The 576,716-nt window shown below is 35.3% G+C and overlaps 3 protein-coding genes across 3 annotated transcripts; 1 reads left to right on the top strand and 2 right to left on the bottom strand.

Annotated features, from left to right (window-relative positions):
* Positions 1–70,220: 70,220 nt before the first annotated feature.
* Positions 70,221–245,282, bottom strand: LOC150102423 (protein TSLIG3A-like). Its single transcript, XM_090399464.1, has 11 exons — positions 245,044–245,282; positions 236,213–236,361; positions 223,073–223,129; positions 194,573–194,650; positions 166,669–166,751; positions 134,823–134,933; positions 122,926–123,123; positions 104,471–104,570; positions 90,803–90,885; positions 83,468–83,555; positions 70,221–71,782 (listed from the first exon to the last, which is right to left on the bottom strand). The coding sequence occupies exons 1-11, from the start codon at positions 245,079–245,081 to the stop codon at positions 71,682–71,684; spliced, it is 1,086 nt and encodes a 361-aa protein (XP_090255590.1). The 5' UTR covers positions 245,082–245,282; the 3' UTR covers positions 70,221–71,681.
* A 31-nt stretch (positions 245,283–245,313) lies between these two features.
* LOC150102424 (26S proteasome non-ATPase regulatory subunit 8-like) lies at positions 245,314–342,583 on the top strand. Its single transcript, XM_090399465.1, has 7 exons — positions 245,314–245,452; positions 287,321–287,393; positions 294,795–294,897; positions 309,769–309,862; positions 316,472–316,570; positions 320,716–320,901; positions 342,372–342,583. The coding sequence occupies exons 1-7, from the start codon at positions 245,342–245,344 to the stop codon at positions 342,507–342,509; spliced, it is 804 nt and encodes a 267-aa protein (XP_090255591.1). The 5' UTR covers positions 245,314–245,341; the 3' UTR covers positions 342,510–342,583.
* Positions 342,584–342,607: 24 nt separating this feature from the next.
* Positions 342,608–447,699, bottom strand: LOC150102425 (26S proteasome regulatory subunit 10B-like). Its single transcript, XM_090399587.1, has 10 exons — positions 447,571–447,699; positions 432,643–432,722; positions 432,506–432,545; positions 419,673–419,793; positions 414,565–414,679; positions 401,225–401,374; positions 387,559–387,682; positions 377,146–377,207; positions 367,720–367,729; positions 342,608–342,726 (listed from the first exon to the last, which is right to left on the bottom strand). The coding sequence occupies exons 1-10, from the start codon at positions 447,671–447,673 to the stop codon at positions 342,608–342,610; spliced, it is 924 nt and encodes a 307-aa protein (XP_090255713.1). The 5' UTR covers positions 447,674–447,699.
* Between the last annotated feature and the right edge of the window lie 129,017 nt (positions 447,700–576,716).

The following is a 576,716-nucleotide window of genomic DNA, read 5'->3' on the forward strand; positions in this document are numbered from 1 at the left end:
TCAGCTATTTTTGTAATAATTTCTGTTGGTATTAAACTTTTAGCTGAAGAGTTTTTATATTTTATATGAAATGCAGGTATATGCAACGTTTCCCGTTCTTTAGGTTCCTTCTAGTTGTCGACTAGAATTTGTTTGTCATAGTTCAACCGGCTCCTGAGTTAATCGATGTCTGATACTTGTTCAAACATCGATTAACTCAGGAGCCGGTTGAACTAAGACAAAAAAATTCTATATCTTAGATATCACTGATATCTAAGTTCATGTCAGTGACAACTAAGCATGGAGATTGACTGCCACCAATTTCCAAAAGTTAGGACTTAAAGTGTTGACATATTCTCTTTGAGGAATAAAAGGCATTAAATAATTTGCTATTATTTATTTTTCATTAAATTATCATTTGCGATCAACCAAAATGATTTCAAATCTCTCGCCTACGATGTTATGAAGGCTGCTAATTTATTTTTTTTTATAAAAATAATCAGCTAAAACAAGGTGAAGGGTAAAAAATGCACTGGAAAATAAATTTAAAACTCGTTAATTTTTGATAATTTATAAATGTTAATTATACTTTTTAAATTTTGATAATGCATTATTCATGAACCGAAAATAAACCTCATTTGATCTACGAAAGTCAATATAATACAGTACTTTGAAACATAAACACATAATTAAAACAAAAGTTATGTAATCGCATAACTAAAGTCTCTATATCACACAGCTTAAATTAATTTTTTTCCAATAAAATTATTAACATATGTATTATGAAATGCTTTTGCATTTCATAATGACTTTTTCATTCTTATTTTATATTGGACAAAACCATTAAATACTCCAAAATGAGCTATAACTATTATGCTTAAGATTCCATTCTCCAAATTGCAGTATGAATTTCGCTGCATTATTTAAATCAACCCTTACATAAACGTAGATGTGAAATAATTAGATCCTCACTTCTGCTAATATGGTCTTATCTCTTTTCCGCTGTACAAAAGTCATTGACTTTCTTCAAGCATCTCTTCAACTCTACACTGTGGTGATTAAACTTTAAGTACTAGGGTTCATTAACACCCTCGTAGCTATTTGTAGCTGCTCTGTATATTTTACTACGCTTCACTGAAGAACTGAACTTGCTACTACTGTATGACGCAGCAGAGATTCGGGACTCAGCAACAGTTGAATAACTGAAAGAAGCACTGGATGAGATTTATTTGGGCAATGAAAACATAATCATATCAGATGCACGCTTATCTATCGTATAAATAAATACCACTAAAATCAGGAAATATGATAAAGTAAAAAAAAAAAAAAAAAGAGCCGAATGAATCTGAAATTTCATTCATTGAAGACGATTTCATATATTGGGAGTAATGCCGTTTTTTAACCTTGAATATCGGAACATGTGTATTACAAAATGTGGGTTGGTTTGTGTCGAGCGAGGTTAGAGGCGAGGTTTTACTTCCACTAGGACCCTTCCGCCCCCTCCTCCCAACTAGAAACGTTAAATTAACGTTTCCAGTTGGGGGGAGGGGGTCCTAGTGGAAGTAAAATCTGCATGAGTTACATGAAGCTTTTTCTCGATTCATCGTCAATGGACATTTGCATCTAAGCTGGCTGCAGTGTGAAGGATGTCTTCTATGGGGGTAATTTTCGGAAAATAAATAGAAATGACGACAATTCCAAAAATAGTTCCAAAAGAAACTGAAGAAGAAGAAGAAAAGATAGTTCTGTATATCTGAATGAGTGGATGACAGTTGCACTTTTTCTTGCATAAAAATAGGATTTATTGCTGAATTATTTATGGGTAGCGATAAGACATGAAAATTCCTGATTTGTAACGGAAAATGTTTCTGTATTCACCATACTCAGTGCGTCATAAATAGTCATCCTATCATAGACCATTATCAGATTATCAAGTTTTTTTGATTAGCTCTTAAAGATTTAACTTTTTAAGAGGAATCGTTAAACTTCGAGGATTCCTTAAACAAAACAATCAATTGTCCTCTCTTTTCCTCTTAAAGCTTTGCACCCCTAGATAAGAGTGGACAAAATTTATTCCTTGAATCAAAAAACTGATGGTACTAAGACAGAAAATTCACCTTTTGGAATTACCTGGAATAATGTTTCATAAGTGGGTTTTATATTAATAATTATCGTAATAATGGAAATGCAAATTTATGTAAGAAATGCCAAGAACATCTTAATTTTATTGTCTGATGTACTAAGCTAAAGCGAGTTATAAGATCTCCTCAACTTTGCGTATATTAGTGCATTACTGTTAAAGTATGCAACAATAAACACTAAGTAGTCAAAATATCAGCGAATTGGAATCCACGCGACTATTTATAAATAGTACAATGTATTTAAGGACAATATTGATTTTCAAGCGTGTTTACGATAATGGACAAAGGTTGTGTCTGAGCAAACAGGCAAACTGGCCAGAAGAACAGCATCAGTAGGCATATTATGCTGGCTTCATAGCTTTAGTTGCCTCAACCGTAATTCCAAACAACATCCACCATAAAACACGCTAGGTGTACAAAACAAAAAGGAAAAAAAGGTGTGCAGTGGCTGCAGAACGACCAAAAGAAGAATTATCTACATCAGTGTTTCTCAAAGTGTGGTACGCGAACCTCTGGAGGTACGCGAAAGGTCGTTAGTGGGTACGTGGCAATTTTAGGCTATTCATAATTAAAGGAGTCATTATATTTTTCAACAAACAGTGCAATTAGATACAACCGGGATAAAACGGCACTAACTAATGAATCACATCCTCCTCCTCCAACAGAAACTGCTGTATAGACCAAGCAAAACCATATGTTGCCGGTGGAACATATGGTTTTGTTTGATACCACCCCCGTCGTTAACGTGTTAAAACTAAGAAATATATAGTGAATGTGTTTCAGATATTATGGGATTCGGTTGAAGGGAATTATCATTTCAAATCAACTGCTGAAATGCTAATTTGTCTTTGGTTCGCGCGATCTTTGGTTAATACCGCACCAATCATATGCAGTTCTTCGCTGCTCTACGTATCTCAAGTCTTGGAAAGAAGATGACGCTATTTGGGTAGATGACTTTGACGATGCACACAAAGAAACTGTTCTCGATGCCAAAAGTAGTGATAGCGAGTAGGAGCTTCTTGGTAAGTCGCACCATTTTCAGTTTTTTTCTGAAAACTTTAGTTTCCAAAAATTCCCGCACGTATCTCGCAACACAATTTTTTAGCTTTAATTTTGGGAAAAAAGTTAGAGTTATATTCGAGTAAATACAGTATTTTTTTTTTTTTTTTTTTAGCTTTCAAATTCTTACGTATGGATATTGGTTAAAGATTGGATTTATAAAACCCCCAAAAGAGAGCAATATAGCAAATACAAGTAGCTGTAAGCAACAAGAAAACGTTGATATTGCATCTGGATCAAATGAAATGGATAAGAGTGTGTCGTCTGACATCTCTAGAGAACCAAAATTTAAAAATAAATCATATTTTTTGTTTACATGAACATATAAATTCAAATAAAATAGATATTTAATTTTATTTAATATTTTAAATTAATTAATTTATTTTTAATGAATTAATGAATTTCTTTTTTTATTACGGTAATTAATTAGGGAATACTTGGTAATGATGAAAATTTAAGAAGGGGTACGCATATATCTGAAGTTTGAGAAACACTGATCTACATGAACACGAAGAAAGATTTCTATTCCTGATATCTTCAATACTGAATAGATTTGTTGATATTTTTGCCGTTATTTCCTCCCTTTCCTTATAAATTCTACACAAAATGGGATATATTCTTCTGTTGATATTCTCTGTTTCTTAATGTTTCTTGATGATACCGACCGTTCTTTAAATTATTAGACGGTATCAAATGTCTCCATCAAGACTTTAGCTTGTATCATCAGAAGTATATAGTATATAAATATACACACACACATATAGGAGGGTCATTTCAAATTTTCTCTGCACCAACGCTCATGCATGCATGCATGGGCAATGAAATGATGCAATAGTTTTCATCTTCATCATTTACAACCAGATTCTGAGTAAAAGTATTGTGAGTGCTCGTTTCCTGTTTTAGTGTTTTTGTTTCGCGAAATATGATTTAAAAATAGAGAAAGAAGCTAATTAAGATCGGAAATCGGATGACAAGTGCTTCATTTTCTCATGATGATAATAATCATCATTGGTTCGACACCTCTATGTGGATCCTAGTCTTTTTTCAGAAACTTCTGCCAGTTTTCATTATTCATTGCTAAGTTCCTCCAGTCTTTAACTCCCAAGGTCCTGGATCACTCACTCACTTCATCTTCCAATCTCAATTTAGGTCTTCTAATTTTCCTTTTTCCTTCTGGCCTAGTATTGAATATCTTCTTAACAACGCTGTTATTATCCATACGTATAATGTCCCTCCCCAACTTAATCTATTGATTTTAATGTACTTAATAATGTCTGACTCACTAAATAATCTATCCAATTCATAATTGTAACTTTTTCTCCACATTCCATTCTCTGTGCTGCTCCAAAAATATGTCTGAGAATCCTTCTTTCAAATCGACCTAAGTCTTTTATTTGCCATTGATAATATCCAGTTTCAGAGAAATAAGTTAATACTGGTCTTATAAGCACATAGTTATTTTTGTCTTTCTTGAGATCAAATGTGACTTTGTTTTCCTAAGTCCACAGAGATATCTACTTGCGGAAAGAATGCGTTTCCGAATCTCAACACTGGTGTTATTTTTATAGTTAACTTCTGATCCTAGGTATATAAAGCTACGCTGGATCAGAAGTTAATTATAAAAATGATTTATGTCAAATTTATAGGTGCCAATTTCGATTTGAGAAGGATCATCATCACACATATTTCTTGTTACTGTCATATATTTTGTTTTTTCTCATAACTGATCTGTTCCCTAAATTGAAATACCCACTCTGCGGGAAAAAGGAAAAGCTTCACGACCATTGACGAAGTTCTGCTGAAGCTACCCGTCTTATCAAACATCAAAAAATATTTTCTTATTAGATCAGCTTTTTTATAATCAGATTGAACTGATGACCCATTCCTCACAAATTTCACTCTCAGCTTTTACACTTTCCACTTCTTGTATTTTATAGAAATATTTTCATGGCGACTGTTCATCTGAATTAGTATCACTGATTCTCCCCTCCCTCTGTAAAATCCATTGAACCGTGTGTAACAACTATCTAACACTTCTTAAAGTTCAAATCCAAACTCACAGAACAACTTTTCCTTTTTTTTTTGTTCATTCATTCTTACTACTGCTACACTCTGGAGTGGTATCCCATCTTTTGTGTTTCTCAAGGAATATAATCCACAAGTCTTCAAATCAAATGTGAACAACTTCCTATCACCATTTACCTATATTCTCAACAACTAGAGCGAGTGTTCATCCAACAAAGCAACAATAGACGAACACAGCAGTTAGGAAACAATAAAAATATCAATGCGATGGGACACTCTCTCTCTCTCTCTCTCTCTCTCTCTCTCTCTCATAACACTAACTTAAAATTTAAATAAATATATAAAAATAAAAGTAAAATAATTATCCCAAATCAACATTCATTGCAGTAATGTAGTGCGTAATTACAAATCTCAGGATCTGATCAAGATTTCAATGAAATGACGATTTGTGTATTCGATTCTGTTTTATTTTCTCTATTCTATTTCGATTCAATTCGATGATATTTTTATAAAAATATCAAAATTCCAAAACATTTTGATAATTTTTTACAGTGACTTACCCTTATAAACCTAAATTTTAAAACGCTAAGCTGCAAAATCTTGACAAGTTTTAGTAAATATCTTGTTTTTCGCAAACGTCTGTTGATCTGTTTTTGGCTAAATGGATAGCGTCTTCAATCTTCAACATGCCGATAGTGTATTCGAATCCCACTACGGACATGGACGTTTGTCAATATCTTTAGGTGAGAGATGAATTTCATCTCCTGGTGAGAGATCACCACTCCGTTTATTGAAGGTCTTAAACTTGAAACAAGTAAAAAAAAAATGAATTTTTTTACTTGTTCCAAAGTTTGAATAATTTATATAATATTCATTTTATATGCAATTCCAAATTTTATTTATTAAAAAAAAAACCGATACTGTTCTTTCTCTGACCAACTTACCAGAGAAAAATCATTCATCCAGACAGTATTTCATGCTGTTCTTTAATAACTTACCAGCAAAAAATCATTTATGCAGACAATATTTCATGCTGTTCCTTAATTAGATATAGCGTTACAAACTGGTAATATGACTCAAGTAACAATAGCCAAGGAAACAACAGTTTCCTAATAAGTCATAAGATATGACATCATCGCTTTACAAGGAATTTTAAATATTGCTTAATTTCTACTTACTTTGTATGTAAACAATGGTTGCGATGAAATGGGTAGTGAAAGGCCTCTTGGTATATTGACCCCCTTAGTCAATACATTTGACCTCTTTCACAATAGTATTATTTATTAGTTGGTATCAGAAAATCATTCTTCCTTATACTGAATTTGTCATAGTTTTGGTGACGCGCAGCTGTTGACTCATCATTTATTTCTTGTCAATTCTATTTTCAGGCCGTTTTTGTCTATTACTTAGCAGGAGAAATCCTGAAATCTCCATCCTAACAAAACACGGCAAGTCAGTCTCACGTGGGGCTAGGAAAATTTCTTCGCTTCTCGATGAGATTCAAATGTAACCCGTTACAAACATGGGCCATAAATTTTATAAATACGTCTCGCAGAGTTCACAGTAATGTACAACTCAGAAAAGGATGATTTCTTGATTGCGTCATGAATTTGCGAGTCTTCAGGTCGTAGAAGATTATCATTGCCCTATGGGAAACTACCACGCTACTTTGTTAATGATAGCAAGCAATTTTATAAGCTAGGTTTTAATCCCTTTTCCCAAGTAAGCAAACAGACAAGTAAGTCAAGTTTGCGCCTGAACCTAGTTCAAGTCTGAATTGCTTGGTATCTTTAACGTATATATTATACCCAAGGTAAAAAACTTTCTACATCTTACTCTCATCCTGAGATTTTGATTTAATAAGGTCAAAGCACCTTGTAGCAACTTGTTTAGGTAAAACGTATAAGCTCCGCATTACTTCAACCTTTTTTTTTTTTTTTTTTTGGTCTGACTTCCACTGACGAGACCTCAATAAAGGTCGAAACCGGTCTGGGTAGTGGCCCTTGCCTTTAATGCATAGCATCATACATCTCCGCAAGGGAATTTGCTTTGCATTAGGGGAAAATACTAAGGAAAGTGATCAGATCTTACTCCACCTTTACCACGAGTTGCCTCAGACTTGAGCTATATTCAGGCGCAAACTTGACTTACTTGTCTGTTTGCTTACTTGGGAAAAAAATATTAAACCCTAGCTTATAAAATTGGTTGGTATCTTTAACATAGAATATACCCTAGATAAAAAACTTTCTATACCACTCTACTTATTAAGAGACCTGAAATGGCATTAAAAAAAGGACCATATTTGGTTTCCAGAGTAAGGCTCTGGAAACCAAATGAAATTAAAAATGAATTTAAAAATTTAAAAAAAACCCCCGGAGAACTATGGTTTCAGGATCTCGAAAGACGTGTGTGGATCTAAATGAAATCATTACCTAAAAATTCTTATTTGTTTAATATTCTGTTCTTTGTTTGAATGTTGGGCAATTAAGAATGAAAAGCATGCAAACATTACAAATATTGACATTTTAAATTCAGAATGATAAGTCGATAATTGGGTTTGTTTAACTTAGTTCCAACTAGTGAGGAACAGTGAAAATGTTAGTAATCAGTTTTCTTTCCTTGAATAGCGACATTATAAATCGTTATTGAAAGTGAACTGAGAATAAATTACATAATTAGAAAATATTAAAAAGTAATATGCTTTGAAATAATGTTGGATCTTAAATATCCACTATTTATATGTAATATTTATTTTTAAAATACGTTTGCTACATTCCAACAACCTCAGAATTCGTTTTCGTCATTTTTTCCCCAGTTGCATATTTCATTTTCAGTTGTTGTGATGCAGTAGATAATACGTTAGCAGCTAAAATTGCTCAGCGTTTTCATGTGAATATTTTTTACCTGAAATTTTTTTAATGGTTTTACTGGAACACGCTAATCAATTTGCAAATATAGTACCCTCGCCATGTTTGCTTCTTTCGAACTATATTTTATCTACGGTTTTCAACGAAATGTATAGAAAGGAACTAGTAACCAAAGTTTATATTCTGTTAATATAATATAAGCACGTAAACACAAGAAAGATATTTAATTAGCCAAATATTTCGGTCTGAAAATTGCAGACCATCTTCAGTGGCACTACAAGAACAGTTTTAAAAATACAAGGTGGAATACTAACAATAGATCATTTAAAAATAGAACAAGCCGAGTGATGTTATATCACTAAGTGTTAAAGGGAATATTTTTAAGCAGAGACATGATTGAAATAAAGATATTAATTAATAATTTTAAATAACATAAAATTAATATGAATTAATGAGTTATCCTGATTAGACTTTCACAGATTTTTGATACAGATATACAGTCATTCCGATTCAGGTTAGGACGATGGAGTAAGGCCTCTACGCTTTCTTTGAATAAACGTTTAAATTTATAGCGAGATCTATGTAAGAGGCGAGTTTTTGACCAAAGGATGCTGTGGTTAGTTTCTATCCCGTGCTGAGCCAATCCAGATTTTTCGGGTTTGTTGTGATGAATGGAGGATTGATGTTCTTGGATGCTTTTTTCTAGAGAGCGTCCAGTTTGTCTAAAATAGGAGAGATCACAGTTGCAGGGAATTTGATAAACTCCAGGAAGAAACATAGTTGAGCGTTTGTCTTTAGGAGAAGGAAAATGGAAAGATAATTTGTTAATAGGTGAATAAGTAGCTGTTAACTCATATTTCTTCACAATTCTTGAGATAGGTTCTGAAATCCCGGAGATGTATGGAATTGGAACTCGACGTATTGAATCTTTGTTGTTTAGTGGTGGATTATAAGAATCGAGAAGATGTTGTGTACTCTTTTCAGAAAAGCCATTGAGTTTCATGTGTTGTTGGATAGTAGAAAGTTCTTTCTGTAGAAAATTAGAAGTAGAACAATTAGTTTGGGCTCTTCTGATTAGACATTTTAAGATTCCTGTTTTTTTGACAAGGATGATGGGCTGATTCTTTAAGAATATAACGACCTATAAACGTTGGTTTCCTGTAAACTGTAGTTGTAAGAGTATTTGAAGGTGACCGGATGAGGAGAACGTCTAAAAATGATAACTGGTTGTTTTTTTTTTTTCATTTCCATAGTAAACTTTATACGATGATGTAAGGAATTGATACTGTTTAAAAAAGAAGGTAAGGAGTCTTTGTTGTGAGGCCATACAGTAAAGATGTCATCTATATATCTTACACAAAAGGATGGTTGAGGGAAAATAGATGAGAAGAGGACTTTTTCTAGATGTTCTAAATAAAAGTTGGCTAAAGCAGAAGAGAGAGGACTTCCCATGGCCGTTCCTTCTACTTGGCTGTAAAATTTGTTTTGACATAAGAAATATCCAGAGTGTATTACGAAATCGAATAGTTTTATAATGTCTTCTGGAAAAATGTCAGCCAGTAATTTTAAAGTCTCCTTGAGAGGTACATTTGTATATATGGTCTGCAATTTTCAGACCGAAATATTTGGCTAATTAAATATCTTTCTTTTGTTTACGTGCTTATATTATATAATCATTATGTCACAAGTATCCTTAAAATATGAAATTATATTCTGTTAGACCGTAATGCCTACGTTAAAGTGTGAGGTGCGCCCCCTTGGAACAGGTAAATCATGAGTTAAATAATATTGATAAAATAATAATCATTTTCCAAAATAAACGAAATATTTTAAGTATGTATTTTTTTTTATTATTTTAAACATTTTTTTTATTTTTAAACACCTATTTATCTATTTTCTATAAATAGGTTTCTATTTTTTTCCTTATTTTAAATATCTACATGTGTTTTTTCTTATTCTAAATATCTGTGTATCTTTTTCTTATTTACCGCTGTTTTTTTTTTATTTTAAATATTTATGTGTACTTTTTTATTTTCTAATGTATCCATTAATGTTTTTTTGTGTGTGTGTGTTACAAAAAAATATATGAAATTCTTCGATTAAATTAAATAAATAATATTAAGACAAATATTTGTGTTGATTACTTTATGAAAAGATGCAGGACTGTTAAACTTTGGAAACCAGTGCTGTAATTGCTCTGCTGAATGGTGTTTGATTAGCATCCACTCACATTCAGTATGTTTATACTGCCTGTTTATCCACACCAACTATTTAAATATGATGTCGAAAACATGATTCGTATATAATGAGCTACTTAAAAATTTCCGGACTTGTCACAATGATTTCAGTATGATAGCAGTGTAACTTTTAAGTTACACTGCTATTATACTGAGGGAAAACTGACGTCCAGGAATTGTTCTTTTACTGTTTCGTTATGAATTAATCTCATATAAATAGCCAATATAACAGTACTTCCAAGTAAAGGCAATTTAATGCTTAGTTTATTATGTTTTGTGATTTTCCAAATGAGCTCTGCTAAAGAGCAGCCGCATCAAGTTTTGTTTCAAATCCGGTGAAACTGCTTTGAAAACTTAGCAGGTATTCATACAGCATTTCAGTACAACATACCCAAATAAAGACAAGAAGTTCCAGTCGAACATTCAGAACACGGTGATTATTATTATTATTATTATTATTATTATTATTATTAGGGAATGTTTATCGGGAATTCGTTCCTGCAAGCCAAACTTTATAATCATCAGAATTACTTGAATAAGTGTTTAATGAAAATGTTCCCGAAGAACGACAGGAAAAGTGGTGCGCGCACACACATACAAAACTGCTTCACCAAATCAATGCCTCAACGCACATTACGTTATCTATACATACAATGATTTAAACTAAAAACAAAATGGCTGTGCTCGTTTAGCCTAGTTCTTTCTGACCGCTGCTTTTTGTTTCCCAAGATGAAGTAACACAAAGAAGGCAAGTTGGGAGATGTCGGAAATTCAGACCAAATCTCAGACAACGTTGATGGTGAGCTCAGAAGAAAACCACCTGTTTTATTTATTTATTTATTTATAGTAGTGGCAGACAAGCTGAATTCTACGTATAAATTTGTAAGGGGTTAATTTGAAGAAGTTACAGTTATTTGGAATTACAACTAAAATAATTGAAGGTATGAGACCAATTCATTATGGCTGTTAACAGCAGGTGCAGGTATTCTCGGACTGGTTTGCGAAATGAAAAACTCTAATTTCCGAGAGAGGTTAAATCCTGCTACTTCCATATGAGACCGACTAACTCTCATCGTAACTAGAAAAGTCCTTAGGAAAGTTCTCCGAGTTTTAGACAAGATTCAAGCCTACGGCTTTCTAACAGAATGGTAAATCTTGCGATTACGCTATAAAGGCGCTCGCACTTTAAAGAAACTAGGTCAAGCCTGCATTCATATTTCAACTAGTCCGAGAAGTTCTCCACTTTAAAAAATTAGCATCTGGAGGGTCTATTTATATCCTCAAATGTAACAAGTTTCCAGTTTCTATTAAGTTTCTATTACCACTCGTTAAAATTTTTATTTTAAAAAATAAATGTAAGGAGGAAATAGTCGCATCTGCAAAGGGTCGTAAACCAAACCTGGTTTACGACCCTTGGTTTTATAATAAGTTTGTTTTATACGGTCGTAAGCCAGTGATAAGTTTATTTTATTGATTTGAACCTGGAATAAAAATAATGTACGAAATTTTTTGCTGTCCCTAATTATTATTTTTTAGTTTGTGATTCTGATCACAATGCTTTGAAATTTGTAAAAGCGTGTTTGCTCATCTTTTACATTTTTGATTTTTGAATGCATACAATCAGAAGTGTTCGAAAATGTCGCAAGGATTAATAAAATTCCTGGAAATCAGTAAATCTATGAAATCATACTATATTTTTATTTATTTATTATTTTGGAACTGTCCACTCAGTCTCCAAAAAAGTTAGATAGTGCTAAAACGCCTCAACTACTCCCTACAAGTAATTAAAAAACATTAGCTGATTTATTATTATTATTATTATTATTATTATTATTATTATTATTATTATTATTTTGGTGAGGGAAAAGCAAATTTTGCTATTACTCTTTTACATTAAAACAAAATAGGTCGGCTTTCGTAATGTGTAATCTTGCTCGATTTGATTTAATATTATGATCATTTAATTCACTTACACATAAAAGCAGTAAAATTTATCGCTCTAATTCTAATTTTAATTCCAGTTGCATAGAATAATCTAGATGGTCAAAATGTGGAGCGGTTGTTCCTTCACCTTTCATGCTAAACAAACTGAATTTGCAGACCTTACGATTTATAAATTATCGTTTTCCCCTCGGAAAACATTTTTTTAAAATAATAATAATAATAATAACAATAAAAGTTTTATGGAGTAGGCATCTATCCCAGAGCACATAAAAATAAGTTTCAGACAATTAAATCACTCCATATACTAAACAAAAATGACATACTTTATTGCTACATTATTATACTCTCAAATATAATTCGTATGCAGTTACTATTCTCTTCTCTTAATCGTTTTCTGCGATCTCGTAACGATGAAAACGACCCTATGTATATATTTAGCAGCAGGTGTAGCCTGCACCGCCGACCTGGCAAGTTTTAGAAGCTATAAATACATAAACACATATCAGCTATAAATAAGAATCAAGTTCTTGGTCAGCATGGTACATTCATATCGTGGGAGATTTATTACTTTATGTAGAAGACTTGATTAACAAACTGTAATTCAATACTGCATTTTTATTTATTATTATTATTTTTTATTAATTGATGGAATTTACAATTAAAGGATACCTGCCGAAAGTTATGCTTTATTCTGTTGACAGAAATTGCACGTTTCGTTTTGCTTTCTTCTATCCTGACGGTCCACTTCATTAAGTCCTATGACGTCTCATAAGTCACAAATAACGTTTTGGTTGCGTATGCATCCTATGCATGCAACATTTTTGGAGATATCATTAACAGATGCCGCCATGAACTGGTGAGAAAGACGTCATATTGCAGTCAAATCATAATGAGAAGTAACGTCTGCAGAATTGAATCAAAAACAAGGACGTGACTTTGGTGGTTGAGAGTAGTTTTCCTAAACATGATCTGATAATGAGGTTCATTAACACGAGTAACAAGTGTCTCCATTGTCTCTAAATAGGGAAAGGGACAGCTGCTAGAACTTTGAACATTCGCTGAACTGGACATGAAAATACATAACCCTGCTGGCTGTAGGGCTGTGATGTCTCAAGGTAGGTTGTATATACGTGACTCCATTGTTGGTAGTCATCAAAGAATAGACGGGTGAGTAGAACAATTGCCAAATATTAGGAGCTACTGAGAAATGCTTATTAGCCTTATTTGTTTCATTAATATGCTTTACCTCAAGGTTTTACTTTATAAGATTTATTTTGAATTTTGAATTTTGAAAATTATGAGTTCTTTTGTTAATAAATTTAAATATTCACAATTGTACGGATATCGAGAGGAATTCCCCCCCCCCCTCACATTGGGTCGCCACTGTTCCACCGAGTCTACTGTCGAATGGTCACATACTCGAGTACAGCAAGTATGACAAAATATTCAAGCTGTGCAACCACCTACCGAAACAGGGAAAGACGAGTAATGCACACAGAATTAACATTAGAGTTATCTGAGTAATAACCAGGGGCGAATTTTCCATGCTTGCTATGCTCGCTGCGCAAGCTCATTACTTGAGAAAGAAGTAATATTTATTTGTTAATAAATGCATGCATTTATAAGCATTCCGTTTAGGCTTTTATTTTTGTAGGCAGAAGACGCCTTAAGCTTGCGCGGCAATAATTGAGCTTTGGTTTGTGTATCGAAGGCCGATGCTTGCTCGTCTAGTCAAAGCTACCTTGGCTTGCTCGGTTGTCGGAGCTTCCAGGTCCTAGCTGCAGCACTGTGATTTCATGCGCACGCATAGCCATTTCCGCTCCCTTCACATCGTCTTAAACACAGGCCGTACGCAGTCCAAGTAGCTCTAGCCAGTGAGCTTCAGTCAGCCTTTACATGTTGTTTGGGAAAATTAAGTTACAATCAACTTTTTATGACGATGTTATTGACCAGTTGATAAAGAAGAAACGTAGGGTAGAATTTGTATTCAAGTAGCTAAATTGAAAAAGATAGAATATCATTTGTAAAATAAATGTTGTATTTGTATGATTAAATGTACATAAATTTCTAAATACTGTATACAGTTTTAAATAGTCAGTAATTCATTATTCCGCTAATCAGACTTCAATCACACCTCTCACTCCCTGAATGATAACAAGAGCAAGCTTGAATTTCAAGACCAGCATTCGCCCCCTGGTAACAACATACTCGCTAGATAAGCAATGTAACTGAATGAGATATTTTTCCTACTTGCATTTACTGCTTGGAGTTAACAAGCCAAAGTTTGTCATCATCACGGAATTGAACTAGCCAAGTTGCTACGGCATAGTCTGAAGGACAACTAGACACCAGCTTAAGCAGGCTCTCCTGACAAGTATGTCAACTAAAAAACAGAATCATTTTCATCCGATGGTGATATTTTAAGAATATTAAATAAATATAAACCCTTAATTCGCATTAACAGAAGTTCCATCATCATTTCGTTACTGCAATGTAAGACCTCAACACCCCCCGGGGGGGAAACTATATTACGGAACTAACTAAATGGAAATTGGTGTATGAATAACTAATTTGCCTGTTTCTTTTTTGGTAAAAATTAATTCTTTCATTCAAATTTGAATAAATGTTTTAAAGTAGAAAAATTGATGAGGAAATATATGTTAAATACCAGTTTATGAAATTTCACGTTCTAATCACACTGTCATTTTGGTGTGGATATGAGAAACCAGTTCTGAAACGTGATGCGTACTCTTTTTTTTTTTTTTTTGTACAGATGTCACTACTACAAAGAGTTCATCAACAGCAGCTTGATAACATTTGGCAAGCATCATTAAAAATACTTGACTCATCTGAGTTGCGTGGGTTGAACAAAATGCGATGCATCACTCTGCGTGGGTGAAGTTGCAAAACACATTTATTCCAAGTAAAGATATTGTAAAAGAAAATGCAACCCTCTAATGGGTGATCATATAAAATTATATTAGATGATAATCACTTAAATGGCTTCTGAACTAGAGATGCAACATTTCATTATGTTCTAGCTTGCCCAGTGTTACTTCTCGAAGCAATGAATTAAAACAAAATAAGCACACATCAACTGCTATCAAAATATTCTAATTAAAAAATATTAGACTTCGAATAGAGAGAATTTTTTCAGAACTTTTTTGTTTTAAGCAGTTCCCGAGTTGGTCTGTCTTTGGTGCACGCATATAAGGTGGAAAGTTGTCAAAGAAGAGAAACTTATTACAAGTTAAATTTAAATACCTGCAAAATGTACTTGATTTTAGATCATGCGTGTAAAAAGGAAGTCCCCTTTGATATTATTTTGCACCCCGCCCCCAGCAGCTTGTTCAGCATTCCAGAACAACCTCACTTTTTTTTTTCTTTTCGAACGAGGCAGCAATACTAAATTTCTTGGCAACGAATGTGATGAGTGTTTCCAAGCCGTGCTTTGCAGTTTAATCGCACGATTGAAATAATGAATGACACGTATTTCATCCCTTGATAATAAAATAGAATACAAATTCTTCTGAGTTTTGATTCAAGCTATTCCAGAAAGTGCTGTTTATATTTGTAGTGGAGATACATTTTATACATAGCCAATATTCGTGGCATCCATCTTAAACTGATACCTTGCTCAGTCTCAAAATGAATAAGAAAACTATCTTAATAGACTCACTTTCTCAATAATCTCCTTAGAACGTTGACGAAGCATCGTATTGCACGAAGATGATGAAATGTCAAATGCAAGTCATTGCTGCGCTTCCAAATGGAAATATTTTCTGAAATAGTTTATATCTCCTTTGGAGTGGCACCTCATTTTTCTCCGCTATTCTTTTTTTCCCTGCATCTCTCTCTCTCTCTCATATTCAAAATGTACAGTGTAGTCAAATTCAAAGGTTGGTCATCGCCCTCTTTTAAGTTTGCCAGACCTGAACTATATAATGTTATGACAGGAAGAAAAAAAAACCTGACATGTCGGAAGTCTGATGAAGTAAGAATGAATGGCAGTTTTTTGGCGCAGATAATGAGGCAGTCACAGATGTCTGTCGTCATACATAACAGAGTAGAGCACAGGCTCCAGATTTGCATTATATTACAGTAATAGTGTGTGTGTGTGTGTGTGTGTGTGTGTGTGTGTGTGTGTGTGTGTGTGTGCGCGCGCGCGCGCGCGCGTTTGGATAGATAGATATAAAAATATGAACTATAGCTGTGTTGTTACCTTTCAAAAGTTTTTTTAATTCAAACTTTTATAGTTTTGAACTCATAATTTCATATATTATGCAAATTCTTGTGGAATTTGCATGCACGTTGTTTGTAAAATTATCTTTTGCTTCTAAAAGCTAAGCCGGCAGCTTTTACAAATTGGTGTGGGTGAGTGGAGAATAAACACCATTGCGTCATCATCATCATGTTATAGCTATGCTACCATAGCTAACTGTACAGCGCAGGGGATGCTTAGAGCTTAAGATTCGTAGGGAAAGAACCAACAAAATTTTTCAAGAACCGTCGAAAGCTTTAAAAAAAAATAGTAAAGTGAGTGAGTGCATCATGTTGATAGATCCAAGTCTGATTGTTCCAAATACTGAACAGCATCCAACGAAAGAGAGAGAAAATATAACTTTGATGGTTTATTATCTCTTATTAATCTGGTTTCATGAAACAAAAAATAATAACGCATTGTTTATTAACTTAAAATTACATTAATAGATTTAATAAATGTTGAAAAACATTTTTCAACAAAATATAAAATTTTATAATGTACAGTAGGGAACAAATTAATCTAAACACTTACATTTGAAAGGAAAATTTTAATTTCGCAAGAAAATAAGTAAAAAATTAAACGCGAATTTAATAATTTATATGTGTGTTCCTAATAAGTTCATTAATTCGCTTAGGAATGAACTCTACTATAATTTTCTTATTTTTCTGCATCTCGAAATCATACTTTTATAATGAATTGTATTAAATTATCATTTGTATCAAAATTTAATTTTCCAGGTCTCTTTTTCACTATGGCCCACAAATTTCTATTGGGTTAATGTCAGAAGAGTTACCTGGCCACTGAAGCAATTGGATGTTGCGATTTTTGAAGTGTGGCATGAAGCGAGATCCTGTGGAAGATGAGTTCTTTGTCTTTTGGATCTATGGAACCGCCCTCTTTTCTCGAATATTTTTATGTATTGGTCACTTTTCATTATAAGTGATCCTGGACGTCATGTGTAAAACAACTCCAGAACATTTTTAACTGGGTGTTTGAAGCTTGTTGAAGGGGGAAGAAGTCTTCTCAGCCACTGATTTGCGAACATAGGGTACTCGCTCTCCTTGGATAAAGAAATTCCTCATCTGAGCATATAACTTCTTCCACTTCTCAACAGTCCAATCTTAGTATAAGTTTGCCCACTGGAGCCTCTTTTCTGCATATCCTTCGTCAACAGCATTCATGAGCAGTCTTTCCTGCTTCCAAATCTTCGACGGACTGTCATTAATTCCACTAGCCATCAAGTCTATATTTAAATATATAGCAAACAATCTTGAATTCATTTTGCTTCTGATAACTAGTAAACGATCTTGAACAAGTGTAGTTTTTTTTTTTTTTGTTTTCTTTTGTCCACATTTTCTTTTTCTGCCAGGATAAAAGGTACCTATCTCCCTATACATCTTTAAAATAAATCGTATTACAGTATCGTTGCTCATTGGCAATATGGGACTCAGCTATCTCTGGTCCTCTCGCAATATTTCGATTATTCGAGGTATAGATTGGATCGTTTGGAATTATGATCGATATATATATATATATATATATATATATATATATATATATATACATACAGGGGTCGACAAATTGCAGAATTTATTAATTTTTTGTTAAATAAAAAATATTCTATTTTGTTCATTCTGCAGCTACTCTGTACAAGTGAGTAAGCTAGCTTATTTGTCGAGCCTTGTATTTATTATATATGGGACTTCTATGCCAATTATTGGTCAGTTGCTTATTTGTTGATATAAATATATATTACACACACACACACACAGATGTAAATGTTAGTTATCCATGCAATTATTTGAACAAAAGAACATTGAAACGTCTGTTCAGAAAAGGGAAGCAATATGCAGCATTTATAATATATCAGCTTTCTTATACAGCAAATATGCTCATTCCATCCTTTTATTTTTTATCCTACTGGTTATTCTGTGTTTTTTTTTCGACCTAAGCAGTGAGTTATACATTAATAATATCCTCTTGCAGCACGTTATCTTTCGGTTTTTTCACATTTGAAATAATCATACTAGCCACAAAAAACTTCCTAGTTAGAAAAGAAGTAAGGAGCAAGAAAGTATGACTGTAGTCATTAAATTTATAAAGAGGATGGTGCTTTGGAGAATAACTCTGGTTCGCCCGCTCAGCCAGAGTTATTTAGGTATTTTTGTACCGGAGCAAAATATCTAGTTAGACGTCTTCTCTCTTAAGCGAAGAATTCTGCTTAAGGTTTATTTTCATTTAGAGGTCGCTTCTTCAAAATTAATAAGGATTAATATGTAAAAAAGTAAATGAAGGAAAGTAAAACTTGTTTCAAATCTATAAACCTATTTTTATAATAGGATCATTATGATTTTTTGTAATCCTCTTTGAGTATTTGTACTCAGCTATCTCTGGTCCTCTCGCAATATTCCGATTATTCGAGGTATAGATTGGATCGTTTGGAATTATGATCGAAACAATTAATGCTATGAGATCAGTGTATTATGTCTGTTCTTGCCTGTTTTGAAGGATGAAAAACTTGATTTTCGGGAAGAACAAACCCTATCATCTTCGTATGAAGCTGCTCTTGCAAAATATGGAGTTCAACAGAAATTTAAAACCTATTTCAATAATTCAAATGGACAAAATTATAGATACCAAGATTTCTACACATATTATAGATAATAAATCAAACAATTCACGGCGATGACTATTCAGCCAATTATTCTAGTGAATAACTGAATATTATAAGAATCATTAGGACCAAAATCGACCTGCGGTAATTCTAGTTCTGAGTTGGATATTATTGATCAGATACTTTTATTCGACCGTGGCATCCAACATAAAAAAGTTTAGCAAATTTGAAGCTTTAAATCAATAAAAAGTTTTAAAATTTGATAAGACTAAAATTAGTAAAAACTTTTGCCTTATCTAACAAAAATGAGAGGATTGTATTATAGGGAAGAGATCTAAGTTCCTCTGATATATTCATTCCAATCGGTACTATAAAGAAGGTGGGGTTGTAAGAGGAAAGGATCGGTTTCTTAGAGATATCTACAAGTTGTCGATATGTAGATTTTGAGAAAATTTAGTGTGTACTGTTATTTACATTGGTAAAAGTCTATTGAGAAATTTACTCTAATCGGACTTAAACGAAGAGAGCGATTGTTGGGGATTTATTTTCCCCCAGATATTGCGACAAGGTCTCATTATTCAACTTTTTTTTTTTTACTAAATTTGGAAAATAGTTGTTTCAATTGTGGGTTCAGTGAAATTCAGTCCGATTAGACTAAAATGAAAGAGGAAATCGTAGGAATCTTTTCCTCCTTAGATTTAAAACAGCTTGATATCTTTAAACAGCTTGGTAACCTCTTTAGTCCGAACCCTCCAGTAATCCGAACTGCGGTTTGAAAGAAAAAAAAGTTTTATTTATTACTTATTATTATTTTGTGTACTATTATTTTTATTTAATACTTATTATTTTAACTATTATTATTTATTTTAACTATTATTATTTATTTTAACTATTATTATTTATTTTAACTATTATTATTTATTTTAACTATTATTATTTATTTTATTATTATTACAGTACAGTATTTATTTTTTCATACTGTCGATTGTATGGGTACACTGTAGACCTATTTTGATTTATTGTGTGTTCACGTTTGCTTTTTTATACTGTACAGTACGTACTGTATTGTCGTCATGAATCAACGCTGTCGAACGTCAAGGAATAAACTGTGGCCTTCTAGAATTTACGAAGATAACTACGGCGATACATAAAAAGCAGAAATTGAAAACGTGCATAATTTGGTTAAAAATATAAATCCAAATGTTGAAATTTCACCAACAGATGTTACGGAATGCATTACAGGTAGAACCGAAAGTGAATTCGAAATCAAATCAGATGCTTAAATTATAAATATGACGCTACAGAATGAATTAGCAGACGATGATGACGATAAAGAATTCGAAGAAAAAAAAAAGTAAAACGTGAAGAGGCAGTTGACAGTTTTAATATGTGCATGAATGGGCTAAGCAGAATGATACGCCATTCCACAAAATTTTATTGCTAATGCAGCTCCGAGAAGAAGCATTCGAAAAACGTTTAGCATCCAAGAAGCAAAAGAAAATCAGTGACTTTTTTACAAAGAAATAAAAAAAAAACTTTTTTGTGTGTTATTTTGTGAAACTTTTTTTTGTGTGTTGTGTACAAGAAAGTTCTATTTTTTATGCAAATTAAGCTATGTACTGAACTATGCAATTTTATTAAATCAGAATCCTCAACAATACATACAAACTAATTTTTTACTAAAATAAACTTGTGTACTGTATTATTTTTTACGTTTTATATTACAGTACAGTAGCATTTTTTCTATCAGTTAATTCATTTATTTACAGAATTACTTTGATGTACCATTAGAATCTGATTATTTTTGTCTTTAGCGCTAGTTATTGTTGCTTCTTGGGTGGGAAATTCGCTAATCCGAACTTTTCGCTAATCTGAACGAGCGCGGTTTTTATTAGTTCGGATTAGCGAGATACTACTATATATATATATAGGTTTGACAATTTATTCCTGAAATATATTATCTGCATCATCTAAAAATTAAGTAAAATTTCATTAATATATCCTTCTGTTTTTTCAGTATTATGACATTAAAAGCATTTGATTTAATAAAATGCTTTTAATGATATAATAAATGATGCCTGAAAGGACTACAGGTCAGTGTAAAACATTTTGTTAAAATTATTCCCAGTTAAAAAAAAAAAAAAAGAATAAAAAGCGTTCTGAAAAAACTGTGTTAAATTTAGTATTTGGGAAGGAAAAGGGAAACTAGTTAAGTTAAGAATAAAAAAAAAAAGGTGAGAGAATGTTTTATGCATGTTAGGGTTAAATTCCAGATGACTTCATAAAAATATATTATATAACACCTCATCGAGTGAGAGTTTGCCAACAGCATCAAATGATTGATCCCCTTTCAACCGCGCTCAAACTTGCTTAACTTTTTGCTGAGCCATTAGTAGGAGAGACTGTATCAATCGACCAACCTTTACTCGCTTATGCTGTCATGAATTTGTGTAATATTTGAATTTGGCTTGATATAGCGAAATTACTCCAAAGGCAGATCTATGATATTTTGGAGATCAAGGCTAATACTTTTTTTTTTAAATTAATTTAGTTCCCTGAACTTCGTAATAACATATGTATCAATGAACTCCCAGATAACAGCTACGCATGAAAAAAATTTTTTTTCACCAATTCTTTAATTGCATCATGGGATTTTATTATTATTATTATTATTATTATTATTATTATTATTATTATTGTGTCTTACAGCACGTATAAACAATCCTCTCTTCAATCACATTGATCAGTATTCCATGTTTAAAATTAGGGCATATTTAGTCACTTTAGTAATAGCTTTATTATATAACTAATTTATCCGGTACGTGCTAAATTGGACAGTGCGTCTATTTATAACGGGTTCATTTCTATAGATTTCTTCATTGTATCTAAATTTTTGTTGTTAGTTGCGAAATAAAAAGTTAATTTAAAGAAAACTAACCCCCTTCTCTTCACACGCACGTCACACAGACGAACGTAAGATACGTCTTTCCCAGAATTAGGTTGATTAATTATGGGAAAGAGTGTTATCATATGTTTTTCCATAAAAATAATAATTTTTTACGGAAAATTATTATCTGGAAAACGATTTAAGTGTTTAAAACTAAATAGATTGTAATGTTTCGTATAGAGAAGCTGCGCTAAAACTAAATAATGTATATTTTAGCTATATAAAGCAAGCTTCGTTAAAACAAATAAAAATTATTTTAAAAAAAAAACTATAAAAATTATAAGTAAAGAGTTGAGGCAAGTTTATACTATTATTTACTGTGTTCATTTATAAAGAAACATAACAGATTTCATTTGAACTCTTAACTAAGGGGAAAAACATTATTATAGTTATATTATAACTATAAATGAGAAAACACATACAAAGTAATGTTTGTGGATAAATCGCATTTATCAAAGTAAACTAAGGTTTTAATGCTTGACTTGCCAGTTTGCATGTTTGCAAGATGAAAAACCAGATACTTCTGAAGTAAAAAAAAACTCCTATCATCCTTATATAAGACCGTCAACTTCACCTACTGCGTATGTTGTATTTGTGTCTATGACAGTGGTGGCGAACCTATGACACGTGTGTCAGCACTGACACACTTGAGGGTTTCAGGTGACACACCTTGGATGTTGAAAGATATTGGTATTCTGATGAAAAAACTGCGATAAATCGTGTAAGATCGCTCTCAGTTAAGGCGAAGGTAGGTTTCGGTTCATCGAAAGAATTATTTTATAGTTAGCCTATTTCTATTTTATTTTGTAGTTAGCTTATTTCTATTATATTTGTTAACTAGCCTATAAACAACGAGCGTTTTAAGTTTACGTTTTCTTTCTTAATCATTATAATTTCTGCATAGTCATATGATATTATAAAAACTTATAAAAATTATTATCAATATTATACGATACAAACTTATAAATATTGAATTTATCTGAGTAAATAATGAAAACATTTCTATAGTTGCAATAAATTCAGTAAATTTTGTTAAATGATGCAAATTGTAACAACTTACGATGATGTCGCAACAAAACCTACTAAATAGCTGCTATTTAGTAGCATGATAGAGAGTAAAACGTAACAAGGTTGCTACGAACGTACCGGTAATAAATCTGGCAACCCTGCTGAAAGAAGTAGTGGTAGTCTTGCATGGTCTGCCACTTAAGTAATTTGAGTTGCTGGTGTATAATTCATTTCCAGTAATGGTTAGTTCTTATTAATTATTACTGCTTAATTACCGCTGGATATAATTGTGCCCTTTTTTTAATTTGTGAATCCTTTTACAATGGCAGCTAGCACTAATAAAAAACTAAAATTATCACAGAAAGGAAGTGGAAGAAATTTCCAAGATGCCTGGACTGAACAATATGGTGTTATTGATAGAGGCGATAAAGTTTTCTGTAAATTGTGTGGTGAGCTATCTGTGAGTAGAACTTAGAATGTAAGAAGACATTTTGAAACTAAGCACAAATGTCTCCTAGAAAAAAACTTTTGAAGAATGCAAAGAATACATATCGTATTCTTTACGTCTAAAAGTCGCAAAGAATACGATCTAAAACTGGCAGAATAACAATCAGGGACTTTAATTAAATTTGTTTCAGGACCTTCAAATTTAGTAGCCGCAAGTTACAGTATTTCATATACTCTTGTTGAACATGGGAAACCACTTAGTGATAGCGATTATATTAAAGAATCTTTCGTAAAGTGTGCACTATTTTTATTTGAGGACTTTCATAATAAGAAAGCTATTGTAAAGCACATGAAAGAGTTGACCATTAAGTAGGAATACTATTAAAGATAGAGTTGTATCAATGAATGCTAGTATAGAAAATCAAATAGAACAAGACTTGAACTCATGCCATTGTTTTTCCATTTGTCTCGACGAAACTACAGATATTACATCATCAGCTCAATTGGTTATTATTGCAAGGTATGTTCACGGTGATTCTATGCACGAGGAATTGATAAAGTTAGAAAATTTACCTCAAAACACGACATATGCGACTGTGTTGTTAAAATGTTCCGTGAGAAACAGATAGATTTATCGAAAATATTTTCGATTACAACTGATGACGCGCCTAATATGGTTGATTATACTGTCGGTTTTATCAAAGCATTTACAGAATATGTTGGTCATCCCCTGGTTTGTTTCCATTGCATTAGGAGACACTGTGTGCGAAATCAGGCTTAAAGGATTTGGATGATGTGATGAGAATTGTGACAAAGGTAACTAATTTTATTGCTGCCAGGACTTTAAACAAACGAGAATTTAATTCGCTTTTAACCGAAGTTGAATCAGTGTGCAATGGTCTATTAATATACAATAATATTCGATGGTTGAGTCGTGGCCAAGTACTTGAACGGTTTGTTGAATGTTTAAATTAAATTAAATTATATTTAAATACGAAGGGCATGGAGCACGAATTTTCTCAGTTGAATGATTCTGCTTGGCTCAGTAAGCTGATGTTTTTAACAGCACCTGAATGAACTTAATATACAATTGCAAAGTTTCGGAAAATCTGTCGATGTTATGTTTGACACGATCAAGAGCTTTCAGAATAAACTCAAAATATTTCAAACTGATTTAGAAAGTAACAATTTTAATTATTTCCCAAGAGCGAAATTTTTTTTTTAACGAAACCAGCCTCAAAAATCGTGAACAACATATCAACCAATCTATCGAAGTTCTAAAGTCAGTAACTTAGCAGTTTTCTTCTAGATTTGAGCAATTTCAAATGTTGGAACAAACAATCCAATTCATAAAGTATCGTGATGAAACAGAATTCATGGATCTTAAATTAGATGACTTTGAGTGGTTGGATTTAAAAGATTTAGAAATGCAACTAGCCGACTTCCAGTGTAATCCTATCTGGAAAAGAAAGTTTATTGCTCTTAGAAATGAATTAGAAGAACTTGAGTGGGAACGCATGATACCGCGTGTAAAAATTGAGATTGTGAATTCTAAGCGTGTGGAATAGCCTTCCCGGAAACTTTCATGCTCTTAAAATCTTTGCTAAAGCTCTTCTAACAATTTTGTCTCCTACATACTCTTGTGAAACTCTCTTTTCTGCCTTAAATAATATCAAATCGAAAGGGAGAAATAGATTGAGCAATGCTTTGAGCGCTGCCTGTGCAGCATTAAAATGTATACACACTATAGCCCTTCTATAAAGCAACTTTCTACCAGTACTCAGCAACAGAGAAGTCATTAAATGTAATGTAAGTTTGTAATTTCACTTTATTAAATTAACCCCTTAACATACAAAGACGTCTGTGACACGTCTTTTGTTTATTGCCCCAAAATTGATTTTGAATTTTGGTTTCACATATAAATACAACCGAATACAGACGCCAGACAATATTGTGCCTATTTCCTTTCAGCCGAGAAAAGTTGCCAACGGCGTGTATCGGTTGTTTCGTTTGCGTTTGCAAATATTCATAATTATTTTTCAAATAATGATGAATTTGATCCAGCAAATCACCCTCGCCCAAAAAATTGGCAGAAAATCGACCGCTTTCTGATTTTTAATTGGTACGTTAAGGGGTATAATATAATATGTATAATATGAATTCATAAGATTTTATATCAATCTCCTATTAAATAAATAGCCTAATTTGATATGTATAAGTCACCATCTATGATTATGTAATTAAATTTATAATGCATGTATGCAAGTGGCATATCAACAACGTCAATATTTTTTAAAAAAAGATGTTTGACACACCTGGGTAAAAAGGTTCGCCATCACTGGTCTATGATATCTCATTCTGTGGAAGTTAAAGAAAAAAAAAAATTCAAAGCAAGTACCTGTAACATTGCAGATATTTCTGATTAAGTCTGTCTTACAATATTCATTGATTAAATTAAGAAATAAAATGGCAATATAAATATCTCTCATTATTAGTTCTCCTTGTACTGTTCTACTAATAATACATATATACTAATTTCCCAAGACAGATCTCAGATGAATAATACTAAAATTAATGTACACGGAAACAGTAATTTATAATTCATTTAGCCTCTACGCTTCTCTTTCATGCACACCGAGCGAAATTAGCTGTCAAAAGCTATCATCATATTCTCTCTCAAAAAAAAAAAAAATCCTCCGTTGATGATAGTTGTCCTGTTTATTTATTCTTTGTTACTATTGCTCTCTCTCTCTCTCTCTCTCTCTCTCTCTCTCTCTCTCTCTCTCTCTCTCTCTCTCTCTTTCATATGAAAATTTCATATATTTATTAAACTTAGCATGCTCTTCTCAGAGGAGGCAATGAAAGTTTGACATTTATATAAATTATGCAAAGTTTGTTTTTTAGAATTATCAGTCTACACCAAGAAAACCCGTAATAATAAGTTTTTTTCTGTACTTCTTCACTAAAGTCCATAACAATTTATTTATTTATTTGTAATAGCTGTCATAATAAATAAATTAAAGAACTAACATTTTCTGCATTCATTTACTGTTTATAAGCAAGAACCGTTCGAAAAAGGCGGAATATTTTAATATTTTGTTAAAAGTGATATATAGATAGCCACGATTTTTTTCTCCCCAAAAAAGTTCACATCATGAAAAAATCTATATTCAAGTTATGGAAATATGTTGTACTAATTATCTGGCTTGTAGCATTGTAATTTATAGAATTAAAGCATTACTCCTTTTTTTTTTGTTTAAAAATAGACCATGTTATCAAAAACAAGCCATTCTAGTTTGTAGAAAACGTTCTGATATGTACATGCAGAAATCTAATGACCTATCGATGATTGGTAAGTACCACTACTGGCGTCTGTTGTTAAAAATGCGCACTATCAATTCAAAACACTGGGACGCAATAGCGATGTTTAGTACCTAAAACTGTTTATCCTTTCTAATACTCCTCAAATATATTTGAAGAGTATTAGAAAGGATAAATTTAGCTATTTAAATTAAACCCCGAAAAATATTAAACAAAATCCGGAACTCACAAATTAGATAAAATGTAAAATACAGTCAATAAATGATTGGATTCAAAAACGGAAAGAATGCAAAATAAAAATAAATAAATAAATAAATAAAAAGAGGTAAAGAACTGGGTACCAAAGGGGAAAAAGAAATAGAGGAAAACCAAGAAAAGATGGCGAGCTGGTCTTTGAAAACGGAGGCCATACAAGCATTTGTGCTTAATAGTGAAAAAAGAAGAAGAAATTAAATACTGGAAATATTAACTTTTGCCAATCAAGAAACATTTTAAAAAAACCAATTTCTAGCCAAATAAGGCTTCCTAATTATCTGTATCATATTTATATATTATATCATATTATACCTATGTAATAATAATAAATAATTATAATAAATATTCTTATGTTAAAATACTCGATTCTGGTGTCCAAAATTACTAGAAAGATTATGAATATTATATTTACAAATAAGGCCTTCTGTCTCGAAATGATTAAGGGATATCACAAAAAAAGACATTTTTAATATCAAATTATTTCTTAACAGATATCAAAAATTGTTCTCAGACTAGTCATGCAGAAACCCAAAGTGAGTAAAAATATTGTCTGCAAGTTAGCTTTTATTATATAGTTCTACAGAGGAATTTTATTAGCCTTCTTTCTTAAGTTCTTTAATGACAATAAGACAATTCGTTCTAGTACATTATTCCATTGAGTAGATAAGGTTAAATGTGCTTTTTATCTCTGCTGCTTCCACTCGGTTGCTACGCTACGCTAACAAGAATGTGAGACAAATTGCAAAAAATTATATCTTTTGCTTGGGACTTTATAGCTATGTGTGGGGACGTCATAGCTATATGCGAGCATGGATATGATGTTAAATGTATGGTGTGCATCGTACTTAGAATACTTATGTCTAATTAAAAGTATGGATTAGTATGGCAGAAAAAGTCAAAAGAATTACAGTAATAAATACAAGTGAATTTAGTTTGGTAGTAGAATTTAGCCAACACATACTACTGTATATTTTTAAGAGCAGATAAAGGCAATTCCACAGTTATCATGAGCACTAATACGTATTCATCTAAAATGGAAAATTTACTTAATGACGCTGACACGTATAGGTAATTAGAAGCCGAACCACAATAGCATACCCACACAAAAATTATAATTGATAAAAGATATCTACAACTGGCCTAAGGGAATGAATGGTCGCATGATCGCCAAGCATCTGCTGGTTCTTAGAATTTTATGGCGTTCTAAAAATACTTGCTTTCTAAATATTTATGAATGTTACTATTCTCACATATAAAAAAAAAAAAATAGAGTTCTTCGTAAAGAATTCCTTGCACTTTATGGAAAAGACGGACGATTTTATACCAGACCCATTTGACCTGCTGGCAAGAGCCTTGATGTTGTGAGTTTCTCACAAATGTTCCAGTTACACGACTCCTTGCACGCTTCCCTCTTAACACGCTCAAACGGTTAAAACACTGCATTGGCAATAGATTTTATAAATCTGGTGATAAATGCTACAACGAGAAAAAGGGTTTAGCCGTGGGGTTATCGCTTTCTGCACTTTTAGCGAACTTATTTACAGAGTCATTTGAAAAACGAGTAATAGTTCTAGAGAACTTCCATTTAAAACCAGGAATCTAGCTCCGATATATCGATGACATGTTTATCATCTGTCCAGAAACTAAAAAAAAGAAAGAGAGAGAGAGAGAATTAACAAACTGCTTAAACAACCCGCATCATCATCGTCCAGAATTCTATATTCTGCATACTTCTCCACCCAGTGCAATCAAAACAAAGGACTCGTTTAACATCATGCCGGATTCTCTCTTATAAAACATTCCAACCACGAAGACCTAAAAGATATGATGGTCGTTATGCTTTTCACCACGATAGTACCACAAGCATATGAAATTAACATATGCGTATATAGTAGCTGTTGAAATGTGTAACCACTTATTCCCATACCTTTGTTTGAATGTTGCAATTGCGTCTGATTTTTAACATCTAAAAAAATCGTTTTGTATACATTCTGAAGAAGTACACAAAACATAGTAGAGTGAAGAATTAATGAAAAACCATTCTTTTTGTTTATTTAATTTTATTATTTCCGCATGATTACTATCGACAATTATTTAATATAAATAATCAAAGTGAGTTAAACTGGTAGAATTTTGCTAAATTAAAATGAATGTTACTTTGACATGTTACTATCTTTATTTTTCTGACAAAATCTTCCTGAATATGCAGATGATAAAAATTCCTCCTAGTCATTAAAAAAAAAATCCTTTGACATTCATTTAAAACATAGAAGCAACTAATTTTTCCAGAGAAGGAAATGCACCTCCTTCTCTATAAAAATTAGCGTTTGTGCACTTCAAATGTTTTTAAGCATTATTAGAGTTCTATTTTTTGTATTATAATTATGATTACTCTCACAATTCCACCAAAGAAAGATTGGCAACCATTGCAATTAGTACTGTGGGTGGATCAAGAAGTTAGATAAACCCGAACCTTGCTATCGAAATCGATCGTTTTTGTGGCACAATGAAAATAATTCATGATTTTGGACTCGCTCTCAATGAATTAACCTTTCGAGAGAGAGAGAGATTGACCCTAAACCCTAATACTTGTATTATCGTCTATAAAGGTATGAGTTTTCAGATCTTAATTTAATTAATTTAGTTTAGCATTTATTTATTTATTTATTTATTTTTAGCTAAATGGCCTTTCATAGCCAAGTAACTTTTCAGGTTCTTAGAAACCTGGTAAGTGGTTATTACTGTACGGTTAATTCTATTCAATTCTGTTTATCTCTAAACTACTTGTATTATTCTGGCTGGTTTGCCTATTTTGCGGGAAGAAAAACGAGATTTACTGGGAGGAAAAACCATTCCACCGCCGTATGGGATCAGCTAATTCGTCTTCAGTTAAAAAGTCCTTATGAACTATTCTTTGCATCCTAGACGGTAATCGAACCCAGGACTTTTCATCTGAAGGGCATCCGAAGCGATAATGCACGCACGCACCCTTCTCTCTCTCTCTCTCACACACACACAAACACATTCGCATTAATTTAGATAAAGGGCAGAAAAAACAATGCACTGGTGTTTTTTTTCCTTGAACAGCTAAAGACTGTCTTTGTACGAGCTGTTGCAGTATATAAAAAAAAGGGATAAAATAAATAAATATCCTATAAAGCTTTGATTTTCCCAAGAAAATTCTTTTAACTTAACCTTTTTTTATTATTTTTTATTTTTGGAAATCAGTAGGCCCTCTGATTTCTTTACCTTTCATCGAGTGCATTTCTGTAATGTCATAAAGGAGACGCGGTATATTCATATACATTGTATATACATGTGTGTTCATGGCGATTTTCATAAACTATATAGTTGGAGAGGAGGAAACATTGCTTTTCTACTACGGATTCTACTACCAATGCTACACATAACCGATCACTGAATTAGAAACCATTATGCAGATACATAAGAGGGTGGTCTGGAAAGTTCTTGGCCTAACAATGAAAAAACTAATTTATAATTTCAAAATTATTTATTTTTCAACAGAATCTCCTTTAACATATTCATTGCCAATCACGCGATATCGCGCGATGCGAGTTCTCACCAAACGGCCGATCATGCGTTATCGCGTGGACGTCGCTAACTAAATAAAAAAACTAAAAAAAAAAATTTGGCCACCACGAAATTCCAATTTTCAGCTTGGAAATGAACGATATCGCGCGATCACGCGATGCGAGTCCTCACCAAACGGCCGATCACGCGTTATCGCGTGGACGTCGCTAACTAAATAAAAAAAATAAAAAAAATTTGGCCACCACACGAAATTCCAATTTTCAGCTTGGCAATGAAAGTGTTAAGACTAATACACTTATTCCAGCGATGCGCCAGCGCTATTATCCCGACCCTGTAGTGGTTCTCAGTAAGATCTGCAAAATATCCCTCTACAGTTGCAATTACCTCTTGATTCGAAGAAAAACGCTGACCAACGAGGAAGAGTTTTAGTTCTGGGAAGAGATAGAAGTCAAAGAGAGCCACATCTGGGGAATAAGGTGGATGTTCCAACAATTATTAGTGCAGATCTCTTAATTTTCCCATTGCCAAAACACCTTTGAGGGCAGGTGCGTTGTTCTGATGAAAGACGATTTTTTTTCTTTTGCAAATCGGGTATTTTCTCACGAATTTTTTCGTCTAGTCTGGTTAAAAGATCGGAATAATATTCTCCAGTTATTGTTTTACCCTTTTCAAGATAATTAATAAACAAAATGACTTTAGCATCCACAAAATACCGATGCCATGACCTTTCCTGCTGGTGGAACCGACTTTGTCTTCTTTGGCGCTGAACAACCGGTTTCTGTCCACTGTTTTGAGTTTGGATACTGATGTGTAATGGTGAATCCAAGTCTCATCCATAGTAATAAATCAATGCACAAAATCAGTTTTATTCTTGTTAAAACACTTCAAGCACTGTTCAGAGATTTTCATGTCCTTACCCCAGTCCTGAAGATACTTTCAGGCGCAAACTTTGTTTGCTCACACTTGGATAAAGGATTAAACTAAACTTATTATAGTGTAACCAAGTGAAAAATAAACTCTCAACAAAACTTTTTCATTTGCAATTCTTCATGCAAATTATATCCTACACCTTCTTTTGAAATGCCTATAGTCTCAGGAATTTCCCGCACTTTGACTCGGCGGTCATCCAATACCATATCGTGCACCTGATCAATGATTTGTGGTGGTGTTACACTTTTTGGACATCCTTCACATTGATCACCCTTCAAGGCTGGTATGGCCACGTTTAAACTCGCCAGCCCATTTCTTAATTGTCGAATATGAAGGAGAAGAGTGCCCATAAACTTTTATGAACTACGAATGAATTTCTTTTGGCGTTAAACCTTCTTTTTACAAAGAATTTTTTAACCTCACGATATTCAATTTTATCAATTTCAAGGCTGCAGGCAACACTTTTGCTTTAGACAGCTGTATAAACAAAAAAAAAAAAAAACAGTTGATAAAATGACTTGCAATTTTACATGGATGCTTACGACAGATTTACCAATTTAGAAAAAGAAATCTTGCCGATAGTGTTGCCATCTATGGTGGAGGCCGAGAACTTTTCAGACCACCCTCGTACATAAGCATATATATAAACGTCACATACGCAGCGTATATGCAAAATATTTGATGACGTGCGTTACCTCGTGTGTGCTAGGCAACTATTTTGGAATCGTCAATAGTGTTGATCACAATGGGAAACCTAATTGCTTGTTTAAGAGACGTAACTGAGGTCCTAAGACAATCAGTCAGGAACTAAATCTCCGTCTTCTGAGATGGCTTGTATGGACAAACAGAACTTCCTGTGTGCAGAAATTGATCGAAGCATTTAATGAAGGATGTTCCCCAACTATGCACAGGAAATTGAAGCGGATCTGCATTGGCAATCGCATGGCTATACAGACACCACTGAGTTCTGCAAAGAACTGGAAAGTTCGTTTAGAGTGGCGTCAAGAACACTGTAACTAGATACCGAAATATTGGAAAAAAAAGTTGTGGCCAGAAGCATCAGGTACACCTTGATTTGTACCGACGGTAGCACAGAGTTTGGGAGAGCCTCTATGAAGCAATGAATCCCATCTTGTAAATACAACTCAAGGTTCAAGATGTTGAAGGATAACCTAACATGTTGGATATTGCTGAAAGGTCGGGTTTCTCCAAGGAATATCTGAATATTGTTGCTCATCAAGTTCATCCTGCTGTGTTGACTTTTTTATCCAGCAGGTGGCAGTTGTTTTATGGACGACAATGCTACTTTCCATCGTACAAGAATTGTTCAGCAGTGGTTCAGCAAGCATGTCTGCGACTTCCAACATCTTCGTTGGCCACCATAAAGCCTGGATCTGAACCCATTGAGAATGTATGGAACATGTTAGAAAAACATGTTAGACGAAAATTCTCATCCTTGCTGCATCTTGCTGCCAAAACTGGCCACCCTTGTTATATAACACAAATAGGAAAAAAGAAATCACTTTGGCGTAATTATGAATAAAATAGTTGTTGCGTCGTTGATCCAAACAGTAGAAGTTTCAGTCGAAGGTAGAGAAAATAAACTAAAATAATTTTTTGATAGTTATTCATATGAATGAAAAAATTAAAAGCAAATCATGGCCATCAGAGAGAGAGAGAGAGAGAGAGAGAGAATCCTTCAGAGTCTACTAAATAATTTCGAAAAAATGCAATAGTATATAAACTTCTATTCGACTTTGAGAGCAATACTTTTTGTGTAGCTAAAGTAAGTAAATTTAATTCAAGCCCTCCAGTTTGAAAAATAATTGCTAATAAGTTGTAAAAGTAAAAAAAAAAAAAAAAAATAGTATGGGCTTCCACTTTTTTTATACCCCAAGCGCAAATTGATACTAAGAATTAAATTTATTTTTGCTTTCTCAGTAGCCGCTCATGAATTGGGAATTCGACAGTCAAACGTCTAACATGTCCTTTCTCATTGATTTATGAGTTCTTTGATGCATCTGCATTAGTAAGCAAGATGGAATTTAATTTTTAATGCCTTCTGCACCTTATTAAATGTATTGAATGCAATGAAAAAAATAACTAGGCTGATTTTTTTCATTGCATTTACGTCACCGCTAGGTAGTTGCGTAAATTAAAAAATAAAACTTTTATTGGACCTCTCTAGCGCTTTTATCGCTTTCTCTAAGTTCGAACACTTTCAGCAGATCTTCCATCCACCCCCCCCCCCCTCCACCTTCCTTCGTCTCCCACGACACGACAAACCACCTGTAATAAGCTAGAAATGTAATTAGGAGTAATTTTTTTACAAGATAGCAAATATCTCTTAATGTTTTTATAGATGTCTAGTGTCATTTTTTACTTTAAGTGATATTTTTCAGAGTTGTTTACAGTTAATTTTAAAATTCCCTGACCTACATGTACTGCATTACATTGTTATATAACAGCGCCAAAATTTGAACAGAAGGCCACAAGAACTAAGTATGTCTTTGCAGTACATGAATGCGCACGTGTTTAACTTCACTTGAAAGCGCTCCATGCTTGTTTTATTTTTATTTCTTTTTTTTTTTTTTTTTTTTGTTTTCTTCTACGGAACTGACGGGAACTCTTCCAAATAAACACGTCATCGATGAGTTTACAGTCAAAGACTTCACTCTCCGGAAAGTTTGGTTTATGTTTTAGACAGACTTCAGAAAGACGGAATAAGAGGTCAGTTTAATGTTTTCTTATATCATGACCCTAGATGCCCTCATCTCCCCCCCTCTCATTCCTTCCCCACTTCCTATTTTAGTCACCTCAAGTCGGTGATGTAACGAAAATCATCCGTCTGCAGTCTGTTGAACGCTCCGGGTCACATTCTGGCAGTGTCGTTGGGGGGGAACCATTTTAAGCGTACTGACTAATAGCCAATGGCATCAACTTTTTTATAGTGATCTTCAGCAGCAACAAGGGAATGACTAAGAAGACTGTAGGCCCTCATCAGTTTATATTTTTCTCCATGTACTAAAACAAATGCACATCACTGGAATGTTTGAATAGTGTGATGAACCTTCATGTCATAATCTACTATAAAAAAATAATAGTAATTAGCATGTAAAATAGTAATTACAAACGGGTTGCAATAATAATCAGACGTCAACAACATCAGATAAAGATATTAAAATATTAGTATATTGTTGTCGAAATTTATTATACATAAAAATCTTATACAGTTCAAATGGTTCCACTAATATACAAAGGGACACTAACATTTTCTAATGATAAAAATTATATAGCGAGATTCGTATAGTTTAAAATGATTATTTTCCCGAGAAAATATAAGTTTCGCATAAATATATGTGCAGTAGAAAATTAAAAATCTGAATAACTTCAGATTCTTGAAATCGAGGATTAACAACTTGCAGAGGATCTTGCCTCTTCATGCAGATTTATAGAAGTGTCATGGAAGTTACCATGATGATACATAGAGATCCTAATTAATTATAAATTACATTTAAAATTTGTTTCGTATTTATATTATTTTTTAAATCATAATTATTAAAAATTAATTATAAAATATTTAAGATTAATTAGAGTAGAGCAGCAAAAACTTTATATTAGTTATACTGTTTCGTTATAAGGTTTTATAATTGTTAAAAATGATATGCACGAAAATAAAATCTAAAATTCAAAAATAAATTTTACATGAGGTGATGATGAATTGTTTTGGAGTCTATTCATGTATTTTACGTTCTTAGCTAAACATTCACAATTACTAAAGCATGAGCGCAGCAAGCAAATTAGCTCAATAAACTAAGAATGGGAAGAATTTTCATTGCAGAAAGAGACTTCTATAGACAACTTATTTAGTAAGGAAGACAAATAGAAATATGAATACTATGCATTCCAAAACGTAATCTAGGAATAATAGAGCATGACTCGCACTGCCTTGCTTAATAATTGATTTGCTGCATTTAAGGGAATAGCGTGTAAAGTACCAAACGCTCGTATAGAGTGTTTGGTACAATAACGCTCGTATTTAATGATCCAACTATAAAACACAATAATAAATACATAGATAAATAGATAGAAATTTCCTATTTATTCATTACCTGGTTGGGGTGCAAAATAAAACTCAAATGACAAGTAAAAAATGTTCATCAAATATTTGTTTCAAGGATAGCATTTTTGTGATCGATTTAATATTTCCAACAAATTAATATTATGAAATTCGTCCTATAATTCTACACTGAGAAAAAAAGAGGTCGCTATAGCTTACAATGCTTTTCTATCATGCTGCTACTTTGTTTTGTAATTTGCAATTTATGTATAATTAAATGTTATTTATGTGACAACGCCATTTTTTTTTCTTCTCTCTCTTTCTCAATTACCTAAATACTTGAAAAATACGAATGAAGTTCATAATAAATTTAAAATGAAATATATAAATATTTCAGCAGGTGGCTAGTGCTGGAAAAACAAGAGTGTGAGGACTAGATTTTTTGTTTGGAGAGTAGTGAACGAGTGGAATGCGTTGCCCGCCTCAGTTGTAAGTGCTTCGTCTGTCAATGAGTTCAAGGAGAGGTATGATAGACATTGTGGGGATAGTTTTGGTCTCTCGCGATGAGTCTTCTAACTCCAAGGAGATGCCAGTATAATAATAATAATAATAATATAAATGGGTTCTACTTGGAGTGATAGTAATGGAAATAAAGTAATTAATTAGCATTATCGATAAGCAGTATTAGATAGATAAATGCAATGATAATCACAGCATAAATTGCTCAAATTTTCACTGTAGAATGCCTTCATTAGTGTTTGCGTTCGGTTAGGTTACATGTTGTGATGCATGGTATATCACCTGCTTCATTAAGCAGTTTAGCAAAAATTTTAGGCCTCACGACTGCGCTATGGTAACTGTCATGCATTATTAACATTGTAAGTTTGCGCTCTGACTGCCGAAGATTTTGGAAGGCAAGTGATCTTCTGGCTTCCATATATTTCTGAATATAGAAGCCAGCAAATCACTTGCCTTCAAAATCAGAAATTTAGCAATTTAGAAAGACAGCGTCCACGCGGTTAGCCGAGTGGCTATGCATGGGAAAGGAGCGTCCTAGGTTCGATTCCCATCGTCGACGTGAGGAGCTTAAGGATCTTTCTCAGCATAGGCAAGTTAGCCGGTCTTGGGCGTGGACAGCAAGGTTTTTCATCCCGCAAGCAGGCAAATCGGCTCCGTGAACACATAGGCTACAGTCATAGGACACACCGGGAGGCATAGGGGCTAGCCACCTTATCTTCGAGACGGGTACGGGTTAGAAGAGCTAAGGATAGCTACGTAACAGGCCACTAGGCTAATACGTGAAGGGAAGAAGAAGAAATCCCCACTTCATAATGTAGATTTATCTTTTTATCTTCCCTACTCTGCACTTAAAAAGATAAAGCACCCTTGTAATTTAGCTTTATCTTTTCAAGTGCAGAGTAGGGAAGAACGGTTTTTCTTAGTTCTTACAAGCGGAAAGATTTCCGGCAAGAGTTTTGTCTTCATAGCAATGTTTTGACCGAGACCAACACTAAAGCATAGCAAGATGGCGCACTTGCTGATTAAACTGAAGGTCCTCTACTGCACAGTCAACGTTCTGCTTTCGCGAAACGAAAGTTCGTAGGCTAAATAATTTCACTCATATTTACTCCACTACACACACACACACACACACACACACACACACACACACACACACACACACACACACTTACACATTACTTTCGTATAATGATCTTAAGGATGTAAACGTCATGTTGATTAACGGGAGATTATGATGAAAATAAATAACTGATTAATCTTCCTGTCGTTGCTTTTTATTTTTATATGAATTTTGTCTCGATATATAATTATAATATTCCCATTAAATATCGAGACATAAAAATAAAGAACAACTACAAGAAAATTAATCATTTATTTATTTTTAGTAGAATCTCCCACTAACTCAACACAATGGTTGCATTGTTCAAACAGATTTCGAAGCACTGTAGCTAGGTGTCTCCAAAGGTATAGCGTTGAACTCAGCGGACATGCTTTTCTGGATGACCTGCACTGAGGCAATCCGGCATCCTTTTAATTTTATTTTCAGTCTGAAAATAAAATTAAAAGTCGGAAAGTTCTAGAGCTGCAGCGGATTTTGAAGCAATAAGCTGTTTCACATTTAACGCACAATGTGCAGGCGCATTGTCGTGCAGCAACAGCCAGTTGTTTTCCACATACTACTCCCCCTCTCACTCGTCTCATGCGTTGATTCATACGTTGCATGACACAGAAATAGTACTGACTGTTAAGAGTTTGGTTCTAGGGACAAATCCTTATGAGCCATTTCCTGAATAACGAAAAAAAAAACATCTTCTGTTCAACCCCTGCCATCTTGAAATCGTATGCCACTCAAAAACTCACGCACGTGATACGCAGTCATCCTCGTACGGCGTTTTAAGATCATTAAATGTTTCCGACGTGGATCTGCCTAATTTATTAATTTTACCACCTCTCGTTGTTCCATTTTCGAATTTTTGACACGAGGCGCTGAGTGAGTGAGTCACCATCTTACTCAAACAGTATCTGCCTGAGAACCAATGACGTTATTGCAACTTGCATGTATTGGTTGGAAAGAGCACACTAGCAGTCTTCAAAATTTAAGGTGACCAGTAGGTTTTTGCTATCGTTGTGATCGGACGTATTCCTTTAGACTCTGCCTAGTTGAATTTTATATAAGGTTTTTCAGGAAGCTCGCATTGCACTGGAACTAACACAGTTCTAGACCTACTATCTCCCCCTCTGTATGAAATATGCAGAGGTCTGATGGCCGGCAGGCCCAACCCGCAATGAGGACCGGTGGTGGACGAATGGTATTTTAGGGAGGTAGGTCTTTGCACTGTGTCCAACTAAGTTCCCAAAACTCCTTTTCCCTCGTTTTTAAGATAGTCACCTATAATAAACTAACTTTTTGCTGGTAGAAGCTTACTCTAAGCTGTCTATGGGATTTGCTAGTGGACTCTCAAAGTCTACAGGATCACTTGCAAACCACTCGGGAAACCCGAGCAACTGCTATTTTCTCTGAAGCCAGATAATGGACTCTCCATACGACGAGCTCGATTTTAAGCAGTTATTGGCAATTTGTAAACATGTAGGAGGCCCGCCAAAGGAAATGGCCGGGAAAGGTAGCAATTCACCAAATAGAAGAGGTTGAATCAGTGGACTGCCAATCCCCTGACCCTCTTCAAAATTCCAGCAAAGAAAATGCCACATCAGCTGATATTCACACACTTGAGGATAATGACGACTTCCAAGTAGTTAGTAGGAAGAAGCGAAAGGAGTCTCTAGAACCTGAAATGCTGTCTCAGACCTCAGAGAGAGTAACACCAATGGATACTACAGCACAAACTAAAAGAGTGGTAGAGGCGGATGCAGTGACTTGGTCTAAATAGAGAATTCCACCAGTGATCTTATGATCCAAAGAAAAATGGTCATCAATCACTGAGTTGATGAAAAACAAGAACATTAAATTCAACTCAGCAAAGAACACCGATGAAGGAGTCCGGATTCAGCCTGAAGGTGCATCGGACTACTGTCTGCTCATCAGACATTTAGATGAATTGAAAGTCCCATATCACACTTTTCAACTTAAAAGTGAAAAAACCTCAAGGTGGTAATCAGAGGTTTGATAGAAACCATGCCATCTGAGGAAATAGCCACTGATATCAAATCGCAAGTATTAACACCAATAAAAATATCATGCATGTACAGAGCGGATAAGCGGTCCATGCCTCTGGTCTTGGTGGAGATCAGTAGAGATCAACGAGAGATTTATGATCTTAAAACTGTCTGCAATTTGATTATCAAGACTGAACCCCTCAGAAGGAAGACATCCGCCGGACAATGCCATCGCTGTCAAAAGTATGGTCATGTGCAGAAACTTTGTAGGGTGGAATATAAATGTGAAGTGCGGAAATAATCATCCCTCGCACACATCTGCCAAACCAGGAACCACCCCTGCGAAGTGTGCCAACTGTGGCGGCCCACATCCAGCTAATTACAAGGGCTGTTCACTCCATCCATCTAACTGACAAGGACTAGGGAGGCAGTAACCCCGTCCACTCAGAAGCGAGTCACACACCTTGAATTGGAAATTAAAGTGCGGGCTATTACACCTGATAAATCATATGCCTCTGTAGTTTCCTCATGCAACAAATCGGCAGAAACCACACCAAGCAGCCAAAACTCTGCTGCAGTGCTTGCTGCTACTTTGGGAGAAATGCTATCAGCTTTTAGCAAATCAAATCTAAACCAGGCTGACACAAATAGATTTCTCAAAAATACCCAAGTCATATTCTCGTTGATTAATGGATAATTTGGCCATCACAATAAATTCTATACAGGTTGCATTCTGGAATGCTAATGGACTCAGTAACAACATTCTAGAACTCCAAGAATTTGCTACCCACTACAAAATTGATATCCTGTTAGTTAACGAGACCTATCTGCGGCCCTGTGATAATCCCAAGCTAAGAAATTACTCGTTAATTAGAAAGATAGACCTCATGGCAGAGGTGGAGGTATTGCAATCTTTATAAAGAAAAACATCCGTTATAATGAGATAAAAAAGATTCCTACAACTAATCTGGAGAAAAACTGCCATAGAAATTTACACCATTAATGCAGGCAACTTAAAAATATATTCCGTTTATAACCCTCCAGGCAGAACTTTATTATCCTCTGATCTTTCTCAGCTGCTTGACACTACGGAAGCCACAATAGTAGCAGGTGATCTAAACTCAAAACATCCCTTATGGAATAGCAGGTGTACCAATTACAACGGAAAAATCCTTTCAAATTTTGCTAAGTTGAGAAATATTATCATCGTAGGCCCGATTGAACCAACACACTATGGAACACATGGCAGGACCGATGTATTAGATATAGCCATATTCAAAAACACATCTCATCAATTCCAGCTGCAAGTAGTTAACGGCCTCAGTTCAGACCACAACCCAGTACTTCTAAAATTGGGAGAGGATCCGGAACTTATTCCCAGTCAGTCATTTACTAATTACACAAAATTCAAGGCAGCAATTAACTCTATCATGGATTCAGTGCCGAATATCTCCACCTATGAAGAAATTGACGCAGCAGTCAACAACCTGGAAAGCAAAATTCAAACTAGCTTAACTGCACCCTCTTCTATTTCCACTCCAGCTCAAGTAATCCTACTTCTAGAAGAAATCCTTGCTCTAATCAAAAACAAAAATAAAATCAGACGTCGCTTTCATAACACGTTATCTCCTCAAGATCGCCAAGAGCTGAACAGAGCATCAAACTTACTTTGCTATGAACTAAAAGATCACAGAAATCAACAATGGGAAAGAAAACTTTGTTCCATGAAAACTGAAGATAACTCCTTGTGGAAGTTGGCAAAGGCTATCCATATGGACCGTTCCAATATTCATTCCATTCGGAGAAAGAGGTATAGTTTATAGGGATGATGAAAAGGAAGAAGCCCTCGCTGAAGCTCTTCAACTTCAGTGCAGTCCTAATTATGCACATGCGGATTTGGTCTTCATAGAAAAAATTTACCGTCGAGTCCGTACTGCGCTCCGGCAGTATGAACTCGACAGATATTTTCACGGCAGCCTAGCGGCCGTGAAAATATCTGTCCCACCTCACCTAAAGAGGTCTACTCAATCATTAGGAAGCTTAACAACAAAAGAGCCTCTGGCCCAGATGAAATTAACAACAAAACAATCAAGGCCCTTCCGCACAAAGCTGTCATGTATTTGGTAGCAATCATAAATGCAATACTCAGACTAAACTATTTTCCAACCCGATTGAAACAAGCAGATATAATCCTCATTCATAAGCCGGGAAAAGTGCCTCAGTTACTGCAAAGTTACAGACCCATCAGTCTCCTTTCATGCTTGGGAAAAATTGCAGAAAAAAATCATCCTCAATCGACTTCAAGTTGTGGTGAACAACAACAACAACAACACAATACCGAGAGAACAGTTTGGGTTTCGAACCGGGCACAGTACTACACAACAAGTTCACAGACTGGTTGAATTTATTACTGGATTCAATTGGCGACAACATACAGGAGCTGTTTTTCTGAATGTAGCAAAAGCCTTTGATAAGGTTTGGCACAAAGGCCTCATCTATAAATTATTTATGGCCAAAGTTCCGCTCTACCTTATCAAATTTATCGACTCCTTTCTGAAAGACCGGAAATTTCAGGTCAAGTTGAGAGGACTCAAATCCTCTTTGAAAAGAATCACTTCAGGTGTTCCTCAAGGCTCGTTGCTCTCTCTCCGCTGCTTTTTTAACATCTTCGTTGCTGACCCCCTAACACGACATCAACCACCACAGCTTGCTATGCGGATGACATGCCAATTTTGAGTAGATCTCTCAGGCCAAACTTAGCTACATGGCTTCTACAAACTGCAGCAACAAACCTAGAAAAATGGCTCAGGAAATGGAGAATAGCTGTGAATGCCCGACAAAAGTACTGCCTGCAAAGACTATGTCTGCAGCAAGGCAAACTCCCCAATTATGCAACTTTACTCTCTTCTCAACCGAAGAAGCAGTGTCAGCACCGAAAACAAATTACGGATCTACAAAACCATCATTAGACCCACATTAAATTATGGATCACCGGCTTGGGGTCACACCTCTCCTGGCAACATCAAAAAAGCTACAGGTCATCCAGAACATATGTCTCCGTATGATATTCCGTGGTTTGTCAGGAATGCTCTCCTCCACCGAGATACTGACATTCCTGATATTCACATGCTTCTCCGTGATACTGCCACTACATATTTCACCAAAGCAGCTAGTCATCCCAATCAACTCATTCGAGAGTCATCTAACTACGATGAAAACGATAGGTGGAAACATAAGCGTCCGAAAGCGGCTCTGCTCATCGGTACAGACGCTCCAACACTGCCCTAAAATGGGTGAGCCAGGTGCTCGATAAATTCTCATTAATTTAAGCCATTTTCCATAGAGATGAAGGGATTATAATCCATGGGATTGAGGTCCATCCAGCCACAAATGTTAAGTGTTAAGTAAGGTGACCAGTAATGTACCCAATGTTCTCTCTAAGCTGTGCGCATGTTTTACAACTAGCACAAAGCAAAAAATATGCACACACTAGATTTTCAATGAAATTAAAATTTATTAATTAAAGAAGTTCCACCTCAACATTAACCTATAAATTCTTTAAAAAATACGGTAACTCGACAACGCTCAAGCCTATAACCTGGCATTTTTTATTACATTCTCAAAGTTGCACAAAACTTATAAATTATTAACAGTAACCCTATTTGAGGCTAGCGATTTGATGCCAAAGTGAAAGGGCTTAAATGTGTAATTTTTGAGTAGCATATAGAATGGCGCGCGGTTTGTTTACATCTCAGGCCTGACTCATGGGAAAATTCCCAAACGTGATTGGCTGATCAAATTAGTTCAAGATCATGACGAATTAAAACAATGGTTTCATAATTTTAATAAAAATAATTAAATACTTTTAAAAACTTAAATTAGAGTACAATTAAAAAAATCGTAGCGTTTCAAAATTCTCTAATTTTTAAAAGGAATTTTAAAATAGTAGACTAAATAATAACATTCGTGTACACGCATTGAGATACAACTAAGTTAATTAAATCTAGCCTCTAGGCATATCTTTTAGCTGTTGTGTTGCCCTCGACAATGTTTAGTGTTGGTTCAGCTTTTGCCTTGCCAAGTTATTCAGTGAATAGTGTACATTTGTAAATTTATAAAAACAATAAAAAACAGTCTTCAAATAACAAAATTGCAAAAAACTGGTGCACCATGTCAAGTTACACTATTGGTTGTATTTGCTCTTCAAAATGAGCAGTTTTGTGATTTGGCAAAGTTGATGGATATTGGAGGAACCTTCCTTGCATCTAGTGCAGACTGTGAGCGAGGTTTTAGTCTATTGAATCAAATAAAAAACCAACTTAGAAACCGTTTAGGAGAATGTCATTTGGATATGCTAATGAGAGTGAAAAGTTACCAATTATATGAAAATTCAATTAATTTAGACAGTGTGAATGCCAAAGACAGAAAAAATAAAGAGATAGAAGCTAGAACTAAACAAGATGAGAATATTTTATTATATATGTTTAGAGTTATTTGCAAAGTTAGAAAATTTAATTAAAGGCAATCAGTCTTTTTTTTTTTACTTTATTTCTTACTTCTAATCAGATCAATATTAAATACATATAAAATATTGATGTCACACAACTTACTTGGTGATGGTAATAATACACACACTTAGAATCCTATCTAGTACAGTCGGTATCGTGTTGGCCTCGCATGCGCGAAGTCCCTGGATCGAGTCCTGCCCAAGGCTTGTGAATCGTGATTTCCGACTGTTTACTGGGGAGGCTATTGCCGTGTGTGGGAACACGGTGGGGAGTTGGGGTGACCTGGCTGACGTCCCATTGACACCAGAAGGTAAAGAGTGAACTAGAATCTTTTAACTTTTTTGCTTAAATGATCAGTATAGTGACTCGTATGGGTGCACACATACTTTTCAAAAGAAGGCAAATTTTGCACGCACGCAAATTTCTGCGCACACTCACAGCAAAAAATTAGAGGGAACATTGATTGCACCCCAGGGATAAGTCACTGGTCCATTGTTATTTAATAGTTACATTAATAACATTGGAAAGGGTTTGATAAGCGATATTAGTGTTTGCTGATGATGCAAAGATAAGCAGGGTAATCGGGAATGCGACTGACATGTAGCAGTTCAGAATGATTGGAATAAGTTGAAGTGGATTGGAATTGTGGGCATGTGAAATAGTTTGCTTTATTAATTACACTTAATGATGAAATTTGGCAAGACATGACCTGTCAATAAATGGGCTAATTGATAATACTTTATCTTAGAATCGTAGTTACAGCGTATCTCCAGTTCTCAGATAAATTTCGACCATAAGGATCCTTAATAAGCGTAGTCGAAATGTAGCCAGTCTGGCATCATTCAAGATCTCCTAGTGCATTCCACGTATATCGTTGTTTCGGTACTTCAAAACTGTTACTAGCTATACCATGTTATTTACAAAAAAACTCTTGCAATTTGGTCATCCATTTCAATGCTCCTATCTTATGCAAGCTGGCCGATTCCTTCCATTAAATTCCCTTTAGTTTCGACAGATTTTTTGTTTCCCTAATAGTCTATATATTTCTTCTGTTCTGGTAATCCTCACGACAGTGTCAAATTGAGTTTCTGTTCATCAGTATCCTCTCATTTAAATAGTATATTTAGTTCCCACCCTCTACTCTTTTCTTAGTCACAATCCTCAACTATTCTCTCTCTCTCTCTCTACACTATAAATGATTTTGTAGTCTCCATTTTACTTCTGTCGTATATCTCAACTCCTAAGAGCCTACATAACTCAGTTGATATCGGGGATGCCCTGTAGTTGGAAAGACCTGAGTTCGAATCCCTACTAGAACGCGAACCTTTATAATAGTTTTTCGGCCGAAGCCTGTCTCATAGGGAGGTAAAGGATTCCATCATCACACTAAACAGGCAAACCTGACAGAATAAATGGTCAAGTTTATTAATATAGATATCAGACATCGTAGCCATAGTTGCTTCAGCTGTAACTGCAGCCAAATGACTGAATTATTACTTCTTTTTTTTACCTTGCACTTTTGTTTTACCAACTTCTAACATTGCACACACAATCCGAATTTCAAGTGATACTATTTCATTATGCTCTCAGCATACTTTTTAGCTTCTGTAGATAATTCTGATGTGCTTCTCTTGTTTCAGCCAGGTTTCTCTGCCTCATCGGGCATATAACAGGAAAGTGTGAGTAGTTTAGATGATAAGTAGAGAAAACTGGAAAAAATAATGAGTACTGCTAGCTATTGTTATCTACACATTTCTTTAATAGTTATATTTATATTGAAAACAAAATATTATTTTTCGTAGTTTATCTCTTATGTTAAGCCTCCAATTAGGTCTCTAGTTACATTTCATATTCGGAGGGCGTGGTCGTGTCTGGAAACAAAAACGGACAAAGACTCGACATATCGATCGATGGTGTACCGAAGTTTTTTCATCAGTCTGTTTATAAATTAATATTAATAAGTGTGAGTCACTTAACAGCATGTTATTTACTAATATTACATTTCAATAAGCACACGATTACATGAATAATGATTAATGCTTGCTGCAAAAAAAAAAAAAATGTTAACTTGAACACTTTTTATAATTTATATATTGCGTGTAGTGGCGCGCTTATTGCTTAAATTTACTAGCGTGTGACTTTAATTGATGTTATCACTGTTATCATTATTGTCTTCATGGTATGTGAAATATATTTGATAGCCAATGAGTAGGTCCGCGTCCTTGTACTGTACTTTTCATGTTGTTATTACACTGTTAACGCTAACCGCATTCCAGAAAGTGGCCTTCATTCCCTATTTGTGGCGTCTGCTGCAGTTTTATTTATTTACAGTATATGTATTTGCTGTTTAATACTCGTATTTGTAACTAGCACGTTATAATACCAGTAAAGTGAAATCCCATACAAAATATTGTACATTTATAAATAAGTTAAACCAGACTTATGCTTGAAAATCCGCTAAGCTTTCATTTTGCCATTTTTAATACAATATTTTCGTTTCTTTGTGTGTGTGTGTGTGTTCAGATTCCGCTTTATTAGAGCTACTATCAACTATTTGTTTCTTTTCAAGGAATTTTATCAACCATAGGAAACTAAAATCTGCTTTAGATATTGTCTAGTATAAATATAAATAAGAACATTTCGTGAAAGGTCTGTCACGACCTAAAAACCAACACATATTCTTACTTTGGTTCCTGATTCTTTTAATTCTCGGGTTTCCTATTCTTATGTTCTCATGTTTATGTTTCAACTTATTATTTTCTTGCCTGTTATTATATGTAAAAACACAGATAATAATATATTATATACAAAAATAATTCAGGAACTACCACTGCAACCTTCTTTATTCATCCAGGACCGGATAATTTTTGGATCCAAAGTATACAAGAAAAAAGTTGAAGGTATGTGCCACAGTTGTAAATTTTGAATATTACGATTTAGGATTTATTAATTTAGTTCTTTTTATGGAAGTTTTTTCACTTGGCTATATTACTAATTATACATATATTGGGTTTTATCCTTTATCCAAGTGTTAGCAAACAAAGTTTGTACTTGAAGTACTTTCAGGACTGGGGCAACTCGTGGTTAAGATGGTATAAGTTCTCATTACTTGCCTTAGTATCTCCCACAATGCAAAGCGCATCTCTCCTTGCGGACATGTATAATACTATGTATTAAGGGAAAGGCCGGTTTCGACCTTTATTGAGATTTCATCAGTGGGAGCCAGATCCAGAGGTGGTGGTGATACTAAAGTGGAAGTAATTAAGAAGTCATATTTAGCTACACGAGTTACCAAACCCTTACCTTAATGCATAGCATTATACATGTCCACAAGGAGATGTGCTTTGCATTATGGAAGATACTAAGGCAAGTGATGAGAACTCATACCACCTTTACCACGATTTTCCCCAGTCCTGAAAGTACTTCAGGTGCAAACTTTGTTTGCTAACACTTGGATAAAGTGCAATATATATATATTAGTTCTTTTTAATTTTTGTAGTATCATTGTTCTTACTTTTTATCATTATTATAGGGGCATGAATAGATTTGCGGTAACGCCAAATCGTAGACGATTTGTAGATTGCATTACAGTCAATAACTAGAGGAACTTTTTATAGACCTCTTTACAGCCAGTTTCTGAGTTAGCCTATCTTCAACGCAGTGAAATGGATTTTTTATTTTTTTCCCAGGAAGATTTCGAATTTTTTTATTCCATATATCAGAAAATCAACGTGAAACACACATGATAATACTACTTGAGATTAGGAACAAAAGATGGGGAGATGTCTACTGAATTTTCTCAGTCTCAAAGTTTGGTCCAAAGAGTGTGACTTCTTTCCTTTAGGAAAGAGCCTCCTTAGCTCATTCGGTACCGACGGTCCTTTGGCTGGAAACACCTGGTGCGAATCCCGACTAGGACGCGAATAACACGTCAGGGATTTTGAGCTGAAGATCAGATAGTTCAGCCTGATAAGGTTTTGTAGTGTTCCACCCCCCCCCCCCCCTGAAAACCGGAAAAGAAGAACACATGCAATTTATAGACATAATACACTGGTGCCTCACAGCCTTTAATTGTTTCAGCTGCAAATCTAAAAACCAAGCAACCCTTTGGAAATAAAAAAAGGCATACGGGATATCCTTTTTTTAATTTATTTTCATTTACGTATGAAACGTAAACTTTGCTTATTCATTTGAAATATTTTACTTAAATAATTTTAATAAAATTATAAATCTCACATGGTCACTGTAAACATTTGTTACTTGGGTCTGGTATAAAAGTTTATCAGATTACAATTTATTTATGGTCTACCAGCTAAGGAGCTATTGGATTGCTAATTTCTTTGCTCTGGTTGTTCAATATGTCATGGTGGATGGCTGCCATTCTTCAGATTTCTCCATCAGTTGCGCATTCTCCCATGCTTTTTGTCTATTCATAAATGATCTTCTATCACTTACCTTGGTGTCTGTACATGGTTTTGCAAAGAAAGCACTCGCTTTTTCACTTGACAAACCTTGCAGTGTTCGTATATTCTAAGTCCAAAGATATTCCATAATCAATGCCTTAAATGCTAATATCCTTGCCATATTTCAGTGGAGTGATGACAATCTTGTCAACTTCAATACTACCAAAACGCATTTTTCTTATTTCTCATAATAAAGACCACCCTTCTCATCTGTCACCTTTGATAATCCTAACATCTTCACACAATATCAGATTTCTTCTACAATAAATGCACCGCATCCATAGTCACCTCTGACTTAAAAAAACAAATTAGGTTTGCTCCAGTAATGTCTTGAGCAAATCTACATGCACTAGCCACTGATCAGTTCAAATTACAGCACATATGCAGTTTGGCATGGATTCCACAATGTGTTGGATTGCATCTACGTCTACAACATACCAATTGTTCACTAGACAGTCCTTTAATTGGCTTAGATTTGATGGAAGAGGACTTTGCTTCGGGATCTGATTTTCAAACATGTCCCATACATTCTCATTGGAGTTCAGATCCAGCGTTTGTGGTGGCCAAAGAGGGGGGGGAAGTCACTGTCATATGCTCACTGAACAATTCTTGCACAATGGACAGCAGCAGTTGTCTATGAAACAACCATCACCTGCTAGACAGTCAACATTTCCGGATGGACTTGATCAGCAACAATGCTCAAATGTTCTTTGGAGGACACCCTATCATCCAGCAATATCAAGGAACCTGCTATCCACCAACAGAACACTTCCCACACTATCTCCAGAATCTTCGTGTTCACAGGAAAGCTGAATTCATCAATCCATGGGGCTCCTGCCAAACCTCTCTGCTACTGTTGGTACAGAACAAAGTGCAGTGATTTGTTGGCCCCCAGAGGCATAGCTGGGGGGGGGGGGTCAGAAACGGGGGCACTTTGAACCTTTGCAGTTAATTCTAAAAGTCTCGAGAACTCATTTCCAAATATTGTAATACTACTACGAATTTTCCTCAAAATTGCTAAGTGTTGCTAGTTGTGAGAGGAGTTTTTCTAAATAAAGTTAATTAAGAATTACCTATATTACTATGAAAGACTTCGCCAAAGTCATCGACGATTTTGTTAACAGAAAAGCAAGAAAAATAACATTTTAGAATGTTGAAATTAGTTTTACTTTAAAAATAAACATAGTGTTTTAATATATTTCCCTATATGTCGTTTTGACTTTTTGTAGTATTTTTGGTGTGTATTGAAGAGTGGCAAACTCAGGGACCACCCTGGGCGGCAAAAGCTCTAGCTACACCACTGATTGGACTACACAACTCTTTTCAGATTTCAGCATCCAGTCACAGCGTTCTTGACACCACTGTAAACGAACTTTCTAGTTCTTCACAGAAATCAGTGATTTCAATGTAGACATGTGACTAATACTGATCCTCTTCAATTCCCTGCACATAGTTTAGTGAGATATGGGTCAAAAACAGCTTTTATTATGCTTTGGTCAATAGCTGCACACAGGAAGTTCTGTTTGTACAAGTCTCCTCAGATAACAGTGAGCTTTCCTGACAGATTATCTTAGGACTAGTTACACCTCTTAGACAAACAGCGTGGGTTATTTTTTCATTGATTAAACACCCAGGATATCTCACCTTTCAAGAAACCAGTCAGCTAAGTTGTTTTCAAAATAGTGGCTCCAGCTAGGCATACCATCACAATAAACTCTGCATTGAACTCCAAAAAGATCCTTGGTTTTTCCCATTGCGATCATACTATTGACAATTACTGAGCATCAGCATTCTTATATAGCTGTCTAGAGCCCATGGTGATGACACGGCCAAGTATTTTGCATATATGCTGCATAAGTGATGTCTACATAAATCTGCAGAAAGGTTTCTAATTTAGTAAAGAGTATGTGTAGATTCTACTGATGCATGATGGCAGTAATACAAATCCATTTCAGCACTCTCATCCCCCTGTCAGTTTTTATGGTGTATGACTGGTTCTTTCCATCATGTCCATACCTGATAGAAGTGTATGTGGGAAGGATAATCAAAATCATTATCATGTTCCTGGAGGATGTGTAATATGACATGGCTTGTTATCATATTGTAATTGATCATAGCATGAAGGTTAAATGTTCAAAATGAAGTGAAATAAGTATGGTCTGCTAATATCAAGTTGCCTAAAAAGAACCAAAAAACATGCCAATGTATCAATCAACTGCCAATGTCTTGCACTGTAATCAAACATGTACCCTACCCATATCCTTTCATCTCCATAATATAATAAAGTCCCATTGCTCCATGTGACATTTTTCTGCACTCTCCAATTTCTGATGCTGCTGTTTCCTTCTATTGTAGCACCAAATTTTATTAGATGGGCATGGTTGTTTTGTGCCATTGAGAGAATGTTCTTTGCATGGTGCATTCAGATATACTCACTCTTGGTCTATGGTGATATAGCACAAACATATGTAGCACATCCATCATACGTCATGATCCTGTCAATCAGGGGCGAATGCTGGTCTTGAAATTCACGCTTGTTCTTGTTATCATTCAGGGAGTGAGAGGTGTAATTGAAGTCTGATCAGTGGAATGATGAATTACTGACTATATTTAGAAATACAACATTTATTTTACAAATGATATTCTATCTTTTTCAATTTAGCTACTTGAATACAAATTCTACCCTATGGTTCTTCTTTATGAACTGGTCAATAACATCGTCATAAAAAGTTGATTGTAACTTAATTTTCCCAAACAACATGCACACGTTTAAAGGCTGGCTGAAGCTCATTGGCTAGAGCTACTTCGACTGCGTATGACCTGTGTTTAAGATGATGTGAAGGAAGCGGAAATGGCTATGCGCGTGCATGAAATCACAGTGCTGTAGTGAGGACCCGGAAGTTCCGACAACCGAGCAAAAGGTAGCTTTGACTAGACGAGCAAGCATCAGCCTTCGATACACAACGCAAAGCTCAATTATTGTTGCTCAAGCTTAAGATGGCTTCTGTCTACAAAAATAAAAGCCTGAATGGAATGCTTATAAATGCATGCATTTATTAACAAATAAATATTACTTCTTTCTCAAGTAATGAGCTTGCGCAGCAAGCATGGAGAATTCTTCCCTGCGTCATAGCTATATGCGAGCATGGATATGATGCTAAATGTATGGCATGCATCATACTTAGAATACTTGTGTCTAATTAAAAGTATGGATTAGTATGGCAGAAAATCAAAAGAATTACAGTAATAAGTACAAGTATAAGTGAATTTAGTTTGGTAGTAGAATTTAGCCAACACATATATATTTTTAAGAGCAGACAAAGGCAATTCCACAGTTATCATGGGCACTAATACATATGACTAAATGGAATACTTATAAATGCATGCATTTATTAACAAATAAATATTACTTCTTTCTCAAATAATGAGCTTGTGCAGCAAGCATGGAGAATTCATCCCTGCTTTCAATCCTTCATTACTCTCCCGCATCAGTCATTTCTGGCCACATGACCACCTTGACTTGGTTTTCCCTTTATCATATCATTCTGTACACTAGACACACTGTTGCATGTGGTGATCATAGAAGAACATTGGTTTCTGAGATACTTTTGCAGTTCTTTCTGGCTTCTGCTATCATCTCTTATTTGAAACCACCTAGGTCATGATCCTTGTTCATTATGCACATAAATGTAGATGCTTTCTCTCTGGGAAGTAAACTACTACTTATTTATAGCCAGCACCTGATGGATAGCATTAGTGCCTGTTACTGAGATTCTGTTTAACATTTAATGTGTGTAATATTTGGGCCACTGAGTATGGTGTAGGTACTTTCCTTTAACAGACAAAAGTAAATGTGAAAAATGATCAAAGATGTAAACTTCAGCATGAAGAACAGTAATTATAATTATTTTTATACAGGTTTCCATAATAGTGAATACCCAAAACAGGAACCTTCCTGTGTTTTATGAAAAGGATATCTTAACAAAAAAAAAAGTTAATGGATGGAAATACAGCTACAGCCTTAGCTTGTCTTAATAAATCATCTGGAATGGTGTAGAATGATGTTAGCTGTGTCAGTCACTGGAACAGATCCAGATGGGCAAGAAACTAGGCTAATACCTTTTTTTTGGGGAGAATATAGGACTTTTTAGCAATAAAAAAAAAAGCAATATATACAGTAATAAATATCAAAATATAGCTAGCGAGTTAAAAATTAAGAAGCTATCCAAAAACATCCATATGAGAAATGATGCCTCATATATATATATATATGGACCACTTCATTAGCTAAAATAGATTGAAACCTAAGATTCAAATTTGAGATAATAAGATTAGTATTTTATGTATGACCTGTACCGATATTATTATACTCTTAAATACATCTCCTGCAAGTCTAATAATCTTTATCCAAATAAAATAATTGCATTCAAAAAATTGCATTCTTACTATGGATAATGGAATAAATATGGCTAGTATAGCAAAAAAGCCAGATGAATAAATTTATGAGAAATAAATTAGAAACTAGTCAAAAGTCCAAACTAGCAGTATACATTAAATTAAAGACACCATGAAATTATATTCTTGTTTAATCCTTTATCCAAGTGTATGCAAATAAAGTTGATGCATGAAATATCTTCACAACTAGTTTGTTTATGGTGGCTAGTGACCTCATATTAATTGCATTAGCATCCTATTAATGCTAAACACACATCCTTTCAGATGTGTGTAATACTATGTATTATGGAAAGGGCCACTACCCAGACCGCTTTCAACTTTTATTAAAAATCTTTACCAAAGTTTTTGAAGAGAGAGAGGTAACCCCCCCTCGACAGGGGGGACACCTCTCTCCAAAAACTTTAAAGTGATCTACAAACTAACTCTAAATCTACTGAGTGACCCAAAAGGAACCACTAAATTCATCAAACTCTCATCAGTGTCTCTACTCAGTGACAGGCCAAAATCTGCTAAGTAGATCTGTTCTACTCCCAAGAGTCAAGACCAATGTATAAAGGAGTCCCTCCAAAAACTAGGTGATCATTCAGGTCACTCTAACCTCAATCAGTAACCCAAAGGATCTTTTAACTATTTATACTCAGCAATGGTTTTGCCAGATAAAACCTACAGAAGCCTCAGTCACTCACAGACAAAAAGCCGCCACCATGTCAAACATCAACTTCCACAAGAACCATGTATTCACAGAAAGGACCCTATAAAGGCCACACCATAGGCAAGGGTCTAATGGAATGCAGTGATCAAGATCTCTTCAGCAGTCCACACATCCATGAAAAACCACATCAGTGGGAGCTAGACCCAGAAGAGATACCAAAGTTGAAGTATACAGAAGTCATATATTTCCCACATACAAGTATTTACAAGGTGTAAAACCTTATTATTAAAATACTCCGGATTAGAGCTAGTTCTTGAAAGTTTCACTTGGTTATAAATTAAAGATGCCAAGAAATTATATCCTTTATCCAAGTGTAAGCAAATAAAGTTTGCACATGATGTATCTTCATGACTAGACTACTTGTTTATATAAATATTATCCATATTTATTCTATTATTTATGAGGGTGGTCTGAAAAGTTCTTGGCTTCGATCATAGACAGCAAAACTATTGGCAAGATTTTTTTTTTTTCTAGGTTGGTACATCTGTCATAAGCATCAATGTGAAACTGCAAGTCATTCTATCAAGTAGTTTATTTTATACAGCTGTCTGAAGCAAAAGTGTTATCTGTATCTCTTAAAATGGATAAAATTGAGTATCATGCAGTTATAAAATTCTTTGTAAAAGAAGGTTTAACGCCAAAAGAAATTCATTCGAAGTTCATAAAAGTTTATGGGCATTCTTCCTCTTTGTTTTCGACAATTAAGAAATGGGCAACTAAGTTTAAACGTGGCCATACCAGCCTTGAAGATGATCCATGTGAAGAACATCCAAAAATTGTAACACCACCAGAAATCATTGATCAAGTGCATGATATGGTACTGAATGACTGGCGAGTCAAATTGCATGAAATTGCTGAGACTATAGGTATTTCAAAGGAATGTGCAGGATATATTTATTTTGCATGAAGAATTGCAAATGAAACAGCTTTGGCAAGATGGGTGCCCCACTTGTTCACAGCAGATCAAAAATGCACTCGCATGAAAATCTTTGAACAGTGCTTGGAGCATTTTAACAAGAATAAAACTGATTTTGTGTCGATTTATTACCATAGATGAGACTTGGATTCACCATTACACACCACAATCCAAACAGCAGTCAGAAGCCAGTTGTTCAGCGCAAAAGGAGACAAAGTCGGTTCCATCAGCAGGAAAGGTCATGGCATCAGTGTTTTGGGATGCTAAAGTCAAAACGGTAGACATAAGTTGCATAATAAGCATTTTGTTTATTAATTATCTTGAAAAGGGAATATTATTCCGATCTTTTAACCAAATAGACGAAAAAATTTGCGAGAAAAGAAGACCCGGTTTGCAGAAGAAAAAAATCATCTTTCATCAGGACAATGCATCTGCCCACAAAGGTGTTTTGGCAATGGGAAAATTAAGGGATCTGCACTATGAATTATTGGAACATCCACCCTATTCCCCAAATGTGGCTCTCTTTGACTTCTATCTCTTCCCAAAACTAAAACTCTTCCTCGCTGGTTGGCGTTTTTCTTCGAATCAAAGGTGATTGCAGCTGTAGAGGGGGTATTTTGCAGATCTTACTGAGAACCACTACAGGGACGGGATAATGGCACTGAAATAAATGTATTAGTCTTAAAGCAGATTATGTTTAAAAATAAAAAAATAATTTTGAAATAATTTTTCATTGTTAGGCCAAGAACTTTTCAGACCACCCTCATATTTATCACCATATTTAATCTTCACTAAAAATGGCTGCATTATGTAATCTGTTCTGTAGATTTGCTACTTAGAATGTAGTTTATTTTACTGCATATATTTATATTAAAGATCAACACTAGTCTGAGTAGTGCCCTTCCATAATGCAAACCACACATCTGAAATGATGTGTGGTTTGCATTATGGAACACCAATGTAAGTAAAGTGACATCAACTAATATAAACAAGCAGTCTAGTCTTGAAGATACTTCAGTTCCATGTGGTATTCTGTCAAATCCAGCAAAATCATTGTGTATTCATTTCCTTTATCTAACTCAGCTGTTACTCTATTATAAAAAGTCAGTAAATTACTAAAGCATGACAGACCCTTCACAAAACCATGTTGACCCTCATACAGTATCATATATTTATCTACCCATTCTTAAATTCTCTTTTTTACCAATTTTTCTAGTATTTTTACCACCACACTTGAGATACTGGTTGGTTTATAATTTGCTACTGTAGTTCTTAGAACCTTCCTTATGCAAAGGAATTATTTTGACCTCTTTCCACTCCATTGGAACTCTACCAGAGCTGAGACTTAAATTAAACAGTCTAGTCAAAGGCACTGCCAGTTCCCTTGCACAAAATCCTAGCTGATATCCCACAGTCATATTTACATTGAGATTCTGCAATATCCTAAGAACCTCCAATTCATCCATCTCTGTTCCCACATTAGTGTCTGTCACATAGGTTAAAGAAGTAACCTCACTAGGATGATATACCCTTGCAAAGTAAGGGTATATCATCCCTAAAACTAATTAACTCAACTATTTTATCAGCTTCTGTCTTCTTGTAGCTATCATCACTCACTAAAGTTAATCTTCCATATTCATTCTTCCTCTTACTTGCCACATAACGAAAGAACTCTTTGTGATTTCCTTTGGACTGCTCGGCTAGATTCAAGAATTTTGTAATAACTATTCGAAATTATGCGATTTTTATGGTACACAGAAGCAAGTATGGAGATTAATTACAAACCAAACAACTAAATTGTGTAAGTATATAAACATACCCTTAATTGAACAAAAAATACCAGGAAGAACACTACTAAACTGTATGAGGATGAAGAAAAAATAATTGCCCAAAACTCTGAGATGAAGATTTAGAAATAACACTATAAAAATAAACATTTTAAGAACAAACAGAAAAATAGTTATAGCAGACAACAAACTGGTGATTTTTATCTATTTTATTGTGTTTTTCCATTAGGAAATTAGCGTTTTAAGTGTATTTAGTGTTCAGATCAGCTAACGCCTTTTTATTCCCGTATACGGGAGTAGGCGAGGCCATTTAGCCCTATCTAACTTTTGGAGACTGCGTTGGCAGTTCAATCTCCACTGGTACCAATCAGAGATAGATGGCCCAAGGCTATCACTAATTAAGTGGTACACAGTGAAGAGAGACGGCTCAAATGTGCCACCATCTCGTGGTCCCTAACCCTAACACAATATATTTAATGTCTGAAATAATGTGGGTTCTATGGTCGATTTTCTTGAGTTTACAGGACGAAAAACCTGAGTTTTCGGGAGGAAAAACCCGCTTGCCCATGCCAGAGATCGACTAACTCTGGAACCGGTCGAAAAAAGGCTTAGAAAAATTTCCTCTAGCCTGGAGGAAACTAGACCTGAAACCAAGTCTTCCTTCGTGCGGCCAAGCGCCGTGGTGTGCAAACGCCACATCCACTGAGCTACATAGGCTCTGTATTTAGTGTTTTATAACATATTTTTATTAAGATAGTCAGGGAAACTAGATCATCAAGGGAAGAATGGGAAAAATGTGTGTGTAAGTTGCTATGGTATACAAACTGATAAAGATATGAATGCCTTTGAACATGGTTATGTATGTGGCGAAGGAATGGAAAAATATGCTTTGGGTTCAGACCTTTTAAGTATGTCTGGGGAGGGAAAAGAGAAAATTCTAGAATGAGACCAAATAGATTGCATATCTAATTATAAGAATATGCTAGGTCATAATTTATTATGTCTATACACAAATACCAGGAGCATTAGAAACAAAGGGATTGAGTTTGTTGCTTTATTGAATACGATGTGGCCTAAGATTGTGGGCATTAGTGAAACCTGGCTATCAGAATCAGATATGGTAATTGGGATCAAGTGTAATGGATATACAGTAATCCCTCGATTAGTGCGCCATTTTTTTTTCGATACCCAAATTCGATTAGTGCACCTCTAAAACTCGATTATTGTGCCTATATACATCTTATCACTCACCAGATGAAATAATTTAGTTACCATTTAAAAACATTTTGCAAAGTTATTTTTAATGGCATACTAAACTACTTTCATGTACACTATGTTCCAAATTTTTACCAACAAAATTTATGTCGTCTGCTATAGTACGCCCACAGATTCCAGACCCTTCGACACTTCTGCGGATGTCACAAAAAGGAGAATCCATTCTGATAATAGGGTAATCAATCAGTCTTCTGAGATAAGTTGTTTATCATTACAAATTGGAAAATTAACTTCTCTTTTATGATAGTTGTAGTTTTTAAAGTGGTAACTATTTTGCTTGTATAACAGTTGGGAAATTTTATCTATAAAGCACATACTTTTGCATGTTGGTGACCAAAGAAATTCGTACGTCCTTCGTTTCTTTCTCCCCTTCAATGGTAACATTCAAGAGTTAATTAAATCTCATTCTGAAGAATTGAGTGATTCCGACCTGCTAAATTTAGATGCACAGTGGGAAGTTCTCGAAGAATATAAAGAAAAGTTAACCACTGATAATCAGCCAAAAGAGATTTCACAGAAACAATTTGAAAATATATTTCATACAATCGAAGTTTTTAAGCAGCAATGCTTAGAGGCTGACCCTGATGAAGAAAGAAGCAGCAAAATTTATAGAAGAGGCAATAGGGCCATACCGTCAGTTGTATGAAAAAAAGAAACAAAATGCCTGCCAAACTATTAGCTCAATTCTTTGTTAAGAAGTAGAATCATAAATTTATATTCTGAATATGTTTTATTGTCTTTCAACTTCATAGTTTTCCTTTAACTAGACACTGAGACATACCTTAATTCTTTTATTAAAAAAATTAAGGGTCAAAAAAGAAATCTGAGGAACGAATCATACATTTTCCCATAGGTTACTGTATTCGATTAGTGCATTTTCGATTAATGTGCCTGTTTTAAGGAACGCATTAAATGCACTAATCGAGGGATTGCTGTACTATTTTTAGGAATGGCAGAAGACATAGGAGAGGAGGAGTGCTACTAATGACATCAGATGACTTAAGTCCAGTTAGGGTAGAAATACAAGAAAACAATGATGGTAACAATGTCCCATGTAGCGATGAGATTGAGTCTATCTGGTGTGAAGTGGAAGTTAATAGAATGAAATATATAGTGGAGTGTTGCTACAGACGTGGCGGCTCAGTTGTAGGGGACGAAGAAATGCATCGTCGATTTAGCCTTATGGGCACCAAGCGAATGATCATTATGGGTGACTTTACTTTTCCAAACATTGGTTGGGTAGAATCTTGTGATAAGAAAAAAGAGAAATTTATTGAATTGTTGCGAGACAACTTTCTCAAGCAGCATGTGAAAGAAGGAACTCGAGGTCAAAGAGTGTTAGATTTGCTCATACCATCAGAAGGGATCTTTGTCAAGAATATGGCTATTTTACCACAAATTGGTGACAGTCATCATGCTGTTCTTTCTTGGGAAGTATCTACTTGTATTGAAGTTCCGATTAAAACAGGCTACATGCTGAACTACAAAGCTGGAAATTATGATCAACTTAGAAGAATATTATCTTTGTTCCCATGGTATCAGTTACTGAATGGAAAAAATGTCAGAAATGCATAGGAATCTTTGAAAAAATGCTTGAATGAGGCAGTACCTCAATGTATCCCTAGTGTTTGAAGAATAAATAGGTTGGGAGTGAAATGGATGTGCATCCTTATTAAGCAAGAGATCCACAAGAAGACATGATGTGGAAAGAATATCGTGAGAATAAGAGTGAGAGGAGTTATGAAATATGTAAAGCTCAGGCCAGAAAAGTAACGAGTATTGTGAGAAAGCTAAAACGGAGTATGAAAAGAAATTGGCCATTAAAGCTAAAGGCAATCCAAAAGAATTTTATCGTTATGCCGCAAGCAAAAGAAATAATGAATATGGAAAAATAACTTTATTGAATGCAGATGGTACACGAGTGTTGGAAGCTAAGGAGATTGTTCAGTTAATGAGTGCTCATTTTGCTAAGATATATCAACCAGGTGTATGTAGCATGGTGCACAGTGCTACTGCTATGTTGGATGAAGAGTTAGAGGTTCATGAAAATAAGGTTGAAGAGCTCTTGCATAACCTGGATATGAATTTGTCAATAGGGACAGATGGAATATCAGCCTGTTTGCTAAAGGAATGTTCAGCTGAATTGGCTAGGCCTTTCACACATTTATATAACTTGAGTCTCAGCTCAGGAATGGAAGGAATGTATGATAGTTTCATTGCACAATGGTGGTGCAAAAACTGATGTGTCTAACTACCGACCTATTAGCATCTCTGGTGTGGGAGTAAAGATTTTAGAGAAGTTGGTAAGAATTCGCATACAGAAATGGTTAGACAAGCATTCTATAATCTGCAGGGAACAGCATGGGTTTACTAAAGGAAGGTCATGTTTTAGCAATTTGCTCACATTTTATAGCAATGTTACGGCTGAGTTGGATAAAGGGAATGGATACACACTATGACAATGTTGGATTTTTCTAAGGCATTTGATAGGATACCACACAATAGGCTGTTGCATAAACTGGAGAATATGGGATTGGAATATAATCTATTGACTTGGATCAGGGGATGGTTGAGACAGATATCAAAAAGTGGTATACAGTGGGTGTGAATCTGCCAGATTTAAGGTGACCAGTGGTGTACCTCAGGGTTCAGTTCTTGGGCCATTATTGTTCAATCTATACATTAATGACATCAAGCAGGGTCTATCATCAGATTTGCAATTGTTTGCTGATGATGCAAAGATAGGCAGGACAATCAGGGTGCTACTGATATTCAGCAATTACAAAATGATTTGAATAGATTGGAAATCTGGGCAAACGAAAATGGTTATCAGTTTAACGTTAGTAAGTGTAAAGTTATGCACTTTGGCGTGATTAGAGTTCCAGCGGCATATTATATTAGCAGGGTTATGCTACAAGAAACTGAAGAGGCAAGGGATCTTGGTGTATTGGTGGATAAGAATTTAAAGTTCAAAGGTCACATAGCAAAAGTTGCAAATACAACTCAGAGGATAATTGCTATGTTGAAGCGAACCTTGACATGTAAGGAAAAGGAAGTGATTTTGCCTCTTTATAAGACTTTGATAAGACCACACTTGGATTACTGTACGTAGAATTGGCCTCCCGGGTTCCAAGGGGATAAAGAAGCTGTGGAAAGGGTGCAAAGATGAGTTACAAAGATAATATCCGGATTATGGGATTTAGATTATGAGGACAGATTGCGAGTACGTGGATTGCAGACGTTGGTTAACAGGAGAAAGAGGAGTGATATGATAGAGGTCTATAAACCTTTGAATGGGTGTTATAGCATTTCAAATGATGAAATTTTTTGTTATATGGAAGGCGGGGAGAGAACACGGGGCATCCATAGAAGTTAAGGTTGTTCTCAGTCAAGAAAGGGGTAAGAGCTAGGTTTTTCTCCCAGAGAGCAGTGAGTGAGTGGAATAATTTGCCCTTAGGGGTAGTGAGCGCATCTAGTGTAAATGAATTTAAGGAAAGGCATGATAGCTGGGTTGGGTAATTTACAGGCTCCCTTGATGAGTCCTTGACTCCCTGGAGGTCTCAGATGATAATAATAGGTATTAAATATAGTTTAAAATGCCATCAAAAAGGCACAACAAAATAATGCTAAGAAGAGCAGCAAAGTCGACAATAAGAAGTCTTGCTCCACTAAGGAGGATACTGAAGATATACTGAGTTAAAGTAGATTATTAAAGAGATAATACAGGAATCACAAAATGTCAAGCACCATTTGAATGAACATAGGGAGGAAAAGACAATTAAACAGAAGAATAAGAAACAGCAACGCATGGGATCAAATAAATTAGTAAGTTATGAAAATCAGGTAAGTAACATTGATTGTAAAAAGAACAATATTATTTGACATCGTGACTATCATAAAATATACTGTTGATGAGTGGGTTATAACTTCAAGTTTTCCCACAGCAAAAATTAAAAACACAGCACATGCAATTGAAAAACAGAAAAGAAAAGTAAACGAGATCGTAATTGTAGTACATACCAACAATTTAACTAGTGATAAGTTCAGTATGAGAGCAGGGCCGGTGCGAGAGTATCTAACGCCCCTAGGCAAAGAAAATTTAGGCACCCCTATACAATGTCTCTATGCAGTAATTAGTGCATCATTTTTTTTTTGATACCCAAATTCCATTAGTGCGCCTCAAAAATTCAATTTAAAAAATCACTCACCAGAATGGAATAATTTAGTTACCGATTTAAAACATTTTGCAAAGTTATTTTTAATGGCATACTACACTACTTCCATGTACACTATGTATACCAGGATTTCTCAAACTGTGTTCCGTGAGAAGTTCCTAGAATTTGTCATTTTAGTTTTCTAAGCATTTTTTATGAATAAATATTTTATAGTGGAAATATTCTGAGGAGAATAATATTCGAGAATATGTCGAATTTTTATATTAAATTAGATTAAAATAATTAGCCAAAAAAATTGATATCTTCCATAGTGATACAATATGAAGTGAAGAAAGTATGGATGGATTTCTTATTTTGTGCTGGCGTTAAAAACTATAATTATACGATAAAAACAAGCAGCAAAATGAATATAACTCATAGGTATTTAATCTGATATAACCTAGATTCCAGTTACTGAGCAAATGGCAAGCAACTGCGTTTCTTGCTGTAGGCAACTGAACATAGCTACTACATATGCCAAGTAATCTAGTTAAGTGTTCTTTTCAGTATGAAGGATTATTTGTATAGTGAAGGATACATTCCAATAACCCTTTCATATCGATGATATGAAAGGGTTATTGGAAGAGTGAGAAAGTGAAAATTGTCAGTATATTACCTCAATATGACAAAAATGAATTAAGAAGAAGGCTATGATGGCAAACAATTTGACGCATAGGCTGTGTAGAAGCAATGCGAGTTTTTGGATGTGTAGAGTGAGTGAGGAAAGATTGGATTTGTATAAGAGGGATGGACGACACTTGAATGCATCTGGCATCAGGAGTCTTGAAAAACTAATAACTAGTATGAGACCTAATACAGAGTGTCAGGGAAACTAAATTATAATGGGAAGAATGGTGAAAATGTGTGTGTAAGAGCAACAATGTAACTGTGTTAATGATGGGAATGGGCATTTTCATGGGAATGATTGAGGAGATAACGATTTCGACTTTGTGTTCATCCAGTTCAGACCCATCAAATATGTGCAAAGATGTTGCATATATAAAGCACAAAAGAAGAACAGCGATCTGCAAGTTATCCAACTATGTCTCACAGATTACAAACAAGAGTATGCAAATGAACAGCATGGGTTTACTACAAGAAGATCATGTTTTAGCAACTTGTTCACATTCTATAATAATGTTACCATTGAGCTAGACAAGGACAATGGATACACCATGATACTTTTGGATTTTGCTAAGGCTTTTGACAGAATACAGCATGGAAGACTTGCATAAACTGGAGAATATGGGATCGGATTATAAAATATTGGTATGGATAAGAGGATCGCTAACTGACAGACATAGACGTCATGAATGGGGTTGTGAATCTGCAAGATTCAAAGTAACCAGTAGTGTGCCCCAAGGATCAGTCCTTGGTCCACTGTTATTCAATCTGTATATTAATGACATTGGGAAGAATTTGATGGATGATGTACAGCTATTTGCTGACGCAAAGATGGATAGAATAATCAGGAATGCATATGATATACAGTACTTGCAGCATGATTTGAATAGGATGGAATTGTGGGCATGGGAAAATGGATATCAGTAAATGTATGCACTTCAGCATAATTAGATATCCAATGTCATATTATATTGATGGGATTATGCTAGAAGAAACTGACCAGGCTAGGAATTTTGGAGTGTTAGTAGATAAGAGGAAGTTCAGAAGCCATGGAGCAAAGATTGCAAATACAACTCAAAAGATAATTGCAATGCTGAAACGAATTTTGACATGTAAAGATAAGGATGTCGTTTTGCCTCTTTACATGGTCTTGATAAGACCTCACTTGGACTACTGTGCACAGGTCTGGTCTCCTGGTTTCCATTGTGATTCTGATAGTGGAGAGAGTGCAAGGAGTGTTAAAAATGATATCAGGGTTGTGGAAAACTGACACTAGTAAACAGGAGAAAGACGGGGTGATATGATTGAGACTTACAAACTTTTGAAATGGTCATAGGATTTCAACTGTATTTTTTTTTATGGAGGGTGAGAAAAGGGCAAAGGCATCCTTGGAAGCTGAGAATGAATACTGCTTAAAAAAAAAAAAAAAAAAGGGGGGGGGGTTGTAAGATCTAGATTTTTCTCTCACAGAGTGGTTCATGATTGGAATGGATTGCCTTGGATGCTTTGTATATGTGCATGCAACGTGAATGAATATAAGAACAAGTATGATAGCTAGTGTATGTATTCAATGAGTCCCTGATTCCCTGAAGGTCTCTCTTAATAATAATACTTATGCATTAAGAGCTGTTAAAATATGGAGGAAGATAAATAATATTTCAGTTAGGTCAACTATTATAAAAGTGCCTTCTAAAAAACAAATACCCAATGAATGTAGAAAAAATATTAGTGCCAATTTTCAAAAAGGAAATAAAACAAACTGAATTATAAAAAAGATGTTTATTAACTGGCTTATATTTTACTCGACTTCAAACCAGCATCTTTAGAGCACTAAAACAACATGTTACAATTTACATGCAGCAATGAGTAAGTGAAAAAATTCAAACTGTAATGGACAAAAGATCTAAAGGCCTAATTTGGCACCCTCTAATGTTTTTAAAAAGAAGTATTACAGCTGTGTAGGAGTTGATCATAAGATAACGGTCTTCTTTTTGGCAAATTAATACAGCCACACTTGTTCAGGTTAGGAGAATGCTTCATAGCCTTTGTCGACTCTAAAAATAATATTTCTGATCTATAATCATAAATATTATTTCATGCCCGCCTGGTTGGCTGAGTGGTTTGCGTATCCACTCTCCAGCCAAAAGGCTGCAGGTTCAACCCCCCCACCCCTTCCCCGTTGGCATCCAAAGTGTCTTTGCCCATGAAGCCAAATGACAAACACATCGACCAAAAATAAACCACCTTAAGGGCTTGTAAGTGAATGTGGTAAGTATTTTGCTTTCTAAGTGTTCCATGTATAAGTTAGCTTAAAGGGGAGAGTGGGAGAAACCTGGTAGTACCATTAATCTGTTTGTAGATTTTTCTTTGCCATGTAAAAATAACCTGCACATATAGTAAATTTGAATAATTTGAAGATGTCGGGGGGGGAGATTAGAATTTATAAAATCAAGTCTATTAGTGGTACATTAATAAATAAAGTGACATCAAAACCAACCATTATGTCTGAATTTTTAAGGATGTGATTTTTAACTAGTGATTTGAAATGGACAGAATTTTTTGTAAAAATAGAGGAGTGGCCAGCTTATAATTTAGTTCATTTTGGTGTTGTAATATTAAAATAATTTATAATGTTCAACAATTAAGCTTGTCTATTAGATAGATCTAAATAGAGGGATTAAATTATTATTAACCACCTTGAAAATCTGTACGAAACTTATTCAAGAAATTATAAATGTATTGGTGATATGAAGTGATGCATAACATGACTTTAAATTTTTACAGACATAATATATATACTGTAAAACAGTCAAGAATAGTAGAACACTCTGGATTTTATATTTTTTAGATTTACATAAAGCATTCAATAGTATAAAATTTAAATATAATAGTGAAAAGAAATTTTAAATATAGACATTTTAAATATAATAGTGAAAAGAAAAATAAGAACATATATGGTAAAGCATTTTAAAGATATTTATACAGATAATAAATGTGTAATTAACTATTATAATAATGAACCAAAAGAAACTGCAATTAAAATGAGAGGAATTAAACAGAAAGATTTATTAAGTCCACTGCTATTTCAATAGATGAAATAATAATAGAATGGAAGGATAAGATGTTAAATGGAATAGAATGTTAATATTATAGTACACCTAATCTGCTATGCAGTTTATGTAATAATGGTAACATATATAATTTACAAAGAGATATATTTCATTTCCAAGATTTCCCAAAAATATATGGAAATACAAATAGAAAAAAAACCAAGACACTCATGATTAGCAGGCATCCATTAGTCAGGTATAAGTTAAAAATAAAGAGAAAAATAATATGCATGATGAATTTTAAATGTTTAGGAATTCATATTAATCCATAGAGTATCAGAAAATGAAGTAAAAGAGTGGTTCCTTAAGGCCTTAAGGAACTGCTTGTGTGCCTTAAGCTCACAATAGCAATTGTAAGTTAAGGCACATAAGATATCTGGATGTTCAATCAGCACAATATGGGGAAAAAAAAAAAAAAAAAAAATCAAATATTGTAACTAAGACCAGTATATAAAGGAGGAGAGTACCCAAAAATAACTAGAATTATTTTTTTTAAAAAATGTTTATTAAAGTTTAGAATACCATATTCTAGTCTCCTTCAAAATACTCTCCATGTGAGTCAATGCACTTATTCCAACATTTTTTCCACTACTGGAAACAGTTCTGTAACTGTTCTACTGGAATCCTGTTATGGCCCCTAGGGACTTTTCTTTCACTTTGTCCACATCAACGAATCACTGCCCTTTCATGGTTTTCTTTATCCATTGGAATAAAAAAAATATCACGCGGCCTTCTCAAATTGAGATAAAAATGTTGGTCTTCATCATCTGTCCAGGAGGAACAAATTCTTTATGTACAATTCTATTCATATAAAAAAAAAACAACTCAAAACTGTTTTGATGTTTGATCAAACTTGACATTCCTTCTTGGGTCTCGGTGAATTTGCATGTTTCCATTGGCTTGATGTTTTTTTGTTTCTTGATTATAACTGTAGCACCAAAACTCATTCCCGGTCACAACTTTTAAAAGAAAGTTCTGGTCATTAAGAACTTGCACCCTCAAATCGCAGCAAGCATTCACATGGATTTTTTTTTTATTTTATTTTTATTTTTAAATCCTCTGTGAGCAAATGAGGCACAAATTTAGTGGATACACGCAGCGCTAGCGCCTAATATTTTTCTTGTGTGCACGATTAATATTCGGCACCTTTCCAAAAAAGCTTTTTTTGAATAAAGTGTGAATAAAACAAACAGGAAATGAAAAACAAATGAAAACCGCTTTACAGTATAATGTTACCTACGAATTAGTCCTGCATATACAATTTTTTTTTTTACACGGAACTCAACAATTAATCATAAGTTGATTTATGATACATCAAAAAATAAAGAAGAACTATTTTAGGTATATTTTCGTAAATTTTAATCAAAAATTACAGTGATATAATCGGGTACAGGATACAATTTCAGAATTTATTTGTTCGTTTCTGGGAAGATCTGAAGGGGCCCGAACGGAAGACGACGTACATTCATAATTATATGTACCATTCGTTGTTCATTTAAACTCTTATCTCATATTTTTTGACATCTTTTAATGCCTTTTCTTCTGCAGCGCCTGTGTATATTGCACACTTCACACATGCCACCAGCCAGGCCTGGATACACGTTTCATTTGCAATTCGGTTAAAATTCACTGGCACCAACTCCATGACAAATTCGTCTCTTCAGAAACTTGCTTGATGATCTTTTGATGATCTTCATTGATAGTCTGGCAAACCTTTTTGATGTTTTCATAATTTCTGCTTGTCATAAGTCGGCCAGATCGTGGTTGGTCTTCAGCTGACGTATCCCATTTTTAAAACAGGAAAACCACTTGTAGACCTTTTACCTAACGCGTCATCCTTAAAGTCATGCTGAAGCATAACAATAGTTTCAGCTGCAGTTTTATTCAAACGAAAACAAAATTCATGCACACACTTTCTGTTCCTTGTGGTAAGCTATCACAAAATCACCAAACTGCTTGTAAGGAACCAACAAAAAAAGCAGCCAGAACAACAAACCAGTTCACATAGGATGATGCCACTTGCCAGACTGGTGTGGAAAACAGCTCACTCATGATGCTTAGCGGCATCATCCGTAACTAGAAAATGCCTGTGTGCCAAGTTCAAATTCCAGTTATTTTGGGGTAACCTGTCATATATAAAAATATAATAAGACTGCTTTTAACTTATTCATCTGAAACAATTAAGACCAAACAGTTAAACTCTACTAAAGAAATTAACTCTTAGGGAAAAACAAAATTTGATATGATCAGAAATATACAAAAAAGTGTGCATTACATCCAGTAAATGAATGGATAGTAAACAGGAAAAAAGAATGGTGAAGCATGTTAACAGAATGCAAAAAGATATAATAGACCAACAAAAAATTGGAAATCAAGTATTAGAAAGCCATTTGGAAGACCATGGAAATAGTTGAAAAATAGAGTGCAGCAATAAATACTGTTACAACATGTCTAAGATCTTTGCCTTAACTTTTGGAAATTGATGGGTAGCCAGGCTCCACCAGTAGCTGTTAATGATAGTTCCACCCATGGCTATTGATGAATTTTGAAGGTTTAGAGACAGGAGTGTGACGGACAATTGCCACTTATTCATACACCTTAACAGGCATATTATTGTCTGAAATAGCATAAGTTCTAGGGTTGTTTATCTTAAGTTACGGGGTTAAAAAAAAGTTTTTATCCTACATTTGTATCTCATACTTCCATATTCTGATAATGTTAAGTTTAGTTTTAGTTAAGCTATATTCTTTATAATTTATATTTAAACCCTAAAGAAGTTGCTACGGAGTAGCTACTACTGAGTAGTAAAACTACTCAGCCAACATATCTATTTTTTTGTAATTTCTAACAATATTAATAAATCCCAGTTATTTACCATATAAATACAAGGAATGCTGTTGGTAGGTATGTGATGAATTGAAGATCCTTGTACCCTTGCTCGGAATGAAATTAGTTTTCACCAGGTACTATTGCTTCCTTTGTTTAAAGGATAGTCAAACATGCCACTGTACAGCCTACGATGGCACCTATCTCTCTCTCAAAGTTGCTGAGTTCACGTCGTGTTGCCATACCAACTGTATTCAACTGCTACGATGAAATACTATTTCCTACTATCTGTACACCAGTTTTTATGTTAACAAACCTGGAATGTTCCATGACTTCAAATAACAGGGGTGTCTGGATAATTATTGGTAGATAATGTATATTTCATATAATAGGTTTTCATGGCTATTGTACATGTTCAAAGAAAAATCACTTATATGACTATATATATAGCCAAATGTTAAATTAGAATATAACTTAATTTATTTTTAAAGACATAACTAGTTTTGTCTTAGGAAACTTCATCAGGTGCGTAGTACATAGAAGAAAAAAGAGATACACAAAAACATTACTTTGGTACATTACTAAAGTTCTAAATTATTAATGGATTGCTCACATTAGAATGGATTTGCAGATTAGTTGCATTATTGTTCTCATGCACAATGATGTGGTCTCGAGACCACTATAGCTGAATAGCATAGGAGTAAATCAGAAAGGTTGTGGCTAAGGTTGACATTAAGGCGAACAAGATTTAGAATATTCTAAAAAATATTAGAATGTTGATTCTGATATTTTTCTTTCAAGTTCATCACAGTATTTGTAAATAATTTCAGATCTATCCCAGTTTACTGAGTGTATAGTGGACTGATGGTCATTTGGATCAGAAGAATTAAGAACATGAATGGATAAGGCAGTGGCCCATCTCAGAGATATCACCTATGGTGATATCTCTGAGATGTTCTTTGATACAAAGCTACTGATTTTTCTGTTTGTCCATAATATGGAGAATTACAGCTACACCAAAGACGGTACATACCTGGATATTTCAAACTATTATGTTTAGGTTTTACTGGTTGAAGCCAGGATTGAAACTTTCTTAAAGGGGTGAATAAGGTATGAATTTTATATTTCTTGAGGATATTTGCAATTTGTTCAAAACAGACCTGAAATACAGATATAACCATTCACATCATTACTCTCTTCAGTATGGTGTGTGTAGAAGAATTAAATAAGTTTTGAAATTGTCTGCTTAGGATAACCATTCTTCTGAAAAATTGTATATGGAACAAATGAATAGCTCTTTGAATAACATGTGTTTATACAATTTGTTTTTTCTTTTATCCAATAAAAGCATCTCTTCTTTTATTGAATACAAGAAAAACAGTAAGAAAGAAGCCTCTTACTATAAAAAAGTAAACTACTTTTCTTGGGAAAGTAGTTTACTTTCTGTTTGTCCATATCTGTTTGCCCAATAAGTAAGTAAACAGCCTTAATTAGGATCAAAAGTTTACACAATATTTGCCAAATTCAAGATTATCGAAAGATTCGGAATCTATTTACATCATCAAATTCATGATAGGTACCCTCAAGGGGTATATAGGAAACTGTGATGGTGCTACATGAAAGATTTACATTATTATAACTTTCTATTGACAATTTTCCTTCAAATTAGTCTTATCTGCAAGGACTCCAATATTATTAGATATTTTAGTCTTCTAAGGTACTTATAAATTCAACAATCTGCCTACATCTTAGTCTTCTTCCTGTCCTGACACTGAACATTTGTTTACTAACCTTTCCTCTCCTATTCTCCTTAAGTGAGCATACTGTATGAGACCAGCCATTCCTGAATGCTAACAAATCTCAAATTACTTCCTAATATCTTCAATTTTAATATGATTCTGCCAGTGATGGCATCTGTTCACTCTCCTAATTTTTCTTAGAACTTTCATGTCTGTGGATATTTGATAAGTTTTGACAAAATATTTACAGAAATTAAAAAAAGAAGAAGACAAAAAGTGCAAACATCAATAAATACTGACTGAAGATGAAATATTGATGATCATGTTTTTATTGAAAGTAATTTCAAAGTTATAAAAGTGAACAACAATCCACTGTACAAATATGATACAAGTGTCATAAACCAAACACAATAACATAATCTATAGTTTAGAAGTACATCTAAAGAAGAATACCTACAGAATATAAGAATAATATTCAGGGTGAAGTATTTTTTTTAAAAAACAATAGCTATTAAACAACTTTTTTAAAAGAACTGAAAAATACAAAAATGACCTCATTATCTGAGTGTCTATGATAGTATATACTGTATGTAAATTCTAACACAGGTATTTTTAATGGACAGTGACAAAGTAGGAACATGGAAAAAACTTTTTTACTGCAAACGTGAGCATAAAAAACTTTTCCCTATGACAAATTTAGATTCCTGCTTTTACAAGAATCCAGAAAATGTTTCACATGATGAAAAGTGTGATAACAACTAAACAAATAAAATAAAAGGAAACAACCAGCCAACAATCATGAATTTCTTAAAAGAAATATAAATTTGTACAATACTCTAAATTTGTCTATGCATCTTTAGCTGATAGAATGTCAGCGGTATGTAATATCCAGCACACATGAATTAATTTCATATTTCTTTGATGCCATACATCAAAAGCAAACAAGCATAATCAAGTGACTGTATTATTCAGATCCTTGCTCCATCTCATCACTCATCTGATATACACACCAACTATTATGGTGTGTATAATGGGGAATTTCATTTATAACACTGTCTGTTCAAAGAATTTTGCATTTATTACTTTAAAAACAAATATAATTTAAATACAATGAAGCCTTTGTTTTGATACTTGTGAATATTATTCAACATTTTGAAACTCAAATTACTTCAACTTGAGCTATATGCTAATATGGAAAATATAGAATATGTATGAAGGTAGGGAATATCCCTATTTTTCAAATAAATCAAGTTTGCATAATTAAATTATATCATAAAAACTTATATTTATAATCAGACTCATTACAAAAATTTTCATGATTTATAATAGATTATAAATTGAATTTTCGAAATATTGATCAACATCTGAGGATTCAGCATATTAAATTATATATGCAATAACAATACACCTAAAAGAGAATTATCATTTTGGAAACAAACTGATTTTTTTCCCCCAAAATATAATACAAAATCATTAAAAAAAAAAAAGAGTCCACTTAGAATTATTGCAGTTGATCATAATATGACTAAAGACTGGTGTACTCAACAGTGTAGAGAATAATAAATTAATTATTTTCATATACGTCAACTGATACATGAATCATGATCTTACAAAATCATATCTTTCCCTTTCCCTCCTTTTTTTTTTTTTTTTTTTTTTAAATGAATGCATATTAGGGAAAGGGCATACCATTTACAAATATACTTAACAATAAAATCCAACTGATATTAAAAAAAAAGATACTGAAATAACTCGTATCCAATGAGTTATTGACCATATGATCCAGCAGCATCAAAAGCACCCTTCTTTCTTTTGAATTTTTCAGCTCTACCTCTCGATCTTCCTCTTTGAAAGTTTCCACCTCTACCTATTAGAATACAATAAAAATAGTCAATGCATAAAGTTGCATCCCTTAATTTGGCAACCCATGCATTATCATTTTCTAAAGTATACCCTAAAGTAGTGTACACCAATATGATAGTGTAACACAATTAATACTGCATTTCACTACTACCTCCACATGGATTATAAGAAAATAATGAGAACTGACTGGAAATTTCGATCCAATCACCATCCTTTTCTTCCTATGATGCTCTGAGGATTTTTCGTTTTTATCGTTTGTTTCTATGTACACTAATGGCCAAAATTGTGGAAACCTTTTGGAAAAAGTATATTTCTAAGGTTTGATGGCTCATAACGCCACTTTTTTTTGAGTAATACCATAAAATTATATATCAATGGAAAGATAATTTAATCAAGAATGTAATGCAATAACTTTTATGAAGGATTTTTTATTAGAAAAGCAGTTATAAAGAAGAAAAGTGAAACACATAGAAAAAATTAGATATACAAAAATTCTCACAATGTGAGCTAATACTTAGTTGGGTAACCTTTAGCGTTAATTACACCCTTACAACGCCTTCCCATGGAGTGACCAAGTTTTTTTAGTTCTGCAGCTGTTATAATGTGAAACCAAGATTGAATTATTGCTTCTATTAATTGGGTTTTATTGGTGGGTTGCTTCTGACTAACAAGTTTCTTTTGTCAGCTCCATAGATTTTCGACTGGGTTAAGGTCTGGGCTATTCCCAGGCCATTCCGACAGTGGAATATGATTATCTGAAATCACTTTTTGCACACATCAGCAACAAGACATGGAGCTGAATCCTACTGAAATATAAATGTTTCATTATCTTAGAAAAGATCACATGCGGAAGGCTTCAGTTTGGGCTCAAGTATTTCATTTATGTATTTTGGGACATTTATATTCCCATTAATCACACAAATTCTGCCCACACCTTTTGATGTCATACAACCCCAGATGGTAGTGATGGCATCATTCATGCCATCACTACCAAACAAGGAGATTTTGGTCTCATCACTCCAAATAACACTGTCCCATTGTTTCGCTGTCCAGTTAACATGGATTTTAGCCCAGTTTAATCTTTTCAACCTTTGTTTTGAGAGATAAAAATGGCTTTTTTTCGTGGAATTCTAGCATTTAGACCAAATTCCTGCAGTCTGCGATGAACAGTCCTTGCACTCAACTTCACATTGTATTGTGTCATTTCATCTTGTATACACCCAGATGATTTTCTTCTTCTGTCATGTAGACAGAAGAAAATCTGGGTGTATACAAGATGAAAATCTTCTGTCTCAATTCTTCTATCATCACATGCTGTTGTGCACCTTTTCCAGTCTGGTTTTGTAGTGACTGAGAGTCTCCTTATACCTCTTCAAAAATTTAGAAATGCCACCTTCGGTTAAGTTTCCACCAATTTTTCTTCTAATTTCTTCATAACTCTAGTCTTGTTCACTTAATAGTACTATTTTACATTGCTTTCTGGGTGACCAGTCAACTCTTTGCACCATTTCTTTAATTTTATTACGTTTTACAAGCTCACTAAATGAAAGAACAAAAAAAAAAACCCAACCAACTTGATAGCAATCACATAATACATTAACAAATGTCCTCCTCTCAGCTCCAATACATGACATCAATAGCTGAATCCTACTGTGACCTTATTGGCCCATTGCCAAAACAAGATGACACCTGATTGGCTCTCTCTCTCAACACTCATGCTCATTGGCTACATTCAAATGAAGGAAAGCTACTTCATATCAATCTAAGCAAGTTGTGCTTCTTTTTTTTTTTCTGGTTAATTGGGTATAACTTTTCATAGAATACAGATCTCATCTCATCTCATCTTCTTTATACCCTCTTTTACCTTGCGGTGTCGAGGGTTCATTGATCATCGGACCTCACTCCGTTTACAGGATAAGGTGGTCAGCCCTATGCCCTGGTGTATCATATGGCCTGTAGTGTTAAGTTCTCAAGGCCAGTTTGCCTGCTTTGCAGGATGAAAAACCCCAGAATAAACTGGGGAAAAAACCCTGCTGTCCACACCCAAGACTGGCTAACTTGGCTATGGCTGAGGAAGATCCTTCAGTTCCTCACGTCACCGACGGGAATCGAACCTAGGACACTCCTTCCCCAGGCATATGGTTGCGAAGCGTATAGCCACTAGGCTAACCGCGCGTAGAATACAGATAATTGAACAAATTTTTTTGCATTACATTCTTGATTAAATTATATATCTTTCCATTGATATATAATTTTATGGTATTACACCAAATAAAAGTGGTGTTATGAGCCATTAAACCTCAAAAATACACTTTTTCCAAAAGGTTTTCCACAATTTTGGCCACTAGTGTGTGTGTGTGTGTGTGTGTGTGTGTGTGTGTTGTTATGTGCCATCCAGTCATTTCCAACTCCTGGTGATCTTGTGAGCAAAGGCTCTTCATCTCACTTGGCCTCTTGTCTTTTCTTTCAGCAGTTGTAAGTTGAAGTTTGTAACTTTCTTTATGTTATCCATCCAACTCTTTTCCAGTCTTCCTCTCCTTCTCATGTCGTCAATCTTCCCCATCATAACTGCCTTTTCCAATGATTCATTTACTTGCATAATATGCCCAAAACACATTGTTTAGTAATCACTCCCTCCAAGAAGCATTCTGTCTTTATGCTCTCTAAAACCTTCTTATCAGTCGTTCTTGTGGGATTCTTAATTCTCCTCCATGTCCATAATTCAAATTAATCAATTTGCTTTCTGTCTTCATCTTAATGATCCAGCTTTCAACATCCATACACCATTACTGGAAATGTCATAATTTTTGTCAGATTTAACATAGCTTTTTTCCCCCCCATGGCTATCTTTTTTCTTTTTTTTTTAAATTCAATCTTCACATTGGCCACCATCTTATTCTAGACTCCAGTAAATCTTAACTTTCAATCACCTCTATTTTATCTCCCTCAATCATAAATTTATCTAAATTGCCTGAAGCCATTACTCTTGTTTTTGCTGATGTATAAATTAAGCCCAGCTTTATCACTTTCCCTCTTAACCAATAGAAGCAACCACTTCAGACCTTCCTCAGTTTCTGCAAAGAGGGTTGTATCATCTGCATATCTTAAGTTATTTTTCTGCCACCAATCTTAGTGGAATATATAAACACTACTACCAGATCTAATAAATGAAGATGAGGGATGGAATATACTGTTATTAGCAAACTCCCATTACAATAAGTAACTCAGTAACTCCCATTATAATATAACAGGAAAAAAAAACGAAAATTACCTATTTTATTTGGTTACCTTAATATATATACTTCTAAATAGTCCAGTATTCTTTAAGCATGTAAATTAACCATAAGTATGTTCAGGTATACACATACAATCAAGCAGTGAAAATAATTCAAAAGTATGATAAGAGTTCTATTATAGTAACTTCTAATAGTGAATATAAAGTAATCTACAGCTTTTGGACTACAGCTGTCTTAAAATGAGTCTCCAACTAGATTGAGTAAATTTATGTAGCCAAAATTGATGGAGTTCAAGAAGTGCTTCATTACTGATTATGACTTCACAAATAGTCCTCAACTGGACATGTAATCACATGTGTAATACTACAGTTTTCTTCTGATTCATCCCAGGTGGTGTGTCCAATGTGTGATCTACTAGGCTTAACTTGCAATAAGGCAGAATATGTATGTATGTCTTAACTCCTTCAAGGCAGATGTTAACAGATTTTATCTGTCCATAATAAATTGGAGGCAAAAGGCATTTTATACATTCCTGAATGTGTCGTCAATGAAGTTTTTTCTAAGGGAAAACAGATAAAGATTGTTAGTTTGGTGTATGATTTTAAAGTGAAGATAACATTTAAACTACAAATCAAAGTAACTCCATTTCTAACATAACCAAGAGTATAAAATGCCTTATGCTTCCAACTTACTATAGACAAACAAAAACTGTAATGTATGCCTAGAAGAAGCAAAGAAATAACATATAAAATGCATCTTCTGCTAAAAGACATTTACAAGCATCCATAACTGTACTAGGATTTGAACACAAGATATTGGCTGGAGAATCAGAAAAACTATCCGATCAGCCAACTAAGCTAGTAAGGGGGAGTGGGAGGGAAGTATCTTATCTATTTTATAGAATTATAGCCACTGGCTAAAGTAGCTATAATAGCCCAAAAGCTGAAATCTTACTATATTTTTACCATTATTATTATTATTATTATTACTATTTTTAAATTTAATATGTATACTATCTTTTTACTAGATTCTTTGGAACAGCCTTCCTCACTAAGTCTTCCACCACCAGCTAACCTTCAGCTATTCAAAAATAAATAAATAAAATGTAATTGATAACAGGCATTTTGCCAACTGTCAGGAAGCTTTTAGGTCCTAGAAAAATTTCCCAAACAGCAAAATCCCCCCTCCCCCCCAAAAATAGTAATTTCAAAATTAGTTTAAAATCTTTTCTTCAAAAATCATGATTAGATTTGATGATACAATTTTATCACTAAAACAGATCTTATTCTCCCAACATTTTTGAATAATTCACTGTTAAACATAAAGAGCCAATCTACCTTTTACTTTTTGCTCAAATTCATGCAACATTTTAAGGACCCTTTGATTTTTCATCAGAAAGAATCTTCAAACTGGATATCAAAAAGTTTTCAGAGCTGACACACCTGTCATGTTTTTACTTTCCCCTATCCCATAGCCCATATTTAACCCATTCATAAGGGCAACAAATCTTAGCATCAAATTTACTGTCCTATTTCTCTCAATTCAATTCTTTCTAAAGTAATGAACTGCTATGCAACCTTATAACTACTCAACTAAAAAAAATCACCCACATGGATTCCTCCACTGTTGATGAATGGGGGGGGGGAAGAATCCTCTTGCTATATCTCTAAAGAATTTGACTAGGTTTGGCACCAATGCCTATTAATTAAGTTCCCATCATGTGGTCTGTCTACAGATTCTGCAATTAAATTACCAGATTTCTGTCTTTATGAATGTTATATGTGATGAATCTTTATTCTCACACTACTTTGCAACTAATAATGAAGATCACTAAAGCTCAGTTCTTCACCTTCCTGTCTTCCAGTTGACTGCTAATTTAATCCATAGTTTTGCCAAAAACACTATACTACAATTCTCTTTTTCATTTGACATCTCTTTCACTAAATAAATCAATAAAACTTCCAAAATACCCACTTCCACAGCCCTAAATTCTCATCTCATTACTTCATCTCCAAACAGTTTATGCAAACCATATATCTGTCCACCCACTGAAGGACTTTCTAATGTAACTCAGTCATAGTATCAAGAATGTCCTTTGGTTGGGAAAACCTGGATTGAAACCTGTCTAGAATGCAAAGAACTTTTATACGGGCTTTTCAATTGAAGGTGAGTTAGTCTTGTATAGAGGGCAAAAGATTTTTCCTCAGAGAAACTCAGGTTTCTCATATCACAAAACAGACAAACTGGGCAGACAAACACATACAATTAATAATTAACAGACATAATACACTTGCCTCTTAGCCTTCACCGCTTTGGCTGAAATTCAATAACATACATTTCAAATTAGGGTTGAGGATGACTGCATGCTCTACTAACCCACAGAGTTACTAGGACTTAAGCTCCTGGTAGAGTCATTCTAGACAGACTGGCCAAAGAGCAGAGGACAACACATGTATATTTCATGCACACACCCTCTCTCAAAATGGACCAAATCAATATGAGGGAGCAGATAAAATCCTTTTGCATGAAGCCAAGAAACCAATTCTCTCATAGCTAGACCATCACCCAGAATAACAACGATTATGTAAGTAACATACACTCCAATCATAATCTCTAATTTTGAATGTGCAAAGAGAGAAAATGTTTACCTAAAATTGCCAAGGCAAAAATCTTCCAAAATTTTGCATCAGTCCTAAATGTGGTGCAAGGCACTGGAAATGACATGGAACATTTTAAGCCTCTCAGAAATAAGAAGAAACTCTGAGTAGATAACTGACTTGAAGAGTTGAAAACTTAATCTATCATATTAAAAAAACCAAGAGTCAATATCAAACAGAAGCAGAAACCAAATACATCAGAACTGAAAAGATTCTACTCTGAATATGGTTTCTTTGAAAATTAAAACATCTGAAGGTACGGTAATGACCATAATCCAGATCTATGTATCAACAAGCTCTCAGAGTGATACTGAAGTTAATAATTTCTACAAACTATGGCATATCTTGTAACAATAAATCGCTCATGTGATATCTCATTCCTATGTTCAACATCTGTCTCATGCTGAATCAATTAAACTAATTAACAGTTACTAATTCAGAAATCTATTCATAAAACACTACTTGCTATTTATGTTCTGCCCCAATCTGAAGAAGCACATAACAGTTGTACAAAACTAGTAATTAATTTATTGAAGTACTTTACTTTGTATGTAGTTTTTGCCAGTAACAAAATATGGATACAACAGGCCATCAAATTTTTAACTTTTAATATGCCTTATAATCTTGAAACTCCAGTTTACACTCAGTAAATTGACAGTAATAAATCTCTTCTTCAAGAGGAAGAAGGAATTCATTATTGATGACATAGACTACACACTAGTTCAAAATGTAAATTGTTCAAAAGACAGGGCTAATAAATAAATTTAACTTCAATACAGATCATAAAGTGAGAAGAACTATTCAAACTGCTTTAGCAAAAACTAACATAATTTAAGAAAAAATGTGATCCAAAGGTAATTCAGAATATTATTGATGCATATAAAAGTAACTCAACAAAACTACTGAATACATCTGTAAAAAAGGACACCTGCTAATCTGCAGCCAAACGGAAACAATTAAAGCTTCAAGTAAACCAATCATTAACCATTATTCAAAGAAAAAAAAAAGCACAAAGTGGCGCCTACCAAAAATACCGAAGAACTGTTAAAAAAACAAGAATGACTATTCAAGAATAGAACGACTCAACAAGAAATAAAATCAAATATGTTGAGCTCAACAAAATTATAATGAATGAGAGAAAATGGGCATGCAACATGTTAATGCTGCATTATTAAGGGATGACTTGGAAAATAATACTAACTTAAAAATAACAAAAGATGAATCAATTAACTGAAAAATGAAAAGGAAGAACCCACAAAGAATCTTAAAAATAGCAAGTAATTTATTTCTACAAGAACTCCAACCAACTTCCTTTTGCTATCACAGGCCTGTTACTGTACAGAAATTGAAAATGCCATATACATGCAATGAAAAAAATTTCATGTGAAGATAAAATAAATAATGAACTGTTAAAATATGGATGCAAAGAATTGTTACTTACTCTGGCAAAACTTCACAATGTTATTATTGAAGAATCTATCCTAGGCAATTCCTTTTACACAAGAAATATTGTAAATAAATCAAATATAAATAACTCTAACAGTCTTATTTTTCATAACTATAATTTGTTTGTAAAATTCCAGGCGAAGATAAAATAAATACTGAATTGTTAAACTATGGATGCAAAGAATTGTTACTTACTCTGGCAAAACTTTACAATAATGTTATTATTGATGAATCTATCCTAGGCAATTCCTTTTACACAAGAAATATTGTAAATCAAATATAAATAACTCTCGACCAAACAGTCTTATTTTTTGTTAGTTATTCAAAACAGAATCTTGGCTCAGCTAGAAATAAACCAGCCATATGGGCAAGCAGGATTTAGGAAGAACTTTTCTATAATATAACTTGCATACAATAAATTAAATTACTGAAAAATAATAATAAATAATTTAACTGTATAACCCATGCTGCTCTTTTAGACACTAGATTGGAACAAGGTATAAATGTTAATATATCAAATTAATGCAAGTTATATGTAGAAAAAGTAGCAATCTATAATGAAAGAAAGGGAGACTAATTCCCAATCAATAAAAGTGTTAAATAAGGTGACTTAATAGTCCCTAGACTTTTTACTGCTACACTCAAGTTCTCCATATTCGGAGAACTTGACTGGACCAACAAAGCATTATGAAGCATTGCATCATTTAAAACTCATGCCATGAATAGGAATTCAATGTGCCACTGATCTCCTCAGGCAACATTATAATTACCATTATGCATTTCAATATTGAGAAAAACCTCATTAAGACATGACTTAGAAATGTATACAATGTAAGTTAACTTGCATGTATCAGAAACTGATGGTAAGGATGATTATGTGTAGCTTAATTTCTTCAGGCAATAATTTAAACTATGTGAGCTTATTCTTAGGAGTTTTCCAAGAATGCTTTCTATAATCAACTTTCAGACTCTCTTTATTCTGTCCCATCAAAATTTTCAGATCACAGGTGGAAATTTTAATGCACAAATAGGTCAGATGTTTCAGGAATCACAAAAAATACAGGGCTTTTCATGTATCACAAATACAACAAATGAAAATGGATATCTTCTAGTTGAACTATGCAGCATTCATAACTTTGGAGATCTACAGAGCAAATTTTCACACAACCCCGGAAGAAAATGGACCTGGGAACATTCGAATTGAACAAGATCACAAATTGATCATATTTTAATCAATGGTGAGATCAGCTCAAAATTGCAGAGCTTACAACAGTGGAGAACTAAACTCCAATCATTGAATAATAAGTGCACACATAAAACTTCACCTTAGCACTTTTACCTAAAAACAAGAACAAATATCACTGGAATGACCTAACTCCTCCTAATATACAAACTCATATAGAGATGCACTACAAAACAAAGTAAAGGAAGGCCCAATTGCCTGAAGAATCATCACAGAGCCTTCATTTATATCGTGCAATCCATCCATAAAGTAGTAGAAAAAACTTTGATCACCAAGACTTCTTTGTGTCACCCATTTCCCTTGAGAAGAAATTGAATAAGAACAGAATAATATTAAGCACCAATACAGGAATCAGACAATGCACAATCTCTGGACTCAGCTAAAATAACTAAATGATCAAGTGGCCTTTTGAAATGACAAGAAATCCATATCCAGGCTATCTGTCAAAAATTAGAACTATATCAAAATACTCATAAAACTAGAGGAATGTACCAGACGGCTAACTTCTTAGGCACCAAAGAAAGGAAGCACAAAAACCTAAGGATAAAAGTAAAAAAACAGCAAATCCCGAGAACAAAAATGAAGAATCCTTACTGTGGAAGAACCACTTTGAAAAGCTGTTGAATAACTGATTGTAAACATTACAGATGCTTGCCAGAAATAATAATCTAACAAGAACTTCCCATTGTGTGCAACAATTTGAAACTGTACTAAAAACCTAAAAGAATAAGAATGCACCTGGACAGGTGATATAACAGTAAAGGCTATTAAACATGGTGGAAAAGAGCTTTGGAAATGACTACTGAATATCTGTAGCTCTAGCTACATTCAACATTCCATCACAATGAAGAGAAGGCCTTATAATAATAATACCAAAAAAGGTTACTCCCCTAAAAAAGGGCAATTTGAACAACTCAGGAAATTACAGAGGAATTACACTACTTCTTACTACAATGAAAATCTATAACAGAATACTTCTAAACTGAACTGAACCATATGTAACACTTCTTCTACAAAAGAAATCAAGAAGGTTTGTTGAAAATCAGAAAGAAACACTGTTGAACACATCCACTGCCTTAGAAGATTGCTAGAAGGAAGAGATAAAAACCTTCATTAATCTTGATTCAATCAATAGACAAATATTCAATATTCTCAGTTATTATGGCATATCCTTGCAATCAAAGCAATACAAAAACCATACCAGAATTATTATGGAAGAGTAATGGTCAAAGGGAGAGATGACAAAGTTTTCCCATTTCCACTGGAGTTCTTTGGGACCATCTTTTTTTATTATTATCCTTGATTATACATTCGACTCATAGAAAATGGGTAAGGAATAACTTAGATGCAGCTAGAACATACATAAGCAGTTTCTGTTCTGCAGATGATGTTTTGCTGATTAACATTCATACGGCCCAAAATCACCTAGATCAGGGCTGGCCAACCTTTAACATTCCATGTGCCAATTTTTTCATATATAAGTTCAGATGCATCATACAACTCTTGTACCCTTAAAATTTCCAAGTAAAAATACGTTAATATAGACATGATATACTGATTTAATATAAAAACAAGATTCTCTCTCCATAACTCAGACCCAAGCACTAGCTTCAGTTTTCCTTCTATTTCAGTCTGATGTTGTGTTTTATATTGTCTATTAAGATCATGCCTTTTATTATGTGAGAAAGTGTTTTCAAAAACAATGCACAACAGTTTTCCTGACAGATTCACTATAAATAAGAACTTATTTTCCCACTGTTCATTGAATTCACACTTACTATCACCTTCTGTTTTTCTTTTGCATTCTGATGGGTAACTGAATATAAAAACAAGGCTTAATTTTCATAAAAGTACAAAACTGCAAATGTTTACAAAGCACAACTCCACAGTGCACAAGTATCAGTTGTAAACTGAAATGACAAAAACCAGCGACATACTGCTGTTGTTAACGCTTGACACCTCAGGATCATACAACTGAATGTGCAAAAGATGAGCACAAAACAATAAAATTGCTAAAAATAATTATTAAGTTTTAGCTGTTTTTTCTAGAAATCAGTTTTTGGTTAATACCTTTTTCATAAATAGACTAACTTTTTTATTATTATCCAATGTGTCACTCCTACTAATCAAATGCACCACTTTTGGCACATGCACCATAGGTTGGCCCATCCCTGACCTAGATAATTTATGTAAAAATGCAGCACTGATTGGGTTAGCAGTAAAATTAAAGTCCTAAAGATTAGAAGGAAGGAAATATTAAGCTAAATGACCACATTCTTGAAGAATATAAATGATTTTCAGTACCTTGGTTCGTACAACAATATTCTAACATATAGTGAAAAGAAAGCACAAAGTTCTTCAATTCCATAAAACTAACTAATATCTGAAAATCCAATGTCATCAGCACAGATATCAAAATTAGTCTGTAAAAACCACAAGTCAAGCCCTAATCACATATGGTGCCCAGACAGGGAACATTATTACTCAATGAGCAGTTAATATCATCAATAGCTTTGGGACATTGTGCCTTCAAACAATATTAGGATATGGCAAGATCATATTCCTAATACTGTCATCCTTGAAGAAAGCCAGCAAAGACCCTTAATAGAAACAATAAAAAAAAAAGTCAGCTAAGATGGGTGGAACACCAACTTTTAGACATCAATCTTCACCTACGTTCGGTGCTCTTGCTCTCTAAAGATCAACTAATAGACACAGAGGAAGAGAAAGACCAAGAAAACAGTTTTGGTAATACATAAGCAAACTTCTTTTTGAAGATGAGGATCATTAACCATCTGACATTTACAATTTAGCACCAAACAGAGCAACTTGCCTTGTTTTTATCTAATACATTTGATCTACATAAGTTTTTGTTTTATGAATATTTCTCTATATATTTCCCTATTCATACATGAATAAATGATGATGATCAGCTTATTCTTTAAGTCTTGCACTAAAGCACAAAAACATGAAGAATAAAGTTTGTGCAGTGCAGAGTGCAAAATCAATACCGTACCTATTACCTAAACAAATTAATTTTTTTTTCTGGTTATAAGCAAAAGAAGAAAAAAAAAAGATTAACCAGAAAATAATATGAATTTTTATACCTCCACCTCTAAAGTCTGCTCTCTTCTGCCAGCTGGGCATTTCTACTGGAGGTCTCTGTTCTTTCGGTCTACCACCTCTATCTGGTACCTATAATATTTATAAATAAAAACTTCATGAAACTAACACAAAAGTCTAGACATAATCATTCGTATCTTAATTAATAATTTCATTTGAAATAGATAAACCAATTTTATTCCAATAATTTACAGTTCACAATTATTAGTGAGAATACGGAAGCTTGTCCTCTTGGAGTTGTTAACAAAACAAAATATTACCAGATCACATTATAGACGAGATAGCCACATTTATATCTCCATTTCTATTTTATATTTAATGCACTGGGATACTTTCTTTATCAAGATGCAGGGGCAGCTTATCTTAAACAAAACTAAATCTGAAGCATAATTCAGTATGTGATTTTTGTCAATCTCAGACAAGAAAGCACTTCACTATAGTTTTTCTGGAATATGGTTGGTCCAGTGGACACAAAACAGTTGTTTCATCCTCATTCAACTTACAAGTTGTGGGTCAGAATCCCACTGTGACACAGATATAATGTTTATGGATAATGTCTTTAGATAATAGACAATTTCATTTCTCTTTCTATATACATATATTATATATATAAAAGGCTTGTGTAGCTCAGTGGAAGTGGCACTTACATCTTTTATGCTAGGCCACTCAAAAATAGACTTCAAGTCTAGTTGCTGACTGGAGGAACTTTTTCTAAACCATTCTTCAACCAGTTTCCGAGTTAGTCTATCTCTGGCACAGGCAAGCAGTTTTTTTTCTTCCAGAAACTCTGGTTTTTCATCCTATAAACTCAAGAAAATTTGCCGCAGAACCCACACTATTTCAGACAAGAACATATCCTTTTAGGATTAGTTGCACATCCAAGAAATAGCAGCACTTGTTTGCAACTCTCTTCATTGGTTGCTACTTATAATTAGTGATAGTCTTGGGCCAGCTATCTCTGATTGGCTATTAGTGAAGAATGAAAGGCCCAGTTAGTCTCCAGAAAGCTAGATAGGGTTAAAAAAATTCATCTTCTACTCCCTAAATTACTCCCTATAAAGAAATAAAAGGCATTAGCTAATTTTATGCAGGATAGAAACTCTTGCAAGCAATAATTGTAACGATGTCCTATGCAGCAGTGTGTTTGAAGTCATCTGGCATGAAGTGGAAGCTAACAAGATGAAATATATGGTGGGATGCTGCTCTAAACTTGGCAGTTCAGTTACTAAGGATGAAGAAATGCATTGCCAAATAACGCTGATGGGTACTAAAGGAGTAATTATTATGGGTGACTTAAATTATCCGAACATTGATTGAGTAACAGAGAAAACTCACAGTAAGAGAATCCACTGAGCTGTTGTGAGATGATTTTCTCTCAAGCAGCATATAAAACAAGTAACCCAAGGACAAGGAGCTTTAGATTTGATAGGACGTGATTGTTTTTCTGGCATTTTGTGAACAACAATCATGCAGCACTAGACCCAGGAAGGCAAAGTATATGGATGTTCCAATTAGGACAAGTTACATGAGGAATTGCAAAGCTAGAAAGTATGACAAAATCAGAAGAATACTATGCTCATTCCCATGGTAAGCTTTGAAAAGATGCTTAAATCAATCTGTAGGGACACATTCATTTGGTATCTGAATGTCTCTAGAATTCGAAGAACAAATACAGTGGGAGTGAAATGGATGAAATGATGTGAAAAGAATATTGTGAGAATAAAAGGGAGAGGAGTTATAAAATACATAAAGCTCAGGCCAGAATTATGAGTATTATACAAAAAGATAAGTTGAAATAGGAAAAGAAATTAGTTGCTTAGGCAAAAGGCAACCAAAAAGAATTTTATCATTATGCTGCAAGAAAATAAATGAATGCACATGCCAGAATAACTTTAACGAATAACAGTACCCTTTTCCAAAAGAAGATGCGATTATTCAAATAATGAGTGCTCACTTCGCTAAGATCTATCAACACAGCTTATTATTCTTCTTTGAGTATAGCTGTGATATTTTGATTTCCTAATCATTTGTTCTAGAAATTTCTTATATGGCTTTCTACATTCTCTCTTACCCATTACCTTTTCATGAAATTGTTGCGACCCAGAAGATGCCCTGTCCATTTTCCTCAACTGTTTTTTTTCAGCCTCTGTTTCTATGTTTCTGTCCCCCTCTTATTCATTAGAGTACTTCTTCATTGGTCACTTTTACTGTCCATTTAATTTCCAGCACTCTTCAACAACATCATAACTCAAATGCTTCCATTCTGCCAATGTCTTGTTTTAACATGGTCTCCATGTTTCATTTGCATTAATAGCAACATTGCAAACATATGCTTTTATGATTCCTTTTTTTTTTAATTCCAAATTTATATTGGAGGAGAATAAATACTTCATCTTTTTAAGCTTCTTTTGCCACCAAACTTCTAAATCACTTCTACTGTCTTCTGTTATCACACTCCCTATATATTTATAACTTGAAACATTGTAGTATGTATAGTCATATTACTTTTTATTTAGTTATTTTACCTATAAAACCTTAACCTATAAAATAATTTAAAGTTCTTTTTCAGAATCAGCGATTACTGCAATATTACTTGAAAATCTAATCCATGATATGATACGACAAGGCCATTTATGAGTTTATTAGATATTATTTCCACTTTTGTTTCATTAATAGCCTTTTCAATACATAAAGAGAAGTGGGGACAGGAAGCATTTCTTCCCGACTTCTCTTTTTATTTTAGCAGTTTTCAGAATTCTGATCTCTTTCAATTCTAGTTGTCCGAGTACAAGTCATACATATCCGTCTTGTATCTACAGTCTATGTTAGATCTTTCCATACTTAGGAAAAATTATTTAAATTCACAAATCCAAAAATGTAATATGTGTATGTCCTTTCTTGCCTTCATTTGCTTTTCTATTTTTGTCTCTTAAGGCAAGAACTGCTTCTCTTGTCCAGGAGTTTTCTTAAATCCAAACTGGACTTCGCTTAGGTTTCTTACATTTTATTTCATGTTCTGTTTTGTATTATTCTCAAAAGAATTTTTGAGGCATGTAACAAGAGGTTTATTATATAATGTTTGCAATCTGTAGCATTAACTTTCTCATAGGGATCATTACTCTTTGAAGTCTTTCACTGTTGTGAAAGACTTCAAAGTGTAGTGATAGTGAAATACTTCATAATAAAATCTGAATTGTTTGAACTTCTTCAACCAATACTACATGATATCTGAGTTGTTGTTTGAACTATTTCAAGCAAAACATCATGATAAAATTGGAGTCGTCTGAACTCTTGATAAGTTCAAAAACTCAGAATTTTATCATATCACCAGCTTCCTTTATTGGCTCCAGGTTAATACCATCCTGACCCAGAGCTTGTCCGCTGTTAAGTTGACAATATGCACTTTCAAATGCTTCTATTGGAATATCATGTCCTTCATATTCACTTGAATCGTTTCTTTTAGGTATCACATTGATATGTAAATCCTGTCTACTGTATAATTTCTCCAAATGTATAATCTCCATCTCTTTTCTGTATTTTTTGGATCTGTCAAGATCTTATAATTTTGATCTTTTATCACAGTAATTCTGATTTTCCCATAATATTGCATTTCTTTTATTAATCTGTATGCAACATATTTATTTTTTCTACTTTCATCAGATTTCTTTGTTTTGCAAACAAAAAAAAATCTAGTCATTAGTAACATCTTCTTAAGATGCCAAACTGAAAGTGTCTTCTGCACTATGAAGTATTTCTGTTTGTTAGTCTAACATACTTTACTCCTCTTTTCTATCAGATAGGATCACTTTATTTTATTTGTTATCCAAGGTTTTTGAGGTTTTCTTACTTTGTGTCTCCTTTTTTTTTTCTGCTTGAATGTGAGATGACACTTAACCATGAGCCCTTGTGTGTGTGTGTGTGTGTGTGTGTGAGAGAGAGAGAAAAAAAGCAGAGGGGGGGGGGTATTACTAACGATTGTAGAGGAATTAAATCCAACCAGAATGGAAATCCTAAATTGTGGTGAATGGAGGTATGAATACTACAGACAATGTGTTTGAAAGAGGCTGTTGAGTAGTGTGAGATATAAGCTAACAGGACAAAATATATACAGTAGCTGCAAATTGCTAAAGGGAGTTAATTTTCATGGTGGCTGTGAACAGCTAAATTTTGTGGATATGAGAACTACCAATATGACTAATTTCAACTATGAGAATACAGAATAGAGGAAGAATAACACATGCTAGATGGGAGAAAGAAAAAAAAAAAATTACTGAAAAGTTACTATTGATGATTTTCATATTTCCCTTATAATGGCATCCACATAATAACCATGGAGACAGTGGACAACTCTACCTTATCCCTGATTTAGCATCAAACCATCTTCCTGCATACCTTCCACGTCTAACTATCAACTTTCAACTCATCGTCAGTGGCTTTAAGGTACTTAAGTGCCCACAGCCTTCCAAGTATCCTTGGATTTCCTAACCGTAATGTGAGGATAAGTTGGTTACCCCTATGCCTCTAAGTATTCTTGTCTGTAAATTGATTGTGTTCTACTGGCTGGTTTGTCTATTTTGAGGGATGAAAAACTCAAGTTTCCGGGAGAAAAGTCCTTTGTATGAGACCGGCTAACTTACCTTTTATCATTTATTTATATTAAAGAGACATTTATGTCTCTTTCGATGAAAGGAGAATTAGCCTGGGGTTCAATTCCCATCAGTGACGGAAATCGAAACTCAGGTCTTTTCAACCAAAGGTCTTCATCTATACTGACTGAGTTTTATATACACACACACACACACACACACACACACACACACACACACACACACACACACACACGGGGGGGGGGGGGGTCCTCGACATGCGTCATTTCGACTTTACAGCGGTAATCCCATAAATAATTTAAAAAATAAATTTAGACTTGAAGCAGCGCGACATAAAATTCAAACGTTCACGGGTGAACTTGTTTGTGAGCCCGAGGGAAGAATATGCTTATATGCGGTGTTTGTTTGGGAGAGGTGCCGTCGCTTGGGTCCCAGCATACTCTCTTTGGGTACCACATGCTTTGTTTATATCTGCTATTGTTTACTATTTTTTTGTGACTTTTTACCCTTTAATATGGCTCCCAAACGTAAGGCAGATTCTTCGGATGGCAGTGTGTTGAAGAAAAGGAAAGCCATTACAATAGAAACGAAATTAGACATTATTAAAAGGGAGAAACGGCAACGCACATTGAACTTAAGTCGTGCCACAGTTTGGACTATTATCAAGGATAAAGTTCGCATCCTTGAACACGTGAAAGGATTGGCGCTCATGAAATTGACTGTGATTACGAAAAAACGTAGTATGCTCATGATTGAGATGGAAAGGCTTCTTGTTCTTTGGCTGGAAGACCAGCATCAATGCCGTATCCCAATTAGCCTCGTTAATTCAAGAAAAGGCGAAAAGATTGTTTGAGGCATTGAAAAGTGAAAGGGGGAAACGAGTGCAGGTGAAGAGTTTAATGCTAGTAAAGGTTGGTTTATGCGGTTTAAGGCTTGAGGCAATTTACATAACCTTAAGGTGCAAGGTAAAGCTGCTAGTGGTGATGATAAAGCAGCTGGTGAGTTTCCTGAGGGGTTGGCTGAGATAATAAGGGGGGAGGGGGGTACAGTGCTCAACAAGTGTTTAATGTGGACAAGACAAGCCTATTTTGGAAACGTATGCCTAATCGTACCTATATCGCCAACGAGGAGAAGGCAGCACCAGGACATAAAGCTGGTAAGGAGAGACTGACTTTGCTTCTTGGGGCTAATGCTGCTGGCGACTTACAACCGAAGCCCTTATTGGTCTATCAGGCTGAAAATCCAAGGGCACTAAAGGGCATTTGGAAGGGTCAACTGCCTGTCATCTGGAGGTCCAATAAGAAGGCATGGGTGAGACTTCAAATCTTCGAGGACTGGTTTACCAACCATTTTGTACCAGAAGTTCAGAGGTACTGTACAGCCAAGGGTCTACCCTTTAAGGCATTGTTAGTGCTAGACAATGCCCCTGGTCACCCTGCCCACTTGGATGACTTTCACTGTAATGTTAAGGTGGTTTACCTTCCACCAAACACCACAGCCCTTTTGCAGCTTATGGACCAGGGTGTTATTGCTTCCTTTAAGGCTTACTACCTTCACAGGACATTTGCTATGGCTTTCAGGGCAACTGAAAAAGACAGAATTTAACCCTCAAAGACTTGGAAATCGTATAGCATTTATAATGCCATACGAATTGAACATTGAGCATGCTTGGGATGAAGTGAAGCAGACAAATTTGAATGGTGTGTGGAAAAAACTGCGTCCTCAGTTTGTGAATGATTTCCATGGCTATGAGGAGACAGTTGAGGCTGTCACAGAGCAAGTTGTTGCCCTGGGGAAGCAGATGAATTTGGAAGTGGAGGCCGAAGATGTCACAGAGCTTCTGGCATCTCATGGGGAGGAGTTGTCAGCAGAAGAACTCATTCAGTTAGAGAAGCAGTTGATTGAGGAGGAAATGATTCCAACCCCTGAACCCAGTTTCATTTTTGTCATTTTTCTGTACTATACAGTAATTATGTCCTTCCTTTCATTTTCCTATGGCCTAGTTCTGTTTCTTGATATATACGTATGACTTTAGGGTGTTTTAGGTTAGGTAAGTAACTTAGGCTATGGTAATTCTGACTTGCATCGAAAATCGCCTTACGTCGGTACGGATCTCCAAAGTGACTCGAGGATCCCCTGTATATAACTAATATTTAAATAAGAGACATTAACTGATAATATAAATATATTTATATTTGCATTTTTTTTTATATTAGTTATTGTCGAAGCAACTAATGGCTCACGTTAATTGTACATTATCCCCCTATGTTATTTATTATCTCTATGGATCACATTATGAAGGAAATGGAGTCTTGACAGATAGCAGATTGATTTGGAGGAAAATTGCTGATAGGAAGTTAGTAATGATGTAAGTTCTTCATGTAGTACTATAATAATATTCTGTACACCCCCTTGAGGGTATATGTCAGGAATTTGATGATGATGAACAACAACAAAATATCCCAACTCAAATCCTACTGTATCTTTGGATTAGCTTTTGAGTACTGTAGTATCAGACTGTAATCCACATATTTAATTCCAATTAATTATGAATCTTGCACCGAGAATAAAAGAATATTTCTAAACCCATGAATGGTATCAAAAGCAGCAATTTTTAAGTGTGCAGCAAAATAAATTACTTATTATTAAAGGATAATAACTTTAGTGCTGATGTTCTTTTTTTGGATTTATCATATAAAAATAATGACTTACATTTCCTATACGAACTTTGTAAATAGTACTAGAGACATTTTTCAGGACAGATGGGGAGCTAGTTTTTTCAACAACAGCAATATCTGAAAAATATAAAATAACTATAATATAAAAAATACTCTATTTTAAAAAAGTAGTTTTTGTAATTGTAAGCAACTCAAACACAAAAAATAATTTAAAATAAAAGTGATTGTGAAATTTAACTTCGTGCGTTTTACTACATTAATTTGAAAAACCTGAATAGATTAAAAATTCAGAAGCAAGAATGTTTACGTTTATTCATAAAAAAACAATAAAAATTAAGTTTCATAACACAGGGATATGACTATACGGTTATATTGTATCATTACAAAAATAATCTCTCCTTTCTCCAGCATCTGGTGAAGTCAATGCCTTAGAGAGTACAGGCTGTTTTGCCTGCTAGAACATATGTACAAAGCTATTGTATTTAAATTATTATTAAAGATTTTTTCGTCAACCTTATTCAAAGCAAACACCCTTATCCATTTTATCATCATCAGCAAATTCCTGCCATGTACCCTCAAGGGGGTGCACAGGATCTGATAGTACTACATGAAAAATTTACATCATTACTAACTTCCTATCTACAATTTTCCTCAAAATCAGTCTGTTACTTGTAAAGACTCCAACATTATCAAATCTTATATTTCTATCGTCTAAGCCGCATACCGTATCAAATCACCTATATCTTGGTCTTCCTCTGGGTCATTTAACTGCCAACCTGGCAGAGAACATGTGTTTTGCTAATCTTTCCTCGCTCATTCTGTTTAAGTGACCATACCACCTGAGATTAGCTCTGCTAACGCATTCCTGGATGCTGACAATGTCAAGTTCTTTCCTAATATCCTCGTTTTTAATATGATATTGCCATTGATACAATCTGTTCATGCCTCTAATCTTTCTCAGGACTCTCATATCTGCAGTCTCTAGTCTTTGGTCAAGTGTTTTACTTCTGATCCAGCTCTCAGATCCATAAGTTAAAATTGGTTTGAACACTGTCTGGTATACAGCTAATTTAGTGTTGTTCTGACTAATTTCTCTCTTATTCCATATGAATTTATTCAATTGACTTCCTACCATACCAGCTTTGTTGATTCTGTTCTCTATTTCCATATTTAATTTACCATCTTCAGTAAAAATCGTGCCTAAGTAGCTGAAATGTTTTACTTGTTCCACAGGTTCTCCGTTCACAATGCAGTTGACATTTTCAACGATTCTGCCTATTTTCATTGTCTTTGTCTTTTTATTGCTGACTTTCATACCATATTTATTACAACAGTTATTCAATTTAGTCAGGGAATCTTGCAGACTTGTAGCAGATTTATTTAGAAGTAGAACATCGTCTGCATAAAGCAAAGAGCTGACATTAACATCTCCAATTTTGATATCATGTTTAATACCACTTTCCTTCATAATGTGATCCATATAGATAATGAATAACAGAGGGGATAATGTACATCCGTGTCTCACACCAGATTTAACATCAAACCATCTTCCTGTACTTCCTTCAATTCTAACTGCTGACTTACAACTCAAATACAGACTAAGTATTGCTTGATATAATGCCCTATCGACACCATACAACTGTAGCATGTTGAATATGCTGCTCTCTTGGTACCTTGTCATATGCCTTTTCTAGATCAACAAAACTTAAATACAGATCTTTGTCATATCTCCATGATTTCTCCACTATTTGTCGTAAAGTAAAGATCTGATTGACAGCCTCTATTTGGCCTGAATCCAGCTTGTACTTCACCAAGCTTTTCTTCCACAATTCTTCTTAACCGTTTCTCAAGTATTCTGCCATAAATCTTACCAGGAACAGTCAGTAGAGAAATACCTCTGTAATTCTCACATTCATTTTTATTTCCTTTTTATATATGGGTACTATGAGAGCTCTACTCCAATCATTGAGAATTTACCCCTATGTCCAGGCTTTCTGAACTATGCAGTGCAGCCACTGTAAGACTTTTATACCACCATTCAGCATTTCTGGTTGACTGCATGCCAGTTGATTGTTTTCTAGCACTGTACTATCACTGCTTGTTTCATTTAGCAATTTTTTGAAGTAATTACTCCATACTTCAAGGAAATCTTTTTCTCCCGTTTTCATTTCACCTTTATCATCTCTAACTCCTTTTTCAGCACTGTTTCCTCCATTTCTAAACTTCTTCAACAACCTCCAGAATATTTTGCCACCTTCTTGATATTTATTTTCTATGTTCTTGCCAAAGTCATCCCATGACTTTTGTTTAGCTAGTTTTACAAAGTGTTGAGCTTTCTTATATTTGTCTCTGTATTCTCTAAGAGCACAACCCGATTTATTTGCCAGGAACTTTTGATATGCTTTCTTCTTTTCCATCACTGCCTCTTTAACTTCCTGTGTCCACAATGGAATTCTGATTTTTCTATCCTTGCAGACAACTTCACCACATGCCTCTCTGGCTGGTTTTCTTCAAGGCTTGCCACTGAAGAAAACAGTGGCAAGTGTTGAAGAGTTCTCAAACTCTTTCATTTTTTCTTCAATAATCTTTGTGTATTTTAGTCTACAGTTCACATCTGACAGCTGCTCAACTTTTATTCACTTTAAAACTTTTTACAAGTTATTCTTTTTAATATGAAATTCAATTTTATCCTGCTCACGACTAAATAGTGATCACTTCCAATTTCAAATCCTCTGTACACTCTGGTGTCCTGCACCAGGGAGAAAACATTACTATCAACAATAACATAGTCAATGAGACTTTTCTTATTCCTTGCATCTTCTCTCCATGTGAATTGGTGCATATTTTTATGTTGGAATGGTCTTAGTCAAAAGCAGTCCATGTCCTGAGCAGAAATCCAGCAGATATTTGCCATTATTATTAGCTTTGCTCTTTTCTCCAAATTTTCCCAAAATATTTTTGTATGTCTGACAATCATTTCCTACTCTGCTATTTAGATAACCAACAAGGACCAACTTTTCCTATTTCATTGTGTTAGTTGCTTTCTCTAAAGACCCAAAAATTTCCTCCACTTCTACCTTAGTAGAACCTTCTGTGGGACCATAGGCACAAATAAGTCTCATTGTTCAGTTCCCCATTCTGATATTTTCCCATATCACTCTACTTGAGACTGCCTGCCATTGAAGATTAGCCTCATATTTAGTGTTGAATATTATGGCTACTCCTTCTTTTCCTTGATTGTCATTGCCTGAATATAACATTTTGTATTTATTGCTCAAAAAGATCTCACCAGTTTTTGTCTTTTTTGTTTCAGTCACCCCTATTATGTCAATCTGGTACTTATCTAATTCCTCAGCTAGCTCTATTTCTTTGCCATTCAGGCTTCTTATGTTGATAGTACCAATCTTTAACTCTTTGTGATGTTCAGTTGGAGTGTGTTTTCAGATTTGTTCCAGTAGCTGACTTTTCGCTGTTTGCCCTGGTTCCCTGGTGAAAACAATGAGGGCCCTTGTTTAACCAGGCGACATCCCAGTCGGCATGAAATTTTGTCATGTTGTACCATCATTTTGTATTTTGGTTTAAGCCAATAAGAATACAATTTGGTCGGCTAAATCCTAAATTGCCAACCCATCCTCGTTCTTTCAGTATCCATGTAGATGCCCAACAGGGTGTACCACAAGAAGGTGAGGACTGGACCGACCAAGGTCAGAAGCCTTGGTCAGTTCTCCACATTCCTTTAAAGGCTATGTGGTGGTCTCCTCTCAGTTATACAGCTTTGACCTTTAAGCACCCCTGTCTATTTTATATATTATAAATATATATTACACGTATTACATATATAATAAATAAATATATTAACTTTATAATTTGGATTTATCTTGTGTTAACACTTGTTTGCAATTAACTGTAGCTCATTAAATTGGTACTTTTCAACTGGAATATTTAAAAAACTTTCATAGCTTACACATGTAACAAAAATATATAGAATTTTATTCAAAAACTGGAATATATTTCATCCAATATTATGTGGAAATCAGAGAAATAGACTATTAACTGTGTTCAAAACACGAATCAAATAATGAGTCAAAGCATGCTATACTAGCTCATGTCTTGGTCGCAGCTGAAGTATGTGATTACACTAATAAAGTTCAAAGGAAGAATCGTAAAAGATGCATAGATAAATTAAAAATAATTATTAATTAAAAATAATGCACAATTAATAGTGATCATTTCCAAAACTTAAAGATTGGCATGCAATCTGAGGGTTGACATTCGGATGATTTTGTAGTGTTTCATATTTCAAGGAAAAGATGATCAAATTTGAACTTGCTGGAATAAAGAAGTTTTGTCTGGTTCCAAAGAACTCTGACACCAGACAAAAAGTTCTTCAGAACTCTCTGTCTGGTGTCAATAGCATGAGAAGCAAGGCAAAACTTGTTGGATTCCAAAAATGTAATATAGTCTAGATGTTCTTCAGTTCTAAGTAGGGTAGAATGGCCAGTCTGTCGAAAACAGCAAAGATGACAGGAGCAGGTTACCTGATAGATACCTGGTAAGAAGGAAGGCAGTTTCTGAAAAACATCAAGTAATCACAGTACAAATGGAAATTAGTTGAACAAATTAAAATTAAAATAAGGAAATAACCATTTAAAAGCAACTGTAAGCATCACCTATATAGTGTAAAGTTTTCTAATAATGTAGTTATAATTTACAACATAAATATGCTAGAATCTAGATGATGGGTTTTTTTTTTTTTTTTTTTTTTTTGCTTGCAATTATATCTGGTTATTTTGAATGTAATCAGATATAATAACCAGCATATTATCATAATCGCTTCACCGTGATTATGATAATATGCAATATATAGTATGATATTTATGCTTTTAAATATTAAAATAATTTTCATTCCTATGTTTATTTGTATTCTTATTTGATTAAGAATGAAGAATTAAAATTTTAGACCAAAAGCAAATGAATCAAATATATATATATATATATATATATATATATATATAAAACAATTGACTTTCAAGGGAATATCTGTTCTATGCATGTGCACACACACACAAACTTGTTAGAGGTCATTATTAATTTGTATGTAGAATGAGTTTTCAATTTTGAAAAACATGAAATTGTAACAAGGATAAGGAGGTGCTCTTTTTACCAGATTAAAAGATCTAGAAATGGAACACGTTAGCATATTTTAAGAATCTTAAAATCATTAAAAAAATACTCAAGAATGCTGAATAAAAACAAATGTAGTTTTAAGAACAAAGCACATTCACTTTAGATTCCCCATATGTGGGGAATCTAAAGTGATGTCACTTCACCAATATCCTGTATTCAAATTGAAAGTGACTGTTTTAGAGATTTTTTCCAGCTTTTGCATTACTGATCTTTTCATTTGCCTGTGGAAAAAAATTAATTTGCCATTGAATGACACACTGTGTTGCACTAACTTAAAATTCACTGCTGAATAATGCAAAGAAATTCTAGAAATATTTCTTGCCAGTGAGCTATGCCACTGATATCATCCCTGTCCCAAGTTGGATGTTTCCACAGTCATCATCTTACTTCAGAGTATCAATTTATCTATATATTTGCTTTATCTTTCACTTTTAGGAATACTTAAAGAATAAGCTGTAAGTGTTTTTGAACCAAAGAAGAATACCTCCAAACACTCTAGGAGATACACTGAAGTAGGCAATGACTTCTGTGAACAAAGTTTTTTTTTTTATTATTATTATTATTATTTTTTTTTTTTATTGTATTTTGATGAAAGTAAGTTATTTGGTTACCTTATCCTAGATGGAAAAAAATATTTTTATAGATTTTTTTTTGGCATCCTATTAATTATGGCAGCCAGTTTTGGAGGGTTTTAAAATTAATCTCCAAAATGTTTAATTTAATTTTTCACAGCTATTTTAATTTCTTATTTGCATTTTCAGACAAATTAATTTTTGTTCAAGATGCTGGCCACCTGCTTTAGGTGTTGCAAGTGTGCAACATTTTGTATTCTATCCTATGTTATGGACTCCGAGTTGAATTCATAAGTTGTGATTGTGGTTCATTTATACATGAAGAGGAGAGGTATGTCCAAAATCACTTGATTGAAGCCTTCTATGAAAAAAATTGGCTTCAAATTATTAATAATATGAAGAGCCAAAGGCTTCAATTCGGCAACATAAACAATATGGGATGTAATATCCCTTAACTTAAATAAATTGGCTTCAAAGTTTGCAAAAAATTAAAAACAACTGACTTTAAAGTTATGTGGAGGACCAAATAAAAATTTTATGATATACTCTCAATAAGTGGTAAAGCAAAGATTCTCTGCTTTGGGCTCAGCAATCAAAATTGGTCCATAACAGAATGGGATGTAGTCTATATAGCCAATTCTAAAAAATAAGAAGACAAGTGTAGCATTAAACTATTGGTCTCACATCAGTTGTATCTAAAGGAATGACTCAACTTATTCAACACCAGGAAAACAGTCAACTAATCAAGAAGCACCAAGATGGATTCTGCCAATCAAGATCAGCTCTACATACTATCTCCTCACCTATGGACACAAACATGGAAAGGTTCAGAGAAACTTGTGTTGTTGACAAACAGGGCTTAGCATCAAGGAGCTTCTCAGCAAATTGTTATCTTAGTTTGCCTTCATTCCTTTGTAATTGGATTGCCAGTTTTCTCTTGGATTGTTCATATGTTATTGTGGAGATTGTGCTCTCTTCATATTTTCCTATTAAGGCGTTCCTCAAGGCTCTGTCATGCACTCTTTTTCTTTCATTGAGAGAAGGTTTGTTATGGATATGAAGTATATGTATATGACATGTATATATGAGCAAGAAGAATGGCAAGTTATGATTACAGCATTCTCCATTCCTCCATTGACTCATATGACAAACCATGTAGTAGCACTCAAACACATCAAGATTATCTACTTTCAGTGCCCTAAATGGTTTAATGCTTCCAAAATACAATTTTGCCTGTTTCCTTGCAAAAAATACCTTGGTTCTTCTCTGCTTACCTTAGATATTACTCAGCTTAACAGTTAAGACAAGATCTTCTCATCACTTGTATGGTATCCAGAAAATTCACAGAAAACAATTTACCAAAAGGCAATTAATTGAAAAACAGTTAATCAAATAACAATTAATTGAAAGGCAGTTCCTTGAAAAAGCAATTCATCGAATGACAATTATTTGGAAACATAATTTACCGAAAAACAGTTCTTAAGCAACAATTAATTGAAGTTTTTAATGGATTAACTTGTCATGTAATTGATGCTTAGCATGGTATTCCCTTTATATATGTTATGTAGACATGTGTGGCATTTTTTTTTCTTTTTTGAGGGATATCCCTTTCAGTCAGTATATGCATTTCGCGTATTTTACACAATCTGGAAAAGAGTATGTAAAAAATCTTATTTCTCCTCTCTCTCCTCAACCAAATGATTGTGGGGTATAGCAATGCTATTTTAATAGGGAATAGAGAACAAGATGGTTTCCTATTGTCTTCTTTATCCGGCAAGTGTTTTATGGGCGTAGATGTGTGCGTTCATGGGGACTGGTTTGGGGGATGAAACACTCGAATTTCTGGGAGTAAAACCCTACCATCTCCATATGAGACCGGATAACTCACCTTCAGTGAAGAGGACTGCTAAAAATTCTTCATGTCATGCACGGGATTTGAACTCTGGTCTTTCTAACTAAAGAGCTTTGTTTATACAAACTCAATTATGGAGGCTCCATTATTATTAGTAGTATGGAATGAATTCATTCAAGTTATATGAGATGAATTTTACTCTGATTTGGTATTTGAACCTTTGACGAAATTTGTCAAACTGTTGCAGTTTTCAGTTCAACTATATTAAGGGCTACAAAAGGACATTATTATGTAAACATTGTATATTGCAATAACTTTGACTCAGTGGAATATGTGCAAAGTCAGAATTTGTAAAATTCACAAGAAATCTGTATGGTTCAGTCTCAATTCCAACAGGATCACTTTTATTAGAAAATTTTGGTGAAGAAGTTTCGAAATGATTAATATAGGTTCACTCTAGCTGAATGAAATTTTATAGTTAAGATCTATTTTAAAATTTGCTAGTTTTGATTTCAATCTGATCATTGTTTTGAAAAAATTAGGTAAAAAGAACGTTTTTGTCTGGAGGTAAATCACTGTCTACAAAATGAAGCAGCAAATATGCTTACAGAATAATGTTGCAAAACACAACAAAATTATAACATCTCAATGACCACCTACATATATAAATATGTAAAATTATAACATTTCAATGACCACCTACTTCTTGGGTGATGTTATATTAGACGTAGGTTTCTGTGATTAAGCAGTTCTGTAGGTAGTTTTCAGGGTTTTTAATTGTTAATTTTTAATATAACTCTTTATATTAATATGTAGTCTCAATACCGAAAACTATCTACAGGACATCAGGTATTCTTATCGAACACTGAAAACAATAGTTTTTCAAGAAAGTTAATCTTTTGGTGAATTATGAAAGAATTCATTGTCAGTGAATTGTTTTTTCGATCAATTGCATTTATAACGAATGTTGTGCGATGAACTGTAATTCGACAAATTGCTTTTCGATGAATTATCATTTGTTAAATTGTTGTGTGATTAATTGTTTATTCGATGAACTGCTTTTTGAATGAATTTTTATGGAACCCATTTGTATAGCATCAGTAGTTATATAAAAAAAAAAGAAAAAAAAAAGGGCTTTTTGCTCAAGATATCACTTTTCATCTGTCTGGCTACTAAGTACAAATTATAAATCTGCTCAATCTTAGAATACTGCTCTTACATTTTTGGGTGCACTTAAGACCTCTCTAAAAATGCTTGATACTGTACAGAAGAAAGTAGTTAAGTTAACTGATGACCCCCCCCCTTCTATCAAACTTTCTCCAAGAAATGTCTTGCCAATAGTTCCTCTATTAGATATTTCTTTGGACACCGTTCAGCAGAAGTGAAATCCATCACGCCCTCTATTTTTAAACCTATAGTAACACAAGCAAGCTGTTCAATATCCTTTTACACAACTACTGACTCACTAAACTTGTTACTTCAATTCGTCTTTCATGCTATCTATCTCAATATGCTGGAAAACTGCCTTCTCCATGAAGTATTTCCTAAATGCCACAACCTCAAGCTCTTCAAAACAAAAATTGACATATTACTTTTCTCTTGACCAGTATCCAAACACAGGACTGATTTGCTACATTCTTGGCAATCTCTCATGTCAGAATGATAAATATATATATCTTTTGAAATATAAAATATTCCTGATGACTCATTGCATAGCTAAATTTCATGTTGAATTTATTTACTTGCACTTTGTTCTGAAAGGCATGAAATTTATAAAGCATTTTAAGAGGACACAAAAGATAAGTTTGGTAATCTCTGTTCTAAGGCATTTAATTGCATCTGACACAAAGGAATTAAATATGTAATCTTTCATTTTATGGTTCCTGTACACCCCTTGAGGATACATATCAGGAATTTGATGATGATAAAGTTAAGTTTCTTCTCAACTTTCTGTCAATCCACAATGAAGATGTACCTTGAACAATGAAAGATAAACTAACTTCTTGTATGGGATTACCATAAGAAAAAACTATATTACATTATTTTTTTTCTAAAACTAAAGTTATTCAAAGTGAATTACATCGACTAAACAATTACAAAGAGTTTGTTAATGGACCATCGTGATTCTTAGTTCTCTGGTTCTAGAGAGGAAAAAATTCCTATACAAATTATTAAAATCATTATTACTATTTATGTTATAAAATCTTTGGCACGAAACACAATTCTTTAAAAATGTCCTCATTCAGAAAGGTCTTATAGGCATCTTAATTAAGAGAGTAAGTAAACCTCAGCCATTCGTTTTGAACAGTTGTTCCAAATGACTTCGGAATAACTGTTCTTAATGCTTTTCTGTAGTGCTGGTTTCTAAGTTGACCAGATAAATCATTTTCAATATATCAATAAAGTGAACCATAGTTGTTTCTTTCAAAGTCTAGAAACCTTGAAGTTCAAATTAATTAAGATGAAGAATTATCTAAAAGGACCTTGAGAGTTTTAAGGATCAATTATCTCTCTAATAAAATAAAAGTCTTATTTGATAATTGGCATAATTTTTTGATAATTTGCCACTGATGTGGCAAAATAGCTAACTCTCACTATAATAAACATTGCGATAGTGAACGATTCACTTGCTATAAAAAAAAATAATAATAAATAAATAAATAAAAAAAGATACTCAAGTCCTGGCTAAAGCTCAGTAATATATAATAATAAAAATAATTAGCTAACGCCTTTTATTCCCTTATAAAGATTAGGTGATGCCTTTATAACCTATCTAGCTTTTTGGAGACTGAGTAGATAGTTCAATTTCCACTGGTAGCCAATCAGAGATAGCTAGCCTATATCCATCACTAATTATAGGCAGTCAATGATGAGGAGACTGGCAAACAAGTGCTGCCATCTCTTGGTACCCATCCCTAACAGGATATGTTAGTGTCTGAAATAATGTGGGTTCTACTCGTTGATTTTCTTGAGCTTATGGGACGAAAAACTCGCTTGCCCGTGCCAGAGATCGGCTACCTCGGGAACCGGTTGAAGTAAGGTAAGGTTTAGAAAAAGTTCCTACTGTCAGTGACTAGACTTGAACTATAAGTCTATCTTTGGGCGGCATAGTGCAGGGGATGCAAGCACCACTTCCACTGAGGCTACACAGGCATAATAATAGCATCTATTTCATGCTAAATGAAAATTATTATAGAGACCAACTATAAAAAAAATACTTTACATGTCCCTATGAATTCACTGAGAGGAAACAGCCAGTTTATATAATCAAAAATGAAATATGCTTGCTATTTCTAAATGTTCTAAATTCAAATCCAATTTTTACCACAAATATGCAGACTGTACCCTATACTTTAAGAATGAAAGGAGCATTTCATATTTCAACATGATGCATGTGTCAAAGTACTATGTTTTATAATAATGTGAAATATTTTTAATGTGAAATAATGTGAAAAAATGTGAAATAATGTGAAAAATTTTTAAAAACTGTTAAAATCTGAACAGATTTTAACAGTTTTTAAAAATTTGTTTGTTTTTCAATTAAAAGCAAATAATTTGTAATGTTTTACTGTATAAAATGAAGTACTTTTTTTCACATCCTATACTAAAAATATCGAGACACCCACAGACATGATGATAAATTAAACTAAGGTTGAATATGCCTGACCCCCCCCCCCAATATCAAACTGCATACATGAGAGGTTCAAAACCACATCAGTACTGTGTGTGTGGATAACAGTTTCTTAATGCATTCCTTGCATATAAGGAAGTTGAAGTTTTTGAGAACGGTGTGATTTAGTGCGACTAGTTTTATACAATTCCTTTTTTTAATGAACATAGACTTTCCTTTTATAGTATCTTCGCTCTCTTTTCTCTACACCAAATTTAAATTGTAAATTCAACCTCTCACTTATTAACTATTGAGTAATCATTGTGCAGGTGTTCTCTAACAAGTGTTGGAGATCCATACTCTAGAAACTCGCTTTCCGTTGTTTCTTCTTCAAAAATTACACAATTTTAGTAGCATAAAAATCCACATTACACAATTGATATACTAATGCAACAAAATCTGTGTATGTGCTCCAAATATAATTTATTTCTGCTGCATTTCCAATCAGAATCATTAAAAATAATAGTTGCTTAAGAGATACTTATGTCATAAGAGGTTTATTAAAATTTCAGCTAAAAGAGATGTTTGTAGTTGGAAGCTTGGATTTCTCTTTAGCTGAAATTAAAGCATAAGGGGAAGAATGCTACAGTTTTTATGGATTCTGCCATTATAAAAGAAAAACTGCTCTTTTATTACAGGATCGATCAACGCCTCTTTGTCCAATTATCAACTGCATAGATTTATCTGCTTACTGAATAGCCAACTTTTTAAAAAAGCACACCTATTGAAAGCTCAGATTAGTAACTCCTGCTCATTCAAAAAAAAAATTCTTCCAATTTTCTAGATAAAGTGAAAAATGTTTCCCTGTATCCTCAAGAGAAATATTTATGAAGAGAGATTCTATATCAAAACTAACCATTATATCAGTGAGTTATAGGAAAACATTTTTCACTATATAATAAACACTGTATCCTGTGGAAATGCTACGCCTACTTTCAGAAGCATTTCCGCCACAGGATACAGTGAAATTATTCGACTCTGTTATGCACTCTGGATATTTTATTTGTCCAATAAAATATCCAGATTTATAAACATTTAAACATATTTATAAATTACAAATTAATATATTACATTATAAATTATATAAATTACAAATTAATATATTTAAATATATTAATTTATAAGACGTCCTTTTCTTGTCCATACACCCCAAGCCTTCATTTCGGGTTCATCTCTTATAGATGACATTTTTGCTATCTGGTCCCATAATGAAGACACATTACCTACTTTTTTTTTTGATCTAATATAAACAATCTACATCCACAAAGTACATTTTCTATGAAAATAAAAAAATATAACCAATTGTCCTTTTTAAATATTCTACTCCTCTGCTCACCATCAGGGGAATTAATTACTTCCATTTATCAAAAGCCTACTTTCACTAGATGCTACATTCAACAGCAATCAGCTCACCATCCATCACAGGAAACTGGAATTATAAAAACTTTCTTGCAATGTGCACATGCTATTTGTTCTACACCTCAACTATCACAGCAGGAAGTCTTAAACATCAAATGATATATGAACATCAATGACTTCTCATAAAGGACCACATAACAGTTTTTTAATTCCTATAATCCTACCTCAAATAACAAGGAAACTATGTCAAGTTCCAATCACATATATTTCTGTCATCTCAGAACCCATTTCCAGAATTCTTAAGAAATACAATTTAGTAGCTACTTTTCTTCATATCAACAAATTATATGGTTTCTATCGTCAAAAGATAAATGGTCTCATCTAGCTCTCGTTGGTGTCTACCAAGTTCCTTGTGTCATCATTATTACTTTGGACAAACTGGATGCTCTAGAAAAGAGAGTACAAGAACACCAATCTTATATTAGCAACAGTAAATCTGAAAAATCTGGCTTGGTATAGCACAGAATAGATACAGACCACAGTATCCTATGATCTGAAGTATGCTTACTTCATCGACGTCGGTATAAATTTGAAACGCTAGTTTAAAGAAAGCGCTGAGGCCTTACTTCATCGTCCAAACTTAAATCAGAACAACTGCCTCTCTCTATCTAAGATAAAGGAAAGCCTTATTTTAATCAAACATCAATAATTTTTTTTTTAAAATAGCTAATGAATAATTAATACTGCAATATTTCCTCAGACATACCGTTGTTTTATGTATAACATCACAGGACACTTTTTTCAAATCAATCCACTGTTCCCATTTTACTTTGTAATTAATTATTGTTGCCACTGGTGATGGCTGTAATATTCAGCTGAAATACATGCCTTAAATAAACAGCATTACTTATTCTTTGTGTTTTTCATTTTAATTTGAAGAAATTAAAATAACAGTAACAAAAAAAAAAAAAAAAAAGCACACTAGTTTTCATAACAGATATAATAAACGTAATAAAAAATATCAAAAATCCTCAAGAATAATTATAAAAGATTATGTTTCACCTTCTCTTGCTGCCAGAAGGTCAGCTATGCTCACTGATGGTTCTACATTCAAAAGCCGCCGTCTGGGTAAAAAAACTTTGGCCATAATGTCCTCTTTGTCCTTGAGAAATAATTGCAATTGAGAAATTTATTAAATTAAGTGATGCCAGTATATATAAAGAAATGATATAGTCTCATCCATAAAAAAAAAAAAAAATGTATATGTAATAACATCCTAAGCTGAATGAAGCTTTAATATTATAGCTGCTGTAATTCTTTGTGTTTACATAATATATGTATTTTCATATGAGAAGAAATATATATTAAACGAAAGCATATTTATTGCAAATAAGCAGAACAATTATGATCCTTTTTGTTTTATTATATAAGCATTTTTTAAATTATTCACTGAATTAATAATCATGCCAGTAATGAAATACCTAAGATCTCAAGCTCATAAATGACATTATCCTACTGCAGTGATGTGTATGCAGGATTTTTTTTACGGTGGTGAATGATAGTGCTTAATTTTCCAAATGGAGGAGAGGATGATTTGGTTTGGTTGTAGGAATTTCAGCTAAAGTAACTAAGAACATGAGGCCAGTGTATTATGTCCATTAACTGTATGTGTTCTCCACCTGATCTACCCATCTACGAGGGTGAAAAATCTGAGTTTCCAAGAAGGAAACCATTTCCATATGGAACTGGCTAACTCACCTTCAGTTAGTTGAAGAGAGAAAAAAAGAGGATTTTTCTGGAATTTTCTTCACTTACTTTAAATGAAAACTAGTCTAATTATCTACTAAAATGATGTCAAGTAGTAACAGAAATTCAACATAATAATGAAATTTGTCAAAATGAATTTTTTTGAATTTGACAAATGTTTTGGTATCTTAATCTTACTGAGTGATTGGTTGTTCAGATTGTGTCAATGCAACCGCAAATATGTAGCAAGTGTATTATGTCTCTAAACTATGCAGGTTCTTTGACTGCTGTGAAAAGTCCAAAAGATTTGGTAAGGAAAAGTACTCACTGAGCCCTTATAAATGTTCCTGTGCTATCATGAGAATCGAACCCAGTCTTTCCAACCTAAGAATGTCTTCATGATGGAAAAATTATGGAGATTATTACTGTGTTGGAATAATAACTAAAATTAAATAAATTGAAATATTGAGTTATTGCTCCAACACAGTAGTAGTCTCCATAATTTTTACATTATGAATGCTGCACACCATGTAACAGTGAAAGAAAGAAAGGATTAAGGGTATCTTTAGTATGAACTATGATGTGGGCGTGTGCCGTGAGAAGTCCAGACTTTTTTTTAGCTCTGCCTTATGCATATGCACTACTGGTTGTACAGGAGTAAGTGAATTTTCTCAATATGCATTGCCTAAAAAGAATACATAATTGCATATTCCATAACCACCCAATTTCAATTACCTTAATATAAAGCCAAGCAAAATTAAGAATATATGACATTTCATAATGTCAAAAATCTTCTGAACTTTAATTTACCCCCCCACACACACACACACTGTAATTGTGAAAGCTCAACTTATCTAACAGCATCACTTTCCTGGAGATCTTGGTCTCTCTCTAACTGGTTTACTTTTTTTGATTGCACTGATTCAACAGATAGAGATACTGAGGCAGCAGCATCACTAACAATTGCACAGAACAAAGTTGTCTGCTTTGCCAAACAGAATAGCAGATGTCTGACTACTCTCCAAATAATGTATGTCAGTGTACAGGATGATATTTGAAGTTAAAAAAAAAAAAAAAAATGCTGAAACAAGAAGTGATCTTATACTCCAGGCATAAAATCTGAAACTTTAAATTTAGCAAGGGAAAATAATAGGCTAGCTCCTACAGTAATGTACTGCATGGTGTTATGTACTGACTCATAGCATATGTGCAAGCTTGTTGATTCACTCTCATGGTGCATGGGGGAGTACATGATGCTGACAAGACACAGTTGCAAAAGTCTTAACACTTTCTATAAAACTTATCTTTTTCTGGCTAGTATATTAATAAAAAAGTTCTATTGTTAAAATAAGGAAATACATGAGAAACTTGTTTAAAATACCATAAAATTTTAGACTTTAAAAATGTTATAACTCTTTCTTAGTGAATATTGTTTTAACAATTTCAAGAACATCATAAGATCGCATTGTGGTTCCAATCCCTACACAAAGGAAGATATGAAGATAGATTTAAGCTGAATCCTTTCTTTTAGGGTTACACAGTGATCAGCATTCATTTTAAAAATTTTATGGAATTTACAACCATGTTAAAAAAACTTTTTTTATTATCCTGACGTTTCGACCTTCACATCAAGATCATCATCTGGAGATAAATATACAGGACAAGCTGAGTTAAAACAGTGTAGGGACAGCAATATCCTTCCTAATTACATCAGGCTAAAGAGAAAATTCACTTCAACAAAGGCACAACGAATATACCACTGCATGGAGAAAGCACTACTGAGAGAGAGCAGATCCAAGCTACCAGAAAGAATCTAGCCACTACACAAAACCAACTACTAAAAGAAAAAACGGAGCTGTCTAGCTACTTAAACGCAGATATCTGGATAATCCTAGAAAAGATTACAAACAACACAGCAAACCACATCCAACAAACGAAGAAAGAAAACCTAATTTCCAAATTCCAAAGACTAAAAGAACGACAAAACCAGCCGCCATATTCAAAGTTTGCCACAGTGAACAACAACAACCAACCAGAAGCAAGAAACAACAGGAGCCACCAATCACCCACAGGTATCAATAGCATAGTCAACCTATCTAACCACGCTCTAAACAAAGACGAAATCTCTATACTTAACAAAGGTTAAATTTTGCTATAGCACCGAAATCGATAGACAAACTTGAAGTTATTTGTAATATGGAAAGAGGCCTAAGATTCATACCTAATAACATAGCAGACAAAATACGTATAGAAACCGCCAACATTTTAAACCATAACAAAACAATAACAAGCAACATAACTAAACACGAATTAACAGCAATAAAATCACTTAAAACAAATCCGAACATAGTAATAACCAGAGCCGATAAAGGAAATGTCACTGTCATTTTAAACCATACCTCTTATATAGAAAAAATTAATCTGCTGGTCTCTGACAATAACACATACAAATTAGTTAACTACAACCCAACTAACAGAACAACAAACAAAGCAGAGAAACTACTTAAGTCAATTACCACATGGCCCGAAGATACGGTCATAAAACTGTTTCCTCACTACGCGCGCTCCCCAAGAATTTACAGGCTACCGAAAATTCACAAAGAAAACATCCCACTAAGACCTATCGTTGAAGAAATTGATAGCCCAACATATCACTTAGCCAAAAAATTAGCGGCAACACTCAAGGAGTTGGTAGGTCATTTCCCCTCCTATATCAAAAACACACAACACTTCATAAACAACATCAAAGACATTACATTAGAAAAAGATGATTTATTAGTCAGTTTTGACTAATGTCCCAATTAATGACACAATCCTTCTCCTACAGAACAAATTCCCTCCAGATATCATTGCGCTCTTTGCACATGTATTACGGTCAGGTTATTTTGTATGGCAAAATGCCTTCTACTTACAAAAAAGAAGGCACAGCCATGGGCTCACCATTATCCCCCCCCCCACCCATTGCTCACTTTTACATGGAACATTTTGAGCAACTAGTCCTAGATTCCTCCCCCCTCTAAAACCCAAAGTCTGGCTTAGAAACGTTGACAATGTTTTCGCAATCTGGTCCCATGGCCGCCAGACATTAGACACATTCCTTAGCCACCTAAACAAACAACACAAATGCATACAGTTCACAATTGAAATTGAAAAACACAACACACTTCCATTTCTAGATACACTTGTCACACGTCTTCCCTCGGGCAATCTTTCCTTCACTGTTTACCGAAAACCGACACATACAGGACAATATATACACATAAACTCCTACCACCACCCAACACAAAAACTAGGTGTAATCAACATGCTAAAAAACAGAGCTCAGATAATCTGTTCCAGTGAACAGGCACTGAAAGACGAATTTAAAATTATCAGTAATAACTTACAAAAAAACAGATACAACCAAAACACTATTAACAAAATTCTCTACAAAACCACAATAAAAAACAAAGGCAAACCAGACTACAGTAAAACTATAACCATTCTCTACATTAAAGGAATATCAGACAAAATAAACAGAGTACTACAAAAGTACAACCTCAAAGCCACCTTTAAACCTCCTGCAAAATTAAAAAGCTTACTCAACTCATCCAAAGACCCACTCCCTCCACTAGCCCAACCTGGAGTATATCGGATTTATCGTACTTGCAACATACCATATATAGGAGAAACAGGACACACAATTCCTATTAGACAAAAGGAACATAAACGACACATTAAATATAATAATTATGGTGAAGCTGGTCTTTCTGATCATGCCCTGAATACCTTACACAGAATTGACTGGAAAACCACCAGCTGTCTACATCACACTAAAACATAGTATGAACGGAAATTCAAGGAAGCCTTTGAGATTATTATCAACCACCCCAACCTGAACAATAATGATGGTCTAAAAATCCCAAACATATGGAAGGTATATATTCGACCTTCCTCACTAAGAACAACTATAAACAGGACTGTAGAAAATCCAGTATTGTAAATCAAAAATAAGAATTGTAATACTAAAAATAGGACACCAATTGTTTCTGAAAGAAAACCATCTAAAAGAATGTTTATTCCTGTCATTGTAAAATAGAATTTAGCTTGATGTAATTTATAATTTTTTTTTTTCCAGAGGTCACACCAGTAGAATAACATGTGATCAAATCATTGTTTCTCTACCTTACAGTCAATGATGTAACTCAGCTTGTCCTGTATATTTATGTATGCTCCAGATGATGATCTTGATGTGAAGATCGAAACGTCGGTATAATAAAAAAAGTTTTTTTTACACGGTTGTAAATTCCATAAAATTTTTAAAATGAATTTAAGCTGAAAGTTTTAACATACACCAAGGAGCACAATAACTGTCGCCACATGAGAATATGGTGTAGCAGAGAGGATGGTGAAAGACTGGAGATTCAAGGAAGATATATTAAGGAGTATCAGTAGGAGCAACGGTGAATGAAAAGAGGAAAGGCACACTGACTGAATTTAGAGAATCATTTAGTGAACATAGTTTGTGAGCATCAGAAACATGTTGCATCAAAAAATAAAATCTGCATTATGACATGCAAATGACCAAAAGAAAATCAAGAACTGCAAAGACTTTACCATTGCTTCAAGGTGTAGTCAATTTATGGGGAGGAAGGGAGAGAGAGAGAGAGAAAGAGAGAGTTTAGTACTGAGGCAAAAAAAATAAATAAATAAAATGTGCAGAAATCGCCATCAAATGTTGACTACAAAATTACTAATTTCTCTTGTTACATAATATATACAGACATAAAAGCATAAAAATGATATATATGAAGATAACAGGGCACAAAAATTTGCAGTAGCTTGCATTGTCAATGAAACAAAACTGACACCAATGGTTGTGTTCAAGAGGAGGGGGAGGAAGAAGTCTAAAATCAAGTTCTCTACTGGAGTTTTTGTTTATGTCATTTGAATGAGAAATATGGTTGGATGGACGAAGAAGAACTAAAATATGGATTTTTTTTTTTTAATGTTTATATGACTCTCATTCTATACTATATCAGTACAGTAAGTGGGCTAAGGATTTTTTTTTTTTCTATTTTTTCTATTAACCCTTTAACTGCTACAGTCGAGTTAAGTCGAGCACGGAAAAAAATGGCGACCTTGATAGGATCAAGTTAACTCAATTTGAACTTTTGATGTTTAATATTCATTTAATTTAGTTTGTGAAAGCATTTGAATTGAGTGGGCTTATAATGCCATCTCTTAGGATTAGAAGGAACTAATTTTCAAGCTTCTGTGTGCTTTGTGGTGCTATCTTCGTAAAAAATTGTGAGACCATGCACAATGTTATCAGAGCTGTCCTTGACAATAGGAGCCAGGCGATCACGTGATGCGGTGGTTCCAGGGTTAGTAAAAAGGGTTTCAACAAGCAGACAGCAGCGTTCTCTACTGAGGCGGAATTAGTAAAAGTATTAGAAACTTTACCTTCCGATTTATCAGATTTCAGTGACAATGATGATATTTATTTTTGAGAAAATAGTGAAAATAGTGATAGTGAAATTTCAGATAACGAACCACTAGCACCAGTGCATCTGCGAAAAAGAAATCATACTGACCCTGCATTGTTTCAATGGAGCGATACAAATTTTCGTCCAACAGTTCACCAATTCAATAATGATAATTCAGGTATTTCAGCAATTATAGATGATGGTTCAACTGTTTTTGATTTTTTCAAACTATTTTTCTTCCTTCATATAATGCAACATATTGTTGACAAAACTAATAAATATTATGTATTTCTGACTCAGAAGCTACCACCAGCATCCCAATCTTGTTTGCAAAAATGGAAAAATACTACCCTAGAGGAATTATATATATTTTTTGGAATCATAATGCTTATGGCTAGGGTAAAGAAACTAACAATAGCAGAATATTGGTCTAAGGATCCCCTCATAGCTACTCCACAGTTCACAGACTACATGTCCAGGGACAGATTCCTTTTACTTTTACGTATTTTACATTTCAATGACAATAAAACTCAGGTTCCAGGACAAAGACTACACAAACTACAGCCAATTATCGATCATCTGAGAAAAACCTACAGTGATGTATTTACCCTTTTTCAAAATATATGTATTGACGAGAGCTTAGTACTATTCAAGGGCCGCCTCCAGTTCAAACAGTACATTCCTTCGAAAAGACACAGATTCAGAATCAAAGTTTTTGTGTTGTGTGATTGGATGTGTGTTAGATTTTGTAGTGTACACAGGGGAAACTACAGACATTATTGGGATTTCTGGGGCCGTGGTGCAAACCCTAGTGGCAAAGTATTTGCAGAAAGGGAACACATTGTGGTTAGACAATTGGTATTCTGGCCCTCTTCTTTACGACTGGCTACATAAAAATGGTACCAATGCATGTGAGACTGTTAGGAAAAACAGAAAGAGTTGCTGAAACTGAACAAAAAATTAGACAAAGGACAGGTAGAATCCAGACACACAGATAATATGATGGTGGTAAAATGGATTGATAAACGAGAAGTTTGTATGTTGACCACACTCCACACAGACTCTATGAAACAATCAAGGAAAGTTGACAGGACAACAAACACACCAATAATGAAACCTGAATGTGTTATGGATTATAATAGGAATATGGAGGCTGTGGACAGGACAGACATGATGGCCAGTTCTCTTGAATGTGTGTGAAAGGCCGTCAAATGGTAAAGAAAATTCTTTTTCCATCTCTTGGATCTCACTGTTCGCAATTCACATATTTTGTATAATGTACATACTGGTGAAAAGAAAATATCACACATGCTAATTTTCAATTGACTCTCATCAGAGAAATTTTTCAAAAGTTCCACATGCCAAGACCAACCGCTACATCTGGATGACCATCATAGGGTGACGAACCCCTCAGGCTGAGGGAAAGACATTTCTTAACACCTGTGCCACCCATACCCAAAAAAGCAAATCCCACTAGGCATTGTCATGTGTGTTCAAATACTACATTGGGGCAAAGAAAAAGAAAAGAGAGCCGATATATGTGTGCCAAATGTGGCATAGCCTTATGTGTACACCCCTGCTTTCAAAATTATCACACACTACTAAAGTATTTTTGGGAGGTGTTTCTCACTTGAAGTTGCGTGTAACATTATTTGACATGGAATAAACAAATAAATTTCAAGATAAATTTTGGACACCCCTAACTTGAAAATAAAATTCCTATATAAAAGTTTTGTTCAGTAACTTCAATTTATACAAGAAAACTGTGCAAAAATGTGTAATACACTATAGTGACTATTCATATTATTATATACATTAGTGACCTCTGTTGGACGACCCTGCATGAAATGTGTTGCGTGTGGTATTTTTTTTAATATTTAAAAATGAGAATTTTTGAAAATTTGGATCATCTACAAACATCCACATCATGAATGGTGAGTTTTTACAAAATTTATGTTCATTTTTTCATGATCTTATATAATTATAGAATATTTTATAATTGTGAAAATAACTCAGCAAGGAGGATCATACTGGTTATTTAGTATCTCAGCAGTTAAAAGGTTAATTTTATAATTTTGCTGTATGTTTTACTGATTTTTTTACAAAGTCTAGACGCCAAACATCGAATTTTTTCATGCCGCTTCAGGTCCCCAATATAATGGAGAGGTGGTCTCAAACTGTGACCACCTCCCTCAAGGTGAGGAGAATGATCTCTCACCTAAAGACAACCACAAAGATCTATTCACACGGTGAGTTACGGACCCACAGCCTGCTGGCTGGAGATCAGATATGCTAACCACTTCTAGTTGACAAGCTTAGGTGTTGAACATTATTCTTAACTTATTTAATGGTATTACAACGCTAAACAAACTAAATAATAAATAGATGTTTATTTACTAGCTTATATTTTGCTGGATTTCAAACCAGCATTTTTAGAGGAAACAACATGCTAAACATGTTATAGTTTACACGTAGCAATGAGCGAGTGAAACAATTCAAACTGTAACAGACATCTAAAATCCTAAATAACATGTTGTTTGCTCTGAAGATGCCTTTGAAATCCAGCAAAATATAAGCAGTAAATAACTACCTTTTTATAATTTAGTTTGTTTGTTGTAATACCTTTAAAATAATTTATGCTCACCACTTGGCCAACCAGAATGGACTGATGATGTATGGGGAATAGGGGACCTGATGGTTTTAGAAAACAGCATAATCTCTTGGTATGGAATATGTTTAATAGTCAATTGACTTAGGAAACAAAGAAATGCCTAACCACGAACAACACTGACATAGTAGTTATTATGGTGATTAAAACCAGCCATCCAACCCTTGATGTTTGCCTGAACAGACTTTTAAGGACGGTCTTCACAAAAAGTGGAATAAATGAACACTTAGTGATAAAAAATCATATACAAAGGTAGCAATACAAGTCCACTTGAAATTGATGTACTGTGTGAATTTATTATGAAGGCATGGAATGATATTAAAGTTGAAACAGTTGTCAATTCTTTAAAAAAGTGTAGCATATCCAGTTTATTGGAGGGTACAGAAGATGAAATGTAGTGGGAGAATGAGAAAGAAGTCAGAACTACAGTATTTTCAGATCCAAAGTGAAGATTTTTAACACATGGTGTCTAAAGTGAAAAACATTTCATCAAAATATTAATAAAACACTGTAAACTGTTTTTAGAGCAATCAGCATTTTTCTTTTATATTACATTAATTAGCATGTTAATATACTGATACATTATTATATTAATATATTTTGTATATAAATATTTGTATTTAATGATCCTTAAGATTTTTCATTTAAATCCTAATAAAACTTTACTGGCATGATCACATAAATTACAATATATAAAACTAAAGGTATATTAAAATAAGATGTACAAAGCCATCAGTGGTAAGTGTAAAATTTGTGGTCTTGTACATTGAGTATAGCACACACACACACAAAAAAAACATTGTGAAAAGAAATTTTGGGAATCTTATACACCAGCATTTACAGTGCCTTTCCTCTCTGATGATCTGTTTTAAATATACTGCAATGTTGTTCATCCAGTAGGCAATTAATATCCTAGCTTATTGATTTCTTGTCTCATCAAGCAATACTCACACACCTACTCAGCTTTAGAGCTGCCAGGCATTACAAGAATGCCAAGTGCAATGGCTTACACTTCCTTCGTGGGATTTTTGTTTCCAGTCTTTTGATTAAAATATATGCAATGAACTTTTTGTACCAAATGCCACTTTAAATTCTCATTCCATATTTAAGCTTTATTTCTCCAAGAAATACACCAAGGTAAGAGTCAAGAATATATCACAACTTGTTAGTTGTTTTAAATGGGGAAAGATTCTTTTAACATTTTATGATCCTTAAGTCCAAGTTAACAATACTAGATCCTAGATCAGGTTCTTAATATTTTCTCAGCCTCTAAAATCAAAGACCCACCTTAGGCAACCACATCCAGATCCCTGATTCTGCAGTCAGGGATTTGTTTATGCTAATATTCATGGGCGAATTTTGCTGCATGTTTCCAGTTTCGTTTGTCTGTTTGTAGAATGAAAAACCCACATTATATGAGAGAAAAAAAAAGAAGCCATCTCTTTACTTGCATATAAAGAAACCCTTGTATCTCAGAGAAAGGTTTCTCACATTAGTGACAAACAATAATCAAACTCAGATCTTTTCCACCCATGTGCATGTCATGTCATCCTTCCAGGTATATGAGGTGTGACAATTTAATTCCAGGAATGTAGCTGTAAAAAAAACCTATGTTTAGAACTATACATTAGTGGCTGCTGTCATCTTCGAACTAGTCCCCTGCATTTATACACTGGTTTAGATGGTGTTCCCATTTGAGGAAACAAGCCTGGAACTCTTTTTCTGGAATACTCTCAAGTTCCTTTATCACATTATGCTGGATAATGTGATAAAGAAAAAAACCTTTCTCTGAGATACCATTGTATCTCAGAGAAAGGTTTCTCACATTAGTGATAGACAATAATCAAACTCGGATCTTTTCCACCCATGAGCATGTCATCCTTCCAGGTATATGAGGTGTGACAATTTAATTCCTGGAATGCAGCTGTAAAAAACCTATGTTTAGAACTATACATAAGTGGCTGCTATCATCTTCAAACTAGTCCCCTGCATTTATACACTGGTTTAGATGGTATTCCCATTTGAGGAAACAAGCCTGGAACTCTTTTTCTGGAATACTCTCAAGTTCCTTTATCACATTATGCAGGATAACCTTTGTCCTTTTAGCACAGTCTTTAACTTCAAAAACAGCCAGAAATCACAGGTAGCTAAGTCAGGTGAATAAGCAAGATGACCTAATTCAGTAATCGATTTTTTTTGGTCAGAAACTCTCTCACAATGAGCGCACTATGGCTTGGAGCATTTAATGATTTCTTTTGAAATCTTTCACATGCCCAGTTCTTCAGTTAAAATTACCTTGACTGTTTCTCAATTCATTTGCAATTCATCAGCCATTAATTGCACACTTAACTGTCTGTCATACTGTACCAAATCTCGCACTCTGTTCACATGTGCATCCATCATTTTTGTTTTTGGATAACCACTTCTGGGGTTGACATTCACATCTTCTTGTCCACCTCTGAATCTCTTATGCCACTCAAAGACACTTGACTTTTTCAGAGTATCCACATCATATGCCACTTTCAACAGCTCCAATGAAACATTGGAGCTGTTGAGCAGTTTTGCAGATTTTCACACAAAATTTGATGTTAACACACTGCTCCAAATTTTGATCACACATTTATATGCCAAAGTTTACATGCTGATCTCTATTGTTTTTGCAATAGCCAACTAGCAAGTGGCTCTATTGGCTTGAGGTTTATGCATGCATTAGTTAAAAGATGTACAAACACGATTACTCACGTGACCCTAACCAAATCACCACATGGGAGACATTACGCAGCCATTCCGGGAATTAAATTGTCACACCTCATACTATGAAGGAACTAATATTGTACTTGCTTTTGCTGAAATCAAATTCCTGCTTTTGGTTCTTTCAAAATCATGTTAAAAACCGATTTTGAAAAGCAAGAATTCTTCAATCAAATCCAAATAAACTGTCTGGTTGGCTGAGTGAATGTCCACTCCTCAACCAAAAGGCTGTGTTTCAAATCAATATCACAGTAGGATATGGATTTGAATATCTTCTTTAGGAGGCAGATGATTTTCATTACCAATTTCAATGCCTGTTCTGGAACCTGCCTATCTGAAGTGGCTTGCAGTTCAATATTTGGTCTAGAGCAGGGTTTTTAAATTATCTAATCTTAGCTCATCCACAGTGTTAATGTATAATAGGTTTATCTTTTATGGGCGATAAATTTATCGATAAATTTGCTCTTTGGAGAAAAGAGCAAAGCTAATAATAATGGCAAATATCTGTTGGATTTCTGCTCAGGACATGGACTGGTTATTACTAACACCATGTTCCAACATAAAAATGTGCACAAATTCACATGGAGAGAAGAGGCAAGGAATAAGAAAAAGTCTCATTGACTATGTTATTGTTGATAGTGATGTTTTCTCCCTGGTGCAGGACACCAGAGTGTACAGAAGATTTGAAATTGCAAGTGATCACTATTTAGTCTTGAGCAGGATAAAATTGAGTTTCATATTGAAAAGAATAACATGTAAGAAAGTGTTAAAGCAAATAAAAGTTGAGCAACTCTCAGATGTGAACTGTAGACTAAAATACACAAAGATTATTGAAGAAAAAATGAAAGAGTTTGAGAACAGGAATCAGACCTCGGAGATTCAGTGGCAAGCCTTGAAGAAAGCCCTGATTGACTCAGCTAGAGAGGCATGTGGCGAAGTTGTCTGCAAGGATAGAAAAATTAGAACTCCATGGTGGACATAGGAAGTTAAAGAGGCAGTGAAAGAAAAGAAGAAAGCATATCAAAAGTTCCTGTCAAATAAGTCAACTTGTGCTCTTAGAGAATACAGAGACAAATGCAAGAATGTTAAACACTGTGTGAAACTAGCTAAACAAAAGTCAGGGGAGGACTTTGGCAAGAATATAGAAAATAAATATCAGAAGGTGGCAAAATATTCTGGAGGTTGTTGAAGAAGCTTAGAAATGGAGGAAAGAGTGCTGAAAAAGGAGTTAGAGATGATAAAGGTGACATGAAAACAGAAGAAAAGGATATCCTTGAAGTATGGAGTAATTACTTTGAAAAACTGCTAAATGAAACAAGCAGTGATGATAGCACAGTGGTAAAAAACACTGAAGAGCCATGCAGTCAGGAATACATATCCATACTTGAAGTAGAAAAAGCCATCAAAGGCTTAAAATGTGGAAAGGCAGCAGGAGTGGATGATATTCGACTAGAAATGCTGAAGTATGGTGGTATAAAAGTCTTACAGTGGCTGCACCGCATAGTTCAGAAATCTTGGACAGAGGGACGAATTCCCGATGATTGCAGTAGAGCTCTCATAATACCCATACATAAAAAATGGAAATAAAACTGAATGTGAGAATTACAGAGGTATTTCCCTACTAAGTGTTCCTGGCAAGATCTATGCAAGTATACTTGAGAAATGATTGAGAAGAATTATGGAAGAAAAGCTTGGTGAAGAACAAGCTGGATTCAGGCCAAATAGAGGCTGTCAGGATCAGATCTTCACTTTACAACAAATAGTCGAGAGAGCATGGGAATATAACAAAGATCTGTATTTAAGTTTTGTCGATTTGGAAAAGGCATATGACAAGGTGCCAAGAGAGAAGCTATTCAGTACGCTAAAGTTATATGGTGTCAACAGGGCATTATATCAAGCAATACTTAGTCTGTATTTGAGTTGTAAGTCAGCAGTTAGAATTGAAGGAAGTACAGGAAGATGGTTAGATGTTAAATCTGGTGTCAGACAAGGATGTACATTATCCCCTCTGTTATTCATTATCTATATGGATCACATTATGAAGGAAAGTGGTATTAAACATGATATCAAAATTGGAGATGTTAATGTCAGCTCTTTGCTTTATGCGGATGATGTTATACTTCTAAATAAATCCGCTACAAGTCTGCAAGATTCTCTGACTAAATTGAATAACTATTGTAATAGATATGGTATGAAGGTCAGCAATAAAAAGACAAAGACAATGAAAATAGGTAGAATTGTTGAAAATGTCAACTGTGATGTGAATGGAGAACCTGTGGAACAAGTAAAACATTTCAGCTACTTAGGCACGACTTTTAGTGAAGATGGTAAATTGAATATAGAAATAGACAACAGAATCAACAAAGCTGGTATGGTGGGAAGTCAATTGAATAAATTCATATGGAATAAGAGAGAAATTAGTCGGAACACTAAATTAGCTGTATACAAACCGGTTCAAACCGGTTTGTATACAGCTTCATACAGTGTTCAAACCGGTTTTAACTTATGGATCTGAGAGCTGGTCAGAAGTAAAACACTTGATCAAAAACTAGAGACCACAGATATGAGAGTCCTGAGAAAGATTAGAGGCGTGAACAGATGGCATCAATGGCAATATCATATTAAAAACGAGGATATTAGGAAAGAACTTGACATTGTCAGCATCCAGGAATGCGTTAGCAGAGCGAATCTCAGGTGGTATGGTTACTTAAATAGAATGGGAGAGAAAAGATTAGCAAAACAAGTGTTCTCTGCCAGGTTGGCAGGAAAACGACCCAGAGGAAGACCAAGATATAGGTGGATTGATACGGTACAAAGTGCCTTAGACGATAGAAATATAGGACCTGATAATGTTGGAGTCTTGACAAGTAACAGACTGATTTGGAGGAAAATTGTAGATAGGAAGTTAGTAATGATGTAATTTTTTCATGTAGTACTAACATATCCTGTATACCCCTTGAGGGTACATGGCAAGAAATTGATGATGATGATAAATTTATCAAAAAAGAAAAAAAAAGGTCTTACATTTTGATATTTTTACCAAAGGCCTAATTTAGATCTAATCATCATTCACAAAAGAAAGTCAATCTGCTGACTTTTTACTTACCTGTTAATTACTGCATTGCCTGATAAAGTATTTTCTGACCACTGCACACATCAACATTCGAGTTCCTTTGATTTTTTTTTTTGCCATAAACATCAAAAGAATCATGTCCAATTTGGATACTAAAAATTCTCCTTGTACTGAAGGCATTTTTTCAACTGTTTTGAAGATTTATGCTCCAAGCAAGCACCTCTTGTTTTATTGCCACTTTGGATTTTTATTTCAAGAATATTTATCTTGGAGATTGGAAATTAGCCTATGCTCAAGTTTTAGGTGAAAATCTTTATTCAATTATCACTCTGTTGTACTCACTTTCAATCTTCTATGAAGAAGATCATTAACAATCAACTTCTGCACACAACATGAAAAACTATATTTTCTGCCACAGAAAATTCACTGAAGACCTTCTTTTATGTCATCCAATATCTTTGAAAAAAAAATAGCATGAAAAACTTCATGAAAAGTCATCTAAAATGTGGAAAGGCAGCTGGAGTAGATGAAATTTGGCAGAAATGCTCAAATATGGAGGTATAATAGTTTTACATGGCTGCACTGCATAATTTAGAAGGCCTGGTCAGAGAATCAAAGTCCAGATGATTGGAGAACAGTTTTCAGAGTACCCATCTACAACAAAGGGAAATAAAACTGAATGTGAGAATTACACAGCTATTTCCCTACTGAGCGTTCCTGGTAAGATTTATACTTAAATTGTGGAATGGAAGCTTGGCGAAGAACAAGCTGGATTCAGGCCAAACAGAGGTTGTTGGGATCAGACTTTCACTTTAAGACAAATCGTTGAGAAATCTTGGGAATATAACAAGGATTTGTGTTTAAGTTTTGTTGATTTGGAAAAGGCATATGACAAGGTACCAAGAGGAAAGCTCTTCAAAACACTACACAATGCATAGTTTCTATTTAAGCTGTAAGTCAGCAGTTATAATTGAAGGAGGTACAGGAAGATAGTTTGAGGTAAAATCAGGTATGCAACAAAGGTACACGTTATGAAGCAAAGTGGTATTAAATGTGATATCAAAATTGGTGATGTTAATCTTAGCTCTTTACTTTATGCAGAAGATGTTAATACTTCCGAATAAATCCAGCATAAGTCTGTAAGATTTCCTGACTAAATTGAATAACTGTTGAGATACACTTGGTATGAAAATCAGCAATAAAATGACAAAGACAATGAAAATAGGCAGAAATATTGAAACATCACTGTATTGTGAATGGTGAACCTATAGCACAAGTAAAGCATTTTTCAACATTTTTAACAGGAAAATTGGCCTGCAGGAATTTGAGAATCTGTTGTTTTGTGGAGTGGTTCTCCTAGAATGCAAATTTGCTCATCTGGGATGAGATTTAATTCTTTAGTGACTGTTTGAAGTCTGATTGGTATTACCCTCTCAGCTATTTTTCCTAGGCAGGAAAGCAGGCTGATTGGGCAAGAGTTTTGAGGAAGATGTGCTGCTTTTTCTGGTCTTGGGATTAAGATTACATCTGCTACTTTCCATTATGCAGGAAAGTAGTGATATCTTAATATTGCATTAATAATCAATGTGTGTTATGGCTTTATGTGGCAGGCATTTGATAGTTTTGTTAGAAATCCCATCTGGGGGCTTGGTGCTATCCTATTCTTAAGTTTGGTGATGATTTGACATACCTCAACATACCAAGGTGTGTACTTGACTGATGAAGTCTAGATCTGCATGAGTGTAGTTTGGACTACACTGCTTCTCTAGGCTGTCAGCAAAGGCTTAAACTTTATCTGTCATGGGAAACCAGACCATGTTCACTATGGATTGGTGAGAGAGATTTTCGGTCAGTGCACATTTGTCATTTTCCAGAGCATCTGGTCCTCTGTGTGTAAGAACTGCAGTTTTGTATCCCACTGTTGATTTTGATAGTTTTTAAGCATGTATCAGACTTCCTTTCTAGCCCTACTGAGCATCTGTCAGTGTTCTGGAGCCAGAATTTTGTGGTATTGGCACCTAGCCCTGTTCTTTTCACAGACCAGATTTTTAATATCATCTGGAAGTCAGTAGGAGTTTGTGCATGGCGTATCGGTGGTAGCAGCTGTTAATGCAGTTGTTATCTTCTTTTCTAAGCTCAAAATTGAGTCATTGATTTTTTTCCTTTGAGTTGAGTTGAATGCAGGAACTGAGCGAATAGATTCATGTAGAGTAGTCATTAATTTTGTTCAGTTGACAGTTGGGACCTAGTCTGCGACATTCTCATGTTGTAAGCCCAGTTGGAATAAAACTGGGTGGTGGTCAAAGCTGAGATCGTCTATCACACTTATTTGTATTGACAGGCAATATTTTGTAGTATTGCTATATCAAGGACATCAGGAAGTCCTATGATCACTGTGTTCCTGCTAGCAGCAAAGTCAATGAGGGTTCTACCATTTCAATTTGCAGTTCTGATGTTCCAAGTTGTATGTTTAGCATTCAGGTCTCCTGCTACTAGCACTGCTTTGTTTGTGTCTAGAATTTCAGTCAAGTCTGCTTCCAGTAACTGTTTGCTTGGAGAGTTATATAGAGAGCATATTTTCAGGGAACCTGCATTTGGTAGTGGCAGGATTTACAATTGAATTATGTTCTATATTGAGCTTGACAAATATGGCCATACCCCCCCCCCCCAGCATTGGGTCTGTCATTTTGGTATAGGATATAGCTTTGGGTTGTCGGCTGGTTGATGGTGCATTTTGTTTACAAGGATTATAATGTGTCAGCACTATAATGTGTCGTAAATTCTTGTAGTTCACTTGTTTTGCTTCCTAGACCACTGGCATTCCAGATCTATATAGAGTTTTTTGCTTGTACATATGTTAACCATCGACTAATGCAGTAAAACTTGTTGTGGAGTCTTGGCTGAGGTTCACTTTGCTGAACTCGATTAACATTTTGTCCAGAGTGACCACTACAATTAAAGCTTTGCTGGATTTGGTTGGGCATTGGGATTCAGTTTTTCTTACAGATTTTGAAGCTACCATCTCTGCATACAAGGCACATGCTTGGCTGGTTTGTTGTGCCATTGGGAGGGTTATCAGCATTTGATGTGGATGCCTGTGGATTTGTTGTTGGGGCTCTTAGGAGGTTTTCTTTGGTTGATTTTTGGATAGCCAAGTATTTATTGCTTGCAGCCTCTGTAGTTGGTGGGATGTGGGCTGCCGCAGTTGACAAATGTAGACGTCTACATTTGTCAACTGTGATTATTTATTTTTTGATTATTTGCAGGAAGCCACTGCATAGGTTTCTCTGCATTTAATGCAATGGAAATCAGCCACTTGCAGCAGCAATGAGAGTGGCTGAATTCTTGACAACAGTAGCACTGTCCAGTTGATGCCTTCCATTGTAATGGTTCTGGTTTTATAGCCAGGTTTCAACTGTTTTTAGGTTGTAGATGTCTCGGTACCATTTACTGATTTCAACTATTAAAGGAGACGGTAATTTATCTGCTTGGAGCATACGGCTAACATTAACAAGGCTTAGTCTGCAGTTTTGGATGTCTTTTGTGACTTCCTCAGTGGTGACAGATTCTGTAATACTGTGCAGTACCACCTTGAAGTTTTTTTCTTTTTAAAGTGAGTGTGTGGTATCACAAATTCACTTTAAAAGGTGAGAGGTCACACAAGAGGCCTCAGTTGGTTATGCACATTCCTTAAAAGATAATGTGGAGGTCTCCTCTCAGTTATCCCACACTATGCTACATGAAATTTATATAGAATAATTTTAAAAAAAATCAGTTAACACTGAATCAATAAAATTTAACTTTCATTTACTTTTAATCTCTCGGACCATTTGAAAGATTGTACAGTAACGTCCAAACGCTTCAGTAGCATTTCTCTTCTTATTCTGTAATCTCCGTGCATTTCTTGTTGTAATTTGTCAAGTTTAGTCCACTGTTCATCTTTCAAAGTTTCTTTCAACAAAGGTAGTTTTAAAGATGAAGATGGAAGAGTCGTAATGATTTGTTTAATCTGAAAAAAAATTTACAAAACTAATTAATATATACTAAAATACCACAAAAGCACAGCAAGAATAATAAGATTAACATCTGGTTACTATGTTTTTTTTTTAACAAGCACGCACACAAAAACTTACCAAACTCACAAGATTAAGCAAATAATCTAGCACAACAAGTACTAACTTTAACAGAACATGTCAGTTATAAAATGACCTCCATAATAAGGATAGTCAGGTGTGTAGAGAGTGATAGTGGAGTTCTCTGCAGGAGTCAAAAAGGCAGACAAGCACAAGCATGCATTGGATGAAGACCATTTCATCAGGTGGAAGAAAGCCAAGTTATTACACAGATCCCAGTTTAAATCATAGAGACTGTTCCTGGAAGATGCTCATGTGCTTTAGAATCCACTGAACTGCATGAAGTGTAATAGAACATGGTGCAATCCTATATAAATTCTGGTAAACATTCTATCCATCCAGACAGTAATCACAGACCATCACTACAGAGAGTACTACTGCTCTCTGTAGTGATGAGAGCAGTAGTACTCTCACATGCTTTCTTCACTGAGCATGTGCATGTCTTCAAAGTGCCTTTGGTAATGCTAGCTTGAGCTGGCAAAACATCAGATTGTAATTATTTAATTTAGTTAGTACATTATTATTTTCATTCCTGTTTCTACTTAGCTTTTATTCCAGAAACTTCAATATCAATCGAAATAAGCAATTGTTCACATTATACAGTCAACTCTAATTATAGCAACTAGTGTTATAACAAACTACTCACATTTCCAACAAGATTTACACACAACAAACTATTCCCATGGTTCCAACAAGCCTGCTGCTACAAAATTTTCAATTTTAATTAATAAATTTATATTAAAGGCATACATTTTGGGGATTATTGCAATCTTCAGGGTTTCTCACTTTAAAATATAGCATGTCTGCATTAGATATCAAAGATGAAAAATTACATCTGAAACATGACACCGAGTGATAAACATATTCTCAGATATTGCTGATGCCTTGCAGTGAAGGAAGAATAAAACTAGACAGATGGAAACTAGTGATAAGAGATTTCAGATAGCTAGAAACCCACATAAACAATTTAGAATAAGATAATGGAATTTATGATACAATGCATTTAATCTTTAATGGAGTAGAAATGTATTTAAGAACATATAATAAAAGGATATAATATGTGGATAATATGCATTTCCATGAATTGCTGTGGGGGGGATTAAGAAACTTGAAGATATAATATCCACCTCATATGAAAAAAAAGTGTCTGAACTCCTCATTCTGCAACAAAAATAGAATCTTGCAATAGATCACATGTGCCAGAGTTCCTTTAAAACTGCTGGTGAGCCCCTCAGACATCGTACAGCACTGTATATCATTTACTTGTGAGACATGGCCATGAGTGTTGAGCTTACTGACTTCTAACGAGGTGTTATTATAGAGTGCCATATCAGGTCAACTGTTCAAGACATTAGTAAATGGAAATATGAGGGACTTATAACCCAAGAAACATCAAAGGAAGGTCAAGTAAATTGATGGAGAGCTCTGAAACATGTTGTTCGTGAGTGCTGTCATTCTCTGCACAAATCATCACCAAGTAATTGCAGGAGCCAACAGGATGAGTGTTTTCACGAAGACATTTGTAAAGAACTGCACAAGTTAAATTTTCATGGCTGAGCTGCTACATACAAGCCATTAATAACTCACACAAATGCAAGTAATTGACTTGCTTGGTGCAAAGAACATTCATCTATGGATCCTAGACTAGGGGAAATGAACAGTGTAGTGTGATGAATTACGCTACACTGTTTTTAAATCCGATGGTCATTGCTGGGTGTGGCATATGCCAGGTGAACAGTATCTGCCAGAACGTGTCATGGTCTGGGGATGTGTCTCGTAGTATGAACTGGGACTGCTAATGGTTGTGGATGGAAACATAAAACCACAAAGTACAAGGACATCCTAGACAATGCTGTTGGATTCTGATTATGTAGAGATTAGAGTAATTATTATTTGGTTCAGAATCCAACATGATCTTCCATCACAAAAGCTAGACTTGTAAACATTATTTAATGTAAATAACTTATTTTATACTTTAATATTCATATAACTACCTTAATTTTGTCTAATATTTAATTATTTATTCAAAGATATATGTATTAATAATGAAAAGACTGTATTAAATATTATTAAGCTATTTTATTCATTACTATTATAAGAACTTGTATTTGATAATTTAACTGCGCATTAATTGAAATGTAAATATTCTTTATTTATTCCTATTTGTAGAAGTTTAGCATTATGCAATACCTCAATTTTATTATGTTTTGTTTTGTTGTCATGGAAACGCATGTAAGTAAGCGAGCGCGAGTTGGAACACCACGTGGAGAATGTTGAAAGCTTACTGAAAACAGTTTTAGTTAAAGAGAGCACGTGAACAATTTAGACGGGAAGAACGCATATATAAAAAGAGAGAACGCTGAAAATATAGAGGAGAGATTAGATAGATTAAGAAAGAGAAAAAGGAGAGGATTGGCATTAGGTTGGAATCGGAGCATTCGGGAATCACAGTGCGATAATAGCGAGTCGGCAAGTCGCTCAAGCAGCTAATAAAGTCTACTAGTCGATAGGCAGTTAGCTAATAAATTGTAGAATAACAATTATAGCTACGGAAGACAGCTGAGTGACTACTAAATAGACTAGTGATATTTGAGTTGAGATTCAATTTCAGGGCCAATCTTTCAGGGACATACACAACTTTGAAGCAAAGCACAGAGTTAATTGTGAATAGTAGAGGCTGTAAAGTTGAAGTTTACCGTTAGCTGTGCTTAGAAATATATTGCCTAAAGAATTAAATGAATGCAGGAAGAATGAACAGCTGTGCACACAAAAACCTCAAGTTAAGGAATTATTGTGTATTGCCTTAATCCATAAGTGATCAGTAGTATTTCATGCAAGAACATTTGTTTATGTGTATAGTGACCAACGATTAATTCAGTTATTGCTTAGAAGATTTATTTAATGAGTGCCGTATACTGTTTAAAGTGTTTACAATTATAAAAAGTATTTACGTAGAAGTAGATGAAGAAAAAAGATTATCGGTAAGATTATTCCAACCATTAATATTTCTATACAGAGAGGTGTGTGAGTTTCATCCTAGAATTTCCTTATATTAACAGTAACTATTGGTGAGAATTAGCTGAAGTGTAAAATTAAAAGTGTTTGTTTGTGAAGAGGTGTGTTACTGCAATTTTTATTGTATTTGGAACTTAAGGAACTGCAAGAAGACTGTACTAGAGATAACAGATTTACCATTGTCTGAGTTTGTATGATTGTACTTATCAGAGAAGCTAAAATGTTTGTGATATCTTAATTACTGATTTGAAGTTAAGTGTAAAATTTGTGATTCTAAAATTAAATGTTTGTTTTTGTTAATCAAAAGTTGTATTTTGCCTGAATCTCTTTTACTGCACCATTCATAAAATATTCGAACCAAGGCGGGAGAGATAAACAAGTTAAATATGCTCAGCCAGTATATACAATAACAACATATAAAGGAAGAGTAGTTGAGAGTTGGTTTATCTTCAATTCTTGAACTAATTCAGATATAAAGTGACGCAGTCTTTAAATATAAATTTTCTTTATATTTGAATTAGAAACCAACTAGCAACTTATCAATTAGTTAAGAACATCGTAATAGTAATCATGTCGGATCCAAGGTGTAGATTGAGACGAAGTAGGATCCAACAATACCACACTGCATACACTTTACCAGTTTTATGGAGATAGGCCATTCTTCAAATGTGTGGGAAGGCTTGTGTTCGTTGTACATATTGATTAATTTTAATGGTATAGATGAGAACACAGACTGATAAAAAAATAACTATTTACCAAGTTACTGCTGATGTTTCGCTGGATTGAGGAATCTAGCAAAACATCAGTATTCTACCCAGCATCTTTAGAGCACAAAAACAGTTTGTCACAATATGCAAGAAAAACAATCCGGTATAACAATGGGATTAATTTGTACAATTGTAATACAAAACACAGACTAAAGTCCTAATTAGGCACCATCTATGTTGGAAAAAAAAAGCACAGAGAAAGTTGGTATTAATTTGGTCTTAAGATGACCGTCTCCAAAATCTTTGGCAAAGGAAAGTTCTCATCTATACCATTAAAATTAATCAACATGGGCATTCTTGTTTCAGCAAGACATGCAGTGCCATAAACCACATTATATTTCAACATGGTTTGAGGATGTGGATGTACAGAACTTGGAGTGACCAGCTCAAAGCCCCAACCTCAATCCTAGAGAGGCCCTTTTGGGATGAACTTGAAGATCTGATTCAGGTTAGAAGGACATGTCCAACCTCTGTGTATGCGACTAGTTACCAGCATCTCATTAAAAGTGTGTCAAGGAAAGTGCACAATGTAATTGTGGCCAAAGTGGGCCAAATCCTGACTGATTTTACAATAAATGCAGTATTGTATAAATAGCACTGGTGTCTGGACACTTTTTTTCCACATAGGGTATCTTAGACAAGAGTCACATCTCTTTTGCTTCGAATGAGAATCATTTTATAACAAACATAAAATAATACACACACACACGAGGGTATTCAAAAAAAGACCAAACTTTTTTAAATAGCATGCCAACCAGCACAGAGAGCACGCCACTGAGTGCACCTAGTGGCAGGTTTTCACAACAAACTACCATTTGCCCAGTTCTGCTATGAGCATTAGTCGTCGAGTAATATCCACTGAAGTGAGCATGTGCACAAGCTGTTCGTTGAATTAGTGACTAAGTGAGAATGAAAGAGCTTGAAGAACAACGTGTGTCTGTGTGTGTGAAATTTTGCTGCAAACTTGGTAAAAAATTTTACAGAGACATTTCAATTACTTAACCAAGCACACGGGGAGAACTGTATGAGCCGAACACAGTGCTATGAGTGTTTTAAGCATTTTAAAAAGGGCAGAAGTCAGTGAAGATCCCAGGCCTGGACAACCTTCCACATCAACAGATGACGACTATGTGATTCGTGGAAATCGTCATTTAACTGTCTGAGAACTTGCTGATGAAGTGAGCATCAGCATAGGATCTTGCCATCAAACTTTGACTGAAAAACTTCAAATGCATCATGTCAGTGCAAAATTCATGTCGTGTTTGTTGACTGATGATCAGAAAGAGAACCATGTTGAAATCAATCTGGAACTGCTTGCCAATGCAAATGGTAATGGACTTAGCCCCAGCAGACCTTTTCCTGTTTCCCAAACTTAAAACCACTTTGAAAGGAAGTCGTTTCAAAACCACAGAGATTCAGGAAAATGCAATAAGAGAATTGCATACCATCACAGAAAGTGCGTTGCAGGAAGCATTCCAACAATGGAAGAAACGGGAACGGTGTATTGCCAGTAGAGGGGGACTACTTTGAAGGGGACAGTGCTTAAAATGTTATAAAATGAGCAATAAGGTCTTTATAGCGAAAGTTCGGTCTTTTTTTTTGAACACTCCTTGAGTATATATTTATATATAAACTATAAAAATTTGAAATCAATATTTCTAAATCCATGAATTGGAATCACAAACTCAAATTATTTATTTTTTTTTTGTTTTGTTTTCCATCCTATATTTATATAATTAAATAAAGTCATGCAATTATTTATTTATTATTTAGCATATGGCAATCTACATGCAGTTATGAAGGTACATAAGTCAAAATAAATATGTAAAAAGTAAGTGGCAAACAATTAGAATAAAACAAAGACACTTATACTTTCAACAAACAAAACACTTATAAGATAAGATCAAGTTGTCTGATCCAGTCTATAACAGATGTTGTCGCCTCCCGGAAGTCATTTCTTTGGCCCATGTATGCACAAAGACTGCTCAGTAGAAATGTGGTGGACTGATTGATTTGGGTGCCCGCATTCACATTCCGGTGAGGGAATTTTTCCCCACTTGTACAGAGAGCTTGCACATCTTCCATGTCCAGTGCAAATCCTGTTCAGTGTTATCCATGTCTTTTGGCTCAGTTCCATACCTGGGATGTTGAGACAATGCCTATTAAACCAAGTTTCGAGTTGGGCATTGGTATTTATGCTCCACATTCGTTTCCACTGTTCTTTGGTATTGTAGTTGGTCATTCTCAGGTTTTTTAGCTTCATGGAGAGGGGGCGTTCTTGATTTCAGTCTATTGAGTTGTAGCTCTAGTATGTCGCTGTGTATAGGAAATCCAGTATTTCTGAGTATTTTATCATATTCTCATAATAGAGCATCGTGTCTTTGTAGGTTTGGTGGTATTAAATTGATCAGCACTGGGAGCCAGTAAACAGGAGTTGTTTTTATGGTTCCAGTGATAAGTCGCATTGTGGTGTTAAGCTGGAGGTCAATTAGTTTGGTATGACAGCCGTTGAGCCAAACTGGAGCGCAGTACTCTGCCACTGAAAAAAAAAAAACCAATCCAAGTGCAGATGTTCATAATGTGGTTGCTGCTGCACCCCAAGAAGTAAAACATAATTTCTAGATGATGATGTTTCTAGTTCTTATTTTTCAAGCTGTGTTTTCAGCATGTTTCTTATATGATAAGGTGCGATCAAGTGTAACTCCTAGGTATTTAGGATATTTGTTATAGTGTAGAAATGAATTTCCAAATCGGATGTTCGGCTCGCCATGTGCCAGTTTAATGCTGAGATGGATTTTTTACACTTCAGTTTTACTTTGGCTTGATTGCAGTCTCCATTTTTTAAAGTAGGTATGCATAGCAGCAAGGTTATTTGTGAGAGTTTCCTCTGTCCATCCTAGTTCTCTATTTCTGGTAGCTAACGCTATGTCATCCGCATAGCAGAATTTTCTAGATATTGTATCTAGTAGGTCAGCTATCTATAGGTTAAATAAAAGAGGAGCCAGTACTGAGCCTTGTGGTAGGCCGTTGTTGAGTTTCTGATTACTGATATTTTTTCCAACTGACAACACAGAAATATCTATTGCTGAGCATATTATTAACAGGCTGTATTGTTCTTCGGCATGGTAGTACTTTCATTAATTTATACAGCATGCCTCTCTCTCCAGAAAATGTAAATCAGAGCCAGAACCTGGTCACAATGTAAATGTATGTTATGGAAATGACTTCTATTTGGATTTATTGATCAAGTATTTTTTAGAACAACTATGTTATACCAACTAGTTTCACCAACTGAGGCTGTTGGCATCTTCAGGGTACATAACTGATATAAAGCTAAAAACTGTTACAGACTATAAATCAACTGATTGCGATTATATTTGACAAAACATAACGTGTACAATACATGCATAGCACGTGTATGATCTCACTTGTTGTTATTTAGGAACGTTCTATAATTGGCACTATAATTCAGTTCTTGTATGTTTAGAGATCTAATGAGGGTCTACCAGATCTCGAGTAAGATAAATCCTTGGTTCCTGTTAAGATTTTGTACAGAACGGGCAACTGTTGCAGCTTCTTTAATAATTTGGGAGTGGAAATCCTCTTCCATGTAAGGAATGGAGCTTTTATCCCACTCTAAGATATGGTTAGTTCATGAGAAATGAAAGGATAAACCCAATTTTTCTTCTCTATTGTCATTAACGTCTCCAATGTGCTCCCTTTGTCTAATCTCAAGGCTTCTTGAAGTTTGGCCAATGTTAAACCGCACGAGCAGAGTCTGTTGTAAACTCCAGAATATTTGAAGAAAGGATGGCTATCTTTTGGAGATCTTAAGAGTTGCTTAATCATTTCTGTAGGTTTAAAAGTCGCTCTTATTCTATGGTTTGAAGGGTCTTGCAGCCTTATTAGAAACTGTCCCCACGTATGGAATGACGATAGAAATATACTGTGTATCGTAGAAATATTGTAGAAATATACTGTGTATCGTCTTGTTGTCTTTGTGTGTGTGGGGGGGGTCAGAGAAAAGTATCTCGTGGACGAGTCTCCGAGAGTAGCCATTCATGGTGAGGTTGTTAGCTATCAGTGATAATTCATCTTGGAGATTTTGTTGATCTGTTGTAATGTGGAAAGCTCGCTTTTTTTAGCATATGTACAATGCTAAGTTTCTGAGAAATGTGGTGGGAGGAGCGAAAGTGCAAATAACGTCCTGTATTTCTGGGTTTTCGGTGAACTAAGAGGCCGAGACGACATTCGTTTGCTTCTTGATTAGGGTGTCCAGAAATGATAATTTGTTATCTTTTTCAAGATCTAGAGTGAATATGATTGTATGGTGTAAAGAGTTGATCTTGTTTAGAAAATCAAACAGGTCCTTTTTTGTGTGGTTCCAAACAATGAAAATATCATCTACATATCTCCACCATACTGTGGGTTTAGGGTCTACTTGAAATAAAATTTTACTTTCAAGATCTTCCATAAAAAGATCAGCACAATATGGTGAGAGAGGGCTACCCATTGCAAGGCCAGTCAATTGCTAATATATGGTTTTTCCATAAAAAAAAGTTAGATGTTAAACAATGATGGAACAGGGAAGTGATATCTTGCGGAAACAAACTTCCTAAAATGTTGATAACTTCTTCCACAGGAATGTTAGCGAATAGAGATGTAACGTTCAGGCTAGTGATTAGGTATAACATAGTTGTTCTAAAAAATACTTGATCAATAAATCCAAATAGAAGTTATTTCCATAGTTTTTGTGGTCAAGAAAATAACTTTGTAACATAAATGTATGTTATTTATCTATACTCTACACTTTTACTTAAGTTACTACAGGTTATCTAATTTCTAATACCTTGGGAACCTTGAAAAATTTATTTAATGTTACGACTGCACCACCAAGATTCCCCTTTGTGGGTATTAAATATAATTGAGATTACCTGCAGAATGTTTCTAGATCTATCTCAGGCTTTATGGACAGATGTGGCTACTCTTATTTAACTTCACTCACAGGTTTGCATTTCTTTAGAAACAGTGCATTGGGTTAAGGATCAGTGAATACACATTCTTTAACATAACATATTTATTAAAACTATGATGCAATTACACAGTGTCATGAATGAATTGACTCTTATTAAACAAAAAAATCAAAAGCTAAGAAATATGATATCTCAATAATTGCACACACATTAAAACATGCAGCAATACTATCATATACCTATTTATAATCTCATCCCAATATTAATTTGTTCATGCAACATATATATATATATTTCAATCAACAAGTTTCTCATATCTAAATTATACCAATTATTCCTCAACCTCTTAGTTCGGAACAAATAATCACAATTTTACTTTGTACATCTCCCTTCAACATGTCCTGCTGAATATCAGTCAATCTTCTGCAATGTTAAACATACACAAAGGTTTTACTCACAGTTCTTCTCTTGACACATATATCTGAACTGACTCTTCCATCTCTTATCTGGTTCCACTGACTTCCGTCCTGGGCCTCAACACTCATGTGGGTGTTTTTTCTTTAGCACCGTCACATCGTGAAGAATTCCCAGGGATTGATGCATACTATACCGATACTGACTGCTTTTCCGTCCTGGGCCTCAACATTCATGCGGGCTTCCATTTCTTTAGAGGCATCGCATCGTGGAGGGTTTCCGGGACCTGATATATATATCATAGTTCAACATCTCCCTACTTCTCTCCAGATGTCCAACGGACCCACATCCATGATGCTGGATCCAGAGACACTACGAGAGGAGACTGCGTTTCTGTCTCTGCATACCCCCTCGAGTTTTTCTTGATCCTTTCTTATACTTCCTTTTGCAGTCCCTGGACCTCAAAAATTTCTGTTGAGAACCCCTAACATTCCTGTGCAAAAGGGGATGTGACCTTCAGAGTTGTGGATTACTTCTGTTTCCTACAGAACACACAAAAACAATCTTATTTATCAAACACGGGAGATCCTTAGATGTTCACCGCCTGCTGTTACACTGTCCTTGAGACATGCATTAGGTTAAGCTAGAACAATTGAAGGCACTTTACCTTGTATAAATAAAGCTTCTAAGCCATTTCTCTAAAATCGGAACCACTTCAAATGCTGGGCCACTTTCTAAGGCATTGCCCTTGAAATATACAGTTTAACTTTCCTACCGTTTCAATATATACTTGCATGGTTTTTCAAATCGCAAAAATTATTATAACTACAGAGTTAATATAAACCTTATATACAAAATTTGTAATAACAAAAAATTCACAATCAGTGTTAAATTGCAATATCCTTCTATATACAATATTTGTGACCTCTGTAAAGGTCGATGCAAAGTTAAGAAAAAAAATTCCTACTGCATTGAATTTTACAACTGCAATTGGACTTAAAGCCTGCCTGCCTGTTCTATGGGAACATGTTCAAGGAAGGTATTGCTTATGCAATTGTACAATAGTCTTTCCAGTACATTTTTATATGTGCAGCTTAGTAGTGCGATTGGACGATAGTTTTGTGGGTTGTCAATTGATTTTCTGGGTTTGGGAAGGGCTATGATCTTAGCTCTCTTAAATTAATTTTGGTATTTTTGCCAGGATGAATAAGAAATTCTGAGTGAACTCCATCAAATCCAGGGGCCTTTCCCATATTTGTATCAGCTAGTGCATTGTTGATTTCCTCATTGCTGAAGGGTCTTGCGTATTATTCTGATTCATCTTGTAGTTTTGCCTTCAAGTCTCTGGTTTCTCTTTCAACTTCGATGGTATGGTTTCTACCACATTGGCATCTCCAGATTCTAGTAATGTGGTTAGCAACTTGGTTTGGTGTGACATCTGTCTTTTTAGTAGTCTTTGTTGTAGCGCCTCCTAGCTTATGTAATACACTCCAGGTCTTCCTGCTGGAGTGCATGAGATCCAGTCCCTCGATTGTCTCGATCCAGCGTTGTTGTCTTGCTGCATCCAAGTTCTGGAGGAGATCTGCGATTTCCAGATCACCGCTCTCCATAAATTTCTCGCAAAGATGTTCACTCAGTTTGTTCCATCCAGGGATATACTCCTTTCTGTAGTCCCTGGGGATATGTTTTTTAGCTGTAGAGATGACAACTCCTACAAAATCGATTGTAGTTATTGGGTACAGGAGGTATGAAACAAACACACTTGTCAAGGTCAATGGCATATTTTTCCCAGTCAGCTCTTCAAAGATTCCATCTCAGGTGGGGAATTGATCAGACAAGAGGTATTTTTATGCCACATCAAGGAGGACCAGCCAGTGTAGGCTGCGAGGGAAGTCGCCGAGAATGCTTCTTCGAGTAGGTAGAGATTCATTCATGTTATTACAGGTGACGAAGCAGATCAGGATTATAATCATGCAATTAATATTAATTCACAAAAAGAGTGAGGGATGCATTGTATCTCTCGCTTTCTTTCTTGTACTCTTCACATGTTCACTTAACATGATCACTGGATAATGAATGTAGGCTTTTTGGACCACTTCAAGCCTCTGGCAGGTAATAACAGGCACTAATTACACATTCATTTTTCAAAGCTATGATTGCAGAATATAACAAGACAACTCTTCTGGTCAATTTCTTGTTTAATTCTATATTCTCACTTCAAACCTACATGAAGGTAGATTTTTTATTAGAATAGTCAAATCCAAATGTTACAAATATGTATATTCAAAACGATGGTTTCCATAACAAAATGATTATAGTGTGGTCCTATCTCTGCAAAAATTTTAGAACAATGTCCATAGCATTATTTACAAAAATTCACTCATTAGAAGTTAAACTATTTCTTACTTTGGCTTCTGTTTCTGGCAACAAGTTTTTGGGATCAAATTCTTCATGTGATATATCAATATTAAGAAGAAGCTGAAGCTGATTTAGGCTACTCGCAGTAGGACTGCTATCCTGAAAAGTAAAAATATTTAAAGAAAAATTCATGATGTATTACTATTTCTTTTAAATATGTTCCTTTAAGGGAGTGATTCTTAAAATCAGCATGGGGATCTAGTTTGAGGTGGCAAACAAATTCGCATGCTAATTAAGCAGGTTGGTATCTCCATTTATATTTTTTATTCTGGGCTTTCTAAGTTGCTGGTTTACTTCCCTCTTAATGGATACTATTCTCAAAGAATATAAAACTATTATATTCTTTGAGAATTTTATGTAATACACATTACATAAAAGTGTAACAAACAAGAATTAACTGTACTTGGGGGGGGGGGGGGATTTCACTTTTTATGAAAGACTATCATTCTTCTTTATTGCAGATAAATTACTACAACAGAGTAGAATGAAAATAATGGTTATATGTTGTTATATTTCAGGGTTTTTTTTGTTTACAGATTGTAGCAGAGCTTACAATACATAAAGGGATGAGGCAGAAACAGATCGACTATATAGAATTGATATATTATATGACAATTAAAATAAAAAGAGAATTATCAATTTAACTGGATAATGTGAAGAATTTTTTTTGGATATTTTGGGTGCACCACACAAATAATAATAATAATAAGCAGTAATTTAAGGGTGAATAGATGAAAAGTAACATTGTGAGTGGAACAGAAGACACTTAAGGCCTAAAAGGTAGTGTGATGTACTTCTGTTAAAAAGGCTACAGTGAGGCTCCCCATTATACCCTTTTCTAACATCAAGACTGCCAAAGTATTTTTCATGGATTGTGAGTGATATCAGCCCAACTCAATAATCTGTATATAAAGAAATTATTTTAGTTTTATATTTCTGCAAGTCTCTATATTTCTGATATATTACATTTAAAATGTTCAACTGCATGGTTAAAGAAGCCAATCAGTGAACGCACCTTTCCTCACGTCACTGATGAAATATGAGTTGAGCATGCGATGATCGTGAGAAGTTCCCTGAAATAATAATAATAAGTACTCAGTTGTGCACAACGAGAATCAATATTTATGAAAAATTTGGCTTTATATTTTGAAAAAATTATTGCAGAAAATAAGTGTCATTTTTCATATCAATTAACATCTAAATTTACAATGTCATTTATACATTTTATTAATTATCATTGAATAATTATTCACAAGGAAATAAAAATCTGTGCTGATGTAATACTGATCTGATGCTTTCTTAATATTCAGCTATAAAGGAAATGGACCATACAAAGAAAACTAATTCTTTGTAGCTAATTCAGTCTAAGAAGAGTCATTTCAAACAAGTTCCATTGTTAAATGACATTAAACAGCTGTTTAATTGTTGGACTTTACAAAGGCATTTTGACAGAATCCATCCATTAGTGGCTTTTAACAAGCACTTAAGCACCCATGGCCTTCCCAACTGTAATACGAGGATAACGCAGTTACCCTATGCATCTAAGTATTCTTGTCTGTAAATTGTGTGTGTTCTACTGACCAGTTTGTCTGTTTTGAGGGACGAAAAACCCAAGTTTCCAGGAGGAAAAAACCCTCTACCTTCACAATTCACCTTTCATCGAAAGAGACAAGATAAAGGTTCCTCACATCACTGACAGGAATCAAACCTTGGTCTTTCTGACCAAAGGGCTTCGTCTATATTGACTGAGCATTTAACAGAATATTGCATTGAAAAACATTGCATAAATTGGAGCTGATGGGAACAGATATGAAGCTGGCATGGATGCAAAGATTAGTATATGGTGGAGTGCCACAGTAGTAGGATTGATTTGATTTGAGGGAAGTATTAAGTTTTTTGCAGATAATGAAAAACTGAGGGGGGGGGGAATATCCTGAAGCTAGCTTTATGCACCACATAGACTCTGCAATGTAATCATTACTAGTGCTGACAAAAGTAACACCAATGTTGTCCTCAATTCCACTGATTATAATCAAAAAATGAATGTGCTGCTTGGAGATCACACTACTTATTATGATCCAACCAACTCTCAGAAAGAAAAAAAAAAAACATTAAAAAAAAGCTACTAAAAATGTCAAAAAAAAAAAAAAAAACTTTTCTGCCCCCCCCCCCCCCCCCAAGATATGCAGATTGCCAAAAATTCATAAACCTAACTACCCTCTCCATCCCATTGTAGATGCTGCTGACTCCCCCCTCCTTTAAATTAGCCAAACAGTTAAATCTTTAATTCCACTTACAGGCCGGACTTCATATTATATAAAAAATTTCATGCATTTCAAATCTTTAATCCAAAATTTAGTTATAAAAATAACAATATTATGGTGATCTTTCGTGTTACTCCTTTATTTACAAATATTCCCCTTTCTGACACTAAATTTTCTGAAAATTGTCCCCTTCCCAACATCATTGATCTTTAATTTCCATCCAAAAATTTCTTTAACATCCAGACTGGTTACTTTTCTTGGAATGACACCTCATTTAAAAAGATAAAAGGTACTTCCAGCCAGTTTGTACATGAAGTATTTTGAAAAACATGCTCGTGATACTGCCATTTGAAACCTTCTATTTGCCACATGGCTCAGGCACAGAATATTTCCTTCCCCACTTCAACAGCCAGCACCCCAGAATCAAATCCAGTTCACTATAGAAAAAATCAAAAATCAAAAAGTCAAAATAGTCTGCTTCAGAAAATATCTGGTAATTATTATACTGACAATATCTACATCTCTGCACATCAGTTTAGGTTAGTGCAGTATCCTATAGGCATTAAACTTTTTTGTTGGGTGAAACTGCTTTTGTAGCCCCCTCCCCATGTATCTCAAAATGGTTAATTCATGGATAAAATTGAACTGCTGCAAAATGCAAGGTCACCAGGGATTCATCATGATCAACTTCCTGATATGTATACTCAAAGAATGTACAGGCTACTATGACAGTACAGGTAATTCTCGTATAATGCGGATGTTAGGTTCCATAGAAATGCTGTGTTATATAAATCACGTTATGCGAGACTCAAATCACATAGAAAACGTAGGGTTATGTTCCGAAATCGTTTTTTTTTTAAATTATATAAACAACAATGACAACATCAACAAAAATATATTTTTAGTTAATTCAGGTAATTCATGTAAGTTAAAAAAAAAAAAAAAACTATGAAACAAATACATAGTATAAAATTATAAACTGTACGCAAACTTCATTGCATATAATGCATAAGTATTTTACGCAAAATAAAATGAAGTGTATATTTTAATCTTCATCACTCTTCAAAAATAACTTTTCTTAGATGTTCTTTATTTACAAGCAGCCAGACATCGTCATCACTTGAAATCTCTTGGACATCATTTGTATAATTCTAATTACGTACTCCGGCTGGTTTAGTTATCAAGAAGTCAGTAACGAGACCTTGCTTACCACTATGCTGCAATTTTTTTTATTAAGTTCGTAATATGGAGCTAAACAAATATCCAATTGTCTCGTGAATTTTCCAGAGCACTCCACTGAGGGATCATTATCCAAAAAATAACTTCCTAACTTTCTTTTCAACTCCAATCCTTCTGGTAATTTCTTTAACGGATTCATCACAATCAGAATCTTCATCAGAACTTTCTCTGCCATTTGGTTCGACATCATCTATTAATTGTACCGGTTACTCCCCCATTTAGATGTGTTTCCCCATCAATTAATTCACTATTTTCGTTTTCAAACATATCGCAGAAGCCATCTCCACGAAAAATATGTGCGACGTTTATTATACGACTTAGCTCTTCATCCACTGGAGATACGAAATTTGGTTACAGAACGACTTCAGGCCATATTTTTTCCCAGCAAGCATGGACAGAGTAATAATTCTCACACAATTCAATTTTGAAAACTCTTCACGCTTGAGGTAGTGTCATGTTTGGATTAGATTCCATTTTTTCCAAAATTAATTGACATGTGCGACGAATATAATATGGCTTAAATGTTGATATTATTCGTTCATCAAGTGGTTGAATGTGTGAAGTAGTATTAGGCAGCAAAAAAAGTTAATATTCGGATGGCTTAAATTATTGGGTGGCCTGGTGCGTTATCTAAAATTGGTAGAATTTTGAAGTTGATATTCTTTTTCTTTGTGTAACTTCCTACATCGGGTACAAAACACTTGAAAAACCAATATTCAAACATGCTAGCTGTAACCTTCTAAAGAGTATTTCCCTTAATATAAATTTGCTACTTATAACTACATGCGCAATACGGGCAGACACAAATTTCACGAAGATAAAATTTGATTGTTAAGTCAAGCAGTGAAAAATATATGAAAAGATAAAGAGTTACTACAATTTGTAGATCGTGCTATATCAAAACCGTGTTGTATAAGTGCCGTGTTGAACAAGGGTTACTACAATTTGCAGACCGCAATATATCGAAACCACGTTGTATAAGTACCACGTTATACGAGGGTTACCTGTACAACATGGTTAAGTTTACTTTATTACTGATCACCTAATTCTGGTATCTACATGAAAAAATCAAGGAGAAATCAATGAATCAAAAAAAGATATGGGTGATATCTTTTGAAGTAAATAAATTATGACAATATGTTCACTTTTTAATCTAGTTGAACTATTAATAGGCAGTGCATTAATATAATGGGAAAATGTTACAGTGCAAGTTTTTCTGATTTTCAGGCCACACAGACAATGAGAAACATTTGACAGATAGTGAAACAATACCTAATGGTTAAAACAATATCTAATGGTTAGATAATTCAAAATCCTCCTCTAAAGATTAAACATGGTACTTTTGTCAAACCTCCAAACAAGCAGAGTGGTAATCTCATAATGAGCAATGAAATTTGACTACCATCTAAAGACACTGACAAACATATATGACAAAGACGGATCTGAACCCACAGCCTATTAGAGAGCTGAGATGTTGCCTATTTAGCAACATCTGCTCTCTAATAGGCAATGGACATTCAGCATGCATACAATACCAGATGTCTTGTATGGATGCCGAACTTGGATACATACATAATCTGCACTGCAAGCCTATTTTGCCTCAGAATCCAAATTAATACTTTTATTCTCTGGTTTTGAAGGACACACTCTCTCCCACCACTACCAGTCACTGCTAATGGCATCTTTCTTTTGTTTCTTAACATTATTTTAATATAGTATCTGTAATCTAGAAGTGAACGTCTAGATTACAGAAGAATCTGTCATGCTTCAACAATGGCACTCTTTTCAAAGTTACCAAAGTCTGTCTAGTAGTTATTACAATAGCATTGTAGACCCACAAATCCAACATTATTATAGCATTTATAAGGCATAAATCACAACATAAATCATGTCTTTACTTCTGTTTACAGTTTTTCTCCCTCCCCTATGAAAGTAATCTTGCAATGGATGAACAATACCATTTGTTAATATGTCCACAAATTTATCCTCCTATACATTGCACATACGGATAAAAATCCATACTTTTCTTAAGCAAACAATGTGTACTGCAAAACCAAAGTTATGAATAGCATTCTGAGAGTATACAACTTCACTTTTGCCTTGAGATTTCTGGGCATCCCATTATAAAGAGAAATCAAAAGTACCTAGGTAATTCATTCATATCTACTATCAAATGGAGATCAAAAACATTATTTTGAAAAAAGAGTCTCAACAATCTTCACATTTATTAACTAAAAAAATAAGAACAATGTCTGTAGTAGAACTAAAGTTTCAGTTAGTATTTCTGAACTTCCTCTGTTTCTGACATTAAGTTATTTCAGTACTGTACTATACCTAAAAGATAAAATTGGATAGGGGAGAACCATATTTTGCTTCTGTTATATATTACATTTTATTGTTTCACTAAGATCTTATAAGCCATTTCAAACTTCACTAGATATCCTTCAAAATCTCAATCTTCAATTAAGGAGACATGAATTGCTTAATTTCTAGAACAATACACTAAGATAATCCAGGTTTACACTTTGCCTACAAAAGGAATCCAACAATTTCATAATATGAAAACAAATTTTTCTTAATTTGACATGTTCCTATCAGAAAGTATTTTTGCAATGTTTCAGGTAGTCCTCAAGTAGACAGTGTGTAACCATGAAGGAAAGAGTTTCCGGTAGCCATTCTCAAGTGATTCTGAGTTCACCTGGGAAAGAGAATAAAAGGTTGATATACAGCAGGATGTTGTTAAGTGTTGGATGAGGCTACTAAAGTGCATTAGCACTATAACGTGACAACTGGTCTCTTGTCAATAAGATCTAGGTAAAAAAACTTCTCATAATTGATAAAGTCTTAATCCAACATTCCTGATGAGGGTAAGATGGTGGCACAGTACTCACAAACCTGTTTAAACACTTTTTCTAAGAGGAATTTGCTACTATAATGTATTAGTGTTTCATTTTTTTTTCTTGACATGGCGCAAAAACCAATGAAAGTAATATATTGCATTAAATTCCTCTGAAAGGCTTTACCCATCAATCCAACTTTATGTTAGTCAAATGTGTTCCTTCCCAGATAATCTTGTTAACAGACCTTGATGCCTGTAGCAGTGCAGTGAATGGACTTCTATTATGCACCCTTTAGAATAAAAGAAAGCCATATTAACAATATCCCAGTGAAATCAAACCTTTAATCCCCTTTTGCTAGTAAACTTAGAATACTTCAGAATAGTTAATGAAACACAGTTGAAAGATTATAGCCTTTATTTCCTTTTTTCTAGTTAATCTCAGAATCCTTAAGAGCGGCTACTGAAATTGAAATACATGACTGAAATAGCATTCTTATTACAACATCAGCATCTTATATGCCAATAAAAATTTCTATAGCCCAATAATGTATCATACAGCTAGTGACATCTTAAAATACATAATGAGAGAAAGAATATGATTTCAAGGAGTAGTGAAATACTAAAGAAAATTCACAGAAAGGTGGAGTAAGTTCTGTATGTTAACAATATCTGAAACTTAACACGTTTATACCAGACACAGCCCAAACTGTATCATTCGATACTCATTCATGGGACAGGATGAAAAAATTGCGCTGTATATCCAGTTCGCCATCTTTCAAACATATAATGAATCATTATGTGTATTTCTAGAGAGAAACGAAAGTTATGTTTGAAGAGAAAAGACTTTGCTTTCCATTTATATAAATCAATGATAATTAAGAGAAATCTATAATTGTATTTTTAAATTTCTAAAGGTGTAGGTAATTATATTTCAATCTGAATTAATTAGATATGCACTCTTTGCACATTTGAAGGAAAGAATAGGCATGAATGTAAATAGATTTGTTACAGTCAAATAAATATCCAATAATTTACAGTTGCAGTATTATGAGTAGTGCAATAAATTACTCTGATAGGGAATGAATTACATGTCATCCTACATTCTAGTTATGCACAGTGAATCCATGAAAGGCTTTCTCAGTGCATAGGCTTCTGTAAAGATGGGACATTTTTAAAACTATTTTTTGTCTAAAACCACATTCAAAGATGTCAAATAGAAACTATGCTTTTATTTCAACTAGTGTCATGAAAAACTTTGTTTCATTTCATCAGGGAATAAATTATTATATATGAATAAACTAAAAACTTGAAAGTGACTAATAGCAGTTAATATCCCTAGTGAAAAATATTTAAAAACGTTTTAACAATGGAAAGCATGCATTCACTATTATGCTGACTGCTGGTACGATTCTTGTGTACTATTGTTGATACAAGTATGTCATGATGGATTAATGAAGATCAGACTTGATGTAAAATTATCTCTTGTTTTTTTGTTGCACTGTAGAGCAGGGTTTCTCAAACTTTTTCTATGACGGAACACTTTGGTTATTTTGTAATGTATTAATTAATAATTAATTAAACACCAATTAATGTTAAATTTAATTGATGTTTTAATTAAATTGATTTAATTAAAGCATCAATAAACCATAATTAAATTAATTTGTGCTGATTTTCATTGACATGCCTTATTCTGATCACCAAATATATTTATAATATTATTATAAGTACTTACGAGTGAATGCAGACTTTTTCTCATGCGTGCTGGTAATTTTCCCCTCCTTTTGTACATCCTGGAGATCTTTGTAGGCTTGAGGTGGATGACTCATTATCTGTTCCTTCACAAACACCTTCAATAAGAGATTTCTTAATACCAAAATTAAACAAAGTAGCTTGTCTCTTATTCATATTAGAATTTAAACCTGTATTCATATTACTTTTAAAAAAATCACAGCACTCCGGTTTTAGAACAAGCACTTACACACTGCAATACGAACTTTCGAAGAAAGTATTCAGTATTACTAGATCTGAGAACCAGATACAGACTACCTTGATCTTTATTTCAGTGGAAAAAATTTTCTTTTTACTTCCTTGCTGATTTGTCACTAACATTTGCAACACAGATGTTATTTCTTTCAGTTTTGAGAACAGATGATACGCCACCCATTGTTATAATCGGCTTGCAAGCAATTTTTATGATAGGTCACAAACAGCGGTATTCTCTTTCCCAAATATTGAAAGGTTTCGATGTGTGAAAATTAACGATACACAGATGTTATTATGCGTTCTAGTCTGAGCTTTTCGACATATTTACGAATATTATTCTCTTCAGAATATTTCTACTATAAAATATTTATTCATGAAAAAGATATGTATTGAATAAAAATGTCTCAATTGGAAAATTTGCCAAAAGCATGACACATAATCCCTTACCCGCGGAATGTCACAGTGCAACCAACCGGAAATACGGATAATCATTAGTTTCTGAATTAATCCATTTTTAGAAGGGACTCAATGGTCTGTTTTTTAACATTGAAGTCTATGGGAGACCGCTGTGCACGTCGTGATGCGTTAGCAGGTGCCTAGTCCTCGTCCGCAAGCAGAAGTGAGGGGAATGAAGCGGATGTTACATCAGGCAGACGTCACACTGACGCACCGATACATAGAGAAGACTAGCTTTGCGCTACTGGAATAATGGCACCCACCGATTTTGAAATGGATATTCTTTTACCAGAGGAACTGAACGTACATAGGATATAAAGAAAACAGCTATAACACAAATCAGAAGCATTTTTGCTGGATGTCACCACATATAAAACCTATTAGTGAAGAACTTAAGAACTAACCTAACCTAAAGAACTAACCTAACCATGCAATGTGTCTTGCAATTTTCCAAAGGAGTCAAACACTGTCCAAAGCAAGATAGGGAGCCTCGGTAAACAAGCCGCATATTCGCACAAGCGACCGTATCGTAACCAGAGACATACGGAGACCACGGCCGCTATCCTACTTGCAGCTGGAGAGAGAAAGAGCCAAGCATCACAGTGACGTCAACCTGATGTTACTTCCGTTTCATCCCCCTTCCGGTGACGTCTCTTCTGGTAGCGAACAAAGACGAGGTACCCGCTCACACATTAGTGCGTCCACTGCGATCTCCCATAGGCTACCATGTTAAAGAACCAGCCCATTGGAAGGGAAGGAGTCCAATTTTCGAAATGGATTAATTCCCAAACCTGAAACGAGTGGGAATTTTAGTAAGTTGCGCTATTCCCACTGAAAGGTAAGAAATAGCATGACATGCTAATTTCGGAATTTCGTGTCAAGACATTCTCTTTCACGCTTCGTCATGAAAAATGCCTAGAAAACTAAAAGGACAAATTCCAGAATTTCTCATGGAACACCTATTCACCTTCCGCGGAAAACACACTTTGAGAAACCCTGCTGTAGAGAATGCTTTATCATTTCAGCTGATTCTTGGAATGCTCGAGTAAAAATGGTAATCAATATGGAGCATTTCAATTTCTTTTTTGCTATTTTACTTGGTGATTTTGTTTCTATTGTATGTTCTACCAACCCTGATTTGTGATTTCTTTTCAACATCCTTGAAGTGTTCCAATTGGCGTATCTCACCAGATCTGCCAATCTGTTCTATGTAGTGTAAACAACAACTGATCTTGCATTCACCTGGTTTTTTAAGTGTCGAATGTGGAGGTTTAGGAGGTTCAGAGATTCTGCTGATTGGGTAGAAGGCTACTTTTAAGTTTTGTTGGCAAAGCAATCTGGATATTTTATCTGTGATTGATGGTATATATGGAAAAATCACTGTTCCTTTCTATTCTTGATTTTTTGTTCTTCTGATTGTTTTAAATGTTGACATAGAATTTTTTTTGACTAATCTTCTGCTGTGGTATCTTAATTCTGTCTTTCATTTCTTGAAAGACAGAATTAAGATACTGCAGCTCTTAGTTTCTTTTACCTGTGTTAGTGGAAAATCTGTAGGCCAGGCTCTTCCCTCAAGGAATGGATGATGCTTATTTTTTGTGCTGGATTGTGACGAGAAGTTGCATGCAGGTAATGTCATGTGTTAGTTGGTTTCCTGTAGACTGAGAAGTTGAATGTGTTTTGTTCTGATATCTCAACTAGTGTATCCAAAAACAGTAAAGATATAACCAACTACTAATAAATAGTCTTTGTATATATCATTAGCTTATTAATGATCACATAATTTGTCTGGAAATGGAATCAATTTCATGTAATGTTGACTGAGCTCTGAGTGAACATATCAGCGTTCAAGATTTTGTTGAGAACTACTAGATGCAGTCCTTTATAATATATATACACACTACTTGGAGAGGAGTCAATGGACACCACCCATGTGGAAAAGGTGCATCATGCCAACAATTCATGTATTGGTAGCCAGTAGAAAGTGGATGAATATGATGCTCCCAAGGCAGTGCAATTGTGTCCAGATGAAATGGCTGCAAGAAGGGATTTGGGAGTTTGAAAGAGGAATTGTGATAGGATGCCATGCTACAGGTCTCTATTTGGCATCCCAGATCAATAATCAGCGATACCATACTGATATGGAAGCACAGAGAATCAACTGCAAGTACTACCCACAGTGGAAGATCCAGCACATGACCATAGAGTGTTATGAAGGATAATACATAAAAAACCACCACTCGTCAGTGACATGTTGGATGCAGAGTTCTGGGTATCGACTGGAACACAAATCTGCACAAAAACATTCAGAATCAAGGCTCACAACATCAGTTTCCATGGTAGGACAGCAATATGCAAGCCCCACATCACCTGAACTAACATGCAGTGTCGTCTTCAGTGATGCAAAGGTCTTGTACAATGGGACCATGGATGATTGGAAAGCTGTTATGGGGCAATGAATCATGCTACACCCTGTAGTTAGCAGATGAATGCGCGTGGATGCCCTGTGAACGTCTGTGGAGTGATGAAGTTCAGAGGTGACTGTGTAATGGTATAGCCCTGTTTTTCCTGGTTTCACCTCAGATCTCTGTTTGTGGTGCCACAAACATTAAACTCCAAGAGGTATCTGAACATTTTGGATAATGCAATGCTTTCTACTTTATGGTTTCTACAGAAGAGACAACTGTCTCTTTCAGCAAGACAATGCACTGTGTCATAAGGATACTGTCACTGCATGGTAACTGTGTGGACGTGAACATCACCACACGTACTGGCCTCCCTAATTTCAATCCTAATGAATATCTGTGGGATGAACTGGAGCGTTGGGCGAGGTCAAGGGATGTTCACCTCACAACAAACCAGGACCTCATTACAAGCCTACAGGAAGAATGGTCCAAAATTCCCACCGATCGCTATTGTACAGTTATGGAAAGTATGCCCCATAGGATTGCTGCAGTCATTGCAGCCAAAAGAGGTCCTACATCTTATTAAGGTGAGTGCCATGACTGTTTGTTCCTCATGCTATGGTGTCCATTTACTTCTTTCCGAGAAGTATGTGTGTGTATTAAGCATAGGATTCAAAGGTATTACTTGCTAATCCTAAAAGATTAGCAAGCCATACTTTTTTTTTTTTTTAAATCATGAGGAATAAAGAGTTGAGAAGCTTTATGCAAAATCTGCATTTCCAAACCTGATGAAGTATTAGACATTACCTGAGACTGAAATATGAGAAATATATTAGATGACTTTTATTTTTATTTTTTTCCCTCTAAAATAATATAAATAAACAGAAAGTGTGACTATTTTATGAAAATAGAAGAAAACATCTTAAGGCATTAACAAATTGTAAGGTAATCCCAACAGATCAAGTGGCACAGCAACACCGGCTGCTGTGCGCAGACTTTAAAATAAGGTCAAGGATGAGAACCTTTGGAAGCCATGGGAGGAAGACAATTAAGTGGTTTCGCTTAAAAGAAGAGAGTGTGAGGAACCGTTTTAGGGAGAAGGTGTTAGAGAGGATTTCGGATGGACTAGAAAGTGTACAAAATTGGTGGAGACATAATTTAAAAGCAATTCTAAGATGTGCAATTGAGATGATTGGTGAAACATCCGGAAAGATTAGAGAACAGAAGGAAGGCTGGTGGTGGTGGAATAATAATGTACAAGAAGTAGTGATGGCTAAGAGGAAGGCAAAGCAGAAGTGGGATGAGTCAAGAGTGGAAGAGGACAGAGAGGAGTACAGAGAGAAAAAGTGAGAAGCCAAGAGAGTTGTTGCACAGGCGAAGGCCATGGCATATCAAGACCTTTATGATCAATTAGAAACAAAGGAAGGACACAGAAAGATTTATCAATTGGCAAAATGTAGAAATAAGGCATCAAAGGACATCTTACATGTGAGGCAGATCAAAGATTCTGGAGGAAAGGAGGGATGTGGATATAAGAAACAGATGGAGAATATACCTTGAAGGGCTTTTGAATGAAGAAAATGCAAGGACTCACAGAGAAGATAGGGAGCCTTATGAGGGAATGGTGCAGAACATTAGTAGAGTGGAAGTGAAGGAGGCCATAAAGAGGAAGAATGGAAAAGCAGTGGGCCCTGACAGGATCCCAGTGGAGGCATATAAGACCCTAGGGGAAGAGGGAATTGACCTGCTGTGGGACCTGTTAATAAAAGTTTGTCAACAGGAAAATATACCCGAGGAATGGAGGGAAAGTACTCTTGTCCCCATCTACAAGAGTAAAGGAAATGCATAAGACTGTAAGAATTACAGAGGAATAAAGATGATGTCTCGCACAATGAAAATCCTAGAGAGGGTTCTTGATGGAAGACTGAGGAAGGAGGTGAAGATTACAAAGGAGCAATTTGGCTTCATGCCTGGTCAATCGACGACAGATACTATCTTTGGGTTGTGGCAGATGATGGAAAAGTTTCAAGAGAAGCAAAAGGAACAACATCTGGTATTTATTGATCTGGAGAAAGCATATGATAGAGTGCCAAGGCAAGGAGTCTGGAGGTGTCTGAGGGAGAAGGTACCGGTGCAGGAGATGTAGAGAAATGTGAAGACAAGAGTTCGGACCTACCTGGGAGAGACAGAAAGTTTTCCAGTGACAGTTAGCTTGCATCAAGGGTCAGCATTAAGTCGGAGGAGGTGAGAGAAGATGTGCCTTGGACTATGTTGTATGCAGATGACATCGTGCTGTGTGCAGAATCAAGAGAAGTGGCAGCTAAACTGGAAAATTGGAGGAAATTACTGGAAGAGAGAGGTATGAGACTGAGCAGAAGTAAGACAGAGTGTATGTGTTACAAAGTGGATGGCAGCCAGGAAACAGATCTGGAGCTGGAAGGATCAGTGACTTTAGATACTTAGGTTCAACAATGAAAGAGGATGGTGAGGCTGAGAAGGAAGTGGGATGCAGGATACAAACAGGATGGAGGAACTGGAGAAAGATGGCTGGAGTGTTATGCGATAAGAGGGTGCTGATCAATCTAAACGGCAAAATCTACAGGACAGTAGTGAGACCAGCTATGACGTATGCTATGGAACTGTGGTCCTGAGTAAAAATAACATCAGCAGGATGGAGGTAGCAGAGATGAGAATGCTTAGGTGGATGTGTAGTGTGACCAGAAAGGATCATCTGAGAAATGATATGCAAGAGGAATGGTGAAAGTTACGAACTTAGGAGGAAAGATACAGGAGGCAAGGTTGAGATAGTTTGGTCACGTTATGAGGAGGGAGGAAGAGTATGCAGGAAGAAAGGTCATGCAGATGGATGTGCATGGGAGGAGGAAGCATGAGCAGCCAAAGAAGAGATGGGAGGAGGGGGGTCTTGAGGATGAAGAACCTGGATGCGGCTACAGCCCAAGACAGGAGGTTCTGGAGGAGACTCACTACAAATAGCAACCCTACTTAAGTGGGAAGAGCTGCAGAAGAAGAAGAAGGGAAGTGATTATTTTATGAAAGACACAATGACTTGTTTTCTATGAAATATCTGATTTATTTCTGATAACTGTACTAGAGGGAAATAATGAAAACTATATTTATGTAAACAGTTATATTCAGCACCAGTATATAAAAAAATAAAAGTGCAACTTTATACAGGAAAATTTTGCTTAACATGAATTCGCTGTGTGTGATAATCAGTTAGCGCTACTGATGAAATGATACTATTTCCTGCCTTAAGCAAGTGATTTATCAGTTAACGTTTTTTACTTTATGCGAAATTTTTTGTCGCCAATCTGCAGCGAGCAGCTACGCTTGTCAATATAGTGGGCAGTGGTCAATGACCCTTGGCAGTTGACTCAAAGCTATCATCGCAAGCACACGTGCAAACTATGTTCTCTTGCTCAATCACTTTTCCTTCATTTAAGTTAAGGGATATTGCATCCCATATTGTTTCTTAGCCGAATAAGAAACTGAAAGAAACTATATAAAGTTCGGCGATTCCAAGCGTAAGCAAATACCTGGATAGCAGCACCTGACCCATTTGGTAGTGCAAACTGAGGCAACTCATAGAAAGGGTGGAGCAAGCTCCAAATAAGAAACTCTTTGAGTTTCTTATTCGGCTAAGAAACAATATGGGATGCAATATCCCTTAACTTAAATAAGTTCATGTCGCCGAATTGAAGCCTTTAGCTCTTCATATAATTAGTAATTTATTAGGACACCTTCTTGGCAATTCTCATAGAAGGGATGTAAGTTCTGTTCACTACAAACTTGGTATTATTAACTAGGTGTCTACCTACTCACTGATGAGACTTCAATAAAGGTTGAAACTGGTCTGGGTAGTGACCTTCTCCCATAATGTAGAACAGTAATACAGCTCCTAGGAGCTAAGTTCACATTATGGGTAAATACCAAGAATAGTGATCAGAGCTTACTCCACCCTTTCTATGACTTGCCTCAGTTTGCACTACCAAATGGGTCAGGTGCTGCTATCCAGGTATTTGCTTATGCTTGGAATCGCCGAACTTTATATAGTTTCTATATTCGGCATGAAACTCTTTGAGTTTCTTATTCGGCTAAGAAACAATATGGGATGCAATATCCCTTAACTTAAATAAGTTCATGTCGCCGAATTGAAGCCTTTGGCTCGTCATATAATTAGTAACTTTTCCTTCATTTTGCTTTAATTTAGATACCTATAAGGCTTTATTATATTCAACCCCTGATATATAATAGAAAAAGACTGATAAACAAAGCAGCAACAGTAAAAAGAGAAGAAAAGTAATTACGTTAGAGGAAAAGCTGGAAGTCATTAAGAGACATGAAAGTGGCGCTAGTAACACGATTGTTCTAGAATTGGGATACGGCAAGTCTACAGTTCAGATCATGTTAAGATAAGAGCAAAGAATACAAAGAACAAGGAAAAGTTGCTACTGCTTCTTTAAGCATGCAGATCACCCAAAATAGAAGCCATTTAATGATCAAGATGGAACACTTATCACTCTGGATTGTAACCAAAAAAGAATATCTCTCAGTCAGGCAAAACTTTCAATATTTTTACCTCATTAAAAGAGACCAAATTTCAAGAGGAAAGTGAAAGCTTTACTGTGATCTTAGGATGGTTTAACCTTTTTAAAATCAAGCTGGACTGCATAACGTAAGAATAACTGGAAAATCTGTTAGTCCTGTTAAAGATTCTGCGGCCAAGTTTCCTGAAGAATTGCAAAGGATAATTCAGGAGGGTGATTATGACGATCGTCAAACATTCAGTGTAGACGAAACTGGTCTCTTTTGGAAGTGTATGCTGACAAAAATTTTCCTAGCTAAAACTGAAGTATTTCGACTAGGATACAAAGTATCTAAAGATGAGTATCTAAAGTATCTTACACTTTTATTAGGAGAAGACAACTTTAAACTCAAGCCATGTTAGTTTATTGTGTGTAAAATCCAAGATCTAACATTATTGAAGAAATCAACACAATTGGAAAAGAACTTGGATTTAATTTACTGGATAATGAAGATGTGAGAAACTTGCTTGATTCCCGTTCAGAACAGTTCAGTGAGAATGATCTCCTTCAACTAGAGGAACAGTGTGCATATGAAGAAGAAGATAAGGAGTGCAAACAAGAAGAGAATGCTGCAACTAAGAAGCTAACCGCAATAGAACGTGAGCTAGTTTTCAATCACATTGGGCATGCTGAAGAAATTTTGCTTGATGCTGATCTTGATATGGAACAAAGCTTTGAAGTCTGCCAAAATCTTGATAAAGCAGTCGCCAGCTATTGCAAATTGCATGACAGTATGAGTCAAGCACTATTCAAACATCTTTACTTCATTTTTTTTTTTTTTTTTTTGTAAAAAAAAGTAATTCTGTCCAACGTTTAGACATTAAATAAAAATTTAAGTAACTGATTTTTAACTTTAATGATTTTATCCTCTAATATGACTTATACTACAATTTTTTTAAAAAAAATTTACGCTAACTGATGGATGAATTATAATTATTCGCATTCTTTATTGTATTCGCTTAATGCGATTTCGCTGCACATTAATTGATGGATTAATTAATCGCGTTAAGTGAGGTTTCCCTGTATTTCAATGACTGCCTTTTACTTTTGATGTTTCCACAGATAACGTGTGGTGGTATAACTATAAATTTTTGAAATAATATTTTAAAAAGCAAATGTTATATTAAATTAATCAGATAAAATAAAATAAAACAAAATATTTTTAAAAATAACAAAATTACTTTTGAGATCTTTTCGATATTATGAAGACGGTTCACAAATATTAATTTACAGAAAAAATTCTACCAGAAAAAAAAAATTTTAATTAGCATGTTATGTATATTGTAGAATGTGTAAAAAGGTATCTGCATTCCAACCTGAAGTGGAAAGGACACATTACAAAGTTAATGCAGCTACTGTGAAATGTGCAACATGCTCAAAACAAAGCCCAGTGTGAAACTGTTAACTGTCATAGTGCACTGCTTTTACTTTGCTTAATTAAAAAATACAGATGTTATTTCAGTAAAAAAACAATTACATTTTCCAAACTCTGATTATATTTGAAAAGAGAACATGCCAGTTCTCTTTTCAAATATAATGTAAATACCAGTTCTTCTCTTGATATCTTTATCCAAGTTTTTCTTCTCTATGAAACATTCTTTGTTAAGGCCACTCTAAATTTCATGTCCTTTAGCATTATAATGGCAGCAAATGGAAGATTAGTTCCATGATTTCTGCCCTCCTGTTGTATTGATTACTGTTTTATTTTTTTTCCTGAAATTTACACTCATCTTTGTTCATTTTTGCACACTTATGGTCAAGCTGGAATCAAACATGTGTCCCAAATGAATAACTAAAATAATTCTTACTGGAATGAAGTTCATCTCTCATTCCCTCAAAACTCCAGATCACAATATATGTCTTGGTTTCCATCTGCTGAAGAACAACTTGGGCACATGTTGGGTAGAAGAGATTCCAAGGCAAAGTATGCATCACTTTAAAAGCAGCTAACTGCATGCCTCTTCATAAGAAATCATGAATAGCATGGAAAACAATAAGGTTTCTAGTCCTGATGGTATATTCCTTATACATTCAAAAGTTGTTTTCTGAAACTGAAAAAACTTACATTCATCTTGCACTGTTTCTACATTCTTAAGCTGGAATCTACCTACAACATGGAAGCAAACCTACATTCAGCTTATTCTAAAAATAAAGTAAAATAAAAGCATGGCATCAAACTGCTGACACAAAGCAATCACCCCAATTTTCTCTCTAAAATAATGGCAAATAACATCAATAATGAAAATCTTCACTACTACAGACCTACCAGTGAATCTATGACAATCAATAAGGATCGTACCAATCCTGATCCATAGCATATCTCAGGCCAACGTTACCCCAATTTGGCCATAAGCCATGAAAAGATTTGAAGAAACTCATGTGGTCACACCTGGCATTTCAAAAGCACTTGGTTGATATGATGTAAAGGCTACTTACATCCATCATCTTATAGTCTACCATATCCTCTCTGCAAATGGATTGCCTCTTTCTTCAAGAGTATAGACCACCACTTCCCCCCCCCCCTCTCCTATTCAAAAATTATCCTCTTGCACTAACCTCGAACCTCATCCAAAGTAGATGACAGCAAATCATCCTCCCTCTTCTCACTTCAATAACATCAGATCGCTACAAAATATTAGATCTCATTACTTGTGCTGACTTATACCTCTAATCTTTTCCTGTTTTATTCATATCACAGCAATAGTCTCCATCTCCAAAAAAAAAACTTCTGCTCAACACTACTTATGCCTGCCTTTTTTTTTTTTTTTTTTGTTACACCTGCATTTTTATGCATTCTTACATATACCAGTTTACACTTTGGTTTATTATCAATTTATTTCTACCTTGTATACTGCAATGATCTTTAGTGGCACATAGCTGTCAAGGACAGCTATATGCCACTAACCTTAAGCAACAAGCAAACATATTCAACATTCTAATCATGATAGAATTCTCAATCCTCTTGTTAGAAAAACTGAACAGAGATCTTAGGTCTGTTCTTAATTTACATGCCAAAAGCAAAGTAATTAAATGCAAAAGCTTCATAATTCTGAAGTTGTTAGTTATCTTAATGAATGTAAGATTTTTTCCAAACTGCACATTAACTTGAGTATGATTACTTTCAAATATCACTAAAACAAAGAACACATGCATTATTTTGTATGTCTTCCCTGTTATTTTGCATATTCTTGCAGTTCTTCCAATAATTTATGAACTTGATGTGTAATAATGTTTTAGAAAATAGAGTTAACTGTTTCAGGATGATGTATTGCCATACTCTCCTGATGTACAACTTCTAACACTTGGTAAATCCCAAATACATCTTACCTTAGAATACTGTTCTAATGTTGTGTAATGGACTAAATATCATGCTACCCAGACCACTCTCTCCAAGTAACATGATATTTGATATTTAATTCAATTCATTCAATTTCTGTTGTATGGCTTTTTTTTTTGTAGTTATCTTCAGCTGCTCCACTGAACTGACCATCATTTTCAACTAGTCAACAACATTCTTAGAATGGCCTTCCTTACTCACACTATTTTCCCTAAACACTACCCTCATACTCAAAAAAAAAAAAATAAATAAAATAAATAAATAAATAAATAATAAATAAAAAACCAACATATGAATAATTCCTTTTTTCACTACTTGCCAATATGCAGCAGACATGTATTATAGCTTTTGCAGCCTTTCATGTGCGGGCATGGGGGGGGGGGGGGAATTGCTTGATAAAAAAAAAAGACCTTAGTTCCTCACAGAAGACAAAGGTTAAGAGACTTACACATTCTTAAATACTAATAAAATCCAGTTTCTTTCTAATAACTTCATCTTTAATGTGGTTCTGTCACTAAAATTATCTATTTGCTTCCCTGATTTTCCCTTAGTATTTTCAAGTCAGTGGTATCCAATTTTATTTCTGACTCTCAGCACCATATATTAAATTAAAGATGCCAAAAAATTATATTCTTAGTCTAATCCTTTATCCAAGTGTAAAAAAACAAAGTTTGCATTTGAAGTCTCATGACCAGACTATTTGTATATAGAGGAAAATGACTTCTCATCAATTGCCTTAGTATCCCATATCCCATAATGCAAAGCAGACCTCCATTTGCATGTGAATAATGCTATGCAGCAGGAGAAGGGCCACTATCCAGACTGGTTTTGACCTTTGTTTAAATAAAGTTTTAAGTAAAGAGTCTTCTCCAAAAACTAGGTGATCCTTCAGATTACTCTAACCTTAACGAGTAACTCAAATGATCTTATAACTCATTACACTCCATTAATCTCAGCAGTTGTTCTGCCAAAACAGCCATAGCTTTGCCCAATGGCAGACAAAATCCCGAATCAGCCCAAGCATCAACCTCCACAGGCTGCCAGTCAGAACAACTCATCTTCCAGGGCAAGGCCACTAAAGGATCCTGATAAGAGCCACATCAGTAGATGCCATAACATACACCCTCTGTCCAAAAAGAAACCGAACTTTTCAAAAATAGAAGAAACTAGTAGCGCCACCTGTTGTATCTTTTTGTTCTCGAAAACAGCAACCTTCATTAGTGTTGTGTCAACTGTTTATGATATTTGTTTCATTAGAAGCTGAGTTATAGTGGCAAGAGTGACAGTGTGGTTTGACGAACAGTCAGAAAATGAGTTTCAAATATGACAATGCCCTAACCACTGAACTAAATCACATCCTCAACACTTTCTCAGCCAATGGCTACCCCCCCCCCCAAATATTGAAACCAGTAAACCACAACCCTCTCCCACTTACACAACAAGAATTACATTAAATCCATCACCTTTCCCTACATCCGAGGCACCTTGGGAAAAAATTACCAAAATCTTAAAAAAACACAACTTGACTTCTTGTTACAGCCATATAGAAAATTGGCATCCCTTATCCGCTCCACTAAAGACCAACCACTTCCCCCTAGACTTATCTGGTGTATACCAGGTCCCTTGCAGCTGTAAGCTGTATTACTTTGGCCAAACAGACAGGACAGCGAATATCAGAACACAAGGACTACATCCGTTTTCATCAGTATAGCCACTATGGTCTTGCGGACCATACTCTGGATGCACACCACAGAATACGGTGGAAGAAAGTCACAATAATACTCTGTAGCAAGTTCATATTTGAAAGACTGGAATCAGCCTTTCAAATTTGATGGAATCAGCCTCAGCCCTAAGAAACATGCCAAACCTCAACGAATTTGGTTGCATGAGACTGCCCCAAATTTGGGAGACATATATCAGGAGACCTTCAGCCCAACGGCCAAGAATACCTACATTGCCCACTAGGGGCATCATCAGGACTTTTAGGAGAAACAATAGCCACCTCGCTTCGTCCTCATTTACTGTGTGTAGTGCCTGCATGCACGTCTTTATTTTGAGTTCAGATGCCAACGTGACATTGCCGAAATATTGGAAATATATATATTAAAGTTTAATTTAATTTATATTCTAGTGTATGTTGTAAATTCCTTAAGTTAATTAATAATCATGTATAATCAACGTATAAGCCTTTCTACGAAAATTATCATCCAACCGGAGATTTCATCCCACGCAAGGCCCGCCAATATAGTAAAATGAAGCTCAAGTTATCAAGACAACTGAATCAAATGACCTTCCTAAAATGCTGCCGGGACAATCAGGTAATCCCAAATTGTGTGAAATTTAAGCACCGTTTCTTTTCACAAAAGGCTCTCTGAATTTATAACCGCACCAGGCACACTCTGCTACGGGAACAAATTGCCAACACGCAATCCTAGATGACGCAACAAAGCAATTCGGGCGCTTGAAGAAGAGCTTTCCAACACATTAAATCATGAGCTTTGGTCAATTTTATATGATGTCTTGTGCACTGCAGCAGATAAAGAATTTGAGAAAATACGGGGTTGACATATCAAGAAATTTGAGAAATTAAAAAACTCGACCTCCAAACCAAAACTTCCAACCAACACTGTAGTCAACCTTTCTTCAGTTACCTTGAAGCCTGCAGCACTCTTCGCTCTTTCACCAAAACTTCACCATCGCTCCTTGAAAAATACCGGGCGAGGATATAATATCCAGATTGAATGCAGGATCCACCACCTTCCAAACCACATCGCCAACAATATTAGACTGGATGTAGCTTGTGTTCTCACCAAACAAGACCACCAAAAACCAACATATCCAATAGTGAATATAAAGTTCTGCAGGAAATGAAGAAAAACAAAGAAATAGTAATCACCAAAGTGGATAAGGGAAACACCACCGTAGTACTCAACTAAATGGACTACACAAGTAAGCTTAATGCTCTATTATTAGATCGGGCTATTTACCTCCCTACTGAATGCAATCCCACCAACTCACAAATTAGAAAACTCCATAGGCTCCTTAAGGTCACTTCTTGGCCTGTAGAAGTTACTAACAATTTAAAACTGTTTAACTCTTTACCCTCCCTCGTATATATGGACTACCAAAAATACATAAAGAAAATGTGCCATTACATCCCATAGTGGATGGCATTGATTCCCCCACATACAAATTGGCTGAACATTTGGCCAAAGCGCTCACACACTATACAGGCAAACACTATCACATATAAAAAACTCAAAACTCTTTACCCTCCCTCGTATATATGGACTACCAAAAATACATAAAGAAAATGTGCCATTACATCCCATAGTGGATGGCATTGATTCCCCCACATACAAATTGGCTAAACATTTGCCCAAAGCGCTCACACACTATACGGGCAAACACTATCACATATAAAAAACTCAGCCCACTTCAAAGCCAGCATCGAAAACCTTACACTCCAACATAATGACATAATGGTCAGTTTTACCATCTCCTCCTAATTCACAAATGTTCAACTCAAGGAAACCTTAGAGCTAATCTAAGCTAAATTTCCTCCCGATATCTCAGCCCTATTTCAGTTCACAATGAACTCAGGCTATTTCGTTTGGCAGGGAAAATTCTACAAACAAATAGAGGGGGGACAGCCATGGGTTCACCACTCTCCCCACCCTTGGTCAACTTCTTTATGGAGACTTTTGAAGAGAAAGCCTTAAACTCTGCCCCACAAAAACCAACCACATGGCTTTGCTACGTTGATGATGTGTTCGCTATTTGGCCACATGGCTCTGATACACTCCTCTCCTTCCTAACACACTTAAACAACCAACACCCCAGATTCAAGTTCACCCTGGAAAAGGAGAAAAACAACAGCCTCCCTTTCTTAGATACACTAGTCATCTGCCAGCCTCTGATGAAACCTTGGTTTTCTCAGTTTATAGCAAACCCTCCCATACAGGCAGATACATTCACCAACAACCCTCCCCCCCACCTCACAACAATATGGAGTTATTAAGATACTACACAACAGGGTTAAACTTATCTGTTCAAATGACAATGCCCTAACTACGGAACTAAACCACATCCTTAACACTTTCACAGACCAATGGCTACCCCCACCCCAAAAAAAAAATATTGACACCAATTAACCCCCCCCCCCCCTTCACTACAAGGATTATTCTAAATCCATCACAATTCTCTGCATCCAAGGCACTTCGGGAAAAATTACCAAAATCCTAAAAAAACATAACTTGACCTCTTGTTACAGACCATATAAAAAATTGGCGTCCCTTATCCGCTCCACTAAAGACCAACCACCTCCCTTAGACCTACCTGGTGTATACCAGGTCCCTTGCAGCTGTAAGCTGTCCTATTTTGGCCAAACAGGCAGAACAACGAATATCAGAATTTCAGAACACACGGACTACATCTGTTTTCATCAGTACAGCCACTCTGGTCTTGCGGACCATGTTCTGGGTGCACGTCACATAATACGGTGGAAGGAAGCCACCATAATACACTGTAGCAAGTTCAAATTTGAAAGACTTTTCATGAAATCAGCCTCAGTCCCAAGAAACATGCCAAATCTCAACAAATTTGGTTGCATGAGACTGCCCCAAATTTGAGAGACATACATCAGGAGATCATCAGCCCAATGGCCAAGAATGCCTACATAGCCCGCTAGGGGCACAATCAGGATTTTTAGGAGAAACAATAGCTTCCTCACTTCATCCTCATTTACTGTGTGTAGTGCCTGCGTGCATGTGTCTTTATTTTGAGTTTCTTTGAAGATGGCAACGTAATGTTGCCAAAATATTGGAAATACATATTAAAGTTTAATTTATATTCCAGTGTACGTTGTGAATTCCTTAAGTTAATTAATAATCATGTATGATTGACGTATAAGCCTTTCCATGAGAATTCCCATATACAAGTAGCAAAAAGGTATGCCACTTCTTATTAAAATACTCTGCATTAGAGATAGATGTAGAAACCTTTTTCATTTTCACTTGGTTAGGTTATATTCTTTATTTGTTTCTTTTGTTTGCTTGCGTTTGGATAAAGGATTAAACCAAGAATATAATTTTTTGGCATCTTTAATTTATATTATAATCAAGTGAAAAAAACCTTCAAACCATATGTTAAAACTGGGTTGTACGCTCTTGTATACTTCTAGTTTGATGTTCTGACTGCTTTCTCTCTCTCTCTCTTGTTCCACATAAATTTATTTAACTGGGTTCTACCATATAAATTTTATTTATCATCTATTTACACAGTACCTAAACAGCTGAAGTGTTTAACTTATATGGTCACAGTTTACATTATTATTTATCTCCTATCTAAAATTTTCCTCCAAATCAGTCTATTACTTGTGAGCACACTCCAATACTGTCATAGCTAACATTCTGTGCTTCTAAGCACTTCTGGCTGAATCAATCCACCTAGATCTTGGTCTTCCTCTGGGCTCTTTCCTGCCATCTTGGCATCAAACACCTGTTTTGCTAACCTTTCCTCATCCATTCTATTTAAGTGATCATATCACCTTAGATTAGCTCTGCTAACACATTCCTGAATGCTAATAATGTCAAGTTCCTTTCTAATATCTTCATTTTTAATCAGATTCTGCCACTGATCTCATCAGTTCAATTTCATTTTTTTTCCTAGTTCTGAGAAAAATTTCCTAATTTTTCTCAGAACTCTCATATCTGTTCATTTGTTTCCTATTCTGCTGTTTAGATCTCCAACAAACTTTTTCTATATCCTTGGTGTTAGCTGGCTGACACCAAGGATATAGAATGATGCTAAAAATTTCTCCACTTCTTCCTTAGCAGAACCTCCTGTGGGACCATAGGCACAAATAAGTTTCAATTTCCATTTCTTCATTTCGAAGTTTGTCCACATAACTCTACTTGAAACTGCCTTCCAACCAAGAAGCTTATCTTCATGTTTGGTGTTGAAGCTAATCCTTCATTGTTAATGTCTGAATATAACATCATGTGCTTATTATTTAGTAAGATATCACCTGAATTTTTCTTTCTGAGTAATACCAATTGTCCAGGTGGTACTTTTCTAGTACTTCTGCAAGTCTGATTTTCTCTCTATTATTACTCCTTATACTGATGGTTCCTACCTTCAATTTTTGTGAAGTTGGATTTGTTCTTCTTCCCCTACTAATGTTTAGTTTGTTCTCATAGCTAACTTTTCACTGTTCACATTGGTTCCCTGACAAAACCAACATAGGACTTTGTTTAACTGGGAAACAGCCAAGGCAGCATGAAATTTCATATTGTTGTACCATCATATGTATTTCTGGTTTGAGCATACAGAGAACAATTTGGTCAGCTGAATACCAAACTGGGATACTTAAGGGTCAAAGCTGTATAACTGAGAGGAGACTCCCATATAGCATTTAAAGAAATACAGATTACTGAACAGGGCTTCTGACCTAATATCCAATCCTCAACTTCTCGGGGTGCAATCTGTTAGGTATCTACCTGGATACTGAATGAACGTGGATGGGCTGGCAACCTTTAGCCGACCAAATTGTATTCTTATTGGCTTAAACCACAATATAAAATGACGGTACAACATGACAAAATTTCATGCCAGCTGGGACGTCACTCTGTTAAACAAGGCCCTCGTTGTTTTTGCCAGGGAACCAGGGCGAACAGCGAAAAGTCAGCTACTGGAACAAAATCCTAAAACACAGCCCAACTCAACATCACTGGAGTTCAAGATTGGTGCTATTAACATAAGAAGCCTGAATGGCAAAGAAATGGAGCTAGCTGAGGAATTGGATAAGTATCAGATCGACATAATAGGGGTTACTGAAACAAAGAAGACAATAACTGTGAGATCTTTCTGAGCAATAAATACAAAATGTAATATTCAACAATGACAATCAAGGAAAAGAAGGAGTAGCTATACTATTCAACACTAAATATGAGGCTAATCTTCTTAAATGTCAGGCAATTTCAAGTGGGGTGATGTGGGCAATATCAGAATGGGAAAGTAGACATGAAACTTATTTGTGCCTATGGTCCCACAGAAGATTCTGCTAAGGTAGAAGGGGAAGAATTTTTAGGGGCTCTAGAGAAAGCTACTGACACAATGAAAAAGGAAAAGTTGGTCCTTGTTAGTTATTTAAATAGCAGAGTAGGAAGTGATTGCCAGACATACAAAAATATTTTGGGGAAAATTTGGAGAAAAGAGCAAACATAATAATAATAGCAAATACCTGTTGGATTTCTGCTCAGGACATGGACTGGTTATTACTAACACAATGTTCCAACATAAAATGTGCACAAATCCATATGGAGAGAGAGAGAGAGAGAGAGAGAGAAGAAGCAAGGAATAAGAAAAGTCTCATAGACCATGTTATTATCGAGAGTGATGTTTTCTCCTTGGTGCAGGATACCAAAGTGTACAGAGGATTTGAAATTGGAAGTGATAACCATTTAGTCTTGAGCAGAATAAAATTGAATTTCATATTGAAAAGAAAAACATGTAAGAAAGTTTTAAAGTGAATAAAAGTTGAGCAGCTCTCAGGTGTGAACTGTAAACAAAAATACACAAACATTATTGATGTAAAAATGAAAGAGTTTGAGAACAGGAACCAAACCTTGGAGATTCAGTGGCAAGCCCTGAAGAAAACATTGATTGAATTGATTCAGCCAGAAAGGCATGTGGTGAAGTTGTCTGCAAGAAAAGAAAAATCAGAACTCCATGATAGACACAGGAAATTAAGGAAGAAAGCATACCAAAAGTTCCTGGGAAATAAGTCAGCTTGTGCTCTTAGAGAATACAGAGACAAATGTAAGAAAGCTAAACACCATGTAAAACTAGCTAAATAAAAGTCATGGGAGGACTTTGGTAAGAATATAGAAAATAAATATCAAGAAGGTGGCAAGATATTCTGGAGGTTGTTGAAGAAGCTCAGAAATGGAGGAAAGAGTACTATTAAAGGAATTAGAGATGATAAAAGTGACATGAAAACTGGAGATAAAGATATCCTTGCAGTATGGAGTAAATATTTCAAAAAATTTCTAAATGAAACAATCAGTGACAACACAGTGGTAAAAAGCACTGATCAGGAATTCAGTCAGGAATATATACATACTTAAAGTAGAAAAAGCCATTAAAAGCCTGAAATGCGGAAAGGCAGCCAGAGTAGATGATATTCAACCAGAAATGCTCAAGTATGGAGGTATAAAAGTCTTACATTAGCTGCACTGCATAGTTCAGAAGGCCTGGGCAGAGAGATGAAGATTGGAGTAGAACTCTCATAGTACCCATATATAAAAAAGGGAAATAAAACTGAATGTGAGAATTACAAAGGTATTTCTCTACTGAGTGTTCCTGTTAAGATCTATGCAAGTATACTCGAGAAATGTTGAGAAGGATTGTGGAAGAAAAGCTTGGTGAAGAACAAGCTGGATTCAAGCCAAACAGAAGCTGTCAGGATCAGATTTTTATTTTATGACAAATTGTTGAGAAATCAAGGGAATATAACAAAGATCTGTATTTAAGTTTGGTAGATCTGGAAAAAGCATATGACTAGGTGTCAAGAGAGAAGTTATTCAAAATGCTATAGTTGGATGGTGTCAATGGGGGTATTATATCAAGCAATACTTAGTCTTTATTTGAGTTGTAAGTCAGCAGGTAGAATTGAAGGAAGTACAGGAAGGTGGTTTAATGTTAAATCTGGTGTCAGACAAGGATGTACATTATCCCCTCTGTTATTCATTATCTATATGGATCACATTATGAAGGAAAGTGGTATTGAACCTGATATCAAAATTGAAGATGTCAATCTCAGCTTTTTGCTTTATGTGAACGATGTTATACTTCTAAATAAATCTGCTAGAAGTGTGCAAGATTCCCTGACTAAATTGAATACCTGTTGTAATAAATATGGTATAAAGGTCAGCAATAACAAGCCAAAGACAATGAAAGTAGGCAGAAACATTGAAAATATTAACTGCATTGTGAATTTAGAACCTATAGAACAAGTAAAACAATTCAGCTACTTAGGCACAATTTTTATTGGAGATGGTAAGTTAAATATGGAAATAGACAACAGAATCAACAAAGCTGGTATGGTAAGAAGTCAACTGAATAAATTTATATGGAATAAGAGAGAAATTAACCAAAACACTAAATTAGCTGTATACAAGACAGTGTTCAAACCAATTTTAACTTATGGATCTGAGAGCTGGGTTAGAATAAAACACTTGGCCAAAGAATAGAGATATGAGAGTCCTCAGAAAGATTAGGGCCATGAACAGATGGCATCAATGGGGCAATATCATATTAAAAACAGATATTAGGAAAGAACTTGACATTTTTAGCATCCAGGAATGTGTTAGCAGAGCGAATCTCATGTGGTATGGTCACTTAAACAGAATGGAAGAGGAAATATTAGCAAAACAAGTGTTCACTGCCAGGTTGGCAGGAAAATGACCCAGAGGAAGACCAAGATACAGGTGGATTGATAGGGTAAAAAGTGCCTTAGAAGATAGGAATATAAGATCTGATAATGTTGGAGTTTTGACAGGAACAGACTGAATTGATGGAAAATTGTAGATAGGAAGGTAGTAATGGTGTAAGTTTTTCATGCAGTACTATCATATCCTCTACCCTTTGAGGGTACATGTCAGGAATTTGATGATGATGAGTTGGAATAGTCGGGACTTGCAGAATATGCCATTCCCATCAAATCCTTTAGAAGAAGATTAAGGCCCTTCACAAAAGTAATTTCCTTACAGAATGTTTACAAAGAGGGCTGTGAAACCTTGCTTCCCTTGAGGGTACATGTCAGGAATTTGATGATGATGAATCCCAAACTGCCCAGAAGTACCCAGTCCATATCTACTAAAAGGGTGCACTATGTTAAGGTGAGGACTGGACTTTATGTCAGAAGCCCCAGTCAGTTCTCTACAGTCATTGAAAGTAATGTGGAGGCCTCCTCCCAGCTATTTGGCTTAAGTGATCCTTGTAACCATTTATTTGGATATAAAGTCTTGAAGCTAACAGAACATTCATTTAAGAGGATAATATCATCTGCTCAAAGAAAAACAAAGCTTAATACCTCTTATTCTGATATAAGGATTAATATTACTTTCTTTAACAATGCAAATTATACAGAATTTTAAACAGTGGGGTTAGTGTACAACCTTGTCACCCGATTTAACAACAAACCATCTTTCTTTCTGGTTTGTCCTTCAATTTAGATTTATAATTTGAATATGTGCTACATACTGCTATAAAAAAGGTTCCATTTAAAAAATATAATTTTGGATTTGAACAGTTTTCTCCATGATGTGCTATCACATTCCTGTGATTTTTTCTTTTTTTTTATTGTTAGTTTAAGATATTAATTTTAATATAATATTAGAACAAGTAATACTTTCAAATACTTGGAATGTGATTTATCATATGATGAAGAAAAAGACAGACACTAAAATATCAAACTTTGTCAAAGTAAATGGCATAATAAATAACATATTTAAGCCATCCATAATACAAAAACACACTAGAATCAGACTATATAATGTCTTGTCAAAACCAACTCTTCTAGCGAAAACATGGACACATAAAAAGGAAAGATGAAAAACAAATTTAAACAGCAGAAATGAAATTGCTCAGAAAAACAAATGGATATACCAAGTGGGATGATAGAACAAATGAAGAAATTTTACAATCCATGAATATAAAACCAATTATTTACTACATAAGACAGTATAAACAAAAATGGATAGAACATTTAAATTGAATAGATTTAAATCCTTTACAACGTTAGCATTTACTTTCAAACTTCTTTCACTTTGATATTGTAAAGGTGGAGAAAGAAGAATCGGAAGACAAAGAAAGAGATGGCATGAGACCGGAACAGGCCACCTGGCCTAAAATCCATGTTAGGAAGAAGAAGAAGTTTTAAGATAAATATCCAGTTTCCTGATAATCTTTATATTACCTATCTTTGTCTTGTTACTTCCTAAGTAATATTTTTTCTTACCCTTGCATAAGAAAATTTTCTAGTATGCTTGCATAGATCTTCCCTAGGATGCTCAATAAGGAAAGTTCTGTATTCCCACATTTAGATTTATTAGAACAATGAGGACATCACTTGAATAATTTGGGATTTGCTGTTTAACTAAGCTTACAAATTATACAGAATAACTATACACTGAATTCTCTACCTGCTGCTTTTCCACATTTCAGGTTTTTAATCAACTTTTCTCTTTCTCTCTCTTCAGTATTAAAATGTACTCCGGCTTACAATCCTCCTGGTTCTATAACTGTTAACCTTATTGAATAATTTTTAATATAACTACAATCATATCCCAGTTATGTCCCCCTCTGGTCCCATAGGTGTGCCATAACTCGAAAATGTCTGTAAGGGTTGAAGTTTGACGACAGTAAGGTTAAGACTGAAACAACAAAAAAAAACCTAATGGTATGAAAATCGATTTATTGAAGGAGTTTGTGTGCTGCAATGCCAACTGTTGTTGGTTAGACGTAGCACTGTTCCATATCTGTATGTATCTTCATTTGATGAGATTGGGTTGATGTTGGGATATATCATCAGTAGGTAGATTTCCGTGTAATAGGCATAATCCTTTACAATGTTACCATTTACTTTCAAACTCCTTTCACTATGATGTTGTGCAGGTTTAATCTCTTCTTGAACCTATCAAATCATCCATGGCTTTTCTTAAAATTCAGCATCTTTCGCTTCCTCACCTTTCTTGGCCTTTATGCCATTGAAAAGGCTTGGGACTTTATCTTAAATAATGGCCTGGCTTAAGAGAACATCCCAATGAGTTTGATCATCTACACAATCTCAGCTATTATATTAAAAATTAAAGATGCCAAGAAATCATATTCTTGATCAAATCCTTTATCCAAGTGTAAGCAAACAAAGTTTGTACCTGAAGTATTTTCAGAACTGGGCAACTCACATATAGAAGCTAATGACTTCACATCACTTGCTTTAGTATCTCATAATGCAAAGTATGACCTGCATTACTTCAACCTAGGTATCACCTCTGGGTCTGGCTCCCACTGATGAGACCTCAATAAAGGTCGAAACCCCCCCCCCTCCCATAATGCATAGTATTACACATGTCCATAAGAATATATGTTTTGCATTATAGGATACTAAGGCAAGTAATGTGAGGTCTTAGCTTCTATATACGAGTTTCCCAGTCCTGAAAATACTTCAGGACTTTCTTGGCATCTTTAATTTATAGTATAACCAAGTGGAAAAACTTCCAACAACTATTATATTAAGTTTAATCACAACAAAAATAATAGAATAAAAGTGAAAAACAGTTTAATATTCATGCAATCACAAAGTGCAACACAGCAATACAAAAACGTATGACAAGAGCCACATCTGATGGCATACTGACAAAAGTGAGATAGCGACACCCCTTTCACATGGGAGCATCATGATGCTTAAGATTCATAACTCTGAAGCAAGTGATGTAGCTTCAGGGTAAGTGACATTCAAAAATATCTGTAAGTGCAAAGCGCCATAAATCAATTTATGCCTGTACTCTGATCATCCAGAATAATCTATCACAGTTTTTATGCAATGCCCATCTCATTCTGTTGTCTTTCCAAAATTATAAAATTAACATCATTAATAATTAATGACACAAACTAATTTAACATCCATTTAATTTGCTTACTATTTCGTAATCCAATGATTTATCTTTGTTAAGTTTGTTTACAGATAATAAACGTGCAGCCTGTAGTTCTGAACAAAGGAAATCTGAAACAAGAAATGCATTATAAAAATTATACTTAGCAGTTTTTCTGAGGACAAGCTCTATCACAAGCAACAAACTGTTCAAGTACAAATTGTTATTTTTTATGTAAATCCAACTCATAAAAGGTTATAACCTACATTAAATTAATAATGTGGGTAAGAATTATGTAATCCAGAAACCAAACATGGAACATTTTCAAGTCACTTCAGGCCTTTTATAAGCAAGGTAGGTGGACTCATACAGGCGATGAAATTCATTTCAACATGGACAATAAAGCACCATATCGTTCAAGTATGAAATCAATCAAGTGTTTCAAAAATAAATTAATAATGCATTTTTTGTCTAATAAAGGCAACAATAATAATAAAATTACACCTATTCATAAAACTGCTATCTACACAAGTATTTTTCTATAATAAAATTAGTTTAATCCTTTATCCAAGTGTGCGCAAACAAAGTTTGTGCACACTTGGATAAAGGATTAAACTAATTTTATTATACTCTAACCAAGTGAAAAATAAACTTTCAACATCAAAGTATTTTTCTGTCCATATACATACAACAAATGCACTGGGTGGATGGACTTGAATCAGATTTGGTTTTAATTTGGAACATTTTAGACACAAAACTGGAGAAATAAATTTGAAACAATACAACTATATATTACAAACAACAAATCTGGATGTGTTAATAAATTATGCCACTATCCAAGGATTCTACTGCACTCTTTGTTAAATTAAATGAAAACCAGATCAACTAACCTGACAAAGGCTTGGCATTATGTAATTATTCTTATTACGGGCAACTCCAAGGAGTCCTTAGACTCATCAAGGGAGGCTCTTAACATCATACCAAGAACAACTACTCGGCATTCGCACAGTATCTATCATACTTTGCTTTGAACTCATTTGCAGTCATGGCACCCACAACAAACTCTGGCAGCTTATTCCACTCATTCACCATTCTCCAAGTAAAAAACCCAGTTCTAACACCTTTGCTCAGTTTCCATGGATGACCACCTAGTTCTCCCATCCCCAGACCTGTTCTAAAAAAATTTCCTCTGAATTAATCTTGTAAAAATGCTTCAGTAATTTGAATGTCTCAATCATATCACCCCTTTTCTGCCTATCAACCAATTTCTGTAACCCACAGATCTTTAACCGGTTCTCGTGAGGTTCATTCCATAGACCAGCTATCATCTTGGTCACTCTCCTCTGGATTCTCTCTACCTCCTCCCCATCAAGAAGAAACCCAGCGGCCCAGTTGTCAAGATGGGGTCTTATCAAGGCTCGATAAAGAGGAACAATAACTTGCTTATCGCTGCTCATCAAAGTATTCTTCAGTAACCAAGTGATCTGATGAGTTGATTTAGCCACTTTTGGTATGTGCCCTATAAACTTCAACTCCCTATCCCTCAACACACCAAAATCTCTGGCTTTGTCAACCTCCTGGAGTACAGTTCCACCAACGTGATATACTGCTGCTAATTTTTTCATCCCAAAATGCATAACCTTACACTTTGCTACATTAAACATGAATTTGGACATGAAGCAAGAGGGCGCGTTGATGGTAGTACTGCGTTTGAAGAGCTCTGAAAGATAAGTTATTTAGTTTTTTAAAAAAATTGCATCATTAGTTTAAAAATTGTGCTAGAATTAGAATATATTGCAGAGTTAATTAGTTTAGCTTAAAAAGTTTGTTTTAAATAGAGTTAATTTAGTATTTTGATAAGACAAGTTAGATACATAGCGTAGCACATGGCACCAACGTGAAGAAAGGCAATGGCATCCAAATCACTGTATTTACTTGAAGAATTTAACCAAAGGGAATTCATCCAGTGTAAGTCTGTGGAATGTATGCTTTGTCGAGAGCAGCTGGAGTTTAGTTTGAGAGCGATAGTAGTAGGAAAGTGTCATGAAAGCAAGGATCTGAAGTGTGCCTCAGGTCGCGAGATTGACGTGGTGGATGAAAGTTACAATGTGATAGAAAATTGCAATGTAATGCCAGATAGTATAGAGAACTAGTTTAAAAGTGATACAGTTGATGGTGAAAGTACAGGGCAAGAGAATGGTCTGACTGATTAAAAAAATGAAGAGTTAGCTGCAATGAGGGAGATAGCTCAGGTGTGCGGAGTGATACACGATTTTTTTTTCTTTTTTTTTTAATTCCAAAGAATCCTTATTAACCATGCTACCGGCCAGGACATATATATACATCCAAGTAAACATGGATGCGAAATGCATATTAAAATTGTAATACTATTGATATTACATTGAAATATAATGGATACGAAGCGTATGAGGGCACATATCTGATCCATAATGGCCGGTAAGGTGGTTAAGGGTACTTTTAGATGAGTTTGAAAGTTGATTTGCTGATATAAGATTCCATGAAAAGGATAAAATAAAAAATGATGGTACAACATGTGGTATTAAACCTGATATCAAAATTGGAGATGTTAATGTCAGCTCTTTGCTTTATGCGGTCAAAATAAAAAATGATGGTACAACATGTGGTATTAAACCTGATATCAAAATTGGAGATGTTAATGTCAGCTCTTTGCTTTATGCGGATGATGTTATACTTCTAAATAAATCCGCTACAAGTCTGCAAGATTCTCTGACTAAATTGAATAGCTGTTGTAATAGATATGGTATGAAGGTCAGCAATAAAAAGACAAAGACAATGAAAATAGGCAGAATCATTGAAAATGTCAACTGTGTTGTGAATGGAGAACCTGTGGAACAAGTAAAACATTTCAGCTACTTAGGCACGATTTTTACTGAAGATGGTAAACTAAATATAGAAATAGACAACAGAATCAGCAAAGCTGGTATCGTGGGAAGTCAATTGAATAAATTCATATGGAATAAGAAAGAAATTAGTCGGAACACTAAATTAGCTGTATACAAGACTATGTTCAAACCAATTTTAACTTATGGATCTGAGAGCTGGGTCAGAAGTAAAACACTTGACCAAAGACTAGAGACCGCAGATATGAGAGTCCTGAGAAAGATTAGAGGCGTGAACAGATGGCATCAATGGCAATATCATATTAAAAATGAGGATATTAGGAAAGAACTTGACATTGTCAGCATCCAGGAATGCGTTAGCAGAGCTAATCTCAGATGGTATGGTCACTTAAATAGAATGGGAGAGGAAAGATTAGCAAAACAAGTGTTCTCTGCCAGGTTGGCAGGAAAACGACCCAGAGGAAGACCAAGATATAGGTGGATTGATACGGTACAAAGTGCCTTAGACGATAGAAATATAAGATCTGATAATGTTGGAGTCTTGACAAGTAACAGACTGATTTGGAGGAAAATTGTAGATAGGAAGTTAGTAATGATGTAATTTTTTCATGTAGTACTGTCATATCCTGTACACCCCTTGAGGGTACATGGCAGGAAATTGATGATGATGATGATGATGAAAAGGATAAAAGCTTGTTTCTAAATCCAATTATGTGTATAGATGAAAACTACAATTGTAGCTTACAAATGAAATTGAATTTGGCTTGAGCATTCAAGTCAAAACATAATTCAAAAATAATTATATGAACTGCAAAAATAAACTACTCTAATTTCACAGGGCTCTCTCTCCCATCTGAAGATTATCTGCTAATAAGTCATCACAGCCACCAGATGAAAGCCTTAATCAGAGGTACAATGTTTAAGAAATATTGAACCCACAATTGAGGAGCTATCTCTGAATGAAGCTGAGGATATTATTAAAACACTAAAAAATAATAAAGCAGCAGGTAAAAATAAAATTACAGCAGAAGTTCTAAAATTGAAGGAATTATGAATTCATCAAGCTGATATGACAAAAAGAAGAAATTCCATTTGATTGGAATACAGCCATAGTGCGCCATATTTTTTAATAAAGGAGACCTTGTGATAACCAGTAACTACAGAGGTACCTTTCTCTCTCTCGGACATTTGCTACAAAATATTGTCTACACCAATCTGAAAAAGAATTAATGCATATATGCTTCAAACATTACAGGAGAATATGTGTGGCTTCTAAAAGGGAAAGTTGACAACAGATCACGTTTTACCTCTTCAACAATTGCTAGAAAAACATCATGATTTTGATAAAGAATTATGCCTAGTATTTGTGGAGTATAAACAAGCATATGACAGTATACATCAAACTATACTATGAGATGCAATGAAACTTTAAAATACCACAAAAGTATATAAACATGACAAGACTTCATAATCACCGCACTCTCTGTAACGTACATTTCCTCCAAGAACATTTATCAAGTTTTGAAATAAAATCTGGATCTGATTTTATGGGAATAATATGCTACTGGCCTATGCCAATGACATTATTATCCTCAGAGACTCTCATGAGGATGCTATACATACTACGTCTAATTTAATCAAGGCAAGTAAAACTATGGGTCTTGTCATAAATGAGGAAAAGACTAACGATATGTGCATTTCAAGGACCCATCAAGATCGATCCAACTTGGTTGTTCATAATTATATCTTTGAGCAAGTGAATAACTTTAAACTATCTAGGAGTCAACATTAACAGCTACAATGATATGCATCAAGAGATAGAGAAGGGAACTGAGAAGGCTAACCATGGATACTTTGCAGTTTTACAACTCCTGAAGTCTAGCATATTATCAAGAATATCCAAAGAAAAACTCTATTTAAGCTATCTAGGTCTAATATTAACCTATAGTTGTGAAACATGGTCATGGAACAAATGAATATACTAGAAAACTTATCACATTTGAAAGGAAGTACTGAGAAACTATGAAACCTGTTTCAAAGATTCGACATCAAATCATTTATAAGCAAGAGAATTGAATGGTTTGGTGTCATGTTTGGAAGGCACATGACCAGTTAATCAAAACAAGTATTTACAAATAAGTTACTGACATAGATTTGCTGCACATAAAGGTGTTTTGAATTTGCATCTTTCATATATAGCCTGAAAATAAAAATAGTAACATGAAAACAGAATCTTCCTTTTGCAAGATATGAAAAATTAACACATGAATTTTTCTTTAATCACTCAGTGCAATTGCAAAACAAATCTAATTTTGAATATGGCACCTAAATGGGAAAAGATGGGACATGACTGTTATGGATATTTCTTCCATTCCCTGATTATTTACTGTTGCCTGAATAATATCTTCTATATGGTGCTTCTCTAATTCTGTCAATCTCATTTCTCTTATATTGAGCCTTTTTACACTAATGTGAATATCTTAGAGTCCAATGAGCAGGGCTCGACAAATTATGCCAAATCCTACTTGCCACAAAAAAAAAAAAAAAAGTCCTCGCCCAAGATTTCCTCCCATTTTTTTAATGATATATCCCAATAAGCCAAGTGTTCTAAGAGTTCAGAGGCACTGTGTTGTTTAGAAAACATTTCCTTTACACAAGAACCAATCCAAGAAGTCAATAAATAAGAATAGGAAGAACTGTAAAAATAACAGTGATATTTTTGAAATATATAACTTGTTATATTAATTTTTGTTACTAGAATGCATTTCTGCATTTCACAGAATTTCCTCAAGCCACTAATAATAATAATGGTGGTGGTAGTGTTGTGTGTGTGTGTGTTTGTGTGTGCACGCAGTCTGAAAAGTTTTCAGCCTCAACCATAGATAGCAACACTATCGGCAAGATTTCTTTTTTTCCAAGTTGGTACATCTGTCATAAGCATCCATGCAAAATTGCAAGTCATTCTATCAAGTAGTTTGTTTTATACAGCTGTCTGAAGCAAAAGTGTTGTCTGTATCCCCTTGAAATGGATAAAATTGAGCATTGTGCAGTTATAAAATTCTTTGTAAAAAGAAGGTTTAATGGCAAAAGAAATTCATTCTTTTGTTTAGTTCATAAAAGTTTATGGGCACTCTTCTGCTTCGTTTTCGACAATTAAGAAATGGGCTGCCAACTTTAAACATGGCTGTACTAGCCTTGAAGATGATCCATGTGAAGGACATCAAAAAAAGGTAACAACACCAGAAATCATTGATCAAGTGCATGATATGGTATTGGATGACAGGCGAGTCAAAGTGCGTGAAATTGCCGAGACTATAGGCATTTCAAAAGAACATGTAGGATATATTTTGTATGAAGAATATATCTTTTATTCTTAACAAGAATAAAACTGATTTTGTGCATCAATTTATTACTATGGATGAGACTTGGATTCACTATTACACACCAAAATCCAAATGGACAGAAGTGATTGTTCAGCACCAAAGAAGACAAAGTTGGTTCCATCAGCAGGAAAGGTCATGGCATCAGTGTTTTGGATGCTAAAGGCATTTTGTTTATTAATTATCTTGGAAAGGGTAAAACAATAACCAGCGAATATTATTCCGATCTTTTAACCAGACTAGACAAAAAAATTTGTGAGAAAAGACCCGGTTTGCATGGAAAAAAAAATCACCTTTCACCAGGACAATGCGCCTGCCCACAAAGGTTGTTTCAGCAATGGGAAAATTAAGGGATCTGCACTATTAATTGTTGGAACATCCACCCTATTTCCCAGATTTGACTCCCCTCTTACTTCTATCTCTTCCCAAAACTAAAACTCTTTCTCACTGGTCAGCATTTTTCTTCAAATCAAGAGGTAATTGCAGCTGTAGGGCTGTGCTTTGCAGATCTTACTGAGAACCACTACAGACGGGATAATGGCAGCAGAGCATTGCTGGAATAAATATACTAGAAATTATAAATTCGTTTTTTTCATTGTTAGGCCAAGAACTTTTCAGACCACCCTCACATATATATATAGTTTCTCCCAGTTCAAGTCATCTGGCATTTTTGAGGTGCATCTCATTGCCATCAAATGTGTTCTTGGCACTATCAGTAAGCAATACAGAGCAAGGATTTTGGCTTCTGTCTGCCCAAACTAACATGCAATGTGAAGGATACCCTTCACTGGAATGATAAACATCTATGGAGACCTAGACCTTCCACATCTTTAAAGATAATAGTAAAGAAGTTTTCTGCAGGCTGGCTACCAGATTGTGTACAGAACTGAATCTGCTGGTAATGTGCTTAGGTGGATTCCCAATTAGTGAGTGCATAATTTAGCCAGCCTGTTTGGCCAAATGGTTACCGCTCTCCAGCCAAAAGGCTGCGGGTTCGAATTCCACCATAGGCATGGATGTTTGTGATTGTCTGTGACAATATTAGTGAGGGTGGTGGCAGGTAGTAGATGGCGTTGTTGAAGATGATGCGGTTTGCTGTAGTTGGTGGAGAAGGAGAGTTGTAGAGTAGGTTCCATAATAATAATAATTGAGGTGTCACATAATAATAATAATCCCACTGTCAGATCACATCTGAAGAGATCACAGAGCATCTACCCCACAGCAAAGAAGCAAGCCCATATATAACTGATTCCAAAAAAATAGAAGACAATGGACTACCATCACCTAAGTGCAATCTAAAATATTAACAGGTCATCAATGGTCAACTTCTTCAATGCCTAGAAAATTGTCAAATAATCAATTACTACCAACATGAATTCTCCCAGTAAAGATTCACAGTGGATCTCCTTTTCCTCTACTCAAGACATGTGCCATGGAAAGATTTAGAAAAACTTGTACTGTTGCATGTGACATTTCCAAGGCATCTGATAAGGTTTAACATTTTAGGCTTCTCAGCAAATTGCAACCTTAAGGACCGTCTTCTGCCTTTCATAACTAGATTGCCAGTTTTCTCTTGAATTGTTCACTGTATGCTATTGTGGCAGTTATTCTCTGTTCACATTTTCCAATTAATGTAGGTGTTACTCAGGGTTCTTGTTATTTCATCTATCCTCTTCCTCCCATATATATACCCGTATACAGGGTGTTCGGGATAAATTTGGCAGTTTCGTAAGGAAAAAGAAAATCTTCTTTGTATCTATTAAATTTAATGAATTGACAAAAAAACATTACAGGCAGAGTTAATTACAATACTATCAACAAGATTTACTCAAAATAACCACCATTAGCATCGATCACAGCTTCAATTCTGCTTCGGAACCTCGAACAAGCTGATGCTACAGTCTCCCTGGGAAGGGCCGCAAAAACTGTTTTAATTTTATCCATTAACTGGGCTTTTGTATTACTGGAAGTGCGATTGGTGTCTTTTTCAACTGCGCGACATACAAAATAATCCATGGGGTTAAGGTCTGGGGAGTTTGGAGGCCAAACATTTGGACTGGTGAAGTCGTAGAAATTTTCAGACAACCATTTTTGACTTTTCCCAGAGGTGTGGCAAGGGGCCGAATCCTGCTGCCATACATACGGCCTACCATTGGCTACCCTTGTTATCCAGGGCTTGACTACAGTTAGCAACTCCACGAACAAAGCCCGAATTCCAATGCCAGGGTTCTTCAACACCTGTTCCTGCAGATTTGCGAGGAATTCTGCTGTACGAACGCAATCAGATCGTCTGCTAGGGATCTTTCTTCTTGCTACATCCTCGTAGTCACCATTGCAAGTCTCTAGTTCATGCCTGATTGTTTTTACTGTATTCAGGGAGCATTGGGCAGCAGTCGTAATATCCTTATTTTGATGGCGGGCACGAATCATCATGATACAAGTTATTCTCTTCCATGATTCAGGTGGGTTCCAGCTATCCATCCTTTCTGACATCTTGTATATGAATGAAGAAGGGTCCAAACTTTTAAATGAAGAGAAGTGTGTGTTAATACATGTAACTTACGGAAAAATATAATTAATTATAAATATGTCAAATTTATCCCGAACACCCTGTATGTCGGGGTATAGGACGACCAGCATATAAGACGAGGCCTAAATTTTAGGCTATTTTTAGGTTTTAAGCTTATGTCGGTTGTATAAGATGACCCCCCCCCCCAATTTCTTCTTTCTAGTATTAATGCAACGTTAGGTATTGTTGTTATATCCGTTATTATTTTTTTTTTTCAATTTTTAAACATTTTTAAAAATGGTGTGAAATTATGGATAAATAATGTGTGGAACACGTGACCAGGCGGTATAATGAAGAAACGCAGTTATTAGTATGGGATATGTTTCGTGGTCATTTAACTAAGAATACTAAATGTCTTCTAGAAAAAAATAATACAAAAATTGCTGTTATACCAGGTGGTTTAACTTCTATATTGCAACCACTAGATGTCTGCTTGAACAAACCATTTAAAGATCACATGTGAGAAGAGTGGAATAATTGGATGTTGACTGGTGAAAAATCATTTACAAACAGTGGATCGATGGGTGCAGCATCACTTGATATGTTGCACAATTTTGTGATCAAAGCATGGAATAAAGTAAAAGTAGAGTAAAATGATTTGTAATAAAATCATTTAAAAGTGTGGTATCTCTAATCTTATGGATGGTACGGAAGATGATCTGTTATGGGACACTGATGACAATGAAAACGAAATCAGTTCACTGGATTCGAACTGAGATCCATATGACGATCATTTAAACAATGAATCTGAAAAACTATTTCAACAGATGATGAAGAAAATTCACATGAAAATTGAGGTTAATAATTATTATTTGTTTTTTAAGACTTACATCTATTGTAATATTTTAAATAAATTTATATAACAAAAAATTAATTTGTTATATAAATTAAGTTTGTTTATAAACACTGCCTATTTTCTTATATAACGATGTATTGTAACTATCTGAATGTTCATCCAAGAAATTAAGCTTCCCTTTTAATACTTGCCGTATAAGACAACCCATGATTTAGAGGGGTTTCTGTAGTATTTGAGAGTCGTCTTGTATGCCAACATATATGGTATATATATATATATATATATATATATATATATATATATATCATCTCATCTTCCTTTTACCCTCTTTTACCTTGCGGTGTCGAGAGTTTATTAATCATCGGATCTCAAACCGTTCACAGGATAAGGTGGTCAGCCCTATGCCTTGGTGTATCCTATGTCCTGTAGTGTTGAGTTCTGAAGGCTAGTATGTCTGCTTTGCAGGATGAAAACCCCAGGATAAACTGGGGGGAAATCCCTACTGCCCATGCCCAAGACCAGCTAACTTGGCTATGGCTGAGGAAGATCCTTCAGCTCCTCACGGGAATCGAATCTAGGGCACTCTTTTCCAAGGCATATGGTTGCGAAGTGTACAGCCACTAGGCTAACCGCGCAGATATATATATATATATATATATATATATATATATATATATATATGTATGTATGTATATATATAAACAGCCTTCTCTCACTAACTTAAAATACTACCCACAATTTTGCTGACTAGAGCACGCTTCATCTCTCTTACTCATAAGACAAACCTTGCAGTGCTCAAACATCAAGCTTCAAGCCCATTTACTATAAAGTGTCCTAAACAGTGATCTCCATATCATCCTTTGATGAGTGATAACAACCTAGTCAGTCACCTTTAATGCTTCCAAAACACAATTGTCTTTTTTTTCTCACAGGGGGAAAGAACTGAGGGAAAACCTTAGTTCTTTACCCCCATAACATTTCATGATGTTATACCATCATTTCTGTTTGTAGTTAAATCCAATACAAAATAATTTCGTAAAAAAATTATGTAAAGCTGCAAATAGCTAGCTTTACATACCAAAAAAATAGCTTTACATCCTCATTCATTTAGTACACAAATTGATACCTAATAATGAGATGCCCCATGAGATGGTAAGATGTCAAAATTCCTTGTCAGTTCTTTGCATTCCTTACAGACCAATTGAAGGTTGAAGGTTACTTACCAATTATCTGGGTTTGACCTTTTAAGAAATATAATGAAGATAATCATGAAGGTTGGAAAATGTTAGGAAGCTACAGAAAAACATTATACATGTAGGGGAGAGAGCACCAAAAGAAATCAGAGAAAATATTATAACATGATATCATGTTAACGTTAAGACAATGTCATGAATCAGTCCCTATGAAGAGAGAGATGTGTTTATTAAGAGAGGGAAAATTAAGTTTATGAAAAGATATGTTTAAATTCTAAAATTATTTGCTGTTTTTCAATCATGTCTCTACTTCAAAATATTCCGTTTCATACTTAGTGATATAACATCACGCGGCATGTTCTATTTTTAACGATCTATTGTTAGTATTCTAGCTTATTTTTTTTAAACTGTTCTTGTAATACCACTGAGGATGGTCTGCTATTTCCAGACTGAAATATTTGGTTAAATAAATATCTTTCTTGTGGTTACGTGCATATATCATTCATTCTAAAATTATGTATGGTGATATCAATAATTTGTTATTTAAATATTGTTATATGATAGCTGTGATTGGCAGGTGCTGTTCAGTTTAGTTAAAGTTCTGTATTTATTAAATTTCTTTATGTTTCTTGTGTATAACTTTCAGCATGAGCAAAACGGTGAGACATAGTTCAGTGCAAAGGATGAATGTAAGTAGCATAGATTTTTCAAAAATAGTGAGTACCATGAATGCAATATGTATACTTTGGGAAAGATTGAAGATATTTATTTGGAGAGGATTAATAGGAGGGATGAGAGAGTATGATTGTGCAAGAAGTGTAAAATGCCTATGGATTATGAGATGTCATTGAATGTGAGCAGTAGTGGGCTAAAGAATATGAATGTAGCAATGGAAGCTGAGTTGACAGTACAGTCGAGTGCTTGAACAGTAATGGTAAGACAGTAAGAGCAGCTGGCATCAAGTTAGCCATGGTGAGCAGTAATTGTGGGCATGGCTGGGGGCAAGTTACTGGCAGTGAGTGATAAGACAGCAGATGTGCAAGGCAATGAACATGTAATTGGCGAAAATGGCAGTGTGAAAGTAATTGAAGAGATGAAAGTAGAGTTGGTAAAGATGAGGCAAGAGATTTAATGTATGAGGAATGAACTGAACTGAATTACAGATTTGCATGAAAATGTGAGAAAGAATGGTATGAAGGAGATATTGAATGATTGGAGAGTAGCAATGTATGGGGGATTTGATGATTAGAAGTGTGGTGAGTGAAAAGGTGCACAAGGTCTGTTTTCTTGGAGGTAGAATGATTAAAGCAATGGATAAGAGGGGGGGGTACACGAGCAAAACAGTTGGTAGTGGAAGTTAGCACAAATGATTTGACTGGTAACAAGAAAAATGTAAGGATGGATGTCAGGAAGCTGTTAAGGTGAGTGAAAGATAACAGTGTGGTAGGTAAGGTAATTAGCATGTTGCCCAGGTATGATGAGTTGATAAGGCAAGGAAAGATTATGAATGGTATGCTTGCAAAGTGTGCGACGAGAAAAGGAGTTCATTTTGTGAATATGTGGGATGAATTTAAGAGACAGATAGAACTGTATAAAAGAGATGGGCTATATTTAAATGGATTTGGTGTGAGACAGTTGGAGAAACTGTTCCTGCAATGCAAGAGAAAATAATGACTGAAGTGAATGGAAGACCTGAGTTGGCAAGAGGTGTTGTGGAAGAGTAAGAGAGTAAGATAGGAGAGATTGCAAATAGAGAGGTAAGTGGCACAAGTGAAAAGAATTAGAGAGAAGGAACACAAAACAGGCAGGGAAATGGGGAGGGGGGGAGTCAAGGATGGACAGGTAGACACTGTGTGAGAAGTGTAAATGATGGTTTCAGGAATAGATGTAGGAGTAACATTTAGGTCTGGGAAGAGGTGTAATATCAGTGATGAGAGAGGAATGGCTAGTGGTGGTGGTGGGGCAACTATGGAGGCATCAGATCCAAGAAGCAGGGTCAGTGAGACTAATTACAGAATCAGATGCGAGCTAATGTGTATGTGTGCGAGTGTTTACAAATGTTAAAAGTATTCGAAACATCATCATCATCATCAAATTCCTGCCATGTACCCTCAAGGGGTGTACAGGATATGACAGTACTACATGAAAAATTTACATCATTACTAACTTCCTGTCTACAATTTTCCTCCAAATCAGCCTGTTACCTGTCAAGACTCCAACATTATCAGATCTCATATTTCTATCGTCTAAGGCACTTTGTACCGTATCAATCCACCTATATCTTGGTCTTCCTCTGGGTCGTTTTCCTGCCAACCTGGCAGAGAACACTTGTTTTGCTAATCTTTCCTCTCCCATTCTATTTAAATGACCATACCACCTGAGATTAGCTCTGCTAATGCATTCCTGGATGCTGACAATGTGAAGTTCTTTCCTAATATCCTCATTTTTAATATGATATTGCCATTGATACAATCTGTTCATGCCTCTAATCTTTCTCAGGACTCTCATATCTGCAGTCTCTAGTCTTTGGTCAAGTGTTTTACTTCTGACCCAGCTCTCAGATCCATAAGTTAAAACTGGTTTGAACACTGTCTTGTATACAGCTAATTTAGTGTTCCAACTAATTTCTCTCTTATTCCATATGAATTTATTCAATTGACTTCCCACAACACCAGCTTTGCTGATTCTGTTGTCTATTTCTATATTTAATTTACCATCTTCAGTAAAAATCGTGCCTAAGTAGCTGAAATGTTTTACTTGTTCCACAGGTTCTCCATTCACAACACAGTTCATATTTTCAATGATTCTGCCTATTTTCATTGTCTTTGTCTTTTTATTGCTGAACTTCATACTATATCTATTACAACAGCTATTCAATTTAGTCAGAGAATCTTGCAGACTTGTAGCGGATTTATTTAGAAGTATAACATCATCTGCATAAAGCAAAGAGCTGGCATTAATATCTCCAATTTTGATATCAGGTTTAATATCACTTTCCTTCATAATGTGATCCATATAGATAATGAATAACAGAGGGGATAATGTACATCCTTGTCTCACACCAGATTTAACATTAAACCATCTTCCTGTACTTCCTTCAATTCTAACTGCTGACTTACAACTCAAATAAAGACTAAGTATTGCTTGATATAATGCCCCATTGACAGCATATAACTGCAGCGTATTGAATAGCTTCTCTCTTGGCACCTTGTCATATGCCTTTTCCAAATCGACAAAACTTAAATACAGATCTTTGTTATATTCCCATGCTTTCTCGACTATTTGTCGTAAAGTGAAGATCTGATCCTGACAGCCTCTATTTGACCTGAATCCAGCTTGTTCTTCACCAAGCTTTTCTTCCACAATTCTTCTCAACCGTTTCTCAAGTATACTTGCATAGATCTTGCCAGGAACACTCAGTAGGGAAATACCTCTGTAATTCTCACATTCAGTTTTATTTCCCTTTTTATATATGGGTACTATGAGAGCTCTACTCCAATCATCAGGAATTCGTCCCTCAGTCCAGGCTTTCTGAACTATGCAGTGCAGCCACTGTAAGACTTTTATATCACCATACTTCAGCATTTCTGGTCGAATATCATCTACTCCTGCTGCCTTTCCACATTTCAAGCCTTTGATGGCTTTTTCTACTTCAAGTATGGATATGTATTCCTGACTACATGCCTGGTCAGTGTTTTTTTTATCACTGTGCTGTCATCACTGCTTGTTTCATTTAGCAGTTTTTCAAAGTAATTACTCCATACTTCAAGGATATCTTTTTCTCCTGTTTTCATGTCACCTTTATCATCTCTAACTCCTTTTACAGCACTCTTTCCTCCATTCCTAAGCTTCTTCAACAACCTCCAGAATATTTTGCCACCTTCTTTATATTTATTTTCTATATTCTTGCCAAAGTCCTCCCATGACTTTTGTTTAGCTAGTTTTACACACTGTTTAGCTTTCTTACATTTGCCTCTGTATTCTGTAAGAGTAAAAGCTGACTTATTTGCCAGGAACTTTTGATATGCTTTCTTCTTTTCCTTCACTGCCTCTTTAACTTCCTGTGTCCACTAGGGAGTTCTCATTTTTTTATCCTTGCACACAACCTCACCACATGCCTCTCTGGCAGAATCAATCAATGTTTTCTTCAGAGTTTGCCACTGAATCTCCAAGGTTTGATTCCTGTTCTCAAACTCTTTCATTTTCTTTTCAATAATCTTTCTGTATTTTAGTCTACAGTTCACATCTGAGAGCTGCTCAACTTTTATTCGCTTTAAAACTTTCTTACATGTTATTCTTTTCAATATGAAATTCAATTTTATCCTGCTCAAGACTAAATAGTGATCACTTCCAATTTCAAATCCTCTGTACACTCTGGTGTCCTGCACCAGGGAGAAAACATCACTATCAACAATAACATAGTCAATGAGACTTTTCTTATTCCTAGCCTCTTCTCTCCATGTGAATTTGTGCACATTTTTATGTTGGAACATGGTGTTAGTAATAACCAGTCCATGTCCTGAGCCAACAGATATTTGCCATTATTATTAGCTTTGCTCTTTTCTCCAAATTTTCCCAAAATATTTTTGTATGTCTCACAATCATTTCCTACTCTGCTATTTAGATTCCCAACAAGGTATTCGAAACAAGGGGAATGAAACTGTAGCACTGATAAGTTTATTCATCCAAAAAATTGTTGGAATAAGTGAGACATGGTTGAATGAGGATGGTATTCTGATAGGAATAGAGACAGAGGGATATGTAGTCTTTCGTGAAGAGAGAAAAGGCAAAAAGAGAGGAGTGCTGTTGATAGCAGGGAAGTTATGCCCATCTAGGATGGAGATGCAAGGAGCAAATAGTGTGAGTGGTTTGAAGCAGGTGTGAAGTGGAGGTGGACAGGATGAAATGTTTAGCAGGATATTGCTATAGACCTAGTAATGTGGAAGGCAGTGAAAAGGAAATGTTTAGGCAGATTGATCTGGCTACTAAGAAAAAGGGTGATCATTATGGGCAATTTCAATCATAGCAATATAGACTGGAATGAAGAGATAGCATCTGGAACCAAAGTGAATGAATTTGAGTTTTTGAGGGACAACTATCTTAGGCAGTACATAACAGAGCTACATGAGGATCGAGGGTCTTTGATTTGATATCTCATCAGAAGATATTATTGTAAACGAAGAGTTAAATCTTCCTCCAGTTGGTGGTCACAAGTGAAGTGATCACTTGGGTGGTGGCCAGTCATATCAGGACTTTTGTGAGAAAGAGTTATACATGGCAATATAAGGTGGATAATTATGATAAACTCAGGAGGGAGCTTGCAGCAATATCATGGAATGAGGAATTGGATATGAAGGAGATCAATGCTGCTTGGTCCCTACTCAGGAACTCGTCAGAGTGTAATGACTGAGTGTATTCCAAAGGTCAACAGGTTAAATAAGTTTCAATATGTGGCCAGTAGAAGGAAGAATGATTATGGGAGGATGATGTTGATCACCCATTATATAATGAGAGAATAATAAATACTAAGGAAGATATAGCAAAGGTGTTAAATGAGTAGTTCATGGGAATGGGGAAGGAGCAACTGATGGTGAGTGAACAGGGTATGAGGAATTAAATAAACAATGTCAACAAGGCCATGTGACTTGATGGTCTATCACTGTCTGTCTTTAGGGATTGTTCCAGGGAGTTAAAACAGCTTTAACTTACCTTTTAAACATGAGTCTTAGATTAACCCAAGTTTCCAAGGGTGGAAAGAGGGCAAAATTTTTTGTTTCATAAAAAAAAAGGGGAGGGGGATGATAAGACTAAGACTTTGAGTTATGCCAATCTGATTGTCTGGAGTTTGTGATTAAGGTGCTAGAGAAGCTAGTGAGGACAAGGTTTCAGAAATGGGTTGAGAGCAGCAGAATTTTTTCTTTGATGGGCATAGGTTTGCTAAAGGATCTTCTCACTTATTATAACAAGGTGATGAATACATTGGAACAAGAGAAGATGCACACACAGTAGTATATTTAGATTTTGCAAAGACCTTCAATAGATTGTCACATGACAAACTAGTAATTAAATTGGAACAGATGGATTGGATATTGTATGACAGGTATCAGAAGGCTGTGTATGGGGAAAGTGATATCCCAGAAGAGGAAGGTCACTAGTGGTGTGCTTCAGTGGTCTGTTTAGGATAACTGTTGTTTAATCTGTATGTAAATAAGATTGGAAGGGGCTTAAATAGTGATATACATTTGTTTGCAGATGATGCAAAGTTGGGGAGAGTTATGAGAAGTAGAGCAAATGTTGTAACCATGCAAGAGGACTTGAATAGACTGTTTGAATGAGTGAGTGTGTGGGAATATCAGCTTAATGTAGCAAAGTGTAAGGTTTTAAAATTTGGGAAGCAAAGATGGGATGCAGAGTATAGGATTGGTGGGAATATTGTAGAAGGAAGTGGAGAAGATGAAAGATCTCGGGATGATGGCAGATAAGGACTTGAAATTTTGGGGACATTTTGCTAAAATTGTGAGGGCAACACAGTGGATTATGTGGAGAACACTGACATGCAGAAGTAAGGATGTTATAATTCCATTGTACAAAGCTTTAATCAGGCTGCATATGGATTATGGCACAGATTTGGTTGGTTGTCTAGTTTTTAAAAGGATGATGAGTTGTTAGAGAGAGTTCAGAGACAACTGACTAAGCCAATTTCTGGTCTCTGGAATGTAAAGTATGAGGACAGATTGAGAGAATGCAAATTGCATAGTCTAATGGATAGAAGGAAAAGGGGAGATATAATTGAGACATATCAATTGGTAAGGAGTAATTATCAGATTAATGTGGATGAGATTTTTCAGAATGTCTGGAGACAGAGAAGAACAAGAGTCCTGGAAGCTGTACAAGGAGGGTGTGAGCAAGGGGACAAGGAGTAGATTTTTTTCCCATAGAGAGTGATGAGTAATTGGAATGCATTGCCTGAAAGTGTGGTGAATGTAGAGACAGTGAATGTATTTAAGTCAAGGTATGATGAGCAGCATGTGTAAGAGTGGAATCTCCTGCGACAAGTATTTAACTCCATGGAGGTCTCATAATAATAACTGAAGATGAGGATATTCTTTGAATGACAATTATTTTGAAAATTAAATGCAATTACTGAGAGAATTTCTTATATCTTCTTGAACCTCTAAGGCTCTTTGCTGCATATACCATCTTCTTCTACTCTTTTTGTCTTGACCTCTTCCAGTGTAGTATTCCTATCTCAGCTGTCTTTTTTGATGTTATTTTCCCAACACTGCCTTGGTGTTCCTCTTGGTCACTTTCCATCAGATCTCATCTTGAATGTTTGTTTAGCCATTCTCCTCATCCATTCATTCGCTGTAAGACAATACAAGCAAAAAAATGAAGCATGCCACAACTGGCTTTCATCAAGAACTCCATCTTTCCTTAGTACTTTTACCAAAGCCTGAAACAATTCCAAGAAAACTATTAATACTTCCAAAAAAAGATCTATAGTTGCTTTTTGAAAGAATAAAAACAGGAAACTTGTCAAGGCTGTATAAGTAAAAAATCAAACATACTGCTTTCATCAAGAAATCAATCTTCCTTTGATGCTTATACCCAAGTCTGAATCAGTTGCAAGGAAACTATAAATGGTTCCAAAACAGGTTTCTAAAGAGCAAAAAAACTGGAAACTTGCATCTTCTCCAAATTGCAGCCAAGCCTTCGGGTTACAGTTTTTGCCCAACACTTCTCCCACTAAGACGGTGGTCTACTGCATTATCACCAATAGAAAAAAAAAATCCTGGCTTTGTATTTTCCTCTGATGCATGCATAACTAATCCTGGTCCCAATGGCAAACAGTGAAGAAAACATTAATTGATTCAGCTAGAAAGGTATGTGGTGAAGTTGTTCAGCAGGATAAATTAACTGGAAAAATAGAAACTAGTCAAAATGCTGAAAGAAAGTGGCATTAGGTGTGACAGTAGATTTGGAGATGTCAAACTTAGCTTTTTGCTTTAGATGATGATGTACATCTAAACATATCTAGTACAAGTCTCTAAGATTCTTTAACTAAATTGAATAACAGCTGTAACAAATCTGGCATAACAATCTGCAATAAAAAAAAAATAATAAAAAAAAAAACTATGAAAATAAGCAGGAATATAGAAAAATTCAATTGCATTCCAAATGGAGTCTATAGAACAAATAAAACATTTCAGCTACTCAGGTTCAGTTTTTAGTGAAAATGGAATGTTAAATCTGGAAAGACATAACAGAATAAGCAAAACTGGTATGATGGGTAGCCAGCTGAATAAATGTATATGGAATAAGAGGGAAATTAGCCAAAACACCAAACTAGCAGTACAAGGCAGTGTTCCAACCAATTTTAAGTTATGGATGTGAGAATTGGGTAAAAATAAAGCACTTAACCAGAGACTAGAGACCACAGATATGAGGATGTAGAGAAAAATTAGGGGAGTGAACCAATGGGATCAATGGTAGTATCATATTAAAAATGAAGATATTAGAAAGGAACTTGACATTATTAGCAATGAAAAATGTGTCAGCAGAGCTAATCTAAGATGGTATGATCACTTAAATAGAATGGGTGAGGAAAGGTGAACAAAATAGGTGTTTGATGCCAAGATGGCATGAAAAAGACCTAGAGAAAATCAAAGTCTGAGTATATTGATTCACCAGAAGTGCCTTAGAAGAACAAAATGTTAGTTATGACAATATTCAAGTGCTTACAAGTAGCAGACTGATATGGAGCAAAATTATATAGGAGATTAATAATAATGTAAACTTATATAATGTGCTGTCATAGTAATCTGAATACCCTTTGATAGTACATATAAAGAAATTGATGATAAGGATAATGATGATAAACCCATTATAAGTCTTTAAGACTAACAAAATAATTGTTGTAAAAATTCTGGTATGAATACAAGCAATAAAAAAAAAAAGATGACAACTATAGTAAATAGGCACAATAAGAAGACATTAAGCTGCATTCTCAATCATGAACCCAAGGAAAATTTTAGCTATTTAGGGAGACATTGATATCAAATGTTCCTGGCAAATAAATCCGCTTGTGCTCTTAGAGAATACAGAGATAAATGTAAGAAAGCCAAACACTGTGTAAAACTATCTAAACAAAAGTTGTGGGAGGACTTTGGTAAGAACATAGAAAATAAATACCAAGAAGGTGGCAAGATATTCTGGAGGATGTTGAAGAAGCTCAGAAATGGAGGAAAGAGTGCTGTAAATGGAATTAGAGATGATAAAGGTGACATGAAAACAGGAGAAAAAGGTATCCTTGAAGTATGGAGTAATTACTTCGAAAAATTTCTAAATGAAACAAGCAGTGATGACAGCACAGTGTTAAAAAAAAAAAAAAAAACACTGACCAGGCATGTAGTCAGGAATACATATACATACTTGAAGTAGAAAAAAGCCATCAAAAGTCTGAAATGTGGAAAGGCAGCAGGAGTAAATGATATTTGGCCAGAAATGCTCAAGTATGGAAGTATAGAAGGCTTACAGTGGCTGTACTGCATAGTTCAGAAGGCCTGGACAGAGGAACGAATTCCAGATGATTGGAATAGAGCTCTCATAGTACCCATATATAAAAAGGGAAATAAAACTGTGAGAATTACACAGTTTTATTTCCCTGTGAGGAATTTCTCTACTGAGTATTCCTGGTAAGATATGCAAGTATACTTGAGAAACAGTTGAGAAGGATTGCGGAAGAGAAGCTTGGTGAAGAACAAGCCGGATTCAGGCCAAATAGAAGCTGTCAGGATAAGATTTTTCACTTTATGACAGATAGTTGAGAAATCATGAGAATATAACAAATATTTAAGTTTTGTAGATCTGGAAAAGGCATATGCCAAGGTGCCAAGAAAGAGAAGCAATTCGAAACGCTATAGTTATATGGTGTCAATGGGGCATCATATCAAGTAATACTTATTTGAAGTCAGCTGTTAGAATTGAAAGAAGTACAGGAAAGTGGTTTAATGTTAAATCTAGTGTCAGACAAGGATGTACAGAGTTTATTTTTCACTTGGTTAGACTATAATAACTTTAGTTTAATCCTTTATCCGAGTGTGAGCAAACAAAGTTTGCACCTGAAAGTATCTTCAGGACTGGGGTAAGGTGGTACAACACTGGTACAACAAGGATATACATTATCTCCTCTGTTATTCATTATCTATATGGATCACATTATGAAGGAAAGTGATATTAAACCTGATATCAAAATTGGAGATGTTAATCTCAGCTGTTTGCTTTATGGAGATGATATTACACTTCTAAATAAATTCGCTACAAGTCTGCAAGATTCTCTGACTAAATTGAATAGCTGTTGTAATAGATATGGCATGAAAGTCAGTATTAAAAAGACAAAGACAATGAAAATAGGCACAAACATTGAAAATATCAACTGCATTGCGAATGGAGAATCTACAGAACAAGTAAAACATTTCAGCTACTTAGGCACGATTTTTAGTGAAGATGGTAAATTAAATATGGAAATAGACAACAGAATCAACAAAGCTGGTGATTCTGTTGATTCTGTTGTCTACAGAATCAACAAAGCTGGTATGGTAGGATGTCAACTGAATAAATTTATATGGAATAAGAGAGAAATTAGCCAAAACACTAAATTAGCTGTATACAAGACAGTGTTCAAACCAATTTTAACTTATGGATCTGAGAGCTGGGTTAGAATAAAACACTTAACCAAAAACTAGAGACCACAGATATGAGAGTCCTGAGAAAGATTAGGGCATGAACAGATGGCATCAATGGCAATATCATATTAAAAATGAGGATATTAGGAATGAACTTGACGTTGTCAGCATCCAGGAATGCGTTAGCAGAGCTAATCTCAGGTGGTATGGTCACTTAAACAGAATGGAAGAGGAAAGAATAGCAAAACAAGTGTTCTGTGCTAGGTTGGCAGGAAAAAGACCCAGAAGAAGTCCAAGATATTGGTAGATTGATACAGTAAAAAGTGCCTTAGAAGATAAAAATATAATATCTGATAATGCTGGAGTCTTGAGAGGTAACAGACTGATTTGGAGGAAGATTGTAGATAGGAAGTTAGTAATGATGTAATTTTTCATGTAGTACTATCATATCCTGTACACCCCTTGAGGGTATATATCAGGCATTTGATGATGATGACTGAGACAATTTTTAATGAAGATGACAAATTAAATATGGAAACCGACAACAGAATAAGTGAAGTAAGTACAGTGTGGGAGCTAGTTGAATAAATGTATACGGAATGAAAGAGAAATTAACCATAAAAATACTAAGCTCGCAGAATATGGGGCAGTATTCAAACTAAATTAACTTATAGTTCTGAGAGTCAGGTTAGAAATAAAACAGATCAGAGAATGGAGGACCACGTACATGATTGTTTTAAGAAAAATTAGAGGAATGAACAAATGCCTCAATGGCAGAATCATATTAAAAATGAATATATTAGGAAGGATCTTGATCTTGTTAGCATTCAAGAATGTGCAAGCAGGACTAATCTAAGGATATTGATATGATTTCTTAAACAGATGAGAAAGGAAAGATTACTAAAACATGTGTTTGATGCAAAGGTGGCTTTTTCTTCTTCCCAGAGGAAGAAGATCTAGGTGAATGGATGCAGTCAGAAGTGCCCTAGAAGACATAAAGCAGATAAGACAATATTGTAGTGCTAACAAGTGAAGAATTAGGAGGAAAATTATTGATAGGAGGTCAGTAATAATGTAATCTTGATCAGGTAGTATAGTCCTACTATTCTGTATAGCCACTGAAGGCATATCAGGAAATGATGATCATGTCTTTTATTACTGAAAAAGGCCATATAATGAAATATCCTTTATTTCAATTCTCAGTAATATTAATTTAAATTTAAAATAAATATTAAAATAATTTAAAATTATATTAATTAGCAATAAATGCATAAATATAAAATATTATTAATATGCACGCACACATAAACACATACCCACATTTCTATATCAAGAAAATGAATTTGTGTGAACAAACATATTTTTAACTTTGAATCGTGCTCACAAGATCTATGCAGAGTCATTTGATAGATCTAGATCTCTTCCTACATAATTTAATTTGTGAACCACTGTGGTTCAATTTCAGTTCGAAGGTGCTGAGAATCACTTTCACTGTTTATGAAGGAAGATAAGGCCTATGAGCCCAAGGCCTTACAGAAGATGGGAAAATTAAGACAGGAAAACACCTTTTCTATTCAAAGTGTTAGAGCCTTGCATATTGGTTAATCAAAAATAGCAGTCTTTTTCATAATATCTACTAGTCCCCACCACTCCATTATAATAAGCAAACTAATAAAATTCCTAGTTATCTTGAGTCCATTTCCTTCAACATGTGTAGTAACCTCTCTTCACTATAACTATCAATGATAGAACAAAATGTGTTTGGACAATTATGCAAGATGCTGATAACATAACTGATAACTGAAACTAAATGAAATAAAATGTGAATTGTGTGCTCAAACCGAAAATGGTAATCAGACTGACTCTCCTAGCAATGTTCAACCACTTATATGGTCATTAGCAGTGGTGAGCTATAAGGGGCTCGTGCGAGCCCTTTTGTTAAATTTTTCTGAAATTTGCGAGCTCCTTGTTCTTCTTGTTTAATAATCTTTAGAACTAGAAAATACCACCGTGAAATATATACATGCTACTATAATTGCTACTTTAAATTCATATGAATTTTCTGATAACTATATAAAAAATCATTTCATTGCAATTTGTTCTGATAGAGCTAGTGTAATGTTAGGAAACAAATCAGGTGTTACAATCAAACTTCTATAAAAATTTTCCAACGTTGTGATTTGGCATGCTCGTTGTTTACACTTAGCATTAGACGATTCGATAAAAAACATTAAAGAAATAAATAATTTCGAAATATTTATGGATAAATTATATGCTTTTTATCATCAATCACCAAAAAATCAACGAGAATTAAATACGATTGCAAAAGACCTTGATATCGAAATTTTAAAGATCAGCCGTGTGTTTGGACGACGATGGGCAGCTTGCAGTTTACGAACAGCTCTTGCTTTGTGGAGAAATTACACAGCTTTATGCAAGCATTTTGCATCGAACAATAAATGTAAGGGCTTTTTAAACCGACTTCTCAAAAACCGATCTAGCATTAATGATTGATATCCTACAGGAATTATCATATCTGGCAGAAGCTCTACAAAGTCGCAATATAAGTACAGGGCTATGTTAGGCTTTATTTATTTATTTGTTTGCTCCACAATGCAAGCCCTTTGCTAAAATTCCATAGCTCACCACTGGTCATTAGTCTTCTAAGCCTAGAAAATATTCTTGGAGCATGAACATGAATAGACTTATGATATCCCCATAAAGAACAATTTTAAACCTTGCTGCCATATATATAAATTTAATAATCAAATATTATTTCAATTTATATTTAATTTTTTTAATTTATGAATATGAAATGACAGATTATTAATTTATATAATACAAGTTAATACCGTTAAACATTTATATAATACAAATTAATACGACTTGAGTTAATACTCTTAAGCACCCACCCAGGTGCTTAAGAGTATTAACTGAGAGGAGACCTCCGCATAGCCTTTAAAGGAATGCGGAGAACCGACCAGGGCTTCTCACCTAATGTCTAATCCTCACCTTCTCGTGGTGCACCCTGTTGGGTATCTACTGGGATATGAACGGACGAGGCTGGGCTGGCAATTTGGGATTTAGCCGACCAAATTGTATTCTTATTGGTTAAACCAAAATAAAAAATGATGGTACAACATGACAAAATTTCATGCCGGCTGGGGCATCGCCCGGTTAAACAAGGCCCCGTTGTTTTCGCCAGGGAACCAGGGCGAACAGCGAAAAGTCAGTTACTGGAACAAATCTGAAAAGAAACCCCAACTCAACATCACCAGAGTTAAAGATCGGTACTATCAACGTAAGAAGCCTGAATGGCAAAGAAATAGAGCTAGCTGAGGAATTAGATAAGTACCAAATCGACATAATAGGGGTGACTGAAACAAAAAAGACCAAAACTGGTGAGATCTGAGCAATAAATACAAAATGTTATATTCAGGCAATGACAATCAAGGAAAAGAAGGAGTAGCCATAGTATTCAACACAAAATACGAGGCTAATCTTCTTGAATGGCAGTCAGTTTCAAGTAGAGTGATGTGGGCAAATATGAGAATGGGGAACTGGACAATGAGACTTATTTGTGCCTATGGTCCCACAGAAGGTTCTACTAAGGTAGAAGTGGAGGAATTTTTTGAAGCTTTTGAAAAAGCAACTAACACAATGAAAAATGAAAAGTTGGTCCTTGTTGGGGATCTAAATAGCAGAGTAGGAAATGAGTGTGAGACATATAAAAATATTTTGGGAAAATTTGGAGAAAAGAGCAAAGCTAATAATAATGGCAAATATCTGTTGGATTTCTGCTCAGGACATGGACTGGTTATTACTAACACCATGTTCCAACATAAAATGTGCACAAATCCATATGGAGAGAGAGAAGAAGCAAGGAATAAGAAAAGTCTCATTGACTATGTTATTGTTGATAGTGATGTTTTCTCCCTGGTGCAGGACACCAGAGTGTACAGAGGATTTGAAATTGGAAGTGATCACTATTTAGTCTTGAGCAGGATAAAATTTAATTTCATATTGAAAAGAATAACATGTAAGAAAGTTTTAAAGCGAATAAAAATTGAGCAGCTCTCAGATGTGAACTGTAGACTAAAATACACAAAGATTATTGAAGAAAAAATGAAAGAGTTTGAGAACAGGAATCAAAACTTGGAGATTCAGTGGCAAACTCTGAAGAAAACATTGATTCTGCCAGAGATGCATGTGGTGAGGTTGTCTGTAAGGATAAAAAAATGAGAACTCCCTGGTGGACACAGGAAATTAAAGAGGCAGTGAAGGAAAAGAAGAAAGCATACCAAAAGTTCCTGTCAAATAAGTCAGCTTGCGCTCTTAGAGAATATAGAGGCAAATGCAAGAATGCTAAACACTGTGTAAAACTAGCTAAAGAAAAGTCATGGGAGGACTTTGGCAAGAATATAGAAAATAAATATCAAGAAGGTGGAAAAATATTCTGGAGGTTGTTGAAGAAGCTTAAGAATGGAGGAAAGAGTGCTGTAAAAGGAATTAGAGATGATAAAAGTGACATGAAAACAGGAGAAAAAGATATCCTTGAAGTATGGAGTAATTACTTTGAAAAACTGCTAAATGAAACAAGCAGTGATGACAGCACAGTGGTAAAAAACACACAACAGGCATGCAGTCAGGAATACATATCCATACTTGAAGTAGAAAAAGCCATCAAAGGCTTGAAATGTGGAAATGCAGCCGCAGTAGATGATATTCTAACAGAAATGCTGAAGTATGGTGGTATAAGAGTCTTACAGTGGCTGCACTGCATAGGTCAGAAAGCCTGGACAGAGGAACGAATTCCCGATGATTGGAGTAGAGCTCTCATAATACCCATATATAAAAAGGGAAATAAAACTGAATGTGAGAATTACAGAGGTATTTCCCTACTGAGTGTTCCTGGCAAGATCTATGCAAGTATACTTGAGAAACGGTTGAGAAGAATTGTGGAAGAAAAGCTTGGTGAAGAACAAGCTGGATTCAGGCCAAATAGAGGCTGTCAGGATCAGATCTTCAGTTTACGACAAATAGTCGAGAAAGCATGGGAATATAACAAAGATCTGTATTTAAGTTTTGTCGATTTGGAAAAGGCATATGACAAGGTGCCAAGAGAGAAGCTATTCAATACGCTGCAGTTATATGGTGTCAATGGGGCATTATATCAAGCAATACTTAGTCTTTATTTGAGTTGTAAGTCAGCAGTTAGAATTGAAGGAAGTAAAGGAAGATGGTTTAATGTTAAATCTGGTGTGAGACAAGGATGTACATTATCCCCTCTGTTATTCATTATCTATATGGATCACATTATGAAGGAAAGTGGTATTAAACATGATATCAAAATTGGAGATGTTAATGTCAGCTCTTTGCTTTATGCGGATGATGTTATACTTCTAAATAAATCCGCTACAAGTCTGCAAGATTCTCTGACTAAATTGAATAGCTGTTGTAATAGATATGGTATTAAGGTCAGCAATAAAAAGACAAAGACAATGAAAATAAGCAGAATCATTGAAAATGTCAACTGTGTTGTGAATGGAGAACCTGTGGAACAAGTAAAAAATTTCGGCTATTTAGGCACGATTTTTACTGAAGATGGTAAATTAAATATAGAAATAGACAAAAGAGCCAGCAAAGCTGGTATGGTGGGAAGTCAATTGAATAAATTCATATGGAATAAGAGAGAAATTAGTCGGAACACTAAATTAGGTGTATACAAGACAGTGTTCAAACCAGTTTTAACTTATGGATCTGAGAACTGTGTCAGAAGTAAAACACTTGTCCAAAGACTAGAGACCGCAGATATGAGAGTCCTGAGAAAGATTAGAGGCATGAACAGATGGCATAGATGGCAATATCATATTAAAAACGAAGATATTAGGAAAGAACTTGATGTTGTCAGCATCCAGGAATGCGTTAGCAGAGCTAATCTCAGGTGGTATGGTCACTTAAATAGAATGGGAGAGGAAAGATTAGCAAAACAAGTGTTCTCTGCCAGGTTGGCAGGAAAACGACCCAGAGGAAGACCAAGATATAGGTGGATTGATACAGTACAAAGTGCCTTAGACGATAGAAATATAAGATCTGATAATGTTGGAGTCTTGACAAGTAACAGACTGATTTGGAGGAAAATTGTAGACAGGAAGTTAGTAATGATGTAAATTTTTCATGTAGTACTGTCATATCCTGTACACCCCTTGAGGGTACATGGCAGGAATTTGATGATGACAATGATGAAGTTAATACCGAACTATTTTGGGTTCAACATATTAACTAGCATGATTTAAATAAATAATTCAGTTTAATAATAACTAATAGGATTCAGTAGTCCTCTAGCTTTACTAGTGCATTATTGAATCCTCTCCATTAATTCAATTATTTACATTGATAAAACTAATATTTTGTTCATTAAGTTTATAAGTGCAAAAAATACATTACCTACTAAAAGAATCCTGTTTTCTTTAGTAACGAGTCTCTGGGTAATTAAACCATCAACTAAAGACTCATAAGGACAATCTGCAAGTTAGAAACAAGTCCTCAACATTTATCTTATTTCAATTAGATAAAAAAATGCTACTTATCCACAAAAACTAGCTTGATGTACATATGATATACATATATTAATCATCAACATTTATCTTATTTCAATTAGATAAAAAAATGCTACTTATCCACAAAAACTAGCTTGATGTACATATGATATACATATATTAATCATCTTTCTCTCTTGCACTCACTGAAACCAGCTATTAATATATGATTAATGACATCCTGCAAATATTAATTACCAAGGAAAACTAGCTAAATTCCAAAAAATAACTATATAATTCATATGTTAAAAACATTAATGAAATGAATCTGTTCATGAAAATGTAATCAAGATTTACCGTAACTATACTTCTGAAGTATATTTTTTTGTGACTCCACCTATGAAAGAATGTTATTAACCTATAGCCATAGATGTGCGAAGGATCTGAATCGGTTTCCCAGGTTGTTTGATGAAATGATGTTCACCCCCATTTTTATTAATTTTATATTTTTACATAATCCAAAAACCCTGCTCTGCATGACCAAATGTGGAACTTTTCCAAGCCACTTCAGACCTTTAATAAACACGATGGCTTCACATTGAATGATGAAATTTGTCCACCTAAATACAATCCCAAACATCCATAGCCAGGGTTTGAACCACAAACCTGTTGGAAAGCAGGTTTGTGGTTCTGGCCAACCCAGCTGACATAAATGAGGCTCTTCAAGAATTACTCTATGTCATAAATAAACAGTTAAAAAAGATAAGGTGATTGTAAAAGACAAGATGACAAAATATAGCAAATGAAAATAAATAAACAAAAAAAAATTCTCCACTGGAGACCATCACCTGGTAATTCCACAAGCCATATGGGAAATCTGAAGGCAAGGTAGTGAGCTGAGCTGGAGGTAGAGAGATACCTTGATGTACATGAAAGCACGTTACTTCTGATTTTCTTTATTTCTTTGATGGTAGGTTCTTATCTTCTGAAGCATGGAGGAGTGATGTGGGAAATAGGTAACGAGTAACCATGAGAGAGAAGTAGATCGTAAGGTACCAGGCATGATTCTCATTGTTATGTTAAGCTGCGTGTCCACATGAGTTATGTGGCGACTTTGGCTCCACGAATGATACTCTGCAACAGGGAAGACCAAAGCCAGGTCTACTGTTCTAAGAGAGGTTTTTTTTTTTTTTTTTTTTAAATATCTGGTCCACACATGAAAGCCCACAAGACCTATAGTACATTAGTGCCATGTGTAGGAAAGGGGAAATAGAAGGGAGGAGTCTGTTCACATTTTCCTTGAACAACTGAGGGTTGTAATCTTTGAGGAAGGCAGAGTCGGGGATACTTCCAAAGGACAGAAGTAGATGAAATAAGAAAAAGTAGTGAAGATGTTTTAAGATGAACTGTAAAAGGATGTTGGTTAGCAGTGGCTCTTGTTTTAATGATTTTGGAGGAGAATGGAGGAACAGTGGCCAATTCAGCAGAGCACTGTCCATGAAAGTATCTGTAGAAGAGGCACAAGGCAGAAACTGAACGTCTATGAGAGTGATTGAAGTGAATCTGTGAGAGATGGATCGTTACTTAGTCAGAATGCCCTCTTATGGATAGAATCGAGCAATCTTAAAGGAGGATTTTGGTGTACACCCCAAATGTGGGAGCAATATTCCATGGCTGGGCAGATTTGGGCTTCGTATAGTTAGCAGTTGTGAAGTAGTGTTCTTGTACAAAAAAAGAGTACACAAAGTTTTTTGGTAGCTGCAGAAGCTATAGTTGAAATATGGTTGTGCCAGGAAAGATCGGAAGTGCAAGTCAGTGCAAGAAGAGAAATCTGATCGTGTTTGGATATCTCAGTATTACTGAAGGTAAAGGGGGGGGGGGGATGCGCACTCTTTCTTGCAAGAGATGAGACAGAACTGAGTTTTTGTGGCATTGATGTTTACAAGGTTGTCCTTGCTTCACTGCAATAGCTAGGAGATTTGAGTTCAGGAGGGTCCTTGGTTGTGATAGATCTTGAGGATTCTAATATTTGAGCACTAACAGGTTTGTCAAATGAAAAGGAGAAATGGAGTGTACCATCATCAGCAAAGCTATGGATAGGATTGAAAGTCTGTGAGAGCATGTCATTTACATACAAGAGGAGGAGAGTGGGTAAAAGAAAACAGAACCCTGGGGTACTCCTGCATTGGTGGGGAAAGCTGATGAGAGTAAGCCATCTACCATGACCAGTGAGAAAGTTGGCGATTCAGTTGAAGAGTGGGGGAAGGCAGACCATAGAATGGTGAGTAGGTCCATGTGTCAAATGCCTTTGAAATGTCAAGGGCAACCATGAGTTTTTCCATGGCTTGAGTCCATAGGTAGGTGGTGAAAGCAAAAAGATCAGCTGTAGATCGCAAGTGGCAGAATCCATACTCTGGTCACTGATTAGTTGGTACTCTAGATGGTTCAACAGTTGGTTGTTGATGACCTTCTCCATAATTTTTGAGAACAGAAGAGAGAGCAATTGGATGGTAATTCATTGGTTAACTTTTATCACCTTTTTTTGGATGGGCTGGATGTGGACCTGTTTCCATGTTGTTAGGAAGACGCCAGTTGAATAGGATAGATTGAAGAGGCGATACAGGATAGGTGTTAGTTTTGGGGAACAATTTTTTAACACAGTAGGTGGGGATACTATCAGGACCAGATGTCTTGTTATGTTCATGTTTTTATTATTATTACGGGCAGCTCCAAGGAGTCCTTAGACTCATCAAGGGAGGCCCAACATCATGTCAAGAACAACTATTCAACATTCACACAGTATCTATCATACTTCTCCTTGAACTGATTTACAGTCATGGCACCCACAACAGACTCTGGAAGCTTATTCCAATCATTTACCACTCTCCAAGTAAAAAACCTAGCTCTAACACCCTTGCTAAATACACTCTTACTCAGTTTCCATGGATGGTCCCTAGTCCTCTGACTACCAGTCCTATTCTCAAAAATATCTTCTGAATTAATCTTATAGAAATCCTTCAGTAATTTGAATGTCTCAATCATATCATCCCCTTTTCCACCTATCAACCAATTTCTGCAGCCCACAAAATCTTCAACCTGTTTTCATAAGGTTCATTCCATAGTCCTGCTATTATCTTGGTCACTCGTCTCTGGATCATCTCCACCTCCTCCCCATCAAAAAGAAACCCTGGTGCCCATATCTGGGCACAGTAGTTTAGATGGGGTGTTATCAAGGCTCGATACAGAGGAACAATAACCTGTTTGTCTCTGCTCGCTAAAGTGTTTTTCAGCAACCAAGTGATCTGATGAGCTGATTTAGCCACTTTTGCGATGTGTCCCCTAAACTTCAACTCCCTATCCACCAACACTGCCAAATCCCTGGCCTCGTCAATCCCCTGGAGTACAGTTCCACCAATGTGATATACTGCTGCTAATCTTTTCACCCCAAAATGCAAAACCTTACATTTTTCCACATTAAATTGACATCCATTCTTCTTAGCCCAGTAATCCAAACTATACAAATCATCCTGCAAAATTTTGACATCATGAGCATTCACTATTGCTCTACCTAACTTTGCATCATCCGCAAACAGATGCACAGTTCCTCTCAGATCCTTTCCTATATCGTTAATGAACAAATTAAACAGTAGCTGTCCAAGAACAGAATCCTGCGGCACACCACTAGTCACAGGCCGTCTTTTGGACTCTACTCATGAATAAACCACTCTCTGATATCTCTCTCCATCAACCCCCCCCCCCATCCATCTCACCAACCCTATATCCATTCTCATATGCTGCCGTTTACTTATTAGAATTCCATGTGGTATCCTATCAACGGCTATAGCAAGGTCCAGTAGAATCACTATAAACCCATTACCCTTATCCAGTTCAGCAGTCACTGTGTTATGGAACGTGAGCAAGTTACTGAGGCGTGATCTACCCTTCACAAAACCATGCTGTCCCCCATAGAGTATCCCATTTTCATCTATCCAATCTTGTATTTTACTCTTGACTATTTTCTCCAAGACCTTGACAACAATTCCTGATATGCTGATCGGCCCGTAATTTTCAACAGCAGTCTTGGAACATCCTTTATGCAGTGGAACTATTTTCACCTCTTTCCACCCCCTTGGGACTAACCCAGACGGAAGACTCAAATTAAGCAAAATGGTCAAAGGCACTGACAATTCTTTAGCCGCTTCTCATACGACACGAGCTGGTATACCATCCAATCCCGCAGATGAATTAACATTGAGGTTTTGTAATAGACTATTCACCTCCACTTCATTCACCACAATTCCCGTATAAGCTGTTTGTTCTTCCATTTCTGCAATGTTACCACATGGATGATATACTCTTGCAAAGTGCTCACTCAGTAATTCTACTATATCAACTGATTCGGTTACCTCTCTACCATCGGCATTCTTTAAAATCAATCTGACATATACATTTTTTCTTTTACTTGCAACATATCAAAAAAACTGTTTGGGATTCTTTTTAGCCTGCATGGCTAATGTTCTTTCATAATCCGCTTTTGCTTTTCTTACCTCACTCGTTACCCTTGTGTCCTGGGCTTTATACCGTTCTTGTGCCTGCAGGTCACCTTTCTCCTTAAATTCTCTCCACAGTTGTTTCTTTTTTTTCAGCTCAATAACACTTAATGGTGTTATTCATCCATTTAATCCCTACTTAATTTATTATTCAGACTCTAGATATACAGTCAGCCATTACCTCCTGCAAAAACTTCTTAACTGCCTCCCATGCACTATCAACATCCAGCCCTTGCAGTTTTACATGCCATGGCACTGAACCAATCAAACTCCTAAGCTTGTCATACTTACCAGCCGTTAAGGATTCTCGGGATTTTTTTGTCGGAAGACATGAAGGGAGCCGTTCTTTGTGGAATGGAGTGGAGGGAACACTGCCCAGGTCATCAATATAGGAAATGGAAGAGAAGAGTGATACAAGTTGGCTTTGTCTTTTGAGGGTGAGCAACTTATGCTCACCCTCACCCAGGTGAGCATAAGTTGCACCTAATGGCCTTGGCAAGGGATCAGAAAGAATGACTGTCAGACAGGAGGCAAGTTTGCAGTTTGGCTCTTTCAAAGTCTGACTTGGACTTAGTGATGACTCTTTTACAACTGTTTTGGTCTTGAGGTAATTGTGGTAAGCTGATGCCACAAATGTTGGTGAAGTGGCTGTGGAAACTTTTTTTTTGGTAAGAATTGGTGTTGGTGAGTTGTTTGATTGGATTTTTGTTGCCTTTTTTTTTTTTTATGTATTTTGTGAGTTTTTTGAACTATTTTGTGTGGGAGAATTTTTGAGATCCACAGTAAAAACTCATTTCTTTCAGTTGTGGTTCACTGTGTTTAGTGAGGAAGAGATAAAAAAGAAGTGGGGCATACAGTGAGAGGTGATAGACTCGCAAACATACCGCATACACAGAGGAGAGTCGGTCTCCTGTCCATAGACAGTCAAGGCATTACAACTCCAAGTAATGCCTATCAGTTTATGATGTTATTCCTGACAGATATCTTCAACTCAGTTTTTACAAACGTTTTCAGTAAATTAGACTACAATCAAGTATGATACCAAGGTAACGAGGATTAATTTCATTGATTAGAGTCCTGTTGTAGTTTATTTTAGTTTTCTACAAGCCTCATGGTTATTTAAGTGGAAAGCGGAAACAGTTCTGCTGGGATTACGAGATAGTCCCCATTTTCAAAGTAATTTTGTAGTGAGCTCAGATTTGTTAATATAATGATGAATCATTCAATTATCTCTCTCTAAATTCTGTTAATTTTTATTCATTAACAGACAAAGAACTCACAACCGAGTCTGGCAACCAATTCCACTCATTCACCACTCTCTAAATTAATAACAGAAAAAACTCACGTACAAAGATTATTTAATAGTATAATTTTCGCCTGTGCGTCACAGGCATTTTCACTACATATTAAGCTCAAATTAAACAATAACTGACAATTCCAAAAAGAGCCACCTAAGTAGCTGGTGTAAGATAACTAAAAAGGTCAATAAATTTCCTAAAAAAAAAATAAATAAATAAAAAAAAAAACCAATACAATAAAAAGTTAGGAAAGATTAGCTGATTTGTAAAGTACTATCTCCCATAAAGGGGATAGACTTAAGCCGTCAGATCTGTTTAAGTTAGGAGAATGAAGTAGAGTTTCACATGTTTCTTTATAAAGGTGTTCCATGAGGAACTGACTTTTGTGAAGAACTCTTGCCTTTCTCCAATGAACTCTATGTCTAGTGAAGATGGCATGTTCTGCAAGTCCAGACTTTTCAGGTTTAAAGTATTCAATATAAGATTGGTGTTCTTTTAGCCGAATAGAGGCAGATCTTCCCATTTGTCCGAAATAAGATAATCCACAAGAACACGGAATCTGGTATACACCTGGATGATTAACATGTGGAAGCTTGTCTTTAGGAGAAGTGAGAAAGGTGGAGATTTTTCTAAACGGTCGAAAGGCAACAAAAATATTCAGTTATTTGAGCTTAATATGTACTGAAGATGCCTGTGACACACAGACAAAAATTATACTATTAAATAATCTTTGTACGCGAGTTTTTTCCATTAATAATTTTGTATCGATATGTCTACTCACAGTATATATATACCTCTTTTAAAACTTAAAAGAGGTATTTATACTCTCTAAGCAAAAGATCTAGTCTTTAACTCACTAACAACACCCTGACTCGACTTCCAAGGATGACCTCTTTTTCTTTCCCATTTAACCAAATGCCAAAACATTTACCCTGCATCAATCCTATAAAATCTTGTAATTGATAAGGCTCTATCTTACCCCCCCACACACACACCTTTTTTTTTGCCCATCAATCAACTTCTGCAACCCACAAAACCCTCGATCTCCTCTTAGGGAGTATCCCAGAGATGGCTCATCAGTTTTGTCACCCACCCACCCACCCCTGGATTCTTTCCATAACTTCATCCCCAAGAGGCCTGAGCACAATAATCCAAATGTGGTTGTATCAAGACTTCATAAAGAGGCTCCCATATCTCTCCTTGTGATAGCATGACAAAGAGATGACAGAATCACTTGGTCATTCTTCAATGACCAAGTGATTCTGTGAGTTACCCTGGCTACTTTAGCAATATACTCTCTAAACCTCAACTTTCTATTTACTACTACTCAAATACATGGATTCATCAATTTCCTGGAGTACAGTTCCCTCAATGTGGTACACAGCTTGTAATCTCTGTATACCAAAATGCATAACTTTACGCTTTTCAACATTAAACTGACATTCATGTTTTGCCTATACTATCAGCCTATTTAAATCATTCTGCAAACTCTCTAAATAACCTTGATTAACTATCATACCCAACTTTGAATCATTAACAAAAGAACTGAATATACCTTCAAATTATTACCTATACAGGGTGTCCCTGAATTCATGGTCCAAACGTGAGGGGGATGGTAGTACACATTGAAACCATCAATATTCGTCATAGAATATACGGCCACAAACGCAGCCCGGTGCTGGTAGGGGGACGTAGACAAGTCACTACAGCTTAAAAGCACTGGATCGACCCCCAGCATTCTCAGCATCGACTGGACACAAGATGGAGAAGTTTACGAACGCAGAGAAAGCCGATATACACCTGATGTACGGCGTAGCAGAGGGCAATGGTAGAGAGGTGCAAAGACTGTACCATGAGCAATATCTTATGCTTCGTGTGTCCGATCATAAAATGTTTGCGCAACTGCACAATCAGCTCTGTGAGGCAGATATCTTCCACGTCAGTTGACATGATGCCAGACGAGCACAGATGGCCAGCTATGAGCGAGAACATCTTGTGTATGGTGACAGATAACCCAGGTACAAGCAAGCGATTCCCAGGCCAGAGCCTGGGTTGGCATGTGTGTGATAAACCTGATGTTTACGAGCAGCTATGGTAATCACTACTCCTCCGTTGTGCCACGTGTATCAACGTTGGTGTGCGGACATTTGAGCATTTGTTGTAATGATTTCCAATAAATGTCACTCTTGAAACCTGTGTCTGTCCTTCATTTCCGACTCCTCACTGCGTTAGTGGCCGCATATTCTATGACAAATATTGGTGGTTTCAGTGTGTACTACCATCCCCCTCATGTTTGGGCCACGAATTCAGCCACCCTGTATAATTTATATGCGTGTATATATACACACAAAAAATACCTGTTTATATAAACATTGTATATAAGAGGGACATCCAGAAAGTAAGTTCCGATGGGCTGTCAGAGAAACAGAAATATACTTACAAAAAAAACTTTATTGGAAATTAAAGTAGACATCTTTCACTACTTTTCTACATTATTTCCGCCATTGTTCAGGCACTTATCATAACAGGACACCAAGAATTGTATATCTTCATCGTAGAAGGTTGCCGCCTGTGACACAAACCATGTATTGACTTCTTTGACCTCATCATCATCTTAAAACCACTGGCCACCAAGGAAAGATTTCAGATGTCTGAACAGGTGAAAGTCGCTTGGCGCAAGGTCAGGACTATATGGGGGATGATGGAATTGTTCCCAGCCAAAGGTGATGAGAAGTTGTTGTGTTATGCCGGCCACATGTGAGTGGGCAGTATCATGAATCAAAACAATCAAAATTTGTCGATGAATTTCAGCTGCTTTAACGTTCCTCGCATTCAAGGAACGGATAACTGACCTAATTTCACATGCGGCAAGTGATTCAATTTTCTTAGACACCATAAACACACACCAAGAAGCATATGTGCACTGTGAGAATGTCTGAAAATGGCACCAATGCCTTGCTAAGGAATAAACAAATTCAGCACACATGCACACCATTGCGATCACAGTGCTGCAGTGAAAATATTTGAAAATGGAACTTACTTTCGGAATGTCCCTCGTACATATTACTGCTGAACATTGGATTGTTTGTAAAAGTTTGAAGTCATTATTTCCCAGAATTAAAAAATTTTTAAAACACCATTCAGATAAAGATTGAGTTGCTTGCAATAAGCTTCATAACATTCTATGAAGAATTTCTCATGTTTGAAAGGACTTGAGGAAAGAATTTTTGTGCTGTCCCATAGGATCCTATAGCTAGTAGAAGCTCCATGTTCAGCAAGACCATATTTTTCAGCTTGAAGAAAATGAATATAATTCATACATTCCCAGTTGAGCCAAGTGAAGAAGTGTCTTTTAGAGGAAGAAATCCGGTTCTAGCCAGTTCAGCTTACATCTACTGGCTTCACTCCATATCACAGCTGTTCACGTTCTAAACATGAACTGACTAAAAACAAACTCCGTTTCTCCTTCAGCAGCCAATCAAATGCATTCAGAAGAATTACATAAAATCACTCTTACATACAGAAATAAAAAAGATATATCACAATTCATTTAGGATATATTTACAAGTTATATAAAGAATTTATACAGAATAAATAACTAAAAAATTAACAATTATTATATCAATAAAAATTTAACAGTAAGTGTTTAATTTATAATTTACATAGGAGCAAACTTAGTTCAGGAAATACAATACATGTTAAATCATGAATGAAGTATTACTAAATCATAAAATTCTTCATTCACAATTTAACAAAGGCTTATTTTTCCTCTGAAAAATTTTTCACTCTAGACTCATGAGTGGAGAAATTAGACTTCTTATCTCCCTTTTGAGATCTTAAATAATATCTAGTTTGAATAAAATCTAATTTATTACTACAGTTAGTATTTTTGTATCTCTCTACATTTTCACTTAGATTCATTCTGCTTTCATTAATGGGAGTAGTTTGTCTCTTATTTTTGTAGTATGAGGTGTGTCATCAAAGCAGAGTCCCTCATTTCTGTCTCTAGTATTATGTCTTGATTGTCTTATTACTGGGTTTTTCATTTTAATGGTACTTCTTCTGTGATCTGTCATTCCCTGATAATTCATTTTCCTTCCATATACATTCTCCAAAGAATCTTCCAAGTAGGATAGTCTGTCAGACTTGTCCTTTCCTTCCCTTCTTGCCTTACTAGATCTTGGATGTAAACTAATTGCTTTGGCAAAGTCGATTCCAATTATCAGTTGATCTGTCTTGCTAACTTCTAATTCAGGTGTAGATATTTGCTCTTGTAATGTTAAATTATAAGAGCAAATATCTGTGGTAGGTTTAGCTAGAGGTTGATTAGGTTTACCAAGTGTAATATTTGTAAGTGTATTATTTCTCCACATTTTTCTTCTTCTATTGATTATGGATATCTCACCCTTAGAAAAGTCACATGAGAAACAATAATTTTTCATAAAGTTAATTCCCAAAATGACGTGAGAACTTGAGTTGGGTATTGAAGGAATAATTAGTAGATCCTGCCAAACAAATAACCCAAAATTTGGTAGAAAAATCCTTACACGAGCTTTCTTATATGTGATGAAAGTAGAGTCAGAGAGAGTGGTAATTCTGACTGGTCTTCTCAATTTAATAATATTTTTCCATATTCTGTGCTTGATGTGCATGAGGTAGTCTCTACTGATAATTGAAGCATTGCAACCTGTATCTAGTAAAATATTACATTGATACCCTTGGATATTTCCACTTATTTTCATCATTGATTCAATCATCTTAAAAGAGTTATCAAGATTACTATGTATTTTGTGAGGAATCTGTCCAAAATTCAAATCCCATCTATTGTTTGAGTATGTTCCTTTAGCATCGGAACAATTCCTAGCAATATGCCCAGTCCTGTGGCATCGAAAGCATCTTGGAGGATCCTTATAGTTGGAGAAATACTCTTTCCTTGCTTGAGGTTGAGAGGTAGTAGATTGAGTCTTTCTAATCCATGCACCACTCTGATCTGCTAATATAGGTTGATTCTGTTTTTTTACCTCTTGTTCCACCATTTTGTTGATTCCATCTGTTATAGGGTTGTGGCTTTCATGAAAAGTTGTAGTAATAACTACCAGCTGCTTCATTACTTCATCAAGGCGATCCATTATTACTGGTTGTTGTAATCCTTTTACTTCATGATGAATTAAGGTTTTTATTTCTTGCATTAAACTGTTCTTATTGGATAGTTCTTCACTCTCAGCTATATGATTAACATTTAAGGAATTTTCTCCATTATTCTTCTTCTTTCCTTTTTCACTCTTATTTTCTTTTCCAGTTTCAGATTGGTTTAAGGAATAATCAGTCTTATTTATAATGTTCAAATGGCCCACATTGGATAAGGGACAAAAGTCTCCTATCATTTGTTTGTTTTCCTTGACAACTTTGAAACATTCTTCTCATCTCATCTTCCTTATACCCTCTTTTACCTTGCGGTGTCGAGAGTCCATTGATCATCAGACCTCACTCCGTTTACAGGATAAGGTGGTCAGCCTTATGCCCCGGTGTATCCTATGGCCTGTAGTGTTGAGTTCTCAAGGCCAGTTTGCCTGCTTTGCGGGATGAAAAACCCCAGAATAAACTGGGGAAAAAACCCTGCTGTCCACGCCCAAGACTGGCTAACTTGGCTATGGCTGAGAAAGATCCTTCAGCTCCTCACGTCACCGACGGGAATCGAACCTAGGACACTCCTTCCCCAGGCATATGGTTGCGAAGTGCATAGCCACTAGGCTAACCGCGCGGACAAAAAACATTCTTCTAAGGTGCTAATTTTCTTCTTGTAAGCAGTCTCTCTCTCAATTCTGGTCTCACACCTTGGCGAAACTGCTGGAAAACAGCCCAATCCAAATGAGGTTTATCTTCATTAGACACATTCAAACTGTTGGAAAGAGTCAACTTGCAATTATAAAACTCTGTAACACTTTCTTTATCCTTTTGTGTGATCCTCTGTAGTTTCCACAAGTTGGGTCCAATACTTCTCAATCTAGAGAACTGTGAAATTAAGATATCTTTAAACTTCTGATATTCTAATGTTTCCTTAAGCACTGGAGATGAATATAAACACATCCTTGCCTTACCAGTAAACTTATTTCATAGTAATATTAGTAATTGAAAATCAGTTCAGTTTGCTAATTCTCTAAGCTTTTCAACAAAGGAAAAACCTGCTGGGGGGTTTACAGTATGGAAAAATTCACTATCTTCCATTCCCGTACTGGATGAAACAGCCATATTAATTTATTAACTTCAAACTTAAATCCTATAATCTCAATTCTAAAATAACATTTTTCTTTGCCTGATTCTACTTCATAACCTGCTCACTATGATTCACTTAATTTTTATTATCAAGATTTTAAGGATTACTTCTACTATCACACACAAAAAAAAATTCAATTGCTTAATTTATACCAGTGAATTCACATCCTGTCAGCTGCACCATTTTGTTGTGTCATCCATCTTGCTAATTGATCCATTTATGTTGGTTAGTTGGATCTATTCTTATTTCTTTAAATTCCATTTTTATTTTGTTAGATGCTGATCCGAATATAAGGAAATTTATATTATCCTTCGCCACCCTATATTCAGATTAGTCTATATAATACAGAGGAATCAATCATCAACTAACTTTTGCAATCTCACTTTATACAGGCCGAGGTTAATATTATCATATAAGGCTTCCGCAAGGTTCGAATAATAAAATAAACATTTAATACAGGGTTATAGAACATGTACATTTAAATTATCATAATTTTCTAAGCAAGATAATCTAATTAAACAATATTCAGAATATCTCTGAGACACTAGTAGCCTCTTGATTTGGTTTAAAGATTGAAGTTAAATTTACAGATCTTATTCTCCAATGCTTAAATAGTATTATCACAACTTGTCTCTATTCAATGAGATAATTCAATTCTTTTATACATCTACTTAGTTCAAATACTCATAACAAACATAAAACATTAGGCATTAAACATTCAGCTGTCAATTCTATATTCTTCCGAATAATTGAAAATAGTTCACACAGTTCAATGTTCCAGAATTTTAAGTAATTATTGTTAAGGTAGAATTCTCTAATTCTCTCATAGTCAACAAACACTTAATTTAATTATGAGGCAGTTATCATTTCAAGGGGAGAAAACACTTTAAAGCTCCATACTTTGGCTATTTTTAGTAGAACGCCACAGTTAATGTTAAGATATATCAGGCGGAGCTAACTCTTATTTCTTCACACTGAAATACAAAAAAGACTGCTCTTACCGGGTTACACCTTTTACACACTGGATTTACTATAGGCACACTTAAAACTGTAGTTAACTATTACTTTGAAGTAACACTATTCAAAAGAAATCTTCACTATAATAACTGAAATATTAAACATAGAGCTTCACAAGTCATGACGCACTCGTTTTAGGTAATTTACTTATTCCTTATTTTCTTCTATGCATTAAATTCAGCTTTGCACCATTCTTCCTCAAAACAATTGGAATCCGTCATAATTTTAGAATTCCACAGAAATATTCCGAATTGCCTATTAATTTCCCGGTCCTTTCTTAATCTATATATTTACGACATTTTCAAATCCCCTTACTGCCACCCGTTACTTCCTTCTTGCTGTCCTGAATGCTTCTCCTCTCTCTTTACTTTCGTTTTCCAATTAAAATCATTCATTCTTCCCGCCAAAATCCGGTTCTAGCCAGTTCAGCTTACATCTACTGGCTTCACTCCATATCACAGCCGCTCACGTTCTAAACATGCGCTGACTAAAAACAAACTCCGTTTCTCCTTCAGCAGCCAATCAAATGCATTCAGAAGAATTACATAAAATCACTCTTACATACAGAAATAAAAAAGATATATCACAATTCATTTAGGATATATTTACAAGTTATATAAAGAATTTATACAGAATAAATAACTAAAAAAATTAACAATTATTATATCAATAAAAATTTAACAGTAAGTGTTTAATTTATAATTTACATAGGGGCAAACTTAGCTCAGGAAATATAATACATGCTAAATCATGAATGAAGTATTAATAAATCATAAAATTCTTCATTCACAATTTAACACTACTGCTCTACCCAGTTTTATGTCATTAGTGAACAACTGAACATTTCCTCTAAGATTATTTCCTATGTAATTAATGTATAAGTTAAATAGTAGCAGCTCGAGTGCTGTGCACACCACTCATCACATGCCTCCTCCAGATCTCTCTGCTGCTGCTTCATAACTTATTCTCTGATGTAGACAACCTCTTATCTGCATTACTAGCTTCAAATCTAAACCCATTTGCTCCAATTTACATAAGAGTTTCACATAGTATTCTGTCAAATGCCTTTGCAAAGTTCAGCAATATCATTGTGGTATACATTGTGGTAAAAGTGGTATACCAAGGTATAACCTATCACAAACTATTCTGTTCCACAGAGTATTGTTACATCATTGTTTTTCTTATTTATATCTTCCCCATCTATCTTTCAATTGCTATTTTACTTCTTCAGATATCAGGCCTAATATACTTACATCTAGGATTGTTTCCTTTTTGGATACTGGCAAATTTATATTATGCTGCACCAGCTAGTATCCTATAGCAGAAAAGATCCTTACTCAAGGAGACAATACTAGATTCTGAGGCGCACTTACATAATGTTTTACTTGAATACGGCTGTATAGATTCAGACTGCATTGTGACCTAAATCTATGATTATAAACACTTTCTAATTCCTTCCCGTCAAAAGAGGTTCTATTTTTATAAGTGGTAATTCGGAATCATAGTCAGGCATGACTCAGGTTTAGGCAAATAAATCATGTTTATTGGAATATCAAAGCAAAATACACTAAAGAATTTCATGCATTCAATTCATCTCAATAATAAATAAGGAAACTCAAGTTAAAAGATCAACACACTTTAAGTTTAAATCGAAGGTTATAAAGCATGTAAAAAAACAGTAACTGATAATAAATGATTATACTCTTGTATTCACGGAATTCATGTTGACGTACCTTCCGCGTAAGCTCCTGCCTCTGGCATTACGCTGGACACATGTAGTTGTATACCTTCTATGAATTGTTACTTAATATCTACCTGGTGACTCACAATAATTCTATACAGCTAAAGCGAGGTTTAAATAATATTAACAAATTCCTCTGTTAAAACATTCGCTAATTCGATCTTGATATGATCACAATAGATTAAAGTAAATGGTACATAAAACAAAATGCAATTTTACACATATGTGAAGAAGTTTTACTTTAATTTCAGCTGATGTGCATGTAGTTTAGTATGTTAGACCCTGAATGGATGATTTCTTTGCAAAATTCCTTCATTCAGGATATAACAGTATCCTATTCCTATTTTCCCTCTATCTGAATTTTACCCTTAACAAATTTCTCCAATACCCTGACCATGATTCCTAAGATGTGAATCAGTCTTGGAGCCTCCTTTACTCAACAAAACTAGTTTCCATCTCTTGGGACCTATGGCAATTGGCAAGGCACTGCCAATTCTGTAGCACACTCTCGTAATATGGAAGCTGATGTCAAACTGCAGTTCTTGAACTTGAGCATACCAAAACCTTTCACAAAAATGTTCTTTCTAGAAAACCTTTAAAAAAATTCAATCATCATCAAATTCCTGACATGTATCCTTGAGCATACCTAATCCTTTCACAAAGATGTTCTTTCTGGAAAACCCTAAAAAAAATCAAATCAAATTCTTGACGTATCCTACATCATCAAGGGGTGCAAGGACATTATGATAGTACTACATGAAAAAGTTACACCATTACTAACTTCCTATCAACAATTTTACTCCAATTAATCTGTTATCTGTCAAGAACCCAATATCATTAGATCTCATATATCTGTCCTCTAAGACAATTTTTATTGTATCAATCCATCTAGATCTTTGTCTTCCTCTGGGCTCCTGCCATTCTAGCAAAGAATGATTGTTTTGTACCATAAGGCAAAATGATAGTATAAAAAATCAACATATTCCAGAAATGTATTGGATATCAACGATTAAAGTAGTTCTCAATTACATCAAATTTACATTTTCCAAATTCACATTCCAAGTATACCAGAGAGGTCCTATCCTCTAGGTAGCTCAGATTATAACTCTTTATAAGTTTCCTCTTTTATAGAAAAATACCCTTCTCTTAGCTTTCCTTTTAAGCTTACACAGTGATCCGAATGCATTTTTGAAAATTATGGAGACAACTACTGTGTTTGAATAAAAACTTTAGTTTAATATAACTGAAATCTACATTCAACGTTTCGACCTTTATGTCAAGGTCATCTTCTGGAGCATACAACTATACACAGAAAACAAGCTACATTACAATCAAACTGGTTTGTTAAAGACACTGACCAACCACTACAACAATTGTTGGCCTGACCTCTGGTGAAAAAAAAAAAAAAATTATACATCAACGCTAGAGTCCTATTATTAGCGTTGTCTGTTGGTTGTAGAAATACATTGGGCACAACAACAAGTATCTATCTATATACATATATTAACATCATGTACATTCCAGCCAGTTGGTATGGAATGGTTTCTAATACTAGCTGAAGATTGGCTCAAGTCTTGACTTATGCTGGATCTTATATATTAGGTAGGCTGGATGTATGCCATCCAGATCCTTGGAATTTTTATGCCATCTTTGTTGTTGATATTTGGGTGATTTATCAGGATTTCGCAGGCTTCCTTAAATTTCCTTTCGTACCAAGTTTTTGTGTGGTGTAAAGAGCAGGTGCTTTTCCAGTTGATTTGGTGTAAGGTGTTGAGTGCGTGGTCTGAGAGGCCTGCTTCACCATAATGGTTATATTTAATGTGTCTAATGTGTTCTTTCTTGCGTATAGGGATTGTCCATCCTGTTTCACCAATGTACGGTAAGTTACAGGTGCAGTGGATGCAACAGACTCCAGGATGTGCATGTATGTAATGGGAGGAGAGGATCCTTAGAGGAGTTAAATATGGTTTTAAGTTAAGTGGTTTAAAGGTGGCAGTGAGGTTATAATGTTGTAGGATTCTGTTGATTTTTTCCGATAAACCCTTTAATGTATGGGATGGCTATAGTTTTATTGTAATCTAGATTTGTTTTATGGAGTATTTTATTAATAGTATTTTTGTTATAGCCATTATTTATGAATGTATCGCTGATGATTTTTACTTCTTGTTTCAGGGCTTGCTGGTTAGAGCAAATTGTTGTAGCTCTGTTTTTAAGGGAGTTAATGACTCCATATTTTTGTGATGGATGGTGGTATGAATTAGCATATATGTATTGGCCAGTGTGTGTGTTGGTTTTCGGTAGACCGTGAAGGATAGACTGCATGAAGGAAGACGTGTGACTAGTGTGTCTAGGAACGGGAGCAAATTTGGGTTTTCAATTTCGATGGTAAATTGTATGCGTTCGTGTTGTTTGTTCAGGTGGCTAAGGAATGTGTTTAGCGTTTGACGCCCGTGCGACCAGATCGTGAACACGTTAACGTATCTAAGCCAGACTGTTGGTCTTAGCGTGGTGGAATCAAGAGCCCTCTGCTCAAAAGTTTCCATGTAGAAGCTAGCGATTGAGGTGATAGTGGTGAGCCCATGGCTGTACCTTCTTTTTTACCTACAAAAAGGGGAGAGCAGGTGACGTCCCAGCTGGCATGAAATCTGCATTTGTGGTTAAGCCAATTGAGAGTACAATTTGGTTGACTATCCACAGCCCATCCTCGTTTGTTCAGCACCCAGTAGATAGCAGGGTGTACCACATGAAGGTGAGGATTGTAAATTAGGTCAGAAGCCCGGTCGGTTCTCTGCATTCCTGAAAGGAATGACAAACTGTGGAATGTGGAGGTCTCCTCCTAGTTAATTGGCTTTGATCCCCTTATGCAGCACCTACTATTAAGTTATACCTATGATTTCCAATGTATCACTTGGATCAGACTGCTCATTAAAACACTAATGTCCAATTACTGTTATTAGGTGAGTATAACTAATATCGCATGGTCATCTGAAAATTCAATGATGAGCACCAATATTAACTGAAACTAACACATCAAGCATTATTCGCTTATTTCTTTTCATGACTATTCAAATTTAATCAGTAATGCAAATACAGTATAACATCAATTATCCATAGTAACTGGGGGACGTTAGAGCCTGGATAATTGAAAAACACAGCTAATCCAAATGTTTTATTAGACACTATCTTTTTGAAAATTTTTCATGTTGCTCCTCTAAAATGCAAATCAATATAGTAAAGTAAATCAGTATAGTAAATTTGCCTATATTCTTAAGGGGCACACATTGTGTAGAAACATGTATTATTCCTGTGATTAAATATTAAAACATAAATGATATATATACAGGGTGTTCGGGATAAATTTGACATATTTATAATTAATTATATTTTTCCGTAAGTTACATGTATTAACACACACTTCTCTTCATTTAAAAGTTTGGACCCTTCTTCATTCATATACAAGATGTCAGAAAGGATGGATAGCTGGAACCCACCTGAATCATGGAAGAGAATAACTTGTATCATGATGATTCGTGCCCGCCATCAAAATAAGGATATTACGACTGCTGCCCAATGCTCCCTGAATACAGTAAAAACAATCAGGCATGAACTAGAGACTTGCAATGGTGACTACGAGGATGTAGCAAGAAGAAAGATCCCTAGCAGACGATCTGATTGCGTTCGTACAGCAGAATTCCTCGCAAATCTGCAGGAACAGGTGTTGAAGAACCCTGGCATTGGAATTCGGGCTTTGTTCGTGGAGTTGCTAACTGTAGTCAAGCCCTGGATAACAAGGGTAGCCAATGGTAGGCCGTATGTATGGCAGCAGGATTCGGCCCCTTGCCACACCTCTGGGAAAAGTCAAAAATGGTTGTCTGAAAATTTCTACGACTTCACCAGTCCAAATGTTTGGCCTCCAAACTCCCCAGACCTTAACCTCATGGATTATTTTGTATGGGGCGCAGTTGAAAAAGACACCAATCGCACTTCCAGTAATACAAAAGCCCAGTTAATGGATAAAATTAAAACAGTTTTTGCGGCCCTTCCCAGGGAGACTGTAGCATCAGCTTGTTCGAGGTTCCGAAGCAGAATTGAAGCTGTGATCGATGCTAATGGTGGTTATTTTGAGTAAATCTTGTTGATAGTATTGTAATTAACTCTGCCTGTAATGTTTTTTTGTCAATTCATTAAATTTAATAGATACAAAGAAGATTTTCTTTTTCCTTACGAAACTGTCAAATTTATCCCGAACACCCTGTATATATTAAAGCCATATATTAAAAAAAAAAAAAAACAATAACATGAAAGATGTTTACAGACATACCTTAGGGAATATCTTTGTGTTCTTGATTGTTGATTTTAAAATTTTTGGGACATAATTGTGGTAGAACAATGTTGGCAGATATAAACTCATAACCTGCACTCTTAAAAGGATATTAAATTACAAGAGGAAATGACCTCACAAGAATAACAATTTACAAGTAGAATTTAAAAGCTTAAAGTAGATTAAAAAAACATGAACTTTTTTTTTACTAGAAGAAAATAAAATAAAGATAAAAATATGTAGAAAGTTTTTTAAAAACAGAGGAATACATACTGTGTGACAATGAACTTCCATGAAGAATGAACAAACAAAAAATATAAAAATTATGGTGTAGCTGCTGTTTTGATTAGGAGTTGTCTTCAGAGGAGGGAGGTAAAATAATGAAAGGTGAAGTTCGTGCTAACTGACTTTCATGGTTGCATCAAATTTTTTTAGTTTATGGAATTTCCAGATATTTTATCTTTATTTTATTCCCTTGATTCCATAAAGCAATTATATAAATGTCCATTGTCCCTACCTGATCTCAGAGAATTGGATGCTCCACCACATTCAAATAAATCTGAGATTTCTGCAATGAGCAATCACTAAAATATTCAATGTTGTTCTACCAAAATTATGTCCCAAAAATTTTAAAATCAACGTCTCAAGAAAAACAGAGATCTTTCCTAAGGTATGTGTAAAAATATCTTTTATGTTATCACTTTTTTAATACATGGCTGAATATACATAATTTATGTTTTAAATAATACAGGAATAACCAGTGTTTCTACACCAGGAGGAGGGGATGCCTCAAATTTACTATATTGTATTGATTTACATTTTATTGGATTAAATACATAAAAAAAGCCAATAAAATCATAAGAAAAACATTCTTGTAGTATATAAATACAAAACTGAACATTTGTAAACTTATTTAGATAGGCAACGGAATGGTGCAATGTTATTTAAAATATGCAGTAATAACTTCTGTTATTTTATAAAACCACTTGTATAGAGATTTTTTAAAAAAGAATTTTTTTTATAAAAAAAAAAAATAAAATCTGAGGTTAATTACCTCAATCTGCATTTTACTGTATTAATGAAAAAAATTCTAGATTGTTCTAATGGATATAAAATTTTTACTAAGACATCTCTGGTTAAATCTGATAAAATAATTAATACATACCATCCAATTATGCTTGCTTTATCCTTAGTCTTTACACATAATTAATCTGTTTGTAAATTATCATTCCCTAACTCTAAAATTAGGAGTTATGTTGAAACATTTTAGAAAAATGACTGAATAAGTTATTCAGGAAAAAACTTCCATTATTAATTATATATTTGGCTTAATCCTTTATCCAAGTATAAGCAAACAAAGTTTGCACCTGAAGTATTTTCAGGACTAGGGCAAATCATGGTAAAGGTGGAGTAAGTTCTAATCACTTGCCTTAATACCTCCCATAATGCAAAGCACATCTCCTGACAGACATGTATAATGCTATGCATTAAGGGAAGGGTCACTATCCAGACAGGTATTAAGGAGGGCCACTATCCTTTTGGCAACTGGTATATGGTGACATGACTTCTGCATTACTTCCACCTTAGTATCACCACCTCTGGGTCTGGTTCCCACTGATGAGACCTCAATAAAGGTCGAAACAGGTCTGGGTAGTGGCCCTTTCCCTTAATGCATAGCATTATACATGTTGGAAGGATTGTAAAGTGTTCTTGCTTTTTTTTTTGGGACATATATTCTTGGTACATCATCGTGCCTTTGTTAACCAAAGAATGAGACAATGAATCAATATCAAGTACTGTATAAAGCTGAGTAAAAATGTAAGAAGTTTTTTTTTTTCTCTTGGTTATAAAGATAATATGGTGATACATGTGACCAAGTATTTTGCATATATGCTGAATAAGTGACATTTACGTATGTTATGTATATCTGCATGTGTCGTGAGCCCAGCTGGAGTAAAACTGGGTTGTGGTCCGAGCTGAGATCATCCATCGCACTTGTTGATACAAAATATCATACATGATATTTTGTAGTATTGCTATGTCAAGGACATCATAAAATAACTAAAAATGGTAATTTTAAATAGAATATTTAAGTTTACACTAATTTATATAAAAAAATTCTGTAGAACATCTATATACATATACTGATGGTCTACAGCACAACACACCTGAGTGTGTACTTTACTGATGAAGTCTATATCCACATGGGTGTGGGTGTAGTTTAGACTACACTGTTTCTCTACAATGTTGGCAAAAGCTTTGACTTTAACTACTGGATAAAAACATGGTAAACCAGACCATTGTCATCATGGATTGGTGGAATGGTTTACGGTCTGTGCATATGGCTTTGGTCATTTTCCATAGTGTTAGTTTCCTTGTGTTTAAGGAGTGAATTTTGTCTCCCATTTTTGATTTCAATAATTTTTTAAGCATATATCAAACTTTATTTGTAACTCTTTTGAGTGCTTGTTGGTGTTTTGAGGCCAGAATACTGATATTGACATCTGGCTCAGTTTTTTTCATAGATGAGATTTTCAATTTCCCCTGGAAGTCGGTTGGAGTTTGTGTGTGGTATATCTACATTAACAGCTTGAAATTGAGTCATTAAAATCTTTTCCCCTTTGAGTTGATGGTTGGAACTGGGCAACAGATTTGTGTAGAATAGCTGTTAGTTTTTATCCAGTAGATGGTTGTGAGCCCAGCTAGAGTAAAACTGGGTTGTGGTCAGAGCTGAGGTCATCCATTGCACTTGTTTGGTAGTACTGATATTTTGTAGTACTGCTATGTCAAGGACATGAGAAAGTCCTACCAAGTTGCAGTACTTGGGTTCTAAAGGTCCTAATATCACAATTGTTCAATGTACCTGGTAACAGCAAAGTCACTGAAGGTTCTACTGTTTCAGTTTGTAGTTTTACTGTTCTGGGCTGTATACTTGGTGTTCAGGTCTACTGCTATTAATACTGCTTGGTTTAAGTCTAAAATTTCAGTTGAGTGCTTCCAGTAATTGTTTCTTTTGAGAGTTATATACTATGCATAACTGATGATTTCTATGTTGGTAGTGGCAGGATTCACAATTTCATTGTGTTCTTCTATACTTTTACTGTGCTTGAAAAAGATGGCCATGTCCACCCCTCTGGCATTGGGCCTGTTGTCAGCTGGTAAAAGATTTGTTTTATTCACAAGGATTATCTCAGCACTGTGGCATGTTGTAAACTCTTAGTTCATGCATTTCCTAGACTATTAGTGTTCAGGAACAAAATCTGCAGAAAATGAGATCTCATTAGTATTTGGTTTCCATTGATGAGACCTCAATGAAGGCCAAACTGGACTGGGTAGTGACCCAATCCATAATGCGTAGCATATGTATATCTGAGAGGAGATGTGCTTTGCATTATGGAATAAAGAGGTAACCGATGTGAAGTCAACAGCTTCTATATACAAGAGGTTTAGTCATGAAGATACATAATGCACAAACTTTGTTTGCTAAAGATAAAGAATTAAACAATTCTTTATCCAATTAAGGCAAGTAGATAAATCTTCTTCTTCGAACTAATCATTTTGACTTGCTTTATCTTTTGTAATCTGTAGTACTATTTTATCAACACTATCAGAAAAACTAGCAAATTCAATTATTTCAGCCTTATTATTTTTTTATTAAGTCACGAACCCTATGTTCTTTGATGTTATATTCTCTCATTAAAATTGTTCTCTCATAAAAATATATTCTTTGATGTTATATTCTCTCATTAAAATTGATAATGCAGAGTCTGTTTCATGTTTGTTTATTGCAAGCTCAAGTTTTTGTTGAGTGTGAGAACCTTATGAAGGATAAAAAATTTAAACTTTGCACTACAGTAAAAATTCAAAATTAATACACAATGCACGATGTGTAGGCAGTAATTAATTGCATGTGATCGTTTCCAATTCTGGGATTTCTCCCACAACTGATTACATGAGAGTACTACACTGTGAAGGTAGTTGATGGGGACAGTCAGGATATATAGTATAACTGGTGGAATTGCATTATACCAATGTACTTTCCAAAAATTACATATTACATTAAGGGGTGCTTAAATGAGCATAGGAAGAAAATGAAAATTAGGCAGCAAAAATAGGAAACAACAAAGTACAGAAACAGGTAAGTCAGGAAGTAAAGGAAATCAGGTAACGTTACTAAAAAGAAAGAAGTTATTTGGTATGGTGACTCTGTAATAAAACATGCTATTGATGAGCGAGTTATAACTTCGAGTTTTTTTGGAGCGAAAATTAAAAATATAAAGGAAGCGATTCAAAAACAGAAAAGAAAAGTAAACGAAACTGTAATTGCAGTACGTACAAATTACTTAACTAGCAATAAGTTCAGTATGACAGAGGACATGAAAGGGTTGTTGGAAGAGGCAAGAGTGAAAATCGTCACTATTTTACCTCAATATGATAAAAATGAATTAAGAAGCAGGGCTATGATGGCAAACAATTCAATGCGCAGACTGTGTAGAAGGAATGGATGCAAGTTTTTGGATGTGCGGAATGAGTTTGAGAGAAGATTAGATTTGTATAAGAGGGACGGCTTACACCAGAATGTGTTTGGTATCAGGAGTCTAGAAAAAGTAATAACTGGTATGAGACTTAACACAGTGTCAGGGAAACTAAATTATAAAGGGAGGAATGGTGGGAATGAGTGTAAGAGCAACAATGTTATATAACTGCATTAATGACGGGAATGGGCTTTCGTGAAAATGATGACGAGAAGAGAATGATTTCGGGTTTGTGTTTGTCAGATTCGGACCCATCAAGAGTGTGCAAAGATGTCTACATGTATAAGGCACTAGAGAAGAATAGAGATCTGCAAATCGTCCAACTGTGTTATGCAGACAAGAGTATACAAAGAACATGCAGGTAGATTATTATGTCTGTAGATGAATGCTAGGAGTATCAGAAACAAAGGGGTATAATTTGTTGCCTTAGTCAATATGTTGGGACCTCAGACTGTAGGCATTAGTGAGACCTGGCTAACAGAATCAGACATACTAACTGGTATCGAGTGTGAAGGGTACACTATTTTTTAGAAAGGATAGCAGAGGAGGAGCATGCTGCTAATGATATCGGATGACTTGAATCCAGTAAGAGTTGAGACCTGTGATTGTAGCACTACTACTACTAACAGAATTTCATGTGGCAGTGAGTTTGAAGCCATCTGGTATGAGGTGGAATCTAACAAGATCAATTACATAGTGGGGTGTTGTTATAGACCTGGTGGATCAGTTGCTAGTGATGAAGAAATGCATTACCAAATAGACAAGATGAGCACGAAAAGAGTAATCATAATGGGAGCCTTTAATTATCCAAATACTGATTGGCTAGCAGTAGAATCTCATGAGAAGAATGAAAATACATTTATTGAGCTGTTGTGGGACAACTTTCTCAAGCAGCATGTTACAGAAAGAACTCAAGGTCAAAGAGTGTTAGATTTAATTATAGTGTCAGAGGGTGTTTCAGTTAAAGATGTAACTATTCTGCCTCCAGTTGGTGACAGTGATCATGCAGTACTCACATTGGAAAGTGACTAAGTTTATGAATGTTCCATTCAGAAAAGGTTACATGCTGAACTACAAAGCAGGAAATTATGACCGACTGAGGAGTATACCAAGTTCAGTGGAATGGGATCGGTTGATGGATAGGAAGAATATCGACAGTGCATGGGAAGCATTTAAACAACACTTGAATGATGCGATATCAGAGCGTGTCCGGAGAATAAATAGGATAGGAGTCAAAAGGATGTGTAATCTTATTAATAAGAAAAGGATGATGTGAAAGGAATATTGTGTGCATAAGGATGATGTCCATTATGAATATTATAAGCAGCAGGCTAGAATAGTCACAACTGTTGTACAGAAAGTAAAGTCTAAAGTCTAATGAAAAGAAATTGGCTCTGTGTACTAAAGACAACCACAAGAATTTTATCGATATGCTGCAAGTAAAAGAAAGAATGAATATGAAAGAATAACTCTTCTAAATGCAGATGGCGAGAGGGTTACAGATGCAGAAGAGGTTGTTCAGCTAATGAGTGCCCATTTTGTTAAAAGCTATCAACCTGGCATACGCAACATTCAGCTCACTACATACCGCTCCACTGGATGAAGAAATGCAGGTGTATGAGGAGGATGAGATATTAGAGTTGTTGCACAAACTGAAAAAGAATTCAGCAATAGAGACTGATGGATCAGCACGTGTGCTAAAAGAGGTGCTAAAAGAGGGTTCAGCCGAACTGGCTATTCCTTTGAATAAGAGACCAATAAAATAACAATGAAAACCAGCCAGTGTTATCTAGCATGTTCACTACTTGTGTCTTGGTCAAATTTAAGTGAACAGGAAAACATACTGTTAGAGCTCATGCGAAACAATAGCTAATTAATGTAATTATATAAATTATTATATAATTACATTAATTAATTATATACAATGGCAGTATCTTAGTTTGTTTCCAAAGACCTCTGTGGCTAGTATCAGTAGGATAAGAAGGAAGACCAGGCTTATCAGATTTCAAGAACTTGATGTAGTCTTGGTGTTCCTGGATTCTAACCTCAGTAAAATGGCCTGTCTGTCCAAAATAACAAAGTCACAATAACCATATTAGGTTGATTAAGTTAATATATATGTCTGTGGTCAGCAAATTAAAATTTCAGTGCAGGACTGTGGAATTAATTTGCCAGAAAGTTCAGATGACTATAGGAAATATTTTGAACTTTTCCTATTTATAATGGTGAGCTTAAAATAGCACTGGTTTCATGAGATTCAGAGACAGACTTTTTCCTCATAGTCTGATATAGTGCACAGTAGACATGCTATATTAGCTATACTGCATGTCTACATGCAGTATAGCAAATACAGCAATAATAAAATACATACATACAAATACAAGTGCATTTATGTTACAAAATACAACTTTGTTTTTTCAAGTAAAATTTTTGTTCCAAGTTTTATTTATTGCTGTACATTACATAGTTAAGTATATTTAAACAAAGTCTGATATATAATAGAAAAAAAATCAAATTTCATTTTTAAGTTTATGGTGTAAAATACAAGACAAAGACAATGAAAAATAAGTAAAAGCACTGAAAATATCAACTGCATTGTGAATAAGATCTGATAATATTGGAGTCTTGACAGGTAACAGACTGATTTGGAGGAAAATTGTAGATAGGAAGTTACTAATGATGTAATTTTTCATGTTGTACTATCATATCCTGTACACCTCTTGAGGGTATATATCAGGAATTTGATGATGATGATGATTTAACTGCTTTATTACAGGTGTAACTAGGTTAACATTAATGCAGATTTGCTATTAACAAATTATTCATTTGTTAGCTGATTATGAATTGAAGCATAATTCCATCTAGTATATGTGCATAGAATTTATCCAGTATTATATTCTCAAAATCTATTAGTTCATTTGCTGTATTATTATTACTGTACGGATCGTGTAATAATCAAAACAGGTAAATTGTATGTATTTTATATCATCATCAAATTCCTGACATGTACCCTCAAGGGGTGTACAGGATATGATAGTACTATATGAAACATACATCATTACTAACTTCCTATCTACAATTTTCCTCCAAATCAATCTGTTACCTGTCAGAACTCCACCATTATCAGATCTTATATTTCTATTTTCTAAAGCACTTTTTTTTACTGTATCAATCTACCTATATCTTGGTTTTCCTCTGGGTCTTTTTCCTGCCAACCTAGCAGAGAACACTTGTTTTGCTAATCTTTCCTTTCCCATTCTGTTTAAGTAACCATACCACCTGAGATTAGCTCTGCTAACACATTCCTGGGTACTAGCAATTTCAAGATCTTTCATAATATCCTCATTTTTAATGTAATATTGCCATTGATGCCATCTGTTCATGCCCCTAATCTTTCTCAGAATTCTCATATTAGCGGTCTCTAGTCTTTGGTAGTGTTTTATTTCTAACCCAGCTCTCAGATTCATAAGTTAAAATTGCTTTGAACACTGTCTTGTATACAGCTAATTTAGTGTTTTGGCTAATTTCTCTCTTATTCCATATGAATTTATTCAGTTGACTTCTTACCATACCAGCTTTGTTGATTCTGTTGTCTATTTCCATATTTAACTTACCATCTTCACTAAAAATCGTGCCTGAGTAGCTGAAATGTTTTACTTGATCTATACTCCTATAAGTAAAGATGACCTCTCCACTGCTTCTGCCTTGGTATCTCAACCTCTGGGCCAGGCTCCCACTGACAAGACCTCAATAAAGGTCAAAACCGATCTGGGTAGTGGCCCTTCCCTTCTCCACAATAAACTTTCAACATCTTTATCTAAATCCAAACTAATTTAATAATAAGGTGGCACACCTTTTGGGAACTCCTATAGATAAAGATGACCTCTCCATTGCTTCTGCTTTGGAGAGGTCATCTTTCCTATTAAACTAAATTTATTATAGTCTAACCAAGTGCAAAATAAACTTTCAATATCAGATCTTATATTTCTATCTTCTAAGACACTTTTTTGTTGTATCAATCCAACTATATCTTGGTCTTCCTACCAACCTGGCAGAGAACACTTGTTTTGCTAATCTTTCCTCTCCCATTCTGTTTAAGTGACCATACCATCTGAGATTAGCTCTGCTAAAGCATTCCTGGATGCTGATAATGTCAAGTTCTTTCCTAATATCCTCATTTTTAATATATTGCCATTGATGCCATCTGTTCATGCCCCTAACCTTTCTCAGCACTCTGACATCTGCAGTCTCTAGTCTTTGGTCAAGAGTTTTACTTACGACACAGCTCTCAGATCCATAAGTTAAAATTGGCTGGAATACTGTCTGGTATACAGCTAATTTCTCTCTTATTCCATATAAATTTATTCAGTTGACTTCCTACCATACCAGCTTGTTTGATTCAATTGTCTATTTCCATATTTAATTTACCATCTTCACTAAAAATCATGCCTAAGTAGATGAAATGTTTTACTTGTTCTATAGGTTCTCCATTCACAATGCAGTTGATATTTTCGATGTTTCTGCCTATTTTCATTGTCTTTTGTCTTTTTAATGCTGACCGTCATACCACATCTATTACAACAGTTTTTCACTTTAGTCAGGGATTCTTGCAGACTTGTAGCAGATTTATTAAGCAGTTAAGTCTTAAGTTTATAATTGCTAAAGTACTTACACAATTCTTTTAGAAAGGAGCTTACTTCAAGTAAAAATGTACTAGAATCTTCAGGATCTAAACAACAAATTTAAATTTTCATGTCACAAACCTTATGAAATCAAGAAAATCACTAGTAACAAAAATTGTTATAAAATTAATAAATAACAAAATACCATATATGACAATGTACAATGCAACAGGATACATAACAGAACCAACAAAATTAGTTTTCAAAATGTTCGTTTTGTGCTATATTTGCTGTATAAGATGACCACCAATTTTATACTAACCACTGATAGTTTTTTTATGTACTACTTTTTTTTGTTGTTAGCCTAGATGTCCCACTGCAGGGCAAAGGTCTTCCCCAACCTCTCCCATTCTCTCCTATCCTGAGCCATTCTTGTCCATGTGACACTGAGCTGTTTTCTGATATCATCTGTCTATCTTATTCTCTGTCTTCTAGGTTGTCTGACTCCTCCTTTCAGCAGCCTCTCTGTTGTTCTCTCTGACCATCTATCATCTTGATATCTTGCCAAGTGGTCTGCTTTTACTTTAATATAACATAGGCACAAAAATCACAGCAGGTATTTTCTTTATTGCAATTTATCAATGATGTCTATTATGAGTGATGTCTTCCAGTATTCAGTTTCTATATAGTAATTCATGTGATTATCATGCCAATAAGGTTTCATTAGGATTTAAATGAAAAACCTGCATGCTTGTTCTAATGAATGCATTTATTAAATACAAATATTTATATACAAAATATATTATTATATATGAATATACAAATATTTACGCTATATACACCTAAACCTCATTTTATATTTTTTTTACGTGAATTGGGATATCAAAAATCTTTTTTTTTTTTTTATGCGATTTTTATTCACTTTTACACGACCAACCTAAAGTCTAAGTTAGGAAAATATCCATAATTCAAGAAAATTCTGAGGATTTTGTAGAATTGCATTCTCGTTTCAATTAAGAAAATTCTAAATTCTAGAAAATTCTGAGATTTTTTTTTTCTTTGCATTCTCGTTTCAATTAAGAAAATTCTAAATTCTTACGAATTTCATTTATTGGGAATTCCCCGAATTACATAACTGACTGCACATAAAAAAGCAGTTCTTAGCAGTTTGAATTTGGTGTTTGAGTAGACAACACAGTTACCGCATTTTTTGCATTTGCATTTTTTAAGTGAAATCAAAATAAAAATCGCATTATAAAATTAATAATTTTGCCAAGAAATAATAAATGGTAAGCTATATGTAATTATCAGACTTTAATTTCATTAACCAAAGATTTTAATCCAGCCCTCACATGATGTCGCCGATAACCAAAAAAAAAAAAAAAAGGAAAGGAAAGCCATTTCCTTGGATATAAAAATTCAAATTTTAGATCGTCTTCAAACTGGGGAAGGTGCAACGGCTGTGGGTAAGCATTTTGGAGTCTGTGAATCAACTGTCAGATCTATAAAGAAAAATGAAGAGGCTATTAGAAATGCGGTATGTTCTGGTACAAAATCGAGTGCGAAATTATCATCTGACATAAGAGAAGTTGTTCTAGAAAAGGCTTTAGTGATGTGGATAGAAGATAATGTACAAAAAAGAATGCCAGTTGAAGGAAATTCCATCAAGCAATCAGCATTGAGATTTTATGAACAGATTAAAAAACTTCATCTCAATCGAGGAAAAAATATGAATTTCATGTAAGCAATGGTTGGCTGGCTAAGTTTATTAAAATTCATAATAATATAAAAATTAAAGGTGAAATGGCTTCTGCTGATGAAACAGCTGCTAAAGCATTTCCACAAAAACTTGCTAAAATAATTGAAGATGAAGGTTACACTTGTGAACATTTGGAATATGGATGAAACCGGCCTTTTCTGGAAAAAAATCACATGCTTTCTTGTCTGTCGCTGTACTAGCTTGATTTTTGTTGTCGCTTTTTTGCATTATTTTTTATTATTAATTTGTATGATGGATCCAGTACAGTCAACAAGTTCTGTTATTAAACGTTTCAGTAGCTCTTGCAAAAGAATATTGAATAATGTGCTGACATTCTGCGAAAAAATAATCGTCTCTTTGTTCCCCTTTCTCAAGTCATAAAACGTGCAAGTGCGGTCGACTGTTAAAAGAATTCGTAGGGAATCAAAAGACGAAGGTAAGCCAAATTTTAAATCTCCTAAAAAAAGCACCAGAGTAAAGAAAACTATCGAAACCATAGCTTTGAATGATTTTGATGTAGACGTTATAAGAACTATTCACGAATTTTACGTGGTCGAGAAAAGAGTGCCAACTGTTCCGCAATTGATTCCTGTGCTTAAAGAAAAAATTAATTTTCCTTGGAAAAGAGAAACTTTAAGGAAAATACTTCATGAAATCGGATTTTGTTTTAAAAAGTCCCAGAATAAAAGGAAACTTATCATGGAGCGAAGTGACATTGTTTTATCTAGAATGCAGCATTTGAGAGCAATAAGACGTTTCAGGGAGGAGAAAAGACTGATTGTGTATCTAGATGAAACTTGGATCGATAGCAATTTAACTTATGGAAAATGTTGGCAGTCTAAAGAAGAATGTGGAGTGCTACAAACCGGAAATGCCTCGCGGTGCATGATAATTTTGTGTGCGGGTAGAGAAATGAGTTTTTTACCGAATTCAAACTTACTATACAAAGCCAATTACCATAGGCAAGTGAATTCTACGATCTTCGAAAAGTGGGCAGAAGAAAAACTGATTCCAAACCTTCCTAAAAATGCTGTTGTTATAATTGATAACGCTTCATATCACCCTATTCGATTAAACAAAGTTCCAAATTGGTCTAATAAGAAGCAAGTTCTTATGGATTGGCTCTCTGCAAATAACATTTCTCATTCCCCAGATATGCAAAAAATTGAATTGCTTAATTTGGTCAAAAGAAACTCGCCGCTCAAAGAGCATGGATTTCTAGCTTTGAGACTACCACCATATCATTGCGATATTAATGCTATTGAGTATGTTTGGGCAGAAGTGAAAAGTTTCATTCGCCATCGCAACGTAACTGGAGATATTGACATGTCGAAACTTTTTAAGCTTTCAGAACAGGCGACTGAAAGTATTACAGTTCAAAACTGGGGAAAATATTGCTTTCATGTCACCTCATTGGAAAATATGTATTGGGACAGAGACAGAATTATCGAAGAATTATGCAAACCTTTGGTGATCAGTTTAAGTGAAAGTGATGGTGATTTGGACACCAATTCAGATGACTATGAAGATTAAAAGGATTTGATAATGGTATTTTTTTCCAACCTTTTTTTTTTTGCATGGGTTTGTTAAAAGAGTCACAATAAGTCATAAATAATTAATCGGTTTAGAACATTAAAGTGTCTCAGTTCTCTCAACTGTAAGTTTAGAATAGCTAAGTTCATTTGAAAAAATTTCTGTTTTATTTTATTTTTGTTTTATGCTATACCTTTTTTAATTTTGTTAATACTCTACGTACATTTTTCCATCTGTTATACAAGCAAAATAGTTACACTTTAAAAACTACAATGTTCGTAAAAGAAAAGCTAAATTTTCCGACCTGTAATAATAAACAAACACGTCCCACAAGACAGACTGATTACCCTATTATCGGAATGGAGATTCTCCTTTTTCTGACATGTGCAGAAGTGTCGAGGGACCTCTAATCGGTGGGCAAAATATACCTACATTATTTACTGCAATTTTTTTTATCAAAAGAATTTATCAAGAGTCGTTTGAACAGTTTTAGTTTTTTTTTTCTTATCGGCATAAATTCTACAATAACAAGCAAAATGACTCGCCAGACCTCGGCAAACAGGCAATAAAACATAAAGAAAAAACACTGCAAATATAATACATGATGGTACAAATTAAGTGGATATTGAATCCACTATTATTTCATAGCCGAATATATAGAAACTAAACGTTTCGGCGGATGCAAGCATAAGCAACCTTATTCGCAAGGTAGTAAAGGTGGAGTAAGCTCCATATCACTTTCCTTAGTATTTTCCATAATATAAAGCATATCTCCTAGAAGACATGTATGATAAATATTGAATCCAGCATTATTTCATGGCCAAAGATAGAAACTACAAAACTTTCATGCTGAATATATAAAAACTATAAATGTTTCAGTGGATGCAAGCATAAGCAACCTTATGGGCAACTCGTAGTAAAGGTGGAGTAAGCTTCAGATCACTTTCCTTAGTATTTTCCATAATGTAAAGCACATCTCCTAGAGGACATATATGATAAATAAGCCTTTGGCTCTCTATTTCAGTAATACATGATGGTTTATTTATTTCCAGTTACAATCTATAAATTATTGAACAAAGAATTAAAAAAAAAGACAACTAAACCATATTATACTGACATCGGAGGTCGCGGTATCTCTCAGATACAATTTATTGTCAAATATCACAAACCTTTATATAACATGTGTTAAACCAAACTGACAACAAAAAACAGTGCGGATTATCACTCGTAATATATGAACACAGCCACTCATGACCTCCAAGCTATACACGGAATTGTGTAAGAATATTGATATCAAACATTTCGCATATATCTGTCAGATCAGCTGCAAGCTCTGCAGGGTTAAAGGCGCGTTAATCAAAACTCTTGCCACAATTAATTTCGCTGCGTTAAGCAAGAGATACCTGTTCATTCACTACCATTATTATGAATAGTCAGGACTGGCAGACCATGCTTTGGATACCCCTTCACACAGGATTAGATGGAAGAAAACTAATGTGCTATTTAGAAGTTGTTCCAGATCTAAAAGATTATTTTTTTGGTACATGGCTATGAAGAATTCTCTGAACATGAACAAATGTGGTTGCATTAATTTACAAAAAATTTGGGAGACTTACTTAAGAGCAACTCCCACATAGCTGTAATTTTTTTTTTTTTTTTACAACATTAAAGGGCACCAAAATAGAACTTTAGATCTTTTGTCTGTTACAACTGCATTGTTTCACTTACTCACTGTTGCATCTACATGCTGTGTTGTACTCTAATGATGATGCCAATTTGAAATTCAGTGAAATATAACCAAGTTAATAAAATATATTTTTATAAAATAGTTCATTTGGTGTTGTTAATACCATTAAAAATAAGTCATGAATCATTATCTATGAAATAATGAAATAAATAATGATATTTATTCTATTAAATAGAATAAATTTAAAAAAAAATGGAGGAATGGAAATAACTCATCATCATCATCAAATTCCTGCCATGTACCCTCAAGGGGTGTAAAGGATATGATAGTACTACATGAAAAATTTACGAAGTCTGTTACTTGTCAAGACTCCACTATTATCAGATCTTATACGTCTATCATCTAAGGCACTTTGTACCGTATCAATTCACCTATATCTTGGTCTTCCTCTGGATCGTTATCCTGTCAACCTGGCAGAGAACACTTGTTTTGCTAATCTTTCCTCTCCCATTCTGTTTAAGTGACAATACCACCTGAGATTAGCTCTGCTAACGCATTCCTGGATGCTGACAACATCAAGTTCTTTCCTAATATCTTCGTTTTTAATATGATATTGCCATCTGTTCATGCCTCTAATCTTTCTCAGGACTCTCACATCTGCAGTCTCTAGTCTTTGGACAAGTGTTTTACTTCTGACACAGTTCTCAGATCCATAAGTTAAAACTGGTTTGAACACTGTCTTGTATACAGCTAATTTAGTGTTCTCACTAATTTCTCTCTTATTCCATATGAATTTATTCAATTGACTTCCCCACCATACCAGCTTTGTTGATTCTGTTGTCTATTTCTATATTTAATTTACCATCTTCACTAAAAATCGTGGCTAAGTAGCTGAAATATTGTACTTATTCCACAGGTTCTCCATTCACAACACAGTTGGCATTTTCAATGATTCTGCCTATTTTCATTATCTTTGTCTTTTTATTGCTGACCTTCATACCATATCTATTACAACAGTTATTCAATTTAGTCAGTGAATCTTGCAGACTTGTAGCGGATTTTTTTACAAGTATAACCTCGTCTGCATACAGCAAAGGGCTGACATTAACATCTCCAATTTTGACATCATGTTTAATACCGCTTTCCTTCATAATGTGATCCATATAGATAATGAACAGCAGAGGGGATAATGTACATCCTTGTCAACCACCAGATTTAACATTAAACCATCTTCCTATACTTCCTTCAATTTTCAATTCTAACTGCTAACTTACAACTCAAATAAAGACTAAGTATTGCTTGATATAATGCCCCATTGACACCATATAACTGTAGCGTATTGAATAGCTTCTCTCTTGGCACCTTGTCATATGCCCTTTCCAAATCGACAAAACTTAAATACAGATCTTTTTTATATTCCCATGATTTCTCCACTATTTGTCGTAAAGCGAAGATCTTATCCTGACAGCCTCTATTTGGCCTGAATCCAGCTTGTTCTTCACCAAACTTTTCTTCCACAATTCTTCTCAACCGTTTCTCAAGTATACTTGCATATCTTACCAGGAACACTCAGTAGGGAAATATCTCTGTAATTCTCACATTCAGTTTTATTTCCCTTTTTATATATGGGTACTATGAGAGCTCTACTCCAATCATCGAGAATTCGTCCCTCTCTCCAGGCCTTCAGAATTATGCAATGCAGCCACTGCAAGACTTTTATACCACCATACTTCAGCATTTCTGGTCGAATATCATCTACACCTGCTGCCTTTCCCCATTTCATGCCTTTGATTGCTTTTTCCACTTCAATTATGGATATGTATTCATGACTGCATACCTGTCAGTGTTTTTTACCACTGTGCTGTTATCACTGCTTGTTTCGTTTAGCAGTTTTTCAAAGTAATTACTCCATACTTCAAGGATATCTTTTTCTCCCATTTTCATGCCACCTTTATCATCTCTAACTCCTTTTACAGCACTCTTTCCTCCATTCCTAAGCTTCTTCAACAATCTCCAGAATATTTTGCTGCCTTCTTGATATTTATTTTATATGTTCTCGCTAAAGTCCTCCCATAACTTTTGTTTAACTAGTTTTACACACTACTATTTAGCTTTCTTACATGTGTCTTGACTTATTTGCCAAGAACTTTCGATATGCTTTCTTCTTTTTCTTCACTGCTGCCTCTTTAACTTCCCGTGTCCACGATTGAGTTCTAATTTTTCTATCCTTGCAGACAACTTCACCACATGCCTCTCTGGCTGAATCAATCAGGGTTTTCTTCAAGGCTTGCCACTGAATCTCCAAGGTCTGGTTCCTGTTCTCAAACTCTTTCATTTTTTCTTCAATAATCTTTGTGTATTTTAGTCTACAGTTCACATCTGAGAGCTGCTCAACTTTTATTCGTTTAAAACTTTCTTACATGTTATTCTTTTCAATATGAAATTCAATACTATCCTGCTCAAGACTAAATAGGGATCACTTCCAATTTCAAATCCTCTGTACACTCTGGTGTCCTGCACCAGGGAGAAAACATCACTATCAACAATAACATAGTCAATGAGACTTTTCTTATTCCTTGCCTCTTCTCTCCATGTGAATTTGTTCACATTTTTATGTTGGAACATGGTGTTAGCCATAACCAGTCCATGTCCTGAGCAGAAATCCAACAGGTATTTGCCATTATTATTAGCTTTGCTCTTTTCTCCAAATTTTCCCAAAATATTTTTGTATGTCTGACAATCATTTCCTACTCTGCTATTTAGATAACCAACAAAGACCAACTTTTCCTTTTTCATTTTGTCAATTGCTTTCTCTAAAGACTCAAAAAATTCCTCCACTTCTACCTTAGTGGAACCTTCTGTGGGACCATAGGCAAAAATAAGTCTCATTGTCCAGTTCCCCATTCTGATATTTTCCCATATCACTCTACTTGAGACTGCCTGCTCAAGTAGAGTGATATGGGAAAATATCACTCTCTCTCTTATTCAAGATTAGCCTCGTATTTAGTGTTGAATACTATGGCTACTCCTTTTCCTTGATTGTCATTGCCTGAATATAACATTTTATATTTATTGCTCAAAAAGATCTCACCAGTTTTTGTCTTTTTTGTTTCAGTCATCCCTATTATGTCAAACTGGTACTTATCTAATTCCTTGGCTAGCTCTATTTCTTTGCCATTCAGGCTTCTCATGTTGATAGTACCATTCTTTAACTCTTTGTGATGTTCAGTTGGAGTGTGTTTTCAGATTTGTTCCAGTAGCTGACTTTTCGCTGTTTGCCCTGGTTCCCTGGCAAAAACAACGGGGGTCCTTGTTTAACCAGGCGACATCCCAGTCGGCATGAAATTTTGTCATGTTGTACCATCATTTTGTATTTTGGTTTAAGCCAATAAGAATACAATTTGGTCGGCTAAATCCTAAATTGCCAGCCCATCCTTGTTCTTTCAGTATCCAGGTAGATACCCAACAGGGTGTACCACGAGAAGGTGAGGACTGGACCGACCAAGGTCAGAAGCCTTGGTCGGTTCTCCACATTCCTTTAAAGGCTATGTGGAGGTCTCCTCTCAGTTATACAGCTTTGATCCTTAAGCACCCCTGTCTATTTTATATATTATAAATATATATTACACATATTACATATATATAATAAATAAATATATTAACATTTATAATTTGGATTTATCTTGTGTTAACACTTGTTTGTAATTAACTGTAGCTCACTAAATTGGTACTTTTGAACTTGGAATATTTAAAGAACTTTCATAGCTTACACATGTAACAAAAATATATAGAATTTTATTCAAAAACTGGAATATATTTCATCCAATATTATGTGGTAATCAGAGAAATAGACTACTAACTGTGTTCAAAGCATGAATCAAATAATGAGTCAAAGCATGCTATACTAGCTCATGTCTTGGTCGCAGCTGAAGTATGTGATTACACTATTAAAGTTCAAAGGAAGAATCGTAAAAGATGCATAGATAAATTAAAAATAATGCACAATTAATAGTGATCATTTCCCAAAACTTAAAGATTGGCATGCAATCTGAGGGTTGACATTCGGATGATTTTGTAATGTTTCGTATTTCAAGTAAAAGATGATCAAATTTGAACTTGCTGGAATAAAGACGTTTTGTCTGGTTCCAAAGAACTCTGACACCAGACAAAAAGTTCTTCAGAACTCTTTGTCTGGTTGAGTTGGGGTGTGTTTTTAGATTTGTTCCAGTAGCTGACTTTTCGCTGTTCGCCCTGGTTCCCTGGTGAAAACAACAGGGGCCCTTGTTTAACCGGGCGACACCCCAGCCAGCATGAAATTTTTGCATGTTGTACCGTCATTTTGTATTTTGGTTTAACCAATAAGAATACAATTTGGTTGGCTAAATCCCAAATAATTGCCAGCCCATCCTTGTTCGTTCAGCATCCAGGTAGATACCCAACAGGGTGCACCACGAGAAGGTGATGACTGGGCATTAGGTCAGAAGCTCTGATCGGTTCTCCGCATTCCTTTAAAGGCTATGTGGAGGTCTCCTCTCAGTTATACAGCTTTGACCCTTAAAATAACTAGAGGAATTAAAATTAACAGAAAGATTCTAACTCATCTCTGTTTTGCTGTAGATGTAGAAATAACATTAAAGGAATTAGCTCAAGCCTTCAGTCAAATTGATAAGAAGATGAATTCAAACAAAATGAAAGCAATGATGAATGACAATTTAACACCAAAAGGAATTATACTAGGAGACAGAGAAGTGGAGAAGGTAGATATAGATAAAGAAGCTATCTTTATCTATGATAAATCATAAAAATTGAAGAAAGGACTAACAGAAGCTATAAAAAGAAGGATATAATTAGTTTGGATGGCCATTGGGAGGTTGAAGATATCTTCAAAAGATGACACTCAACATTACTTTGATGGGGAAAGTTTTAGATCAGAATGTCTGACCTGAAATTACACCATCATCACCAAATTCCTGATATGTAATGTCAAGGATGTACAGGATATTATGATAGTACTACATAAAAAATTTACATCATTACTAACTTCCTGTTGACAATGTTCCTTCAAATTAATCTGTTATCTGTCAAGACTCGGAACATTATTAGATCTTATATTTCTGTCTTCTAAGGCACTTGCCTGCTAATTTTTCTTTTCCCATTGTGTTTATTGATCACACCATCTGAAATTAGCTCTGCTAACACAGTCCTAAATGCTAATAATGGCAAGTTCTTTCTTAATATCCTCAATATCCTTTTTAATATGATAATGCCATTATCGACAGTCCTCTAATCTTTCTCAGAACTCTCATATCTCTGGTATCCAGTCTTTGATCAAGTGCTTTATTTCTAACCAGATCTCAGATTCATAAATTAAAATTGGTTTGAACACTGTCTTGTATACAGCTAATTTAGTGTTTTGACTAATTTCTTTCTTATTCCACATAAATTTATTCAGCTGATTTCCTACCATACCCACTTTACTAATTCTGTTGCCTATTTCCATGTTTAATTTGCCATCTGCACTAAAAATTGTGCCTAAATAGCTGAAATGTTTTACTTGTTCTATAGGTTCTTCATTCACAATGCAGTTGATATTTTCAATGCTTCTGCTTATTTTCATTGTCTTTGGCTTGTCATTGCTGACCTTCATGTGAAATGTATTACAACAGTTATTCAATTAAGTCAGTGAATCTTGCAAACTTGTATAGAATTTATTTAGAAGTATAACATCTGCATAAAGTGAAGAGCTAAGATTAACATCACCAAACTTGATATCAGATTTAATATCACTTTCCTTCATAATGTGATCCATATAGATAATGAATAACAGTGGAAATAATGTGCACCCTTGCTGCACACCTGATTTTACTTCAAACCACCTTCTTGTGCCTCCTTCAATTCTAACAGCTGAAAGAGAGACTATGTTTTGCTCGATATAATGTCTCATTTACACCATATAACTGTAGCATTTTGAACAGCTTTTCTCTTGGCAACTTATAATATGCCTTTTCCAGATCTATGAAACTTATATACAAATTCTTGTTATATTCCAAAGATTTCTTCAACTATTTGTCTAAAAGTGATAATCTGATCCTGATAACCTATATTTGGTCCGAATACAGCTTGTTCTTTGGCTGTATTCTGGCCATTCCTTTATTTAGTTATTTCTCAAATATACTTTCATAAATTTTACCAGAAACACTCAATAGGAAAATATCTCTATAATTTGCATATTCAGTTTTATTTCTCTTTTTATAGATGGCTACTACGAGTGCTCTACTCCAATCATCTGAATTTGACTAGGCCTTCTGAATTATGTAGTGCCATTGTAAAACATTTATGCCTCCATATTTGAACATTTCCGGTTGAATTTCAGCTGCCTTCCCACATTTCATTTTTGATGGCTTTTTCTACTTCATATCCTTGACTGCATTCCTGTTGGGAGTTTTCTACCACTGTGCTGTCACAGCTTGTTTCATTTAAGTCTTTCAGAGTAATTAATCCAAACCTCTAAATATCTTATCTTCAGTTTTCATGTCAACTTTAATCATCTCTAAGCTTTTTCAATAGCCTCCAGAACATTATGCCACCTTTCTGATATTTATTTTCTATGTTCTTACCAAAGTCTTTCCATGAATTTTGTTTAGCTAGTTTTACATGATTCTTCACTTTGTTATATTTTTCTCTGTATTCTCTAAGATCATATGCTGACTTACTTTCCAGGCATTTCAATATGCCTTCTTCTTTTCCTCGATTGCCTCTTTAACTTCCTGAGTGCCCCATGGAGTTTTGATGTTTCTGTCCTTGCAGACAAACTCACTGCATGCCTTTGTGGTTGAATCAACCAGTGTTTTCTTCAGGGTTTGGTTCTTGTTTTCAGTCTCTTCCATTTTTTTCTTGAATAATGTTTGTGTATTGGAGCCTACAGTTTACATCTGACAGCAGCTCAACTTTGATTTTGTAATTTTCATGTGCGATTCTGTAATTATATATGGCAGAGAAAACTGGAATTTAACTCAAAAGATGGTTCATATACTGAACTTAACTTGAGAAGAATGGAAAGGTATATAGTGTGTCACTAAAAAAAAAAAAAAAAAAAAAAAAAGGATATACAGGACATCATCAGTTACATTATGTATTCAAAATGGAGATGGGAGAGACACACCACTGCGAGATATAAAAACATAAGATGGTCTGAATTATTAACAGAATGGAGACCTATGGATGGCAATAGGCAAAGAGAAAGACCAAGGAGGAGATTGAAATATGAAATTGGTAGGATTGCTAGAATGCAATGGATGAGAAGGGTTGAAAATAGATTGGAATGGGGAAAATTGGGGGAGAAATTCATCCAGCAATGGCCTGATCCATGTTGAAGAAGCAACATCCTGCTGAATGCTGTTTAACTCATAAAAAACAGCACCCTGCATATTTATTCACTATCGCAGAATCGACATATCTTCCATATGTAAATTCTTTCTGGTTTCCAGAAAATTAATTAAATTTTTCAAAATGATCTTGAGGAATATCTGAAATCATATTTAATTTGTCTTCCAGTTCTACTACTTGCTCTATAAGTTGAGTTGGTGTTTGTTACTATTTCAATCAGTCAAATTCTGTGTTGTAACATCATCGTAATCTACAAGAATGCTCACTATTTTTTTTTTTGCTAAATTAAAAACTTTTAAAATCATTTTCCAAATTAAATATAAGAAAATCTGGAACAATAATTTTTTGCTTAAGTGCTTGCAACTTAATACCCACTAACCATTGGCTGAAAACGCAAATGTGTAGTTAGAAGGCAAAGAAAGAGGCAGCAAAAATATTCTCCTTAACAAATTATGTTCTGTATTCTGCACTTAACTGTTATCTGCAAAAATAATGCTTTGAGTGTTTACTGGTAGGTTAACTTTTTGATAGTGTGCTTTACTTCAGGAACAAAATGTTGATCAAATTTCTTTCTAATTACTACAGCAATAGAAATCCTTGGATGAAATCGAGGATTTCTAGTGAAGTTTATGAAATGAGTGGAAGAAATTAGCCACTGAAATGTCCTAGTGGCTCTTTCTATTATGCATCCAGTGAGAGATGTAGATCAAGGAAACAGGATTAAACACCTACTCTGGTAAAAATAAATTAGGATGGAAGCCAGATTATTTCATTATATCATGCACTAATACCCTAAAGGAAATATGAGATTAACAGAATGCTTACCATTTATACTATTTATGCAACTTTCTAATTTTCCTAGAACCTGCAATTCTTTTGAAAGCCATTCTACAACTTTAGTATATTCAATGCATTTTGGTCCTTCCTCTATAGCCTTCTTTAAAGCAGATTCTTCATTCAGAGGACCAGAATACCTGTAAAATGAAAAATACTGGCATTACAAAAAATTAATTTGTTCAAAAGAATCTTTTTTTTTTTTTAAACACAATATTTTGTTTTAGTATTTATAGATATACAGTAAAACCCCGAAGTTACGTGGTAGGTGGGACCAACAAAAAGCGCGCAAGTTGAATTTGCGTAACTCGGGATATAATTTTGCATGTAATTTATATATACAAACATACAAAATATTAGTTAATTGCGACCAAAGGTTTACAAAAACACCTATATTTTTTAAGAAATATAATCATAATTGTAGTTTTTCATACATAAAAAAAAGAAAGTTATTTCAATGTCAATGGTTTCATAAAATCTAATAGATTCATCTGAGCATGTCTTTTTCTTGTCACGCAAAATTTCTTCATAGCAAGCCAATGATTAAGCCGGTCTCATCTACATTAAATATGGTTTGACTGCTATAGCTACCTTCCTCAATGATAGCCTTAAGTGTCTCCGGAAAAGAAGACGTAGCCTCTTTATCAGTGCTTGCTGCCTCTCCACTTTCTGCGATGCTGTACCAGTTACAGTGATTTTTAAATCGGTTGAACCAACCATTACTGGCCACGAAATTTCTTCTTTGGCCGCTTCTCCAGCTTCTACTTTTAGCCTCTCAAAAATCATCTTGGCTTGGCTACATATTGTCGTTTGATCAACTGAACAATCTTTTACTCTCACTTGATTATCACACCATAATTTAAGCATCGTTTCCATCTCACCAATAATCCCATGACGTTTACGAATTATGCTTGAATTCAATGATTGGGCATTTTTTACAGCAGTGAGAATTCTTTCTTTATCTTTTATGATTGTTCTTACTGTGGATTCCTGTAGATCGAACCGAACTTCTTTGCTAGCTCACAAATTTTCATTCCACCTTCAAAATCCTTAATGTTGAGTTTTGTTTCCAAAGTCTATGTTTTTCTTTTCTTGCTAGCCGTAGAAGAATCAGACTTGCTTCTTTTGGACGACTTTATTATTTTTTATGTGATAAAATTTTTATCAAGAACATAACATTAAACAATCGCAAGGTTTGTAGACTATAAAAATCATGTATGAATGGAGACCGCACGAAACATGTCAGTGCTTGTTCACAGCATGTGCGACACTGGCGAATGCAGACAGTGCCAGAAAGATACGACTAGTGGTGAGACGTGAAGCGGGACAGGAATACGTACATATAAGAAACCGCATTAATTCCGGATTCACGTAAGTCGGGATAGCGTAAGTTGGGGTATTACTGTATTTTAATCCAGAATGATCACCCATAAAACTCCTGGATTCATACTTGTCCAGTAACATTTTGCTCTGGTGCATGATGCCAATATTCTCAATTTATTTATTTATTCTCATGATGTCACCTTCACACAGATAAAATGCCCTGAAAAACTGATCACTGAATATTTTCATTATATCCTCTTCATTAGTTGCCAATCTACCACTATGATCAACTATCCAGCTTGCCATATATCAAAAGAACTCGGTACGATTTTTCTTGGTTTGACTGGCTAATTTCTGCTCATGTTGCATTTTTATTGTCTTTACCAACCAAGTCAACTTCCAGGTGAATAAACTTCATCACAGCAACAATTTCATCTCCCCTCCCATATTTCTGATCTCCTGACATTCATAAATAAGCATGGCAATTCATGTCTTGGTCTCTAACCAGTCTTACTTATGCCACTTCTCATCTGTGACTTCTCACCTACTTCTGTCTGCTCACCTTTACCCATCATTCCATATACTCCCCCCCCCCCCCCAACTCAAATACTCCTCTTGCATTCCAGGCCATCTCATTCCTATGCTAACATTCCCCACATATGCATTCATTACTGCTTTTTGAATCCACTCTCCTTACACTGTCTCTCTGAATCACCATTTCCCTGTCAATTTTCCATTCCTATTCACTCACTCTCATCTCCATTCACAATCGCTTCAGTTTCACCTGGCGATAACTTGTTCACATCACTCATTTCATTTCCTTCCAGCAGCAACTTTCCCAGATAATTCACACCAAAACCATTCAAATACAGTCTATCAATCTCATAAGGTTCCATGTAATATGTCTAGATCATAAAACAGTCGACTGTTTTATCGAGTATTGTGATAAAACATTTCAAACTTGTTATATCTGTTTAATATTTTGTTATAAAAAAAATTGTTATATTGCACCAAGCATTCAATATAGCAAGTGAGATAGCACCAGTCAAAAAGAGTATAATAAAACAGTCTATATTCGCACATGTATTGCATTGTATTCTAGTCAAGAGGTCTCTTAGAGTAAATATGTGCATCACAGCCAACTGTGAAAGATATTTTCACTAGCAAGGACTTGCAAAGTATGCATAAAAGCACGATTAAGCTAAGGGAGGAAATTTTACCGCTTCTTGAAAACTGCTGAGTGATCTGTAGACAGATCTAAAAAGATGCAAGTGTATGTGTTGAAAAAATGATTTGTAAGAAGAGAATAAAATATTCACATGTCATTCATGACATTCTCAGTCAAGAGACTGAACTGCAAAGTATAAACAGACATGCCTCTTTAGGGAAAACATTTGAACAATTTTTATTATTAAAAATGAGCTTTAATTATTCAAAATAATTTTCTGAAGTAGTGAACTCTTCACCTAGTTATGACTTACCACAAAAAAAGAAAAGTGATACTAGCAAATCTGTTTAAAACAAAACTAGTGCACCCAAAAAAAATTAAGTTTTAATAAAAACTATCATTAAAGATAAAAAAAGGTGAACATATAACTAATACTGCATGCTGATTTAATATGTCATGATCAAAAGGCATTTTCATCGATAAGGACAAAAACTGTGAAATTTCAAAGCATGCACAGCACTGCATAAAAAGTGGTGGAGAGTTACTTTTACTGCTTCTTGACAGAAATTGCTGGAAGTGGTTTGCAGAAAGGTATAAAATAAAAGATACAGATGCATGCTGGTAGAAATGAGAAGGCATGTACCATATTTTCTGATCAAGAAAGAAAAAGCACATTTAAATTTAAAGCAAGATATGTACTTTGCGTTGCATGAGATGAACAGAGAGATATCAGCTATCTATGCAGCACAGAACACAACTATCAACAGATAAAGCTGAGCTAGCAAATTCTAGGGAATGTGCTAGCTCATTTCACCTTTCCAAGTACAACAGGTATCTGGTTAATTAGGCCATCAGTTAATTGGGGCAAACGATTTATTTGGGACATCTTAAAGAACACAACCAAATCAAGAAAACTGCCTGAATTTTCTTTGCTTACTTGGGACAGGAGATGCAACATTCAAGATTATCTGAGGTACTGCCTGTAAATGGTTAGTTGGTTAAGGCTTATTGGCACAAAGAGTGCAAAGGTCATACTGCATCAAACCACAGCTTGTAAATTAAACATCACTCCTCTCACCAAATTAGGTAATACAGCATCCTTCTAACGGGGGACAGTTTCTAACTACCATTAGCTGCATGCAGTTGTGTCATCTTTAGTACTGAGTCAATACCTAATCAGCAGAAAAGTGTAGAGATTTTTCAGAGTCTGTTTTTTGATAATTTTTAATTTCATAAAATTTTGGACCCTTACCAAGATGCCGCATAAAGTTTTGTCACTAGCCACAAAAAGAGAGAGACCAAAGACCATTCATCCAATACCAGTTATCGTTGTCTGGCAGAAATAACCGGAATACTGAAATCTACAATTGTGTGCTTGATACAACAACAAAATAAACTATGAGAAGAATGGACATGCCATGGAAATGAGAGAACATCCCAAAAACAGAAGTGCAAAAGGCAAAAATTCTGATGTTGAAGGCATCCTAAATCAGTGGTTCTCCATAATAACCAGATGAGGAGTGTGTTAGTGGTCCAATGTTAAAAGAGAAGGTAGAGGAGCTAGATAAAAAGCAAAGTCGTGATGATTGGCTGTTTTGATGGAAATGTAGAATTGATATTAAATTCAAACAAGCCACATGCTGAAAAAGACAATGCTGATGTTGTTGTTGTTGCAGAAGAATGGAAATCCAAATTACTTGCATTTCAGGAACTTTCTCAAAATTTTTCGCAGAAATTTTGTGCAGATGATATCTACAATGCTCATGAAACAGGCCTATTTTATCATTATTAAACCACAACTGTGTTATGCTTCAAAGCATGTCAGGAAGTAATAAAAAGAAGCTGTTGGTTATTGGGAAAAGTGCTAAGCCTTGATGCTTAAAGGGTTAAGAATGGATAGTTTACCAGTTGAGCACTATGCTAATAATGCATGGATGACTTTCAAAATTTTTAAGAAATGGTTAATGAGGTGGGATGTGGAGTTAAACTGAAAAGCAAGAAAAGTTCTTTTTCTTGGATTTTTCTTTTTCAAGAATCTTTCAAGATTCTTGACAACTGCAACAATTTCGTTGCAGTTGTCAAGAATTTGTTACTTACATAAAATGGTCACTAATACAGCTCTTACAACACCTTGAAACGTGGACCTGAGGGATCCAATACCATATGATAATCTTAAAACACTGAGTGGCCACTTTATTAGGAACAGTATAATAACACGTGGGATTCCCCACCCCTTTTGCCTTAATAACAGCCTGTATTATCTGTGGCCTTGACTTGTGTCTAAAGCATTCCTCATAAACGTTTGTCTGCACTGTCACAATGACACTGCCCAACTGTTGCAGATTGGATGGTAGCACGCCGCTGCTGCAAACTGCTCATTCCACTTCATCCCAGAAATCTCTACTGGATTGAGGTCTGGGAACTGAGCTGGCCACTGAAGTAAAGGAAAATAACTGCTGTGTCCCTCGACACACTATGCACTTTGTGGGATAGTGCATTGTCTTGCTCGAAGTACCCATTTGGAAGTACCACCCCCTACCACCAGCCTGAGCTGTTGTTATTTGGCAGGAAGGCTCCATGGCCTCGGTTTGTTGCCACCATAGTGTAGTTCTGACATCGGCACGATACACTATAAACCAGAACTTGTCAAACCAGGCGATGATCCAGTTGTCAGTTCTATGCAGTGTTAGTGATCACATGCCCATTGAAACCACATCTTACAGTTTGTAGCTGACAGCACTGGGATCCAGGATGGTCATCTACTCCTACCCCATCCATGACAGCGTGCAATGAACTGTACTCCCCGAGATAATGTCTTGACCATCACTGTTGTTTGACTCATTGTGGTGGTCCTGTCACATTTTGCAATTTTTGCCACTCTTCTCTGACTTCATGTGTCAATGATCTGTTTCCATCCACAGGACTGCAGTTGGATTGTAGATATCTGGTTATTACACCACTCCTAGTACACCCTAAAAAACTGTCGTGTGTGTGTGTGTGTAAAGACCAGATGAGTAGATGTTTGTAAGATACTGTCACCAACGATCATACTACACACATACAAAGTCATCCCTTTTACCCAGTCTGTCTATATATATGCACACATACAGGAACTAGGTCTATAGTGACTGATGGAATGAGTCTCAGCACAGAGAAGATTCCACAAGAGTGGAAATAATGTATGATAGCCACACTGCATAAGGGTGGTGTAAACAGTAAGGTATCTAACTACTACTAGTTGGTAAGCGATCACATATAGAAATGAGTTGATAGACTATGTTTTGCAATGAACAGCATGGGTTTACTAAGGGAAGGTCATGGTTAAGTAACTTGCTCACATTTTATAATAGCGTGAAGGTTGAGTTAGAGAAAGGGAATGGATACACCTTGAAACTTTTGAACTTTGCTAAATCATTTGACAGAATTCAGCATGAAAGGCTATTGAATAAGTTGGAGGATATGGGATTGGATTGTAAACAAATAATTTGGATACCAGAATGGCTGAATGACAGATATCAAAAAGTGGTATATTGGCTCTGCAAAATTTAAGGTAACAAGTGGTACCACAAGAACCAATCCTTGGTCCATTGTTATTCAATCTTTACATTAATGACACTGGAAAAGATTTAATAGGAAACATATAGGCTGATGATGCAAAGTAATCAAAAACAACTGACATTCAGCACTTGTAGAATTATTTGAAGAAGATGGAATTGTGAGCATGCTAAAATGGCTGTCAGTTCAATGTTAATAAATGTAACGTTATGCACTTGGTTATGATGAGATCCAATGCATATTATATTGGCTCAAGTATGCTAGAAAAGACTGACAGGGACCTTGGAATTTCAGTAGACAAGGCAGTTGAAGTTTGATGCCATATAACAAAGACTGCAAATACAACTCAGAGAATAATTGCAATGTTGAAACAAACATTGACATAAGAATAAGGAAATTATTTTGTCTCTTTATAAGACTTGGATATGACTTCATCTGCAGTATTATGCACAGATCTGATCTGCTTTCTGAAGTGGTACAAATAAGTGTCAACCCAGTGATACAGATAAGTGGTGAGGGTGCAAGTGTAATAGACAATAGTGGGACTATGAAATGTAATGAAAGAGAGATCGAAAATTTGTAGACTGCAGACACTAGCAAACATGAGAAAGACAAGGATATGAAAGAGACCTACAAACTTCTGAAAGGTCATACAGGATACCAGTAGATGAAATTTTCATTTTATGGAGTGTGGGAAGAGGCCGTCCATGTAAGCTGGAATGAATGCAGTTCAAGGAAGGGGTGAGAGCTAGATTTCTCTCATAGAGCAGTGAATGACTGAATGGCTCTGGAAGTTGTGAGTGCAAATAGTGTGAATGAATTTGAGAAAAGGCATGACAGATGGCAAGTGTCATGGATCTTTCCTCGATGAGTCCCTGACTCCCTGGCAGTCTCTTGTAATAATAATATAAAACCAATACACAAGAGGTTGCGAAACCCATAGGCACATCACCGCTATGCACACAGGTAAGAGGTCAAGGGGAAAGAAGGAATCTACTGACGTGTTTCTCAAACAACAAATAGTTTGAGAAAGCAGCAGCAAAAAAGATTGTTCCAAAGAACAGAAGTAGAGGAAATAAAATAGGAGGAAGATAAGTTTGTTTGGTAGTTTTGAAAAACTTACAGAAGACATATGAAACAGAATCCATCAATCTGTTACTGTCGAGACTACAACATTATCTGATCTTATATTTTTGTCTTCTAAGGTACTTTTTATTGTATCAATCCACTTATATCTTGGTCTTCTTCCGGGTCTTTTTCGTGCCAACTTGGCAGAGAACACTTGTTTTCCTAATCTTTCCCCTCTCATTCTATTTAAGTGACCATACCACCTGAGATTAGCTATGCTAACAATGTCAAGTTTTTTCCTAATATTCCGATTTTTAATGATATTGCCATTGATGCCATCTGTTCATACCTCTAATCTTTCTCAGGACTCTGATATCTGTGATCTCTAGTCTTTAGTCAAGTGTTTTATTTCTAACTCAGCTCTCAGATCCACAAGTTCAAATTGGTTTAAACACGGTCTTATATACAGCTAATTTAGTGTTTTGACTCATTTCTCTCTTATTCCATGTAAATTTATTCAGTTGACTTCCTACCATACTGAATTTGTTGATTCTGTTCTCTATTTCCATATAAAAAAAATCTAAAAATCTTCACTAAAAAAGTAGCTGAAATGGTTTACTTGTTCTATAGATTCTCCATTCAAGATGCAGTTGATAATTTCAATGTTTTTGCCTATTTTCATTATCTTGTTATTGCTGATTTTTATACCAAATTTATTACAACAGATATTCAATTTAGTCAGGGAATCTTGCAGACTTGTACCATATTTAATTAAAAGTATAACATCATGTGCATAAAGTAAAGAGCTGAGATTAACACTGCATTATGTCTAAAAATGGCATGTGTTCTGGCTGGTTTACTGTTTTGTTGAGTTTCCAAACAGGAAAACCATGCACCTCCATATCAGACTGGGTAACTCGCATTCAGTTGATAAGCCATTATAATGGTGTAAATCACATCTTAGATGGGATTCACACGCAGGCTTTCTAACCAAAGGGAGCTGTCAATACTTCTTGCCAGAAATAAGTCTGGACTTCATTTTGGTAGCAGTGAAGTTCAAAGGTTTATCTCACCTCCATGTAAAATAAGGCAATTCGAGCTTGGGACATTGATTTGCGCTAAATTTTATGAGTAGTTAATAATTCCTGAATCTGATCCCATGTTAGCAATTAATTGATTATGGAATTTCGTTTCCACCATTTTTTCTAAAACAAAGATGCTTTAACAATTGAATAGGAATGAGGTACTATTATGTAACTTTCAAATATATAAAAAATAAATATGCTCGCCCACAGAAAACAAAAACGACCATATTTTGACTATCCTAATTAGGTTATATAGTATACAATACAATAATAATCTTCATTATATGTACACCCAGTACGAAACCGCTCCTACTATATGCTATGTATAATGTTCGACCAAGATGCATCTTTGACAGGATATTAGATTAAAAAAAAATTAACATTAGCCTATAGAAAACCAAATAACGAAGTTATATCAAATATCTTAATTAGATTATATAGAATATATAATTAATAATCACTTTCCAGTTATGAGAAACCTCTTTAGTACACACTATGCATCTTTAACTTGAATCAAGATCAATAATATATTCACAGAAACAGTATTTAATATAATTCTTCGAAGCACAAATTATGATATTCTTCAAATGATGTTAAACAGAAAAAGTATTTTATTAACATACCCTAAATCGTCTAATGAGTCCATAATGTCGATCTCCATTTTTGAATTTGCGCTCCTTTATGTGTTCATGACATATACTTTGGAAGTATTTGTTAATGGATACTAATCAATTTATACATTTTGCTTCTCTTTAAGCAAGATTAAAAAATACTTTTTAAACTTTTATATTAGTAACTGTTTATACTAACTACAAAAAAATATACATTCTCTCACCGCAACAAACGTTTTGGCGATATAGCATAAATTCAATGAAGAGCCGTTAGATGTCAGGATAATCGACTTCTGTTTGAAAATTTTGTATGATGTCGACTCTGCAAGGAGTTGTTTCAATTTATCAGACTCTAATGGGTGAGTGGAGCAAAACTCCTAAGAATCTTGCAAGGTGTGAAGAACTCCTTTCAAGGCTCAAGGTCAGATATGCATTTTTATTTATTATTATGATTTGGCATATTTTTTTTTCGTCCTAAGCAAGATACACAATCATATTACGCGATTAAGCCTAAATACCTAACACGGTGCCAATAGTGCTGAATCATAATATATGTGAATACAGAAAGCGCTTCTAATTTTCATTTAAACTTAGATAAGCTTTATATCATCTTAATGACAATATGAATAATAATATTGGAAATAAGAAATTTGACATTGATCAGTCAGCACTTATAGAAAAACAATTGTTTACATATATTCTTAGCAAACGTGGTGATTTTTAAAATTCTTGTTACAAATTTCCTAGAGTTAATCACTGAGAAAGAAGTTTTCATAACAAGAAGAATCATACCATTACAAAAAAGAAAAAAAAAAGCACTATGTCTGCTGTAACAAACCATGCACCTTTTTAGCATTCACAACACATTCAGGAAATAAATTCCACCTTAATTAAAAAACTCTTTCTTGTTTATCACTTTCTTTGCACACCTTCTAAGGGTGGTTATCCCTTATGTTTGCCTTCCTCTCACTTCTACAATTGAAAAAAAAAATTTCTCCTGTATTCATCTGATAAATATCTGAATCATATCACCCTTTTGTCTTCAGTCTGCCTAACTGAAATTACATGCCTTCAGTCTACTGTCATTGCTAACAAAGGCCAGCTTCACCATAGTTATTAGCTGGCCTTTCTGATCATACCCTGAATACTTTACATAGAATTGACTGAAAAAGCACGTTTAATTTTGTTTACATCACACCAAAACATGGTATGAATGTGCAAATTTAAGGAAGCCTGTGAGATTCTTATCAATCACCCTAACCTGAACAATAATGGTGGTCTAAAAATCCCAAGCATATGAAAGGCACATATTCTACCCATGGAACCTTTCTCTCTAAGAGTTAACTATAAACAGGACTGTAGATAATCCTAAATCTAAAATAACAATTGTAATGTTAAAAATAGGACATCATTGTTACTGAAAGAAGACTATCTATAAGAAAGAATGTTTTTCTCGTGTTATCTTAAATAGAATTTAGCTTTGATGAGAGAATTTTAGTTTCTAAATAAATAATTAATTTGTAATTTTATCTGTATTTTATTTATTTTTTTTTTTTACTAGAGGTCATGCCAATAGAATGATCAAATCATTGTTTCTTTAGCTTACTGTGTGAAACTCAGCTTGTCCTTGTATATATTTATATATACTCCAGATGATGACCTTAATATGAAGGTTGAAATGTTGGGAAATTAAAATAGTTATTTATAACACGGTTGTAAAGTCCATAATTTCTAAAATGAATACTGATGTACTGTTTAATGTCTCTATTCTATCACTGTTCCTATGCAATGCACTATTTTATTTGCTTTCCACTCCTCATAAACTTTCTAGCTGTAATGCTGTTATTAAACAGTGAGGTCACTGGTACTGTTAGTTCCTTAGCACATTCTCCTTTAAAACATTTGGTTAAATCTCATCCATTTCCACTGCACTCCTATCCAGAATGCTTAGCATTCTAAATATATCTGTGTTATCATCATTATGCTTTTCAATGATTTAGGCCTAGAGTGGCCTGTTCCAGCCTTAGAAGTCATCATTGAATCTCGTTCAAGGACATCCTGGTTTTCTTTTTCTTAATGGTTTGTAATTTAAGGCTTGTTTTAGTAATCTTTCTGTTTTCACGTTGAAAGAATGGTTCCATCCATTTATGTTTATATATATTTTTTTTTTCTGTTACTGATTCCTGGTTTAATTCTTGCATAATTTCTTCATTTCTTTTGTGATTGAATAGAGTATATTTTGTAGTTTTTCTCATAAACTTCATTTCATCTGTTATTAATTTTTGTTTTATTGTCCAGATTTCACTTCCATACAATAGGACTGGTAGGGGTAATGTCTTGTATACTTTTAGTCTGGTTTGTTTTTGAACTAGGTTAGGATTAAATATAGAGTTAATTACACCTGTTACTTTTAAATATTTTGCAATTTTTAAGTTTATATGTTTATATCTTGTATTTTCATTTGTAATCACACATCCTAGGGTTAAATAAATTCACCTATTCTGAAATCTTATTATCTATTACTATTTTAGTTCTTATTGGATCTTGTCCTATAAAAGCCATCATTTTTAATTTTTTTTTTTTGTTGATATTATCATTCCGGAATCTTGGGCTATTTCATTTAAATGTAAAATATCTTTCTGTAAGTTATCTTCAGAATTTATAATTATTTGATCATCAGCAAAAATGATTGTTGAAGTTCATAGTAGGAGAAAGTTTAATACCTTGATGGAAATTTTTATTCCATTTTATTATTTCATTTAGATAAACATTAAAGAGTTGCTGAAAAGGGACATCCCTGTCGGATTCCTTGGTTTATCTCTCTTGGATATAATATTGGAATGATTTTAGAATATTATTCGATATTTGTCTTTCTTTTAATATGTTAAATAAATCAAATGCTTTTTCAAAATCAATAAATGTAATATGTGTTTCTAAATTGCATTCTCTTCTTTTCTCTATTATTAATTTTAGACAAAAGGCTGGGTCTATACACGATCATCCTTTTCTAAATTCATTCAGTACTTCTAAAATAAAGTTTTCAGAATATTTTATTCATTTGTTTTTTAAAATTCTGCTATATATTTTGTAACAGGAATTTAGTATACTTATACCTCTATAGTTTTTAGGATCTTCTCTACTACCTTTTTTAAAGATAGAAATCACAATTGCTTTTTTCCATTCTATTGGGGGGGGGGGGGGGGGGTTACCAATTGAATAGACTTTGTTTAAAAATAATAGGAGTCTTTCTTTGAAACTTGTTCCTGCATAGCTTATCCAACATAGCTTATCTTCTCCAGGTGACTTTTAGTTTCTTGTTTTCAGACTGATTTCTAATTCTTCTTTAGTTATTTCATTTTCTTCATTAAATGTTTGCCAGTTATCTTTTTTAAAATATTTATCTGTCCACAATTCTGTATAGAAATTTTTCCAATTTCAGTTCGGTGTTTAATGTTATGTTTTCTTTAGTATCTGTATTTAAGTGTTTCAAAATCTTATATACATTAGGTCTTATTTTATATAAATCATGTTCTATATTAGAAACAAATTTGTTGCATGATTCTCTGTATTTTTCTGAGTTCTCTTTTAGCTATGGTTCTTATTCTTTTATATTCTATTTCATCTTCTAATCTTTTACTGCTTAACCACTTATGAGCTTCTTTTTTCATTTTGATTATTTTTTTATTGTATTGTATTATATCTTCAGTATTTTTCTTTTTATTGAATTTTTCGGTCTTTCATAAGCTGCTGTATTTAGTATCGTTTTTATATTAAGCCATTTTCTACCTCTATTTCTTTGTTTCATTTTATTGTAAATATTGGTTAATTCTTTGTATATTTGTGTCATTTAATAATCTAGTTTTAAAAACAAATGTTTTAAATTTTCTTTCTGTTCTTGTTATTTGTAACCATTTAAGTGGTAATCTTAATTTTATTTTAATGAGGAAATGGCCACTACTTATTTCATACCCTCTGTGAACTCTAACATCTAAAGAGAATTTTGTAGTAATCTAATATTGATTTCCATCCTCTTGCTCTCCAAGTATATTTATGTATGTCTTTATGTTTATGGAAAGAATTAATTATTTTAAAGTTATTATAAACTACAAATCGATCAATTTTTTTACCATTCATGTTTAGAGTATGTTCTCCATATATGCCTGTATTATTAATTTCCATCTTTCCAATTCTTGCATTTAAGTCTCCTGCTATATTACATCATCATCATCATCATTTATTTATAATTTTACAATTATAAATAGGGAAATTAATCCCTAAAATGGCCACATGGCCCGGATTCACTCCTCTCCTTCCTAACACACTTGAACAACCAACACCCTAGAATCAAATTCACCCTGGAAAAAGAGGAAAACAATAACCTCCCCTTCCTAGACACACTAGTCACCCGCCAACCTGATTATAATTTTACAATTATAAATAGGGAAATTAATCCCTAAAATGGCCACATGGCCCGGATTCACTCCTCTCCTTCCTAACACACTTGAACAACCAACACCCTAGAATCAAATTCACCCTGGAAAAAGAGGAAAACAATAACCTCCCCTTCCTAGACACACTAGTCACCCGCCAACCTGATGGAACCTTGGTTTTCTCAGTTTATAGAAAACCCACCCATACAGGCAGATACATTCACCAACAATCCCCCCCCCCCCACAACAATATGGAGTTATTAAAACATTATTCAACAGGGCAAAAATAATCTGTTCTAATGATCAAGCCCTAACCTCTGAACTAAATCACATCCGTGACACTTTCTCAGCCAACGGCTACCCCCTCCAAAAAATCCAAAAAATACTTAACCCAGTTATCCACAACCCACCACCCCTCCCCCTCACAAAAAAGATTACTCTAAATCCATCACTATTCCCTACATCAGAGGCACCTCAGAAAAAATCAATAAAATCTTAAAAAAACATGACTTGACCACTTGTTACAGACCACATAGAAAACTGGCATCCCTTATCCGCTCCACCAAAGACCAACCACTTCCCCTAGACCTACCTGGTGTATACCAGGTCCCTTGCAGCTGTAAACTGTCCTACTTTGGCCAAACAGGCAGGACAGCAAATATCAGAATCTCAGAACACAAGGATTACATCCGATTTCACCAGTATAGCCACTCTGGGCTTGCAGACCACGCTCTGGATACTCGCCACAGAATAAGATGGAAGAAAGCCACAGTAATACACCGCAGCAAATTCAAGTATGAAAGACTATTCATGGAATCAGCCTTGGCCCTTAGGAACATGCCAAACCTCAACAAATTTGAAACTGCCCCAAATTTGGGAAACTTTTATCAAAAGAACTTCAGCCCAAAGGCCAAGAACTACCAATATAGCCCGCCAGGGGGCACCATCAGGACTTTAGGAAAACGCTAGCGTCCTAGCCTCAGTCTCATTTGTTGTATTAGTACTTGTGTGCACGTGTCTTTTTAGTAAGTTCCCAAGAAGATGGCAACGTAACGTTCGCCGAAATATCGGAAAGTGTATATTAAAGTTTATATAATCTATATTTCCAGTATACGCTGTCAATTCCTTAAATATCAGTTATTATGTCTAACCAGCGTATAAGCCTCTCAACAAGAATAGGGAAATTAATCAAAACAAATATGTAGTCTGTGTACACTAAGATAGGACTTGAAGGTTGTTATGACGTGATGGAAAACCAGGCTTCTGTCATATGCTAATTGACGGATCTCTGATGCAGAGAATTATGGGAAACAGGGAGAATATTGATGTATTTCCAATATGGAGTTCGGCATCTGCCTCTTTTTCCATCTGTAGGGACATAGAGGACCAGAGCATCACAGGGTACAGAGAGTGGATGTCTGAGTTGGTGGCCATTCCATTTTATTTGGTTTCTTTGAACAGTGCTGACTATAACAAATTTAGTTTAATCCTTTATCCAAGTGTAAGCAAACAAAGTTTGCACCTGAAAATATCTTCAGGACTGAGGTAAGGTGGTGCAACTCACAGCAAAGGTGGACCAAGCTCTCATCACTCCTTGTCTCAGTATCTCCCATAATGCAAAGCATATCTCCTTGCAGACATGTATAATGCTATGCATTAAGGTAAGGGCCACTACCCATACTGGTTTCGACCTTTATTGAGGTCTTGTCGGTGGGAGGCAGACCCAGAAGTGGTGATACTAAGGCAGAAGCAATAGGAGAGGTCATATTTACCTATACGAGTTGCCAAAGTGTTGCACCACCTTACCTCAGTCCTGAAGATATTTACAGGCGCAAACTTTGTTTGCTTACACTTGGATAAAGGATTAAACTAAATTTATTATAGTCTAACCAAGTGAAAAATAAACTTTCAACAATCCAGATTAATTTAATAATAAGTGGTACACCTGTTAGCAACTCATATAGGTAAATATGACCTCTCCTAATGCTTCTGCCTTAGTATCACCACTTCTGGGTCTGCCTCCCACTGACGAGACCTCAATAAAGGTCGAAACCGGTATGGGTAGTGGTAAGGGCCTTACCGGTAAGGTAAGGCCCTTACCTTAATGCATAGCATTATACATGTCTGCAAGGAGAGGTGCTTTGCATCATGGGAGATACTGAGACAAGGAGTGATGAGAGCTTGGTCCACCTTTGCTGCGAGTTGCCAAAGTATTGCACCACCTTACCTCAGGCCTGAAGATATTTTCAGGTGCAAACTTTGTTTGCTTACACTTGGATAAAGGATTAAACTAAATTTATTATAGTCTAACCAAGTGAAAAATAAACTTCCAACAAAACAGTGCTGACTAGAGGATCTTGCTGGGTTTCATCTAATATAGTAGAGTGTGAATACCAGGAGTAATCCAGGATCTTAGACAGATAGTTCCAAAGCTATTTATATTGGTTGCTGCTTTTGTTGAGATGTTCCAGGTCTGGGAGCCATACAGAAAGATAGACTGGCTAGTGCACTTGTAAAGACGAATCTTCATCTCCTTTGAGATGAGGCTCGACTTCCATACTGTATTAAGACCTGTGGAACTGCAGTGCTTTCTGTTTTCTTGTTTTAATGTTTGTTAAGGAGTCTGAGATGTGTGATCCAAGGTATATAAAGTCCTCTACTTCTTCAAGGTGATCATTTTGATTTATATAGATGTACCCTTGTTTTAATATCTTTGTATTTTTGGGAGTTTATTTTTAGTCCAAATATTTCTGCTGTTCTCGTAAGGCTGTTTGAAGTGGTTTTGGGAATCTGTAATGTTGGAGTCAATGAGGACTATATCATCTGCAAAGCTCAGGTCTTCAAGGTGCATCTGTATATATGTGTCTTTGATAAGGATTCCAGATTTAACTTGCATTAATTTAAAAATATAGTCAATCACTATGATGAAGAGATATGGGGCCAGAATATCTCCCTCTAGGACTCCTGTGGTGATGGGAAAAACTGTTTGTTTTGTCTCTAACTAGTACTGTGGCTTGATATCCCTGGTAGGGTGCCTTGATTGCCCTGATAAGTTTAGATGGAATACCATAAAGTTAGTGTGTTTCCCATAGTCGTTCCCTGTCAATAGAATCAAATGCTTCAGTAAGGTCAATAAAGTTCAAAAGCAATGGTAGATTCTTGTCCTTTTGAACCTTCTATTAGTCTTCTGATGCAGTGAAGGTGTTCTAGAGTATCTTTTTTTTTTTTTTTTTGAGGAATCCAGCCTGGTTTGTATGAAGTAATGGAGTTATGTGGTTCAATTCAATTTAATGTTATTCTGTTGTAGATTTTTAGTAGAGTAGAGAGGAGTGTGATTCCTCTGTAGTTTTCCGGTTTGTTCAGGTTACCCTTTTTTGGAATTGGTATTATTAGATTCTCTTTCCACTATTCAGGAGCTTTCCCAGATGAAAGTGCAGAGTTATATATGTGTGTAGAAGTTGTTCTTTGATATCTGTAGAGCAGTGCTTTAAAGCCTCAACTGTGATGCCATCTGCTCCTGGTGATTTTCCTGCTTTTTGTTGTTCAAGTGCCATTGTGAACTGCATGGTGAAATCGTCACAGTTTGATGCTAAGAGTTTCCGTTACTGTGGTTTTAGAGATGAAATCAATATTACATAATCATTTTTATTTATTTTATTATATATATTTTGTAATTGATTATAAAATTTAATATTATCATCTTCTCTTTCTTCTTGTGGGGCATGTAAACCAATTATTGTTAAATAATCTCTATTTTTATTCTAGCTTCTGTTATTCATTCATTCCATAATTTATAATATTTTAACTGTTTTAAAAGGGAATTATGAATCTAAATCATAACACCTGCTTGTGCTCTTTGGTCTCTGTCAACTCCACTATATATTATTGGGTTGGCAAATAAGTTTGTTCGGTTTATGCGTTAGTACAAGTTTACGCTGCTTCGCCTATCGCTATTGTTGCGCTACTGCGCAACGCTATTACACAGTTGAAAGGCAACATTTCACATAACCTTTCAGTGAATTTTCACTCGGCCTACTTCAGTTACGTGTGTGTGTGTGTGTAACATATTTTTAGAAATGGAAGGAAACGTAGTACATTACCAGAATATTTTGCTTTTTTATTTCAAAAAAGGCAAACTAGCTGCAGAGGCCCATAAAAAAAATATGCAGCGTATATGAGGATGGTGCCTTAACAGAACACGTATGCCAAAAGTGGTTTGCGAAATTCCGTTCTGGAGATTTCAACATCAGTGATGCGCTTCGCATCGGTCGCCCAACCGAGGTTGATTTGAGTGTTGTGAAAGATATCGTCGACAAAAATCCATCACAAACAGTGCAGAAGATTGCTGCAGTACTGAACATATCCCATACAAGCATTGAAAACCATTTGCACAAGCTGGGATATGTTTCAGAACTCAATGTTTAGGTGCTGCATGAATTGACTGAGGCCAATATGACTGCTTGCATATCCATCTGTGATTCGCTGCAACGTCGCCAAGAAAGCAGCCATTTTTGAAGTGGATGATTACAGGAAATGAAAAACGGGTCATGTATGATAATGTGGTACATAAAAGATCATGGGGGCACAAGAGCAAACTGCCGCAAACAACTTTGAAACCGGGATTGCACCCAAAGAAGATCATGTGCTCTGTGGTGGGAGCATAAAGGTATTATCCACTACGGGGTGTTATCGTCAGGCAGAACAATTGATTCAACTGTCTATTGCTTACAATTGACTGACCCGTGCAATTAGCACAAAACATCCTGAATTGGCAAATCGGAAGGCGTTTTCTTCCACCACGACAACGCCAGCCTCCACACATCATTAGCAACCCGGAGTAAATTATTACATCTTGGCTGGGATGTTTTGCCGCATCCTCCGTATTCACCGGACCTGGCACCTTCCGATTACCACTTATTCCGATTGTTGCAGAATTCTCTGAACAGGAAGACCTTTGCTAATGAGGAGGCTGTGACACCTGGATCAGTTTTTACGCCAGTAAACCTCAGATGTTTTATGAATGTGGCATAATGAAGTTGGACAGATAGCGGGAGGTCATTGATAAATAGGGTCAATATATAACTGACTAGTATGTATTATATATATTAAATAAAATGTGTTTCATTCCACTCTGAAAAACCGAACGAACTTATATGCCAACCCAATACATTAAAATTTTCAGTTCTCATGGTTCCTTTTATTTTTATTTATTTCGGTGATTACTGCTATTTGAAAATTTCTTTCATTTAATATTTGATCTAATTCTATTTCTTTATATGCTGTTCCTCTTATGTTCCAGTATATGTATTATATTTTGTCGTTTTCATTTTTGTTTTACCTTTTCCATTCCAGGATCATTTTCCATAGATTCATTTCGATTATCTTTCTCTATTAGCTTAGAAGAAGATTAATGTTCTCCATGTCAGGTTACTAACTTGGCGATGGATGGTCCAGTGTTAGACTGCTACCTTATGGCTTCTGAACTAGCCTTCTTCCAAATTTAAACCCATAGGAGGAAAGGATTTATTATTATTACATCACACCACACCTCCAGGGAGTCCAAAGACTCGTCGAGGGAGAGCATCTACTCTACGTCTCGCCACTCCATCAACCTTCATCATCTAACATCAGCATCATCTACCATCACTAGTACTTTCACAGACAATCACAAACGTCCATGCCTACGGCATGATTTGAACCCACAGCCTCCTTTCGGCTGGAGAGCGGATATGCTAAGCACTCGGCCAACCAGGCCGGCAGGGTATCCCTCGACTTTACTGTTATTGTACCAATGTGGTATACTGCTGCTAATCTTTTCACCCCAAAATGCATAACCTTACATTTTGTCACATTAAATTGACATCCATTCTCCTTAGCCCAGACCGCAAATCTATCCAAATTATCCTGCAAGATTTTGACATCTTCTGCATTCACTATTACCCTACCCAACTTTGCATCATCAGCAAACAAATGAACCATTCCTCTTAGATCCTTTCCCATATCGTTAATGAACAAATTAAACAGCAGTGGTCCAAGAATAGAACCCTGTGGCACACCACTAGTCACAGGCTGTATTTTGGACTCTACTCCTGAATAAACTACTCTAATATCTCTCCATCAACCACCCACCCATCCATTTCACCAACCCTTTATCCATTCCCATATGTTGCAGTTTACAGATTAGAATTCCATGTGGTATCCTGTCAAAGGCCTTAGCCAAGTCCAGCAGTATCACTGTAAACCCATTACCCTTATCCAGTTCAGTCGTCACTGTGTTATAAAACTTGAGCAAGTTACTGAGGCATGATCTACCCTTCACAAAGCCATGCTGTTCCCCCCCCCCCATACAGTATCTCATTTTCATCAATCCATTCTTGTATTTTTCCCTTGACAACGACTCCTGATATGCTGATCGGTCGGTAATTTGCAACGGTAGTCTTGGATCCTCCTTTATGCAGTGGATCTATTTTCCCCTCTTTCCACACCTTCAGGACTAAACCAGACCCGAGACTCAGATTAAACAACATGGTTAAGGGCACTGATAATTCTTTAGCTGCTTCACGTAAGACCCGTGCCGGTATACCATCCAATCCCACAGATGTATTCACATTAAGGTTCTGTAATAGACTATTCACCTCCACTTCACTCACCACAATTCCCATATAAACTAATTGTTCCTTCAATGTCACCACCTGGATGATATATGCTTGCAAAGTGCTCACTCAGTAATTCCACTACATTGACTGATTCAGTGACCTCCTTGCCATCAGCATCAGCATTCCTTAAAATCATTCTGTCGTGTACGGTTTTACTTTTACTTGCGGCATATTAAAAGAACTGTTTGGGATTCTCTTTAGCTTGCATAGCTAGTTTCCTTTCATAATCTTCTTTTGCTGTTCTTGCCATGCTCATTACCCTTCTGGCCTGCGCTTTATACCGTTCGTGTGCCTGCAGGTCACCTTTATCTTTAAATTCCCTCCACAGTTGTTTCTTTTTTTGCAGCTCAAGCTTAATGGTGTTATTCATCCATTTAACCCCTACTTATTTTACTATTCGGACCCTAGATGTATACAATCAACCATACCTCCTCCTGCAAATGCTCCTTGACCACTTCCCATGCTCTGTCGACATCCCGCCCTTGCAGTTTTACATGCCATGGCACTGAATCAAGCAATCTCCTAAGCTTGTCATACTTGCCAGCACGGTAATTCCACATATACCCTGTCTTAATCGAAAATTCCACACCTTTAGCCACCTCCCAAGTCAAGACCTTATGATCACTCTCACCAGTAGGTGGCAACATGTTCATATTCATTACAGTCAAATTCTCAGATGCTTTTAACAGGTCAAGCACTCTCAAACCCCTAGTATTTTCTATTACATGCTGTCTCAGATAGTTATCCCTTAGTAACTGAATAAAATCCAGTTCCTTCCTCACGTGTGTCCTCTCCTCCTTCCAGTCAATGTTACCATAGTCGAAATCCCCCATAATAATTACCCTCTCCAAATTGCATTCTATTTTTCATTATCATTATCACCAGTCGAATTCTTTTCCTCACTATCATTTCCACACTTTCTGAACATTTGCCCATCTTTAACTGCTGTTTCAGTTATGGTGCCATGTTCCCTACTCATATTTAAACAAGCCTCATGGTCCATCAGATATTGCACTTCCTACATACCCACACTCGCTCTTTTCTCTTATTCAGTCTCTCTACATAAATATCCATGACATCTTCCCATGCATACATACCACATTCATGGCACGTACCATTTTTGAAAAATTCAGACCTACACAAAAGGCAAAAAAAGGTGGTGAAAGGCTGACCTTTTGCCACCATTTTATATCAGCATAAAGGAACAGCGAAGTTAAAGTAATACTGCCTAAGTAATTTATCCAGATGCTGTGTTCCACACTCGCATATCTCACAGCTACACTCACTCTACAAATTAGACAATATCGACACACATTAAATATAAAATTTACTTATCTTGTTGCAGCCCACCTAACAAACGCTGTTTAACAGACACCACAAGCAACTTTACAACTTTACATCAAAAATTAAAAATTTGAGATTTCACTCTACAGATTTACTAGCTTTGATGTTGCTTCACTTTTTTTTTTACAAACATTAGCTGAAATCCTCGAATTTTTATCTTTCCTTCCGATATTTTAGACATCTTAATGTTCCTAATGAATTCTGGATATTTCAGCAGGAATGAAAAGCTTTATTAACAAATTGAAGTTGTTGCAATGTGTTCTCCAATTTCTCCCATCCTTGCTAACTTCTATTTAGGACAACTTGAAGAAAAAATGTTCAACATTTAATCCAAAATCTTTTCTATGGCTTTGCTATGTGAATGATGGTGTTTTTGCTGTTTAGGATAATTCATGTGAACAATTAGGTTTCTTGCAAAATATCAGTAACCTTCATCACAGAATTAAATTCACTATGGAACTTGAATCAAATGGGACAGTATCGTTCCTAGATTTCAATTCTTATTGAAAGAGAATTCAGTCATTCCCTGTCAACATCTGTTTTTCACAACAAACCTCTAGTCTGTGTATCCATCAGACTAATGCCCACCATCCCTCACAGAAATGCGGTATTATTAAATGCCTTCCTTTGAGAGCTCATTATCTGTCCCTCATCCAAACTGCTTCTAAAAAATTTGTACCATCAAATAAATGGTCCTTCTCAATGGTTACAACCTCAAAACAGCATAGAAGATTATCAACCATTTCTCCAGCTCCTCTATTAGAAGAGATAGGCATGTTAGAGCAAATTTCTCATATTTTAAAGAAGTTTAATGTTTCCACCACTTTCAAGCCTATTAATTCAATCAGCTCTATGACACCATCTCCAATAGATAAAATTTCACCTCTTCTTCTACCTGGAATGTACTCAGTCTCATGCAACTGCCAAGTTATTCAGTCCTACATGATGTCAAGAAAAATGCAAAAAATCAGGTCTAGCAGAATATGGAATTACTAATATAGCCACAGGATCCTTTGGAATAATACCAAATTATTACACAGATGTTCCCATAAATACGAGCACCCCCTTTAAAGTTAGTTTCGTATGATAATACAATGGCCACGAGTCCTTTTTATGGGAAGGTACGGCACCATCTCAATCTCCCCCCCCCCCCCCCCATTTTATCTGGGCTCAGGATCGGCATAGCTGACGAATCAGACCTATGGGTGGATCGATATTCCTGACTGTAATCCGTGTGTGTGTGTATGCACGGGGCAGGTTTGCATGCTTGCAGGATGAAAAACCCCAGATAAACTGGCGTTTTTCATCCAGCTGTAATACACTGATGATGGTTCATAATACTTGAATTGAAATATCTGTAGTTTAACCAGTCTTAATTAAATAATTTTTCAGCTGTCTACATATACCTTGATATAATAATTCCCCCCCCCCTCCATTAGACTAGAATTGAGGGTGATCACATCCTTCAGATCTGTCTTGTCTTTCAGTGGATTTCAGTAAATTAGGAGTATGGTTTCTTGTGTTGCTCAAGGTCCTTCTGGGATATGCAATCTCTCTCCCTCCCTGAGAATTAAAATGAAGGAGAGCTATGGGGATTGCTTCCTCTTAAGATACTTGTTATTGGTCACGATTTTTGACTAAATTTGGATTGTTGTGTTCATGCTGAACTAATAAAGTTGAAAATATAAGGAAGAATTGCTATGGACAAAGAAGTATTAAAGAAAAAAGAGATCATTTATTACAAGTAAGATAAGTAAAGATGCAGAAAAGATTTATAAAAACATTTGTTTGGAGCATATTCTTATGTTTGTGAGACTATAGTGGCAGAAGACTGGAGAAGAATCGAAGCATTTCAAATGTATTGTTGATATTGCTAGGAGTAAATTGGAGAGAGGTCTTGCATGAAATAACAGAGAATCCATTATTAAGGAACACAATCAGAGAAAGAAAGAAAGATGAAATTCCTGGGACATGTATGGAGACATGACAAATGAATTATAATCATTAGAAAGGAAGATACCAGGTGGGGAAAGGAGGACAGCCAAAACATACATTACTTAAAGGAGGTAATTAGATTAATCAGAAGAGGTTATAAGCTGCTAAAGGGGAAAGCCAGAAATAGGATGAGGTAGAAGAGAGAACTCTCTTAGAATGATAGTAATGCTGTTTAAACTTACTGATAATTTCTGCACAACTAGACCAAAATGGAGGGCAGAGTTTGTAAAAGAGAGAAATTAGAAGAAAATGCTGCAGACACCACTGTGGATTTTGACAAATTATTCCTGTTTTACCTGTTTAACTAAAAAAAGTAATACCTCATGAAAACATTGCACTTATGAAAGTAAGCCAAGTAAAGAGGGAACAAGAAGTTGGTTGTAATTTATTACAGCAAACCTTCATAGTCAGCAGACTCATTGGAGGTCTCTCTCAACAGGTAACATATCCATTACATTGAACCATTAACCCATTCACACGTCTAGAATTCACAATGCTTTCTAGCAGTGCATTCCACTTCCTGTTACTCTGCACATCAAAAAATAAATTTAAAAAATTCTCCTTTCTTCCTTTTACACCACACCTTTATGCATCTTCCATTGATAGCCTGTCATTCTTCTCCTCTAACCTTTTTTTTTCTCTACTTTTTTCCACTCCACTTTTTTTTTAATAATTTTATTAATAATCCAGGGAAATCTCTTCACAGCCTTTGAATTGCTCTTCAAAAAATATAATAAAATTATATATATATAACAGGTTACCAGCCTCTTGTTTGAGAATAACAAAAAAAATAAAAATTGGCTGAAACATATTACTCCCTTTTCTAACTGCCCTCTCCTCATAACCAGCTTCTAGAATTCTGAATCACAGTGAAACCTCTGATGATGAAATTTGAGCATGTATGATCTAACCAATGCCTTATATACTGACACAACTAACCACAACTTTACTTCTGTGTTCCTTATCATAACAGTAACACTTGCATTGTTGTGTCCTTTAAACTTGATTGCTATTAATCATCATCCCCAGATCTGAACTTGGAGTGCAGCACTGTACCATGTGCTTATTAACATTAAACTGCAATCCCACTTTTTTTTTTTTTTAAGCCTAATCAAATATTCCTGAAAGGAGTTAACATCACTCCTTATAACTCTTCTCAACTTTGCAACAGCAAATAGCTGAAAATCTCCAGTCAGACCATGCCCTTTTCTAGGACACTGTCCCTCCATATAAAACTTGCTGGTATTATACAGAGAGCCAATTTAATGGGATTGTTCCCCCTCCCTTTTTTTTTTTTAAACCATTGATGTCATTGTCCCAGAAAATGCAATCAGGACATCAAATTGTCCTGTTCTTTTAAAAAACACTTTCCTTATTTTTTTCCTCTCTTTTTTTTTTTTTTTTTTTTTTTTTTTTTTTTTTTTTTTTTTTTTTTGTAAACTAACTCAACCTAACCCAACTACTGTTCAACCATGGAGAGAACCCTCGACACTTCTGTGCATTGCAGAAGACGAACCCATTCCACTAATAGGGTAATCAGTCTGTCTTGTGGAATGAGTTTGTTTATTATTACACATCAAAAAATTAGCTTTTCTTTTATGAACATTTTCGTTTTTAAAGTGGTAACTGTTTTGCTTGTATAACATTTGGAAAATTTTATGTATAATATTAACTGAATTTAAAAAATAATTATACATTAAAAAAAAAACATTTTTTTTTTTTTTAAGTGCACTTAGCCATTCTAAAATTACAGTTGAGAAACTCAGACACTTCAGTGTCCTAAACTGATTAATTATTTGATTTGTTGCGACTCCTTAACAAAACCATGCATAAAATTTTGAACAAAAATACCTATCAAATCCTTTTAATCTTCATAGTCATCTGAATCAGTGTCTGAATCACCATCACTTTTGCTTACATTAATCACCAAAAGTTCACATAATTCTTTGATAATTCCATCTCTGTTAAAATAAATATTTTCCAATGAGGTGACATGAGAGCTATATTTTCCCCAGTTTTGAACTGTAATACTTTTAATTGCCTGTTCTGAAAGCTTAAAAAGGTTTGACATATCAGTATCCCCAGTTACATTGCAATGACTAATAAAATTCTTCACTTCTGTCCAAACATGCTTAATAGCATTATTATCACAATGATATGGTGGTAGTCTCAAAACTAGGAATCCATGCTCTTTGAGCATCATGTCAAATTTAAATAGTTTAGTTTTGGGTATGTTTCTTTTAACTAATTCAATTTTTTGCATATCTGGGGAATGAGAAATGTTATTTATGGAGAGGCGATCCATACTGATTTGCTTCCTATTGGAAGAATTTGGAACTTTGTTTAATTGGATGGAGTTGTATGGAGCATTGTGAATTATAAACAACTGCATTTTTAGGAAGGTTTTTCAAATCACCTTTTCCTCTGTCCGCTTTTTGAAGATTGTAGAATTCATTTGTTCATGGTAATCTCCAGTTATTGAATTGACTTTGTAAAGTAAATTTGAATTCAGTAAAAAAAAAAAACTATTTCTCCAGCTGCATACAAAATTATTATGTGCCATGAGACATATCCAGTTTGTAACTCCACATTTTTCTTTAGACTACCAACACTTTCCAAAAGTTAAATCACTATTAATTCAGGTTTCATCTAGATACACAGTCTTTTCTCTTCCCTGAAACATCATATTGCTCACAAATACTGCATTCTAGATAAAGCTATTCACTTTGCTCCATGATAAGTTTCTTTTTATTCTGTAACTTTTTGAAACAAAATCCAATTTCATGAAGTATTTTCACCTTAAAGTTTATCTTTTCCAAGGAAAATTAATTTTTTTTTTCGACATGGAAATCAATTTAGGAACAGTTGGCTTTTTTTTTTTTTTCTTGACTGTGTAAAATTTATGAATAATTTTTGCTGTAACATCTATATCAAAATCATTCAAAGCTATGTTTTCGATGATTTTCTTTCTCTGCAGTTTCTAGAAGATTTAAGTTTTGGCTTGTCTTCACCTTTTGATTCCCTACAAAATCTTTTAACAGTTGACTCCGATATGCCCACAATTTCACTTGCATGCTTTGTGTCCTGAGAAATTGGAACAAGGATGAATTTTATATTAAAAAGAAGAGTGTGTTTTAATATGAAATGAAAGAAGTTTTAAAATGAATAAAAGTTGAGTAGCTTTCAGAGGTGAACTTTCAGCCAGATATCATACACACATATCACTGAACAATACCTGACCCATGCCAGTTTATGCACTCCACATTTTCTGTTTTTAACTTATTGTAACAGTTCCTACATTTTTCTGCATTTTAGTAATGTGAATGCAAAACATTATTCGAGATAAAATGGGAGTTTGAAAACTTTCTACAAGGTATTATTACATTTACGGCTATTTTGCTTGCTTCTACGGCAAAACATTCTCCGTAAATGTAATAGTTTGTTAAGAGGAGTAACATGGGAGTTTTCCCAGAAATAATATCCATAATTTCTAGAAGGTGTTAAATTGTTTGCTTTGCAACTGCAGCATCTTTTTAGCTGGTTCTAAAGCTAATTTTATTTCTTTTAAATGTTCCTTGGAATTGCGAGAAAGTTGCATTTCATTCCCAGTTATTGCAGTGAACTTTTTAATAAATGTTTGGATTTCTAACAAATACCATATTGTGTAGTATACTGGGCACCACTGATTAACTACATAATCTAAAATAAGCATCTGATAAGTTTTTTTTTTTTTCAGAAGAGTTGGCCCTGGGGGAGTCGGTGGCTTTTTAGCTAATTTTCACGCTTCCGATATACTCTTTGCACACATGTTACGTTAAATTGTCTTTTACTGCAAGTGGGAGTGTGCACAGCACTCTTAATTGAAACATTTTGCAATTTAATTTCATCGAATTCATCACTGTCACTTAATTCATTAACACATCACTTTCTTCACTGGACATATTGTCAACAATTTTCACCATATTCTTGCTCTGTCAATCTTAACTGAATACACTTGATTAACATTTAAATCAAATTTACTTAACACTCATATAACCATTTCTGTGATGTTATCCACTTTATGAGCATAAGAAAATTCTGCAGCAGCTAGTGTCCTTATTTTTAGGGAGTCTAGATTGATAAACTGAATGTTAATGCCAAGCATAGATCTGCCTTGGAGCTGTCTGCTAATAAGCTTCACAATACCATAGTTTCCCCCCTCCTTATCTGCAGTTTCAATTATTCGTGGTCAACTCTGCTCCGAAATTATTAAATGGAAAATTCAATAGAAATAAACAATTTGTATAATATAAACAGTTGCATCACCAAAGTGGATATTAGACCCAACATTATTTCAAGCTGAATATTTGTAAAAACTAGCTACTTGGGGTTGCCGAGGATTGTATTCTCATAAGCTCTTAGGTCAACTTACAAAACTTGCAGTTTCTACAAACATTCAGCTTTGAAATAATGTTGGCCTAATATCCACTTTGTAATTTTACATCGCCGAAATGAAGCCATATGGCTCTTTCTTTTAGTAATAGACAATTCATAAGTTTTAAATGGCATGCCATTATGAATAGTTCTAGTTACCAGATCAACTGTTGCGGTGTTGCAGTGCTTGTGCTCGGGTAACTCTTATTTTACTTAATAATGTCCCCAAACTGCAAAAGTAGTGATGCCAAAGAGAAGCCGTAAAGTGCTTCCGGCTTCTCTTTGGCATACAAAAAAACTTATTCTAAGGTTGCTAAGATTCTATTCACATAACTTTTATTACAGTATTTATTGTTCTATGCATTCGATATTGATTCATAATCAAAGCTTGTTGTTTATTTATATTTGTATGTTCATCCAAACCCAGATGAAGCCACTAGTTCATGTGGCAAAACTAGTCGGTAACTAGTAATATCAAATATTACAACAAATAAACCCAGTGTTAGTTATTTTTATTACATTAGTTTTGTTGTCGGAAATAACATACTGATCATTGTTTCTATTTTATTATTAGTTATTGTTGTTAATCTCTTATTGCACCTAATTTATTTTTTAAACTTTATAATAGGTATGTATGTATAGGAAAAAAAACATAGTATATATAAAGTTCAGTACTATCCATTGGGGTATATCTTGGAATGTATTCTCCACGGATAAGGGGGGGGGGGAGATACTGTATATAAACTTATTTCATTGACTAAGGTGAAATTTTCTTCCAGTCAGTGAAATGTTTGTTGATAATGAATGATTTCTCCAAAGGGCACTCTTCTACTGTATTAAATGGACTTCCATTTACAGTAACCATTTCATTGAAAGCATCATTAAATGACTTTGAATCCATTTTAATGTTGATTGTTGGAAGAACAGGTTTTCATGCATTTGGAACACATTTTCTTCTGCTTGCACACATGATCATATTTATTCATTGAAGTCTCATTTTTTCTCATTAGTGAAATGAATTCTTTGTGGTGGTGTCTCTCAAGATGTTTTGTAAGATTTTTAGAAGGATGCTTCAAAACCATTAAATACTTTGTAAGTTGCTTTTTCTTCCTTACCAAAACCCTTAAGAGCAAAATATGAACGTGGTTGATTCATATTGTGGTGGCTCATTTTCAGAGCTACAAAAACTATATAAAAAAATTTTTTTAAATACTTGAAAGAAAATCCAACGAAAAGTCCTTTTGTTAGACAATGTAACTCTTGCTATTTTTACAATTTAAATAAGCTTATGACACCAAGTGCCCTGCCTGTGAGATTATTTGATTCCTGTGACAGCCATTTTAGAAGGATTAGTAAGTTTTGACCTGAAGGAATGCAGTAGTACATTCCACTCTCATTGGTATTAAAAATAAGCTATTTAGACTTAGGGGCTTGTTTGAACTTGTAAGGTTCGTCATCAGTTTCCTGATATTTACACTCAGGAGGTCAGGGCTACTATGACAGCACTACATGATTAAGCTTACATTATTAATAATCTCCTATCAACAATTTTCCTCCAAATGAGTCTATTGTCAGGCAATATTGTCGTATCTAACATTTTGCTCTTCTAAGGCACTTCTGATTGTATCATTCCACCTAGACCGAGGTTTTCCTCTGGGTCTTTTTCCTTCCATCTTGGCATCAAACACTTGTTTTGCTAACCTTTCATCAATATACCACCATAGATTAACCCTGCTCACACATTTTGAATGCAAATAATGTTAAGTTCCTTCCTGATGTCTGTATTTTTAATCATTCTGCCATTGATGCCATCTGTTCACTCCTAATTATTCTCAGACCTCTCATATCCATAACTTAAAACTGGTTTGAATACTGTCTTGTATCCTGCTATTTTAGTGTTTCAACTGATTTCTCTTGTATTCCATATGAATTTATTCAGCTAGCTCCCCCACCATACCAGCTTTGTTTATTCTGTTGTCTGTTTCCAGATTTAACTTGCCATCTTCACTAAAAACTGTGCCTAAATAGTGAAATATTTTACTTGTTCTATAGCCTCTTCTTTCAGAATGCAGCTGAAGTTTTTCATTTTTGCCTATTTTCATAGTTTTGGTCTTTTTGTTGCTGATTTTCATGCCAAATTTTTGCCAATAGGAAAATATACCCGAAAATAGAGAGAAAGTACTCTGGTCCCCATCTACAAGGATAAAGGTTATGCACAAGACTGTAAGAATTACAGAGGAATAAAGTTGAAGTCCCACACAATGAAAAGCCTAGAAAGGGTTCTCAATAGAAGACTGGGGAAGGACGTGGAGATTGCAAAGGAACAATTTGGTTTCATGCCTGGTCGACCGACAACAGATACTATCTTTGGGTTGTGGCAGATGATGGAAAGGTTTCGAGAGAAACAACGGGAGCTACATCTGATCTTTATTGATCTGGAGAAAGCGTATGATAGAGTGCCAAGGCAAGAAATCTGGAGGTGCCTGAGGGAAAAAAGGGTACCAAAGAAATGTGTCAGATTGGGGCAGGAGATGTACAGAAATGTAAAGATGAGTTCAGACCTGCCTGGGAGAGACAGAAAGTTTTCAATTGACAGTCGGCTTGCATTAAGTCCATTCCTGTTTAATATTGTGATGGAGGTAGTGAAGGAAGAGGTGAGAGAAGATGTGCCTTGGACAATGTTGTATGCGGAGTGCTTTATGCAGAATCAAGAGAAGTGGCAGCTAAACTGGAAAGGTGGAGGAAAGTACTGGAAGAGGTATGAAACTAAGCAGAAGTAAGGCAGAGTATCTGTGTCGCAAAGTGGATGGTAGCCAGGAGACCGATCTGGAGCTGGGAGGAAATGTCATCAGGAAGGACTTCAGATACTTAGGTTCAACAGTGAAAGAGGATGGAGAGGTTGAGAACTAAGTGGGATGGAGGAACTGGAGAGAGAGATGGCTGGAGTGCTATGCGATAAGAGGGTGCTGATCAATCTAAAAAGCAAAATCTACAGGACAGTAGTGAGACCAGCTATGATGCATGCTATGGAAACTGTGGCCCCGAGGAAAAATAACATCAATAGCAGGATGGAAATCGCTGAGTTGAGAATGCTTAGGTGGATGTGCAGTGTGACCAGAAAGAATTGTCTGAGAAATGACTATGTAAGGGGAATGGTGAATGTTACGAACTTAGGAGCAAAGATACAAGAGGCAAGGTTGAGATGGTTTGGTCATGTAATGAGGAGATGTGGGAAGAAAGGTCATTCAGATAGGTGTACAGGGGAGGAGGAAGTGCAGACAGCCAAAAAAGAGATGGAGGGATGAAGAAGGACTTGAGGATGAAGAACTTGGATGTGGTTACAGCCTAAGACAGGAGGATGATTTGATTATAATATAAGTTGCAAGAAACAAGGGACTTTGCAAACACCTGGAACATAGAGAGGAAGTAGAGGATCCTTGGGAGAGTGGATAAGGGCAGCCAGCTTCAGATGTTGTTTGAATGCAGTGCAGAGATTGTAGATTGTATTAATTTGGAGTTCTGTTTTTTCTAAGTTGCCTCAGATATAGGGAATAGTGATAGCATTACTCTGGTAAGCATGTTGAGCACAATCTCTGCACTGCATTTGAACCTCATCTGATTTTGGCTGGCCTCATCCACTCTCCCAACTACAGCTGAAGATGCTAGTTTGAAATCCAGAAGAGTTCAAGCTTAATGAATATCTTTCTATGATTTGTTTTATATGTTGTGATACTGTGTAAAAAGGAGAGATGAATAATGTCTAATACCTAAGCTTCTTTCAGTAGCCCTTCAGTGCCCAAGCATCATTTATCACTTTTCTGTTTACCCCCTCATTCTGCACCATAGCTCCAAATTGTTCCTAAGTTTTTCTTAAATACCAGCCTTCTAGTTCCAAATATATCCTTTTCTCATGTGGCTGTCCACTGCCCAGTTGGACACACTCCCCATCTGGAGAGAAATTTGACAACCCATTCACAGTCAGATCTTCTATGATCTCTTCTCATATCTCCTCCATCACATACTACCAAAGGACGTGGTCCCTGAAGAATTCAAGAAATTCATTTGCCTTATTCAAATCAGATGCTAATTCTTTATTTAAGATCTGTATCACCATAATTAAAATCACCCTTGTTGACTAATCCAAGTTGCCTAAATATCCATCTAAATATTTCATTTGGTGAGCTTCTATCTCTCACCACTGCTCAAAATCAGTGTCACTATTTCCCCTGTGCATCTCCATCTTGAACAAACATAATTCACCCTGCTATCATCACTAGTATCCCTGTCACCCTTCTTGTCCATCCTATCCTCATGAAAAACATACTCCTCTATTTCTGTTGCTGTCAAGATATCATCCTCATCCACCCATGTTTCACTTATTTCAACAGTTTTGGGGTGAATAAATTCAATCAGTGAATCAATTTTGTCTCCCATATTTCTGATGTTCGTGCATTCACAAAAATAGCAATTCACTTTTAGGTGTATAACAAGTAACATCCCTGCTCACTCACCTTTATCACCACTTACATCGTAGATCTCCTGAGACAACTCACTTAATATTCCCGTACACACACATTCACTACTGTTTCCAACATCCATGCTCCTTATACTTGTCTACCTGTCCTCCCTGATGTCCACTGTATCAATCACCATGTTCATCCTCCTTCCTGACAACAGACCTTGTGGACCTTCTCATTCTCCACATCTGTAACCTTCCTATCAGCTTTGACATATATTTCCATCAACCAAAATGCAGATGTAAAGTTTATATAGTAGAGTTGGAGAAACACGGACAAATGCTAGTTTGAGGTCAAGAAATATAAGAGTGTTCAGTATATCCATACAGATGTTCTACAGAATTTTGTTTGAGTATATTAGTGTAAACTTTAATATTCCTTTTTAAATTACTGGTTTTGGTTATTAGTGCATTTATCTTGTGAGAACTGCACGATTAATTGCTTCTGTGTGTGGTATAGAGTAGCGCGTTATTTACATTTTACGTTTACGTGAAGCATTAACATTTTATGAAGAGAATGTAGTAATAAGATAATATTATTAATATTACATGGCACCTCCAAGGACTCATTGCATGACACTCTGCCACACACACACACACACACACACACCTAACCATCTCCCATACTACTTAATATTCCTACTACACACAACTATCATCAACGATTTGCTTATAGTTTACTGTATCCAATACTTCCTTTTCTGCTTCACGACTGAAGCGGAACTGGAAATATTGTGTGTGCTGGAGCATGCATGAGTGAAAACAACACAGTAACTAGTAACCAGCTGGAGAGAGAGAGAGAGATAGAGATAAATATTTTGAGATATGGAAGACTTTTTGGAACGAGTTAGAGTATTAGTCTTTCAGAAAGAAAGATGCTTTAAAAGCTATTTAGCTGTTATAAAAGTAACTGGAATAACGATTGTTGAAGATGGTTATAGGAACTTGGGAACTTGAAGTTTTTTATATAGTAAGAGAAATGTTAATTGAATATTAAAGGTTCCATTAGTGCAGTATTGTTTAGACAGCTGTTTCGGAGGAAACAGTGAGTTGAATTTTACTTCGATTCATTTTTCCTTGGGAATCCTTCATGCAGGAAGAGAAAAAATGTTTGAATCTTGAAGACGAAAGAATAAATTGTTGTGGGATTTTTCTAGAAGGCATTAAAGAAGGGCTGCTAGACAGCATTCGAATTTGAAGATTTTATTGTCAAGTCTGAACTCAGTATCTCTAAGAACAGAAATGTAGTTATTTCCAAGATAAAGTGGTTTTCAGAAGAACTGTTTCTGCTGAAGAAATGAAGAAACTGATTCCTTCAAGAGAGGTCCAGATGCAGTAAAGAGACAATGTTCTTTATAGCTGATACAATTTTGGGCCCCCAAACCAGAATAAGATGTGATTTGTTTGTCTTTTTAGATTTTAACATAAGTTTCAGTTGTTGGAGTAAAGTTAAGACTATTGTATATATCTTTTTAAAATATATCTTAATATTATTAAACTGTTTTTTCCCTTTTTTTTTATTTTTTTATATATATATACAGAGAAATGTGAAGACTCAATTTACTTAATTATTCTTGAAGTTAAAATTGAATTTTGAGAATAAACTTTTTACTAATAACGAAAAGTTTTAAAACTTTGACATATATTTCCAAAATGGACAATGCTGGTTTGAAATGAAGCAAAGTATCTACCAGCCAATAAATATCCTTTTAAAAATTAGTTTTGTAGTGCTGTAATACTGTTAAATGAGGTATTTATTTATGAGACTTGCTGCAGGAGACCTAATCTATCCACACAATCTATCATACCTCTCCTTGAACCCATTAACAGACAATGACTCTGGCAACTCATTTAAAGCAAAAAATCTAGTCCTAACATCCCTGCTAACCACACCTTGATGTTATTCAATTTCATTTTTTCAGTTAGATAAAGGAAATAGCCATTTCCTTTATCTAACCCAGCGGTTACTCTATTGTAAAAAGTTAGTAAATTACTAAGGCATGACCAACCCTTCACAAAGCCATGCTGCCCCTCATATAGCATCATGTTTTTTTCTACCCATTCTTGAATTCTATTTTTTACCAATTTTTCTAATACTTTTACCACCATGCCTGTGATACTGATTGGTCTATAATTTGCTACTATAGTTTTAGAACCTCCCTTATGCAAAGAAATAATTTTGACCTCTTTCCACTCCCCTGTAACTCTACCAGAGCTAAGACTTAAATTAAACAGCTTAGTCATAGCATTTAATAAATTTAGTTTAATCCTTTATCCAAGTGTGAGCAAACAAAGTTTGCGCCTGAAAGTATCTTCAGGACTGGGGTAAGGTGGTGTAACACCAGGAAGACTCCTTGCAAAGGTGGAGCAAGCTACCAACACTCCTATCTCAGTATCTCCCATAATGCAAAACACATCTCCTTGCAGATATGTCTAATGTTATGCATTAAGGGAAGGGCCACTACCCAGACTAGTTTCGACCTTTATTGAGATCTCTTCGGTGGGAGCCAGGCCCAAGTGGAGATACCAGCCAGAAGCGTTAGCAAGGTCATCTCTACCTAGATAGCAGTGTTGGTAGCTTGCTCCACCTTTGCAAGGCATCGCCCTGGTGTTGCACCACCTTACCTCAGTCCTAAAGATACTTTCAGGTGCAAACTTTGTTTGCTCACACTTGGATAAAGGATTAAACTAAATTTATTATATTCTAACTAAGTGAAAAATAAACTTTCAACATCTTTCTTTAAATCCAGAGTAATTTATTAAAAAGGTGGCACACCATTTGGCAACTCCTATAGGTAGAGATGACCTTGCTAACGCTTCTGGCTGGTATCGCCACTTGGGCCTGGCTCCTACTGAAGAGACCTCAATAAAGGTCGAAACTAGTCTGGATAGTGGCCCTTCCCTTAATGCATGGCATTGGACATATCTGCAAGGAGATGTGTTTTGCATTATGGGAGATACTGAGATAAGAGTGTTGCACCACCTTACCCCAGTCCTGAAGATACTTTCAGGCACAAACTTTGTTTGCTCACACTTGGATAAAGGATTAAACTAAATTTATTATATTCTAACCAAGTGAAAAATAAACTTTCAATAGTCATAGCATTGCCAGTTCTCTTGCACATTCTCGCAAAACTCAAGCTGATATCCCATCTAATCCCATAGCTGTATTTACATTGAGATTCTGCAGTGTCTTAAGAACCTTCAATTCATCCACCTCTGTTCCCACATTAGTGTCTGTCACATAGGTTAAAGAAGTAACCTCACTAGGAAGATATATGCTTGCAAAGTGGTCACTCGATAACTTGAGTATTTTATCCAATTCCGTCTCCTTGTGACCATCATCACTCATTAAGGTTAATCTTCCGTAGTCATTCTTCCTCTTACTTGCTATATAACAAAAGAACTATTTGGGATTTCCTTTGCCTTGCTTAACTAAATTCTTCTCATAATCTGATGTTGCCTTCCTTGCCATGCTGGTCAACTTTCTTGCCTGAGCTTGTACTGTTCGTGAGTTTGTTGGTCTTACTTAATGATGTTACTCATCCATTTAACTCCTATATGATTAACCCTCCTTATCTTAGGTATACAACAATTTAATATTGCATCCTCTAGATCAGTGCTTCCCAAACTTCTGGATGTCAGGGTCCCCTTTGGAAAATGTAAATATTTCACGCCCCCCCTCGAAAAAAATCGTAATATAGACATATATTATTATGATATTTATTGTATTTATGTTCAATACAAAACATACACAGCGAATATTGCAAAAATCATGCAAATATTACATTTTTAGCATCTTACATACACATTTGACATGCCGCATTATCTCATATTTTTATATGGATAGATATATTGTTATTGTACATGTGCAGTACAAGCACATGAAACGTAAAACGATTAGTAATAAAGAAAGAATTAAAAACATGAAAGAAGTTTAATGTGATGGATGTGTTTCACTACTACTACACAAAAAGTCAATATCAGCTTAGATTTCTGCTTTGAAATGAAAGTTATATGGATAAGCATATATTTACTAATATTCATTAACCCCTTAACATACCAATTAAAAATCAGAAAGCGGTCATTTTTCTGTCAATGTTTTGGGCGAGGGTGATTTGCTGGATCAAATTCATCATTATTTGAAAATAATGATGAATTTGTGCAAATGCAAACAAAATAGCCGATACATGCCGTTGGCAACTTTTCTCGGCTGAAAGGATTTGGGCCTAGCATATAGGGCCTGTTCCGGCCTTAGAAGTCATCGTTTAAGAGGACGTCCTGGTTTTATTTTTCCTAATGGCTTGTACTTCAAGGCTTGTTTTGGTAATCTTTCTGTTTTCATTCTTTGAACATGTTCCATCCATTTATGTTTATATTTTTTAATTTTTTCTATTACTGGTTCTTGGTTTAATTCTTTCATAATATCTTCGTTTCTTTTGTGATCAAATAGGGTATACTTTGCAGTTTTTCTCATAAACTTCATTTCTGCTGTTGTTAATCTTTGTTTGTCTTTTTGTTTTATTGTCCAGATTTCGCTTCCATACATTAAGACTGGTAGGGCTAATGTATTGTATACTTTTAGCCTGGTTTGTTTTTGAACTAGGTTTGGTTTAAATATAGAGTTAATTACTCCTGTTATTTTTAAATATTTTGCAATTTTTACGTTTATATCTTTTTCATTTTCATATGTGATCATACATCCTAGGTAGTTAAATGAATTCACCTATTCTAAGATCTTGTTATCTATTACTATTTTAGTTCTTGCTGGATCTTGTCCTTTAAAGGCCATAGTTTTTGATTTTTCCGTTGATATTATCATACCATAATCTTTGGATATCTCATTTAGATTTAAAATAGCTTTCTGTAAGTTATCTTCAGAATTTGTAATTATTATTTGGTCGTCTGCAAAGAGGAGAGTGTTTAAGTTAACTGTAGGTGAAAGTTTAATTCCTTGATGTAAATTTTTACTCCATTTTATTATTATTTCATTTAAGTAGATATTAAAAAGAGTTGCTGAGAGGGGACATCCCTGTCGGACCCCTTGGTTTATCTCTCTTGTATATGATAGCTCGTGATTTAATCTTATTTGTATTTGATTATTTTCATATATACTTGTGATAGCTTTTAGGATATTATTTGGTATTTGTCTTTCTTTTAATATGTTAAACAATATGTTTCTTTTAACTTTGTCAAATGCTTTTTCAAAGTCAATAAATGCGATATGTGTTTCTAAATTATATTCTCTTCTTTTCTCTATTATTAATTTTAGGCAAAAGGCTGGGTCTATACATGATCGTTCCTTTTCTAAATCCATTCTGTACTTTTTATTATTATTATTATTTCGGGCGACTCCAGGAGTCCTTAGACTCATCGAGGGAGGTCCTAAACATCATGTCCACATAACTATGCGATTACATTCTCACAGTATCTATCATACCTTGTCTTGAACTTGTTCACCGTCATAGCACCCACAACAGACTCTGGCAGCTTATTCCACTCATTTACCACTCTAAAAGTAAAGAACCCAGCTCTAACACCCCTGCTAACCACACTCTTGCCCAGCTTCCATAGGTGTCCCCTAGTTCTCCCACCACCAGTCCTGATCTCAAAAATATCCTCTGAATTAATCCTATAGAAACCCTTTAGCAATCTGTATGTCTCAATCATATCTCCCCTTTTCCGCCTTTCAACCAATTTCTGCAACCCACAAATCTTCAACCTGTTCTTATGGTTCATTCCATAGACCTGTTATCATCTTAGTCACTCGCCTCTGGATCCTCTCCACCTCCTCCCCATCAAGAAGGAACCGAGGTGACCAAATCTGGGCACAGTAGTCGAGATGAGGTCTTATCAAGGCTCGGTACAGAGGTACAATAACTTGCTTGTCTCTGCTCGTCAAGGTATTTTTCAACAACTACTTCTAGAATAAAGTTTTCGGAATATTTCATTAGTTTGCTATTTAAGATTCTGCTGTATATTTTGTAACAGGAATTTAGTATACTGATACCTCTATAGTTTTTAGGGTCATCTCTATTACCTTTCTTAAAGATAGGAATCACAATTGCTTTTTTCCATTCTATTGGGGGGATACCAGTTGAGTAAATTTTATTTAAAAATAATAAGAGTCTTTCTTTGATTCTTGTTCCTGCGTATTTATATAATTCTGAACCTGGCTTATCTTCTCCAGGTGATTTTCCATTTCTGGTTTCTTTCAGGCTGATTTCTAATTCTTCTTCAGTTATTTCCTTTTCATTTTTGTTAATTGTTTGCCAGTTGACTTTTTTAAAATATTTGTCTGTCCACAGTTCTGTGTAGTAATTTAGAAATTCTTCTAATTTCAAATCAGTGTTTAATTTTATGTTTTCTTTGGTATCTGCATTTAGGTGTTTCAAAATCTTATATATGTTGGGTCTTATTTTATATAAATCATGTTCTAAATTAGAAACAAATTTATTCCATGATTTTCTGTCTTTTTCTGACCTCTCTTTTAGCTATGGCTCTTATTCTTTTATATTCTATTTCATCTTCTAATCTTTTACTGCTTAACCATTTGTGTTAGGCTTCTTTTTTCTTTTTGATTATTTCTTTGATTGTATCATCCCAGATCTTCAGTTTTTTCTTTTATTGAATTTTTTGGTCTTTCCTAAGCTTTCATTTGCTGCTGCATTTAGTATCGTTTTTATATTAAGCCATTCTATTTCTATTTCTTCATTTTGTTTTATTTTATCTAGATATTGATTAATTCTTTGTTCATATAGCCATTGTGCATTTGTGTCATTCAATAGTCTAGTTTTATAAACAAATGTTTCAATTTTTCTTTCTGTTCATGTTACTTGTAGCCATTTAGGTGGTAATCTTAATTTTATTTTAACAAGAAAGTGGTCACTGCTTATTTCATATCCTCTGTGAACTCTAACATCTAGTGAAAATTTTGATGTCTTTTCATTTAATATGAAGTAATCTAATATTGATTTCCATCCTCTTGCTGCCCAAGTATATTTATGTATGTCTTTATGTTTATAGAAGGAATTCATTATTTTTAGGTTATTATAAACTACAAAGTCAATCAATTTTTTGCCATTTCTGTTTAGAGTGTGTTCTCCATGTATTCCTATATTATTATTAATTTTCGTGTTTCCAATTCTTGCATTTAAGTCTCCTGCTAAAATTATGTAATCATTTTTATTTATTTTATTATATATGTTTTGTAGCTGATTATAAAAATCAATATTATCCTGTTCTCTTCCTTCTTCTGGGGCATATAAACCAATTATTGTTAAATAGTCTCTATCTATTTTTATTCTAGCTTCTATTATTCTTTCATTCCATAATTTATAATGTTTTAACTGTTTTGAAAGGGAGTTATGAATCCAAATCATGACTCCTGCTTGTGCTCTTTGGTCTCTGTCGACTCCACTGTATATCACATTAAAATTTTCAGTTCTCATAGTTCCTTTTAATTTCTTTTTTGTTTCAGTGATTACTGCTATTTTAAAATTTCTTTCATTTAATAACTGGTCTAATTCTATTTCTTTATATGCTATTCCTCTTACATTCCAGTTTGCTATGTGTATTATATTTTGTCGTTTCCATTTTCGTTTTACCTTTTTCATTCCAGGGTCGTTTCCCATAAATTCAGTCCAATTATCTTTTTCTGTCAGCTTACAAGTAGGATTATATTCTCCATGTCAGGGGACTAGCCTGATGATGGAATCGTTCAGTGGTAGGGCTGCTACCTCAAGGCTTCTGAACTAGCCTTCTTCCGAATTTAAACCCATAGGTGGAATAGGGTATATTGAAGGGGAAAAGAGTAGATTATAGAAGAATTATAGTAAGGTTTATAGAGAGGGCATAGTTGTAAGGCCAGAAATGAAAAGACCCCATGACCCTCGAGTACTCTAATAGCATAAGGGTCATAAAATAAGAAGAGTTGGCTGATAAGGCCTTATAGGAAAGATTAAAATAAGTGAATCTTCCTCAAAGTAGAAGAAGGAGAGGATAGATCCAGTTAGGGGTCCATGGGAGTGCCCCTTCCTTTACAATCAAGACGATTGCCCCATATGGCCCTGTTGGTCCACGAGTCCTTATTCAGTATATTCGGACCACCCCACCATATACACACACACACACACACACACACACATGGTGGGCTCCCCTATCCGCCACCCAGGGGACGCGCTCTCTAGGGGTTACAGGGTCCCTGGAGAGTGTATTTATATGTGAAACCAAAATTCAAAATCAATTTTGGTGCAATAAACAAAAGATGTGTCACAGACGTCTTTGTATGTTAAGGGGTTAAGTGTCGTGGCACTCAATGAATCTTCTAATACGCAGGAAGCACAATTTGTGAACCTGCACCAATGTGTGGTTTTTTTCCATTAAAATATAAAAAATAACAAAAAAATAAATAATAAATAATAGAAATTCAATACGTTTCTTTTAAGATTAAAAAAAATCTACTTAGTCTTAAAACATTTTAAATTTGTTTTCATTATTTCACAATCCCCCTCAACGAAACCTGCGCCCCACAGTTTGGGAAGCGCTGCTCTAGATGACCCTTAACTATTATATATCCCATGCACTGTAACATCCTTACCCTGCAGTGTTTTATGCCATGGTACAGATTTAAACTTCTTCTTAATCTTGTCATAAACACCTGCCTTGTAGTTCTGCATATACCCTTTTTTTGACAGAATATTCCTCATATTTTACAATCTCCCAAGTCATGACTGCATGTTCATTTTGGTTATATATAGCTCTTCTGATCCTATGACCAGGTCCAGTACTTTCCTATTCCCCTCCATCACATGCTGCTTTTTAAGTGATTATCTCTTAGTAAGTCGATCATCCAACTTCTTTTGTATGGGCTCGATATAAAAAGTAGGTGTATAAATTTTATTTCCTTCTTGTCATTGATCTTTCTTCCATTCAATCTATATCTCCATAGTTTGAAGTCCCTCATAATAATTACTTGACCTGTACTCATTGTGCTGATTTGGTGATGCATGTCTTCCAGATCATCCATGAAACTCCCTGGCCAATAGCAACAACCAACTGTATATTTTGTTTTACTGGCCACCAGACTGCTTCAAATGAACAGCCACCCTCCCATCTATCTCTTATTCTTTTTGGCTGCAATTCATATGCTATCATCAGCAGTACCCCTGCTCCATCATATCTTCTCCATCTTCCTTGAAAATACTAAACCCTTCACATTCTATCCCTGTAACTACATCATTTGCTATTAGCCAAGTCTCAGTAATTAATTCCAAAATCTCCTTCTTCCTGATACTTCTGGCATTGGTATATAGAAATTGCAGCATCCCTTTAGGGCCTCCTACCCACCTTTGCTTTTTGAATTGACTACTATTCAGTATTTTTGTGGGAAAGATTATATTCCTCACTTGGTCATTCTCACACTTACTCACTTCATGGGTGCCTTTACACAAACTCACTTGTTCCATCCTAATTATTTAAGCTCCCCTGAATTTGCGCTTCAGCATGCTTGGTGGACAACCCCCCCCCCCCCTCTCTCTCTCTCTCTCTCTCTCTCTCTCTCGATATCTAACACCAAAACCATTTCGATGCAATCCATCAGCATTGTACAGTCCTTCTCGTCAAACACAGATCTACAAATCTTACATCATTCCTTTTGCACAATCTACGTATAGACCCACTAGCTATCAATGCCCTCCTCAGTTCGTTCACACTTTCATTATCTACTCCCCTGATCGAGTCTCTGTACATAATTTTCACCTTAACTTGCCACTTCTGCAATTTTTTTAATGCTTTGTCCTATGAAGGATAACATTCAAGCGCCCAGTTTCTTTATTAATGTCCATTTTGTTCTCTTCTGCTTTCACTGCTGCACATTCGTTTCCAATTTTGAACTTTGCTTCTGCATCATTTTGGAAGATGAGGATTGAGTATTGTGTCAAAACCCTGGTTGGTTCTTTATATTTCTTACTGGCTCTGCAGATGCCTTCTAGTTATCTAGATTTGACCCTTCAATGACCATAAAATTAGGCAAAATAATATTATTATTTACTAATTCATGAAAAATACAAAAACTTATGAAATGCAAGGTTCAAAAGAATGAATGACAGCGAAAATTTGATGCAGATTCAAAAAGATCAGTTGGTTAAGTGAAATGGATGCGGAATGAAGTTAAGAGAATTCGATATATGTATGGAAGAGTGAACATGATGAAAACAAATAATGTTGGTATAAAAGAGGTAATAAAAGACTCACAAGTGGCATATGGTGATTCAATTATTAAAGGTGTGCTGGACAAGAGGATGCATAAAGTATGTTTTACTGGCAGTAGAATCAGTAGAGTGATTGAGGCATTAGATATGAGAAGGCGAACAAAAGAGTCGATAGTTGCAATAGGTACAAATGACTTGACTGCAAACAAAGAACATGTCAGACTGGATATCAGGAGATTGTTGAGACTGATAAAAGAGAATAATGTGATAGGAAAGATAGTAAGCATGTTGCTCAGGTATGTGAGATGAGGTGGAGAGCAAGGATTATGAATTATATGTTAGCAGAAATGTGTGAGAAGAAAGGAGTGCAGCTTGTTAATGTGTTGAATGAGTTTGAAGGACAAAGTGAACTGTATATAGTGATGGATTGCATTTGAGAGACTTTGGTGTGAGTCACCTGGAGAGATTGCTGCTGGAAGGTAGAGAAGTGAGTTCAGAGAATGATTCTGATCAAGTGGTAAGCAATGTGGAAGAATGGGAGAGTAAGACAGGAGAGATTGAAGTGGTGCTTGTGAATGAAGAAGTGAGTAGCATGAGTATAGAGAATAAGAGAACAGGTGTGCAAAACAGGCAGGGAAATGGGGAGGCTCCGGGTGAACTGCGGAAGGAAAAAAAAGGGAAAAAACACTAGAAAATTATCCAAAAATCTTTTCCTAATTAAAATTCTTTTTTTTTTTATGTTGTGTCGTGTCTTCTATTTCTATACTACTTATGAATTAGCAGTCACATAAGGTGGGAATACCGTATAGCTCTTGGGAATCACGGCCACTGTGAATGCAAGGCAAACGAAGTAGTGCTCAGACAGACCAAGCGCTACTTTGTTTGCCCGAGCTGGGCCAGAGGAGATCACGGGTATCATGTATTGGCAATCGCTGCAGATGCTCAGTTATAGGTCGTATGCGATGCGTCGTGTGTATTCTCACATCGTCTACTCAACTTGCCCCCAAGATTAAATCCTGAGTGCACCACTGGATACAGGAATAAGCTGCTGTGTTTGTGTACAAATGCTAGAAGTGTAAGAAACAAGGCAAATGAAATGGTTGCATTAATAGAGTCTATTCATCCAAAAATTATTGGAATAAGTGGGACGTGGTTAAATGAGGACAACATCCTGACAGGAATAGAGATGGAAGGTTATGATGTGTTTCATGAGGACAGAGAGGATAAAAAGCAAGGAGGAGTGCTATTGATGATAGAGAAAGAGTTATGTCCATACAAAGTAGAGATGTAAGAGGGAAATTGTGCCAGTGGTTTTGAGGCAGTATGGTGTGAGATAGAGGTGAATAGAATGAAATACTTAGTTGGATGTTGTTATAGACCTGGTAATGTGGATGGTAGTGACTATGAAATGTATAATCGAATTAGCAAAGCAAATAAGAAAAGTGTGATTATTATGGATGATTTTAACTATGTCAATATAGACTGGGACGATGAGATATTAACTGGAAGTAAAGAAAATGAGTTTCTTGAGTGTTTGAGAGACAACTGCCTCAGACAGTATGTAACAGAGGACACACGAGGATTAAGAGTCTTGGATGTGATCATCTCATAAGAGGATATAATTATAAATGAGGTGTCAAATCACCCTCCAGTTGGTAAGAGTGACCATGAACTGATTACCTGGGAGGTTGCCAGCAGTGTGAGGACCTCTGTGAGAAAAGGATATATGTGAAACTACAAGGCTAGTGATTATGAAGAGCTCAGGAGACAGCTTGCAGGTGTAGCATGGAATGAGGAGTTAGCTGGAAAAGAGATCATTGCAGCTTGGGGATATTCAAGAACTATCTAGTAGAAGCAATGTCTAAATGTATTCCAAGGTCATAAGATTAAATAAGGTAGGTGTGAAATGGATGAATGGGAAGATTAAGCATGCGATACAGAGAAAAAAGGCATTATGGAGGTAGCTTAAGAGAAGTGGTAATAACCAATTCCATGAGGATTACAAAGACCATGGAAGGAGGGTGACTTGGTAAGGATGGCAAAAGTTAAGTATGAGCAGCAGTTAGCTAATGAAGCCAAAAAGAATCCTAGGGAATCCTTTTGATATGTAGCCAGCAAAAAAAAAAAAAAAAAAATGATATAAGGACAATTGTGGAAGATATAGTGGAGATACTTAATAAGCAGTTCATAAAGGTCTTCTATTCTTGTGAATGTGACATCATGAAGAGTTTGAGAGCAGTTGATGATGGGGAGGAGAGACTGACTATAAGTGAGCAAGAGGTGTATGGGGAATTGAACAAACTTGATATTAATAAGGCTGTGGGACTTGATAATATATCACCACATATTCTGAAGGATTGTGCCTCTGCCTCGACATATCTTTTTAATGAGTCTTGCACTGGCTCAAGTTCCAAAGAAGTGGATGGAGGGCAAGATCATGCTGCTTCCTAAAGGAAGTGATAGAACTTGGGCATCAAATTATAGGCCTATCTGTGTGTCAGGTATTGTGGTTAAGTTGTTGGAGAAGCTGGTGGGAACTAGGATCCAGAAGTGGGTTGACAGCAATGATATTATCTTTGGTGGACAGCATGGATTTGCTAAAGGGAGGTCATGTTTTAGTAACTTACTTATTGCAATAAAGTTATGGCTTCCTTGGACAGAGAGGGATACATAGTACTGTACTTAGATTTTGCAAATGCTTTTGATAGATTACTGCATGATAGGTTGATAGTCAAACTTGAGCGGATGAGGTTGGATATGAGATTATTGCATTGGATCATGCGGAGGACACTGACTTATAGAAGTAAGTCAGTATCACACATGGACTTCTGTCCACAGATTTGGTCACCTGGTTTTCAAAAGGACAAAGAGATGTTGGAAGGGTTGAGAAGATGCTGTTTACAGTCTAATGGATAGGAGGAAATAGAGGTGATATGATAGAGACCTACAAGTTAGTAAGGGGTTGTTATAGGATCAATGTTGGAGAGGTTTTACAGAAAATGGTGGGAGATCAGGGAAGAACCAGAGGACATGTATAAGGAGGTGTGAGCAGGGGAATGAGAGGCAGGTTTTTTGCATGCACAGATTGTGAATGATTAGAATGCTTTGTCTGAGAGTGTGGTGTCTGCAGAGAATTTGAGTGTGTGTTTTAGGCACAGTATGATGAGCTATGTGTGCAAGAAAAGGACCTGCTCAATGAGTCTTTGACTCCATGGGGGTCTGGGGGTAATAATAATAATAATAATAATAAAATATTCACATGGTCAAATTTTTGGATGGCAGGTTCAGTAAATCAAAACTGTAGGATTAATTCAATTTTGAATTTTGCACAAAAAAAAAAATGTTTAAAAAATAATGACCATTGTTGTCTGTCAACTGATCATGACATTAATATTTATTTGTGTAATTTCAAAAGAATAACTCTTTTATCATTGAATTTATATAAATTTAGAAATATCTATTTAGTGAGAGAATGTATAAATTGTATATATATATATCCCTTCTCTTCCCCTTATCATACTAATCATGCCAAAATATCACCTATTTCATTTATTCATACAGTTATTTTTTACTCAGTTCAAAAGAATATTTTTCTGGACTCGAATGCAGTACAAGCCAAAAAGGGTTTATGCATGAAGTCTCTTCACAGCTAGGCTACTTTTATATAGAGGCTGATGATTTCGCATCTGTTGCCTTGATATCTAATAGTGAAAGCATGCATCCTTTCAGATATTATAATGCGATGCATTATTGAAAGGGTCACTATCCAGACTGATTTCAAACTTTATTAAGGTACATGGAGTGGGAGGATACCACTCTCCAAAACTGAGTGATCTCCAGAATCACGAAAAGCACAGTGACAGTCATAAACCTACCAGTGAGTAGAAGTGCTCTATTCCCAAGGAAGGAGCAAGCCCAAAGACAAACATTAAACGTCATCATTTGGAGCCAGATCAGGACAGAACGATACTAGTTTGATGGGCGAAGCATTAATTGCTTTTGATATTCCCCTTTGTCTGAGAAGGAAAGTTCTTTGAGTGGAGAATTATTGAGTGGAGTGGATTAGCTGTGTTCAGCTGAGCATAGAATTGACTTGGGTATTTTGTAATTGCAGAATTCTGCTTCATTGTAGTCTGAAACTTGCTTGATCAGCGGGTTCAGATGATTATTTGTCTTGGTGAAGAACTTTACTTCTAGGTCATGGAGGGGGGGGGGTGATGTAGGGAATGTTGACTTCTCTGTGAACCTAGGAGTTTCTGATAAACCATGGGGCATCTAAACTCATTCTCAGGCATTTGTTCTGTATTCAAGGTATGGCTCCATGCAAGAGATGCATAAGTGATGACTGGGCGTATTACCATCCTGTCTATGAGTAGTTTGTTCTGTGTTCAGTTTGCTTTTCCTGTTGATCATGAGGTAGCGCTGTGCAATTACTTTGGATGTCTTCGAGCTTATGTGTTTTATATGACTGGTAAATTATAGTTTTTTGTTGAGCATTATGCCGAGATATTTGACTTCACTCTGCCATGGGAACTTAACTCTAGTAGATGTATGTCTTCCTTGGTCTGAAACTTCTTTCTAGTGAACAGTATGACTGAACTCTTCTATGGATTTGCTTGGATCCTCCAGTCCATCAACCATTTCTCTAATGTGTGAATATTGCTTTGGAGTCTTTTGATGTCTAGTTTGGGGCTGAGAGATCTTGCTAATAACGCAATATCATCTGTATAAAACAGTGATTGTTGAGCTTGGGTTTTGAGGGATATCAGCTATGTAGATAGAAAATAGGAGGGGCGGGGAAGTGAGCCCTGTGGCGCACCTGCCAGGACCTTGCGTCTGGTTGACACAGTTTCATTTATTTTGACTTGCATGAATCTGTCTTTGAGGTATGAGTGAATTATTTTTACTAGATTAGTTGGTATATTGAATGTGATGAGCTTGTAGAGAAGACCCTGGTGCCACACCTTATCAAGAGCCTTCGCAGCATCTATAAAGACTGCAGCTGTGTGGAGCTTCCAGTTGAAGCCTTTGGTGATGAATTCGACCAGTCTGTGAATCTGTTATACAATAGTGTGGTTTTTTTCTGAATTCGAACTGCTCATTAGGAATTATACCTAGTTTATCCGTTTCTGATTGAAGCCTTGTAAGGATGACTTTTTCTGCAATCTTTCCAAGGCTGGACAGAAGACATAGATCTGTAGCTTTCGGGGAGCTGGGTGTTCTTTCCAATCTTTTTGATTGGAGTGATATCTGCCATCTTCCACGTTAAGGGAAAATCCTTGAGTCTGAGGACGGCATTGATTATGTTGACTAGATGCACAATGGCTTTTCTGGGGAGTAGTTTGATTATTTTGTTTGTGATTCCATCTGGACCTAGAGCCTTATTGTTGTTCAGGTGGGTTATGATATTTATAACTTCTGCTGGAGAAGTGGGTGTGACAGGTTCTGGGTCATCCTTTTGTTGTGTTATGGCCTGCTTGACTCGGCGATGAATCTTGTAGATAAGATTGATGTTAAAAATTTTCATAAGAGGGATTACATTGAGTTTTCAAACTTTGTTAGCTTGGATTCCCAATCTTGGTTTCGATGTTTTTGGAGAGCTTTACGGACTTGTCTGTTTAGTTTATTCAGATTTACCATATCTTGTGGCGCTATTGTGTTATGGTACCTCTTTCTGGCTTTGTTTTTCAATCTGATTAGATCCATGATTTCCTCGGGGATCCGACCACTAGGCTGAAAGACTGTAGATTGGGTGACTGACTTTATTGCTTTTTTGATTTGACTGGTTAGGTTGTTTACAGCAAAGTCTATTTCCTCTTTAGTGTGAATAACAGGGACTGGGCCAATGTGGTCAGGGAGAATTCTGGAGAGCTTGTCCCAAGATATGAAAGAGTGCGGAGGGGAGAATTGCTCTTGTGTACCGAGTTTAAGCAGAATGGGGTTGTGGTTGGAAGAAAGTTCATTTAATGTTTCCAACTGATACTGATACTGGTATCTGATGTTTTTGAGGATGACTATGTCAAGTACATCTGAGCTGTGATGGGTGGGCTCTGTTGGTCCGGCTACAACAATAGAATTTTGTTTTGAGTAATGGTTTAGAGTTCGACCTTTGTTGATTGTGGAGCTATACCAGGCTGTATGTTTGGCATTAAAGTCACCAGCCATGATGATGGAGTCTGTGAAGCCAAGAATGGTGTCCAAGTCAGATACCAGTAATGGAATGCCGGGTGGATTGTATACAGCATAGATTTTGATACTGCCAGTGTTGGTATGAACTTCAACACCTGTTATCTCTAGGTTTGTGGATTGGTCAGAACATTGTGGCTTAGGTAGTTTTTAATGTATATGGCTATACCTCCTCCACTGCTGGTGAGTCTGTCTGTTTTGTACATAATATAGTTCTGTAATTTGGGGTTATTAGCTAGCCTAAGATGTGTTTCATTTACTAATATGTCAGGATTGTGTCTGTGAGTGAACTCTTGCAATTCCAGAATTTTGTTACTCAGTCCATTTGCATTCCATGCAGTGATCATGAGAGAGTTGAGATGGAATTTTCTTTTATTCATTATTGGGGGCTGTCAAAATTGAGTGAGTACCTTGTAGGAATCTTTTTGTGGAGGATGGCGAAGGATTTGTCATGCTGAATTCTTGTAACATGGTAGCTAGTGAGGCAGTTAATACTGATGTTAGATTAGAGCTTATTTGTTCATGGGATGGAACAGCCTTAGTTCGCATGGCCTCTGCATAAGTTTTGGTCATTGCTGCAGTTTGTTTTCTTTCCTGAGTTGTCGAGCTGGAGATTATTTGGACCGGGGTGCGACCTGCACGACTGCCTTGAGCCTCGCTGTAGTGTGTTGGAAGGGTAGTTTTTTGCTGACTGCATTCTTTGGGTGTGTAATGCATCCCTTGTAGTTGGCAGGGTGAGGTCCTCCACAGTTGATGCATTTAGCTTGTGTGGATCTTGGCTTGGTGCACATGATGGTCTGGTGGCCCTCGCCGCATTTACAACACATGAAATTTGCCTTGCAAAGTTTTTGGGCATAGCCAAACCTTTGGCACCTATGGCACTGCCCAGCTGACGACTTTTTCCTTAGTGGCTCACTAGAAATTCTGAGGCCACAGATTTGGTCAGTTCATATATCTTTTTCTGTGCCTTGTCAATTTCTACGAGCACCAGTGGCATTGGCCGTTTATCTGATCTGAGCATCCTGCTCACTTTTACTGGGGTCAAGCCCTGACTCATAAGGTCAGCAGTGATTTCTTCAGAGGTGACACCTTTGGTTACCCTGCGAAGTACTACCTCGAGATTCTTTTCACTGGGTAAATCAAATGTGTGATAAGGAAGACTTTTGTTATCCATTAGTTTTGTCATTTGTCTGTAGCCAGTGACTGAGGCTGGCTGGATTTTGACTCCATCTTGATTTTTAGCCCAGTAATATGAGATTTTATGTTCCCTAAGAGCTGATGTGAGTGGCCCATTTGTCCTTGTACCTTAGCATAACAGGTGGAACCTTTTCAGTGTTCCTTGGGACATCTGGTGTTGGTGAGTCTTCATCCTTCTGGTCCTCTGTAGTTCTATGTCTTTTGTTAGAATGCTCCCCCCTGTGAGTTGTTTTGACAGAGGGATTTTAGTGACAGAGCAGTAATGAATTCTTCTTGTGATATCTCCTCCTCCTCTCCATCCTGATCATTAGTTTGAATGTACTGCTTTATATAAAACCCGGCCAGTCAGATTCAAGCTTGCCTATTATGAGTTTCAGTAGCTCTAGGGACTGCTCCTTATTAAGGATCTGGATTTGCTCCTTGATGCTTTCCATATCCGAGCAGCGATCTCCTGCCGGCAGAAATTTTTTGACAGCAGAATATGTAATCCCGCAGGGCTAGGGGCCTGCCAGCAAAAATCCTCGTTGCAGGTGGGGCCTGCCAGCCATTTGACCTCTTGCATGTTTCATGCAGAGGGGGAGACAGTAGGAATCAAACTGTGTCAGCACCAGTGCAATGTGAGATTTCTGAGAAACCTTGTATGCAATCTAATCAGGCTTAGATTGCATTCTAAAATAATGCATCCGTTCTCATCCACACTCACTCTGAGAGAATCTGGTTGAATTGATGTAGAAGTCATATTTCCCATATACAAGTAATAAAAAGGTGTATCATCTTATTATTAAAATATCTAGATTAGAGACAGATGAGAAAGTTTTTTTTCACTTGATTACAAATTAAATGAAACATTCCAAGAAATTATATTCTTGTTTAATCCTTTATCCAAGTGCATGTGAAATATCTTCAGAACTAGGCCACTTGCATATAGAAGTTGACTTTGCTTCAAATTCCTTGGTTGCCTAGTTATGAAGATACTTCATGTGCAAACTTTGTTTGCAGTATAAACATTTTACTAATCAGCTACAGTTTAAACAGAACTTGTTGCTATAGAAATATTGTTGAATCCATCTTAACAAACAAAACTGTTTTTACTATATAGAAATGAAATTTAGTATACAAGAATCAACAGTTACTGAATTTAGTTCTTTTACACTTTTCTATACCTAATCTACAGTTTCTAATAATTAAAAACTGAACTTTTGTCAAATTCCATTTCTGTGTCAGATTTTCCTTCTAATTTTTCCATCTGTGATATATTTCATTGCAGTTTTTGCCATGTCTATCCTTTTCTTGTGTTTAACACTAAATGACTAAATACATTAGAAAATTTATATTTTCTAGGTTTCTTTAACAAACTTGCCCTTCTTGCCCACTTTGAGAACACCTGCCACAAAGAAGGAACTCCTTGTTGCTCGTAAGTAAACGCAGATTCTTTAGATGATATTAATGAAAAGAATCTTAGTCTTTATTGAGTATAGTGATTTATAAATTAAATTATTATTAAGTGAAAGTTAGTGAATTAATTTAATTATCCAATGTTGTTTTTAATATTCAAGTTGTCTTTGTAGTCCTGTGGAAATGGCACTTGCTTCCATAAGGATAGACCACACCAGAAGAAAGACTATAAATGATTCTAGTTGTCAGTAAGAGGAACTTTTTTCTACACATTTTTTTTCAAATAGTTCCTGAGTCTTTGGCACAGGCTGACTAGGCAAGCATGGTTTTCTCTCTGAAACTCAGTTTTTAACTTCACAGTTCAAGAAAATCAACTGTAGAACTTGCACTATTTCAGACAACAATATGTAATGGGGTTTGTATTAGGGATCATGAGATGGCAACAGTTGTCTGTATACAAGTAAATCACCAGTTCTTGTACAGCAGATTGAAGGATGGTTTGAAGCTATCATTGATAGGCAGCCTTGGATGGTCTGAGGTGCTATCAGTCTTCAAAAAATACTTAGGACTGAAAAAGCTTTGTGTACTCTCTTTTGAGAATTTTACTACCTAATACCCTAATAAATGGACTGTTTTAATGCACATAGAGAGAGAAAGAGCACCATATGGTGCATATGCTCAAATAAGAATAGTAAAAAAAAAATTCAGTTTCTTTCTGAATAGCATTTCATGTTATAATAAATTTACTTTAATCCTTTATCCAAGTGTAAGCAAACTAAGTTTGCACCTGAAGTATCTTCAGGACTGAGGCAACTCGTGGCAAAGGTGGACCAAGCTCTCATCACTACTTGTCTTAGTATCTCCCATAGTGCCACATCTCCTTGCAGACATGTATAATGCTATGCATTAAAGGAAGGGCAACCACCCAGACCGGTTTCGACCTTTATTGAGGTCTCGTCAGTGGGAGCCAGACTCAGAGGTGGTGATACTAAGGTGGAAGCAATGAAGTCATATGATGTGAAAAAAACTTCCAGCATTTCATATTTTTGTGCTTAATACTTTCTCAATAAACATTTCCAATGGCTCACATTAATTTGACCGACCTTGTGCTATCCAACTCACTGGACAAACCTGCCATATTTGCAAAAACTCGTTAATCCAACAACCAAAAAAACTTCCCAACACAAAAAAATCATCAAACTGCCATACCTCCAGAAAACACATACAAAGCCTACAAATACATTTTCAAACACACCGACCATAAGCTGGCTTTCACTACAAACCAAAAATTGGCAACCCTTCTAAAATCTACTAAATCTCTCGCACACAAAGAAATGTTAATACACTGCAATGTGGCTTACAAATTTCCTTGCCAACAAGATTGTGATGTCACCTACACAGGTTCTACTATCACATCTTTGTGGGCAAGACTACAAAAACACTTCTGTGGCTGCAACATCCCAATTCCAGAACGTTTAAACAATAAAAAATGCAACAACCAAAAGAAGTCTGTGTAGCTCAGTAGAAGTGGCGTTTGTACTCTACAGCACTGGACCACATGACGAAAGGAGTTCGAATCTAGTCGCCAACTACAGGAACTTTTTCTAAGCCTTTTCTCGACCGGTTCCAGAGTTAGTCGATCTCTGGCATGTGCTAGTGGGTTTTTTCTCCTGAAAACTCAAGAAAATTGGCCATCGAAGCCACACTATTTTCATTCATTAAAAATATTGTGTTAGGGACCATCAGATGGCGGCACTTACTAGCTGCTTTCTTCACTGCATGCCGATTAATCAGAGATAGCCTTGGGCCAGCTATCTCTGATTAGCTACCAGTGGAGATTGAACTGTCCACTCAGTCTCTAAAAGTTAGATAGGGGTAAAAAAAATGGCCTCGCCTACTCCCTATACGGGAACAAAAAGGCGTTAGTTGATGATAGCTGAGAACAACCAAAAGAAAAGCAGAATACAAAATACAGGAAAAACATAAATACCTGTCCATACCCTTGAACAGAAACATACCCCACAAATTGACAGAGCCATAATAGTTAGACATACAGGAAAACAAAACAATTCTTAGAATATCAGAAATGATAGCCATAAAATGTGACAAAAACTCAATAAATGTCCATGGCCCTACATAATTTCCAAGAGTTGGAAGCTCCATAACATAAAAATTAGGTCACGATTCCGACCAATAGAATACAACACAGATACACCAAAGACAGAAACTCCAAGCCAGCATGACGTAGCCTCCACTTCCCCCACAAGCTCCAAAGACACCGTACTGTTGAAACGGCTCACACCCTGTTCTCCCAATCCCAAAGTATTCTCTGCCCACCTTTAAAAATTTTTAAAATACAAAAAAAACGGGTTTTTCAAAAAAGGTTCACATATAATTCACCAGTTGTCACCAATAATTCTCCCACATCTCTCAAACCCCCACTTTTCTGACCCCCCCCCCTTTCCTTCCTTCAGCAATTGAATGTATATCGTCATATGCCGGGATGCTTCTGAAAAAGAAGGCAGCCAACAACATTCCACAAAGGTATGTCTGTTTTTTTTTTCTTCCTATACTTCATATATCTGTCCATATAAAACATCAGTAATGCCTCAAAATTTGAGTAAAATCCAATGACATTATAAGAAAAGGGGTACTCCTAAACAAAAATAGGTTAAATATCCATAAAAATAATAAAGTTTACAGAAATGGAATATTTTTGCATTACATTTTTGAAAAAAAGATTGAACCCCCTTGAAAAAATTATAAATGATTTGCAGTATTCTCAGTTAAATCACTATCCTCAGTATGTAGGAAGGTAATATGATAGGTATTTAATTTGTTAAAATGATTTTATAGGGTTAATGCAGAAGGAATTATACATTGTGTGGTGAAGGAATGTTAGCAATGTGTTGTGAAATGCTATAGTTAGCATCATCTCCATGAAGATTTGTTATGATAATACAGTGGATAGTTTGGTATATAAATGATATGCTCATTAATATCCACTTATTTTCTTGGACTGACCCATACCTCTATCTTTTCCTGCACAAACATATCCATAGCCTCTTCAGCCATCCAAAAACCTAGGTGTCCTTTTCTGCCCAAGACATTGCTTATCACGTTATACAGCTGCTAACAGTATATAAATCCCAAATCCACCCCACCTTAAAGTGGTGCACCAAAAACCTTAAAATTCTTCATGCTCTCCAGAAGAAGAAAATTCAGTTAATAGATGATTCCCCCCCCCCTCCCTCCATCTCACAGATTCACTCCAGTTATAATGCCTCATCTATAAGTATTTTCATAGACATTGCCTCACCATTCTCTTCACTAAGAACAATATAATGCTCTCACCATATTATTCTTAAGACGATGTTTGCTGACGTCCTTATGAACAGTGTTCCACTAATCTAAAGGTTATAATAACATAATCAATTAATGGTTAATACTGTTGGATTCTGAATGAAGAGAAATTTAAATTATTAATACTCTCTTCAGAATCCAACATAATCCACCATGGCAAAGGCTACATTTGTAAATATTATTTAATGTAAATCACTTATTTATAAATTAATATTCATATAACTACCTATAAGTTGATTTAATATTTAATTATTTAATCAAGTATGTGTACTAATAAAGAAAAACTCTGTATTAAAATATTAAGTTATTTTATTTATTGCTATGTTAATATTATAGGAGTTTGTATTTAACATTTAACTGCGTATTAATTGAAATGTAAATATTCTTTATTTGTTCCTGTTTGTAGAGGTATAACGTTATGCAATGCCTCAATTTTATTATATTTTGTTTTGTTGTCATGGAAACGTATGTTAGATAGCTTGCACGAGTTTGGAACAGAGCATGAGGGAGAATGTTGAAAGTTTACTGGAAAAGATTTTAGTTAAAGAGAGCACGAAAATAATTTAGGCGGGAAGAAGGGATATAAGCTAGGAATGCTGAAAAAAGAGAGGATATTCTAATTCGGCATTTGGAGGAAGAAAAGAAAAAAGGAGATTGATTTGGGGAATCAGAGTGTGATATTAGCGAGTTGGTGAGCCACTCAAGTAGCTAATTAAAGTCTGCCAGTCGTGGAGCGGGTTAGCTAGTAAGTTGCAGAATAACAAATAAAGCAATGGAAGATAGCTAAGTGACTACTGAATGACTAGCTGTATTTCAGTTGAGATTTAATTTCAGGACCGGCTTTTCAAGGACACACGGAAACTTAAAGCATAGCACGGAGTAACTAGAGAATAATTAGAGGCAACAAGGTTGAGTTTAACAATAGCTGTGTTAAGAATTATAGTGCCTAAAAGATTAATTGAATGCCAGAGGAATAGGCAACTGTGCATGAAAACTTCAAGTTAAGGAATTATTGTTTGTCACCTTAGTTCATGAGTGATTAGTAGAATACTGAATTGGTCAAGTAATGTCTATGATAGTACAAGCGTTTTACTTCATGCAAGAACATTTAACCATGTGAATTGTGATCGTTAATTAATTCAGTTATTACTAGGAAGATTTGTTTTAATGAGTGCCGTTAATTCTTTAAAGTGTATAAAGTTATAAAAAGTGTTCGTATATAAGTAGATGAAGAAAGAAGATTACTGGTAAGAATATTCCAACCATTGATATTCCTATGCAGAGATATGTGTGTGTTTCTTCCTAAAATATCCCTATATTAACAGTAACATTTTTGCGGAGATTAGCTGAAGTGCGGATTTAAAAGTGTATACTTGTGAAAAAGTGTTGCCGCCATTATATTGTATTTGAAACTTAAGTAACTGTGAGATATTTGTGTAAGTGGTTACCAAGGAACTTTATGGCTTTGAGTTTACCAAGTGTTTACTTGAATTTTGTGAAGGCTGTGTTTCTGACAACAGATTTACCATTGCTTAAAATTATATGACTGTATTATCAGAAGAGCTAAAATGTTTATAATATCTCATTTAGTGATTTGAACTTAAGTGTATAATTTGTGATCCTAAATTAAATGTTTGTTTTTGTTAATCTAAAGTTGTATTTTTCCTGAAACTCTTTTACTGCACCATCCATAAAAATATTCGAACCAAAGCGGGAGAGATAAGTAAGTTAAATAAACTCGGCCTGTAAACATAATAACAATACATAAAGGAGAAATTGTTAAGAATTGGTTCTTCTTCAATTCTTGAATTAATTCAGATATAGAGTGGCGCAGTCTATAAATATAAATTTTCTCTATATTTGGATTAGAAATCATCTAACAACCTATCAATTGTTTAAGAACATCGTAATAACTAAATATCGGATCCAAAGTATAGGTTAAAATTGAAGTAGGATCCAACAATACCCATTTATTACCCAATTTCAAACCAAGCCAACTTCATTTCTTCCTCTCTCTCACTGCATTGAAAGAAGAGGAGATGGAGGCAGTAGAAATGACATGGATTTCTTCTCCTTTCCCTTTACATGCGCATTTTTCTTGAATACTGGCAGACTTCATGGTATATCATGTTTATAAAGCCATAGGGAATGTACACTACATAACAAATTGTACTGGAAATAAAATATGGTTTTGAATTAACTCCAGTGAGTTTCAATCAGAAGAATCACAGAAATTATCTTCACCAGCATGAAGTCTTCACTCCATTACTGCCTACTTTCGAAGCCACATTTAATAAAATGGAAACAGCATTATATGCATTTTGTGGTCTTGCAGTTAAAAACAAAGGAATGTTAAATAAACAAGGCCTCCAATTTTACTCAAACATTTTACTCCAGAATTAAATACCTGTCCTGTATCATTTCCACAATCTTTAACGCTCATTTGAAAACATTCCAATGTGTGAAAGCAAGCATATACCCAATTTATTCCAAAAAAAAAAGGGGGAGGGAGTGAAAGTCTACTGTAAAACTGCTGACCAGTCATTCTCGGTTATCTCCAGAATAGTGGAAAAGGCCATCAACAGTTAGCTTCTCCACTACCTAGAAGAATGTCAAGTAATTGGCAACCACTTGTATAGATTCTGCTGCTCTAGATCCATGGATGATCTTTTAACCTACAACTTTCACTGGACCTTCCATGGAGGAATTTGGAGAAATATGGACTTGTCACTCCTGACATTGCCAGAGCATTTGATTGTGTCTGGCATTAAGGCCTGCCCAATAAATTGCTATTTTTCAATCTACCTTTTGTAATTGAGAAGCCACTTTTCTCTCTGATCATTCACTACATGACCTACTCTCATCACTAAAAATCATATCTTCAATTTTGATGATAATAGTACAAAAGAAAATTTTGTAATATGCTTTTTATTTTATGATATACACTAAAAATTCTGATACTTAAAGTATAAGATGCATATTTTTGAATATTTGAGATGCCAGTTTATTTTAGAATTTTTGTGTATAATGCATGTATGTTCTTAGACTACACGGGTGGTCTGAAAAGTTCTCTGCCTAACAATGAAAAAACGAATTTATAATTTCAAAATTATTTTTATTTTTCAACATAATCTCCCTTAAGACTAATACATTTATTTCAGCGATGCTCCTGTGCCATTATCCTGTCCCTGTTGTGGTTCTCAGTAATATCTGCAAAATACCCCTCTAAAGCTGCAATCATTTCTTAATTCGAAGAAAAACGCTAACCAGCAAGGAAGAGATAGAAGTCAGAGGGAGCCAAATCTGGGGAATAGGGTGGATGTTTCCACAATTCATAGTGCAGATCCCTTAATTTTTTTAATTTGTGAGCAAGCGCAGCACCCATCTTGCGCAAAGCTTTTTCATTTGCGATTCTTCATGCAAAATATATCCTACACATTCTTTTGAAATGCATAGTCTCAGCAATTTCATGCACTTTGACTTGCCAGTCATCCAATATCATATTGTGCATTTGATCAATAATTTCTGGTGTTGTTACACTTCTTTGATGTCCTTCGCATGGATCATCTTCAAGGCTGGTACAACCACGTTTAAACTCAGCAGCCCATTTCTTAATTGTCGAAAACGAAGGAGAAGAGTGCCCATAAACTTTTATGAACTTCAAATGAATTTCTGTTGGAGTTAAATCTTCTTTTACAAAGAATTTTATCCATTTCAAGTGATACAGACAACACTTCAGCTGCAGACAGTTGTATAAAACAAACTACTTGATAGAATGACTTGTAATTTCACATGGATGCTTATGACAAATGTACCAACTTAGAAAAAAAAAAATCTTGCCAATAGTGTTGCCATCTATGGTCGAGGCTGAGAACTTTTCAGACCACTCACGTATATGTGCCATTCAAAATCGCCCAGTGGCCTGTGGAATCACTTGATTTTTTTTTAATCATGAAAATATAATTTTTATAATTGTCACATAATTACCAAAGTGGTCAGTTATTTTTTAGTTAAATTAATTTTATATATTTATTTATTTTATTTTTATTTTTTTAAGGTGACATATTAGAAATTGGTGCACAGTGGAGTATAGCCACAAGGAATATCCCATCATTTCAGCGCTATATGGCTCAGCTGAAGTGTTACTATCTGGATTATCAGTAGGTGTTGATTTTTATTACTCAACAAAAAACAAAATATTTTTATAAGAAACGTTTACTTATCTGGTAAAAATTTTCATTTTTTGTGTAAAACATGTTTTTGAACTACTTCGATATGTACTTTAATGGAAGGTGTTGATTTTTAAAAGTATTACTGGAATTGGTTGTTTTGGGGAATTCTGATGAAATATATATTTGGATTATAAAATATCAGTATGGATAAGAGGATGGCTGACCAACAGATATCAAAAAGTGGTATATGGGAAGGGGGGGGGGTGATATAATTTAAGGTAACCAGTAGTGTACCACAAGGATCAGTTTTTTGTCCGCTGTTATTTAATGTATGCATTAATGACATTGGGAAAGATTTGACAGGCAGCATACGGCTATTTGCTAGTGATGCAAAGATAGGCAGCGTAATCAGGAATGCAGCTCATATGCAGAATGATTTGAATAGCCTGGAATTGTGAGCATAGGAAAATGGCTGTTAGTTCAATGTTAGTAAATGTAAAGTCATACACTTCTGTGAGATTAGATATCCAATGCGCGATAATTCTGACACTGCGTTAGATCGCAGTGTATTTGTTTCGTGTAACGATAATTGAAAAATATAATTTTCATATTTTCAACAGTGACACTCGTCATAATTCAGCCTTGTATCTATAATAAATAAATAATTATATTTTATTTTAACTATTTAAGATTTGCAAAAAATAGTTCACCCTCACCACGAACACTCACCAATAATAAAAGTTTTGTATCTTACTGAAATAACGAGCAGTGTCGGAATCACTTGTAACATGCAATCACAAGCGCAAACGATTATCGGCGAGACTGGCTGCAGTTGGTTGATCATGATTATATCGGCACTGTGTTAGATCGCAGTGTATTTGTTTCATAATCTAAAGCATTAATCGAACAATTCCAATTATTAACTATTCAATCACTGCCGAAACATAAGCTGTAACCTTTAACATGTTGTATTGCATTTATATAATGTTATAAGCATTGTTATTATTTATAAACACGAACAAAATTAAAATTTTTCGTTTTTTCCTTAGGCTGCCACTGATGGATTGTATCTCTCAGAAATCAACCAAATCTAAATAAATACCGTTGCATTAAACTTCTGAAGATTTGGGAAACATTAATCATCAGAGATCCTACCTTACATTCTAGGCCACTTACAGTCGCTCATAGAGGAGTGCGCCCTCTATGGGCGACTGTAGGTGGCCTAGAATAGGACTTTAGTAGTACCCACGTTACATTGGTTTTTTTGTAATCCTTGAAGATGTCTCAGTGACTGAAAAAAATATAGGAAGTATTGAAATCTGTTTTAATCCTTTCCAAGTGCTGATTACAATCCATTAAGCCTCCAACATGACATTGATAAGATCTCATTTGGACTATTATATGCAGGTCTGCTCTTGTTTTCTGTGGTGATCCTGATATAGTGAAAAGGATTCAATGGAGAGTGTTAAAAATAATATCAGGATTGAACTATTCAGTAATGGTGAATTTGTCTAGGGAAATGAACAGTCATTCATGATGTTACTTTGTTTTCACAAACAGTTGCGCAAACAGTAGAAGATACTGGAACTTTTGAAAAACAAACCAAAATTAAATATTTTAGCATAGCACTAGATAACACTAATACTGGTACACTGGGTTCATGTTAGAGGTTTAATGGAATATTAACAGCACTGAGAAAGGATTAAAACTAATTTTAATACTTCCAATATTTCGTCTCCGTCACAGAGACATCTTCGGAGATTACAAAAACTTTTTGTAACAACGCACACACACACACAAATACAATACAAAGTAAAACTAAAGTCCTATCCAGGTGGTGCGCCCTCTATGGGCATTTGCAGGTGACCTGGGATCTCTGATAATTAAAGTTTCCCAAATTTTGGGAAGTTTAATGCAACCGTATTTCTTTAAATTAGGTTGATTCCTGAGTGTAGATGCAGATTCAAAGAATAGTCTTTCTTTTTTGAATTTACTATGGTGGAGCATGGTAGTTTTTTTTCCAGGAGATCCTGTGGGATGTATCCAAAACATGGTCTGCAAGCCAGATTGACCATAATTGTGTTTGCAGATGTAAGAACTGTGTTCTTCTAACCGGATGGATGGTGATTTGCCTGTTTGCCCGAAGTAGGCAAGTTTACAGGAACAAAGTAAAGAAGAGCGTACAGAGGATTTGAAATTGGAAGTGATCACCATTTAGTCTTCAGCAGGATAAAATTGAATTTCATATTGAAAAGAAGAACACTTAAGAAAGTTTTAAAGTGAATTGCAGCTCTCAAATGTGAACTGCAGACTAAAATACACAAAGATTATTGAAGAAAAAATGAAAGAGTTTGAGAACAGGAATCAAACCTTGGAGATTCAGTGGCAAGCCTTGAAGCAAACCCTGATTGATTCAGCTAGAGAGGCATGTGGTGAGGTTGTCTGCAAGGATAGAAAAATTAGAACTCCATGGTGGACACAGGAAGTTAAAGAGGCGGTGAAGGAAAAGAAGAAAGCATATCAAAAGTTCATGGCAAATAAGTCAGCTTTTACTCTTACAGAATACAGAGACAAATGTAAGAAAGCTAAACAGTGTGTAAAACTAGCTAAACAAAAGTCATGGGAGGACTTTGGCAAGAATATAGAAATTAAATATCAAGAAGCTGTCAAGATTTCTGGAGGTTGTTGAAGAAGCTCAGAAATGGAGGAAAGAGTGCTGTAAAAGGAATTAGAGATGACAAAGGTGACATGAAAACAGGAGAAAAAGATATCCTTGAAGTATGGAGTAATTACTTTGAAAAACTGCTAAATGAAACAAGCAGTGATGACAGCACACAGTGGTAAAAAACACACAACAGGCATGCAGTCAGGAATACATATCCATACTTGAAGTAGAAAAAGCCATCAAAGGCTTGAAATGTGGAAAGGCAGCAGGAGTAGATGATATTCAACCAGAAATGCTCAAGTGTGGAGGTATAAAAGTCTTACAGTGGCTGCACTGCATAGTTCAGAAGGCCTGGACAGAGGGACGAATTCCAGATGATTGGAGTAGAGCTCTCATATTACCCATATATAAAGGGAAATAAAACTGAATATGAGAATTATAGAGATATTTTGTTACTGAGTGTTCCTGGTAAGATATTATTATTATGTGACACCTCCAGGGAGTCCAAAGACTCATCGAGGGAGAGCATGCCAACAGCATTAAACTATTGATTCCCTTCCAACTACTAACCTCTCTCAGACTTGTTTAACTTTTTGCATGAGCCATTAGTAGGAGAGGCTCTACCAATCGACAGGTATACATGAGAAGGATTGTGGAAGAGAAGCTTGCTGAAGAACAGGCTGGATTCAGGCCAAATAGAGGCTGTCAGGATCAGATTTTCATCTTATGACAGATAGTTGAGAAATCATGGGAATATAACAAAGATCTGTATTTGAGTTTTGTAGATCTGGAAAAGGAATATTACAAGGTGCCAAGGGGGGGGGGGGTGTATGTGTGTTAAGGCTTCAGATGAAAAACCATGACTTGGCTGTGATGCAAGCATATGCACCTAATCTGGAGTCAGAATACTCTGCCTTCCTAGAGGAAGTGGATGCTGCTTTTGACAGGGTGGCAGACATGGAATCAGTTCTGTTAATGGGTGACTTCAATGCACATTTGGAACAGATGACCAGACGTGGAGAGGTGTGATTGGGGGGAACGGACACCCTGATCTTAACGCAAATGGGTTGAAATTATTGGACTTATGCTGTACTAACAACTTGTCCATAATGAATACCTTCTTTCAGCACTGAGAAGTCCATAAGTATACCTGATACAGGGATACACTTGGACAAAGGTCTCTGATTGACTTCTTTTTAGTCTCAGCAGACCTATTTTCCTCAATGCTGGACATTCGTGTGAGGAGAGGGTCAGAACTGTCAACTGACTACCACCTTGTTGTCTGAACTCTATGGCTTCAGAAACCAGATGCTACCATCAGTGCTGGTTGGCCTAAACAGCTATACTGCGTGAAATGGGAGGCACTGGAAAATGAGGCTATGAGGAAGAATTTTGCAGATGACATTTCCTTCAGGTTCAAAGAGATTCCCAAGCATGCTGCAGATGTTGAGGAGGAGTGGGAGCTGTTCAGAACTGCTGTCACTGCCTCTTCACTCTCATGCTGTGGCAGAAAGTGGCTCGGCATGGCGATGGGCAGTGAGAAAAGGACACCTTGGTGGAACCAAGCGGGCAAAAAAGGAGGCCTTCCTAACATGGCTTAGGGTCAGGTCACCTGAGATGCATTTCCAGTACACTGAGGCACGAAAAGCTACTGCTGAGGCAGTAAAGACAGCAAAACAGAAGGCTTGGGAATCCTTTGGAGAAAGATTAGACTCATCCTATGCAAATGCAAACAAAGTTTTGACAGACCAACCACCTCCTCTGAGGGAGGAAATTGTGCACAGCAAGGGCAATTAAGGCCTCTGATGGTGCACTTTTAACAATCGAGAAGGATATCATCCATAGATGGAGGGAATACTTTGAGAGCCTTCTAAACCCAGGTGGCCTAGTAGTTGTGGATATCCAAGAGGTACAGATTGGGGTGATGACTAGTCTCACATCAGAAGAGGTCCATTTAGCAATAAAATCAGGCAAGGCTGTTGGTGATGATAAAATTCGGTCCGAAATGCTAAAAGCCTTAAATCGAGATGGGGTTCTCTGGCTGACTCAAGTGTGTCAGGCTGCTTGGATATCTGATTAAGCACCAAAGCAATGGTAGACAGGCAGAATAATACCAGTCTTCAAGAAGGGAGATCAGAGAGAGATTGCAGCAACTATCGTGGCATCTCTCTGCTCAGCCTACCTGGGAAAGTATATGCTAGGTGCTTGGAAAGAAGGTGCAGGAGCATAGTTGAGTCAAAGTTCCAGGAAGAACAATGTGGCTTTCATCCTGGCAGAAGCACAACTGACCAAATCTTCACTTTAAGGCAAGTCTTTGAGAAATCATGGGAATATGCCAAGAATGTCTACACATGTTTTGTGGACTTGGAGAAGGCATATGACCGGGGTTCCTCAGGATAAGCTTTGGCAAGTAGTACAGAAGTATAGAGTGGATGGCTAACTATTAGCTGCCATCAAGTCTCTGTATGAATGCCCAGAGTTTTGTGTCAGGGTAAACAACACAAAGTCTGAACCTTTCACAGTCTCCATTGTCCTCCGCCAAGGGTGTGTTCTGTCACCCCTCCTTTTCATAATATTTATGGACTGAATTGATAGGCACACATCGAGGCAGTGAGCTTGTCAGAATTGGAAGATGTGGCATTCTACATCTGCTTTTTGCAGATGACCTAGTTCTGCTTAGCTCTTCCACAGATGACCTCCAGCAGACCCTGGATAGGTTTTTGTAGCTGTTTGTGCAGAAGCCGGAATGAAGACCAAAACTGAAACATTGGTCTCAAGACAACCATCCCAGTGCATTCTACATGTGAATGGAGTCCCACTGAGACAGGTGGATAAGTTTTAAATACCTTTGGTCCATATTCACGAGTGATGGAAAGTGGGATGAAGAGCAAGATACTTGGATTGGCTCAGCAAGCGCAATATTGAGGGAGCTTGGCCGTTCAGTAGTATTGAAGCGGGAGTTAAGCCAAAAGGCAAAAAGCTGCAAGTGAAGATAAGGAGATATCCAGAGATTTTGAAGAAAATTGTGTAAAAAGGGGACTATTGTGATCAACAAATATTTAATGCCGATGAAACTGGCCTTTTTTTTTGGAAACAAATGCCTTCCAAGACTTCTCTAGGCAAATCAGAGAAATCTCAGCCTGATTATAAAGTTGTAAAGTCAAATGAAATTACTGCTAGCAATATGTGAGCCGTTATGAAGCACATTCTTCCACATTGTACAAATGATTTTAGAGGCTTTTCAATTGAATCCCATTCTGAGAAGTTGAGTGATTCCGACCTGCTAAATTTAGATGCACAGCAGGAAGATCCTGAAGAATATGAAGAAAATTTAATCACTGACAAACCCAAAGAGGTTTCACAGAAACATTTGAAAATAGTTTTCGTACAATCGAAGTTTTTAAGCAGCAATGCTTAGACTGACCCTGGTGAAGAGAGAACCAGTAAAATTTGCAGAAGAGGCAATAGAGGCAATAGGAGTTGTATGAAAAAAAGAAAACAGAATGCCTGCCAAACTACGTTAGCTCAATTCTCTGTTAAGAAGCAGAATGATAAATTTATATTCTGAATGTTTTATTGTTTTTCAGCTTAGTGGTTTTCCTTTAACTACGCCCTGAGACATACCCTAATTCTTTTATAAAAAAAACTTAAAGGTCAAAAAAAGAAATCTGAGGAACAAATTATACATTTCCCCATAGGTTATATATTCTATTAGTGCGTTTTCGATTAATGCACCTGTTTTAAAGAATGCATTAATCGAGGGATTGCTATATTATGATATGTGAAATGTTTTATATTTAATTTTTTAATAATTTTAAGATGGCAAATTTTAAAAGCACTACAACACATGCAGAAAAATCCCCTGGGATTAGGTCTGAACTTAAGCATGACCAAAAATGCCTGTATTTGCAAGTGTGAGATTTCACAGAGCAAAGGTAATGTGCAGAAAATCCAACATGACATTTGCTCTGCATTTGTGTATTTTGTAGCACTGTTTCTTAAGCAGCTTAGTGTAAAGACAGCTGAGCAGTAAAAGTCATTCCGCAGTTCTGCCTCCTCTCACTGACTTGATATGGCTCTCCTAATGGAAATGTTGCCCAAAATCATACATTCTTGTTGTTCACTTTTCATCGAAATGAAAATGTGTCCTCTGAAAACAAGGTATTGTTTAATGCCGCCTTTCTCTCTCTCTCTGTGATATGGCAGATTGAAAGCTGCATAGTTTATCACCTTTGGAATGCTTCTGCAATACCAAAAATTTGTATTATATCATTTCGAATCAAATTTTGAGTTCAAAAATTATTGTTATTTTACAGGTATCCCCATGGAGTCAAAACACTCATTATAGGAGACCCACACTTACCTTTATACACATAATACCTGTCATACTTCTCCTTAAACTCATTCACTGTCAGAGCACTCACAAATTCTGGCAACCCATTCCACTTGCTCACCACTCTCCAAGCAAAAAATCTACTCCACACACCTCACTAGCTGCACTCTTGCACAACTTCCAGGGGCAACATCTAATTTCTTTTTCTCTCTCTCTCTCTCGTCATGTCTCTCTTTTCTGCCCATCAACTAAACTCGGCAATCCACACACCTTCAACCTATTATAGCGAGCATTCCGCATACCTGTCACCAGCTTGGTTACTTGTCTTTGAATCCTTTCCACTACTTCCTGATCCCAAATCTGTACACAGTAGTCAAGATGCAACCACATAGCCTTATAAATATAGCCTCTTTACTTGTTAGTGTTTTTCAACATCCAAGTAATCCTTTGAGCTGTTTTACCAAATTTTGCAATATGTCCTCAACTCAACTTAACTTCTGTCAGTGGCGCTCGTACATAAGCACTGCGACACTGCAGCACCCCCAAGGAAAAAATGAAAATTTTAAATTTTGTGTTTATTTTTTTATTATCCCATGGTAATATTATACCAGCTCATAGAGGTCAAGTTCATGTATTTTATACAGCACCTTTTCTGGGTTGTTATAGAGTTCACATTTGGAAATATTCATACAGTTTAGCAAATGCATTGGTGATGCTTCCTCAATGTTACAGATTTTGCAGCTGGGGAAGACTTTTATGCCATTGCTAAACTTGATTGGTCTTGTGTGGCCAGTCTTGAGGTGAGAGATCATGGTAGTGGCATTGCGATTAAACTTGGAGTTGATGGTAGCTCCTGGATTTTCTGCTAAGTACCAGTGGTAAGTCATGTCCTGAAGAATTATTCTTTTCATGTTTTCTTTTTGGGTAGTTTTAAAAAGATCGAAATATGTGGTGTCACTTGATGTTGCGGCCATTTTTGCTACTTTATCTGCAGTTTTGTTTACCTTTAATCCCACATGGGATGGGATCCATTGGAAGATTATTTTGGAATCCTTATGTAGTTTGTTTATGCTTTTTGCTGTCTCTAAGTATTTCTTGATGGCTAATGTAGCAGTTCTTAATAGCTTGAAGGGCTGCTAAGGAATCTATGAAAAATATAAACTCCTGCGGGTTTTGTTTGTCCAAATATTGCAGTGCTGTGTTAATGGCTATTAATTCTGCATGGTATGAGTTGCATCCAATACTGTTAGTTGTTTTTAGTTCTATATTATGAGAGCCATAGTACGCCACTCCCAAAGCCATCTGTGTAGATCTTTATTGAGTCAGGTCCATATTCCATTATTTTTGAAAGCGCTAATGATCTCAACATTTCAGGGTTTTCTAGGCTTTTTTTCTCATGTTTCCCTATTTCAGAGTTGATAACTATATTTTTCCTGTCTTGATTTGGAGGAAATGCTGGATACTCGGCTATTTTATTTTCTATTATTTCATGCATTGTTGATTTTTTCTTTATTCTGTTTATTGGTTTTCAGTTTTTAAAAAGTTCACTTGTTCTATGATGTGCAAGGTTGGCTCTTTTTTCTACAAATTTGGTAAGATTTTCTTGCCACTTAATTTTTAAAGGAACAAGGTTGGATTCGAATTCGGCTATTTTTCCAGGAGTTGTATCCCTTAGGTTTGTGTTTATAAATAATAACAATGTTCACAACATTATATAAATGCAATACAACATGTTAAAGGTTACAGCTTATGTTTTGACATTGATTGACTAGTTAATAATTGGAATTGTTCAATTAATGCTTTAGATTACAAAACAAATGCACGGCGATCTAACAGTCTCAGAATTATCACGTTAGACCAATTGCAGCTAGCCTCGCCGATATTCGTTTGCGCTTCTTATTGCACGTTACAAGTGATTCCGACACTGCTCGTTTGGGCAGTGTATCGTATGCTTGCGCATGTTATTTCTGTGAGATATAAAACTTTTATTATCGGTGTGTGTTCGTTGTGAGGGTGAACTATTTTTTTTGTAAATCTTATTTGATTTTGTTAAAATAACATATTTTAACAAAATAAATATCTTTATTTTGTTACAAGGTATCTATAATAAATAATTATTTATTTATTATAGATCATCATCATCATCAAATTCCTGCCATGTACCCTCAAGGGGTGTACAGGATATGACAGTACTACATGAAAAAATTACATCATTACTAACTTCTTATCTACAATTTTCCTCCAAATCAGTCTGTTACTTGTCAAGACTCCAACATTATCAGATCTTATATATCTATCGTCTAAGGCACTTTGTACCGTATCAATCCACCTATATCTTGGTCTTCCTCTGGGTCGTTTTCCTGCCAACCTGGCAGAGAACACTTGTTTTGCTAATCTTTCCTCTCCCATTCTATTTAAGTGACCATACCATCTGAGATTAGCTCTGCTAACGCATTCCTGGATGCTGACAATGTCAAGTTCTTTCCTAATATCCTCATTTTTAATATGATATTGCCATTGATGCCATCTGTTCACGCCTCTAATCTTTCTCAGGACTCTCATATCTGCGGTGTCTAGTCTTTGGTCAAGTGTTTTACTTCTGACCCAGCTCTCAGATCCATAAGTTAAAATTGGTTTGAACACAGTCTTGTATACAGCTAATTTAGTGTTCCGACTAATTTCTTTCTTATTCCATATGAATTTATTCAATTGACTTCCCACCATACCAGCTTTGCTGATTCTGTTGTCTATTTCTATATTTAGTTTACCATCTTCAGTAAAAATCGTGCCTAAGTAGCTGAAATGTTTTACTTGTTCCACAGGTTCTCCATTCACAACACAGTTGACATTTTCAATGATTCTGCCTATTTTCACTGTCTTTGTCTTTTTATTGCTGACCTTCATACCATATCTATTACAACAACTATTCAATTTAGTCAGAGAATCTTGCAGACTTGTAGCGGATTTATTTAGAAGTATAACATCATCCGCATAAAGCAAAGAGCTGACATTAACATCTCCAATTTTGATATCAGGTTTAATACCACATTCCTTCATAATGTGATCCATATAGATAATGAATAACAGAGGGGATAATGTACATCCTTGTCTCACACCAGATTTAACATTAAACCATCTTCCTGTACTTCCTTCAATTCTAACTGCTGACTCACAACTCAAATAAAGACTAAGTATTGCTTGATATAATGCCCCATTGACACCATATAACTGCAGCATATTGAATAGCTTCTCTCTTGGCACCTTGTCATATGCCTTTTCCAAATCGACAAAACTTAAATACAGATCTTTGTTATATTCCCATGCTTTCTCGACTATTTGTCGTAAAGTGAAGATCTGATCCTGACAGCCTCTATTTGGCCTGAATCCAGCTTGTTCTTCACCAAGCTTTTCTTCCACAATTCTTCTCACCCGTTTCTCAAGTATACTTGCATAGATCTTGCCAGGAACACTCAGTAGGGAAATACCTCTGTAATTCTCACATGCAGTTTTATTTCCCTTTTTATATATGGGTACTATGAGAGCTCTACTCCAATCATCGGGAATTCGTCCCTCTGTCCAGGCTTTCTGAACTATGCAGTGCAGCCACTGTAAGACTCTTATACCACCATACTTCAGCATTTCTGGTCGAATATCATCTACTCCTGCTGCCTTTCCACATTTCAAGCCTTTGATGGCTTTTTCTACTTCAAGTATGGATATGTATTCCTGACTGCATGCCTGGTCAGTGTTTTTTATCACTGTGCTGTCATCACTGCTTGTTTCATTTAGCAGTTTTTCAAAGTAATTACTCCATACTTCAAGGATATCTTTTTCTCCTGTTTTCATTTCACCTTTATCATCTCTAATTCCTTTTACAGCACTCTTTCCTCCATTCCTAAGCTTCTTCAACAACCTCCAGAATATTTTGCCAACTTCTTGATATTTATTTTCTATATTCTTGCCAAAGTCCTCCCATGACTTTTGTTTAGCTAGTTTTACACACTGTTTAGCTTTCTTACATTTGTCTCTGTATTCTGTAAGAGTAAAAGTTGACTTATTTGCCATGAACTTTTGATATGCTTTCTTCTTTTCCTTCACTGCCTCTTTAACTTCCTGTGTCCACCAGGGAGTTCTGATTTTTTTATCTTTGCACACAACCTCACCACATGCCTCTCTGGCAGAATCAATCAATGTTTCCTTCAGAGTTTGCCACTGAATCTCCAAGGTTTGATTCCTGTTCTCAAACTCTTTCATTTTCTTTTCAATAATATTTCTGTATTTTAGTCTACAGTTTACATCTGAGAGCTGCTCAACTTTTATTCGCTTTAAAACTTTCTTACATGTTATTCTTTTCAATATGAAATTCAATTTTATCCTGCTCAAGACTAAATAGTGATCACTTCCAATTTCAAATCCTCTGTACACTCTGGTGTCCTGCACCAGGGAGAAAACATCACTATCAACAATAACATAGCCAATGAGACTTTTCTTATTCCTAGCCTCTTCTCTCCATGTGAATTTGTGCACATTTTTATGTTGGAACATGGTGTTAGTAATAACCAGTCCATGTCCTGAGCAGAAATCCAACAGATATTTGCCATTATTATTAGCTTTGCTCTTTTCTCCAAATTTTCCCAAAATATTTTTGTATGTCTCACAATCATTTCCTACTCTACTATTTAGATCCCCAACAAGGACCAACTTTTCCTTTTTCATTGTGTCAGTTGCTTTTTCTAAAGCCTCAAAAAATTCCTCCACTTCTACCTTAGTAGAACCTTCTGTGGGACCATAGGCACAAATAAGTCTCATTTATTATAGATACAAGGCTGAATTATGACGAGTGTCACTGTCGAAAATATGAAAAGAATTTTTTTTTTTTTCAATTATCGTTACACAAAACAAATGCACTGCGATTTAATGCAGTGTGAGATTTATCGCACCAATTGCAGCTAGACTCGCCGATATTCGTTTACGCTTGTCATTGCACATTACAAGTGATTCCGACACTGCTCATTTGGGCAGTGTATCGTATGCTTGTATGCATTATTTCTGTGATATACAAAACTTTTATTATTGGTGTTGGTTTGTGGCGAGGGTGAAATATTTTTAATAAAGCAATTTTTTAATATGTAAATTTATTTATTAATAAATTAGTTACTGATTAGGGAAAAAAATTTTTTTATATGCAGCATCCCCACTTAAAAGTTTCACTGGCCACCACTGCTCTCTGTCCACCATTACATGCAAGTCTCTAGTCTCATCAATTTCCTTCATTCTATACTATCAATGTGATACACAGTTTGCAACCTTTTCAATCTGAAGTGCTTAATTAACCTTACATTTTGCAACATTCAATTGACAGTCATTATCCTTTACCCACAATACCAATTTATTTAAATCATCTTGTAGGATATCTACATCACCTTTATCAACTGAATATACAGAACACTGAAGCATTCCACAATACTGCCACTTAGTATTGCATCTCTATCCATCCACTCTTGGATTTTACCTTTTTCAATACTTGAACAAGCACTGTTAATATATTAATTGGTCTATAGCGTGATACTTCTGTCTTTGAGCAAACTTTATGCAATGGAACGATCTTCTTACCCTCTTTCCACTCCTCTGGAACCCTGCCAGAGCTGAGACTTCAATTGAACAACTTCATCAGAGGCGCTGATAGTTCCCTTGCACATTTATGTAGCACACAGACTGAGATGCCATCCAATTCCACTGCTGTATTCATATTGATATTTTTCAAGATGCTGAGAACCTCCTTGTCATCTACCTCAGTTCTGATAGTCTGTCACATCAGCAACTGCAAAATCATCAACTGAACTATTCCTTTTTTGCTTCTGTCACTTTCTTACTATCAGCATTAGTCATCCTTCCATAGTTATTGTTCCTTTTAATTGCTATTTAATATTTAATGCAAAAAATACTCAGGATTTTGGCCTGCTAGCTAATTTTCTATCATAATCTGATTTGGAATTTCTTACCATACTATTTACCTTTCTTACCTGCACTTTGTATTGCTCGTGAATACATATGCTGATCACCTTTTTCTTTATATTCCCTTTACAATATTTTTTGTAGCTGTTGTTTTATATCTCTACTCATCCACTTAACTCCTTACATGTTTTTTTTTTTTTTTTTTTTCCTTGGCTATGGGGTGCTTCTCAAACAATCCCTGACCACTTCTCATTCACTACTAACATTCTTCTTTGTAGCTTCTCAAGCCATTGCATTGCTCCAAGCCACCACCTAAGTTTATCATAATCACCAGTTTTTTTGTTCCACATAAACCCTTTCTTGGCTGAGAATTCCACGTTGAGCTACCTCCCAGAACAAAACTGTATGTTTACTCAACCTGATTGGAGGCAGAGTGTGCTACCTTGGTCATGGTTACATCATCTGGTGTTATTACCAGATCTAGCATTCTCAAACCCTCTGGTCCTCACCATGATATACTCTTTCAGATAATTATCCCTTAGCAACTATATGAATTCCACTACCATCTTGCCAATCTATGTTCCCCCCTAGTTGAATCCCCCCCCCCACCCATAATAATGGCTCAGCTTGTACTCGTTGTGCTAACTGCTGATGCATGGTATTGATATCTTCCTGTAAACCCCCCACCCCCTCTCTATAGCATAACAAGATATTGTCCTTCTGGTATCTATCTCACCAGATAGTCTCAGATGATGGATCTCTCCCTGGCCTAAAATCCTCTTTAACTTCTAATTTTGTTGGTTGAAGTTCTTCAGCTATCGTCAGCAATATCCTACATCCTGTCCTATTCTCTCTATTCATCCTGAAGAATTCTCTTTACATTCTATCCCTGTAACTATCATTTTCTGTCAACCAGGTTTCATTGATGCCTATAATTTTTGGTTAAGTCAAGCTGACCAATGCCAAAAACTCCTCTGCTTTATTTCTGATTCTTCGAGTTTTCGTGTACTTGTAATTCGGCGTCCCCTTGGACTCAGTTATCCCTTGTGTAATGTCATTACCAACCCATTCAGATTCAAAACCTGTGAAACTGCATTCAGCATTGCATAATTTTTTGTAGACACACTCTGATTTGTCCCAGGAGTGGCTGAACCCACAGTTGACTGTATCCCCCCCCCCTCCTTCTCCAGTTCTAGTTTACCTGATTTTGCAAGTTCAACTTCTCACTGAACAACACTCTCCAAAACCACTGAAATGGTCCATCAAGCATATACAAGTCCTTTTCTCTATCAAATTCACTCCATACATTTGTAAACTGCACACCATTCCTGCTGCACAATATATCATCAGCAATATCCTGCCTCCTGTCCTTTTTCCTCAGTCCTCCCTGGGGAAAAAGCATAAGTTTTTTAAGAGAGATGGTTTTCCAAACTATCAAAATTGACATTTGGCCACTTCATATGTAGTTTGGATGCAGTGTGGCTCAGAAAATGATCTACTAACCATTTTCTGCAAGAATGCAGAATGCGCATGCATACACTTAAGTATTCTGACAATATATTTTGGCATTTAACCAAAATCAAACACTTCAGGTGTTTGTTCAGTCAGAATTATTCCAAAAATAGCTAAGGTCAGCATATTGTGTATGTTGATTTCTTTGTGTTCTTTGACTGGTTTATCTATCTTATGGAAGGCAAAATCTGTCACCTCCATAAGGTTTGACCTGCCTTTTGTAGAGAAGCCTTTGCAGAATCTCCCTTTGGCCTAAATAGGATTAAAATAGTTTTTTAGATCCACAATGCACATATAAGTGCATTTAGTTAAGCAATACTAAATTTCTTTTCCTGACAGTATACTCAGCTGTTGTAACGACTAAATCAAACTCCATTTGAATTGATTATTTTAGGAACGATTTACCAGAATCTGCATATAAATATCAGCTGCTGGGACTGAATCTCCTGTGCCTTCTTTCTCAAAATAAGGTTGCTGATTTTCACACAGTGAGTAGTTTTTTTTATTTACCATTATAAACAAAAAAAAAAGTAATTATTTTCTTTGCAGGTGAATATATTAATGTTTTATTTAGTAAAAAAACGCCTCTGTTGAATGCTGAATAATCTCTAGACATATGTAAAATTGATTGTCAAAGAATTTCTGGCGTAATATTAAGAACTACTAAATAAATACAAATTTGAATTTAATATCTTTATTTAATTACATGTTTAAATAAAGGCCAATGTCTTTGACACCAACCAGCCTAGTTTCATTAAAAAATAATAAAATAAAATAAAAAGGTACATAAAATATTCCTTCAACTTGTATTCTAATTACATAATAGTTAAAACCAAACTACAATTTCATTCTTTCTATAATAAAGGTACCTGTGTGCTTGCAAAAGGAAAATACCTTAAGCTTTTGCTTTTTTGTGTTAGTCTTTCACAAAGAGATTCTCAACCTATAGTACATTAGTACCATAGGTATGCTGAAAGATAAATAGCTTGGTCTCTGGTGAAAAAAGCAGTGATCTCTTGCTGGGAAAGGAAAGTCATCCACCACATGAACACTTACAAATATTGCTACCACTGGGATTCAAACCTACAGCTAGGGATACCTTCCACTGAGCCAACCAGGCCTGACACTGTGACTTTACACTGAAGTTACAAAATCCTTTTAATGGTCTCTGAGTTCAGTATTTTCAGACTAATTTTTCATACTTTGACTCTTTATTTTCATGTTCATTCCTATACAATAGCAATTAACATTGTTTCATTTATTGTATAGATGCTTGTTCTTAGCCTAAGCAGTACAGCTTTCTGTATATCAGAAAATAATGTTGATCGTGATCAACCATTTGGTTGTGTAAAGATTTTTAGTCGATTGCCAAGAATGTATTCATATATTCCTCTGGGTCTCTTTCTTGGCATCAAACACAACTGTTTCACTAACCTTTCTTCACCCATTCTATTTAAGAATCCATACCACCTAAGATTAGCTCTACCGACACATTCTTGAGTGCTAATAATGTCAAGGTCCTTTCTAATACGAGAGTTGTTTGAAAAGTTTGGTAAAAAAATAAGTTAAACACATTTTTTTGGAAAAAATCACCTTGATTTCTCAAAATAGTCTCCATTGAGGTCTACACATTTGGTCCAGCAAGTTTCCAATTTTTTTCATCCCATGTAAAAAGTAGGATTTGTCAAATTGTGCAATATAGTGATTGACAGCTTTAATGACATCCTCATTCGAAGAAAATTTTTTCCCACCGAGCCAAATTTTTAAGTTTGGGAACAAGACGTCATCATACGGGGCCAAGTCAAGAGAATACGGTGGATATGGAACCAATTCGAACCTCAATTCATGCAGTTTTACCATTGCGACGGCCGATGTGTGACACAGTACATTGTCTTCATGAAAGAGCACTTTTTTGTGTACCAATCTTGGCCATTTTTTCTTCGGCTCTTTTAAATAGTCCAACAGTGATGCATAATAGACTCCTGTTATTGTCTTATCCTTTTCCAAATAGTCTATCATGATAATTCCTCGGGAATCCTAAAAAACAGTGGCCATCACCTTCCTAGCTGACAAAATGGTCTTTGCTTTCTTTCAGTGCTCTTTCACCGGGCATGGAAGAATAGTGGAACATTGCACTCTTTCATTGGAAAAGACATGGGTTCGATTCTCGTCATGATGAGGGGAATCCTTATATTTGCTTTTTCAGTTGAAGGTGAGTTAGCCGATCTCATATGGGTTTTTTTTTCCGGAAACTCGGGTTTTCATCCCACATGCAGACAAAGCATGTGTCCTGAATACAAATCGGCCTTCACGACACATACAATTTACAGACAAAAAATACCGTTGTTGGTGATGATGGCGTTGATGGCAGTAATCTCGTAGTTGGAGAATTAAGTAGTAGTGGAGATGATGATTGGAGTAGAGCTCTCATAGTACCCATATATAAAAAGGGAAATAAAACTGAATGTGAGAATTACAGAGGTATTTCCCTCTGTAATTCTCACATTCAGTTTTTCCTCAGTGTTCCTGGTAAGAATTATGCTAGTATACTTGAGAAATGGTTGAGAAGAATTCTGGAAGAAAAGCTTGGTGAAGAACAAGCTGGATTCAGGCCAAATAGAGGCTGTCAGGATCAGATCTTCACTTTATGACAAATAGTTGAGAAATCATGGGAATATAACAAAGATCTGTATTTAAGTTTTGTCGATCTGGAAAAGGCATATGACAAGGTGCCAAGAGAGAAGCTATTCAATATGCTACAGTTATATGGTGTCAATGGGGCATTATATCAAGCAATACTTAGTCTTTATTTGAGTTGTAAATCAGCAGTTAGGATTGAAGGAAGTACAGGAAGATAGTTTAATGTTAAATCTGGTGTGAGACAAGGATGTTCATTATTCCCTGTTTTATTCAAAGACAATGAAAATAGGCAGAATCGTTGAAAATGTCAACTGCATTGTGAACAGAGAACTTGTGGAACAAGTAAAACATTTCAGCTACTTAGCCACGATTTTTAGTGAAGATGGTAAATTAAATATGGAAATAGACAATAGAATCAACAAAGCTGGTATGATAGGAAGGCCATTGAATAAATTCATATGGAATAAGAGAGAAATTAGTCCTAACACTAAATTAGCTTTATACAAGACAGTGTTCAAACCAGTTTTAACTTATGGATCTGAGAGCTGGGTCAAAAGTAAAACACTTGACCAAAGACTAGAGACCACAGGTATGAGAGTCCTGAGAAAGATTAGAGGCATGAACAGATGGCAATACCATATTAAAAAACAAGGATATTAGGAAAGAACTTGACATTGTCAGCATCCAGGAATGTGTTAGCAGAGCTAATTTGAGGGGGTATGGTCACTTAAACAGATCGGGTGATAAAAGATTAGCGAAACAAAAGTTCTCTGCCAGGTTGGCAGCAAAACGACCCAGAGGAAGACCAAGATAAAGATGGATTGATACGGTTCAAAGTGCCTTAGACGATAGAAATATAAAATCAGATAATGTTGGAGTCTTGACAAGTAACAGACCTATTTAGAGGAAAATTGTAGATAGGGAGTTAGTAATGATGTAAATTTTTCACGTAGTACTATCATATCCTGTACACCCCTTGAGGGTACATGGCAGGAATTTGATGATGATGATGATTTAGCGAAGTAGAGTAGTGTGCCCTCTCACAATGAATTCAAGGACTCATTGTGAGAGGGCATACTACTCTGTGGAGTGACCTGGAGGTGTCACGTAATAATAATAATTGTCCACTGTTTTGCTGCTGCTTGGACTCAGGTGTGTAATGGTGGATCCAAGTTTTGTCTACAGTCACGAATCCACATAAAAAAACCCTGCAAATTGCGATTAACCACTGCGCTGCGTTGAAATGTCTTTCTGTGTGCATTTTTGATCGACAGTCAACAATCGCGGCACCCATCATGCACACAGCTTTTTCATGTGCAATTTTTCGTGCAGGATATTAGATTTGTTCAGTTGAAAGTGCAATCTCGCGCACTTTCACTCTGTGGTCTTCCATAACAATACCATGGATTTAGTTAGTGACCTCAGTTGGGCATCCAGAACGTGCTTCAGCTTCGATGGACTTACGACCAGATTTAAACTTATTTATCCAAAAATAAATATTCTTTAATGCTGGTGCAGAGTCCCCATGAACTGCATCTAACTCAGCTTTGATCTGCATGCCCATCCACTTTTTCAAATAAAAGTATTTTATCACTGCACGAAACTCGTTTTTCTCTTTTTATGAAAAATGTGAACACAGTCATTTTAAATGTTTGCCAAACGAGAACTACGTGTCGCACATGGCTAAAATTTTGCCAGGGATCATTAAAAAAGATGATACATGCCGACACTGGTATGAATGAACAAATTGTGTCACCATCTATTGAAAATTTATCAAACGTTTCAAACAACCCTCTTATCTTCATTTTTAATGTGCATCTGCTATTGATGCCATCGAATCACTCCTCTAATTTTTCTCAGAACCCTCATATCTGTGGTCGCTAATGAAGTGCTTCATTTCTTACAACTCTCAGCGCTCCATAACTTAAAACTGGTTTAAAGACTATCTTGTATACTGCTAGTTTGGTGTTTTGGCTAATTTCTCTCTTATTTCACATAAATTTATTCAGCTGGCTACCCACCATACCAGCTTTGCTTATTCTGTTGTCAGATTTAACCTGCTACTTCACTAAAAATTGTGCCTAAATTATAATTGAAATATTTTATTTGTTCTATAGGATCTCCATTTAGAATGCAGCTGAAGTTTTCCATGCCTATTTTCCTGCCTATTTTCATAGTTTTGATCTTTTTATTGCTGATTTTCATGCCAAACTTATTACATCTGTTATTCAGTTTAGTTAGTGAATCCTAGGGTCTTGCCTTAGTCTTATCTTACCCCTGATTTTACATGAAATCAATCTTCCTGTATTTCCTTCAATTCTAACAGCTGACTTACAACTTAAATATAGACTATATATTGCTCTGTATAATGTTCCATTCACCCCATATAATTGTAATGTTTTGAAAAGCTTTCCTTTGGACACCTTGTTATATGCCTTTTCCAGATCTACAAAACTTAAGTACAGACCCTTGTCATGTTCCCACAGTTTCTCAACTATTTGTCTTAAAGTGAAAATCTGATCTTGACAACCTCTATTTAGCCTGAATCCAGCTTGTTCTGTTTCCAGTTTTTCTTCCACAATCTTCTCAACCTCTTTTCAAGTGTGCTTGCGTAAATCTTACCTGGAACACTTAGTAAAGAAATTCCTCTGTAATTCTCATATTCAGTTTTATTCCCTTTTTTTTTATAGTTGGGTGCTATGAAAATATAATGGGAATTTCTCCTTCTGACCAGGCCCTCTGAATTATGCATTATAGCCACTGCAAAACTTAAGCATTTCCAGTCAAATATCATCTACTTCAACTGCCTTTCCATATTTCAAGTTTTTGACAGCTTTCTCTACTTCAAGTATTGATATATATACTCCTCTTTGCATTCCTCTTGAAAATTTTGTAGTATGGTTCTGCCACTGCTTGGTTCATTTAACAGTCTTTCAAAGTGATTACTCCAGACATGTAGTATATCCTTGTCTTCAGTTTTCATGTGAACTTTTTCATCTTTGATTCCTTTTGCAGTACTCTCTCCTCTAAGCTTCCTCAATAGCCTCCAGAACATTTTGCCACCTTCCTGATATATTATTTTCTGTATTCTTACCAGTCTTTCCATGACTTTTGTTTAGCTACTTTTATGCACAGCTTAGCTCTCTTACATTTTTCTCTGTATTCTTTTTCTTTTCATATTGTTCTAATTTTCAGTGTTTCTGGCTAGAAAAAAATGTGTACTGGGACCTATTTTTTTACAAAAAAAGAGCACTGATTGTACCTATTCAACTAAAATAACACTTCATGAAATTACAACTGCAAAAACATTTATTTAAGATATAACTTACATCTTGTGGTCCTGATCCATCTGTATGCAAATGCTCAGTTCTTCTACAACACAAAGCCTAGCCTTTTTGGACAAAAACTAGCTACTCAATTCAGACTTCCTCTTCACATGCAAATACCATCCACATAAGAAATGAGACTCCTTTTTTACAACAAGTGATATAGATGCTCACCAATTCTGAGATGTATGCTAGGTAGTGAAGTTGCATCTTCATCTCCTCAGTTTTTATTCCAAATTGCTGTGGGCATGCAGTCTGTTTTCCTAGAGAAGCATCTACTTTTGATTGACTAGTGCTAATGTTCACTTTGCAGTGTGTACTTACTCTGGTTAAGAATGGAAGTTGGCATTGATGGTATGTCCTTCTTAAACCAGCTCAAGAGGGACTAAGCCCATGAAATCCCACCAAATACACATTTGGAATTTCATATATGACCAAACTGATCTCTTATCTGAATCAAGAATGCATGAGTTGATCCATTAATTCTTTGGATTTAGGCTACTGAATCCAAAAAATTAATGTTTTCATTTTTTTTTTAAGTATTGAGTTTGTCTTACTATAGCACTGCTCATATCCAGGTCAGCTTTGAAAGTTTGCACTATTTCATAATGAAATGGTTCTGGAATGATATTAGCCTTTGTGAGTGGCACAATTCTTTTTTGAACTAGTGAAAATTAGTGCTTAATTTTATAGCATTCTGTATTTCATGTTGCAGATGATTTTTGATTGTTGTAGTATGTCCAAGTTTGAAACCTCATAAAATGAACCTTGGAATTAGATGATTTGTGCATTCATTCTAAACAATACAAAAACATATTACTTAAGTAATAAACATAAATGAATCATGTTATTCGCTAATTTATTGTGATATACAAAATAGATCTAAATATTTATTATGACAGTAAAAAATGAAAATATAATGTAAAGACAAATTCAAAAACTTTTGGATTACTGCTATAAGAGAATGATTTTTTAGCTAACCTTTTTTGATTTCATAAATATTGCATTCTAATGAATTCAGTGGAAAAGTTTGGATAAAGAATCCTTAATTCTATCTATCTAATACATAACTTTGTATGTTAACCAAGACTAACATCTAAATTTAAAAAGATTTACTACTTTAATTTTTAGGAGCTAGAGTTACTTCCACCGAAAGAAATTCAAAGCAACCATTATATTCGGCATCCAGTTTCCATGGAACAATACTTAATGGAAGGCAGTTACAATAAGGTATGCTTTTTTAAATCTCTGAATTATTTTTATGTTAGTTAATATATTTAACAAAAAAAAATAGGGTAATTAAAGAAGAGATAAAAGACAAGTTCCTTGGCATTTTAGTTCAGTATATCTATTTTCTGTAGCATGTGTTAGCGCTTTTCAGCCATCCAGCATAGTAAAGGTGAAATAAATAATTTAATCATCTATTTCTTACTCCTCAATTATACAAGTATACATGATATCTCTTTAGATGCGTGTTTCATCACTTATTATAACAAGAAGATTATTGGGAGAGTATATGCACTTGTTTCTTCTCCCACCAATGAAAAGTAGTAAAGCTATAATACATTAGTATGTGGGTGGTCTGAAAAGTTCTCGGCCTTGACCATAGATGGCGACACTATCGGCGAGATTTTTTTTTTTTTTTTTTTTTTTTTTCTAAATTGGTACATCTGTTAAGCATCCATGTGAAATTGCAAGTCATTCTATCAAGTAGTTTGTTTTATACAGCTGTCTGGAGCAAAAGTGTTGTCTATATCGCTTGAAATGGATAAAATTGAGTATCGTGCAGTTATAAAATTCTTTGTAAAATAAGATTTAACTCCAAAAGAAATTGATTCGAAGTTCATAAAAGTTTACAGGCACTCTCCTCCTTTGTTTTTGACAGTTAAGAAATGGGCTGCCGAGTTTAAACGTGGCCATACCAGCCCTGAAGATGATCCATGTGAAGGATTTCCAAGAAGTGTATCAACACCAGAAATCATTGATCAAGTGCACGATATGGTATTGGATGACCAGCGAGTCAAAGTGCGTGAAATTGCTGAGACTATAGACATTTCAAAAGAACGTGTAGGATATATTTTGCATGAAGAATTGCAAATGAAAAAGCTTTGCGCAAGATGTCTGCCCCACTTGCTCACAGCAGATCAAAAATGCATTCGCATGAAAATCTCTGAACAGTGCTTGGAGCGTTTTAACAAGAATAAAACTGATTTTTGCATCGCTTTATTACTATGGATGAGACATGGATTCACCATTACACACCTGCCCCACTTGCTCACAGCAGATCAAAAATGCACTCGCATGAAATGACAAGAATAAAACTGATTTTTGCATCGATTTATTACTATGGATGAGACTTGGATTCACCATTACACACCAGAATCCAAACAGCAGTCAAAACAGTTGACAGAAGCCGGTTGTTCAGCGCCAAAGAAGACAAAGTTAGTTCCATCAGCAGGAAAGGTCATGGCATCGATGTTTTGGGATGCTAAAGGCATTTTGTTTATTAATTATCTTGAAAAGGGTAAAATAATAACAGGGGATTATTATTCCAATCTTTTAACCAGACTAGATGAAAAAATTCATGAGAAAAGACCCGGTTTGCAGAAGAAGAAAATCATCTTTCATCAGGACAATGCACCTGCTGATGAAGTGTTTTGGCAATAGGAAAATTAAGGGAGCTGCACTATGAATTGTTGGAAGATCTACCCTATTCCCCAGATTTGGCTCCCTCTGACTTCTATCTCTTCCCAAAACTAAAACTCTTTCTCGCTGGTCAACGTTTTTCTTCGAATCGAGAGGTGATTGCAGCTGTAGATGCACATCAGCTTTATTGCTAAAATGTAAATTACCACGTTGAAACTTATCAAAGTCAATTGCCCTTAAGGAATTAAGATGAGATAAGTAATATTCAATGCAGACAAAGGAAATACATCAGTGGTTATGAATTCAGATGAATACGCAGAAAAACAAACAGCCTATTAGAAGATCCAATACTTATTCATCCTTAGACAGGGATGAATACTGTGTACCATGTGGGTACACACATAATAAAACCAATGATTTGATCAAAAAGTTGCCTAATTGGCAGCTGAAGAATTAAATCTTTATCATCAAAACATCCATTAGTCCCAAGATTTTATGGTGCACTAAAAATACACAAAAAAGGATATTCTGTTATGGCCGATTGTAGATGTGAGAGATCCTCAAACTTAGCAAAATATTTGTCGAACCTGATATCACCACACAGGAAAAACAGAACCGTTTGTAAAAAAATAGTTTAATTTTATTGAAAAAGTAAAGGATATAAATATAGAACCTTCAGACATCTTAACAAGTTTAGATGTAGTCAGTCTCTTCACCAGTGTACCCAGAAATGACACAGTGGATCTACTCGTAAATCTTTTCCCACCAGATGTAGGACTTCAAACACTGCATGGAAAACGCTTTTTTCATATTTCAACGCAAATATTGGGAATAAAAAGGATTTGTCATGGGTTCCTCCTTTCTCCAGCCTTAGTCAACCTCTTTATGAAAAATTTCAAAACTAATGCATTAAAAAACTATCAGAAGAAACCAAGAATTTGGTTATATTACATTGATATTTTCATCATTTGGTCGGAAATGGTGGGTGTACTGATTGCTTTCAAAGATTATCTGAACAGCTTGCATCCCAATATAAAACTCGCTCTTGAACTAGAACAACACAAAAAATTACCATTCCTTGATATTCTTGTTTCCTATAGATTCAATCCGATTATCTTTTTCTGTCAGCTTACTAGTAGAATTGTTCTCCATGTCAGGGGACTAGCCTGACGATGGAATCATTCAGTGGTAGGGCTGCTACCTTAAGGCTTCTGAACTAGCCTTCTTCCGAATTTAAACCCATAGGAGGAATAGGGTATATTGAAGGGGAAAAGAGTAAATTATAGAAGAATTATAGTAAGGTTTATAGGGAGGGCATAGTTGTAAGGCCAGAAATGAAAAGACCCCATGGCCCTCAAGCAGTAGCACACCCAGGATTTAATCTTGGAGTTGGCCAAGCACTCAAGATTTAATATGGGGGGGGGGGGGCGAGTTGAGTAGCGATTTGAGAATGCACACTACATTGCATACGACCTAACTGAGCACTGCAGTGATTGCCAATACATGATACCCGTGATCTCCTCTGGCCCAGCTTGGGCAAACGAAGTAGCACTCGGTCTGCAAGAGCACTACTTCGTTCGCCTTGCATTCACAGCGGCCGGGATTCCCGAGAGCTATAGGGTATTCCCACCTTATGTGGATGCTAATTCATAAATAGTATAGAAACAGAAGACACAACATAAATTTTAAAAAAATGAATTTTAATTAGGAAAAGATTTTTGGAAAATTTTCTAGTGTTTTTTTTTTTTTTTTTTTCTTTTGGGGGGAGCCATGGCCCCTTGGCCCCCTCCCTGGGTGCGCCACTGCCCTCAAATACTCTAATAGCATAAGAGTCATAAAATAAGAAGAGTTGGCTGATTAGGCCTTATAGGAAAGATTAAAATAAGTGGATCTTCCTAAAAGTAGTAGAAGAAAAGGATAGATCCAGCTAGGGGGTCCATGGGAGTGCTGCTTCCCTTACAGTCAAGATGATTGCCCCCTGTTGGTCCACGAGTCCTTATTCAGTATATTTGGACCACCCCACCATACACACACATGCACATACACCCACACATGGTGGGCTCCCCATCTGCCACCCAGGGGACGTGTTCTCTAGGGGGTTACAGGGTCCCCCGAGAAATGAAGAAAGTATGAAAGAATTAAACCAAAAACCAGTAATAGAAAAAATTAAAAAATATAAACATAAATGGATGGAAAACATTCAAAGAATGAAAACAGAAAGATTACCAAAACAAGTACAAGCCATTAGGAAAAAGAAAACCAGGACGTCCTCTTAAACGATTCAACGATAACTTCTATTCTATTCCACAACCATTCCATTCCATATGCACTCAATGCAGAGGCATTGAGTGCATATGGAATGGAATGGTTGTGGATATTTACCAGGATTTTAATAGAACATGATTAATGGAGAAGGGGATTAAATCCAAGTTGCATGAAGTTTATGGAACATAAACTTCATGAAACTTGGCTTGTTGCATGAAAAACACAGGCAGTCCCTGACTCTTATAAGTCAGGGACTGCCTGTGTTTTTGTTTTTATTTATTTATTTTTTTATTTTATTTTATTTTTATTTTTTTTTTTTTAACTTTCATCTCAAAATTTCTCTGATCCAAATGCAAATATGCCCTCTGTAAGTTAAAAATTTAAATTACAAAAAAAAAAAAAAGTATATAATCTGAATAACAAATTTCACAACAAGATATTTATGTGATTAAACTTTTATTTAGGTTTTCCTATCTAAAGGAAATGTACCTGCTGAGGGTTATAACTTCTTCATCGACATTTTGTTAGATACCGTAAGAAATGAAATAGCAGGGTGTATTGAGAAAGCTTATGAGAAGATAGCATTTAATGAAGCAGCAAGAATGTTGTTTTTCCAAACTCCTGAACAGATTCATAGCTATGCAGAGCAGGTAGGTATATTTTTAAAAGAATCAAATACGTGTGTTTTTGAAGCTGTTGGAAAATAATTTCCAAAGTGATGTCAGAAATCGAATATACTTTGCTATGTGTAAATTTGATTTTGCGTATGTATCATCACTTCAGCTCACCAACCAAACTACAAAACTTGTAATATGTATTGTTAACAAGATTATATTATTCATACTTACGAATTTAAGGATACAAGACACACATGTTGAAATGATTATTTTACTTATTAATAAAATAACACTTAACATTTCGACCCCTGTATTGAGGTCATCATCAGAAATATACATGTGTATAGAAAACCAAGCTACATGCTCTTGCACTCTATAAAGGTAAATTAAATCTGATTTAGTTTAATTTAATTTGACCTCAATACAGGGGTTGAAACGTGAACTGTTATTTTATTAACAATAAGTAAAATAATCATTTCAACACGTGTGTCTTGTGTCCCTAAATTCGTAAATATGAATGCTGATTATCATGTAACCTTAAAAGAAAGAGTCAAGATTATATTATTGTTTTCATCCATATCATAGATAAATAATAAATTACGCGATAACCACAGTAATTAACTTTAATGAAATAAAAGTATACAGATATTTTGTACTGAAATTAACAGTACATCATCAGTATAGACAATAAGCAATTCAAAGGAATGGAATACAAAGTACATAACAGTCAGTGGATTACCAATTAAAAACTGTTGCTGCATGTTAGAAATTAATATTAATAAATAACATTATTAAATTTATTCTTAAAAACTATTTTTTTTTTTATGGTTACATAAGATAAAAATCTCCCAAACTTTTGGAGAGAGAGAGAGACAATCATTGTGATTCAGATATAGCCGATGTAAAAGGGCCTTGCAACTTTCTTTGAAAAGATATTCACATTTAAACTTGCATATGGAGAAGATGAGCTTTATCCCACTGGATATTGTGTTTAATGTCAATACTACATTGTGTCAGACCAGACATTTGAGGTTTCATGTATTCGATATAATATTGATGTTCATACATTCTTTTTTTTTCACAGAATGGCCTGTTTGTCCAACGTATGTTAGATTACATTCACACGGTCTCTGGTAAATGCCAGCTAATGATAGAGGTGCCAGTTTATCTTTTGTAGATGGCAACAAGTGAGAAATTTTGTTGATCGGAAAATATCTGGAAATGAGATGATACTTCTTCAAAATTCTACCAATTAGTTCCAAGATGCCAGAAATATAAGGAATTGGAACCCTGCGGTGTGTTCAAGAATCCTGAGGTGTTGGAACATAGGAGTCAATTATCTGCTGGATTTGATTAGGGTTGTAACTGTTAAATTCCATTAACGTTTTGATAGTGAAAAGTTCTTGTAAGTTTAAGGGAGAGGAGAACACTTCATGTGTTCAATTAATTAAAGACTTGATAACACCAATTTTTTGAGAGGTGTGATAAGCAGACTTTTGATGAATGTATCTGCCAGTAAAGGTAGGTTTTCGATAAAAACTGGTTGATAAATTACTGTGTGTGTAAGAAGGATGTCCAAGAATAGTAAACTACCATCCTTTTTCCATGGTGAACTGAATACATGTGTTGAAGGTCAGATGGTTCAAAAAATAGTTTGCCAAAGATGGAGACAGAGGGCTACCCATGGCAGTACCTTCAGCTTGTTTATAGATCTTGTTTTTCCAGCTGAAATATCCTGAATATATAACAAATTCAAAAATCTTTGTAATATCGAGAGGGGAATCATCATATAGTAAATTAACAGTGTCAGATAATGGAATATTGGTAAAGAGGGAAACAGTATCAAATGTGACTAATTTAGCAATTCTGTAAACGGGAGAGTAGAGTCAATACAATTCACAATGCTTCTTACTGGATAACCTTCTTTATGAATTTTTGGAAGGCCATATAAACGAGGAGTTCTTCCAAAATGAGTATGCAACTTGTCCATGGTATTTTGATCCCAACTGACAACTTCATCAAGCAACTTATTTAATTGTTTAATTTGCATTTTTGTAGGGTTATGATTGATTTCTTACTACTTTCCTACAACAGATCAATAGCCGTCACCCATGCATTCAGTTCACCATGGAAAAAGAAATGGATGGCAGTTTATCATTCTTGGACATCCTCCTTACAAGCACAGCCTCTGGTAATTTATCAACCAGTGTTTATTGAAAACCTACCTTTACTGGCAGATACATTCATCAAAAATCTGCTCATCACACCTCTCAAAAAATTGGTGTTCTCAAGTCTTTAATTAATAGAGCACATAAAATGTGCTCCTCTCCCTCAAGCTTCCAACAAGAACTTTTCACTATAAAAACTTTAATGGAATTTAACAGTTACAACCCTAATCAAATCCAGCAGATAACTGACTCCTATGTTCCCACACCTCAGGATTCTTCAACAGACCACAGGGTTCCATTCCCAGATATTTTCCGATCAACAAAATTTCTCACCTGTTGCCATCTACAAAAGACAAACTGGCACTCTATCATTAGCTGGTGTTTACCAGATACCGTGTGAATGTATGAACATCAATATTATATTAAATACATGAAACCTCAAACGTCTGATCTAGCACAATGTAGTATTGACACTAAACACAATATCCAGTGGGATAAAGCTCGTCTTCTCCATAGTTGCAAGTTTAAATATGAATGCCTTTTCAAAGAAAGTTTCGAAGCCCTTTTACATCGACTAAATCTGAATCGCAACGATTCTCTCTCTCTCTCCCCCCCAAAAGTTTGGGAGACTCTTATCTTATGTAACCATCGAAAAAATAGTTTTTAAGAATAAAATTAATAATGTTATTTATTAATATTAATTTCTGGCATGCAGCAATAGTTTTTAATTGGTAATCTACCCACTGTTATGTAATGTACTTTGTATTCCATTCCTTTGAATTGCTTGTTGTCTACACTGATGATGTACTGTTTCAGTACATCATCAGTACAAATATCTGTATTTTTATTTCATTAAAGTTAATTACTGTGGTTATCGTGTAATTTATTATTTATAGTTATGCCACAGGTACCTTTTAAAGATTATACATATCATAGATAATCACATGAAAACAAGTTTTTGTACATGAAGCGATTTCATGTGATTTTTGTTTACTGAGAAGAGTTGACTTCACTATATGCTCCCTTAAATATTCACCACAGTGGAAAGCACTCCCCCCCCCCTTTATATTGCTTTCCATTATAAGTGTTTTATTAACTGTGTGTGTGTGGGCAAGCCCCTTTGTAGGACTTAAGTCTACATTATAATAGTGTGAAGTAATCTTTAAGTAGCTACATAATGCTGAGGTATCTCTCTTTCTCTAAAATTATTCACAGATGTCCCTTAAACAGATATTTCAATTGAAATTTCCATTTTCAGAGAGTATATGAGCAAGAATCCAAAACCCAGATTCTCCAACTGTCCCTAAATTAAGATCTATAAATTGTTAAATTGGAAAAATAGCCAGCCTGGTTGGCCGAGTGGTTAGCGTATCTGCTCTCCAGCCAAAAAAAGGCTGCAGGTTTGAATCCTGCAGCAGGCATGGATTTTTGTGATAGTCTGTGAAAACACTAGTGGTGGTGGTGGGCGTTGGTAGATTGAGTCGGTGGAGACAGAGTTGTAGAGTAGGTACCCTCCCTTGATGAGTCGTTGAACTCTGGAGATGTCACATAATAATCATTTCTTTCAAACATGGTTTGAAAGAAATGATGAAATCAAGAATATAATTAATTAAAGAGAAAAAAAACAAGCATACAATAAATGGCTTGCCTCAAGAAAATTGGAAGATGAAATTGATAAGATTAAGAGTTCTTTAGCAGTACAAAAAAAAAAAAATGGCAAGAAAATGTAATGAGGACAGTTGGATAATTATATAAATTTTTTTTTAAAAAATTTATATAATTAAAGTCTTTAATTATAATTAAATATAAAAGCAATAAAATGTTTACAAAAAAAAAAAAAGAAATGGTAGATATTGGTTGATATAAAAGACCAACAATGCATAATTATATTATTATAAATAGCAAAATAATCAGAATTATTGTTTAAAGATCTTTAGAAAATGTAACCATTAATACTCTCAAATAACTTAAAAAGTAAAAGAAATTAAAAACAGAAAATTGTGAAGTAAAGCTATGGTACAATTAAGATTTTAATTATACAGTACTTAATCATGTGCTGTCACATTAGCCTCAACACTTTTTCAGGGTATATATATGTCAGGAAATTAATGATGTTGATTGTTTAATTAATAAACAAAATATATAATACTAGTAAAATACACAGAAAAAACATTAATTGTGAGGGGTAGTATGTGATGAAGTTGTCTGCTCTTGCAGAGAAATCTTGTGTCCACAAAGATGTGTTCTTTGTATTAAAAAAGAAGTCTTGGACAAGCAGAAAACATACCAAAAATTCCTAGCAAACAAGACAGCAGATGCCATAAAAGAATACAGAGAAAAATGTAAGAGAGCTTAGCTATGTTGTTAAAGTAGTTAAACAAAAGTCATGGGAAAACTTTGGTAAGTATATGGAAAATAAATATCAGGAAGGTGGCAAAATGTTCTGAAGGCTATTGAAAAAGCTTAGAGATGGAGGAAAGAGTACTGTTAAAGATGATAAGGGTGACACGAAAACTGAAGATAAAGATATCTTAGATGTTTGGAGTAATTACTTTGAAAGACTATTAAATAAAGTAAGCAGTGACAGAACAATAGTAATAAATTTTTAAGCAGAATGCAAACAGGAGTACATATCAAAACTTGAAGAAAAAGCTCTCAAAAACTTCTAGAAAGACGGTTGGAGTAGATGATATATTTGACTAGAAATGCTCAAATATGGAGGTATAAAATTTTTGCAGTGGCTACATTGCATAATTCAGACAGCCTGCTCAGATGATTGGAGTAGAGCTGTCATAGTTCTCATATCTAAAAAATAAAAAAAGAATAAAGCTGACTATAAGAATTACAGAGAATTTCTATACTAATTGTTCCAGGTAAGATTCATGCACCCATTCTTGAAAAGAAGCTGAGAAAAATTGTAGAAGAGAAACTTGGAGAAAACAAGTTGAATTCAGGCCAAATACAGGTTGTCAAGATAAGATTTTCACTTTAGGACAAATAGTTAAAATTATGGGAATATGACAAGGTTTGTAATTAGGTTTTGTAGATCTGGAAAAGCATGCAACAAGGTGTCCGGAGAAAAGCGTGCTCGCTCTCCAATCAACAGGCTATTGTAATATTTTTCTTACTCTCTGGTTGTTATAATTTTCTGCTTGTTTATTTTATCATTAGTTATTGTATGCAGTTGCACTTTCAATTCTAGGCTGCCAATTAATCTAATGAAGAATGTGCATAGTTTGGAAGACAAAGGGATTGCCTTTGGGTAGTGCCAATTCCTTTGTTTCGTTTCTGGTGCTAATCCCTTTTTGGATTTAGGAAAAATTTATATTATGATGCTGCGACATCCTAAATTCTAGACAAGAGAATAACTCAATATCAGAGAATTAACACTCAGAATTGTACACTATTAACTAATTCGTTGATAAGTTCGTTAAGTACTTGCAAAACCTATATGTCATTGCAGTCGTAGCTCCTCTTATGTCTTAACTTCCACGTAGGTTCTGACTTTTATGAGCAATGCAAAGAGATCAAAATCAGGCAAGTTGTTAGATTAATAAAAAGAAAGACATTTATTCATCAAATCAGACATATTACAGATACTAGCTTAGAATCACAATTATCCTTCAGATTGAGTTGAATCAATTTATCAATACAAGCTCACCCTTAACATTTCATAACATGCCTCAAAATCTCAATTGAAACTAGATTAGAGCTTCAACTAGTAGCTAAACATTCCAATCAGCAATTTCCATTTCTAGAGGCTAATGAATTAACAGACTAAGTACACCATATAGTATTAACATATTCCTATACAACTTTCTTTTCTAGAACATACGGTTCCCCCTTTTTTTTCTTATTTAAGCTCTAGAGGGTTTTCAATTAATGAAACTTGAATAACTAGAAAGTTCCTTGCACGAACACGAATTATCCCTCTTAGTACAAAAGCATAATAGAACAAAATTTATCATTACCAAGGACCGTACAAACACTTGGCCTTCTCCTTATTTGTCTCCGGAGTGCTTTTCATCTCGTTGACCATGCGTCTGCTTGATTTCATCTGAAAGAATCAACTGGTGGGCTTGGGCACGACTCGCCTCCTTTGAAGTAAACTACTCTAGCTTGCCTCTATCGGATCAAGTGGTTCGGCATAACTGGTCAGTCTGCACTGTATCTTCCCCAGGGCCGAGGTCTGTACTCACTGACCTACTGCTTGACCGGTGGACTGCCTAATGACATGTTCGCACGCTCCTGCAACCTTCCTTGGGAATTCTGGAACTCCAATCCATAGAATGAAAAAAAAGTCCTGAGCTGGCACTGCCAAGCTCTATATATGCTGTACACTTTCCTACGTCACAATCTTCCCACTTTTTTGCACTCGGCACCTAACCCCTCCAGCACCCAGTGCCCCCATTTCTCCGAGCGTGCTTCGCCGGAAAATTCCGTGCGCAACTCGACTCTGGTGCACGTGTTCGCCTCAGGTCTTCAATGCTTAATCCGATTATCTTGTTTGCAATATGACTCAGATACTTACACATTAACACAAGGTTTGCATATTTTTAACTTCTGGTAAATTTAACAATGACTAACAACAGTATAAAGGATAAGGTTATAAAGTTTATACATAAGTTATAAACATTGTGGGTAATTTACGATTAGTTTTCTGTCCTCTGATGCACAATACAATTATTAGCTCTAGGAATGTTGTTACTTGTTAAATCTGAATGAAATAATTTCTTTCATTCAGAATTTAACACTGTGTTCAAATCCCACCATGAGCACAGAAGTTTGTAATTGTCTTTAGGTGGGAGATGAATAGGCATTGCCTAGTATGAGATCACTGGTCTGCTTATTAGAGGCCTGAGGTGGCTTGAAAAAAGTTCAATGCTTGGTCTCTAGAGCAGGGCTCCTGAATTTTGTAAAAAAAATAAAAATATATTTATATATAAACTTGATAAAAATAGAGAAAAAAAATCCTTTAACCCACCCACAGTACTGAATGTACTATAGGTTTGTAAATAGCCTTTTATGGGTGGAAGCAACATAAAAAAAAAATACACAGCAATACATAGTGTATTGCTGTTTTGTTTTGTTTTTTAAATGTTGTATACACTTGAAGATTTGATGAAAAATCAGGGATAAGACAGGACACACATTATCTCCATTCTTATTCATCATCTATATGGATCACACTATGAAAGAAAGTGACATTAAACCTGATAATGAGAATCAGAGATATCAAGAAATAAATGTGTCTAGAACATTTCTCAGCTGGGAACCGGTTTTTCTTATAATTTTTTGAAGTCCCAAATTCTCTAACTAAATTGCATAATAAGATGTAACAAATTTGGCATGAAAATCAGCAATAAAAACTAATTTTATTATTATTTTTATGGCTATTTTGCCTGCTTTTGTTTAGGAGTGCCCCCTGTTTTAATGTCATTGGCTTTTTACTCAAGAATTCTTAGGACATTGCAGATGTATTTTAGAGACAAATATATGTATAATAATAGAAGGAAATTTGCACATACCTGTTCTTGGATGTTGTTGCCTGTCTTCTTTCTGCGGTGTGCATACTTCTGCTGTTATGGTATTGAAAGGGCGGTGGAGGGGAGGACTTGGGCAATGTGGAAGAATTAATTTGAAACACTGTTTTTAAATTTGAATTTGAAAAAACCCTGGTTTTTATCAAATTCAAATTCACCGCCCTAACAGCAGAAATATGCACACTGCAGAAAGAAGATACAGGCAACAACATCCAAGAACAGGTATGTGCAAATTTCCTTATATTATTATACATATATTTGTCTCTAAAATACATCTGCAGTGCCCTAAGAATTCTTGAGTAAAAAGCCAATGACATTAAAACAGTGGCACTCCTAAACAAAAGCAGGCAAACTAGCAGTAAAAAATAATAGTTTTTAAGAGGAGTAACATCGGAATTTTCCCAGAAATAATACCTATACTAATTTTTTACTTTTTATTTTTAGAAACTGACATACTGTTATAATTACGGCTATTTTGCCTGCTTCAGTTTAGGAGTGCCCCTGTTTAAATGTCATTGGCTATTTACTCATGGATTCTTAGGGCATTGTGAATGTAAATGTACCAAAAAGTATATGTAGCATAAGGAATAGAAATTTACACATACCTTTTTCTGGGTGTTGCGGCTTCCTCTTGTCGAAAAACTACTGAGTGTGGGGGGGGGGGGGTAGGCTTGATAGAATTAAGTTAGAAAAACCCGTTTTTTTTTTTTTTTTTTTCCCCGTAATATATATAAACATATATATTATATTATATAGGGTGGGGAAAAGGTGAAAGGGTTGATTTTTTAAAATAGGGAAGGGGAAAGGTGGTTGACGGGGTGTGGTCCGTTTCGACTATTCGTGGTCGTCATCTGAACACATTGGGAAAGTGGATGCTATGTCAGGTCGGGTAGGTGCTTCTGCTTTTGAAGTGTTTGTGTTGTCGCCAATTGGTCGGGGTTGTGACCTCAATTTTATGTTGTGAAGCTTCCAAACCTCGGAGATTATGTAGGGCCTGTGTACGTTGATAGAGTTCGCGTCACACTTCATAGCTATTGTTTCCGATATTCTGAGCATTGTTTCATTGTCTTGTCTGTCTACTATGATGGCCTTGTCGATCTGCGGGGTATGTTTTTGTTCAAGGGCGTGAACAGCTATTTCCGTTTTTCCTGTGCTTTGTATTCGATTTTTCTTTTTGATGTTACATTTTTTAGTGTTTAAATGTTCTGGAATAGGGATGTTACAGTCACGGAAGTGTTCTTGTAGTCTTGCCCATAAAGACCTGATGGTGGAACCTGTGTAGGTGATGTCACATTCTTTTTGGCAGGGAAATTTATAGACTACATTGTGCTGTTCAAATATTTCTTTCTGTGTGTGAGGTTTGGTGGATTTTAGGAGGTTTGCCAGTTTTTGGTTTGTGGTGAATACCAGTTTGTAGTCAGTATGTTTGAAGATGTATTTATAGGCTTTATGTGTGTTTTGGATGTATGGTAGTTTGATAATTTTTTGTGTAGGGAAGTTCGTTTTGGTACTTGGGTTGTTTTTTGCCGTCTTGTTTGCGTAGTTAATCAGTTGTGTAGGATAGTTGCAATTTAAGAAGATCTGTGTTAGTTTTTTTATTTCTGTGTTTAGACTATTTTGATTGGTTGAAAATTTGTAAGCATTTATGAACTGTGATAAGATGACAGATTTTTTAACAGAATATGGATGGTATGAGTGAAAATGGAGGTAGTTTCCGATGTGTGAGGGTTTGTGGTATATTTTCATGGCATTTTGTTGTGTGTTCTGGTTAATGTCAAGTTTAAAAAATTGATGGATTTGTTCTGTTCGGTTTCTGTGGTGAATTTTAATCTGTTGCTGTAACTGTTTAGGGATGTTTTTAAGGTGGTGATGTGTGTGAGATTACCAATGCACAGAATATCGTCCACGTATCTGCCATAAAAGGTGATGCCAGGGGGAAGGGAAGGGTGGAGTAGGAGTGATTCTATATGTGCCAGGAATAATTCCGCTAGTTGTCCACTGATGTTTTGGCCCATGGGGAGTCCGAAGATTTGTATGTACATGTTGTTGTTGAACTTGAAATAGTTTGCCGAGATTATTAGTTTTATTAAGTTAATAATGTCAATGGGCGTTAGTTTAGTACGAGAGTGTAGAGTGTGGTCTTCTGTGAGTAGTGTGTGTACGATGTCTAAAGTTCTGGGGACGTCCACGTTAGTGTATAAAGAGGCCGCATCCAAAGAAGTGAGGATGTCTTCTTGGGATAGGGTTAGGTTTTTTATTTTTTTGAAAAGGTCGTCCGTGTTTTTTATCATGAAGTTAGACGTTGTAGTTAATGGTTTGATAAGTTTCGCTACGAATTTTGATAAAGGGGCTGTGGTGGTATTTTTGTAGGAGACTATTGGTCTCATCGGGTACCCATCTTTGTGGGTTTTTATTACTAACTTCCTATCTACAATTTTCCCCCAAATCAGTCTGTTACTTTTCAAGACTCTAACATTATCAGACATACTGTTTTTTTTATTACTTTTCATTCATATGCAGATTGTTTCTCCAAATATCACTTGGTCATCTGATTATTTCATTCACACACACACACACACACACACACACACACATATATATATATATATATATATATATATATATATATATATAATTTGTTTGCTGCTGTATATCATCATCAAATTCCTGACGTGTACCCTCAAGGGGTGTACAGGATATGATAGTACCACATGAAAAATTTGCATCATTACGAACTTCCTATCTACAATTTTCCTTCAAATCAGTCTGTTACTTTTCAAGACTCTAACATTATCAGATCTTATATTTCTATCATCTAAGGCACTTTGTACTGTATCAATCCACCTATATCTTGGTCTTCTTTTGAGTCTTTTTCCTGCCAACCTAGCAGACAACACTTGTTTTGCTAATCTTTCCTCGCCCATTCTATTTAAGTGACCATACCACCTGAGATTAACTCTGCTAACGCATTCCTGGATGCTGACAATGTCAAGTTCTTTCTTAATATCGTCGTTTTTAATATGATATTGCCATTGATGCCATCTGTTCACGCCTCTAATCTTTCTCAAGACTCTCATATCTGCGGTCTCTAGTCTTTTGGTCAAGTGTTTTACTTCTGACCCAGCTCTCAGATCCATAAGTGAAAACTGGTTTGAACACTGTCTTGTATACAGCTAATTTAGTGTTCTGACTAATTTCTCTCTTATTCCATATGAATTTATTCAACTGACTTCCTACCATACCAGCTTCTGTTGTCTATTTCCGTATTTAATTTACCATCTTCGCTAAAAATCATGCCTAAGTAGCTGAAATGTTTTACTTATTCCACAGGTTCCCAGTTCACAACACAGTTGACATTTTCAACGATTCTACCTATTTTCATTGTCTTTGTCTTTTTAATGCTGACCTTCATACCATATCTATTACAACAGTTATTCAATTTAGTCATGGAATCTTGCAAACTTGTAGCGGATTTATTTAGAAGTATAACATTTTCAATTTTGATATCATGTTTAATACCACTTTCCTTCGTAATGTCATCCATATAGATAATGAATAACAGAGGGGATAATATACATCCTCGTCTCACACCAGATTTAACATTAAACCATCTTCCTGTACTTCCTTCAATTCTAACTGCTGACTTCAACTCAAATAAAGACAAGTATTGCTTGATATAATGCCCCATTGACACCATATAACTGTAACGTATTGAATAGCTTCTCTCTTGGCACCTTGTCATATGCCATTTCCAGATCAATAAAATTTAAATACGGATCTCTGTTATATTCTCATGCTTTCTCAACTATTTGTCGTAAAGGGAAGATCTGATCCTCATGACAGCCTCTATTTGGCCTGAATCCAGCTTGTTCTTCACCAAGCTTTTCTTCCACAATTCTTCTCGACTATTTCTCCACTATACTTGCATAGATCTTGCCAGGAACACTCACTAGGGAAATACCTCTGTTATTCTCACATTCAGTTTTATTTCCCTTTTTATATATGGGTACTATGAGAGCTCTGCTCCAATCATCGGGAATTCGTCCCTCTCTCCAGGCCTTCAGAACTATGCAATGCAGCCACTGCAAGACTTTTATACCACCATACGTCAGCATTTCTGGTTAAATATCATGTACTCCTGCTGCCTTTCCACATTTCAAGCCTTTGATATCTTTCTCTACTTCAAGTATGGATATGTATTCCTGTTGAGTGTTTTTTACAACTGTACTATCACTGCGTGTTTCATTTAGTAATTTTTCGAAGTAATTACTCCATACTTCAAGGATATCTTTTTCTCCAGTTTTCATGTCACCTTTACCATATCTAACTCCTTTTTCTCCATTTCTAAGCTTCTTCAACAACCTCCTGAATATCTTGCCACCTTCTTGATATTTATTTTCTATGTTCTTGCCAAAGTTCTCCCATGACTTGTTTAACTAGTTTTACACAGTGTTTAGCTTTCTTACATTTGTCTCTCTATTCTCTAAGAGCACAAGCTAACTTATTTGCCAGGAACTTTTGATATGCTTTCTTCTTTTCCTTCACTGCCTCATTCTTGTGTCCACCGTGGAGTTCTGATTTTCCTATCCTTGCAGACAATATCACCACATGCCTCTCTGTCTGAATCAATCAAGGTTTTCTTGAAGGCTTGCCACTGAATCTCTAAGGTTTGATTCCTGTTCTCGAACTCTTTCATTTTTGTTTCAATAATCTTTGTGAATTTTAGTCTACATTCACATCTGAGAGCTGCTCAACCTTTACTCGCTTTAAAACATGTTATTCTTTTCAATATGAAATTCAATTTCATCCTGCTCAAGACTAAATAGTGATCACTTCCAATTTCAAATCCTCTGTACACTCTGGTGTCCTGCATCAGGGAGAAATTACTATCAACAATAACATAGTCAATGAGACTTTTCTTATTCCTTGCCTCTTTTCTCCATGTGAATTTGTTCACATTTTTATGTTGGAACATGTGTTAGTAACAACCAGTCCATGTCCTGAGCAGAAATCCAACAGGCATTTGCCATTATTGTTAGCTTTGCTCTTTTCTCCAAATTTTCCCAATATATTTTTGTATGTCTGACAATCATTTTCTACTCTTCTATTTAGATCCCCAACAAGGACCAACTTTTCCTTTTTCATTGTGTCAGTAGCTTTCTCTAGAGCCTCAAAAAATTCTTCCACTTCTACCTTAGTAGAACCTTCTGTGGGACCATAGGCAAAAATAAGTCTCATTGTCCAGTTCCCCATTCTGATATTTACACACATCACTCTACTTGATAATGCATAACAGTCAAGAAGATTAGCCTCGTATTTAGTGTTGAATACAATAGCTACTCCTTCTTTTCCCTGATTTTTATTGCCTGAATATATCATTTTGTATTTATTGCTTAGAAAGATCTCACCAGTTTTTTTTTTTTTTTTTTTTTTTGTTTGTTTGTTTCAGTCACCCCTATGTCGACCTGGTACTTATCTAATTCCTCAGCTAGCTTGATTTCTTTGCCATTTAGGCTTCTTATGTTGACAGTACTGATCTTTAACTCTGGTGATGTTGAGTTGGGGTGTTTTTTCAGATTTGTTCCAGTAGTTGACTTTTCGCTGTTCACCCTGGTTCCCTGGTGAAAACAACGGGGGCCTTGTTTAACCCGGCGACACCCCAGCCAGCATGAAATTTTGTCATGTGACATCATTTTGTATTTTGGTTTAAGCCAATAAGAATACAATTTGGTCGGCTAAATCCCAAATTGCTAGCCCATCCTCGTTTATTCAGTATCGTGTCAATTCAATAACGTCCAATCCTCACCTTCTCGTGGTGCACCACGAGAAGGTGAGGATTGGACGTTAGGTCAGAAACCCTGGTCAGTTCTCCGCATTTCTTTAAAGGCTATTTGGAGGTCTCCTCTCAGTTATAGTTTTATAAGAATTTTATTGTATGTGCATGATCTGTTTGTTTTTTTAAATAATGTTTAATAATTTTTTCTTTTTTTGGCTTTAACTACGTAGGCTGTTCAATAAGTAATAAGACTATATTTATACAGAAAACAGATTACCTTTAATCGTCATCATTTACATGATCTTTTTTGAAGTAACTACTGTGAGACGCGATGCATTTGTCCCAATGTTGCGTCTACTTCTTAAACACATGTGAGAGTCTTTGAGAGTTCTTTCAAAATCGCCTCTGCAGCTTTCACACATGCTTTGTTGCTTTCGAAATGGCAGCCTCTTAGTGGTTTTTTTGAGCTGAGGAAACAGCCAGAAATCGCACGGTGCGAGATCATGACTGTATTGAGGGTGTGGTAGGATGTCTGTGTTGTTCTTCTGCAAAATGTCCACTACACAACCAGCAATATGTGGCCTTGCATTATCGTGGTGCAATAAGAAGCCATTCTTCGGCAATGGACGCTTCCTTTTGACATGCTTGATGATAATCGCTGCTGTGTTGATCATTATCTCTGTGATGGACGTTGAAGGTCTTTCCTCACATTCAAGATATTCCACATTTTGCCTTCCTTCCTTAAAAGTTTTATGCCAGTGAAAAACACTTGCCCTCGACATTGCTTCATCGTGGAAAGCTTAAACATGTTAAAAGTGTCCGATGCCGATTTTTGCAAACGCACACAAAATTTAATCGCATACCATTGTTCCAAGGACGCTTTCATTTTGAAGACTGGTCACGCCTCGTAGGTGCACCGATGAGCACTTGCGTTTAGTCACGTGAACATCAGCCCATATACTCCATCTATCAACCTCTTTTGTTAATACATACAGCAACATTTCTTTATTCCACAGAAATTAATATTGTGATGAGGGGTTTATTACTTATTGAACAGCCCACGTATATTGGATGTACCAAAACGTTTGCTAATAACTGCACAATGATGTTGCTTTTTAATGTAACTCCCATTCACTAAAGGTTGTAAGCCTATAGTAAATAATGAGGGCTATGGATATAATTTCTAATTATCATGTATTTTTTATTTTTTTGTACATAATCCAGAAACTGTGCTCTAAAGACCAAGGATGAAACTTTAAACCACTTTACCTATTAAGTAATCAATATATTTTAGGTCATTCAGGTGTATTTTTTTGCATCTTTTTGTCTATAAAAGGAATTTGCTATTTTCAAATTATTAAACACGGTAGTCAATTAATCTTATTCCATTTTTTATTTTGATGTAGTTCATATTATTTCCTATACAGTCCTTAATTGTTGCCTGTTCTTGATAAAAGTTTATTAAGAATCTGAGGAAATAGCAACATATCCTCAGATTCTTAATAAACTTTTTAACTAAAGTGAATTTCTATGTTTTAATTTATTACAGTAATATTCCTGCCATATGAATTTATATTTTAACCTTAAAATGGATTGGCCTATTACTGAATTACACATCGTACAACTTTTAGTAATTTAGAATATGTCTTATCTCAAGATTAGTGTAATATACTGAAACCAGGCTCTGTTGCTTGAAGAATGGGGATGGCACACTCAACACTGGGGTTTATTAAGGATTGAGTAAACTAGGAATACTGTTTTAGTCCAAATATTAATTTATAACTACCTCAATAAGGTGGATTACAACACTAACAAATTATGCTCCACCTAGGTTTTTTTATAAACAAAATAAATTCCTGAAGCCATCACATCAGGAAAGAGTTCTACAAGTTTTCATGCTATATATGGCAAAAATAACCTTTAGGAGGTGAAGTTGAAATTAACCAGTAATAAGCCACATAAAGAAACTGTGAAATTTTTGTATGCTGTGTGTGTGTGTGTGTGTGTGTGTGTACACACATGCATGGACATGCATAATTGATTACCTTATTTTCTAATAGATGTTCCACTATTATAGGTAAAAAAAAAAAAATTAAAAGCATTGTCCATTTCCATTAGTATTGCATACATATAACCCCTCTCCTAACCAATGTATGGAATGGTAATAGGAGCTTGCATGTAGTACTAATGGAGAAATATTTTTTCAGCCATTAGTATGAGAAATGGGAGTTCATCCTTTTGTAACTAAAATTAATGGAATCTTTCATAGATTGTATGTTAAGAATTGTGCTACTGGTTTAAAGTGTATCACTATGACAATACTACATAATTAAAGTACATAACAATGTATCTATTAGGAAGCTAGTAATAACCAGCTTCCTAGAATATCTTGCATAACACTAAGCTTCATCATTTCCTCAATAATATGAAAGAACATCATGTCTAATTGTTATGTGAAAAAAAAAATTTACTTACAATTTTTGTAAACTTGCAGTATATTAAGTAGGCCAAGGGTTTGATAATCAAGAAACCCTGCTTTAGACCAAACATTCTCAAGCTATTTCAGGTCTCTATTATAAGCAGGATGGTAGTGGTCTCATACCAGGTACTGAAATTCATCTATCATCTTAGACATTTACAGGCATGCATGTCTACAGTGGAAGATGATATTTTGCATAGATTAGTGTACCTATTGAGCATTCCCCACCCAGGATGAACAACTTTTTGCTTACTGATGCATTTTAAATATCTTTTCACGTATGTTGTTTTGATGAGTTATGCCAAAAATATTATGTTAAAAGAGATCCATGGGTTATTCAAACCGAAAGTTTATTTTATGAAGTCTGTGGTTAAGTGTAATAAATTTACTTCACATTAATAAACATTGTGCAAGATCTAGCATGATTATGAACTGAGACCATGAATGCGTTTAAGAAAGAAACATGGCCATGTATTCCTCTGGATGGAAGAGTGAGAAAAGCCTATTGTTCAATTTTGGAAGTTTTCAAACACTAAAAGTTTTCCTCAGCCTTTCTTTGGCCAGCTCCCAAGTTAGTCATCTTTGACACATGCAAATAGAAATGTTCTCCTGGGAATTCTTGATTTTTGATCCTCACATGTTAAAAAAAAATAACCTTACAACTTGCTATTATTATAGAGTTTATAAAGACCAATAGATTAACTCTTATGTTGTGTTTTTCTCAACCCCCCCCCCCCCAAAAAAAAAAAACATTTGGTTCATTGAAAGATTAAGCTCAGTATCAGTAAAGGAGGGAGACTAGTTGCACACTGTCTTGAAATAGTTCGTTAGAGCTAAAGCTCTCCCTACCTGCTTTGGGTAATAAAAAGGCATTACAGGATTTTATTTACTTGGCCACACTGAGAAAGATGATCATAACCACCCATCATCCATATGGATGAAACATATCAACCATCTTATGTCAATAATATCTGAATATAATTTTAATCTCAGTAGACACTTCTCATCCATGTTTTGAGCGATGTGCAAATACATCATAGCTGGTAGGATTATTACTATAAAAAATTAAGAGAAATGTAACTGAATGTTTTGCTTAACAATGACTGTCCTTTAAATGTAAGCATGAATTACATTAAAATTACAACACTATGAGAAACTAGAATTTAAAAAAAAAAAAAAAAGTTGCAATTTTCTTTTCCACAGTTTGAGAATAGAAAGCTCATGAGCAATGAAGGATTTTGTAATAATAATGCTTTGCTACTTTCTCGGAATAAGCATTAATATTTGATGATGCTAGTAAACAAACCAGACAAGGTTTTTATAAGCTGAATATGGCCATAATATTGGGAGATCTACAACTCAGCTAAATAGCCAGTTCAACCAGTAAGTTAGGTAGATTGTATAAGATTAATGAACAACCTGGTAGATTTCAGTGACATGTTTAAAGTTGGCAGTCAGCTGGAAATTGAATCATGATGCTTTTCATATGTGAAATAGAGATTAAACAGTCAATTTCTTGAGTCACTTTAAGCCATTTAAGGATAGTGATTTTCTTTACATAATTTCAGAAAGGATGGTGGAGAGGACTAATATAAATAACATCTGGAATGTGGGTCTATTATTAACAGAAGTTGATTAAGAATCGAGACAAAGTTCTTGCACCAGTCTAAGAAATAAAGATTCGAAGGAAACAACTCATTTGGTTGGTTATGTCAGCAGATCTAGAATAAACTGGATAGACAACATAAGATATTGGACAGATGCTTCACGTAGAGCTGAAAACTGAGTGTCAATCAAGGATGGATTATGGAAAGAATACAATCTCAGAAGATTCGTTTTTCTAAGTTACAGAAAACCTGAAGTTTTAGTTCTACATACAGAACATCAGTATTCTCTAGCTTAGTGATGATTTGATGTTAGAAGAGATACATTTAAGTTACTAATTATATGAAGAGCCAAAGGCTTCAATTCGGTGACACAAACTTATTTAAGTTAAGGGATATTATATCCCATATTGTTTCTTAGCCGAATAAATATAGAAACTATATAAAGTTCAGCGATTCCAAGCGTAAACAAATACCTAGATAGTGCAACACCCGACCCATTTGGTAGTGCAAACCGAGGCAACTCATAGTAAGGGTGGAGCAAGCTCCGATCACTATTCTTGGTATTTACCCATAATGTGAACTTAGCTCCTAGGAGCCGTATTACTGTTCTACATTATGAAAGAAGGTCACTACCCAGACCAGTTTCAACCTTTATTGAGGTCTGATGTAATATCCCTTAACTTAAATAAGTTCATGTTGCCGAATTGAAGCCTTTGGCTCTTCATATAATTAGTAATTTATTAGGACACCTTATTGGCAATTCTTGTAGAAGGGATGCAAGTTCTGTTCACTACAAACTTGGTACTAACTAGGTCTACCTACTCAGTGATGAGACCTCAATAAAGGTTGCACCAGTCTAAGAAATAAAGATTCGAAGGAAACAACTCATCTGGTTGGTTGTGTCAGCAGATCTAGAATAAACTGGATAGACAACATAAGATATTGGACTGGTGCTTCACTTAGAACTGAAAACTGAGTGCCTAGGAGCTAAGTTCACATTATGGGTAAATACCAAGAATAGTGATCGGAGCTTGCTCTACCCTTACTGCCAAATGGGTCAGGTGCTGCACTATCCAGGTATTTCCTTATGCTTGGAATTGCCGAACTTTGTATAGTTTCTTTATTCAGCTAAGAAACAATATGGGATGTAATATCCCTGAACTTAAATAAGTTAATGTTGCCGAATTGAAGCCTTTGGCTCTTCATATAATTAGTAATTTATTAGGACACCTTCTTGACAATTCTCATAAAGGCCTCGGTTTGCACTACCAAATGGGTCAGGTGTTGCACTATCCAGATATTTGCTTACGCTTGGAATCGCTGAACTTTATATAGTTTCTATATTCGGCTAAAAAACAATATGGGATGTAATATCCCTTAACTTAAATAAGTTCATGTCACTGAATTGAAGCCTTTGGCTCTTCATATAATTAGAAATTTCTTAGGACACCTTCTTGGCAATTCTCATAGAGGGGATGTAAGTTCTGTTCACTACAAACTTGGTATTAACTAGATCTACCTACTCACTGATGTCTCCACAAAGGTTGAAACCGGTCTGGGTAGTGACCTTCTCTCATAATGTAGAACAGTAATACAGCTCCTAGGAGCTAAGTTCACATTATGGGTAAATACTAAGAATAGTGATCGGAGCTTGCTCCACCCTTACTATGAGTTGCCTCGATTTGCACTATCCAGGTATTTGCTTACGCTTGGAATTGCAGAACTTTATATAGTTTCTATATTCGGCTAAGAAATAATATGGGATGTAATATCCCTTAACTTAAATAAGATACAGGAATACCTCGATTATCGCAGTTTATAATTTGATACCAAAATTCCAATTATCGCAGCCGCGAGATGTAGCCCACTACGTATGCAACCAGTTCGAGTCGCCACTCTCCAGGTATCACTTCGTCCTACGGCGCCTTCTCACCACTTACCAGTAACTATCTGCCCTTGCCTGAAGTACATGTGGATATTTATTTCTCTTGTTATTTACCCCTACAATGAATGCTAAAAGAAACAAGAATGATTTCAAGTCTACAGCTATCAAGAAGAAACATAGTGATCAGCTTAGGAGATAAGTTGCATATGATAAGTATGAAGCAGCCATAACCAAAGCCAAAATTGTAAGAGAGTACAGTCTAAATGAATCGACCGTTTGCCATATTTTAGACCACGCTGCAAACTATAAGCAACTAGGACAAAGTGCATCGACCTCGTCTGTGTCCCAAACTACGAGAAACGAAAGCCATCTTATGATTGAAATGGAAACGCTATTGTCAGTGTGGATAGAAGATTGTAACCAAAAGAGAATTCCTCTTAGTCAAATGACTATAAAAACAAAAACATTGAATTTGTTTGAAACTTTAAAAAAAAAACAATTAGAAAGCGAAAATGATTTGGCAATCAATAGTGGAAGAAACTTTCTCTGCAAGTTCAGGGTGGTTTGATCGGTTCAAAAAGCGATCCAGCATTCAGTGTTCGTGTACAAGGTGAAATTGCAAGTTCCGATGAAAAAGCAGCAGCTAGTTTTCCTGGTGAATTGCAACAGATCATTGAAGAAGGAAATTATACCGATGATCAGATATTTAATGCTGACGAAACAGGCTTATTATGGAAAAAAATGTCCACTAAAACATTTTTTAGCAAAAAATGAAAAATCACAGCCTGGCTACAAGGTTTCGAAGGAGTGTGTAACACTTTTACTATGTGGCAATGCTTCTGGAGATTACAAGATGAAGCCTCTCTTTATCATTCACAAAATCCTCGCCTGCTTAGAAGTTTAGATAAAAATTTTCTCCCTGTTCATTGGAGATCCAATAGAAAAGCTAGAATGACAAACTATTTTTGAGGATTGGTTTAAAAACTGTTTTTGTCCTGAAGCTGAAAGGTACTGCAAGTCATTAAATCTTGATTTAAAAACTTGTTGATATTAGATAATGCACCGTCATCCAACAGCAGTGAATGATTTGTGCAAAAATGTAAAAGTTATTTATTTACCACCTAATACTACTTCCATCATCCAGCCAATGGATCAAGGTGTAATTGCATCCTTGTGAAAACGAAGAAGGTTTTCACAAGCAATAGAAAAGACTACAGGAGATGAAGCTATGACTTTGACAAAATTCTGGAAGGCATTCGATATCAAAAATTGTATAAATGTCAAGAAAGCATAGAGTGAAATAATGTCTAGCAACCTGAGAGCAGCGTGACAAAAGATTATTCCTCATTGTGCAAATGATTTTAAAGGATTTGAAAATGAAGTAATCCATCAATGACATAACTGAGCTTGGCTTCCTTCGATCTAGGAATAAAAGAAATTGAAAAAGGTGATGTTCAGGACCTGCTTCAGTCACATAAGGAGCTGGATGATGAAGACCTAATTAACCTCGAGAGAAAGAACGTGATTAGGATGCTCAAATTGACTTGGTACCGAAGGAATTTTGCTGAAAATTTTAAAGAAAAAATCTTGAACAATCACTGAAAGTTTGTCAGGAAATTGAAAATTCTATCCGTTGCTACCGAGTTTTATACAAAGAAAAAATTCTGCCAGACAATTCTACACCAATTTTTATCCAAGAAAGAATAATCTTGTTTTTTTTTTAATTAACACATTTCTTTTTTACTTGATATATAAAATTTAATTAATAGATTTGAAAAATCCTTGGCATTAATCACGCATTATTTATCTCGATAACCGAGGTATTCCTGTACATTTAAGTTTAGTTCAGAGAAGATATACAAATTGTCTGCCTTAGGTGCAGTTTACATTTTTATGTATGATTTTGGTAAACAAGTAAAATGATTATAAGATTATTCACCCTAATGGCAAATCAGGAAGTTTTTTTAATATTTAAAAATAGTTAATTATTTCACTGTTTGAAAGAAGCAATAACTATTTTTATTGCATGAAAAATTCTCTTACAGAGAGGATGGAAATTAAAAGATGAAAACAATTACTTCGTTTTCAGTACGGAAGTAAAGAAGATTGATGATACTATACCTGCATCGGAACTTGCAGCTCAAGCTATAGAATATGCCAAAGAATTAGAAATGATTGTGTAAAAAGATGTTAATTAATTTTTGTAAAAATGTTTGTGACTTACTTTTATAGCAAATAAACCTCTTTACAAATGAAATTTATTTTAATTGATTCATATAAATTATACAGGCTTATAATCCAGTTTTGATTCTAACTTCTTGTTATCTGCAACCTTGCGTACAGCTTTCATGAAATCTTCCTCAACAACATACTCGCGATCAGCACGAATAGCAAACATCCCTACAGAAAAAGAACATTTAGAGAGAAGAAAATCAAGGAATACATAACCTCAACAAATATACTCACTCAGTGCAAGTAGATTTTGCTAGCTGAAGAGTTACTGGACAAAATAGAATATTTAATTTTAAAAAATTCTCTAACCATGATACAGCATTTTATCAAACTCCTATTGACTTAAGGTATATCATTAAGAAATTCAGCATGGGGCAAGTAGGATTTTATATAATTTGTCAGATCCTACTCATCCAGGTTGTGACTTGTTAGTTCAGCATTCTTATATTCTATTCAAAAAGACTTTTAAGTTCTACTTTGTATTCAACTACTGATGACTTATAATTTTTAGGTCAAAATATATGGCTTTTGAATAAATATTATTCGCTCCTTTCTTTGTATTATGTGAATTTAAGAAACTGTTTTGAAAGACAAAATTACACATATGCAAAACCTTGCAACATCAGTTGTGTTCCACTGCAGACAATTCTGTATGGCAGTATCACATTTTATGAAATGAGTAAAATAAATAACTTTGTCACTGACTAAATCATTTCACAATCGCATACAATCTGGTTCACATTAACGTAATTTGCTCCCATGCAGTGCCATATTTCCCTTATCGGTTATTTTTGAACTTTTTTTGTTGCTGTTACAATCTCTTTCCTCATGATCTGGTTAGGGTATCTACCAAGTTTGAGGGCATTTCATCTACTGGTTCTCTCTACAGATTGCTCTGACTAGGGCTTTCTTTAATTTGAAACTGTATATGCATGCACACATACACTAGCAGTGATATTATTCAGTATCTGATTTAAAAAATTTCCCAGAATGCCACCATTGTACTCAGTCCATTGCATCAGATCTCATGTTGAACAGTGAGCATGTGCTAAAGAGTAAAGAGCTGGTTCCAATTTAGCAGCATCTAAATTGGAGCTTTGAGGGGGGGGGGGGGGGGGGGATATTATGACAGTACTACACATGTTCATATCATTAGTAGCTTATAGAATTTTTTAAAGCATTGCTGAACTTCATTAATTCATCTAGATCTTAGTCCTGGGTCTTTTTTCAAGCAGAAAAGGACTTTCTGACTTGATATCAAATTGTGTTTAGTCAACCTTCCCTTTGAAGAGACTATACTACCTTATGTTATCTCACAAATGTGAATGTGGTTAACTTTCTATCATATTCTTATTTTTCTTAGGCCTCTGATATCTATAGTTTCTAATTTTAATCAAGTGTTTTATTGCTAACTCTCAGGTCCATATGTTAAAACTGAACTTACTATTACATGCCAAGTTTATTCAACTGGCTTTTTGCCATACCATCTTTCCTTTGCTATTATCTATTTCCATACTGAATTTCTCATCTTCCTGAACAACTTTTCTCTTGGCACTATCTTTTCCATATCAATAAAACTCAAATATATATCTTTTGATTTGTTAAAATAAAAAGCTAGTCCTGACCACCTCTATTGTGGCATGATGGGTTTAGGTCACTAAACCCAGCTTGTTTTCAAAGTTTCTCTTAACATCTCTCTAGTACTTGCATAAATCATAACTGAAACATGTGGTAGGGAAATTCCTCTAATTCTCACATTCACTTTTATTTCCTCTTTTTTTTTTTAATAATATATAAACAGGTATTATGAGAGCCCTGTTCCAAATGTAATTGTTTGGAATTTTTAATCTTTTGCCAAGGCCTTCTGAGTTATACAGCACACCAATTAACAGCCATTATAAAACTTTTATATTCGATCATTTTAAATCAAATATATATTTTAGTTGCCTTTCCAATTTTAGATTTCTGACAGCTATTTTCTACATTCCTCATGATTACATCTAGAGCATTATCTTCATATTTCATGTCACCTTTATATGATTTTTTTTTTTTAAAATAATTAAGCTTTTTCAATAGCTTCCAGAACCTTGTCATTCTAACTGCTAGAATTAACCATGAAGTACCGATTATTCTCTGTGCAGACCTTTACACATACTTCTCTGACCAGAACAATAGCTTCTTCAAATTTTGTTCCCAGGTCCAATTTTTTTTTTTTTCTCCAGTTCCTCTGAAAGCTGCTTGACTTCAAAAGTTTTGTGCATTTATTTTTTTCATTGCATTACTCAATGTTGTTCTGCTCAAAACTACATGGCAATAGCGTTTAAGTATTGGGGCAATTTGAAAATTATTTCAAATTTTCTACATAAATGAAAACTGATAACAGAAAATTTTAAATTAAGGGGATAAAAATCCCTTATTATTTTACAGCCAGTATGCTGTAAATAATAAGGGATTTTTATCCCCTTAATTTAATTAACTTTGCCGGAAAAAAAATAGCCCTTTGGCTTTTTAACACAAAATTTTATTTTCTGTTAAAAAACACCAAAGGAATAAATTGTCAAAAGCTTTTGATTGATGTAATCTGTAGCAGTATCTTACTTTCTTCTTTTTTTACAATCCACTACATTTTGGGCCCAATTGTGAGAAAATTGTTTGGGGACTCTGAGCAACAAACAAAATTATCCCAAATTTAGTCAAACGCAGTTAAATAATACAACTTGCAGAAATGTCTGTGAAGACCCTCCCACAATTCCTTTCTTTCCCAATCCTTACATTTTAAGTTAAGATGAATTTCTAAGGGGAACTTATAACATAAGCAACTACTCCAAATTTGGTGGCAATAAGGTGAATGATGCAACTTGTAGAGGATTTCTCTATGAATAAAGCAATTTTCTCTCTTATAATCCTTGCTTCAACATTGTCTGGTTGAGCTAAAATTCTCAAAGCATAAACACCTAAGAAATAATTACATTCCAAATATATATAATCAGAATCTCAAGTAATATATATATATAGAGAGAGAGAGAAATGGAAAGATATCAGCTACCAAAAGAAGTGGATAGATATAGACCAAAGAGGAAAAAGACCCACGACAAGATGGAACAGGCAGATACCTAATCCTTAAAGAGAAGAAGTCAAAAGCATTTGAGATATGCAAGAAGTGTCTGTGAGAAAGCAACCCCCATCACTTTAGTCCACTTGGGCTAAATTTTGTAGAGCATCTTTCAGAGGATGCAATGCACTGAATAAGTGGTAGGTAGATAAACTTGAAACTTGGCAAGTTGTAGCTGGTCAAATTTTAGCCCTAAATTTAGTCTTGAAATAAGCAGCACTGACACCAGCTACAGCAGTGCTTCCCAAACTTCAGGCCCCCTTTGCAAAAATTAAAATATTTCACTGCCCCCCTCAAAAAAAAACTTAATAGAGATATATATTATAATATTTACGAAAAAAAATTTTAATAGAGAGATATATTATTATAATATTTATTGTATTTATATTCAATACAAAACATACACAGCGAATATTGCAAAAATCAAATGCATATATTACATTTTTTGCCTCTTGCTGTTTGGTTCTGAAGATGATGCGGGCTGTTCTGGTAAAATATGAAATACTGTCCTTTTTTTGAGTCTGTTTCTGATTGTTCGTGGGATTTTTTTTTTTTTTTATCAGCCACTTATCCATCTCAGGGTTAAATTTTTTAACATAGAATAGATCAAATAATATCACCACAGACTGATAACATGAAATTAGTGAATATTACCTGAATAAGGGAATCCCCGAACCAGGAACATTTTCCTCTTTTGTGACTTTTCTCCCTTTACGGTAATTAAGCATAACACGAAACAGACAGCAAAGGCAGGTTATTAAAACATGCATATGATTGGTGCGGTATTAACAAAAGATAGCGCAACCGAAAGATAAAAGCATAGCTGACAATTGAGTTGAAATGCTAACTCTCTTCAACCGAATTCCATATGTGAAACTGTCATAACATTCATTATATATATATATATTTCTTAGTTTTAACACTTTTAAGAATTTTAACACGTTCAATTGAATTTTATTGCTGCCTTGGGAAATCGAACTCACACACATCTAACTAATAACAATAGTTTTTAGTTAGATACTGTGTTTGCCCATGCAACATATGGTTTTGTTTCAGACTATACAGCATAGTTTCTGTATGAGGGGACATGTGATTCATTAATTAGTGTTTTTATCCCAGTTGTCTCTGATTGCACTATTTGTTGAGAAATATATTACACATACTCCTCATACCTTATTCACCGGCATAATAAAAGTACTTGTTTTTATTGCCTCTGCAGTATAGTGGCTGTTCGGGAGGGCATGTTGTTTACCACTGCAAGCGAGTTACTATCCCCCCACATGAACTTGTTTAAGCGTTTTTTCATGTGTGAAATATATGCGAAACTTTTATTGATAACAGAAAACTAGCTCGGATGACAGTGATAATATAAAATGAGTTTTGATATGTATATAAAGTCAATATCAACAGTCCCTGATTACGAATGCGTGATGAAAGGGACAGGAAGATTTGGAGCTTCCCTGGAGCGCATTTGAAGTAAATACAATTAACCACTGCTTTGAAATGAAACATATGAATAAGCAATATTTATTAATATTCATTAAGCACCGAAATACGCAGGAAACAAAGTTTGTGAACCAACACCAATGTGTGAATTTTTCCATTAAAATATAATAAATAATAAAAGTTAAATACGTTCTTTTAAAATAAAAAAAAATCTACTTAGTCTTAAAACATTTTAAATTTGTTTTCATTATTTCACGGCCCCCTTCAACAAAACTTACAGCCCCCAAGGGGACCGTGACCCACAGTTTGGGAAGCGCTGAGCTACAGTACTACTGCCATGGCTCTTGATAGCGAGAGGAAGAAATTGTGAGAAATTTCTTCAGGTGGAAGGAGAATTTGCAAAATTCTCCTTCCACCAGCATCAGTACTTCAACTGGCCAGGATGGTCGAGTGGATAGCATGTTCACTCTAACCTACAAAATATGTATATTATGAATGTTCTTAGGTGGCAGATAATTTTCACCATCCAGTGTGAGACACCATGCTGCTATATAGGAGATGAAAACCAAAATTTTTTCAGTTTGTATTTTAAGAATGACTTTATTCTTAGGATGGGCTGATATCTAATTGTAGATATATTTATTTCAAAACTTACCTTATTTTAATTACTGCTACTCATCCTCACTGATGCCTTGAATTCTGACTGATAGCATTTACAGTAAATTTTATTATGTTTAATTTTTATCATTTAGAATATGTGCATAATCTAAAATGATAGTACTTTGTTGTCATTCTGTATGTTTTTACTATCAGAACTTGTGCTGTCATCAAAAGTGCACAAAACAGCTAATTAATATTCTTTTATTAGCAGAAATCATGTGATAGAGCATGTCTCAAAAAGAAAAATAGAGTTGAAATATTAAACTAGATTTTAGCATAACAGTGGTCCAAAAGAAAATTAACAGAGAAATCTATTTAATTGAGCTATATACAATTCAAGGCAAACTGGACTTGTAATGAATTAATCTTAGTCTCGTCAGAATGAGTCCTTGATTTAGCTTCTGGATTCTGAGCACGAAAAGGTTTCTCAGGCAGCACAAAGAATATTTAGTGAATTCACTATCGTTAAATCTGAGTACTTGGTGTTAATGGAGATAAACTCTTTGCTACAGTTGACTCTCACTACAGCAAACACCATTATAAGAAACTGCCAAAAAAGGTTCCTCCCTCACAATGTTACCGTCAACTATTCCCATGGTTCCTACATATATGGGCCATTGAATTAGAAACCTTTATGCAGATATAAATGTCACTTATGCAGCATATATACAAAATACTTGGTCACATGTTCTAGGCAACTACAGTCATACTCCGACTTATGCGAATCCGGATTTACGCGGTTTCATGTATGTACGTATTCCTGTCCCGCCTCACCACTGGTCGTATCTTTCCGGCGCTGGCCGCATTCGCCAGTGTCGCACATGCTGTGAACAAGCACTGACGTGTTTCGCGCAGTCTCCATTCATACACAATTTTTAGTCTACAAACCTTGCGATTGTTTAGTGTTATGTTCTTGATAAAAATTTTATCACATAAATAATAATGTCGTCCAAAGGAAGCAAGTCCGATTCTTCTACAGCTAGCAAGAAAATAAAAACATTGACTTTGGAAACAAAACTCAACATTATTAAGGGTTTTGAAGGTGGAATGAAAATTTGTGAGCTAGCAAAGAAGTTTGATCTACAGGAATCCACAGCAAGAACAATCATAAAAGAAAGGTTTACAGATTTTGGAGGACATAGATTCTAACGAGGAATGATTTGTAGCCACAAGGTAAGGATTTAAAAAATCATTAGCTTGCTATGAAGAAATTTTGCTTGACAAGAAAAAGACATTATGCTGTCAGACGAATCTATTAGATTTTATGAAACCATTGACATCGAAATAACTTTCTTTTTTTTTTTTATGTAAAAACTACAATTATGATTATATTTCTTAAAAAATATAGGTGTTTTTGTAAACCTTTGGTCCCAATTAACTAATATTTTATATGTTTGTATGCAAAATTATACTCGAGTTAAACGAATTCGACTTATGTGCTTTTTGTTGGTCCCACCTACCGCGTAACTTCGGGTATGACTGTATTTAAAAATGCTGCTAGTCAGTAATCGTCAATAATTGTAGGCGCCCAGCTAGCTGGAGCTGCGATTTTGAAAACAGCAAAGCTGGTTGGTTTCAAAAGGTGAGATATCCCAGGTGTTTAATCAATGAAAAAACAACTTCCTGTGTGCAGCATTTAATGAAGGTTGTTCCTGACTCATATCTCACTGAACTATGCATAGGGGATTGAAGAGGATCACTAATAGTTTGCATGCTTGTATGGAAACCACTGATTTCTCTGAAGAACCAGAAAGTGCCCGTCTACAGTGGTGTCAGGAACATGATGAATGAAAAGAAAAAAAAAGAAAAAAAAAGTCGTGGTCTGACGAGTCATGGTGCACTTTGTTCTGTAACGATGGTGTTAAACTGTGAATGAAACTATGTTGTGTATTTTGTTTTTTTCATTCACATTTAACATTGTTTATTATATATTAATCATGACTTGTATAAAAGTTATTTATTAATCCTTATTTAAGAATTATTAAGTATTTATTCTGAATTTAATCAGCTATTAATTAATTAAACAATAATATGTGTATAATTTATTGTAACATATATATATTGTAACGTGAATATTATTATAGTTATCTGTATGCGAAATGAAAGAGTTGATTAAGTAGCTCTAATATTCTATTTATTGTGTTTTTATTAACTCAATGTAGTGGTATAGCCTTATATAACATTAACGAAAATGTTTACGTTTATTTGTTGTCATGGAAACGCAAGAAGTAAACGAGCGCGAGTGGAACAGAGCGTGAGCTTGGAGAAGAATAATAAAAAAAATAAAAGGTAACAGAGAGGGAAGGGAAATTTTGAAGCGAGAGGAAGCAAGGGTATAAACTAGTGAAGTGGAAGTAAATGAAGCGTTCTCAAGGGCAGAAGTCAAAAGGGATAATATTTATAAGCGAGCAAGAACGAAACGAATCTTATAGTTAGCTGAAGGTGAAGTCAGTAGTAATAATAACAAGAAATTAATGCCGTAATCGGATAATATAAAAGACTGGACGTTCAGTGAAGAATTCTGAATAAACCCAGTTAGTCTAGAATTGCGACTTATTTCTAATTTGCCCTAAGGAGAAATGCACAGTGTTTAATTAGTTAATGAGTGGTAACAAGGATAATTAAGGTACCCTACAGTTGATATCTAGAGTTGTGAAGCATGATTAATAGTGTTTTAGTTATAACTGTGGAGAAGTCTTATAGATGTGTTCTTAAGAGTAATAAATATATTTTGAAAGTATACTCACAACGTGATTGATGTACTGGGAACTGTTTCTGGTAAGGACTGTCATATTGATTTATTTCAATGCATGAAGAATTGAGTGTTATGCTACGTTTAACCTAACTTTAACTGTGGCAATTCTTCGAGATTGGGAATTGAAAATAAAAATTGCTTGAGACATATTTACAGCAATTAGTGCCTATGTTGTTCTTTAAGCATATGGCATGGCTGAGAATTGCGTAGAAACTGATTAGATAGGAAGTTCTATTATATTTAATTAAGTGTAGGAACTTTGTGACTCAGAAACTGAGAAAATGTATGTGAAGGTTTGGAAGATTGAACTAATATGATTGACTTGACCTAATGTTCAACTTGATTCTATTGTTTAAAATTAGAAGTAGAATTTATGTATGTGTCATATAGCTTATATTAAATGTTTATTTTGTTAATCTAATTATTGTGTTTGCCTGAATTCCTTTTTATTGCACCGTTCATAAAAATTCGAACCTTGCGGGAATCCCAAGTGGAAAATAAATACTTCGGCCAGTATGAATGAGGAGACTGCTAATTAACTATGAATTGATCCTGCTATTTTATATAGACTAATCTAAGGATAGAGTGGTGCAGTATAATAGAAATTTCTCTACCCTTGGATTGGTGATCAATTTACAGTTAGTTGTGTTTTTTTTTTATGAAAGTGACTTATAACAAGATGGCGGATTCGAACATGAAGAAGAGAACATCACGACAATGGTAGGCAAAGAGTTTGGCAGGAGCTTCATGAAGCAATGAGCCCAGCTTGCCTTGTAAACACAATGTTCTCGAGGTGGTGATGTCATGGTGTGGGGCATGTTCTGTTGGTACGAAATAGGTCTGCTGATACTAATGGAAGATCGGGCATCCTCCAAAGAATACCTGAACATTGTTGCTGATCAAGTCCATCTAGCAATGTTGACTTTTTTTCCAGCAGGTGATGGTTGTTTCATGGACGACATTGCTACTATCTGTTAGTGGTTCAGTGAGCAATGACAGTCACTTCCCCCTGGTGACCATAAAGCCTGGATCTGAACCCCACTGAAAATGTACAGGAGATGTTAGAAAAAACATCTGGGAGCAAAGATCTCTTCCATCAAATCTAAACCAGTTCAAGGACGGTCTGATGAATGCCTGGTATGTTGTAGACATAGATGCAATCCAACACCTTGTGGAATTTACACCAAACCGCATATGCACTGTAATTCAGGTTAAAGGGGGTACAACACAGTATTAAATAATAAAAGTTTGTAATCTGTGGCCAGTATGAGTTCTCTATAGTAGAGTTACAGGGTGGTCCAAAATTTTCCTACCAAATTTAATGCTGTATTATTCCTGAATGAGGAGGCATATCTCATCCAAAGGGTATTAAGGTCTACATCTTATGTCATTTATATTACAACATGTTCAATATGTTTGCCTTCAACCTCAACGATCTTCTGCAATCGTATCACAAAATTGTACACCACCTTGCGGAGGACGTCTGTTGGAACAGCCAAGATTTCACACTCAATAGATGACTTTGGCTGCTCCAAGGTATTTGGATTGTTCTGATACACTGTCTTTGAGATGTTCCCATAAAAAAATCCAAAGGATTGAGGTCTGGTAAATAAGGTGCCAGTCAATTCCACTTCCATACTACTTTGGATAATTCAAAGCATTTGAATGAACATTCCCACAGAAATGTTCATTCAAAAGCTGGAAAACGGATTTCTGTGCAATGAGCACGAGCACCGTCTTGCATGAAAGTGTGACCTGTGAGGCCAGAACCATAGAAGCCCTGAAGGAAAGGAATGAAATTGTTTTCAAGCAAATTTCAATACCTCAATGCGGATATGGTCCCCTCGGTAAAAATAGGTCCAAAAATGCCAAGGCAAACAAGGCACATCATCATCACAGATTTTCTGATATATTAGCCAGTTCTGCCTGTTCACGAACCCATCAAGTCAAAAGTGTGCCTCTGAAATCCAGATGAGACAGGGTCAATTTCTTGGTTGTTAATTCTTCTGATCAGTGCATTAGCAAAGTCCAATCTTGTTGCACTGTTTGCCTCTGTGAGCAGCTGTTGGGTCTGGATTTCATAGGGAAACAAATGAAGATATCTTTCTTGAGAATTTGCTGAAGACTGCTGCGTTTGATTCATAACACCCATAGACTTTTTTGGGCTTCTTTCAAATGCTTTCTGAACTTTTTAATGTTTCTTTCAGTCCTTGCTGTTGAAGGCCTGCCACTTTTAGAGTGATTGTCTAACACTGACCCAATCTTGGGAAATTTCTTGGCAATATTGTGTGCTTGTTTGGTCCAACTTTGACAACAAACTTTACCTGAAATGATTTTCTAACCTTTTTGGGGCTTTCTGATGATCAAATTTCATCTTCGATGATGAATACCTGCTGCACAGTAGTGTAGGCTGACATTTTTCATACGCTGCAAAATGAAAAGAAAACAAATGGCTATAATATGTTGGTAAAGTTTTTTTCTAATTATACCAGCTAATTGCAGATAAAATTGGATTTAAACTTGGTAGGTACGTTTTACGCCACCCTGTAAGTATATTGTGAATCTAGTCTTCGATAAATATATTCATGGAACACAAACTTGTTTTGCCATTAGAATTAAAAGTTCTCTCTCTCTTGTGGCCTATTGTTATCCACTTTTAATTTTGCGAGAAGGAATTCTGAAGTTAGTTGATGCTCTATACGAATAGTTTGTTATGGAAGTATTGCACATCATAAGAATGTTTGGTTTCATCATTGGTGCCCTTCATCTTTACTCAACTGAGTGTCCTTTATGTTACTATGTTGATGTTTCAAAAGACTTCTTGATAGTTAGCAAACTATTTGCTATCCCCAATTATAGAGGAAAGAGGAATAACTTGGAAGATAGATTCATGTGATCTTACTTTACAAAACAGAACCTGTCTGTTTCTCTTTTATTCCTTTGGCATTTATTATATTTCAGAAGGCATCTATGACTCAATTTTAAAAAATATATATAATAATAATCATATAGAATATAACAATTTGTACTTGCATTCTTCTATTTATCTTGTTTTTTTTCCCCTTAAACTTAGTTAAATTGTACAAGGTAAATATAGTCACCCAGAATATCTGCTAATTTTAGTTGATTTGATCTGAATTTGTCATATTAAGTGCATATCATATATATCATATATACTTAGAATAAATATCCCCCATGGGCAAGATGCATTGTGTCATGCAATGAATTACATGTGAACAAATTCACATGGAGAGCAGAGGCAAGGAATAAAAAAGGTCTCATTGACTTTGTTATTGTTCATAGTGATGTTTTCTCCCTAGTGCAGGACACTAAAGTGTACAGAGGATTTGAAATTGGAAGTGATCACTATTTAGTCTTGACCAGGATGAAATTGAATTTCATATTGAAAAGAATAACATGTGAGAAAGTTTTAAAGCAAATAAAAGTTGAGCAGCTCTCAGATGTGAACTGTAGACTAAAATATACAAAGATTATTGAAGAAAAAATGAAAGAGTTTGAGAACAGGAATCAAACCTTGGAGATTCAGTGGCAAGCCTGGAAGAAAACCCTGATTGATTCAGCTAGAGAGGCATGTGGTGATGTTGTCTGCAAGGATAGGAAAATCAGAACTCCATGGTGGACACAGGAAGTTAAAGAGGCAGTGAAAGAAAAGAAGAAAGCATATCAAACGTTCCTGGCAAATAAGTCAGCTTGTGCTCTTAGAGAATACAGAGACAAATGTAAGAAAGCTGTGTAAAACTAGCTAAACAAAAGTCATGGGAGGATTTTGGTAAGAACATAGAAAATAAATATCAAGAAGATGACAAGATATTCTGGAGGTTGTTTCAGAAGCTCAGAAATGGAGGAAAGATTGCTGTAAAAGGAATTAGAGATGATAAAGGCGACATGAAAACAGGAGAAAATATCCTTGAGGTACAGAGTAATTACTTCAAAAAATTGCTAAATGACACCACAATGGTAAAAAAACACTGACCAGGCATGCAGTCAGAATACATACCAATACTTGAAGTAGAAAAAGCCATCAAAAGCCTGAAATGTGGAAAGGCAGCAGGAATAGGTGATATTCGACCAGAAATGCTCAAGTATCGAGGTATAAAAGTATTACAGTGGCTGTACTGTGAAGGCCTGTACAGAGGGATGAATTCCAGCTCTCATAGTACCCATATATAAAAAGGGAAATAAAACTGAATGTGAGAATTACAGAGATATTTCTTTACTAAGTGTTCCTGGTAAGATATATGCAAGTATACTTGAGAAACAGTTGCTTGGTGAAGAACAAGCTGGATTCAGGCCAAATAGAGGCTGTCAGGATCAGATTTTCACTTTACGACAGATAGTTGAGAAATCATGGGAATATAACAAAGATCTCTATTTAAGTTTTGTAGATCTAGAAAAGGCACATGCCAAGAGAGAAGCTATTCAAAACGCTTACAGTAATATGATGTCAATGGCGCATCATATCAAGCAATAATTAATCTTTATTTGAGTTGTAAGTTAGCAGTTAGAATTGAAGGAAGAATAGAAAGGTGGTTTAATGTTAAATCTGGTGTCAGACAAGGGTGTACGTTATCTGCTCTGTTATTCATTATCTATATTATTATTATCTGAGACCTCCAGGGAGGCTGTAAATTACCCAACCCAGCTATCATACCTTCCCTTAAATTCATTTACACTAGATGCACTCATTACCCATAAGGGCAAATTATTCCACTCACTCACTGCTCTCTGGGAGAAAAACCTAGCTCTTAACCTTTTCTTGACTGAGAACAACCTTAACTTCCATGGATGCCTGTTCTCTCCCCACCTTCCGTATAACGAAAAATTTCATGATTTGAAATGCTATAACACCTATTCAAAAGTTTATAGATCTCTATCATATCACCCCTCTTTCTCCTGTTAACCAGTCTGTAATCCACATACTCGCAATCTCTCCTCATAATCTAAATCCCATAATCCGGATATAATCTTTGTAACTCTTCTTTGCATCCTTTCCACAGCTTCTTTATCCCTTTGGAACCCAGGAGACCAAATCTGCACACAGTAATCCAAGTGTGGTCTTATCAAAGCCTTATAAAGAGACAAAATTACTTCCTTATCCTTACATGTCAAGGTTCGCTTCAACATAGCAATTATCCTCTGAGCTGTATTTGCAACTTTTGCTATGTGACCTTTGAACTTTAAATTCTTATCCACCAATACACCAAGATCCCTTGCCTCTTCAGTTTCTTGTAGCATAACCCTGCTAATATAATATGCCACTGCAACTCTAATCACGCTAAAGTGCATAACTTTACACTTACTAACATTAAACTGACAGCCATTTTCGTTTGTCCAGATTTCCAGTCTATTCAAATAATTTTGTAATTGATGAATATCAGCAGCATCCTTGATTGCCCTGCCTATCTTCACATCATCAGTAAACAATTGCAAATCTGATGATAGACCCTGCTTGATGTCATAAATGTATAGATTGAACAATAATGGCCCAAGGACTGAACCCTGAGGTACACCTGGTTACCTTAAATCTGGCAGATTCACACCCACTGTATACCACTTTTTTATATCTGTCTGTCAATCATCCCCTGATCCAAGTCAATAGATTATGTTCCAATCCCATATTCTCCAGTTTACACAACAGCCTATCGTATGGTATCCTATCAAATGCCTTAGAAAAATCCAACTTTATCGTAGTGTATCCATTCCCTTTATCCAACTCGGCCGTAACATTATTACAAAATATGAGCAAATTGCTAAAACATGACCTTCCTTTAGTAAACTCATGCTGATCCCTGCAAAGTATAGAATGCTTGTCTACCCATTTCTGTATTTAAGTTCTTATCAACTTCTCTAAAATCTTCACTATCACACCAGAGATGTGTCTGGTGTGGTAGTCAGTAGTTAGACACTGATGTGTCTAACTATTGACTAATAGGTCAGTAGTTAGACACATCAGTGCACCACCCTTGTGCAATGGAACAATGAAAGTAGGCAGAAATATTGAAAATATCAACTGCATTGTGAATGGAAAACCTACAGAACAAGTAGGTTCTCAAGTTAGTGAAGATTGTAAATTAAATATGAAAATAGACAACAGAATCAACAAAGCTGGTATGGTAGGAAGTCAAGTGAATAAATTTATACGGAATAAGAGACAAATTAGTCAAAACACTAAATTAGCTGTATACAAGATAGTATTCAAGCTAATTTTACCTTATGGATCTGAGAGCTGGGTCAGAAGTAAAACACTTGATGAAAGACTAGAGACCGCAGATATGAGAGTCCTGAACTAATGGCATCAATGGCAATATCATATTAAAAATGACAATATTGGGAAAGAACTTGACATTGTCAGCATCCAGGAATGCGTTAGCAGAGCTAATCTCAGGTGGTATGGTCACTTAAACAGAATGGAAGAGGAAAGATTAGCAAAACAAGTGTTCTCTGCCAGGTTGGCAGGAAAAAAAACCCAGAGGAAGACCAAGATATTGGTGGATTGATACAGTAAAAAGTGCCTTAGAAGATAAAAATATAATATCTGATAATGCTGGAGTCTTGAGAGAAACAGACTGATTTGGAGGAAGATTGTAGATAGGAAGTTAGTAATGATGTAAATTTTTCATGTAGTACTATCAATCCTGTACACCCTTGAAGATATATATCAAGAATTTGATTATGATGATGATGCAGCCAGTATAAATTGGAGGAATGTGATGCTCCCTAGTCAGGGCAACTGTGTTCAGGTAAAATGGCTGTGAAAAGAGAACTGACGGATTTGAAAGAGGTGTGGTGATAGGATACAATGTTGATGGCTTATCTGGAATGGCAAATTTGACAATTTGGGCCATTCCAGGTCAACAATCAATGATACCTGCAGTGGACAGCCCACCACACTCACTAAACATGACCTTAGGGTACTACAAAGGATAATACCATATTTACTTGAATATGACACTCACTTTTTTCTCCTAAATTAAAGTTTAAAAATAGTGATGCGAGATATATGCAAGGATTTTCGAGAACTAAAGTTTTTCAGAAAAAACTAAATCAACGTTTAGAATTAAATCCTCATTATTCATTATAATTAATAATTGCTCACGGTATATACAAAATGAATGCATTTAAATGTTAATTATCAATATTATTTACGCGATCAGCTGCTCACCTTCATCATGCGATATATTTGAATATTTTAGCGACAATACTTCTGTAATTAAATTATTTCTGGCAAAATCATGTCCCAAGCTCTCAAAATCCAGTTGCACAACAGTTCTAATGATGGTCCCTTAATCCCCCCACCCCCCTCTCACACACACACGCGCAATCTAAGATCGAGAAGAAGTCAATGCCATCACTCTCACATTTCCTCTACTGGTTGCTTTCATCACGTGACTCGACGGCAAAGGAAAGTCTACAATTGTTGAGTTGAAATGCTGATTCTCTTCAACTGAATTCCAAAATATCTGAAACTGCCATAACAACATTTGCTATCTATTTCTTGAAGTTTTAAACTTATTTTGTGTGCAAACTCTATGCGAAACTTCATAAGGTAAAATCAGGGGTGCGAGGGAGAGTTATATTTAAGTAAATACTGTCATTTGTTGGCTCACACACTGAATGTGGATTTCCAGACATCGACTGGAACACAAATGTGCACAAAAAATTTAGAACTGAGACTCACAACATGAGTTTCAATGGTAGGACTGCAAGCCCCACATTATCCAAACCAACATGCAGCGTCATCTTCAGTGGTGCAAAGAGTGTAGTTATATGCTCTTTTTACCACTGTTACGTGGAACATAGATATATTCTGGATAATGCAGTGTGCTTCCTATTTTGTGACATTTTTACAGAACTAACCAATCTCTTTCAGCAAGACCATGCCCTGTCATAAAGCTGCTGCTGTAACTACATGGTGGTTTATGGACATGAATGTCACCACACTTGATTGCCCTCCACAGAGCCCTGATTTTAACTCTACTGAACATCTGTGAGATGAACTGGAGCATCAGGTGAGGTCAAGGGGCATCTGTCCAACAACAGTCTAAGACCTCATTACATGCCTACAGGAAGCATGGTCTAAAATTCCCAAGGATCGCTATTGTACACTGGTGGAAAATATGCCCGTACGATTGCTGCAGTCTTCGCAGCAAAAGGAGGTCCTACATTTTATTAAGGTGGGTGCCGTGGCTGTTTGTTCCTCACACTATTATGTCCATTGACTTCTTTTCAAGCAGTGTATATATACATAGACATACATACATACATAATATATATATGGGGGTGGGGGGGGTTCCTCGAGTTATGTCGGAGATCCATTCCTACGGACCGATGTAAAGCGATTTTCGATGCAAGTTGGAATTACCATAGCCTAAGTTACTTACCTAACCTAAAACATCCTAAAGTCATACGTATATATCAAGAAACAGAACTAGGCCATAGGAAAATGAAGGGAGAGCATAATTACTGTATAGTATAGAAAAATGACAAAAATGAAACCGTAATAAAAAAAAATAAACATAAAAATGAGAACAATCCCCAAAATGACAAATGAAATTGTACATTCTGTATAGGTGATTAAAGCGGGTGATCTTCGTTGGCGTTTCTCCTTTTTTTGCCCTTTTAATAATGTCTAATTTCACTTCTAATGTAATGGCTTTCCTTTTCTTCGATATGCTGCCATCAGAAGAGTTAGCCTTACGTTTGGGAGCCATATTCAAAGGTAAAAAGTCACAAAAAAATGCAAACAAAGCACACAGCACCCCAAAGAGTGTATGCTGGGATCCAAGCAACGCCACCTCTCTCAAACAAATGCTGCGTAATGGCGTATTCTTCCACCGCGCTCAGAAACAAGTTTGCCCGTGACGTTTGAATTTTACGTCGCGCTGCTTCAAGTCGAAATTTATTTATGGGATTACCGCCGTAAAGCCGAAACAACGCATGTCAAGGACCCCCCCCCCGTATATAGAAATATTTTGGGAAAATATGGACAAAGGGGAAATAATGGTAAATACCTGCTGGATTTCTGCTTATTATATGAATAGTCTTTACTAACACCATGTTCCAACATAAAGATATGAACGAGTTCACATGGAGAAAAGACACAAGAAATAAGAAAAGCCTCATTGACTATGTTGTTGTTGTTAATAGTGATATTGCTCATGCTGGTTCAGGATACAAGAGTGTACAGAGGATTTGAAACCGGAAGTGATCATCACTTAGTTTTAAGTGATGATCACTTCCGATAAAAATGAATATCACATTGAACAACATATAAGTTTTGAAAGAATTACAGTTGTGCAGCTTTTCTCAACTATACAAACATAATTCAAGAAAAAAATAAAACAAGAACCAAAGCTTAGAATCTCAGTAGCAAACAATTTAATACATCTGATCCAGCTAGGAAAACGTAAAGTTATCTGCAAGGACAGAAAAATAAGAACACCATGATACAAGAAATTAAAGAAAACATATTGAAAGCTCCTAGCAAATAAGTTGGCAGATGTCCTGCAAAAATACAGAGAAAAATGTAAGAGCTAAACTCTATGTAAAAGTAGCTAAACAAAAAGCCTGGAAAGACCACTTCAGTAAGAATATAGGACATAAATATCAGAAAATTGGCAAAATGTTCTGGAGGTTGTTGAAAAAGCTTAGAAATTGGATTAGTATTATTATTAATGGATAATAGATTCAACAGAATGTCTGGAGTAATTACTTTGAGAGATTGCAAAATGAAAAGCAGTGACAGAACAGTAGTAGAAATATTCAAGAGGAATGCAAACAGGAACACAAATCAATACCTGAGGTAGAAAAAGCAATTTCAAGGAGCTTGGTCAAAATGTCAAATTCCAGATGATTGAGTAGATTTCTCATAGTTCCCATCTATAAAAAGAAAATAAAAGCTGAATGCAAGAATTACATAGTAGAGAAATTCTTAAGTGTTCCAGGTAAGATTTATGCAAGCATAGCTGAGAAGAGGCAGAGATGAATTGTGGAAGAGAAACTTGGAAAATAACAAGATGGATTCAGGCCAAATAGAAGTTGTTAAGATGAGATTTAGACTTCACAACAAATAGTTGAGAAATCATGGGAATATAATAATTGTCTGTACTTAAGTTTTGCTAATCTGGAGTCTTGACAAGTAATAATTTTTTTTTTTTTTTAAAAAAAAAAATTATTAAAAAACCCTTCAAAAGTTTGGGGCTTTTATCTTGTGATAGAGAATATGACTTGAGACCATTAAGCATTTTGATCATTCTTTCCATAGCATGTTGCATAGAAAGTTGTCTCCATGCTTCCTAAAACTTCCTTGTATTCCACTTAAAACAAAATTGCAGGATTTCAGTGCCTCAACTCTAATAGTAAAAACATGAAAATGTTGAAACACTGTTAATAATTTATTCCACATCAACTGGCAATATATCTGCACTAGTTTGTAAAATGTTATGCACTTTTATTATTTTATTTTATTTTTTATTTTTTGGATTATGTGGTTTGATACTTCAGATTCACTATTCATCATCATCATCAAATTCCTGCCATGTACCCTCAAGGGGTGTACAGGATATGATAGTACCACATGAAAAAATTACATCATTACTAACTTCCTATCTACAATTTTCCTCCAAATCAGTCTGTTACTTGTCAAGACTCCAACATTATCAGATCTTATATTTCTATCGTCTAAGGCACTTTGTACCGTATCAATCCACCTATATCTTGGTCTTCCTCTGGGTTGTTTTCCTGCCAACCTGGCAAAGAACACTTGTTTTGCTAATCTTTCCTCTCCCATTCTTAAGTGACCATACCACCTGAGATTATCTCTGCTAACGCATTCCTGGATGCTGACAATGTCAAGTTCTTTCCTAATATCCGCGTTTTTAATATGATATTGCCATTGATGCCATCTGTTCACGCCTCTAATCTTTCTCAGGACGCTCATATCTACTGTCTCTAGTCTTTGGTCAAGTGTTTTACTTCTGACCCAGCTCTCAGATCCATAAGTTAAAACTGGTTTGAACACTGTCTTGTATACAGCTAATTTAGTGTTCTGACTAATTTCTCTCTTATTCCATATGAGAGAAATTGCCTATTTCTATATTTAATTTACCATCTTCACTAAAAATCGTGCCTAAGTAGTTGATGTGTTTTACTTGTTCCACAGGTTCTCCATTCACAACACAGCTGACATTTTCAATGATTCTGCCTATTTTCATTGTCTTGGTCTTTTTATTGCTGATTTTCATACCATATCTATTACAACAGTTATTCAATTTATTCAGAGAATCTTGCAGACTTGTAGCGGATTTATTTAGAAGTATAACATCATCCGCATAAAGCAAAGAGCTGATAACATCTCCAATTCTGATATCATGTTTAATACCACTTTCCTTCATAATGTGATCCATATAGATAATGAATAACAGAGGGGATAATGTACATCCTTGTCTCACACGAGATTTAACATTAAACCATCTTCCTGTACTTCCTTCAATTTTCAATTCTAACTGTTAACTTACAACTCAAATAAAGACTAAGTATTGCTTGATATAATGCCCCATTAACACCATATAACTGTAGCGTATTGAATAGCTTCTCTCTTGGCACCTTGTCATATGCCTTTTCCAAATTGACAAAACTCAAATAGAGATATTTGTTATATTCCCATGATTTCTCCACTATTTGTCGTAAAGTGAAGATTTGATCCTGACAGCCTCTATTTGGCCGGAATCCAGCTTTTCTTCCACAATTCTTCTCAATTGTTTCTCAAGTATACTTGCATAGATCTTGCCAGGAACACTTAGTAGGGAAATACCTCTGTAATTCTCACATTCAGTTTTATTCCCGTTTTATATATGGGTACTATGAGAGCTCTACTCCAATCATCGGGAATTCGTCCCTCTGTCCAGGCTTTCTGAACAATGCAGTGCAGCCACTGTAAGACTTTTATACCGCATTTCTGGTCGAAAATCATCTACTCCTGCTGCCTTTCCACATTTTAAGCCTTTGATGGCTTTTTCTACTTCAAGTATGGATATGTATTCCTGACTGCATGCCTGGGCAATGTTTTTTACCACTATGCTATCATCACTGGTTGTTTCATTTAGCAGTTTTTCAAAGAATTACTCCATACTTCAAGGATATATTTTTCTCCCGTTTTCATTTCACTTTTATCATCTAACTCCTTTTACAGCACTCTTTCCTCCATTCTTAAGCTTCTTCAACCACCTCCAGAATATTTTGCCACCTTCTTGATATTTATTTTCTATATTCTTGCCAAAGTCCTCCCATGACTTTTGTTTAGCTAGTTTTACACAGTGTTTAGCATTCTTGCATTTGTCTCTGTATTTTCTAAGAGCACAAGCTGACTTATTTGCCAGGAACTTTTGATATGCTTTCTTCTTTTCCTTCATTGCCTCTTTAACTTCCTGTGTCCACCATGGAGTTCTGATTTTCCTATCCTTGCAGACAACATCACCACATGCCTCTCTAGCTGAATCAATCAGGATTTTCTTCAAGGCTTGCCACTGAATCTCCAAGGTTTGATTGCTGTTCTCAAACTCTTTCATTTTTTCTTCAATAATCTTTGTGTATTTTAGTCTACAGTTCAACATCTGAGAGCTGCTCAACTTTTATTCGCTTTAAAACTTTTTTACATGTTATTCTTTTCAACATGAAATTCAATTTTATCCTGCTCAAGACTAAATAGTGATCACTTCCAATTTCAAATCCTGTACACTCTGATGTCTTGCACCAGGGAGAAAACATCACTATCAACAATAACATAGTCAATGCGACTTTTCTTTTTTCTTGCCTCTTCTCTCCATGTGAATTTGTGCACATTTTTATGTTGGAACATGGTGTTAGTAATAACCAGTCCATGTCCTGAGCAGAAATCCAACAGATATTTGCCATTATTATTAGCTTTGCTCTTTTCTCCAAATTTTCCCAAAATATTTTTGTATGTCTCACAATCATTTCCTACTCTGCTATTTAGATCCCCAACAAGGACCAACTTTTCCTTTTTCCTCGATTCACTATTCTGGTTTGCAAATTCATTGCTATACTTGGTTTTACATGTTCCTCCCTCTCACCCCCCATATTGCTCAGATATTTTGTTTGCATATAAATCATAAAACTTTCAAATATTGTGAATGACCAAAATTGTTCTTTTTTTTCAATATTTTAAGACAAATTTTAATACTTCTTAATATAGATTAAAATAAAAAGACAGTACCTATTCCTAGCAAACAAGCTTTTGAATGCAGCTGCACAAGATAAATGAGATTTTTCCCAATTGGTTGTGTTTGCTATGATATACATAACAGGAATTTTTCTGCTTTGGCCAGATGAGTACTGAAGCAAAAGTGAAATATGCCACATTCCTAGAAAAGAACACAAACTTTGCCATGCATCTGACTATAGCTGCCTACATTTGCACAGTAATACTCTAAGCTTATTTATTCTTATGGCAAAAGCAGCTACAGGTCAATGTCCAGACCAGAAACCAATCCAGGGATCACCACATGGATGTCCTGGAGGCCACCACCATGAAATTGGTGCCTTGGGCAGTCATTCACAATGAGTGATTGTCTGGGCCATAGTAAGGGTGGTCTGATGGCCTCCATTTTATGTAGTAGGCAGCCACATCTGCCCTGGTTAGTTCTGATCCTGTTGATAGATGACTAAATCTTCCTAGGAAAGGCAAAACCAGGCTGCAGAGCACAGGGATCTTCAACCAGGAAACCATTTTTTGGAAGACTGTTGGACCATTGTTCTCTCCACTTGTCATGTGTTGACGGTAATGCAGCTGAAGAGAGTTCGTCTATGGAGCAGAAAGGGTTTCATGATTTTAGGCAAATACTAGGTGGATATATGAGAGTCTGGTGCAGGAGCGGGTTGCTCATTACTTTATTAAATACTTTAATCGAGGTTTATCTTGGTGGAGCAATGTTAGATAGGACAGGCAGCCAGGGGAGAGGTGGATGCTTCTCAGTGTCCCACTAATTGTGCGCGCGGTAGAGTTTAGCTGGGTGTCTATAATGTTAGTGTGTGCACTTCGTTCCCAGACAGGGGCACAGTATTCTGCTGTAGAGAATGCAAGGGCTAGTGCAGACGACCTTAAGACATCAGCACCACAAGCCATGAGAATGATATTATTTCTTGTTTTAACTTTGTTGGACAGGTTGGTGATGTGCCTTTTATAGGTTAGGCTTCTGTCCAGGCTCACTCCAAGGTATTCCGGGTGAGGTTCATGTTCTACCATTTTGTCACAGAAAGGGAGGTTGAGGTGTTGATTTGCCTCTGCACTGTTCAGGTGGAATGCTATGGACACAGTTTTTGTTGGGTTTGGCTTCAGGTACCACTGCTTAAAGTACACCTCCAGGATTTTCAGGTCTGTGTTCAAGGTTGTTTCCAGGTTGGCAAAAGAGATAGACTATTGTAGGATAGCGAGATAGCGTATGCATATTTGTTTGAGCTGCTGTGGTATGTCAGACATGTAGATGTTAAATAAAAGGGATAACAGAGCCCTGTGGAAGACCGTTGTGGAGGAATATGGGCCTGCTCTTTTTTCCACTAATATGGGCCAATACTCTAAGCTGAAAAGTTTTTACATCCCTAAGTAATAATCTCGAAGAATATACTGCTTATTTAAAGAACTTTGGAATATCACCATGTGTATGTTTTGGTTAATTTGATTATTATTAAATTTTTATATTGATCGAAAATGGCATTAAGATGTATTCATAATTACATTGTGTTCCAAATTGAAAAATTCTTCATTTTACCATGTAAATTTTACAATAATATATACAATCTGCTGGTCTGTAAGTTAATAGTGTGCACAATGCAACCATTCTCACTATACTAAACTTGCTGGGACAAAATAATCTGTTAATAAAAGAAAAGTTGCTTAAGTATAAAGAGCTAATAAGCTTCATTTCGGCAATGAAAACATTACTTAAATTAAGGGGATATTAAATCCCACATAGTTTTAAAACCGAATAAGAAACTCAAAGATTGGAATCAGAGAGTTTCTTGCCGAATATAGTAAACTATAAAGTATCGGCGACACTAGCGTTAGCCAATGCAAGTGATCCTAGTACGTAGTACAATACCGGACGACTCGTTGCAAAGGTGGGGGAAGTTCAGATCGCTATTCTTAGGTATTTTCCATAATGTAAAAACACATTTCCTAGGAAATGTATGCTGTTATTACATTATGGAGGGAGGTCACTACCCAGACCGGTTTCAGCCTTTTTTGAGGCTTCATCAGTGAGTAGCTAGACCTAATACCAAAGTGTATAGCGAAAAGAACTTATATACTCTGCGAACGAGTTTTCCAAACAGGTGCAACCATTAAGTTACTTAAGTATAAAGCGCTAATAAGCTTCATTTCGGCAATGAAAACATTACTTAAATTAAGGGGATATTAAATCCCACATAGTTTTAAGTTTCTTATTCGGTTTTAAAACTATGTGGGATTTAATATCCCCTTAATTTAAGTAATGTTTTCATTGCCGAAATGAAGCTTATTAGCTCTTTATACTTAAGTAACTTAATGGTTGCACCTGTTTGGAAAACTCGTTCGCAGAGTATATAAGTTCTTTTCGCTATACACTTTGGTATTAGGTCTAGCTACTCACTGATGAAGCCTCAAAAAAGGCTGAAACCGGTCTGGGTAGTGACCTCCCTCCATACCCCCCCCCCCCCCCACCCCCCCCCCCCCCCACCCCCCCCCCCCCCCACCCCCCCCCCCCCCCACCCCCCCCCCCCCCCACCCCCCCCCCCCCCCACCCCCCCCCCCCCCCACCCCCCCCCCCCCCCACCCCCCCCCCCCCCCACCCCCCCCCCCCCCCACCCCCCCCCCCCCCCACCCCCCCCCCCCCCCACCCCCCCCCCCCCCCACCCCCCCCCCCCCCCACCCCCCCCCCCCCCCACCCCCCCCCCCCCCCACCCCCCCCCCCCCCCACCCCCCCCCCCCCCCACCCCCCCCCCCCCCCACCCCCCCCCCCCCCCACCCCCCCCCCCCCCCACCCCCCCCCCCCCCCACCCCCCCCCCCCCCCACCCCCCCCCCCCCCCACCCCCCCCCCCCCCCACCCCCCCCCCCCCCCACCCCCCCCCCCCCCCACCCCCCCCCCCCCCCACCCCCCCCCCCCCCCACCCCCCCCCCCCCCCACCCCCCCCCCCCCCCACCCCACACATTATGAAGGAAAGTGGTATTAAACATGATATCAAAATTGGAGATGTTAATGTCAGCTCTTTGCTTTATGTGGACGATGTTATACTTCTAAATAAATCCGCTACAAGTTTGCAAGATTCTCTGACTAAATTGAATAGCTGTTGTAATAGATATGGTATGAAGGTCAGCAATAAAAAGACAAAGACAATGAAAATAGGCAGAATCATTGAAAATGTCAACTGTGTTGTGAATGGAGAACCTGTGGAACAAGTAAAACATTTCAGCTACTTAGGCACGATTTTTACTGAAGATGGTAAATTGAATATAGAAATAGACAACAGAATCAGCAAAGCTGGTATGGTGGGAAGTCAATTGAATAAATTCATATGGAATAAGAGAGAAATTAGTCGGAACACTAAATTAGCTGTATACAAGACAGTGTTCAAACCAGTTTTAACTTATGGATCTGAGAGCTGGGTCAGAAGTAAAACACTTGGCCAAAGACTAGAGACCGCAGATATGAGAGTCCTGAGAAAGATTAGAGGAGTGACCAGATGGCATCAATGGCAATATCATATTAAAAATGAGGATATTAGGAAAGAACTTGACATTGTCAGCATCCAGGAATGCGTTAGCAGAGCTAATCTCAGGTGTTATGGTCACTTAAATAGAATGGGAGAGGAAAGATTAGCAAAACAAGTATTCTCTGCCAGGTTGGCAGCAAAACGACCCAGAGGAAGACCAAGATATAGGTGGATTGATACGGTACAAAGTGCCTTAGACGATAGAAATATAAGATCTGATAATGTTGGAGTCTTGACAAGTAACAGACTGATTTGGAGGAAAATTGTAGATAGATAGTAATGATGTAAATTTTTCATGTAGTACTATCATATCCTGTACACCCCTTGAGGGTACATGGCAGGAATATAATGATGATGGACAGAAGAAGCTAAAGAAGCTTCCTGGAAAAGAAACAAACATACAGTAGGTGTCCTAAAAGAATACAGAGAAAAATGTAAAAGAGCTAATATATGAGAGTAGCTAAACAAAAGTCATAGAACGACTCTGGTAAGAATATAGAAGGTAAACATCAGGAAGGTTGCAAAATGTTCTTGATGTTATTGAAAAAGCTTAGAAATGGAGGAAAGAGTACTGTAAAAGCAACCAGATGATAAAAGTGACATGAAAACTGAAGATAATGATATCCTAGATGTCTAGGCTAATTACTTTGAAAGACTGTTAAATGAAGCAAGCAGTAACAAATTTTCAAGAGAACTTGAAATGAGTACATGTCAATACTTGATGTAGAGAAAGCTGTCAAAAACTTCAAACGTGGAAAGGCAGCTGGTGTAGATGATATTCAACCAGAAATTGCTCAAATATGGAGATATAAAAGTTTTGCAATAGCTACACTGCATAATTCAGAGATCCTGGTCAGAAGATTGAATTCCAGCTCTCAATAGTTCCCATCCATAAAAACAGGAATAAACTAAATGTGAGAATTACAGAGGAATTTCTCTACAAAGTGTAGCATACTTGAAAAGACTGAGAAATTGTTGAAGAGAAACTGGGAGAAGAACAAGCTGGATTGAGGCCTTATGTTTTGTAGATCTGGAAAAGGCATATGACAAGTTGCCCAGAAAAATCTTTTCAAAAGTTATATGGAGTAAATGGAACATTATACAAGCAATGCATAGTCTATATTTAAGTTGTATAAGTCAGCATTCAGAATTGAAGGGTATACAGGAAAAATAGTTTGACATAAAATCAGTATAAGATGGATGCATATTATGAAAGAAAGTGACATTAAACCTGATATTAGAATTGGAGACATTAAACTTAGCTCCTTGCTTTATGTAGATGATAATGTACTCCTAAACACACAATGCAAGTCTCTGGGATTCGTTAACTAAATTGAATAATAGCTGTAACAAATCTGGCATGAAAATTAGCAATTAGAGACCACAGATAAAAAGAAGAAAAAAAAATGAATATGCAGGAACAGAGAAAACTTCAGCTGCATTCTGAATGGAAAGCCTACAGAACAAGCAAAATATTTCAGCTAGTTAAGTACAATTTTCAGTGAAGATGGCAAGTTAAATCTAGAAAAAGACAACAGAATAAGCAAAGTTGGTATGGTGGGGAACCAGTTGAATAAATTTATATTGAATAAGAGAAAAATTAGCCAAAACACTAATTAGCAGTAGTATAGAAGAATGTTCAAGCCAGTTTTAAGTTATAGATTTGAGAGTTGGATTAGAAATGAAGCACTTGATCAAAGATAGAGACCATAGATATGCGAGTTCTGAGAAAAATTAGGGACCTGAACAGAAGACATTAATGGCAGAATCATAAAAATGAAGACATTAGGAAAGAACTTGACATAATTTGCATTGAAGAATGTGTGAGCAGGACTAATTTAAGGTGGTGTGGTCACTTGCCAAGAAAAAGACACATAGAAGATGAAGGTCTGAGTGTACTGATTCAATCAGAAGTGTCGTTAGATACAACAATACTGGAGTGCTGACAAGTAATAGACTAATCTGGAGGAAAATTGTTGATAAGAAATTATTAATAATGTAAACTTAATCATGTGGTGAGTCACAGTAGCCCAAACACCCCTTGTAGTACACATCAGGAAAACTGATGATTTTATATATATATATATTACTTTTTTGGGGGGGCAATCACACTTTTTGTTCGTCTTTTTTATAATGTGATTTAAGTGGCAAAATATCAGTTTGATTAAGATTTGGTTTTATGATTATATTATGTTCAAGGGTTTCTTAATAAATCTGTATTGTGAACTTCCCAAACAGCTCATATTATTATTGAAATTAATCACTGTATTGGCTGCAAGATTATTCATCGTGGTTATCTGCAATTTACTATTTGTAGTGACATGAGGTAGCAGAATTGGAGTTAGAATTATCCAGTAATATATATATATATATATAAAAGTAGGCCAAAGGATATGCTTGCTTGATATTTTATATAAATGATCCAATTATGAAACTATTTTAAAACATTTGATAGTGTTGTTGCATACAAAGCACTTAGTTTCTCATATGAAAAGATTCCAAGCACTACAATAAAATTCAGAAGGTAAAAAGCATCTAGATAATATGAACCTTAAAAGAAATAACATATTGTTGGATCCTACTTCTTCTTAATCTATACTTTGGATCCGACATGATTACTATTACGATGTTCTTAACTAATTGATAAGTTGAAAGTTGATTTCTAATTCAAATATAAAGAAAATTTATATTTAAAGACTGCGCCACTTTATATCTGAATTAGTTCAAGAATTGAAGATAAACAAACTCCCAACTACCCTTCCTTTATATGTTGTTATTATATATACTGGCCGAGTATATTTAACTTACTCAATTTACCCGCTTTGGTTCAAATATTTTATGAATGGTGCAGTAAAAGAGATTCAGGCAAAACACAACTTTTGATTAACAAAAACAAACATTTAATTTTAGAATCACAAATTTTACACTTAAGTTCAAATCAGTAATTAAGATATCACATACATTTTAACTCCTCAGGTAAATTCATTCATTCAACTCATACAATGGTAAATCTGTTATCTCTATAATACAGTCTTCTCACAGTTCCTTAAGTTCCAAATACAACAAAAATTACAGTAATACCTCTTCACAAACAAACACTTTTAAATTTACACTTTAGCTAACTTCCTCAGTAGTTACTGTTAGTATAAGGAAATTCTAGGATGAAACTCTCACACTTCTCTGTATAGGAATATTAATGGTTGGAATAATCTTACCGATAATCTTCTATCTTCATCTACTTATACATTTACACTTTTTACAACTGTAAACACTTTAAACAGTAAACGGCACTCATTAAATAAATTCTTCTAAGCAATAACTGAATTAATCATCCATCACAATACACATAAACAAACATTGTTGCATAAAGTACTACTGATCACTCATGAAAAAAAAGGCAATACACAATAATTCCTTAACTTTAGGTTTTATATGCACAGTTGTTCATTCCTCCAGTATTCGATTAATTCTTTAGGCACTATAATTCTAAGCACAGATAATGGTAAACTTCAATTTTACAGCCTCTACTATTCTAGTAACTCCGTGCTTTATTTCAGGATTCTGTGTGTCCTTGACAGGTTGACCTTGAAATTAAATCTCAACTCAAATATCGCTAGTCTATTTAGTAGTCACTCAGCTGTCTTCCGTAGCTATAATTGTTATTCTACAATTTATTAGCTAACCACCTCTCGACTAGTAGACTTTATTAGCTGCTTGAGTGACTTGCCGAACTCGCTATTATCGCACTGTGATTCCCGAATGCTCCGATTCCAACCTAATGCCAATCCTCTCCTTTCTTTCTCTTAATCTATCTTAATTAATTAATAATTTTAGCATTCATCGCTTATATATCTGTTCTTCCCACCTAAATTATTCTTGTGATTTCTTTCTAAAACTCTTTTTAATAAACCTTCTCCTTACGTGGTGTTCCAAAACATGCTCACTCACTTACATACGTCTCCATGACAACTAAACAAAACATAATAAAATTGAGGTATTGCATAACGTTAAATTTCTACAAATAGGAATAAATAGAGAATATTTACATTTCAATTAATGCGTAGTTAAATTATCAAATACAAATTCTTATAATATTAACATAGTAATAATTAAAATAGCTTAATAATATTTAATACAGTCTTTTCATTATTAATACATATATCTTGGTTAAATAATTAAATATTAGACAAAATTAAGGTAGTTATATGAATATTAATTTGTAAAATTAATATGAATATTAATTTGTTGTTTACATTAAATAATATTTACAAGTCTAGCCTTTGTGATGGAAGATCATGTTGGATTATGAAGCAAATAATAATTACTCCAATCTCTATATATTCAGAATCCAACAATATGTCATCAATATAATAAGCATTGATGGAAAATAGGCAGGTCTAGCAGAGAAATAACATATTTGATATAAATGATGCTACTGACATGAAAAAAAAACATAAGATAATTTTAAATAACAAGGAATTATTCAATGGTGATCAAAGAAAAAGAGGATGTGGTTTACTATAGTAAAACTGACACTAAACAAGAAAAATAACTTCACAAATGGGAGACAGTTTCAGATAGAGTGATATGGAAAATTTCCAAAATGGGAAACCAAACAACATGACTTACTTGTGCCTAGAGTTCCAATGAGTAGGAAAGATGTAAAGGAATTTATCAAATACAGCTAAGTATTTCAAACCTTTTATGTCAGCTAAGCAGCAGAATAGGAAATGAATCCAGACATGTAAAAATGTTTTGGAAAAACTAAAAGAAAAGGGAAGAACTAATAAGTACCTCCTAAATTTCCATAGGACACAAAGCAGTTATTATTAACAGATGCATAAATTTATTTCATGAAAAGAACAAACACATGAAAGAAGATAAAAAGCTTCACTGATTACATTACTGTCAATAATATCTTCAGATTGTACTAAGAAACAAACGCACATAGCCAATTTGAAATTTTTTATCAGAGTTGAGCATGATTTTTCTTCTTGAATGGCAGTCAGTCTCAAGTAGAGTAATATGGGCAAATATGAGAATGGGGAACTGGACAATGAAACTTATTTGTGCCTATGGTCCCACAGAAGGTTCTACTAAGGTAGAAGTGGAGGAATTTTTTGAGGCTCTAGAGAAAGCTACTGACACAATGAAAAAGGAAAAGTTGGTCCTTGTTGGAATAGCAGAGTAGGAAGTGATTGTCAGACATACAAAAATGTTTGGGGAAAATTTGGAGAAAAATGCAAAGCTAATAATAATGGCAAATATCTGTTGGATTTCTGCTCAGGACATGGACTGGTTATTACTAACACTATGTTAAAACATAAAAATGTGCATAAATTCACATGGAGAGAAGAGGCAAGGAATAAGAAAAGCTCATTGACTATGTTATTGTTGATGATGTTTTCTCCCTGGTGCAGGACACCAGAGTGTACAGAGGATTTGAAATTGGAAGTGATCACTATTTAGTCTTGAGCAGGATAAAATTGAATTTCACTGAAAAGAATAACATGTAAGAAAGTTTAAAGCGAATGATGTGAGCTGTAGACTAAAATACACAAAGATTATTGAAGAAAAAATAAAAGAGTTTGAGAACAGGAATCAAACCTTGGAGATTCAGTAGCAAACTCTGAAGAAAACATTGATTGATTCTGCCAGAGAGGCATGTGGTGAGGTTGTCTGCAAGGATAAAAAAATTAGAACTCCATGGTGGACACAGGAAGTTAAAGAGGCAGTGAAGGAAAAGAAGAAAGCATATCAAAAATTCCTGGCAAATAAGTCAGCTTGTGCTCTTAGAGAATATAGAGACAAATGCAAGAATGCTAAACACTGTGTAAAACTAGCTAAACAAAAGTCATGGGAGGACTTTGGCAAGAATATAATAAATAAATATTAAGAAGGTGGCAAAATATTCTGGAGGCTGTTGAAGAAGCTTAGGAATTGAGGAAAGAGTGCTGTAAAAGGAGTTAGAGATGATAAAGGTGACATGAAAATGGGAGAAAAAGATATCCTTGAAGTATGGAGTAATTACTTTGAAAAACTGCTAAATGAAACAAGCAGTGATGACAGCACAGTGGTAAAAAACACTGCCCAGGCATGCAGTCAGGAATACATATCCATACTTGAAATAGAAAGAGCCATCAAAGGCTTGAAATGTGGAAAGGCAGCAAGAGTAGATGATATTCAACCAGAAATGCTGAAGTATGGTGGTATAAGAGTCTTACAGTGGCTGCACTGTAGTTCAGAAAGCCTGGACAAGGGGAGGAATTCCCGATGATAAAAATGAAAGTAGAGCTCTAATAGTACCCATATATAAAAAGGGAAATAAAACTGAATGTGAGAATTACAGAGGAATTTCTCTACTGAGTGTTCCTGGCAAGATCTATGCTAGTATACTTGAGAAACGGTTGAGAAGAATTGTGGAAGAAAAGCTTGGTGAAGAACAAGCTGGATTCAGGACAAATAGAGGCTGTCAGGATCAGATCTTCACTTTACGACAAATAGTCGAGAAAGCATAGGAATATAACAAAGATCTGTATTTAAGTTTTGTCAATTTGGAAAAGGCATATGACAAGGTGCCAAGAGAGAAGCTATTCAATACGCTACAGTTATATGGCGTGAATGGGGCATTATATCAAGCAATACTTAGTCTTTATTTGAGTTGTAAGTCGGCAGTTAGAAATGAAGGAAGTACAGGAAGATGGTTTAATGTTAAATCTGGTGTGAGACAAGGATGTACATTATCCCCTCTGTTATTCATTATCTATATGGATCACATTATGAAGGAAAGTGGTATTAAACATGATATCAAAATTGGAGATGTTAATGTCAGCTCTTTGCTTTATGTGGACGATGTTATACTTCTAAATAAATCTGCTACGAGTTTGCAAGATTCCCTGATTAAATTGAATAACTGTTGTAATAGATATGGTATGAAGTCAGCAATAAAAACAGAAAGACAATGAAAATAGGCAGAATCATGAAAATGTCAACTGTGTTGTGAATGGAGAACCTGTGGAACAAGTAAAACATTTCAGCTACTTAGCACAATTTTTACTGAAGATGGTAAATTAAATATAGAAATAGACAACAGAATCAGCAAAGCCAGTATGGTGGGAAGTCAGTTGAATAAATTCATATGGAATAAGAGAGAAATTAGTCGGAACACTAAATTAGCTGTATAGAAGACAGTGTTCAAACCAGTTTTAACTGATGGATCTGAGAGCTGGGTCAGAAGTAAAACACTTGACCAAAGACTAGAGACCGCAGATATGAGAGTCCTGAGAAAGATTAGAGGTGTGAACAGATGGCATCAATGGCAATATCATATTAAAAACGAGGATATCAGGAAAGAACTTGACATTGTCAGCATCCAGGAATGCGTTAGCAGAGCTAATCTCAGGTGGTATGGTCACCTAAACAGAATGGGTGAAGAAAGATTAGCAAAACGAGTGTTCTCTGCCAGGTTGGCAGCAAAACAACCCAGAGGTAGACCAAGATATAGGTGGATTGATACGGTACAAAGTGCCTTAGACGATAGAAATATAAGATCTGATAATGTTGGAGTCTTGACAAGTAACAGACTGATTTGGAGGAAAATTGTAGATAGAAAGTTAGTAATGATGTAATGTTTTTCATGTCGTGCTATCATATCCTGTACACCCCTTGAGGGTACATGACAGGAATTTGATGATGATGATGATGAGCATGATAAAAATGAGTATCCTAGGAAAAATAAAAACATGTAATAATTTTGAAGAGAATCCAAGTACAACAACTTCCAGATAAGAACTGTAGATAAATATATGCATTATTTTGAGGGGAAAGGGGAGTCTGAGTTGATGTTGATTGACTCGGTTAGGAAAGTATGAGATGAACTTGTATGAAAGAGCAAAAATAAGAGCACTAGTTATGTAATGAAAAGAAGAAATTACAAAGTTTCTAGCCAGTGAGTCAGCATATGCACTGACAGAATGGAGAAAAAAATGTAGTAAAGCCAAGTTTTTTTTTTTTTTAAGTAACTAAATAAAAGGCCAATGGGAATATTTGAAAGAACAAAATATCATCATCATCAAATTTCTGATGCATACCTTCAAGGATTATACAGCACTATGTTACTATTACATAATTATGTTTACATTATTAAAGTTTCCAGAAAATTAGTTTATTATTTATCAGGACTCAAAGATTATATATTTCAGTCATTCTGAAATTCAATCAAATTGTCATATTTTAAAATGGCAATTTGATCCATCATAAGAGACTAACACAATAGATTTGCTAAAGCAGAATATAAGAGCTTGGGTTAGGAATATTAAAGAAAAGAAAAAGTTATGCATACTTAGCAACAAAAAATTGTACTGGACCTTTTTTTAAGACAACCAGGGAATATTACTAACATACCAAGTGAAACAGCTAACAAAATAAAATTAATGCTTCTATATGTGACTGACCTCCATGGCTGGCACTTCTCCAGAGTTGTAGTGAACTATTTTAATAACTGAAAAGGAAATGGAGGAAAAATTCAGTAGCATGAAGTGCAATTATGCTTGTGTGAGATAATGGATATATGTATATATATGTATATATATTGGGGTGTGATGGTGCTATTTTAAATTGTATTCTATAACTCAAGCCTTTGACACTAAGGTGAAAATTTTACATCTATGAAATATTTATCCATGTAATTTTTTTACAAGGATTTAAAGCATACTAGTAGCACAGGTAGGCTAAGACCACAGGAAGATAGGAGAAATTCATATAGGAAAGATTTAAAAAAAAAAAAAAAAAAAGAGAGAGAGAGAGAGCGGCCTATAAGTCTAACATGAATGATAGTGAAAATAATAGCCTCTTTGCTACAGTGAAGTAACCTGATTTCTTATAAATCTAATTTTTCAATAGTGTAACGAGAGCAGTTAATCCTGACCTCTTTGGATACTAAGATGTCCCTCAAATTCTGCTGAAAACTTGTGCTCTTGAACTAACGCCCATCCTATGTGTAGTCTTTAAAATCTCTCATACTCATCTGGCATCTACCTTTTAGCATGGGAACTAGTCTAAACCAATCCCACAAATCCATGATCTATCATTCGATGCATGTGTTCTCCGGTCAGATTACTTCTGTTTTGAAAAAAAAAAAAAGGAAAAGAAATTGGTTTTTTGGGAGGAAAACACTTCTGTACATGGATTGGATTCAAGCCTAAATCTAAACCTAAACTTTGTTTCTGCATTTGTGTAAGACCAGAATGATCTTGGTTTTGCAATATCCTATAACACCTAAGAGAGCCTACAGCATTTAATAGTAAGATTTCCATGACAAAATGATTTTCTAATGCACATCACTTGACTGGGAAGAGATCTAAGTTCAGATCTCATCTGTGACAAATTTATGATGTTTATCATGTGTAACATAGCCTGCCTAAAATAAAAATAGCAAGGGTTTTTGTTTTTTTTTTTATTCTTGGAAATTCTGTTTTTTGTTCTCCTTCAAAGTACAAAAACTAGCCTACGAACATATGCATCTCACATAAAACTGTGAACACTAGACTGATTACCTTATTCTATTAAAATCGAGTTGAATGGTAATGAAGTCTGACATCTTGAATAGATAGATCTTCATCCCCTTAGAACCTAATTTAATTTTTAAAGTGCAGAATTATAAACAAATCCTATTAGTAAACTATATTATCTAAACTTTAACCCATCCATGGCATTAAGGTATTATATTATCAACCTTTTTTGGAATTTGCATAAAAAAAAACTGTTTGGTGAAGAGCAAAAAATAAATTATCATATACAAGCTTTGGATTAATTTCATAATATACTTACTTCCATAAGTGTTCTCTGTATTTCTCTATCTGCTGAAGTTCCTTCTGAAAATCGGCGGCCACCTAGAAAAGTCAATTATTAATAAATATCAACTCAACCTTTAAAATTAATGTTCAGTTTAAAAAAAAAAAAAAGTAAACAAGAGTGACCTGCAGTAGTTACTTCACTAGTGTCTTAGAACGTATAACCACCTGCATGTAGTCTATTCTCAAATATGACAAAAAGAACAAGCTGAAAATCCTAAAAGTTGTGACAGTAATCATTTCTGAAAATGTCTGTGTAAAGTGATCTTCAAGTAATGTTTTGCTGGTTTTATTTGAAAAAAAAAAAAAATTAATTTTGCACATCTGCTCAATTTTGAGCTGATGTGCACAATCTTGTGCTTGGAAAAAGTAATGCCATATTTGGTGCCAGTTATCACTAATTATCAATAGTGACCACCACCATGTAACCGATACCTTTCTATTTCAGGGAAGATCATACAGATACCTATCCTGTCCTATGCTGATTTACGCTCACATGTAAACCCACACTTTACTGTGTAGGCATTCTAAACTGAAATCCCTACAGAATAGGTTAGTTACTCCTTATTACAGGAGTGTCTTATATCTGTAGAAGTGTGTGTTCACAGGGCCAGTTTGCCTGTTCTGGGAGACAAAAAAACCCTTTACTTCCGTATGAGACCAGCTAACTCATCTTTAGTTGAAAGAGACCAGATAAAGGTTCCTCACATCATGGACGGGAATCAAACCCAGGTCTTTCTGACCAAAGGGCTTCGTCTATACCAACTGAGCCACAGAGGCTCTCTATATATAGATACCTATACATAGATATCTAATATAGATAGATAGATATCTATATTTTTTGATCATTTACAGTTGGTAATAAGGCTGAGCTAAGTGAAACAGCCTTTGAATGGGGAACTTACAGTTAGTGCAGCAGGGAGTTACAGTGTCAGCTAACACTCAGATTTGAAAATCTGTCATTTTTATGGATGACTGGACTTACACTGTTCTATACTTACGAATGGGCTCATAAGGATAATAATTAAATTAATAATAGGGGAACTAGTTTCTTTCGTGCATGTAAACAAACCAGCACTTCACCGCATTATTAAAGCAGCTATTCCCATTATTTGGAAGTCAAATTTAAGAGTCTGGGTCACGCTTGTCATGTTTGGAGATTGGTTCTTGAACTGTTTTATTCCTGCCGTGGAACATTATTGTTTGTAAAAGAAAATTCCCTTTAAAATTCTGCTTGTGCTGGACAATGCTCCTAGACATTCAACATCTTTAGATGATCTTTGCCCTCATGTAAACGTCATATTTTTACCACCCAACACTACATCATTACTACAGCCAATGGACCAGAGAGTCATTTCTGCATTTAAGGCTTATTACATTCCCGCAAACATTCAGCTATGGAAGATGACGTGATGACCTTGAGAGACTTCTGGAAGAATTACAACATCCATGATGCCATCAAAAACATTGCTGATTCTTGGAAAGAAGTGAAGCTATCAACAATTAAAGAGGTGTGGAACAAACTGTGCCCTCAATTCTGTGATTTTTGTGGCTTCACAGAAGACATCGCCGAAGCAGAAGAGCTGTGATGGATAGTGGCAATGCACTGCAATTGGATATCAATGAAAATGATATCATTGACTTACTAGAGTCCCATTCACTTATGGAGATAGAGAAGCAGCTGATAGAAACACAAGAACATGAAGAATTAGATCCAGAGCCAAGAAAGTTTATGACAAAAGAATCAACTGAAGCCTTTCGTCTCATTGAAGCAGGATTTGCTAAGCTCGAGGAGCAGGATCCTAACATTCAGCAGATATCTTTTTGCAAGAAACCGACTTCAGTGGTAAGCTCCCCTCCTCCAGAAACAATCTTGATTCTCCGGCACCATCTCCATCATCATCTTCCGATTATTGTTAGCCTACCTTCTTGCCTCAGAAATGTTCCTTCCAGTCAGCAAGACATTGATGTAACCTTTAATATTCTTTTTTTGGAATTTTTCCTGTCTCCTATCTACTTTTTGTATGAGTTTGTTTTTATGTTCTGTTTGTTTGAATTAAAAGAAAGAGCCAGTGGTGCACTCAGGATTTAATCTTGGAGGGGGCTGAACACTCAAGATTTAATCTTTTGGGGGGCGAGTTGAGTAAACTATTTGAGAATACACACTACACATTGAATACGACCTATGACTGATTATCTGTAGTGATCGGCAATACATAATACCTGATCTCCTCTAGCCCGGCTCAGGCAAACGCTCTCAGTCTGCCCGAGCACTACTTCGTTCGCCTTGCGTTCACAGCGGCCATGATTCCGAGAGCTACAGGGTATTCCCACCTTATGTGACTGCTAATTCATAAGTAGTAGTATAGAAATAGAAGACACGACACAACATAAATAAAAAAATGAATTTTAATGAGGAAAAGATTTTTGGAAAATTTTCGAGTATATTTTTTCTTTTTCTTTTGGAGGGGGCTCCCTTTCTGGGTGCACCACTGGAAAGAGCACAATAGTTTCTGTAACTTATTATTACTACAGTATTACACTTTATTATTATTGCCACATATGAGCCATTATAGTATTATTATTATTACCGCATATGTGCTGTTCATCAGGGATCCGAGTTACATACAAATCCGACTTAAAGACATCCTCAGGAATGTATCTTGTTCATAACCCGAGGACTGCCTGTATTGAAACAAAGGGCTGAAGAGGCTTGAATCTGGCATCATAAATTATATGGATATTATTAATCTGTTGTTATAGTCAGAAACTTAAAGTTTCCAAATTTACCGAATTTATAAGAATATGACCTTCAGCATAGGAACTGCCTAGATTGCCATTACTTAAAATGCATAGACTCTGTCAAGGAGCCCATATAGTCAGTCACCTTTTATTAGTCCTTTGAGGTTTAACTGGCCCTGACAGCTGTTTTAAACTGTTGGCACTCATCATCAGAAACCTAAAGAGGCAAATGTTATTGCTGAAGATTATATTCTCATAAACACTTGGGTAAATTTTGAAACTTAAGTTTCTATCTTATCTGGCCACAACATCAAGGGATTAATAATATCCATACAATTTATAATCTGTCATTTTAATTTTTGCATAATATATGTTTTAACTTTTTTTTTTTTTTTTTTTTGCTAAAAGAGAGAATGCAAAATGTTCATAACATTAAAAATGAACATGCTATCTTCCCGATAATTTTTATTGGTATATGTTTGCTATAAACAATTTCACTAACCCTTGATTCTTTATGTACAGTAAACAATTATTTGGTCTGATTTTTAAGCACAGAATTCAAGTCATAAATATTCATATTATGCATATTTTAATCGAGGAATGCTTCTTTCAGTTAGCAGCAAAGTGTTTTAGATTTTTTCTTCCTTTTCCCTCCTCCAACTTCAGATGAAATAATTTGCAGTAAATATGTTAGTATAATCTCTCTCTAATTCCTGATTACACACACTCTTTCAAGAAGTGTAGAGAATACTATAATAGTACTATATGATTAAGTTCGTATTATTAATAGTTTCCTATCAAGAGTTTTCTGCTGAGTTATTTGTCAGAACTCTGATATAGTCAAGATCTTACATATCTCCCCAATAACCTTTCTCTCCAATTCTGTTTAAGTGACTATACTATCTTAGATTAGTTCTACTCACACACTGCACAATGAGCAGTGTCAAATTCCTTAATAATATCTTCATTTTTAATGATTCTGACATTTATGGAATCTGATCATTCCATTAATTCTTCTCAAAACTCTCGCACACATCTGAGGTTTCTGGTCATTGATCAACTTTCAGATTAATAGGTTAAAACTGGTCTGAACACTTGCCTTGTATACCGCTAACTTAGGTTTTGGCTAATTTCTCTATTATTCCACATAAATTTCAACTGACTCCCCCATCTTATTTGCTTATCTGTCATCTATTTCAAAAATTTCATCTACCATTTTCACTAAAAAATTGTGTCAAAATACTTGATTTTACTTGTTCTGTAAGTGCAGCACCAAATATGCAGCTGATTTATTCCACATTCCTGCCTATTCTTAGTGTTTTTCATTGTTGATTTTCATATCGAATTAGTTATGATAGTAATTTAATTTAGTTAGTCCTGAAGACTCATACTGGATTTACAGCAATCCCTCGATTAATGCAGCTAATGCGTTCTTTGAAACAGGTGCATTAATCGAAAACACACTAATTGAATATAATGAACCTATGGGGAAAAGTATAATTCGTTCCTCAAATTTCTTTTTTGACTCTTAATTTTTTTATGAATGAATTAGGGTATGTCTCAGGGTCTAGTTAAAGGAAAACCATGAAGCCGAAAGACAATAAAACATATTCAGAATATAAATTTATTATTCTGCGTCTTAATAAAGAATTCAGTTAATGCAGTTTGGTGGGCATTCTGTTTCTTTTTTTCATATGACTGACGGTATGGTCCTATTGCCTCTTCTGCAAATTTTACTGCTTCTCTCTTTATCAAGGTCAGCATCTAAGCATTGCTGCTTAAGAACTTTGGTTGCATGAAAAATATTTCAATTTGTTTCTGTGAAATTTCTTTGGGCTTGTCGGTGATTAAATTTTCTTCATATTCTTTGAGATCTTCCCACTGTGCATCTAAATTTAGCAGGTCGGAATCACTCAATTTCTCAGAATGAGATTTAATTAATTTAGATTCATTTGAAAAGACTCTAAAATCATTTGCACAATGTGGAAGAATGTGCTTCCAAACAGCTCACAGTAATTTCATTCGACTTTGCAACAAGGCTGAGATTTCTTTGATTTGGCCAGAAAAGTCTTGGAAGGCGTTCACTTCCAAAAAGGCCAGTTTCATCAACAATAAATATTGGTCAAAATTTTCTTCAAAATCTCTGGATAATTTGAGGCCACTTCCTTGTCTGCACTTGCAGCTTCGCCTGTGATTAGAACATGTAGGCTATTTCTCTTTATGAAATGTTCAAACCACCCAGCACTAGCGTGGAATTCTTCTTTTCCATCATTGATAGCCCTTTATTTCAAGGATGCAAAGAGACTTGATGCTTTTCATTTAATAAGGTCAGTGGATCCGTTTTTGAATACAATCTTCGATCCATGTAGAAAGATGTTTCTCTAATTCAATGATTATAATACTTTGATTTCAAGTGCATGCATGATGAACTTGAAGGAACCTTACCTTTCTCTATGTATTCAGCAGTTTTGCTTAAAATTGCTCTTATAGTTGGTTCACCCATTTTTGTTCTTGTCCTATCTTTGCTCTGGACTTGTCTTGTTCATTTTCTTTATTATTTCAAGTTTTCCTTCCAATGAGATTACTTTTCGAATCATTTTCACACTTCCACATTTTTGCTCACTAATTCTTTTACTCATGATGAAAGATTGGGAAAATACTTTAAAATAAAAAAAAGTAAGGAAAACAATTGCAAAGGAGGCACGAGATATGATCATCAAAATTCTATGTAATTACCAGACGACATTAAATTTAAGCGTTAAATTTGGAACATAGTGTAGATAGAAATAATGTAGTATGCAATTAAAAAATAACGTTGTAAAATGTTTTAAAACAGTAGCTAAATTATTTCATCCTGTTGAGTGATTTTTTTAAAATAGTCAGCCATAAAAAATGTATAGAGAGAAAATTTTTAAAATCGGTAACATTTATATTTAAGATGAATATAGGGCATTGATCGAATTTTAGAGGTGCACTAATCGAATTTGGGTATAGAAAAAAATCACGCACTAATTGAATACACATTAACCGAGGGATTGCTGTATTTGGTAGTATAAAATAATCTGTATAAAGTAGAGAGATGTGTTAAATATCTCCAATTTTGTTATCAGGTTTAATACCAATGTCCTTCTTTGTTCTTTAAGTGTAACTAATCTTCACTGTCCTTTAATTGCTAACTTAAATATGGGTTATCTACTGCAGTCTTTAAAGTATCCGGTTTTCATCACATAATTGTAGCATTTTGAAAATTTTTTATCTTTTCAACATATGAACTTCAAAATGTAAATACAGATCCTTATTATATTTCCATTATTTCTCAACTTATTTGTCATCATCATCATCAAATTCCTGACATGTACCCTCAAGGGGGTGTACAGGATATAATAGTACTACATGAAAAATTTACATCATTACTAACTTCCTATTTACAATTTTTCTCCAAATCAGTCTGTTACTTGTCAAGACTCCAACATTATCAGATCTTATATTTCTATCATCTAAGGCACTTTGTACCTTATCAATCCACCTATATCTTGGTCTTCCTCTGGGTTATTTTCCTGCCAACCTGGCAGAGAACAATTGTTTTGCTAATCTTTCCTCACCCATTCTGTTTACGTGACCATACCACCTGAGATTAGCTCTGCTAACGCATTCCTGGATGCTGACAATGTCAAGTTCTTTCCTAATATCATCATTTTTAATATGATATTGCCATTGATGCCATCTGTTCACTCCCCTAGTCTTTCTCAGGACTCTCATATCTGCGGTCTCTAGTCTTTGGTCAAGTGTTTTACTTCTGACCCAGATCTCAGATCCAAAAGTTAAAACTGGTTTGAACACTGTCTTGTATACAGCTAATTTAGCATTCCGACTAAATTAGCTGTATACAAGACATCCTACCATACCAGCTTTGTTGATTCTGTTGTCTATTTCCATATTTAATTTACCATCTTCACTAAAAATCATGCTTAAGTAGCTGAAATGTTTTATTTGTTCCACAGGTTCTCCATTCACAATGCAGTTAACATTTTCAACGATTCTACCTATTTTCATTGTCTTTTTATTGCTGACCTTCATACCATATCTATTACAACAGTAATGCAAACTTGTAGCAGATTTATTTAGAAGTATAACATCATCCACATAAAGCAAAGAGCTGACATTAACATCTCCAATTCTGATATCATGTTTAATACCACTTTCCTTCATAATATGATCCATATAGATAATGAATAACAGAGGGGATAATGTACATCCTTGTCTCACACCAGATTTAACATTAAACCATCTTCCTGTACTTCCTTCAATTCCAACTGCTGACTTACAACTCAAATAAAGACTAAGTATTGCTTGATATAATGCCCCATTGACACCATATAACTGTAGCATATTGAATAGCTTCTCTCTTGGCACCTTTCCAAATCGACAAAACTTAAATACAGATCTTTGTTATATTCCCATGCTTTCTCGACTATTTGTCGTAAAGTGAAGATCTGATCCTGACAGCCTCTATTTGGCCTGAATCCAGCTTGTTCTTCACCAAGCTTTTCTTCCACAATTCTTCTCAACTTATTTGTCTTAAAGTAAAAATCTGGTTTACATCACACAATTGTAGCATTTTGAAAATTTTTTTATCTTTTCAACATATGATCTTCAAAATGTAAATAAAGATCCTTATTGTATTTCCATAATTTCTCAACTTATTTGTCTTAAAGTAAAAATCTGATTCTGACAACCCCTATTTAACTTGAATACAGCTTGTTTTCCCACAATTTTTTCTTCTCGAGTAAGCTTGAATAAATTTTAACTCGAACACTCAGTAGGGATATTAGTCTATAATTCTCATATTCAGTTTTATTTCCCTTTTTTAAAGATAGATACTACGAAATATTTTCTCCAATCATCTCCAATATTACACACACGCAATCTACTATCTGTGGTGGTAGGTGGCGCTGCATGTAGTTATGGTAGAATGTAGGCCGTAGCATGATGTGCATAGATGTTAAGTGAATGTACCTAGTCTAGCCATAAATATTGTTACAACTTGAACAGTGCATAAACCTTTAATTTATCAGTAAATCATTTACAGCTTTCAGCACCTACAAACTACACATATAACGGTCATATAGCAGCACTCAATGTTTAAAATGTTCCCCTTTTGTCTTCATGCATGCCTGAAGTCTGAGAGGTCACATATCGATGACAGCATGAACAACATCCAATGGAAATGCTGCCACTGCAAGTTCCAAATCCATCTTCAGGCTGGCGATGTTGGGGAAGTTGTTTCTTGCAGGCTACTCTTTCAAGCTCCGACCACAATTTGAAGTCCAATTTGGACTTCAAATTGTGGATTTTTTCAATTTGGATTCAAATCGGAACTTCCAGATGGCCAATCAGATGGTGATATGTGGTCTGGCATATTCACCTCCAACCACTGTTGTGTGTCCTCGCCTTGTGTGTAGGGGCTGATTCCTGTTGGAAGGTCCACTGCCTACCATGAAACAAGGTGTTCGGGGGCCGTACCACAGGTTCCAGCACGGGGTCTTGATACACTTTGGCAGAGATTTTTGATCCCTTTCTCACAGAAATGCAACTTGAATACCTCCTTATACGTCACCTCTCCCGCTAAACCATCTCTGAATCCTGGGCTATGCACTTGCTGTGCAATCGTCCAGGACATATTCATGATCATTTTGGCGGTTAAACAGCTCTTCAATGGTGAAAATCTTCTCATTTGTGAAGAGTATATCTCTATGTCTGTTGTTTGCGCATCATCAGAGAAGTGCCTTTGATTTTATCACCCTCTGCCACATACATTGCGGTGTTAGGAAGTGTCTGGTAGAATGACGATACTCTCATCCCTCCCCAGGTAATCAGTTAGTACACGACATTATTTTCTGCAAAACATTAATTTCTCATGACATCACTTTCTGCACTCTTACAGGATTATGGCAGCGGTGTGCCTTCACAGTGCTCAAGCTGTTGTGTCTTAATGCAGCATGGTTGACTTGTTCTTTGGCAGTCAGATATGTCTTCTGTATCATTATAATGATTAATAATCAGATACACAAACATCCTACTGATCCCAAAATAACAGGTGGCTGCATTCCAACCTTGTGAAGTGCTATTACAGTTACATGGTTCTCACAATCTCCCCAATGCATGTCCCATACAGCTATCTTTCTCTACTGATAAATGTGAATGTTAGCTGTGCAAAGCATCACCAATGGAACTGGGCTTGTGCGATTCTGTGGGCAGTGCAAGGGTGTGCAGAAGTTATAAAAGTATTTATGGCAAGACTATATAGATGTTGGATGCATAGAGTAGAATGCTCTCCTGTGATGAGTCCTTGGAAGTGTCATGTAATACTAATAATATTTGAACATTTCTGGACAAATACCATCTACTCCAGCTACCTTTCATGCATTTCAGGTTAATGACAATTTTTTAATACCTTGTGTACTAATATGTACTTGAGTTCCTCAAGAATTTTTTCCCCATTGAAAAAGTTCAACAGTTGATCTTTAGAGCAGGGTTTCTTGATTATATAATGCTTATCCCAGTCACAGTACTAAATGAATGATAGGTTTACAATCTTTCATGTGTGTAATTTACATAAAAAAAGAAGAAGAGAGTAGCAAAACAGTTTGAAACAAAGATGGAAGGAGAAAGACCAAGATATAGGTGAGATAGTATATTCTGGAGTACTATAGAAGATTTTAAAAGAAAAATGAAAGCTGAATGAAAAGTAAATAAGACTCTTTACTTTTCTATCATCCAATCAGGACAATGAAACAACGATGCTGAAATATTCTCAGTAAACAATGCACAATAACTGTAAATCATATGTGAAACAATTACAACCCAATTTGGAAGAAAGTGTTGACAGGAAACTAGGTGTGAAATATTAAATAGGTTGGACTACCATAATATCTGGTATATCCTTAAGAGAATTAACACACAAATAGTGATGATAAAATACTGCTCAGATAATCTCATTACTACTCACACTTTAAACATGGATACACTCTGAGCCACAGGTATATCCAATATATTTTAAATAATTTTAAGATGAAAGTTCCAGTAATAAATTATACAGTGTATGTATGAATACTAGAACCATAATAGGATAATCAATGAATTTTTTAATTCATTATTACTCTACAGTTTAATTATTATTGATTATTAATGCACAAGTATTAACATATGCTACATGTGCAACACTGATATAAAAAAATGGAAATTCTCTGGAAAAATACAAACTTTAAATGTACACTAGTACTTTGAATAGATTTTGTACAAATTAGCTTTGTTTATCAATATTTTCATTATTTCATTCGTTGTAGAATCAACTTTCTCAAAATCACCTAATTTTGAGATTTGTATAATGACAGTATAGCTTCTTATAAATAATGATAAACATGCTTGCAAAAAAAAAAAAAATAATATATCAGATGTGGACAAAAGTATTTAAAAAGTATTTAAAAAGAGCAGATTAAAATCACAGATATATATATATATATATATATATATATACGTACTACTGAATTTAATGAAAACTGCAAAGATCATATTCAACGTTAATAGAAATCTCATAACAGATTTCTATTAATATATTTGAGAACTGAACATATATATTCAATCTTACCAATAGCATCTATTTCATCCATGAAAATTACACATGGTTGATGGTCTCTTGCATAATTAAACATTTCTCTAATAAGACGTGCACTTTCTCCTATATACTTATCTACTATAGCACTTGATACTACCTACAAATTAAAACATGAAATCAGTTGTAGCAATATTTTCTGCAATTTGCATAATATATTACATTTGACAAATTTATTCTTTTTTTTTTATCCATATTTTATCCTAGTGTAAGCAAGCAATATAAGTTTGCACTTCCTGTTATATTTTTTAGTATCTTCATAACTAGCTATTTGTATACTGAGATTTGTTGACTTTGCCACAAGTTAAAGTTGGGTAAGAAAATATGTTTACCGAGATCTAATCTATTATCATCTATTACTGCTGCTTTTCTGATTTCTCCATTATTTAACCCATTCATGTGTGTTAATATCCAAAGCACTGAATGTGAATGAAATGAACATGAATGCTATGGCTCAAATGAATTATCTGGTGGTAAGGTTACCAAAGCTGCTGAGAAGACCCAAAAGAAGAAAACTCTTGGCCAAGAACACAAAATCATTTTTCCAACTTTCTAGCATGGAAGTATCTTAAAGTACCTACAAACAGTATGTGCAAAAAATCAAGTTTTTTGTCTCAAACTGATTCTCAAATCAAGTTTTTTGTCCCAATAAAAAGCAAGTTGTTATGGCACAAATACCACAGAAAATAATTTAGAAAGAAAGGTAGCCATTCTGTGCTAGTTTGTATATGTATTTCAGGCGTCCAAATGAAGCCTTAAGCATATAAATAAAATACTGGACACCTCCAGGCAGTCCAAGGACTCATGTGGGAAGGCTACTCTGCTACACCAAACTCACCGTCTTCCCTATTTAATCTCCTAACTACAGCACACATTGACACACAACACTATCTATCACATATGACTGCCACAAGTAGTATTTTTTTGTCAGTAAATTGCATGTGTTCTCATGGCCAATTAGCCTACATGTATGATGAAAAACCTGAGTTTCCAGGAGAAAAAACCCTGCTACCTCCATATCAGATTAGCTAACTCGCCTTGAATTGAAAATGCAAATATAAAGATTCCTCTCATCACTGGAATCAAACTGAGGTATTTTCCAATTGAAGAGCACGCCCCATTGATTTTCCAATTGCACAATGGAGGTGTTTGTTTTTTAAAGATGTTTGTTATAGTTTTCCTTATAAAATAAAAATGCACACAGTGAAAATACTAAAATTTTTAATCCACCCTCTTACTTTACATTTTGAAAGATAGTAATCCTCATTTGGCGTGCAGTCATTTTAATGAAACAGAAATGATCCATGAGTAAACATAATTTGGAACCTTGCTGATGCAGGTAATATGTATTTCATAATGAGGTGTGGTCTGCATTGCAGGATATTTAGAACTTAGAATTTAAATGCTCTGATGCAAATGGCTAGTATTAAGATACTTCATGTGTCAACTTTTATTCACATAAGATAATAAAATGTGGATGAAAACAAGAAATTATTGTTAAATATACATAATAAAATCAGATTCATTTTCTAAACAAAGTGAAATAAAAATTATTTAAAATATATGGGATCTTTATACAGGGCCGCATTTATACTTTTGGAGGTCCGAGGTGCAACATCATTATGAGGCCTTCAAAAATAAGCGTTTTTTTAGTTTATTGAAAATAAAAGTCAACATTTCCATAATAACTCATTTTAATTGCACAATACATTGGTATACATATATTTGCATTTTAAAAAAGTATAAAAATAAATCAGTTCAAATTTAAATAAAAAAATTAATAACTAAAAGTTTTTCTTTCTGGCTTTGGTTTTAGTAAATATATCTATGTCATCATAATTGATCGAGTCCATTACATCTGATTCAATGCATAATAACGACAGGTCACTTGTTTTATTTTGGTGCAAGTTGCTTCTTAAATAATTTTTTATTCGTTTCAACACTGAAAATGAGCGTTCAGCACTTGCATTTGAAATAGGCATCGTCAAAAATATTTTTTAAATTGTTTCTACATTCGGAAAAGTAGACCTTAACCCATCGTTTATAAATTTGTACATATTTTTAATTGAAGAATTTTCTTCCTTTATCATTATTAAAAATTGCTTAACTTCATCAGTAAATTTTTCTGGATCAATATCAGTCCCATAAATTTGTAAAATTTTATCAATACTAGTCTTGTACTTGTCTTGATCTACATCTTCCTTCAAAAAAATGTCAACCATATCTAATATGTCGAAATAGCTTTTTGTTCTTTCGTTAATTTCCAAAATTAGCTTATCGCAAATGACATTAAAAGTGTTCACAGTGAAATTTTCTTTCCCATGTAATATAATCTCATTGTTAGATTGTGAAACTTCATCACTCATTTTTTTTCGTTTTTTAACTCTTTCCATCTTTAAATAAATTCACTTCTTCATTTACAGCAGCAAAACTATTTCTTATATCTAAAATAAAACTAACTAAAGAGTGTAATAACAAATTATTAGCTAAAAACAAATCCATATCAGGATCTTGTAGAGATTTACTAGTAGCATTTATTCGCTGTAAAATTTTGTTCCACATAACTGTTAAAATTGATGTTTCTGGTTTGTCAAAATGTTCAGCCAATGATGAGCTCTCTAATTTAGAAATAGGTTTTTCATCAGGAGAAATGGATAGTTCAAGTAATGCGTCTTTAATTTGTTTATATCCACGTTTCAAAGCCAATATAGCGTCATACTAGCAGCAAGGCTTATACGTTGGTCATACATAACTGGTAATTAGTTTACAGAATTAACAACGCATATAAAGTAACTTTAATAAATAACTTCTATATTTCGGCAACGTCACACTGCCATCTTCAGGAACATAAAGATATGGTATGTGCATGCAGGCACTAACAAAAACAAATGAGGAAGATAGCAAGAAACTAATATTGTTCCTAAAGTCCTAATGGTGCCCTCTGGCAGGCTAATTTGGTCGTCTTGGCAGTTGGGCTGAAGTTCTCAAAATGTAAGTCTCCCAAATTTGGGGTAGTTTCATGCACCCAAATTTGCTGAGGTTAGGAACGTTTTTTAGAGCTGATGATGATTCCTTGAATAATCTTTGGTATTTAAACTTGCTGCGGTGTATTATTTTTGTTTTCTTCCAACGAATTCTATGGTGGGTATCTAAGGCATGGTCTGCCAGCCCAGAGTGGCTGTACTGGTGAAACCAGATGTAGTCTTTGTGTTCTGAAATTCTGATATTTGTTGTTCTGCCTGTTTGGCCAAAGTAGGACAATTTTGGCCTAAAAAACGTTCCTAACCTGAACAAATTTGGGTGCATGAAATTTGGGAGACTTACATTTTGAGAACTTCAGCCCAACTGCCAAGACGACCAAATTAGCCTGCCAGAGGGCACCATTAGGACTTTAGAAACAATATTAGTTTCTTGCTTTCTTCCTCATTTGCTTTTGTCAGTGCCTGTGTGCACATACCATATCTTTATGTTCCTGAAGATGACAGCATGACGTTGCCGAAATATAGAAGTTATTTATTAAAGTTACCTTTAATTAATATACTTTATATGCGTTATTAATTCCATAAACTAATTACCAGTTTAATATAGCGTCAGCTCTTGCAGACCACTTCATTTCACTTAGTCTTTTAACTGTTAAAGATTTTTTTCTAAATGTTTAAGGAGTATACCCCCATCTCCTTGTTGAAGATGAAAAGTAATTATATACATTTTGAATAAAACAAAAATACTTGCACTGCTTCCGGACAAGATTCCACGGCATAGTTGCCAATTAAATTTAAGGAATGACTAGAGCACGGTATATAATGTGCAGAGGGACTACGTTTTTTCAGCCTAGCTTGTAAACCTGTATAGATACCTTTCATATTGGCAGCGTTATCATAGCTTTGTCCTCTGCACATTTTTATATCCAAAGATGATTCTTCTAATTTTTTAATACTACCTCTTCTAAATATAAGGAATTATGTTGTGTAATTCTGATGAACCCAATAAATGTTTCTCTAATGTCAGAATTTGTGGCAACATACCTAAATATCATAGCTAGTTGGTCATTATGGGCAATGTCTGGCGTTGAATCGAGCATTACTGCAAAATAAGCAGCTTCCTTAATTTCTGATATTAATATTTCTCATTTTTTTAGCATATCTTTATAGATATTAAGAATATTATACATAAAGAATACATAAAGAATATTATCCAGGTTTGCTGGTTTGCTGGAAGTATATCAGGCAAACCTTTTTTCTTGCTACTGATGCCTCCAGTGATACAATTGCTGCAGTGGTGGAACAAACGGAGGGAGAGGACTTCAAACATATTGCTTTTATTAGCAGAAAGCTCTCCTCTTCCAAAAAAGAACTACTCCGTGATTGAAATAGAAAGACTATATAGATAGTCTTTCTATATCGTGTACTGAAGGCAAAATTTAAGTTTAGATCTTGAGAGTGATTAGGGTAAAAGCAAATTAGATCTAAATAAGAAAAATAAGTATAAATTAAAACAAAGCCATGAAAGTGGTGACGTAACAACATATTAGCTCATGTCTCAGTAGCAACTGAAGTATATGATATTACACTATTAGAGTTCAAAGGAACAATTGCAGAAAGTTGCATAGATAAAAATTATTAATTTAAAAAAAAAATGAACAATTAATAGTGATCACTTCCCAAAACTTGAATGTTGACATGAAGTCTGATTAGTTCAGGTTTGGACAATTTCTTAGCATTTCACACATTTCAAGGAAAAGATGAACAAATTTGAACCTACTGAAATGAAGGAGTTTGTCTGGTTCCAAACAACTCTATGCCTAATGTCAACAGTGTGAGAAACAAGGCCAGATTTATCAGATACCAAAAATATACTGTAGTCTTGATGTTCTTCAATTCTAATCAAGGCAGAACAGCCAGTCTATCCAAAATATGAGAGATGATATGAGCAGGGTACTTGATAGACACCTGGTAAGGAAAGAGGTGGTAATGTATCCTTCGGAGATGATAGTTTCCAAGCTGGTTTGAAGGAAGCATGTAGATTGAATTATGAATAATACTGCTATTTGTTCTGTGGTTCCTTTGATATTCTTTTCACATCAGATTGTAGTCTACTAGAAGGATGATAATTATCAATAATTTTTTGAATGATAGTTTTGTAGTATCCATTACATATCAGATTGCTTTTAATTTTATTCATTTCCTAACAAAAGGGATCAGAAGAGTAGATCATATGAGCTCTCTATGTACCAGATAATACCATTTTCTGCAATGAATGATGGTGGAAGGATGAGTGAATATATCTGCCAGAAGATTAGCTTCCTATAAACTGAAAATTCAACATAACATGTGAGATTACAAATTATTAATTCATAGAAATGAGGTGTTCAAAAAGGGTAGTCGGTTATTGAATTCATGTTCAATAGTAAGCTTGATACAGAAGTACAAAGAATTTATTTTCTCTAGGAACTGAAGTAATTCTGATTCAGTGTGGGACCAAACTGCAGATATATCATCAACAAAACCATATATGAAGTTGAGGGAATATAGTATCAGAGTTCGTTTTCTAGGTGCTCCATAAAATAATTGTCTAAGGCTGGTGAGATAGGACTGTCCATCGCTGTTCCTTCTATTTGTTTGAACAACTTTTTATGCCATGTAAAATAGCCTCCATGGATAGTGAATTTATATAGGTTAGCAATGTCTGGGAAATCAGATTGTAAAAACTGAAGAGTCTCTTGTAGTGGTATATTGGTGAACGGGGGACTACATCAAAAGAAACCATAATCCCATTATTAAACAGATGTAGATCTTTTACTTTTTATCAATATAACAGTTGGTGAGCGAGATTCCAAAGATGACAAGAGAGATGTTTTGCAAGGTAGTAAGTAAGCAGGAGAGCCAATAAATCATACATATATTAGCTTGTGTCTTGTATCGCAGCTGAAGTATATGATATTACACTATTCGAGTTCTCGAATTATTTATTGGCTCTCCTACTTACTACACAGTAGTAAGTAGGAGAGCCAATAAATCATACATATATTAGCTTGTGTCTTGTATCGCAGCTGAAGTATATGATATTACACTATTCAAGTTCGAAGGAACAATTGTAAAAAGTTGAATAGATAAAAATTAATTTAAGAAAATTAGAAAAAAAAAATTATGCACAATTAATAGTAATCACTTCCCAAAACGTGGATATTAGCATGCAGTCTGATCGGTTCAGGTTGGGATGAAATTGGAAACCTGTAAGATATGGCAAGCTACGTTTGAAGAATATGAATCTGCATAATAGACTTATGTTCTTAAGTGTTGTCGCACTGCTTATATTATTCCTAATTTTGTTAAAATTAAAAAAAAAATAATCCAGTCACATTCTTCGTGGAAGATTTATCAAAAAGCACGCAAGGTGTTTATTACTAAATCAAATACGTGAAACAAAAAAACATTATTTAAATAATGCTCAACTTCTTGAGCATTATTGGGTGCTTAAGCACTAAGGGGTACTTAAGGGTCAAAGCTGTAAAACTGAGAGGAGTCCTCCACAGAGCCTTTAAAGGCATGGGGAGAACTGACCAGGGCTTCTGACCTAATGTCCAATCCTCACCTTCTCGTGGTGCACCCTGTTGGGTATCTACCTGGATACTGAACGAACGAGGATGGGCTGGCAATTTGGGATTTAGCCAACCAAATTGTTTTCCTATTGGTTAAATCAAAATACAAATTGATGGTACAACATGACAAAATTTCATGCTGGCTGGGGCATCACCCAGTTAAACAAGGCCCCCGTTGTTTTTGCCAGGGAACCAGGACGAACAGCGAAAAGTCAGCTACTGGAACAAATCTGAAAACACACCCCAACTCAACATCACCAGAGATAAAGATCGGTACTATCAACATAAAAAGCATGAATGACAAAGAAATGGAGCTAGTTGAGGAATTAGATAAGTACCAGATCGACATAATAGGGGTGATTTAAACAAAAAAGACAAAAACTGGTGAGATCTTTATGAGCAATAAACACAAAATGTTATATCCAGGCAATGACAATCAAGGAAAAGAAGGCATAGCCATTGTATTCAACACAAAATACAAGGCTCATCTTCTTGAATAGTAGGCAGTGTCAAGTAAAGTGATTTGGGCAAATATCAGAATGTGGAACTGGCCAATGAGACTTATTTGTGCCTACGGCCCCACAGAAGGTTCTACTAAGGTAGAAGTGGAAGAATTTTTTGAGGCTCTAGAGAAAGCTACTGACACAATGAAAAAGGAAAAGCTGGTCCTTGTTGGGGATCTAAATAGCAGAGTAGGAAGTGACTGTCAGACATACAAAAATGTTTTGGGAAAATCTGGAGAAAAGAGCAAGGCTAATAATAATGGCAAATATCTGTTGGATTTCTTGCTCAGGACATGGACTGGTTATTACTAACACCATGTTCCAACATAAAAAGGTGCACAAATTCACATGGAGAGAAGAGGCAAGGAATAAGAAAAGTGTCAGTGACTATGTTATTGTTGATAGTGATGTTTTCTCATTGGTGCAAGACACCATAGTGTACAGGATTTGAAATTGGAAGTGATCACTATTTAGTATTGGGCAGGATAAAATTGAATTTCATATTGAAAAGAATGACATATAAGAAAGTTTTATAAAGCGAATAAAAGTTGAGCAGCTCTCAGATGTGAACTGTAGACTAAAATACACAAAGATTATTGAAGAAAAAATAAAAGAGTTTGAGAACAGGAACCAAACCTTAGAGATTCAGTGGCAAGCCTTGAAGAAAACCCTGATTGATTGAGCTAGAGAGGCATGTGGTGAAGTTGTCTGCAAGGATAGAAAAATTAGAACTCCATGGTGGACACAGGAAGTTAAAGAGGTAGTGAAGGAAAAGAAGAAAGCATATCAAAAGTTCCTGGCAAATAAGTCAGCTTGTGCTCTTAGAGAATACAGAGACAAATGTAAGAAAGCTAAACAATGTGTAAAACTAGCTAAACAAAAGTCACGAGAGGACTTTGGCAAGAACATAGAAAATAAATATCAAGGTGGCAAAAATAATCTGCAGGTTGTTGAAGAAGCTTAGGAATGGAGGAAAGAGTGCTGTAAAAGGAGTTAGAGATGATAAAGGTGACATGAAAACGGGAGAAAAAGATATCCTTGAAGTATGGAGTAATCACTTTGAAAATTTGCTACATGAAACAAGCAGTGATGACAGCACAGTGATAAAAAAACACTGACCAGGCATGCAGTCAGGAATACATATCCATCCTTGAAGTAGAAAAAGCCATCAAAGGCTTGAAAGAAAGGCAGCAGGAGTAGATGATATTCGACCAGAAATGCTGAAGTATGGCGGTATAAAAGTCTTACAGTGGCTGCACTGCATAGTTCAGAATGTCTGGAGAGAGGGAAAATTCCAGACAACTGAAGTAGAGCTCTCATAGTACCCATATATAAAAAGGGAAATAAAACTGAATGTGAAAGGGAAATAAAACTGAATTACAGAGATCTCTACTGAGTGTTCCTGGTAAGATATATGCAAGTATACTTGAGAAACGGTTGAGAAGAATTGTGGAAGAAAAGCTTGGTGAAGAACAAGCTGGATTCAGGTCAAATACAGGCTGTCAGGATCAGATCTTCACTTTACGACAAATAGTGGAGAAATCATGGGAATATAACAAAGATCTGTATTTAAGTTTTGTCGATTTGGAAAAGACATATGACAAGGTGCCAAGAGAGAAGCTATTCAATACGCTACAGTTATATGGTGTCAATGGTGGATTATATCAAGCAATACTTAGTCTTTATTTGAGTTGTAAGTCAGCAGTTAGAATTGAAGGAAGTATAGGAAGATGGTTTAATGTTAAATCTGGTGTGAGACAAGGATGTACATTATCCCCTCTGTTATTCATTATCTATATGGATCACATTATGAAGAAAAGTGGTATTAAACATGATATCAAAATTGGAGATGTTATCACCAATTTTGTCAGCTCTTTGCTTTATGCGGACGATGTTATACTTCTAAATAAATCCGCTACGAGTTTGCAGGATTCCCTGACTAAATTGAATAACTGTTGTAATAGATATGGTATGAAGGTCAGCATTAAAAAGACAAAAACAATGAAAATAGGTAAAATTGTTGAAAAGGTCAACTGTGCTGTGAATGGGGAACCTGTGGAACAAGTAAAACATTTCAGCTACTTAGGCACGATTTTTATTGAAGATGGTAAATTAAATATGGAAATAGACAACAGAATCAACAAAGCTGGTATGGTAGGCAGTCAATTGAATAAATTCATATGGAATAAGAGAGAAATTAGTCGGAATACTAAATTAGCTGTATACAAGACAGTGTTCAAACCAATTTTAACTTATGGATCTGAGAGCTGGGTCAGAAATAAAACACTTTACCAAAAGACTAGAGACTGCAGATATGAGAGTCCTGAGAAAGATTAGAGGCGTAAACAGATAGCATCAATGGCAATATCATATTAAAAACAACGATATTAGGAAATTTTTCCTGAATGCTAACACATTCCTGGATGCTTGACATCGTCAGCATCCAGGAATGTGTTAGCAGAGCTAATCTCAGGTGGTATGATCACTTAAACAGAATGGGCGAGGAAAGATTAACAAAATAAGTGTTCTCTGCCAGGTTGGCAGGAAAACGACCCAGAGGAAGACCAAGATATAGGTGGATTGATAAGGTACAAAGTGCCTTAGATGATAGAAATATAAGATCTGATAATGTTGGAGTCTTGACAAGTAACAGACTGATTTGGGGGAAAATTGTAGACAGGAAGTTAGTAATGATGTAAATTTTTCATGTAGTACTATCATATCCTGTACATCCCTCGAGGGTACATGTCAGGAATTTGATGATGATGTGTTTTAAGACTTTCCCACCTAGATCTTGGTCTTTTCCTGCAATCTTGGCATCAAACACCCATTGCTAACCTTTCCTCCACTCTATGTAAGTGACCATATCACCTTACATTAGCCATATTCACACATTCTTGAAAAAGACTGTGAAGCTCCTACATAATATCTTCATTTTTAATATGTTTCTGTCATTGATATCATGTGTTCAGACTTCTAATTTTTCTCAAAACTTTCATATCTGTGGTCCCCAATCTTTGATCAAATTCTGCATTTCTGACTCATCTCTCAAATCCATAACTTAAAACTGGTTTAAGCACTATTTTTATATACTTCTAGTTTAGCATTTTGGCTAATTTCTCTCTTATTCCATACAAATTTATTCAACTGACTCCTCATTATACCATAGGCTAAGTAACATAATATCTGTCAGTGTGTACTCTTCAAGGCTATGGTCCAGTAATGTTACTGGATGGGGGTTTAAATGCTTTGGTTTCTATACACAGAGAATCTGTTAAATCTCTGTATAATCTACCATCTTTCTCTAATTGGTTATGATGTATACTTGGGGCTATTTCAAGAAGCTAGCGCAAAGCTGAAACCTTTGAAGAGAATACTTGTTTTGCATTATTAAGAGTACACAATGAAAGATTAACGACCATCTTTTCGTAAAGTAAGCTTGTTTGTGTATGTGATTTCTCTCTCTCAACCTTACACATGAAATGTTGCAAAACCAACAAGCACATTAGTACTATACATTAATTAGTGTAATGTCTGGCAGATCTGCAGCCATCCATCATGAACATAAATCTTATATTCAGTACAATGAACCAAACAGTCTGATCTACATTTCATTCACTTTTTTAATGATTTATTTCACTTTTTAATGAAGAAAATACTTTGATTGAAATACCTTTGTTTTTCTGGCAAAATGAATTTATCTGTTGCTATCTCTGTTTTGAAATCCACTTCTAACTCTCCAAGATTTTCCATCTCTTTGTTAGTATTATTTTCTGTTTCCAACATCTAGTGAAGTGCACTTTTCTTTGAAAATTCATTCCATTATCGATTTTGCATTTCATATAATTTCACTTTTATTTGCCATAACACAAAAATTATCATTAACAGCATTTAACTAATAAGTGATACTAAGACTAAGTTTAAAAATTTTTCTGTTTTAGTTTCTTTCAAAAGCTTCTTACTCATAACAGAATTTTGTTTTTCCAAATTGCTAATGAGGAAGCTAATGAGCAATCCAAAATTCCTTCACTTGTTAGATGTATGCCATGATTGCTTAGTCATTTAACTAGCTTACAGTCTTACAGGTTTTAAACAATTTAATATATTTTCTGTAATTTCAGAATATTCATCCTTCCATAAATAAGAGAGCTTTCCTTAAAAAATCTGTTGATCATATTTTTAAACATATTCCAAATATTTTGCAATCCAAAACAACTTGAAACTATTTTTTCACTCTATTATTTCTTTTTTGGAAACAGAATTTCTTGTTGGAGAATATTTAAACAATTTTCACTTATATTGGATATCAAAGAGAAAACATCATCCTGTAAAGCATATTCCATATTATCAAAATCTAATTTGCTGTATTTTTTCATCATATTTATAACATCATTGTAGTAGTAACTTTTGCTACTGTCACTGCTATTACTTTCTTTTGACTTTTTGACATAAAACATTTATCACAGCAAGATGAAGAGCATGACTGTAACTCAAGTGTTGAAAGACTGCTGATAATTTTTTCATAACTGAAGTGCCATCACTAGTATTGTAATTCCATCTGTTTCAAAACATGTCTTGAAGAACACCAGTCTTTCTTTAACCTCCTACTGGCCGAGGTGGGTGAAATAGTGAGACCAAATTGCACTTCTTATCCATGTTATTCAATGGTGTTACAGAATCATATCCAAATTTAGCTGGACGTCTATAGATCATGGCTGGTTGGGGAGTTAAAGAATAGGCATTTGCTGTAGAACAAATACCATGAATTCTTATTAACTTATTATCCTTACTGGTAACTGTAGACCGCTTTTATATAAACTTTCTTTAATAAAATCACTCTTTACAATATTACTGATAGAAATCCATTGCAAAATCATCTGCTTCTGGTGTCTGTGCACTGTGACAAAATGGAAACTGATCTTTGTTTAAGTGGAGGGTGTTTACACATCTTCTTCACTGCTTTACCCTCTTTTCATGCAGTTAACGTGTTTCATTTTTTAATGATGCTTTACAGTGCAATGTTTTGGAACACATTTGATTTCCTCATGTATTTTACTCATTGTGATGAGTATCTACAATAAAGTGAAATTAGTGTTTATTCAAAAATAGTTATTAATAGTGATTTCATGCTGCATTTGTATAGCACACATTGAAGGGGCTAGGATTATGGTGAACTCAGAGTATATCCAAATTATTTTATTCTTAAACATTAAGAGAAATTTTAGATCAGAAAAAATTATAAAAAATCTTGTATTTTTTTGGAAACACTTCTATTCCCAGCAATCAGGAATTCTTGGGAAGAAACTCCAACTGTAAGCAGAAAAACTTTCCACAACTATCTCTCATCCAGAATATTTCATAATAAAGTAATGTCTTTTTTTATACCTGTATAAGGAAAATATATGACTTTTGTATTGATGTGATGAGACCTTGATAAAGGTCAAAACTAGTCTGGGTAGTTTACATTATGGGATATTAAGGCAATTGATGTGAAGTCAACAGTCTCTACATACAAATAGACTAGCTGTGAAGTTACTTCATGCATATGTGCTTGGATATACAATTATAATATAATTTCTTGTCAAGTATAATATATATAGGTATGTGTGATGGTGTGGGGAATGTTTTCATGTCACACATTTGGTCAACATTTACTGGTGGAGCATCATCTCAGTGCCAACACCTACTTGAACATCGTTGTAAACTAGACATTTTTTTACACTCACATCTTATCCGTCTTTTAATGGTTACTGCTAGTTACAATAAGATTTTATGTCACAAGGCACAGATCGTTCAGTAGAGATTCCAGAAGTATGAAGCTGATCGACCATACTTCAATAACTTTTCCGGTATCTGAATTCCAACCTAGCTGAACATCTGTGATATGAGGTATTTGTACCATTGATCAACAAATTGATGCATCAACTCTGCACAGGTCAACAGCTCTGTGGAAGCAAGTTGCATGTCCTGATAGTTCAGGGTGATACTTTTATGTAGCTCCTACCGAAGAAAGGTTACAAATCTATAATGCAATAGTACCAAAAGTGGGCTAAGAATTTTTTTATATATCATTTTATATTTTTGTTGCATTTTTATATAGTCTGAAAACCCTGCTCTAGAGACCAAATATGGAACTTTTTCAAGAAACTTCAACTGCTCCAATAAGTGACGGCACTGGGCAATAAAATTCATCCACATAAAGACAAGCACAAGCATTCATGTCCACAGTAGGATTCAAACCCATAGCCTGCTGGTTAGAGAACAGATATGTTAACCGCTCATCCAACCAGACCAACAGCTTTATTAAGTAGATCCTTAATAAACTGATCACGGTGTATAAGACGTAATTAATACTGTATAGAGTTCTTTATATACAGTTATACAAAAAACAAACCAAACAACAGAAGCATGATATAACAGAAATCAATGCATATTATTGGAATTCTTATTAATGGCCAACTCATCTGATGACTGATAGAACATACTACTTCATTTATTTATTTATTTTTGCACATTTATATTATTTCATATAATAAGTTACCTTTAAAAAATTAGCCTCAATCTGGCTAGCAACAGCTCGTGCAAGAAGAGTTTTTCCTGTTCCTGGTGGTCCATATAACAGGCATCCTTTAGGTGGAGTAATTCCAACTCTTTGAAATAATTCAGGATTTAGTAAAGGCAGTTCAATTACCTACATTGATGGTTGTAAGGATTATTTTCAGAAAAATACAGTTAATTCTCACTATACTATAGCAAAGGTTATAACAAACTTACTATCACAAACTACCAATTTAATGTAATGACTAGTATTTTGTTGCTCTCACTAACACATCTTCAGAGGTACAGTATAAAAACTGCAAAATGCACACAACCAACACAAAATAATAGAAACTGGTTATACTTAATGCCTAAAGTTCTAGGAGGAGTACCCTCTATGGCCACTAGTAAGAAGCCTCAGTAGTTAAATACGGTGGTTAGGTGGAATTACAGTATCAATATTTTGAGGAGTTTCTTCACAACCATTTTTTTAATTTTTTTTTATGAGTAGTAAAGATTATAAAAAATACCAACTTATCACTACCTTCAAGACTCGTTAACCAAATTCATAATCTGTTACCATCTCCGAAAGACAAATTCTCAATAATGCTATGTGGAATATACTAAGTTCCATGTTAATGCAATCTCTCACACTACAGGCAAACAAGAAAGTCAATCTATAAACACATTTATGAAGATCAAGATCACATCTGGCTCATCACCCTGCACAAATCAGGCCTGGCACAGCATGGAAATGAAAATGCCAACTATAGGATACAATGGGGAACACAGAAAGCTTTTACACAGATCTATGTATCCAAAGAAAGCACTGAAGTTCTATTTCATAGACCAAAACTAAATCATGTCTGACTGACTTACCATCCCAAAAGTTTGGGAAATTGATATACTCAGTTATGTTAAATAGATTGCATTATAATAATTTAATTTAATTATCATTTCAGCCCAATGGTTTTAAGATAACAAATGCACAACTACTTGTACAGAGGGATTTAAATTGGGCAAATGAACTGTACTGTTGTTCAAATTCCTTACCAGTGTTCTTTACTCTCACTGATCACACCTTCCAATACAAAATATTTGTAAAATAAATATTATTTTCCACTGTGGCAGATGATGACTGTTTAATTAATTAATCACAATGATAGTTAATGAAGTTAGATTGCTTTTAAAAGCAGCTATATATTCTAGATAAAGTCTCATATTTATAGTTACTGCAATAAATCGTAAGTTTCCCCAATTCACAATCTCTGTGCTAACTACAGGAAAACCTCGCTTAATGCGAATTCGATATGCACAATAATCAATTAGCATGACTGAGTGAAATGATACTATTCCCCGCTTTAAGTGAGTGGTTAATCAGTTAATGCAATTTTTTTACATTATACGAAATTTTACATTACGTGAAATGTTTTGTCGCCAATCTGCAGTGAGCAGCAAAGCTGGAAGTCATTCAGAGACATGAAAGTGGCACTAGTAATACAATGACTGTGTGAGAGCTGGGATACTATTCCCCGCTTTAAGTGAGTGGTTAATCAGTTAATGCAATTTTTTTACATTATGCGAAATTTTACATTACGTGAAATGTTTTGTCGCCAATCTGCAGTGAGCAGCAAAGCTGGAAGTCATTAAGAGACATGAAAGTGGGCACTAGTAATACAATGACTGTGTGAGAGCTGGGATACATTGCGAGTTTGAACTATGTTAAATAAGAACAAAGAATAGGAAAAGCTGCTTCTTTAAGCATGCAGATCACCCAAAATAAAAGCCATTTAATGATCAAGATGAAGCATCTTCTATCACTCTGGATTGAGAATTATAACCAAAAAATAATACCTCTTAGTACAGGGAAATTCAGGCAAAAACTCTCAATATTTTTACCTCATTGAAAGAAACCAAATTTCAAGAGGAATGTGAAAGCTTTACTGTGATTTAGGATGGTTTGACTATTTTAAAAATCAAGGTGGACAGCATAACATAAGAATAACTGGGGAATCTGCTAGCGCTGATAAAGATTCTGTGGCCAAGATTCCTGAAGAATTGCAAAGGATAATTCAGGAAGGTGATTATGACAATCTGCAAATATTCAACATTGATGAAATTGGTCTCTTTTGGAAGTGTATGCCAACAAAAACTTTCCTAGCTAAAACTGAAGTGTCTCAACCAGAATACAAAGTATCTAAAGATCATCATAAGTTTTAGGAGGCAATGCAGAAGGCGACTTTAAACTCAAGCCCATGTTAGTTTATCGTGCGCAAAATCCAAGATCTAACATTATTGCAGAAATCAGCACAAATGGAAAAGAACTTGGATTTAATGAACTGGATAATGAAGATGGGAGAAACTTGCTCGATTCCCATTCAGAACATTTAAGTGAGAATGATCTCCTTCAACTAGAAGAACAGTGTGCATATGATAAGAAGATAATGAGTGCAAACAAGAAGAGAATGTTACGACTAAGAAGCTGCTAACTACAAAAGAACTTGAGCTAGTTTTCAGTTCCATTGATTGTGCTAAGGAAATTTTGTTTGATGCTGATCCTGATATGGAATGAAGCTTTGAAGTTCGCCACTATTGCAAATTGCATGACAAGATGAAAATGTCGAGCACTATTCAAACATCCTTACTTAATTTTTTTGTGAAAAAGTAGCTCAAATGTTTAGACATTAAATAAAAATTTAAGCAATTGATTTTTATTAACTTTGATAATTTTATCCTCTAATATAGCTTATACTGTAATTTTGTTTTCCAAATTTACACTAACTGATGGATGAATTATAAATATTCCTATTGTTTATTTTATTTGCTTAACACAATTTCACTTACAGTGCATTAATTGAATAATTGTGTTGAGAGGTTTTCCTGTAGATATATCGCTCGCAGATGAACATAACCATATATACCACACCTTTTAATCTAATGGACACAACTCAGAATTAACAAAAATGGATACAACTCAGAATTAACAAAATGCTTAATCTCCCCTCTACACACACACACACACACACCACTACATAGAGATTATAATAATGCTTTCAACTATTCTCTATATCTGGAATTCATGTGTGGAAAAAATAAATAAAAATAAAAGAAAATAGCCAGAACTTTAAGGATATAGAACCTCTGTGCTGCTTTCAACTCCATTTGAAACTGGCTTTTGAAAAAGACCAACTCCTTGCTCTATCAGTTTTAGAAATATTATATAAGTTCCTCACTCACACAATTAAGTCTATTATGGGTTAGCTGGGAAGACTGGCTACATACAACTGGAAGAACATAAGTAATACATCTGCCACAATTATTATACAGTGAAATCTAACAGATCACACCTTTGCCACGCCAGAATCAAATGGAGAAAACATCACAGGAAGTGTAAGTATGACGTTTTTAGAATTTGCAGCTGCTCTTAAAAATCAACTGAAGCTTAATAAATATGTTGAAAAACTCAAGAAAATGGGAAACTAATTCCTAGGCCTCTTACTAGCATCCACAGAAGGCATTCTTACTAGGACTTTAGGCTTGAACCATTTCTACTTTATTTTGTATTGCTTGTATAAACATTAAAATCTTTCTCAGATAAATATTTCAATTTATTTTTGAAATCGTACTAATCAATATACACAATCAGTATTAAAATACAGAATTCTCAAGAGTGAAATGCTCTTGGTCACATCATACAAGTAATAAAGAAAGTACTTAGATTCTGTGACTTACAAACTTCAGAGACCCAATGAGCAAGGGTGAACTAAATGAGTTCGCAAAGGCGTTAATACCTCCAAACAGTTGTCTTGAATTATTTAGGATATCAACCTTAAATTCCAGAAATTTATTCCAATGACTATCTGTCCTATTGCTAAAATAATATTTCCTTAAATGTAGCATATACTGATCCTTTATTAATTTAAAACTGTCCTCTAACAAGCAACTTCTGGGGGAAATGTCAAAAATCTGGTAATTCAATTTCTTAACAGATTATAAACTTCAATCAAATTTTCTCAAACTTGTTTTTGCCAGTAGAATTGTTACCCAAAAAATCTAAGCCCTTTTAAGATGGCAGTCATATCAGCTATTAAGAAAGAGAGTGCTCTCTTGTACATTGTCTCTCTAACACATCATCATCTTCCTCCTTCCTAAAATAGGAACTTCCTGGTGCACACAACTGGGAGCAGCTTCATCCCACTGCACAAACCATTCCTTAGTTTGTTGCCAATTTCCTCTTGTACTTCCTCCCACACACCTTGCTCCACTCTTCACAATATGCACCAACAAGACAAAAAGCCAGCAAGGCAAACAAGCATAAAAACCATAGCATTTACTTGTATATTTAATGAAAGAATGACTTCAATATACACATATATGGAAGCTCTTCAAGAGTAGGACAAAACTAGTTGTGCTATTAAAATAATGATTAACTATTTTTTCCCCTCTCAGCTTAATCACACTGGATATTTATTGGAAATAAATATCCAATGTGATTCATACTCCTGTCAAATTTTAAAGACATTCTATAAAACTAATGAAAAGATGACAATAAACATGGGCTCACAAGCCTCATGTTTCTGAGACAGCCTATATTATATTGAAGTATCAATACGAATGTCAATAGCATGCAAAGCAGACAGATACAACTTGATAAATTATGCAACTGTAAACAACAGAATTACATGCAATAGTGGAATAGGTTTGTCTTGAATAAGTGGTAGGAGCTATTTGTTTCAGTATTTCTAATTCATAGGTTGGTGTTTTGCAATGGAAGGCAAGTTCATACTCACTGCAGATATATGCTTATATTATGGGTGTGCCAATGGGAATGCACATAAAGCATATTGGCTATATCAAGAAGCTTTCCCTGGTTATTAGATTCCATACTCTTGAACATTATTACAGGCTTTGTGAGCATGGCAGTTTCTACATTTCTCTCATGAAGTAATGGAAACTCAGAAAAACATACTGCATCTAGTGACATGGAATCCATTCACCAACACACAGAGGATTGCAGCAGAAGAGGGTGCCTTCCAAGCAGTTGTTTGTCAGGTGCTACATGAAAATCAGCTTTATCCATACAATTTCCAGTGGGTTCAACTAATTTTACCAGATGATCATTGTTGATTGGTATTTTATCAGTGCTTTTACAACAGTGTATACAGAACAAATCTGAAAACACACCCTAACCCAACATCACCATTGTTAAAGATCGGTACTATCAACATAAGAAGCCTAAATGGCAAAGAAATGGAGCTAGCGGAGGAATTAGATGAGTACAAGATCGACATAATAGGGATGACTGAAACAAAAAAGATAAACACTGGTGAGATCTTTATGAGCAATAAATACAAAATGTTATATTCAGGCAATGACAATCAAGGAAAGGAAGGAGTAGCCATAGTATTCAACACAAAATATGAGACTAATCTTCTTGAATGGCAGGCAGTGTCTAGTAGAGTGATATGGGCAAATATCAAAATGGGTAACTGGACAATGAGACTTATTTGTGCCTATGGTCCCACAGAAGGTTCTACTAAAATAGAAGTGGAAGAATTTTTTGAGGTTCTAGAGAAAGCTATTGACACGATGAAAAAGGAAAAGTTGGTCCTTGTTGGGGATCTAAATAGCAGAGTAGGAAGTGACTGTCAGACATACAAAAAATGTTTAGGGAAAATTTGAAGAAAAGAGCAAAGCTAATAATAATAGAAAATACCTGTTGGATTTCTGTTTAGGACATGGACTGGTTATTACTAACACCATGTTCCAACATAAAAATGTGCACAAATTCACATGGAGAGAAGAGGCAAGGAATAAGAAAAGTCTCATTGACTATGTTATTGTTGATAGTGATGATTTCTCCCTGGTGTAGGACACCAGAGTGTACAGAGGATTTGAAATTGGAAGTGATCACTATTTAGTATTGAGCAGGATAAAATTGAATTTCATATTCAAAAGAATAACATGTAAGAAAGTTTTAAAGCGAATAAAAGTTGAGCAGCTCTCAGATGTGAACTGTAGACTAAAATACATAAAGAATATTGAAGGGAAAATGAAAGAGTTTGAGAACAGGAACCAAACCTTGGAGATTCAGTGGCAAACACTGAAGAAAACCCTGATTGATTCAGCTAGAGAGGCATGTGGTGAAGTTGTCTGCAAGGATAGAAAAATTAGAACTCCATGGTGGACACAGGAAGTTAAAGAGGCAGTGAAGGAAAAGAACAAAGCATATCAAAAGTTCCTGGCAAATAAGTCAGCTTGTGCTCTTAGAGAATACAGAGACAAATGTAAGAAAGCTAACCAGTGTGTAAAACTAGCTAAACAAAAGTCATGGGAGGACTTTGGCAAGAACATAGAAAATAAATATCAAGGTGGCAAAATATTCTGGAGGTTGTTGAAGAAGCTTAGGAATGGAGGAAAGAGTGCTGTAAAAGGAGTTAGAGATGAAAAAGGTGACATGAAAATGGGAGAAAAAGATATCCTTGAGGTATGGAGTAATTACTTTGAAAATTTGCTAAATGAAACAAGCAGTGATGACAGCACAGTGATAAAAAACACTGACCAGGCATGCAGTCAGGAAAACATATCCATAATTGAAGTAGAAAAAGCCATCAAAGGCTTGAAATGTGGAAAGACAGCAGGAATAGATGATATTCGACCAGAAATGCTGAAGTATGGTGGTATAAGAGTCTTACAGTGGCTGCACTGCATAGTTTAGAAAGCCTAGATAGTGGACAAATTCCCGATGATTGGAGTAGAGCGCTCATAGTACCCATATATAAAAAGGGAAATAAAACTGAATGTGAGAATTACAGAGGTATTTCCCTACTGAGTGTTCCTGGCAAGATTTATGCAAGTATACTTGAGAAACGGTTGAGAAGAATTGTGGAAGAAAAGCTTGGTGAAGAACAAGCTGGATTCAGGTCAAATAGAGGCTGTCAGGATCAGATCTTCACTTTACGACAAATAGTGGAGAAATCATGGGAATATAACAAAGATCTGTATTTAAGTTTTGTTGATTTGGAAAGGTGCCAAGAGAGAAGCTATTCAATATGCTACAGTTATATGGTGTCAATGGGGCATTATATCAAGCAATACTTAGTCTTTATTTGAGTTGTAAGTCAGCAGTTAGAATTGAAGGGAGTACAGGAAGATGTTAAATCTGGTGTGAGACAAGGATGTACATTATCCCCTCTGTTATTCATTATCTATATGGATCATATTATGAAGGAAAGTGGTGTTAAACATGATATCAAAATTGGAGATGTTAATGTCAGCTCTTTGCTTTATGCAGACGATGTTATACTTCTAAATAAATCTGCTACAAGTCTGCAAGATTCTCTGACTAAATAGAATAACTGTTGTAATAGAAATGGTATGAAGGTCAGCAATAAAAATACAAAGACAATGAAAATAGGCAGAATCATTGAAAATGTCAATTGTGTTGTGAATGGAGAACCTGTGGAATAAGTAAAACATTTCAGCTACTTAAGCACGATTTTTAGTGAAGATGGTAAATTAAATATATGGAAATAGACAACAGAATCAACAAAGCTGGTATGGTGGGAAGTCAATTGAATAAATTCATATGGAATAAGAGAGAAATTAGTCGGAACACTTAATTAGCTGTATACAAGACAGTGTTCAAACAGTTTTAACTTATGGATCAGAGAGCTGGGTCAGAAGTAAAACACTTGACCAAAGACTAGAGACCGCAGATATGAGAGTCCTGAGAAAGATTATAGGCGTGAACAGATGGCATCAATGGCAATATCATATTAAATATGAGTATATTAGGAAAGAACTTGACATTGTGAGCATCCTAGAATGCATTAGCAGAGCTAATCTTAGGTGGTATGGTCACTTAAACAGAATGGGTGAAGAAAGATTAGCAAAACAAGTGTTCTCTTCCAGATTAGCAGAAAAACGACCCAGAGGAACACCAAGATATAGGTGGATTTATACGGTACAAAGTGCCTTAGACGACAGAAATATAAGATCTGATAATGTTGGAGTCTTGACAAGTAACAGACTGATTTGGAGGAAAATTGTAGATAGGAAATTAGTAATGATATAAATTTGTCATGTAGTACTATCATATCCTGTACACCCCTTGAGGGTACTTGGCAGGAATTTGATGATGATGATGATGATGTATACAGAACCAATGATTTCTCATGTCCTTGTCAAAGGCAAGATAATGTTCACTCAAGATGTTACTTTCAAATATCATAACAAATCATGTGGGCCAATCAAAATCCATGTGCAGTTATTCAGTCAAGGTAACAGCAATTCTCCAACATAAGGGCAAGTATCTCTGGGGAATTAGCAGGACTGTTTATTTTGTCAATAGGCTTACAAGATATTTAAAGCACGACTTCTTGCAAAACTGGGTAGAAAACATCTTCCATGATGTGCTTGATGATGTTTTCTTTGCATGAGGAGAAAACATGCAGTTCATGAAGGAGAGCTTTACACTTCATTCATGAAAAACTGGGGTATTCCTGATCAGAGGTTTCATGAAAGATGAATTAGCTTTCATTGGCCATCTAACTTAAATCCTGAGGATTTTTATTTGAGGTGCCATGTGTAATCATTGGCAGGGCTCCAGAAATAGAACTTATATCTACTGGCCAGAAAAAAAAATGTTACATAAATGTTATGTTGATAAAACAAAGTAATAAATTTTTAATTCTCACTATACATTACATGTAATTATATAGAAATAGGCTTTCCTTTAAAGGGGGGTTTTAAATATATGCCACAACAAAGCTCATCACAACTCTGTTTATGTTTTCTTTTGGTTATTGTTCATAATGAAGGGTGAATTTATGTAAATTATCCATGAACAATAATTTAACATGACAGCCAAATAATAAAATTCATGAGAACAAGAAAATAGGTAGTACTTGAAGTGGAGCCAGACTCACTTTTCACAATGCACTCAGTAACATGATCCAGTCTTTGCAAGATAATCACACTATTTTTAGCTAACAGTATTAAAAAGAATCTGCTATGAAATCTGTGTAAAAGAATCTGTTAAATGCATTAAAATTTTAATTACACACTAAGCTAATTCATATTGTGAGCTGTGAAAATAAGCTTAAGACAATACTATATTACAATACGATACTGGAGCATGTGCAGTGAAAAGAACCTTATAATGTTGCTATGAGAGAAATAATATTTTTGGAACGATAAAGTTGGTAGTTATGAAGTCTTTCATATAGAAAGAAAAACGTTTATAATTTATCAATTGTTATATTACTACAATGATGATAGAACACCTGTTGGGTGAGTGTGTGTGTAAAAATTAAAGATTTCAGATCCAGAAGTTTTATTTCCGACTCTCCGGAAGTAAACCTGCGCTATTGAATTCATTGTCAATGGCAGTCACCTGTGATAAAATTACTCGACAGTGAATGAGATGTTTTAAGAGAGGAAACATAAAATTATGTGGGGGGGGGGCACGTTCAGAACAAGACTGGAAATTCACTCATCACTTATCTCTGTTTACTCACCTGTGGTGAGTGGGTGAGTTGATTTCTGGAGCTCTGATCACTGGTGTACTCTGCCCCAGTGGGGAATGTTGACTAACTTCTGGAACATGTTAAACATGCATGCCATACCATCAGGGCACCAGTAAGGAACTTTTGAGCTTCATGATACATCTTTTACATTCGCCCACAGGAAGTGTCATGCCATAGGTCTTGGGACCTCTCGTGTGAGTGGATGTAAATGGTGTATGTAAAATATACATTTCGATTTTTTAATTATCCTCGAAATGTGGAAAAACAAATGAAGCAGCAGTGATTATGAAAGTGGTAAAAGTGGAAAAAAAAGTTCAATTAATTTCAAGATAAATAAAACTGGACATAATTAAGCAATCAGAAAACGAGAAAACAAAAGCTTAAAACTAGTTGTATTCAAGATATCGTTTTCACCATTGCGACAATTTTAAAAGATAAACAAAAAATTTGCAATCATACATAGTGCAAGCTCTATTCAGTTCATGGTTATTTGTAAAAAGGAAATGCTGTCATCAAAAAAATGGAATGATGTTTATCAACAACTCAGATTCAAAATCAAAATAGAAAAAAAACCGATGCTTGTGTTTTTCTATACTGAAGAGTCATTAATAGAGGGTGGGCCTGCTGCAAACAAATGCATGAAGAAATAAACAAAAAAAAAGCAAAAGAAATGTAATTCTTTTCAAATTATTAATTTTACAATAAAATTTAATGTAAAAATTAATTAATCTAATTAGAATGAATTAATTAATTATTGATTTTTACTATCTTTATAGTATGGTAATTATTTCAGAAACACAAACAAATTTAACAATATATCTTATGAAAAAAATAAATTCAATTCAATGAACATTCAACTTACAAACACTTTTCCGAGATGATATTATGTTACTGGAGTTCGCCTGTAGTGAGAAGGGTACATGCTGACCACAAGTAATGAAAATTGCATGAAATCATCAGGAAAGAGATAAACAGCCAATAATAAAGTCCCATTGTGTCATAGAATACAATAAGAATAACAAAAGCAGCTGACAGGTCAGAACATATTGAGCAGTCTTGCTGAATGTTTGCATAAGGCCTTAAGGTGATACAGAATGTTCATTCACATAATAGTTCTAAATTCTCAGATGCCATACAAAATACAGGGCAAGACAATGTCTGCAGATTTCAACTGACTCATGTAAGAGAAATTTTTCAAATCTTTCATACACTGAGAACAACTAAAATGGGATGTGTGTCACCTGGTGACCAAACCCCCCCCCCCTAAATGAAAGGAAAACACTTCTCAATCTTTCTATAGAAAGGTTTTCGATACACCACCCCCAAATGTGAGAACAGCATTCAAAGGTTGGATAAATTTGAGATTTATACAGCACTTGTACAGGCAGCAATCAACATACACCAAGTTTTATGTTATGGAGACTAGGAAGGCTAAGAATGTAATATGTTTGTGCCAGGAAAGACTAGCGAAAGAAATCAGATCCTGACTGGAGATCCTAATATTATGTAAAGTAAAGGGAAGTGAACTGAGATCTTTCTTATAAGCAATATGACAGAACTGTGTTTTGCTATCATTGAGAACTAGGTTATCCTCACTTCACTGGAGAATGGCAAGGCGTTCAATGTTTAAGACATTGGTTATGGAAGATCTTGAAGCTTGAATCACTTGACAGTGCAAATTTTGCAAATGAAGAGGAGAAACAGTGTTCAGTCATCAGCAAACTATGGATAACACTGTGGTCAGTGAGAAAAATCATTAATGTATAGGAGGAAGAAGAATGAGAGAAGGCACAGGATATTCTTGGGACACTCTGGTATTTATAAAGAAATCTGAAGAGACAAAAACCATCATGACACAGTGAACTACCAGAGAGGAAACTGACAACTCAATCACAAAGGATTGAAGGTAGATCCATAAGCTGGTACCTCAACAAGGAAGTTTCTATGCCAGACCCAACTGAATGTCCTGGAACTGTCAAAAGTAATGTTAGTTTCTCTAAATCTCTCCATGGTGTGTTGTCCAAAGGCAGTTAAGGTTGGCTAGGAGTGAGAATCCATGCTGACATTCATTAATTGGTGGAATTTAAGGTAAGTGAATAAGGTGATCAACAGCCAACTTGACAGATTATTTCCCTTTATCATGAAGGGATGGGCCAACTATAGACTTGCTTCTATGCTGATGGGTAGATATCAAAAAAAGGGAAGGGGTAAACTCCTACTTGCTTACATCAAAGATCAACTCAGGAAATGGCAGAGAATAAAATCCATGATGGTGTTTCTTCTGGCAATCTAACATTATGATACAAAAAACATGCCTAAAGCTAAACTTGCTACATGTACCAATCATGTTTATATAGATACGAACAGGGACCGTCTCTTAGAATGAACAAAAAAACACTATAGAACTTATGAATAAGTCTTTTAAGATCCAAATGAAATCCTCAAGATCAATGTGCTTAGAAATACTAAATTAGACAAAGCATTTCATTTGGTGCCAGAATTTTATTGCAATTTGATTGAATTCTATTCTCTCATTTGACAATAAAAATGCAATTTTATCTACTTGCAAAAAAAAAAAAAAAAAAAAAAAATCATATATTCCAATGTCCCATCCCTTTCCCTTTTCCCAGCTGTCTAAAGAAGAAAGGGAGTTATATACATATATATACACGAGAATAACACTCTGGTATGTACAATTTATTTTGTGCTTAGCATAAACCTGACTTCAGCAGTTAAAAATGTAACTTACATTAGATCATTCATCTTACAATTTACTTTGAATTGCTTTTTTTTCACTCTTAATTGAATGTTCTGCTATGTTTTTCTTATTTAAAAAAAGAAATAGCAGTAAATATAATATGAGAATTCTAGAAACCTCTTATCAAACAAAAGGAAATAAAAGAGAAAATGATAAGGAGGTGGCTGTGGCACTGAATAAGGTGCTGGACATGGACTACTTCTTATAGCTCTATGGTCTAAATCAAATCTTGACTTCTCTGGTTTGGACACTGCAATATAATGTTGCTATCGTGACTAATGGTATGTATCCATCTTGGGCTTGTTTATTTTAAAAAATTTTTACTATTTATAGTCCTCTTAAGAATTCTGTAATTTTCCATACGAAAAATGTCCTGTGCACCATAACTTTTTGAACATGACTTGTAGGTTCTTTATAGAGTTGATATAACTCACCATTGTATCTGATCCTCCAGAGATCATTATCATTCACCAGGCCAAATATTTTTCTAAGGATTTAGATAAATGAAGTTTTCAGGGTGATATGGAAACTCTGCAGAGATCCAGAGATTAGTAACTAAAGAAATGTCAAGATTTTGGAATGTTAGTTATGGGGAGAGGTTGAGGACATGTCAAGTGCAGAGTGTTATAGAAGGACAGAAAAGAGATAATGTGATAAACAGTTAAGTTAGTAAAGGAATTTTACCAGATTAATACAAAAGGGATTATATTGAGTGAAAAGCAAGAGGAGAAAAACAAGAGACCATTCCTTGAAGTTGTGTAAAGGTGTAGTGAAGAAGTTGCAGAATTTTTAGATGGAGAGCAGTGAATGAGTAGAATTCGTTAGCAGAATGTTTTGTAAATGCTAATGAAGGAGTGCAAATGAGATTAAGGTTCAGTATGACAGATATTTTACTTGCTAAGTGAGATGATGAATCTGTTGATTCCATGAAAGTTTGTTACAATAAAATAACAATAAAATCATCTGAAAATAATATCATGGTATAGCAATTGTCCTATATATCCAGTTCGCAGAGAAACAACCTACAATTAGTTAAGGATTAAGACCACATCATACCTCTCTTAGCTCACGTATTTGTTCACTAAGTCCACCTATCATTGAATATGAAATATTTCCTGGATCTTCATGAGACATGTTATACACAAGTGGATCTACTTCACGTGGTAAATATCTAAAATAATATAAAATGGCAAAAATTACAATAATAATCACTGCAAAAATATACAATTGTATTTAAAAACTTTCCATAAAATATTCATGGAAATCAAAATGTTAAATAACAACCATCAATCTCCATTTTTCACCATAAATATTTTCACTTATAACACAGTGCTCCAAAAATAAATCTATTAGTAAAAAAATAAATAAATAATTGTGTTTAATCAAACATCATATTCATCATCATCAAATTCCTGCCATGTAACCTCAAGGGGAGGGGTATACAGGATATAATAGTACTACATGAAAAAAATAACATCATTACTAACTTCCTATCTACAATTTTCCTCCAAATCAGTCTGTTACTTGTCAAGACTCCAACATTATCAGATCTTATATTTCTGTCGTCTAAGGCACTTTGTACCGTATAAATCCACCTATATCTTGGTGTTCCTCTGGGTCGTTTTTCTGCTAATCTGGAAGAGAACACTTGTTTTGCTAATCTTTCTTCACCCATTCTGTTTAAGTGACCATACCACCTAAGATTAGCTCTGCTAATGCATTCTAGGATGCTCACAATGTCAAGTTCTTTCCTAATATACTCATATTTAATATGATATTGCCATTGATGCCATCTGTTCACGCCTATAATCTTTCTCAGGACTCTCATATCTGCCATCTCTAGTCTTTGGTCAAGTGTTTTATTTCTGACCCAGCTCTCAGATCCATAAGTTAAAACTGGTTTGAACACTGTCTTGTATACAGCTAATTTAGTGTTCCAATTAATTTCTCTCTTATTCCATATGAATTTATTCAACTGACTTCCTACCATACCAGCTTTGTTGATTCTGTTGTCTATTTCCATATTTAATTTACCATCTTCAGTAAAAATCATGCCTAAGTAGCTGAAATGTTTTACTTGTTCCACAGGTTCCCCATTCACAACACAGTTGACCTTTTCAGCAATTTTACCTATTTTCATTGTTTTTGCCTTTTTAATGCTGACCTTCATACCATATCTATTACAACAGTTATTCAATTTAGTCAGGGAATCCTGCAAACTCGTAGCAGATTTATTTAGAAGTATAACATCATCCGCATAAAGCAAAGAGCTGACAAAATTGGAGATAGCATCTCCAATTTTGATATCATGTTTAATACCACTTTCCTTCATAATGTGATCCATATAGATAATGAATAACAGAGGGGATAATGTACACCCTTGTCTCACACCAGATTTAACATTAAACCATCTTCCTGTACTTCCTTCAATTCTAACTGCTGACTTACAACTCAAATAAAAACTAAGTACTGCTTGATATAATCCACCATTGACACCATATAACTGTAGCATATTGAATAACTTCCATCTTGGCACCTTGTCATATGCCTTTTCCAAATCAACAAAACTTAAATACAGATCTTTTTATATTCCCATGCTTTCTCGACTATTTGTCGTAAAGTGAAGATCTGATCCTGACAACCTCTATTTGGCCTGAATCCAGCTTGTTCTTCACCAAGATTTTCTTCTACAATTCTTCTCAACCGTTTCTCAAGCATACTTGTTATCTTGCCAGGAACACTCAGCACGGAAATACCTCTGTAATTCTCACATTCAGTTTTATTTCCCTTTTTATATATGGGTGCTATGAGAGTGCTACTCCAATCATCGGGAATTCATCCCTCTGTCCAGGCTTTCTGAACTATGCAGTGCAGCCACTGTAAGACTCTTATACCACCATACTTCAGCATTTCTGGCCGAATATCATCTACTGCTGCTGCCTTTCCACATTTCATGCCTTTGATGGCTTTTTCTACTTCAAGTATGGATATGTATTCCTGACTGCATGCCTGGTCAGTGTTTTTTACCACTGTGCTATCATCACTGCTTGTTTCATTTAGCAGTTTTTCAAAGTAATTACTCCATACCTCAAGGATATCTTTTTCTCCCATTTTCATGCCACCTTTTTCATCTCCAACTCCTTTTACAGCACTCTTTACTCCATTCCTAAGCTTCTTCAACAACCTCCAGAATATTTTGCCACCTTCTTGATATTTATTTTCTATATTCTTGCCAAAGTCCTCCCATGACTTTTGTTTAGCTAGTTTTACACAGTGTTTAGCATTTTCGCATTTGTCTCTGTATTCTCTAAGAGCACAAGCTGACTTATTTGCCAGGAACTTTTGATATGCTTTCTTCTTTTCCTTCACTGCCTCTTTAACTTCCTGTGTCCACCATGGAGTTCTAATTTTTCTATCCTTGCTGACAACTTCACCACATGCCTCTCTGGCTGAATCAATCAGGGCTTTTTTCAAGGCTTGCCACTGAATCTCCAAGGTTTGATTCCTGTTCTCAAACTCTTACATTTTTTCTTCAATAATCTTTGTGTATTTTAGCCTACAGTTCACATCTGAGAACTGCTCAACTTTTATTCGTTTTAAAACTTTCTTACATGTTATTCTTTTCAATATGAAATTCAATTTTATCCTGTTCAAGACTAGATAGTGATCACCTCCAATTTCACATCCTCTGTACACTCTGGTGTCCTACACCAGGGAGAAATCATCACTATCAACAATAACATAGTCAATGAGACTTTTCTTATTCCTTGCCTCTTCTCTCCATGTGAATTTGTGCACATTTTTATGTTGGAACATGGTGTTAGTAATAACCAGTCCATGTCCTAAACAGAAATCCAACAGGTATTTTCTATTATTATTAGCTTTGCTCTTTTCTTCAAATTTTCCCTAAACATTTTTTGTATGTCTGACAGTCACTTCCTACTCTGCTATTTAGATCCCCAACAAGGACCAACTTTTCCTTTTTCATTGTGTCAGTTGCTTTTTCTAAAGCCTCAAAAAATTCCTCCACTTCTACCTTAGTAGAACCTTCTGTGGGACCATAGGCATAAATAAGTCTCATTATCCAGTTCCCCATTCTCATATTTACCTGAGACTGCCTGCCATTGAAGAAGATTAGCCTCGTATTTTGTGTTGAATACTATGGCTACACCTTCTTTTCCTTGATTGTCATTGCCTGAATATAACATTTTGTATTTATTGCTCATAAAGATCTCACCAGTTTTAATCTTTTTTGTTTCAGTCACCCCTATTATGTCGATCTGGTACCTTAAATAATCCCTCAGCTAGCTCCATTTCTTTGCCATTCAAGCTTCTTATGTTGATAGTAGTGATCTTTAACTCTGGTGATGTTGAGCTGGGCTGTGTTTTCAGATTTGTTCCAGTAGCTGAGTTTTCGCTGTTCGCCCTGGTTCCCTGGAGAAAACACCGGGGGCCTTGTTTAACTGGGCGAAATTTTGTCATGTTGTACCATCATTTTTTATTTTGGTTTAACCAATAAGAATACAATTTGGTCGGCTAAATCCCAAATTGCCAGCCCATCCTCGTTCGTTCAGTATCCAAGTAGATACCCAACAGGGTGCACCACGAGAAGGTGAGGATTAGACATTAGGTCAGAAGCCCTGGTCGGTTTTCCGCATTCCTTTAAAGGCTATGTGGAGGTCTCCTCTCAGTTATACAGCTTTGACCCTTAAGCACCCCTTAATTAAATATTATAATGTCTAATATTTAATATGTGACATTGTTTTAAAAAAGTAAATGTCAAATTTTATGACAAAACAATAGCAGTACATTCTTTAATTCTTAATACACTGTACACATAACTATACAGAAATATTCTTTTCCTTTGCATGAGTTTAAAATACACTAAACACTTAACAGTTCATTTACACAAGAGCTTCTTATGTCCCTGCCAATATCTTTTCTTGGCTGCAAAATACCACTTATTTACTGATTTATCTGGAAAAAAAGTTCTGCAGAGGAAGGCCATTCACATGTAGCATCAGTGAATCATTCAGAGGGATTCAATAAACCTAGCTCTCCTGTAATAGGTTGACTAAAACCTCGTTCACATGACCTGCTAGTATAGCAGCTAGCATTAGATCCCTACCAATGTATTTTTCTTGATAAAAAATATCACTTATATACTGATTTACCTGAATAAAGCACAGCAGAGAAGAGCCATTCATATGTATTATCAATAAATCACAGCTGACCTCATTAACGACCACAAGTAGTTTTAAGAAAATGAAACCTGCCTTATTAGTCAGTTCTTTCAAACATAGTGTTTTTCACCCAATACATAAAGGAAGAAAGAAGATATATATATATATATATATAACAAGCTATCAAAGCACATCTTCAAGTAGCATAAGTGCACATCTGTCTTCACCACTGGTAATAAACTATAAAATGTTCTGAAACATTAAACCACTATAATGCCATCCAACATTTGCAAGATAAGACTTAAAAAGGTTCTTCATGTCCTGGATCATTAATGTGAATATAGTCTCTAACAACTAGGTCAACTAACCTACTTTTACATAGTATAGCCTGTTTCCACCATTTGGGCCCTGGGTATCTGCAGCAAGTACTGTTGCCACAATGGCATATTTCCTATTTGGAGAAAATGCCAACCACACCTCTATAATAGCAACAATGGGAATTATTGCTTTAAGCAGCAGGTGTTTAATGATTTTGTTAGAAATTCCATCTGAGTCTCTTTCCTATTCTTAGGAAAGAGACTCAGCAGGAAGGATGTCAGTTGGATGGGATTTATGTAGCCTGTGCATTTTAGCAAACATACCCAGGTGTGTGCTTTACTGATGAAGTCTAAATCCAGATAGGTCCGAGAAAGCAGTGTTATTTGAGCTACTACACTGCTTCTCTAGGCTACAGAAAAAAAAGCTCTAAATTCATCAGGTACTTGACATTGTTATTAGTTTTTATCTTTCCTCCAAATTTTTCCAAAACATTTCTAAGAAGAGAATTATACAAATTAAAATTTTAGTGTTTGCATAGTGCCTGTAGTCCTCATCATCAAACAGAAAACTCATGAAAGATATGATATGGTGGTCAAATTCAATGGTACAAATTTGTATAGCAACAAACATTTGCTATTATATATAAATCAATATAAGACATACCTCATTATTGTTAATGTAGTCATGTCCAGTGCTACGCGAGTACCTGACTTCAATTTGGTTTTATCCAGTTGACGACGACATCCAACAACATAACGTGGGCCATTAGTTGCTTTGACAATAACTAATATAAAAAAATATGCAAATATAAATATGTTATCAGTTAATGTCTCTTAATTTGAAATATTAGTTATATATATATATATATATAAGAGCCTTCATAGCTCAGTCAATATAGATGAAGCCCTTTGGTCAGAAAGACCTGAGTTTGATTCCCATCTCAGTGATGTGAGGAATCTTTATCTGGTCTCTTTTGAAGAAAGGTGAGTTAGCTGGTCTCATACAGAGGTAGGGTGTTTTTTCACCTGAAAATTTGAGTTTTTCATCCCAGAACAGGCAAACCAGTCCATGAATACACACACACATCTACAGACATAGGACACGCCTGGAATAGGATTGACCAACCTATTCAGTGGGATTTCCAGTTTCAAATCGTTATAGGCCACAAAGCTTAATACGTAACTATAACACATCACTAGGCCTAATACGTAAAGGAAGAAAGAAGATATATATATCTACTCTATATATATAAAAAGATAAGCCAAAATTTGAAATGTTTTTATGTCACTTTTTTGTCTTACCAGCCTGGAACTTGGGGGTTGGGAGCAGTAGGCAACCCCCCCCCCCCCAGTATATATATAACAAGCCATCACAGCACATCTTCAGGTAGTTTAAGTGCACATCTGTCTTCACCACTAGTAATAAACTATAAAATGTACTAAAACATAACACCACTATAATGCCATCCAACATTTGCAAGATAAGAGTGTCATCAGCAAGGTGCGAGGACTAGAATTTTTACAGATGGTGAATGACTGGAATGAATTGCTGGAATCTGTTGTAAGTGTTCTGTCAGTCAAGGAAAGTACAATAGATATTGTATGAGTAGCTCAGATCTTCCATGATGAGTCTTTGGACTCCATAGAAGTACCGGTGCAATAATATCAGATCTGCCCTTCTTTCTTTAAAGTCAGACTTAAATGAAAAGTAACACAACTGCATTATCCTTATACTTGACTACTTACATCTTACAAAAAACTAAAAATACAAACAAAAGCACATGTCAATAATACTTACAAAAATCCCCCTACTGAAATATCACTATGTGGTATACAACTGCCAGCCTAGTTGGCCGAATGGTTAGCATACCCTCTCCAGCCAACAGGTCATGGGATCAAATTCCACTGTGGGCATGGATGTTTGTGATTATCTTTAAGTGGGAGATTATTATTTATTTATTTAGCGTATGATGTACGGTCTCAGGATATTACATACATATTACATAAAACAGCATAAAAAATTTTTAAAATCATATTAAAAGGGGTACAATAGGTTGAAATGATTAAAAATCAATGGGAAATGAATTTCATTGCCTGGTGTGAGACCATCACCCCACTTATTGGAGGCCTGAAGTGGTTTGAAAAAAGTTCCATGTTTGGTCTCTAAAGCAGGGTTTCTGGATGATGTAAAAATAAAAAGTTAAAAAATATATATAAAAAATTGCTAAAATTGGCAAAAAAAATCCTTATCCACAGTACAAAATGTACTATAGGTTTATAATAATCTTTCATGGACAGGAACCATACACACGAAAAAAATTAAAACATGCCCCTGAAACATTATCTTTTGCAATTATCTGTGACTGAATAAAACCAATTTTTTTTTTTCCTAATTATACTTATTGGAATGCTGCATGATCTTCATACAGCATTTCTGAAGTACCTATTTCCTTAGTTTTTCCACATTCAAAAAATTATATAGGTACACCTATGAAATAGAAATGTATTTCTTTATCTTTCAAATGAGCAACTTGAAAATAAAAGATGGTATAATCTGAAATCTGCTCATTTTTTGCCCCACGGTTTTTTTTTTTTTTTTTTTTTTTTTTTGAAATTCATTGACTTTTACCAGCACTAAACAGCTTTGTAGCAAAGTCACAGAATAATGAAACTGGTTCTTCAAATTTAATATGTGCCACAAGATTATAAATATATATATATTAAGTAACTTATTTTTTTACTATAAATCAGCAAACAAACTTACAATCATAAAAATAGAAAAAAAAACTAGAAAAAATAAAAAATAAACTTAAAGCAGTAATGTTTTTTGATGGTATACATACACTGGTGTCCAAAATCTAAGGACGAACACTATTTGTGAAGATTACAACTGCAAATTCAGATGAATCAGCTTGTGGCAATTTATATTAACTGACGATTTTAAATAGAAAAGCAGGTATACATTCAAAGTTTTGAATCTAGCACAAAGGGGTCAACCAACACCCAACAGGATAAAAGGCAAAAGACTGCAATAAGAAAATTGTGTTTGAAGTTCTTTTCATGAAGGAATAAAGTTGCAAAGCTATTTAATAATAATATTTTTCATAAAGTATCTTTAATATAAAATTAAGTTTTCAAGAAAAACTAGTGAAATTAGCGAAAATAATTTTAGCAAACTTCATGCTTTTAGTACAAAAAAACAAGAAACAAATACTATTACACTTTTTTTTTTTTTTTTAAATATCAACTCCACATATGAGAAGTCGCAACTCCTACAACACAACAGTGTAGTGTCATGTGAGCAAATAATAATTAATGAGATTCATACCCTTTGGATGTCTTGTAATGTCTCAAAGACATCAACTAGATGATTTCACATGGGGAAGAATTATTGGAAAGCTTGAAGGAAGCCACAAAATTACTGATATTGCCAGAGTTTGGAATCTCACATAGTGTTATATCCAGCCTTTGGGAATCATTTCAAACCAATGGAATATGTTCCAGACATTTGCTAAGAGTCACCCTCGCTCTACCACAGAGCATGAAGGCAGATTTTTGGTTATAACACAAAACGTAATTGATGCACCATGGCAGGTCAACTTACAAGTCAGCTGCAAGTAGGCCATGACAAGGGCACATTTTTCAGTGGTGCTGTATCCATAAAAATGGAACAAGACACCAATGGACTAAGGTACTCTTTACAGAAGAGAGTTGTTTTAGTCTTTCCTCCGATTCTAGATGACACAATCTGACCTGAAAGTAATACTGCTTATCATTGCGAGAATGTTCTTGAAAGGAACAGATACAGCAGTGCTGGGGTCATGGTGTGAAGCATTAAGCTTAATGGATGCACTGAGCTACAGGTGCTGGATAAAGAGACTATGACTGGTGAACGATATTGTAATGAAGTTCTTCAACATCATGCTCAATTGTTCTTTAGGCGAAGAATTCATTTTTATGAATGACGGTGCCACATCACATCGTACATGAGCAGTGGACATACTTCTGGAGACCGAGAATATTAATCAAATCAAGTGGCCAGCACACTCCCCATAGAACATGTTTGGGATGCAATAGGAAGACATGTTGCTGCTCAACATTTCTCTCCAGAAAACAAACATGGCCTTATCCTTGCTCGGAAGGAGGAGAGGGCCAGTTTACCTCAAGAACTCCTGAATCACACAGTGCTAAGCATGGTACAACACTGGGAGAACTGCATCACAGTTTAGGGTGGACTATTCCATGCTGAAATGTCTCTGTGCATAGTTTTACATAAGCACTGTAGATTAATTTCTTAACTATGCCCTTAGAAAATTTGTAACTTTGCTAAAAATATATTACAATTTAATTTGTATGAAATTTATAAACATATTTTGTGTAATATAATTTATTAATATGCTGGCAATAAATTTATGTCCACATTTGGCTGTAGCCATGAATTTTTTTTTTATATACAGGTAAAAATGTAGTTTGTCCTTAGCTTTTGGACACCAGTGTATAACAGTTTTCAGATAGGGAAGATGCAGCAGCATTCAGTACATATTTACTCAAAAGGAGTAAAAAAAAAAAAATGTAGCTGCTGCATTTTTTAGCTAAATCAGATTATTCTGACATATCCACGTATATAAATCTGTCATATTTTAAAAATTATTCTCAAAAGCAGAAAATAAATATTATTCATAAAAGCAGAACATACAACATATCTAAAACTGACAATGAAAAATATTTGTGACAATCATATTTATGGTTCCAGGAAAAAAGCAATTTCTACTAATATCTCACTAAAAGCTATTTAATAATTACGTTTTTCATAAAGTATCTTTAATATAAAATTAAGTTCAAGAAAAACTAGTGAAATTATCGAAAATAATTTTCACAAACTTCATGCTTTTTTGGTACAAAAAAAAAAAACAAGAAACAAATACTATTCCACTTTTCTTCTTTTTTTTTTTTAATATCAACTCCACATATGAGAAGTCACAAATCCTACACCATAACAGTGTAGTGTCCATGTGAGCAAATAATAATTAATGAGATTCATACCCTTTGGGCAATAGGAACTGTTCAACTTCATTTATATATAACAAATAGAGCTTTTGGTAATGAAATTCATGAGAGTCTTGTTAAATTTTGATTAATTGAAACTCTTATGAATTTCATTTATCACCATTTAACAAGCAAAACCCTGAAAAGAATATACTTGCATCCAAGTATATGTTATATGTATCTGGACAAATATAGAATACATTATTAAAAAGAACGGAAATTGTGAATAATTAAATGAAAGGATTCTTACTAGATTGTCTAATGTCAGTGATACTTTGTAAATATATAATAATTTAAAAAAAAAAGATAATACAATGAAATGATGTATGACTTTCATGTAAATTAATGTGAACAAAAGGTCAAAGTACATGGGCATGTCAACGGAATAAAAGGTTGCCCCAGGTGGTATCAGTTGCACACAGCACGTGGAGTTGTAAGCAGTCAAAACGAATTTAAACACTACGAAGCAAGATCCACATGGGGAGAATTCTACGCGACGGATGAACAACGAAGGTTACAGAGAGTGCCGGTAGGGAGATGGCATAAAAGGGCCAGGAACCTCCCCTCCCCAATCTCTCTTAGGCTTCTTTGGTTTTTTTGCGGTAGTGAAGATCTCTCTTCTGGAACGTCCAGACGAAGGATCAGCGCGGTGCTCTGCTCGGACTCCTGTACGTAATAGTTGGAAATGTCGCGTATCAGTTAAAAGGGCTACGTACTCCCTGACCGTAGGATGGAAGAAATTATATCTATACTGAAGACAGGCAATCCATGGAAAAAGCTCAGTGTCTCGGTAAGGAACCCCACAGAAACAGAATCGCCAGATGCCAAAGAAGTCCCTGGAATAGGCTTGATATGCTAGAAACATGTGGACCTACCAATGACCGGAGAAATCCATGCCAAGACACAGACTGAAAGGAAATCATATGAGGAACAAGTATAAGAAGACCATGTGTACGGTAAAGTTGAAAGTTCTTTGTCTAGTATTATGTATAAGGATAAGAAATTAATTGTAAACTGAGAATCAAGGACTTTGATTAAGGTAAGACAGGACTGTAGCACGTTGATATTAGTTAGAAGAAAGTGAGATAACTCTTGAATGTGTTGAGTTAATATTTATGTTTTAATTGAGTATTAAGATGATCTAATTTGAGAATTAAATTACCTCTTGAAAATTCATGTTGAATTAATTAACTTGTTGAGTTAATAATAAATATTAACTCAACAAGTTAATTCTTGTTGAGTTAATATTTATGTTTTAATTGAGTATTAAGATGATCTAATTTGAGAATTAAATTACCTCTTGAAAATTCATGTTAATATTGTTGTTTAGGATTACTCAGTTCTTAATCTCATAAAGGAATGTTTCTTTGATAATCTTATTTACTCGGGATACATGTGAATTAGTTTGTTTAGCATTGAATTGATCCTGATTGAATGTTCTTTGTATTGTATGATAACTAATAAGTTTAATAAACCTTTTGCTATCTTTAAATCCAATTATCTGAGTTTAGAATCCGATGCACCACTCACAAAAAGTACGAATCTAAGCGGAAGGAAATAGGTTGTAGTTTAGGTCACAATTGCAAACCAATGGTCATTAGTGTACATCTGAAAATTCACTTCTTGATTAAGATTTCCATTTCTTAATCTAATGGTTCTAGGTGGCGTAGCGTTAAAATATAAATTTTCTTAGAGCTTTAAGAGAGGCAAGATTTCAGAACCTTGGACACCTTGGATTTGACTCGACCCTGAGGCAATTCCTTTGTGTTTCAGTAGTACCATGTGACAACCTAGGAAAGTGTTACGCCCTGATAACCAAGAATGTAAAAATTGCAGTTATCATAGTGTAACAAGAAAATAAAAATATAAAATCCTATGTAAGTAGCTAATACAAGATATTTAAAGAGAGAAAATATGCTTGCATTCGAGAAAATTAATTATAGCAGAAATTGTTTAACTAAATAATAAAAAAGGGATTCTTATTACAAAAAAAAAAGGATATGGTGTTATACCCTGATAAGTTAAGAATGTTAAATTTCCACTTATCATGATATAATGAGCAAAGAAGTAAAAAAACCTGGAAAATAATTAAGTAAACATGCTTGTTTCTAAGTAGGTATCGTTGTGAAATTTAGAAAATATTGAATACATTAATTTAAGAAGAAAGAGATAATTAATCACCTCAAGGAGGATTTTATATAAAAAATAAAAAAGGAATTTAGATAAATATGTATAAAGCAAAGTTGCCAGAGATAAAGTGTAAATTAAGAGTTATGGTTTTGTGTTGATATTAAATTCAATGTAAGAATAACTTGTAAAATAAAAATAAAAATGAGCTCAAAGTTTGGAGGGGGGGGAGAAGCAGTCTGTTGCCCCAAGCGGTCACGTGCTCGGTGTGTGGGGTAAACAAGCAGGAGAGAACAGATATCGTGAGGTCATGTGACAAGAAATTGAGGTGCTGGATGAACAGCGAAGTTTTGTTTTTTTTTCCGATAGGGCGAACCCCCTGACGCACTATCTTGGTTTTTTTCGTCATGTGGAGTTCTCGGATTTCCTCGAGTAGTGAAGGTTTAGCCTGGTGCTGGTTTGGGGATGGTCAAACGATACCTCTAGACTAGGATGATGTTACCGTGGGTAACCCTGTCCTAGATTCCCGGAAAGTAACGGCAGACCATGCCATTAAAAAGTCAGCAGAAGCATGCGCCCGATATCTAGGCTGGTAATTACTATGAAGAAGTTAATCCAGGGTAGATTGAGGGAAACAAAGAATCGTCCTAATGAAACAGAAGATAGACTGAAACAGATGCAGAAAATTAGAGATACCACCGAGTGGAGATAATCTGAGTGTGTGATGATATGGGTCCTTTGTTAGTGAAGGATTTAGATACAATTATAGGTCAAGACTATGGCACGTGTGTTTTATAGAAAGTCATAAGTGAATAGTAACTAAGTAAATCTGAATATTTTTATGTTGAAGAATGCTTAAGCTTAAAGAAACTTAGTTTCCATACTTGTTAGTGTCGAAATTAATTAATGGAATTTAGTAGCAATTTAGATGTTTTTTACTATTATTATTACTATTATTACGGGCAACTCCAGGGAGTCATTAGACTCATCGAGGGAGGCCCCAAATCATATTCATCACAACTATCTGACATTCATACAGTATCTATCATACCTCGCCTTAAACTCATTCACTGTCACAGCATCCACTACAGACTCAGGGAGCGCATTCCACTCATTCACTACTCTAAAAGTAAAGAAGCTCTAGCACGTCTATTTTTCCTGTCATACCTTTTATTATTGGTTGGTTCATTCAGTCTACTTTTGTTCATGCACTCTAGCTGCTGTTTTGCTCTTTCTATCGCACTATTCAACAACGCGATCTCACTCAATGTATCTATCTCATCTTTTTTGTTCTCTGAGAAACCATTTATACTATCATTCACACTTTCTAGATTCACACTCTCACAATTTTCATGTACAACTTTGCCGTTTCTTGTCATATCCCTATTTCCTTCATTTTGAAGGTTGACAAAAATATCACACTCACGATCCGAAATACGCTTCAATTCCGCATTCTCCCTACATTTTCTACACACATTCAATCCTTTATCATCATCTGACCACACTCCGACCGCACTCCGCAAAGCGTACATTTCACAGCTAGTACACTGACTCATTTCTTTTATGCTACCGTTCTTTGATAACGATGGCGAACCTTCATTACTGGCCGCCATTTTCCTACGCACAGGTGCCATATTTATCCGTAACGTGTTTTGTCAAATTAAACGTTATAACACACCAAAAATAGACGCACTAAAATACGCAAGGCAAATAAAACAAACTAAATAATATTAAGTAATTTGTATCGATAACTGAAAATGATACTTATCTTATCTGGAGCTTGCACGAACACTACTCATTACGAATTCATCTAGCGGCGACTTCCGACATAGATTATGTTATAAAACACTTTAGTACACTAACCACGTTAATAAAGCTCTAATAATATACCAAAATTAAACACTTAAGTCCATTAAATTGAATCCAAAACACCAATTTTTGCAACCCACAAATCCTCAACCTGTTCTCATACGGTTCATTCCACAGACCTGCTATCATCTTGGTCACTCGCCTCTGGATCCTCTCCACATCCTACCCATCAAGAAGAAACCTAGGTGACCAAATCTGAGCACAGAAGTCTAGAATTTGAATGTCTCAATCATATCTCCCCTCCTCCGCCTATCAACCAATTTTTGCAACCCACAAATCCTCAACCTGTTCTCATACGGTTCATTCCACAGACCTGCTATCATCTTGGTCACTCGCCTCTGGATCCTCTCCACATCCTCCCCATCAAGAAGAAACCTAGGTGACCAAATCTGAGCACAGAAGTCTAGATGGGGTCTTATCAAGGCTCGATAGAGAGGAACAATAACCTGCTTGTCTCTGCTTGTCAACGTATTCTTCAGCAACCAAGTGATTTGATGAGCTGTTTTGGTCACTTTTGCAATGTGTCCCCTAAATTTCAATTCCCTATCCACCAACACTCCTAAATCTCGTGCCTCATCAATTTCCTGGAGCAGGGTTCCACCAATGCAGTAAACTGCCTCCAATCTTTTCACCCCAAAATGCATAACCTTACATTTTGCCACATTAAACTGACATCCATTCTCCTTAGCCCAGACCTCCAATCTATCCAAATCATCCTGCAAAATTTTGACGTCATCTGCATTCACTATTGCCCTACCCAACTTTGCATCATCCGCAAACAAATGAACTGTTCCTCTCAGATCATTTCCTATATCATTTATGAACAAATTAAACAGCATTGGTCCAAGAACAGATCCTTGTGGCACACCACTAGTCACAGGCCGTCTTGTGGACTCTACTCCCGAGTAAACCACTCTCTGATATCTCTCCGTCAACCACCCTCCTATCCATCTCACCAACCCTATGTCCATTCCCATATGCTGCAATTTATGTTAAAGAATTATTAATTTGTGTGAATTATCTGAAGAAAATTGTGTTTTATGAGAAGTCATGAGTGAATAGTAATTAAGTGAATCTGAATATTTGTATGTTGAAGAATGCTTAAAGTTACCAGTTGTTAGTATAGAAATTAATTAATGGAATTTAGTAGTGATCTGGATGTTAAAGAATTATTAACTTGTGTGTGAATTACTTGAGGAAAATTATGTTCAGAGATCATACCTGATGAAGTTTAGCTATTTAATTGATTTAGATTAGAATGTGTGTCTATTTAGAGTGATGATTGTTCATGTATGTAAACTGTAATTTTAGAAGCTAATAAACTTTGCTTGAAATTAACTAAATATGAGTGTGTATAGAATTTGATGCACCGCTTGTGAAACTTGTTACGGATCTGGGCAGGAATTTAATTGAGTAAGGTTAAGGCTACGATTGCAACCCTAGGTCACATGAGTATATCTTCTAACTTACTTCTTGATTGAGTTATCTTTAATCTAATAATTCCAAGTGGCGCAGTCTAAAAATACAAATTTCTTGGGATTTTAAGAGAGGTAACGTTTGAGGACTCTGTCACGTTGAATTTTGGCTCTACCCTGAGGCTATTTCTTTGTGTGATAGAGATACCACGTGACCCACACAGAAGAGACATCACTTTTAATGGGTTAATATAGAGATATAAGAATTTATAAGACATGGGGCACTACAATGGAAAATATAGGTTAAGTAAGACAAAGAAGATTAGAGATAAGAATTTGTATGTGAGAGGCTAGTTTAACACTTGAAAAAAGGAGATTAAGATATTCAAGTAAATTCTAAAAGGGGGATTAATTTAGTATAGAGGCTAGCTTAAAACAAATGACGATCGCTCAAGGTCAACTCCCGAAGTGAGACGTCATCACGTTAGAGTTCGCATGCAAGGGACCGTAGCATGTTTTGGGCAGAAAAAATACGACTTTAATTGGTGAATGAGATCGACTCCAGTAGAGGGGAAGAAAAGAAATTGAAGAAGGTGCCGATAGGAGGCCATGCAGATAAAAGGGTAGGACCCCCCCCCACATGGGCTTTTTTTCCCCTGAGAGTTTCTTCACGAATTTTTCGTATAGGTAACACGGGTTTTCCTGAGCAACGGCATAGGAGTTATCTCCGTCCGACGCAACAAGGAAACAAAGTGTGTGGGAATTCGATCCCGTATTCCTATTGCAAGAGACGAGGAATGCCATATAGTTATAAGGAAAGATTTGTCTATGTATCTCACCATCCAGTACTCTTATCGAGGGAAAGAAAATCTACACAGAAGTCCGTGCCCATGTGATGAGTTCCATAGTGATAAAATAGAAGATCCTGTGTGTGTGTCCTTAATTCAAGCACGAAAGGTATAGATCGTGAAAACCAGAGTTCGTCCTAGAAAGGTACTGTAAAATCTTGTATCAACTGAAATCGCATATAGTTGCAATCATTGTTAATTACTGGACAGTCAAAGATATACTAGGACTTTAGTACAAATCAGAGTAGAATGAGAGTAAACTAGTTTATATTATTTGATAAGCATTCATGTGCTAGATTTATATATGCACATAGTATCTCATATGAGAGTGTCTTAAAGGTCAAATGTATGTATGGGTATAGCGAAAGGATAGTTTAACCTATATTGTTTTGTTTTGTAAGTTAGATAAGGTTAACTGAAAATAAGCATTAATGTCCATGGTATTACAGCAATATAGAGCATTCTGACTAGTATAAGGTTAAGTAAAGTGTTAATTTGTTCCATGATTATATGTGTATATTTATATGTGTAAAGTCTGTTATGACAGCATGATCGCGAATTCCCATATAGGATTTTGCCCTAATACTTGTATTTTGCTTGTGTAACTTTGTATTTTTATTCTTAGTATTGAATTGTGTTTTATATAATAGAAATTGATAATACAGTTGTCTGAAATTGCTACCTAATGCACCACTTGGAAAACGTACGAACCTAATCACGCGGGAAATTAATGTGTTAAGTTACGAGATAGAGGGTCACGACTGCTTAATAGTTTCATGCTCAGACATATTTTTGTATTTTGCTCCTTGTTTTCGAATTATATATCTTAAACTAAATGTCCTGAAAGGCGCAGTATAATATAAATATTAGGGACACTAAGAGGAGAAAAAGCTTAAATATTAGAATTTTGTAATATCTCATGCATAGATAAGTTTTGATTAAAGAAAATATAGAAATTCACTTGAAAGGAGAAAAGGAAAGTTTAATAATCGTAAATAGGGCCACAACAGACTTATTGTAGAATATGTACAGGGTGTTCGGGATAAATTTGACATATTTATAATTAATTATATTTTTCCGTAAGTTACATGTATTAACACACACTTCTCTTCATTTAAAAGTTTGGACCCTTCTTCATTCATATACAAGATGTCAGAAAGGATGGATAGCTGGAACCCACCTGAATCATGGAAGAGAATAACTTGTATCATGATGATTCGTGCCCGCCATCAAAATAAGGATATTACGACTGCTGCCCAATGCTCCCTGAATACAGTAAAAACAATCAGGCATGAACTAGAGACTTGCAATGGTGACTACGAGGATGTAGCAAGAAGAAAGATCCCTAGCAGACGATCTGATTGCGTTCGTACAGCAGAATTCCTCGCAAATCTGCAGGAACAGGTGTTGAAGAACCCTGGCATTGGAATTCGGGCTTTGTTCGTGGAGTTGCTAACTGTAGTCAAGCCCTGGATAACAAGGGTAGCCAATGGTAGGCCGTATGTATGGCAGCAGGATTCGGCCCCTTGCCACACCTCTGGGAAAAGTCAAAAATGGTTGTCTGAAAATTTCTACGACTTCACCAGTCCAAATGTTTGGCCTCCAAACTCCCCAGACCCTAACCCCATGGATTATTTTGTATGGGGCGCAGTTGAAAAAGACACCAATCGCACTTCCAGTAATACAAAAGCCCAGTTAATGGATAAAATTAAAACAGTTTTTGCGGCCCTTCCCAGGGAGACTGTAGCATCAGCTTGTTCGAGGTTCCGAAGCAGAATTGAAGCTGTGATCGATGCTAATGGTGGTTATTTTGAGTAAATCTTGTTGATAGTATTGTAATTAACTCTGCCTGTAATGTTTTTTTGTCAATTCATTAAATTTAATAGATACAAAGATTTTCTTTTTCCTTACGAAACTGTCAAATTTATCCCGAACACCCTGTATATTAATAAGAAATTAAGAAAGTAGGACACAACAGTCTGTCAGTCTTGGTCAGAGAAAAATACCATTCAAACAGGTATTATTGTAGCCAAATGCTTTGCAAGTTAACTGTAAACACTTAATCACTGGCTTATCAGAATAAAACTTTTATTTTCAAATGAATCCATTTTTATTTCTAAAGTGGTAATAATCATCTTTATATAAATAAAACTAATTTTAAATATATAATTTATAAGAATAAAATTGCTTACACTTTTCTTCAGTTAGTTGCTTCAAAACTTCCCCAACAATCTATTTTAAAAAAATCAGAAATGTATAATTCAGAACAAAAATAATTTTAAATGTATTATTAAAGCAAAAGGGTAAAATAATGTAATAATATATTTACCTGTCCAACACTTTGCAATGCTTTGAGATCATTTTCAGATTTTTCATACTGCTTATTTAATTCCTTCAGCTGTTCTCGCACTAAAAATCATAAAAAATAATTATAAAACTTCCATTCAGATCTCACAATTATGAAATAAAAATGAAATAGTTACACACAAACATATGAAAGCACACTGAGATACAGAGGAATTATTGCACAGGATAATGGGTGATGTAAGAATGAGAAATCATCCTTGGAAACTGTACAAAGATCATGTAAATAAGAAAATAAAAAAATTTTTTTGCACTGCTGAAGTGGATGGTAAGTGCTCTAACATCAAATGTATTCACGGCATGGTATAATAGTTATTGTGGTCTATGAGTGTTCAACCTCCCGCAGCGAGTCTTAAAACTCCACAGAGAACTGGAAGTAATACCAATGTTCACTCCAGGGTACATAAAGTTGGTAGGTAAAATATTGAGAAATAGCATATATGCATTTGATTCAATACAATAATAGACCAACAGCATAACCGAAGTGACAAATGCAAATAATGAGTTACACACTGATATACCAAAAAAGGTTGACTATCCAGTTAATTCATGTTTAGTCATTTCATGCTGGTTTCAGTTTGCAGAAGTGATTCTGTTTGTGTGTATGTGAGAGAGAGAGAGCATATTGCAGTAAATTATTAATATGTAGAATTAACAGGGCTGGTCCGAGAGTATCTGATGCCCCTAGGCAAAAAAAAATTAGGTGCCCCTATACATTGTCTTAATATATACATTGTAGCAAAATCTGGTGCCCCTAGGCGATTGCCTAGGTTTGCCTAATGATAAAATCGGCCCTGAGAATTAACAAAATCAATGAACCTACAGTTCCAGGTGACTACTAAGCAAGTTGCTGCTAGTTGAAAGAAAATACAATGCTAGAGTATTTTCTTAGCATAGTTTGGACCCTCTGATTACAGTGGAGCAACATCTGAATGATATGGCCTACTTGAACAATGTTAAAAGTAAACCAGTGATTTCAACAGGCCTGGCCAAGTTTGGGTGGAAATGTGGGAACTAGCCTGAATGTGTGTGAGAGAGAGAGAGAGAATAGATTGCAGTAAATTATTAATATGTAGAATTAACAAAACTGAATATCACATTTTACTTTTTAATTAAAACATCTGATAAACATTGTTAATTTAAAAATTCACTTAATAGTAAATTATGTTAATAAATTATAATTATTAACAATAATTCTAAGGTACAATTATTTTTGAGATTACTTCTCATGGTAATTATATATATATATATATGTGTGTGTGTGTGTGTGTGTGTGTGTGTGTTTTTTGAGATTACCTCTTATGGCTATATAAAAAAAAAAAAAATTTCAGCCTATTTTTCTACCCACTGGGTGAAGGCCTCTGCGATTGTGGGCGGTTTTTGGGTCTACTGCTCCCATGGCGACCCAGTCCATATTGAGAGAGGACATAACAAACATCCATGCGGGATTCAAATATATGGGATTCAAACCCACAGCCTCTTGGCTGGAGAGCGGTTATGCTAACCACTCGGCCAACCAGGCCGTACATATATATACACACACACACACATGTATGTATGTATGTATGTATGTATATATATATATATATGTATGTATATATATATATATATATATTTCATATATTAGGATTTTCACTGCTACTGTATATGTTTTAAGGAAATAGAAAATAACCAATTTCTTTTCAAAGGCACTACTAGTTTCGTCTTTCTAGAAGACTTCATTAGGTCCATAATACATAGAAGAAAAAAGATACATAAAAAACATTACATGAACACATCACCAAAGTTCTAAATTATTAATGGATTGCTCACAATAGAATGAATTTGCAGACCAGCTGGCCTGGTCAAAAATTGAATTCAGATAATTGGATTAGAGCTCTCATAGTTTCCATTTATAAAAATAAGAATAAAGCTGAATGTGAGAATTAGAGAGAAATTTCTCTACTAAGTTTTACGGATAAGATTTATCCAAGCTTATTTGACAAAAGTTTAAGAAAAATTGTGGAAGAGAAACTTGTAGAACAAGAAGCTGAGTTCAAGCCAAATAGAGGTTATTGGTTCAGATTTTCATTTTACAACAAATAGTTGAGAAATCATGGGAACATGATAAGAATCTGAACTTTATCTGAGTTTTATAATCTGAATTTTATAAATCTAGAAAATGCATATGACAAGGTGCCTAGAGAAAAGCTTTTTAACACTACAATTATATGGAGTAAATGGAACATTATACAAAGAAATATATAGACAATATTTAAGTTGTAAGTCAGAAGTTAGAATTAAAGGAAATACAGGAAGTTGGTTTGATGCAAAATCAAAGGTGTAAGACAAGAGTTTAAATTATCTCCACTTTTATTTGTCATCTATATGGATCAATTATGAAAGAAAGAGGCACTAAACATGACATTAAATTGAAAGATATCAAATATAGCTCTTTGTTTTATGCAAACAAGGTACTCCTAAACAAATCTAGTGCAAGTCTCTGGGATTCACTAGCTAAATTGTATAACAGCTATAACAACTTTGGCATGAAAATCAACAATAAAAAGACCAAAATTATGAAAATAGACAGGAGCATGGAAAACTTCAGCTGTCTCAATGGAGACCCTATAGTACAATTAAAATATTTCAGCTATTTAGGCACAGTTTTTAGTGAAGATGGCAAATTAAATTTGGAAAAGAATAAGCAAAGCTAAGAGAGAAATTAGCTAACACACCAAATTAGTAATATACATGATACTGTTTAAACTATGGACAAGAGTTGGGTTAGAGGTGAAACACTTGATCAAAGACCAGATATCACAGATGAGAGTTCTGAGAAAAATCAGAACAGATGGCATCAATGACAGAATCACATTAAAAGACATTAGAAAGGAATTTGACATTGTTAGCATATAAGACTGTGTGAGTAGAGCTAAATTGTGTCCTAATCTAAGGTGATATGGCCACTTTTTTTATTATTATTATTATTTTTGTGGCCCCCCCACATGAAAGGTTCATTTGTAAACCAATGGTACATTTGTAGCTTGGGAAGGCTAAAGATTTTTTTTTTTTCTATTTTTATTGATTTTATATATTTTTTGCATTTTTACTTATTTTTTTCTGTAACATCCAGAAACCCTGCTCTAGAAATCCAAATGACACTTTTTCAACCCACTTCACTACCTCCAATAAGCAGGGACAGTGGTCTTGCAACTGGCAATGAAATTCATCTCCCACCTAAAGACAATCATAAACATCCATGCCTATAGCAAGATTCGAACCTGCAGCTTGTTGGTTGAAGACTGGATATGCTAACCACTCAGTCAACCAGGTAATCATGTGGTTGGTGACGGGTGAGTGAAATGTTAGCAAAACAGGTGTTTGATGCTAAAATAGCAGGAAAGAGATCCAGAGAAAGACCAGGGTCTAGGTTGAATTGATTCAGTCAGAAGTGTCTTAGATGAACAAAATGTTAGATATGACAAATCTGGAGTGCTGACAAGTAATAGACTAATTTGAAGGAAAACTGTTGTTAGGAGATCAATAATGTAAACTTAATCATGTGCTGTCACAGCAGCCTGAACACAAATTGAAGGTACATATCAGGAAATTGATGAAGTACAAGGTTATGCATTTTGGACTGAGGACATTGGAGAATAATATCATATTAATGGGAATTTGCTTAATATAGTTATTGAGTCAAGTGACCAGGAGGGATTGTGGAGAGAATTGAAGTTAAGGATCCATGCTGCTAAGATAGTTAAAGCATCACATCAAGTAAGAGAATGGAGAGATAGCCGAAGAGATCCAGTAGGAGAGGAGCAAGATTGATAAATGTCCTATGGAACCATACATATGGGCAGATTAAGGGAAGATGGTCCTCAAAGTTTGAAGAATAGATAGAAGAGAGATATGTACATATACAAGTTAGTAAGAGGCTCATAACAGTATAAACATTTTGTAGCTTATGGCAAGCAAGGAACAGCAGGGCTGTTATCTCCTAGTGTGCTTTTTAACACTGTTCCTGAGCTCAGTCACCACTTGTATCCTAGATACTGGATCCAACTTTCTTTTTATGCAGCTCTTGCTTCAGTCTTAGTTAGCTATTTAACTCCATGTGATTTATTCTCCTAACTCTGGGGATGAAGTCAGTTTCCTCCAGCAATCTATTGATCATCTCTTATACATAGCTGATTCTTCTATCATGCCATTCTTCATACCAAGAAACTGTTTCAAGCTGCCTTCTCAAGTTTATCATATACCCTTACAGCTCCACATATATCCCTTTTTAATCAAATAATTTGTCACCCCCAAATTAAACTATGTGACTCTCTCTCTTTCTGTCATATTAGTCTTGTTTCCTCACTTTAGTGAATGTGTCGAAGTTCTTATGCAGCCATTCTGTCATACCTAGTTTCCCTATCTATATTCACTCTCACTGATAATTTCTCCTAGCACTAAATCCACCCTTTTCTGAGATCAAACATCCATGGATACTATTTCTCCTGCTTCCTGCACATTGAATCATTTGCTACAGCTCACTCATGTCATACCATGGCAACAGGCTTAAAATCTTGACTACTCTTTTTTTTTAAACATCTTTCAACAACACTTTGAAATGTTCTCTCATACACTTATCACCTTTCAAGTCATTCATTCCACTAAATGCAATCATACCTTCTTTTCGTTTTATCTGCTTGCATCTAGCCTCAGTATAATCAAATCTCTAGTCCCAGGAAACATTCTTTCATTTTTATTGTTTATTCATCTAGAAAACACACATCCCTAATCATGAAACATCACCATATTTTTGTTAATCATCTTCTGTTTTATTTATTTTTGCAATTGCGCAATATATCCTCTTTGGCTTGTTTCCACAAAAGAGAATTTGGTAAGTCAAGTACTGCATCCTTAACAGCATACCTTCCCTAGTTGAAGGAAATGCCAACCTGACCTCAAGATGTCTAACATGCAGCAAAACCAGCTGACCTGCTTAAATGAGGCATGAAGTTGTCATTGCCACATTTGGTCTCTGGAGCAAGGCTTCCATTTCTGTCCCTCTTTCTTCTTACATGCAGTGTGGGTGAAGATCTGTTTATGCTCTCCATCCATAATTATTTAACTGGGAGACCCTATACCTCCTCCATTCAATGGTACAGCATTAAAGCAGTTTCTATAGGCTGGCTGCCAGATAGTACACAAAAACAAACCTGTTGCAACACTTCAGGAGGCTTTCCAATCAACTGGTGAATAATTCTGTTGATGCTTGCCTTGCCAAGCTGCATGTGGGAGGTAGTCTGAATATAACAGCTTGCAAGGCTACATCTGGAGTCAGGTCCCTCCCTTATGTGGGAATGGTAAAGATGAGTCCATCCCCACAGCATGCTCCTGCTCTATAAATTTTCCCATTATTACTCACAATCATGGTATACAACATAAATAATTCTAGAATCATTGCAGTTTTAAAAAATCTCAAAAAATACAAAAAAAATACACATACATACTCCAAAAATCCAACAAAACATCAAAATGTTTTGATGTTTTATTATAATTCCGTATAATAAAAAAAATACTTCCAGAATGACTCTGCCAACATCTGAGGACACCCCTACTTACAGACATCCAAACCCAATTTGTTATTCATCACTGAATCACAACTGGAATCCTATGCAACAGCATTCACCTCAACTTCCCTCATTACATCTTCCATTATACCTTTTTGTAAAAATAGTGGGACACGTGCATTTGTCAGGTCTGATATCACATGCCAAAATTTACCAGACCTTAAATCTTTATACGAATTGCTCTGCTAGAAGATTTTCATGCCTCAATTTGTTGCCTTTATTTGCTGCCTCTACTATTCTCTCAACTCCTATGACTTCACTGACTTATTTGACTATTTACCTCTGAAAGATGATCACATATAGTCTAATTATTCTACCTGTGAGAATCTTCCTTAGCAATTGCTATGCTCACAATACAGACTTAACAGTCCGTCTGTGAAGTTGGAATACCTTCCCTTTGTGCCAGCTTCTTCTCCTGTTATTCACTGTGGGTCATGGCAGATGATTTCCTTTCATCAGATTTTTCAATCAATGCTGGTGTACCCCAGGGCTCTGTGCTTTCACCTATACTCTTCCTACTATATACAGAATCTCTCTGATCTCTCTCTCTCTCTCTCTCTCTCTCTCGCTCTCTGACATCCAATCCTATTCATAGCTTTGCTGATGATTACTCAGCACTTCTCTTTTTCATTTTCAAAGTGTTCTAGTGCTCAGGTAATTCATACTTCAAGATTTTCTTTAACCAATGCTTTAAACAGTGACATTCTTGGCATCCTCAAGTGGGGTCAAGGATAACCTGGTAAATTTTAATGTCACCAATGCACAATCCTGTCTCAATTCCCCAAAGAAAGACCATGCCTCACTCTCCCTCACACCAATCAGGATCAATTTTTCTCTTCTTGTGTTGACTTTCACATTTAGCCAATCCTGACACAAGCACATCAGGTCCATAACTTCTTCAGTCTTCAAAAAGCTTGGTACTCTTTCATTTCAAACAATACTTCTCTCCTGTTCAACTACTGATAGTTTATAAAACTCAAATCCATCCAACCTCAGAATACTATTCCCACATTTGGGGTAATGCACCAAGACCTTCCTCAAAATTCTGGACTGCATTTGGAAGAGACAAATTCATTTAATTGATGATCCCTCCCTCATTGACTCTCTCCAGTCTCTTTTCCATAGATGCTCTGTTGTTGCCCAGCTCTGCTGAATTGGCAGCTACTATTCTTCCACTTTCCTCTAATCACATATGAACAGGAGCAACTGCTGGCCAATACCCATATACATTTCAGCTCCAAATTCACCAAACTAGCTTCTTGTCCTCCTTCATCTTATGCCTTCATTTGCTACACACACATCAGCTCTTTGGAAGAGTCTTTCCTATACTGTTTACCCTCGATGATTACAACTCTCAGGTCTTCAAAGAAACATCAACAAATTCTTTCTTTCTTTCATAGGTCTTGGGACATCTCATGTGTAGAGCTGATATAAAAAAGATAGCTACGCAACAGTTGGCATTTAATCTGAGGCAGACAGGACTGGAGTAGCAGAACAGCAAACTAGATTACTGACTGTACATGAGAAAGCAGTATCTCAGAAGGGGAAAGTCACTAGTGGTGAGCAACCAATAAATTTCAGGACTAAGATAGGAGAATTTGAATAAATTGACTGTATGGATTCATGAGTGATCCTACCACGTCACTGATGCAAATAAAATGTAATTACGAAATATGAAAGACAGCTATCTACACCATTTTAAGGAATGATTATAAACTAATCACACCACTGAACTCACATCAGACAACAAAAATGTTTCTGAAGTATTTATAAACAACATGAATTTAAGCCCATAGCCTGTAGGTTGGGGAGCAGTGTATCTATTCATGCAAATCAGTTACAAACCATCTACAGGTATCCCTTGCTTAACGCGGTCTTGCTTAACGTGGGATTTGATTAAAGCGGCAAAATTAATTGCAGCAATCCCTTGATATACACGGCAAGAGTTTTGATTAACGTGCCTTTAACCCTGCAGAGCTCACAGCTGATCTGACAGAGATATGTAAAATGTTTAATATAAATATTCTTACACAATTCAGTGTATAGCTTGGAGGTCATGAGTAGCTGTGCATACATATGTTACAAGTCATATGCCACAGTGTTTTGCTGTCAGTTTGGTTTAACACGTTATGTAAAGGTTTGTGATATTTGACGATAAATGTATCTGAGAGATACCGCGACCTACGATGTCAGTATAGTATGGTTTAGTTGTTTTTTTTTTTATTCTTTGTTCAATAATTTCTAGATTGTAACTGAAAATAAATAAACCGTCATGTATTACTGAAATAGAGAGCCAAAGGCTTATTTATCATACATGTCCTCTAGGCGATGTGCTTTACATTATGGAAAATACTAAAGAAAATGATCTGGAGCTTATTCCTCCTTTACTACGAGTTGCCCATAAGGCTGCTTATGCTTGCATCTGCCGAAACATTTAGTTTGTATATATTCGGCATGAAACTCTTGTAGTTTCTATATTCGGCTATGAAATAATGTTGGATTCAATATCCACTTAATTTGTACCATCATGTATTATATTTGCAGTGTTTTTTTCTTTATGTTTTATTGCTTGTTTGTCGAGGTCAGGAGAGTCATTTTGCTTGTTATCTTAGAATTTATGCTGATAAGAAAAAAACTAAAGCTGTTCAAACGACTCTTGATAACTTCTTTTGGTAAAAAAATTGCAGTACATAATGTAGGTACAAGTATTTATTAAGAATTTACTCTGCATTCATTTTTTATCTTTCCTAAAAGAGTACCATATAAAAACGACTTATTAATACAGTAATCGATCATGGACAAATTGTAATTTTTACCATTGATTATTAGATTTGATTAATGCGATTTCGATATACGCAGTAACATCGAGGGATTAATTAACCACATTAATCGAGGGATACCTGTACCAGGAATAGTGCATAGCCACAAAAGCTACAGCTCAAATTAGATTTCTATATATACCGTATATGTCGGCGTATAAGACGAAGCCTAAATTTTAGGCTTTTAAACTTATGTCAGTTGTATAAGACGATCCCCCCCCCCAAATTTCTTCTTTCTTGTATTAATGCAACATTAGGTATTGTTGTTATATTCGTTATTTTTATATCTATGCATATCCGTTATTTTTTTGCATAGCATAGATTTAGTATTTACACGAATTATCCTAATTAAAAGTGATTAGTCCCAATTTTAATTATTAATTTTTGCATTTTTTAAATTTTAAGATTATTAAAATTGTTATCGTTTAAAATCATGGAACCAGCAACAACAAAACGAAGAAAGTATGAAGCTCAATTTAAAATAATGGTAACTGAAATGGCAAAGTAAACTAATAACTGTGCTGCTGCAAGAAAGTTTGACATAACCGAGAAGGTGGTAAGAGAATGGAGGAAGAAGATATTTTCAAAAAATTGCCAAAGAAAAAATGTAGGATGAGAACAGGTATCACCCGATGGCTGCAACTGGAAAATCAATACAAGAAATATTTTCAAAAAATTGCCAAAGAAAAAATGTAGGATGAGAACAGGGATCACCCGATGGCCACAACTGGAAAATCAATACAAGAAATATGATTAGAGCATATGCACTAAAATGGTCAAGATTGAATCCAGATGAAAGTATAGAATTTCAAGCTACTTCAGGATGGTGTAATCGTTTTATGAACAGACAAAATCTGGTAATATGACAAAAAACAAAAATTGCTCAAAACCTACCAACCGATTTTGGCCATAAACTTTCCATAAATTTATTATTCAGTTGAGACAAGAACATAAATTTATATTGTGAAATATTGGAAATATGGATGAAACTCCTATGAGCCTTAATATGATAAGCAATAAAACAGTGGAGTCTAAAGGTGTGCTAGTTCGAAGTACAGGTCATGAAAAAACCAAGGTTTATGGTTGTGTTGTCATATTTGGCTGATGGAACCAAGTTAAAACCCATGACCATCTTCAAACTTAAAACTAAACCTAAGATAAAATTTCCTTCAAGGTGTTTTTGTACATTTTCACGAAAAAGGATGGATGGACAAAAATCGTGTGAAATTATGGATAAATAATGTGTGGAACACGCGACTAGGCAGTATAATGAAGAAACGCAGCTTATTAGTATGGGATATCTTTCGTAGTTATTTAACTGAGAATACTAAAAGTTTTCTAGAAAAAAATAACACAAAAATTGCTGTTATACCAGGTGGTTTAACTTCTATATTGCAATCACTAGACGTCTGCTTGAACAAACCATTTAAAGATCACATGCGAGAAGAGTGGAAGAAATGGATGTTGACTGGTGAAAAATCGTTTACAAATGGTGGATCTATGCGTGCTGCATCACTTGATATATTGTGCAATTTTGTGATCAAAGCATGGAATAAAGTAAAAGAAGAGACTGTAATAAAATCATTTAAAAATGTGGTATCTCTAATCTTATGGATGGTACGGAAAGTGATCTGTTGTGGGAAACAAGATTTATGGTTGTGTTGTTATGTCATGAAGGTGAGGATGAAACTGATGACGATGAAAACGAAATCAATTCACTGGATTCGAACTAGGATCCATATGACGATCATTTAAACAATGAATCTGAAGAACTATTTTCAACAGATGATGAAGAAAATTAACATGAAAATTGAGGTTAATAATTATTGTACTCAGGGGCACACTTTAGTGAGTACGGGCGTGGCAAACCCGAGGTACCTGATGCTGGACCATGCCTTACTTAATGCAATATACATCTGTTAAATTATCTGTAGATAGACTGGTCCCTCCTCTTCCTCCCTTGCTTCTTTCTTTCTTCTAGCTCCTTCCCTCAAATGCTATTAGAGTATTCGAAGGAAATCTTTCCCATTTTGCTGTGTCATTTCGTCTTGTGCTAACAAGACATTATCAAACACTGTAACATGATCAGGCCATCAAAAAATGTTCATATTGCATCGTCCGTCGCACAGGTTACCAAGGGACGTGTTCGGGTTTTAGGCAGAGGGACCCGTTCAAAAAATATGTTACAGTCTCCCTTAGACACCACTCCTCAGCACTCTGCTAGAGGAAACTCCATCAATGGACCTGCTACCCATTTGGGGAGGTGTTTAGGGGCAGCACAAAGAAATGGTTCTGCAAAAGGACGGAAATGGCAACGACAACGGCACCAGACTATGGCTTTAGGCAACTGGAACATCTCTCTGGCAAGGAAGGAGTTGGAACTTGTCGAGTAAGCCAAGCACTACTGACTAGACTTAGTCGGGCTTTCTTCGACCAAGAGGAGAGGCTCTGGAACTGTCGACCGGGATAAGGAGTGGATACTCTGGTGTGAGCCCGACAATGTCTGCTCAGGCGGGTGTGGGGATACTCACAAGCCCCCAGCTGCCAGACTGCTGCTGAGTGGACCCCATTGGGGGGATGGGTATGTGTGTTAAGGCTTCAGATGAAAAACCATGATTTGGCTGTGGTGCAAGCCTATGCACCTAATCTGGAGTCAGAATACTCTGCCTTCCTAGAGAAAGTGGATGCTGCTTTTGACAGGGTGGCTTCAATCCACATGTTGGAACAGATGACCAGACATGGAGGGGTGTGGTTAGGAGGAACAGCACCCGTGACCTTAACGCGAATGGGTTGAAATTATTAGACTTCTGCTGTACTAACAGCTTGTCCATAATGAATACCTTCTTCCAGCACTGAGAAGTCCATAAGTATACATGATACAGGGAAATGCTAGAACAAAGGTCTCTGATTGACTTTTTAGTCTCAGCAGACCTATTTTCCTCAGTGTTGGACATTCATGTGAGAAGAGGGGCAGAACTGTCAACTAACCACCACCTTGTTGTGTGCACTCTACGGCTTCAGAAACCAGATTCTACCATCAATGCTGGTAGACCTAAGCAGCTATACTGCGTGAAATGGGAGGCATTGGAAAATGAGGCTGTAAGGAAGAATTTTGCAGATGACATTTCCTCCAGGTTCAAAGAGATTCCCAAGCATACTGCAGATGTTGAGGAGGAGTGGAAGCTGTTCAGAACAGCTGTCACTGCCTCTGCACTCTCATGCTGTGACAGAAAGCGGCTCGGCATGGCAACGGGCAGTAAGAAAAGGACACCTTGGTGGAACCAAGAAGTCCAAAAAACTGTCCGGGCAAAAAAGGAGTCCTACCTAACATGGCTTAGGGTCAGGTCACCTGAGATGCATTTGCAGTATGCTGAGGCAGTAAAGACAGCAAAGCAGAAGGCTTGGAAATCCTTTGGAGAAAGATTAGACTCATCCTATGCAAATGCAAACAAAGTATTATGGCAAATAATCCGCCGCCTTCGAGGGAGGAAAGCGTGTACAGCAAGGGCAATTAAAGCCTCTGATGGTGCACTTTTAACAACCAAGAAGGATATCCTCCACAGATGGAGGGAATACTATGAGAGTTCTTAACCCGGGTGGCCCAGCAGTTGTGGACATCCAAGAGGTGCAGATCAGGACAATGACTAGTCTCACAGCAGAAGAGGTCCATTTAGCAATAAAATCGCTAAAATCGGGCAAGGCTGCTGGCAATGAAAATTCGGCCCGAAATGCTAAAAGCCTTAAATTGAGACGGTGTTCTCTGGCTGAGTCCAGTGTATCAGGCTGCTTGGATATCTGGGTGAGCACCAAAGCAATGGCAGACAGGCATAATAATACCAGTCTTCAAGAAGGGATTGCAGTAACTATCGTGGCATCTCTCTGCTCAGCCAGCCTGGGAAAGTGTATGCTAGGTGCTTGGAAAGATGGTGCAGGGGCATAGTTGAGTCAAAATTCCAGGAAGAACAACGTGGCTTTCGTCCTGGTAGAAGCACAACTGACCAAATCTTCATTTTAAGGCAAGTCTTTGAGAAATCTTGGGAATATGCCAAGAATGTCTACACATGTTTTGTGGACTTGGAGAAGGCATATGACCGGGTTCCTCGGGATAAGCTTTGGCAAGTAGTACAGGAGTATGGAGTGGATGGCCAACTATTAGCTGCCATCAAGTCCCTGTATGAATGCCCAGTTTCGTGTCAGGATAAACAGCACAAAGTCTGAACCTTTCACAGTCTCCGTTGGCCTCCACCAAGGGTGTGTTCTGTCACCCCTCCTTTTCATAATATTTATGGACTGGATTGATAGGCACAGCCGAGGCAGTGAGTGTGTCAGAATTGGAAGGTATAGCATTGGACATGTTTTTTGCAGATGACCTAGTTCTGCTTAGCTCTTCCACAGATGACCTCCAGCGGACCCTGGATAGGTTTGTAGCTGTTTGTGCAGATACCAGAATGAAGATCAGTGTGGCCAAAACTGAAACAATTGTGGTCTCAAGACAACCATCCCAGTGCACTGTACATGTAAGTGGAGTCCCAATGAGGAAGGTGGAGAAGTTTAAATACCTTGGGTCCATATTCATGAATGATGGAAAATGGGAAGAAGAGCTAGATACTCAAATCGGCTTAGCAAGCTCAATATTGCGGGAGCTTGGCAGCTCGGTAGTATCTAAGCAGTAGTTAAACCAGAAAGCAAAGCTGGCTGTCTTCGATACAGTCTATGTCCCCATCCTCACCTATGGTCATGAGAGTTGGGTAATGACCGAAAGAATTCGGACACAAATCCAAGCGGCTGAAATGAGGTTCCTTCGAGGGGTGCGGGGCTGACAAGACTCGACAGAGTCAGAAGCTCTGCAATTCGAGATACCCTCAATACTCAACCGCTGCTTCTCTGTGTTGAGAGATCACAGTTATGTTTGTATGGGCACCTGGTCAGAATGCCACAAGAGAGGCTCCCTCAGCAGGCCCTCTTTGCCAAGCCAGAGGGTGGGAGGCCACGTGGAAGGATAATGACTCGCTGGATAGATTATATCCAAAACCTTGGGTGGACACGTTTGGGAATCCCACCAGAACACTTGAGCTTGGTGGCAGAGGATCGTGACCATTGGAAGTTCCTCTTGCAGCTGTTGCCTTCACAACCCAATTAGGAAAGGTGGGCCTTGAAGATTTATGCATGTATGATTATTATTTGTTTTTTAAGACATATCTATTGTAATATTTTAAATAAATTTATGTAATAAAAAAATTTATCTGATTTGTTTATAAACACTGCCTATTTTCTTATATAACAATGTATTGTAACTACCTAAATGTTCATCCAAGAAATTAAGCTTCCCTTTTTATACTCGCCATATAAGACGACCCATGATTTTGAGGGGTTTTCTGTAGTATTTGAGAGTCGTCTTATACGCCGATATATGCAAAATTTTTTTTTTTTTCGTTTTAATAAAAAAAAAAAAAAAAAAAAACTCTCATGGCACATTATCTCTTAAAGAATAATTATGTTTCAATATGTCATATAAACTTTTATGACAATTTACATTTTATCAAAAAATTATTTTTGCAAAAATAACCAATAAATATAAATATTAAACTATATTTTAGCTATGAAATATATAGTATACATCATACAAATCAGTGTGTACAGAAATTAGTATATATAGGAAATCACAACTTACTCATGTGCTGTGAATTCCCATTTCTGAAACTTACATATAAGTAATCCTCATCTTCATCACACCTTAGTTTTAGGTGCTTGTTGAACTAACCTTGTTATTGATAAAAATGATTCCTATTTGATGATATCTAGATGACAAGCCTATGTTCTCTTTAACATTCTTACAATAAATTCAGCAAAAATCAATAAAAAAAAAACAACAACTAAAGTTGACTATGCTAGTGTTACACTAGAAAAATGAGCCATAAGTTTTCAATAGTTTTTTTTTTTTTTTAAAGTCAGCCAATGAAATCATCTTAGTTCCAATAATTCCAAATTTTTCTTCTTAATAAAATATCAGATATCGAAAATAACTATCACAAACAGCTGCAGGGGGGAAGGAGAATTCAAATGTAATACGCAGAAGAGCGAGAGATGGTAGAAATCTAATAAACAGAATCGTTTTTACTAGAAAAAACTTCTTGCTAGGCATGACATAATAGCTCACACTGCAAATCAACTCTACATGAACCAACCATCTAACGTTTTATTCGTCTATAGCAGAAATTTTCAGACTTTGTTACCAAGGCATCCTTTTTATATATTATAAATGAGATGATCCTTTTTAAGAAACTTTCAATCTCTCATTATTTCTATACGCATACCTACTAAAATACCAGATTTCTTGACATGTGTACGTAAATACATATTAAAAAAATGCATGTAATGCTATGACACAGCAATAATTATTATTGAAGTTAATATCAAGCAACTAATATTATCCTAAATTCCATCAAATCAGAGAGAAACATAACTAACTTTCTTTCAATCGGCTTTCAATTTCTTTGTGTTCTAACAGCTTTTTTCTGTAATCTTGTAACGCTTTTTCCTTGGCTGGATCGGCAGGCACACCATTCGCCATGTTTGCTAATATTACTTATCCGAACTCTGGTGGCAGAGATATCAATTTCTGAATTTTTAATTTATTTTTATTTTTCGATGGAAATATGAGAAATATGTGAAATACAAGAAAAATTAAATATTTCTTAAATGAAAAAATTAAATTAAAAAATGTATTATTATTATTATTATTATTATTATTATTATTATTATTATTATTATTATTATTATTATTATTTTATTCACATAATTGATACACAGTCAAAACAAGATATCATATAAACAAAAATTTGACTGGTGATACAGAACAATTCAGATTCTACCCAAGAATCTAAGAATAATCCGTCAGGTAGCGTCGTAAAATATGGACTGTTCCAAGTAATGCTGTTTTTTTTAGGTCATATGGGGTCACTTCATTAATGTTTAATTGCTGTAAATAGTTGAATGGCTTCTTTGAAGTTGCACCAAGTGCACCGATAACTAATGGGATGACTTTGGTGTGTTTGAGCCGCAGCCGGCCAACTTCGATTGCCAAATCTCGATATTTAGTGATCTTTTCCAGTTCTTTGTTGTTATCACTGGGTACTGCGATATCAATAATCCAAACTTCTCGATGTTCGATAATTGTGATGTCAGGTCTATTGTGATCCAAATGCCGGTCAGTTGTATTCTAAAGTCCGAGAGAATTTTTGCTGTTTTTCGTTTTCCAATACAGTCTCTATTTTATGTTGCCACCAGTTATCAGAAGTAGGAAAGCCATAATTTTTTCATACATGCCAATGAACTATTTTGGCCACTTGATCATTTAATTTATAGTCAGTTTGAGCTATTTTGCTACAGGCACTGCTTAGACGTTCTACAGTCTCATCTTTCTGATCGCATAATCTGCATTTGCTGTTGCTATTGATGTTCAAAATTTTTGCTTTCATTGAGTTAGTTTGTAATGCCTGTTCTTGAGGCTAGAATAAATCCTTCTGTTTCTTTTTTAATGTATCCGTGTTGTAGCCATTGCCATGTCTTGTTTACTTCAATTTTGTCCTCAGTATCTCGAAGAAATTGGCCATGCAATGGTTTATTTTTCCAGCGCACATATCGGTTATTTTGTTGTTCCTTTTTGTAATCGGATTTGTTTCCTGTTGCTTTTAGAAGGCCTTCTTGTGTAATTTCTCGAAGCATTGACTCAGAACTATTGTCGATGTAATTTCTTAAACCAATTTGTTCTTCTTCCACAGTCTGTCTCATTGCAGCAGACCCTGTCCACCTATTCTTCTCGGTAGGTACAACAGGTCAACATCACTTCGTGGATGTAATGCATGATGCATAGTCATTAGTTTTCTAGTTTTGCGGTCCAGTGTAACCAGGTCTTCTTTTGTCCAATTTATTATACCAGCTGTGTATCAGATCACTGGATAGCCCAAGAATTCATTGCTCTAATTGTGTTAATCCATTTAGTTTTGTTTTCAGAATATTTCTAACTCTTTTAATGTATTCTGATGCTGCCTGTTGTTTAACTTTCGAGTGGAGAATATCATTGGCTTCTAATATTCCTAGGTATTTATAGTGCTTGTCAGCTGAAATTGCTTTTATATATTTCTCTTGATCAAAATTAAAACTGCTAGTGTCATTAATTTTTCCTCGTTTAATTGATAAAATAGATAAAATAAAATTATTATTATTATTAGTGAGAGAGGGCGCTGTGTAGGTATACGAACAACTGCATGGTTGTATCGCTGGTCCCGTTTTTTATAGTTTTAATGTGGTTCTAACTCCATTTTTAATTTAAAAGTGTCATAAAGTAACTCTACTTGTCACGCTGAAGAGAGGCATATATAATTCATCCAAATCGGCCAAGTGGAATCCAAAATCTGAGTGTGCTAAAAATTGAAGCGTACACCGTGGTCGCTAACGAGTATAGAACAAAGGACGTCGCCATCCTTACAGCTGTCCAAGGGAAGAAAGGTGTGTCATGAAGTGCAACAAGTGCCAGAAGGAATTACCGTCCGACGGAAGTCATAACCTGCAGGAAATGCCACAGGAATCTTCGCTTTACATGTTCCGTAAATTTCAGAAACAACATGGCAACGCAAATCCAATGCCAAACGAGAAGAATGGAAGTGCCTAAACTGCAGAGAGAGCAAAGAAACGCCGCCACCCACGACGCAACTGATTACGCTGGAGAGAGAATCGGACGATGAACTGAACAGACAACAAAATACCGGTGAGTCTGATAATTTGAATTCCGTAAATTTATTACTAGAAAAAGGTCTAGAATATATAAAAGCCAGCTTAGTAGTTCTTGTCCAAGAACTATTTGATAAACAGAATAAACAAATAACAAAAAAATTTGCGAATATGAAGAGTCTGTTAAAATTAATAATACAACAGTCGAAGGAGTCGTACAAACGGTAAAAGACATTAAAACCAGCATTAACGTACTAACTGACAGGAAACACAAATTGATAAAAGTCACATCCGAACTCGGTCAAGAATTTAATTCCCTAAAAGTACAATACGAACTTTTAAATCAACAACAACAAAGAAAACCTTGTCATAAACGGTCTTCCAGAAACTGAATCCAGAGAAAATCTCAGAGACGCAGTTTTAAAGTTAGGCCATGCAATTGACATCCCCCTACAGCATAATGATATTCAGACAATAAATCGGATTCCCAGGAAGAACAAAAAACAAGGCTCGCCACGACCCGCACCAGTCATAATTCGTCTGACAAGCAAGGCTACAAGAGACAATCTCATAAAAGCTAACAGACTGAAAAAACCAGTTGTCAAGGATTTAAACGCAACGCAAGACAATACACCACTCTTTCTGAGTATTTAACACCTTTCAATCAGAATCTGCTGTACCAAGCTAGAAAAGCAAAAACAGAAAAACATTATCAATTTTTGTGGATCAAAGATGGTAAGATACTCTTGAGAAAGTCACAAACTTCAAAGTCAATACAAATAAAAAGCTAGGAAGACATAGATAGGCTGCCAGAGTGAAACAAAAGACTCCAATTTAGTTCAAAAAGAAGAAGACCTCAACACAACAAAAATGAATGTGAACCATCAGATAGATGTAATTACACCAGAATACATCATCAATTGTACTTTCGACTCGCTTGATGAATGAAAACAACACACAGTACAAGCGAGAGGACTCTCAAGCTTGCATATTAACATCAGAAGCATCCGAAAACATTGGTTATTGTTACAGGCTTATCTGAGGAATTACCCCGGTAATATTGATATACTGGTCCTAACAGAGGTATCCATAACTAATGACGAAGCTACTGCTTTCCAAATTCCTAATAGTTCTAATCGTTCTCCTATTTCTCTGTTTTTCTTTTTATCTACTCTAGTGAGTCTCAGGAGAGGTCTTAGAAACTTCATCTGCGCTGCTTCCGATCTCTGTCTGTTATTTTATTTTATTTTTATTTATTTTTTGTTTTGTTTTAGAATCTACGTTCCATTTCCAAATTTGAGAGATGTTTAAGAGGTCATATTATGTAATCTTGAGTTTCTTTATTCATTTGTTTTCCAAAATTTCTTTTAATTATGCTATTCATTGTATTGTAAATTTGTAGTCTTACTTCCAATTGTGAATTAGTATTGTATTGCGAGATTATATTTCCTAAGTATTTAAATTCCGTAACTTGTTATATCATTTTATTGTTAAGCATAATTTTGATTCTTCCTATGGTGTTTCCACACATTACCATAACTTTTGTTTATGTTTCAGAGATTTTCATTTTAAATCTTTTTACTATTTCATTTAGATGGTTAGTTGCAATTTGCAGTATATCTTCTGAATTTGAAATTAGTACTTTATCATCTGCATAAAGTATTTGTATTTAACTGTATTTTATTTGTTAGATTAATTTTTAAGCTATCGCCTTCATATTTATAGAGCTCAACGCATATTCTATCTAGACCCGGGATTTTTCTTGATTTTTTTATATTCTTTTTCAATTTTTCGATGACTATTTCTTCTTTATTCCTATTCTGTATATTGATATCTTCAGTTTTGTGAGTTTTGTGATTGTTTTCTATTTCTCGATTTTCATTCCACAACATATTGTAGCGTTCTATCCAATCCTCTTTGGAAATTAGATTATTTCTTAATTGGTCTTAATTTTAATTTTAATTTTTTCTAAGCCAAGTTCTGAGCCATTTTTTTGTTTTTCCGTGATTTGTATCCTAAACTTTCTTCTGCTGCGTTTAGTATGGTTTCCTTTATAATTTTCTAGTCAGATTCAATATTATTTGTAGTTGGTTTTATTTTATCTCTTACTATGCTTTAATATAAGTTTCTAACATTTTCCTGTTCTAGGAGATGAATTTTAAAATGTTTATTAGATGTTGGTTCTTTATATTTTTTTCTCTTGAAGTATGTGGCTCTCTTTATGAATTCAAATCTGCTTTCAACTAACATGTGATCACTATCGATTTCGCTCCCTCTAAAAACCCTTGTATCCTTGATTTTATTATTTAGTTTGTTGTTAATAATAATGTAATTTATTATTAATTTAGTTCCTCTTAATTACCATGTGTACTTATGTATGTTTTTATACCTGAAGAAAGTATTGCTGATTTTTAAATATTCAGAATTCCCTTAATAAAAATCTTATTGATCACTGTTTCTCCCTCTGATCCAATGCATCCTGTTATTCGATTACTTCCCACTATAGCATGAAATTTCCCATTAAGATTGCGGCTTCATTTTTATTTGGTTCATCAATACATTCTTGAAGTTTACCACAAAATTGGCTGTCTGTTAAGGCTGTCTGTCTACCGGTTTCCAAAAGTTAATTGAGACTAGAATCCCACATAATACGAGAGGGGTCTGAAAACTTCTTGGCCTCGACTATAGATGGCAACACAAGTTGGTACATCTGTCATAATCATCCATGTGAAATTGCAAGTCATTCTATCAAGTAGTTTGTTTTAAACAGCTGTCTGAAACAAAAGTGTCTGTATCCCTTGAAATGAATAAAATTGAGTATCGTGTGGTTATAAAATTCTTTGTAAACGAAGGTTAAACGCCAAATGAAATTCATTCGAAGTTCATAAAAGTTTATGGACACTCTTCTCCTTCGTTTTCGACAATTAAGAAATGGGCTGCCAAGTTTAAACGTCGCCGTACCAGCCTTGAAGATGATCCACGTGAAGGACGTCTAAAAAGTGTAAACACCAGAAATCATTGATCAAGTGCACGATATGGTATTTGATGACCGGCGAGCCAAAGTGCGTGAAATTGCTGAGACTATAGGCATTTCAAAAGAACGTGTAGGATATATTTTGCATGAAGAATTGCAAATGAAAAAGCTTTGCGCAAGATGGGTGCCGCGCTTGCTGTCAGCAGATCAAAAACCTACTCACATGAAAATCTCTGAACAGTGCTTGGAGCGTTTAACAAGAATAAAACTGATTTTGTGCGTCGATTTATTACTATGGATGAGAATTGGATTCACCATTACACACCAGAATCCAAACAGACAGCAATCAAATCAGTGGACAGAAACCGGTTGTTCAGCGCCAAAGAAGACAAAGTCGGTTCCATCATCAGGAAAGGACATGGCATCGGTGGTTTGGGATGCTAAAGGCATTTGATTTATTAATTATCTTGAAATGGGTAAAACAATAACTGGGAAATATTATTCAGATCTTTTAACCAGACTAGACGAAAAAATTTGTGAGAAAAGACCCGGTTTGTAGAAGAAAAAAAATCATCTTTCATCAGGACAATGCACCTGCCCACAAAGGTGTTTTGGCAATGGTAAAATTAAGGGATCTGCACTATGAATTGTTGGAACATCTATCCTATTTTCCAGATTTGGCTCCCTCTGAATTCTATATCTTCCCAAAATTAAAAATCTTCCTCCCTGGTCAGTGCTTTTCTTCGAATCAAGATGTGATTACAGCTGTAGAGAGGTATGTTGTAGATCTTACTGAGAACCACTACGGGGAGGGGATAATGGCGCTGAAGCATTACTGATATAAATGTATTAGTCTTAATGGAAATTATGTTAAAAAATGAAAATAGTTTTGAAATTATAATTTTTTTTTTATTGTTAGGCCGAGAACGTTTCAGACCACCCTCGTACTACTATGATTTTCTTCATATTGAAATACGAGTGCGTGTATGCGTGTACATACGTATGTACTTATGTATTATTTTAAAAATAAGAGAAAAATCTCTCTTTCAAACTCCAAATAAAAGCAATCAATCAACGTAAAACATTGATTGCTATAAAGATTTATAGAAATCATTATTTGAATAAATTGATCTTTATATTACATTGATATAAATTGAATTTTCATTACATATATTTCCATAATTTGCAAACGTCAAAAATTATTGTTTTTATTAGATCAGATTTTTATATAAATTAGATTGATTGATGACCCATCTGTAACCAATTTCTCTCTTTCCGCTTTGATGCTTTCCACTGGTTGCATTTTATTTCCACGTCCAATGTTCAGATGAAGTTGTATGACTAATTCTTCCCCACTGTGTTAAATCCATGAAGACGTGTGGAACAGCTATTTTAACACTCCATCAAGGCTTCATCCAATCCCACAGAACAAATTTCCTTCTTCGTTCATTCTTAGTATTGCTACCCTCTGCAGAAGTCTCTAATCTCGTGTGTTTCACAAGGAATACAATCCACAGGTCTTCAAATCAAATGTGAACACAAGTTCGTGTCCATCCATAGTGCTAACGTACCATATGCATCTACACCCTCAGACTACATCCAATTATATCTAACATGACTTTAGACAGACAGCCTTCATCCCTGCAGATAGCTATGTTGAGAATATATTTCTTGACCCACTCTAAACACGTTAATTAGGACAAGAATCATTGCTCTGCCGACTTGAGCTAGTACAACTCGTGAAAGTGTTGTTCTCGCACACACGGAGTACGTGTCAGAAGACACAATACAATAGTGAGAGTTATAGAATATAAGTTGAAGAGCAAAGGTTGGATAACAGCAATAGAACCCTGCTGTAGGACTAACATTGGATTGAGGAAGCCTAACCTTTAGTAAAGAAAGGAGATGAGTCAGTCGTAATTGATGTACACGCTGTGTGTGTGTGTGTGTGTGTGTGTGTGTGTGTGTGTGTGTGTGTGTGTGTGTGTGTGTGTGTGTGTGTGTGTGTGTGTGTGTGTGTGTGTGTGTGTGTGTGTGTGTGTGTGTGTGTGTGTGTGTGTGTGTGTGCGTGCGTGCGTGCGTGCGTGCGTGCGTCGGTGCGTGCGTGTGTGCGCTGGGCAACCACTCACTATCCTCCATCATGAGAAAGCGGCCTACTATGCTGAAAACCAAAACTTGGTACGGCTGCTTCAGAAAGAACAGCACATCGTAAAAAAAATTTACCTCTGCAGATTATTATCCTTTAAAGATGTATAGTATCAGCAGAGTTATTTGCACTTACTAAGCTTTGGACTCTCTCGAACTGCACGCAAACAGAGTTTCAAGCTATTCGCTTGCATGTAGATTATAATTTGGTTTAAAAACACTAAAACAAATTGTGCAAAACTTCTAATATAATACTTTAAAAGCAATCATATATTGATTATTGGTTCTGAACGATTGTGACTATTCTGATAATATTAGTAATAATGATATAATAAAATTTTCATGGCTTCTGTTTTTACTTTCAGCTTCAGACGAAATTATTTCCATATGTGAAGGCAGTATTAATGTAGGCTAAAATTCTCAGGCCTCTCCATGTTCGTGTAATATTTCTTCCGGTTAAAAAAATTCTACATTTTTCCCCACCTAAAGAAATGTAGAATTTTTTTTTTTTTTTAACGGAAGAAAAACCTGTTTCTGTTTTCGAGAAATATAAAACACACATCAAGTTAAATGAACATGAACAGTCTGGCTTTGTGGAACATGTATTTTGTGGATTAGTATAGGGATGAATGAAAATCCACTCGACCATACTATGCATGAAAAGATAATTCGTTTGGGCGTGGAGATAAATTAGTATACGTTCGTGAAGCTCATAGCTCGCAAAACTTTCAGTCCTGGATTTTATTTCAAAGAAGTTTTTGCAAATTCTTTTATCGTGTTACCTGGAAATTGCAGGCCGTGAAAAAATAAGAATCGGTTTTTAATTACTTGACTTATCTGTAATATAACATTGTAATATAATATACAGTAATATAATATAGTTTTGGGGAGAACTGATGGAAGTACATTATTGAGGTAATTTAAAAAAACAGTCATTTTTCTCTAAAATTCTGCCAAAAAAGTGGAGACTGTTGGCTTGGAAATGTTACCAATTGGCAAAACAAGCCTCCCAGACGCATCAAGGTTAAACAACATGCACTGCACATGGATGGCCCAGCTAAAAAACGACTTGACAGTGTTGCACACTGCGTATTCCAAATGGTTTGCTGGCCAGATTTCTATCTCAATAACATGGAAACTATCTGACACGGTCAGGACTGTATCAGATGGTGAACCCATTCACGTGTGCTGTTGGCCGTTTGTGGCCAACAGCACAAATATATGATATTTTCTCCGTACACGAAATACACTGCCTGTGCGATATCCTTTAAAAATCACACTGCGCACTCTCTACGTACGAACTCTACGAAGTTACCAGTCGTTCTTTCTCCGGCTTCAAACTAATAGCTACACGATGCTCCTACAGTGCCATCTCGTGGTCGTTAAAAGAAACAGAATGATGCGAACGCGCTTCGCTATTTAAAGCTCCTCTCCACCCTACTAAACTATTCGTTTTCACGTGCAACTTGCTGTTACCTTTTATTTAGAAACAATTTCTTACCAGACATAAGAAACATGTAGGACATAACTAGCTTAATTCGTCTGTACTGTTCAAAAGCTTCATGCATTTTATGATAGTGGTTATGGAGATGCAAAATAGCATCAACAGGATGATCTTTCCTCTTTGACGAACTATAACACCACCTAAAGTTACCTTTCAGACTTATTTTATTTATTAGATGGTAGTTTAAACGTCCAATGTAAAGTATAAGGAAGTAAAATAGTTCAGTACATTTCTGCGGCGTACTAGAACAAAACGTGACCTTCCAAATCCTAACTAGTAATCATAACCATACATACTCGTGCGTTCTCCAGTTAGTTGGCTTACTTGTGGAATTTAAAAAATCGAATTTCAGTTTCTTCCGGGAAAGAAAATCCTACCTGTCTGCACCAAGATCAAAAGCGACTAACTTTGGTATCTGTTATATAAAAAAATAAAAATAAAATTTAAAAAAAATTTTTTAAATTTCCTGTGGTTAATGACTTGAATCAAACGTAATTATGATATTTCTTCTACAGATCCTGCGTATCTTCGCGGAAGTTATCAAGCTACACAGGCGCCATAAGAAATTTAAAATATTAAAGCATTATTAATTACTAAAATAATTAAATAATAATAATAGTTGTTTGCCTACTCCTTGTGAGAATAAGAGGCTTTAGAGGATTTATTTAGTTAGTTTTAAATAAAGTAATATTTTATATTTTGATATTTAAGATATTAATTTAATATTATTTATTCTTTTTTTATGAAACTCCGAGTTCAGAGAGGGAAAGGGTGAATATCTGTTTGCTTGATTTTTCAATGAAATTTATAATATATGACTCTTTAGTGGCTTGGGAGGGGGGATTGTAAAACATCTATAAAAGAGTGATTGATAATTTATGCACAAATCCTTAACACCCCGTGCACTTTTCCAAAAAATTAACTCCAAAAAGTAAGAATACAAATCTTGTTACAAGAAGTGGTAAAGTGGCGGTAATTATTATTCGTGAGAAATATGAAGGCATAACGTCCGCCATGATGAATTTATTTTGACCTTTTCTAGGGAGACAGATCAATAAGATATAATAAAATAAATATAAGAAAATAAAATTTTAAAAAAAATCAGCTAACGCCTTTTATTTCCCGTATAGAGGGAGTAGGTGAGGCCGTTTTAAGCTCTATCTACCTTTTGGAGACTGAGCGGGCAGTTCAATCTCCACTGGTAGCCAATCAGAGATAGATGGCCCACAGCTATCACTAATTAAGCGGCACGCAGCGAAGAGAGACGACTCAACAAGTGTCTCTAACCCTAACACTCGTATTTAATGTCTGAAATAATGTGGGTTCTACGGTCGATTTTCTTGAGTTTACGGGACGAAAAACCTGAATTTCCGGGAGAAAAAAAAAAAAACTCGCTTGCCCGTGCCAGAGATCGACTAACTCGGGAACCGGTCGAAAAAAAGGTTTAGAAAAATTTCTTCTAGTTGTCAACTAGATGAGAAACCAAGAGGTCTTTCTTCGTGCGTTCGTTCACCGTGGTGTGCAAACAGCACATCCACTGAGTTTATTTGTATCAACAACAGCAGCTGTGTACATTTAAAAATAAATATATATACAGCTATTTACAATTTGTACATAGGCAGCTAATTCTATTAGGCATTTTCATTTTACTCGTTACAATATACTTATGACACCTGTTTTACAATCACTATTTAAATAAAATACATCACATGCTCAATTTCTATTTTCCTTATTGTCCTATTGAATTGTTTGAGCTGTTATTTTTGTTGGTATATGTTACATAGTGATTTCAGTCTATTTATAATAAGTTCCATTATCAGATCAGTCTATTCTCTTTTATATATTTTATATATTCGTTTATATCAGTGGATGTGATTACAGCACATCCCCTGAGCTGCACAGACAGTATTTAAAAATAAATAATTATAAATAACTATTATCTTATATGTTTAATAATATTAAATATAATAATGATAATGATAATAATAATTCATTATATTAATAACCAACTAATACGATTTTTATTAAATAAAATATTTCATCTGATAGTACCAAGATTTTAAAAATAACATTACTTGCATTTCTGAAAGAGCATCTGGTATTTGTTTTCTCTATGAACAGTTAGGAGGTGTGCCGAGGATGTAGCAAAGACATCATCCATATATCTGTACCAATAGCAGCGGTGAAGAATGATGGTAGAAAATATTACTGATAAAAAGTTTTATATACAAAGAAGAAAAAAACATGTTGGTGTCAGGCAATTATATTTTGTATCATTACAATATTTTCCTCTAACAGGGCACACGCATTTCCAGCAGTGACCGTAGTGCGACATGTATTATAATGTGTCTTTATTTTGTTTCATTTTAGTTTTGATGATGTTGGCTGCTAATGGAGAATGAAATTTTAGCAATTTTCGATAAATTAATGTTTGAATCCACGTGTGTATTTATCCGATTGCATTATTTAGCATAATGCCAAATGTTGTACCGTACCGCTCTTGGAGAAAAATGAAATGTTTATTTGTAAAAATGGAATTATTATAAATGTCTCCAAAAGTTTTATCTGGAAACGATTCAGTACATTCTAATAAAAATAGATTCAAGAAACTTAACTCTAAAACTTCTTTTTTACATGATATGAGAAAGAAACAATTACTGCTAATTCATTCGATTGATGAAAGACGTATCGGTATTTACAATATTCGTGTGTGTTACATAGTCGATCGACCATAGAACAAAAATTTAATTTGTTATGTGAATCCAATCCACAAAATGTTGTAAACCTATCCTATATTTAGCACAATGAGTGTGGATTAGGTTATATAATCTGGTACCTCCTCTAGAAACCAAAGAGAAATTTTTTGAAGCCAATTGGAACTCCAGTGGGTATTTGGTCTCACATTCGACGATGAAAATCATCTCAGTCAGTGGTCTGCTGTTTGAAAGGACCACTGACCATTGTTTCTTTCAGCAATACAATGCACCATGTCATAAGGATACTGCTGTAACTGCGTGGTTTATGGACGTGAACCTCACCACATTTGACTGGCCTCCACAGGGCCCTGATCTCATATTATAATAATATAACGTGTATACTGTATATATATTATAAATTATTTTAAATTTGTTTATTTAAAGTTTTTCATGTAAACTAAAATTAGAATTGGTAAATCTTTGCATTTGTTACCATTTTTCAGAATTAATTTCATACTACGCAAAGTGAAAATTAACTCTGTTTTCTTAATTTCCTCAAAGTGAAAATTATCTGTCCGGAAGAATTATTTCTAGTAACAAAATTATCTGTTTTGTCGACAAATATCAATAGAAGTACTTGATGTTTCCTCACGGATGCAGCAACTCAGCAGATTTGGATAACTACTTCTAAAACGATCCCGTTTTTTTTTTCTTCTAAAAATAAATAAATAAAGCAAAATAAACAGTTTCATTTGAACCTGATGGGCTCGTGTGTGTGTGTGTGTGTGTGTGTGTGTGTGTGTGTGTGTGTGTGTGTGTGTGTGTGTGTGTGTGTGTGTGTGTGTGTGTGTGTGTGTGTGTGTGTGTGTGTGTGTGTGTGTGTGTGTGTGTGTGTGTGTGTGTGTGTGTGTGTGTGTGTGTGTGTGTGTGTGTGTGTGTGTGTGTGTGTGTGTGTGTGTTACATATAATAGTTAATAATAATATGCAAAACAGGCTATCTACACATAAAATAAAAACATATTTCTAAAAACGGAACATATTTTAAACTTTTTTTTTTCATTTAAAATTAGGCTCTTTTTAATTTCTATAGAGATTTGATGCTTCTCGTTCTTGCAATATTATTGTGAGTTTTTATTGGCAGGTTTTCGAAGGTTCTGGTCCCTTTCCATGCATTGAAGAACGCATATTATTCAATTGAGGGATCTATGGCATGTCTATTAGTGAGCACAGCTGTGAGGGATATACCTCCGAATAAAAATAAAATAAAATAATCAAAGAAAATGCATTGAATGATTTGCAATTCTGATTTATTGCATAGAAAATAATTATTATCAAATATGAATTAGAATAATCTAAATCTACGTACTTCTTAATTTTTCTAATTTCTAATTCTTATTCTAATTGTTTTGATTCGGAAGTGTAATTCTTTTAGGAATTAATTAAGATCTATAGAGATAAACCATTAACAATGAAAAATAAAAACAATCTAGAAACTGGGTCAATACAAAATATTAAAATAATTTGGAAGGACTATCAAACATTATTTCAAAAAGAACAGGAGGAGGAAAGTATAACAGAAAAGATGATATATGAAAAGGTACCACCCATAACCTCAGCAAAAATTATAAATGCAATAAACCAAATGAAACTTTCAAAAGCTACTGGTAAAGATGAAATATCTATAGAACTATGGAAATATGGTAGCAAGGAAGCCATTACTTTCTTAATGAATTTATTTAATCAAATTCTTTATACTGAAGTAATTCCAACTGACTGGAAAACAGGAATTACTATACCAATTCACAAAAAAGGAGACGAAAGAATATGTGAAAATTACAGACCCATAATACTCTTAAGTCATAGTTATAAACTATTCATTCGAATTATACAAAAGAGAACACAGGTGCTTACAGAAAAAATCATAGAGGAAAACCAAACAGGATTCAGGCCACATAGATCCACTACAGACTTCACCATTAATAATATAGCATAAAAATATTGGGAATACAACCTGCCCAGATACTGTTGTTTTATAGATTTTAAGCGACCTTCGATTCAGTTAAGAGAAACAAATTGATTACTATCCTAAAAAACGTAAAAATGGATTCTGATATTTTAACATTTATTACAAATTATTATGGAGACACCAAAGCTTTTGTTAAAACAAACAGCATTAAAACCGAGAATTTCAGAGTCGAGAAAGGTGTAATGCAGGGATGCCCTCTCTCACCTCAACTCTTTATCATCTTCCTAGAAGAAGTCTGTAAAACCATAGTTGATGAACCATGTGTCAAAATCATTGGTACCAACATTAATCACATAAAATACGCGGATGATATCATTATTTTAGCAGATTCTAAACCATAGCTAGAAAAAACTATTAATATTTTAAATGACTCTTATAAAACTTATGGTATGAAAATAAATCATCATAATCATCAAAAATAATGAAGATAGGTAGAAAAGAAGAAAATATTTCTATAAATCTCTAAAATCATCTGTTGGAACAATTTAATAAATATGTTTATCTTGGCAATCTTATATCTAGTAACCTCAACAATATGGAAACAGTAAAACACGGGCTAAACCTAGGTTGGACCAACATGAATAAACTAAACAAAATATGGAAAAATAAAAAAAAAATCCCAACGAGTCTAAAATTAAAATTATATAAAACAATTATTATCCCAATGGCTACTTATGCTTCAGAAGCCTGGAGATTAACTCAACAACCAATCAAGAAACTTCAAGCATTTGAAATGAAATGCCTCAGAAAAATTAATAACACCCACTGGATGCAACACAAGACTAACGATCAAGTCAGAACAGATTTAAACTTCCCAGATAATATAATAGACACAATCATTAAGCATCAACAGAGATGGTTTGGTCATATTCAGAGAATGGCTCCTCACAGACTCCCATATTTAGCTCTGAATGGATATATAGGAAGAAAAAGACCTAGAGGCAGACCAAGAAGTACTTGGATAAAGTCGCTGAAAGAACATTCCCATCTACCCAGCTATAGAGTCATGAGTGAGATGGCTAAAGATCGCGATAAGTGGAGAACCTTTCTTCTTAGTGGACTCAGCCCATTATCAAGCGGATGAGATGAGATGAGATGAGAGAATTCTTTTAGTACGCCATGTAGTTTTTGGCTTCGCGTGCTGTCTTACATCTCAATAAAAGTTAGATATTCGAGAAGGTATAGGCGAGTTGGCTTTTCGGATAACAGTGGATAGTAGTAAATCGCTGGTAGTTTTTTTTTTCCATAATATATCCAAGAGTAGCCAGAAGTGTCTATATGTTTGTCTGTGTGTCAACTGAATTTTCACCTAGAGTCTTGAGGAAGAAGGATATAGACAGAAATATCATGATGGCTATTTCTAAACGTGTTATAAAATAGCCCTAATAAAACTAAACGAAAACTTTTTTTTATTTATCACTATCAAATGGGCTTTCTTCTTTCTATAAACAAATGGTAGTTTGTTTATAGAAAGAAGTTCCAACATTTTTTTTTTCAGAGTCTTCCATTTATGTAGTGTATCCAATCATTCCGATGTTAAAAACAAAATCAACGAGAAAATAATAGCCCACACACGTTTGTATTACTTCTGAATTTCCTCTATCTGCTCTGGAGAGTAAATTTCGATTGACACTGCTCACTACCGAACTTGATCTAAAATTAAATGACTTCTGGTAGTTGCTCTTCACTACTGAGAAATTTACGACATAAAAACTAAAAAGTGAACCTACTAAGTTTTGATGAAAACGGTCTGTTTAATTTTTATTTTATAATATTTATTATTATTCTAGGAGTTGGGGAGTTTGCGTTAGTTGCAAGTTGTGGTTGATATATAAAAATAAATAAATCACTGCTTGTCACAATTATTATATGAAAGGGGGATCGTTAACATAAGTTATTTGTTGATATCTGGCATATGAATATTACTATTGGAAGTCCTGTATTATCGTTATATATATTGTTTCCATTTTTGTGTTTCTCACAGAGAAGTATATTGTAGTCTGTCATGGAAAAGAAAGCAGATACTGGTGATGATAATAATAACAGTAACACATGTAAAGGTGATGAATCTAAATATGGTTTTGGTGAAGAAACATCTGACTCTAGAGCATGATGCAAGAAATTATAGCAGATTGGGAAGAAATTAAAGAGTATGATGATGAGGATGGTGATGAATAGGAGGATGAGGATGAAGAGGAGGGGAATATTTCGGATTTGACTATGTCGTTTTAATGCACGATGCATCCGCATCAGCTCCCACCATGGATGAATCTCTCAGTGGTTAAGAAGTTCCTTTTCGTGTGAGAAATCCTGAACAGATCCTTCACGACATGTTGCATGTCATCCGTCAAGTAAATTCTGTAATAAGGCAGTCAGCTACAGTTGCAAGATTAATGTTAAATCAGTATGGATGTGACAAAGATACCCTTTTATTAAAAAAATTTGACAATCGTCAAGAAATTTTTGAAGATGTGGTAATTCGCAATCTGCGTAAATGTTCCAGTGGTAAAATGCATAAAAAGGAAGTTCGCTGCAGCCAAAATAATCGGGCGATGCAGATATGCACCTAGGAAATGTCTATGGTTAACACGAACCTTTTAAATGCGGCCATAGTTTTCGTGTTTCAAGCTAGAAAGCAAATCTCGTAGTAAAAAGAAGATTAACTGCACCGCTCATGGATGCCAAGGATGAAATGGTTTTGAATCCTGTTGGGATGTCAGAGTGAGTACAAGATATCTACAACTGATTTCGAGTACTTTTGTTGAATGTGAAAGGCTTCTGGGCCGGTGTCCTGACTGCAGGAGAACATTTCAAAAAATGACAAGAGAAACACGAGGAAGATCTTGCAACATCCAAGTGGAAAAGCAAAACAACAACTAAAAAGAACGGTGCTTATAATCATATGACCGATAAGTTAACGAACCAACTTGTCGCCACAACTTCTGCTGAGTATGTCTCGAACCAATGAGCTCTCACGACGAGTTATTTTTTTACTATTTTCAGAGTTTTTCGAGATTTTTTTTTTTAATTGGATTTAAGGTATCCAATTTGGCAGAGTATGTCATGTTGAATACCACTGGCGATATAAAAATGGCGGATCGATAATAAAACCAAAGTTAAAACTTTGGGCAACTAGTCAATGGCTCGCAACACTATTTGAATTACGTTCAGTATTCCAACATTCGATGTATATTAAAAGAACAGAAAAAGTCTTTCACTTCGCTTGGCAGAAATCCTCCGCTCTAGACAGATGGCGATAGCTATCTACAGTATGTGAAAAGGAAACTTTTTACATAATTGTAATTGATCACACCTATTTCTGCAGATCGAAAATGTATTTAAACTGTGCTTCAGACGTGCAAACGCATACTTGGCTCATTAAAGAAGATCTTAAAAGAATTGAAAAAAAAAAAAAAAAAAGTCTGTTGACGCCTTTTATTCTATAGGCAGTAGGCGAATCTCTACCGGAGGGCAATCAGAGATAGCTGACCGAAGATTATTTTTATTTTATTTTTTTTTTTTTCTGAGACCTCCAGGGAGTCAAGGATTCATCGAGGGAGGCTGTAAATTACCCAACCCAGCTATCATACCTTTCCTTAAATTCATTTACACTAGATGCACTCACTACCCCTAAGGGCAAATTATTCCACTCACTCACTGCTCTCTGAGAGAAACACTTAGCTCTTACCCCTTTCTTGACTAAGAACAATCTTAACTTCCATGGATACCCCCGTGTTCTCTCCCCGCCTTCCATATAACGAAAATTTTCATCATTTGAAATGCTATAACACCCATTCAAAAGTTTATAGACCGCTATCATATCACCCCTCTTTCTCCTGTTAACCAGAGTCGGTAATCCACAGACTTGCAATCTGTCCTCATAATCTAAATCCCATAATCCGGATATAATCTTTGTAACTCTTCTTTGCACCCTTTTCACAGTTTCTTTATCCCTTTGGAACCCAGGAGATCAAATCTGCCACAATAATCCAGGTGTGGTCTTATTAAAGCCTTATAAAGAGACAAAATTACTTCCTTATCCTTACATGTCAAGGTTCGCTTCAACATACCAATTATCCTCTGAGTTGTATTTGCAACTTTTGCTATGTGACCTTTGAACTTTAAATTCTTATCCACCAATACACCAAGATCCCTTGCCTCTTCAGTTTTTTGTAGCATAACCCCGCTAATATATGTAAAGTCATGCCAAAGTGCATAACTTTACACTTACTAACATTAAACTGACCATTTTCGTTTGCCCAGATTTCCAGTCTATTCAAATCATTTTGTAATTGCTGAATATCAGTAGCATCCCTGATTGCCCTGCCTATCTTCGCATCATCAGCAAACAATTGCAAATATGATGATAGACCCTGCTTGAAGTCATTAATGTATAGATTGAACAATAATGGCCCAAGGACTGAACCCTGAGGTACACCACTGGTTACCTTAAACGTGGCAGATTCACACGCACTGTATACCACTTTTTGATATCTGTCTGTTAACCATCTCCTGATCCAAGTCAATAGATTATGTTCCAATCCCATATTCTCCAGTTTACGCAACAGCCTATCGTATGGTATCCTATCAAATGCCTTAGAAAATTCGAAAATTATCATAGTGTTTCCATTTCCTTTATCCAACTCGGCCGTAACATTGTTATAAAATATGAGCAAATTGCTAAAACATGACCTTCCTTTAGTAAACCAATGCTGTTCCCTGCATATCTATAGAATGACTGTCTACCCATTTCTGTACTACCATTTCTTACTAACTTCTCTAAAATCTTCACTACCACACCAGAAATACTAATAGGTCGGTAGTTAGACACATCAGTTTTTGCACCACCAATGTGCAATGGAACTATATTACATTCTTTATTCCATCTGTCCCTATTGACAAATTATTATCCGGGTTATGCAAGAGCTTTTCAACCTCATTTTCATGAACCTCTAACTCTTCATCCAGCATAGCAGTAGCACTGTGCACCATACTACATACACCTGGTTGATATATCTTAGCAAAGTGAGCACTCATTAACTGAGCAATCTCCTTAGCTTCCGACACTCGTGTGCCATTCTGCATTCAATAAAGTTATTCTTCCACATTCATTCTTTCTTTTGCTTGCGGCATAACGATAAATCCAACACTCCAACACTCTTTGACCTCGAGTTCCTTCTTTCACATGCTGCTTGAGAAAGTTATCCCGCAATAATTCAATAAATTCCTGTTCTTTCTAATCATGAGATTTCTCTTCTACCCGATCAATGTTTGGAAAATTAAAGTCACCCATAATGATCATTCGCTTGGTATCCATAAGGCTAAATTGGCGATGCATTTCTTTGTCCCCTACAACTGAGCTGCCAGGTCTGTAGCAACACCCCACCATATATTTCATTCTGTTAACTCCACTTCACACCAAATAGACTCAAACTCAAAATTATACATGGCATACGCTGTTAAGAGGCGGCTCACACATGCTGCCATTTCGCGAATCCTAATCCTAACATTATATTGTATCTACTTAAATAGTGTAGGTTCTATGGTCGATTTTGTTTAGTTGAAAAAAAAAAAAAAAGTTCGGAGAATATTCCAGAAGCTATTCCAGTCAGATATGCCAATGAACGCAAGTTAAATTCTGTTGCAGATTGGTTCTAATTACGACTGAATCCACTTAGGATATATGGCCAGTGTGATGTCAATAGCATGTGGTGGTCCGATTTATCGATTTTGCGGAATAAAAAACACGAGTTTCGAGAAAGAAAAAAAATTCCATTCCCGTATAAGGCTGGCTGACTCTCCAATTGAAAAGACCATATGAAGGTCTTTCGCGTACTAGATAGGATTCAAACCCGTGCTTTTAAACCTATGGGCGAATGTCTCGATCAGGGCAGCGTCAACCCGAGGGTGCAAAGGGTGCACCGCACCCGACCGACAACATTGATAGGGCGACAAGAAACAAATATCAAATATTTATTTTATGTAGCTAATATCTAATTTGGATTATGCAATGCAGTATAATCATTAGTGGTAATAATATTCATTTCTTGGTATATCCTACATCGTGAAATTTAACTAATATAATATTAATAACTCTTACTTTTAGATGTCATACGGGAAGAAAAAGATTTTCTGGAGCAGAATATAGAAAACGAAGAGCACAGAAAGAAGAAAATGTAAAAAATTTTACGTCTCCTATTTCCAATTATTTTGCATCTTCATGTACAGACAAATCTTCAGTTGCTCAAAAAAATTTTGAAGATTCTTCTTCTTCTGCCATACATTTAACTGACGATTCTATAGCTGCTAAAAAAATTCATCTTTCACTTCTGAAACTCTCAACAGCTCACTCGGTTCACCGGAAGAAACAGGTGACAAAAGCGTGTGCAATACAAGTATAACAACCGAAAACTCTCTTATGAATTCTATCCTTGAGCATGATTTTGATGATCCAGGAAAGTGGCCTTTAAAAATAACAGATAATCTCAAAATGATTCTAATAAATGTTGGACCAAAACAAATATATGATACTGATTTTCCAAAAGATGAAAAAAAAAAAAACAGATCATTTTCAGCAGATTATTACTATAAACGATTAAGTAATAACGAAAAGATACGCAGAAATTGGTTATTGTATTCTAAACGCAAAAATGCATTATATTGTTTTCCTTGTAAACTTTTTAACGATAAAATTAATGCGTTCAATGATGCAATTGATTATTCCGATTGGCAACATTTATCGAGAACATTAGAGTGCCATGAAAAAAGTGAAGCACATATCAAATGTTACAAGTCATGAATCGATTTAAAAAAGTCATTTATAAATAATAATACAACAGATGCGGTAAATGAACAATTAATAAAACTAGAAAAAAATCGTTGGAAATTGATAATATAAAGGATTATTTACACAGTTCAATTTTTAGCAGGACAAAATTTAGCTTTCAGAGCTAACAGTAATCAACTTTTTGAAGATAGCAATACTTTTTTTAAAATAAATAGAAACTGTAGCAAAATTCGATAATATAATGGCAGATCATATAAGTGGAATACAAACCGATAAGAACAAAATGCCACATTATTTAGGCGAAAAAATGCAAGATGAAATAATTTCAATAATAGGAGAAAAAATAAAATTAATATTGTTAAAATGCTAAAATTAAATAAATAAATCACTATCATTTTAGACACCACTCCACACGCATCTCGCGAAAATCAGTTAAGTACTGTTGTAAGATTTGTTTACCTCGATAATGACAACAAGAAAATAGAAATCAGATAACACTTTTTCAGGATTTTATTCAATTACTAACTCAACAGGCGAAGGTTTAACAAATTTTGTTGTAGATTTTTTGCAATCAGAAAATATAAATCTTTACGATTTACTGCTCAAGCATATGATAACGGGGCAAACATGAAGGACAAAAATCAGGGTCTCCAAAAGAGAATATTAGATATGAACCCGAGGGCGTTTTACGTACCATGTGCCGCTCATACGCTTAATCTAGTTGTAAATGATGCTGCAAGTGTTCAGCGTGAAATAGCAAATTTTTTTTCATTAATTCAGGAAATATATAATTTTTTTTGTAAATCAGCCTGTCGTTGAAAAATTTTAAAAGAGCAATGCCCAAGTTTTACTGTTAAAAAAGTTTGTGATATATGAGATGGTCAAGCCGTATAGACGCTGTAAAAGCTTTAAGGTATAATTTAGAAAAAATATACGATGCTTTATACATTTTACGTCACGATAAATCAAGAGATAGCGACACAAGAAACGAAGCTGAATCATTATTATTAAAAATTAAATTTTTCAAATTCATATGTTCTCTTGTTATATGGCACCAAATCTTATCGAAAATGAATGTCATAAGTAAGTTGATGCAAAAACTGGACGTAATTTTGTCTACAATAATGAAAATGTTGATAGATCTAAAAAAGGGTGTTAAAGGATTGTAGAACAGATGAGGCATTCAAAAATATGTTAGGGGAAGCAGCCGAAATTGCAAATACAGTGGATTGTGATCCAATTTTTCCTTGTATGCCAAATGCTAATAGTCAGACCTCGGAAAACAAAAAGATTATTCTCGTATGAAAGTGAAGATGAAGTTATTGAATCGCAAGAACAAAATTTCAAAGTCCACTTTTATTTAGTTATAATTGATAGAGCTATTTCAAAACTTGATGAAAGATTTACATGATTGAAAGAACATAATGATGTTTTTGAATTTTTAAATGATATTTATTTATTAAAACCAACGGAGAAAAAAAGAAAAATTAAAATATTGTAAAGATTTGGAGATAAAATTGACAGATGGTAAAGATTCTGAAATAAACTCCTTGGAATTATGCGAGGAAATAAAAATATTTTAATCTATCTTAATCCGAATATGAACGCATTTTCGGTACTTGAGTATATATTTTCGAAAGATCTTCTTAGTGCTTTCCCCAATTTGTCAATAGCACAAAGAATTTATTTAACAATACCCGTGACTGTTGCAACTGGCAAAAGATCCTTTTCAAAGCTAAAATTATAAAAAATCATCTCCGCAGTACAATGACACAGGACAGACTCAACAATTTAAGTCTTATTAGCATAGAACATCAAATTGCTACTAACTTAGATATGGAGGATGTAATAAATGATTTTGCTACAAAAAAAATGTTAAAAATAACTATACCAAACTATGTATTCCGTGTTTTTAATAAATAAGACGTGTAACTTTTGGTTTGCATAAATTGTTATTTTATTTATTCTAGTAAATGCTACATGCAATTTCTTTTAGTTATTTTTTTAAGGGGCGGCTGATAAAAGTCTGCACCAAGGCAGCAAATACCCTTGGCGCGCCTCTGGTCTCGATATGCTGATGAGTGCACTGCCGTTGGAATTCGCGACAATTTTGATGAAGATTCCCAGATTCACGTACTGAGTTGGAAACTTTTGTTTAATACGATGTTGAACCTCGTTTAGTCCAAATTACAGCACATATGCGGTTTGGCATCGATTCCACAACATGTTAGATGGTCAACATATCAGAGGCGTTCACCAGACCGTCCTTTAACTGACTCGGATTCGATGGAAGATGACTTTGCTCTCTAATCTGTTTTTCAAACATGTTTTATTTGTTCAACATAATTCTTTAAAATCTGTCCAAGTCTCAAGATCTTTAAAATACCCTTAGCTTGTAAGAGTGACATTGACATATCTATCTGGGGAATGACTACTGGAATCAGCTAATTGCGCTGATTATCTGTTATAATTAGCAGAAATCGAATACAGAGACGTATTTTTATACCATTCTTCTTCTCCCTCCCTCCCTCCTGGACAGTTACAGAGTTGCCTTAAGCCCTTATAAGTCGTACCTGTCCCGAGGATAAGATGACTAGCCCTATGCCTCCCGGTATATTCTATGGATGTAGCTGCGTGTGTTCACGTGGCCGGTTTGCTGCTTGAGGGAGGAAAAACCCCAGATAAATTGGGAGAAAAACCCTGCTGTCAACGCCCAAGACCGGCTAACTTGGTTATGTCGGAGAAAGATGCTTAAGTTCTTTTCGACGACGGGAATCGAACCCAGGACACTCCTTTCCGAGACATATGGTTGCAAAGCGCATAGCCCCTCGGCTAACCGCGCGGACTTTATACCATGCTAATGCATTCAACAGATTGTTTTCCTTTTACAAAATGAAGCGTTCGACATTGCGAAACAACTATTTACTGGCTTAGCCTTCTTTCGTGGGCGCTCTTATAATTAAAAAATGCAACCCACCCCTCAATGCATTGCATGTACTGTACATTTCATTACAGATGTATGATAATCACTCATCACCAATCAGATAGCTGTTTAACAAATAATATATCTTCTATTTAACAGATATATTAAATACACTAAATACTTTTCAAGCCTGTAGGGTGTGGCTGGTCTAACACCACACTGTGAACTTGATCTCACATAAAGACATTCAAATGCATGTTATTGGTTTATAATTGAAATTAAAAATAAATGTTACAAAAAAAATGTGTTTGTTTGTCAATAATGATCCTTTAAGATCTTACTCCACTAATATTCTTTAACCCCCCCCCGTACAAAAAAAAAAAAAAAAAAAACTCAGATATGGACCAATGTCTGCGTTAAGAAACCAAATTCTTGAATTCTGTAACTGTATGTTTATTACTCTTTTCTTTACTTGATAATATGACTCCAGTTCGAATCCCGCGTAGGATACAAAGAACCTTCATCAGGGCTTTTCAACTGAATATGAGCTACCGTATTTGGCAGCGTATAAGACGCACTTTTTTCCTTTGAAAATAGGTCTGAAAAACAGGGTGCGTCTTATACGCCGATACTAAGTTTTTTATTACTTTCATTTCTAGAAATTTTCTCTGCTTCCTTGCGGTGTGTGAGAGCATTCCAGTTACGTAGAATTCAGTGGATGCGCATGCGCTGTCATCGACGATCACAGCTGTTAAATCACGGATCTGCCGTTAAATATTCTCTAAATTTCTTGGTAAATTATGGGTGAAAAATATCGGCATTGCTACAATATTGCATACCAGTTATTGCGTATGCTAAAGAACATGGAAACAGGGCTGCAGACAGGCATTTCCCGCCACCCCCAAGAAAATGATAAGAACTTGGCGGAATCAGGAAGAAGATCTAAAAAAAGCAACTCACAGTAAACATAACCTACGAAGTGGAACTGCAAAATTTGCCAGAACTTGAGGCAGAACTGGATAGTTGGATTTTAGACCACAGAAAAGCGGGACTTTCAGTGTCTACAAAAATGATTATTCATCAAGCGAAAGCGATAGCCACTAACAGAGGGATCGCCAACGTTACTGGATCAGCATCATGGTGTTGAAGATTCATGAAGAGAAACCAGCTATGTATGCGGACTAAAACAAAAATATCACAAAAGATGCCAGCTGAATATGAAGAAAAAATTATTGATTTTCATTATGTAAATTCATTATAACAATCAGTGATAAAGTTTTTTTCCTAAAAAATATGCACAAAAAAGGAGGTGCGTCTTATAGGTCAGTGCGTCTTATACGCCAGTAAATACGGTAACTAGCCTCATACGGAAGTGGCTGGGTTTTTCATCCCACAAAAACAGGCAAACCAGCCCATTGGAACACTAGCAATTTATAGCCATAATACACTGGCCTCACAGGCGGAGTTGCTTGGGCCATCAATCCAACATAACTAACCTGATAAGATACCGAGATTTTGTTCGAATGAAGTCAAACTTGCTAAAATATATTTTTAGTTTATTTAACCACGCCTCGTGTCAACTGTAATTATCAGATGAATCCACTCTTCGTAGCCTTTGTATTCCTTCATATAAGGCATAATTAGCTAGTCGCTACCATCCTGATTTCTTCTGCTAATCTATTATCGTGACTCCATCTTCATAACCATCACCCGCTGCCTCCAACATTATTTTTCCTTCCCCCAGCAAGTATGCAGGGAGTAAAAATTATAAAAAAAGATATTTTAGCACGAAAATTCCACACCTCGAGGTAAGAGAGACAATTATAGCCTTTTGCGGGCCTGTTAAGCCTGGTGGACACAGTATGTTCGTTATTCAACCAACAGTCTGTGGGTTTCAATGTCACTGTGGCACGGAAGTTGGTGCAAGATTTTAAGGTGGTGCCTGAAGGGATGCGAAAAGGTACCGTGTTTACAGTAAAAGTCTCCGATTATCCATAAACAGCCTGTCGACATATAGTATGGTGCATTAGTATAGGCTTACAGCATTTTGTGGATACGAGTCACATAAAAAATAAAAATAAATATATAAATAAAGATGAGCGCTGCATTGCATTCATATAGGGAATTGTAAAAGACATATTCGTTGGCTAGACGCTACCACTCTGATTTCTTCTCCAAATCTAAGCAGCACACTAAATAACATTCATTCCCACACAGTGTTTTATCTTCACAACCAACACAAAATCTAACTGGAAAACTTTATATTTGCTTCATAATTTTTAACATGCGATACGCAAGTATGTCGCCTGTTTTCAAAAAAAAAAAAAAAGCTTGTTCAGAAAATAGGGGGATTCAGAATTAATAAATTTATTTTTTAACTAAATATCCGGTAGAGATCACGCATGAAAGACTACATTAGTAACTGGTTCTATATCTAGTGCGATCGTAACAGTAATAGAGATCAGAAGAGTGGAAGTGTCATCAAACTAATTAACTAATACGTATAAAAATCGAAAAAATACGTTAAATAAATTATAGCCGCGTCCTTCCCCTTCTCATGAAAAATATCACATTTCCTAAAATGTCGTTTGTCATCTCTACTAATGATTGCTTTATTCTTAGCGTTTCATATGCGTTATTAAAAATACGCAATCAGAAAATTTCTGTTGTATTTTGTATCATAAGTCAGCTGTTAATTTATTTAAGATTGCAACATTAATAAAAAAAAAGAAAGTACTCACACTCAAGAATGCTTGTCAAGGAAGACATTCCTCCTCTTTCATATCTTCCCGTATCTTACATTGTCAAATAATTTGAGTCAATCGGTGTCATATGCCGCATCGCTTACTTCAATCAGCTGGATTGAATGATTTAGCAGAAGAGCAATGAACTTGCACCGAGCCAATAAGCACACTTGAATTTGGTTTCACTTCAACTTCTGAAATTAATATTAGAGTAGATGAGGTTTTTTTTCTTCGTTTTTTTCTTGAATCAAATATAATTCTATTTTTCACATGTACTTAATTCCTTCTCTGGAACCACATGTATCATCTAATACGCCGGACTCTTCGGTGTTTTGTATTATTAGACCATTAGTTAGTAAAAGAAATGTCAGCCAACTAGCAGCTTCTATAGGATTATTGAATCTTTTTATCTTTTTTATTATATATATATATATATATACATATATATATATATATATACATTGCAGCTGCGCGCGGACCTGCTACTTCTCTGAGCAGAAAACTTATGCACAATTTTTATACAATTTTTACTGCTCGGCACATTTATTTTATTTTATTTATTTATTTATTTATTTTTTTGAAATTTCGTCATTACAAAAATGACTCTTAATGACGTCATCTTCGTGCAAGGATTTAAGTCTCTCTCGCATAACTTCAGTTTACTGCCGCTAGATGACTCTTGTAAGGCAATCGCTTTCCCATCCTTTTGAAAATAGGAAGGCTGCCTATTTCATTCCTAACGAGGCCCGCCGTGTAAACAGTGACAGAACCAGCAGTGTTTTTAAAAGAAAATTTCAACTGCGTGGCAGCAATTAAGTGAGCGCGGGAGTATCTCAGTCACTGCGCGCGCTAAGAAGAAACATTGATATACATATAAGGAACACTGGAAACAAAGGAAGAAGTTTAGCCTTCTGCTTGTTGTACGTCGAGGAATAACGAGCATAAATGAAATTTATCAACACGAAGACGATCATTTCCTGGAAATAGAACATGAAAGATACATCAATCCTTGTGTGTGTGTGTGTGTGTAACCACGAGGCTACAGAGGATTGAATTTTGAATTAAATCACCAAAGATTAACCTTCAACTATTTGCAACTGAGACGGTATAAAATTTTCGCTCTTCTCTTATTTTTTTTATAAACTTTTTTTCCTTGTAACAGTACACAGAGATTATAAGTCAATTAAACGAACATATACTTTTGTAAAACTGATTTTACTTTTAATTTGATTTTGTTTTCGAAATAACGAGCTACTTGTGTGTGGGGAGCAGAGGGGGGGGGAATCTTCCACTTACACAGCTTCAATTGCTTATCATAACAAAATAACTTTATAATAAATCTAACGTGTATATATATATATACGTTGGATTACACTGATATATTGTTTATATATATAAACAATATATCAGTGGCGTTGCTAGAGTTTTTGCCTAGAGTTTAGGGGGTCCCTCAGTTTTCCGCCCCTCTCAATACACACCAAAAATACTACAAAAAGTCAAAACGAGAGCCTATGTAGCTCAGTGGAAGTAGCGATTGCACACTACGGCACTTGGCCGCACGAAGGAAGACTTCTTGGTTTCAAATCTATTCGGCGACTAGAGGAAATTATTTTAAGCCTTTTTTCGACCGGTTCCCGAGTTAGTCGATCTCTGGCACGGGCAAGCGGTTTTTTCTCCCAGAAACTCATGTTTTTCGTCCCGTAAACTCAAGAAAATCGACTGTAGAAAACCCACACTATTTCAGACATCAAATATACCGTATTGTGTTAGGGTAAGGGACCACGAGATGGCGGCACTTGTTGAGCAATTCTCTTCACTGTGTGCCGCTTAATTAGTGATGACCTTGGGCCAACTATCTCTGATTGGCTACCGGTGGAGATTGAAGACGTATAGGGTAAGATTCAAAGTGCCGCCCGGGGGGGGACCTACCCCCCCTTGCTACGCCACTGCAATATATATATATTTATATTAAGAGGGTTCATCCTATTGCGAGCCTCCGTAGCTCAGTTGGTTTCGATAGAGCCCATTGGTCGGAAGAGACCCAGTTTCGAATCCCATCTATTACACGAGGAACCTTTATCAGGGCTTTTCGGTCAAAGACGAGTTAGGAAATTCCACACGGAGACTGGGGGTTTTGCTTCCCGAAACTCGCGTTTATCGTCCCTCAAAACAGGCAAACCTGCCTCGTTGTTGGATTCTGATTATGTAGATATTAGAGTAATTATTATTTGCTTCAGAATCCAACATGATCTTCCATCACAAAGGCTACATTTGTAAATAATATTTAATGTAAATAACTTAAATTATAATTTGATATCATGTAATTACCTTAATTATATCTAATATTTAATTGTTTAATCAAAGATATGTGTTAATACTAATAAGATTCTGTATTAAATATTATTAAGCTATTTTATTTATTGTTATGTCAATATTATAAGAACTTATATTTGTAATTTAACTACGCATTTATTGAAATGCAAATATTCTATTTATTCTTGTTTGTGAAGGTTTAACGTTATGTAATAACTGAATGTAGTGGTATAACCTTGTGTAACGTTAATGCAAATGTTTACGTTTATTGGTTGTCATGGAAACGCATGAAGTAAGCGAGCAAGAGTGGAACAGAGCGTGAGCTTCGATAACTGGAGGAGAAAAAAGAAAAAAAAAACGATAAAAAAAGAAGTAGAAGAGTTTTGGATTTTGAAGCGGGAAGAAGGAAGGGTACAAGCAAGAGAGGTGAAGGTAAATAAAAGTTCTCAAGGGCAGAAATTCATGGAAACAGTAAGTGAGCAAAGATGAAGTGAATCTTATAGTTGGCTGAAAGCAAAAATCAGCAGTGGTAATAAAAGGAAATTAATGCCGTAATCGGATAATTAGAGAACTGGACATTCAATGAAGAATTCTGAATAAATCCAGTCAGTCTAGAATTACGATTTATTTCTATACTACCATAAAAGGAACTGTACGGAGTTTAACTAGTTGATGAGTGATAAACAAGAATAATTAATGTACCCTATAGTTGTTGTCTGGAGTTATAAAGCGCGATTAATAATGTTTTAGTTATAACCTTGGAGAATTCTTATAAATGTGTTTCGCAAGTGTAATAAATATAATTTGAAAGTGTGCTCACAAAATATTGGAAGTACTGAAGATTATTTCTGGTAAGGACAGTCATATTAGTTTATTTCGGTGTATGAAGATTGAAGTATTAGTTCCGTTGCGCTGTTTCTAACATTAGCTGTAGCATATCATCGAGGCTGAGAGTTGAAAATATAGTTACATTGAAATGATATCTACCGTGGTTAGTGCCTGTTATGAGTTAATCATAGAGTGTAGCTGAGAGATACATGGAAACTGATTAAATAAGAAATTCTATTGTAATAAATTGAGTAAAGAAACTTTGTGATTCTGAAACTGTGAATTTGTATGTGAAAGTTTGGAAGATTGAATTAATATGAATGACTTGACCTGATGTACTAACTTGACTGAGTTGTCATATTTAGAAGTGGAATTCATGTATTTGTTATATAACCATATATTAAATGTTTTGTTTGTTAATTTAAATATTGTGTTTGCCTGAGTTCCTTTTTATTGCACCGTTCATAAATATTCGAATCTTGCGGGAGCCCCGTGTGAAAATTAAATAATTCGGCCTATATAAATGAGGAGACTGCTAACTAATTAAGAATTGATCCCACTATTTTATATAGACTAATCTGAAAATAGGGTGGCGCAGTGTAAATATAAATTTCCCTACTTTTGGATCAGTGATCAATTTGCAATTAGTTGTTTTATTGATAAGAGTGATTTATAACAAGATGGCGGATTGGAAGAGAAGAAGAACGCCACAACAAACAGGCAAACCTGCCTCGTGAACACGCAAATCTACAGTCATAAACACTTGCCTTGAGGATGCGCACCAGAGGAATAGCAATAGGCAGCATTGATTGCCTAAAAGCTCTAATTACTGAACGTCTTGTCTTGGACGAATGAGAATTGGATTTTATTGAATAAAGTTTTTCGGCTTAAATGTGGATTCCCGGACTGCCTTATTCCTCGTAGGTCACCTTGAGTAAATAGATCAGATGTATTTCGTTGAATATTTTTCGAGAATATGCATCCGGGCTGTTTACACAAGAGTTTGAAATGTAAAACAAGAGGCCAATCATTGCAAAATTTGTGATAAACGCGTATTAAGCTATTTGTTTTTAATTCATCGCATTTAACGTCTCTTCCTGATGCCATTTGGTCGCTCCTAATCTCTCTCCAGTCTTGAAATCGTCGGTAGCCCTGATCTCTAGTGCCGGTTAAGGGTTGAGACTGAGGGTCGAGACTGTCTGTCTGCCGGTTTCCAAAGGTTAACTGGGACTAAAGAGTTCCATGATTTTTTTATATTGAAATGCGAGGGTGTGTGTGTGTGTGTGTGTGTGTGTGTGTGTGTGTGTGTGTGTGTGTGTGTGTGTGTGTGTGCGTGCGTGCGCGCTCGCGCGCTCGCAGGGCCGACCCTAGGAATTTTGTCGCCCCGTGCAGTAGCATATTGTACCGCCCCTTTACCCCCTATTTTGTCGCCCTCATTGTTACTAATATCGACATTACTGGGATCGCAATTAGAAGTACTTGCCACGAACTCAGAATTTTTAGTTTCGTTTTCGCTTATTTTCTCTTGTACTACGTCAGCTGTTTCAGTTTTTAGATAATATTATGCAAAGCCCCGCTTGGTTTCTGAATATCCTTTTTTTTTTTTCGGATTTTCGTTTGCGATATTCCGCTTAGTTTTTTTTTTTTTTTCTTTTATCAGACATATTGGAATGTTAAAATTATTTTAAAAGTCAGATCTTAATATTTGTATCAAAAAAAGTATTAACAATCACTACATAACTGTATTTATGTACAGTATTTTGATTTTATTTTTTTAATTGCTTTACTCTTAACCAATTATGTCATAATGGTCGTTTGGTTTCATTAGTTAAATGAGATTTAATCTCGGGTCAAGGCCAACAATGAAATCGGAAATGAATGCAAGATAGAAGGTGTTTTGCTATTGTCGTCTGAAATTAACACCGACAATGTGATATTAAACACAACATAATTCTATATTATTTTAAATGATTATGATTTTTAAAAAATATACAATACAATAAAGTTTTATCGTGTAAAAATTTAACTAACGACTTCCTGATCTAGTTTCAACAGAGAAGGAATAAATAACTTTTTTATGAATGATTTTTCGTATAGTTTAGACCAATTTTTCCGTCCAAAAAAACTTGTCGCCCAGTGCAAATAAACATGTTGCAACGTCGGTAGAGCCGGCCCTGTACGTACGTACTTATGTATTATTTTCAAAATGGGATAAAAATATCTTTCTTTCAAACTCCAAATAAAAGCAATCAACGTAAAACATTGATTGCTATAAAGATTTATAGAAAAATCGTTATTTGAATAAATCGATAGCAATCTGCTTTGTAACAGCTATAGACTGTTTATCTTCAACGCCAGTTAATAAAAGCGGGATTCCTTGCAGATACTGCAGCTGTCTTTCATTTATTCAGTGTTTAGGATTTTACCTACAATTTCTAGTCTTCTTTGGTCCTCGTAATAAGCTAGGCAAAAACCCGATGTGATAATAAAACAAACAAGCAACAATGAAAATATGAAAGAACAGAAATTCGCTAACAATCAACACTAGACAATGGTTGAATAACTGAAAGAATCACTGGATGAGATTTGTCGGTGCAATGAAAGTGACGTAATAATACCAGACGCAAGCTCTCTCGTATAAATAGCAGTACGACTAAAAATCAGGAAATGGGAGAAAGTAAGATGCAGAAAAGATGGATGAATCCGAAATCTCATTCATCGAAGACGATTTTCACATATCGGGAGGGATGTAGTTTCTTAACCTCGAATATCGGAATCACAAGAATCATCTTCCGTATATTACAGAATGTGGGTTGGTTTGTGTTCGTGTACGCGGCTAGTGGAGAGGGGGTTACGACATGAATGTTTCCATTAGGTTTTTAAAGGAGGCGGATGGATCCTACTGGAAGCAAAATCTGCAGGAGGTACGTAAGCTCTTTCTTCAATGTTCATTGTCATGGAAACTTACATCTGAGCGGGCCGCAGTGTGGAGGATATCGTTTTACATTCTCATCGCGTGAAGGGAGGATGCACAATGGTATGAAAATATGCGGGATGTGTGTTAATTTGTTGATAAAACAGCCGAGCTATCCGATTACCACGTGTAATTTTGATTGCATGTGGTAAACCGCTCTTAAAGCCTTAATTTTTTAAAAGAAATCGTTAAACTAAGACGATTCCTTAAACGAGACAATAAATTATGCCTTCTCATTTCCTATTAAAGCTAGATAAGAGTGGACAAGATTTATTTCTTGTAGGTTTTATGTAATAAAACGTAAGTCGGTTTTATGTAATAAAATTTTTCGTAATTTTCATTACATATATTTCCATAATTTGCAAACCTCAAAAATCATTATTTTTTATTAAATCATTTTTTATATATATATATATAAATTAGATTATATAAAACAAGTCGATGCACTATCTATTTAAAATAATTATCGTAATAAATGCACTGATAATTATAACTAATACACAATCAGTTTGCCATTTACTGTATTAATAAATATAAGTATTATAAATAGGAAACTTGTAACAAATTTCAAGAACTTATCTATTTGAGCATGAAATAATTTTCATGTGTATCTGAGTTGGCCACGAGTAAGACTGTCAAATGGAAGAGAACAGCAGACACCCATTGACGACATTCATTCACCATTCAGCCTGCTCTTTAAGAACAGCAGTCTGAATGATGGTGCCTGTGATGGAACCATGTACACCAGTTCAGTTGACCTAGGCACACGTTTCCAGCAGGATAAGGCCCCAAAGCTCCTTCAAAAATACTAGCGAAACGTGAAACTTATTTTCACTATTTCTACACTTGTACACCTCAGCCACAGGAGTGGAATCCAGCTGAGTATCTTTGGATGTAGTGGAGAAATATGTTTGTTACCGTGACTCACCACCATCACGAAATCTAACAGAGCTATTTGAATTCATTATGTTCGCCTATTGTGTGATACCAATTGTGTTTCCTAACTTCGTGGGGTCAATATTCTGAAGTATCGTAGCTGTTCTGAAAATTCACTATTTTTAGAAGTATTCATTACAGTATTACAAGTATTCTATTTTCACACTCTTTACTTTATTTTTTGTGTTTTTTTTTTTTTAAGTTTCAATTTAATACGTAAGCATGTTCCATTAAGCAAGTCATATGGTGAGCCAGAGAAATAGAAATCTCCTAACTTTCTAGTTAAGGCAATTAGTCTTTCTTTAATAAAACCGTTTACGTTGTCAACTTACAGCGCTGATGCATGCATGAGATCTGAAATTACCATAGCTGTCTAGACAAAAGCGCTTGATAGATGGAGGTATAACAGGATTAAATGAGCCTTTCGCGGTTTCCTGTGACTCTGATATGCACTTAGATATGCATGGCTTAATAACTGACAAAGCGTGAGTCTCGGCAGGTTCAGCAAACCGTTTCAATAATTCGTTGAATGTGTCTTTCTGGATTCTGAGATAGGACTGATGTCGATAACACTGTTAGTTCTGGTCTTTCCTTTCTTTCGTTCTCTCTCTCTCTCTGCATTTTTTTTTTTTTTTTTTTTTTTGCTTAGGTAGAAGAAGGGGGAGGGGGAAGAAGAATTCCTTGTTTAATTTTAATTAAATATTACACTGGGATCCCAGTCTGATGACAGTTTAATGATATGTTTATTTTTAAGCATAATTAAAATCACTCATCTGGAGTTAATTATGCATTTAAAGACTGAAACACTGATTCAGAAATATTAAACGCATTTTTGACGCTTTTCAAGTAGATTAATTCACTTTTATTAACTATTTCCGACAAAAAAAAATATTATTGAATTTTAAAACTCTTTAATGGTGTCACATACAATTTTAAGCTGATCAGACGTAAGACACCACGTAATCATATTAAAAATCTCCTTATGATTACCGTAAACATCGAGAAACATACCGCCTAACGAAACCTACCACGTATCTCACCACATTACGAGAGAAATCAGTAACAGATATACACGACATATGGGGGAGGATCTCATACATCCTCTGATCAAATATCTTGCACCCAACTTAAAAGATCTAACCAGTTATCTAAGGCGGAACTGCACAATTAGAGTAAAACACATCCTCCGAACTGAAAGGCTACACAGAATCAGTACCTTGGTGGACTGAAGGAAAACACATGCACATATACACAAACAGTAAATACAGTAAACGATAATCGCACTGTCTTCACAAATGCTTAATCGGTCTTCGAAGACGGTTGGGTTATTAAGCCCCACTATAATTTTATTACTACAAGTAACCTACACCGTTATCCATAGACCACTGCCCCCTGTACCATATTATTTACACTTACGACGAAGAATTTCATCCCTAGTTAAATATACTTCACCCTCTTTGTGCTGATAATGTTTTTTGTCTCAGTCCACATCTATCACCATTTTTTATAACTTTATAACTGTTTATTTAAAAATGAATTTAACACTGTGTCATTACAACATTCTATAAAATCGTGCACTAATCTAATCGTTATTAGTAATATTAATACGTGAATTGCTCTACGATTTGAAGTTCAAACTCTGAAAGTAAGATATGAACTGCGATGTAAACTGAGCTACATTTCTGAAATTGTGACATTATTTACTAAATTGCACACTGTGTGTAAGTACAGCATATGAACAAGGTAAAACTAACTTCAAAGTAGGTCCATAGGAATACCCTAACACTATCGTGGTACTAGTACCGCACCAAGGACAAAAAGGCTCAACGTACCACAGGGTCTAGGGACATCGTTCTGGAATGTTATGATTATACACACCATAACTATAAAAAAACGCACGCAGTAATTATTTTTTCCAATGTATATTTAATTTTATTATAAACACTCAACCACATCCACATTCTCACACTTCGGGGATCAGTTTTGTAACTTGTGGACCTTCATTCGCCTCATTCAGCACTCACGAAGCTTGCAACGATTGACTCTGTTAATACCAACAGCCAATAGCGATGAGTATCCTTAATAACTGGATAACATTTCCGATAGCGCCAAATCCACTGTGACAAGCTTGCTAACTTCGTGCATGAAAGCAGTTTGGTGAGTCCCAGGCATAGTCCACTGACAGAGCATCTTCATTTCTCTTCTGCACACCTAGGACATCCAGAATCGAATTGATGTCGGCAGTCAGCTTTCAATAACAGAAAGTAACACCGACGCAATTCTACAATATTCTACCAGGAGAATGTCGGCAAATATTCCTTGTAGAATATCGGCAAAGATATCCAGGTCGTCGCAAGGGGAATGATAATACAATTCATTAATTTCGGTAGACAAAAAAGCCTTCCGAATGACCCCCTTCGCTCCGCTCCATTCTAATCATATAAGGAAAAAACCGGAATAGCCAGGATAATAAAAAAAGCAAGTATATATAAGCAATAATATAAAAATAGAAGAAGCTTTAGAGCTTCTTCACCGGAAGTGAAGAAGCTCTAAAGCTTCTTCGTATGTCGTATTATTTATATTATTTTCGGTTTTTATTCACCAGGGGACGAATCTACTCCTACAGTAAGCATAGCCACATAGTCTTTTCTCAATTCGGGAATTTAGCAACCTTTATTTCTAGCAATGTCTATTAATTCTTTCATAATTTCTTCGTTTCTTTTGTGATCAAATAGGGTATACTTTGCAGTTTTTCTCATATACTTCATTTCTGCTGTTGTTAATCTTTGTTTGTCTTTTTGTTTTATTGTCCAGATTTCACTTCCAGCCCTTTTGTGTGCATTAATGGATAAAATATTTAAATCAAAAATATTTTTGATACAAATTGAGAACTATAATTTCTCACAGATTGGTTATAAAAAAGTCCACTATTGTGAGTCGTATTGGGATGTTAAATAAACGTTAATATTTTAAATTGATTTTAGATATTTATTAATATGAAATACATATTCACATGTTAACGTTTTTCAGTAATTTAGAATTATCCCCAGAAATCCAAAAGCCTCGTTTGAAATAGTCCATTGCAGGATATTTCTGCAGTTTCTCGAAAAATATCTTAAAAATTTTTGCATCTTTTTCGTTTTAAAATCAAGTTAGTTTTTCCCAAGATTTTTAAGTTTACGATTGAGACAATACAAGCACCGATAACCTTACTGAATGTATAAAAAAGCAAACCAGATGATTCCTGTCTACAAAAGTTTATCATCATCATCATCATGCATAACAAGGATTTAGGCCTAGCCTTAGAAGTCATCGTTGAATCTTTTAAGAGGACATCCTGGTTTTCTTTTCCCTAATGGCTTGTACTTTAAGGCTTGTTTTGGTAATCTTTCTGTTTTCATTCTTTGAACGTGTTCCATCCATTTATGTTCATATTTTTTTAATTTTTTCTATTACTGGTTCTTGGTTTAATTCTTTCATAATATCTTCGTTTCTTTTGTAATCAAATAGGGCATACTTTGCAGTTTTTCGCATAAGCTTCATTTCTGCTGCTGTTAATCTTTGTTTGTCTTTTATCTTTTTTTTATAGTCTGATTTGTTTTTGAACTAGGTTTGGTTTAAATATAGAGTTAATTACACCTGTTATTTTTAAATATTTTGCAATTTTTCCTTTTATATCTTTTTCATTTTCATATGTGATCATATATCCTAAGTAGTTAAATGAATTCACCTGTTCTAAGATCTTGTTATCTAATACTATTTTAGTTATTGCTGGATCTTGTCCTTTAAAGGCCATGGTTTTTGATTTTTCCGTAGATATTATCATCCCATTGTCTTTGGCTATCTCATTTAGATCTAAAATAGCTTTCTGTAAGTTACTTCAGAATTTGTAATTATTATTTGGTCGTCGGCAAAAAGGACTGTTTAAGTTCACAGTAGGAGAAAGTTTAATACCTTGATGGAAATTTTTATTCTATTTTATTATTATTTCATTTAGGTAAATATAAACTCGATGTATAAAAAGCAAACCAGATGATTCCTATCTACAAAAGTTTATCTTAAAGTTGTTTTTTAATGTAGCCAATACATTGCCAAATAAACTATGCAAAATTTCAAAAACAACAGAAGAAAGAACATCACATGTCGTAAATTACACCGACAAAACAGAAATAGAATTGTTTAGATAATTAAAACAAATACTGGAATTTTTATTCATTATGACGACATATAGTTTTTTATATCGCTACAGAAGTACAAAAGACCCAATCTCTCATTGCTATTTGAGAGCGAAGAGCTTTGAAAAGCGAAGAGTATAAACAACAACAACAACAGCAAAGTAATACAACATACGATATGAATTATGTCTTCACTTCCTCTAAGCTCTAAAGCTTTCTGTATCCTCATTTTTGGAACTAAATCCAGAAGGACACAGTTCGGTGTTTAACAGTCAGTACTGATGTATTCAGCCAAAACTTGTTTTTTTTTTTTTTTTATATCCAGGCTATTCCAGTTTTTTCCTTATATGATTAGAATGGAGTGGAGCGAAGGGTGTCATTCGGAAGGCTTTTTTGTCTACCAAAATGAATGAATTGCATTATCATTCCCCTTGCGACGACCTGGATATCTTTGCCGATATTCTACAAGGAATATTTGCCGACATTCTCCTGGTAGAATATTGTAGAATTGCGTCGGTGTTACTTTCTGTTATTGAAAGCTGACTGCCGACATCAATTCGATTTTGGATGTCCTAGGTGTGCAGAAGAGAAATGAAGATGCTCTGTCAGCGGACTATGCCTGGGACTCACCAAACTGCTTTCATGCACGAAGTTAGCAAGCTTGTCACAGTGGATTTGGCGCTATCGGAAATGTTATCCAGTTATTAAGGATACTCATCGCTATTGGCTGTTGGTATTAACAGAGTCAATCGTTGCAAGCTTCGTGAGTGCTGAATGAGGCGAATGAAGGTCCACAAGTTACAAAACTGATCCCCGAAGTGTGAGGATGTAGATGTGGTTGAGTGTTTATAATAAAATTAAATATACATTGGAAAAAAACGTGCGTTTTCTTATAGCTATGGTGTGTATAATCATAGCATTCCAGAACGATGTCCCTAGACCCTGTGGTACGTTGAGCCTTTTTGTCCTTGGTGCTGCACTAATACAACAATAGTGCTAAGGTATTCCTATGGACCTACTTTGAAGTTAGTTTTACCTTGTTCATATGCTGTACTTACACACTGTGTGTAATTTCACAATTACACACAGTGTACAATCGTCGGTGGAAGGGTTCTCTTCGCAAAATAACAAGAGGGTCGGGAAAAAAAATAATAATAAATAAAAAGTGCTATGTTTTGTTTCTAGAGCAGGATTCCCTAATTAACTAATCCGTGCATATCCATACTGTTGAGGAGTTTGGATGCTTAATGTGAGGGAAGAATTTCCGAAAACCTAAAATTGCAAATATAAAATCAAATAAAATTTAATATTGTTCACGTGTGATTGAACCAATAGGAAAAAAGAAATGTATAAAACTTAAAACTTATAATGCGTAAAACTTTAACTGATTTCGCTACATACACTGCACAGTAATTCATCTGAAGATAAATTTGCGTCTAAATAACTACGAGATGTGTTATCTTATTAAAGAAATAACATAATTATCTCAAGTCTCGCAATTTAATGAAGGTATTTTTTTGTTATTGTCTTACTAAGAATTTTCTACAAGAAAAATTGAGGAAGTATGCATAATTAGGAACTTAGTTTGTTTCGTTTTGATTAATGACATATTAAACTAAACTGGCCTTTTCAAACAGCGAATGAAATAATGAATTATTACGAAAAAGTTAAGAAAAGAAACTACACAAAGATATACTTGAAGTCCTCGGAATGCATGATCATAAACATATAAACAGCGTGGGTCTTGATTTCCTTAATTATACTTGTGAGTACCCAGATTTGTGTCTTATTAAAATAGTATGTAAATTTTTTTACATTTTTTTCGTACGATTTGTATTACGAGTTTTCCACAAATTAGCTCATCAAGAAATGAAAGTGTAGTTACTAGAGGGTTATTTAACAGGTAATAACTCAAAAAATAAAAATAAAAATAAAAAATCTCTGTGTTTTCTTGTGCATAAAAGTAATTTCGGGGTATAAAATATGAAAAAAAAAATTAAGGTCATAAAGTCTAAATTTCGTTTGGGAGAAAAAATGTGCTCTAATTCAACACATTTCCCAAAGGGAGTATCCCCGCACTGATTGATTTGAAGGATGATCGAACGCGTCTCCATCCCTTCAGCCATCGCTGATAGTGAGTTCAGATTATCATATCAAGACTTTCGGGGGGGGGGGGGGGATTACACCAGATAAGTGACTCCATCTCGAAACACTAAACTTCAACAGGTAAATACTTAAATAAATGATTTGTAAGGTCCATTTTTTTTTTTTTTTTTTTTTTTTTTGCTGTGGGGATAAACAAAACTAAGGTTTCAGGATAAACACCCCACTTATTTGTGTCGTTTGAATCGGGACTAAATCGGTGATTAGAATGACCCTATAACAGTCTTTTTTTCGGGTAGTCTAGCTGTATGTGAGCCAAAGCATTTTTCCCATAGGCACCTATGGGACAATATAACTTTATTTATTCAACGTCGCAGTGTTAGATAAATACATAACAGAAGACCCACAATACGGAAAATATATAAAATTAATAAAAAAAGAAAAAATCCTTCTCCTCCAACAGCATTAATATAGTTTTTATTATTATTGAAACCCTCTATATATTAATATAGAGGGTTTCAACGGCATTAAGTTGAAACCCTCTTGTAAAGGTTTTCACGTCCTGGAAGGAACCCGAGAGCCCAGATCTTTCCGACCAAAAGATTGTGAAAATGTTTGATTTTCACATTGTTTGTCTTCGAAACTTGTTGTGCAACATTCCTAACTCTTCTTGCTTATTTCTTCCAAACATTTTTGTGTGGGAGGAGGGAGACAAGTTGCAATATATGAAATGGTGGTACGATCTCAGGACATATTTTGGATTGATTTATCTTAATGCTTATTCCTGGAATCCGTTTTTTTTTTTTTTTTTTTTTTTCCTTAAAGGCCATTCTTTGATGATATAATGCCTGACTTTGGCTCGGCTGTCCTATTCATACTAAAGAGTATTTAGTTTGTAATTCTTCTTCTTCTTCTTTTTTTGTATGCCTACAAATTCCCTAACTTTCGGCTTCCAACATAGATAGCAAGCATACAGAATATTCGATTTTGGTAAATATATATTATACGAGAGGGTGTGGAAAGTTCTGATAACCACCTAGAACAAAAATGATATTAAAGCAACTGATATAACCACAAGAATGAACATATATTAAAACCGTTTACTACGTTTCATCAAATTGTAATAATTTGTTCTTTTTCTTTCGTGTGGTTATCAGTTGCTTTAATATCATTTCTGTTCTAGGTGTTTATCAGAACTTTCCAGCACCCCCCATCATTAAAGTAACTTATTTTAGGCAAGAAATTATGTTTTTTTTCCTTTAATCCTTTATTTGTGCACGAAGTATCTTCACAACTAGGCTATTTGTATATAGAGGCTGTTGATTTGACATCAAATTGCTGTACTATCTCATAATGCATAGCACACTTTCACATTTATGGAACACTGAACAATTGGACTGAACTCACTCCATATACAAGTAACCTTATCATAAGAAAAAGAAACGTGAAAATAGAAGAGAAAATGTTATATTATTTAAATTAAGGGGATATTAAATCCCACATTGCTTCAAAACCGAATAGAAACTCAAAGATCGGAATCAAAGAGTTTCATGCCGAATATAGTAAACTATAAAAGTATCGGCGACTACTAGCGTAAGTCAAGTAGTCTAAGTAGGTAGTACAAACTAGGGCAACTCGTAGCGAAGGTGGGGAAAGTTCTGATCGCTATTCTTAGTATTTCCCATAATGTAAAACCCATCTCCTAGGAGATGTTATACATTATGGTGGGAGGTCACTACTCAGACCGGTTTCGATCTTTATTGAGATCTCATCAGTGAGTAGCTAGACCAAAGTATAATACTAAGGGTATAGCGAAAAGAACTTATATACTCTGCTATACGAGTTGTCAAAAAGGTGCACCCATAAATTATTTAAAATAAAGAGCCAATAGACTTCATTTCGGCCATGTAAACATTATTTAAATTACTAAGAAATACTAAGAATAGCGCTCAGAACTTTCTCCACCTTCGCTACGAGTTGCCCTTGTTTGTACTACGTACTTGGACTACGTGCTTTAGCTTACACTAGTAGTCGCCGATACTTTTATAGTTTACTATATTCGGCATGAAACTCTTTGATTCCGATCTTTGAGTTTCTTATTCGGTTTTGAAACAATGTGGGATTCAATATCCCCTTAATTTGAATAATGTTTACATGGCCGAAATGAAGCTATTGGCTCTTTATTTTAAATAAATAACAAAATGTTACATTTAATTCCGCTAGATGGCAGAACATACGTTGAATAATACGGGAAGCGTCAAATTGCATTCCGCGTGCTATTTTTCACGAGGATAAAAGTGGACATTTTAAAATATTGTTCAGATTTTCGTTTTAAGTCATTAAAATTGTCATGTGCTTATTTATTTCTATGTTCCAATGCTGATGCATATTTATTTGTTCATTGTCTTACCTCGATATGTTTATATCCTCCATATTTGCAGATTGGTTACGTAATCAAATAGTAAATAATAACTCGTCATAAGGTTGGATTTATGTCCTATAAGGAATTTGTACTGACATTGCAGAATGGAGAGAATGATATTTAATACTTTAATCAAAACGATAAAGGAATACATTTCAAATGATGTACTGGTCAATATGGCTATTAATTATCGCGAGGTCGTACCATCTTCCCTACACACACACTCGCTAAAGAGTCCTATGGTTATGTTTCATTTATTTTATTTTATGTATTTTTGTTTTTATTTTATGTTTAACTAGTTGCATTCACCGCTAGATAGTGATATGTAGATTAAAGGTGTCCCAGTGTCCTTTCCGCGTTGCACTGTATAGACCTATCCAACCCATAGTAGTTTCTATGAGTTGTGTTGTAATTATCCTGTTTCGATTTCTTGATTGTGTACTTTACCTGCCTGGAATGAAGTCTGTTTTGATTCTTAAATATGTTGGGGAACAGAAAAGAACTGACCAAGGTGGGCAGCAAGGCTATGAATATTGTAATACCAACCAAGAAAAACTAACAGTATATCGTGTCTGTTTTTTGTGTACGGTTTGCGGGAATGAAAACAAAAATTTTCGGAGGAAAAACCCTCTCATTCGGTATGAGATCGGCTCACTCACTTTCAATTGAAAAGTCCGTCTAAAACTTCCTTGCAGGCTGGTAATTATTATATCTGCGATTGAAAGAAAGTTTTGAGCACTTGGCTCGCTCTAATTAGGGCTGTGTAGAAATATTTCAATCTGTGATCAGGGCCGTCTTTGGGCGTTTAAGTTTCCATCTGTCTTTTTCATCGTAATCTGATGACTCACGAATGAGAAGGTTGGGATGGAGTGATGCCTGAGCAAAGTACTTGGTTGCTATCTGAAGGAGAAACGTAGGTATGTCTGGCAGGTTTCCATCTTGGTGGAGGATAGTGTTCCTTACAAACCACGGGGCATCAAAGATCATTCGGAGGCATTTGGTTTTGATTATTTGTAATCTTTTGATCTTTTTTTTTCTTTTGATGTTGCTAGGGAAGGTGTGGCTCCACGCTGGTGAACCGTAAATTAGTATGGGTCTGATGATTGCTTCGTATATTCTTAGTTTGTTTTCTGGACTGACTTTGCTTCTACGGTTGAGCAGAGGATAGAGTTGAGCTATTGCTGAGTTTGCTTTGTTGCAGGCATGAAAGATGTGGGAGTTGAAGCTAAGATGGTTATCTAGTTTGATTCCCAGGTATTTAACTTCTTTTTGCCATGGGATATCAGTATTGAACATCGTGACTGCTCCGTGATGGTTTACTTTCTTCCTTGTAAATAGTATGGCAGTGCTTCTGTCTGCATTGACATCGATTCTCCATTTCCGAAACTATTTTTCAAGATCCGTTGCTGCGTTTTGTAGTCGTTGTGTGGCTAGGCGTGGTCTGAGCGATCTGGTCAGTATCGCCATGTCATCTGCATAGAAAGCCATGGTGGTTGATGTTGTGCTTGGGACATCTGAGATAAAAAATATTGAAGAGCAGCGGCGATAATAGGGAGCCTTGCGGGACACCTGCTGTGATACTTCTTGTAGTGGATCTGAGCCCACGGAGTTTCACTTGAAATTTTCGATCTTTCAGGTAAGAGTCTATGATTTGGATGAGGTTTAGTGAGTATTTCGCAGTTATTAGTTTGTGGATGATGCCTTTGTGCCACACTTTATCGAAGGCCTTCGCCACATCCAGGAAGATTGCACCTGTATGTTGTTTCCAATTAAATCCGATAGTTATGTATTCAATAAGTCTGTGGATTTGTTGAGTTGTGCAGTGACCAGTTCGAAAACCAAATTGTTCTTTTGGGATTAGGTCTAGATTGTCCGTTTCGTTTTGTAGGCATTTTAGTATTACTTTTTCAGCGATTTTCCCTAGGCCCGACAAGAGGCTGATAGCTCTGTAATTCTGGGCGAACTGAGGTGCTTTCCCCGGTTTGTGGATGAGAATTATATCTGCCTGCTTCCAGCGAATGGGGAAGTAGTGGAGTCCTAGCATCGCATTGATGATAGCCACTAGATGCATTATTGTTTTCAGAAGGAGTGCTTTTATAATTTTGTTTGAAATCTGATCAGGACCTAGTGCTTTTCTGTTGTTGAGGTTCTTGATGATTTGGTATATTTCATTTGGTGTAGTATAGCTTGTGTTGTCACTGCTGGTGGTATGATGAAGTGCATAGCGTACTTGCCTGTGGATTTTTCAATGAAGCGCAAGTCAGCATGAGTGTAGTTTGGTTGAAATTACAGCTCCAGGGTATCTGCAAAGGCTTCTGCTTTTTCATCTTCTCCGTAGACTACGACTCTTTCTCCATGGATTGGTTGTATGTTGGGGTGATCGCTGCGAAGGGCTTTAGTCATTTTCCATAGTGAGTTATCTACAGTGTTTAAGGAGCTTAGTTTTCTCTCCCATAGTTGATTCTTACGGTCTTTGATTGCATAATCGGACTAGGTTTGTTAACCTATTTAGCTCTTGTTTATCCTGGGTGATAGTGTTGTATGGTATCGACGTCCGGTCCTGTTATTTTTTTGCGGATAAGCTTTAGAATCTCTTTTTGGGAGCAGGTTAGTTTGAGCTGGTGTGGTAACAGTGGAGGCTGTTACAAGGCCAGTTTGGATTGTGCTTTCCAGTTTATTGATCGCTGTGTCTACTTCTCTGGGTGAGGAGATGGTTGGGACAGGGCCAGTGATGTTGCAGAGAGTTGCGTTGAGCTTCTTGAGATTTGTGTAGGTTTGTCCGGGGATGGTTTCTGCTTCTTCGCCTAGGCTGAGCAGAACTGGATTGTGGTCGGAGCTAAGATCATTAATAACCTGTAACTGGAACTGGTGTGGGGTGTTCCTGAAAATGGCTATATCCAGAACATCAGGTTTGCCCAGTGGTCCGTAGTGTGTTGGTTCAACAGGACCTGCTATGGTGATGTTTCTTGTCATAGCGAATCCCGTGTTTCTACTGTTCCACGCAGGATGTTTTGCGTTTAGGTCTCCTGTCACTATTGTTGCTTCGTTTGTGTCAAGGAGCTGGGAGAGCTCTGAGGTTAGGAGTGATTTGCCTGGAGGGGGGGTTGTAGACTGAATATAGTTTTAGACTGCCTGTGTTGTTGGTGTGTATTTCAATTCCAGTTTCTTCCAGGTTTGTAGTTGTTGTTTTCTTGATCTCATTGTATCTTATGCTTTTTGTTAACAAATATAGCCGTTCTGCCCCTCTGGCATCGAGTCTATCTGTCCTAAGCAGTGTGTAGTACCTTATTTTGGGGTTGTCACAAGGCCGAAGATGCGTCTCGTTGACTAAAAGGATGTCTATCTTACATCTTTCAGCAAATTCTTTTAGTTCTAGGAGGTTGTTGTTTAGTCCGTTAGCATTCCAATAAGCAATCTGTATTGAGTTAGCTATGGTAACCGTGTTATCCATTAATCATGGAGAACATGACTTGTGTGTTTTTGGGGAACTTGTTGGTGTCGCCCTGATTGGGATTTGTTTTGCTAAAGGCCGTTAACATCTCTCCTAGAGTAGCAGCTAGGATTGCTGAGGAGGTTTGGTTGCAAGGTGCCGGTTTGTTACTTGTAGAGACCGCAGATGCGTATGATTTTTAGTGAGTAACAGTCCGCGTTCTGATTTCTGGTGTAGTTCGCTTCTGAGTGGTTGGGGTTACTGCCTCTCTAGTCTTCTGCAGGTCGGATGGGTGGAGTGAACATCCCTTGTAGTTGGCTGGGTGTGTGCACCACAGTTTGCACACTTAGCAGACGTGGTTCGCGGTTTGACACAAGTGTGGGAGGGATGGTTGTTACCGCACTTGATGCAATTGTAATCCGCTTTACGTAGTTTTTGTGCATGCCCATACTTTTGTCAGCGATGGCATTGACCAGCTGAAGCCTTTCTTCTGAGAGGTTCGGTCTTGATGACTAAGCTGCAGACTATTTTAAGGTCGTAAATTTCTCTATGGTCTTTACTGATCTCGACTAAGACCAGAGGCATGGAGCGCCTGTTTGCTCGGTACATGCGCGATATCTTAATCGGCTCCAGGCCTTGTGATCTGAGGTCAGTAGCTATTCTTCAGCTGGTATGGTCTCAGCCAGACCTCTGATGACCACCTTTAGATTTTTTTTCACTTTTAAGCTGAAACGTGTGATATGGGACTTTCAGTTCATCCATAAGTTTGGTGAGCTGGCGGTAATCCGAAGTTCCTTCTGGTTGAATCCGGATTCCTTCAACTGTACTTTTGGCTGATGTAAATTTGATGTTTGCGTTCTTCATCATTTCTGTTGTTAAAGACCATTTTTCTTTTGTTCTTAAAATTACTGGTGGAATCCTCTCTTTGGGTTGTGCCCTGGAGTCGGACTCTATTCTTTCATCAGATTGTGCTGTTAAGTCCATTGGAGTTGTTCTTTCCAAGGGTTGATGTACTATTTCAGGATCGGCTGCTGGCGATCCCTTCTTGCGCTTCTTTCTGCTGACAACCTGTTAGTCTGTAGAGTTATCTGAGTCCACTAGGGGCTGGTCGTTAACCGGCGACATAATCTCTCTGGTGTTATCTTGAGAAGTGCTGGGGAGAGGGGTCAGGGGATTGACTTGATAGTCCTCTGTTTCAACCTCTTCTATTTGGTGGATTGCTACCTTTCCTGGCCATTGCCTTTGCAGCAGGCCTCCTACATGTTGAAGATTGCCAATAGCTGCTTGAATTCGAGCTCATCATCATAACTGTGTTAGTTCCAGTGCAATGCGAGCTTCCCGAAAAACCTTATATATAAAATTCAAATAGGCACAGTCTAAAGGAACGGAATACATCCGATCACAACGACTTAACCAGATAATCACATAATTTATCATAAGCTCTGTATTACTTAAAACTTAGTCTATCTGCGATTGATATGATATTATCATCATTTAATTGTAACACTAAAATATAAAATCTAAATAGGTGTATGTGTGTTTTTTAGAATTTCAAAAAACATTTGAAGCTATTTTAAACATTAAGTAATTATAATATGTAAAACATAAGTTACGTTATGATTTCTTAGAGAAATAAAATAAATTATAGCAATAAATAGTGAATGTTCCAAAAATTTAAATATAGCATTATTTTCAGTTTTGCCGTACTTATTCATCTGAAAAAAAAAAAGAATAGTGAATGTTCCAAAAATTTAAATATAGCATTATTTTCAGTTTTGCCGTACTTATTCATCTGAAAAAAAAAAAGAAAAAAATCTCAACACACACACACACACACACACACAAAAGCCATCAAATAAGGTTTTTTTTTTTTTTGAGATCATTGCAGTTTTGTTGAGAATGACGTTCTTTGTGGAGATCATTGCAAAGCCATCTAACTAGTTGAACCTTAAATTATATTTATGTTTTCAATTAGAAAAACTTTTCGAAACTATAAGTATTTGAAAAGAGCTGGTACTAATTTCTAGTCTGCTTCTTGTTGCTGTTGCTATTTACTATCGCGTGTTTATCTATTGCGTGGGTAAAGTAATCAATACCCAAACGATTTATTCTACATGCAGCCAAAGAATAAATTACGCCTCTGGTTTTAATGATGCTCTTTGAATAAAACACGGATGTCGTTTTTTGACTGAGGATAAACAGAAAATTCGAAGTCGACGATAATTGTTTGTTTAGTTCGGTTTTAAAAAATGAACTGAATTTAGAACGAGATGGTTATAAGTTTTTTTTTTGTTGTTGTTATTGTTTTTTCTTAGCTAATCTCTTCCCAAGTCGCCTCGTCTGCACACGTCTGTTGATCCAAAGACAAACGATATATTTTTTTATTTCACTTTATTTTAATTTCCTCGGCGAGTGATATATAACTAATACCGACGTTTTCAATAGTGATAATCAAGTGTCTCCCTTCTGTATCCAGTCTTTTTTGTCACGTTCTTGTAAATCTGGACTCTGAGCGTTACAACTGCCCTTTCGCTGGCCGAGCCCAAAAGGTAGTTTCTGTTTTATGGTTTGCCACCGACTAACATTTGAGCTTTAGGCCGCACGTTATCGGCGTACCAAGTGCCTTCAACTAGTAGGACGTTTTCCCATTTAGCTGTCTTGTACGCAGCTTAAACCCAAAAGAAGGACGTGTGTTGTAATAACTGATGTGTCTGGATATCGTCTGCCTTTCAAGTCTCATTCCTCGTGGTTTTCTTTTGTGTGCTTGGACAAAAAAGTTCGCCTGCGGAGTGGCCATAAATTGAGTGTGCGAAGTGAAACTTGGCGGGAATAAAGATTAGCAGAGGGCGGTTATACATCAGTGTGTGGTTCTTATCTGATTGTATTTTACTTTTAATTGCCACGTTAATTGATTCTTTATCGCAAAGGATTTGGATTAATTGATTAACTTGCGAATTATAGAAAGAGTACCAGAAAGAAAAAAATATTAATATTCATTCTATTATGGATTTTTCTTCTTGTTTTTTTTTTTTAAATCTTCTGGTTTAGTGTTCGGATATTAATACTGAACATATTATTATTATTATTATTGCACGGGCACCTCCGTGGATTCCTAAGACTCATCGTGGGAGACACAAACTGTCAATGCAATATCTATCGCACCTCTCCAAGCAAAAAATCCAGTTCTCACGCCCCTTGCTAACCACACTCTTCCCAAACTTCCAGGAATGACCTCATGTTCGGCTCCCTCTAGCCAAGTGATGAATCCCCCCCCCCCCCGAATCTATCCTATAAAACTCTTTAAGCAATTTAAATGTTTTAATCATATATTCCCTTTTTCGCAAAGCAGGTGACTAGTGGTGTGCTACAAGGTTCAGTGCTGGGACTATTGCCGTTTAATTTGTACATAAACTTTTGCAATCAACAAACTCTGAATCTATCCTCATAGGGAACATTCCACAGGCCACTCACTTCCTCATCCCCCAAGAAACCCAGGGATCCAGACTTGAGCACAGCAATCCAAATGTGGTCATATCAAGGCTTATAAAAAGGAATGATAACTCCCTTATCCTGTGTGCTCCACTGGCTACTTCAGCAACATGTCTTCTAAACTTTAACTCTCTGTCTACCACCACTCCTAAATCTCTAACTTCATTTATTTCCTGGAGTAGAGTTCCCTCAATGTGATACACGGCTCGTAATCTTTTTATTCCAAAATGCATAACTTTACATTTCTCCACATTAAACTGGCACCCATTATTTGCCCATATTGGCAGCCTATTTAAATTGTCCTGCAAGTGCCTTTGATTATTTCCTATATCATTTACGTACAAATTAAACAGCGATGGTTCCAGCACTGATTCTTGTAGCACACCACTAGTCACCTGTTTCTCCTCGATTCTGACTCTCCATATACCACTTTTTTGGTATTTGTCCAGCAGCCATTCTCTTATCCACATTACCAAGTTCATCTCCATTTGTTGCAGTTTACGTAACAGAGTTCCGTGTGGTATTCTGTCAAACGCTTTTGCAAAACCCAGCAGTATCATATTCCGATTCACCCTTTCCTGAATTCTCTTTTTGACCAACTTTTCCACTACTTTTATCACCACTCCCGAGATACTGATTGCTCTAATTTGCTGCCACAGATTTAGATCCCCCTGCAAAGGAATTATTTTCCCCTCCTTCCACTCTCTTAAGACTTTGAGAGCTTAACGGTTGTCAGCGTAGTCAAGGACATCGCCAGTTCCCCTGCGTACACATAAACAGTAGAAATTTTAAAAATTCTGAACACCTGGACACTAAATATTAATTTTTTTTTTTTTTTACTTTCATTTCTGTTGTTTTATTTCTTTTTAGTTATAGACGAAGCCCCTTGGTCGGAAAGACCTGGGTTCGATTCCCGTCAGTGACGTGAGGAACTTTTATCTGATCTCTTTCGATGAAAGGTGAGTTAGCCGATCTCATACAGAGGTAGAGGGTTTTTCTTCCCCCAGAACAGGTAAACAGGCCCTGTGAACACACACGGATTACAGTCAGGAATACTTAAGAAGGTCCCTCCCAGACATAAGCCTATTCGTCAGCTATGCCAGTCTCGAGCTCAGATAAAGGGGAGGATTCAGATGGTGCCGTACCTCCCCGTAAAAGGGAATCCCGGCCATTGTATCATCATATGAAATTAAAAAAAAATCTTATTAGTATATTTTAATAGCATTATTATCGGTGATAATAATGCTATTATCACATTAATCATATTATAATATTCTTATCAGTGTTAATAATCACTGATCCATTCTGCGACCAGCCTTTTACCCACTTTAATTTCTTTCACGTTTCTTTTCATAGTTCCTAAAAATAAATACAAAAAATAAAAATAAATAAAATAAAATAAAATAATTACACGCACACATATTATAGAGACCTTGGGTTTGGATTTTGTCTAAGATTCGAGTCTTAAGTTAACCAGTCTCACACGGAAGGGGCAAGATTTTCCTCCTAGAAACTCGGATTTTTTCCCTCCCTCGAAACAGATAAACAGGGCCAGAAATAAAAATAAAATAAAATAATTGATTGACAGAGAAGACAGAATTCACCATTCGATCATAACATTAATTAGATTTCAGTAAAGTCAAGTTACTTCGTTCCCACAGACTTATGCCTACTAATACGTTGGGATAGATGAAGATTACTACAATTTTGTGAATACGATAATTAGCAAAAAGGCACTATTTTTTGTTAATTGTGTTTGAGAAAGAAACATTCATTTCCGTAACACACATCAGGAAGCAGCGATGCTTTTTGATTTGGAAAAACTGGGTTTTCGATTCCGTTGTTAATATGTCAGGAACATCTATGAGGACTTTCCAACTAACGGCCAGTTATAGACAGTCTTATGAAGAGATCAAAGGGGTTTTCTACGAAGTAAGTCAAATATATGCACGTAAAACAAAAAAAAAAACAGACCGAAGAACACATGCACAAACATTCATATTATATTCTCCTCCCTTCGTGTAATATCAACTAAATCTATCAACATATGCATGAGGTATCCGTGTCGTTTCACATTGGTAAATACATCCGCTACAAGCTACTGTTAATATTTTCAAAATATTCCGGTTTTTTTAATTATTATTATTTGTTCGGGTTTTTTTTCCCTCTGTAGTTTTATACGTTTATTGTGCGTATGGGCTCGCGCTCGTTGGTAAATTCATAGATCAGTAACCTTTATGTTATTCTTATCTGTAATTAAAGAATGACATATGGATGCCAGTGGAGTCTGTGGAAATTCTGTTTGCTTCCATAGCGCTAGGCTGCCCTATGAAAGACCGTTATAGGTTCGATTCTAGCTTTGTCCAAGCTTTTCTTTGCCCGTTCCAGAGTTTCCAGGAGGAAACTGGTTTTTTACTTTGCATCTAAGTAGACCGTGGAAGTCACACTCATTATAGAGTATAATAGCAGCTTTCGTTCGTAGTCTCTCTCTCTCTCTCTCTCGCTCTCTCTTGCCTTCCCGAAAACCTTGGTTTATTGATAGCTTGAGCTAACTGTCAGTGAAGACTGAAATATGGAGAAATGGCTGCCTACCTTCATAGAGACTCGTCTCCAATCTTCAAAAAAAAAAAAAAAAAAAGCTATAGTGCATTTATTTTATTATTTTATTAACAGTAAGGTATGTGAAAAAATATTAAATCATATACGTCAGGTTAAATAGACTAAAAAACATTTTTGGGAAGTAGTGAAAGAAAATCAAAAAAAAAAAAAAGGTAATCACATACAAAAAAAAAAAATCTGTAAATAAAAAGTTCCCTAATCGATTAAAACCAGCTTGCAAACCTCAAATTAAAAGATGTCCTCTGGGAGATAAAAAAAAGAGCGGAAAAAACTGATTGTTTAAACAGCAACATCACCACTACCAGTGGCTTAATGGAGACATTATTGATGATGGAACATCAAACTTTAAAAAAATCCCACGTTTGGTCTCTTAGAAACATCACCTAATCCTAAGACCACGGTATTAATACACTGCAGGTTTATTTACAATTTTCAATTTTTCATTGGTGGACATTAAAAATAAATAAATAAATATGAGAGGTAAGTAAATAAGTGCATTTCTCCGTTAAAAGCAATGGACAATATCGAAGATGACACATTGGCACGAGCCTGTTGCCAAATTGTCTGCATTTTTGTTGGAACCAACCCAATATTTTTTGAAGGCGCTGCTGATATTTATACAGTCGCAAAATTAAAAAAAAAAAAATCTCTCATTGAACGAACAAAACGTGTACAGCATTTGCTTGTTATATGTGTGTCTTCTTTTCCCAGCGATTAAAGATTTTCTTATTTTTTTTTCTTTTGCAGTCTAAAATGGTTCTTAATTCTCAAGTATGGCAGTTCATAGCTGAGATGAAGAGTGTAGTTACGAGAACATCCAACTTTCTTTTCTCTTAAAGGAGAAGCATTTCTCTCTCTCTCTCTCTCTCTCTCGCCCTCTGTTGTCAGCTTGTTCTTGTTCATTTCTTTCACGTACGATTTGTCGCCTTCCTACACGTGGCATAGCAACACCAGAAGCGAGATGTTTTCTTTAGGAAAAAAGAAAACAAGCCTTAGCAGATTTGTGGCGGCCTACGAGACGTGATCGTGGATGACTGCGTAGCGTTTTTAGTTCTCTTACGATCCTCGCAGTCTGATTTTTTATTTTATTTTTTCCCTCCATCGCCTACAGACACTGTTGAGATACATTACATACAGTGTTCAGATAACGTGTAGATAATTCATGCAGATGTGTTTTTGTAAAAGCTGGAGGCGTAATGTTGATTTAATGGTGCACTTCGCACTCAACATATTCGTAAGAATGCGCATTTTTATTTATTTCGTTTCTTCTTAAAGAAATAAAATGCATTGCGCTAGAAGTTTGAAAAAAATTTAGTTGAATGTACCGCCATTATGTTTATAGTTCACTCTAAAAGATTAGGCCTAGTAGCATACAAGAAACAAACATCTCACCAATCTTTTGGAAGTCTAGCGACAAGTGTCACGTGCAATTTTTCTCCAATGAAGAGAAGAGCTAAGCACACTCTGCAAACGTCTGTTTAAGAACAACAGCATACAACACGTCCGCATGATGTAAAAATTATGAATACAGTCCAAAAAACAAAGCAAAAATTAAATCTTGTTAAAACAATAGCAAAAATATACACTTTAATAAAGGCGGATAGCTTATACTGAGAAACTGGCACGATATCTTAGCGTAATATGCACTCACTGCTTGCTTTTTAATTGGACCTAAAAAAAAATCTCCAACAATGGCTGTATGTTTTGATCCTTTCAGTATTTTTATGACTTTTTATTATTATATTTTTATTTACTTTACTTTTTTATTAATTTATTTTTATTTCTTTTATATTGCATTTATTTATTCATTTCTTATTTTTTATGCTTTTTGTACTTTTTATGACATTTGGATATAAAAAGTTTTTTCTTTTTTTTTTTTTTTTTTTTGAGTGAGTACAAAAATGTATGCTAGTTCCTTACTTTATCCATAGATGTCGTCGGAGATTTAGATGGGGGTACGGTTTATTTTTAGCGTCATTATATAAATCAACCTGAGAGCATACGAACTGATTTCAATCTTAATATTTAAGACTTTTTCGAGAATGAAATTATTCTTCCTAGAGAAATAAAATGCATCGCGATAGAAGTTTGAAAAAAATTTAGTTGAATGTACCGGCATTATGTTTATAGCTCACTCTAAAAGATTAGGCCTAGTAGCATACAAGAAACAAACATCTACAAGGGTTTCACTGCTTAGTTACAATCAAGAAATATTTAACTTCCACTTTACATAAACACCCGAATAAATTTGCCTTGTGCGAGTGACGCATGCAGTAGTATTATCCTTGTAGGGCCCGTGTTTTTAATCGTACCCTCGGGATATTAATCTTGCTCGTTGACGTAATCTGCCACTTATCTTCTTGTCTTTTGTTTATTAAACAACTTTCTTTAAGTCACATATCGTAATATCAAAGGCGCCTGCAAAGATGTAAATTTCATTTACTACGTTAAGATGGATAGTTTCTCTCTTTATCAACAGATGGCAGTGGAGTTTAGTTAAGGTTGAGTTTTTTTTATATGCAGAAATGCATTATTATTTTGTCTTTTCTTCTTCTTCTTCTTCTTCTTCTTCTTCTTCTTCTTATTATTATTATTATTATTATTATTATTATTATTATTATTATTGTGGTTTATTTATTTTTAGTTTTTATTAGTAGCTACAGTTTCCGAGGAAGAAAAAAAAGTATCCTTTTAAAAATTAATTTTAACAAAAATTAACATAAAGAAAAACTAACTTTCGCTGAATATAAAATATGGATGTTTAATTCCCCCCCCTCGTGTAACCTTTAATGCGTTTTTAAAGCTGAACTTCATGTGTACATGTGTAAAATTAAATATATCTCCTGTATAATTAACTAGATTAAACATTTTTCTTCATGTAAAAAAAAATATTAAGGTTTTTGGTTTACTGACTGTGATAACAGTCCCTTCTACATTTTTGTAGGTTTGTTGGGGGGGGATGAGGGAGAAGGAAGTATTACATTTGCTCACTTCTGATTCATTTTACAGTTGAAAGCAACAAAAGTGACGTTTGCTACAGAACATTATTTTTACGATAATCTCAACCCCAAAAGATTTGCAACTTGTAATATACCTAATAACGGTATTAGTGGTGTATTTAAGACTAAATATATAAATGCAGAAAGATCATTCTAAAGAAAAGAAACAGCATTTCTAAATATAAAAAAAAACAAAAAAAAAAACGAACATTATTAGATTTCGTCGTCTAGCAGACGACGGTAAAGACTCAGGTGGTTTGAGACAATTATTTGGCTGCGTGTAAATAATAAAATTTTTGCTGGGCGTCCGAGTACTAACACTCTTGTGGAGTGGGAAGCAAACTTTGTTTTGTTTGTACACAAGAAACCGCGGTAGCATCACAAGCATCCTTTAGCTTTCGATAATCAGGTAAATTTTAGATCTCTCTCTCTCTCTCTCTCTCTCTCTCTCTCTCTCTCTCTCTCTCTCTCTCCCTCTTCCTCCTTCTTTCTCTTCTTCTTTCCTGTCCCTCCCACTGAGCATGCGCACGTTAATCTAATAGATAGTCGTGACCACGAAAATCCTCCATTCAACGCTTTCCTAAATCCCCCTCTCGCACCTTTTTCAAGAACGTCAATATCCCCCCCGATTCACTTGATCATGGATAAAATATTAACCGATCAAAAATGGCCACCGTTAATACATTTGCCGCCTCTTCGTGAAAAAGTAGACGCGGGGAAGCGGCTAAGGCACGCTTCTAGATGATCCTGAATCATATCCGGAGTGTGGTGTTTGTGCGATGTGCACGAGCTGCATCCTCCCTTCCTGGGTTTCCTGTACTGCAGTTTAGGTCCTCCCTCCGTATGCATGCCGGAAGCCTTCGCTTCTCCAGTGTGACAGCTGGCAGTCGGAAGGGACAGAGGAGACGCTCCAGCAAGCGTCTGTTGACAAAGTCATTGTTACAACGTATGACAGGAACCACCCACGTGTGAGATATTTTTGCGACGTGTTTGTCCCTCCGGAGATTTAGTCGGGATTTGGTTCTGTGAAGTCTCCTCTGAGAATTTTATTAGCTGCATAACTCTCCAGTTTTCTTTAACAGGCTACAGGGCTTTTATCTATGCTCGGCTCTTCCGTTCATTCAACTTTATTTACTTCTTTCGTTTTTTTTTTTTTTCTCTCTTATACGCTGTCAGATCCTTAAAATAAACCACATGTCTCCAGAGCAGTTGCGAGGAAATATATGGCGAACTTGAAGTCTTCTCTCAAGATGGGTCTCAATTGAATGCTTTTTACTTAATCTAAGAAACTCCGATATCTCTTTCGAAAGATGAAACAAGAAAGTATTACGAACGCTAAACTATATGTTGGGAACATGAAAAGCAAACATTAAAAAAGTTTGAAAATAGATACCCTTAGATGAATAAGGTACTCGAAAAATTCCTTACGTACAACATGTAAGATATTATCCAAGCACGCGTACTTCAGTTTTTTTTTCTTTTTTATCCCGTTTGTCAAAAAAAGTGTCAAAAGTTGTGCTTTTATAATAAAGAAAAATTTAAATCAATACATTAAGTTGTGTTTCAAATTTCGATATCAATTCTGATTCCATGAGTATAGTGAATACAGATAATTGTATTTCGAAATCACGTGATAAACGAATAACGAGATTGCGATGGTTCGTGTAAAAATGTGGTGTTCTATTTAGCAAAATTTCCAGTTGCTTTTAACATGTTTACCTTTTTAATAAATTTTTAAAAATGCATTTTTAAGGTATCCCTTTTATAATAGAAAAAAAAAGTTCATTTTTTTTAGCGCTACAAAGCGGGTCCCCTAACTCTATAAGTCGTACGTTTAAATGCTTTTTTTTTTTTTTAGCTTTTTTGGTTCTTGTTGATAAATTATTTTTGCATTAATATTTCAGAAAAATACTGCGCAGGTTTTAATTATTTTTTTTTAAATATTTAAAGAATAAATTATTTCTCTATTTAGATGTAAAATTTATTTTATTTTATTTTTTAATTTTTTGCGTACTTTCTTTGAAAAAGAAAACATGCATGGTGGAGAGGTATAAAGTATGCTTCAAGGCTACAGTTGCCCAGGTCATAAGATATTTCCAACGGTAATTGTTGGGTAGGCGTAAGATAACTTTGCTGTCCCTCCACTTATGGTCTACTAACACTAAAATAGCTAACGGTCCTTCCTGGAAGATTTCCTACCTTAGCATTAGTAAACACGTTCTGTTGATCTGAAACTCTATGCCTCTGGTCGAGTCAGTGTAATATGATAATTTAAAAAATATTTTAAAAAAAAACATATTTCCTAGTTACGTTATGTTAAAATTCTAAGCGTGTAGTTACCACTTGACCTTTTTTTGCTACCAGTCGCATTGGTATTTATCCATTATACGTGAAAAAGACGAGCCAATCGTCGCTATACAGTATACCACTAATATAATGCACACCTGGTGGTACAGGTACCCCTGAGGATGTTCAAGTTCCTTTTATAGAGTTTATTAATATAAGAAATGAATGCTTATCGAATATTTCTAAGTTGGCTCTTTAAAACTAACGAATGGCATTTTTTAAAAGAATTTTCTATTATGTCTGCAGGGGTGGCTCGGGCATAGGCACTGCGGAACTGTAGCACCTCCAATTTTTCTCGATATATAAATATATTTATTAATTTATTTATATTTGCTTGTAATATTTAATTTTATCATCAACAATCCTATACAATTCTCTTATTTTGTATAAAAAATAATAAAAATCCATCTTGTAGCACTTAGGAGGGCGAGGGACGTTAGCAGCACTGTGTTTACCACAGTGTCATATTGCTACGCGCGCAAACATATGCATATCATATTGAGATGCGAGCTATTAGCGTAATGCGGCACTGTCCGTCGCGCAGTTCCACTATTGTTTAAATGCAGTTTTGCGCCAGTAGTAGAGTGTTCGTGGTGCTTATCGTGTTTACTCCGTCTCTTTAAATATTTGGACATTACAATTAAAGACATAACATTTGTTATAGTTATTATTTTAGAACATTCTTGGGGTTATGATAATGGATTTTATTTTAAAGTAATTTTGAATTACACTAAACTGTATAATTTTATCGATAATAAACAATATTTTTTCATGTTTAATATATTTTTTTAATTTTTACCATAATTTTGATATTTTATCCAAACACGTATACACTGTACTTGCAGTGTGTATGTATGTTTCGAAAGTTGCAGCACCCCCACGATTTCAAGCCACAAGCCGCCACTGTATGTCTGTGTAGATGAAATTACTGTTTTGTAATTGTCAAAAATTATTGAAGATCATGTGATGGGTGACAGCATATCTTTCGCGATCTTACTAACAGTACTTAATGCTAATTGCCTTTTGCCAGGTCTTCTTTAATTGATGGCAGTAAATTTGTCTGAGGATAAAATTACTGCCATCAATATTCAAATACCGTATTGCTGCATAATCAAAGCTCTCTTCTTACATATTGATGCCAATGGAACTTTGAACACCAACTTTGTAACGATTTTAAAGCCTTTACTTCTCTAGTTGATATTCTTTACGACGACCATGGGAAAAAAAGTCCTTTGGAGAATACGATATGAATGAAGGAAGAAAACAACTACTGAAAGCACGTCCGTAATGCTGCTCACGGACTTCACTTTGCTGAATGCACTGTGGCGAAAGAAGCAAATTGGGATGCGAATGCACACCTTGTTGTTATGGATACGCCTTGAAGAAACACGCATTCGCTTAGCACACAAAGAGAAAAGTCTGACCAGGTTTATAGACTGGTACTCCCAAAACAATAGGGGTGGAGGGAAAGAAGAAGTAAAAAGATTACACGCGTCGCTTCCTCAGTCACAAGGGCCATCTCCCCACCCATTTGTCTACGTCAGTAATTCTCTCACGTTTTTAACTGAAGACATCTTTAAACGGTTTTGTCATCATGACACTTCGTCTTTCTTATGTTTAATGGTTCTCCCAAAAGGTTATCTTGTCGACCGGTCAGAATAAATAATCTGTTTAGTTGATTCTAGATGGTCTCGAAATCTCCGGATATAGTTTTGCAATTTGGGTGGATGAAAGAGCCTCCGTAGAGCCTCAGTCGGTTGGACGCGAAGAATCATGATCAGGGCTTTTCAGTTGAAGGTGAGTTAACCGGTCTCATACAGACGGGGAAGTTTTTTTTTTTTCCTCCCAGAAATTTTGGATTATCCTGTAAACTAGCCAGAAGAACACAAATAACTCTAGAGGAATAAGGATTAACCAAAGTAATTTCGGATTTGGTTTCGAATGCCTGCATAGCTTTACACCCGAAGATGAAACTTTTGATCTCTACAACAGAATTTCTAGTTTATATGCATCTTTTCTCAAAATCCTGTATGGGATGTCTTTGTTTTCAGATTGTCTTTGAAAAAAATAAATAACACATTTCATTATCTGTAAAAATTAATTTTGCAGGAATTTCTTTTATCCGAGCGGGCTTAACGAAATTTCAAAATTTTTCAAAAGTGAGGCTCATTACGGGTTGGTTATTGTGATGTACAGAGGAGGGATTATAATCCTAGTTGTGCTGCCCTAGGATCGCCCCTTCCATTTTTTATTTGCAATATTTCTCAGCCTTGAAAGGACCGGGTTTCAAGGTATAATTTTATATATATATATATATATATATACAGTAGGTCTCAAATATCTTGAGCTGCAGCAACTATACATACTGAAGCTATTTGTTGAAGATCTGTTCTGCATTCAGATATTGTTCCCATCTTTCCGAGATTGGGACTCTCATCACTGGAAAAGGGGATTAGTACTAAAATCTGTGGAGGATGTTTTATTATTATTTTATAATTTTGTGGCAAAATGTTTCTTTTTGTTCGTCAAAATTTTGGGGGGCGCCATCTATGAATGCTATTAATTACTTTCCATAACTAATTTTTCACGTATACACAGTGTGCCAGCTAAGTAATGAGATTGACTTTTTACAGGACAGTCCTTTGAATAAAAGGCTAAATAATATTTTTATGCTCACTCAAAGCGGAGAAATGATTTCTCTGCTTTGAGTAGCGAGTATTTCATACTATGAGTATGAAAAATGAATGAGTGTACAATAATGCAACGACTTAGTATTTTTACGTTATATCGCAAATTAAGTGGAATAAGAAAAGCGCGAACTCAATCAATTAATCCACCCTTTCTGGGTAATGTTATTCTCCAAAGAAATAAGCTCTGAAATAGTTTTGCATTCTGAACGTCACACCATCTCCCGAGAATAAAACCTCCTATCTGCCTTTTTTCGTGCATTTCCTTTATTTTTATCTCCGAGACGACGCCGTAAACCTACTTAATTTACTTCTCTTTTGTAGTTCTTTCTGGTCTAATTAATTCCATCTTCGTTTTCTCTTCATCCATTATTCCAGCAGGACTGGTGAGTTGTGGTTTGCCTCTCCGATTTCAGTTTTAAATTCTTTCCTCTTCCTCCTCCATCAGTGGATTAAATATGCGCAGTTGTTTTGTCTGCCTTGATTTCTATTACCGCCTAAGTAAACAAGCTCTTTCATTCGGAGCGCTCTACCTTACGATTAATAATTTATTTTTCCATCTTTCAGATATTCTTATGCAAAATGTGTTTTGTTGCTTGCCCCTACCGTACATTCCCTTGAATTATGAATATATTTCGGCTCTCCTTAAATACTTCTTTCATAAGAACTCCCATAAGCCTCTACTACAGCAATTCAACTTCTTTTTTTTTTCCCCCTTCTTTCATAATGTACGAAATCTTAATAACAAGCTCAGTTTATTAATAAGGAATTCTACTCGGCCACTATAGCGAGATTTATATCTTTCTTATCTTGTGTTACGCATGCTTTTTTTTTTCTTCTATTTAGTGGGATTTTGTTTTTTAACCGTTTATGAAACAAACGGTCATGGAGATATTTCCATTTCCTTGTATGTGAATAAATATCGGAAATTAAATTGTAAATTACGTAATGAAGTGAACAGGTAGCTACAAGCATTGGAGTTGTTTTCATGTCAGATTATGCAATGAGAAGACTCCTGATTTTTGTTCAATAAACAAATATGCTCGCTTTGATGACCAATTGGTTGCTTAGCCGCTGTCCAACCATTAGGCCACATACGTAGAAATGTCCCTAAGAACCAAAAACTTACATTCTTATATACGGGAAAATATTTCGTTGCTGCGCGGAGAAAAGTGGGATTGGGCGGCGGGAAGGGGTGTTTTTCTTGCTCGTTTTCTTTTCCTGAAAGAAAGCCTCTGATCATAAAGCAGTGCTCAGCCGAAAGTCTCCCGATTCTTATCATTTTCCATCCGTATTGCATTTGCTAAATCAACGATGATATCATCGTCCAGTCCGACCGGTCATCAAACTGGCGCATGAATAACTAAGATACAAAATTATAAACGGTTTACATTGTAATTGTGTGACCTTCATTAACTGGAGAATAGAAATGATATGCATGGTTCCGTAAGAGAAAAATAAGACTCTTATAGCATATAAGACACAACTAGGGGAAGAAAAAAAAAGCAACAACATTGGTGATCGTGAATCTATCAAAAGTCACAACGTTGTGAATAAAGGTGGGCATCAAGGAGTGGAATATTAGTTGAAAAGGAAAGCAGAAAAATTAACGAGTTACTTTTAGACTTGTCATAGATCAAAATTGTAAGGATAACTTCCAGTTTAACAATGAGAAATAATTAAAAACTTTTTTTAAGGGATCGAAACAATAGTTAAATAACAGTACTATTTTAGGAAGGAAATAATAATTCTTAATGATTTTGTGTGCAACTTGGTATTTATATATAAGAGATAATAATGTTTATATTTGTACTTCCGTGATTTTATTCGACCTTCAGCCGAATGAAGCATCCCCACCTTCTAGAACAATAATCTGTAGATAAATTCCACTACAGTCAGCAATGTCCAGGAATGCCGGTGAAAATTTCAAGTGGGGGTACTGCATATACAAAATAAAAAAAAAAAAATTTTCCTAATCAGTAACAAATTTATTAATAAATAAATTTACATATTAAAAAATTGCTTTATCAAAAATATTTCACCCTCACCACGAACACACCCCCAATAATAATTTCGTATCTCACAGAAATAACACGCTCAAGCATACGATTTATCTGTAAGCGACATTGCTCAAACGAGCAGTGTCGGATTCACTTGTTACGTGCAATGACAAGCGTAATCAGGGAGTCTAGCTGCAATTGGCCGAATGTGGTCATTCCGACACTGTGTTAGATCGCAGTGCATTTGTTTCGTAATCTAAAGCGTTAATCAAACAATTCCAATTATTAACTATTCAATCAATGTTGAAACATAAACTGTAACAAAAAACATGTATTGCATTTATATAATTGTTATTATTTATAAACACAAACAAAATTTTATTTTTTTATTTTTTTCCTTAGGGAGTGCTGCAGTGTCGCAGTGTGAATGTACGAGTCGCCACTGTCTGACACCTTTTTAGGTACTAAAACCCATTTAGTTCTTTGGATAAGAGTATTTGTTTAATTTACTTAGTGTTATCCAAAGAACTAAATGCATGTAAGTCTTATTTTGCTTAATTTAAAAAATTCAATCTGTTTCTTTTTTAATTCCCCCCAGCCAACCCCCCCCCCCACACACATATACAATGCCTCCTCCAAACGCAGAAGTTTCATTAAATGTATAAGTAAAGCTACTCTATGAGCTATTAATATCAATGGTATTAACATGACGATTCTGAAAGAAAAAAAAAGTTTAGTCTTGTTTACTTATTTTCATCCTGAGCTTATTTCCTACAAGTCACGCACTGTAAGAATCAAACTCAGAAGCATCAAAAGATGAATTTGATGCTGTGAATGAAGTATTCATGTTCCTCATTCAGGATATGATTTTTTTTTTCTTTTTCATTATTTACTGCGGAGTTTTTTAAGATATTATCTTCTACAACTTTATTAAACGCCATTCTAAAGGCCTTAAAAATTCGATTTCCGAAATATTTCTTGATGAGTTTTCTCCTAAAATGAAAAAAAAAAAAAAAAAAAAAAAAAAACTTTTCATTTTGTAATACGTGCACAGTTTTCTGAAATTAATTTCTCAATTCTAGGAAATAGTCCAAAATCGAGAAATGAATTTGAGCAAACGTGTTCGGGAAATCATTCAGTGATAGATGGATGAGCTGTCAAAAACACATTTCAGAGTGGTGGAAATAAGAATGAACGCGTCTGATGGTATCGAATACGATGGGTCTTCGGGGAAATAAATACCCGTCAGGAACTTCAAACGGGGGAATATTTCGCAAGGTGTCGAACGAAAATAGAATTCTCCACAACTTACTGGGAAAAAAAATTACATTATATTATGATAATTAAACCGTAAATATGATTCTCTATTAAACGCTAACGCACCTAAACTGTAAACTTTATGTTAAGTAGTATCTTTCTGATTACATTTACAAACGTATTCGTGGTACGAGAATAAAATGAAGACCACTAGAAAAATTATGTATTTTCTAGTTATTCGTCTGTTTTGGATTTTTATTTTATTTTTTTAATCAAAGGCAGACTTTTCACTCGAAGGTGGTTGTGGTGAGAAAGTTATTTCATATTGATCTAATTTTTGATAATGTTCTATTGTGTATAAAGTATTTTACCTTAGGTATAATAAATGTTAAAAATACCAAGCTATTTTAAATATTTAATTTAATATTTATTAAATTTTAATTTAATATATAAATAATAAATAAATAATAAATAAATAAATAAAATAAATAAATAAAATAAATAAAATAAATAAAATAAAAAATAAATAATAATAAATAATTTAATAATTATTAAGTTAAATTAATATAATATATAATTAAATATTAATTTTTTTTTTTCTAGCCTGGCTCCCATTGATGAGACCTCAATAAAGATCGAAACCAGTCGGGGTAGTGGCCCCTTGCCTTTAATGCAAAACATCATACATCTCCTCCAGCAGATGTGCTTTGCATTAAGGGTAAATATAAAGATTAGTGATCAGCGCTTATCCTACTTTTACCAAGAGTTGCCTTGGTCGTGCACTACTTTGAGGGTCTTCCAATACGTGCAGGCGCAAACTTGACTTGTTTGTCTGTTTGCTTACTTGGGAAATGGAGTAAAACCAGGTTTAAAATAGCTTGGTATTTTTAACGTTCTATTGTGTATGTTGGTGCAAAATGGTGTTGGTTGAATTTCAGATTAAAATTACATTCTTCAACAATTAAAATAATAATATTGTCCAAGTAGCCACTTCTCAATTCCGGCGTTTCTTGGGAACTTCTCTTATTTTTTTTTTACATATGAGATTTTTTTTTTTTAATTTTTGGAAGAGATATCCCTTATGTTTTAGATCAATGTTTCCCAAAGTGTGGTACGGGTACCTCCAGGGATATGTGAAATGTCCTTAGGGGTCCTAGGCACTTCTTTTTTTTTCTAATTTTTAGTGCTTTTTTTTTTTTTTTTGCAGACACGTCGTCGTATTGTCACAGATAAATGCAAGTCTATTCTATAATTAATTTTTCAATAACTAAAAAAAAAAAAAAAAATCTAAAGGAAGTTTTAAACAAAATGTGTCGCATGCCATGGTGTATCGAACCGAGGTCAGGACCTTTTCTGACTGACGACGATCGCATTCCTATCGCGTGGTTTAAAACTGTTTGTATTAACAATTCCAGGAAAAAATATATTCTAAAGTTCGTCAAAATAGGTTGAATGATGCGGCCAGTAACGATGTATAAGAAGGTTGCTACACCCCACAGTTCCCCCCCCCCTTAATTTTTCTGATGATACTGAAATTCTGTGGAACAAAAATAATTACTGTGTTTAAAATTGGGTTGAAATGATTACGAAATATCATCCAATTAAGTTGTTTCCTGAAAAACATTAAAAATTCTATTAAAATTCAAATGTGATACACAAAAACACGTTGTTAAAAAATAATTTAAAAAAAGTTAAGTGTAAACTACCTAAAAGTTATTTATATGAAATATATGAATTTAAGTATGAGTAACGACTTTTCAAAATCTCATCAAATTTTAGTTCTTTTTTTTTTAGCTCAATTTTTTTTTTTTTTTTTTTTTTTTTTTTTTTAAAGGTAAAAATGTATATATATAAGGAGACGAAATATTGCTAGTACTGAATGGATTATATTATCGAAGAAAGGACCACTCAAAAATTCAGTCACGTGCCACTAATGTGGGCAAAACATAACACACTGTTGACACCCGCCCTTGTAATTCTAAAATATTTTTCGTTTATGTGTAGTATACATGAATATCTTAAAATGGTTAGCACAGGCCACAGTGCTGCCCTCTATGCTACCGATAACTGTACTTAGATGTGGTTTCGGAAACTCAAACAAGTTATTTTCTTAATGTATACAGTAAATGGAACGGTTTACCTCGTCTGGCTTTGTATTATGTTAAATATATGAGCACATTATACATATAGGAAACAGACACCATAATAATCATTGTATTTGGAATGATAAACTCACTGAACGTAACATTTTTTTAAGGTGAACGTACACTTTCTAAGCCTAATAAAAATAAGTTTCCGATTTTCAACTGTTTAGGTGCGGTGAAGCTTCTATATGTTTTTAAGCGAATTTATCTTATTAGGGATGGTTGAGTGGATGAAAAAAAAAGCTGCCATTGTCATTACAGACGTGTCAGAGTTCATTTTTCCCGTTCTCACTGTTTGTCCTCTGGGTGCGGAGAATTGGTAGCTACCGCAATCAGAAGTGCATGTGCCGTAGAGAGAATTGTATCTCCCGAGATATCATTGACGTCTAGTTGACATACTAAAGCTCCCCTTGAGGAAGGAAGAGGGAGGATTTTCTACGAATGTCAGCTCCGGTTCGAGCAAGGTTAGCAGCGTAAATTAGACGGACAACAAGAAAATCAGCGGGTTGCCTTCGGTGGTGGACAGAGTTAGTTCCCAGCAGGAATTGAAAGATAGTTATCAGCAGTTGAAGGAAACTTTATCTGATAACAAGACAAACAGCGAAGCCTCGTTGGGTTTGGCTGCAAAATAAATCCAAACGATTTATGCAGATTGCGTATACATCCGGGTTATTCCAAAAGAGCGTTTAGTTTACTGGAAGATTCAATGCTTGCTCAGCGCGTGATGAAACTGACATGTTTTCCTAAAGCTGATCACGTGCGCATCAAGTGGCGATTAATTATATGTGAGTTTTAAGCAGTGGTTACTTACAGCGACATCTACTGTATTAAACTGGTGTCTCCTTTTTTTTTTTCTTTTTTTTCCCTCAAAGCTAATAGGTGGGTTTAATATTTCAAAAAGATTGTTCTAAGTTAATGAATGCATATGAACATGGGGGAAAAAAAAAAGCAAACACTAAGAATCAAAGGTATTGTTGACTAACGTGGATGATTAACAATAATATACGTGAGCAGCAAACATTTGCCGCTAGGTGGATTCGATCGGTTTGTAAAATGCTGTATAAACATAGCGGTTAGCTGTTATTACCGTTACTGTTGATTGGCAACAGAACAATGACGTAGAAATAAAATAATACCTACATTAGGGATAATTAGCACACGTTTTCTCCATTTTTTTTTTTTTTTAGTGACGTTTATTTTTAAGTTCTTTCCCCATAAATGCAATTATGCCACGTAAATATAAACTAATTAGTACATTAAATACATGTAATTATAGTCCTTGATTTTCGTCTTCTCTGAATGAAGAAAAAAACGGGAAGGGGACTTTTTCACAGTTTATACACACAGGCACCTCCTATAGAATCCAAATGATGCATAAAAGAAAACAGAAAAGAAAGACAAACTTTCTCGTTCAACAGTTATGATCGAAAAGCATTTTTAAAAGGTAATTTCTTAAAAAAATAATTTTAAAAAAACTACTAGGTGATGCTAATTGAAATAGTAATTTAGCTAATTTTATGAAAAATGAGCTAAATTATAAAAGAAAAAATTTCTAATTAAAAGAGAATTCCAGATATTGTAAAAAAAAAAAAAAGCCTAATCTATCAAAAAATGTCTTTAAAATTCGGTAGTAATTTCTTCTGATCGAAGTAGGAAAAAAATGAACCCAATTTACTTTGAGATATTGTATATCACGCAGTACAATTTTTCTTTATTCGATTTTTTTTTCCCCGAAATTCGTTGGTAGTAAAATAGTACCGTTACTGTAATAGTTTCCTTTGGAAGATAATGGGCACTGAACTGGAAAACGTTTTTTTGTAATGACACTGAAGGTTAATGCAACATGAAACCAATGGCGAACTGCCTAACGATAGGGAGGATTTAAGGTCTAATAGGGATCGATGTGGTGGACGTCTATAGGCTACCTTTGATGAGCGTGGCCATTTTACCATGTGAAAAATGACTCATAGTCAGCTGGAATCGTTAACCTTAACACTGTTTGAGCCCTTAGCCAAAGGAAACAGCATCAAAAGAAGCTGTTATCACTTTTATTTTGTCATCAAAGGGGATCGATGGAACATTCAATAGAAATAATGTAAGAATTTTGACAAAAAAAAACTTTTAAAAATTATTGAGCATTTTTTTGAAAAGGTTTGTTTATTTTTGACAGATAAAATAAATAATATGCATCTGAAATAATTTGATAATTATTTTCAGAAAACAAGAAATAATAGTTTTTCTGTATTCAATTAGTATTTCTCTTGATACAAAATCCGCTATAACTTGAAAAGTTTAAAAGCTTTGAGTTTCTAAGTCTAAATGGAATTCAAGTAGTATGCAGCGCGTTGTATTCTATCAGAAATAAATTTTCTTGTATAAAGAATGTAAAATGATAGTAACATTACAGATATAATATATACAAGCAATCGGGGCTGTAGTCGCAAAAATTGCTTACAGAGTATATTTGCAGGGCCTTCTGCATATGATTCATTATTTCTGTACAAAGTATTAGGTTGGGTTATTGATTATTCACACAGCAGAAATTATATATACCCTCCATATACCATCTACGCTGAGGATGCAGTTATTCAGTTGAAGTATATTAACGGTGAATGTTTCATATGGAAGTTGCTAGGTTATTCCTGGATAGGAGGGAATGATAATGCCGAAAGAGGGCATGTCTAATATTTTCGTCACCAAATGGACGTCATTTGCCACATTACAAAAATGGGACTCTAAAAGTCTTTCAAACTACGATAATCATTTTGGGTTACAAATAATTTAATGAAGTTATTAGTCTTTGTAACAAGGTTACAATCTTCACAAAAACCAGTAAATAATACTCGGGTAGCAGATAGCACTGTTAACAAAACTACTAAATTAATTCAAGGATTTATGAGAGAGTATGAAATAAATGAAAAAAAAAAAAACTTCTTTTTGCAGAATCAAAAATAGAATGCAATTATTTGTGCTTACGAACCTTTATATTAATTACATTAAACAGCAGAATTTAGATAGCAAGTACTTATTTAAAAATATTAATAATGAAACGTGTAACTGACACTTACCGGTGTTAAATCCGGTGTTAAAAGATCAGGAAAATATACGCAAGTTTGGTCATCACACTATCAAATAACAAAAATAAATAAATTTAAAAAAAAAATCTTAATTCATCTCTGCATAGAGATGAATATGTGAAGATTGAAGTTTATCAAATCTCACCATTATAAATATAACAAACAAACGAACGAACCAAAAACACTGAATATTATCTCTTCAACAGCAAATACACATTTATTGTTTAGATATTTTGTTCGCTGACGAAACATCTGTATCAAGTGGCTGGTTAAATGTGCAAGCTATGCTGTGGTATAAAAAAAAATGCAATAAGACTACAAAACGCATATAATAAAGTAATTACTGGGACAGCGCTAGCTATGTTTCAAAGAAGACTAAATTGCACACTTGTGAATACAGCTTTGGCCCACTTCTCACACGGAATAGCCATAACTCTTATCAGTCAAATATTTTGACGTCACTCCATGTGCATTACTGATGTTGCACCAATGGTCAGGATACACCTGATATGCTAGTCATCCCAAAGGTGAATATTAGGTTAGTGTCGGTCAGTGTTCATCCAGTTCGTAACCAGGAGAAACTGCTCCGGACCATTACACCTCTACCATCGAACTTCGCAACTGGGATGAGAACATCAGTCCTGCATATCACTTTCTTTCTGCATCCGCTAAAATACACATCCGCCCGAAAAGGGCATGTGGCAAGATCAGTCGTTCCACATCATAACATTCCATTTGTATTTCATGAACTTACCGACCAATCACGATATTTTTTACGCCAGTGTTGTGTGCGCTGTTGATTGCCATGGTTGATGATTGCCGAGATCTCTATACCAGCGGTGGCCAAGTTTCCTAGGCCTAAGATCCCCATCATTGAACGTTTTTCAGATGTTCGCGAGCCGCAAGATATTTTCCAAAAAAAAAATAATAATATTAAAATAATTAAATATATAAATTTATATTTATTTAAATAATAAATAATATATATATAATGAATTTTTACCTTTTATGATAAACATAATAAAAACCAAAATTGCCTCGAGAGCTGCAGTGAACATGCGACTCTCCAGCCAAGATTGGGCCCCCCGCTGTCTGTACCGTCATTTCGAGTATCCTTCCCATAACTTCTTGAATCTTTCTTCCAGTGCATCTTCACATTTCCATTATTGAAATGCTGCCAACAGTTGGTTTTGAGTGATGCAGTCTTTTACCAACATCATGAATGGACATGCTATTGACGTGGCAATGGCAACTTGAGAATTTTTCTGCACATGCATTTGAGAGTATACTGTCATCAGTATACTGTACATCAGTATATTGTATATACTGATGTACAGTATATACAATTGATTGTATAGTTGATTGTTGATCGTACAATCGATAGTTGATTGTACATCAATATTCGATGAATATTGATGTACAATCAACTCTCGGGGTATATTTGTTAGCCTTACTTAGCAGTAATACCGGCTAGGTATAACAATAGGAATATACATATCAATATATATATATATACAATATTTACATATTAATATGTACACATATTGTACATTGCACATAAATTTTACGTATCAATATGTATCATTCCAAGATTGAGTGTTCCGATACTTATTTCAATATAGTGTATATCTCTTATCTGTTTAACACACGTATGCAAAAGTAATCGTTTTAACGTGTCCCAAGAAAAATGTCGACCCAAATAGGTCAAAATATGGTCCACCTATCAAAAGTAATCCCAGCAATCGAAAGAAGAAAAAAAAACTGCATAAAAATGATTCGCTGATTAAATATCAAATAAGCTTAATTTAATTAATGTATACGTTACTGTTGAAGTGTATAATTCAGTTATTCTATAGAATAATTAAGTAGTTCTAGTTGGCAAAACGGTGCAATAGTCCGTTATATTTTTAAAATAGACCCGAGTTTCATTTATAAGTCCCATGAATACAAATAAAGAAGGTATACTAAAATATGTTAATATAAATAGTGCGTGAAGAGAGGTGCTTATTTATTTGAACGCGATGATGAACTATAATGGCATTTCAGATCACAGAAAAACATTCGCATCAATATTTTGTAGTCTAACATCGTTGCTTAACAAAACCTGATCTATGCTGCAGGATGTTTGGCGTCAGAAATCTCTTTTTTTTTTTTTCGTTTGTAAACTTAAATCCGCTTTGGTGTGTTGTCGTTCTTGTAAAATAGTTTTCTTTCTATTTCACAAAATACACCGTCTGTTTGAGCCAAATCCATCAGGTTCATCATCTCATGTGATTAAATCCCATATTACCTGCACGGACAATCTGCACTGCAAATGCGTGCCGGCGTGCATTCTATAAAACAAATTTCGTGTTATTAGAACTTTCGTAAGTCTCCATTTTCATTTATATTTGTATCTGCTTAGAAATTTCCAAGTTTTGTTAGTGGTTTGCTTTATCTGAAGAATTGTTTTCATTTTGAATGCTTTCTGGAGCTTTGTTAACAGCGATATTTGGCGCTCCACCAAAAGATTGTCTACTTCAATAACCTAAAGAGATATATATGAGGTTATAAAAGACGAAGAAGATTTAAACTTGTTTAAAATCTTCATATTTTGTACTCCGTAAACAACCCATCTTGGTACAGATCCGAATATTGCTTCATATGGAGTTCCGCTTAATACCCGAGTAATATAATCTACTTTTAATAAATTGGACAGCGCCTTATTCCATTTACTTGTGAAATTATCCTTCATCTACGTCAATATATTTTCAATAGCTTCATCGCATTACCATGACTTTAGCTGCGCATTGGTTTGTCGTGTGGCCACAAATCTTTTAAAACTCATCTCTTTTTTCATTATTCTATAATTCACTCTCGGGCATACGCTAGCCACAGTAGACGTGTGCATGCTCTGCAAAGTTTCTTTCTATATTTGCACTGGTATTAACATTCTAGATGGAAAGCGCAATACTTGAGTCAGAGTTCAGACTAGAGTGAGATACAATATAACAGCCATTTCGTTGGCACGATGTCTGCTACATTAGATTTCAAATGAATGTTATTGTTATTTGATATTACTGCCAAAGCAACCAAGTCTATGAGGATTTGTGGCATGTTTTTCCTGCGTGTATTCTTCTGACCGTTTCACCTGTATTGCGGAATAAATAATTCGGATGAGAAATCACTATTCGAGTTTTTTTATCTCATTTTCCCACTAATTCTCCGAAAGCATCATGACTTGTCATCAAACGGGTGAAAGTGGATATAACCTGAAAATTATTCTCCGTAACGAGATTTCTTATCCCTAAACAGTAATAAAAATAAAGAAATATAATATATAACGAAATTCTAGTAGAACTCGATGTCAGTGACCACTTAATGAGTGGACCGTTACCGAATTAAGAAAATAAACAACTAGAGAAAAAAAAAAAAAGTTCTCGACTAAGACGTTAAATGATATTTAAAGAAAGACAGAGATTTGTTAAAGCGGAGTATAAATTTATAGCTAATAAGGTGGAGCAATGCTACTGCTCTACCAAAGCGCGTACATTATCATCTATCCTGGGGTTCCTCTAGCTTACCCAGTGAATGAAAAGCCCATCGCTTCTCGGTATTAATGAAAGGCGAAGCCCAAGGGAATTACCTTTGTTAAACAATACAAGCTTAGGAAGATTTCGAAGTGTATCCGCAAAGCAGAGCGATAAAACCGGCTGAACCGACGCATGAGTCGAGTAGTATTAATGATGAAAGCTGTGCCAATACCCTTGAGCCCTGGCGTTGAAGTTTCAGATACGAAAATCATCGTGACGAGATATTCTCTCAATTAAACAACACTGATAAACCACGAACATTGAAACAAAAGAGTATGGAATTCTTAGAGGAATTTCTTTTCGTGAATATGTAATTTCTTCATCAGTAATTTAAATGTAGATGTTAAAAGCGATCAAAATAGCTAATGTTTTACATATTTTCTTAAAGGGTATGTAATTTATTTATATATTAATGCCGAAGAAGGAATCTTTTCTTGCCTGTGTCTACTGCTTGACCTGATTTTATTGGAAAAGGAACCACAGAAATTGTTAATACTGTCAAAAGACTCATACCAGATTTGCAACGGTGTTATAAAATACCATCACAATAAGCGTAGCCTTTGATACACTTTGTAGATTGTCATTTGTCCTGCTAATGCAGGTCTTTTGATGACTTGCCATCTGATCGATTTGTTTATATGTCCACTCTCTATATCTTGTTTGCCGAGAGAACAGCTGTCAACTATGAAGGATTTAGAACTGTGGTCAATGACTACCTCCACATTCCGCTCACCCGGATGTAGGATAGACGCGACTGGAATAGATTACTATTCCAGTAATAGATTAGGAGCACAACCACCTGGTTGTGCTCTCAGCGAACTCTATTTATACAATAAATGAACTCTATATTAATATATAGATTCTGTTTAGCTCTTTTAAGGCTCGCTTATGCAAGATGTATAATCATCCAATATTTATCCGTCTGGATTTATCTAGATTGGTACAAGTGATAGGACAGAAAAAGCTTCACTTCAATGGCAATGTGCTACAAGTACGTCATCACTTTATTATGGACCAGTCAACGTAAAAATTCTTTCCTGTTCTGTCTCTGCTATCCTTGTATAAACATAGCTTAATTCTGGTACAATGACATGAAATAGAGAACGAATATTGCACTGTAGATGATTCAACGCACAGTACAAGCTAAAAAAAAAAAACTGTTATTCATAAAGTCATTTAAAAATCATGCCCATCACTAAACTTCTGTTGTAAAGAAATACTATACTTTTACAAGCTACTGGGACTTTGTAATAGACTTGGAAATTGATTACAAGTCGAACCATTGTCTTTAAAGTGTATGCACACTCTTTTGTACTATATTTATTCCAATAATATATAGGAATATAATCCTTTAACGTATGTTAAAGAGCTTATACATTGATCTAATTGTTGTGTTTGAATATTTTTAAGGTATTAAAAGGATGTTCTACCACCCAAAATACAACCCTAATCGATTACTTAAAACAATCTTATGACTTGGGTTTTTTACAAACCATAATTCGATTGCAATTTGTTCAATGGAAACATTCGCGCATGCGTTGAAGATTATTTATTTATTTTTGTGAGGAAGGGAGTCTTTAAAAGAATAGTTTACAAGTTCAACCTCATTTCCTAAATATTTTCTTAGCGCCAATATATTTTACCACGCGGTTAATTTGCAAAGAAAGATTTCAACACGCCAAAACCACACGTGCACTCCAAGTGTTAAAAATTTTTAAAGGCGAGTTGGCGTGTGCTAAAATTAACACCCCCCCCCCCTTCTTGTCTTTTATTCGTGTGCCTTCCTAGAAACGAAAGCTTTCGCAGAAAAGCTGTAAAAACAGAGAACGACAGCTGACAGTGTTGATGCAAAAATAAGTAGCTTCTTTTATATGTGAAGGTGATATTCTTTCTTCTCTCTCTTTTTTTTTTTTCTTTCTTTCCTTGAACCTTCGACCCGCCAATGAAACAGCCAACCGATTAAAGGGCATCCTTGATGTAGACCAGAACGCTGGTCGTGAATAAATATAAACTAGCCTTCCGTAAAGTTGTACATCGTCAGTTTTGCGTACGAACTTTCCACATGGAAGACTAAATGCGAGTAGGAGCGCCCTTTGCAACATGTCAGTGAATTCCTAAATATCAGGTTTCCGAGAGGCATTAATTAAATCGTTAAAAGCAATAAATAAGCATGAAATAAGGCAGCTATTTTGAGTATCTTGCCTCTCAGAAACCTGATCCAGAAACTCATCTAATGCATGGCTCTCAAACTGTGCCGCAACCTACTAAACACTGCTGTACAAACATATTTTTATATAACTTTATACACCCCCTCACACACACACACACACACACAAAGAGGCGTAATAATAAATTTTTTTGGATTGTTTCATATTTTCTTAGCCAAAGTAGTTCCCTAGAGGCTACTGTTGTGCTACTATTTCAATTTTGAACTCCGCAAACAGAAAACATTTTATTTTTGATATCTTATTTTATTTATTTATTCATTCTTATTGGTCTGTTTAATCTGAATCGTGATGTTATCAAATCTTTATCCGTTTTGTTTATAAGCGGACTCCTCAATATTCGTTTTCATCAAGTCCGTTTTTTTTTCAAAAGGAAGTTTTCATATTGAAGATTTCTCTGGTATTTTGTCATAATTTGAAAGTAGAACTTGGTACGCATGCGCTGTTCTTTGTGTATCACAAAGAGCACAGTCATCCCCAAGGTATTGCTTCATATTATTAACAAAATCTAAACAGCAAATGAGATTAATTCTACCTACACCTAAAATTATTTGTACTAACTATAACTAACTAATGCCATCTGATGATCACTGTGCAAACTTTTTAATCATATCTCGTATATTTAATTTTGCTTAATAATCGACTTGTAAGGGAAGACCTATCAGCTCTTTTTGCAAAAAAATATTGTATATTTATTGAATCGGTTCTGCATAAAACATTGATGTGCATTTTTTAATGGCGTATAGCGAAAGGATCTTTTAATGGATTATACTTTATTAATCTCTACGTGCGGTGGATATGTCTCAATTATTATTATTTAAACACTTTAAATTGACTTAATATTTATAAGTATACTTAGTGGATAATTTTTAAATATAAATAAAACAACTTTCTGTTGAATTACTTAATAACATACAAAAGTCATCTCAGCTATAGTGTCGATATCTGTAGGAGTTCCCGAGATGCAATTCGAACGGGACCTCCATTTTCCTCCCAACGTCACTGATTGTTCTGTAATTGTAAAATAAGATTGAACACACTGGAATTTACAGAAAATTTCGTCGGAATAGTGTGAAGTGTGCACGGTGAAAACTCGTGTTTAATTGATATCTTAATGTTTTAAGTTCATTTTCTCTCTTCCCGTCTTTAACTCTTAAATAATTAATTTTCTTTACTCTTATGTCATTAATTTTAGATAGACTAATGACTGACGTTACCTCAGGATTGAACTAATTAACAAAACTATTCCTACTTTATTAATATAAAATGATCTCATAAAACATCATTTGCTACCTTGAAGACATTCAGAATACACTGCGTTAATTAACAGTATTATTAAATAAAACTGTGTTTAAACTTTTCGTTAAATTGAAACAGTAACGCAACATTGTCTTCTGCTTCACCGACTATCGATAACTATAGATTGCAACGATGGTGGCGCCCACTATCCGTTTTACAAAAGTTCACGCATGCGTACTTATAATTGTTTCATAATAAATAATTATCGTTCGATAATTTATTATCAGTATGTTGCATAATTAATTATTTTGACAAAATAAACATGAAATTCCATTCAAGTGTTAATTGTCTTCAATAGAATTAATTCCATTTAAATGTCAGATACAAAGATACTTAATTTTATTAATTATTATTATTATTCACAAATTACGTTTCTGTATTGAGGAAAAATTGTGTCGAGATTTCGTCTATCATTACATTCAGTTAATTTATTTGCCGACTTACATTCACTTGAAACCATCTAACGGGTCTTCTTTATTTGCATCGCAAGAACGATCGCGATTGTCCTTAGAAGTATCCGCATTTAGAATGAATTAATAGATAGACAATTTCCTATAGAAAAACCGCTAAAAAACATCGCAGTTAAAGTTGGGTAATGAAGCTTGCAGCAAGTTAATTTACGAATGGATTTAGATGGGACTCCTATCATTGACCATCTGCACTTGATGGCTAAATATAGACACTTGATTAAGGTCTGTCTCCAATGGCTTTCTGCTCCACTGAAACAGATATTTATCTCAGAAACTTATAGGAGATGGGACAGAAAAACTAATCATCCTTACAGATTTGGGTAGGAATTAGACTCTGTTGGTTCTTGCCCGGATCTTTCTGTAATCACACATCTACATGGGAAAAGAATGAAGACAGAAGACATTTGTTTTATAAGAAGTATTGAAATATCGGAGAGAAAAGCAGGGGAGGAAGAGAGCTAAAAGAAAGCTAATATTATAGTAAGAAATAGGACATAAAGTAAACAGAAAAACAGATAGAGAATAAAGGGAAATGGATCATTGTGGATAGAAAATGAGAAAAATTAAAAAATGTATGGCTAGAAATGGAAAGAAAGATAAGATGATAGATTGATACTTCGGTTAAGTAAATGAAATAAACCTAACGTCTTTTATTTATCCAAAAGCAGCAACTGTATAGCACTGTTAATCTACAGTAGCGGAGGATGAAATACAGTAATGTCTTCTCTTGTCTCTTCGTTCGTGCCATACACACCATTTCCTTTCTTTGAACCACTGCTGTTAAATTGATACATTTAAAAATATTGTGGATGGCTGGATATTCCCTTGCTTTGCTCGTAATGTAAGGTGGAGAAGAACGACATTGTGGACAGAGAAGAGCGCGAATAAGAGTTCACTGTTGAGTAAGATGAAATTTTTAATTTAGATTAAGTGTTATTGAACAAGAAATTGAAATTCAGGAAACTGATCTCAATTATCTTGATCCCTATTCATGATTTTGCGGATAATACTACTTTGATCCCATATGCATTCAAACCTTGCTGTAACTGGGTGATTTGTGGACATGAACGTCACCACACTTGACTAGCCTTCACAGAGCCCTACTTCATAGAATCCTACTGAACATCTGTGGGATGAAATGGAGCATCCGGTGAGGTCAAGGGACGTCCACTCAACAACCGTCCTAACCTCATTTCATGCCTACAGGAAGAATGCGGCAAAATCCCATCGATCGCAATCGTACGCTTGTGGAAAATGGCTGTTTGAAACCAAACAGGCGTTTGGTTTCTGAATTATGTGTATTCTATAAATATTTCCATAGCAAAGTTCTCTGGAATAGCATCAATAATTCCTCCATTCAGTACCAAGTCCGTTGAAACACGTGCAGCTGTCATACAACATCACTTCCCAGTGCACCTTGAAACACACAGAACAAGTTTCTTAACCTCCTCCTCCCCACCACTGCTGTATTGTGGAACAGTTTTCCTCTTGATGTGTTTCCCAAGGAATACAATACACAAGCTTTTAAACCAAATGTAAACAAGTTCCTCCTTTCCAAACCGTATGAATTCTATCGCGTATGTTCGTGCCGTGTATGAACCAATACACAGTGCTAACGTACTATAGGTTGATTAACCAACTCTCGTGTATGGGCTCAGCATTACCAAAAAAAAATCATTATGGTGTCCGTTAACTTCTTTCTAAGTAGTGTAGACTAAATGTCCAGATATCGTTTGTTAAGAATGATTCATTAAAATAAAATACTCTCGAGCCAACCTTGACGACGGCTAGGTGATACCGTTTAACTCTTAGACGCCTGCAACCAATCTGTGTTGAATATTGGACGGTGTTCCATCCAATATGGAACCCAAAAAAAGGAAAACCATTGACTATAATTACGTATAAATTACTATTATGATAGGGCTATTTCTGCATTCACAGTCTTATCTGCTTGATGTCAAGGCAAATCTCAATCACATCAAAGTAGCGCAGTCTTCAAGATCCCGAAATTATTTTAAACTCCAAACAATGGTAATCAACAATGAACTATTATTAGTTAATAATTAGTGCACAGATTTACTTCAATAATGTGTGACTAGCCACTTCCAATATATAAACTAATTGTTTACCTATTTTCTATTATTTGTACTGTTATTGTTGTTTCAAATGACACTAAAGTGCCAATTCAAATTCAAAGTCTTGAAGTGTTCATTTTAGAAAGTTAATCTCCTTAATGTAAAAGTTCCTCATATATATTGCACATGCTTTTGGGATTCCTCTGCTTCTATTATTACCAGCTTGCTTCCCTATTAGGTTACCCTTTTTAGAAATGAGAGAGAGACTAAGATCTCTGTTAAATTGTTCATAAATAAGATGATCAGATCGTGTTACTTGCTTATATAATTATATTTCTTCCTCAAAACGAACTCATACTTTAGGTATCCAATTTTCTTAACGAATAGGTCTTGATCATTATTGCAGTTCATTCTAGAGACTGCAAAAAGTATTTCCCCAATTCTTTTGTGATTCTTTAGTTAGGTTGGAAAAGGTTCTAATGGATTGACCTAGAATAGAAGACATCTCAATTGCTACTTGAATTTTTCTATCCAAGTATTACCAGATTTACGCATAAGCTCGATAAGCCGCATTTAGGTGTTATGAAATGTAAAATTTACTGAGTAGAGAAGTCTTATTAAAAATTATTACTTAGGAGTGGCATTAACCGGCTTATCAAAGTAAGAATGTGCAATGAAGCACATTCTTACTTTGCAGTCTATTAAGCAGATGATCAGCAACACTCTTTTCTGATTATAACGTGTTCTACTCACAATTCTGATTTTTTTTTTCACCTTTCATGAAGTTTTATTTTTTCCACATATCAAATGGTTGGCTTCTGTGACCAATGGATACGTATATGAACATTTCTTATGGATAAGTTTTTCTTTTTATTTCGTGGATGCGCTCCATCCGTTATAAAAAGGATGAAAATACAAAAATGATTGTGTCATTATTTTATGTGAATACGGACCACCCTAAGTATTTCCACGGTTTAGTACCGAAGGAATGGCGGAGGGATGTCAGTTAGACAAGTTGGAACCTTGAGAAAAAACATGGTTCGAACCACTTCTGGTAAACAATTTTTGGCTGAAGAGATTTGAAAAAACGGTTGGGAAACGCTGGTGTACTTGCTCGGATCATCAAAGTCGATCGGATACATCTGAAAAGCTCCACCATTATATACGAGGAAGTTTTATAAAAGGATTTTCAATTCAAGCTAACTCACCTTGGGTTATGCTGGCCTCACACGAAGGTAAAATATTAGGTTTTTCATCCCGTAAAACAGGTAGATCGAACCAAAACAGTCATGAGCTAAAACATTACGAACACCCCAACCTGTTTCTAGCTAACTAGGAAACAGGCTGGTGGCGGGAGTGTCCTCTTATGAAAATTGTTCTCATCGAGATCACTTTGTTGGTCTCGTCCCCAATGAACATACTTCGAAACGCTAATTACCTGAGAACTGTTTAGGATCAGGTATTGTCCTCCATGGTGACAATGTGGCCCGATGGATCTGAATGCTTCCTGCAAAACAACACCCAATGTCCCAAGGCTCTTATTGCGCAAGCATGGTTCAAAGATCATATCCAAGCATTCTGCCTAAATGTCCTGACTTGAAGCTCATCGAACATTTGTGGAATCATGTCGAGCGGCATTACCGTCGTGGCTGATCTCCAGGATGTAATCTGTCTAATTGGTCCAGAATACCTCAGGTCATCTTCCATGGTCTAGTGGAGTGAATGTCATTTCGGATACGTACAACCTGTTATATCGGCTAAATAAGGACCAACACGCTACTAGATAAGTGGTCGTGATGTGTGTGTGTGTGTGTGTGGAAAGGACTTATAGTTTTTGTTGCTTTGACTGTAATTTGAAACCATCCATCATTAATGCGATGTGCAAGCAGAGAAAACTGCATGCTTTTAAACAATCCAATACAGAACTGTTCTTGCACTTTTGTAAGGGTAGTGTATCAAGCTCAGCAGCGCGTCAATGAAAAGAAAGGTTCTGTAATCTCCCTCGCTCTATCTCTTTTTTTCTTCGTTCTCTCATCCATCACAACGTCCGTTAGCAAAAGGATCCAAGAATGCTGCTGCTAAGAATGCTTTTTTCTTTTATTAAATATTTCGGTTTCTTTGCTTTACATTTCAGCTGGACACAGTTACAGGAATCTAATTAAACTGCGTTCTTCTTAACACAAGAATGAAACCTCGCATTTTATTAAATATCTGAAATACCGCAATTTTTTCTCTCTCATTTTCCTCTACAGAACCCAATGGAAAGTTCTTTGACCAAGCAAGCATGTGAAGGATGGTCTCCCGCTGTTATTATTCCCACTGTATGCCCAAGTTGGAACATCAAAACCTTTGCAATTTTTTTTTTTTTTAATTTCTTGGTTTATAACTATTTATTCTTTCTTTTTTTTTTTTTTATTGAAGATACGTTTCAAAAATTCTTTATTAGTAAAAGTTTTGGGAAACAGTTATTGTCTCCATTCAATATTTAGCGAGTATCATAACTGTCTGTTGCCATAGAAACGAGTAGTTGCCCATTAGCTTGTCTGAGGAAGTTTCGTGAGATTATGTTACCCATTCTGTTTTTCTTCAAGCTTTTCCTTTAATTTAAACTAGCAAAGTCGTCTTCTTTGTGATATTAGCTAAAAATGCATAAAAGCCTTACCTTTTTTTTTGGTTTCTTTGTGTGTGTGTGTGTGTGTGTGTGTGTGTGTGTGTGTGTGTGTGTGTGTGCGCGCGCGCTTGCAGTATAGTCATGACAGCTTTCCTCCTTTCACACGTCATTTCTCAACCTTAATGTTCTAAGTCGGTAAAAGGGAAATTTACCGTCTTTCTTCAAGGAATTTTATTTTATCCGGAATGAAAAATGCTAAACTTCCTGTTTAAATGGCGCTCCTGTGGCAAAAAAAAAAAAAAAAAAAAAAAACTTATTATTTGAATGCTTAGCTTAGATGTTTATTTAAATATAGGACGATTCAACATATTCCAGTCTCTTCTATTTATTTACACTAAGGAAAGAAAATAAAGAAAAAAAATATTTTGTTTTATTCACTCCTTGGAAGACTTTTTTTTCTAAATGAAAAAAAAAAAAAAAAAATCAAAATTTTTCAGTTGTCAAAGTGTGAATTTCAATGCTTCTTTTTTTTTTTTCCCCCAGTACTTCCATTTGTTGCCATGACAACAGTAGATTATTTCAATGATCAAAATTTCCCACTTTTCAAAGTGTGAATTTCAATGTCCCCTTTTTTTTTTTTTTTTTTTTTCAGTTCTTCCATTCGTTACCATGACAACAGTAGATTATTTCAATGATTACGTCATTTCCTACATTAGCTGTTCTCGTTGCATGATTAGTTGTCAAAGACAGTCGCGATTTCCACTATCAGTTGCTTTTAATCTTGGCGTGTGTTTAATCTGTGTCATCGGACGATTTTAGGAATTTCCACATTCGCAAAGAATAACGAAGTCGTTAAGGTGCTCAGGCCTAGAAACTCATAAAGTGCTTTAACTTACTTTGCATTACTTATAAGTGTCGCCAGGTGCAACTTTAGACCCGAACCAAATGGAGAGTAAACTCCGTACCGACCATTTTACCACGTAGCAATTCGAGGCCCCACACACAAAGTGCGTGTGTTCGTAACAAAGGAACAACAAAACGTTTTTATTTTTAGACGAGTCCCAATGAATTGGGGTCTGCTGACAGGACATGCTTGCAAACACCAGTGGCTGGCATCTTAATTAGGGTTCCCTGGTTGTACCTCTCTTCACCGAGGATAACCTAACGAAGGTAAATATTTGCTACCGACGTTCAGACACGTGATACACTCTTGGAGTTCATGTGCAGTCCGCGCATATGTGGGATCGCCAACATTCTCGCTGCAGCCCACACCGCACGGCTTCCTGAACTTCCCCTTTGATTGCACGTGTCTGGCGCAAATGGAGTATTAGTCACTCTCTCTCTCTCTCTCTCTCTCTCTCTCTCTCTCTCTCTCTCTCTCTCTCTCCAAGCTTTCTTGTACTATTGCTGAATAAGAATGTGTGGGCTTGAATATTCTTATATCTTATACGTATGTGAGCCTCCATAGTTCAATCGGTAATTATGCCTTTTGATTTAGCCGAATTTTTCTGCGAAAGGTGTGTTAACCAGCCTGAATAGGCAGCACATCTTTCAAATAACACAGAAAAAAAAAACTATTTATTGTTGTTGCAGGGTTTACATTCTTGCTTTATTGTTATTAAGCGAAATTATCGGAGTGTTAATCGAACTGTAAACATGGAGCTGTGGTTCAATGATGTACTCCTCAAATGATAGGTCTGACGACCTTACTGATGACTGTTTGTTATCTCTGTACTAAGCCAAATATTCTAACGCAAGTTTGTTTCGTTTTATAAGCTACGATTAGCAGGATAGTTCATTATTCCCATGCACAAAAGAGAATTATAGCAACCTTGTTTTGAACAAGTTGAGGATATGATTAAAATGAAATATAATATAAAATATGCAAACTATGCGATTAAGTTTAACACAAGTGAACCACAGTAGTAGGTTTTTTATTAACTAAATATTTCGTCCTAGGTATTTTAGTACATCATCAGTACAGTAAGGCAATAACAGGAATGACAAAAGAAAGGGCGTGTACGTATGTACAAAGGAATCCAAATTGCGTGCAGTGGCTCGTTGCGGCCCCTGAACTTAAATTAAATTCAACTGAACTAAATTACTTAAATCAAATTAAAATTAATTACAGTTAAGTTATTATTTTACACAATTTTGTATGACAATTTCCCATACTTTAGGGATGGCAAGAACATCATTGCGGTTTACATTTGGTCTGTGGAGTAGGGCTTCAGCGCTTTCTTTATATAAACGTTCATATTTATATGAAGATCTGTGTAGAAGTTTTGTCTTTTTTTTCCAATGGATCTTGTGGTTTGGGTTTTCAACTCCGTGTTGAGCGAGGCCTCATTTATGCGGTTTGATGAGGCGGATATGGTCTTGATGTTCCGAAATGAGTTTAAAAACTGATCTGTCTGTTTGTCCAAAATAAGACAGGCCTGAAAATGTAGTTTGCGATAGACAGAGGTGGAGATGGAACCGTCTTCTTTTCTTTGGATGTGTAAATCCAGAAAGGGGATGCCTTGCGGGAATTTTCTTTCTAATGTAAATCTGATGCGAGGATGAAGAAGGTTGATTATTTCTAAAAACTGAAGTAGCTCTTGTTCGGAATGACTCCAGACTGCAAAGATATCATCGACATATCGAAGCCAGAGTTTTGGTTTGGGTTTGAATGCGAGGATTTTTTCTTCTAGATGTTCTATAAACAGATCTGCCAAGTTGGGTGACAAGGGGGACTCCATTGCTGTTCCCTCCTCTTGCTTGTAGATTTTTCCTTTCTATGTGAAGTAACCAGAAGTGATAACAAATTTGAACAGTTCAACAACGTCCGACGCTAATTTTTGATTTAACAGGTCTACAGTTTCTTTATGGGGGATATTGGTGAAGAGAGAGACGATGTCGAAGCTAATCAGCATGTCTGTTGTCAGCAGTTTAATGTCTTTTATTTTGGTGTGAAAATCTGTGGAGTTTTTTATTGAAGAGGTTGACTGGCCTATGTGGGGACGGAGAAGGTTTCATAAAAATTTTAATAACTTGTAAGTCGGGCTGCTAGTTGAATCAACGACAGGTCTGAGTGGGACGTTGTTTTTGTGAAGCTTGGGTAAACCGTATATTCTCGGAGGTGTAGCATGGTATGTTTTGAGTTTTTTTTGAAGTTTCTTCATCTAACGATGTTGTTTCATCGAGTAGCTTGTTCAGTTTCTTCAGCTGTCTTTTTGTGGGATCATAGTCCAGTTTTGCATTGGTATGTAGTAGTAGATTCATTTTTCGGTCATATGAAACAGTATCAAGAACCACTGTAGTATTTCCTCTGTCGGCTCTGGTGATGATTATGTTTTTATTATGTTTTAAGGAGGTAAGAGCTTTCAATTCTGATGGTGGAATGTTTAAAACTGAAAGTTTGGCATCAAAAATTATTTTTGCTATTTTAAAACGAAGTTTGTTGGCTTCAATACTGGGGAGGTGCTTTGATGTTTCTTTCAATGTTGTGTACGAAATCTAGATATGGGAGATGTTTAGGGGGGATGGCAAACTTATGGCCTCTTGCTAGAACATTTAATTCATCTTCTGTTAGTGGGCGGTTGGATAAGTTTACCACCCATTTTTCGGTCGGTAATTTATTGATATTTTTCTTAGATCGATTTAACAGGTTCAGGTATTCTCTAAAACAAGAATTAGAAATAGTCAAAAACACAGCCACTCTAAATGGTTACAATCTCAAAACAACTCAAAAAATCATCAGCGATTTCTCCGCACTTCAACCTAGACAAGAACAACCCCCTCATAGGATTCCCATACCTTATATCAACGGCATCTCTGAACGGCTCTCGAAAATTATGAAGAAATGCAATCTTGTTGCCACCTACAAACCCATCAACCAGATCCAAAACTTGTTACCCTCTCCTAAAGACGAACTTTCACCTATGCTACTACCTGGTGTATACGAGGTTCCATGCTCCCGCAGACTGTCTTATTTTGGATAGACAGATCAGTTTTTTAAACTCATTTCGAAACATCAAGACCATATCCGCCTCATCAAATCGCATAAATGAGGCCTCGCTCAACACAGAGTTGAAAACCCAAACCACAAGATCCATTGGAAAAAAAAAAGACAAAACTTCTACACAGATCTTCATGTAAATATGAACGTTTATATAAAGAAAGTGCTGAAGCCCTACTCCACAGACCAAATGTAAACCGCAATGATGTTCTTGCCATCCCTAAAGTATGGGAAATTGTCATACAAAATTGTGTAAAATAATAACTTAACTATAATTAATTTTAATTTAATTTAAGTAATTTAGTTCAATCGAATTTAATTTAAGTTCAGGCCGAAACGCGCCACTGCACGCAATTTGGATTCCTTTGTACGCATGCGCCCTTTCTTTTGTCATTCCTATTATTGCTTTACTGTACTGATGATGTCCTAATATACCTAGGACGAAATATTTATGCAATAAAAAACTTACTACTGTGGTTCACGTGTGCTAAACTTAGTCATGAATTCTCCACAGATTTCTCTATATAATCATGCAAAATATGCGTTCTAAATAGTGCGGTAATATGAAATAAAATATAGACGTATAAAAATATAAAATAAATATAATTTTACAACAAAATTTTCAAGTTCATTGTTTGTTAAATCAGAACTTCTATTCTATTAACCAAACTATAAAAAGAAAGAAAGAAACTGAATTTTACAACTTCATAAACTGATCGACAGCTTACGCATTAGAAACAAAATTGTACTTTTGACAGCATAGAGTTAACTTATCATATTTATTCTAAATTTTTCATCTGTAATTTCATGCATTATGATAACATAGGTGGATATAAATATAACTTCACCATATTTAAGACGTCAAAAGACTTGTTTTTCAATAAGTAGCTGTTAACTTAAACAAATGACTGTCCCGTTTTATGATTTAAATTTTTGTCACTCTCATTAATCAAATATGTTATTCGAAAGCCTGTCTACAGAGTGAGGTTAGGTCGAAGTCAGGAATCTCGTGTGTATACAAGCCTAACTAACTGAATATTCATTACCCCCTAGTTCACTAACAAGTCACTTTTTCATCTTTATAAATCGTAGGCTTCAGAATTGACGTCTTTTTTTTTTCTTGCCATTTTCGACAAGTAAACACAAGAACTCATCTTCAGTGCCAAACACCATCTCTTAATCTTCAGATTACAGTATAAAAATGCACGGTGGCAATAGATAGTCTCTCGCTCTCTCTCTCAGACGGCAAACTTCAATGGGAAGTATCTTTCTACCGGATGTAAATAAAAGGTATCGTAGACAGGGGTTGGTACATCTTTGTGTCGAAATACCAGCCCGCCCAGTCAATATATCATGATATAGTGGACAGGCAGTTAGATGAGCGCGCAGGTTCCTAGTGATATGATAAATTGGCTGTGTTTTCTCTTCCCCACACCTGTGTTATATCCAACCCGGACCTGTTGTGGGATGGATGACGGTCTTGTTATTTATATAATAGCAAAAGCATCACCACAAATCTTGTGTTAGTAGAGATAAAGAAATAACTCCCGCGGGTTTGTGTGTATGTTGGAGTTTTTCATTTGTTTTTACAGCATGCTGGTTTCTTATTAGATTACACCTGTTATAAATCTTGTCGACTACAGCGCCCTTGTGTTGTTAAACATATTCCGGTGTTACTTGTTCGTGTGTCATCTTCCAGTCGTTACTCACATATTTTTTACTTAATCCGCTAGACTCTCACTGTCGTATAACAAGGTTAGACGCATTCTCGAAGCTTGGAATTGTGACGCTGTTGTTCCATAACAGAATTCCCCCCCCCCCCCCCCCTAACACTTACGTTGCATGTGTTGATTAACAGTTCCTTGAACTCTAGAACTGTGTGACTTTCGAACAAAATTTTAACTTTTTTTTTTTTTTTTTTTTTAAATTTTTGTGCATCTTATTTTTCGGGGTATTAGTTATACCTACTTGCCTGAACTTTTTTTTTTTTTTTGTCACCTTTCGGATGAAAATGATCCGCTGTCACTCTCTTGTTATGATCTCAGCAAATACTGATGTCCGGGAGAAAAGTAGAAAGAGATGAACATCATTTTATCAACATTTTGTTAAAACACAGTACACAGTTCAAGGGGTAGCAAATGCAAGGGCCCAACTAGGATTATTTTGGTGGCACTCCTTAATTACGTACTCGGAATATGTACTATTCAACGATGTTAAAAATTAAATAATATATTTATTTATAATATGTTTTAAACAAAAGTGTGCAAGTATAAAGTAGTTTTGAATACTGTCTTGTATGCAGCTAATTTAGTGTTTTGACTACTCCATATACATTTATTCAGCTCACTTCTTACCAGCTTTATTGATTCTGTTGTCTATTTTCATATTTAGTTTACCATCTTCATCAAAAATCGTGCCTAGTAGCCTGAAATATTTTACGTGTTCAGCTTCATTCAGGATACAGTTCATGTTTTCAGTGTTTCTGCCTATTTTCATTGTCTTTGGTCTTATTAATGCTGATTTTCATACCAAATCTATTAACAGCTATTCAGTTTAGCCAGAGAACTTTGAAAGCTTATACTAGACTTATTTATGAGTATTACGTCATCTGCATAAAGTAAAGAGCTGAGATTAACACCTCCAATTTTGATATCAGATTTAAGCCTTTTTCCTTCATAATATGATCCATAGAGATAAAGAATAACACTGGAGATAAAGTGCACCCTTCTTACACGTCTTATTTAACATCAAAAAATCTTTCAGTATCTACTTCGATTCTTACTTCTAATGTGCAACTTAAATATGCATTATGTATTTCCCTCTATAATGTTCCATTTATCCCATATAAGTGGAGCGTGTTAAATAGCTTTACTCTAAGCACCTTCTTGTAAGACTTTTTCCAGATCTATCAAACATAAGTACAGATCCTTGTCATATTCTCATGATTTCTCCACTATTTATCCAAAACTGAAAATTTGATTCCGACAATCTTTATTTGGCCTGAATCCAGCTTGCGCTTCTCAGATGTTTCTCTTCCACAATCTGAATCCAGATTATTCTTCTACAAGCTTCTCTTACACAATCTGAATCCAGATTATTCTTCTACAAGCTTCTCTTACACAATCTGAATTCAGCTTGTTCTTATTCAAGTGTCTTCCAGAATCTGAATCCAAGTTGTTCTTCCAGATTCTCTTCTATAATCTGAATGCAGCTTGTTCTTCACCAAGTTGCCCTTCCACAATTTGAATGCAGCTTGTTCTCATTCAAGCTTCTCTTCTACAATCTCAATGTTCTTCAAGTTTCTCTTCCACAATCTGAATGCAGCTTGTTTTTATTCAAGTTTCTCTTCCACAATCTGAATCCAGGTTGTTCTTCAAGTTTCTCTTCTACAATCTCAATCCAGCTTATTCTTCTCTTTTCTCTTTCACAATCTGGATCCCGCTTGTTCTTCTCCAAGTTTCTCTTCCAGAATCTGAATGCAGCTTGCTCTCCATCAAGTTGCCCTTCCACAATCTGAATCCAGCTTGTTCTCCAAGTTTCTCTTCCAGAATCTGAATGCACCTTGCTCTCCATCAAGTTGCCATTCCACAATCTGAATCCAGCTTGTTCTTCAAATTTCTCTTCCACAATCTGAATGTATCTTGTTCTTCACTAAGTTACCCTTCCACAATCTGAATTCAGCTTGTTCTTATTGAAGTGTGTGTCCCACAATTTGAATCCAAGTTCTTCCTTTCCAAGTTTCTATTCCACAATCTGAATGCAGCTTGTTCTTATTCAAGTGTCTCTTCTGTAATCTGAATCCAGGTTGTTCTACAAGTTTCTCTTCCACAATCTGAATCCAACTTGTTCTTCATTTCCTCTTCCCCAATCTGAATCCAGCTTCTTCTTCTCTAAGTTCCCCTTCCACAATCTGAATTCAGCTTGTTCTTTTCCAAGTTTCTCTTCCACAATCTGAATCCAACTTGTTCTTCTGTAAGTTTCTTTTCCACAATCTTTCTTAAACCTTTTTTTTGTCAACTATGCTTGAATAAATCTTTCCAGCAACGCCCTGTAAGGAAGTTCATCTGTAATTTTCACATTTGGTTTTATTTCCTTTTTATAGATGTGTAGTACTGAGAGCTCTATTCCAATCATTCAGAATTCGATCTTCTGACCGGGCCTTTTGAATGATGCTGCGTAGCAACTGTAAAACTTTTATAGCTCCATATTTGAGCATTCCTGGTTGAATATCATCTTCTCCACCTTTCCATATTTCAGGCTTCTGATACCTTTTTCTCCTTCAACTATTCATATGGGCATTCTTCCTGAATATTTTCTACTACTGTTCTGTTACTATTTGTTTCATTTAGCAATCTTTCAATGCAATTACTCCAGATATCCAAAAGCCATTTAGTTTCAGTCTTCATGTCATCGTTATCAACTCAGATTCCTTTTATTGCACTTTTCCCTCCATTTCGAAGATTTTTAATAGTCTCCAGAGCATTTGTCCCCTTCCGGATATTTATATATCTTCCTATGACTTTTGTTTAGCTACATTTACTTATCTGAATCGTATGAAATTAAAATATCCCATATAAATCTTCACAAGCATTTCAATTTTACACACAATGTTTCTTACAAGATTGCGCAAGATTGTTCTTGTTTATTGCGCAAGTGTGGACTTATAAAATTATACTAACAAATGAAACGAACAATTCTTTCATGATAAAATGTTCAGGACGTTATCTCAGGATTACATTGTTCAGAATTATAAGCGTCTCTCTAATAAAAGTTTGATTTAAACATTAGGTTACAATGTAGGAAAAAGACGTCTGATGTGAGCCTTTTTTGCTATTGTTGATTTTAAAATTCTTGTTACAATTAAAATTCTCTTCAAATAATTGAATAGAAGATAAGAATTGGAAAAAAATGCTATGGTTTTTAATTTTTTTTTTTTTTTTTTTTTTTTTTGTTATTCATTTAACATAGAGAATACTTCGAATACTTAGACTTGATTTTCTTTTTAGGAATCCATGTATTCGTCCAAGAAAAAAAATTATATACAGGTGATGTAGTTTGATCAACTACTCGTGCATTTTTAAAATGTATTTGATTTATTTATTATTTTTGCATCCATCTTTTGATGCATCATTATACATTTTTGATACGCGTTTTTTATACGTTCATCCTATCTTCAGGAAAGATGAATAACGAAGGAGTAATGTATTTAAATTGAGAGTCTTACGCTTTTGTATAATTATTAGCTTTTCTAAAAAAAGGATAAAAAAAATAGAAATAACAGAAACGGAATAACACTCGCAAACTCCACTCCTTAGATCTTGTTCAGAATGCTTGTGATGTTTCTCCCTGCATTCTTCATTTTATGAAGATGAATTGCCTTGCTCATTTGTTAACTAAACTTATCATATACATACACGTCTGAATATATTAAAAACGCATTAACAAAAATGCGAACTTTACTCACATTTTGATGGACTGCGCCGCATCCTTAGCAAATTTTGTCATTATCCAAATTCTTTGGGCTTGAAAAAGATAAGCAAACCTTTGGCGATGGTTAGGAATGTTCTGAAGACAACCCGTATGTTCAGCGCCTTCTTTTTCATCATGAATGATGTGTTAGCTCAAAAAGAATAGGAAAAGTTCTATTCGTCATGGTCACCTTCTAAAATAGCCGCGAATGGAAACGCATCCATGGTTGTTTAAGGTTGGGCTATACACAATAACTTAATGGCTACTTTTTTTAAAAAGATTTGTTTAGAGAGATGGTGGCAACGTCCTCTACTTTCAGTTCACCTACTTTTCAATTTATTTTTGTTCACAAAGCTGTATTTTTTACTTTAAGATTTATTTTCTGCTTCATCTTTTTAAAATGTCCTAGATGTGGCTTTCTAGCTATATTTTTCGCTTCGGTCGCCATTACTGTAGTAATGGAATACGATAGACTTTTAGAAGTGATGTGATTATATGTTGAAATGAGCGACATCACTTGTAAAATTTGAGTGATATAAAAAAAAAAGGGAGACAGCGATCGATAGCGACAAGGACTTCTGTTGGAAATATTTGGGCGAATCCCGAGAAACACGAGAAACTCTTATATAAACTTTTCAACTAAGGTGATCAATCGGTTTTCATATGCATGCTACAGGATTTTTTATCCCAACAAAAAGACAAATACTTGTCATAGTCCCATGCTTTCTCCACTAGTTTGTTTTAAAGTGAAAGCCTGATCCTGACAATTTTTATTTGGTCTGAATCCAGCTTGCTCTTCTCCGAGTTTCCTTTCCACAATCTGAATCCAGGTCGTTCTTCCCTAAATTTCTCTTCCACAATCTGAATCCACTTGTTCTTCTGAAAGTTTCTCTTCCACAATCTGAATCCACTTGCTCTTCTGAAAGTTTCTCTTCCACAATCTGAATCCACTTGCTCTTCTGAAAGTTTCTCTTCCACAATCTGAATCCGCTTGTTGATAGATGATGACAGAATTAACTGTTGTGTCTACCAAAATTAGATTTATATAAACCAAGTTTACTTGGCCGTAATAAACTTATGGAAAGAAATCAAAGTCCCTGTGTGGAAATTAGCATATATTACATAATCGCATAGTAAAAGGACAGCTTGTATCGCTGTCTGCTATCTGACAGCTAAAAAGTCCTCATATTCCACGAACATTTGAAAATATGTTATACTTTATGTAACTTATTAAACGTCCATGCGCCAGTAACAACCTAAAAGCCTTTAACAACAATAAAGGCTTACGCTTGACACGTTAAGTGATGTACGTGACTAATTTACTTTATTATTTAATGTTATGCGGTTAAAAAAAAAACTGCTGTTAGACATTTTCAGATGTTCTTTGTGTATTCTCTAGTGTGTTAATCTTCCTGACAACTGTCAGACAGTAGACAGCGAAAAATGTACGAGATGTTTACTTGTACATTAGATCTAAGATTAAATCTCGCTATTATATAGTGGTGGTGATTTAGTTGCAATGAATGGTGTCATCATATAAAAATGCTGCTACGAAATCCGCCTTTTTATGGTTCTTTTTACTTGCAGACAGCAGAGAATTAATTTTCCCCTACCAGCTTTTTTATTTTAGTCCGATTATGTAAAAATGTTGGTGGCACTTTAAGTTGTTGCCGAAACTGGTTGAACAATATGACAAGAAAAGAAAAGGAAATAAAAGAAGAAATCTGATTCCTTCGTTAATAGGATTGAAGGAAAGAAATGTTGAATATCTCCCTCGAATAAAAGTAGCGGTTAATGATATATAATCTGTGAGTGGAATGCAGTACATCAGTTGAAGTTGAGCTTCAATGGTTTCTGTAATTAACGTCTGTAATTATTTACTGATTCTTTGTATTTGAAGAGTTGTACTGTCTTAATCTCTTGACTAATCACCGTAGAAGGTAAACGTTAATCGTGTCTAATCCACTGTGTAGTGATTTGCATTCGAAAGCGTCTTGCCAGTCATCCCATTGATCGTGAAAATCTCAACTCTTTCTTCTTCAGCTCACTGAGAATGCCAAATCAAGATGAGACAGCGAAATCATATAAAAGGATGGCAGTTGAACTAAAATAAATGCATATAACTCCTTAGTTGTCTTAGTTTTTACGTTTTGTATCACAAAATTAACTAATCCGAAGTGAAATAATCCGTAAAGCTAATAAAAACATTTTTTTTTACACGAATAAATGTTCAATAGCCATATTGATTGGCTTCAACAAGGAATCCCCCCCCCTTGCGTTATGATCTAACTATTTAGACATGTTCCTCTTAATATCTGGTATCTAAATTATGATTTAGATACCAGATATTATTTAGAAAAATAATAGAAAAAAATGTAATAGAAAGAAAGTACTTAATAATAGAAGCTTTTCGTAGGAGTCAACTGTTTAAGAGAAATTTCAAATCCTATTATTCTGAAAGAAGTGTATGATGAGTCTATTTCAATTTTTGTTTTTGTATTCGTTTTTTGTTGCTAATACCCTTCTATCCAAAATCAATTTAGTAATAATAGTAAAGATAAAATATCCCAAATAGTAGTCACTTTTATAATTTTATTGCCATTGAACTGTTATATGCACCAGCTGCTTGCCACTATTTTATAATTTCTAAGATTTTCTCAAACCGAACATCAAACAAATTTTAATTCGATGATAAATGTCCCTCTTAAAGAGAGTTTAATGTCTTAAGGATAATTCATATGAAAAGTCCTAATTTGCCTACTTGGTGTTATGCTGATCCCTAAATTCAATATTATCACCTCGACGTCCACTGAGCACTTTGATTTGTTATAATTCTAATAATGCAATAATGATAGAATAATACTAATTAATATATAATGTAAGAATTTTGTAATATTATTACGAAATGATTCGCAACAACATAACGTCAAAATAATAATAATTCTGATATGTAAATTGTGATATTAGAATAATGAATTGATAAGTGATGATTTTATCACAGTAGGTAAAAAGAAAAATATATATATATAAAAAAACGCGCCACAAAAAAAGCGATAGAGCGCCATCTATATGTTATTACTAGCATAATTGTATAGAATGATTGAACCACGAATTTGTTGTGTTGCTTTCTCCGTATCTTTTTTTTTTTTTTTTTTTTTTTTTTTTACTTTTTTCTATTTGAATTTTTTTGAAGCCGCCCAAAAATTGTCCGATCAGACGACGTCATCGCGGTTTGATGGATTAATATACTTTCTTTCTTACTAATCCACGGTCCTTCCTATTTATTTTTCTTAATGTTTAGCATGTGATTGGTTTTAGCAAAGTAATTTTGCCCTGATTTCATGAATGTGAAAAAATACTGCACACCTTACATTTACTAGCCTTCTAAAGTGTTATGGAGTCTGGTTTTTATGTTGCATTCTTCACAGACTTGCTAGCGCAGTAACGCTATTGACAGAAAAATTAAAAATGTAATGTACATGGGAGTAGGTGTTGGCATGACAACATCAAAAATTTTCTTTTCTTAGTCTATAATTGGCTCTGTGTAATATGCTAATAGTTAAGAGTGAGTATCTAACATTTCGCAGTGTTCCTTCCTTTTTATGGTTTTTGTATGAAAATCGTTGAAAAAATTACTAAAATGATGAATAAATGGGGTTTTTTAGTCGGATTCTTTTGCGTTATTTTGCAAAAAAAAAAAATCCATAAAATTAATTATACTTGAATTTTGATACACAAGTTTGTGTATAAAAAAATGTTGATAGACAAGTTTTTTCACATCCATGAAATCAGGGCAAATTACTTTGCTAAAACCAATCACATTAAGAAAAACATAATAATAATAATAATAATAATAATAATAATAATAATAATAATTATTATTATTATTATTATTATTATTATTATTATTATTATTATTATTATTATTATTATTATTATTATTATTATTATTATTATTATTTAAAACTGCTTGTAAAATAGTCACGGCAGTGACTCTTAGGACAAGAAATGCAGCGAGTCACTAACTACACTTATCAAAAAAAAAAAAAAAAAAATCATTAGGAGAAATATTTAATCCAGAGACTGCGGTCCTATGTTGAATATTATTGGTCTTCCAGTTTCATTCATTCGAGGGGCACTCGATAGAGTGCATCCTGAAAACTTTGAAATGTTAAATCCAGTTAACGAAAGAACTAGAGAATACTTAAAAGGCATTCGTCTTTTCAGCAAAAGCTGTAAATATCACACCGTTCAATTGATTTCTATCAAATTTGGAATAAAGTTTTTTTTTTTTTTACTTAAGTTGAATCAGATTATCTGACACTTTCGGTATAGTCGGAGTAAATTGGAAGGTGGTTTAGTTGGGAGAGGGGGGGGGGGAAGAAATATCATTTAGCCAAGTCTTGAACCTTGGTTCACATACATTAAAATTGTTATAAAAAGGCACAGGTTCAATATATTTCGGGAGTACCTTGGACAACCTATCCCATGGAATGAATGAGTGGGGGGGGGGAGACAGTTTTTTCTTGGTTTCCCAACTTTAACAGTATTGGATTGTGATCGGATGATAGATCATTAAGTGTCATTATACTACTGGAGTCTTACATTCTGTAGCATGGCTATGTCCAAGACATCAGCTCGACCATATGTGTTGTGATGGGTGGGCTCAGTGAGACCTATCACAACCACGTTGTTGGATCCTGTATAGTTAGCTAGTATGTATCCGTTTTTATTGGTAGAACGGCTATTCCAGACAGGATGCTTGGCGTTTAAGTCGCCGGCTATGATGGTAGGCTCCCTGATGTCCAATACGGCGTTCAGATCTGAGGACAGTAATGTTTTTTGTGGAGGATTATACGCTGCGAAGATTTTTAGTTTACCAGCCGAGCTCGTGAGAATCTCAATGCCGGTGACCTCGAGATTAGTGGTAGGAGGGATATTTATAGAATGATGAGTGATGTAATTTTTAATGAAAATAGCAATGCCGCAGCCTCTGTCTGTCTGTTCTGTACAGTTGATATCCCCTAATTTTTCGGTTGTCTGAAGGTCTTAGATGCGTTTCGTTTAGTAAGAGTACATCCGGCTGATGTCTTTGGGCGAAGTCTTGGAGTTCCAAGATTGTATTTCTTAGTCCTTTCGTGTTCTACGCGATGATCTGTAATTAGTCTGGTTTTAATTTATTCCTGTTCATTAGTGAGTGCTGTGATGATAGTTTGTGTATCCTTTAGGAATCTTTTAGTGGAGGATGGTGATGGGTTGGATCTGCTAAAGTCCAGCAGCATATTTGCTAGAAAAGCAGTGATATGCCTGAAATGTGCCTGATTTCAGGCATTCAAATTTGAGTTACAACCTGTCAAATTTGATAGTGGTGCTGGCTGATTCTTTTCTTGGATTGACTTTTTTGTACGAACTACGTCTGCGTATGTCCTTGACTGACTCTGTTGAGTTGATCTTTTAAAGACCTCTGGTTTCGGGAGATGGGTTTCTGAACATTTTTGCTGTGGAGTTATGGTCTCTGGAATAGATCTGCTAAGAGAGGAAGAGAGTCTGCTTGTTTCTGATTGTCTGTTTTTAGGGTTTTGAATACCTCTATAATTGGCAGTGTGAGCGCCCCTGCAGTTGGCACATTTTAGCCAGGGTGGTTTTTGGTTTTGTGTTAGTAGGGTGGCTCTTTGCACATTTCAGGCATTTGTACTCTGCCTTGTAGAGTCTCTGAGCATGACCAAATCTTTGACATCGGTGGCATTGCCCAGTTGAAGCCTTCTTCCTCAAAGACTCTGGGGTGATTCGGCGTCCACAGACTGATTTAAGTTCATAGATATTTTTATAAACTTGATGGATCTCCACTAAAACCTGAGGCGTAGGGGTTTTGTCTGCTCTAGTCATCCTACTGATCTTGATAGGTGGTAGATCCTGGTGGCGGAGGTCGGCCGCTATTTCGTCTGTGGTTATATCCTCCGTAACACCCCGCAGAAAGAAAAGAAAACCTTCAGATTTCTTTCTGAACCAAGAGAGAATGCGTGGTATTGAATATTGCTTGAATCCAGTTCTTTTGTCAGTTTTCTGTAATCTGTTACAGTAGTAGGCTGGATTTTGATGCCATCATCCATGCTTTTAGCTGAGCTGTACAAGTTTGTCATGATGGACCTTAAGTGTGTCCATTTTTTCTTTTCCTGGAGGACAATCTGTGGTACCCTCTCTTTGGGGGAGGCCGAGGAATTAATACTGGTAGTGTCTTCTTCCATATCTAAATCCATGAGAGGTTCTGCGTCAGTGATTTTACGTTTCTTGCGCGCACGGACCTCTTCGAAGTCTGGGGAAGTGGAAATCACCAAATCAAGCTTCTCCTCTGTCTGGGCAGTGTCCTCGCACTCTTCAACTTCTCCTGGTAAGGCTGCCGGGCCACTCGTTTTTCTACTTTTTTCAAATCTTTTTGAGAATGCTGATCGCACGTCCTTTGTTGTTGAGCGGTTCAATATAATGCTCATCTTCGTCTTCGCTCATTGTGAAGAATTTAATAAAAATATACTAACAATGGCGATTCTAACAGCGGTTAGGCCTAGCGATTCGCCCTCGTTGCTATTACAGTTCACTTGCCTGTTTTAATAACCTCAATCTTGCAGCTGTACCACATCAGAGTTTCAGAATTCCAGAATTCAACTTAACTGAATAAAAATACTCACGAACTTTATTAAAAGGTAAGCATCATTTTCACAAACTCTAAACGTAACAACCGTTCAGTAAACTATATTTATGCCCTTTCAAAACTTTTTAAGTCCATCTCTGAAAAGTTTTATTTACTCTGAAATTTTGCGCATGCTCTGAACTACCAGCAACCTTTACCCTAGCCTGTGAGTATTCCTTTGCAAGTCAAATTAAATACAAAAGGTATAAAAATTTAGGTGATGTTTAATGTTATTATTATTCTTTATTATTATTATTATTTGTTAATTAATATTTTATTTTATTACTAGTGGGCTACGCCCTCCTGGAGTCTACGGTGCCCAATCCCCCCCCCCCCCCGATTTCCGGGCTGGTAGGTCATGACTGATTATATGCGGTTGTCCTTGTGCTGCACTACCTTTAGGAGAGCATTGCGAATTGCCCTTGCGTTGCACTACCTACCCAATGATAGTGCAACGCAAGGGCAATTCGCAGCAAAGGTGGAGTATCATGACCTACCATGCTGACGTCACATCTTTCGAATTTTATATCACATCCGTGACATAAAAACGTTTCAAATTTCCGCTTATCTTAAATTCCTGGAAACCTCTAATTAAAGGAACTTTAATGGAAGAAAGATAAATAAAGTAAGAAAAAATAAATAAAAAAGAAAAAATAGTTTCATGAATATATAGAGTAGATATTTATAATCCTGCATAATCATAAATAAACTAAATAAATATTTCAACACCTTTTTATTTTATATAGAATAGATAACAAATAACGTGACATAAAAAAAAAGTTTCAAATGAGTAGTCGTGTTGTTAATTAGTGAAGGACGAATTGGGGAATGCAAATTGCGGCTCGCGTATTAGTTCAGTGTGATAGTTTTGAATGATAAATGATATATATAGAGGTAAGTGCTCTTCATATTCTGAGGTTTTTTAAGGTGAAATATTTGCTACCGATGCTGGTAGATCGATTTGATCTACGGGATATATATATATAGAGTAACATTTTATTGCTGGTAGACGCCTAAGAGTGTCTACAGGATTTGCTAGTGGACCCTCAAAAGTCCGCAGGATTGTCTTTGCCTGCTCGGGGCACCTGAGGGATCTCTACTCTTTCTCCATCTGTGTCTCAACACATTTTAAATTCTTGAAATGGAAAAACTTCTGAATGAGACCAAATTCGAAGAAGTTTACAGGGAATTCCTCAGACTGGGAAAGCTACTGAGTGATAATTGGCCGGGAAAAGTTAAACTGTATGACACGTTTCCCCCCGAATGTGTCTCAGACGCTCTCGCTGAAAATCATTTAGAGTCGATGCTTTCTACTCCTTCAGACTTTGTAGAAGTGCGTGCTCGCAAAAAGCGAAGAACAACAGAAGAACCGCACAATGACAATACTGTAATGGAACAGGATTCTCAGGGTTCGGACGCCGCTACTTCTCCCAAAGAAAAGGTGCCTCCGGTCATCCTTAGAGAAAAACAAAAGTGGGCAGCTTTACGATCCACAATGTCCAATCTGCACATTGGCTTCATTAAGACCAAAAACATGGATGAAGGCATAAAGATTCAGCCAGCAACAGTGACAGACTATAGAAGGTTGACCAAGGAACTGGACGACAGAGGCATCCAGTATCATACCTTTGCGCTCAGTTCGGAAAAAAATTTAAAAGTAGTCCTTCGTGGTGTCTGTGAAGACATTGACACAGCAGAAATCGCTGCTGACCTAAATTCTCAGGATTTGCCACCAGTCAAGGTCAGCAGAATGTACAAAACAGACAAAACTCCCATGCCATTAGTCCTTGTTGAGATTCACAAAATATATAAGGATATCTACAACTTAAAAACAGTCTGTGGTCTCATCGTCACACCGGAACCACTCCGTAAAAGATCATCTTCTGGGCAGTGCCACAGGTGCCAAAAGTTTGGCCATGCCCAGAACCTATGCAGAGCAGAATATAGATGTTTAAAATGTGGAGACAGCCACCCAACCAACACCTGCATTAAGCCTAGGACCACCTCGGCCAAATGTGCCAACTGCAGTGGCCCTCATCCGGCGAACTACAAAGGATGTACTCAACACCCAAAGAACAGACGGATGGAGGCAATCAGTCAGCCCTCCTCCTACAGTACAAGAACACCAGCGGCCCAGACATCAAAACCGGAGACTCAGCGGCCACAGTCGGAGACCTCCAACCAAAAGCAAACAAGAAGTTATGCCGATGTGACCCATACAATTAGGCCAATTCCAGAACAAAATCAACCAAGAGCACCTAAAAACCTAACAGCTGTTATCACGGCCTCACTAGCAAACATGCTACAAAATTTTAGCCTATCAAACCCTACTGAAACCTCCACTAAAAGATTTCTTCGTGAAACACAGGTCATCCTCACAGCTCTCATAAATGAATAGTAACAAACTCATTCCAGCATCTCTTCAAATAGTTGCTTGGAACGCAAATGGCCTCAAAAACAAAATCCTGGAACTCCGTGCCTTCACATCTAGGTATCAGCCAGATGTTATTCTAATCAGCGAAACTCATCTAAGACCCTCAGACAATCCTACAATAAGGGGCTATCACCTATACAGAAATGACAGACTACTCTACAGAGGCGGTGGCACTGCCATCTTCATTAAAAACTACATTAAGCACCACTCTGTGAGCACTCCTTCAACCACTAACCTTGAGGTCACAGGAGTGGAAGTAGTCACCAGCTCCACTGGCAAACTGAAAATCTACTCAGCTTACAACCCTCCCCAAAAATCTCTACTTCACTCTGATCTAAATGCCATCTTAGGCATCAGAGGGCCCACCATTATTGCCGGGGATCTGAATTCCAAGCATCCTGCGTGGAATTGTTCAACCACAAACAAGAATGGTTGCATCCTTTTCAATTACTTAGGATCAAGCAACGCTGTTGTGGCAGGCCCCACCGAACCAACTCATCTCAGTACGTTCGGCACTGCTGACATCCTGGATATAGCTATCCTGCAGGATATTAAACTTCAGTACAGTATCATATCTATGGATGAACTATCATCTGATCACAATCCAATTCTACTACAACTGGGAAATCAAGAATTCCTGTGTCCTCCTTCTCACTCCTACATTGTATGGGAAAGACTGTCAGCAGCACTCAAGGATTATATTGGACCTGTTCCTCACATACGCACAAAAGAAGAAGTAGAAACTGCAGTTACAAATCTCACACAACAAATTAATTCTGCTATAAAGGTAGCTTCCTCCTACAAATCTGCCCGCAAGCCAAATCGTTTGCCTGAAGACATCATGAACTTAATCAGAGATAAAAACAGAGCTCGAAAAAGATTCCGTAACACGTGTGCACCACAAGACAAAACAAATCTAAACAGACTAAATGGGGCAGTAAGAGATGCACTGAAAGCTCATAGAGACTATGTATGGGATGAAAAGTTATCCTCCATTTCACCTAGTGATCACTCCATCTGGGGACTGCTGAAAAATACCAAAAACAAAGGCAGATCCCTTCCCCCAATATTAACTGATCAGGGCCTTGCTCACACAGATGTGGACAAAGCAGAGGTTATAGCGCACAGCTTGGAAGAGCAATGCAGGCCTTCGTATGGAAACCTTGACTTTGACCACATACATAAGATTCACAGTAAGGTCAGACACTCACTCAAACTTCCTATCACCAGCACTGACCATATTGCATCAACATCACCTGCTGAGATATATGACATTATTAAAAATTTAAAGAACAAAAAAGCTCCTAGACCAGACGGCATTACTAATCGTGTGATTAAACTTCTTCCCCGGAGGGCAGTAGTGTACCTGACCAGTATAATAAATGCAATTTTAAGATTTCACTATTTTCCTTCCACCTGGAAACTGGCTGATAATTCCCATACATAAGCCAGGCAAAGACTCACACCTACCCCAAAATTATCGTCCAATCAGTCTCATCTCAAATCTGGGTAAGGTTGCAGAGAAGGTCATCCTCTCACGACTTCAGACCTCAATAAATGACCTAAACATCCTTCCAAAAGAACAGTTTGGTTTTAGGCAACACCATAGTACTACCCAGCAAATCCACAGAATTGTTGAATACATCACAACCAGCTACAACTGGCGCCAGTGCACAGGCGCTGTTTTCCTAGACTTATCCAAAGCATTTGACAAAATCTGGCATATCGGACTCCTGCACAAGCTTATCTCAGCCGGCATCTCACCTAAAATGGTTCATTTAATCCACTCATATCTTCAAAATAGATCAATGCAAGTAAAAATCAACGGTTCTACATCCTCCCAGCGCCACATCTTTGCTGGAGTGCCACAGGGATCTCTACTGGCTCCATTACTGTTCTCTATATACATGTCAGACATCCCGCACAATCCGAGGACTTCCATTTTGGCCCTATATGCGGACGATACGGCAATAGTAACCAGATCTCTCAGACCCCTTTTCATTACCAGAAAGCTTCAAGAAAACATTCTAAAGCTGGAGGGTTGGTTCTCTAAGTGGAGATTGGAAGTCAACCCCCTGAAAAGCTCAGCCGTTCTTTTCTCAAAAAGGCCAATGTCTCCTGTAGGAGATTTGTTACTATTCAATACTAAAATTCCCTGGCAGTCAGAAACAAATTACCTGGGTGTAATTCTCGACAAAAAGCTATCTTTCAATCAACACACCAAGTCTGCATGCACAAAGGCATCTAAAGCCATATCTATCATAGCTCAGATCTATCCGCTAATTAATAGAAATAGCAAGCTCAGCAAAAGAATCAAATTGCAACTATACCAGATGACAATTCGTCCTATAATCACCTATGCCTCTCCGGCCTGGAGCCACACCTCTAATGCTAACATCATCAATATACAGCGAGTGCAGAACAAGTGCCTGAGAATGATTTTGAACGCCCCGTGGTATGTTAGAAACAATCAATTCCACAGAGACACAAATATTCCCTACATTTTCTCTTTTCTACGATCCTTAGCCACCAAGTTTTTCCTAAAGACGTCCACACATCCCAACGATTTGGTTCAACAAGCTACAGCATACGATCCAACGGACATATTCAAATATAGAAGACCAAAAGCTATATTGGCCTCCTTTAGTGATGCATAATCTCCATGCCCAATCAGGGCGAGCATTCTGCTCATAAATTTTACCTTCACTGCAACCACAACAGATAGCGGGGAATATGAAAAGCATCTTGCTTCACCCCTAAAGACATAAATGTCAATTGTCAATTGTCAAGTTTCAAATTTTGTCTTATCTTTTTATAGATATAGATATAGAGTAGATAATTTAATATAAACTTTTAATTCTAAACCACGCTACCGGCCAGGACGTATATATACGTCCATATTTCCATGGATGCGAAGTGCATATTAAAATTGTAATACCATTGAAATTTATGATGAATACGAAGCTTTTGAGGTGCGTATTTGATCTTTAATGGCCGGTAAGGTGATTAAAATAGATTATTGTAATGATGAAGAATAAAGAAACATTTAATACAAGAGATAATATTCTATTAATTATAATGTATTATGTTATTAATGGATTACCAACATGGAGAAAAAAATTGACGAAACTGAAACAATTTCGTCATATTACAAATATATTTCCAATCTTTTGGATAGTATGGTTCTTTTACCTAAAGCAGGGGTCTTCAACCTTTCAGACAGTGCAGGCAGCATTAAAAATTTCAGTGAAGCCCGCGGGCCACCAAGCTACACTGCGGTATTTAGATTTAGCTTTCCAGATTCACAAGGAACGCTGTGCATTTAATACTTTACATAAAAATAAACAAACTCAGCTTTGAGAGCGTAGGTAGGAGTCGGGTTCATGATAAGTAAATACAATCAATACTTAAAAAATATAATTTAATGAAGAAAACATTCATTTTTTACAATGTCAATGGAAACTTGGCAATGTTTTTCCTTGCTCAGCTTGTCGATGTTGGCATCAATGTTGGAAGTCGCTATGCGCAGAGTATTCTCGAGATGTTGTTCCGTAATCTGAGTTCTTGTGGACTTCACATGCTTCATTTTGGAGAAGAACTGCTCACATAAGTATGTGCTTCCTAACAAAGCGCACATCTTCAAAGCAATGCCGGCCAAGATTAGGGAATGCGTCCTGAGAAATGTAGTCTTTGTAAAATGTAAGCAAGGGTACATTGAATGATTTTTCTCTCAAAGAAGAGTTGTTCAAGCAGCTCCATTTGTACTGAGCCTGGCATTTCGGCAGCATTGACACTGAATGGCATTGAAAATAAATCTAAGGAAGACTGTTGGTTACGAAAATCACTAAATCTCTCTCTTCGAACTCACTTCCCAACACGGCTAATTTTTTAGCGTATTCATCAAGAGACAAACAGTTGGACTCGGCGAGACGCTGAAAATGAGTTAAGTCTTTTTTTTTTTTTGCGAATTGTTTCTCCCAAAGTTTGAGCTTGGCCGCATCACATCTCTGTTTGATGTGATCATACAGAGTGTGCACCAGTTGATCTTTGGATTGTAGCCGCGTATTTAGGTCATTCATATGCAACGAGATGTCGGTCACAAAAGCAAAGTCTGTCATCCACTTCGGATCGTTAAATTCCGCAATCGAATTCCCCTTGGTTTGCACGAACTGCTGTATTTCGCTCCTTAAGTCAAAGACTTTTAAGAACCTTCCCTCTACTCAACCAACGTACATCACTATAATAAACCACATCGCCGTGATCCGCTTCGCACTCTTGGATCAAAAACTCTTGGAATTGACGATGATTCAATCCTCTTACCCTAATAATGTTCACTACAGTCACAATAACTTTCATGACATTATCAAATCCAATAGTTTTCACGCATAAATTCTCCTTGTGGATTAAACAGCGGTAATGGACGAAATCTTTTCCTTCTAGTTCCAGTTCTTTCCGTAGCAGCGCAACGAACTCTTCGTTCTTTCTCACCATAGCAAAACAGCATCAGTTACCACACCCTCGAGGTTGGTTAAGCTGAGGTCGAAACGCTGGAACGTTTTCTTGGCGGCTTCAAGAATATCAGTGCCTTTCGTCGTTCCCTTCATGGGCACGAGCGCTAGCAGCTCTTCTGTCACAGTGAATTGTTGATCAATGCCACGGACAAAGATGGCCAGTGGTGCTGTATCCTTCACATCTGTGCTCTCATCTAAAGCAAGTGAATATGACGTAAAATCGGACGACCGTGTTTTTAAAGCTCCTTCAATGTCATTGGCAAGTTCTTCGACACGTCGTGCTACAGTTACCCCCAGACAAACTCGGTTTTTTAAACACTTCCGTATTATTTGGGCACAGAATATCTCCAGCAGCGCTGAGACACTCTTTCACAAACTCGCCATCCAAGAAGCCTTTTGATTTTTTAGCAATTTTTTTTCAGCTATTACATAACTTACTTTGAGTTATGGTTCTTCACTCTGCCTTTTAAACGTACCCTGCTGGCATTTTAAATCAAATTGGAGACGGTTCACTTTGTCCACACGAAGCTGCCCTTGAAGGTGATCGAAATTGGACGCATGCGTTGTCTCATAGTGTCGATTTATATTGTATTCTTTTGATACTGACACTGATTCACGACAAATTAAACACACTGGCTTATCGTCGATCGGCACAAAAAAGTACAAATTGGGTCCGGTTTTCATTAAAAACCGACGAGAATCACTTGATTTACGCTTTTTTACTCGTAGACGCCATAGTGATGGAAGGTGAATCCAAAAAATTGATCCAAAATGGCCGTGTAACGGTTATTATCCACTGAATATGTCTCACACTAATGAAAAAAGTCTGGCAATAATATAAAACACAATAGGCTATGGCTGACACGACGAACCTGCGTGCGCTTATACACGAATATCACACTGTTCACGATTGATTGTGGATGAGATCCTCTTGTATTTATATGAAAATAACGAAGTATCGAGAACCTTCGAGATGTATCTGGAAGGCGCTAGACAGCGCATTCGAACGAAATACTGCTTCCGCCATCTACCTGCGACGTTAGTACTAGTACTTAAGTGCCGCTTGGCGCTGGTAGATGACTGAAGAAGCATGTCTATTTAATATTTATTATTATAGGCTTTTATGTAAAGTATCAAATGCACAGCGTTCCTTGTGAATCAGGAAAGCATCTTACAATTTTAAATACAGCAGTATAGCTTAGTAGCCCGCGGGCTTCATTGAAATTATTTTTTATTTAATCGCGTTTTAATGTTAAGTAGTTATTTTTTCAAAATGGCCGGCAGACCACGGCAAAGAGCTCCGTGCCCTACAGCATAACCATAAAAGATGCAGTAGACGAGAAAGCGTAAGATAAAACGCCTATATTTAAACAAAACCAAAAATATTATGGACACACTGAGAACACACACACCATTTATATTCTCATTCATCTACTTTAGCCAGACGATTCAAGATTCGCTAATAACATAATCGATTTCTTTTATGGGAACTTTCTTTTATAATAAATAAATAATAAATGGATCATTGAAATTCTCATTTTAACATACTTGGAACTTGATCTTCGCCCAAGTGACAAGGTTAGAATCAACAATTATAGCACTTACCGCGCAGACAGATCCTACGCAAGAGGAGGAGGCACTGCCATCTTTGTCAAAAGAAACATAAAGTATAATACAATAGCCAAACCCTAAACAGAACACATGTAAACCACAGGAATAGAAATACTTATGGAAAACACAAGCAGTATCAGGATATTCGCAGCCTACACCCCCCCCCCCAAATCCCAAATAAAAAACTCCTAGATTCAGATCTGGATGAAATACTAAACGCAGTACTCGTAGCTGGCGACTTGAATGCCAAACATTCCACACGGAACAGCGGACACTCAAATATCAACGGCAGACTACTGAATTCATATACCACTACAAGAAACAAGACAGTAATAAGAAATAAGTAACTCCCCCCCCCCTCTTTCACCCAGACGTATGGTCTCTGCAGTATGTATATTCTACAAATATTTCCATGGGAAATGCTCATCCGAAATAGCATCAATAATTCCTCCGCTCAGTACTAAGCTCATTGGAACACGTGCTGCTGCTGCACAACATCCCTTCACAGTACACCAAGAAACAAACAGAATAAATTTCTTTTCCTCTTCTTTCATCCCTGCAACTGCTGCACTGTGGAACAGTCTCCCATCTGCTGTGTTTCCCAAGGAATACAATTTAAAGTCGTTCAAATCAAATGTAAGCAAATTCCTCCTTTCCCAACCCACTACCCGTACACGGTACTAATTCTATAGGTTGACCAACCAACCTCCTGTGTATGGGCTCAACATTAAAAAAAAAAAAAAAAAAAAAAAAAAAATGGACCCACAGAACCCACACACTACGGAGCAACCGGGCGTCCAGATGTACTTGATATAGCAATACTAAAAAACATTGCGCACAGCTATCAAATACAAGTAGTCAATGACTTAAGTTCTGATCACAACCCCATCATATTACAACTAGGAGCCATACAAGATCTAACAGAAAACACCACCACCTTTATAAACTAGAAACAACTACCCTCAGTTTTCCAGGATAACATTGGCCCAGTTCTACATTTAAAATCCACTGAAGATATAGAAAAGGCAGTGAAAATCTTTGAAATGCAAATACTAACAGCAATATCACAGGTAACAAATATAACCAAGTGTGCTTCACCAAATAAACTCCCAGAGGACATAAAATGTCTTATCCGTGAGAAAAACAGATTAAGAAGACAATACCACAGAACAATAGATTCCGCAGATGAGCAGGCAGTTAACAGAGCAACAAACCAGGTATGCTCCAAAGCAGGGGTCTCCAAACTACCGTCCGCCAGTCGGATGCGGCCCGCGATATGATTTTATCCGGCCCGCCAATTGGACTAATTTTTCAATAAGAATCCGCAAAAAAAAAAAAAAAAACACGGGGTGTTGATAGATTTTAAATGCATTAATTAAAATTGTGTTCAAAATATATTCTCGAATAGCAAAAAGTAACCATAATCCAAGTTACGGTCTTTCTGACTGTAAAAGGTCGAAATTTGCTTGTAAATTTATGTCTATTTTTTGGGACAACGTATCTTTTCGAACAAACTTTTTCCCGAATGAAATATATCAAGTCAAAATACGGGGCAAATTTATCTGATGAACATTTGAAATTGCCACTTGTAATTAGCATTTCAAAATTTGAATCTGAGTTTAGCAAGATTTTAAAAACACAAACACAGTTACATCATTCACATTAATGGTTTTATTATAATTTGTGATAAAAATATGAGAATTTGCTGATAGTGTTCGTTGTCATTAATATACGATAATTTAATCTCACATACTCTGTAATCAGTTTTTATCTGCTTTCAATAAAACTCATATATCTAGTTCTGGTGTTCTTTTTTTTACTACGACCCCGCTGAACAGTGCTGAAGTACCCAACGTGGCCCTCACAGCGAAAAGTTTGGAGACCACTGCTCTAAAAGACCACCGAAACCAACTTTGGAATAACCAAATACCTAAACACAACGGATTAGTTATTGTGGAGATTGATCAGATCACTTCGTTCGAAGAGTTACACATTTCCACCAATCCAAATTGAATAAAAGCAATGATGAAGAAAAAACAGCATTTAGAGACAACTTAAAACAGCGCATTATTTTATATTTAATTCCTATGAATACTTGTAAGGTATGAGAAATATAATCCGTTTTTTTTTTCTTTTTTCTCTCTTTTTTCCTAAAAGAACAGCATATTAGATTAGCTTTATCGTTTGCTGTGTGCTTTCTATGAAATTGAACTGTTTCATATAAACACAGAAGTATATTTTTCTCTATAGCCTTGGACAGTCGGCAGCGTATTAACTTGAACCAATACGAGACTTACATCCATTACAGAAATGACCTGATAAAGCTATTAGATATCTCTCTAGAGAGTTTCGTTTTTGTAACTTCTATTCTGGATCAGGGCTAGACAGAGGTCTAAAATTTAATATAATAAAGCTACTCTAGAAGATAGAAGTTAAAAATAAGCATAAATAGTCTAGACAGAAATGGATAAAGCATCGTTTTAAGGGAATATCTTTCTTATGATTCGATGTTAAAATCTTTTATTTAATCCGTATTTAATTTAAACACTGAATTTGTTTTCTGAGGGTTTTTATCACTGACCCCCCCCCCCCCTCTCTCTCTCTCTCTCTCTAATAATACTGGTTTCTTAGTTAAATGTTCACGAAATTACATTCGTGATGGTTCTTTTTGTAATAAAATAATGAAAAACATAAATTGCCTTTTATTATAATGTATTTCACGGTGAGATCTGATACGTTTGTGAAGAAGCAAAATTATGAATAAAATTATATTTGAACTTTAATATTTTCTTAAATAACTTGGAATTTTTTTCTATAACTGAAGTATTTTCAAAATTTAATAGAATATTACACGACACCATTTTATAAGTATACTTTGATTTAGTTAAGTATTCTTGAAATTATAGTGTAAATTTGCAATAATGAAATGAAATTTTCGTATTATCGGTGAAATAAAATATGAAATTTTGGAAGGCAATTGGTTTAAATTTAAATATTATGAAATTAAAAAATATAATTCAAACACATACTTACACAAAAATATAGTGAAAAAAAAAACCAGCTAGCATTATGACGTATGCTGGCCCTTTCGATGGGTGGTCATCAGAAGGTAGAGAAGTTCTTATGAGTTTGCTGCGTGGTTCGCTAGATATTAATTAAAGTTAGAGGAAGCAATGCCGTTTGAAGAATCTTCAGCTAGAACAATTACGCAGGGTTTAAGATTTGACCAATGGCTAGGATACAATAGTTTTACCACAATCCTTGTCTCCATTTGGGTTACACACACACACTCATGATGCGAGATTGGGAAAAACAATGTGGAAAGTGAAAATCAAATGTATAAGTAACGAAATATCAAAATCTAAATATAAAACCATAAAAGTATGAAACAAAGTTTTATGGTTTTATTGCTGACGTCTCATTTTGCAATTTAAACTATTGTGTGCACATTCCATAAAAGATGTTGATAAAGTTCAGAAAATTCAGTACAGTGTATAAAAGGAATAGATAAATAATCCTGTAAACATCCTTTTTATTCTCTAAAAAGTGTATGAGCAGCTCTTTAAGTCTAATTTTTGAAAATTACAATCTTTCGGACTTACGTCATCAGGGCGACAAGAAGTATTAAAAAAGAAGACGCTAACGACGAATATTTCTAAATAGAAATATTCGTCGTCATTTTCTATCTCTGTTCTATTACTTGCTTCATAATCTTTCAAAGTAATTACTTCAGACATCTAAAATATTTTCGTCTTCAGTTTTCATCTCACCTTTACCATTCCTTTCACATTACTCCTTCCTCCATTTCTAAGATTTTTCAACAGCCTTCACAATATTTTGTCACCTTCCTGATAATTCTTTTCGATGTTGTTACCAAACTATTCCAGTGACTTTGGTTTATCTACTTTTACACATTGTTTTGCTTTTCTACCTTTTTTTCTCTGTATTCTCAAGAGTAGGTCCCAAGTTGCTTACTAAGCATTTTCGATACGCTTTCTTCTTTTCTATGACTGTCCGTTTAACTTCCTATATCCAAACATAGAATTTTTGTTATTATTATTATTATTATTATTATTATTATTATTATTATTATTATTATTATCCTTTAAGACAAATTCACCACACTGGCTGAATTAAGCAATTTTTTTTTTTTTTTTTTTTTTTTTTTTTTTTTTTTTTTTTTAGGGTCTACCACTCTGAAGTCTCCAAAGCCTGGTTTATATTTTTAATCGTTTAATTTTTTTTTTATTTAACAACATTTGGGTATTTGAGTCTACAGTTCACCTCTGAAAGCAACTTCACTTTGATTATTTTCAAAACTATCTTACGCACTTTTCGTTTCGATACGACAGTTTCATCCTGCTCAAAACTAAATGGGGATCACTTCCCATTTTAAACATTCCTATATGCTCTTGTGTCCCAAGCCAATGAAGATATCATTATCAATAATGACATAGCCACTGAGACTTTTCTTATTTCTTGCATTTCCTCTCCATGCCTTTATGTTGGAACAGCGTGTTAGTAATGACTAGTCTATACATAAATTAAAGATACCAAGAAATTATATACTTGGTTTAATCCTTTATCCAAGTGTAAGCAAAAAAAATTTGCTCCTGAAGTATCTTTCGGGACTGGGGCAACTAGTGGTAAAGTTGGTATAACTTCTCATCACTTGCCTTAGTATCCCACAATGCAAAGCACATCTCCTTGCGGACATGTATAATGCTAAGCATTAAGGGAACGGTCACTACCCAGACTGGTTTCGACCTTTATTGAGGTCTCATCAGTGGGAGCCAGACCCAGAAGTGGTGATACTAAGGTGGAAGTAAGCAAACTTTGTTTGCTTACACTTGGATAAAGGATTAAACCAAGTATATAATTTCTTGGTATCTTTAATTTATGGTATAACCAAGTGAAAAATTTTCAACGACTAGTCTATACCTTGAACAGAAATTACTCCCCGATTTTCTTCACACTTAGTGTTGAATACTATGGCTACTCCTTGTTTTTCATGATCACTACTGTCTTAATATAAATGTGCTTCTATAATTCTTTTGCCTTTTTGATGTTCATACTTCTTATAGTGTTTAACCCTATAATGCATGCGGATATATTAAAAAGACGTTCCATAGATTAGCTATGCGTAAATTATGTCATCTAAAATAATAGCTTCTAGAATAATGTCGATTGCTTTGTTTCCTCTCGAATGTTTATCGCATGTCTTATACACATATATTTCAAATCTGAGATCACCAATAATGGTTTTTGTATTCGTTGTTACTACAAACGAAAATAATGTCCCATTTATTACAATCCATTCCCTCTGTGCGACCTTTTTTAGCTTGTATTTGCTTATTTATATATGAATATTTCCACAACGTTTCTAATTATTTTGTTTTCTAAAATATTTATTCTATTATTTTAATACGTAAAATTTCTGCATTAAATATATATCTTTATGTAATTTTTAAAGAATTTAATGTTTTATAAACATTTTACTAACGGTTAATGAGCTTTATTTAAAAATATAAGAAATTATTTTAAGCCACCATTTTGTAGTTAGTATATTCTTAATAGATAACATATTTTAAATAAATCCAATTGGGGCTCCCATCAAAGTCAGTAGAATGTACAGATCTAACAAGACCCCTATGCCTCTAGTATTGGTAGAAATACACAACATCTATAAAGATATTTACAATTTGAAGACAATCTGCGGGCTCAAGATCTCACCAGAGCCACTTAGGAAGAGGGCCTCTTCTGGGCAATGCCATAGATGCAAAAAATTTGGTCATGCCCAGAAGTTGTGCAAAGCCCAATACAGATGTCTGAAATGTGGTGACACCCACCCCACATATACCTGCTCCAAGCCAAAAACCACCCCGGCTAAGTGTGCTAATTGTGGTGGCCCCCACCCTGCAAATCACAGAGGATGTATGTGCCACCCAAAAAACAGACAAACTGAGTTAATCAGTCAGTCTAGCTCACTGACAGAAACGAAAGCCCCAGAAGCCCAAGTTCATCAGGCTCCTATTAGCTTGAACAAGATGACAGGTGTTCACCCACCATCAACTGAGCCTCCTAAGAAAATAAATCTTCAACACCAAACAAGAACATATGCTGATGTGGCCCGCCCCAAAAAAGCAATCCATGACCAGAATATGACAAATCCACATTCAAATATAACAGCCATCATCACCTCTTCTCTTGTAAATATGTTACAGGATTTCAGTAACGCAAATCCATCACTGAGCACTACAAAAAGTTTCTTGCAGCAAACACAGCTCATTTTATCTGCACTCTCCAATGCATAGGAAAAAATTAACCCAGATTCTCTAATGATTATCTCATGGAATGCCAACGGCCTTAAAAATAAATACTAGAAGTACAGGAATTCAATGACAGATATAATCCGGATATATTATTAATTAATGAAACTCACCTGAAACCTGCTGACAATCCTAAATTCAAAGGATATCAGCTCTACAGGAACGATAGACTGGATTACAGAGGTGGTGGCACAGCCATCCTCATCAAAAATCACATCAATCATCATTCTGTAGCCATTCCTACAACCACCAATCTCGAACTTACAGGTATCAATGTCATCACAAACTCTATCGGAAACATAAAAATATGTTCTGCTTATAACCCACCATCAAAAACATTGCTGACCACAGATCTGGATGCTATCCTCGGCATTAAACTGCCGGTTATTATTGCAGGAGATTTTAACGCAAAACATCACGCCTGGAGCAGTAGGTCTATAAATAGGAATGGCCGCATCCTCTTAACTACACAAGCTCAAATTGCGCAACTGTGGCTGGTCCCTCAGTGCCAACTCACCACAGTCCTACTGGCTCATCCGACGTCTTGGATATAGCTGTCCTTCAGAATGTTAACCTACAGTACTCCCTGGAATCATTGAATGAGTTATCATCAGACCACAATCCTATTCTGCTCCAACTGGGTTATCAGAGGGATCTTCCCCATTCGCCTCATACCTTCATTCCCTGGGAAAAACTATCCAAAATGCTTCCAAACTACATTGATCCCATCCCTCATATTAATTCCATGGAAGAAATTGATTCTGCAGTCAATAAACTTACTGATCAAATTAACACAGCCATAGCATCTATCACCTCAAATTCAGTTGCCTTCAAGCCTAAACGACTACCAGATGACATAATGAACTTAATCAGGGAGAAAAATAAAGCAAGAAAAAGATACCACAACACCAGAGCACCGCAAGACAAGAAATATCTCAACAAAATGAACAGTGCAGTAAGAGATGCACTTAAAGTCCATAGAAACAAACTATGGGAAGATAAATTAGCCTCCATATCACCTGGTGATCAATCCGTTTGGAAGTTCCTGAGAAACATCAAAAACAAAAACAAATCTCTTCCTCCTCTCAAATCTGACCTGAACATTGTTTACACAGATGCAGAAAAAGCCGAAACTATTGCTAAAAATTTAGAAAAACAGTGTAGCCCTTCATACAATAATCTAAATTTCAATCATATTTACAAAGTCCACCGCCACGTCAGACACGTGTTAAAACGGCCTGATACCTGTACTAGCCAACTCACACCTATTTCCCCAGCTGAAATTTATGACATTATAAAGAATTTAAAGAATAAAAAAGCTCCAGGGCCTGACGGCATCTCCAACAAAGTTATTAAACTGCTACCCCGAAAGGCCATCGTATATCTCACAACAATAATAAATGCTATGTTCAGGTTTAAGTACTTCCCCTCTGCATGGAAGTTGGCAGACGTAGTTCCTATATACAAACCAGGCAAGGATCCTCAGCAGCCTCAAAGTTATCGTCCCATAAGTCTGATATCTAATCTGGGCAAAATAGCAGAAAAAGCTATCCTTTCCAGAATTCAACTTTCAGTAAAAAAATTAAACATCCTTCCTTCAGAACAGTTTGGTTTTCGCCAATTTCACAGTACCACCCAACAAATTCACAGACTAATAGAATTCATTATCACAAGTTATAATTGGCATCAATACACCGGGGCAGTTTTTCTTGATTTAGAGAAGGCGTTTGACAAGTTATGGCACTTTGGACTACTATACAAGTTGATTTTAGCTGGAATTCCATCAGATCTAGTTCAAATTATAAAGTCATTTCTTAGTGACAGACGAATGCAAGTCAAACTAAATGATATATTATCTACCCAACGACGCATCTTGGCAGGAGTTCCTCAAGGGTCCCTTCTGGCACCGATACTTTTCACGATTTACATGGCGGACATTCCGCACAATCCAATGTCATCCATCATTGCCCTATACGCAGACGACACAGCTATACTAGCCAGATCTATTAAACCTCACCTTGTCACCAAGAAACTGCAAGAAAATCTGCAGAGATTAGAGCACTGGTTCTCGGAATGGAGACTGCAAGTAAACCCTCAGAAGAGTATTGCCATGCTCTTCACTAAAAACTCAATATTCCCCAAAGATGATATCTTCCTATTTAATACCAAGATTCCCTGGAAAGCAGAAGCCAAATATCTGGGTGTACTGCTGGACAGAAAACTAACTTTCAGTTCACATATAAAAGCCTCATGTTCAAAAGCATCAAGAGTCATTGCACAGCTTTACCCTCTTATCAATAGGAATAGCAAGCTGGATAACAAAATAAAACTGCTCCTTTATCAACTGTTGATTCGACCTATTATCATTTACGCATCCCCAGCCTGGAGTCACACCTCAAGTACAAATATCCTCAAACTACAGAAAGTGCAAAACAAATGTCTCCGCATGATATTAAACGCACCATGGTACGTCAGAAATGTCCAACTTCACCGGGATACAAATATCCCCTACATCTATTCTTTCCTGCAGTCTTCAGCAGTGAAGTTCTTCTCAGTGTCCTCTTCACATCCAAATGAATTAGTGCAACAAGCAGCAAATTATGATGAAACAGACTTCTCAAAATATAGGAGACCGAAGGCCATCCTATTTCCAAATGAAGATCTCTGAATCGCACCCACTCAGGCAGAGCTCTTAGCTCATAAACTTTTCCTCACACAGTAATCCTTATCAGATAGCAGGGAATAAAAAAGCATTTTGCTTCGCCCTTATAGTCAGCAACGTCTTGCGTCTTGCGTCCAATTGGGGCATGATTATGTTATGATTCTTATGAAGTGAGTTGAACTTATGAAAAAACGGCTATATATTATGCAAGTTTTATATGAATATGAAATTAAAGAAATATGAATATATATTAGAATTATGCAAATTTTATATGAATATGAAATTAAAGAAATATGAATATATATTAGAATTATGCAAATTTTATATGAATATGAAATTAAAGAAATATGAATATATATTAGAATTATTCAAATTTTATATGAATATGAATGAGAAATCAAAGAAATATCAGAAGTTTTTGGGATTAGAATTGACAACTGCGTATATAAAGAAATAACAAGATTTGATGTTATGTTCAGTCGTTTCTAAATATTCAGTTAGGTAGTTAAATATCATGAGAGCCACTTGAGAGATTTTTAAAGTATAGCATCTATCGCCATTAACACATTGACAGATAAATCCAAAGCGTTTTTCTAATAGGATGAAAACTGTGAATTTTAGATGCATGCGAATAACAATATTCATCATTCTACTCATTTCGATCAATTACCTTAAGTGTCTTTTACTTTCTTGCATTCACACTTACTGCTTCACTTTGAAAGTTTTAGTTTTATGGAAAGTTGAAATAGATGCGCAAGTTTCAATGGCGTACGCAGTGCAAGTTCAATTACACTTCATAGCCTTCGACTAATTCTTCCAAATATAACTACAGCATTCAGCTGCATTCTAGATGGAACCATAATTTGCTTTTCCTTGTTCGACTATCTCAGTAGCTGTTTTCTTCTTTTATTGTTGTTCATTCTCTCAACGGGCAACTTTGAGCTGGAAGCTCGTCACAAGTCATTCATTATTACCTATATTAAGTGGAACAAGAAGGATATGTAAAAATGGATCCGCTTTCTAATTCGAGAGTTGCTTCTCAAGTGGTGGAATGCAATTTTCATGCTAGAACAGATGACGATATCTTGCTATTCAGAGACAGATGCCCATCATCTTCGGTAATAAATAGCCGCTAGTTAATATGCAACTGCTGGAAGACTGAACCCTGTTCAGATCAATCATCTTGGAGACGCCTTTCACTGATAGTAGCATTTTTACTTCAAGCTTTTTTTTTATGGGTGGAATTTAGTTTATGGTTTCTTAACGATTTGTTGTTTTGACATTATGGAAAACGCAGCTTAATCTATGTGGATTATGTCTGTAAATTGCGTATGTTCTTTTGGGTAGTTTTTGCCTATTGTATGAGATGAAAAATCCCCCACCACTGCATGAGACTGGACTATCTCATCTTCAACCGAAATATTTCTTCGCGCTCTTGAACCCAGTCTTTGCAACCAAAGGGAGCATCAGAAATAAGTTGCGCATATCTTGACGTATCGATATCTGAACAGTGTGAGACTCCAATTTTGATCATACAGTACACAACACAGTTCCAAATTTCTGGGTTGAGTTGGGTTGCTCTGAATTAGGGTCAAAGCAACTAACAAGACCGCTGTATTATGATTAGTAATTGTGTATGCTCATCTAGCCAATTTCTCTCACTCTCTCTCTCTCTCTCTCTCTTTGGAATGAAAAACCCGCGTTTCCGAGAAGAAGAAGAAAACCTTACTACCTTAATGTGAGACCTACTAGCTCAACTTCAGGCGAAAAGCTCGTATAAAATTTCTTCGCTTTCTACACGGGATTAGAACTGAGTTCCTTCAAACACAAGAAAATCGTCGTTAGCGACGCAGCTACGGCGGTTCTTATTTGCTATCAACTGTACTGTTCAAAGACCTGGAACTCAATTCTAACACAGTTATGCTCTTTGATATGGTGTCAAGAAAATGTTCCTGAGACTGTTATACGAATACCTTTGTTGATTTGTTCCTATTGAAAGCGAAATATCCACTCAATCTTACATTGTCTTTTTCTATCGTCGAACATTGTAGACTCAGCTTATCTCTCTATGTTGTGTATGGATTAGCGTGTCATGTTTTCGGCAGAAATGCTTTATTATTCCCAATCGCTTTTCCTATTCATTCAACAAATGGGGTAGACTCTGACTATCGATAGCATTTTATTCGTCGAATCAAGCCTATATCGTGAATAAAATACAGAAGCTGTCACTGTGTATATTCTTCAGCCTGTTTATTTTGTCTTCAACAAAATCCCTTTAAAGATTCCTCGCGTCTTAACTCGGCTTCGAATTCGGGTCTTTGAGACCAAAGGTGTCGCAGCTATTGACTAAGCTAAGGAGGTGTTGGTTTTTTTTTTTTTTTTCTATGTTTGAATAAAGATTTTTAACTTTTGATTTTTTTTTTTTAATTTCTGTATTTCATCTTTGATTTTTGAAAAATATTTCGTTCTAGTAGTGCGCATTCTAGCGAATTATAAATAATTGCGTTTCACAAATGAAGAATCTTAAGGTCATTCTCTTCATTTTCTTTCAGCATCCATTTCTTTCTCGTGACAAAATAATTTTCCCGACACGCGAACTAAAAAAAAAAAAAAGTGAATCAAAACAGAGCGAAATTAAAGGTCATTTTTCACTTCTTTCCCCTTTATCCCCATTGTGTAATGCACCAGTGGTGATTACCTTTCAGTGACCTGCAGATGATCTATGGTGGAGATGACAAGTGAGGCTCACTGAAACATTGCACTTCGACCACTTCGCATTTACTCTTTCATTTTGTAATTCTGAGAGTGAATCCATCTTGCTGACACTTCTCTTAAGGCAAAAGCGCAAAAAAATCTTAACCGGATGATTACCAGAAGTTATCGCCATATTTGTACTTATTTCTTCTTAGTAAAAAATGTTGAAAATTCGTCTGAAAATACTTGATTTGCTTTCATCTGGAGAAAATACGTTGACGTGTCATTTCTTGGAGAGTAATAGCCTTTTTTTTTTTATCAAATTTATTGCTTTATTAAACATACGTATCCCATCTTTAATGCACGTGTGACTCGAGCCATATATGACTCAGGTTGTTTCGAAAATCTAACGATCGATAATAATAATATAGCAATTATTATTATTATTATTATTATTATTATTATTATTATTATTTCGAAAAATATAATCCAGTTTTTGCTCTCTTCTATGTTTCGTGCTTCTGAGACACATTACCCAACGAATGGTTGTATTCATACCACATCCAATGAATTCAACATCTTGAACTTAGGGAGAGGATCAGCGGTTGAAATTATGTCGCTGTCGTTTGCATCGTCACCTTTTGTTCATTTGTAAGAAGTTTACTCGCGATGGAGTCAACAGCATCAAAAACTTTCCCTTAATGGATGTTTGAAAATTCACACGCAGTTGAAAAGGAATTCCTGTCCATCGTCTTCCTATAGTGTTATTCGGTATCAGTGATGACTACTTGAACTTGACCAGGGGAGCGGCCATAGTTGTCCTTAGAAGTGGCTACAGAATTTCAATTTTCGAAACAGCGCTAGTAGGCATCTAAAAGTAGATCATTCAGCTCAGCAGTCGTACTCTTCTAGATGATGAGTCAAACTGGCGTCCTTTGGATTTCGTTTTCGATTTTAAAGAGAAAAAAAATGTCTGTCAGTGCCAAATCCGACTAATACGGTAAGTGTTCGAGCATTATAGTAGATTTAGAAGCGAGAATTCTTTCACGTTTACCGCACAATGTGCAGGTGCATTGTCATGGAACAACAGCAACTATTGTTCAATACCGCTCTTTTTTTCATTGTCTTATGCGTTGATTCAGACGTTACATGACACTAAAATAGTACTGACTGTTAGCTGTTTGGCCCTATGAAACAAATTCCTCACGAACAATCCCATAAATGTGCATCTCGAAATCATATGAACCACTCCGAAGCTCGTGCACGTCATAGACCGTCATCTCCAAACTTCCTTTTAAGATTGTTAAATGTTTTTGAAGTAGATTTTCCCAGTTTAAAATAAAATTTTATCACCCACTTTGTACCATTTTTCTTTTTTTTTTTTCTAAGAGGCACTAAAACAGCGTCAATGCAAGAATTGATCTGCTATCTCTTTAAAAAAATGAAAAAAAGAAAGTTCTAACCTGAGCAAGTTTGGCTACATAAATCTTTCTCAAGTCTGGCAATGCATATTTCAGACCATCAACTGAAATGCTAAGAATGTTCATTTAAATCTACCAGGTGGCGCAATTTAGGACTTGATTTGTTTCTCATTATTGCTGCCTGCTGCCGGATGACGCTAATTTGATTTTTGGCGAAATATAGGAAATAATAATTAGATTATTTTAATTATTATATCACCTACGTTGTCATTTCAGTCAGAAGTCATCTCACCATGTTCACTGAGTTTTTTTTTTTTGTTTTTTTTTTCTGTCAAGCTGTTGCGTTTCAAATAAACGTTCAGTTCAAAGCATACATTTTGTATGCTTTCAACTCAACGTTGCATTTTTAAATGCAAGCCATCCTAAAACAGTTTTACATTTCCTAAACGTTATACTTAGGAGAATTTTGACAAATACCATTAATTTAATATACATGTACAAAGATAAATTGTGCTTTATTTAGTATGCACGTATACGTAACAAAATATGATATATTTTGTTACGCAATGAATTCTCTAAGAATTCATTGCGTAATATGCCAGTTGCATAAAATTATATACTTTTTTTTTTTCGGAGTTGTCAGTATCAGAAATTTGAAAACTCTCATATAATAAAACCAGCTTTAAAGTCGGGTCTTTTTTTGCGTGTTTTGTGTGCGAGATTGCCTGTCACCTCATGTCGAAATGGGAAAATAAAAATTAAAAAAAGGGCCCCCATAATAAACACATAAACTTCAGCTTTACATTTCGTGCATTACTGTATTTTTGGACGGTATAAATTGTTGTGATGCGCAACCGAAATAAGTAGATCATGTTTCATCCGATTTTTTTAAATATCAATATTTATAATTTAAAAACTTTTTTTTTTTTTAGTTTAAAAACTCTTCATTCTATTAAATAAAAATTTTCAAATAAAATTATATTTATAAACCACAATTATATTCTTATGTGCTGGATTGAAAAGACTAATGATATAAGTAAACATAGGGTGAACGGTTATCTGTTATATAGTCGACCGTGAGATGCGGTGATTAATACCCTTGGAGGATAATGGATGGCAATGCTGTAGCCAATGAAGTCCTAACTGAGGCTCGACTATTCCTGTTACCCTCCTGCCATGATCAGAGCTTTAATAGCTCAATAACACCCTATACCTACACTGTCCTCTACAGATAACGGGAAAGATGAAAAGCATTCTTGCTTCGCCCCTTTAAGCCAGTCCTTATTATAAGGAAACATAGGGGTATTATGTTCACATGTGTTGATCAAGCATTTTGATTACGAAAAGTTTTTTTGTAAGTTGCAGGTGAGTAAATACTTTAATTTCCTAATCTTTAGTTCCATCGGAAACCATCTTCTAAGCCTAATCACAGGGCATACTAAATTATATATCGTACTACTGGTAGACACCTGACTGTGTCTACGGGATTTGCTAGTGGTTCCAATCCACAGGATTATTGTAATTTTCTCGAACGCTTCATTACCATGGCAAAACCTCTAAACGAGACCATTTTCGAGGAGTTTATAATAAATTCCTGAGATTGGGAAAACTGCTGAGTGATAGCTGGCCGGGAAAAGTAAGCTTTTTGACTCATTCCCACCCTCTGCAGTCACAGAAGATAACTCGGACGATACAAGTGAGGAGCTCATTACTCAGTTGCAGTCTCCCTCAAACTTTGAAGACGTACGTGTGCGCAAAACCGCTGACACAGAACCACCCATAGATTTTGGTATGGATGAGGATACTCCCAGTTCCAATCCCTCGACAGCCACGAAAGAGAGGGTTCCGCCGATAGTCCTCCGGGAAAAGAAAAGATGAACACACTTAAGGTCTACCATGATAAACTCACAGATACAGTATCTCTCGGCCAAGAACACGGATGATAGTATAAAAATACAGCCGGCTACTGTGACAGACTACAAGAAACTAACCAAAGTGTTAGACTCTAGCAATATTCAATACCGCACCTTTTCTCTTGGTTCGGAGAAAAATCTGAAGGTGGTACTGCGGGGTGTCACGGAGAATATAACTACAGATGAATTGAGGCGGACCTCCACCACCAGGACTTGCCACCTATTAAGATCAACAGAATGACTAGAGCGGACAAATCCCTATGCCTCTGGCTTACGGAAATCCACAAAGCCTATAAGAATATCTATGATTTAACATCAGTCTGTGGACTCCGGATCACCCCAGAGCCACTCCGTAAAAGGACACACCTACTGGTCAATGCCATAGATATCAAAAATTTGGCCATGATCAAAGACTCTGCAAGGCAGAGCACAAATGCCTGAAATGTGCTAAGAACCACCCCACGAACACCTGCACAAAGCCAAAAACTACCTCGGCTAAATGTGCCAACTGTGGTGGCCCTCATCCAGCGAACTACAAGGGATGTACTCAGTACCCAAAGAACAGACGGATGGAGACAGCTAAAAGGCCCTCTTCCTCTAGTAAAAGAACACCTGAGGCCCCCGCTCCACAACCTGAGACTCAGCACCAACAGTCGGTGACCTTCAAAGACAGTGGAAGCCAAAGGCAAACAAGAAGTTATGCTGATGTGGCCCGCACAAACAAACCAACATCAGAACAAAATCAGCCAACAACACCTAATAATCTGACAGCTATTATTACGGCTAACATGCTACAAGATTTCAGCCTATCTAACCCTTCAGCAACCTCCACTAAAAGATTCCTACGTGAAACACAGGCCATCCTCACAGCAATCATAAATGAATAAAAACAAACTCATTCCAGCCTCTCTTCAGATCATTACATGGAATGCAAACGGCTTAAGGAACAAAATTCTGGAGCTACAAGATTTCACCTACAGATACCAACCCAGATATTATAATGATCAGTGAAACACATCTTAGACCCTCAGACAGCCCCAAAATACGGGGTTATCTCATGTACAGAAATTACAGATTCAACTACACAGGCGGTGGCACTGCCATCTTCATTAAAAATTATATTAAGCATCATTCTGTGAACAACCCACCAACCACTAACCTTGAAATTACAGCCGTGGAAGTTTTCACCAGCTCTGCCGGCAGATTGAAAATCTATTCAGTTTACAATCCACCCTTAAAAACTCTACTGCACACTGTTCTAAATGCCATTTTAGGAGTTAGAGTACCCATCATTATTGCTGGAGATTTAAACTCCAAACACCCTGCTTGGAATTGTAGAACCACCAACAAGAATGGCTGCATCCTTTCCAACTACATAGGATTGAACTATGCTGTTGTGGCTGGACCTACCGAACCAACTCATCTCAGTGCGTTTGGCACTGCTGACATCCTGGATATAGCTATCCTGCAAGACATTAAACTTCAGTACAGCCTTAAATCACTAAACGAGCTGTCATCGGATCACAACCCAATTCTACTACAACTGGGAGAACAAGAATACCCGTCTCCTCCCTCTCACTCATGCATATCGTGGGACAGATTGTCTAAAGCACTTAGGGAGCAAATTGGACCTGTCCCTCACATATGCACAGAAGAAGATGTGGAATCTGCAGTTACTAGCCTCACTCAACAAATTAAGTCCGCTATAACGATTGCCACCTTCTACAAATCTGTCCCCAAGCCTGATCGTTTGCCCGAGGATATTATGGACCTGATCAGAGAGAAGAACAGAGCTAGGAAGAGATTTCGTAACACTCGCGCACCTCAGGACAAAACAGTTCTCAATAGATTGAACGAGGCAGTGAGAGATGCACTTAAAACTCATAGAAACCAAGTTTGGGATGAAAAGTTAGCCTCCATTTCACCTATTGATGGGGATTACTGAGAAACATCAAAAATAAAAACAGATCCCCCCCCATAATCTCTAACCAGGGCGTAGTTCACATAGATGTAGACAAGGCAGAAGCCATAGTAAAGAATCTAGAGGAGCAGTGCAAACCTTCATATGACAACTTAGATTTCAATCACTTATTTAAAATCCACAGACAGGTCAGACACGTATTAAAACTCCCAGATACCAGTGCTCACCATATTGCACCCACATCACCTGCTGAAATATATGATATTATTAAAAAACTAAAGAACAATAAAGCTCCTGGACCAGACGGTATCTCAAATAGGGTGATCAAACTACTGCCCCGTAAAGCTGTAGCACTTGACTATAATCATTAATGCCATCTTAAGGTTTCACTATTTTCCTTCCATCTGGAAACAGGGGCTGATGTAATCCAATTCATAAACCAGGTAAGGACCCGCACCTCCCCCACAATTATCGTCCAATCTGGGTAAGGTTGCGGAGAAGGTCATCCTCTCTCGACTTCAAGCCTCTGTAAACGAATTAGACATTCCTAAAGAGCAGTTCGGCTTTCGGCAGCACCATAGTACTACCTTTCAAATCCATAGAATTGTGGAATACATCACCGCCAGTTTTAACCGGCGCCAGTGCACAGGAGCTGTTTTTCTAGACCTATCCAAAGCATTTGACAAAATATGGCATTTCGAAATGCTACACAAACTTATCTCAGCTGGTATATCACTAAAAATGGTACACCTAGTCCGATTATATCTAGAGAATAGATCCATACAAGTCAAAATCAATGGTTCTACCTCATCCCAGTGCCATATCTTGGCTGGAGTGCCGCAGGGGTCCCTACTGGCTCCATTGCTGTTCTCCATGTACATGTCAGATTTCCAGCACAATCCGATGTCATCCATCATGGCCCTATATGCGGATGATACAGCAATCTCTTCGTTCTCTTCACGAAAAGGCCAATATCTCCTGCAGCAGACGTATTACTATTCAATACTAAAATTCCCTGGCAGACAGAAACAAAATACCTGGGTGTAATGCTCGACAAAAAGCTTACTTTCAACCGACACATCAAGTCTATGTGCGAAAAGGCATCTAAAGTCATCGCTCTGATCTATCCGCTAATTAATAGAAATAGTAAGCTAAGCAACAGAATCAAATTGTAGCTATACCAGATGACCATTCAGCCTATAACCACCTATGCCTCTCCAGCCTGGAGCCACACCTCTAACACTAACATTATCAAAATACAACGAGTAGAGAACAAGTGCTTGAGAATGTTTCTGAATGCCCCATAGTAAGTCAGAAACAATCAACTTCATCGAGACACAAATATTCCTTACATCTTCTCTTTCCTACAATCTTTAGCAACTAAGTTCTTCCTAAAGACGTCCATACATCCCAACGATCTAGTTCAGTAAGCTGTAGCCTACGAGGCAACGGATATGTTCAAATATAAAAGACCAAAAGTCATTTTAGCTTCCAGTAGCGATGCATAATCTCCATGCCCATCCAGGGCGAGCAAACTGCTCATAGAATTCTACCCTCATTGTAGCCGTAACAGATAGCGGGGAATATGAAAAGCATATTGCTTCACCTCTAAAGACATAAATGTCAATTGTCAAAGATAGGGGCGCTAAATACTTTACCTGTATATATATATTCCCCTCCCCTTTTTCCCCCTTTGATTAAGTGTATATTAAAATTATACAAAATATAATTAATTTTCTTATTGGTCAAAAATATTCCGCAATTTTAATTAATATAATTTTTTTCTCGTTGACATGAAATAAAAAGTAAAAAATAATAATAACATATTCAGTAATTTTCAATAAATATAATCGTTTTTGTTATATATATTAAAGATACCCAGCTCTTCTGGTTCCCATCTGCCATACGGCCGCGGGAGGGTAGCTAAATGCTACCATTCTAGGGAGAGATGATTATGAGCAAGGTGGTTTCCCGTTGCCTTCCTTGCCGTAAGTATTTATGACTGTAACCTGTGTGTTCACGGGGCCGGTTTGCCTGCTTGCGGAATGAAAAACCCCAGATAAACTGGCGGAAAAAACCCTGCTGCCCACGCCCAAGACCGGCTAACTTGGCTATGGCTGAGGAGGATCCTTAAGCTCCTCACGTCGTGGACGGGAATCGAACCTAGGATATGCTTTTCCCAGTCATATGGCTACGAAGCGCAAAGCCACTAGGCTAACCGCGCGGGATACCAAGCTATTTTATATATATAAACTTGGTTTTAATCCTATTTCCCAAGTAAGCAAACGGACAAGTAAATCGAGTTTGCGCCTGCACGTAGAGCAAGTCTGAGGCAAATCGTGCTAAATGTGGATTAAGCTCTGATCACTATTCTTAATATTTACCCCTAATGCTAAGCACATCTCCTTGCGGAGATGTGCGATGCTATGTATTAAAGGCAAGGGGGCCACTACCCAGACCGGTTTCGACCTTTATTTAGGTCTCATCAGTGGGAGCCAGGCTTAGAAATACCAAGGTTTAAGTAATACAGAGCTTATAAATTTTACCAAAACAAGCTGCCATAAGGTACTTTGGCCTTATTAAGTAAAAATCTCAGGATGAGAGATAGATGTAGAAAGTTTTTTACCGACTTGCACTACGTGCGGAGACGCCAGGACTTGCACTACGTGCAGGCGCAAATTTGACTTGCTTACTTGGGAAATAGGATTAAAACCAAGTTTATATATATAAAATAGCTTGGTATCTTTAACGTATATTATACCCAAGGTAAAAAAAGAGAAGATGTAAACTCTGATAATATAATAATAAGCACCTTATGGAACTTGTTTTGATAAAATTTATAAGCTCTATATTACTTAAACCTTGGTATTTCAGGTCTGGCTCCCATTGACGAGACCTCAATAAAGGTCGAAACAGGTGCGGGTCTGGCTCTGATGATTTAAGAGGCTCTGCTTGGGATAGGTTTTTGCCTGTCTCTGAATGGGGCCACCGCTGAGAGTATGGCTCTGCTTGGTGGTGGAGTGAGCCTGTCATTGAGTAGAGCCAATGCTGAGAAGTTCTTCTCGGTGACGGGGGGAGCCTGTCACTGAGTGAAACAACGCTGAGATGGGCGATCTTTCGGGATCGCCTAATTTTTAGGTCGAAACCGGTCTGGGTAGTGGCCCTTGCCTTTAATAATGGACAGCATCATACATCTCCTTGCGGAGATGTGCTTTGCATTAGGGGTAAATACTAAGAATAGTGTTTACCAGGAGTTGCCTCAGACTTGCACTACGTGCGGAGTCGCCCAGACTTGCACTACGTAGGCGCAAACTTGACTTACTTGTCCGTTTGCTTACTTGGGAAATAGGATTAAAACCAAGTTTATAAAATAGCTTGGTATCTTTAACATATATCTACTCTATAATATAAAATGATAAGATTTTTTTTGTAACGTTTTTTGTCAAGTTATTTGAAATGTTTTGAAACTCAGGGGCTACCCTGAGTGTCGAGTCTTCAAAATTCGAGTCATCAGAATTCAAGGAGAACTGGCCTTCCAGTCCGCAACTTGGGGGGGTTGGGCGCCATAGGCGCACCCCCTTTTCGAGTCATCAGAATTCAAGGAGAACCGGCCTACCAGTCCGGAACTCGGGGAGATGGGCGCCGTAGGCGTCATGGGGAGGAGCCCCCTAGTATATATATATATATTCGGTGATTTTAATGAATATATTAAGTATTCTTATTTATATTTATATATGGCGTGTGCCTGCTATATTCCATATAGATCGAGTCAGTATGTCCCATAAAAAACGAGTGAAAGTGACTTGCCAGTAGGTTTGGTAGCACTGCTGCTATAAAAGGCTTGGTTGAAGGTGGGGGGGGATAAAACTTCATCATCTTTCTTAAAATTTCTTAAAATTACGGCTGTTTTTCCCACTGGTTTCTATTATTATGGAAGAAAAATAGAATTTTTCAATGATATGATATATCCTTTACTTGACAGACAAAAATAAAATCTGACAGAGAATTTATGTATTTTATTTATGATAAAATAATATAGGTGTTTTATATAAAAACTTATTTTCTTTGAAAATGTTTATTATTTTTAGTTAATTTTTTTAAAAAACATTATATGTTTTAGTTAACAAACTTTTATATTTTTAAATTATAAAATAATTTCGTTATAACATTAATAAAGGCGATTATTATCCATCAAAACAAGTTCATATTCATTAACCTACATACGGTGAGCATTTTTCTTTTCGGCTTTCGTAGGAAACTCCTATTTTATTTCCGTGATTGCGAGAACAGCTTTTGAAAAAGTTCTTCGACACGAAACGATCGTAATAAAGCATGTAGCACGCACTCTAAAGAGTTCTACTCCTCCCCCCCCCTTACCGATTTTATTCAACTGCTATCTGCCGAAATTGTCCGATTTCTCCGGAAACGAAACGAGGGGGGGGGGGGGAGATTATCTCATTCCACGCGTTGCTTCTCCCTTACATCCGAGGGACAAAACTTAGTCTCCATCGAGCTGAGGATAACATCCTTCCTTCCTTCCTCTTGTTCGTTCACTGCCGAAGGCAAAATGTCGTGTAGACAGACCTAGTTGATCACGTATTACAACTTACTGCCACTGTAGATCTCTCTCTCTCTCTCTCTCTCTCTCTCTCTGCCTTATGGTGGATATAACGTTACGATTTCCAAGTGGATGCGCTAATAGAAAGAAATCCTCTCTTCAGCGCACTATAAAGCAAGCTGAACTTCCTGTTTCCCCCCCTTGCATTCCCCAACACCTTACTAACTTCAGGGAAATAAAAAATATTCCTTCCCACAGAATCTATTACTTGTTTCCTAATAATTCGAAGTCGAATAACAGCCTTCATCGTTATGTGTCATTTGCAAGAGCCATTGGCGCACCCAGGGTGAGGGGCCAAGGGGCCCTGGCTCCCCAAAAAAGAAAAGAAAAAAAAGACTAAACAATTTTCCAAAAACTTCTCCTAATTGATTTTATTTTTTTTTTAATCTTATGTTGTGTCGTGTCTTCTATTTCTATACTACTTATGAATTATCAGTCACATAAGGTGGAAATACTCTCCGGCTCTCTGGAATCACGGCCGTTGTGAACGCAAGACGAACGAAAAAGTGCTCGGGTGATACTTTGTTTGCCCGAGCCGGGCAAGCGATTGGCGATCATTGCATTGGTATCATGTATTGGCGATCACTGCAGATGCCCAGTCATAGGTCGTATGCAATGCGTAGTGTGTATTCTCAAATCATCTACTCAACTCGGTCCCCCCCAAGATTAAATCTTGAGTGCGCCACTGGCAAGAGCCATCTTTCCAAATGGCCTTCTCCAAGAACCATCTTGAAGATAGAGATCTTAGGTTAGCCTTGGAGAGAGTGAACTGATCTCTTCATAACTGCGGTAGGTGACAAAGTTTATAAGCGTTTTACTTCCACCACATCGCGTGTCCAAAACGCGTACAACTCATCAGTTATTCATTTAATTAATTTATTTATTTTTATTTATTTATTATTTATTTTTATTTATTTATTATTTATATATATGTTATTTTATTATATTTTTTATTATTTATATACATTTTATCTTTTTATTTTTATTTTATTTATTTTTATTTGTTTTATTATTTTATTTTTATTTTTATATATTATTTTTATTTATTTATTTATTTATTATTTATATATATGTTATTTTATTATATTTTTTATTATTTATATATATTTTATCTTTTTATCTTTATTTTATTTATTTTTATTTGTTTTATTATTTTATTTTTATTTTTATATATTATTTTTATTTATTTATTTATTTCTAATTTAAGTTTATTTTTTTAATCCAAATTTATCCTTCCAGAAGAGGGCGCTTTATCATCTCGAAATATTGTTGGTTCAACGCAAATCAGAAAGTTGCTATTCTTGTATCCAACCAGGCCTTTTATATTACAATTACAGAATGTCAATGTGAACCGAAGATTGATTGTATTGTTTTCGGAAACTCCACCTCGAGTAAAAGTATTTCCATACATGAAGATTTCTTTCAGTCTAGTTCGTCAGGACTCATTACTACGCATTTATATGAATCTCCCATCTCTTAGGAAATTGGACTCAGTTACGTGATAGGAAAGAAGAACGTGCGGTAACAAAAAAAAAAAAAAAAAAAAAAAGCGCGTGCTATATAACTTTGCCGTCGTAAATTAATTCAAAATCGGACATTTGCTCCACCTTACAAGGTGAAGTCTCCCACATTTTCGAGATGGGAGGGTTGAAATAATTTATTTTTTATTTAAGTTTATTTTTAACTATATTATTATTATTATTTATTTTTATTATTATTTTATTGATTTAATAATTTGTTTTTATTTAGTAGCAAAAAGGTTTAGTACAAAGAGGAATTGTCGAAATATATTTCTGACGAATTCTAATTATTGCTAATTTATTTTTCATTACGGATTAAATACGAACAATATTTCATATTAATGAAATATTTTGAGACTACGAATGCATATTTCAAATGTGTTATTGATAAGCGCCATAGCAGAGCTGTTTATAAACAACATGAAGATGTCGGGTAGATAATTTTCGTGAAAAAAAAAAAAAAAGAGCTTCCGTAGCTCTCCCCTCTTTTACTCTTGGAAACTGCATCTTTGAATTACAGTATCATTCACTGAGAGTACCAAAGTAGGTTTCTTAAAAATAAAGTTACCTTTTGGACTTGAACCTCGTCAAGTTCTATTCGACTAATGCTAAATGTCAACAAGGTTTAATTATTTAATTTTTTTTATTAATTTATTTGTTCGTTTTTTTTTTTGTTTGTTTTTTATTCTATTTATTTATTCTTTTTATTTATTTATTTTTAATCTCTCTTGTAAGACTTTCCGTGGCATTTCTCAGATTATATGTATGTTCTGCAATTTTAGCATCCTGCACACACGTGATCATGCACTTCTTTTTGAATAATACCTTAAAAACTGTGTACAATCTGTTTGTTTACTGAAGGCAATCTAGAATTCATCTTTGCTTTAGCAACCTTTCTTTATAAAGAAAAGCTACTTAAACTCCTTTTATCAAATTTAAACAAAGTATAGATGATGGCGTACCATTAATTTTTTCATGGAAACCACAATGACATTTGCAATTCTGAATTAATAAAAGAAAACAAAACTTAGTTTTCGATGCGTCCGCAAGAGTCCAACTTAGTCTACCAGATATTGTGTTATGTAAGTGCAATGGCGATTTAATAGCAAAGAAGCATATCTGGTAGACTATGTTGGAGTGAGCTCAACTCTTGCGGACGCATCAGAAACTTTTCTTTTTTTTTTTTTGCTGGAATGATATAAATTTCTATGAGTATTTCATCTTTTTTTTTCTCTCTTTTTATAAT

The sequence above is a fragment of the Typopeltis vanoorti genome, chromosome 10 (assembly GCF_054136105.1).
Source record: "Typopeltis vanoorti isolate ZY-2024b chromosome 10, IOZ_Tvanoo_1.0, whole genome shotgun sequence".
In the NCBI taxonomy this organism is placed as follows: Eukaryota; Metazoa; Arthropoda; class Arachnida; order Uropygi; family Thelyphonidae; genus Typopeltis; species Typopeltis vanoorti.

What these genes read in the sequence shown, in the direction of transcription:
- LOC150102425 (XM_090399587.1), bottom strand. Translation starts at nt 447,673, where the DNA reads ATGGCGAATGGTGTGCCTGCCGATCCAGCCAAGGAAAAAGCGTTACAA. An exon ending in GCAACTAACTGAAGAAAAGT is followed by an intron (nt 419,794 to 432,505) that starts GTAAGCAATTTT and finishes TTTTTATATTAG; the next exon opens with TTATTGTCAAAGCAACTAAT. An exon ending in GGATGAAATAGATGCTATTG is followed by an intron (nt 377,208 to 387,558) that starts GTAAGATTGAAT and finishes TGACTTTTCTAG; the next exon opens with GTGGCCGCCGATTTTCAGAA.
- LOC150102424 (XM_090399465.1), top strand. Translation starts at nt 245,342, where the DNA reads ATGATGTCGACTCTGCAAGGAGTTGTTTCAATTTATCAGACTCTAATG. An exon ending in AACTCCTTTCAAGGCTCAAG is followed by an intron (nt 245,453 to 287,320) that starts GTCAGATATGCA and finishes TATATTTTCTAG; the next exon opens with GTTTCTTTAACAAACTTGCC. An exon ending in TGTTACTATCTGGATTATCA is followed by an intron (nt 294,898 to 309,768) that starts GTAGGTGTTGAT and finishes TGATTATTTTAG; the next exon opens with GAACGATTTACCAGAATCTG.
- LOC150102423 (XM_090399464.1), bottom strand. Translation starts at nt 245,081, where the DNA reads ATGGAGATCGACATTATGGACTCATTAGACGATTTAGG. An exon ending in GACTCATTAGACGATTTAGG is followed by an intron (nt 236,362 to 245,043) that starts GTATGTTAATAA and finishes TTCATTTTACAG; the next exon opens with GTATTCTGGTCCTCTGAATG. An exon ending in CTCCTTTCTAAAAGAATTGT is followed by an intron (nt 194,651 to 223,072) that starts GTAAGTACTTTA and finishes TCTAACTTGCAG; the next exon opens with ATTGTCCTTATGAGTCTTTA.